This window comes from Scyliorhinus canicula, chromosome 10 (assembly GCF_902713615.1).
Source record: "Scyliorhinus canicula chromosome 10, sScyCan1.1, whole genome shotgun sequence".
Taxonomy (NCBI): domain Eukaryota; kingdom Metazoa; phylum Chordata; class Chondrichthyes; order Carcharhiniformes; family Scyliorhinidae; genus Scyliorhinus; species Scyliorhinus canicula.
This window is the reverse complement of record NC_052155.1, coordinates 82,865,899-83,442,614: the sequence shown is the minus strand read 5'-3', so window position 1 is coordinate 83,442,614 and position 576,716 is coordinate 82,865,899. Positions and strand designations below refer to the sequence as shown.

The window sequence follows — 576,716 nt, the reverse complement described above, 5'->3', positions numbered from 1 at the left end:
AAAGCTATCTAGACAGGTCCCTTGATAGTCTAATTAACGTTACAAACAGATATAAAGTCTTCAGTTGTCAGTGATGGAGGTTTTATTACTCAAGGCAAACTAAATAAGCCAATTATCCAAATAAATCTGCATGATATAAACAATCTAACAAGCAAAAGCAGTTTACATAATCTCCCCATTCTGAGAATCTATAGACAAATCCACACAAATGCCCTAACCTCTGGCACTTCTGCTTTGGGTGATGAGGGCGGGAGAGCAATATTAGTGGCCCCACTTTGTTTTCCTGTTTGCATTAATGCTGAATCTTTCTTTGTCTTCATTTTATCCTAATTTCTCATCAAAGGAACAGAATATTAGATGCAATATTATTGCAGAAAGTGAAATAAAATTAATTCTAAAAGTAGAGACTGCATTTGATTATCTCAGTGAGTGCTGAGGGGTCAGACGATATCCTGACCTCAGAGGTCCAGTTTACAATTGTTTTAATTTGGAATGTATGAAATTCTGATACTTCCTGTATCCAGTAGGCGCGGAGTAAAAGGCAATCAGGGATGCCAAGAGACAATACCAGACTAAGCTAGAGTCACAGACTAATGACACGGGCCCTCGTTGGTTGAAGCAAGACTCAAACAATATAATGGGCTACAAAGCAAAGCCGAGTAGAATTTCTGACAACAGACACACCTCCCCGATGAACTCAATGCATTCTATGCTTGTTTCGAGCAGGCAGCCAACAACCCGTTGCCCCAACAGACTCAGACACATCCATACCTATCGTCACCGCCTCAGAAGTCAGATCAGCATTCTTGGAAGTGAACCCTCGAAAGCAACAGGTCTTGATGGAGTCTCTGGTCATCAACTCAGATCCCACGTGGACCAACTGGCGGGCATGTTCGCAGACATCTTTAACCTCTCCCTATTCGGTTCCAAGGTTTTCACCTGCTTCAAGAAGACGACAATCATACCGGTGCCAAAGAAGAGCCAGGCAACATGCCTCAATGACTACCGACTGGTAGCCTTGACATCGATCGTAATGAAGTGCTTCGGGGAGTTGGCCATGAGATACATCAACTCCATGCTCCCAGCATGCCTTGATCCATTGCAATTTGCATACCGCCACAACAGTTCCATAGCAGACACTATCTCCCTGGCGCTACATTCATCCCAGGAGCATCTTGACAACAAGTATTTCTACATCACACTCCTAATCATTCAATACAGCTCTGGCTTCAACACCATAATCCCAGCCAAACTCATATCCAAACTCCAAAACCTTGGACTTGGCAAATTGGACTTTTTACAAATGCACCATAGAAAGCATCCTTTCTGGCTGCATCATATGGCAACTGCTCGGCTCAAAACCATAAGAAACTACAGAGAGTCGTGAACACAGCCCAGTCCATCACCCGAACCCGCCTCCCATCCATTGACTTTCTGTACACATCCCGCTGCCTTGCGAAAGCGAGCAGCATAATCAAAGACCCCCTCCCACCCGGCTTATTCTCCCTTCCAAACTCTTCCATCAAGCAGAAGATACAAAAGTCTGAGAACACACACTAACAGATTGAAAAACAGCTTCTTCCCTCCTGTTACCAGACTCCTAAATGACCCTCTTATGGACTGAACTGATCTCTCCACAAATTCTTTCTACTGTGTAGCACTGCAGTCCGTATGCTTCACCTGATGTATATGTATTTACATTGTGTATTTATCATTATGTCCTATGTTTTTCATGTATGGAACGATCTGTCTGGACTGTACACAGAACAATACTTTTCACTGTTCCTTGGTATACGTGACAATAAATTTAAATATAATCTAAATCTAACTGGTTTACTTTAAACTGAAAATAAAGTCTCTACTGCGGCACACAGAACCAAAGTCCCAGGCCAGGACTATTGAGAACTGCCGGTCCGCGTCCAGGAGCTGCATTTAAAGGTCCCGGTAACAAACCCCAGCTGGACTGGCCTTCGCCTGTTTACCACAGGTACTCATATTCTATGAAACCCATGGGGAGATCAAACAGCAACCCCCGTGGTCTTTATGAGGACTATTATATCCCACCCACCTCAAGTCTGAATTATCCCCTTGCTCCTACAGCGTTGAGGCCTTTTTCGTCGCTTGGCAGAAGGCCATGATTCGGCAGCAGGTGGAGGCAGATCGGGGGTATGAAGCAGGCCGGGAATTGTCGCTTCTTTGTTGAGTACTCAAAAGACAGAGGATTGTCTTTTATGCTGATCTCCGGCAGAGGATCATTCCCTTGGTCTCCATTTTGGACTCCGAAACTTCATCATCGAAGGAACGACTCTTGGGTCCCCCATAGGCTGAGTCACTTGCCAGAAGTTGTTGTAATGGGCATCAAGGATATTGTCCCTGCTGAAATTGTCTCCACTAGAGTGGATTCCCTGCTTCTCCGGTGGTCCAGCAGCTTTCTCACCGCCTTACCTTGGACTTTGTAAGAAACCAGACCAGTCTTTTCCAGCACGACTCCTGGGAGCCATCCCAACCTTCCGCACATAGACAGCATCACCTGTTCTCAAGGTCCTTTTGGATCTTCTGGTGTCATAGTTCCTTTTTTGGGTCTCCTGCTTTGACTCCACCTTCCCCCCAAGTTGGGAAACAGCAGGCTAAGCCTGGTGTTCATTTGTCACCCCATTAACGAAAGGGACAATGCTGGAAAATCTCAGCAAGTCTGGCAGCATCTGTAGGGAGAGAAAAGAGCTAACGTTTCGAGTCCGATGACTCTTTGTCAAAGCTAACAGACAGAGAGAGTGGGAAATATTTATACTGTGGAGTGAGAATGAAAGATGAGTCACAGCCACAGAAACCCAGGGAAACTTGGTGCTAATGGCCGCAGATACCAAGAGGAAAGAGTGTTAACGGCAGTCCCCAGAGAGGACAAAAGTTGTGAAAGGTCAAACAGCAGGGAAACTAACATCAGAGGATGAACTGTAGGTGTGGGGGGAGCGGAAGGGGGCAGCAAAGAGGAGAAAGGTGCAGGAAAGGTGCAGGAGAGAAAGAAATGGTAAAAGACAGTTAAAATGAAATGAAAACAAATGGGGCGAGGTGGGGCTGATCATCTGAAGTTGTTGAATTCGATGTTCAGGCCGAAAGGCTGTCACGTGCCTAACCGGAAGATGAGATGTTTGTCACCCTATTAACAATTCCGCTGGTGCGACTCCCCACGTGCCAGCGATGTGGTTCTATAATCAAAGAAGAATCAGGTGAATTTCATATCCAGGGAACCAGCAGGCTGTTTCTCCATTTCAGTAGTTAGTGTTTGAACTAGCCATTTGGCCAGGCATTAGACGATGGATGGTACAGTACCATTCAAATGTGTTTAATGCCTTTCGACTTCATGAATGCGTGAAATTCTCTACTGGTAAAGGGATACCATTATTGGATTCGAGGACCTCGAGTATGTCATGGATACAGAAACTTTGCCAGAGATTTTCTATTGTTGCATGAGAAGTCGTGGCGGAAAATATGATGTACTTAAAACCATTTTGAGTGGGCGTCGACCATAATAACAAATATTGATCCCAAGAGCGGGCGGCGAAGTTCATGTACTCCTGTACCCATAGCTTTGTTCTGTTGACAAATACATGGATAGGATGGGTGTAAAGGGATACGGCACAAGGAAGTACTGAGGGTTTTGGCCAAGGTTGGTATCATGACCGGTACAGGCTTGGAGGGCAGGAAGACCTATTCCTGTGCTGTACTGTTCTTTGTTCTTTGTTCTTTGTTCCCTTTGTTCTTGGTCATGCCCATGGATGCAAAAATGTCGCAGGTGGGAGGGAGCTTCTGGCTGTCCTGGCACAAAGCAAACTATTTCAACAAATTCTCAATGTCTGTATCGAACCCGAGCCACCAGACGTAGCTACTTACGAGCATTTTCATGTTGGACACTCCTGCTGGTAAGCTCTAATGTTGACTTTCAGATTGCTTTTATATCTAAGTTTGTGGTGTGGGTTCCTGTGCTCAGCTGGCTGCAGAGTATGCGTGAATCCGCCATGTAAACCACAGCGAAGCCGAGCTCTGATTAGCATGTTCACAATGCCAGGTATTCGACACTTCATAAAAATATTCTTATTGAGATTTTGTTCTGATGCCTGATGTTGCAAATAGATCTGAGGCAGCAAAGATGGAACACATCTACTTGTTTCACGTGATGCCAATAGGTTTTCCAAGTCTTGCACCCATAAAGAAATGTTGTGAGAACCACTGCCTGGTAGACTTTGATCTTTGTTTGAGACAAAATCCATGCTTGTTCCAAAGTCTGAGTCAGCCTGCCAAATGCTGAGCTTCCTTTTTGTCAGGCGCTGGTTGATTTTGCACCCAGTGTCATGTTATTGGAGCGGATACCGCCAAGATGGCAAAACTTCTGTACTGAGTGGGGGAGGGTGTTATTGATGGTAACATTGGTGTCTTAGAACACGTGGCCAGGGAGATTGATCCAAGCTTCCTGTATTATTCAGACTTATTGTAAGGCAAAGTGTTCTGAAGTGAGGGCAAAGCAATCACCAAGCAACTGAACGCCCTTTGGAGTATATGTTATGAGAGCACAGTCATCTGTGAACCAGAGTTTACTCAGCAGTTGTTCAATAACCTTTGTGTAAGCCTTGGCCTTTGCAAGTTGAAGAGTTTGTTGTCTGTCCTGAATTGAATGTGTACTCCTGTGTCAAGGCGCGCGATCTATCAAATTTCAAATCCTGTGTCGAATGCATTTAGCCGGGTGTTTCCGGGTGCTCGCAGTGCTGAGAAACACCACGCTATTTAACAGAACTTTGTGCAATCCGGTGCTCAGTGAATCCCCACCAAGGCAACACTTGGTCACGTTTCCTGCACTGAGGAACTCCGCTCGCCGGAACACCTCAGTGCAGGCGGAGATTGGGACGCCATTAATGTCTCAATCCTCCGACATGACCCCGGGAACCCCCCAAAGCCCCAACTCACCACCAAGAGGGACCTCGGGCCCCACACATGGGCAGCGCTCCCCACGCCCGAACCCCGGCGCAGGAAAAATGCCAGCCTGGTACCTTGGCAGTGTCCCTGACAGAGCCACCTGAGCACCTTGGCATTGCCAGGATGCCAGTGACAAAGTGGCACCGGAAGAGCCAGGGTGCTATGTTGCCCAGAGGGCAACCACCTCAAGGGCCTCCTATCCCTCCCCCCCAAGTGCTGTTCCACCAGCCTGTGGAGACCAGCACTGAACGGCGCTCGCCGAAGGTTCCCAAGGCCTTGGTAGATTAGGCGACTGGATATTAGAGTGAGATGAGCTGTCTCACTCTAATAGGCAGGTTTGACAAATACTGATCCCGCTCACAATGGGTGGGATTTAGGCGTGACATCGCGTGAGATCCCATTACATCTTGTGAGGTGTGGTGAGCTGGATAGATCCTGGAAGAGGGATGTCCCACCATCTACCAGCAGCGTTCCCGTTTGGACGCAGCGTGGCCGGTAGATGGCATCCAAGAACTTTCTTTGCGCACAGGATCATGGCTGAAAAATGTATGGTAAACAGAGCTGGAACCAATACACAGTCTTCCTTGATGCTGTTGGTGACAGGAAAGGGATCCAATGACATTCACTTTGCATCATGCTGCCCATCATTCCATTTGAAATGTGTGAATGACACTGATCATCTTTTCAGGGCAGCCATATTTGCACAGAACCTTCCACCGGCATTCCTGGTTTGCCATGTCAAAAGCTTTGATCAGGTCATCAAACACCTTATTGAGATCTTTATTCTGTTTGGTCCTTTTTCTGTATGCCTATTACAGCCAGGATTTTCCACTTTAATGGAACCCTGGTGCAGCAATGTTGTGGTGGGAATTTTTATTCTTTATCAGAGGTGAATTTGTGCAAATCCTGCTGCGTTCGACAACATAGCACGGTCACTTGTCTCATGCCTTTATATATTCTGAACTTGCTTTATAGAAAAAAACACCTGAGCAAAGGTTTAAATAATGTAAATACCCTCTTTGCGACTGGCAACACTGGACACCAGGAACACATCAACGTTCCTTCCTACTAGCACAGTAATTAGCGCTGTTGCTTCACAGCTCCAGGGTCCCAGGCTCGATTCCCAGCTTGGGTCACTATCTATGAGGAGTGTCTGCGTGGGTTTCCTTCAGTTTCCTCCCACAGTCCAAAGATGTGCAGTTTAGGTGGATTGGCCATGCTAAATTGCCCTTAGTGTCTAAAACGGTTAGGTAGCATTACCGGGATAGCGTGGAGGCATGAACATAAGTAGGGTGTTCTTTCCAAGGACCGGTGCAGACCCGATGGGCCAAATGGCCTCCTTCTGCATTGTAAGTTCTATGATTCTTTTCTATGATTCTATTCTATGATTCTAATGGCTGCAAACAACAAAAACTATGTTGGATTACATATTTAACTTTCATTGTGGTGCATTGTGGCACAGTTGGCAACATCCTGGCCTTTGATGTTGAAGCTTTGGGTTTTATTCTCATTCCAGGGCTTGATGAGCAAGGAAGGTGAATTTGTAACATGGTCAGACAGGTTGCAATGCAACCTTCAAATCCCTCCAATATGCGGCATCTGGTAAGAGAAGGAGAGATTCCTGGTCAGCTACGTAATGGAATGAAAACCGAAGGCTATGCTATCACTATTTATAGCTCTGGACAAAAACATGCATATAAAAATGCATGTTACTGCAGCAATTCAGACTCCTTGGTGGGGCAGAGGAGTTTGGGCTGGGTGGATGGTGAGGGTCAGGTTAGTACTAACAGCACAAGGTTTGATTCCCTGTTCTTGCTAGGGTGGATTGAGTACCTGCCTCTTTGCCCTACCTGTGGTGGAGGTTACCTCACTGTGAGTTGGACCTACCTTCAGGCAGAGAACTTTATAAGTGTCGCAATGTGCTTTGCTATATTGTGCACTCCTGCTATTCTGGAGAAAAAATGCCTTGGAAACAGCAGTTCCTGAACACGCATGTCCAGCCACACAAATTATGCTCGGGAGTCAATGCAACTCAAGTAGAAAATCTAAGCCTGCAACTCCAACACAAGGAGTGTAGAATACCTTCCTGTTTCAGTCTACCAACTTATGTAGGCATGGTTTAGAAATTTAAGATGAATTATCTGTCACCTTATGTTGCCAACATCTCCTGCCGTGATCATTGCCAATTCACACATCAAATCTTGTTCTTCTAAAATCCGAGAGAGGATTGAAAATCTCTCCTTAGAGGCCATTGGCTACATTGGGGTCAGAAGAGGGAAAAACAAAGATTTTTATCTAACTCTTCCTGACTCAAGGCAACCTTCTACTACTCAGACCAAGAGCAGGTTCGTTGAAGCACCCTTGTTGGTGTGATGCACCCAACCAAACAAATGACCCCCACTTTCACAATTTGGGACAGGGTCTAGGCCTCTGAGCACAGACACATGGGTTTCTGCTCTTCTGTGTTGGCACTGGAGCACCCAAGCTAATTTCTGACTTAGTCTTAGGCCTGGGATTTCAGTGCCAAGGATCTGTGAATGCAGTAAATAGAACATAGAACATAGAACATATAACATAGAACAGTACAGCACAGAACAGGCCATTCGGCCCTCGATGTTGTGCCGAACAACGATCACCCTACTCAAACCCACGTATCCACCCTATACCCGTAACCCAACAACCCCCCCTTAACCTTACTTTTTTTAGGACACTACGGGCAATTTATCATGGCCAATCCACCTAACCCACACATCTTTGGACTGTGGGAGGAAACCGGAGCACCCGGAGGAAACCCACGCACACACGGGGAGGACGTGCAGACTCCGCACAGACAGTGACCCAGCCGGGAATTGAACCTGGGACCCTGGAGCTGTGAAGCATTTATGCTAACCACCATGCTACCGTGCTGCCCAAATGGGTTAACAAAATGAAGCTGTGATAATCGAGGGACACTAGTGTGATTTTGAGGTCGTAAAGCTAAGGCGATCTGGATGAATTCTGTCCCATATCTGCTATTTAACTCTGGAAGCCATAAAAATAATTGCTGAGAGCCACCACAATGCACACACGCTACCGACAAAGCCAGTACACTCATTCAGATATAATAAATTCAGGTGTCCAGATACTTTTGATTGAATTAAACCATGCGTAATGCTATAAACTACATGCTGGTATTTAAACTGCTTGCTACATTATAGGCTGGAACAAGCTTATCCAATCTTTTCACTTGGAGGGCCACATTTCAATTTCTTTCTCACTCAGGGGGTGCAGTTTTTGGGAAGCGCAACAATAAAGTTTCCAGTATATATTCAGCACCTCCCCCGCCAGCATAGACAGATCGTAGCCTCTCTCGCCGTGCGACCTCTCTTGCACAGCACCCCCTACCCCACCTTCGCCAACCCTAACTACCTCCCGCAGTCACACAGCTGCTCTTGCAGCCTCTTGGTGTTGGCCATGGGTTCAGGCATCCTGGAAAAATGCTATCTGAGCTCCCGTGTTTCTGCAACCTCCAGCAGGCCACAAGGCTGCCACCCCCCTCCCCCCATCCACTGTGGCCCCATATTTCTCCAGCCTCCAGTGGGCCCCACTCCCACTTGACCCCCATTGCCCTCATTGCACCCCTGCAGGCTCATCGCCATGCTCCAGTACCCTGACTGTTACTTGCTGGGTGTTACCTTCCCTCGGCTTGCTGCTTATCCTTGCTGTTTTCTTTTGACATTTGCTTCTCACAGGCTCACTAGTGAGCATCTCTATAGTATTCAAATGCAAGTCTGTTAGTCTTCCGTGTATTCTGAACAATGCTTGGCAGGAGGTCACACAGGTGTGGTGGGCTGGATTACCGCCCACAGACCATCTGTTGGGCAAGTCTGGGCTAGAAGATTTTATTGGTGAAATAAGTTAAAACCACAGGTAAAATTGCACAGAAGAATGTCACAAAAAATTCCTTAAACATTTGTCAACTAATATGGATAGTAGCAATTGCTAGCCTAGTATCATTCATTCCAATGCATGCCGCTATTTTTATAGGAATTGACATTCAATAGGAAAACAGGGGTAGTGGCACAAAACATTAAGGCGAATGTTCCAGCTGTTCAAGCCGGCGGGGAATTCCGGTGCCATCGACGGCGCACGGGTTTCACTGACGAACCGTGCAGTCAACGGGAAATAGCATTGAGAACGGTGGGACCAGAAAATTCCGCTGGCGGGCCTCCAAAATCACGCAGCGGGTTGGTCTGTAAATCCCACCCTAGGAATCTCTCACCAACTTGGAGATAATATTGGGGTTCTTAGGTTGGAAGTCCATAAAGAACCTATAATACCTTAAGTAGAGTATACTTGATTCCCGATGGTTTATTTTCAATTGAATAGCTTAACTCTGCAATTGAAGATGTGTTCTGCACATGCAAAACAGCTATTGCTCTAAGTCACGGAAAACAACATGATGAAGTTGAAATTAATCTGGACCACTTTTCAGGTCTTAGGCTTCTTCATCATCTTGAGGGCACCTATATTGCTTCTCGAAGAGCTTGGACCCTCTTAAAATAAATTTCTGATAGGTTCTGAGAGGGGGCTTGAATCACACATTGTCAGTGAATAGGGGTGGTGAGGTGATCACAGGGATTGCGGAGTCAGGGAAACAACGCTCTTACTCCTACTGGCTCCAGAGAAAGGTTTTTATACATACCTTTAGTTGGTGGCTATAGTAGCTGTTGAAGAATTTTACCTTAAGAGGAATGCCTCATCCATAACGTACACATTTTGTCCAAGTTTTCTTGAACAGGCATTAGGCTCATCAGTAACATACTTGAACAGATTAACGTCATCTGGTGGCCTCGTGAAAATGATCCTCATGAATTTAACAATGGAACTAACAGCTGTGCAGATTGGACATTGGCTGCCCCATGACTGCATTGAGATGCTTTGTACCTATTTTACACCCAAAAAATGTGCATTGTGTCAATTTCTCCCCCAATATGTCTATATAGCAATGATATCCTCAAACTACAATCACCCTCTACTCTTTCCACAGATATGTTTAAATCCCATGATATAGCAGTGAGTCAAATGCTTAGGATTGCAAGCCTGAAAGCCACTCAAACTCAGAGAGAAGCACTTTGAACGCTTTCTCTAATTTAAGGGAGGAGCGGCAGAACCGGTGGCTGTATAAGGATTGACGGCTGCTGACTTTGGAAATCTTGACATGGCCATCGGATTAGCTCACAGATCTACTGTAAAACAGAGACAACTGTATAAGAATGAGCAGATGAATCAGTCCCCTATTTCCCTGCAAAGCACGAGGGAAGCTAGGCTTGGTGGTATTTGAAAATCTACCAACATTGTTTTGCAAATAGGATTGTTTCCCCTGCAGTATGCAACTGAACAGCTGCCATCATCAGTGGTACCTGCAGGCACATAGCTGGCCAGGATAGTGGCTGTATCTCTCCCAAATTATTTTAATGATGACACTGAGACTCACTTTCCATGAAGCAGTAATGCTCAGATTCAACATGTTTACTGACAAAATCTACAGAACTGGCATCAGCCATATGTTAAGCGATTAACTCGCCTGCTGACTCCCCAAAGCCTGTTCACCATCTATAAGTCAGGAGTGTGATGGAATACTCTCCACCTGCTTGGATGAGTGCAGTTCCAATAACACTCAAGAAGCTCAACACCATCCAGGACAAAGCAGCCCGCTTGATTGCCCCCCCTTCCACAAACATTCACTCCCTCCCACTGACACACTGTAGCAGCAGTGTGTACCATCTACAAGATGCACTGCAGGAACTCATCAAGGCTCCTTAGCCATCATCTTCCAGACCCACGATTGCTATAATCTAGAAGGCCAAAGGTAGCAGGTATCTGGAAACACCATCACCTATATCTTCTCTTCCAAGTCTCACCATCCTGATTTGGAAATATATCTCCATTCCTTCACTGTCACATGGTTAAAATCCTGGAACTTCTTAACGGTACTGTGTACCTAGCAATTCAGGAAGGCAGCTCACCACCACCTTCTGAAGGGCAATTACGGATGAGCAATAAATGCTGGCCTAGCCAGCAATGTCTACTTCCCATTAATCATCTTTTAAAAATAACCTAAAGGGTGAATTGTCTGGTCTCACCTGCCGTGGAAATCGTTTAAAAGCCCATTGACCTTGGGCGATTAATTTCTGGTCTTGGGATGGGGCGATCGGAAAATTCCGCCCTCAATCTCCACTTGCTTAACCTGCTGAAAACCTGAAAAATTTTGACAATTATTAATAAACTATAAAACTCTGGGCTTGATATTTTCTTCACAGTGGACTTACTGCAGACCAACTGATAGTTTAGAAATCAATACATCTCAGATGATTCTATCTTTCTTTTTTTACCCTCCAATACAGGTCTCTGGAATGCTTTGACTGATGGGAGAAAGGACCCACCATCTCCTGCCTTCTGCTCTGGTTCATTTATTTAAGGCCTGTGCGTTAAGCTCATCAATTCATCGTTGTTCACCCGATACTACTGATCCTTCTGTGCTAAGTGCTTGCTAATGTAGTGATAATACAATGGGACATTTTGGTGCAGCTGCCCTCACTGTTACTTTGGCAATACTATAATAGTGCTTTGTAGTGCTATTTATAATGCAGTTTGTGCTCGTTTCAGATGGGGAAACCCAGGTCAATACTGAGCACAACTTTCAGACAATTCATTTAAATTCTTGAAAATCATGCACAGCCCAAATTTCTGATGCATGCCCTTGGCAGGCAGCGGTTCCCTGTGGGAGTGCAAAATCGGAAAATTATTTGCCTAATCTCTTCAACATATGTTTCAACCCAACTTTGGCAATTTTAAAGTGTAGATTTTATGAGTTTGCACTTCTTGTAAGGAGTTTTAAATTGAAAAATCCCGCAGGGCGCTGATCTCCATGACTATATTTTTGAAGCACATCCCAGCTTATAAACCTCCACATCAAAGTGTAAATTTGTAAAACCTACCCTTAAAATGAATTAGTATGGGTGTAACAATAAAACCCACACCCATGTTGGAATTTAATGAGAGTCTGCAGAATGCATTATGCAGCATTTGCTTTGTACAGCTGCTACTAATTGTTGCATACTTCCAGCCAAGTAATTTTCCTCCATTACTGAAGTGACTACACTTCAAAAGTACTTAATTGGCTATAAAGCAGTTTGGGACATTCTAAGACTGTGAAAGGTGCTGTATCTTCATTCTTTCTCGCAGTTTTTGGAAAATGTGATGATTTTTGCTTCACGCATGTCCTGTGAAATGGATTCTACCATCCAACTGAGACGGAAGAGGCCATGAAGGCGTGGCAATAATTTGGACTTCCCTGGCTTGAGCAGTTTGGTTGGAATTCCAGCCTTGCTGATTGTCTTTCTGCTTGCTGAGGAATCAATTGTTTTTTCAAATGCAAGTGATGAGCGTTTTTCATCCACGTAACTCATCCACGACAGGAAGTGGTCGGAAAGTGTTCTAATGTATGGGAGATGCTTGACTCAAAGGAGTACAGCTCGCAATAAGGTAATCAGTAGGACATCTGTTCACTTCTGTAGGTGAGCACCTCACTATTTGCTGATTTCAGGTGACAGTAGGACCAAGTGACCTCCTGATCTTATTATGCCTATCAATACATTTCTGTTGCCACTGATGGTGTGGATTTCTTGACATAGGTTGATCCAGTGTTTAATTGCACAGTATCCTGTCTCAACTGCTCAAGTATGCAAACATTCAGCTGCTGTGCCAACCCCTAGTGGAAGGGAGGATCAATTCCACGGGACATATGTGTTGCAAAAATCAACATACTGGGCAAAATCAAAGGCAACAGAGGAGATCACAAGAACTACAGGGGCACCTGACTGGGATGGCCTCCTCAAGGTTCATGTTTATAAGACCCCATCAACTGTAGGCCAGGTATATCCAGAAGCACAGAACAGTTTCCATACTGGCAGATTTCCACTGGACTTAATCTCCTCCACACATTAGCAACAAGAGAACCACAAGGAACAGGATAAAGTTTGTGACCTTATTTCCATAGATCTCACTGAAGCATTCATCACTGTTAGCTGGCCAGGACTCTTAAAAGATTTGGGAGGAAATTGGCTTTCCACCAAAGCCCCTCAGTCTCATCCACTCCATGATGTGGAGATGCCGGCATTGGACTAGGGTGGGCACAGTAAGAAGTCTCACAGTACCAGGTTAAAGACCAACAGCTTTATATAAAATCACAAGCTTTCGGAGCGCTGCTCCTTCAGCAGCTGAAGTCATTCAATTCTTTCATAGCAACATGCACTGTACTGTACAGTTTGGCAGCAACCCTTCGGGGTGAAGACACGAGCGAAACAGGCCTGTATCCTAGCTCCCAATTTGTACCAGATCTTCTTTTTCTTGCTCGTACCTTTGTCTTCCCTGCAGATGTCGAAATTTACCTGAATACACGGTCAGTAAGATCTATAATCTGTGCAAATTGAAAACAAAAGGTAAAAATGTAGCAATTCTTGATCAGGGAATTCCTCTGCCACACTAGTCGCTCACATGGAAACTCAGCTTCATGGATTACCTCTCCAATGTCTGCAACCTGTTTGCTCTGACTATAAACATCAAGAAAACTATTGTTATGGGACAGTGTCACATCTCAACCATTGAACATTCTCAATACTCTGCCCCCCAGTGGAAGTTGTTTGAATATTCTGAAACCTTGCGTCCAGATAATCTGTCCCTTGATGCAGAACGTGACACACGCAAAGAGAAAGCAGCTACCACCTTTGGCACACTCACAGAACGTGCCTTGAATAATGTCAAGCTGACTGTTAGGACCAAGATGGGGATTAATGAAGCCTGTATTCTCAGCATCTTGTTGTATGGCTGTGAAGCAGAGACAATTTACAGTTCTCAGATTTTCTGTCTGGTGAGATTGCAGAGCTAGATGATCAGTAGGACACCCAAAGCTCCACTTCATAAATGCTTGTAAGCCAGACATGAGGGCCCTAAACATCGATTTTCACAACTGGGAGTCACTCACTGGTGACAGAGAAAAATGGCAACATCACCTTGGGCTGCCATGTGCAACCATGAAGGCCAGTGGCACAGTGTCATGACAACAAGCGTTAAGACCAAAAACAGCAACCCACACAGACGCCTGATAAACACTGAAGAGTCATACGGTCTCAAAACATTAACACTGTTTCTCTCTCCACAGATACTACCAGACCTGCTGAGGTTTTCCAGCATTTTCTGTTTTTAAACCACTTCACAGGCAGTACCTGTGGCAGAACCTGCTTCTCACGGTTGGTCCAGTCAGCCACCAGCAAATGTGCACCGTATAAAGCTACCTCGTTCCCAACAGATTCAATTTATTGAATTTCCATCTTATCCCAATGGAAGTGTGCCAATTAGATAAAGTTATGATCTTCTTTCTTTTCTTTCGCCATAGCTCTTTTAAAAGCAACAAATTCTGTTTTTGCTTTGATTGTGACCCTTCAAAGTAGTGCTTCCCACAGTTCTGAAGTCAAATGAATATTTATTGGGGTACAGATTTACAAATTGGTGCTTCCACTGAAGATCCTTGTGCAATAGGAATGCATATCATGGATTCACAATCCAAAGCTAATGGGCGGAATTCTCCGCTCCCCAAGTGGCGTGGGAGAATCGTGGGAGGGCCTCCCGACATTTTCTACACCCCCGCGATTCCCCCCCCCCCCCCCCCGTCAGAAAAATCGCCGCTCGCCGTTTTTCACGGCGAACAGCAATTCTCCGAGCCCAATGGGCCGAGCGGCCGGCCCTTCACGCCTGTTTCACCACGGCAGCAACCACACCTGGTCATTGCATTCGTGAAACGGGTGCCGGATGCCCATTTGGGGCATCCAGGGGCCCGATTGGGACGGGAGCACCGCGACTGTGCTCGGGAGGGGACAGGCCAGCGATCGGTGCCCACCGATCGTCGGGCCTGCGTCCAAAGCGGACGCACTCTTTCCCCTCCGCCACCCGGCAAGATCAAGCCGCCACGTCTTGCTGGGCGGCGGTGGAGAAAGACAGCACCACGGGTTTGCGTCGTCTGCGCGCTGATGTCATCCGCGCATGCGCGGATGACATCCGCGAAGCGCCGTTTGGGCGTCATTTCCAGCGGCCGAGGTCACAGCCGGGAACGACGGGGGCTCGCTCCTAGCCCCCCGGGTGGGGGTGAATTAGGTGCGGGGAGCAGGCCCCGAGGCCATCGTGAACCACGGCCGAGTTCACGACGGCCTCCACGATTTTGGCCAGCAGCGGAGAATACCGCCCAATGCATTTATGCTCCCAATACCAATATTCCCGTAACAGCCTCCCCGGACAGACGCCGGAATGTGGCGACTGGGGGCTTTTCACAGTAACTTCATTGAAGTCTACGCGTGACAATAAGCGATTTTCATTTCATTTCATTTCATGCAGAAAGAAAATATCTCCCGCCAATATTGACTGCTACTAACATTTCAGAAAAAGAAACGTTTCAATTTCTACAGTGCATTTCACAGCCACCAGATGTCTCAAAGTGCTTCACAGCAAATTAAATACTTTGTAAGTGTAATCACTGTTGCAATGTAGGCAAATGTGGCAGCCAATTTGCACACAGCAAATCCCTACACACAGCAATACGATAATAAACAGATAACCTGTTCTTTCAGTGATGTTGTTTGAGGGATCGATATGAGCCAGGACATTGAGGATAACTCCCCACTTCTCTTTAGTACAATGGGATCTTTTACATCCACCTGAGAGGGCAGACAGAGACTCGGATTTATGTTTCATCTGAAAGATGGCACCCCCAACAGTGTAACAGTCCCGCAGTCCCGCAGTACTGCACTGGACAGTCAACTTTCATATTTGTGCCCATAGATGGATTATAAGAATTATTGTCCCAGGTAATGGGAGTGCACATTGGAAATTTGGGCATTGAGTTAAGGACAACCTGCATGACTTATCATTTATTAAATTTTATGTTTATTTACATAAGTGGAAGAGATTTCAAGTGATTCCAGTTTCTACTGGGCCGATTCAACTAAATAGGAATAAAGTCCCACAGCGAGCGCCTTTAGCTGATTGTCTCCCGGCGCTCACAGCGCCGAGAAGCACGTGGTTATACAACGCCACTCACATTAAGTAAGAGGCCTCAGTGGAGAATGCGTGGTCGATGTCGCAAATAGTCCCGTTTTCTACACTGAGGAGATCTGCTTGCGGGAACCCCTCAGTGTACTGAGAGATCGGGATGCCTTTTCAAAGCCCTGAAGCAACCCCAGCCCCAACGCAATATCGGAGGGTTCCTGCACCCCTCCCAACATCTCCGCAGGGCACTCCCAGCCTGATCACACACACGCAAAAAATGCAGGCTTGCCACCTTGGCAGTGCCAATCTGGCACCCTGGCAATGCCCCTGCCAGCTGGCAATGCCACCTGAGCATCTTTTGAGGACGTGCCAAGTTATGAATGAATGACTGTTTATTTAAAGCTATTTGAACACATCCCATTATCACTATAGGGTGCATTAGTTCTATACAGAATGCATAGTAGGTTCATGGAAATAGAGGTGGCACGGAAAAGTTGGCTTGGAGTGTATGAAGGGCCGTTGGAGTGGATGGAGAAGCTTAGTTGTGTATGGACAGTGTGAGGGTACATGGAGATGGATAGGGCAGAGGGAGTGTGTGGGGTTAGGGGCAGTGAGGGCTATAGGGCTGTTCTTTATTTTCCTCTCATTATTCTGAAGTCCCAGAGCATCGAGACAAGCCTTTTAAACAGGGCCTGCCTTGACACCCGGTAGCCCCTGTGCCTGCCTCAGAGCTCTTTTCTGGGGCAGCGGTCCCGAAACCTGTTGGCATCAGACTCTCTGAACAGAAATCCCCCCTTACTGTTACTTTCTCCTTAGGTGGGCCTTCAAAATCCGCTCCTCCCTGTCTTGAAGATGAAAATCCAGCCTTATTCTTCACTATCACTACATGTGATTACAGGGAGACAGTAATGTGGTTGACTCTTCAATGCCCTCTGAAATGGCCAGCAAAGCATTCTGTTCAAGACCAATTAGGGATGGGCAACAAATGCTGGCCCACATCCCCTGACCAAATGAAAGAAACAGAGTCAAATCCTTGGTACCCACTCTAACAGCACTATGAATGTACCGACACAGTGAATTGCAGCAGTTCAAGAAGGGGTTCACCCACCAGCTTCTCAAAGGCAATTAAGGATTTGCAATAAATTCTGGCTTTGCCAATCACAATCACATCCTATGAATGAACGAAAGAAAATGGGCAGGATTCTCCGTCCAGAGACGCTGGAATCGCAATCATGCGGAGAATCGGGCGTTAGCCAAAAATCGAGGTCAGCGTCAGGCACCCAACGGAACACCATGCTCCAGCTCCTCGATAGCGGCGTGAATGCGGTACACACCGCCCACCAGGGTGGGCATGCTAATCGTACAGTAACGGCCATCAGCATACCATTAACGGGCATGAGCCGATAATGTCCGGCCTACTGCAATACTCCACCTCCGCCAGGTGGGAGTGATCATGGCGCGGTTCACTCGTGGAATTAAAAATAGGGAAACAGGTGCCATGCCCCATCCGTACTGCTCCAGACAAGTAGGCACAAAAGACCCACATCACAGCACAGCTATAGTCCCGACAGGTGCCCAACACCCTGGCCGAGCCACACCCAAGACCCTGCTTGAATGCATGCCACCAAACATGGCGCACTGTGCTGAACCCCCCCCACCCCCCACCCCGCCACAACCTGGCACCACCCTGCTGGTGGGGTATCACATGGCCCACCCGAGTAGGATCCCCACAGTAGACCACATGCAGGACAAGGGCCTCAGAGCATACTTCCAGCAAGGATGGGTGGCAGGGTGAGATGTCCCACGGTGCCAGACACCAACGGGACACAGGTGGGGTGTGGAGGGCGAAGCGTCAGGATAAACAGCTGGGGATGAGAATGTGGGGGTGGGGGGAGGTGCTGCAGTGCAGGCCAGGACCTACGTGTGGCCCGTTGGACCTGGTTGGGCATGGGAGCACTCACCATGCTAGACAATGGATTTCGGTATTGAACCGGGTGTGGTTAACCTTTGCCTATCCGCAGCCCTAGTGGACACAATGAGGCTGCACGAGCAGGAGCTGCTTAGGGAGGGCCCTGCCGAGCCGGAACATACCTCAGAGGAGCAGGAGTCAGCCGGTGAGGATGTGAGTACTTGCCAGACCGAGCGTGTCGCCGAAGGCTCCAGTTGAACAAGGAGACCCGTAGGGCTTATCTGCCGAATCATGGCGCATCTGGAGCCACAGAGATATGGGGGAGGACACCCACTCCCAATGGCCGTCAAGGCGACGGTCACCCTGAACATTTTTGCTACAAGGTCCTTCCCGGCTCCGTGTGGGGCCCTGTCTGGGATCTCCCAGACCAAGGTGCACAGGTGCATCTGTGCCATAACGGAGGCCTTGCATGCAGGTTTGCACCTGAATATGGACCAAGCCCACCAGGTTGCCCAGGCCGCAGGATTCGCCACCATCGCCGGAATGCCTCAGGTCCAGGGCATGATCAAAGGGACACATGACCTCCTACGAGCAACGGAACATGAAAGGGCGCCCCTCACAAACCAGAAGAAATGCCATTCCCTCAATGTGCATTTGGTGTGTGACCACTGGCTGTATATTTAGCACATCTGGACCCGATACCCAGGCAGCATGCACAGCACCCTCCTCCTGGCACACTCGACGATGCCCAACACTTTTGAGATGCTCCCCTGGGTAAGGGATTGGCTCCGAGGCAACAGGGTTTATCTGCTTCAGTCGTGGATGATAATACCTATCCGGAGGACCCAGACTGGATATAGAACCGCTATAACAATGTCCATAAAGAGACCAGGAGCGAGAGGTGCATTGGCGTGCTGAAGGTATGGTTCAGGTGCCTGGACTGCTCTGGAGGGCCCGTCCATCCAGCCTGAGGAGGGTCCCCCACAATGTTCTGGCCTACTTCTTCCACAACATCGCGTAGCAGTGGGGCAACCTGCTGGAAGAGGAGGATAAACGCCAGGACTTATCGAACAAAGAGGATGCAGAGGAGAGCCAGGATGGGCCGGGCATGGGGCCAGCCAGCCACGTATGGGAAAATGTAATTGCCTCCAGGTTCACCTACTAGGAAGCCTGGTCACAGGCAGCTCAAAATTCTGGTCTCACTTACAACCCCCTCCACCCGGCCAACCACACCCTCCCCGTCCCCCCTCGCTGCACTTCCCCCCCCCTCGCACCTGCACTCACCTCCGCGCTTCCTCCCTGCTCACTGCTGGGTGCTGGACCTGGGTTGGCAGTATCAGCGGATCCCGTCCATGGGATGGACGATGATGATGACCCATTGTGCAATGAGCTCTGGTAATCCACATTGTTTGATGAGGTCTGACTCCTGCCCTTGGTAGCACTTTCCCTGTATGGGTGCTGGTCATTCCATCTCACAGTCCCATTGAACCCCTGTGGTGGAAGGGATGGGGATGGGGAGTAGGTACAGCTGGGGGGGAGGTTATCGGGGTGGTGTGCGGTGATGGGTATCTCACCGGGTAGGTCCTACCATATGGCGGCCCCACATATCTGGCCCCATCCCATGCCACCTCCGAGGGCAACCTCTGGGGTGGCCTCTGACTGCCCTGGGGGTCCGTGTCCACCTCCAACATCCATGCCCCAGACCACCGACCACCAACCCCACCCCACCCATCAATCACACCCTCTGCTCCCAGCCCTTCCCATCCTTCACACCTTTCAGACAGAGCACCAAGACAGTTAGAACATCGGTGAACAGGTGTTTATTATGATATACAGAACTTAGCCCCGATCGCTAACCTATGTGCTTCACCAGTGCCAAGTGTTGAACTTTCTGTCCTTACGTGTCCTAACGCTCCTTCTAGGGGATCCCCCAGGCGGTACATCAGAAGTGGAGGTGGACTGCTGAGTATCTCACCCTGTGACCTGGGTTCCCATTGGCGGCTGACCTCTGGAGCGATCGGGCCCGAATGTGTCTGGCTGTCTTCCAGTGACATGGCCGCCATGTTCTGTGCCTTGGCCACCACCCACACAGAGTGGTCCAGGCCTTGGACATCTTGACCCATGGCCAATACCTTCGCAATGAAGGCATCCACTGTGGATGTCACCCGTGTGGTGTTGACCTGGGTTACACACATGATCGGCACCACATCCTGTCCTGCAGGCAGTTGGACTCCTCCAAGTGCACCTGCAGGAGCTGGATGATTGCTGACACCCAGTCATGTAGCCCCCAGCTCTGCACCTGCATCTCCAACATTGATAGGACCATCCTTTTCAGAAGCGCAAGACCCATCTGGGCAGCAGCTAGTCTCTGGAGTCAGGCTTCCCTCGGACCATTCAGCCCCCTAGGGTTCCTACCTCCACCTGTACCACTGCACATGTGTGGTGTGCACCTGATAGTGCCCCAGGAACCCTTTCACTACAGGTGAATGTCTCTGGGATGGTGGAGCATGCTGGTGACAGCAGTGATGAAAAGTAGTCCCCGGATATGTGCTCCAGGGTGTTGTAGGGTTGCTGCTGGGGGTGTGGGTCACATGCAGATCCCGCTTCATCACCAAGTGATCATGCAAGACAAAAGACAAAACACATGGCAAGATCGCCACTAGACGTGGGGCGAAATTCTCCCCTACCCGGCGGGGCGGGGGGTCCTGGCGTAGCGGAGTGGCGCCAACCACTCTGGCGTCGGGCCTCCCCAAAGGTGTGGAGTTCCACACCTTTAGGGGCTAGGCCCGCCCTGCGTCGGAGCTGGCCGAAAGGCCTTCGCCGGTCAGCGCATACGCCGGAGCGTCAGCGGCCGCTGGCGTCACCACCGGCACATGCGCGGTGGAGGGGGTCTCTTCCGCCTCCGCCATGGTGGAGGCCGTGGCGACGGTGGAAGAAAAAGTGTGCCCCCACGGCACTGGCCCGCCCGCTGATCAGTGGGCCCCGGTCGCGGACCAGGCCACTGTGGGGGCACCCCCCGGGGTCCGATTGCCCCGCGCCCCCCCTGGACCCTGGGGGCCCACTCACGCCGCCAATCCCACCGACACAGAGCTGGTTTAAACCACGTTGGCGGGATTGGCCTGTTAGCGGCGGGGCTTCGGCCCATCGGGGGCCGGAGAATCGCCGCGGGGGGCACTCCGATCAGTGCGGGGGGCACACCGATCGGCGGGGCATGATTCCAGCTCCCGCCGATTCCCAGGTGGCAGAGAATTCCGGCCACGACGGGGGTGGGATTTAAGCCGACCCCGGGCGATTCCCCGACCCTGCGGGGGTTCGGAGAATTCTGCCCGTGGTGTGGGGGCATTGGGGGTGCACTTGCATCTCCAATGCTGATCTCCTGCTGATCAGTTCCAACAGCCTCTGATCCGTGACGGTGAAGGGCCGCATATCTGGTGGGTCTTCTCACTCTTCCTGTGGTTGTGGGCCTCCTCCTCCAGGGGGGATGGAATACGCACGGTGTGAGATACCCAGGCGCAGGCAACACAGGGGATCCGCGGCCAGTAGCCTGTGTGTGCAGGGCACCCGGCCATGGTGGGAAATATGGGTATCGGTATGTGGGGCAGGGTGGGGTTCTGGTGGACTGCCGGTTGGTGGAGTTCGATCACATTCCAGGTGGAGGGAGTGTGTGAGATGGGGATTTGTGCCAGGGGCACGGTGATGTTGGTGACTCACCGTGACTGGCCTGGGGCTTCCCAACCTCAACCAGCGCTGTCTACCAGTCCAGCTGGTGGGGGCAGCATGGGGAGCTGGGGGTAGGGGAGGGGATGGGCTGCGATGGGTGTGGGTTTGTGGAACTGGGGTGGCACCAGGGGCACGGAGCTGGTGACTCACCCTTGCAGCCCCGAGGAGATTGTGCGGCTTTATCCTGCACTGCTGCCCGCTTCTGGCGGTGGGGCCCATGGCGCACATGGCCTCTGCCATCTGCGCCCAGGCCCGGTTAACATCGAAGGGTGGCAGCCTCCTTCCCACCCTGGGGACAATAATGTCCCACTTCTCCTCCAAGGCACCCAACAGTGTTTCCAGCTCTGCGTCGACGAACCTCGGTGCTGCTCTTCGGGGTGGCACCTTGGTGGCTGGAACGAGAGTGTGTGGGGAGCGGAGTGATTATATGCGGTTGCAGCTTGTCAGACTCCCGAGTGCCAATCTTGACCCAGACGAATCACATGCTGCCGTGCGTTGGAATCAACTAGTTCCATATGGCACTGGTACTGCCCAATAGCAGGTCCTGAATTGCTCTGGGACCTGTGCCACTGTCAGGACCGTAGTACACCAGCCATTCAACCCCGGTGTCAGCACCTACACTCTGAAACAGAGAATCCTGCCCAAGATATTTCTAGTTATTCTGAATAATCATTCCTCCACCGCAAGGTTTGAGGAATGGGCATCCTGATACCTCTCATGCCAGTTCCTATTTTCCAGTAATCTCTTGACGTTAGTATAATTGCAAAGCACTGTCATCATTTTTTCTGCATTAAAATTTTGTACAAGTGCACATAGTAGTTATTGTTAATGATTTTGGTACTGAAGACACAAGGTAAAGAGGGAAAGCTAATTCAGTGGATCAAGCCATCGTCCTTGTGGCCATATTCAATACCCAACTTACCCTTGATTTCCAACACGCCGGTAATTATTATTATGAAATTGTCTGTCAAAATCAAACTAATTATTTCAACAAATGTATAATTAATTGTCACATGCTGAACCTTGAATAAAAATAAGCAACAGACCCATCAGCATCTGAAAGATAGGTTAATGTTGGTTTGGTCGTTGATGATGAAGGACAATCATCTTTCCTTTGCTGCTGCTAATTGGCCTATTTTGAAATACCACCATTTTAACCAGCATTTGCCTTTTCTCATTCTGATTCACAGTTGCTGTATGAAGGCCAGTGCATCAAGCTTTGGAAATCCCTGGCAGTATCACAAGATCATTTCTCCAAGTGTATCTGTGCACCCAACAAGCACCAAGGTCAAATTAGCAAACTATTGTGTCAGTTGCCTCTGCACTCTATTATTTTGCCACCTAACAGAAAAACAATTTTTAGGCACCATTCTTTTGTTTCATTTTGACCTCTTATACTGCGCATCATTTTTTAAATAAAAAATCCACTCTTTGGCCCAGGCTTAATGATCTTCAGCTGATGAGGTGTGATGTTCAGCTTCACTGACCCATTTATTGCAAGCTTGATGTCCTTAGTTTATGTGCTTCAGCTTCGGAGAAATTACAGTTACTTTCAAGTCGACAGTTTTTAGCACTAAACCTGCCTCCATTGGTGAAGGTTAGGTGCAGAAGATCAGTCCTTACTTCAACGACTGAGAAATGCTGATTCCCACTGCAAGAGACGTGACCCATTCTAGTGCAGTCTTTAGGTGGAGATTAAGCAGCAGGTTTTCTGATCATCTGATCTGGTTTTATGGGCACAGATCAAGCATAGGATTGGAAACTTAACTGAGTAAGTCTTGGAAATTCTTATTGGAAACATTTATTTTTCAAAAGAAGCATCTGTGCCTAACGTTGATTTATTTTTGATAATATGTATTGGTATATCTATTAAATATCCTCCAATAAAACCTATTATGGGCCAGGGTTTAGAGAACTCCAAAGTATATCATGGAGTTCACCTGACCCACAACTTTCAATAGATTTTGATTATGGGGAGCACAAGGGCCCACTTTACAGGTGTGATGCAACAGAGAACTAAAGTATTTTTAAAACAAAAACAATGTTTATTCTATGAATCCAGTTAACATTTTATAAATGCACAGTAAACATCTATGAACTACCAACACTGATACTTCTCACAGATACAATACTTTATAGATAACCCTTAATAACTTTCCTAACAACATCTGACAGTAGGTTTGCATTCCTTACAGAAATAGGTATTACTTTGAAATCATCAAGTAATCTGGAGACATTCTTTAGTAGCCAGAGAGTGAGAGAGAAAACACCTCCTTGGTTTGAATGCAGCTCCCCAACTGAAAACTAAAACTCGGCTACAAAACAGCTTCCAACTCAAAGCAAAAGTAAAAAGCCGAGCAGAGCCCAGCTCCACTCACACAATGACATCACTGCAGCCACTTGAGAAGACAAACATTTCTTAACTTGACAGTCCCATGACAAGCCCATTATTGTTTAAGTCACTGGGAACATTTACAAGGCTTCAGGAGAACAGAAACAAATAAAAAGAGGACATATGAAAAGGAGTTGTTCCAAAACCAACTTTCATCTGTGTTTAAAGAGCAACAAGATAGCTAAGTGCAAGCAATAGACGTGATCACATAAGGGCTGAGTACCTTGATGGATCCCATGTATTTGTGTTTGTTTTTTGTTAGAAGTGCAGAAGGTTTGTGTTACTCAATGGTGCAAACGTCATTAACACATTCATTGGCTGTGGCTGGATGGAGGGAGGTCCTTGCAGCCTTGGAAATTCCACTATGCTGTGCCTTTGGTGAAGTGTTTTGGTGAGAGATAGAAAATAGAAGCAGGAGGAGGCCATTTGGCCCTTCGAGCCTGCTCCGCCATTCATTATCATCATGGCTGATCATCAAGTTCAATACTCTGATCCCGCCTTCCCCCCATAGGAGCATTCCAAATTAAATTGAAACAGAACAAAAGGGAACAAAACAAAACTAGCACAATGCAATGAAACCAAAAATGATCCAAAAAAAGTTTGAGTCTGATCAAAAGGTTAGGGTGGCCATTTCTAAACCACTTCCAGTAGCTCTGCATCTGAAGGAGCATGCATAGTTCCAGCTTTTAAAGTTCCATATTATTAAAAATCTTCAAACCTCTATCAGGTTTCCCCTCCGACACGCCAGAAAATAACTTCCACATCACTATGCTCTCTGAGTTCAAGAATTAGTTTTGACACCGCACCTGCAATCCTCCTCTTTGAACTCTCGGAATAATCTTTCCTGTAATACAAAATGGAAACGTTTCCAGATGTATTGGCAAGGGTAGATACATTTCAACATCACCCATGAACTTAAATTGCACCTCGAGCTATACCTCTCAACATTTTACTTGCTTTGTTTACAGTCTGCCAACAGTATCCTGGGTGTTCACCACCATCGCCATATTGTGGGACACTATTGACTAAAATGTAATTGCACCAGCTACGCGAACACACTAGCTGCAACAGCAAGGGAGCAGCTGACCCATTCTGCAACAAGTGGCTTCCCTCATGAGCATTCAGACTCCTCACAATTTACAAGACTCAAGACAGAAGAGTGATGGAATGACCACCAGTCCCCGACACAGGGCAGCCACAACAGTCAAGAAGCTCAATGAGGACAGAGCACATTGATTTGTTCTGTGCCCATGTACTCAATATCCACCCCTCCATCAAAATGGCTACAATATGTTCTGTCTACAAGATGCACTGCAAGAACTTGGCAGACTTATTACTTGGACAGCACTTCCCAGTCACATGCCCTCTACCACAAACAAGGACAAAAGCAGAAGCATTGATAGAATACCATCACTTGCACACTCTCCTCCAAATCACTCTCTGCCTGACTTGGGTAGGTATCACTGTCCCTTCATTGCCACTTGATCAAAATCATGGAATTCCCTACCTAATATCATGAGTATAATACAACATGAGTTTCCACAAGCACTCTGATGATATACAATTCTACCTTCCCACCATTTCCAACATTTAGTTGAAGAAAATTACTGCTCACCCAGGTGAGCAGTAATTTTCTTCAACTAAATGTTGGGAATACTGGCGCCATTGTCTTTGGTCCCCATCACAAATATGTTCCCTAGTCATCAACTTTATCTTTCACCCCAATCACCATCTGGGGCTGAACTAGACCATTCACAACCTTGACATCCTATTTGACCCGGACATGTGTTTTTGCCCACATATCCACTCCTTCAGCAAGACCACCTTCTTTAATTTCTATTGCATCTCCTGCCTGTACTCATCTACTAAACTCCCATCAATGCCTCTAGATTTGACTATTTCAACATTCTCTTGGCCAGTGTCTCATCTTCTCCACTACAGAAAATTGAACAAGTCCTGTGGACCTATCTTCTCTTTGCTCACTGTTCTACATTGTCTCTCGGTCCAGTAACGCTTCAATTTTAAACTTCTCATCCTTGCTTTCAAATCCTTCCATTGTCTTGCCTCTTCCTATCTCTGTAACCTCCTGCAGTCGAAACTCTGTAATCTCCGGGGTCTTCCTGTTCTGGTTTCTCAGGAATTCCATTTTTCATCCACTCCATCATTGGTAGAACTGTCTTCAGCTGTGTAAGCTCTAAGTTCTGGAATTTTCTCCCTAAAACTCCCTGCCTTTTACCTTCCTCCAAATCCTTAAAAGCTTGCCAAAGTTTCTGGTCACCAATCTGAATATCTCCTTTTGTGGCTCAGTGTTTGGTAACATCGCTGTGAAACCCCTTGGGATAAAGTACTGCACTAAAGCTGCTTTGGAAATGCAAATTATTGCTGTTTTTACCATCATGCAAACAACTATCGGCCAAGGCACATCTACCTCCCTGCCAATGAAAATAATTGCTTCCACAGGCAGGATGTCAGGGAGGTCATGTAATCATAGAATGGTTACTGCTCAAAAGGAGGCCATTTATCCCATTGTGTCTGCGTTGGCCAACCAAAGGAGAGTTTTCCCATTGACTGAAAGCTTACCAGCAACCAACCTGTGACATCGGCATGGCATTATCAGTGGTATTCAAGATCACACCAACACCTAATGCTTACGCTGGCTCATTCAAGGTTATTATTGTTGGGGCAGCAAAGTGGCGCAGTGGTTAGTGCTGTTGCCTCACGGCGCCGAGGTCCCAGGTTCGATCCCGGCTCTGGGTCACTGTCTGTGTGGAGTTTGCACATTCTCCCCGTGTTTGCGTGGGTTTTGTCCCCGCAACACAAAGATGTGCAGGATAGGTGAATTAGCCACGCTAAATTTAATTGGAAAAAATAAATTGGGTACTCTAAATTTATTTTTTAAAAAGGTTGTATCATAGAATTTACAGTGCCATTCGGCCCATCAGGTCTGCACCGCCCCTTGGAAAGAGCACTCCACCTAAGCCCACACTTCCACTCTATCCCTGCAACCCAGTAATCCCACCTAACGTTTTTGGACGCTAAGGGCAATTTATCATGGCCAAACCCGCATAAACTGCACATCTTTGGACTGTGGGAGGAAACCGGAGCACCCGGAGGAAACCCACGCAGACACGGGGAGAACGTGCAGACTCCACACAGACAGTGACCCAGCAGGGAATCGAACCTGGGACCCTGGCGCTGTGAAGCAACTGTGCTAACCACTGTGCTATCGTGCCACCCATGCTGTTTGTGTGAGTGGAAGACTGTGCCCAGTGATGTACTGTAGGGATTATTGCTCGGTCCTTTACTGTTTGTAGTAATGACCTGGATGTGAATATAGGAGGTATGATTGGTAACTTCGCAGATTGCAGGAAATTTGCTGGTGTGGTAAATAACCAGGAGGAAAGTCTGAGATTACAGGACAATATAGCCAAACTGGTCAGATTACTCGTCGTGCCACGGCGGAATCTGATTTCACCAATGGGAGCAGGCCGAGTATATCGCAAACTGATTGGCACCTGGCATGGTCCTGATTTTGGCCTCACCAGCAACCTAACGGCTGGGTCGCCCTGTCGTTCAAACGCGGCGCGGCAGATAAAACACGCCCCCTGTTTAAATGTTATTTGTAAACAAACCATTATAATTTGTTATACATACTAACTGCCAGTCACTAATCCTTCCTTTACTACACTGGTGATGAGGTAAATTGGGGCGAATTAGTTAGCAGCGAGGAATTTGACGAAAGAGTCATTGAAAAACTACAAAGTGAATCTGATTGTCCAAAGAAGCCTGACGGAGAGTTAACAACCATGCCTTTCATCGGGAAGCTCGAAGCCTTCGATGACTGAGAATTGGGTGCAGTATATCAAACGGTTGGTGTATTTTTTCAGGGCTAATGGAATAGAGGGGAGAACAAAACAAAAGTAATTTTATTTACCGTATGCAAGACCCAGATTATAATCGAATTCGTAGTTTAACATCTCCAGAGGTTCCAGTTACCAAGTCATTTGCAAAGTTAGTGGAACTAACACAGGAGCATTATCACCCTAAAATCTCGGTGACACTGCAAAGACATAAATTTAGATGGAGAAGGCCCCAGGGGAGACCATCACAGCATTCATAGCCAGACTAAAGCAGACTGCAGAGTACTACAATTTTGGATTATCATTAAATTATATGTTCAGAGATTGGGTTGTATGTGGTGTGAATAACGTGGACAGATAAAATAAACTGATGGCTAAGTCCGAATTAACTTGCAAGAAGGCGTTCAAAATGGCGACAGCAATCGAGAGCACCGAAAAGGGTGCCCAAGATTTAGACCGTGAACAAATGTTTGAAGTCCACAATTAAGGGAGGGAAATGGTGCGTAGTAATGGCACCAGAAGCGGGGGTGTGGGATCAGGCTCAGGCAATGAATTGAGTACAGAAGCAGGAGAATCACTAAATACCAATGATTTAAACAGTCTAGGAATAACACAGAATGCTTTCGATGTGTGGAAGCCACTCCCCAGAAGTGTGTAAATTTAAAGGAGCCAAGCCATGAGGTGTGTGAGAAAAGGCCAACTAAGGCACAAATACAGAAGCAAGCAGGGCTAGCCCAGCACAAACAGAACATGGAATTAAACATTGGTAAATAACATAGGGCAGGGGTGGGAAAACTACTAAGGTTAATGGGGGGGGCTGTTAGGTTACTGGTATAGGGTGGATACGTTGACTTGAGTAGGGTGATCATTGCTCGGCACAACATCGAGGGCCGAAGGGCCTGTTCTGTGCTGTACTGTTCTATGTTCTATATGAGGCGCCCAGAATCATAACCGGGTGAAGCGCCATTTTTGAAAAGTAGAGAAAAAGAGGGCTAAAGGCAGGATGCCGCCGGGGGAAGCGCTGAGGTATATGCCGCATGCTAATTGGTTACAAGCGGGACTATTAATTAATATACTATGCGGCCCTTAAAAATTGTGAATTTCTGAATGTGGCCCTTGCACGGAAAAGTTTGCCCACCCCTGACATCGGTGAATGTCCAGTGAGAAAGTAAAGTCATGTCCTTAAACAATGTGGACGAGAGCAAGGCAGCCCCATCACAATGTGCTAATAATAAATGGCCAGCCACTAAAAATGGAGGTGGACATGCGGTGTCAGCTACTGTTATAAACTATTGTATTTACCGTAATCTGAAAGAAGGAGTTCAACCCCTAAAGTTGCTGAACACTTACAGCAAAATTAGCCACGTATACCGGAGAGGCTATAAAGATAATAGAACAACTACAACCCCTGTGAGTTACGGACAGCAATCAGCACAGTTTCCATTGATAGTGGTATCAGAATAGGAACCGAGCTTGATGGGCCGGAGAATCGGTGCGCCAGCCCGGGCCGGAGAGTCGCTGCATACCCCAACCGGTGGCGCGCCCACCATGCCAGCGCCAATGGCGCCGATTCTCCGCACTATGGAGAATTGCGTCCCGGCGTCGGGGTGGCATGGCGCAATTCATGTGGCGCGGCGCTGATTCTCCGACCTGGAGAATTCCGTCCTATAAGTTAACGGTGAATCAAGCTGTAAAGTTGGACAGGTACCCCACATCCAAAATATAGGACCTGTATGCAAAGTTGGCTGGGGGCCTGACAAATTAAGTTGGACATGAATCTAGGAATGGTTAACTATTATGGATAGTTTCTCCTTCACCTACCAACTTTGTGAGCTCCATTACATGAATTGTTGAAGAAATGCCAAAAATGTTACTGAAAGAATCCACAAAAAGAAGCTTTCAATCAAGTGAAGCAAGTGTTTCAATCTTCAAGTTTATTTGTACAAAAAAATAGTGCTTTTGCGTGATGTGTCACCATATGGAGTTGGGACTGTATTATCCCATGTAATGGAAAATGGATCTGAGAGACCCATTGGATATTATTGCAGTCAAATTTAAGTCAAAAGCAGTTTATTTCCTACTCACAGTTAGGGAATACACCAACTAAGCAACACTCCAAGTGCTAGCCGTGACCATTCTGAGGAGCCAGCTCCCTTTTCGGCCAGCATTTATCTCGGGGGACCTCTGCCCCTCTGCAAGGGAGCTTGTACTCCATGAGTCCCATGGGGAGATTGATTGGGTTGTCCCCATGGTTCCATGGGGATTATAACAGATATGTATCAAGAACTTTATCTGATGTAGAATGGGGATATTCATAGATAGAAAAGGAAGGTTTGACCATTATTTACAGCATTTAGAAATTTCACAAATATATACACAGCCGCCACTCAAGACGCTTTAGGATTGACAAGACAGCACCCGCAATATCTTCAGCCCGAATTAAACAGTGGCCGCTGTTCCTAGCAGCCCATAAGTATACATTTGAGCATCAATCTGGGACTCATGTAGCCTTAATCCACCTTCCATTATCTGAAAGAACACCACCCCACTTAGTACCGCAAGACATTGTTATAGCCCTTAACTTTATCGATTCCTTGCCCATCACAGCACAGCAAGTCAAATACTGGACTAACAGTATTTGTTGCCAAAGATCAAGTACATGATATCATTGGCAAAACGTGAAAGCTTCTGAAGAGATTAAACCATATCAGCTCAAAAAGGATGAGCTTAGTTGCAAGGATGGAGTTGCGGTGACCAGAACAGGGTCACTATCGAATGAAGTACAAGTGCAACACAAATTAGTGAAGAAGCATGTGGACCATTCGAGAAGGTGGGAGCCATCCTGAGAACCAGTGCTGCTACCTAATCCAGTTGTGCCTGACAGTCGTGTGGTGATTTGTTCAAGAGATGAAGTGGCTGATCAGCCAGTGACAGACCAAAGTGCTGCTCCCATTGAAACTGAAGGAAGTGAGGCACAGATTCCAGAGGACAGTCCCAGTGAGATAATTGCAGCAGAATCTAACTTCACAGTCGAGTTGCAGCTAATTGAGCTACATCGCTCCCAGAGGAAAAGAAAGCCCCCTGACAGACTGAGGTTTTGATGGACTTTGTACAAGAAATGTTTCTCAGTACTTGTGTTTTGTCAATTGTATAACTATTTCTTGTATTGTATGATAAGGGACTTAAAGGGGGAGGGATGTAGGAGCTGGCTCCTTTAAGGGGTGTACATTTGAAAGATGATGTGACCCCCATCACCCAATTTGGAATCGAGTGCGGGGTTCTTGGTGCAGAGGGTGGGCTTCTGCAGCCAGAGTAGATCCTAGAGCTGGTAGTGAAAACATCGTGAAAGACTGTGTGTAAATATCGTTTGTAAATAAACTGTTATAATTCATTATACATCTGACTGGTGAGTACCAATCCTTCCTTTACTACAACAGCACATGACAAAGAGACGGCTTGAGCAGAGTAACACCTCGTGATTGGCATGTACACGGTTCGGTTTTATAAAATAATTCAACGGGCCTGATCTAACAGAAATGAAACAGAGTCCCGTGTCGAGCTTGTTTAGCCGGGTGTTTTCCGGTGCTCACAGCACCGAGGAAGACCCCGCTCCCAGTCTTAGCAGGGGACACCTCGCTGAGGCCGCACTCAGTCTCACATGCTGTACTAAGGAGTTCCGCTCGCCAGTGCAGGAAGAGATCACCAATCTCAAGACCCTACAATGCAACAGCCAGACCCCACCAGTGCTCCTTGGCACCTTGGCACTGCCAGCTCCATGGGAGACCCCCCTCCCCCTCCCCTCCCCTCCCCTCCCCTCCCCTCCCCCCCGCAAGTGCCGTTCCGCCTGGTCCCCATTTGTGGAGACCAGTGTTAAACCGTCCTTGACTGGGTCTCCAAGGCAAAGGGATTAGATCCCAACACCTTGGATAGATCAACGAGTGCATATTAAAGTGAGACTAGCTGCTCACTTTAACATGAAAATTTGCCAATTATGGGCGGGTTCTGGATCGCGGCTTCTCGCGAGATCCGGTGAGGTTTCACGATGCGTAGTCAGCCGGGTAAATCTCGTGAGAAGCTGCACGCAAGATTTACTGGCTGAGTCGAGCCCCGAGTCGGGCGTGGCACGACTGTCAGATCTCTCCCAATGTCTCAGTAATCAGTGCCATCCATTTTAGCAGATTATTATCATCAGCGTAGGACATTTGGGCAACTTCCAGGCTGTTTCCGGGCTGCTGTTCAGTCATTTACAAGCTTGCCTGAAAAGTGCACCTGGAAGACTTTTGGGTGTCCACCACCGTTTCATTTTTAATGGTCAGCCATTCAATTTTGAGGTGAGAAACAAATTGCCTCCTAGCATTTCAAATGAATATGTGAGTGTAGGAAGGTAAAGCCAAAAAACAAACAGAATTTGGGGATTTATAAATAGGAGTCCAAGAATAAAGAGGTCACAGTTATGCCACAGTTAATGTATTATTTGCAGTTCTGGAAGCCCCATTATTGGAAGAACCTTAAACTCTCAGCAAGTGTGTAGCAGACATTCATCAGCATGGCACCAGAGCTAAGAAACTATAATTATGAGAAAAGACATGATTACTGGGATTATTTTCACTGGAGCAGCAAAGGATAAGAGAAATTTAATAAAGATCATAACATTTTCTGTTAGGGTATGTAAGGAAAGGATTATTTTCTGGTATAGGGAGTCAAGATTAAGTTAAAATTATCACTAAAATAGTAAAGAGAGGGGTTAGGAAAAATGTCTTTACACAGAGAGTTGTTAAAGTTTGGAATGCTTTCCCAAAGGGAATGGTTGAAGCAGAGACGATTGTATTTTTTAAGGTAAAAGATTAGAAAATATTGAAGCAGAACAGGATGGGCTGCTGTAAAGCAGTGGAATTAATTTTTGATAGCACCCACACAGATACAATGGATCAATTGGTCCCCCACTTCACTGGAAACTTTCATTATTCTACTTATTCCCCGGTCCTGCAGGCAGTTGGCATAGCATTGAGTTAGGCTGCCAGCTCCTATCAGGTCTGATGCTTTGCCACCTTGTGAGCAAAAGAAGACATTCCTCCTGGCATCCATCTCATGCAGTCAAACTCTTCCTCCAACTAAGGTCTTTCCAAAGGCTAATAACTTTTGAAATAAATGTTGAGCTTCTATATAATTGTTGACCATACATAATTAATATGAAGAATATTTTGAGATTTAATCCCAGATTTTTTTCTGCTGCCCACCTCTTGGTGTGTGCATTGGACCAGAAATAGCCTTTCAATGGTTTTAGTATAAGTCAAGATAAAAATAGTCTAAGCTAAAATTCATGAATTCAGTTTCAGATGTGAAGTTTTGTGGGGAGCACACCGTAGAATTTCAGACACTGGGCTCAGTGGTTCAGAATGGGGTCGGAATTTTCTGGCTGTTCCTCCCAGCGCAATCTTCTGGTCCCGCCGATGGAAAGCACCACCACGGGTTTCCCAGCAGCAGGGGGTGCTTGTAACAGGAAAGCCCATTGATCGTGGTGGGAGCAGAAGATCCCGCTGCCAACCAATGGCTTGCCACCTCAGCCTTCACAAAATAATTTGCAGTGGTGTGCGGAAATACCCGCCCTGGGTTTTCCAACTATTAATCGAGAGAAAACATTTTAAGGCTCAATTATCTTCTTGTTCGCATTCCCAATATGCACTCCTAATGGACAAACCTTCTCACTGAGAGCACAAACTTGCGAAAATCGAAAGAAACAACTTGTCTTAATTAATTGCCTCCGGTAGGACCCAAATTGGTTAGTTGCTGATCATTTACTTTTGAAGTATAATTATTTTTGTTAGAAAGAGAAAAAGCAGCCAGACTACACACAGCAAGATCCCACAAGGAGTAAATGTGGTGTGAGTCAAGAGACACACACAAGTGCACCCAAATGAAACCTGCTACTGACAGGCAAGATTCTTACTGGTAGCTCGAAGTCTGTAAATTACTTGGATGCATATACATTTAATTGTAAAACACTCAAATAGGTTAATTATAAACACACAGAAATAACATATTGTATGTCGGGAGCATAAATGAATAATTCAATGAACAGAATAAATCAAACAGGAAGCGAAATGTCAACATAATCTCTTAATATGAAGAAACAGCAAAGAAAAACAAATAATCTCTATATTATATAACTCAGAAAGTGGATCATGAGGCATTCCCACATGGAAGTGCAGTGTACAGAATCTGGGCTATCATATTGTGGACAAATTTCTGACCAACACTTGTGTTGAGCAATGCTCTAAATTGACTGTGAAGCCTTGCAATCTTAGCCCTTAAATTGCGAGAGGTTAATCCAAGATTTTATATTGTATTGGTTAGTTCACCCTTGGATACTGAACAATTTTTATGATCGGACTTTGAAAATGGGGAAACATATTGGCCGGGATTCTCCGAGCCCGCGGCGGGTCAGGGAATTGCCTTTGACGCTGAAAATTCCCGCCATGCCGCTCCGACGCCAGGACACGATTCTCTGGCGACCGGAGAATTGGCGCTAGTCGTTCGTGCACAGTCGACACAGCGCCGGTCAGAGGCCATTGAAATAGGCCCCAGCGGCGATTCTCCGCAGTCAACCGGCCGAGTTCCGGCGGTGCGGTTCCCGTATGGTACCACCCAGCGGGAGCTCAGACCCGCAACCTCGGTGGCCGTCCTGGTGGAGGGTGGGGGGGGGGGTTGCGGGGGATCAGATTCCTGATCCTGCAGTTCAGTGCAGCGCCGTGTATCAGCGCTGGTGTTGCGTGGAGCACTCCAGCGCCGTGCTGGCCTCCTGTGGGCCACTGAATCGCTGGGCCAAAAGACCCGTTGACGCCGGCGTTAAACACTTCGGTGTTTACGCTGGCGTCAACACTTAGCCAGGATTTTGGACAATCCCGGCCACTTTGTTAAAGTGCCCAGGAAAGCAGCAAGGATAACCCTGAGCGTAAAGACGATGAGAGAGGAGTGAAAATCAACACAATCTAATGGGGTGTCTCATTTAGATATGTTAAGTATTGAATAGTAATATAACTGAAGGCAACCCAATATAATCAAGTTAAGTCATGGCAGCAGAACGAGAGGGAATAAATGTAAACTTAAAAGTTAAACATAAACTTAAAAGTAAATCTAAGATTAACATTAGAAAAGAACGGTTTTTACTCAAAAAATGATTAAGTACTCAGAATAAATCACAGGGACTGATTAAACTCAACACCACAGGAAGTAAGGTGGAATCTGAATGTAAATGCCACAATAGATCATTGCCACTAACCTCATCAAGAATGGCATAGGTCAAGGGAGTGCACTGATTAACATCAGAATGGTGGATACATCTTTGACTCAGTCAACCAAATATAAATTGCAACTGAAGCATGGAGCCCAGAAATGGATAGTGTTGCCTCTAGAAGGTCATACATAGGCCAAATCTTGTTGTGGCCAAGAGACATGGAACTTCTGATGTAGGGAGCCATGTCTCCACTCCCACTTATGCAAATGCCCTTGTTTGGGGCAGGCAGAGGGCATCTCAGAGAGTGCAGTGCAATGCTGGCACCCTGTGTAACTGCTAAAATGACAACAGGAGCATGTCACAGATTTTCAGGGGCATTGAGTGTTCAAATGCCGTATATCCTAAGTTGAGTACGTTGGTCAGAGTCAAACTTTGAGGACTGATCAAACATTTCACACCCTTAAATTCCTCTCATATTCTTAATCTAGTCTGAGAATATTACTGAATTTGATAAATTGATGTTTATAAGTAAGCCTTACCCATTCCTATTAGCCCATTTTGCATCATTATTCAAAAGTGAAAGTGTGGCAATTTGTTTTAAACACTGTACACCAAACCCCACCCAGAACAGAAAATTGATACTTTAAAAAATCTTGTTAATTTTTAACAGGTTACCAAAACATTCTTAATACTTGAACTCAGGTTTTGGAGTACAATCTTGTCTCAACACTAATTTGCAAGTGTCTGAGACAACTATCTAGTAAATACGCCATTAGTTGTATTTCATTATTGTTTTGTGTTTTATTAAGGTTTATAAGCAAGTGTCTATAAAGCAATTTGCCCTTGGTTGCCAAGTTTAATCTCAATTAGCTACAACACAATGGTGAATCATTAGAAGACCAATTTCAATGAAGAGCAAGTTTATCTTGAAAATAATTGACTATACTGTGTAAAATCATAATTTTACTTTGAGAGCTTATCCTGCAATTGTACTAACTGAAAGGATTATTATCAGTTCAAAATGTAGACGAAGTACCATAAATTTCAGCACATCCTGGAACTTACTGTACCTGAACTGATAACCTTATTTTAAACTGTTATATACTGTATATGCTCTGCAATATTTTTATACGCCCGTACTATATTATCCAGCAAAGTGAATGTAACATGTGTACTATTACTGTAGCTATTAACTAAAATGTACAATGCTTTTAGAGAAATGTTTTGCTAAACCTCTTTATGTTCAGCTGATGTAAACATTTTTTAGTCCTGTTTTCTTTGAAGGGCTTCAGTCTATAGGAAATGACATTATGCTTTAGTAAATTCTTGCAGAATATAACAGATCATTGGTTTTATAACACAGTTGGTGCTTTTGCATTCTGATGAGATTATTAGTATCAGCTGAAAGAGTGTTTTGTGGCTATGTTCTTACTGTAAAAGCAGGACTTCAGTTGTTTGACACTACTTTTTGATCACCTGTAGGAATCAAGGTACATCATCATATCTGCTGTTGTTTATCATGCATGTTTTATATAACTGTACATTATTTCATAACAAATAGTATTTTCAGAGTGAATATCATGCACTTAAACATTCATATTCATGAAAAGTCTCATGAGATCCCCATCTCAGAATGCAAAGATGTCTGAACAAAAAAGCATGAGATGGCTGACAGCTCTATTAATAAGTAAAATACATTTTTGATTAGTCGCATGACTCAAGTCTTCGATGATTTTTTTCTTCTTGAAGGGCAATTGTTTTTCTGTAGCAACTATAATATACCAGGGCAAATAATTCTGAAGATTGGTCTAATCTGCTGAATTCTTGATTCCAGGACAATTCTTTTCCCCCCAACTGTGAGACATTCACCTGAGGGTCTAACACTACTGAACGCCTGTATTTATTTGTTTACATGGTGAAATCCCTCCAGTTAATAAATCAGCTGGAAGTTCTAATACAAATATTGGATTCGCGACAGAACAAAATATGATTAGAACTTTAATTTTTACAAGCTTCAATTGACCTATATCTAATGTAAAGGTGTATACCATGCTTTGAATTTTTGCTATGATTTTCTAATTTTATTTTTATCGGGATCATATTCATCACTTTCCTCTTAGAAGTCATATTGAAGTAATCTATTTATAGGTGGCCCATTTCTAAGCAATATACACAGCTTGCTTGGCTGTAGACTCTTGAATCTATGAAACTGACCTGAAATAGAAACTCAGATCATTCTAAAAGGGCTACTAATAGCCTTTAGCCTTTAATTGATGCTTCATAATGATTCAAATATGAATGTTTGAAGGCATTTGGGTATTAAGAAATGGATTACTCATAAAATGCATACAAGCTTTCATGCCTAGTAATTACTGCTGTTTATTGATAATTAGCACTTCAAACTGCAATTTCCCCTTTTAAAAAGCCAACTTGTCAATTTCATAAATTCAGAATCAGCCAACCAGCATGCTCTGTGTACATGGCCTAATGATACCATCACTAAGTAGAATTGCTTTACTAAACATTAATACCTCTTCAGGCTAAGAGCAAGTTAGGCGGTCCATTGGTGCAGTATGCATTTATTGTACCTCAGAGTACTTCACAGGACATTGTACATATAGATGTATTCATCTGGATGCTATCAAACCAGGAGAGGTGCGTTTCTCTTCAAGAAAGGGAAATTGCCAGATAAGTCTACTTCTGTTCCTTTTAGCAACTGGATGAAGAGCGCCATTAGTAGAGGTACAAGAACAGGTTTGTTAACTGCTCTATCATTTATGGGTTGTTGTGTAACATGGAAAGCACCATCTTCTTAAATACCCCTCCGTTGTTTTTCCCACCCCCACCTCCAAAAAGTGAAAGGAGCTCATGGATATCCTTGTCAAGAAGACTGTGACCATACAAATTGCTGCCTCTGCTGTTTCTATCCATCTATGGAAATCACCTCCATCACCTTCAAAGCACGTTATGAGAGATGAGTTGAAGACTTTGCTAAAGCCCAGACCTTATCCAGACTAAGGTAATTAATTTTCTACCAGTTGCCCTTCATCTATCCATTAGTCTTGGGGCGATTAAAATTCCCAAAATTCCCGATCATATTCTGATTCATTCTTCCTTACTTGCGCTCATCTGTTCACTTGTGAACTTGTGTAAAGATGTCATGGAGGAGTAACACCTCTCACAGGTAGACCGATAGCACTCTTCGGAGTGACTCACCTGGCATTAGTCCTCACCTTCAACCGGTTTTCACCTGTGACTTCAAATAGATTTTAGCAACGATAAGTGACAGCCGGGGAAGCCATTTCAATAGGTGGGCCAAACCAGGTGAGGGTAATCGTCAGCTCCCCTACTCTCAACAACTTAGGGGTCTGTCTACCTTGGCATACAAAGACTGATTAGCTGGACTGGGCGAATTTGATTAATCGAAGAACACTATTGAAGGCAGATCAGCATCATCTCTTGGAACACATAGAGCTCAACAAGACAAGTAGATATCCTGATCACCCGCTGCATCTATCTCCACCTGTCTAGACTCATCTTGCCTATGGACCAAGTATATTAATACACAGGCCTCTGTTCTTTGCAGACAGAAGGAATGTTGACATACATTGCGCTTGTTCTAATTAAACAAGATAGGCAACAGGCATTCTCTTCTTCATTCCCCAGGGAAATGCTTTGACCAATCAGAGTCAACCTGCATGATTTGAATTTAAACAAAGCTTGGCAGTTTAAAAAAATAAATTAGAGTACCAAGTTTTTTTCCAAGTAAGGGGCAATTTAGCATGGCCAATTCACCTGCTCTGCACATTTTTGGGGTTATGGGGGTGAGTCCCATGCAACACAGGGAAAATGCGTGAACTCCACACAGACAGTGACCCAGGGCCGGGATCGTACCTGTGACCGAGGTGCCATGAGGCAGCAGTGCCAACCACTATGCCACCGTGATGCCTGCATAAAGCTTGGCAGTTAACTGACAGTCATCAGTTGGCTGGTGCATTCTTCCTGGCGATGCCTCTACCAGTCAGAGCCCACTTGTCAACCAATCACCACTTTCGCCTCAACACATAGAAATTGTTGTTCCCTTTACATTTGGTATTCTTAGAAAGCGGCCAGTTCACTTTCAAACAGGTACTTCACATGGCAATGCAGGCAGATGATTTTCCATTTTAACTCACTGATTTCTGCACATGTTTTAATGTGAGAAAGGCAGGCGTTTTCAAGCCTTCACTAGCTTTGAGGTTTTGTGGCGGGGGACTTCAGTAAATACTCTAAACTTGTTCAGATCTCCTCAGAACTCCCTCATCTTAGAATAGCAATAACTAAAATAGGCAAATTGGGCCTGGATTTAATGTCTCATATTCTGACAGTACAGTACTGAATTAATGACTATATCTGTGTTATATGTCCAAGTTCCAGACTTTAAACCCATAACCTTCTAACTCAGTGGTGCAAATGCTATCAACTGACCCCAGCTGGCACTTCAGAGTCCAATAGATGGAAATGATGCCACTGTTTACCTAGAAATGGACTGAAAGCTCCTTTGGTACCTTCAACCTCTTCAATATTTATACGTTGGAATCAACTTCTGTGCGAAATTTCAATATGCATGTTTCATTTACTCTTTTGTTAATAATTTACTGACATCTTATTTTAATCTTCGTAACTTTTAATGCTTGGATTTGAAATTGAGAGTCACGTATAGTTTTTGGAATTATTAAAATGTTATTATTGAACATGTTATCAAAATAATATTTGAAATAAAATGGTAAGTAAATAAGCAATTGGCATTCTGAATAAGTTCTCTTCCAGCGATGATTGCAAACCCTCACACTTTAATATGATAGCTTGGTTTAAATGTAAGTTGAATAATATCTGTTGCCGAGCGTTTGGATTTCTATTGCAGAAAAGAAGGTGTTTAATCTGCAAATAAATTTGGCAAAGCACATGAAGCAAGTGAGTGTTCCTTGCAGTCATCACATAATCTTTTAGTAAGGTCTTGCTGGACTCTATCTTCCAGTGCTTGTGTTTCTTTGTACTGGTGGATCTGTAAATTGAGTTAAAGATGGTAATGTTTCATCTGTACAAATAAAATGCAGTGAAGCACTGCATAATGGAAATAGAAAAGTTGAATTAAAATTTCAGAAAATTCTTCAATGTCAACAGTCAAAAATAAACCTTAACCATTTATCATTGCCTTTGTGCACCACAAGCAAATAGACAAAGGGAATTTTTTTTGACATGGTTAGTTTAGCAGCAATAAATAACTTATTACAAACTCTTTCATTAAGCAGCAACCCTCACAATAGACTGGCAGAAAACCAGTTTGTCACAGTTTCTTTACATTCATCACTCGAAGAGAAAAAAGTCATATTACCAGCACAAATCTGTAAACAAACCAGAACTGTAGCCAGTGCTCCTAAATATTCCACTCCAAAAAGCCTTCTAGTCCAATTCTGCAATCATGCATTTCCACACATTTCTGTGAGCGTGCATTGCTGAATAGGCCACTTGGCACACGTGCCCAATTTGTGGGGTATTCTATGATTTTGGGGGGTCTTGCACAGAACAAGCCATTTTATACTTCATCACTGTCCTACTGTTGTATATTGGTCCTGAATTAAAAAGCCTTTTACAGTTATTTCCTCTCCAGCCTTCAGAAAATTGATTTTTAAAGCTATGTGTGACAATGTAAGTGCAATATTCTCCATTTGCAGATAACCTGGGTTGGATTCTCCGTTGCCTGACGCCGAAATCATACGACGATTGGGCAAAGAATAGCTCCCCACGCCAAAATCATGCAGCCGCCGGTTTGACGGCGAATTGCAATGCTTCGCCCTTTCAAAAACGGCGTCATTGCGATGCATGCCGCTCGTAGTTACAACCACGTTCACATCTCATTAGCGGGCACACTCGCAATGCTCCACCTCCGATGGGCCGAGTTCCCGATGGTGCGGTCCATGTGTGCCCTCAATAGTGGTGAACCTGGTGTGGTGACTGCCGAGAGAAAGAGAGAGCCATACGGAAGTGTCCAGCACTGTCATACTTCGGCGATAGTCGGGCCGCTGGCTTGGGGGCTCCTGCTAGGGCTGTGGGAGTAGAGGGGAGTAGCCACGAGGTGGTCTGTGGGGTCGGGGTGGATGGGGACGCGGTGCTATCTCTTCGGCCGCGATCTGTGTGAATGGAGAGTGTGTATCGTGTATGCGCGGTTGCAGCTTGTCAGCCCTGCGCATGTCCATCACGGACCCGGCGAGTCCCTTTTTTCGTGTGTTCTGCAGGTATTCCATGCGGCGACGGTGCTAGCCCCTCACCGGTAGCGGAATTGATGCGGGTGTGGCGCCCATTTTTCTGACGTGGAACTCCCCGGATCCTCCGTTAGGGTCAGCACTTAGACTCAGGATCGGAGAATCCAGCCCTCTTTGTGACAGTTTCACTAACACAGTTTTCAACATTCTAATTAAATTCTATTGGACATCCCAAAGGCAGTGATAGTTTTGGGGGTGGTTGAAGGATTCAGTCAAAGTCAACAAAGATAAATGTAATTTAATCATGCAACCTAGTTGAGCCATAAGATTTAGTGATGTCTGCAATGGAATGCCACCATCAACAGTCCATACAGGAAGTTGTCACATATTTGGATAATCTACCGAAACCCTGGATCGGATTCTCTCAGCCCACGCCGGTGCGGAGAATCGCCAGGCTGGGCGCAAATCACGCGACGCCGCCCCGCCGCTGGTCCGCCGATTCTCCGGTGACTGGAGAATCAGCGCTGTTGGCGCCAGCGTAGGCCCGGTCGTGGGCAGCTTTATGCAGCCCCCCGGCGATTCTCCCCCGGAATGGGTCTAGTGGCCGCCCAAAAAAGCCCGAGTCCCGCACATCTAGTCTTACCCAGCGGGACCTCGCCGTCCATCCTGTCGGGGGCAGCCTAGTTGGGGGAGGGGGAGGGAAAGGTCCGAACCCCGGGGGGGGGGGGGGGGCCTTCATCGTGGCCTGGCCCACGATCGGGGCCTAACAATTGGCGGGCCAGCCTCTCATCGTGAGGGCCTCTTTTGCTCCGAGCCAGCCCCGTAGCCCTACTCCATGTTGTGTCGGGGCCGGCGCAGAGAAGGAGGCTACCGCGCATGCGCGCATTCACAGCGCACAGGCGCCCATTTGATGCCGGTATTGGCAGCTTGAGCGGCGTGGGTCGCTGCAGTGCCGTGCTGGCCTCCTGTAGGGCAGAGGATCCCTACACTTAGCGGTCTGATGACGCCGTCGTTAAACCCTCCAGTTTTTAAGACGGCGTCAACACTCTGCCTTCAGATGGGAGAATCCCACCTCCAATCTTAAAACATGGGCCAAAGTTTTACGCTGCCCCTGACCCTAAAATGCATGAAATCGTGTGAGAAGAGATCGGGTGCACATCCCAACATCGTGGCACACCCATGCAATGTTTCGGTCAGCAAGAGTTAGAACTGCGCCCGCCAACTTGCAAATAGGCAATTTAACCCATTAGAAGGCCAATTGAATGCAATTTTACATGACCTGTGTGCTTTTACAATTGGTGAGCAGGCCGATTAGCCAGGCAGCTTTTTAGCTGCAACCTTGATCCAGGGAGGGATGAAATGTCAGAGATGATATTAAATTTAAAAAGGTATCTGGGGTCTGAGGTCTAGGGGGCTGTCAGGGGCTGTTTAGCACACTGGGCTAAATCGCTGGCTTTGAAAGCAGACCAAGGCAGGCCAGCAGCACGTTTCGATTCCCGTAACAGCCTCCCCGAACAGGCACTGGAATGTGGCTTTTCACAGTAACTTCATTGAAGCCTACTCGTGACAATAAGCGATTTTTCATTTCATGTCTGAGTGTGCTGCCTGGACACTCTTTGCAAAGTTTTTCCATTGTAGTTTATTATTTTCCTGGTCTGTAGCTTCCTGAGACAGAACACAGCAACAGTCCCCTTGAGGGAGAACTTTAGAAGTGCTGACCCTCCTTCTCAGTGCTCGTCACACCCTCCCCAGCAGAGCTGAGCCTTTCCCAGCATGTGCAGCACACTTTTTTCATTTTCTTCACTGGTTGGCCGTTAATTGGCCAGCCAGTGTGAAAACACATTTCGGGGCTGACCGTACCTGGAAGTGCGTTTTGTACCCCCTTCCAGGCCCACTGGGTGTTCAATTCCGGCCAATGGAAAGTTCAAGCCACCATCTACCACAGGAATAACTGCCGATCATTAAAGTTTTACATGCCCACTGGAAGAGGTTCTACATGCCTAACAGCACAGTGGGTGTACCTACACCGCAAGGACTGCAGCTGTTCAACAACAAAACTCACCACCATCTTCTGAATGGCAACGAGGAATGGGCAATAAATGCTGGCCTAAACAGCAACGCAAATGAATAAAAAGATTCTCCAGAGCTGCCATCACTAGGCAGTCTTCAGTAAAACAAGTAACCAAAGCCTTTCGCAGAATTGGTTTTAAAGCATTTACAAAGGGAGGGAAAAGTTCAGGGTGGGGTGGGGTGGATGGAGCAGGTGGTGGTGGGGAAAAAGCAAAAGGGAAGTCTGTCATAGTGCCAAACACAGGAAAGATGAAATGACAGAAGCAATGAAGGTGCAAGGCAAAAATGAGATGGTAATGGGACAGTTAGAGAAACACAATCCAGGTCTGGGTGACATGTAAATGGGAACAACTGAATTATTACCAATAGCTACCATACAAAAGCAAAAATGAAAGCACAAAAAAATGGAACTGGAAGTTATGAGGCTATGACTTGAAATTGTTGAACTCAATGATGAGTCCAGAAAGTTATAGGCTGGGATTCTCCAATCCTGCGGCGGGTAGGAGAATTGCCGGGGGGGGGGACACGAGAATCGGGCCACGCCGCTCCAATGTCGGACGGGGTCGCCGCCGCACCGGTCGGAGGCCGCTGAAAGCGCCCCCCCCCAACAATACTCCACACTGGGTGCCCGCCGAATTCGGCCGAGTCCCACCGACGTGGGTTACGTATGGCCCTACCCAGCAGGACCTCGAAGTTCTGGCTACGGGGGCCATCCTGGTTGGGGGGGCGGGGGAATCCAACTCCAGGGGTGAGGCCCCCCACTGTGGCCTGGCCCGCGATCAGGGCCTACCGATCGGCGGGCGGGCTAATTGTGTGGGAGGCCTAGGTTCCTCCGCGCCCGGCCCCTGTAGGGCTCCGCCATATTGCCCAGGGGCCGGTGTGGACACGGGATCCCACATGCATGCGCGGACTCGCGCCGGCCATGGCACTCATGCGCAGACTCGCTCCTGCCATGGTGCGCATGCGTGGACTCGCGCCGGCCATGGCACTCATGCGCAGACTCGCTCCTGCCATGGTGCGCATGCGTGGACTCGCGCCGGCCATGGCACTCATGCGTGGACTCGCTCCTGCCGTGGCCCGCATGCGCAGACTCGCACCAGCCATGGCCCGCATGCGCAGACTCGCGCCGGCCATGGCACGCATGCGCGGACTCGCGCCGGCCGTGGCACGCATGCGCGGACTCACGCCGACCATGGCACGCATGCGTGGACTCGCTCCTGCCGTGGCCCGCATGTGCAGACTCGCGCCAGCCATGGCCCGCATGCGCAGACTCGCGCCGGCCATGGCACGCATGCGCGGACTCGCGCCGGCCATGGCACGCATGCGCGGACTCGCGCCGGCCATGGCACGCATGCGCGGACTCGCGCCGGCCATGGCACGCATGCGGGACTTGCGCCGGCCATGGCACGCATGCGCGGACTCGCGCCGGCCATGGCACGCATGCGCGGACTCGCGCCGGCCATGGCACGCATGCGGGACTCGCGTTCGAGTGCCAGCGCAGCGGACACCACTCCCGCACCATACTAGCCCCTAGGAAGGGATGCAGACCTGGGCCTGGTGGCCCATTGACGCCAGAGTGGCTCCCGCCACTTTTGGCGCCGGCGTCAGAACTTGGCCGTGGGACCGGAGAATCCCGGCCATAAAGTGAGAAATTGAGAAAGAAAGTGCTATTCCTCAAGTTTAGGCTGAGCTCCAACGGAGCAGGTTAGGAGGCCAAGGATATAGAGGTCAAAATGGGAATGGAGAGGGCAACGCGTTGGCGCAGTGGTTAGCCCTGCAGCCTCACGGCGCCAAGGTCCCAGGTTCGATCTCAGCTCTGGGTCACTGTCCGTGTGGAATTTGCACATTCTCCCCGTGTTTGCGGGGTTTCACCCCCACAACCCAAAAGATGTGCCAGGTAGGTGGATTAGCCACGCTAAATTGCCCCTCAATTGGAAAAATGAATTGGAAACTCTAAATTTATGAAAAAATATGGGAATGGAGTGTCGAATTCAAATGACACATCCTCTCAACACATTTATCGTTTCCTTACTTGCCCTGATACTATTTCCTTGTGACTTGCACCTTCATCCGTTTAGTCATTTCACGTTGTCTTCCGCCATATCGCAAAATTTCCCTTTTGCACTTCCCACACTCCCACCACCATCATCACCGCCATGTTTTTCTGTAACTGCTGAAAATCTTTATTGTAAAACTTTCGAGTCTTCAAGGTAATCAAGCTGAAAAGTTAGATGGAAGCTTATGGAGTGGACCTGATGGGGGTCTCAATAGCCAGCACGAGAGCCTATGAGACCTAGCTAAGCAGTTTCACTTTCGCTTTTTCACAGGAGAAAGCACTTAGCTCCTTTTGATGTCGTGAGGAGCTGCCAATCATAGCAAGACTGCTTATAAACATTGGGGTTAGCACAAGGCACAGTAGTTGAGATGCATTCAAGCATGAAGGGAAATATCAATAAGTAATTCATAAAACTGTCAATCACACATTAGTGAAAGCTTTTTCTCAGTGAAATTGAATAAGAGTTCTGCATTTCAAAGGTTGACAGGGAATTTGAAGTCCTTTCAAGTTTTATGGGCTTTTGAGGACACCTCTAACACTTGTAACAGCTGCTGCTTTCAAGACTTTCACTTGAGGCAGCAGGTGTTAGGAAAATGTAAGTGAAACACTACATGATTTTTCACTATACTGCCTGGACTGCTCTTCATCTTTCAAGCAGGGATAACTGATGGGCATTTGATGGGAGTCTCTGATGAGGGGTCTAATGGGGGTGACTGATGGGGGGCTGAGGAGGGTTGGTGGGGAGCGTCAGGTCACCCTCATGCGTGCGTGTTGTGGGGGATGACCCATTATTCACGTCGTGGGGAGAGGATGTCCCTCCTTGTCAGTGGGGCAGGGGCAGGATTAGGGTTGTGGTGGATATGGGGCCTGCCATCTAACCCTGTTCAACATGGCAGCCAATACCGGGATTCCAATGGACATATTTGCATGGTAAAGGAGTGAGACTCACACCTGGGCCCTGCTCCCAGCACCAAAGGAGACCAGTCCCAATTCTCCATTGGCGGGAGCACTTAGGCTGCTGAACAGAGAATTCTAGCCATTATTTTTGTAAGCAACATATACTTTAAACTACAAAACTGAACTTTTGATCCAGCTGGAAAAAAAAAACACGAGCATGTACGCATTACACTGGGCAAGACTCTCCGATTTCATAATCGGCAATTGGGCGGCAAATCCATTTTTACGACCGAATCGGGGGCAGCACCTGTTTTACGCAGGTTGCGCATGCTCTGTCCCCTCCAAAAGGCCTCAGTACATCACCTGAAGGCCCTACCCTGATGCTCTGCCTCCGATGGGCCGAGTTCACGATGGCGTGGGGGTTCATGTGGTCCCAGCCATGCGGGAACCGGTTGCTGCTGGCTGCGGGGGCTTCTGCGAGGGCCTGGGGGGACTGCTGTGGGGTTGCCAGGGGTTGGCAAAGGGATGGCCATAGGGTCACTCTCTGGAAGGTCTCGTCCGCGCACGGCTGGCGCCATGTTGAACGCCATGACCGCTGCAGTTCGTCACCGTGAGCATGCATGTCCACGGACCCGGCAATTCTCCAGCAGTTTATTTCGCGGAGGTCGGGCATTTTATGTGGCATGGCTGCTGGCCCCTCACCAGCTGGAGGATCAGTGCTGCTGTGGCACCGTGTTTTCCCACGTAAAACACCACGGATCCTCTGAACATAGCTTCAAAATCGGAGAATTTAGCCCACTGTCCTTTACGTAGACATTCAATTCTCCCACAGTATGAGCTTTCTTGGAGACCTCTTCCTCCAGCTAAAGGTAGGCAAATCTTCCAGTCTCATAAAATTTGGTCTTTCCATCTGAATGCATGTTCCCACCCATATTCCTGTGCAGTGAACCAAATGCGCCTTTCTGATTTTAGCTGCTTTCTCTCTCTGTGTTCATGGCAGTCTAACTGTCTATGAGATTTTAAAGATATCTTAGAAACATTTTACCTTTCAAAGCCCATTTCTGTGGCATATGAATTACATGGTCCTTGTATCCAGGTATAAATGCTGATCAGCTATCCTTGAGAGTCCAACACTCTTCGTCATAGACTCACAATCTATCCACTGTTAGCACACATTTTGCTGCCATTCTCTCCATGTGTAAACTCTGTGCACCTTCTTCACAGCAAAACTATTTGAATCCCCTTTACTCTCTAACAATCAAAATACCCAGGCCTTTTGTTGGACAGTCACCAGAACAGGTCATAACCCTTTTCTTTTCACCTTAAATTAAAGACACCTTACCAAATAATAACAATTTTACAAACCTTGTGATTGTAACAGTATGAACCTGTAAAGAATGCAAAGAAAGTACTTTGATTAATTTCTCGAGTGATAGAATACAAAATCTTGGAGTTAATGTTAATTTTATAAAGAACTTTGGTTGAGCCACACTTGGAGTATGGTGTGTAATTCTGGATCTAGTCATTTGTTCAACAGCTTCCTTGCACAAACAATGCACGGCAGACAAGGCCCAAGGCCCACCTGACTTCGGTCTCATTTACTAACAAGCTTCAGACAGTTGCTTGGCAGCCCCAGAAAGTTCGAAGTAATCCTGAATGCTGCAGGCCCAACACCTCCTGTGATAAACGCAAGCCAATTTCTGGTTTGGGTCCGAATACAGGTGTTAACCCCTTCTTAGCATACACAATGCAGATCGCACATTTATAGCACAGAAGGAGACCATTCAGCCCATTGTGTCTGTAACCGCAAAGTAAAAGGTGGGGACAAACCATCGAACTCTTTCATCCTTACTTGACCCTGTATTAGGCAGACAGGCAATATACCAATACAGATCCCAAATTGAAATGGTATTGGGAATATTTCTGGGGCTATTTGTGCACAATGGATTGGCCCCCTACATTAGGCCTCTTTGCTCATATTTTTCACCCAGAGCTGGGTGCAAAGAGGTCAAATTTCACCCCTGTGAAATTCTATATCAAGGGCAGAATAACTTACATCTTCAGTGCCCACGAGTTATGTGGCTGGTGCCACTGAGTGGTTTGTTTTTCCTTAAACTATTGGCCCATGACATGTATCTTCTGGCTAATTATTTATTTTCAGCAATCTGAAAGCAATGAGCAAAACAGTAAAGTAGCTGAAGCAATTATTGATTGTACAACTAGGGAAAACGAACAAAATAATCATACAGCACGGTAAAGAGAATAACATGACAGTGTCCAAATGTCATGATCTCAATGCTGTTAAAATATGGTGTAATGGAGCTATTGCTCCATCTTTTTCCATGTTACAAATCTTGATTACACTCGTAGAATGAAAATCTAACAATCACCTCGTTGATATATTATAAAATGCTCGACCAATAGAACCACATTCACAATGGAATATAACTCACCAATTAAACATATCCAAATAAAGCAATTACAATTAAAATTCTTCCCATACTAGGGCCAATGTCATGAATACCTGTTCCTGCCAGAGAGTCTAGGCTCTGATAGAGAGTCAAAAAGAAAGGGTGGCATATGGCGCAGTGGTTAGCACTGGGACTGCGGTGCTGAGGACCTGGGTTCGAATCCCGGCCCTGGGTCATTTTCTGTGTGGAGTTTGCACATTCTGCCGATGTCTGTGTGGGTTTCACCTCCCCCCAACCCAAAAAGGTTAGGTGGATAGGCCACATTAAATTACCCCTTACTTGGAAAAGAAAAATAATTGGCTGCTCTAAATTTATTTTTTAAAAAGAACATTGGGCACGATTCAATTGGAAGAAACCAGAGTGCAGTTTTGGGTGCATTAAGGGAGGATGTTTCTCACCGCCTGCAGTGCCGAGAAAGACCCAGGTATTGAACAGCACTCTGCCATATTTTGGCCTTGGTGAGGAACACTCCGTCGAGGCTGTACTTACATAATTTCCTGCGCTGACAAGCTCAGCGGACCGGGGTGCCATTTTTAAAGGCAGCCCCAATTTTTCAACCTCCCTTAGCAACTCCACTATGGCCTTCGGATGCTCCCCCACTGCACTCAATTTACCTCTTCTGGGATCCTTGGACCCCCCCTAATCCTACCTCTTATGGTAAAGGCGCCCCAGGCCCAAACCCTGACATGAGCAACCTGGCACCCAGGCACCCTGACCATGCCCCTCCCCAGCCTGGCAATGCCACATGGGCTCAATGGTAGTGCCAGGGTGGCACTGTCAGAGTGTCCAGGTGGCAGTGCCAAGGTACCAGGCTAGCAGTGCCAGACTGGAAGTACCAAGATGCCCGGGTGTCAGCAGCAGTGCCGGGACACCACTCTACTCAATGCCTGACCACCCGGGGGTCTCTAATAGCCTGGATGACCCCCTTCCCCAGGTGCCATTACGCCTGGTCCACGTTTGTGGAAGCCAGTGTGAAACGGCGCCCCGGCAGGGTCTCCTAGGTGCAGCTATTAGGTCCCGTGCACCAGGAGAATCCAATGCAGACTTACTTAAATGTGCCTAACACCATGCTATCTATCAGGACTTTGTTGCAATTCGGGGCCTCAGCAGGGAACACCCCACCAAGACCGCAGAGTACCGTTTCCTGCACTGAGGAACTCCACTCACCAGAACTCCTCAGTGCAGGAAGAGACCAGAATGCCATTTTTAAATGGCACCCAATCTGTTGAGACCCCCCACAATGCGACTTTCAAACCTCCTGTAAGGGGCTCCTCAGGCCTTCCGCACTCCACATGGACAGGGTTCACCCGGGTCCAATTCCCAGCGCAGGAAAATTGCCAGTGTGGCAACTTGGCACTGCCAGCCCAGCACCCTGACAGTGCCTCTTCCAACTGGCAGTGCCACTTAGGCAGTGCCAGGCTAGTTGTGGCAGGGTGCCAGTGCCAGGGCACCATCTTGCCCAGAAGACAACCACCTGGGGGCCTCTGATCCTCTGGGATGCCCCCACAGGTACCATTACATCTGGTTCCCGTTTGTGAGACCAGCACTGAACGGTGCTCGCCCGAGGTCACTGAGGCAAAGCGGTTAGATCCCAGGGCCTCGGTGGATCAGGTGAGCACATTTTAGAGTCAGAATAGCTGTCTCGTTTTAATATGCAAGTTTGCCAGATAGTAATACTCCCCACAATGGGCGGGATGCAGACCGTGACATCTTGTGAGATCATGATAGATCTCGCAAGGCATGGCAAGACAGGCAGTTCCTGTAAGAGGGATGTCGCGGCATCTACTGGCCATACCACGTCACTCTTTGGATGCAACGCGGCCGGTAGATCATGTCCTCAGACCGCAACGTCTTGCGATGTTTGGTTGACTCTTGCGAGACGTCTCGAGCATCGTGAATCTCACAAGTGGCCTCTCGCAAGATTCAGCCGCCTTATTGTGTCACCAAGTCAGACACGACATGGCCGGTAACTGCGCCCATTAACTCTGCTTTCCCTCCTTTCGGATGCTATCAGAACTGTTGAGTTTTCCAGCATCCTCTGCTCTTGTTTCAGGTTCCAGCATCCACAGTATTTTGCTTATTTTAGAGAGTCTAGCCTGTTGGGAATGCATGTTGAAAAATTCCGAGCAGCATTCCCTTTGAGCGTCTATTAATTTAAAATTAATAGATAGGCATGACATTGACCATGCATGTGATTCCCTAATGAGTGCTTCTAGGCGATAAACACATTTACAAATTTTGCTGCATAAAATTAAGACAGGTCTAAAATTCTTGGCCATCACAGGAGATCTGGGTTGCATGTTTGAACTGTGATGGGTGTTCTGTCAGGAGCAAGCAATAGCAGGTCTTCCCCCAGAATCCCACTGACTACTAATTACAGAATGTGCTTGGGATAGATGGAACGTCTGTCAATGATGGCATGTCGCTGGGCCAAAAGATACAAAAAGCTCGAGTGGAGAATGAACACCAGCATGGTCTGAATCCCTGTTCCTGTCCTGCTTAGCCAATGTAATCCTGTAATCCTATACCTTTCATCACTTATTCCCTTCTTCCTCAAAAGCCCCTGTCCACCATCCTCGTAAATACATCTATACTGCTCATTTCATCCACTCCCTGTGGGAACAAGTTCAACATTCTCACCAGTCTCTGGGTGAAGAGGCTTCTTCTGAATTCCTGATGGGATTTCTTGGTGACTATCTTGTATTGATGGCCTCTAGCTACTCTTTTCCCCACAAGAGGAAACATTCTCTCTTCCCAGGATAGAGGGGTCAATTACTAGGGGGCATAGGTTTAAGGTGCGAAGGGCAAGGTTTAGAGTAGATGTACGAGGCAAGTTTTTTACACAGAGGGTAGTGGGTGCCTGGAACTCGCTGCCGGAGGAGGTGGTGGAAGCAGGGACGATAGTGACGTTTAAGGTGCATCTTGACAAATACATGAATAGGATGGGAATAGAGGGATACGGATCCCGGAAGTGTAGAAGATTTTAGTTTAGGCGGGCAGCATGGTTGGCGCAGGCTTGGAGGGGTGAAGGGCCTGTTCCTGTGCTGGACTTTTCTTTGTTTTTTGTTCTTTGTATCCAGTCCATCAAAGCCTTTCCTAATTATAAAGACCTCTATTAGATGACTACTCAGCCTCCTTTTTCACGAGAAAAAAGTACCAGCCTGCCAATTCTTTCCTGATATGTACACGTAAGCATGTCTGGTATAATCATTGTGAATGTTTTCTGTACCCGCTAACGTGCCTCTGGGCGCCATTTGACGGGAAACAAAACAGTCCTGTTTTGGGCGCGTTTAACGGGTGTTTCTCAGCACCCGCGGCACCGAGAACGACCCCTAGAACATAGAACGATACAGCGCAGTACAGGCCCTTCGGCCCTCGATGTTGCACCGACATGGAAAAAAACTAAAGGCCATCTAACCTACACTATGCCCTTATCATCCATATGCTTATCCAATAAATTTTTAAATGCCCTCAATGTTGGCGAGCTCACTACTGTTGCAGGTAGGGCATTCCACGGCCTCACCACTCTTTGCGTAAAAAAACCCACCTCTGACCTCTGTCCTATATCTATTACCCCTCAATTTAAGGCTATGTCCCCTCGTGCTAGCCACCTGCATCCGCGGGAGAAGGCTCTCGCTGTCCACCCTATCTAACCCTCTGATCATTTTGTATGCCTCTATTAAGTCACCTCTTAACCTTCTTCTCTCTAACGAAAACAACCTCAAGTCCATCAGCCTTTCCTCATAAGATTTTCCCTCCATACCAGGCAACATCCAGGTAAATCTCCTCTGCATCCGTTCCAAAGCTTCCACGTCCTTCCTATAATGAGGCAACCAGAACTGTACGCAATACTCCAAATGCGGCCGTACCGGAGTTCTGTACAACTGCAACATGACCTCATGGCTCCGGAACGCAATCCCTCTACCAATAAAGGCCAACACACCATAGGCCTTCTTCACAACCCTATCAACCTGGGTGGCAACTTTCAGGGATCTATGTACATGGACACCGAGATCCCTCTGCTCATCCACACTGCCAAGAATTTTACCATTAGCCAAATATTCCACATTTCTGTTATTCTTTCCAAAGTGAATCACCTCACACTTCTCCACATTAAACTCCCTCTATCAAACAGAACTCTTTTTTGCTTATGGCCTCGCCGAGGAACGACTCGCCAAGGCCGCACTTACCTTCATTTCCAGCAGGAAGAGATGGGGGCACCATTGTAAAATGCTGCCCCAATCTCTGGAGCCCACCCACTGCCCCAAGGCCCCAATTTACCATTTGGGGGACCTCAAGCTTCCCCTCAGAAGGGCAGGGCACCCCCTGGGTCCGATCCCTGGCAGTGCCAAGATGCCCAGGTGCCAGAAGGAGTGCTAGGGTACCACCCTACCCAGAGGCCAATGATCTGGGGCCCTCCGATGGCCTGGTAGACCCCCCCCCCAATGCTGGTCCATGTTTGTGTGGACCAGTGCTAAATGGCACCATGACGAGGTCTCCTAAATGCAGGTGTTTGATCCTGGGCCTCAGGCCTCAGGAGAATCCGGAGCAGACACATTTAAGTGATGCTAACTTAAATATGCAATTCTGGATCCGCTCAATGAGGGAGAGATCTAGATCGTGACACCTTACGAGACCTCGTGACATCTCGTACAGCGTCCCAAGCATCGCAAATCTTGTGAGAGGCCTCTCACAAGATTTAGCGACCAGAGTGGCGCGATGAGGCCGTTCAATCGGGCCCTCTATGTCCATGGAAACCGGAACTCTATTCAATACTCCTGGGGTGGTCTAATCAAGGTTCAATACAGGATGAGGAAAACTTCCTTACTTTTCAATTCTGCACCTCTCAAAATAAAGTCTAGTACCTAGAGTTTTATTCTGGCCATTTCTAACCTGTGGCAGAACCTTTGGCGATGAATGTATTTGTACTCTGAGATCCCTTTGTTCCTCTACCCCACCTAGACTTGCACCTTCCAAGAAAGAAGTGACCGTACTATTCTTCCTAAGAGAATGTACTACCTCACATTTATCTGAGTTGAACTTAATTTGTCAATTATTTACCCATTCTCCAAGTTGATTAATGTTCTCGTGCTATTAGGTCAGTGTTTTTCAAACATTTTTTCCAGGGACCCATTTTTAACCAACCGGCCAACCTTCGGGACCCACGCCCGTTGACCTTCACGACCCACGCCAGTCGACCTTCGAGACCCACGGCGGCCGACCTTCGTGACCCACGCCGGCCGACATTCGCGACCCACTATTTTCTCTTACCTTTAATGTGAGAGGTGAGCCTGCTTGGTCCTCACGATTTCACTCCAATCAGGTGTTGCTCATTCTGGGTGAGTGTGCTTAACACTCAATTTGGCTCTGTTTCGTTACTTAGCTCTGGAGTCGCCAGGTATCGTTAAGATACCGCCACAAGTTTCAAGGTCAAGTTCAAAGCAATAAAACCATACACCAATTAGTAAGTTCAAACAACTGAGTTTATTATAATACAATTATAATACAACCCATGCACACATTAAGATGATTAAACTATTCCTACCACTAAATAAACCAATACTTATCTCGAAGGGATCTGCCGGATCAGGGGACAAGGCCTCTTGCTCTGCTCTGGTCTGCAGACTTCAGGTTGGTACGGGTTAAAAAGGGGTCAGGAGTGTCTATCTCTGGTAGCGATCATTGTGAGACACTTACTTGCTGGCAGCTACTGTCCCAAACCTCTCCTCTCTCTCGTTCAAGGTCTTCTTTGGCAAAAGCTGGTCGAGATGCTGGTCCAGAGAGGAGGGCTGGTTAAGAAGAACGAACTAAATGTGGGACCTGTCTTTTATAGGTCCTAGGGCTTAACACCCTTTTGGGCAGTCTCTCTACCTGCTGGGAATCGATTGGGTCTCTTCCCATTCGATTTGTTTGAAACCCCCAATACTGAGGCTGTCTCTCGGCTACTGGGCGGGCCTTCAGGTGCTTTGTTTCCGAACCCCGCTGGTGCCGGGGTGTCTGGTTTCCCATACACTGTTGCAATCACTTCTCTATTTGTGTCCATTGTCCCTGGGATCGTTCCATTGCGATGTTAACTATCCCGGAGATTGCCTCATTAGTATGCGGAATGTCCGTTTCGGTGTTGTCTGCTCTCTTAGCAGACAGAATATACATTGGCTTGGTGCAGCCTGCTTGTGCGGCAAACATTGTCCATTTTAACCTGCAAGCTTTACGTTCCTCCATTGTGTATTGAGGGAATGGCCAACTTCAGTGGCTACACAGGTCCACAGGAGGAGAGGGCTATGCACACATCGGGTGCAGGATTCAGCTGGTTCTGTTATGACATCTTCACCTTTGTGAGGATGGAAAATCCAACCTCGCGCATGTAGATCGTTGTGAAGGACAAAAGCAACAAAATACTTGTTTTACTCAGCTCCGGACACTCCTGGGAGATGCTACTTCAGAATGCTGACAGCTTCATTGACTTGTGCCGTGTTTTTAATGTTCTGTCAAAGCTGAGGTGCAGAAGTTCAATGAGCTTCATTTGAAGTCAGGCTTGCCAATCCATTTACAGTCTCCTTACTAATGCTGTTTTCTTTGATGTGTCGTAGCAGTGTGACAAACGTAGTAATTTTGGTTTTGCACTCGCAATTGCCAAACTATCACTTTTGGAAAGCTGTGATTTCTTCACAGTGCTGAAAACAACCATCATCCTTCCCTTGTAATTTGAGGTTCAGTTCATTTAGAATAGAAAGGATGTCTGCAAGGTAAGACATAGTCAGCAGCTGAATTTCATCAGGAAACAAATCAGCCAGAGAGGAAAATTTCCCAAGGAGGAAAGCGTGGATTTTGTACCTCAGTTCATAAACTCTGAGTAACTGCCCTGTTGACTGATCATAACTGTAACTCTTCAAGCAGATGAAGTCCACCGTCATTGGGATTGACTGGTCAGTGTTTCAATTCCATGCATTAATGTAGTCTAAGAGGTCAGCAAAAAACTTCTAGCCACCCTTCAGTACACAGAAGGAGACAATGTGATGATTTCCCATGGCTTTCATTATGTCCCTTGCCAAACACTTAGTTCTGTTCATGATAAGACCATGAGGGATATATACTCTCTCCAGATCATTTGACTAATGTTTAGGGATGCAAAACAGATCAAGGTCATAGCCTTGATCATCATCGGTAATCACCACGCAGTTAGCTGCCACCATGCTGTGATCGCACTTTGACCCCAGGTTCAGGTCCCAACACTCCCAGGCTGCATGCACACTGATGAGCGGGCACGCATGCGCAGTGCGCCCGCATTTTTTTAGCAGGTCACGACCGCCATTTTTAAAGCTGCCTCCAGCCAGCATTGTTAAAAGCTGGCTGCTGTGGCTGTTGCACAAGGGAAGGCCGCAATGGCTGGCTCCTGAGACCCGCACAAGAACACCCGTGAGTCGTGACCCCCACTTTGAAAATCCCTGTGATGTGTTATCGTTGTTGGTCTAACATCGACTGCAACTGGATGCAGTAAAACGAGAAACAGGCTTCCGACACAGGAGATGGTCCAACACTGTTTTATTGTACCTGTTGATTGCTGTACATAATCTGCTGTGGGTTGACACTCTATTAACCTAACTGATAACCTCCTACTGGCTTGACCAGACTGGCTCTCTACCACATGGCGATGATGTTCATTGGCCTGTACACTGTGACTATCTCCCTAGCCGTGTCCTGTGAGGGAGAGAGAGTCTTAATGCCCTGTGGGCTTTATAGTGGTGGTGTCCTGTCTGGTGATTGGTTGTTCTGTGTTATGTGTGTTCATTGGTTATCCTGTGTGTCAATTACTGCCTGTCTGCATCTCATGATATACATGAGTGGATATTATGACATCTCCCCCTTTTAAAATAAATTTTGGAATGTGGCTGTATATACATGCATAACTATGTACAAGTGGGGAATGAATGAATATAGTACATAGGAAGGTGTCTATCGTGTAGATACAGAGCAAACTGAACAAAATGTACAAGATTTAAGTCTATAGATTCAGTCTTTGTGATGGGCGACGAATTCTTGTCGATCGCCGCAGAGGTGGAGAGGGGGACGCCGGCACCTGGACAGGCGGGATGGCTGCCATCTCAGTGGCCTTGTGGACAGGTGGGATCGCTGCCAGATCAGTGGCCTCGTGGTGCAAGATGTCCGGAGGAGTCATGATGACACGCAGAAAAGTGCGGTCGGTGATGGGCAGGGATCTTTGCACAGCGCCCTCTTGTTGCGCCGTAAAATGGAGCCATCAGCCATTTGGACAACAAAAGACCTGGGAGCAGCCTGTCTGACGACCACAGATGGGGCCGACCAACCTCCCTCAGGCAGCTGAACATGAACAACATCGTCTGGAGCCAGCGTAGGCAGATCTGTGGCATGAGCATCATACTTGATCTTTTGCTGGTCCCTGGATCGCTGCACCTTCTGCAGCACCGTGACGTGGTCAAGGTTTGGAACATGGATGGCTGGAACAGTCATCCTCAGGTTGCGGTTCATGAGCAACGGCGCAGGAGACAAACCAATCGACAGAGGGATTTCCCTGTATGCCAACAGCGCCAGGTTGAAATCCGAGGCTGAATCTGCAGCCTTGCACAGCAACCGCTTGACAATCTGGACCCCTTTCTTGGCCTTCCCGTTTGATTGCAGGTAATGGGGACTGGATGTGATGTGACTAAAGTGGTAGGATCGTGCAAAGTCGGACCACTCTTGGCTGTAGAAACATGGACCGTTGTCACTCATTACCGTGAGTGGTATCCTATGCCTGGCAAACGTCTCTTTGCAGGCTTTGATGACGGACTTGGACGTGAGGTCCGACAGTTTCACCACTTCCGGGTAGCTGGAGAGGTAGTCGACCAGGAGCACGTAATCATGCCCATTGGCGTGAAAGAGGTCTATCCCCACCTTGGACCACGGAGAGGTCACAATCTTGTGCTGTTGCAGCGTTTCCTTGGGCTGAGCTGTTTGAAACTTCTGGCATGTTGTGCAGTTGAGGACTGTGTTAGCAATGTCCTGGTTGATGCCAGGCCAGTAAACTGCCTGCCGAGCTCTGCGTCGACATTTCTTGACCCCCAGGTGACCCTCATGGATCTGTCTGAGCACCATGTTTTGCGTGCTTTGGGGAATGACGATTCTATCTAGTTTAAGGAGGATCCCCTTAACAACTGTCAGCTCGTTCTTAACGTTGAAGAACTGGGGGCACTTCCCCTTTTGCCAGCCGTGGGAGAGGTGCTTAATCATGCGCTGCAGTAGGGGATCATTGGCAGTTTCTTTGCGTATTTGTATAACCCGTTCATCAGTGGCTGGGAGGTTGCTGGCACACAACTGCACCTGTGCTTCAATGTGGCGAATGAAGTCGCCCTGTTCACATGGCGTGGTGATGGATCGGGATAGGGCATCTGTGACGATCAGCTCCTTACCCGGTGTGTAGATGAGTTCAAATTCATATCGGCAGAGACGAAGAAGAATTCGCTGCAGCCGATGTGTCATGTTATTTAAATCCTTTTGGATTATGTGGACTAAAGGACTGTGGTCTGTTTCCACCGTGATCTTTGTCAGGCCGTATACGTAGTCATGAAACTTGACTATTCCTGTCAGGAGACCCAAGCACTCCTTTTCGATCTGGGCATACCGTTGTTCAGTCGGAGTCCTGGCCCTGGAGGCATATGCCACTGGAGCCCAGGACGAGGAGTCGTCTCACTGGAGGAGCACCGCCCCAATGCCATCCTGGCTTGCATCTGTGGATATCATCATATCCTTGGTTGGGTCAAAGAATGCCAGTACTGGGGCTGTGGTGAGTTTCGCCTTCAGCTCAAGCCACTCCGCTTGATGTGCGGTAAGGCACTGGAACTTGAACCGCAACATCATGCGCGAGCACTACTCGATCCTAAAGTGTGAAGAGTTAACCTGTGAGATGGCTCATGCCAAATTCTTTACCAAGCTGGACGCCTCCCGTGGGTTCTGGCAGACACAGCTGGATGAGTCCTGTCGGAAACTGTGCACGTTTAACACTCCGTTCGGCAGGTATTGCTACAACCGCATTGTGCAATGCTCCCTGTGGGCAGAGCTAGCTGGCAGGGGCTTACCGGAGGAACCTGTATTACAGGTACAGCCATACATCCCCCTGCATGTACCGGTTGATCGTCTGGCTGTAGTCCATGACCATCCTGTGCTTCTCCCCGGTCTTAACCACTACCACCTGGGCTCTCCAAGGGCTGTTGCTGGCCTCGATGATACCCTGCCGAAGCAGCCGCTGGACTTCAGGCCTGATGAAGGCCTTGTCCTGGGTGCTGTACCGTTTGCTCCTGGTGGCGACGGGCTTGCAGTCTGCGGTCAGATTGGCAAAGAGTGAGGAAGGCTCGACCTTGAGTGTCGCGAGGCCGCAAACGGTGAGGGGAGGTAGGGCTCCGCCGAATATGAGGGTGAGGCTCTGGAGATTGCACTGGAAATCCAGGCCTAGTAAGAGTGACGCGCAGAGGTTGGGGAGAATGTACAGACGGAAACGGTCGAATTCCATGCCCTGTACAGTAAGTTTAACTAGGCAGAAACCCCGGATCGGGACAGAGTGGGACCCGGAGGCAAGAGAGATCTGCCGGTTAGCGGGATGGACCACAAGGGAATAGCGCCTTACCATGTCCGGGTGGACGAAGCTCTCGGTGCTCCCGGAGGCGATGAGGCAGGAGGTCACATGGCCATTGACCAGCACCGATGTGGAAGCGGGTGCCAGGTTACGAGGACGCGACTGGTCGAGCGTAACAGAGGCGAGTAGCAGGCAATCGGCGGTCGAGTCAGATGAGTCCGGCGAGGAGCGGTAGCGCCCCGTGTCCCGTGGCCCCATCCCAGGGGAGGACAAAATGGCGGCGTCTGGAGTACCTGTGGGTAAAATGGCGGTGCCCATGGAGCGCACGTTGTGGGGTCGGGACAAAATCGCGGCACCCATGGAATGCACATGGCAGTGATGGATGACGATTGCGGCGGCCATGGAGCGCACGTGGCGGGGCGACGAAAGATGGCGGTGCCCACTGATCGCACGTGGGGTCGGGGGAAGCGGACGGCGGGGCCCATTGAGCGAGCGGCTGAGGCGAGGGGACCGGGGGCGCGATAGCGGCAACCGTCCGGGACTGACACCGCTGCAAAGTGGCCTTTCTTGCCACAAGCTTTGCAGGTCGCGGTGCTGGCCGGGCGGGGGTGCTTCTGCTGACCGTAGAAGTAACAGTGGGGATCCCCATGGAGCGCGATGCGGCAAGCAGCGCAGGCGTAGTGCGCGGAGGTGGCTTGTGGGGGGCCGTTTGCGGGGTCTACGAGGGGTAGGATGGGTGGGCCTGGGAGGCCGTTTGCGGGGTCCATGAGGGGTAGGATGGGTGGGCCGAGTGGCTAGCGGAGTAAGATCGCGTACTACGGGAGGTCGCCGTCATGGAAAGTGCCAGGGCCTTTGCGGGTTCGAGGTCGGGGGCGGCCCCTTCCAGCAGTCGTTGCCGGATGGGGTCCGATGCAATGCCTGTAACAAAGGCATCGCGCATGAGTAAATCAGAGTGTTCCGTGGCTGTGAGGGCCCGGCAGTCGCAGTCTTGTACCAGAGGTATAAGGGCCCTCCAGAAGTCCTCAATCGACTCACCCGGCTGCTGGACGCGAGTAGAGAGTTGATGCCTCGCAAACAGGGTGTTCGCCGACTGTGTATAGTTCTCCTTGAGCAGTTCCATAGCTGTGGTGTAGTCAGTCACATCTCAAATTAGCGGAAAGACACTGGAGCTAAGTCTGGAGTACAGGAGTTGCTTTTTCTGAGCCTCCGTCGGAGGAGGGCCCGCTGAAGAAATGTAGGCCTCAAAGTCTTTTCTGGCGTGAGGCGACTGCGGATCCAGCTGCAGACGGTCAGACTTGATTCTGATGTCCATGGTGAATGGAAAATCACACAGCAATAAATTGTAGCACTAACAATTATACTTAAAGACAAGAGAGTAGAACAATTGAGGCTTTATTGCTGTGCAATGCTATTCTTCCATCTGCAACTGTAGACTAGGGCCTGAGCGACTCACACGCATATTTATACACAAGCTCCCTGTGGGCGGAGCTAGCCGGCAGGGGCTTACCGGAGGAACCTGTGTTACAGGTACAGCCATACATCCCCCTACTGCAAGTACACATCACTACAGTGGTTATATCACCACAGGGGTTAATGTAAGCCTACTTGTGCCAATAAAGATTATTTATTTATTTAATTTTATTTCATTCTTTGCAGTCCTCCCAGGCATTGCATGGAAATGATTGACACTTTTGGCTGAAACTTGGCTAAACCCTCCCTATAGGCACTGCTCGCCTCTGGGATGGTGCTGAGTCGGAAAGTAACTATCCTCACTGGTACCTGATGCAGCACATCTTGGATTAAAGGTTTAATTCAGTGAGTATAACTACGTCAGGCTGTTGCTTGACTGTTGGACAGGTCTCCCAACTTTGGCACAAGCCCCCAGATGTTAGGCAGGAGGATGTTCCAGACTTGACTGAGCACAATTGTCTCTTTGTTGTTTGAAATGTCGAAGTCGATGCCAAGTTGTCCATCCAGTTTGATTCATTTTCACTTTTCTGTAGCAGACTGGTACAAATTTTTGGCTTGCTCAGCCATTTCAGAAGGCAGTCAACCACACAGAATCAGGGGGAAAACAGTCCGCTGGTTGGAGTCATACCCGGCACAAAGGAAGATGGTTATGGTGGTTAGAGGTCAATCATCGCAGCTCCAGGACCTCGCTGCAGGAGTTCCTCAGGGTAGTATCCTGGATCCAACCATCTTCAGCTGCTTCATTAATGACCTCCATACCATCATAAGGTTAGAAGCGGGGATGTTTGCGGATGAGTGCACAATGTTCAGCACCATTGGTGACTCCTCAGGTAATGAAGCAGTCCATGCCCAAATGCAGCAAGACTTGGACAATATACAGGTTTGGCCTGACAAGTGGCAAGGTACATTTGTGTCATACAAGTGCCAGGGAATGACCAACTCCTACAAGAGAGGATCTATCGATCCTTGACATTCAATGGCATTACAATCACTGAATCCCCCACAATCAACATCTTGGGGGCTACCACTGATTAAAATCTGAACTGGACTAGCAGTGATAATACTGTGGCTACCAGGGCAGGTCAAAGGCTAGGAATCCTACAGCGAGTAACTCACCTCCTGGCCCCCCCAAAGCCTGTCCACAAGGTACAAGTCAGGGGTATAATGGAACGCACTCCACTTGCCTGGATTAGTGCGGCTCCAACAACACTCAAGAAACTTTTAAAAAATATTTTTATTCAAATTTTCAACAAGTTTTAACCAACAAAAACAGAAGAAAAATAAAAATAATAACAGTAGCCCCCCCCCCCCCCCCCCCCCACCCAATACAGAAACAATAAATTAACAAAAATAATTAACATGAGAACAAATACACACACCCAATAAAGGAAAAAACAAACCCGTCAATCCCCTCCCCCCCCCGGTTGCTGCTGAAACTGACCATCCTCTAATGCTCCGCCAGGAAGTTTAGGAAGTGTAGAAACGGCTGACACCGCCAGAAGAACCCTTGCACCGACCCCCTTAAGGCAAACTTGACCCTCTCCAGTTTGATGAACCCAGCCATATCGTTGATCCAGGATTCCGCGCTCGGGGGCCTCGCATCCTTCCGCTGCAAAAGAATCTTGCGCTGGGCTACCAGGGACGCAAAGGCCAGAATTCCGGCCTCTTTTGCCTCCTGCACTCCCTGCTCCACTGCTACCCCAAATATTGCGAGCCCCCAGCCCGGCTCAACCCTGGAACCAACCACCCTTGACAGCGTCTCCGCGACGCCCCTCCAAAAGCCCTCCAGTGCAGGGCACGCCCAAAACATGTGGGTGTGGTTTGCTGGGCTTCCTGAACACCTGACACACCTGTCCTCTCTCCCAAAGAACCGGCTCTGCCTTGCCCCAGTCATGTGCGTCCTATGCAGCACCTTAAATTGAATTAAACTAAGCCTCGAGGAGGAATTCACCCTCCCCAGGGCGTCCGCCCACGTCCCCTCATCAGGTCTCCTCTCCCAGCTCCTCCTCCCACTTACCTTTCAGCTCCTCGATCGAGGCCTCCTCCCCCTCCTGCATCACTTCATAGATTGCCGAAATTCTCCCATCACCAACCCACGTCCCCGAGAGCACCCTGTCCTGAACCCCCCTCGACGGCAACAATGGAAACTCGGCTACCTGCCGCCTGACAAACGCTCTTACCTGCATGTATCTGAAGGTGTTCCCTGGGGGGAGGCCAAACCTCCCCTCCAACTCCCCTAGGGTCGCAAACTTCCCATCAGGAAAGAGGTCCCCCATCTGCTTGATACCAGCCCTGTGCCAGCTCAGAAACCCTCCGCCCATTCCCCCTGGAACAAACCGGTGGTTCCCCCGTATCGGGGACCAGACTGAAGCTTTCACCTCCCCCCTATGCCGCCTCCATTGCCTCCATATTCTGAGGGTAGCAACCACTACCGGACTCGTAGTATATCTTGTTGGGGGAAGCGGTAGCGGCGCAACACTGAAGAGACTTGATACCATCCAAGAAAAAGCAGCCTGCTTGGTTGCTCCCCCTTCCACAAACGTTCAAACCCTCCACCACGGACGAACAGTGGCAGCCATGTATACCACCTACAAGATGCACTGCAGTACCTTGTCAAGGTCCCTTAGGCAGCACCTTCCAAACTCACGGCCACTACCATCTAGAAGGGCAAGAGCAGCAGATACCTGGGAAACCCACCACCTGGAGGTTCCCCTCCAAGTGGCTGGTTTAGCACACCGGGCTAAATCGCTGGCTTTTAAAGCAGACCAAGGCAGGCCAGCAGCACGGTTCAATTCCCGTACCATCCTCCCTGAACAGGCGCCGGAAAGTGGCGACTAGGGGCTTTTCACAGTAACTTCATTGAAACCTACTCGTGACAATAAGCGATTTTCATTTCAAGTCACTCACCACCCTGACATGGAAATATATTGCCGGTCCTTCACTTTCGCTGGGTCAAAATCCTGCAACTCCCTCCCCAACAGCACGGTGGGTGTATCTACACCTCAGGGATAGCAGCTGTTCAAGAAGGCAATCCACCATCACTTTCTGAAGGGCAACTAGGGATGGGCAATAAATGCTGGCCTAACCAGCGACGCCCACATCCCATAAATGGATTTAAAAATACATAGTGTGGGGCTGGAGTTACATGTCGGTCAGACCAGAGAAGGATGGCAGTTTTCTTCCATGTAGCCTGTGTAATTTGCGAGTGCGTTGAAGTGTATTTTGATGCTCACAATCGGCCCAATTTATATTTCCCCATTATGACACTCCATTCCTTGCAATTGCAAGTTTATTATCCTGAGATTTGTTCAGGTCTACATCTGAACCAGTTTAATAACCCAACCTTGTAAAATTGGGATCAAATTACATTTGAATCTGTCAAAAACCAGCAAGAACCATTCTGCTGATTATAGTTAAGTTGTTTAATATAACTTATATCCTGGCTGTGGTGCTGAGTAAAGTTTTCAGATGATCAGGTGAACACACCGCTGGTGATAGTTGGTCCTAAATCTTTACTCGCATTCTCCATTCATCATATGCAGCAACCACCAGAAATTAGGGGCTGAATTTTATGCTCCGATAATGGATCTGCTTTAGTCTTGTGGAATATCCAGTGTGATGATGTCAAGTTGTGAATCCAATGCCATTATGCTGGGCAGCGATAAGAAGATGGGTGGGAAGTCTCTGAAATTGGCAACCCGCCCGCCATTTTGAATTTGCTAACTAATGGCCATTTTAGCTTGTTAACAGCCCAATTGTTGACAATAATATGTTTCCAAAACACAAATACTGTACCCGCATGTGAAATGCTCCAAGTGGGAAGAGTGATATTTTTCAGAGTCCCTTGTAATAGTGGAGTTAAATGGCTGGAGGTGGGTCTATGTCAGACTTTAGCAAGAGAGGCTGCTGAAATGCATTTCATTAGAAAATCTTTGATGTGTGTGAACCTCTGAATCTTGTCATGGTTGGTCCTCATTACAGCATCGACAAACTGATTGTTGCTGTAATTTTCCATCACTGCCCCATTGATGTTGAGTCCCCTCTGGGTATCGTGGATTCTCTGGGAGATGCTTGAGGAAAAGAGGGGGAGGAAGAGAAGGAGAAGGGGGCAAAGGAGAACAGCTGACAAGGGGCAAAAGCCACATAATAATAATAATCTTTATTAGTGTCACGAGTAGGCTTACATTAACATGCAATGAAGTTACTGTGAAAATCCCCTAGTTGCCACACTCCGGAGCCTGTTCGGATACACAGAGGGAGAATTCAGAATGTCCAAATTACCTAACAGCACGTCTTTCGGGACTTGTGGGAGGAAACTGGAGCACCCGGAGGAAACCCACATAGGCACAGATAGAACACGCAGACTCCACACAAACAGTGACCCAAGCCGGGAATCGAAAATATCTGCAAATGATAGAATATCAGGCACGATTCATAGGACAAAAGTTAAAGTCTGCTTTCGGGTGCGTTTGGCAGTGTTTTTCGACAGCTGCAGCGCCGAGATTCACTCTGCTATTCACTTTCACTTTGCCAGTTTTCTGGGCCTTGGGCGCCTCTCACCACCAAGGTCACACTTTAGTCAAATTCCAGCTCACTAGAATGAACGGCTCCTCACAGATCGGGGTATAATTGTGAATGGTAACCCCAATCTCTAGACCCCCACTTTCACCCCCCCCCACCTCCCCCAGTTTCTGTACCCCCTTCTCCCCTTAATCTTTTTAACGCCCCTGGGAAACCCCCTCACCACCCCTCACCCACCCTCCAATGGGCAAGGGCCCCAACCGGGCCTGAATCCTGGCAGTGCCAACCTGGCACACTGGCAGTTCCCAGCACCCTAGCAGTGCTACCAAGACACCTCAGCAGGGTTCCCAGTTGGCATGGTTCCCGGATGCTGGGGGAGTACCAGAGTACTACCCTGTCCTGTCCAGGATCACCAGGGGGGTTCCTAATGACATGCGAGACCCCCTGAGGTGCCATTATGCCTGGTGCACGTTTGTGAAAACCAGTACTAAATGGCGTCCTGGCAAGGTCTCGCAGGCGTGGCCGTTGACTTGTGGGCACCAGGTGAATCTGGTCTCTGAATATTTAAATGAGCCTAATAGCTTGTTTAAATATGCAGATCTGGATTCAGTCAGAGAGGGCGAGATCCAGATCACGGCGGGCCCAGCGAGTCGGGCGACTCACAATCGGCCCGGCGTGGAGCCCAATTCGAGGCTCTCACGCGATTCACCCATTGCACCCGGCCTGGGGCAAAGCAGTCGCTGAATTACGCTCTCGGTGTCTGTGCAGACTTCACTATTAGTGGCCACTGTGACATCTTTATGTGACATGCTACCACAGAGAAAGCATCTAACTGTGTGGGTGACCAACGGATGTCTGTGAACTCTTCACCTCCAGTTACTTCACTCAGGTGGAGATCTGAGTGGGATCACCCAGCCAGTAGCACATCACTGCATAAAGGTATTCATTCACACATGCCTTGTTCCGCCATGGTTGGCAATTTATGGTCTTCACTCAAGGCAAACGTCATCAATTGGAAAGAGCCAGAGGCTTTGCAGCCATGGATGGTTTCCCAAGTGTGCAAGAGGTCATTGATTGCCAGCCTTTATTGTCCATCCCGTCAGAAGGCGGTGGTGAGCTTCCTTCATGAACTGTTGCAATCCCTGAGGTGTAGATATACCCGCAGTGCTGTTAGGGAGGGAACTCCAGGATTTTCACAGCAACAGTGAAGGAACACAAGCGGGGCGGTTCTCCGGCCTTGTTCCATTCTCGCTCAAGCAAAACGAGGCCGGTGAATAGCAGGAGAGACCAAAACGAGAATCGTGCCAGGCGCCAAAAGGTTTGCGATGCAACCGGCCCGCTCCCGTAGGCGAAATCAGAAGGTGTGGGTTTAGGTAGGGTGCTCTTTCCAAAGGCCAGTGCAGACCTGTTGGGCCGAATGTCCTCCTTCTGCACTGTAAATTCTATGACTTTGAAAGCTGTGAAGATGGGTACGGGTGTGTCAGGGGCTGCTGGGGCAGTCGACGGGGGATTGATAGTTTCCTGCTCAAACCGAGCATAGAATGTGTTGACTTCATTAGGGAGGGGTGCACAGCTGCCGGAGATACTGCTCGCTTCGCTTTGGAGCCAGTTCTGTTGTTTAGGCCTTGCCACAACTGTCGTGAGTCTGTGAGGCTAGTCTGTGACTCTAGCTTGGTCTGATATTGTCTCTTGGCATCTCGAATGGCTTTGCGGAGGTCGTACTTGGATTTCTTGTATAGGTCAGGGTTGCCTGACTTGAACGCCTCAGACCTGTAATGATAATAATCACTTATTGTCACAAGTAGGCTTCAATGAAGTTACTGTGAAAAGCCCCCAGTCGCCACATTCTGGCGCCTGTTCGGGGAGGCACGGGAATTGAACCCGCGTTGCTGGCCTTGCTCTGCATTACAAGCTAGCGGTTTAGCCCACGGTGCTAAACCAGCCCCAATAGGGAGTCCTTCAATAGGGAGTCAGTCTCGCGATTGAGCCACGCTTTCCGGTTGGGGAACGTACGTACTGCTTTCTTTGGCACGCAGTCTTCTACACACTTGCGAATAAAGTCTGTGCCGGTCGTGGCATACTCATTTAAGTTGGTCACTGAGTTCCCAGCCATGATGAACAGCACCTCCGGGTGTTCTGTTTAACTGTTATTTATAACCATGTATAGTTCGTCTAGCGCCTTCTTCACTTCTGCCTGGGGTGGAGTTTTGACCGCTGTGATATTGGCTGAAGTGAACTCACGTTCAGTACATGCATTATCTTCATCTGGTGGTCACACATGGCTTGTATGTTGAGGGAGTGGAACCCCTTTCTGTTAACAGAGGGCACCCCCAGATGGTCAGTGCAGGGCAACATACGTGGCATCTATTACTCCCTGGACCTGGGACATCCTGGTGATGGTGGAGAAACCTGCTGCCCTGGCAGCCTGTTGGGCTTGGTTCATGTCCAAGTTTTCCGCCTGGGTATAGAGGGCATGCGTGATCTATTGGATGCACTAGAGGGCTGAGGCCTTTGCGATACCACATTGGTCCCTACTTGAGCCCTGGAAGGATCCTGAGGTGTAAAAGTTCAGGGCTGCGGCCACAGAGAGCGGGTGTCTTCCTCCTCCATATGGTTCCAAGTCCGCGAGGACATGGCACAGGTGCTGCACCGTCTCCTTGTTGAGGCGGAGCCTCCTGGGACACATCTGTCTATCATCTGCTCGAACGACCAATGATGCCTGTACACCCTGGGCAATCGCGGGACTCCCCCTCTGGGTCCTCCCTGACCTGGTGGGCAGGCGGGTCCTCTGGGTGTGGGACGGAGTCCGGCACATGAACCACCACCTCGAGCATCTGCAGATGCTGCTGTTGCCGCCGTCTTTGAACAATAGTATCCAGCGGTCAGACATTTAGAGGTTGCTGCTTCTGTTGAAATGGAATTAGACATTGACTACAAAGGTTTATTCTGCAATTATGTTGATGGAGTTGGCCACCAGATTTCATTTGCATAAGTTCCTATATGATTTCTATAAAGTGAACTCAAAGTCTGATAATAGTGAGTTATACAGTACCAAGCTTGATAAAAATACCAATGTATAGAAGTGCCTACAAACCTGGAGCATGTGCAGTGTTCAGTAAGTCAATTTTTAAAAGAAATGAAGAGGAAGTAATTTATCAAGTTTAGTGAAAATCCAATAAATGTTGAAGTTATTGAGGTGATAATTCAGATAGAGGACAGATAGTGCACAGAAACATGGTGCCTGAATCTTCCAATCACTCCCGTGTTCAAAAGGAACAGAAAAGTTGATGAAAGAAAATTATGGACAATTCGGTTGAAATTAATAAGGCTTTTAATTTATTAAGGAAATACTCCGTGTTACATAAGTGCAAATAATCAAATTGCAAGAATTATCCTCAATATTTCAGGCAAAGTTCTCCATTTCGGAAACTATGGGCTGGATTCTCCACAGACCATGGCCGTAATAGCAGTCGGCGCCAGGACGGAGAATCCATTTTAACGCTGTAATCGGGCCCGGTGCCGATCCGGCGATTCTCCGAGCACCGGAAATAGGCGTCACCGTGGAGTACACCGCGCCACCGGGGCTCATTGCCAGAGGCCAGCTCATCAATGCTCCACTCCTGACCGGCTGAGTTCCCGAAGGCATGGAACTAACCACCTATTGACGTTAGCGGACTCGGTCCGCGGCCAGCCTGGTCGTGCGCGGGCGGATCAGAGACTGGGGGAGCCTTATCGGCAGCTGGGGATTAAATGTGCGGGGTTTAAGGCTCGGGCGCATGGCCAATCGGGGAGGTCTCCATATTCGGTGTGGCTCCGCGGTCCGAGTCCGCCATGGAGCACGGCGCAGCCGCTGGAGGTCGCCACCGTGCGCATTGCGCAGTCTCTGACCAGGAAGTGCGGGTGCCCATATCGGCAGCAAAAGCTGCGAGGTTCACTCTGGGTCCCTGCTAGCCCCCTGCAGGGCTTAGAATTCATTTAATTTTTTTCAAGGAATTTCAGGAGTAAATTTCCACTGTTTTTACGCAGGAGTGGGGACATAGTCTCATTTTGGGAGAATCCAGACTTTTGTGTTTTACGCCAGGTAAACTGGGAAAAAATGGTCACCGATTCCCCGTTATGCTGGGGGCTATCAGGGAGGCAGCGTAGAGCTCACACCTCCAGCTGCCAATATGGCCCTGAGCACTTCCGGTTCCATGGCCGCGCATGTGCACAGCGGCGGCCTGCAGCGGCTTAGCCGTGCTCCATGGCGGACTCAGCCCGCAGACCTGGACTGCAAAATTAGAACCACCCTTCGTCCGCTTGCATGCCCTGGACCGCCCACCCACCGTGCCCCCAGCCCCAAATAAAGTCCCACGACCGCGGATCGGCCCTGCCCCAACCGTGGCAGTGCCGGACTGAGTCCGCAGCCGCCATGCTAAGTTCACAATGGGTGAGACCATGAGAATCCTATGTCATCGGGAACTTGGGCGGTCGGGGTCGAAGCATCGCGGGGCGGGCCTCAGGCAATGGCCTGAGGCTGTGGAAATGTGGCGCGGCGTACTCCTAGAGTATGCCGCTTTTCAGGGATGGAGAATCTGAAAACTGGCGGCGCCCCCGATATTGGCATCAAAACGGATTCTCCGTTCCGTCACAGAGCGCGATTTCAGCATCGGGAGCGGAGAATCCAGCCCTATGTGCTCTCCCGCCGTTGCTGAATTATGATTGCGCTCCCAATGAGGAAGCGATTCCCAATCCTTCGCCATGCAAAGTTATTATGGTGAGGATTGCAAAGGATTCCCTAGGAAATCCCGTTATTGGGCCGCCATTTTGAGTGGGCAGTCCAACAGCATGGTCCTGAGTTCAACCTCCACCCCCGTGCAATTCAGGCCCCCAACCCCGGATTTTCTGGGTTTCGCCCCCTATTCCCCAGTACAAGGGTGACCCGACCAGCCCTCCCATCAGAGACACCCTAAATGAAGGAACCCCCCCCAGAGACCCTCCAAATAAAGGGATTCGCCCCAGAGATCCTCGAACTGAAGGGCCCCCCTAAATAAAGAGACCCCTGGGACCTCCTGAATAAAGAGAACCCCACAGATCCTTTAGAAAAGAGACCCCTGTCAGGAAGCCTCCCAGAAGGCAGGCCCTTGGCTGGAAGCTAGAGAGCAGTCCAGACAGGGGCAGTGAAAACAATGATTGTTTTACCACTCACCACTGCAATACACCTGCTGGCTCAAACACAGGAAGCAGCACCTATCAATTCCTGGAAAGAGAAAACCAGTCAACTGAATTTTAACCCTCTCAGGACTTTAAGCTGGAAATCTTTCATTCATTTCCCTTTGATATTAATTTTTCTGTGCTGTGATTGACATATTCCACACAACCCCACCCCCAACTGTCAGCATTACTCCATTAATCTCCCTTCACAATTGAGTAACTCTGAATTGCTCCAACCGCAATGTCCAACATCAAGCTCTGATTGGCAGCTCCTGGACCACTTCAAACAGAATTAAATGCTTTCCAATCACCTCCCTGCACGTGAAAGTGATTTTGAAGTTGTCAGCTGGAATTTGACAGCACTTAAAACTGTTTGAAGTGGTCTGTGGAGGGTTTCTATATTGAAGACGTCTGTGAGGGGGCCTCTTTATTTAGGGGGTCGCTGTGGAGGGGGTGATGGGGAGGTGTTTGGTGGGGTGGACAGGTGTTGCATTGCGCGGAGGTGGGTGGCCTGCAGATGGGCTTTGGGGGAAACCTCCTTGAAGAGTTACTCATTTTGCCCACCGCAAGGTCCACTGCATCAGGACCATGTTTGTCAATAGCAGAAGCAGCCCAGAGGACCGGAGAACCATGAGGGCCCAGAGAATACGGTGCCTGGCCCTCTAAGTGGATGCAAATGAGTCTGAATGATCTATTGCATCCTCCTGCTGGCGTGGGATGCAAACCTTGATCCTGACACCAGTGGAAGGCCGGAGCATCCCAATCCCGTTTACTTCACGACTGCAGGATTTTCTGCCTCACTGAAACTCTGTGACAGGTGGTGTGGGGCAGAATTTTTGTATTTTTATTTTAGAGTACCCAAATATTTTTTTCCAATTAAGGGGCAACCTTTGCATTGTGTGGGTGAAACCCACGCAGACACAGGGAGAATGTGCAAACTCCACACGGACAGTGACCCAGGGCCGGGATAGAACCCGGATACTCAGCACCATGAGGCAGCAGTGCTAACCACTCCGCCACCATGCTGTCCATTGTTGAATTTATGAGTGTAAAATACTAAGATCCTGGAAATTTGAAATGAAAACAAGCATGCCAGAAATACTCCACAGTGTGGCCTGTGGCCATTTGTAGGTTGGCTGTTGGGGGATGGTGGAAGGAGACTTAAATAGTGAAATGAATCACTGGGCCTGCTCTTGCCTGCACCTGGCTGCAAACATGGGAAATGTGTGTTTATAGGTCCCTTAATGGTCTCAATTGGCTGCCAACCGGTCACCACTACTTGTGGGTGTGTAGCCACCTTACCCTTGATGTGACCAGCTTAATAGTGGCCCAGAGATGGTAACCATGCCAAGTGACAAGCCCACGAACAGTGGGAATTGCAGGCCTGTCCACCTCCATTTCTGCTTCTACCAGCTTTCCATTCTGCCCGTTAACTCTGTTTCTCTCTGAAGAGATGCTGCGTGACCTTCTGCACACTTCCAGTATTTTCTGGTTTAATTACTTGATTCTTCCAGTTCTTATTTTTCCTGAAAGTCCTGGAGTAGAAATTAGGATCGGACCTGTTTCCAGTGGTTGCCTGCACCCAAAGTAAGTGGGCCAATGATCGACCAAAATTGATCCTTGGGCCTCATTAGCATACTCAATGTGCATGGGAGAAATCAACTTAGCCCACCTGCCTCATGTAACCCTGGTGTAAAACCTACTAGGCTGAAGTGGGCGACACAGGGTGGTAGATCGTGACTCCTTTGATGTTGGGGGAAGTACCTTCACTCCATGGGATAGGTAGAATTTTTATCTTGCTGAAAGTAAAATATCTTTCTGCCCTCTGGAGTCTGTGCTCCTTAAAACACTATGCCTGCTGTATCTATGCAATAAATCCAGACAAGGGTTAGCTTTGTCTCTGATCCTAGAAACTGCAAACCATTTGCTGTGCTGTTGTTCTTTCTACTCCAATTGAAACTGAGAGTGGAAATGGCTGCAGTATGTTAGCATAAGCAAAGAACCGTACAGATGGAATTGGTGCTTTAACAAATAGGATTTAATTGACCTAAGCAAGTCTGCTGCAACAACAAAAAGAGAATCCCACTGCAGATTTCTGCTCTAATTTGGAGCCAGCAAAGAACCCCAGCTCCCTTATGTAGTGCCAGTTGCTACTGTTAAATCAATTTCACAGTTCTCCACTGGGTTTTAGTGCCAATGAAAGTGATCACCAGCCCGAATCTGGAACAAAGAACAGGGCTTCTGATGGTTGAATCTTCAGAATTCTGTACATGGCTACCAAGAACAAAAGGTAGTGCTACTTATCACAGTTGCCTATCATCATTTCTAAATATGTATTCTGTTTTTAGTGTTTGTATTGACAGAAATCGCCTTGAAGAAATATGTATTCCTTATTCAATTGTGTAGATTTGTGACTGGGGTGCTTACCTATGACATTCTGGTGTGATACATCCAAAGTGAAATTCACTCTACATCCGGAATAATAGGTGTGGTGATATGCCTGTATGTAATATCACAGGTGGATGGTGTGCGACCTCCAACCAGCAGGTGGCAGTGCAGACACATCATGTGGTCTCCAGACCATGGTCAGGTGACCAGGGACTCCCTTATGTAGAGACATATCTGGCCATCTTCAGATGGTTGCAGGAGATGGTATTAAGACATACAAGTGAATGATCAGTGCTAGGTGTAGCTCCAGAGGAGTACAAAGTGTCTCCATGATAACATGCTCTGTAACAGATTGCCATCTTACCACAAGAGACTCAATAAAGATCCTGGTTTGGACAAGTCAAGGTGGATTCCATTGCAAGGTACAGAAGACCAAACACAACAATCGGTATCTTGCATGGATAAACAAGACAGTAATTGATTCAAGAGATTTTGATGGGTGAAGAATTGGAAGAAAGAGTCAATTGTTTTTGTACATTATTAGAACCTCAAAATTCAACGGCAGTGAAAATTGAGTTTTGAATTTTTGTTAATTCTGGTGCGGATATTTGCACCTTTGTCGAATCCCAACTCCACTGTTTCTTACAATTCTGCTCGAGCTCCCTGCACGTTTCCCCTGTCTGGCCTGTTGTTCATGTTTCTCCCCCACTCAGACAGGAACTGCCAAAACTAGTCTCAAGTGCAAGAGATCTCTATTGTTTCAAAAAATACATTCCTAAATTTACATCTCTACCAATCGGTGCTTTCTTATGCATGATGCAGAGAACTTCAGCGTGTTCTTTAAAATATCCTAGGCTTAATTCTTCTACTCCCACTTTCCTGAATTGATCCATCAACGTGCGGCTGTGTCGATATTTCCAGTGAACATTGCAGTGGGATTCGATCTGCATAGTCAAACTTCAATTTCAATCGATAAAATAAATAAGTTACATTTCTGCTTGATACAGGTGGATCCTGCTGCTTGGGGGCGTTGGGAAATGAAAAAGATGGCAAGCCCAACGGTGGCATGTTCAGGGCAAAAATACCACACCACTGTTTGCACTGTCTAAAGCCTATTAACATCAGGCAAAGGCAGTGAAAATCCACCCTGCAGTGTTTACATTTAATATCACAGCTGCTTTATTTGCTGCTTTTTGAGATCAACGTGCATCACGCATTGAGATTCAAGTTAATAAATCACAGAGTTGGTCACTTACTGAAGATGGGAGGGGAATTGGGACTAAAGGTATTCAGCATCATCTGGCTCATCCTAAAGTAAAACGGATGGTAGAATGCAGGAATATATTGGGAACAGTGGGGGTAATTTTGGAGAATAGTGCAAAGCGGGTGGTAATAATTCAGCTGCTCTTAATGGAAATGAAAACCAGGAGAGATGGATAACTGAATCAATATTGTTTGTTTATCATCCAAAGTCAAAATTACCTTCAGCATGTCTGATATGGATAAATTACAAAAATAATTTGCAATTGCTTCATTTTTGTAATACTTCAGTTACATTTTTACAATGACATATTTGCTTATGGATGAACAGGCCACGAGAAAGTGAATAATCTCACCCTTTGGACCCCATTATTCAGGACTTCAGCAGAAAACATTTTGATGTTGTGACATGTAATAGGAGGCAATTGTAAATTACCAGCAAGTATCAGTCAACTAATCGGCAACAATTAAAGTAGTCTTCTCTGATTCTCCATAGCTGAGCATTCACGCACGTATGTGCAGAATGCCCAGATGTGTGCCTAATAACCCAGGAAAATTTGCATGAAAGCAGTGAGAAGCAGCACTGAACATATCCTTCAGCAGCCAGCCAATGCAAATGTTCCATCAACTTAAAATTGCCCTGTGCCTCTAAGTTATTTTCTTATAGGCCATATAATCAGTTTTTAAACAACATGTTGAACCAACAACTTCAGTAAATTACTATTTCTGACAGCCATAAGTTTGGCGAAATTGTAGTGAACAACTGTATAATGCATTTGCAGCTGGGTTAGTCAGGAAGCATAGTATTTATGGTTCTCACTTCACGCTGCTGTGGCTATGGAATCTTTAGAAGACTAACAATCCAGTACATTAACCATATGTGTAATGAGCTTTTTTAATCATGAAGAGTGTCTCATTTCAAGGGGAGAAAAAAACCAGAAAGTGTTCATTTTACTCTCCTGCTGGATGCTCAAAGCGGAGGGAAAAGATGGTACGTTTTTCACCTCCTTGTCTTCGTTTAATGGAAGGAGACGATTGCAAGTTACAGGCTGTGAGGAAAAAGCACTGACAATAGATTTCTAGAACAAAGAAATAGACTTACGTACCTTACCACGACCTCTTGGCATGAGTACGTCAGTAGAATGATATACTGCAAGCACATTGCTCTTAATCGTACAATCTTAGTAACGGGAATTCCTCACAAAGCCGTTTACAGCTTGATTATTTCAAGATACCCCTCATATATAAGCAGACATATGCACACACACTCATTCAAACCACTTTGTGATTTATTTGTTGTTCCCCAAGTGCCAGCACTAATTTTGGCACAAACTCAGTGATAGTCTGACGATAGTTCAAAGTTGCATGTCATTTGACACATGACATTTATGGTGACAGTTGATGTGGCAGTGCTGGTGGCAGTAAATGTCTCAGATATCAAAGTATTCACTAGTATACTGCAGCCATCTGAGATGGCCACGTCCCGATTACAAAATGGACACTTTGCAAAGAATGCAGGGAAAATGGACAATACTGAGAAAGCATGCAGGTGTAAGGTTTGTCTTATTGATTGGAGCCGTAGCTCCCAAACAAGACCGATACTGCAAAGCCATTAGCATACTAATGAGCCATCTCTGGGAACAAAAAAGTAACATTTAAGTAAACAATACCAAGGCAGACACCCGGCGCCAGAGGAGACTAGAACAAAGCAGGCCAACGGCAACCGAGGGCCCGCCCAGCAATCAGGGTACCCACACCTTTATTGGAGGAAATCGATAGGAATGATCAAGATGCGGTCCAATTAATTGGGGCCAAGTTCAAGGCCCGCCCAAAAGCGCGCAAAGCCCCTTTTGGGTATAAGAAGAAGCCCCCAAGAGAGAATCGTTCTTCTTGGCCTTGGCTCTCAGCGAGGAGAGGCCTGCCTAGCAGCTGCACCAGAACAAGTAAGTCCAAAGTCAACGCACACTACGAGACAGACGCTCTTATCTGCTATTCCGTACCAGCTCAACCCCAGCAGCCTCAGAACCGGACAATGGCCATTGTTCTTCTGACTGAGTGGGCGCCCGAAGCTAAGTATAGGCTTTAGTAGTAGTGATAGTTTAGTTGGTAGAGTTTGTGCATGAGTGTATTTGACTGTGTGTGTAAATAAATGAGCATTGATTTTGAACTTACTAACTGGTGTATCGAGTCTTTGATCAGTATTCGGTTTTGAACCTTGTGGCGGTATCGAAAGATACCTGGCGACTCTTGAGCAAACGTAATTAGAATTAAGGAAGGCGACCATATTAACCGCCATAAACAGAGCCAATTAAAGAGAGAACACAATTAGCAACAATACCCAAAGAGAAAATTGCACCCATTGGTGTTGGCGTCAAGAAACAAATTCAGTCAGCAGCTTTAGCATGTGGAAGAAGTGGCCGTGGTTGGGAGTGCCTTGTCCAGAACTCCTAGGATAGACCAGCAACACAAAAATGCATAATTTGTCCACTGCCCCATCCCTCACCCACATACACCCTCCATTACTTGTTGCTATGCCTGCTAAGCCTTTGAAGCTACACTTGACATGGCCTTACCTTCTTCCAACTCTTATCATCCTCTTCCCCTCTTTGAGTGTTGACAGCAGGTATGACGAGACTTAAGTGTCAGTCTGAGATATTTGACACTGTCGGCATTCTTGAAATTGGCTATGTAGTTAAAAACAGATCATAACCAATTTTTATACCAATGATTGTTGGCCTTAATTCTCGCCTCACAGGTCAGTTTGGGAAAACAGTGAAGAGTGATTTCCATAATCATTGGTGCACCATGCTTCAGAATTTCAAAGATCCTAAAACACTTTGTCTGACCAGCGAAGCTGAAAGCAGTACCCAGTGTTAATGGAAAGGACAGGTGTGGATTTCCCTGATATGCTGGCTGTCCTGTCAGGCTAACAGCACATGCCAGCAATCTAGGTAGTATTCTCAGATGCATTTACTAGTGGCCGCAAAGTGTCAGGACCTGAGAGGCAGTCTTCAATGGGTCCACTCCTGGCCCTAAGGGGAAGATCAATCCAAAGAGGCTCATAACAGATGAATGTAGCTGCCTCAAGACCCTAGATCTCAGGTGACAACTAGAAGAACTACTAAAGCAGTTCAGAGGGTGTGGTGAATGTAACTCCATAATTCACACTGTATTGTATATACATGAGACCATTTGTAAGCGCAGTTGCGTTGCCCGACCACTAGGGGGAGTAGCGCTGGGAATGCTTAGGCGTTTGTACAGGGCTCTACCCTTGGCTCCGCCCACGACTCCTACCCCTGGACTGCTGTATAAATACTAATGCTCAGAGCCAGTCGTTCAGTTCATCGAGAGTTCAACGTGGAACAGGCTGGCTCTGTTGTAAGTAGATTAAAACTACTGTTCATATCTTAAAGCACGTGTCTAGTGAATTGATGGTTCCATCAATTTAATCTACTTAAGAAACAGTCAGGATCAATCATGGAATCAGCCATCAAGCCTGAGCGACTGGAACTCGACCCACAGGATGCAGAGGCAAAATAATTTTTTCTCATTGGCTGCGGTGTTTTAAAGCCTACCTGGCGGAAGCAAGCACAGCCAAAACAACGGAGGAGCAGAAAATGAGCCTACTGCACGCGAGGGTGAGCCACAGAATCTCTACTCAACTAAACTGCGCCGGTTCGTATACTGAAGCCCTAGCGCTACTCGACAAAATGTATGTAAAGCCTGTAAGTGAGGTCTACGCGCGACACATGTTTACTACTCGCCGCCAGTGGCCTACGGAATCGCTCGCAGAATTCCTGAGAGATCTTAAAACTTTATCTAGTGACTGTAATTACCAGGCCGTTACCGCGACAGAACATAGAGAACTTGCTGTATGCGATGCCTTTGTTGCGGGCCTTAGGTCAAATTATGTGCACCAACGACTGCTGGAAAAGGGGGCCCTATATCTTGAAGCGACTGTTGAACTTGCTACCACTATGGAGGTCTCCTTCCGCAGCCTCACCTCGTTCCCCGTGGACCCCGCGACCCCGTCATGGGCCACCGACCAGCGACTCCCCCAGGCCTGCGCCGTGCGGCCGCCCAGCCACAATGCTGCCCCAGCCTGCCACTTTTGCGCCCAGAATCAGCACTCGCGGCAGAACTGCCCGGCCCGCAACGCGATCTGCAGCAGCTGCGGGCGAAAAGGACACTTTGCCAGAGTGCGTCTGGCGAAGAAAGCCCCAGCCTCTAACCCTCCCACGGCTCAAAGCACTCGTTCCCTGAATTCACAGGCCCGCAGGCCCCGAAATGCTGCAGCCTGTATGCCAACTCCGCCCCCACCCGACATGTGCGACTCATGGGGGCGGCCATCTTGGCAATCCTCCTCCATGCGGCCGGCCATGTGCGACCAATGGGGGCGGCCATCTTGGGATCCATCCCCTTCAAACTCTGAAACTCACCTCAACGACTACGAACTCAGAGGGCAGTCATCATGGGGCCACTCCAGCACAGCTGATTGAGCCGCCGACGACCCGCAACTCAGCGCAGTCACTCTGGTCCAATCGCGCCCGAAGCATCTGCGAAGCTCGATGGCGACGGTCCAAATTAACGGGTACAGCACACCGTGCCTTTTCGACTCCGGGAGCACTGAGAGCTTCAGACACCCAGATCTGATAAGACGCTGTTCGCTCCCCATTTTCCCCGCACGGCAAACTATCTCCCTCGCTTTGGGCTCCCACTCTGTCCAGATCCAAGGGCGCACCGCCGCGACGCTCACAATCCAAGGCGTCCTGCCCGAACTCTGCGCCCCACTCTTATTAGGCCTTGATTTCCAGTGTAATCTCAAGAGTCTCACCCTCAGTTTCGGCGGACCCCTACCCCCACTCACTATCTGCAGCCTAGCCACGTTACGAATCTCCCCCCCGTCCTCTCTTTGCCAACCTCACCCCAGACTGCAAACCAGTAGCCACTCGCAGCAGGCGGTACAGCCTACAGGACAGGGTGTTTATCCGATCGGAGGTCTGAAGGCTTCTCAGTGAGGGGATCATAGAGGACAGCAACAGCCTCTGGAGAGCTCAGGTGGTGGTCGTCAAGACCGGGGAAAAATTCTGTATGGTTGTCGACGATAGTCAGACCATAAATAGATTTACGCTCCATGACGCGTATCCCCTCCCCAGGATTGCAGACATGGTAAACCAGATCGCCCAGTATCGGCTCTTTTCCACGGTGGATCTGAAGTCTGCATACCACCAGCTCCCAATCCACCCGGAGGACCACCACTACACGGCATTCGAGGCCGATGGCCGCCTCTTCCATTTCCTCCGGGTCCCCTTCGGCGTCACTAACGGGGTTTCGGTGTTCCAACGAGCAATGGACCAAATGGTGGACCAGTACGGGCTGCGGGCCACGTTTCCGTACTTGGATAATGTCACCATCTGCGGCTATGACCAGCAGGACCACGACGCCAACCTCTACCGTTTTCTCCAGACGGCTCAGAAATTAAACCTCACTTATAACAAGGAGAAATGCGTTTTCCGCACAAACAGACTGGCCATCCTCGGCTATGTCGTGGAAAACAGAGTTCTGGGCCCAGACCTGGACCGTATGCGCCCCCTCTTAGAACTCCCCCTCCCTCATTGTCCCAAGGCCCTCAAACGGTGCTTGGGTTTCTTTTCCTACTACGCCCAATGGGTCCCTCAATATGCGGACAAAGCCCGCCCACTCTTTAAGGCCACACTATTTCCCGTCAGCTGAGGTGTGCCAGGCCTTCAACTGCATCAAAGCGGACATCGCCAAGGCGGTCATGCGGGCGGTGGATGAATCCACTCCATTTCAAGTTGAGAACGACGCCTCAGAGGTAGCTCTAGCAGCCACTTTAAATCAGGCAGGAAGGCCAGTTGCATTTTTCTCCCGTACCCTCTCCGCTTCGGAACTCCGACACTCGGCAGTCGAAAAAGAAGCACAAACGCAGATCGACCGCCTGAAAGTCATCCACAACGACCTCTGCCACCCGGGGGTCACCCGGCTCGCCCACTACATCAAAGCCCGAAATCTGCCTTTCTCCACTGAAGAGGTAAAAGCCGTCACCAGAGACTGACCGATCTGTGCGGAGTGCAAACCGCACTTCTATAGACCAGACAGGGCCCACCTGGTCAAGGCTTCTAGGTCCTTTGAACGCCTCGCGATTGATTTCAAAGGGCCACTCCCCTCAAGTAACAGGAACGTTTACTTCTCAAACGTCATAGATGAGTTCTCCCGCTTCCCATTTGCTATCCCGTGCCCCGATATGACCTCCCACACAGTCATTAGGGCCCTGCATAGTATCTTCACCCTGTTTGGTTACCCCAGCTATGTGCACAGCGACTGGGGTTCGTCCTTCATGAGCGACGAGCTGCGTCAGTACCTGCTCAGCAAGGGCATCGCCTCGAGCAGGACTACCAGCTACAACCCCAGAGGGAACGGGCAGGTGGAGAGGGAGAACGCGACGGTCTCGAAGACCGTCCTACTGACCCTCCGGTCCAGGAATCTCCAAGTCTCCCATTGGCAGGAAGTCCTCCCAGACGCGCTCCACGCTATCAGGTCCCTCTTATGCACAGCGACCAATCAGACCCCTCACGAGCGGCTCTTTAGTTTTTCCAGGGGCACTACCACGGGGGTCTCACTTCCGGCATGGCTGAAGACACCGGGCCCTGTACTCCTCAGGAAGCACGTCAGGGCGCACAAAACCGACCCCCTTGTAGAGAAGGTGCGCCTGCTTCATCCCAACCCGCAGTACGCCTTCGTCGAGTTCCCTGGCGGATGTCAGGACACCATATCCCTCCGGAACCTTGCACCCGCCGGATCCAGTATTCCCTCTATCACTACAGATGCACCCCTCACCCTACACCTCACTCAGCCGCCCCCTCGGGCTCCCGAGCCCACTAGCTCGCTGCATTGGTTCAGCGCAACCCAGCCGCCCCCTCACGCTCCCGAGCCCACTAGCTCGCTCCACCTGTTCCACGCGCCCGCACCGGCTAACCCCCAGTGCCCCCAGTCCCCAGTCGAACCAGACGGGTATGGAGCTCGGACGAGATCTTCCCTGGAGTCCGCCATCGTACCCCAACCCATAACACCCGTCCAGCCACCGCAAGAGGCTGCAACCCTGGTGCTCCGCAGATCGCAGCGAACAGTTCGACCACCGGACAGATTCAATTTATGAACCACCACCCCCGCCGGACTTGATTTTTTTGTAGGGGGTGAATGTGGTGAATGTAACTCCGTAATTCGCACTGTATTGTATATACATGAGACCATGCATTTGTAAGCGCAGTTGCGTTGCCCGACCACTAGGGGGATAGCACTGGGAATGCTTCGGAGTTTGTACAGGGCTCCACCCTTGGCTCCGCCCATGTCTCCTCCCCCTGGACTGCTGTATAAATACTAATGCTCAGAGCCAGTCGTTCAGTTCTTCGAGAGTTCAACGTGGAACAGGGTGGCTCTGTTGTACGTAGATTAAAACCACTGTTCATATCTTAAAGCACGTGTCTAGTGAGTTGATGGTTCCATCAGAGGGCAAGAAGCATAAACTGGAAGCCCAGTGTTAACATGGGCTATGATGTGCGTGAAACGTATAGCATCATTGACAGGGTGCTGGTTATGAATCAGGGCCGGAATTCTCCGAGCCTCCGCTCTCCAATCGTGCCCAGCGAGGGGGCGGAGAATGGGGCGTCGAACCCGCGACGCCTTCCCTCGATTCTCCGATGACCGGATGAATCGCCGGCAGTCGTTCACGCGTGGACGACGCGATGCCCATCAGGAGCGGTTGAAAGAGGCCCTCGCGGCGATTCTGTGCTGGCAACTGGCTGATTTCCCGCCAGTGTAGTTCTAACATGGTTCCACCCAGCGGGAGCTCTGAGTCGCGGCTGCGGTGGCCGTCCTAGTGGGGGGCGGGGGGGATCCGTCACCGGGGGGTGGGGGGCCACCGATAGGTGGGTGTGCGCAATCTGGGGGGGGGTGGCCTACTTCTTCGGCACCGGCCCTCTGTGTGGGTCCGCCATGTCGCGCATGCGTGGAACCGCGACCGGACGTGCAGGGCCCCGTATCGGCAGCCGGAGCCGCGTGGAGCACTCCGGGGCCCCGTATCGGCAGCCGGAGCCGCGTGGAGCACTCCGGGGCCCCGTATCGGCAGCCGGAGCCGCGTGGAGCACTCCGGGGCCCCGTATCGGCAGCCGGAGCCGCGTGGAGCACTCCGGGGCCCCGTATCGGCAGCCGGAGCCGCGTGGAGCACTCCGGGGCCCCGTATCGGCAGCCGGAGCCGCGTGGAGCACTCCGGGGCCCCGTATCGGCAGCCGGAGCTGCGTGGAGCACTCCGGGGCCCCGTATCGGCAGCCGGAGCTGCGTGGAGCACTCCGGGGCCCCGTATCGGCAGCCGGAGCTGCGTGGAGCACTCCGGGGCCCCGTATCGGCAGCCGGAGCTGCGTGGAGCACTCCGGGGCCCCGTATCGGCAGCCGGAGCTGCGTGGAGCACTCCGGGGCCCCGTATCGGCAGCCGGAGCTGCGTGGAGCACTCCGGGACCCCGTATCGGCAGCCGGAGCTGCGTGGAGCACTCCGGGGCCCCGTATCGGCAGCCGGAGCTGCGTGGAGCACTCCGGGGCCCCGTATCGGCAGCCGGAGCTGCGTGGAGCACTCCGGGGCCCCGTATCGGCAGCCGGAGCCGCGTGGAGCACTCCGGGGCCCTGTATCGGCAGCCGGAGCTGCGTGGAGCACTCCGGGGCCCCGTATCGGCAGCCGGAGCTGCGTGGAGCACTCCGGGGCCCTGTATCGGCAGCCGGAGCTGCGTGGAGCACTCCGGGGCCCCGTATCGGCAGCCGGAGCTGCGTGGAGCACTCCGGGGCCCCGTATCGGCAACCGGAGCTGCGTGGAGCACTCCGGGGCCCCGTATCGGCAGCCGGAGCTGCGTGGAGCACTCCGGGGCCCCGTATCGGCAGCCGGAGCCGCGTGGAGCACTCCGGGGCCCCGTATCGGCAGCCGGAGCTGCGTGGAGCACTCCGGGGCCCCGTATCGGCAGCCGGAGCTGCGTGGAGCACTCCGGGGCCCCGTATCGGCAGCCGGAGCTGCGTGGAGCACTCCGGGGCCCCGTATCGGCAGCCGGAGCCGCGTGGAGCACTCCGGGGCCCCGTATCGGCAGCCGGAGCTGCGTGGAGCACTCCGGGGCCCTGCAAGCCTCATAAAAAACGGAGAATCACCTGGATATTGTAGAAAAAAGTCCGGAGTGATTCACACCCGTTTTCTTGCGGGCGTGGGGACGTAGCCCCATTATTGGAGAATCCCGGCCCAGGTTCTTTTCTTGTGCATGTATCAGTAATTACCTTTTGGATTGTGTGTAAAATGATACAATTAGACTGAAAACATTTGCTGGAAACGTAGAGCACAGAGGTTGGGGGAAGGGAGTTGATGCAGTTACGGAGGACGCCTGAGTATCTTGAAGTACAACAGAAAGAAAGTCTCCAAGATGGGCTTGTTGTGGGCATTGATGGTCATCATTACCACTCTCATTCGGACCCTGAACCTCCAACTCACCTAGTGTCTCAGTTGGCACCTCTTCCTTCTCAAGAATCTTTTTGTGTAGTGCGCATTATGCAACCACTATTCGAGAAAGGGTGCTGGAGTAGCTGGCAGAGCTCTTTGCAACATCAGACTCCTGAACTAACTCTTTCAATTGCCTGTTCAACAAAACGCTGGTGCTGACATGTTATTATAACATTCCTCTTTGTTGTGACAGTTGTCAGCAAAGCTGTCATTAGCCAAGGTAGCAAAGCGGATCTATCCAGTGACTTGCCTTCATGAGTGGATAAGAGTTGCACTCTAGAATGATTGGGAATGATCGTGTTCTGACAACAGCCAGAAAATACACACTGGCATTCAGGATTTCTGCTGGTATTTTCAAATGAGTTAAGGAATGGAATTCCTTTCTTTCCATGTAATTACATGCTGGACTTTATAAGATGGTTTTGTTTTAAATTATCTCTTTTAATTCAGCACGGTAGCATTGTGGATAGCACAATTGCTTCACAGCTCCAGGGTCCCAGGTTCGATTCCGGCTTGGGTCACTGTCTGTGCGGAGTCTGCACATCCTCCCTGTGTGTGCGTGGGTTTCCTCCGGGTGCTCCGGTTTCCTCCCACAGTCCAAAGATGTGCAGGTTAGGTGGATTGGCCATGGTAAATTGCCCTTAGTGTCCAAAATTGCCCTTAGTGTTGGGTGGGGTTACTGGGTTATGGGGATAGGGTAGAGGTGTTGACCTTGGGTAGGGTGCTCTTTCCAGGAGCCGGTGCAGACTCGATGGGCTGAATGGCCTCCTTCTGCACTGTAAATTCTATGATGACTATGAATTCAAGGTAAAATGGAGTCGTTTGGAGAGAGTGATGTGACCTCCCAGGGAATCAGCTTTGGAGATAAGCCCATGTGATCTGATTGCCATGGGAACAGGGGTCCAGATCAAAACCTATTGAAATTAAGGCACAAGTTCTAACACCTGGACATAAAGCAGGAGGCATCTGATCCGGCTGTGCACAGAATCGCAGACTTTCAGTCAGATGGAGAGAGTGTGAGAGAGAGAGAGAGAGAGAGAGAGATAGATGCTGCCGGGTGAAGAAGAAACGAGAAGCAGTTGCGGTGAGAGCAGAATGTTGGTGCGAGTGGATTCTTCATTTAAACAGCTGGACCATATAAAGTTTTAAAAATCAAGAAGGTGCCCTGCTGCTGGAAGTCAATTTGATTATAATCAGGATAATTCAGTGAAGGGACTATTAAAAGGACATTAGAAGACTTTCTCTGATGCAACACAGAGAAGAGCGACAAGGGCTGGCTTAGCTCAGTGGGCTAGACAGCTGGTTTGTGATGCAGAACAAGGCCAGCAGCGCGGGTTGAATTCCCGCACCAGCTTACCTGAACAGGCGTCGGTATGTGGCAACTAGGGGCTTTTCATACTTGTGACAATAAAAGGTTTTTTTTTTAATAGCCAGGAGGAGCTTGGGATTTGAAATACAAGGCTACAAATTTGCTGAGAGTGCAGAATAATGTATACACGGGGTGTGCGTGTTTTCAGTTCTGTTAATTAATGAGGAAAGTAACTTTTCTGTAGTTTATTGATTAGTTGCCTACTGTGTAATGTTGAGTCAATGTCAATTTTAGTTTGTTTGTGAAAGTACAAGTCCTAAAACATAACATCTTGTCGTGTGATCTTTAGCATTGGTCCCTGGGAAATTTGAATCACTTTTTAAAGGTTATCTGTCTCTACAGGAATCACAACAGTCGGCCATCAAATCTTTGGGAAGTTACCCACTCTGTAAAAATATACAGCTTTGCTGCCCAGGATCCATATCAAAATGAAGAAACCAGCCTGTTCTGGGTAAACAGAGCATCGGGAACTTTAAAAATATATCAGTGTACTACAAACTGTCTTAGAATTCAGAAGGCTGCTGTGACACCCTGGCAAGTGCCCATTGCAAAGAAGTGAAGGGTGTTTGTTATTTTCTGGCCATTGTCAGTGGAAGAGTCTTGGGAGGTGGCTATCCCAGTACCAAATCCGAACCGCAACTAGACGTGTTGTACATTGAAGACCCCGACGATGAGTTCTTTGGATTGGGGAATCTTCAGCCCAGCATATATGATATCCCGACTGGTGAGTGCAGGATTATGCTGCGGCCTGACGCCAAGAGACAGAGAGCGGTACAAGCCCACAGAGAGCAGCCTGCTGCCACACAGAGAGTGGTCCACACACCGCGAAGGGCCCCAGCCTCCACACAGAGAGTGGTCCACACACCGCGAAGGATCCCAGCCTCCACACAGAGAGTGGTCCACACACCGCGAAGGATCCCAGCCTCCACACAGAGAGTGGTCCACACACCGCGAAGGATCCCAGCCTCCACACAGAGAGTGGTCCACGCACCGCGAAGGGTCCCAGCCTCCACACAGAGAGTGGTCCACGCACCGCGAAGGGTCCCAGCCTCCACACAGAGAGTGGTCCACACACCGCGAAGGGCCCCAGCCTCCACACAGAGAGTGGTCCACACACCGCGAAGGATCCCAGCCTCCACACAGAGAGTGGTCCACACACCGCGAAGGATCCCAGCCTCCACACAGAGAGTGGTCCACACACCGCGAAGGATCCCAGCCTCCACACAGAGAGTGGTCCACGCACCGCGAAGGGTCCCAGCCTCCACACAGAAAGTGATGACAGTCTTCACAGCGAGACCAATGCACGATTCCACACAGGGAGCGCTGCAAGACTCCATAGAGGGAGTGACACAAGCCGCCACAGCGAGCTCGTGGACAGACTCCATGACAGAAGCAGCGCAAGACTCCAGACCGCAGTCCTTGCATGAACAAGACCATGAGGGTTTCGCAACCTCCTCTGAGCAACCAGCAGCAGATGATGCAAGTCTGCTACGCTCAAGTGAACAACAGAAAGACTATGACAGTCTGCCATGCTCAAGTGAACAACAACAGAAAGACTATGACAGTCTGCCATGCTCAAGTGCACAGCATGAAGACTGTGACAGTCTGCCATGCTCAAGTGCACAGCAAGAAGACTGTGACAGTCTACCACGCTCCAGTGAACAAGAAGAAGACTCTGACAGTCTACCCAGCCCAAGTGAACGACAAGAAGACACTGAGGCTCTACCCACTGTGTGTGCGACAAGTGACGACGGCATTCCACTTCCCATACAAGACGTGCAAAGTGACAGACCTCAGCTAGTGTGTACAGAGGCACTCGACGATCACAGTGAGACTACTGGTGACTCCGGTGACACCACGTTAATTCAATCCTCATCCGCTCAAGCCTCTCCACAAGCAAATGAATTCCTGAACGTTTTGAGCGCGGGATTCTCTGACCCCCCGCCGAGTTGGAGAATCTCCGGAGGGGGCGGCGCGAATCCCGCCCCGTAGCTCCGTCGCTGGCTGTCATCGTCACTGGTCGGCGAAAAATCCAGACACGGGGCTGCTTCAAATCTCCAGCCCGAATGGGGCGCAGTCCCACCGACGTAAATTTTTTTTTTTTTTTTTTTTTTTTGTTTTCTTTATAAATTTAGATTAGCCAATTATTTTTTCCAATTAAGGGGCAATTTAGCGTGGCCAATCCACCTACTCTGCACATTTTTGGGTTGTGGGGGTGAAACCCACGCAGACACGGGGAGAACGTGCAAACTCCACACGGACAGTGACCCAGAGCCGGGATCGAACCTGGGACCTCAGCGCCGTGAGGCGGTTGTGCTAACCACTAGGCCACCGTGCTGCCCCCACCGACGTAAATTAAACAAGCTTTTTAACTCCGTCAATCAGTCGCACTGGCTGACGCCGGCGAACGCAAAGCTAGGTGTCGGCGTTAGGCGGCCATCGGAGAAGAAACGGCACGGCCGTAGCTGGGGGGGTGGGGTTAGGGTGGGGAGGGGATAGGGGGTGCAGTGGGGAGGGGATGCCAGGGATGGGAGTGCCGGGGATAGGAGTGCCGGGGATGGGAGTGCCGGGGAGGGGAGGGGTGTGCCGGGGATCGCAGTGCCGGAGGGGGGGTACCGGGGATGGGGAGTGTCGGGGAGGGGGTTGCCAAGGATGAGAGTACCAGGGAGGGGGGTGCCGGGGATGGGAGTGCCGTGGATGGAGTGCCGGGGATGGGAGTGCCGGAGAGGGGAAGGGGTGCCAGGGATGGGAGTGCCGGGGATGGGAGGTGCCAGGGATGGGGAGTGCCGGGGATGGGAGTGCCGGAGATGGGAGGTGCCAGGGATGGGGAGTGCCGGGGATGGGAGTGCCGGAGATGGGAGGTGCCAGGGATGTGGAGTGCCGGGGATGGGAGGTGCCAGGGATGGGGTGTGCCGGGGATGGGAGGTGCCGGGGATGGGGAGTGTCGGGGAGGGGGTATGCCGGGGATAGGAATGCCGGCAATGGGAGTGCCGGGGAGGGCAGGGGAGGGGTGTGCCGGGGATTGCAGTGCCGGGGATGGGAGTGCCGGGGAGTGCCGGAGATGGGAGTGCCGGGGATTGCAGTGCCGGGGATGGGAGTGCCGTGGATGGGAGTGCCGGGGATGGGGAGTGTCGGGTAGGGGGTTGCCAAGGATGGGAGTACCAGGGAGGGGGGTGCTGGGGATGGGAGTGCCGTGGATGGAGTGCCGGGGATGGGAGTGTCGGAGAGGGGGGATGCCGGGGATAGGAGTGCCGGGGATGGGACAGCCGGGGAGGGGACAGCCGGGGAGGGCAGGGGAGGGGTGTGCCGGGGATTGCAGTGCCGGGGATGGGAGTGCCGGGGATGGGAGTGCCGGGGATGGGAGGTGCTGGGGAAGGCGGGTGCCGGGGAGGGGAGGGGAGGAGAGGGGAGGGGGGTGCCGGGGATGGGGAGTGTTGGGGATGGGAGTGCCGGGGAAGGGGGGTGCCGGGGATGGGGAGTGTCGGGGATGGGAGTGCCGGGGAAGGGGGGTGCCGGGGATGGGGAGAGTCGGGGAGGGGGGGTGCCAAGGATGGGAGTACCAGGGAGAGGGGTGCCGGGGATGGGAGTGCCGTGGAGGGGAGGGGAGTTCCGGGGATGGGAGTGCCGGGGATGGGAGTGCCGGGGATGGGAGGTGCTGGGGAAGGCGGGTGCCGGGGAGGGGAGGGGAGGAGAGGGGAGGAGAGGGGAGGGGGGTGCCGGGGATGGGGAGTGTTGGGGATGGGAGTGCCGGGGAAGGGGGGTGCCGGGGATGGGGAGTGTCGGGGATGGGAGTGCCGGGGAAGGGGGGTGCCGGGGATGGGGAGAGTCGGGGAGGGGGGGTGCCAAGGATGGGAGTACCAGGGAGAGGGGTGCCGGGGATGGGAGTGCCGTGGAGGGGAGGGGAGTTCCGGGGATGGGAGTGCCGGGATGGGAGGTGCCGGGGTTGGGGAGTGTCGGGGAGGGGGGATGCCGAGGATGGGAGTGCCGGGGAGGGGAGGGGAGTGCCGGGGTTGGGGAGTGTCGGGGAGGGGGTATGCCGGGGATAGGAGTGCCGGGGATGGGGAGTGCCAGGGATGGGAGTGCCGGGGATGGGAGGTGCCGGGGTTGGGGAGTGTCGGGGAGGGGGGATGCCGGGGATAGGAGCGCCGGGGATGGGAGTGCCGGGGAGGGGAGGGGAGTGCCGGGGAGGAGAGAGGAGTGCCGGGGATGGGAGTGCCGGGGAGGGGAGGGGAGTGCCGGGGAGGAGAGAGGAGTGCCGGGGATGGGAGTGCAGCCTCCCTTTCATGTCCAGCCCATCTGTCCAGTACATTGCCCCCACCCTCCTCATCTGGGGAGGCCTGCCCTTTGTCGTGTTGCTCCCCCCCTTCCCCCTCCTCCGCCCTGCACATCACCCCTCTGCTGGGCTATGTTGTGCAGGACGCAGCAGACCACAACGGTGTGGCCGACCCTCTCTGACGGGTACTGGAGGGCCCCTTCCAGAGCGGTCCAGGCACCACCGTCACCGGCTGGGCCAGCGGGCACGGGATGGGTTGATAACCGCATGGTGCACAGACTAGGGGGAGTGGGGATCGCTGAGTATGGGCACGGATAGCACAGTACGGCACCAGCCTACCACCCCCACCCCACCCGCCACCAACTACCTTCACCCCACCCACCACCGCATCACCTGCATGCACACCACCCCCCCATTGCACATCTACCTGCGGCACATCGGGCCGGGCTCACACGGTCGCCGGTGGAAGCGGGTCTATTGCAGGCCATGGAGGATGATGCCAACCCGCTCTGCGATGAGCTCCGGGCTCTACATCATTAGACAATGTCTGACCCATGGTTACAGTAACACCCTCCCTCCGAACCGTCCCTGCGTGTGGCCTGGACACTGCAGCGCACGGTCTCGTCGACTGCCCGGGGGGGGATGGCGGGGGTGACCCGGGGAGGGGAGGACACACTCACCTGGGGCCGACGTCCTAGCACCCATCACACACACACTGCCGCTCATCTCACACCCCACCCCCATACGCATCGGACAGAGCACAGAGGCAGCTTCTGTAGGTGTGAAAGTGATTTTAATAACAAACAGTTCATACATGTGCCCTAACCCCTATAACTAGTCTGTGCCCTGTACCTGTGCCAACTTACTCAGTGTCTAATTTTCTGGCCGTACGGGCCCTATGACTATGTCAAGGTGGTTCCCCAGACGGTACAGCAGAACTGGAGCTGGACTGCTGTGATTCCTGCCCTGTGACTAGGGATCCCTTTGGCGGCTGTTTCCTGGGGTGGCCCGGCCAGGATGGGCCAGGCTGCAGCTCCGGTGAAATGGATGGCGAGCTGCCAGCCTGTACTACCCGTTGCCCACCAGATGCACCTGGAATGGAAATGGGGGAGTCCCAGGTGTCGCGGTGTTCCGAGACCTCCCCTGCAGGTGGACCCGGAACGGGCCCCAGCACCTCCTCCTCCCTCGGGGCCTCGGGGTGCCCGATGGCCCCCTGGCCTCTTCATGGGTCGGCGATGCAAACGGATCCAGCACCCGACGCACCCCCGGAACCTGCCGCTGCCAGTCCTTGAGGCGTGCCCTGGTACCAACAAGGGTCTGCAGGTTTACAGCCATGGAGCTCAGGGAGTTGGCCATCCTTGTCTGTGTCTGGGCGACGCCGGTCAGCACCTGAGCAATGGCGCCGATGCCGTCAACAATAGCCTGCTGGGACTGCGCCATGGCCTGCTGGGACTGTGCCATGGCCTGCTGGGACTGCGCCACGGCCTGCAGAGACTGGCCCATGGCCTGCTGGGACTTCGCCATGGCCTGCAGAGACTGGCCCATGGCCTGCTGGGACTGCGCCATGGCCTGCAGAGACTGGCCCATGGCCTGCTGGGACTGTGCCATGGCCTGTAGAGACTGGCCCATGGCCTGCTGGGACTGCGCCATGGCCTGCAGAGACTGGCCCATGGCCTGCTGGGACTGCGCCATGGCCTGCAGAGACTGGCCCATGGCCTGCTGGGACTTCGCCATGGCCTGCAGAGACTGGCCCATGGCCTGCTGGGACTGCGCCATGGCCTGCTGAGACTGGGCCACTGCATGCTGAGACTGGGCCATGGCTTGCTGAGACTGCCCCATGGCCTGCAGAGACTGGCCCATGGCCTGCTGGGACAGCGCCATGGCCTGCAGAGACTGGCCCATGGCCTGCTGGGACTGCGCCATGGCCTGCAGAGACTGGCCCATGGTCTGCTGGGACTGCGCCATGGCCTGCAGAGACTGGCCCATGGCCTGCTGGGACTTCGCCATGGCCTGCAGAGACTGGCCCATGGCCTGCTGGGACTTTGCCATGGCCTGCTGGGACTGCGCCATGGCCTGCTGAGACTGGGCCACTGCATGCTGAGACTGGGCCATGGCTTGCTGAGACTGCCCCATGGTCTGCTGGGACTGCGCCATGGCCTGCTGGGACTGCGCGATGGCCTGCAGAGACTGGCCCATGGCCTGCTGGGACTGCGCCATGGCCTGCAGAGACTGGCCCATGGCCTGCTGGGACTGCGCCATGGCCTGCAGAGACTGGCCCATGGCCTGCTGGGACTTCGCCATGGCCTGCAGAGACTGGCCCATGGCCTGCTGGGACTGCACCATGGCCTGCAGAGACTGGCCCATGGCCTGCTGGGACTTCGCCATGGCCTGCTGGGACTGCGCCATGGCCTGCTGAGACTGGGCCACTGCATGCTGAGACTGGGCCATGGCTTGCTGAGACTGCCCCATGGCCTGCTGGGACCACGCCATGGCCTGCTGAGACTGGGCCACTGCATGCTGAGACTGGGCCATGGCTTGCTGAGACTGCCCCATGGCCTGCTGGGACCACGCCATGGCACTGGGTGGGGGTGTCGTATGCCTGACGGCCCAGGTCGGTCCCTGTCCTGTGGGCGCCCCGGCATTGGGTGGGGGCGGTCTGCATCCGCAGGGACGGGTGGGTCGACATTTGGTCCTGCAATACACAATACAGCATACATGGTTAGACACGCAGACAGCAGGGGGGTGGGGGAAAGGGGGGATGGGAGAAAGGGGGGCAGAATGGGGGGAAGGGGGTTGGGGGGAAGGTGGGTGAAAGGGTGGATGGGGGGAAAAGGGGACGGGGGAAGGCAGTGGGGGGTCTGACTTGGTGCTGCTCCCCTGATCTCTGCATCCGTTAGCTCCCGGCACTCGGGTCCGCCTGCAAGGTCCAGGGCCCTCTCTTCATGAACGGTGATGGGGCACATTTCAGGTGGGAGCTCTGGAGGAAATGGGAGGCGGACATAATTGCATACCAGCGGTTGTGTGTATGTTGGCAGAGGTTCACAGCCCATCCTGCCACTGCAGCCTGCATGGATGGGTGCAGCCATGTCGTTTCAGCTAGTGTTCTGTCACCCATCCTGGGGTGGGGGGGGGGGGGGGGGGGGTGGGGTACTCAGCCTGGCTGCCCTGACTAGGTCATTGACCTTCTTGTAGCACTGGATGCCTGTCCTGGCTGTTATGGCCACGGCGCTGACAGCCTCTGCCAACTCCCTCCACAGGTGCCAGTTGAGGTTAGGTGCGACCTGATGTGTTGGGTAAGCTGGGTCTGCGAGGACTGGGTTTACAGCAGCAGTGAGAGAGACAGGCTTCCAACACTTGAAGAAATGCAACTCGATTTTATTGAACTCTTAACTATCATACATACTTTATAACTGTGTGTTGCTACTATGCTGAGTTGACTGGAGACCTGAAGCTAACTTGACCAGACTATCTTACTACCACATGGTGTATGTTCTAGTTGTTGCTCACGGGCTCTGACTGTCTCAGAAGCTGGATCCCAAGAGAGCGGGAAAACTGGTGCCCTCTGGCTTTATAGTGGTCGTGTCCTGTCTGGTGATTGGCTGCTGTGTTCTGTGTGTTCATTGGTCATCCTGTGTGTCAATCACTGCCTGTCTGTGCACCATCATATACTTGTGTGTATATTATGACACGACCCTGCGGCCATGTCCGGGGTACAGCACCTCCCTCCTTCGCTCCACTGCGCCCAGGAGCACCTTTATGTCCCATTCCTGGAACCTCGGCACTGCGCGTCAGGCGGCCATTTTGATGAGCCTCTGGCGGTGGCGTCTTTTGTGCTGTGATGCCGCGTAGCATCAATGACGGCACGCGGGTCAGTGAAGGGTGACGCCGTCGGGATTGGCGTCATGCCGCTGCTCGCCCCTTCCGGGCCGGAGTTTTCCGGAACTTCCGGTTGGCCCCATGCCGGAGTGTTTTGTGCCGTTCTTGGCGCCGGCGTTGGGCCATCCTGTCGATTGCGGGAGAAACCCACCCCCAATGTCTCCTTGACCCCTTGTCTCATCAGGATATCATCACTTATCACCCCAAACATGTATAGAAGCATTTTGACGTGATACTTTTCTGCCTTTTCTTGATAGCCCGAAGCTGATCGGTACTTTTCAAACTGTTTCCTCCAGAGCTCCCATTATTGCCTTTTCAGGAGTGGAAGGGCTGTGGAAGGCCTGTTCAATGGTTACTAACACTATGAATGCTTTATTGTCCCCTAACATGATACGTTTCAGTTTTCTTCTTCTTCATTGCGAAGTCAAGCAACTCCAAAGTCTTCACCTGTGGGTTACCATTGTGTGGTCTCAGTTTCTTAAACTGCAGCCTCCAGTACTGCCACCATAATTTGATAAGGTTTTGCTTAGTCCATGAGTGACTTGAGATAATCAGTGTATAATTCTCTTGTGAAACTATCTATTTACGCAATTTACAAAAACTTCATGGTAACCACATAGTTCTAAGGACACATAGAGGCTCTCCTGGAACCTCTTGGTCATCTGACTCTGATGTCATGTTTGCAGCATCAACGACATCATTGTCTCATTAACATAATCATTAAAACGTTACTCCATACCCAGGAGATCGGTTAATAATTTAACTATTTGAATGAGGCTGCATGCCTTCATTTTAACAATGATTCTATATTTAACCACCATCGATATGGGTGTTCCTGGCCTTGGGGAACCAGGCAGGTGAAAGGAGGTGTAACGACCTGAATCAGTGAGGAAGTGCCTTTTTGCAGCAACTATTGTGGGCTAGGAGGAACAGGAGCACTTCTTCCAAGCCCAGCAAGATTGGCAGCAAATCTCACCACTCCGATTGGACTCCTCGCATGATTGGATCACTCCTTGACAGGATGTTATTCAGGCTGGACAAGCCATCGACTTGTACAATCGATGACAGACATCCACCTCACAACAAGACTTTGCAAGACCCAAGAGTCCGAATGGAAGAAGATCAATGTTGCAGCAATAAAGCAGCCCCCCCAAAGAGGGGAATTCCAAGTGCAAGTCATGACCAATCTGAAAATTCTTCACACGTGCAACTCCATTTAAGAACAGTGGGAATAAACAAAGTCAGCTGTACTGGACACCTGTGTCCAGAGCATTGCGTTCAAACATTATTGTCAACAGGACTGATCCAACGAAAATGATGCTGAAGTATATGACCTCCTGGAACATAAATGAGTAGCCTTGATTGCCTGGCAGAACAACCAAAGGTTGCAAGTCAAGGCGGCAAAATTCTAACAGCTCATGGTTAACATCCAAAGACAAATCTGGAAGATAAACATGCTTGCTATCATCCTTTCCAACCTGCCAGCTGCAGATGTTTCTGCCCATGACAGTAATGGTAGGAGTGGCCACCGTACGGTCTTTGTGGAGACAAAGTTCTGTCTTCACATTGAGGATATCCTCCATCATGTAATGTGATAGACTTTGAAAAGATCTAGCAACTCAAGACTGGGCATCCAAGAAGCACTGTGGGCAATCAACAGTTGCTGAATTGTACTCAACAACAATCTGTAGCCTCTTGGCCCCATGACCATCAAGCCAGGGGATCAACCCTGGTTCATTGAAGAGTGCAGGAGGACATGTCAGCAGAAACACCATACATACCTAACAATGAGGTGTCAACCTGGTAAAGCTACAAAACAGGACTACTCGCATGCCACAGTGTATGAACAGCAAGTAGTAGACAGAGCTAAGCGATTCCACAAAAAGCACATCAGAACTGAGCTCTGTAGTCCTGCCGCATCCAGCCGTGAATGGTGGTGGGCAATTAGACAACTCACTGAAGGTGGTGGCTCCACAAATCTCCCTACCTCAATGATGAATGAGCCCAGAACATCAGTGCAAAAGATAAGGCTGAAACTTGACAGCAATCTTCTGCAAAATGTATCAAGTGGATGATCCATCTCTGTCTCCTCCGGAGGTCCCCCAGCATCACATATATCAGTCTTCAGTCAATTTGATTCACCCCAAGTGATATCAAGAAACAGCTGAAGGAATTGGATACTGCAAAGGCTATGGGCCCTGACAATATCCCGGCAATAGTACTGAAAATTTCTAGGTTCTAGGATTTGCTGTGCCCCTAGCCAAACTGTTCCAGTTCAGGTACAACACTGGTATGTCCTCTGCACAAAGAACAGGACAATCCAAACCGACCAATCACCACCCCATCAGTCTACTCTCAATCATCAGTAAAATGGTGCAAGGGGTCATCAATAGTGTTATCAAGCAACACTGAGTTAGCAATAACATGTTCACTGACACTCAGCTTGGATTCCGCCAGGGTCACTTAGCTCCTGACCTCTTTACAGCCTTGGTTCAAACATGGACAATTGAGCTGAATGCCAGAGGTGAGATGACAGTGACTGCCCTTGGCATCAAGAGAGCATTTGACCGAGTATGGCATCAAGAAGCCCTCACAAAACTGGAGTCAATGGGAATGAGAGGGAAAACTATTCGTTGGTTGGATTCATATCTGGCTCAAAGGAAGATGGTTGTAGTGGTTGGAGGTCCAGGACATCACTACAGGAGTTTGTCAGGGTAGTGTCATAGGCTCTACCAGCTTCAGCAGTTTTATCAATGACCTTCCTTTCATCATAAGGTCAGTTACTCACCAATAATCTGCTACTTATTTTGGTTTCTGCCAGAACCACTTGGCCCCCAAACGTCATATCAGTGGAATTCCAGAGGTTTGTAAGAATGCCTACCTTTCAAATCAAGGCAGAGTTTGGCCTAGTATGACATGACAGATCCCTAGAGAAACTACAGTCAGGAGGAATGCAGGGAAGAAATCTTCGCTTACTGGATCATACTCAGCCCAAAGGATCATGATTGTGGTGGTTGGAGGCCAATCATCTTTGTCCCAGGAAATCACTGCAGCAGTTCCTCAGGCCCAACTATCTTCAGCTATTTCATCAATGACTTTCCCACCATCACAAAAATAGAAGTGGGATGCCCACTGATGATTGCAGTGTTCAGTTCCAATTGCGGTTCCTCAGATGAAGAATCAGTCCAGGTCAAAATGCATGAAAAATATCGGGTGAAGTTTTACGTCTGTGTAATTTACGGCCCCACTGAAGTGAATGGACTTTTAAATGGCTCGACGCATTTTACAGCACCACCCCCACCATTACCGGGCCATAAGATTCCACCCATGGATGGCATTCAGGTTTGGGATAATTCGTTAACAGTGTTAAATAAATATGAGTTCATGTTTTTATGCGGCAAGTAAAATTTTAATCACATAATGACTATGTCCAACAAGAAAGAGTCTCGTCACTTCTCCTTATTCAGCAGCATTGCCATAATCAAAAACAACACCATCAACAACCTGGAGGTTAACATTGGCCCATATAAAATACTGTGGCTACAAAAGGAGGTCAGCAATGGGGTATTTGTCATTAAGTCACTCACCTTCTGACTTCACGAAACCTGTCCACAAGTCAGGATCGTGATCGAGTACTCTCCCCTTGCCTAGATGCATGCAGCTTTAGAACATAGCACATAGAACATAGAACATTACAGCGCAGTAAAGGCCCTTCGGCCCTCGATGTTGCGCCCACTGTGAAACCCCTCTAAAGTCCATCTGCACTATTCCCTTATCGTCCATATGCCTATCCAATGACCATTCGAATGCGTTTAGTGTTGGCGAGTCCACTACTGTTGCAGGCAGGGCATTCCACGCCCTTACTACTCTCTGAGTAAAGAATAGCATTCAAGGAGCTTGCTATCGTCCAGGACAAAGCAGCCTGCCTGATTGATACCCCATCCGCTAACTTAAATCTACACCCCCTCCACCACCAGCGCATTATGGCTGCAACATCTACAAGATGTACTACACAACTTGCCAAGGCTTCTTTGAAAGCACCTTACAAACCCACAATCTCTGCTACTTAGAAGAACAAGGGCAGCAGTCAAATACTATTCCCTGCAAGTTTCCCTCCAAGTTAACACCCTCTTGACTTGGAAGTATAACACCATTACTTTATTGTCTTAGGCTCAAAATCCTAGAAATCCCAATGTAGCAGCCCCCACCAGTGCCCCCAGGCCCCCCCCCCCCCCCCCCCCGCCCGTGGATCGGCTTTCCCCCGACTGTGGTGGCGTTGGACTCAGTCCGCAGCCACCACGCTGAGTTCCCAACAAAAATTAGCATGCAACACCCACACCGTCGGGAACTCAGCCTGTCAGGGGCAGTGCATCAGGGGGAGGGCCTCAGGTAACGTCCTGAGGCCGTCCATACGGCGTGCGCCGTACTCCTAGAGAATGCTCTTTTGGAGGGGGCGGAGCATCGCAAAAGAGGTGCTGCCCCAGATTTCGGCGCCAACGTGGATTCTCCAGCCGATCGCCAAAATCGATGTTGGAAACCGGAAAATCCCTCCCATGGTTCAGGTTCAGTCTCTTAGCCACTGGTGAGAGCTGACCACGCGTCCATAACATCAGCATGGAGCTGAGCAGTTTGTATGGTAAAGGCAGTCTTCAATTCTTAAAGGTTGTCCAATTCTCTAAAAGGAAAGGTGCCTTAAATTTAAAATTGTAATTTTAAGCAAAATGACATCCCAGAGTTGGGCTCCAGGATCAAGGATGCAGTTATAGAAGTTCTAGAATTGACAGGAAGTGAGGTGCAGTGAATCTATGGGGCCAGGAAGTAAATGGCCATCCTTGGAAGGGTATGGAAGCACATGGCCAAGAAGCCAACTCCCTGAGTCATGACCCAAGGACCAACCTGCAATGTCACAAGAGATTTAATGACCTCCTGTGTATGGTCAAGGTAAGTAAAAGACATCTTCAAGTGACATCTCCTCCCCATCATACCAGAAGTCTCTCAATACAGCTCACTCCCATCACTCATCCAACAACAATTCCTGGCTCTTAGGACTGATGTCTAACATCCAGATAATGCACCTTGAAATGACAAATCTTCCAATGTTACCAGCTTCACACCCATCTCTTGCTGCCTGCACGTAACTCCAGCTATTGAGTTATATAGGGACATCCCTGTAACACAGTGCTACAACCACGATATTCTTCCCTCTCTCTTGCAGGGCGAGGCCCCACACAATAGAAGGGAGCAGAGTAAGACAGGGGAGGACAAGGATGCCTGCATCTCCTGAGCCAATACAGAGCAGATGCCTCTTCTCATCGTAGAGCCAACTGTGAAGGATTTTGTAGCATCTGACATCACTGAGAACATTGAGGATGACAGTATGTTCATGTCTTATGCCTCTTAACTCTCAGCTCAACCTCAGGCTGATATCTGATATGGTGAGCCAGCAGCATTTGGTATGTTCCTGGACCTCTTGCTTGCCACCCCATCCCTCACCCCAACCTTCCCTTTCTGATTTTTCTGCTTTTAAGTACCTTAGAACTGGTGTCTGCCCAACCACAGCACCCAGGTGGCGAAAAGAGAGCAACATTTGATGTGACATGTGCGAGCAGCAGATCATGCATTGGTACTGTATGTATCAGGGAGGCTTGTATAGAGCTGGGATCAGCACTTGGTGGGTCATTGAACAGATGTATCCTGCAAACCGACCAGGATAAAAGGATAGCTTGTTTGCTAGCTGACCAAAGACTGAGGTTGGAGACAGGCCCTGTTACAGGAAACTCCGATAAGCACCTTGATTGGACAACATATAGGAGAACCCGAATGGAGATGCACACACTGCTGCTGCATTCATTGGAACACTAGCCAGACATACTCCTCTCACTATCAAGTTGCAAGGAGAAACCTGGCTCCAAGGTGGTGGAGAGCATTATGCAGAATTGCAGCATCTGCACCATCCCCTATGTCATGCTGCAAACTTGTGTTATTACAACTGCTAACCCCAGACCTCTGTGAAATTCTTTACCCTCTCTGTGAGAATGCAGCAACTTATCCTGTCAAAACCAACAACACAGCACAAATCTCCAAAGGCACCTTTCCGAGCCATTCTCACGGTGGCTGCAAGAGGAAACTCACACCCTGGACATTGATCAAACTGTGAAGGAATTGAGGGACGTAGTGAGAAGTAAAGATGAGTTTCATCAGCATTCATCTGGAGACTGCCTCATGTTTGTGCAAGATAAACCAAGAGGCAACGCACAGAAGAAGGTGAGGTGTAAGATAGAACTTTGGTAGACTTCAGAGAACATAAGAACATAAGAACTAGGAGCAGGAGTAGGCCACCTGGCCCTCGAGCCTGCTCCACCGTTCAATGAGATCATGGCTGATCTTTTGTGGACTCAGCTCCACTTTCCGCCCTGAACACCATGGGCGGAATTCTCCGCTCCCCACGTGGCGTGGGAAAATCGTTGGAGGGCCTCCCAACATATTTTACGCCCCCCTGGCGTAACTACCCCCACCCGGGCTCGGTAAAATCGCCGTTCGCCGTCCGAGCCCAATGGTCGCTGCATTCGTGAACCGGGCGCCAGATCCCTGTTTGGGGCATCTAGGGGCCCGATTTGGACGGGAGCATCGCGACTGTGCTCGGGAGGGGACAGGCCAGCGATCGGTGCCCACCGATCATCGGGCCAGCGTCCAAAACGGTCGCACTCTTTCCCCTCCGCCGCCCGGCAAGATCAAGCCGCCACGTCTTGCTGGGCGGCGGTGGAGAAAGACGGCACCGCGCATGCGCGGGTTCGTGCCGTCTGCGCGCTGATGTCATCCGCGCATGCACGGGTTGGAACTGGCAACCCGCGCTTGCACGGATGACATTAGAAAAACGCCTTTTCCGCGTCATTTCCGGCGCGACGAGGTCGCGGCCGGAAACAACGGGGGCCCGCTCCTAGCCCCCCGGGTGGGGGTGAATTAGGTGCGGGGAGCGGGCCCCGAGGCCGTCGTGAAGCTCGGCCGATTTCACAACGGCCATCCCGATTTTTATTGGGAGCGGAGAATACAGCCCCATAACCCTTAATCCCTTTATTCTTCAAAAAACTATCTATCTCTATCTTGACAACATTTAATGAAGGTGCCTTTACTGCTTCACTGGGCAAGGAATACCATAGATTCACAACCCTTTGGGTGAAGAAGTTCCTCCTAAACTCAGTCCTAAATCTACTTCCCCGTATTTTGAGGCTATGCCCCCAGTTCTGCTTTCACCCGCCAGTGGAAACAACCTGCCCGTATCTATCCTATCAATTCTCTTCATAATTTTATATGTTTCTATAAGATCCCCCCTCATCCTTCTAAATTCCAATGAGTACAGTCCCAGTCTACTCAACCTCTCCTCGTAATCCAACCCCTTCAGCTCTGGGATTAACCTCGTGAATCTCCTCTGCACACCCTCCAGCGCCAATACGTCCTTTCTCAAGTAAGGAGACCAAAACTGAACACAATACACCAGGTGTGGCCTCACTAACACCTTTTACAATTGCAGCATAATCTCCCTCGTCTTAAACTCCATCCCTCTAGCAATGAAGAACAAAATTCCATTTGCCTTCTTAATCACCTGTTGCACCTATAAACCAACTTTTTGCGTCCCATGCACTAGCACACCCAGGTCTCTCTGCACAACAGCATGTTTTAATATTTTATCGTTTAAATAATAATCCCGTTTGCTGTTATTCCTACCAAAATGGATAACCTCACATTTGTCAACATTGTATTCCATCTGCCAGACCCGAGCCCATTCACTTAACCTATCCAAATCCTTCTGCAGACTTCCAGTATCCTTTGCACTTTTCGCTTTACCACTCATCTTAGTGTCGTCTGCAAACTTGGACACATTGCCCTTGGTCCCCAACTCCAAATCATCTATGTAAATTGTGAACAATTGTGGGCCCAACACTGATCCCTGAGGGACACCACTAGCTACTGATTGCCAACCAGAGAAACACCTATTAATTCCCACTCTTTGCCTTCTATTAATTAACCAATCCTCTATCCATGCTACTACTTTACCCTTAATGCCATGTATCTTTATCTTATGCAGCAACCTTTTGTGTGGCACCTTGTCAAACACTTTTTGGAAATCCAGATATACCACATCCATTGATCCCCGTTATCTACCACATTGGTAATGTCCTCAAAAAGTTCCACTAAATTAGTTAGGCACGACCTGCCCTTTATGAACCCATGCTGCGTCTGCCCAATGGGACAATTTCTATCCCGATGCCTCGCTATTTCTTCCTTGATGATAGATTCCAGCATCTTCCCTACTACCGAAGTTAAGCTCACTGGGCTATAATTACCTGCTCTCTGCCTACCTCCTTTTTTAAACAGTGGTGTCACGTTTGCTAATTTCCATCCGCCTGGACCACCCCAGAGTCTAGTCAATTTTGGTAAATTATTACTAGTGCATTTGCAATTTCCCTAGGAACAGTAGTAGGAAGATAAGCCACTGCTGGAGATGTTGTGGGTGAATAAATTAGGGCAACAAGAGAGGAATGGCACCAGAGAAGCACACAGTGGTCCTTTAAACAGAAAATAAGTAGATCCACAGTTAATGATTCTTAATTTTACATATCCTGTGAATGTTGCATGTTGCTAAATTTCTATGCAGTTCATAAAGATTTAATTGTGCTGTCCCTAATATCATAGCCACCAACTCTCAGCATGGATACCACCATTACATGTGAAAACACCACCCACCAGGTACGCCGTACATACTCGTGCGACTTGGCCAAGTTGTCTACCTCAGACGCTGCAGGAAAAGATATCCTGAGGCGTGGTACATTGGCGAGACCATGCTGACGCTGTGACAATGGATAAACGGACATCCCGTGACAATCACCAGGCAGAAATGTCCCGTTCCAGTCGGGGAACAATTCAGCAGCACGGTAGCATTGTGGATAGCACATCGCTTCACAGATCCAGGGTCCCAGGTTCGATTCTGGCTTGGGTCACTGTCTGTGTGGAACCTGCACATCCTCCCCGTGTGTGCGTGGGTTTCCTCCGGGGGCTCCGGTTTCCTCCCACAGTTCAAAGATGTGCAGGTTAGGTGGATTGGCCATGCTAAATTGCCCTTAGTGTTCAGAATTGCCCTTAGTGTTGGGTGGGGTTACTGGGTTGTGGGGATGGGGTGGAGGTGTTGACCTTGGGTGGGGTGCTCTTTCCAAGAGCCAGTGCAGACTCGATGGGCCGAATAGCCTCCTTCTGCACTGTAAATTCTATGATTACAGTCGAGGGCATTCAGCCTGTGATCTCCGGGTAAGTGTTCTCCAAGGCGGCCTTCAGAACGCACGACAACGCAGAATCGTCGAGCAGAAACTGATGAGTGCGGCCTCAATGATCGTGGATTCATGTCGCATTACATTTAACCCCCCACTATCTGGCCTGGGCTTGCAAAGTTCTACCAACTGTCCTGGCTTGAGACAATTCACACCTCTTTAACCTGTGATTATCCCTCTCCCCAGTCACACCGTCTGGACCTGTAGACTTAATTACCTGCAAAAACTCGCATTCAAAGTATTGTATTGCATCATTGGCTTTGTCTATACCTGTGTTTGTGTAACCTAGCTCTTCACTCACCTGATGAAGGAGCTGTGCTCCGAAAGCTAGTGATTTAAAAAAAAACCTGTTGGCCTTATACCTCGTGTTGTCAGACTTCTTCTTGAAATTACATAACATTTTGGCCTCAACTACTTTCTGTCGCAGCAAATTCCACAGACTCACCACTCTCAGGGTGAAGAAATTTCTCCTCACCCGAGTCTGAAAAGGTTTACCCCTTATCCTCAACCAATGACCCCTAGTTCTGGACTCCCCCACCATCGGGAACATTCTTTCTGAATCTACCCTGTCTGATCATGTTAGAATGTTATAATTTTCTATGAGATCCCCTCTCACGCTTCTAAACTCCAATGCATATAATCGTAACTGATTTAGTCTCTACTCATATGACAGTCCCGCCATCCCAGGATTCAACCTGGTAAACCTTCACTGCATTCCCTCTATAGCAAGGTAAGAAGTCTTACAACACCAGGTTAAAGTCCAACAGGTTTGTTTCAAACACGAGCTTTCGGAGCACGGCTCCTTCTTCAGGAGCCGTGCTCCGAAAGCTCGTGTTTGAAACAAACCTGTTGGACTTTAACCTGGTGTTGTAAGACTTCTTACTGTGCTCACCCCAGTCCAACGCCGGCATCTCCACATCTATAGCAAGAACATTCTTCAGATAAGGACACCAAAACTGCACACAATACTCCAGTGTGGTCTCACCAATTCCCGATACAATTGCAGTAAAATATATTGCCAAAGTCCCAGAGGCTGGTCTGCCCCCTTTTTCTGAGAGAGCTGCTGGTTGGTGGCGATTTAACCTGAGGGTCACCACTCCTGAAGAAGGGGGCAGGTTGAAAAGGTGGGGGGGGGACCTTCACGAAAATCCCCAGCTGGTACGGGATTGAACCCATGCTGTTGGAGTTGCCCCACATCATGAACAAGCCATCCAGTTAACACATCTAACTGACCCCCACAAAGTATGTCACACAAAGCAGCAATGTTACTGAACAGGAACAGAAAATGCTGGAAATATTCTGCAGGCCAGGCAGCATCTGTCGAAAGGAAGAGATAATATTTCACATCAATAACATTTCATTCAAACTCAAAGCAATGGTCCAATGAAAGATCATCAACCTGAGATATTGGCCCAAATTTTCTGATATGGCGAGAAGCCTCTGACTCAATTTATGTCACTGATGTGAACTGAGAATCCGAGGAATTCCTGATGTGCGCAGAGCCCCAGTTCTTACATGAAAGTTCAATTTCAATTGTTAGTTTTAGCCTGCATGAAAATTCCCCAGCAATGTTTAACCCCCCCTCCCACCCCGCCAACCCCAGCAATATTCACCCCCCCCCCTTCCAACCCCGGCAATGTTCACAACCCCCCCCCCCTCCCCCCCCCACCCCTCCAACCCCGGCAATGTTCACCCATCCCCACACCTCCAACTCCGGCAATGTTCACCCCTCCCCCCTCCAGCCCCGGCAATGTTCACCCCTCCCCCCTCCAGCCCCGGCAATGTTCACCCCTCCCCCCTTCCAACCCCAGCAATGTTCACAACCACCCCCCCCCCCACCCCCCACCCCTCCAACCCCGGCAATGTTGACCCTTCCCCCTTCCAGCCCCGGCAATGTTCACCCCTCCCCCCTCCAGCCCCGGCAATGTTCACCCCTCCCCCCCTCCAGCCCCGGCAATGTTCATACACACCCCCCCCACCCCTCCAACCCCGCAATGTTCACCCCTCCCCCCTCCAACCCCGGCATGTTCACACCCCCCCACCCCTCCAACCCCGGCAATGTTCACCCCTCCCCCCTCTAACCCCAGCAATGTTCACCCCCCCACCCCTCCAACCCCGGCAATGTTCAACCCCCCCACCCCTCCAACCCCGGCAATGTTCACCCCCCACCCCTCCAACCCCGGCAATGTTCACCCCCCCACCCCTCCAACCCCGGCAATGTTCAACCCCCCCACCCCTCCAACCCCGGCAATGTTCACCCCCCACCCCTCCAACCCCGGCAATGTTCACCCCGCCCACCCCTGCAACCCTGGCAATGTTCACCCCCCATACCCCTCCAACCCCGGCAATGTTCACACCCCCCCAGCCCTCCAACCCCGGCAATGTTCACACCCCCACCCCCCTCCTACCCCGGCAATGTTCACCCCCCCACCCCTCCAACCCCGGCAATGTTCACCCCTCCCCCCTCCAACCCCAGCGATGTTCACCCCCCCCACCCCTCCAACCCCGGCAATGTTCAACCCCCCCACCCCTCCTACCCCGGCAATGTTCACCCCTCCCCCCTCCAACCCCGGCAATGTTCACCCCTCCCCCCTCCAACCCCGGCAATGTTCACCCCCCCCACCCCTCCAACCCCGGCAATGTTCACCCCCCACCCCTCCAACCTCGGGAATGTTCACCCCCCCCCACCCCTCCAACCTCGGGAATGTTCACCCCCCCCCCACCCCTCCAACTCCGGGAATGTTCACCCCCCCCCCCCCCCCCCCCCACCCCGGGAATGTTTACCGCCCCCATCCCTCCAACCCCGGGATTGTTCACACCCCCCACCCCTCCAACCCCGGGAATGTTCACCCCCCACAGCCCCTCCAACCCCGGCAACGTTCACCACCACCCCACCCCTCCAGCCCCGGCAATGTTTACCCCCCTGCCTTCCAACCCCGGCAATATTCACCCCCACCCCTCCAAACTCAGCAATGTTCACCCCCCCACCCCTTCAATCCCTGCAATGTTCACCGCCCACCCCTCCAAACTTGGCAATGTTCACCCCCACCCCTCCAATCCCTGCTATGTTCACCACCCACCCCTCCAAACTTGGCAATGTTCACCCCCCACCCCTCCAAACTCAGCAATGTTCACCCCCCACCCCTCCAAACTCAGCAATGTTCACACCCCTCCAAGCCCGGCAATGTTCACCAAAGCCCAACCCTCCAACACAGACAATGTTCACACCCACCCGCCCCTCCAACCCCTGAAATATTCACACACACCCACCCCTTTAAACACAACAACATTCACCCCCCCCCATCCACCTCCCAGCAATCTTCATCCCCTCCCCCAATCTCCCAATAATGTTCACCAACCCCCACGCACCGCAACCTGGGCTGGGAGGGAGTGAATACTGTCGGGGTGAGGGAGTGAGTGAATACTGTCAGGGTGAGGGAGGGAGTGAATACTGTCGGGGTGAGGGAGGGAGTGAATACTGTCAGGGTGAGGGAGGGAGTGAACACTGTCGGGGTGAGGGAGCGAGTGAATACTGTTGGGGGTGAGGGAGGGAGTGAATACTGTCAGGGTGAGGGAGGGAGTGAATACTGTCAGGGTGAGGGAGGGAGTGAATACTGTCGGGGGTGCGGGAGGGAGTGAATACGTCGGGGTGAGGGAGGGAGTGAATACTGTCGGGGTGAGGGAGGGAGTGAATACTGTCGGGGTGAGGGAGCGAGTGAATACTGTCAGGGTGAGGGAGGGAGTGAATACTGTCGGGGTGAGGGAGGGAGTGAATACTGTCAGGGTGAGGGAGGGAGTGAACACTGTCGGGGTGAGGGAGCGAGTGAATACTGTCATGGTGAGGGAGGGAGTGAATACTGTCAGGGTGAGGGAGGGACTGAATACTGTCAGGGTGAGGGAGGGAGTGAATACTGTCGGGGTGAGGGAGGGAGTGAATACTGTCGGGGGTGCGGGAGGGAGTGAATACGTCGGGGTGAGGGAGGGAGTGAATACTGTCGGGGTGAGGGAGGGGGTGAATACTGTCGGGGTGAGGGAGGGAGTGAATACTGTCGGGGGTGAGGGAGGGAGTGAATACTGTCGGGGTGAGGGAGGGAGTGAATACTGTCGGGGTGAGGGAGGGAGTGAATACTGTCGGGGTGAGGGAGCAAGTGAATACTGTCGGGGTGAGGGAGGGAGTGAACACTGTCGGGGTGAGGGAGGGAGTGAATACTGTCGGGGTGAGGGAGGGAGTGAATACTGTCGGGGTGAGGGAGCGAGTGAATACTGTCAGGGTGAGGGAGGGAGTGAATACTGTCGGGGTGAGGGAGGGAGTGAATACTGTCGGGGTGAGGGAGGGAGTGAATACTCTCGGGGGTGAGGGAGGGAGTGAATACTGTCGGGGTGAGGGAGGGAGTGAATACTCTCGGGGGTGAGGGAGGGGGTGATACTGTCAGGGGTGAGGGAGGGAGTGAATAATGTCGGGGATGAGGGAGGGAGTGAATACTGTCGAGGTGAGGGAGGGAGTGAATACTGTCGGGGGTGAGGGAGGGAGTGAACACTGTCGAGGTGAGGGAGGGAGTGAATACTGTCGGGGGTGAGGGAGGGAGTGAATACTGTCGAGGTGAGGGAGGGAGTGAATACTGTCGAGGTGAGGGAGGGAGTGAATACTGTCAAGGTGAGGGAGGGAGTGAATACTGTCGGGGGTGAGGGAGGGAGTGAATACTCTCAGGGGTGAGGGAGGGATCTGAGAATTTTCGGGGATTGAGGGAGAATAGTGCAATCAGTGAGGAGAAATTGGGCAGTGTTGGGATTTTCAGCTCCTGTTAAAACAATGGAAGTCAATGAACTTAAGTCAGACCTTAAATGGCGTGTCTTCAGTGAATAATGAGACAGGGAGTGGGCTGCACTGGAATTGCGCTGAACAATTTTTGCCTCCTGGCTCTACTCATCCCTGCTGGAGCTGGCATCAGAGCGGTAGCACAGTGAGTACCATAGTTGCTTCACAGCACCACGGAACCGGGTTCGATTCCCGGCTTGGGTCACTGTCTGTGCGGAGTCTGCATGTTATCCCTGTGTCTGTGTGGGTTTCCACCGGGTGCTCCAGTTTCCTCCCACACATCCTCCATGACGTGTGTGTTAGTTAATTTGGACATTCTAAATTCTCCCTCTGTGTACCCGATCAGGCGCCGGAGTGTGGCACTAGGGGCTTTTCACAGTAACTTCATTGCAGTGTTAATGTAAACCTACTTGGGATACTAATAAAGATTATTATTAGAAGGTGCAATGACGTCACTATAAAATGCTACATGGGCAGATTAAATCATAGTCAGTTTCTGATGCACCATCTCTGACCTGGGGCGAAATTCTCCGACCGCCAGCAGGGTCGGAGAATCGCTTGGGGCCGCCGAAAATCCCGCCCCCGCCGTGGCTGAGATTCTCCGCCACCCGGGAAGTGGTGGTGGCGGGAATCTCGCCACTCCGATCGGCGAGGCCTCTGCGGTGATTCTCCGGCCCGGATGGGCCAAAGTCCCGCCGCTGGGAGGCCTCTCCCACCGCCGAGGTTTGAACCACCTCTGGTGGCGGCGGGATCGGTGGCGCGAGCGGATCCCGGGGTCCTGGGGGGGGCGCGGGGCGATCGGACCCCGGGGGGTGCCCCCACGGAGGCCAGGCCCGCGATCGGGGCCTCCCGCTCAGACTCCGAGTCAGTGCCCTGGGGGTGCACTCTTTCTCTTCCGCAGCCGCCACGGCCTCCGCCATGGCGGAAGCGGAAGAGAAACCCACATCGCGCATGCGCCGGTGGTGACGTCAGCGGCAGCTGACCGCTGACATCACCAACGGCGCATGCGCCGACCGGCGAAAGCCTTTCGGCCAGCCCTGCTGCCGGGGGCGCCGGTTTTTTGCGCCAGTCTTCTGGTGCCAACCACTCCGGCACGGGGCTCGCCCCCAAAGGTGGGGAGAATTCCCCACCTTTGGGGAGGCCCGACCCCTGAGTGGTTGGCACCACTCCCCTACGCCGGGACCCCCCGTCACGCCGGGTAGGGGAGAATCCCGCCCCTGGACTGGAAAATCTGGACCAGTAACTCTGTCTCTCTCCACACATGCTGCCTGACCTGCTGAGTATTTCCTGAACTCTTTTCATTTATTTCTAAAAGGCTTCGTAAAATATATTGATGGGATTTAAATAGTAATTTTATGCAAGAAGTTAATTCCAATTTAAAAAGAATCAACAAATTGACGGAAACACTCTGGTGGTAATAAACCCAGATTTGAGTGTGGCTCATAAAGATGCTTCCATTTTTCTCCTTCGCTGGGCATCCTGCTTTGTGAAATAAAACCCTGTGCCCCACTCCCCCGATTCTGGGCTGCCTGGCGATAAGCAGTCTCTGCAGTGCTATTGAGCACTGCAAAGATCTAGAATGAAAACGTGAGAACTGACTGCCTGAATTTATTTCCCTAGCTCATTTAATTTGATGAAACATTTGCAGACCCACATTTTCTTGCATCTGGGATCATATTGGCTCCTAGACCCTTGTCCTTTCTACACTGTGGAGTGCAGCGAACGGAGCGATATGGCTGACTGCCTCCAATTATACTCCATGGTGTAAAAGCACCTATAATGTGGTATTAAATATCAGAAAATGCAGAAATTGCATAAATTAATGGGATTGCCTTCTAATAATTAGTTTAATGGCTGTTTTTAGCCCACTAGCCATGAGACTTTGCTCCTGAGGTGAACAGGATGTGTTATCAAAATTGACAAAATGATTATGTTGTTGCAAAAATTACTAATAATCTTAAAATAGATCCTGGAGTTTTTATTTTCTTCCTCAAGTTTGTTTGCATTTCTTGGTTGTCAAGATTTTCATAGTACCTTTTATGTGCTGACACTCACTTATATAAAGAGGTTCACGGCACATAATTAGATGAACGAACATTGTGTGGCATTTAATGTAGGCTACGGAAATCTCGCCAGAGGTTCCGCTGTGTTTAGTGTCAATAAAACACTTGAGTAGCAGTGGCCTTCCCCCAGATCAGGGACCCCGAGGAGGACGGTGGAGGGAGATGGGGGGGCGGGGGGGGGGGGGGGGGGGGGGAGGAAGAGGGTTTGGTGAGTGGGGGAACTTGCCATCCATCAAAACTACAGGATGATCCAAAGATTTTCATTGTTCATGAAGCAGCACCAAAGAGGCGGTGGCTGCCACCAATAATGGCAACATCTGAGGTTTAGGATTACCTTGAGTTTCAAGCCACAGTGGAGTGATGGAGGGAGGGGGTTTGCTAGCTTGGAATGTGACTCATAAGGCCCCCTCAATCTCCCCTATGATTGGTCCCTCGTTCAGGCACTGAGTCCAACAAGGGACCTTGCCCCTTCCCCACCAAACTTTGCAACCCCAATATGGTTTGCTTTTTGGATTTCCTACATGGTAAATCCTACACCTGCCACTGGGTGAATACCAGTGGCAGTGGAATGTGGTCCTAAACTGGATATTAATTGTCCATCGATTGGTGGTGGGATGGAAAGGACGTCCATGATCATTCCCGCCACAGACTCGATTGAGGCAGACGCTGAAGGCAGCCCAATCAACTAATTTCCCCTCGCCAACAAACCTGCCAACATCAAATTGTTTGATTTTGGTGAGTGACAGGAGTGTATTGCTCAGATGCCTCTGGTTTAATGATCACTTACCAATAAATCTAAAGAAAAATCTTTAGCTTTGTTCAAAATCATGGTAAACCTTCAGCTTTTCAAACTAGTAATCTCTCAAGACAAAGTACGGGGGATGCAAACAATCAAGTGGGAGTTGAGCCAGGTAAAGTTAAATGGAGGGAATATAAAGACATTTGTAAGCAAGTTGTCAAAGCTAAACAGGGAAAGTGAGAGGAGTATACTATGACCATAACTAGGAGGATACAGAGTTTTGACTTTAATGGCTCCACAATGTTTTAAAGATGGAACTGACTGCAGTAATAGAGAGATAGAAAAAGAAAACCATTATTTTGGATGGGTAGGTGATGAAGGTGATACATGAAAAAATCTGATTCCCAAACTGAAAACATTGCTTGGTTACAGGCGAATCCCAGGTCAAGGCACAATTAGGCAAACAGACCCCGAACAGGACTAAATTATAGTAAAGTAAAATAAGTAATTAATGGTATGGTGTTTAATAATGTTAACATGCCAAAAGAGGTCCGAAAGTATCTCATAAGTGAACATAATAGAATATTAAGTAATGGAAGAAACGCAAATATGATGAGTTTTCTTTCATAAATAACACGTCGACAACATAATCTGTTTACAAGAATCCTAAACAGGTATTTATGCGGATTGTATAGGAGATGCATTTTCTTTTGAGAAAAAACACTTACTAAGAGAACGAGAAGTAGGCTTTATAGGTGAACGTCGCTGAGATACAATGAAGAAAATAAAACAGATATAAAAGATCTCCTTTCGTATTTTGAAAAATTAGCATGAATTTATGAATGAGAAAATCTTTAGTGAACATACCAAATCATTAATAAATATAAATTTAAACTGTTTACAACCCTACCTATGTTAGAATGCATGAGTTTTTAAAAATTCATTCAAAGGGGGTGATTTTGAGCGTGTGTTAGACTTGTGTGGGATTGCCGCGTGGGTGCAAACTCTGGAGAGAATCGGAAAACAGGCATTTCTCTAGCGAGATTGCGATTTCCGATTTCCAATCCCCCTTGCCGATGGAGTAACATGAAAGTAGCCCCGAAAGCCCAGGAACCTCATTTTAATACATTAGCCTGTCATTTTTACGGGATGTGGGCATCACTGGCTCAGCCGGTATTTATTGCCCATCCCTAGTTGCCAATAAATGCTGGCCTAACCAGCGACACCTACAACCCGTAAATTAATTTTAAAAATGAGCATTCACTGCGGGTCACTGAGGGATTCAGAAAAGTTCAATTCGGAGGGGCAGGGTCAGTATCGCCATCAACAATGTTGATATCACCGCTGAGAGAGTGTCCTTTCAGAGTGGGAGATGGAAAATGTTCGGGAGGAGGTGATTACAGAGGGTCAATGGTGGGGGTGACTTTGAGGTTGTTGGGAGGGGTCCCATGAGAGGCCAGGCTACAAGAGAAAAGTGGGGGGGGGCTTCAGGAAAGGAGTGCTCCTCTGTTAAGTCATCTCAGCAATATGTGAGTGTGCCACTAATTGGCGACAAGATCTTAACCCTTTTTAGGCACTGGCCCCAAACATTGTACTCCAATGCTCATACTAACATCTACATTGGAGAAATTACACTTATGTGGACCCCAATGAAAGGCATTATGGTGAAGTCTCTCACTACCGACCCTGTTCACGGTCATATTGGGGAGAATCGTTGATGCCCCGTGTGAAGCTGGTCCAATGCATGTACTCAACTGCCCTATCACCTAAGACTTGGAAGGGGGGAGGCGGCAGCAGTAGTTAGGGGAGAGGTACCACTGAGACTCTTCAGGGTCGTTGCAGGTCATCCAGGTGGAGTTAAAAGGGAAAACTGTGGGGAAGTCGCTGTTGTGTTAAAGGGGGAGTGAAGCTTAGTGGCGAAGCGCTCATTGAGGGGGAAGCACACGGGTGGGTGTCACAGAAGTGTAGAAGACTGAAGGTCAGGGCATTGTCAGGGGTCCTCATCTCTGACTTTGATGTTCTCTTCCTTTCAATTTATAATTCCTGGAGAATCATGGAGCCATCGAGTTGGGCTATTTATTGATAGCAGTAGACTAGCAGTGGCAACATAGACGTGCTACTAGTAACAGTGCTCTGCAGAGTTGGGGTGATTGGGCCCATCACTCTTCTGGGAGCAGGGCCACACGTGGCCGAATTTCTGAGGAGGGTCTTCCAATGTCAAACATCCTATCTCCATATATCACAGTTGTAGTGCCACAGAAGACAGTGTCTGTCTAGGGGAAGGGACAATGCTGGAAAATCTCAGCAGGTCTGGCAGCATCTGTAGGGAGAGAAAAGAGCTAACGTTTCGAGTCCGATGACTCTTTGTCAAAGCAGATTCCAGCATTCCAGTGTAATTTGCTTTTATCCAGTGTCTGTCTAGGGGATCATCTCATCAGACAGAATGGGACTCCTCCAATCGGCCTTGCAGTCCAAGGAGGGATGCTGTCATCCCTTCCTGATGCTTGCGACTCTGCTGTTGCAGTTCCCGCAACTTTGGGATCACCAGACTCAGGGGCACGTCATCAACATGGGACTCAACAGAGTCCCGGGCTCCAGCATTCTTCCAAGTGCCGGTTCCTTGGGTTGTTCCTGCCTCCGCTTGGTGTGAATTCTCAGCTGTGAGGTGCTCACCCATGACTGATCCAGAAACCTGCCTACTAGTTGATCCCTCTGTGGTGCGAGGATCTGGGCTGGTGGGGGGTGCGGTCACAGCTGTGATGCCTGTGCTGGTTGATTGATTGCCCTGCAAGGGAAGGGAAGGGAGATGGCATCTGTGCATCACGGGGGATAACTGACGTGAGGCTTTAATTATGACTGCTCATAATCAAAAGGGTTCTAACTTTACTCTGCTACCCACATTTCACCCATTGCGCAGGTGTGGTCCTGCACCTCAACAGCCAACTCAAAGGCTCTTTCCTCAAAAGGCATAAGGTATCTCAGCTCGGTCATGACTTTGGCTGGCTGTGCCCCCTCACATCGGTTGTGCTCGGGTTTGCCATGCAATGAGACAGATGGGGAGAATGTAGGTGGGAGTCCTGCCAGTTCAGATAGTGATGAAGTCTGGCATGTGTGGGAGGTGAGTGGGAGTGGAGATGAGTGAAGCAGATTAGCTGCTGGGGGGAACATGGGGAGTGAGGGGGTGGGTGGGGTGGGGGGGGGGGGGGGTGGTTAGAGGGCTGCATGATAGGTGTTCGAAACCCATGAGGTGGCTGGGTGAGTGATCACCATAGATGTATGAAAGGTGTGTGAAGGGGTGTAGCAGGAGACTTGAGGAGGCAGGCTTACTCTGGCTGCGTGAAGTAGGTCATTCATCTTCTTGTTGGACTGTTGCCCCATCCTCTTCTGCAGTGAGCTAGCACTCACTAAGGCAGCCACTGCCACCCAGGGGTGAATTTGGTGGAGGGATGTCTGCGGGAATGCGGGTATCGGACATCCCGGCTTAAAGGTGAGACTGTTAACGGGCCTTTAAAGTGGCCAGGTCTGAGTCTAGAATTGTAACACCAATTTCATGCACCTTTAGTTCAAGAGTAAAGTCAAGAGTAATATGAACCAGGAGTGACCAACCAGAGGATTGTTAATGATCTTAGCGACAATTTAATTGCCGTTAGCTCTCATTAAAGGAGGCTGCATAGAATTTTGATTGGCAGTATTTCAATTAAAGACCTCTCCAAGCTCAGCTGCTGAGGATTTGAGAGCTACCTAAAGCTAAGGTCAGGTTACACTGCTAAATTGCTGGAGGTTTGGGGTGGACTGTTGAGACTCACCGGGAGACTATTTGTGACATTTTGTCAAGACGTCATTGACATCCTACCAACTGACTCTAGATGTTTCTATAGGTATGTAAAGAGAAAAAGATTGCTGAAAGTGAATGTAGGCTCCTCACAGTCAGGAATGAGGGAATTCATAACAGGGAATAAAGAAATGGCGGATAAACTAAATTCGTACTTTGCTTCTGGCTTCACAAAAGAAGACATGAATAATCTACCAGAGGTTCTAAGAAACAAAAGGTTCACTGAGGAGCTGAAGGAAATTAATATTGGTAGAGAAATGGTTTTAGGGACATTAATGGGATTGAAGACAGATAAATCTCCAGTGTCTGATAACCTTCATCCCAGAGTACTTAAAGAAGTAACCCTAGCAATATTAGGTACATTGGTGGTCATTTCCCAACATTTTTTGGACTCTGGAATGATTCCTACATATTGGAGGGTAGCTAATATAACCCACTATTCAAAAAGGTAGGTAGAAGGACAGCATGGTGGTGCAGTGGGTTAGCCCTGCTGTCTCACGGTGCAGAGGTCCCGGGTTCGATCCCAGCTCTGGGTCACTGTTCGTGTGGAGTTTGCACATTCTCCCCGTGTTTGTGTGGGTTTCGCCCCCACAGCCCAAAGATGTGCAGGGTAGGTGGATTGAACATGCTAAATTGCCCCTTAATTGGAAAAAATAAATTGGGTACTGGAGAGAAAACAGGGAATTATAGGCCAGTGAGCTTAACGTCAGTAGTTGGGAAGTTGCTAAGAGTCCATTATCAAGGATTTCATAGCATAACATTTGGAAAACAGCGGTATAATCAAACAAAGTCAGCATGGATTTATGAAAGGGAAATCATGCTTGACGAATCTATTGGAATTCTTTGAAGATGTAATTAGTAGAGTTGACCAGGGAGTCCCGGTGTATGTGGTTTATTTAGACTTTCAGAAGGTATTCGACACGGTTTTACATAGCAGATTACTATGTAAAGTGAAAGCACATGGGATTGCTGGTAGTATCTTGAGATGGATAGAAAGCTGATTAGCAGACAGGAAGCAAAAGGTTGGAATAAATGGGTATTGTTCCAACTGGCAGGCAGTGACTATTGGGGTACCGCAGTGATCTGTGGACTCCAACGGTTCACATTATATGTTCATGATTTTGACAAGCAATTACTCAAAATTTGCAGAAGATACAAAGTTAGGTGGGAGGGTGAACTGTGAGGAGGATGCAGAGATGCTTCAGTAGGATTTGGACAGGCTGAGTGAGTGGTCATATGCATGACAGATGCAGTATAACCTGGATAATTGTGAGGTTATCCACTTTGGTAGCAAAAATAGGAAGGCAGATTATTATTTGAATGGGTGTAAATTGAGAGAGGTGAATACTCAGGGAGACCTTAGTGTCCTCGTGCATCAGTCCCAGAAAGTAAGCACGCAGGCACACGAGGCAGTAAAAAGTAAATGGTATGTTGGCCTTCAGAGCGAGAGGATTTGAGTACAGGAATAGGGATGTTTTACTATAATTGCATTGGTCATTGGTGAGGCCACACCTGGAGTATTGTGAGCAGTTTTGGTGTCCTTATCTGAGGAAGGATGTTCTTGCTATGGAGGGAGTGTAGCAAGGGTTTACCAGGCTGATTCCTGGGATGGCGGGACTGTCACATGAGGAGAGACTAAGTCAATTAGGATTATATTAATTGGAGTTTAGAAGAGTGAGAGGGGATCTTATAGAAATTTACAGGATTCTGATTAGACAGGGTAGATTCAGAAAGAATGTTCCCGATTGCGGCATGTGGGGCAACATGGTAGCACAGTAGTTAGCACAGTTGCTTCACAGCTCCAAGTTCGATTCCCGGCTCTGTGTGGAGTCCGCACGTTCTCCCCATGGCTGCGTGGGTTTCCTCCGGGTGCTCCGGTTTCCTCCCACAATCCAAAGATGTGCAGGTTATGTGGATTGGCCACACTAAATTGCCCCTTAGTGTCCAAAAAGGTTAGGTGGGGTCACAGAGTTACGGGGATAGGGTGGAGGTGTGCGCTTTGGTAGGGTGCTCTTTCCAAAGGTCGGTGCAGACTCGATGGGCCGAATGGCCTCCTTCTGCACTGTAAATTCTATGTCTATGTTTATGCCTGTGATTGTGGGGGAGTCCAAGAAGAGGGGGCATAGTTTGAGGGTCAGGGGTGATCCTTTTCGGGTTGAGGTGAGGAGAGATTTCTTCACCCAGAGTGTGGTGAATCTGTGGAATTCATGACCACAAAAGGTAGTTGAGGTGAAAACATTGTGTAATTTTTTAAAATAAATTTAGAATACCCAATTAATTTTTTCCAATTAAGGGGCAATTTAGCGTATTCAATCCACTTACCTTGCACATCTTTGGGTTGTGGGGGCGAAACCCACGCAAACACAGGGAGAATGTGCAAACTCCACATGGACAGTGACCCAGAACTGGGATCGAACCTGGGACCACGGCGCCGTGAGGCAATAGGGCTAACCCACTGCGCCACTGTGCTGCCCAACATTGTGTAATTTTAAGAAGGAATTAGATATTGCTCTTGGGGCTAAAGGGATCAAGGGGTGTGGAGGGAAGGTGGGATCAGGGTATTGAACTCGATGATCAGCCATGATCATAATGAATGGCGGGAGCAGGTTAGAAGGGCTGAATAGCCTTCTCCTGCTTCTATTTTCGATGTATGGTGTGTTATCATCGCTTGTCATAGAAACGCATTTGGTGCATTAATGTCCTTTAGGGAAGAAAATCTGCCATCCTTACCTGATTCTGGCCTACATGTGATTTTAGACCCACAGCAATGTGATTGACACTTAACTGCCCTTGGAAATGGCCTAGCTTAAAATTGACTACCCCTCCATGCCAGCAGCGTTTGGAGTTTTATACCCTTCAAAGGTTCTCCCAAAGAGAAGCTTCAATTGTTGAATTGTCTGTCAGATTTAGGGGTTGGCAACAAATGCTGGTCTTGTCAGCAACATCCACATCCCTTGGAAGAACAGAAAAATTAGAACACATGCAGTCGTGAATGAACATTTTGAGTTGTAAAACAACATTGTATTGGTATGAGTAATTCAGCCAAATAGCAGGGAATTATTTGTCTTTATCCTTAGGAAAGAATAATGCTGCAATTTACTATTCCACACAAACTGAGATTGCCAACATAAAACTAAATGCTGAAAATGTAACAGCCAGCTACTCCCAATAAAAATTAGTTTAAATTTAAGGCTGTTCTACCTTCAATAAACCTGACAGACACTTCAACAACTCAAAGCTTCGCTTTTGGTCTTTGAGAGAACTTTTCAAAGGTATAAGACTCGGAAAGCTGCTAGGATGGAGGGGTAATCAATTTCAAGCTTGATAAGGCGTTAAATGAATGAAGTACAGACATCAATATCTGCACCAGCAAGCATAGATTTGATCCAAAATCTAATAAGATTTAGCCTGGCGAGGCAATCGAGACCCACAGCGTGTGGTTATCTCTGTCCTTTTTTAAACAAGCTCAAAACAACTAGACATACAAATGTGGCTCCGACACTGAAAGCTCCCAGAGGAACTTTTCAAACACAAATCACAAGCTGAGGATGTAAACGGAAGCTGTGGGTCACAAACCCTGTAATGGTCAAAGCCTGAAACAAATAAACTCAAAATAAAGTGGGTAACAGTGAAACAAGACAATGGGGTAAACATTCTGGGAAATAATTTTTCTGCTGTAACTTTCATAGTCAGTTAGTCACCCCAAAGAAACAGACTTTACAGCTGTCTGTGTTTCTTCTGTGAAAGCTATCTTACGGAATCAGGAGAACCCCAGGCAAAATTTTATCAGTCACATCTGGTATCTGGAAATCTGTGTGTGTGTCTCTCTTTCCTTTATGTTCAGGAAACAAAGAAATGGCAGAGGAACTGAATAGTTGCTTTGCATCAGTCTTCACTGTGGAAGACACCAGTGGGATTCCAGAGCTCCAGGAGAATCAGGGGCAGAGGTGAGTGCATTGGCCATCATTAAGGAAAAGGTTCTGGGGAAACTGAAAGGTCTCCATCCTAGCAGCTTTCGGACTCTTATACCTTTGAAAGGTTCTCCCAAAGACCAAAAGCGAAGCTTTGAGTTGTTGAAGTGTCTGTCAGGTTTATTGAAGGTAGAACAGCTTTATATTTAAACTAATTTTTATTGGGAGTAGCTGGCAGTTGCATTTTCAACTGAAAGGAAACTGAAGGTGGATAAATAACCTGGACCGGATGGACTATATCCCAGGGTTCTAAAGAAGATAGCTGAGGATATTGTGGAGGCATTGGTGGTGATCTTTCAGGAATCACTGGAGGCAGGGAGGGTCCCAGAGGACTGGGAAATGGCTAATGTAACACCCATTTTTAAGAAGGGGGAAAGGCAAGACGGGAAATTATCGGCCTGTTCGCCTGACTTTGATCATTGGTAAGATTGTTGAAGGTGAAATTGCGGCGTACTTGGAAGTGCATGATAACATAGGGCTGAGTCAGCACAGCTTTGCCAAGGGAAGGTCGTGTCTGACAAATCTGTGAGAATTCTTTGAGGAGGTAACCAGGAAGTTAGACAAAGGCAAACCATTGGACATGTTCTATTTAGATTTCCAGAAGGCCTTTGACAAGATGCCATCTCAGAGGCTGTGTAATAAATGAAGAGTCCATGGTGTTAGAGGTATGATTCTGGCATGGTTAGAGGATTGATTGACTGGCAGAAAGCAAAGAATGGGGATAAAGGGGTCTTTTTCAGCATGGCAGCCGGTGACTTGTGGTTTGCACTAGTTATGCACTTTGGTAAGAAGAATGGAGGCACAGCCTATTTTTTAAAATGGGAGATGAGGAAATGGCTGAGGAACTGAACAGGTTTTTAGGGTCGGTCTTCACAGTGGAAGACACAAATAACATACCAGCGACTGATAGAAATGAGGCTATGACAGGTGAGGACCTTGAGAGGATTGTTATCACTAAGGAGGTCGTGATGGGCACGCTAATGGGGCTAAAGGTAGACAAGTCTCCTGGCCCTGATGGAATGCATCCCAGAGTGCTAAAAGAGATGGCTAGGGAAATTGCAGATGCACTAATGATGATTTACCAAAATTCACTAGACTCTGGGGTGGTCCCGGTGGATTGGAAATTAGCAAACGTGACACCACTGTTTAAAAAAGGAGGTTGGCAGAAAGCGGGAAATTATAGGCCAGTGAGCTTAACTTCAGTAGTAGGGAAGATGCTGGAATCTATCATCAAGGAAGAAATAGCGAGGCATTTGGATAGAAATTGTCCCATTGGGCAGACGCAGCATGGGTTCATAAAGGGCAGGTCATGCCTAACTAATTTAGTGGAATTTTTTGAGGACATTACCAGTGCGGTAGATAACGGGGAGCCAATGGATGTGGTATATCTGGATTTCCAGAAAGCCTTTGACAAGGTGCCACACAAAAGGTTGCTGCATCAGATAAAGATGCATGACATTAAGGGTAAAGTAGTAGCATGGATAGAGGATTGGTTAATTAATAGAAAGCAAAGAGTGGGGATTAATGGGTGTTTCTCTGCTTGGCAATCAGTAGCTAGTGGTGTCCCTCAGGGATCCGTGTTGGGCCCACAATTGTTTACAATTTACATAGATGATTTGGAGTTGGGGACCAAGGGCAATGTGTCCACGTTTGCAGATGACACTAAGGTGAGTGGTAAAGCGAAAAGTGCAGAGGATTCTGGAAGTCTGCAGAGGGATTTGGATAGGTTAAGTGAATGGGCTAGGGTCTGGCAGATGGAATACAATGTTGTCAAATGTGAGGTTATCCATTTTGGTAGGAATAACAGCAAACGGGATTATTATTTAAACGATAAAATATTAAAGCATGCCGCTGTGCAGAGAGACCTGGGTGTGCTAGTGCATGAGTCACAGAAAGTTGGTTTACAGGTGCAACAGGTGAATAAGAAGGCAAATGGAATTTTGTCCTTCATTGCTAGAGGGATGGAGTTTAAGACTAGGGAGGTTATATTGCAATTGTATAAGGTGTTAGTGAGGCCACACCTGGAGTATTGTGTTCAGTTTTGGTCTCCTTACTTGAGAAAGGACGTACTGGGCACTGGAGGGTGTGCAGAGGAGATTCACTAGGTTAATCCCAGAGCTGAAGGGGTTGGATTATGAGGAGAGGTTGAGTAGACTGGGACTGTACTCATTGGAATTTAGAAGGATGAGGGGGGATCTTATAGAAATATTTAAAATTATGAAGGGAATAGATAGGATAGATGCGGGCAGGTTGTTTCCACTGGCGGGTGAAAGCAGAACTAGGGGACATAGCCTCAATATAAAGGGAAGTAGATTTAGGACTGAGTTTAGGAGGAACTTCTTCACCCAAAGGGTTGTGAATCTATGGAATTCCTTGCCCAGTGAAGCAGTTGAGGCTCCTTCATTAAATGTTTTTAAGGTAAAGATAGATAGTTTTTTGAAGAATAAAGGGATTAAGGGTTATGGTGTTCGGGCCAGAAAGTGGAGCTGAGTCCACAAAAGATCAGCCATGATCTCATTGAATGGCGGAGCAGGCTCGAGGGGCCAGATTCTTATGTTCTTATGACTACTTTCCTAATGGGAAAAGGCTTAGGAAATCAAAAGCACAAAGGGACTGCAGTCCTCTTTCAAGATTCTCATAGGTTAATGTGCAGGTTCAGTCAGCATCAGGAATGCACATGCAAAATTCACAAGAATGATCCCTGGAATGAAAAGCTTGTCATGTGAGCAATGGTTGAGGACTCTGGGTCTGTACTCGTTGACGTTTAGCAGGATGAGGGGGGATCTCATTGAAACTCATAGATTGGACGTTGAGAGGATGTTTCCACTTGTAGGAAAAACTAGAACCAGAGGGCACAGCCTCAGACTGAGGGGATGATCCTTTAAAACTGAGATGAGCAGGAATTTCTTCAGCCAGACGATGGTGAATCTGTGGAACTCTTTGCTGTGGAGGCCAAATCACTGAGTGTCTTTAAAATAGAGATAGATAGGTTCTTGATTAATAAGGGGATCAGGGGTTACAGGGAGAAGGCCGGAGAATGGGAATAAGAAAAATATTAACCATGATTGAATAGTGGAGTAGACTCGATGGGCTGAGTGGCCTAAACCTGCTCCTATGTCTTATGGTCCTATGGTCTTATGTTAGCTCAACTGAAAGAAGCAGATCTTCTAGGAACGGTGGTTGTCATTTCCGGTGACCTACCTTAATAATAATAACAATAATAATCTTTATTGTCACAAGTAGGCTTACATTAACACTGTAATGAAGTTACTGTGAAAATCCTTTAGTCGCCACATTCCGGCGCCTGTTTGGATACAGAGGGAGAATTCAGAATATCCAAATTACCGAACAGCACGTCTTTTGGGACTTGTGGGAGGAAACCGAAGCACCCGGAGGAAACCCACGCAGACACGGGGAGAACGTGCAGACTTGGGGTATAAGGAGTACTCTTACCAACATTTACAGATGCACCATAGAAAGCATCTCACCTGGCTGCACGACAGCCTGGTATGGCAACCGCTCAGCCCAAGGCCGTAAGAAACTTCAGAGAGTCGTGAACACAACCCAGTCCATCACATGAACCCGCCTCCCATCCATTGACTCTGTCTACACCTCCCGCTGCCTAGGGAAAGACCCGTCCCACCTGGTTAACTCACTCTTCCAACTGTTTCCATCGGGCAGGGGATCCAAAAGTCTGAGAACACACACAAACAGATTCAAGAACAGCTTCTTCCCCGCTGTTACCAGACACTTAAATGACCCTCTTATGGACTGATCTGATCTCTTCACACATCTTCTCTACTGAGTAGTACTACACTCTATATGCTTTACCTGATAATAATAATAATGATAATCCTTATTGTCTCAAGTAAGCTTACATTACCACTGTAATGAAGTTACTGTGAAAAGCCACTAGTTGCTACATTCCGGCACCTGTTCGGGTACACAGAGGGAGAATTCAGAATGTTTTGATTTGATTTGATTTATTATTGTCACATGTATTAGTATGCAGTGAAAAGTTTTTGTTCCTTACATGCTGTACAAACAATGCATACCGTACATAGGGAAGGAAGGAGAGACTGCAGAATATAATGTTACAGTTATAGCAAGGTGTAGAGAAAAGATCAACTTAATATGAGGTAGGTCCATTCAGCAGTTCGATGGCAGTAGAGAAGAAGCTGTTCTTGAGTCGGTTGGTACGTGACCTCAAACTTTGGTATCTTTTTCCTGACGGAAGAAGGTGGAAGAGAGTATATCCGGGGTGTGTGGGGTCCTTAATTTTGCTGGTTGCCTTTCTGAGGCAGCAGGAATTATAGACAGAGTCAATGGATGGGAGGCTGGTTTGCGTGGTGGACTGGGCTACATTCACGACCTATTATAGTTTCCTGCGGTCTTGGACAGAGCAGTTGCTGATGTGCATCAGCAACTGTGTAGTGCTCACCAGATTGTTCCCCAGAAGCCTGTCCACGGCTTTCATCCACCGAGGTGTGTGTCTCTGAACCTGTGGAAGGCGGGGATGACAGCTGTGACACCTCAATGGTGGAATCCTCGGAGCTCTCCTCCAAGGTGTTCTCTTGGAAGGCTGGGGTGGACCACACCGGGTGGGCTGGCGCCTTCAGATGGAGATCCTGTGGGAGAATGGACATATGGTCAGAGAGAGGGAAGCATCATTATGTCTGGAATGAACAACTCACTTGTGACAGATCATCTGGGAGGGGGCTGGTGGATCCTCACCTCTCTGGCACAAGCTAAGCTTGACATTGGTGACCAATCTGTCCTTGGCCACCCCACGAACTCCATGGCCCGTTCTTCGTGGTGGTTGTCAGAGACTGATGTCGGAGCCTGCCACCAGCCTGGGTTCTTTCCTGGCTATTATGGGCCAACATCTCCTGAGGGGGCATGTAAACTTTATGTTTCATTGCGGGGAAGCGGGGGGGGGGGGGGGGGGGGGGGGGGGGGGGGTGCAGTGGGTATGATCATAGAATCCCGACAGTACAGAAGGAGGCCATTCAGCCAATCGAGTCTGCACCGACGTTTCAAATGAGCCCTCTACCCAAGTCCACGCTGCCTTATCCCCATAACCCCGCAACCTAACCTGCACATCCCTGGACACTAAGGGGCAATTTATAATGGCCAATCCACCTAATCCACACAGCTTTGTGGGGAGCACGGTAGCATAGTGGTTAGCACAATTCCTCCACTGCTCCAGGGTGCCAGGATTGATTCCCGGCTGGGTCACTGTCTATGCGGAGTCTGCATGTTCTCCCTGTGTCTGCGTGCGTTTCCTCCGGGTGCTCCGGTTTCCTCCCACAGTCCAAAGATGTGCAGGTTAGGTGAATTGGCCATGCTAAATTGCCCTTAGTGTCCACAATTGCCCTTAGTGTTGGGTGGGGTTACTGGGTTATGGGGATAGGGTGGAGATATGGGCTTGGGTAGGGTGCTCTTTCCAAGAGCCGGTGCAGGCTCGATGGGCCGAATGGCCTCCTTCTGCACTGTAAATGCTATGATTCTATGATTCTTTGGACTGTGGGAGGAAATAGGAGCACCCAGAGGAACCACTGAGACACAGGGAGAATGTACAAACTCCACACAGACAGTCACCCAAGGCTGGAATCGAACCCAAGTTTCTTGCACTGTGAAGCAGCAGTGGTAACTACTGTGCCACTGTGCTGCCGTACCATGGGGGACAGGCATGGGCACTGTTGCTGGGCATGGGTGGGATGTCCAGGTGAGTGCCAGGGAACTGTCTTGTGCTGGGGAGGGGGGGGGGGGGTGTACTACTGACCACTGGGCTGTCTGGGAAGGGGACGGCTGGGAGTGGCAAGTGGGTCCAGTGCCAGGGGGACAATGACAATGCCAACTCAAGCATGAGGTACGGTGGAGGTTGTTGATCTTGCGGAACTGAGTGTCGATGCTCCTGGTTATATTCCCTGAGCTGACGGCCGCTCCCAGGCAGCACTGGCTGACATGTGGCTAATCCTCTGAACCCCTCAGGGGAACAGGGTGTCCTGACTGGACTCCATCACATCCAACAGTCTGGTCAAGTCAGCATTCCTGCAATTTGAGGCTGATCTGCGGGATGGCATCAGGCGTTAAGGGGAGAAGCAGGAGAATGGGGATGAGAAAATATCAGCTATGATTGAATGGCGGCGCAGAGTCGATAGGCCGAGGGGCCTAATTCTGCTCCTATATCTTATGGTCTTATAGCATAGTTACGTGCTGTCTGGGATCGGTTTAAGAGCAGTTCTCCCTCATTAGCAGGGAGGTGCTGGGCGCAATCTAGGCTAATCAGCCAGTGGGACAGTAATTTCTGACATGAAGCCTGGGGGGCATCATTATCGGCCCAAATAGGCATTAGATACAGGCGGAGGTCTTGCTACCTCACTTAGTGCTTCTCCCGTTGGATCACGCCCTCGATCGCAGACTGAAGAAGCTCATATTGAGACATACCACCTTCAGACATCACACACGCACTCCTCTAGACTAGAGCACCTGGGAGAAACATTAAACAAGAGTTAGGAGTCCACGCTTCTCATGGTAGAGTCCAGAAAGAAAATGAGGTGATGAAACCCACGAGTCACAGACACAACTACAGCCACAACATGGACTCATGATGAAATCAGGATGGCATTAAACTGGGAATTTTAACCCTCTGGCGGGTGACCAATGAACTGTGTGGGCCTGCTGTCTGGGAAGTGCTGCATGAAGCCGGTGTATTTTAAGGGCAGGCCTCATTTACATTGAAGCAGCAAGGGTTTTGTGATTGGAGGGGAGCCCAGGTGGCAGTGGCCCAAACATTCCTTGTTGCATCCCTGTTCCCTCCCCCGCCCCCCTCCTCCCACTGACAAAAATCACATTTACACATGTCTACATTCTGCTGCTGTCACACTGCCCACTCTGCAATAGGGTGAAAATGGTTTGGGGATCACTCTCTGATACACCTGTATAAATGAGGCTCCCAGCTGAGCCAGGCTGGCACTTCAACCATCTAAATAAATATCAGCTTCAAAATGGCCCCAAGGCTGAAGAAGAGGAGTAAAGTGTACTGCATGGATTTTAGCTCCAATTGTACCTGGCTACTGCTGGCAGAGGGAATTAAAGTTCCCCCTAACAGCTGTGCATGCAAAGTTTGGTTTTGAATTGTTATGTTAACTGCTTTCAGTTCCCATGAATGGAGCTGAGCACAACTCCATCTTCACTCACTCAAATCCAAGTGGGTGCAAACTTTGGTGTACCTTATACAATTGTGGGCCTTAGCCATCTATAACCAAATCTGGCACAACATAGAACATAGAACAGTACAGCACAGAACAGGCCCTTCGGCCCTCAATGTTGTGCCGAGCAATGATCACCCTACTCAAACCCATGTATCTACCCTACACCCGTAACCCAACAACCCCCCCCCCCCCAACCTTTTAGGACACTACGGGCAATTTAGCATGGCCAATCCGCCTAACCCGCACATCTTTGGACTGTGGGAGGAAACCGGAGCACCCGGAGGAAACCCACGCACACACGGGGAGGACGTGCAGACTCCGCACAGACAGTGACCCAGCCGGGAACCGAACCTGGGACCCTGGAGCTGTGAAGCATTAATGCTAACCACCATGCTACCGTGCTGCCCCTGCATCAACCATATCAAACTCTACTGGGCCTCACATTCCAGCTCTCCTCTGCCAAAACTGCTCTGTAGATGATGGCCTTCCTGTGGAGGGAACGGTGGGGTTGGGGGGGGGGGGGGGGGGGGGGGGGGGGGAATAAAGTAAGGACTTATAATAAAGTAACTAAATATGGAACCCCAGAGATCACTCTTACAGTAGCATAAATGCCTCTTGCAGCCAATACATCCTCTGTGATCTCTTCAGGTGGTTGTTGCTGGTCCCTTGGTAGGTTTCTGTTCCAACCCCCTTGGAGGTAACGAGGTGTGAACCATTCAGTTCTCTGTGGCCTCTACCGACTACAAACTTCCCCGGTAACGGGGTGGAGCTTAACCTTTAACGAGGGGAGACCATAGAGTATAAAAACCCCGACCTGAGTATAGGTTGGGGCAGGAGACCCTTCGGGGAGTGGAGCTGTTAAGTGTCCGTGTTAATAAACTGTTACTTTTGCATCCTACCCTTTGTTCCTTATGATCACTCTGTGCGGACTCTACACTGGCGACGAGGATCAAGTGGAGCTGCCGTCAGCGCAGAGGCTGCAAACTCGTCCACTTTTCATAGGACTCAGGAGGCCACTCTTCAGCCGGCAGAGATGCCTCACATCGGAAAATTGGAGCAATTTGATACAGGTACTGATGACTGGGGCAATATGTTGAGCGGATGCAATATTTCTTTAGAACAAATGCTATACTCGGTGGTGAACGGCCAAAGATAATCCTTCTCACGGTTTGCGGGATCGCCACATCCAGTATAATTAAAAATCTGCGCTACCTGGGTGCACCTGATATGCGGATTTTCACTGCCTTAGTAGCTTCAGTCAGGGAACATTTTAATCTCAAGCCATCAATAATTGTCCACCATTTCCGGTTTCACACAGCTGCCTAGAGTCAGGAAGAATCCATTTCCGCCTACGAAAACGTGCTGAATTCTGTGAGTTCAGGATGACGTGAAACAAAACCTTCATAAACGGTTTGGTTTGTGGGATCCACCACACAAAGGAAGCGCCGAGCAGAAATTCATTTGGATTTGCAGCGGGCAGTTGAGATTGCTACCTCCCACAAAAGCACAGAATAGGGAGTCCAGGAGCTCCAAGGAATGGCGGACCTAAATTTAGGATGCCCAAACGAGTGCAATGTCGCCTTCCCAAGACACGAAGAGTCCCTGGCCTTCGGGGTAATGGAGAATATCCTACAGGGGTTGCCACGTGTTGCGGTCTACTTGGATGACGTGCTGAATACGGATTCCTCCGACCCGGAGCATTTGCCGAGATTCTCTGATGTTTCAAGGCAAACACCGGGAGGAATGCGTGTTCCATGCTGCAGAGGTAACTTGTTCAGGATACCATGTGAATCGCCATGGCCTACACCCAGTTGAGGACAGGGTACGCACCATCCGACAGGCTCCCGTCCCAGAAGGGCCAACAGAGCATTGTTCATTCCTGGGGCTCACTAACTACTACGGGAAATTTATCCCCAAACTAGCAACCCTGGATAAAGGGTCCGGAGGCCAAGCGGGTGCACGCAGAGGAGGCCTCTTGCAAGGGGACCTCTCTCCAGGCCCTCACCAAGGTGGCACACCCATCCCTGCCCAAGAAACACTCCCGCAGCCCAGTGGTGATAGCCACCCTCCAGACGTGTAATGCACCGTCAATTACCACGAGACAAGAATGGTGGAACAATCGAGGATTTATTGAACGAGATGTTGTGCCTCCTGTAGCTGGAACAAGAATGGCTGCCGCACAGGTGAGCACACACATTTCTACGCCGTCTTCTGGGCGGAGCCAGCAGGCAGGGATTTACCAACGTATCTCTAATATACGGGCAGTGCCATAGTACATATAATAAACCACTAGTAGTGACTACCACATTCACCCCCTGTTAAAAAAAAAGAGTCCGGCGGGGGTGGTGGAAACATTACAAATTAAGTCTGCCGGGGGTCGTGACTCACCTCTGCGATCGCCTCAGTCCTGGTGGTGATGTGGGCGCCGATTGGTCACCTCCAGGACTCCGGGAGTGTGTTGTCCTCGTCTTCGTCATCACTGAGTGGATCCAGTGGGAGGACGGATCCTGCTGTGAGCTGTGGTGAGGTTCGCTGGAGGGAGGATGCGTGGTGCAGGGGTGAATGAGGCAACTGGGGGGGGGGGGGGGGGGGGGTGTCAGGTTGGGGGTCGTGGGTGGGGATCCAGCGGGTGCAAGGTCCTGGAGGGAAACTGTGTCCTGGCGCCCGTCAGGGTGTGCCATGTAGGTGTACTGCAGGTTAGCATGTAAGAGGTAGACATTTTCGACCAAGGGGTCCGACTTATTGGTCCGCACATGATTCCAGAGGAGGCTGTGTCCAGGAACTGTCAGCCATGTTGGAGCGAGACCCCGGAGATGGACATCCTGGGGAAGGCAAACACACGTTCGTGAGGGGTCTCATTAGTCGCGGTGCAGAAGAACGATTGGATGGAGTGGAGCGCTTCGGGGAGGACCTCCTGCCAGCGGGAGACTGGGAGATTTTTAGACTGCAGGGCCAGCAGGACGGCCTTCCAGACCGTCCCGTTCTCCCACTCCACCTGCCCGTTTCCCCGGGGGTTGTAGCTGGTCGTCCTGCTCGAGGCGATGCCCTTGCTGAGCAGGAACTGACGCAGCTCATCACTTATGAAAGAGGATCCTCGATCGCTATGGATGCAGGTGGGGAAGCCGAACAGTGTGAGGATGCTGTGCAGGGCTTTGATTATCATGGCAGAAGTTATATCGGGGCATCGGATCGCCAAAGGGAACCGGGAGTACTTGTAAATCACGTGCAAGAGGTACGTGCTGCAGTCGGTGGAGGGAGGGGCCCTTTGAAGTCCATGCTGAGGCGATCAAAGGGGCGGGAGGCCTTCACCAGGTGTGCTCTATCTGGCCGGTAGAAGTGCGGCTTGCACTCTGCGCAGACTTGGCAGTCTCTGGTTACGGTCCTGACCCCCTCAATGGAGGAGGGCAGGTTGCGGGCCTTGATAAAATGGAAAATCCGGGTGACCCCCGAGTGGCAGAGGTCATATGTGGAGAGCCCGGAGTCGGTCCACTTGTACTGCAAATGTACCTCGGGATGGGGCATCAGGGGGCTCATTGAGCTTCCTCGGGCGATATAAGATCTCATAATTATAGGTGGAGAGCTCGATCCTCCACCTCAAGATCGTGTCATTTTTGATCTTGCTCCGCTGTGTATTATTAAACATTTTTTTTTAAATTTAGATTACCCAATTATTTTTTCCAATTAAGGGGCAATTTAGCGTAGCCAATCCACCTACTCTACACATTTTTTTGGGTTGTGGGGGCGAAACCCACGCAGACACGGGGAGAATATGCAAACTCCACACGGACAGTGACCCAGAGCCGGGATTCGAACCTGGGACCTCAGCGCCGTGAGGCAGCTGTGCTAACCACTAGGCCACCGTGCTGCCCGTGTATTATTAAACATAAAGGCAACTGACCATTGATCAGTGAGGAGAGTGAATCTCCTGCCGGCTAGATAATGCCTCCACTATTGCACAGTTTCCACAATGGCTTGGGCCTCTATTTTGATAGAGGAGTGCCAAATTTCGGAGGCATGGAGGGTGTGGGAAAAGAAAGCGACGGGCCTGCCCGCCTGGTTGAGGGTGGCGGCTAGAGCTATGTCCGATGCATCGCTCTCCACCTGAAAGGGGAGAGACTTGTTGACCGCGTGCATCATGGCCTTGGCAATGTCTGCCTTGATGTGGTTGAAGGCCTGGTGGGCCTCAGCCGTCAGGGGAAAACTGTGGACTGAATGAGCGGGCAGGCCTTGTCCGCATAATTAGGGACCCACTGGGCATAACAGGAGAAAAACCCCAGGCATCATTTCAGGGCCTTGGGGCAGTAGGGGAGAGGGAGTTCCATGAGGGGGCGCATGCGGTTGGGGTCGGGCCCTAGGACCCCATTTTTCACAATGTAGCCAAGGATGGCGAAGCAGTTGGTGCGGAACACGCATTTCTCCTTGTTGTATGTGAGGTTAAGGAGTATGGCGGTGTGGAGGAATTTTTGGAGGTTAGCGCCGTGGTCCTGCTGATCATGGCCGCAGATGGTGACGTTATCTAGGTATGGGAAGGTGGCCCGCAGACCGTACTGGTCAACCATTCGGTCCATCTCTCGCTGGAAGACCGAGACCCCATTGGTGACGCCGAAGGGAACCCTAAGGAAGTGATAGAGGCGGCCATCTGCTTTGAAAGCAGTGTATTGGCGGTCCTCCAGGCGGATGGGGAGCTGGTGGTAGGCGGACTTCTAGTCTACTGTGGAAAAGACTCAATACTGTGCAATCTGATTGACCATGTCAGATATGCGTGGGAGGGGGTACGAATCGAGCTGCGTGTACCGATTGATGGTCTGACTGTAGTCAATGACCATCCTGTGCTTCTCCCCAGTCTTCACTACCACTACTTGAGCTCTCCAGGGGCTGTTGCTGGCCTCAATGACCCCCTCCCACAGAAGCCGTTGGACTCTGACCTGATGAAGGTCCTGTCCTGAGCACTGTACCGTCTGCTCTTAGTGGTGACGAGTTTGCAATCCGGGGTGAGGTTTGCAAACAGGGAAGGTGGATCGACCTGAAGGGTCGTGAGGCCGCAGACGGTGGGGGGGGGGGGGTCCGCCGAATTTTAAAGTCAGGCTTTGGAGATGGATCTGAAAATCCAGGCCGAGTAACAGGGCAGGGCAGGTGGGGGAGGACATAGAGCCGGAAGTTGCTGAACTCTATGCCCTGGACGGTGAGGGTCGCGATACAGTACCCCCCGGATTTCAATGGAATGGGATCCAGAGGCCAGGGAGATTTTCTGGGTGATGGGGAGTACCGGGAAGGTGCAGCGTCTTACCGTAGTGGGGTGGATGAAGCTCTCAGTGCTCCCGGAGTCAAAAAGGCAGGTCGTCTCATGCCCATTTATCTTCACCGTTGTCGTCGCGGTCACGAGGTTGCGGACTGGGACTGATCCAAGGTGATTGAGACGAGCTGCGGAAGATGTTGGGGGTCCCGGGCTGGTCAGCGGTAGTGGAGGCAGTGGTAGGCGATGAATGGCCAGACGAGCAGAGGTCCTGAGGCGCGGTCCAAAATGGCGCCGAAGATGGCTCTCCTGAATGGACTTTACATTTGACCGGTGAATCAAGTATACGCCAGGCACCTCCTGGCCATGAAACCATGGGAGCACCCACGGGGCGCACATGGTGGGCGGCATCAAAGATGGCGGCGCCCACGGGCCGCACGTGGCTTGTGGTGAGGAAGATGGCGGCACCCCTGGGTCGCACGTGGGTGGTGTAGAAATGCCGGGCCTGGAAACAGCAGCGGCCGACGGGCCTGGCAAACAGAAATGAAGTGTCCTTTCTTCCGCACCCGTTGCAGGTCGTGCTCTGCGCCGGGCAGCGCTGCCTGGGGTGTTTGTTTTGTCCGCAAAAGTAACATTTGGGCCCTCCAGAGTTGGTTGGTTGCTGCGCGGCACAGGCTTGCGGTGAGCTGGAGTCGGCAGCTGGTGGGGCCCACGATGCCCACGAGGATGTCGCGTGGTCGGGGGCGTAGGAATGAACGTTAAGGGAGGCCACTTCTAACGAATTAGCGAGCTGCCTTGTCCAGCCTTCCAGAAGCCGCTGGCGGACGTATGCAGACTTCATGCCCGTGACGTAAGTGTCTCTAATTAAAGGTTCGGTGTGCTGGACTGCCGAAACTGCCTGGCATCACAATTCCTACCAAGGATGTGCAGGGCACACCAGAAATCTTCCAGAGACTCACCGGGGAATTGCTGTTTCATGGCCAGGTGGTGCCTGGCGTATACTTGATTCACCGGTCAAATATAATGTCCATTCCGGTGTGCCATCGCTTCGGAGTAGGTGGGCACATCCCGGATGAGGGGAAAAATGTCAGGACTCAACCGTGACTCGAGGACTTAGAGCTTCTGCAAGTCCAAGGGTTCTTCAGCGGCTGTTCTGAGGTAGCTTTCGAAGCAGGCTAGCCAGTAGTCAAAGGTGGACGTATCATTGGCTGCTTGAGGGCTCAGCTGCAGGCGATCAGGCTTAATGCCTGATTGATTGATCAACCAATTAATTGATTGATGAACCGTCAATTACCACAAGACGAGATTGGTGCAACAATCGAGGCTTTATTGAACGAGATGTTGTGCCTCCTGTAGCTGGAACCAGAATAGCTGCAGTGCAGGCGAGCACACACATTTATACGCCGCCTGCTGGGCGGAGCCAGAAGGCAGGGATTTACCAGCGTACCTCTAATATATGGGCAGTGCCATAATACATATAATATACCACTAGTGGTGACTACCACAACGTGGAACCAACTACGACAGTAATTCGGACTGACCGAAATGTCTGTCAAAGCCCCCATCTGCAATAACCACAGGTTCACACCAGCACTCACCGCTGCCACCTTTAAAAGGTGGAGACAGGACAGGGGGACATTGACAGTCAGGGACCTATATACTGATGGGAGGGTCACAACACTGGAAGAACTAGCGCAGAGATTCCAACTAGCTAAAGGCAACAAACTCAGATACCGGCAGTTTAAAAACATCCCACAGAAGGAGAGAAGGATATACCCGCAACCACCACGACAGACACTATTAGAAGAGCTACTGGACACAGACATTCGAGGCAGAGGGGATTGGAGTGACATGTATGAACAACTGCTAGAGAGGGCCGTCACCGAACCAAACACGACAAGGAGGAAATGGGACTAAGCTGGCACCCCTGACGGTGGGAATGTTTGAAGAGGCGATAGGGAAGGGGGTGTTGCCACAAACTTTGGAGCAGGCATCGATTTCCCTGTTGCTAAAAAAAGATAAGGATCCGATGGAGGGTCCTGCACAGGGTCAACTCTATTTCCACATGGGCAAGGCTCAACCTAACGTGGCTAGAAGCGTTACATAGAGGCCTCTTGACCAGAACCCGATAGAGCAGGTCCTTCCTGGAGGTGGAGGAGAGATGTGAACGGTGCCAAGGAGGCCCGGCCAACCACGCCCACATGTTCTGGTCTTGTCCCAGACTTGCTGGGTTCCGTAGGATTGTATGCTGAGCCAGACGGCGATAGACTGTAAATAGAGAAATCTTTGTGACTGTACAATAAATGAAAATGAACGGCAATGTATATAATTTTGAAAATCCCAATAAAAAGATTTTTTAAAAACCTAGCAACCCTGCTGGCCCTCCTCCATTGATTTCCGGGATGGGAGACCCTTTGGGGAGTGGAGTAGATAAGTGCATGTATTAATTCAGGCACCTAAAGCATACCTGCAACAATTCAGTGAGCTACTGAATCATGGCTCTTGTGACTTCATTTCTTACATACATTCAATGGAGGTTTGTGTCACTGGTTCGGATAGAATTTACTGCTAACCCTTAACTGTCCCTGAGGAACTGGTGGTCAGCTGATTTCTTGAGCCACTGCAAAAGTTATTTTGAACAGACTCATTAGACAAGAAGTTTATTTTACCACTTCTGGGCTCACATACGAGATGCATAATCAGCCATGGCTGCAGGAAATAATTTAGATTTCCCAGGATCCACCTGAGCTTTTCCTTTCAAGGAATAATGGGCGGGATTCTCTGATCCTGAGGCAAAGTGTTGACACCGTCGTTAACGACATTATGTTTTACAACGACATCAATAGGCCCCCAGGATCAGCGATCCTGCGCCTCCCCCCGGTGATCCTCCGACCCGGCCCGATTGGTACACTGTTGGTACACTGGCAAGCCTTAGAATAGATCAATTGCAGCAGCCAGTACTGTGCCACACTTGGGGGAGGGGGGCAGTAAAAAGTAGAACTAAGGGCGCGATTCTCCGCACCCGTGGAAAATCGCGAAGTTGGCCGTGAAAACGGCCGAGTTTTGCGACGGCCCGACACGACCCATTTCCCGAGGTATTCACGTCTGGGAAATGGGCTAGGAACGGGGCCGCGTCAATCACGTGCGCGATGACGCCGGAATGCGGCAATGCTACGAGCACGCCCAAGTGACGCCGCCCGACGCGGTAAAAAGGCGCGGGCGAGCACAGAAACTGTAGGCCAAGATGTCGGAGCTGAGGAGAGCAGCCCTGCGATTTGTGGAGGCTGATGTGGAGATGCTGCTCGATTCCATCGAGCAGAGGAGGGGCATCATCTGCCCGCGTAGAGGGCATCGCCACCCTGCCAGCGCGGTGCGCCAGGCCTGGCGTGAGGTTGCTGCTGCCGTCAGTGCTGTAGGGCAGACCCCTCCTTCAGCTGACCAGTGTCGGAAGAAGATGCACGACCTCACCAGGGCTGCCAGGGTAAGTGCCAAGAGGGTGCCCCCAGGTCACAACCATCCCTCCCCCCCCTTTACTTAATCACCCACCTCCCCCCCTGGCACGGGGGGTGGAGGGGGATTGTGGCAGAGTGAGTTGAGGGTGGTTCACAAAGCTGTCACAGACCCAGCGCTCTGGCCCCCGTGGAGAGATGCAATTGTCTTATTACAACTTGACCCCCAAATTGTATCAGTATCTGAACGGACTGCTGATACCTGCCGTATTGTAATAATCTACCTATGCCCCCTCCCCCAACAGGACAAGACCACTCACAACACCCGTGAGCGGAAGAAGACGGGAGGGGGTTCGCCCATCCTGCGGCCCCTCACCATGTTTGAGCAGAGGGCCCTGGACCTTGTTGGCGGATCTGCTACTCGGGAGATCGCGCAATACGAGGTTGGCAGTGCTGCAACAAGTGAGACAACCCTGCATGACAAACACGCCCCGTCCCCCATCCTCTGTCCCTTCACACACCCTGCCCACTGGAACACCTCCCCCATCCTCTGTCCCATCACACACCCTGCCCACTGGGATACCTCCCTCATCCTCTGTCCCTTCACACTCTGCTCACTGGGACACCTCCCCCATCCTCTGTCCCTTCACACTCTGCTCACTGGGACACCTCTCCCATCCTCTGTCCCTTCACACTCTGCTCACTGGGATACCTCCCCTATCCTCTGTCCCTTCACACTCTGCTCACTGGGATACCTCCCCCATCCTCTGTCCCTTCACACCCTGCCCACTGAAACACCTCCCCCATCCTCTGTCCCTTCACACTCTGCCCACTGGGACCGTCCAGCGCCCGGCCGAGCGTCTCTAAATAACCCGTTTCATTCTCTTTCCTAGGACGTGATGCCGAACGACCAGGGCCGTCTGGCTCCAGACGGACACAGGCATCTGCCCCCACCTCACCCGGGGCCGCACGACAGAGGGTGCCTGATCAGCGGGGAGTCCCATCCTCCCCAACAGAATCTGTGGAGCAGGACACCCAGAGGCCGGCGACACCGCTAGATAAAGAAATGGCCTGCGAATGCCCTGCGGCCTCTCAGCGGGCCGATGACATCGAGGAGGCGTCCACCCAAGACGACCTCGAGATTGTGGCACAGCTATCTCCCACACCATCCACCATCCCAGAGACACTCACCCCGGCTGGCCTATTTAGTGATGAGGCTCCTGGGTCACAGTCTGGTTTGCACATCACAGCTGAGCAGGTACAGCAGGTGGAGGTCAGAGCAGCCGAGGGCCCGGACTGGCGGAGGGCAGGCCAGGCCCAGCATGCAGCTGGCTCCCAGACGTTTTCCGAGTTCCTGGACTTTCTCAACCCACCCGCACAGCCGATGCATCAAGAAACCCAGGGACACAATGACGGGATCAGGGCTGTCTTCCAGACACTGCAGACGCTGTTAGAGGAGTCGAACCGCGTCCACGAGCAGGGAGTGGAGCCGCTCATGGCAGAAACCCAAGCCGACACTGCACGGGTGGCATCCGCGGTGGAGGCAATGGGTGAAACGGTTTCGGCCATGGGTCAGGTTATGCAAGACGTTGGGCTTCACATTCAGGCATCATCCTCGGCCCTGGACAGGGTTGCCCTCTCACAGGCAGCAATGCGCCAGAGCCAAAACGACATTGCCGGCGCGCTGCGGGCCTTGGCCGAGTCTCAGCAGGTCATGGCCCAGTCGCAGCAGTCAGTCGCGGAGAGCATCAATCGCCTGACACATGTGCTGGATGGCGTCGTGCACTCACAGGTTGAGGTCGCACAGTGCCTGGCGGGAATGTCTAACTCCCTGGACTCCGTCTCTGCAAACCTTCGGATCCTGGTGGATACCGTTGCAGGCCTCTAGGACTGGCAGATGTCGGTGGCGCGACGGGGCACCTCCCCGCTCGCACCTCTGCCCCAAAGTGAGGCCCGGGGGCCACCGGGCTCCCCGAGGGAGGAGGAGGTTTCGGGGCCCGTCCCATTAACTCCATCACGGGACGTCCCGGAATTCTCGGCCTCCCCCCGTCCCATCCCTGGTGCACCGGGTGGGCAGCAGGCAGAGCAGGGTGGCACAATGTCACCCGAGACACCCGCATAGCAGCCTGGCCCATCAAGGCCGGGTCGCCCCAGGAAACTCTTGCCGAAGGAGAAACTAGTCGAAGGGGGCGATTCACAGCAGTCCTCCTCCACTCCTGCTGTATCATCTGGGGAGTCACGTAGACGTAGTGGTAGGGCCCATAAGGCAACAAAGTGAGACACTGAGTAAGTTGGCACGGGTGAAGGGCACAGTTTAGTTGTAGGGGCTAGGGCACCTGTAAATGTTTGTTCACATTAAACGCACTATTCCACCTTACTTGTAATACCGTGTGATTGTTCCACAGCCACAGGATTTGTGATGGTGACCGAGTGTCGCTGGGGTTGACGAGCGGTGAAACTTCGGTGCCGGGTGTGCAGTCCCTGCCCCTCCCCCCACCCCCTCCCACAGCTAGCCCACGTGGGCACGTGATAGAGTGTCCATGACGATCTCAGCGGCCACCAAGGTGGATGGTTCAGCTATTGCCATGGGTCAGACTCTCTCTAACGATTCTGAGCTCACAGCTCTTCGCCGAGCGGGCTGTCATCATTCCACATGGCACTGATCACACCCGCTGACACAGCCATCGATGTTGTACCATACCGTCTGGACCCAGTGGTAAGGGTGATGTCTAAGTGGAGCAGTGTACACTGAGAGGGAGTGGGGGGTGGGGGGGGGGGGGGCTGTAGTGGTGGCAGTTGTGTGTTGACCCTCTGCACGACTAGCGATGCAGGTGGTGGTTTGGTGTTCAGCGGGGACGTCACATACGACGCGTGAACCGTGCTGCCACCAAGGCGTCGCGTGCCCGCCATCCTCGCCGGGTCCGTCGTGCCGCCTCCTGGACATCACCAGCACCTGGGTCGTGTCTGCGTGCTGCGCCCGCCACTCCGCCAGCCTCCTCCTCCTCCTCCTCATCCCTCTCCTCCTCCGCCTCCTCCTCCTCCTCCTCATCCCTCTCCTCCTCCTCCTCCTCCTCCTCCTCTGTGCTGGCACCACTGCCACTGGCTTCTCCCTCAGCCTCCTGCAGCAGGTCATCTCCCCTCTGCATCGCGATGTTGACCACAACAATGCGAGCGACCCTGTCGGGCTGGTACTGCAGGGCCCCTCCGGAGCGATCCAGGCACGTAGGAGTCATCCATGTAGGAGTCATGCACACTCCCTGGGAACCTTGCACAGACGTTCATGATCCTCATGTGGGGGTCGCATACCACCTGGATATTCATGGAGTACGTCCCCCTTCTGTTTGTGAACACCTCCCTGTCCCCTGCAGGTGGGCGCATGGGGACGTGAACACAATCGATTGCCCCCTGCACCATCGGTATCCCGGCCACGCTGGCAAATCCACGAGCTCGTGAGTCTTGACTTGCTCGGTCCTCGGGAAAGGTGATGTAGCGGTCCGCGATGGCATAGAGGGCATCGGTCACATCCCGGATGCACCTGTGGACCGATGACTGGGAGATCCCGGAGAGGTCCCCGCTCGGAGACTGGAAGGAGCCGGACGCATAGAAGTTAAGAGCGACCGTCACCTTGATGGCAACCGGGATCGCGTGTCCTCCCCCCGTTCCACGTGGGGCAAGGTGCGCCACGAGGTGACAGATATGTATCACTGTCCGCCTACGCAGCTGGAGTCTCCTCCTGCAGGTGATGTCCGTCATTGTTAGGAAAGAGATCCGGGCACGGTACACCCTCGGCCTTGGTCGTCGCCTCTGGTGCCGTGGCTGCACCCTCACTCTCTCCTCCTCCCCCTCCTCCTCCTCCTCCCCATGCTGCTCGACGACTGGCAACTCCTCGGCCAATCCCTCTGCTGCTGCAGCTGGCCCTGCATCCACTGCGGGTTGTGGCTGTGGATGCTGCTGCATCGTCAAATGCAGTGCAGCGGCCCCAACCACTGCGCAGAACATAGCCGTTCTGTTTGCAGACATTGTGCTAACCTACAGAAGGATGGTGGGGGGCAGAGAAACGGGACATGTTAGACGGAGGTTAGTCGACACCTCGGCAACTGCCTGCCACAGGATACCTGTGTGTCCCGGTGGCCTGGTCGCGCTGCTGACACGCGGGCAGCCTAACCCCTGGTCACTTTCTGCATCCAACGGCCAGTTAACTACGTCCTCTTCACCGGTGCGTCAGTGGCCTGTGTCCCTAAGCCACAGGGCAACCAGCGGCCGTGTACTCATGACCGGCACGCCATGGCATGGTGCCAGACATTTTGTAACCGGGGTTGGACGGGTCACTCGCTCACTCTCTCCCTACCCCCCCCCCCCACTCCCACTCCCCCCCCTCCGTCTCCCCCACTCCCCCCTCAGTTTCCCCCACTTCCCCCCTCAGTCTCCCCCACTCCCCCCTCAGTCTCCTCCACTCCCCCCCCTCAGTCTCCCCCACTCCCCCCTCCATCTCCCCTACTCCCCCCCCCCCTCAGTCTTCCCCACTCCCCCCGCTCTGGACCCCCTCCCGTTCTCGGGGATGCCTTCCCCGTTGTGGCCAGACTCCAGCAGTGCGCTGAGCGGTGCGCTGAGCGGTGCGCTCACCTCGTTGAAGCTCTCGTCAGCCAGCACGACTGGTTGATGAACTTGAAAAGCAGGTGTGTTGGCCGGCGTGAAAACAGTGCGTGATGACGTCGGGACTTCGGCCCATCCGGGCCGGAGAATAGCGGGGGGCCAATAAGTAGCGATTCTGGTCGTGTCGGGGGCGCGTTCGAGGCCTTTGCCGGGAATCCTGACGTGTAGTTTGTGCGGGGTTCGGAGAATAGCGGGAGGGCGTCAGACCAGCGTCGCCGTGAAAATTTGCGCTGCCCGCTATTCTCCGAACCGGCGTGAGTGCGGAGAATCGCGCCCTAAGTTTATATTGTAAGCATTCAGGTTTTGTTAATAGTGCTTGCTTTGTTTGATTTCTCTTTCTGTATACTGCCTGCCACATCTTGGACCCCATTTCTGGACCCAGTTTCTAATATCTCCCTATCATGACAAGAGGTTGTTTTACTGGTTGGGGAATCTAAAACATGGGTTTAGTCATTTTGGACTGAGATGAGGAATAATTTCTTCACTCAAGGGGTTATGAATCTTTGAAATTCTCTAACCCAATGGTTTGGTGATACACCATCACTGGGTAGATTTCAGACTTAACCTCATTAGTGTGAATATACAGATGCCCCGGTTCAGGGAGGATGATCCACTTAGATCCAGTGTCATTCGGGACAACCTTGTTTGATAAGCCATTAGCCCATTGCAGGGTCAAATAACCTATTTGTCTGCCAATAGAAGGTTAGTTGCATATGAATAGCATAGCTCTGTTCTTTTGTAGAAATGGGAGTGGGAAGACAGAGAGCCAAGATAATGATAATGGATTCAAGTCTGCCTATCTCAGGGGAGAACCTTTGTTTGAGGCACTGGGCAGGGCTTAGAGAGAGAGAGGAAGAAATATTGTTCTAAAGAGTTACAAAAGTCGACCATAGATGTCATGAAAGCTGCTAACAAGGCAGGCTTTGGAAAAGGGTTCAGAAAGGTGTCCCTACGAGAAGAAAAATTGCTTCGCAAATGCAAGTATTGCCTTTGCGTAAGTGGAACAACAGCTGCATGTTCATGTACAGCATTGTTTAATGGGAACTGCTGTGTTGAGATTAAGAAACTGCATGTCATCTGTTAGTGTTAGAGCTGAAGTAAAAGTTTAAATATTATTTTCTTTTCTTTTGTTTCAGTAAAGTTTGTTTATAAAATAGCCAAGCCCTATTTCTTGCATTATCACTCCTGGAACAAATCGATCTTTACTCCACCACATTAAAACTTTAAAATGTTATGGTATCTAGTTCAGTCTCTTAGCCACTGTTGAGAGCTGGCCAGGCGTCCGTAACACTCTTGCTGCATATCCTGTCAAACACTTTCAAAATCTTCTATGTTTCAATGTGACCAGTTCTTATTCTTCTAAACTTCAGAGTGCAGAGATAGATATAGGACAGATGTCAGAGGTAGGTTCTTTACTCAGAGAGTACATAGAACATAGAACATAGAACAGTACAGCACAGAACAGGCCCTTCGGCCCTCGATGTTGTGCCGAGCAATGATCACCCTACTCAAACACACGTATCCACCCTATACCCATAACCCAACAAACCCCCCCCCCTTAACCTTACTTTTTAGGACACTACGGGCAATTTAGCATGGCCAATCCACCTAACCCGCACATCTTTGGACTGTGGGAGGAAACCGGAGCACCCGGAGGAAACCCACGCACACACGGGGAGGACATGCAGACTCCGCACAGACAGTGACCCAGCCAGGAACCGAACCTGGGACCCTGGAGCTGTGAAGCATTTATGCTAACCACCATGCTACCGTGCTGCCCTAGTAAGGGCGTGGAATGCCCTGCCTGCAACAGTAGTGGACTCGCCAACACTAAGGGCATTAAAATGGTCATTGCATAGACATATCGATGATAAGGGAATTGTGTAAATGGGCTTTAGAGTGGTTTCACAGGTCGGCGCAACATCGAGGGCTGAAGGGCTTGTACTGCGCTGTAATGTTCTATGTTCTATGTTCAGTCAAGGTGCCTGCACAGAGTACATAGCAAGGTGCCTGCACAGAGTACATAGCAAGGTGCCTGCACAGAGTACATAGCTAGGTGCCTGCACAGAGTACATAGCTAAGTGCCTGCACAGAGTACATAGCAAGGTGCCTGCACAGAGTACATAGCTAGGTGCCTGCACAGAGTACATAGCTAAGTGCCTGCACAGAGTACATAGCTAGGTGCCTGCACAGAGTACATAGCAAGGTGCCTGCACAGAGCACATAGCAAGGTGCCTGCACAGAGTACATAGCAAGGTGCCTGCACAGAGTACATAGCTAGGTGCCTGCACAGAGTACATAGGAAGAAACCAAAGTCATTTTTATGGAAACATTTTTATGCAGCGTCTGGTTAAGATCTAGAAAGCACTGCCTGAGATAGTGAAGGAGGCAGATTCAAACGTAGTATTTGTTTACCCCAGAGACAGTATAGCAAGCATTCACTAGATTGGTTCATAGGATGAGGGGACTATCCTATGAGAAATTATGGATAAATTAGGCCTCTGCACTCTGGTGGTGGTGGGGGGGGGGGGGGGGGGGGGGGGAGGGGGCAGTGGTACATGCCCGCAAATCATTGAAGGTGGCAGACAGCTTTAAAAAAACATTTAAATCACATGAGACATTGGCTTTTAGAAATAGAGGCATTCATTGTAATGGACAGTCCAGAAAAAGTTTATAAGAATAGCTCTCATGATGAGGGACTTCAGTTAGGAGGATCAATTGGAAACATTGGCATTGTTTTCCGTAGCAAGTTGAGAGGAGATATGATAACGCCATTGAAATAAAAAATGGCCCAATTCTCTAACTGTTGGGATTCTCTTTTCCAGCCAGCAGCGCACCCCTGCCTGCGGGTTTCCCAGGGGCGTAGGGCGGCTTCAACGGGAAATCCTATTGACAAGCAGCGGGATGACAGAATCCCGCCTCCAGCGAACTGTGCGCCACCGAAAAACATGCGAGTGGGGGACAGGAGAATCCCACTCTGTCACAGAGGGATGTCACACGTCATTATAGAAATTCAAAAATAGATGTGGTTATTGGAACAATTGATCTTTCAAGATTCTGATCAACAAATTTTTGTTAGGCAGGAGTACCAATGATAAGAAAGCCACATTCCGGCTCCTGTTCAGGTACACGGAGGGAGAATTCAGAATATCCAAATGACCTAACAGCACCTCTTTCGGGACTTGTGGGAGGAAACCCACACAGGCACAGGGAGAACGTGCAGACTCCACACAAACAGCGACCCAAGCTGGGAATTGAACCTGGGACCCTGGAGCTGTGAATCAACAGTGCTACCCACTGTGCTATTGTGACGCCCAATAAACATTTAAAAATGGCATCCCGAATCCTGGCAAGCGGAACTCCTCAGTGAGAAAACAGGGCTACGTGCAGCCTTGGTCGCATGTTCCCCGCTGAGGCCCCCTATCTAACCCGAATGTCTTTCGGTAGTGTTGTGTTGCTCGACGCTGCGAGCACCGGAAAAAAATGCAGCTAAATAGACTCGCTGTGGGACTTTGTTACTATTTAGTTAAATCATGTCCATAATTCCAGATTTTTATATTGAATTTAAATTTCACCATCTGCCATGTTGGGATTTGAACCCAGGTCCCCAGATCTTGCTCTGGGTCTTTGGATTCCTAGTCCAGTGTCAATACAACTGGGCCACTGCCTCACTGAACGAAATAGTTGCCTGGCTGTAGTGAGGAACTCACACATTGTTATCTCTGGAGAGCTACTAATGACCAAGGTGTCTGCTCATCTGTTAAGACAAAGGGCCCGATTACCTTTCAATTCCTAATGATTGAGGCATTTAGCAAGTTCAGGGGGACCCAGACAAGGGATGCACACCATTTATCAAAGACAGTGTGGAGAGGTGGAAGTTATGTGACATGGGCCTCTGGCTTGTGGAACCAGTAATATTGCCTTACTGCACTGAAAATTTCAGTCTGCTGATTACCTGGCAGCCTCAAAGAAAATGAGCTCTCCCCAGGTTGAACACCTGACTCCATTGATGCCGCTTCTGCTAGATATTCTGTACCATCGCCTACAAGACTGATTCTGTGTGCCTATCTCACCATGTGAAGTCAACATCACCATAAAAGTGAATTACGTAGGATCTGTTTTAAAACCATCAACCTCCGTGAAGGAATGACTTATTGGACTTTGATTCTGGACTCTAGAACCTACGTAAAACAATATTTATTTTTTCTGTTGTCCATGCATTGTAATTTCTTTTTTCTCTATGTCTTTCTTTACTGTCTGAGTGGGGAGGCAATGTTGTGACCCTCCTTCTGCATTTTGAATGTGAGTCAACTAATCCTTTGAGTTCATCCTATCACGTGGTTGCTGTGGGGTTACTAATAGAAATTGGATCACACCAAAGCTGAGATGTTGGGAAATACACCACCAGTTATATGGGGGGAAACAAATCAAAATGCCTTGCTGTTGATGAACTGGTGGTAAGAGGAGAAATAAGTACTGTTTAAATTAACCCCCTTCTGTCTGTAACATTATGTTCTTATTCAATTGGATAAACACATAAAGATAAAAACTTTGCAAAGATACAGGGGAAGGACAGAGATGGGACTTGCTCAATTGTTCTTGCAAGGAGATAGTGCAGACTCAATGGGCCAAATGGTCTCCTTCTGTTGCTGTAACCATTCTATGATTCTAGGGAGCAGAAGAAAACAGTGGAATAATGGAAGAGACATTTGTTTCCTCCATCAACATTTTTAACGGAAGGGCAAAGATAATGAACATAGTAAGCTTGATGACATTAGAAGAAACGTTTGGCCTAATTCACAAATTAATAACTTATCCAGATCAGACAGCTTCAACTCTTGAAGTTCCTGGGAGAAGTATGACTCGCTCAAGAGCTAATTAGTCTGATGGTAGTTCTTCGGATAGATATGCTTCTGAAGGGAAGCAGCTCGTACACCATTAGTAAATTATAAATATAGGTAAGTACATATTGATGGGCCTAATGGTCTTTTTTCACTTTTTGTTCTCCAGTTCATGCTACATGCATAAGGGCTGCCATGTTGCTAAAGCTGGTCATAAAAATGTACATAGAATTCTTGGTGCCAACCAAAACTCATTGTAATGTTAATTAATTAGGCTATTTCTCAGCGATGTTCTTCGGTAATTTGATGTTATGCTGATCACAAGAATAGGGTTCTTTTAAGCATGTGCCTGACAAATGATGGAATACTAGAACTTTATTTTGCAGACTCAGAGAAGGCTCAATGCTTGGACTCAGAAGTATCCAAAGCCAGGCCTGTTCCATGTCAGGACTTCAGTCCATGTATTTACATTGTGTATTTATCGTATGTCCCCTATTTTGAAATGAAATGAAAATCGCTTATTGTCACGAGTAGGCTTCAATGAAGTTACTGTGAAAAGCCCCTAGAGTCGCCACATTCCGGCGCCTGTCCGGGGAGGCTGGTACGGGAATCGAACCGTGCTGCTGGCCTGCTTGGTCTGCTTTAAAAGCCAGCGATTTAGCCTTGTGAGCTAAACCAGCCCCTTTTTTTATGTATGGAATGACCTCACTGGACTGTATGCAGAACAATACTTTTCACTGTACTGCGGTCCATGTGACAATAAATCTATATCTAAAATCTAGTCCTCTAAATGTTTCTGAGAAAAGTACAAATTGCGAGTGCTTTGGAAAATCTGCCGTTATTATGACGCCTCACAGAATGAACATACATATAGTATATTTTCAATAAATTAAATGTTTTGCATCAACTGAAACCTCTTGTCCACACTTACTTTCACAACACACAGAGGAAATCTCCTTGCTCTATTGTTATAATGGTGAGGGAATGGGGAAAGAGCAGCATTGTATTACTTCAAGATTCTTTTAACAAAAATGCCAATCAAACTTGTTAAAAGTGACTGAGGAAAGTATAGCACACAGTGTTGAGGTTTTGGTACAGTTAAGGCAAATAAATGAAACTGTCCTACTAACATTGTGCATAATATTGATATTGCTGCTCATGAGAACATTTATAACAATGGCTTTAAACAGGCAATGGACAAAGGTCATAGCCCACCTTGTTATGTTAACCTCACCCCGCCTCAAAAATGTCCTGAAGCATGAACAGTAGATTTGAAAATAGCTGAAAAAAATAGACAATAAATAAAGGAAGGTGATGATCCTGTTTAAAATAAGACGAGGACATTAATTAAATGGCAGGGCTCAGATGCTGCAGAGAAAATGCAAAGAGGATTACAGGGAGTAGTGTCACTTAAAACTGCACTGAAAGGGATGATTGGGAAGAATGTGAAATTAAATTGGACCATCTCCACAGAAGTAAGGGCACACTATCTGCTAATGTATCGAGTAAATGCAATTTAGGGTAAACATGACTGCAACTGAAGTACAAAGCTTGACATTAAGAGTGCACTTCAAATGACTCAAATAGCTGGTGTTTCCACTTCAGTAACAATTAGCAATGTTTTAAATTCAACTGCACCATTCAATATGTGGAGCGCCAATACATAAATTATTCAATTGTCAGTGCACAGAGGGAACCTCTTAATAGTGGAAACTGAGCAGAAAGTTTTGTTCTTCTACAGCTTTTGTTGGCCAGATTTGTCTTCAAGTATTCTTAATTCCAATGGAAAATATGAACAAAGTAGAAATGTAATTTGTTGGTGTGTGTTACACAGATTCTGGACAGTGCAGTGATGAACCTCGCTGACCCAGCAGGACTTGAAGTATAAGCTGCTGGTGGCCTCATGTAATTGACAATCACGGTTGACAAACAAGGCCTGTGATTTCGAATTGGTCAGGTTAAAGTCTTATTAGACCAGATCATTAGGAAAAACTGATTCACAGACATAAACTCTAAAATATTTATATAACATCATATGAATAAAATATTAAAATCTAAAGATTCAGCACACATCACAAGATTGTAAGTCGAGGTATCTGAGAGGCTTTGAACCTCAAAACATTTTGAGACCGGAGAAAGGTGGCAGTGTTTTGCAGTCAGTGCACTTCAAAAAATAACAGTTCCATAGCTCGGACACAACGCCAGCTCTGCTTGGAAAAGTAGATTGCACACATCATCTCTTTAGCACAACAAAACAATATTTAGCTGCAAAGGCCGAATAGTTATAAATTATTAAGCACAAAATCTGTTTAACATTACTATAACGGTTACCAAATAGTTAGCAAAAACATATTTTTCTTAAAAATATAAACTTGTACTTGTGATTTCACACAGTCAGGAATAGCTGTAGGTTTCCAACACAGGTCTGTTCATGTTGTTTAGCAAGATTAGTAAGAATAATTGATGGAATGTTGCAGTGCGAAAATGAACATTTTGTTTGAAATCAATAGGAGAGAATACTTAATGGCTCCTTTCAAGTAATTTTTAAAAAATATTTTTATTCTCCTACTTTTCCACATTTCCTCCCAAATTTACACCCACCACCAATAAACAACAATCAGTAACAAATATGTCAATTCCCATATCAATAAGAACAATCCCATTCTCCCACCAAACCCCAAATATTAGCCCGCATGTTCACACAAACAAATGACAAAAAGGAATTACGGATCACCCATAGTCGCCATTAATACACACAGCCCCCCTCCCCCCAACCCTCCCACCCATACATCCAAACTAATGTTCGATGTTATCCAGTTATTGAAAGTGCATAATGAATAATGCCCGTGAATTGTGGAACCCCTCCATCCTTCCCGTCAGTTCAAACTTAACGTTTCAACAGTCAAGAATTCCAACAGGTCCCCCCCGCCACGCCAGGGCACAGGGTGGAGAGGTTGCTCTCCAATCTATCAGAATTTGCCTTTGGGCGATCAATGAGGCGAAGGCTCCAACATCTGGTTCTGCACCCGTTTCCAACCCTGGCTGGTCCGACACCCCAAATATGGCCTCCCGGGGGCCCAGGTCCAGGTTCACGTGCAGCACTTTAGAAATTACCCTAAAAACCTCCTTCCAGCAATCCTCTAGCTTTGGACAGGACCAAAACTTATGAACATGATTAGCCCCCCCCCAACGTTCACACACCACACACATCTTCTACTCCTTCAAAGAATCGGCTCATCCTCGCGCTCGTGAGATGTGCTCTGTACACCACCTTCAGCTGTATCAGCCCCCAACCTCGCCCACTCTCCAGAGCACCTCACACCTGAACCCTTCCCCGATATCCTCTCCCAACTCTTCCTCCCACTTTGGTTTGATCCCTTCCAGTGGTGCCTTCTCCTCTTCCAGAATAGCTCCGTAGACCATTGATGCTAACCCCTTCTCCAGTCCCCCTGTCGTCAGCACCTCCTCCAGCAATGTGGAGGCCGGCTCCACTGGGAAGCTCTGTATCTCCTTCTTGGCAAAACCTCGAACCTGCATGTATCTAAACATCTCCCCCTGCTCCAGCCCATACTTCACTTCCATCTACTTCAATCCTGCAAACCGACCTCCAAGAAACAAATCTTTTAGTGTCTTATTCCCTTTCTCCTTCCATTTCCAAAAATTTCCTGGCTCAAATCTGTGGTTCCCCCAAATTGGCATTTTCCTTGACCCTGCCCCCAACCCGAAGTGTTGGCGAAACTGCCTCCAAATTCTCAATGAAGCTATAATTACCGGACTCCCCGAGTATTTCCGCTGGGGTATCGGGAGCAACGCTGTTGCTAGTGCTTTCAATCCCGACCCCCTGCACAAACTCTCCTCCATTGAGACCCACTGGGAATCAACCCCTCTGACCCAGCTCCGCACCTTCTCCACACTCGCCGCACAGTAGTAATACATCAGGTTCGGAAGATCCAAACCCCCTGCCTGCCTTCCCCTCTGTAGCAGCACCTTTCTAACTCTGGCCACCTTCCCTCCCCATATGAACGAGGTAATCCTTCCCTCAAACTCTTTGCAAAAGCCATTGGCAGGAAAATCGGCAGGCATTGAAAAATAAACAGAAATCGCAGCACCACGTTCATTTTAACCGCCTGTACCCGACCCGCCAGTGACAGAGGGAGACCATCCTATCTTGCCAGGTCGGCTTTCACGCTCCCCACCAAACTAGAGATCTTGGACCTGCGAAGCCTCCCCCATTCCTGGGCAACCTGCACCCCCAGATACCTGAAGTGAGTCCCTGTCCTATGGAATGGCTGCTCTGCCCCCACCCCCGGCTGAGACACCACAAAATACTCACTCTTGTCTGGATTTAGTTTGTACCCCGAGAAAGACCCAAACACTTGAAGCATCTCCAATAATCCCCCTCTCGACACACTTGGTTCCGACATGTATAACAGCAATTCATCGGCATATAAGGACACCCTATGCTCTATCCCCCCCTGCACTATTCCTTTCTCAACCCCCAAACTTCTTAATGCGATGGCCAATGACTCAATTCCCCCCCCCCCCCACTCGTTCCCTTTACAAACCCCAAACTTCTTAACGCGACGGCCAATGACTCAATCTGGAGTGCAAACAGCAGGGGGGAACATAGGACATCCCTGCCTAGTACCATGATGGACAGAAAAGTATCTCGAGCTGATGTTGTTTGTGCGGATACTCGCCCTCAGCTCCTTATATAGTAGCTTTACCCAGTTCACAAATCTTGGTCCAATCCCAAACCGCTCCAGAACTGCCATCAAGTACCCCCATTCTACCCAGTCAAATGCCTTCTCAGGGTCCAATGACACAACCACCTCTGTTTCCTTCTCCTCTGCCAGTGCCATAACGACGTTCAATACCCTTCTAATGTTTGGAAAGAGCTGCCTCCCTCTCACGAACCCCGTCTGATCCTCACCTATCACCTTCGGAAGGCACTCCTCCAGCCTGCCTGCCAGTACTTTTGCCAATACTTTTGCGTCCACATTCAGAAGTGATATGGTGTTATACGACCCACACTCCGTCGGATCCTTTTCTTTTTTTAGCAATAGGGAAATCAATGCCTGCCCCAAGGTTTGAGGCAGCACCCCCTTCCTTATTGCCTCTTCAAACATCCCCACCATCAGGGGTGCCAGCTTATCCTTGAATTTTATATAATATTCCACCTGAGACCCATCCGGCCCTGCCACCTTCCCCGACTGCATCCTCCCAATCGCACCCTTTATTACCTGCTCCACTATCGCTCCTTCTAATGTAGCTCTCCCCCCTCCCCTCACCTCGGGTACTCCAAACTATCTAGAAATTCCACGGTCTCCCCCAGGTGGCTCTGACCTGTACAACCTCTCATAAAATTCCTCCAAAACCTTGTTAATCATAGAACATAGAACATAGAACGATACAGCGCAGTACAGGCCCTTCGGCCCACGATGTTGCACCGACATGGGAAGTCAAAAACTAAAGGCCATCTAACCTACATTATGCCATTATCATCCATATGCTTATCCAATAAACTTTTAAATGCCCTCAATGTTGGCGAGTTCACTACTGTTGCAGGTAAGGCATTCCACGGCCTCACCACTCTTTGCATAAAAAACCTACCTCTGATGTCTGTCCTATATCTATTACCCCTCAATTTAAGGCTCGTGCTAGCCACCTCCATCCGTGGGAGAAGGCTCTCACTGTCCTGGTAAATCTCCTCTGCACCCGTTCCAAAGCTTCCACGTCCTTCCTATAATGAGGCGACCAGAACTGTACGCAATACTCCAAATGCGGCCGTATCAGAGTTTTGTACAGCTGCAACATGACCTCATGGCTCTGGAACTCAATCCCTCTACCAATAAAGGCCAACACACCATAGGCCTTCTTCACAACCCTATCAACCTGGGTGGCAACTTTCAGGGATCTATGTACATGGACACCGAGATCCCTCTACTCATCCATACTGCTAAGAATTTTACCATTAGCCAAATATTCCGCATTCCTGTTATTCTTTCCAAAGTGAATCACTTCACACTTCTCTACATTAAACTCCATTTTCCACCTCTCAGCCCAGCTCTGCAGCTTATCTATGTCCCTCTGTAACCTGCAACATCCTTCCACACTGTCTACAACTCCACCGACTTTAGTGTCGTCTGCAAATTTACTCACCCAACCTTCTGTGCCCTCCTCTAGGTCATTTATAAAAATGACAAACAGCAACGGCCCCAGAACAGATCCATGTGGTACGCCACTCGTAACTGAACTCCATTCTGAACATTTGCCATCAACCACCACCCTCTGTCTTCTTTCAACTAGCCAATTTCTGATCCACATCTCTAAATCACCCTCAATCCCCAGCCTCCGTTTATAGACGACCGTGGGGAACCTTATCAAACGCTTTACTGAAATCCATATACACCACATCAACTGCTCTACCCTCGTCTACCTGTTCAGTCACCTTCTCAAAGAACTCGATAAGGTTTGTGAGGCATGACCTACCCTTCACAAAACCATGCTGACTATCCCTAATCATATTATTCCTATCTAGATGATTATAAATCGTATCTCTTATAATCCTCTCCAAGACTTTACCCACAACAGACGTGAGGCTCACCGGCCTATAGTTACCGGGGTTATCTCTACTCCCCTTCTTGAACAAAGGGACCACATTTGCTATCCTCCAGTCCTCTGGCACTATTCCTGTAGCCAAGGATAACATAAAAATCAAAGCCAAAGGCTCAGCAATCTCTTCCCTGGCTTCCCAGAGAATCCTAGGATAAATCCCATCAGGCCCCGGGGACTTATCTATTTTCACCTTGTCCAGAATTGCCAACACTTCTTCCCTATGCTCCTCAATGCCATCTATTCGAATAGCCTGGGTCTCAGCATTCTCCTCCACAACATTATCTTTTTCCTGAGTGAATACTGATGAAAAGTATTCATTTAGTATCTCGCTTATCTCCTCAGCCTCCACACACAACTTCCCACCACTGTCCTTGACTGGCCCTACTCTTACCCTAGTCATTCTTTTATTCCTGACAATCAGATCCGGAGCCACCACCAACTTTCCTGTCCTATCCCTCACCTGAACAATTTCCCTTACGCTGCCTCCCTCAGAGGCTGACCTGCATTATCTCCATGTTCGTAAACTGCACCCCTTGCCCGTCTCAGTTGGCGCACCGCCTTTCTGGTGGATAGTCGGTCAAAGCTCGCTTGTGGTTCCTTCCTCGTTTCCAGCTTCGCTGGGTCCCCATCTCCTGCATAACTGCTATCTATCTCCAACATTTCTTTCAAGTAATTGATTTGTTTTCCCAACATTAGTTTGTCCAATTACTGCGGAAACTTTACATGTTTTATCTGAGATTGTGTTCTATCCCCTTGTCAAGTTAGTAAAGCAAAAAAAAGTTGTGGAACAAAATGTTGCTCTATAATGGCAACATTTCAGTTTGTGATGACAGTGAAATATGGATGGAATAGTTGATGCATTGGGTTACGACACTCTTTTTTTATTATTGGAACTTGTGTTTGACTGAAGTCTAAAGAGATAAAAGATGCCTTTAGAAGGTTTTCAGGTTCCTGTCTCAAATAAATTTGTGCAGGCCTAGCCCATTTCTTAATGAGTACTGTTACGCAGCACAAAATGGCTGTAATTTTCACAAATTGCACGAAAATAAATCCTTGTGGTATCCTTGAGTCTCAGTCTGCTGAGTTCCCATTGTGAGCTATATCGAGTGAGAAAATGCTGAGCAGAGGTTGCACAATCTCCCAGCAGGAAGGAGGGAGACACTCTCTGGCTTCTCTCTACTGTTTCATGGAAGTGTTGTACCTGTAAAACCTCAGATACTTTCGACCAGTTTACTCACTCAATCGTTTTACCCAGGTGCCCTTATTTGCGAGATGAACAAAGGACAAAACAGGTGCACGGTTCAACGCAATTTTATTCACAATTCTCTTACTCAACAATGTATGACTCAGGACTGGATTCTTCCGCTACGTCTGCCACAAGAATGCTACGAGCAAGAGGAAGACATTGGAGAACTCCATTGACCTCGGGCAGGATTCTGTGGTCACCGGACGAATGGGGCCGTTGGAAACTCAGGGCCCTTTCTTCTTGCGATGGTTGCACCTGGGGGACTCCCAGGTTATCGCTGAAGGTCTGTTCGATGTTCCTTTCATTATACTGGTATGCTAGGATTGAGTCATAGGTATATGCCCACAACTGGCCAATGTCCCATCCAGACCCCAACTCATTAATGGGAAAAACAGGATACTCCTGTTTATCCAAGGTGATGCAATCAAGACTCATTGTCCTCTTAAACACCCTTGTCTGACCAGCCATCAGCTCATTGAGGAGTCTGATGGCTTCTCTTGTCTGTACTTCGTCCTGCTGCAAAGTTGATCACCTGTGTCTGGATGTTTGTTACATATTCATAGCATGGTCTTCTTCTTTTGTGTGAACGGGAGTGGGTAATCACAAAGTCCACATAACGATAACAAGTTTATGCTTTGACATGTGTGCTCTTGCAGATGGCCATTATCGATTTCAGCCAGGGCTTCATGAGACAGTTTTTGTTCCTGGCTTATGTATATCTCCTCAGCCTGTTTTCAGTACCACAGAAGCCAATTTCAATGCAGAGACTGTCGCCTGGGGAGCAGACTATGAACTTATAGAGCTGGTTTCTTCGTCGGGAGGATCCTCTGTTTCGCCGGCAGTGCACTCACGGATTTCCCGACAGGCATGAGGGTGCCCACAATGGGAAACCCCATTGGCCTGCTGTTGGGATGGAGAATCCCACTGCCGGCAGGGCATGCCGCACTAGAAAACGCATGCAGCCGGGATGGAGAACCACGCCCACATTCTCAGCTGCAGGTACCAACCCAGCATTTCTTAAGTGACTTGCACAACTTAAGGACATCCTAGTGCATTACAGCCAATGAAGCTCTTTGGAAGTTTAGTCACCGTTATGATGTACAAAGTGTGTCAGCCAGTCTGCGAGGCCCCACAAACAACAATGGGGTGAGGATCAGATAATCTGTTTTTAGTGATGTTGGTTGATGGACAAATATTGACCAGAATACAGAGAAGAACCCCCGATATTTCTTCAAAATAGTGCCATGGGATTGTTTACATCCTCCTGCGTTAATGCCAGGCCTGAATAATAGTAAACTCTCCACTCACATCAGCTCATTAATTTGCCAATTCTTTTTAATAAAATATAAACTTGCTGTTAAGATTTATAAAATACTTGGAATTTTGCAGATAATTCTGGTCGCCACACTACCAGAAGGATGTGGAGGCTTTGGAGCGGGTGGATAGGAGGTTTATCAGGATATTGCCTGATCTGGAGGGCGTTAGCACGGCGGAGAGGCTGAATAGACTCAGACTGTTTACATTAGAAAGACGGAGGTTGAGGGGTGACCTGATAGAGCTCTACACGGTTATGAGGGGCATGGATGGAGTGGATGGGTAGGCACTCTTTCCCAGGGTGGAGGGGAATGTCACCAGGGGGCCTAGGTTTAAGGTCCATGGGGCAAAGTTTAGAGGAGATATGCAAGGCAGGATTTTTACACAGGGGGTGGTGAGTGTCTGGAATGCGTTGCCAGGGCAGGTTGTGGAAGCAGCTAGATTAACAGCGTTCAAAAGGCATCTTGACAAATACATGGGACTTACGAAAAATCGGAGAATAGCGGGCGGAGTAAATTTTTACGGACACGCTGGTCCGACGCCCTCCCGCTATTCTCCCCCCCCTCCCCCCCCAACGGCCGCCCCCCGACACGAATCGCTGCTCGCCGTTTTTTTACGGCGAGCAGCGATTCTCCCCTGGCCGATGGGCCGATTTCCAAGGCCTTTACGGCCGTTTTTATGAACGTAAAACACACTGGTCTGACCGTTCGTAAAAACGGCCGTAAAGTCCCGATCTGGGGAACCATGGCATCGATTGGCACGGCTGTACCACGGCCATGCCAAGGGTGCCATGGGCCCGCGATCGGTGGGCACCGATCACGGGCAGCGGGTACTTAACCCGCGCACTCTTTCTCCCTCAGCCGCCCCGCTGGATCCATTCGCGGGGCGGCTGAGGGGCATACCGGCCCGCGCATGCGCGGGTTTCACGCATATGCATGATGACGTCATCCGCGCAGACGCGGGTTGGAGTCGTCCAATCCGCGCATGCGCGGCTGACGTCATCTGACGCGTCAGCCGTCGCTAACTTTGGCTAGCGGGCTTAACAAAATTCGTTAAGCCCGCGATGCCGGAGTTCACGGCCGCGCGATGCTAGCCCCGACCAGGGAGCAGAATCGGTTCCCGGTCGGGGGGGGGGGGGGGGGGGGGTGGAGGCTGGCGTCAAACGCACCCGTTTTTGACGCCAGCTCCCCGATTTTTCGTAACTCGGGAGAATCGCGCCCATGGAGAGGGGATGGGTACAGAGGGATACGGTACAAGGAAGTGCTGAGGGCTTTTGCCAAGGGTGGCATCATGACTGGCACAGGCTAGGAGGGCCGAAGGGCCTGTTCCAGTGCTGTATTGTTCTTTGTTCTTTGAATTAAAAAATAATTATAGGAAAATTCTCATTTTGAAATTATCAAATGTCAGAGATTTTAGATATGTCATTTTGACATGGTTATTATTACTGTATTTTACTGCTGATAATTATATATATAAACTTACTTCATTGTCATGATGATGTGACATGAGGTTATGAAATATTAATCTTTAATTTCATCGGGTAGTCAAATATATATTGAAATTTTTAAAAAGGACTTTTAAAGCAAGCGTGGTATCCCCAGGACATTGATAGTGGGGGATTTAGTGATGTTGATGCCATTAAATGTCAAGGGGTGAAGGTTTGATTCTCTCTTGTTGGAGATGGTCATTGCCTAGCGCTGTGTGGCGCGAATGCCACTTGTGTTACGGATGCCTGGTTAGCTCTCAACAGTGGCTAAGAGACTGGACCAGAACCATAACTTTTTTACGTTTTTAAGGCGGTGCAGAAAAAGCAATTCGTTCCAGGAGTGATAGCATTGAAAATTTTTTTTAGACTATCCAGTCCATTTTTTCCAATTAAGAGGTAATTTAGTGTGGCCAATCCACCTGGCCTACACATCTTTGGGTTGTGGGGGTGAAACCCACACAAACATGGGGAGAATGTGCAAAATCCACACGGACAGTGACCCAGAGCCGGGATCGAACCTGGGACCTCGGTGCCGTGAGGCAGCAGTGCTAACCACTGCGCCACCATGCTCCAGGAGTGATATCAGAAGAAATAGTGCTTTTTTTTTAAACAAGCTTTATTGAAACAAAAGAAACACAATATTAAAACTTTTAAACCTCAACCCTAACAATAACAGATTACAGGTAGTTTCTTAACCTTAACACGAGTTCCCATTAAACATCACTTTAAATGAACATACAGCTCTCATTTCACTAATGTAGGAAGGCAAAGATGCTGCTTGTATTTACAAAGCAATTTTCTACTGTTAGCCAAGTTCCTTTAGAGCCCTTTTGGAAAAGCTGGACAGTTTTTCATGACCTCTCTCGGTGACTTTTCAAATCCTTCTCACCTGTTCAAAATTCTTTCTCTCTCTCTCTGAGCTCCACCCAGCCCCTCAAGCAGCCCCTCTCTCCTGGGCTGCTCAGACTTGAACCCATCAGCATTATCTTGGCTGTTTTATTTCCCACTCCTGTTTATACAAAAGAACAGAGCCATGCTATTGACATGCAACTAACCTTCCATTGATGGACACAAAGGCCACCAGACTCTTTAATGGGCTAATGGCTGGTCATATATGCGTGTGCCGAAGGACAATGGATCTCTAGTAACTCATCATAGCAGAACAGGGACAGCCTGTGCATTCCCACTAATGAATTTCAGTCTGAATGGGACAATAATGGGACAATAGGGGCTGTTTAGCTCAGAGGGGCTGGTTAGCCCAGGGCTAAATCGCTGGCTTTGAAAGCAGACCAAGCAGGCCAGCAGCACGGTTCAATTCCCATAACAGCCTCTCCGAACAGGTGCCGGAATGTGGCGACTAGGGGCTTTTCACAGTAACTTCATTGAAGCCTACTCGTGACAATAAGCAATTGAATTGAATAATTCAGGCCAGGTGTGGGCATATCACTCTGACTCTGTGCAAGCAGTTTTTTTCTCAGTCTGTGTAACCTCTAGATTGCCAGCTACATCTTTGTTCCCATTTTTGGACCTAATTTCCTAATATCCCCCTCATACACTTGCCACTTATCAGCCCAAGCCTTGATATTGCCCAGGTCTTGCTTCATTTTCACGTGGACTGCTTCTGTGTCTAAGAAGTCACGAATGGTGGGAGGGCGACTAATAACATTGAAATGTATTCAATTTTATTAAAATGAGGTTTACGCCCTTCGTGGGCATGAATCTTGTGATCCCCCATCAAGGGGCGGGGAAAATCGGGAAGCACGATCTCTCCAGAGAAAATCGCGTTTCCTGATTCTCGCAAGGTTTTCTCCTCATGCTGCCGGTCCCGCGGATCGTAAATACAGGCTCAAGATCACGCCCACAGGACCACTGTTAAAACAAATCTGCCTTAGTCAAGAACAACAGTGAAGGACCCATGATCAGTGAACTCTCTATTTTTGCCTTTTATCATTGAATCACTGAATCTAAGTTTGGTCAAAAAGTAATCTCCTCCACTGTAAACTCGTAATATTCCATGCTCATGGTATGTGTTGTGATGGTCAGGACGTGTTTACCTTTTCAAATACTTTTATTTCTTTACCTGGGTAGGTTTTTAGCTCAATAGAAACTAACCCCCTTATGTTGAAACTCAAGAAAGTCTGTCCAACCGAGTTCTTTGCAATCAGAACATAAAGAGTTAAATAGACACTGAATTGACACATTTATCCTGAGAAATCTCAAAAAGCCTGTTGCAATCACTTGAGGAGTAGAAAAGAAAGGGTGAGTCACCCAATCATAACAACATAATTGTATTTTACATTTAGCCGTTTTTTGACAGAATGTGGGCATCTCTGGCTAGGCCAGCATTTGCTGTCCATCCATAACTGCGTTTGAGAAGGTGGTGCTGAGTTCCCTTCTTGAACCGCTGCAATCCATGTGGTGTAGGTACACCCACAGTGCTGTTAGGGAGAAAGCTAGTGAAGGTTATCAAGATTAAAAGACATGTTTTGATAATTTTTACTGTTTCTTCTAGTTTTTACAACTAAAGGATTAAAATAGATGTGGCTCTCATAAATCAGGCCTGTGCACATTCCTCTGGTTTGGCGCTTGCTTTTATCAATTTGCTGATTTCTCCAAATTCTTTACTTCCATTATCTTCATTAAAATCAACAAAATCGGGCAGCACGGTGGCCCAGTGGTTAGTACTGCTGCCTCACAATGCCAAGGTCTCAGGTTCGATCTCGGCTATGGGTCACTGTCCACGTGGAGTTTGCGCAGTCCTCTCCGTGTTTGCATGGGTTTCGCCCCCACAACCCAAAGATGTGCAGGGTAGGTGGATTGGCCATGCCAAATTGCATATTTAATCTCACAGACCATTCAACATCAGAGCTTAATACATTCATGGCCAAGATGGCAAAAGCAGGTCACAGTTTATCCATAGAACCCCACAGTGCAGAAGGAGCCATTTGACCCATCGAGTCTGCACTGACCCTACGAAAGACCCAAAACTTCACCTGAGCTGCACATCTTTGGGCTCTAAGGGGCAATTTAGCATGGCCAATCCAATTACCTGCACATCTTTGGACGGTGGGAGGAAACCCACCAGACATGCGGAGAACATGCAAACTCCACCAAGCCAGAATTGATCCCTGGTCCCTGGTGCTGTGAGGCAGCAAGGCTAACCACTGTGCCATCATGCTGCCCTTTATGGATACTATCTCTGTAACAATTAATGAAAATAAAGAAATCTGCTGGTTGAGATAGTTTCATCTCGATACTCAGCAAACTATGTACATGACACAGCAAAGATATTGTAATAATAATCTTTATTAGTAGGCTTACATTACACTGCAATTAGGTTACTGTTAAGATCCCCTAGACTCCACACTCCGCGCATGTTCGGGTACGCTGAGGGAGAATTCAGAATGTCCAATTCATCTAACAAACACATCTTTTGGGACTTGTAGGAAGAAACTGGAGCACCAGGAGGAAACCCACGCAGACACGGGGAGAACGTGCAGACTCCGCACAGACAGTGAGTCAAGCCGGGAATTCAACCCGGGTCCCTGGCGCTGTGAAGCAACAGTGCTAACCATTGTGCTCCCGTAAAAGGATGAAAAGTAAACTTGCCAGCCTAGAAATTACAGTTAATTATATCCGCTGATAAACATTTAACATATTTGTATGACGTTCCACTTCCTTATTTTAATCCTTACTCAAACTCCATTCATTATATCTTTTATGGTATAACTTTGTTGCTGAAATAGCAGGCAAATGAATGTCACATGAATATGTTAAGCATTCACCCACTAATGCTACCAACAATAATTCCTAAGCCATAGACTTCAAAGTCTGAAAGGCTCTCACCCTTCCTTAATGGGTCAGTGACTTGTGCTGAAAACCAGTGTGACGTTTTATCCACTTCAAAAGACAATGCAGATGGCAGAATTTGAAACATCACCGCCTGTGATTTGTTACGCATGATCGGCAAAGGGGCCTAAAGCTTGCTGCTAAGCAATACTGCTTGCAGAATGACAAGTAGACCAACAGTGCACAGGTACCAGAACCAAACTCAGAAAACTCTCCCCTTCGTCTACTCTGAAATGGAATTCTGGCATCTACCCCAACGATATTGAATACCTCGTGGATGCTGCATCAGGTACACTCAGATTCCAGTCGTCTCATTATTTCCACAACATGGTTTATATACTCACTTCGGGAAATGATGCTGCCTATTAACCATTATTCTGTTTACATCACTGTCAATATGACCATGTAGAGCTTTATGTTTCTTCTGTCTTCACCAAACAAAAATACTATAAAGTGAAATGACACTGTTAGTAATATGGTTACTGTTTCAATATTGAATCCTAACAGCCACATATCACAGCTGGACTGAGTTCTGGATATAACAGGACCTCCCTTACTTTCAGTTCTGAGTATGAAAGGAATAACAAATGTTACATCTCAGGGGTTTCATCAATTGTCATGCGGAGAAGGTCATTTCTAATTCCATTTCTGATATTGGACATCAGGCTAAAATATTTCAGGTAGATTGTTTTTGTACATTTAGAGCTCATTAGAGGAGAGAAGGTTAAGGAGAAGTGTAATAGTGGTGTTCAAAATCAAGAAGAGATTTGATAGAGTAAATAAGAAGAAACCATTTTCAGTGGTGACTGCCTTGTAGAACACCTTTGTGGGGTCTGAAAGCATCATTTTGAGCTTTGGGTCACCTATCTTTTCAATGCTCCACATTGGTCTTACACTGACCTCTATGTCCTGAGCCTCCTGTATTGTTCTAATTAGCTTGAGGAAAGGAGCCTTCCCGACTCAACACTGAATTTGAACCGTGATATCTCTTCCTCCATTTTGTTGTCTTTATCTTTGGAGGATTCAATTTCCTTTCTGTTTTTCTCTTGTTTTTTAGACAGCAGCTGTCCATGGCTCTGCCATTCATCCCTCCTCTACACAGATCTTTTGCTTCTTCAATTGTCCCTATGGTTTATCACCACCAATTCTTTTGTACATTAATCTCATCTTCCAGCATCTCACAAATCTTCCATTTTGTTCTTTCTTGACCCCTTTTGCTTGTGTGACAGCTACTACACTTCTAACCATCCTCAGCCAGTGCATAACACCCTCCCATCCACTCTCAGAAACCCACTACCATATCATGTTAAATTGAGTTCCGATTGGCAGTGGGCGGGACTTCTGTTCACCCTTGGAGAGCTGCCAACCAATATGATTGGCCACCAGCTCTCCAGCCCACTTAGGCACAGTGCTGCCATGACCAGAAGAGGCACTGCAGTGCTCTGCCTGGAACTAAGCCCCGGGCCTGCTCTGAAGGTAAATTCCAGAGGTCCCGGAGGTGCGAGGGTAGGGATATGCCCTGGGAGTTCAGCAAGGGAGCGTTTGTGGCATCGGACAATAGTCCGAAGAGGAGGAGGGCCAGAGCTTGCAGATCCATGAGGGGAGGGCATTCCAAATCTGAAAGGGTCTTCAGGTTGAGGTACCACACCCCCCTTGCTGTGGCAGGATTGGGGTTTGCGCCTGCACACCAGCAGGAGGATACTAATGGGATGCAATTGGTCCTAATGACCCATTTGCATCCACAAGGCGGGTGCGGCACCAGAGTCTCCGGGTCCACTGATTCTCCAGTCCGCTGCACCGAGAATCATGTGGGCGAGGATCACTACTGGTATATTTAAACGTGACCCTGACGTGGTTGTCTTTCAGGAGTTGCCCGCAAATTCCATGCAAAGACCACCATCCACCCCCACAATGCAAGACCTGCCCACTGTTCCCCCAGCCGTCCCCCCATCCCCTCCAAGAGATCCTAAAATGGGAGACTCCCCCAAAGACCCCCTCGAGATCCCCCTGGATAGCAGGACCCCCCTCCCTCCATAGAGGCCCAACAAATAGAGGAACTTCCACAAGACCCCACTGGATAGGGGGACTCCCCCCCCCCCCCCCCCCCCCCCCCACAGGCATCCCCTAAATTGAGGGATCATCCCCACGTGACATACTGAAGAGGGGGACCCCATGAATAGGAGAACCCCCGTGACTCCTCAAAAGACCCCCTGGATAAGGGGACCCCCACAGGCACCCTCTGAATATGAGGATCCATCGAGACCCCCTGAATAGGGGTACCTTCCAAGACTATCTAGATAGGGGAACCCCTCATATGAACCAAACATCAACCACTTCAAAAGATAGTTAAGTGCAGTCAATTTCCAGCTCAATCACACAAGCGTGAAGTGGGGGGGGGGGGGGTGATTGGAATGCGCTTAACTCTCTTTGAAGTGGTTAATGTTTGTAAACATTGTGGTTACAGCACTTCAGAGTTACTCATTCATGATTGGAGATGAATGAAATAAGACTGTCAGCTGTGTTTGTGGAAGCTGTCAATCACAGCCCACGAAGAAAATGAAAGAATGGCTTGCAGCTAAAGGATTTGATGGATTTAAATCCATGCTTTTCTCTGTCCAAGAATGGACACGTGCTGCTTCCTTTCTCTGTGCCAGCAGATATATCACCTTGGTGAGTGTTACAACAGTAATTCTTATCACTGCCTCTGTCTGGACTGCTCTCTCGCCTTCTGGGGTTCTGTGGAGGGGGTGGGTGGGTGGGATCCTTTAGGTATGGGGTCTCTGAGGGATTTCCTTAGTTAAGAGTCTCTGGGGGGCTCCCTCTAGCTGGAGAGTTCCTGTGGGTGTCCCCCTATACACGGGCTGCTATGGGGTCCCCCTATTCAGGTAGTCTCTGAGGACGGGCAGGTCAGGTCACCTGCATATTTGTGGGAAGGGGAGAACCCTGAAAATCGTGGGGGGGGGGGGGGTGTATCGCGATTCGGGGGCTGCTTTGCAATGTGGGAAGGGGGTGTAGCCAGCTGTGGGACTTGCTATCAGGCCGCCCATTCAAAATGGTGCCCAATAGCGGGATTCTCTCACATGGTGAGGAGCTGGGAGCGCAAATCAATTCCAATCCACCTCCAGCGGGTGAAGATCCTAAATGGAGAATCTCGGCCATCCTCGATTAAGATTATAGCTTGCAGGTTGATATCCAAGCAGATTTTAAATGCGGTGAGAGTCTCTGCCTCATCACTGTTTCAGACAGAGGATTCCAGGTTCAAACCACCCTGGGTGAAAAACGTTTCCTCATTGTTCCGCTAATCCTTCCACCAACTACTTTAAATCTATGCCCCCTGGTCTTTGATACCTATGATAAGCCAAATAGGTTGTCAATTCTCCTCATAATTTTATACACGTCCATTAAGTCACCCGTCAGCCTCTTTTGTTCCAAGGAATTCAACTCCAGCCTATTTCATATTTTCTCAAAGGGGCGGAACTCTCCATCCCGCCAGCTCCGTTTTCCTACGCAGCGCGGCCCTCGCTGGCAGCGGGATTCTTCTTTCCTGCAGCCGGCCAACGGGGTTTCCCATTGTGGGCTACCCCATGTTGGGAAACAATAATAATCAAAATCTAATAACAATCTTTATTATTGTCACAAGTAGGTTGACAGTATGGCAGCACGGTAGCACACGTGGCTAGCACTGTGGCTTCACCAGAGCCAGGGTCCCAGGTTCCAGTCCCTGTTGGGTCTATGTCTGTGTGGAGTCTGCACGTTCTCCCCGTGTCTGCGTGGGCTTCCTCCGGGTGCTCAGGTTTCCTCCCACAGTCCAAAGGCATGCAGGTTAGGTGTATTGGCCATGCTAAATTGCCCTTTGTGTCCAAAAAGGTTAGGAGGGGTTATTGGGTTATTGGGTTGTGGGGATAGGGTGGAAGTGAGGGCTTAAGTGGGTCGGTGCAGTCTCGATGGGCCGAATGGCCTCCTTCTGCACTGTATGTTCTATGTTCTATATACATTAACACTACAATGAACTTACTGTTACTGTTACTGTTAACTTACTGTTAAAGCCCCTGGTCGCCACATTCCGGCGCCTGTTTGGGAACACAGAGGGTGAATTCAGAATGTCCAAATTACCTAACAGCATGTCTTTTGGGACCTGTGGGAGGAAACCGGAGCAGCCGGAGGAAACCCACGCAGGCACGGGGAGAACATGCAGCCTCCGCACAGACAGTGACCCAAGCAGGGAATCGAACCTGGGGCCCTGGAGCTGTGAAGCAACGGTGATAACCAGTGTGCTACCGTGCCGCCCTAAACACAGGGCATGGGTATGCTGCCAGCGGAGTGGAGGATCCCGCCGGCGGAGAACCCCACAGAGGATTTTCCAGTTCTGGCAATAATTTTTGTATCATTTGGAAACTTCTTAATCATGCCCCCTTACAAACTATAAAAAGAAAAAAATGTGCAGGTTGGGTGGATTGGCCATGATAAACTACCCCTTAGTGCCAAAAGGTTTGGTGGGGGTAGTGGGTTACGGGGATAGGGCGGCGGCTTGGGCTTAAGTAGGGTGCTCTTTCCAAGGGCCGGTGCAAACTCGATGGGCCGAATAGCCTCCTTCTGCACTGTAAATTCTATGATCCTATGAAAATGACCAAGTATGGAATCCCTCTGGTAACAGCCTTCTAGTTAGAAAAACATCTGCCAACCATTACCCTTTGGTTCCTGCCATTAAGTCAATTTTGGTACAATTTGCCATTCTCCCTCTGGTCCAGGGATTCATCCTCTACTTTGCAGAAGCTGGAGGCTGATTCCCTGAAACATCTTCCTATCTCCCGCAGACAATGAGTCCACTACCAAACACCAAACCATTATTTCTAAGAACGTCAATGACCTCAACTTCCTCTGGACATCTTTCCTTGATGGCCTCCAACTTCATTGAACCCAATATTGAACAGCTCGCTTTTACTTCCTTTCCAAGGTCCAGAAACAAGACTGCAAATGTTTCAGCCTTTCTATCCCCATTGAACTGATTTCATCCAATTTTAACTCGATTTTTACTTCACTTGTCCACTCTCTTCCCATCTAAATCCATTACACTTCCAATATTGCAAATTGAACAGTTTCCAATTTGTTGGTCCTAACTATCTCCTTTTCACCATGGATGCCCAAATCTTTTGTGGGATATAGAATCATGCAATCCCTACAGTGCAGAAGGAGGCCATTCGGCCCATCGAGTATGCATCGACCCATCAATAAGGCAGTTTACCTACATCCACTCCACCCTATCCCCGTCACCTAACCTGCATATCCCTGGACGCTAACGGGAAATTTATAACGGCCAATCCACCTAAACTACACATCTTTGGACTATGGGAGGAAACCTATACAAACACGGGAAGAACGTACAAACTCCACACAGGCAGTGACCATTGATCGGAATTGAATATGGGTCCCTGGCGCTGAGAGGCAGCACTGTGTCATCGTGCCACAGTGGAACATTCCTTGTCCTTGTCCTTTTCGCGTTCCCTCACGCACTCCTTTTTCTACGTCTTGATGATTGAACTAGTGCCTTTGATGTTCTCACTCTGAACAGGAAATGATCATCAACTTTGCTTCCAATTTCCACCCTTCTCTCACCTTCACATGGTAATCTCCAACTCATAGAATTTTGACAGCACAAAAAGAGGCCATTCAGCCCTTCGAGTTGCATCCATTCCGTTCCCCCAGTTTTTCCATATCGATCACGTATGGTCTTATCATACAACCTCCATACTGGCGGGTCAGATATGTCTTCCATTTTCCTCAACCAAGAATTCACCCTCACTATAGTTGGCAGAACTCTTGACCATGTTCATCCCATTTAATGCACTTTTGCTGCCACAACCTTCTTTCCCACCCAGAAGCATGATAGAGCTTTCTTTGTTCTCACCTTCCACCCCACCATAGAATAAGAGAATAGTTATAGCACAAAAAGAGGTCATTCAGCCTGTTGTGTCAATGCTAGCTCTTTGCAACTCATCTACTACCACTCCTCTGTCTTTTTCCCGTAGCTCTGAAATGATCGATGGGCCGAATGGCATAATTCTGCTCTGATATCTTATAGCTTATGAACAGACAGAGGCAGTGTTTTCCAGACCTTAGCCACTCACTTCATAAAAAACATTTTTCCTTTAGTTGCTGCCAGTTCTTTTGTCACTTACTTTAAACCGATGACTTCTGGTTCTCAAATCTTCCAACAATGGGAGCAATTTTTCCGATTTACTCAAACAAGAACCCTCTTGATTTTAAACACCTCAGGCAAATCACCTCTCAACCTTTGCTTCTTCAAGGACAACAGCCCCAACTTCTCTCATTTAATGAAGTTCCTCGTTCCTTTTTCTTTTCTTTATTTTTATAAATTTAGTGTACCCCCCAATTCATTTTTTCCAATTAAGGGGCAATTTAGCATACCTGCACATGTTTGGATTGTGGGGGCAAAACCCACGCAAACACGGGGAGAATGTCCAAACTCCACACGGACAGTGACCCAGAGCCGGGATCGAACCTGGGACCTCGGCGCCATGGGGTATCAGTGCTAACCACTGTGCCGCCCTACTGCCCAAAGTACCTCATTCCTGAATCCACCCTTGAAAATCTTTTCTGCACCCTCTCTCATGCCTTCACATTCTGCCTAAAGTCAACACACTGCTCTAGTTTGAAGTCCAACCACTGTTTTATAAAATGTAAACACAGAGAATACTGGAAAAACAAGTCATAACTGTCTCTCTCCTTACACCTACTGCAGGACCTGCTGAGTTTTTCCAATATTTTCCAGTATTCCCCTATTTGTAAAGCTCAGGAATTTTTATACTTTATTAACCCCTTTCTCAATCTATCTTGCCACCTTCAATGTGTTGCGCGCACGGTAGCAAGTGGTTAGCACTGTTGTTTCACAGCGCCCAGGTCCCAGGTTTGATTCCCGGCTTGGGTCACTGTCTGCGCGGAGTCTGCACGTTCTCCCTGTGTCTGCGCGCGTTTCCTCCGGGTGCTACGGTTTCCTCCCACAAGTCCCGAAAGACGTGCTTGTTAGGTAATTTTGAAATTCTGAATTCTCCCTCAGTGTACCCGAACAGGTGGCGGAATGTGGCGATGAGGGGATTTTCACAGTAACTTCATTGTAGTGTTAATTTAAGCCTACTTGTGACAATAAAGATTATTATTATAACCCCAGGTCACTCTGCTTCTGTACCCTCTTTAGAATTGTAGACTGTAGTTAATGTTGCCTCTCTGTTCTTCCAACCAAAATGAATCACTTAACACTTTTCTGCATTAGGGCAGCACGGTAGCACAGTGGTTAGCACTGCTGTCTCATGGTGCTGATGTTCCAGGCTCGATCCGGGCTCTGGGACACTGTCCGTGTCACTCAGCCAATTTTGTGTCCATGCTGCTGTTCCATGAGATCTGACTTTACTGAAGTTTGTTTTATGGCACTTTGTTAAATGCCTTTTCACAGTCCATGTATACTATTTCAATGGCATTACCCTCATCCACCCTCTCTGTTACCTCACCCAAAAACTCAAGCAGGTTAGTTGAACATAATTTACCAACCTCTGTATTCAATGATCAGCCTTCGCCATTTCCACCCCTCCAGTGCAACACACTCGCCAAGCACACCTTCTCCTTCCTTTCCTGTATTCCAAAGAGACTGTTCAGTCTGTCTCTTCCTCAATCAATCCCAATTAGCCCTCCCCTTTCCATGGCACCTTTACATACAAGTAGATGCCACAGCAACCTTTCATATCCTCTCTCCTCAATATCCAAGGCCCCAAAGTCTCCTTCCAGGTGAAACAGCAATTTACATGTATTTCTTTCAATTTAGTATCCTGTATTCACAGCTCAAAATGTGATCTTCCCTACACTGGAGTGGAGCGGATTGGTGGTGGTGGGGGGACGGTGCAGAGGAACCAAACACAGATTGGGTCACCTCCTTTCAGTCCACAAGGTTAATCTCTACTTTCCAGTCGCGCATTGTTTTAATTCTCTGCCTTGCTCTCATGCTAACCTCACAGTTCATGGCCTCCTGCAGTGTTCCAATGAAGCTCAACATAAGCTGGAGCAACAGCATCTCATCTTTTGATTAGGCAGGTACTCAACATTCAGTTTAACAATTTCATACCATAATTTTTAGTCCTGTTGTGTTACCTTTCTCTTTATAAATGTTGCTCTTCTTTTCATTCATCTCTTGTGTCTGTTTTTGGATGTCAGCTGTTCATTGTTCTGTCATTCACACCGCCTCTGGAGACATCTTTTGTTTCTTTACTAGTCCCATTACCACTCTCTCTGGCTTTGTGCCACCAAGCCTTCTGTCACTTAATCTTTCCTTCCCTTCATCCTATTACAGAACTACACGATTGTTCTTTTCCCAAACTTACCCCCACCTTTCACTTGATGGAACCGATTGCATTTCTAACTTTTCTCAGTTTGATGAAATGTCATCAATCTGAAAGTCAAAGCTGTTTTTCTCTCCACAGATGCTCCCTGACTTGTTGAGTATTTTTTTGGCAGTTTCTGATTTTATTATAGAAAAAGTCAACAACCAGTCGACACAAGTTTAAGGTGATTGATGTAAGAATTGAGATGGGAGCTAGAGGTAGAGCCTGAATGCTCTGAGTTCAAGTCCCACTCCATGATGTGTAGGCCACAGAACACAGGTTGCTGATGCAGGCAAGCCTGGGTGTATTGGTGTTAGTCCGCAGCCTGGATAAATGGGGAGAATGCATCACAGGAGGGGTATACGACCATCAAATTCCAAAAGTGATGGTTAATATGGACTAACAATGTGGCAATCCCATTTGTATGGGTGAAAGCTGAGTATATAAGAACTGAGACAAGGATTTTATTTTAGGCAGCGAGTCACTATAATCTGGAGTGCACTGCCTGAAAGGGTGGTGGAATTAGAGTCAATAGTAACTTTCAAAAGAAAATTGGAGAAATACTTGAAGCAGAATAATTTGCAGGGCTGTGGGAGAAATGCTGAGGAGCGGAACTAACTGGATAGCTTTTTCAAAGAGCCAGCAGAAGTGTGAAAGACTGAATGGTCGCCTTCTGTACTGTATCATTCTATGTTTCAATGATTTGGGATTTTTTCGTGGTGTACTGACACATGGAACACTTTTCTGTAATGGAACCACACTGCATCATTGCATATAAAAATTTCTGAAAGATATATTTTGCATTCTCACATTTGTCATTAAATGAAGTCAGTGAAAGTCAGTCTCAATTTGCTTAGCAATGAGTGTGATAAAATCAAAAGGCTTCTGTATTTTGTTTCATGCTATTTCAAATAGTTAGCATTAAAATGGAAGCTATATTTCCTTCCTACATTACAAATAAAACAGCTGATTGTTCCGGAAATTGACCAGGATACTGGGCCTTCTTTCTTTTAGGTTGGAATTGAATTGTATATGAAAAGGGCATTTGGTAGGTATGTGAAACCTGTATGATATGAGAACCAGTCATTTGCATGACATGCACCTTTAATCATGGCTAATCAAACAACATAAACTTCAGAGATTTTAGTTCTGGTGAGTGTTCTGAGCTGTTTAGATGAATTGTAAATTTAACTCATCCATGTACAGCTTCACGTCATGAAGGTTTATGAAATCCTATATCATTCAAATGTCCTATCACTTAGTACATTGGTAAGATATAAATTCTAAAAGGGGAATTTTTAACCTTTGTGACTGATTCTATTTAATTACTTTCAGTATTGTTCTCTCAATAACCTTTCTATGTTTACTACTTCTTTGTATTTTTTGACTTATAACTAAATCTGACTATTGGTTTTGGTTTGTTTGTGTTGGCCTGACAATGTGGTCTTCTCTGCCTTTTGAAAAGAATCATGAAATTGGCAGCATCCTATGTGATTTCCATTGGAGAGTTCTGCAATTAGGGGATAATTGTTAATTCTCCATCATAAGGGTGCTGACATATAATATAAACCCTCTGAAAGAGCACTCTACCTAGAGCCCACTCCCCCACCCTATCCCTGTGCACTGATTATGGCCAGTCCACCTAACCTTCACATCTTTGGGCACTAAGGGACAATTTAGTCTTTGGACTATGGGAGAAAACCTGAGCACCTGGAGGAAACCAACATAGACACGGGGAGAACATGCAAACTCCATACATCACCCAAAGCCAGAATTGAACCTGGGTCCTGGCATTGTGAGTCAGCAGTGCTGACCACTGTGCCACCCTGTCATGTCTGTGGAATTGTATCAAAAAACAGAAAGCTTAACTGAACTATAAAATAAAACAACCTGTACATAATTCCCACAGAACTTTTTTTTTTTTAAATTTTATAAACGTATTTTATTACAACCATGTAAAAGCAGGTTACAGCAAATAAACACCCTTGGGAAACATACTTCCCAACAATTAACTATACAGTCTGTACAGATTTTTCCCTTTTTCACCCCCCATCACTCTCCATCACCCACCCCCCTGCAGACCTTTATACACTCAACATGAAACAGAAACAATATTGAGATCAACCAGTTAAACTTTTATGTGCAAATCAAATAACATTGGATTGCCACCTTTTAAAAATGGGAAGCAATTTTTTTGTTGGAATGAACTCTTTTGTTGAAGAAACCTCAGAGATGGGTGGAGATGACAATGGAATCAGCGGCAGGCAAGTTATTGCAGACAACTCATGGCCCAGCAAAGAGCTCCTGCTTTCCCACAACTCAGCAGTTTAGTAATTAATAGAGTTGATTGAAAGTCCACGTGAAATCCAATCAGATTTCCAATGTTGAGAAATATCCTCAGAGTTCTTGGGAAAGATGCCACATACACAGCCACAGATGTATCCGGGCTTTAGGAAGAGTAAGATTATTAATAGCAGCACTCTCACCCATTAAGTCGAGGTGTCGCCTGGGCTTTGGGGCATGACTCTGATGCCACTCAGAGAACACCAAGACACCGAATCCAATTAGTCAGAGCAGGGCCTTCTCATAGTGAGAGCTCTTCAGTCAGTGGCTTTCAAGCAGGAAATATAGATATGCATCTGCCATAATGGGTTGCGAAAAACAAAATTATTAATTGGAACGATTCAAATCGAAGGGGAAGCATTTCACCAGTAAACTTGCAGCAAAACCTTTAGTATGTGGAGAGTTTGAAATTGCCTAAACTATTAAACTGGGCAGCCCTGTGTTTAAACCAGTGGCAAAATGATATTGCAGGCATAAGACCCCGCGATTTCCAGCTGGAACATTTGGAAGGATTCTTCACAAGCCACATATTGAAGATTCTGAGCACTGGTCTAGAACAAGCAGTCACATTTCCGTGACGATCTGACACCTTAGATTTAGAAAAATAATACTTTGCCTACAGCATACGTTTCCCAGTAGGTTAAAATTCTGCCTGGGAGATTTCTTGACTACAGCAATCAACCCCCCACCCCACCATGCAACTGTGTCATTAAATATTTCTGATGCTTGTTTAGAATAATCAAGAGGTACCAATACTTTTTTTGTTGTTGCAAATATCTAGATCTAATCGTCACTGGATTAAAATAATGTGGCTGAATAACTAATTCGGTCAAGATTTGGTGCCGACTTAATGTTGACTCGGTTGCCCTGGATATGTTTAATAAATTTAAATCGGCTGCAAGTGTTGTTCGCAGCCATCTATTGTAGAGCTTAACAGCCTATGGACCTCCTGCAGGAGTCACAACCTCCAGGAAGCCATTAATCCAAGAAACCAGAAAAGAACATATTTTATGTCTTTAGACATTTATAGGACAGAATAAGGACCGCTTATAAGTTAGGAACTCCCAGATCAATAAGAATCTGCTGCAGTCACAATTTGATGCAAGGGATCCTCGTGTTTATATGCGTGGCATGAAAAATAGAATGGAAATGTCTTTTGGTGCGAGACAATGCCACTGGAGAAACGACATATGTGAATAAAGTTGATCTATGCAGATAGGTCACATCTTATTGGAACTCTAGTTTGTAAAACTGCAACCTGATTCAAAACAGCTGCCTTTAAAAAAAAGTTTCACTTTATATCCCTAAGTGATCAGCATTAGGCATATTTCAGATTATTCATCAATGCTGATACACCAAAACTTAATGAATTTGGTTTGAGGCCACTGAAGGCACCAGAAGGAATATAACAGCAGACCCGAAAAAAGGGGTTTATTTATTCTAAGGATGCTAGCATTACAGCTGGTGCCTTTAGAACAGTGGGCCATCAATGTAATACAGGTTCTGTTTCAATGTTCCAAGAATATTCAATTCCAGAGCGAGGAGTCACACTCTTAGTCTATTTTTCGTCTGTACTCGGACACATTAAAAAGGTCATCCGATAAATATTTAAATGAGCAGGCTAGGAGTAGGATAATAACTTCTATGTGTTCATGTCGCAATGGTCTTAGTGTAATATATGCCATGCTAATTCATTATAGCAGCGTTGGTTGGAAAATGTATGTCATATTTTGCAATTGAAAGAAGGGGAAGTCTTAATAACAAAATGTCAGTGTTATCAAGGCATTAACAAGACAATCTGGTAATTTCCAACGATCGTAATATCAAGTGGATAATCATCTCTTTGTTTCAATGCATCAACAGTATTAATGGGATAGAATCCCGCGTAATTCATTACAACAGACAGTGGTACAGTGCCGGTTAGTCTGTGTGTCATCTCATTGCAACTGCACAGGTAATAAAATGGTAAGAAAGTTTGTGCCATCATCTGAAGATTGCATTGTTCATCCACCTCCATAAATCCATGCATGTAAAAGATGAGGAGAAAAATATTTTGTGGGACAGAGTCTTTTTTTTCTCTCTCTCTCTGTGAGATATTCATTCACCCAGAGAGAAAAGCGTGGTCACAGAATTAGCAGTTTCAGCTCAGCAGAAGTCGCTAGGCTGTGAAGGAAAGAGAAATTGACTAATTAGCAATGCGCACTAAAACTTGACGGTTCTTTATAAAGGGACTGCTTTTCTAAGATGTTTGACTGCGCAGCCATTTACGCACGACAATTTTACAATAGCCTTGAGCCATAATTTTAAAACTCTCTCCAGCATCCAGCCCCTCCATGGTCACTCTTCACTGGCGATGCAAGACCGTTTCTCTCCCCAACCGTGGATTTCCTATTACTCTTGTTACGACTCACTGCATCCCAGGCCCAAGGATAATGATGTGTTGTTTCTTGGTAGCATAATTTGTCACACGTACATTTTTTTTTGCGAAAGCTGCTCTCAGACTTCTTGCTGTTGCTAATTCTGGAGACAGTATATCAAATGATGAACGACAAAAAAACCTCGCAAGCGTAACTGCTGAAGTTGCAACGCGTGGAGCTTGATCGGATACGGATTTTACTGGGGGATCGAAGCAAAGAGAAAAAGGAGAGGGAATTAAAAAAAAAAAGAATAATCTAAAAGTGGGGGTCTGCTCGAAGTGGACGCTAGTTTGCAGCAGCCCAGTGTATACAGGTAAGTTTGTGGCCTGTGTGCGTTAGTGACGAGTGACAAACACTGGGGAGATGTGACTGTGACAGGTATCTTGGTGGATAAACAGCAGTGAGAGAATCCATGGGCAGGAGCTCCATCAGACAAGGGGGCTACTGCTAAATTTCAAAAAGCAGCAGAAGCGGGCATGTAGCAAACACGGAAGCTCGGTAGCTTTAGTTAGGAAGGCGCTGCTTCGAATTTATGAAGTTTATTTCTGTTAAGAATCTGACCCCTGACGTCTGCTATTCCAACCCCCCCTTATATCCAAACAACTGTACCGGGCTTTATGTATTAATCGGTCGCGGTTTTTTTTTATCATTAGGCAGCATGAAAGTTTAACTATTTCGTTTGTGGTCTGTTTTAGAGCGGAAATATACAAACGGCACCGCTATTTCTACCTGATATATCTGTGTAATGTTTATCAGAGCGAATACGCGGGGGTGACTTCCATTGGCACTAGATGTGTGCTGATTAAAATGTGCAGGCTGAACAAATAAAATATCAGAGGGGGGATTAAATAAAAGGTCAGGCCAGCGCAATAGGAGAGATTTCGCAGATAACACAAGTCTTTAGTAACGATAACGAAGCATTTTCCTCTCTGTCTTTAATGGAGTGTTGCTTTGAGAAATCTGGTTTTACCTACATGGGGATGTTTGTGTGTGTGTGTGGGAGGGGGTGTCTATGAATCTGACTGTGTGAAATGTGTGCCCTTTCAGGAGGTGTCCCAACTTAGATACCATGTCAAGATCCGGTGATAGGACGTCCACCTTCGACCCGACCCACAGCGATAACCTCCTCCATGGCCTCAACCTTCTGTGGAGGAAGCAGCTTTTTTGTGATGTGACTCTGACAGCCCAGAGCCAGCAGTTCCATTGCCACAAAGCGGTGCTGGCTTCCTGCTCCCAGTATTTCCGATCGCTTTTCTCCAACAACCAGTGTAAAGAGAGCTCGAGTGAGCCGGGGAGCCGGACCCCTTCCTCCCCGGCCGAGGACATCTCCAGGTCCATCAACAACATTGTGCTGCAGGGCTGCTCGGCCACGGGCGTGTGCCTGGTGCTGGAGTATATCTACACGGCCAACATGACCCTGTCTCTGGACACGGTGGAGGACGTGCTGTCGGTCAGCAAGATCCTACATATCCCCCCCGTCACCAAACTCTGCGCCCAGTTCCTCAACGACCAGATCTCCATGCAGAACTACAAGCAGATCTGCCAGATCGCCGCCATCCACGGGCTGGACGACACCAAGAAGCTGGCCAACAAGTACTTCGTGGAGGACATCCTGCTGCTGGATTTGGAGGAGGTGTGCGCCATGATGGACTCGATGCCGCCACCTGTAGAGTCGGAGCTGGCTCTCTTTCAGATGTCCGTCCTGTGGCTCGAACACGACCGGGACACTCGCATGCAGCACGCCCCGGACCTGATGAAGCGCCTCCGCTTCGCCCTCATCCCCGCCACCGAGCTGGTGGAAAGGGTGCAGTCGGTGGATTTCATGCGGACCGACCCAGTGTGCCAGAAGTTGCTGCTGGACGCCATGAACTACCACCTGATGCCTTTCAGGCAACACTGCCGCCAGAGCATGGCCAGCAGGTGAGAGCACTTCACTGTATAGACATAGAGATAGATATACACCCACTCACTGTGGGGCTGGGACCCACTGAGCTGAGGAGGGAGGGCCAGGCAACATCTGGGGGGATTTTCGTTACCCTAATCTCAGGCTTTCTGGAAAGCAAATCGTCGCAATACAAGCAAGCTAATGTTTTATTAACGAGATCTGGGAAACAGAAGGGTTTAGTTTGAGAACCAGGCAGTTCAACTCGGGTAACGTCACTCATCGCCCCCCAAAAGTTGACTTCGAGAAAAAGATCAACTGTCCAATTAACTTTCTCCTTTCCCCAGGACAGTGCTAATCTTCAACTGACCGGCTGAGGCCACGGGGAATACATTCAATATAGAATTCAGTCCATTCCTCTAAAACTCTCTCAACACTCAACAGCATACGCCCCAGTGGGGTTGTTACAGCTGAGATTCGGTGGATGTGGCGTTAGTCTAGTATTTTTGATCGGACTATCAAAAGGTGGGCCAATGAGCTGCAATAAGAGTTCGTCACCCCCTCTCCCCACCGCCCGCACGCACACACACATATCATAAAAATAGCTCCTTTTCCAACATCTCTAAGCTGGAGGTATTGCCCAATGTATTCTTTCTTAACATGATCCAGTTGAATGGTCCTATGTCCAAACACACCAGCATGTAATGGGTCCATGAATAAATAAGCTGTGTTTTCAATGATCAACTGTATGTACTTACATATCTATATCTAAATCGATTGAATTTCCATGATGTGGTTCGAGTCTAGCTGTGTTGAATGAACTCCATCTATCTCCAAGCAGCTGTTGAGACCCATATGTTGAATGGATATTGGTGCTTTAATCGTGGTGCAAATGATTTGAAATAATGGAGGCAGTAATGAAAGACAAATTGTGCTCTAGGTTTTAGCAAAAGACAGATGAAGTGCTAAAATACAGCCTAGTCCACAAAAATACGGGTAGACACATACCTGACATGAATTGTTAGTGTCAGATCAGGTTTACATCTCCTTTGTCGTGTTTATTTGTGTTCTGTGACACAGCATCAGGGTCTCAGATCTGAGGCAGAACAATGAAAGCTGCTGAGGTTCAATCATAATCCTCCTGTATTATATACAGCATGTGATGTATTTCCTAGTAATGCATTGCTGAAAGAAACCTGATGATAGCAGTCTGAAACACAAACTGAAAGCACAGAGTATCATGTGACACTGAATCGTCAAGTCCTGCATCACTACTATTGTTAGCCTTTCATCTATAACATTCTTCTGCACTTCACTGGTGACATACATAGTATATTAAAATAATTTAAAACACAAAAAATAAAATAAGTTGCCTCCGTAAGGAATCACAGAAGTCTGACAGAAAACACTATTTTCTGTATTGATCAATTGTTTGAGTTTTGTAGTAGTTTGTGAAATTACATTTGTGACTTATTGTAGACATCCAATATCCCATATTTATTCTAACTGACTATGTAATTGCAACCAGACAGCAATAGTTACAAAATTTAGCTATATTATTAATTAGATGATTCTGTGAAGGAAGGTGTCTGCAAAGTATGGCCATGGTGTTTACTTGGACTCCAGTCTTGAATATAACCTTCAGACTTCACACAGCTGTATTCTATTCATTGACAACTCATTTTAAAATTTATTTTGTCTTGCACCATGACTCTGAAAATAAGAAATCATTTTCACCGTTTTGACACCAGTGTGTGATTTGAATTATTAGATCATGGTAAAACCCAAGTCAGTGGTGTGATTGCCTAACAGATTGCTGTAATCTTGTAGGATCTTTCGTTCTCAGCTCCATTTAACTGTTGAACCTGGTTCGACAGTAATTTGTATGCATCCACTAAGCATCACAGAATTGGCTTTAATTTTTTAATTTTCTAAAAAGAACTTTAAGTGGCAATGGAACAAAGATATAAATTGGGGTTCGTCTATTTTATGCTTCCTTTCAAATGGAAAATTGAAAACACAGCAACACAGAAGTACAATGTGTGTAAGCAGCATATTGGGGCATAATAATGCTCCGGCATGTGGGATTGAACCTGTAATCTTCCACATGCTGATTCTCAAATCTGAGTTATACTGCTGTGAGAGGCACTGAATAGAGGGTCAAAAAAACAAGTGAGAAGAGAAAATCAGACAAAGCAACTTATGTCCAAAGCATAAAATTTCCCAGTGGCCTGTGTTCCATTCATAGAGACATGGGAACAGGTCTCAATGATAGACGGTACACCTCACACAGAGGTCAGGAGAATGGGCAAGGAGGAACATACCTTACAAATGCTTCAATCCTTAAAGCTAAAATGATTTAATAACAATAATCACTATGGTAACCCCGCTTGCCTCCCAAGTGTACACATGCCTGCTGGTTCATTATTATCTAATTGCATGGGTGATAGTCTTATTTTCAGTATTCTCAATACTGTGATAACTACCTGCAGCGATGCTAAAACATCATTTTCCCACAGGTAGTTATCCCATAACTGGCAGCATTGTGTGGCATATTGTAGAATAGATTATAACAGTCCTGCTGCATGTTTTACAAAACAAACAGAATATATTCTGTTTTATCGAAACACACAAAAAGGATGATATGTCAAGGTATCTGTGGAAATAAGGAAAGGCAGCCCAAACAGGAACTATTAAAATAGAAGTATTGAAAAGAATATCAACTTCTGGAATGCACATTCTTTGGTTTAATTCATTTTTTGTGCCAGAAAAGCATAACTCACTTTTCTTTGCATCATTAGTCAGGCATTTCCTTTTCATACTCATGGATTTATATCAGTAATGCCTTGCCAGGGTTGTGAAATCTACTATTTATTATTTGAGACATTGCAAAGGAGCATTTGATGAGGTCACCTTTTTCATTGGAATTAACTTTTCTGATGTAAAATTGTGCTGATCTTATCAGTGTTTAACTGTAAGATTAACAAAAAATAAATTCCACAACCATACTCTACTGAATTTTGAGACATTACAAGCTGTTTAAGTGGGAACAGTTTGAGTAACTTTTTTATTAATTCATAGGATCTGAGTGCCACTGACAGGTCAGCATTTATTGCTCAATCCTAGTTGTCTTTGAAAAGGTGATGGTGAGCTATCTGCTCGAACCACTACAGTCTGTGTGGTGAAGGTACACCGAGAGTGCTGATAGGGAGGAAGTTCCAGGATTTGGACCCAGCAACATTGAACGAACGGTGATAAAGTTCCAAGTCAAGGCATTGCGTGAGTTGGAGGGGAACCTGCATGTGGAGGAGTTCCCAGGCATTTACTGCCCTTGTCCTTCTAGGTGGTAGAGGTTGTGGGTCTGGAAGTTGCTGCCTAAGGAGCTTTGGTGAGTTCTTGTTGTGCCTCACGTAGATGGTACACACTGCTGCTACTGTTGACTGGTGGTGGATGGAGTTATTGTTGAAGGTGGTGAATGGGCTGTTTTTTACTGGATGGTGTTAAGCTTTTGAGTACTGTTGGAGTAGCACTTATCCAGGGAAGCGGAAAATATTCCATCATGCTCCTGGCTATTTCCTTTTGGATTGTGGACAGGTTTTGGGGAGTCAGGAGGTGGACTATTCACCACAGAATGTAGCCATAGGTATTTATACCAATGACCCAGTTAAGTTTCTGATCAATAGTAATCCCCGGAATGTTGAAGGGGTGTTTTAACAATGGTAAATGCCATTGAACACCAATGGGAGATCATGAGAATCTCTCATTTTGGAGGTGGTCTTTGTCTTCGGTGGCACAAATATTACATCTCATTCATCAGCCCAAGCCTGAATGTTGTCTCAATATTGCTGCAGATGGACAAGGACTGCTTCAGTATCGGAGAAGATGAAGGAAATTGTAAATGGTGCTGAACATTGTGCAATCATGCACGAACATTCCCACTTTCCACATTATTGTCCCTAAACCATTCCTTAGTGTTCAAAAGATGAGATGGTGTTTCTGGGTTACAGGGATAGGGTGGAGGCTTGAGTTTAAGTAGGGTGCTCTTCCCAAGGGCAGTGAAGACTCGATGGGCTGAATGGCCCCCTTCTGCACTGTAAATTCTATGATTCTATGATGGAGGGAAGGGTATTGGGGGCAGCACGGTAGCATTGTGGATAGCACAATCGCTTCACAGCTCTAGGGTGCCAGGTTCGATTCCGGCTTGGGTCACTGTCTGTGTGGAGTCTGCACATCATCCCCGTGTGTGCGTGGGTTTCCTCCGGGTGCTCCGGTTTCCTCCCACAGTCCAAAGATGTGCAGGTTAGGTGGATTGGCCATGATAAATTGCCCTTAGTGTCCAAAATTGCCCTTAGTGTTGGGTGGGGTTACTGGGTTATGGGGATAGGGTGGAGTTGTTGACCTTGGGTAGGGTGCTCTTTCCAAGAGCTGGTGCAGACTAGATGGGCTGAATGGCCTCCATCTGCACTGTAAATTCTATGAAAAATTATATGAAACAGCTGAAGTTGGTTGAGCCAAGGACACTCCCCTGCGGAACAGCCCTGGGATTAAGAATACGGGCCTCCAACAACCACAACCATCTGCTTCCTTTCTGCTTGGTATGACTCCAACCTGGAGAGAGATACCGCCCCCCCCCCTCCCCCCCACCCCCCCCCCCCCCCCCCCCCCCACCCCCCCCGCCTCCGCCTCCCCCACCCCCAATTCACACTGACCTCAGCTTTGCTAGGACTCATAAAAACAAAGAACATAAGAAATAGGAGCAGGAGTAGGCCATTTGGCCCCATGAACCTCGTCCACCATTTAAGACCATGGCTAATCTGATTGTGGCCTTAACTCCACTTTTCCTGTCAACTCTCCTTAATCTTTGACTCCTGTATTGATCATAAGTCTGTCCATCGCAACCTTGAAAATATTCAATGACCCGGCTCTACTGATCTCTGTGGACGAAAATTCCAAAGACTAATGACCTTCTAAAAGTAAAACAAAATCTCCTCATCTCTGACTTAAATGGGAGACCTGTCATTTTTAAACTTTGTCCCTTAGTTTTAGATTCACTTGGAAGGGGAAACATCCTCTCAGCATTTGCCTTGTCAAACCCTTTCAGAATCTTATATGTTTCAATAAGATCACCTCTCGCTCTTCTCCTCCTCGACTCAACCTGCTCAGTCTTTCTTTTGTGCCAAAATTGGTCAAATTCTGCCTTGATGTCAGGGACAGTCACTATCATCTCACCTCCAAAATTTAGTTCTTTTGTTCATTTTTGGACCAAGGCTGTAATGAAGTCTGGAACCAAATAACCTTAGCGAAATCCAAACTGTGCAAACTAACTGTCATTTAATAGCTCTCACAATGATATCTTTTATTGCTTGCTGATGACTGACAATAGATTCATAATGTGGTAATTAGCTGAATTGGATTCATCCTGCTTTTTGTGGACAGAGCATACCTGGACAAACCCAACCCAGCCAATTACTGCCCTATCAGTTTACTCTCCATCATCAGCAAAGTGATGGAAGGAGTCATCAACTGTGCTATCAAGTGGTACTTACTCGGCAATAACCTGCTCACGGACGCTCAGTTTGTGTTCCAACAGGATCACTCAGCTCCTGACCTCATTACAGCCTTGGTTCAAACATGGAAAAAAGAGCCAGAGGTGAGAGTGACTGCCCTTGACATCCAGCAGTATTTGACCGAGTATGGCATCAAGGAGCCCTAGCTAAACTGGAGTTAATGTAAATCAGGGGGAAAACTCTCCACTGGTTGGAGTCATACCTGGCACAAAGGAAAATGGTTATGGTGTTGGAGGTCAATCATCGCAGCTGTTTTTTTATTCGTTCATGGGATGTGGGCATCGCAATCTGGGCCAGCATTTATTGTCCATCCCTAATTGCCCTTAAGGCGGCAGTTAAGAGTCAACCACGTTGCTGTGGATCTGGAGTCACATGTAGGCCAGAGCTACTAAAGGTGGCGGATTTCCTTCCCTAAAGGACATTAACTCCAGGATATTGTTACAGGAGCTCCTCAGGGAAGGCACAACCATCTTCAGCTGCTTCATCAATAACATCTCTTCCATCATAAGGTCAGAAGTGGGAATGTTTGCACAATGTTCAGCACCATTCGTGACTCTTCAGATAATGAAGCAGTCCATGTCCATAAGCAGAAAGACCTGGACAATATCCAGGTGTGGGCTGACAAGTGGCAAGTTACATTCATGCCACACAAATACCAGGCAATGACCATCTCATACAAGAGAGAATCTATCCATTACCCCTTGACATTCAATGGCATTACCATCGCTGAATCTTCCTCAATCAACACCTGGAGGTTACCATTGATCAGAAACTGAACTGGGCTAGCCATATAAATACTGTGGCTACCACAGCAGGTCAAAGGCTAGGAATTCTATGGCCAGAATCTCACGTCCTGTCCCCCCCAAAGTTTGTCCACCATCTACAAGGAACAAGTCAGGAGCATGATGGGGTACTCTTTACTTGCCTGGATGAGTGCAGCTCCAACAACACTCAAGAAGCTTACACCATCATGATAAAGCAGCCTGTTTGATTTTCTATCCCTTCCACAAACATTCAAACCCTCTACCACCGAAGAACAGTGGCAGCCATGTGTACCATCTACATGATGCACTGCAGTAACTCACCAAGGATCCTTACACAGCACCTTCCACGCCCAAGACCACTACCACCTTGAAGGACAAGAGCAGCAGATACCTGGAAACCCCATCACCTGGAGGTTCCCCTCCAAGTCACACACCACCTTGACTTGGAAATATTTTGTCGTTTCTTCACTGTCGCTCGGTCAAAATCCTGGAACTTCCTCCCTAACAGCACTGTGGGTGTACCTACACCTCAGGGACTGCAGAGGGTCACCTTCTGAAGGGCAACTAGGGATGGGCAATATATGCTGGCCTAATCAGCAATGCCCACATCCCGTAAATTAATTTAAAAGAACATTCACATTGTCAGGTAAATGCTGGATGTGACAGAGTTATGACCTGATCTATAAGTTATGGGGTCACTTAGCTTTACAAACAGTATACTGCCTCCACTATGCCTGCAGTCCTGTTAAGAACATAAGAAATAGGAATAGAATTAGGCCGGTTGGTCCCTCAAGACCACACACCACCATTCAATAAGATAATGGCTGATTTGATTGTCACTTTCCTGTCTGCACCCCACCATAACCTTAAAAATCTATTCTGAATCGATCACATTCAGCATGATGGTACTGCCATACAAGTCCACGGAGAGGGAGGCGGCAGCAAGGGAAATTGTTCAGGTGCGAGACAGGGCAGGGAAGTTGGTGATGGCTCCGGATCAGATTAACAAGATCTTTGAGGAATTCTATGAAAGGTTGTACAGGTCAGAGATACCTGGGGGAGGCCTGGAGATACAGGAATTTCTAGATGGGCTGGAGTACCCAAGGTTAGGGGAGGGGAACAGGGCTACATTAGATGGAGCGATGGATTATAAAAATTCAAGGATAAGCTGGCACCCCTGATGGTGGGGATGTTTGAAGATAGGTGGCGATAGGGAAGGGGGTGTTACCACAAACTTTGGGGCAGGCGTCGATTTCCCTGTTGCTTAAAAAAGATAAGGATCCGACGGAGTGTGGGTCATATAGGCCCATATCACTTTTAAAGGTGAACGCAAAGGTATTGGCGAAGGTACTGGCGGGTAGGGCTGGGGGAAGGCCTTCCGAAGGTGATAGGTGAAGATCAGATGGGGTTTGTTAGAGGGAGGCAGCTCTTTTCGAACATTAGGAGGGTATTGAACGTGGTTATGGCACAGGCGGAAGGGGAGGAAACAGGTGGTTGTGGCATTGGACGGCGAGAAAGCGTTTTTACCGGGTAGAATGGGGGTACTTGATGGCAGTTCTGGAGCGGTTTGGGATTGGGACTGGGTAAAGCTACTGTATAAGGAGCCGAGGGCGAGTGTCCGCACAAATAACATCGCTCAAGATACTTTTCTCTCCACCGTGGGACTAGGCAGGGATGTCCTATGTCCCCTATGCTGTTTGCACTCCAGATTGAGCCATTGGCCGTCGTGTTAAGAAGTTCGGGGTTTGTAAAGGGATAGTGTGGGGGGGGGGGGGGGGGGGGGAAGGAATAGGGTGTCCTTATATACCGATGACTTGTTACAGGGGTCGGAACCAAGTGTGTCATTAGGGAGAATATTGGAGTTGCTTTGGGTGCTTGGGTCTTTCTTGGGGTACAAATTAAATCTGGACAAGAATGAATATTTTGCGGTGTCTCGGCCAGGGGTGGGGGCAGGGGTGGGGGGGCTGCCATTCTAAGGCAGGGACTTACTTTATACTCCTGGGGGTGCAGGTTGCTTGGGATTGGGGGGGTGGGGGGGGGCGTAGATACAACGGCCGCGATTCTCCCATATGGGGAGAAATCGTAAGGCTGGCGTCAAATCCGGGCGGGTTTGACGCCAGCCCCCCCCCCCCCCCCCCCTTCCCGACCGGGAACCGATTCTGGTCCCCGGTCGGGGCTAGCATCCCGACGCCGTAAACTCCGGCATCGCGGGCTTAACGAATTTCGTTAAGCCCGCTTGCCAGAGTTAGCGCCGGCTGACGCGTCATATGACGTCAGCCGCGCATGCGCGGATTGGAAGACTCCAACCCGCGCATGCGCGGATGACGTCATCGCGCATTTGCGCGAAACCCGCGCATGCGCGGGCCGGGATGCCCCTCAGCCGACCCGCGAATGGATACTGCGGGGCGGCGGAAGGACAAAGAGTGCGCGGGCATCGGGCCCGCTGCCCGCGATCGGTGCCCACCGATCGCGGGCCCATGGCACCCTTGGCACGGCCGTGGTACTGCCGTGCCAATGGTGCCATGGTTTTAAAAATCGACAGTTTACGGCCGTTTTTACGAACGGCCAGACCAGGTGTGTTTGCCGTTCGTAAAAACAGCCGTAAAGGGCTGGCAACTCGGCCCATCCATCAGCTGAGAATCGCTGCCGGCCGTAAAAAAACGGCGGCAGCGATTCGTATCGGGAGTCGGGCGTGGCGGGGGGGGGAGGATAGCGGGAGGGCGTCGGAACAGCGTGGCCGTAAAATTTTACGAGCCACGCTATTCCCCGCACCGTCGGGAGTGCGGAGAATCGCGCCCAACATTTCTAGTTTGGTGGGGAGAGTGAAAGCTGATCTGGAAAGGTGGGATGGTCTCCCTCTGTCACTGGCGGTTTGGGTGCAGGTGGTTAAAATGAATGTGTTGCCGCGATTTCTGTTTCTTTTCCAATACGTGCCGATTTTCCTGCCAACGGCATTTTTAGAGAGATTGAAGGAATGATTACCTTGTTCATATGGGGAGGGAAGGTGGCCAGAGTTAGAAAGCTGCTGCTACAGAGGGGCAGACAGGCAGGGGGTTTGGGTCTTCCAAACCTGATGTATTATTATCGGGCGGCGAATTTGGAGAAGGTGCGGAGCTGGGTCAGGGGGTTGATTCCCAGTGGGTCAGATTGGAGGAGAGTTTGTGTCGGGGGTCGGGATTGAAGGTGCTAGCAACAGCGCCACTCCTGATGGCCCCGGGGAAATACTCGGGGAGTCCGGTAATAATAGCTTCATTGAGAATTTGGAGGCAGTTTCGCCAACACTTCAGGTTGGGAGCAGGGTCTAGTGAAATGCCGATTCAGGGGAACCACAGATTTGAGCCAGCGAGGTGGGGTGGAAATTTTCGGAGATGGGAGGAGAAGGGGATAAAAGATTTGTTTCTTGGGAGTCGGTTTGCAGAATTGAAGGAGCTACGGGCGAAGTATGGGCTGGAGCAGGGGGAAATGTTTAGAAACATGCAGGTTCGAGATTTTTCCAGGAAAGAGATACAGAGCTTCCCGGTGGAGCTAGCCTTCACATTGCTGGAGGAGGTGCTGACGACAAGGGGACTGGAGAAAGGGGTAGTGTCGGCGGTTTATCAGGCTATTTTGGAAGAGGAAAAGGCACCGCTGGAAGGGATCAAAGCAAAGTGGGAGGAAGATTTGGGAGAGGGTATGGAGAAGGGGTTTAGGGCCAATCAAGGATAGTAGTGGAAAGTTGTGTGTGGAATCAGAGGAGATAGGGGAAGCGTTAAATGGATATTTTTCGTCAGTGTTTACACTGGAGAAAGACAATGTTGTTGAGGAGAACACTCAGGTTCAGTCGACCAGGCTAGATGGAATTGAGATTCAAAAGGAGGAGGTGTTAGCAATTTTAGAAAATGTCAAAATAGATAAGTCCCCTGGGCCAGATGGGATTTATCCTAGGATTCTCTGGGAAGCCAGGGAGGAGATTGCAGAGCCTTTGTCCTTGATCTTTATGTTGTCTTTGTCGACAGGAATAGTGCCGGAAGACTGGAGGATAGCAAATGTTGTCCCCTTGTTCAAGAAGGGGAGTAGAGACAACCCTGGTAATTATAGACCTGTGAGCCTTACTTCGGTTGTGGGTAAAATGTTGGAAAAGGTTATAAGAGATAGGGTTTATAATCATCTTGAAAAGAACAAGTTGATTAGCGATACTCAACACGGTTTTGTGAAGCGTAGGTCATGTCTCACAAACCTTATTGAGTTTTTTGAGAAGGTGACCAAACAGGTGGATCAGGGTAAAGCTGTTGATGTGGTGTATATGGATTTCAGTAAGGCGTTTGATAAGGTTCCCCACGGTAGGCTATTGCAGAAAATAAGGAAGTATGGAATTGAAGGTGATTTAGCAGTTTGGATCAGTAATTGGCTAGCTGAAAGAAGACAGAGGGTGGTGGTTGATGGCAAATGTTCATCCTGGAGTTCAGTTACTAGTGGTGTACCGCAAGGATCTGTTTTGGGGCCACTGCTGTTTGTCATTTTTATAAATTACCTGGAAGAGGGTGTAGAAGGATGGGTTAGTAAATTTGCAGATGACACGAAGGTCGGTGGCGTTGTGGATAGTGCTGAAGGATGTTATAGGATACAGAGGGACATAGATAAGCTGCAGAGCTGGGCTGAGAGGTGGCAGATGGAGTTTAATGCGGAAAAGTGTGAGGTGGTTCACTTTGGAAGGAGTAACAGGAATGCAGAGTACTGGGCTAATGGCAAGATTCTTGATAGTGTAGATGAACAGAGAGATCTCGGCATCCAGGTACATAAATCCCTGAAAGTTGCCACCCAGGTTAATAGGGCTGTTAAGAAGGCATATGGTGTGCTAGCCTTTATAAGCAGGGGGATTGGGTTTCGGAACCACAAGGTCATGCTGCAGCTGTACATAACTCTGGTGCGGCCGCACCTGGAGTACTGCGTGCAGTTCTGGTCACCACATTATAGGAAGGATGTGGAAGCTTTGGAAAGGGTTCAGAGGAGATTTACTAGGATGTTGCCTGGTATGGAGGGAAGGTCTTACGAGGAAAGGCTCAGGGAATTGAGGTTGTTTTCGTTAGAGAGGAGAAGGCTGAGAGGTGACTTAATAGAGACATATAAGATAGTCAGAGGGTTAGATAGGGTGGACAGTGAGAGTCTCTTTCCTCGGATGGTGATGACCAACACGAGGGGACATAGCTTTAAATTGAGGGGTGATAGATATAGGACAGATGTCAGAGGCAGTTTCTTTACTCAGAGAGTAGTAGGGGTGTGGAACGCCCTGCCTGCAACAGTAGTAGACTCGCCAACTTTAAGGGCATTTAAGTGGTCACTGGATAGACATATGGATGAAAATGGAATAGTGTAGGTCAGATAGGCTTCAGATTGTTTCACAGGTCGGCGCAACATCGAGGGCCGAAGGGCCCGTACTGCGGTGTAGTGTTCTATGTTCTATGTTCTGGTGTGAAGTGCTCCGGATAGTGAACGCCTCCACCTCGTGCGAGAGGTTGGGGCTGATACAGTTGAAGGTGGTATACAGAGCGCACCTCACGAGGGCGAGGATGTGCCGATTCTTTGTGGGGTAGAAGATGTGTGTGAATGTTGTGGGTTGGGGGGGGGGGGGGGGGGGGGGGGCACGAATCATGTTCATATGTTTTGGAGGATTACTGGAAGGAAGTTTTTCGGGTAATCTCTAAAGTGGTGCATATGAAACTGGACCCGGGCCCTCGGGAGGCCATATTCAGGGTGTTGGACCAACCGGGGTTGGAAACAGGCGCAGAGTCAGATGTTGTAGCCTTCGTTGATCGCCCAAAGGTGGAAAATGTTGGGATGGAGATCAACCTCTCCACCCTGTGCCCTGGCGTGGCGGGGGGACCTGTTGGAATTCTTGACGCTTGAGAAGGTAAAGTTTGAACTGAGGGGAGGGATGGAGGGGTTCTACAATTCATGAGCGTTATTCATTATGCACTTTCAAAAATTGGATAATATTGAATATTGGGGGAGGTTGGGAGGGTTAGGGGAGGGGGACTGTATGTGTTAATGGTGACTATGGGTGATCCCATAATCCTTTTTGTTATTTGTTTATGTTAACATGCGGGCAGTTGTTTGGCGGTTGGTAGGAGGATGGGATTGTTGTTGTTGATATGGGGACTGACATTATATTTGTTACTGCCTATTGTTTATTGTTGGTGGGTGTAAATTTGGGAGAAAATGTGAAAAAGGAGGAGAATAAAAATATTTTTTAAAAAGAATTTGGTCAGCCTGGTAGGTAGAGGTGCTTCTCAGCCACTCGTGGGGATAGATGTTGAAGTCTCCGACCCACACTGCATTCTGTGGTACACTTAGTGCTTCTTCCAAGCGGCATTCAACATGGAGCAGTACTGATTCATCAACTGAATTTCATAGAATTTCATAGAATTTACAGTTCTGAAGGAGGCCATTCGGGCCATCGAGTCAGCATTGACCCTTGGAAAGAGCACCCTACCCAAGCCCACGCCTCCACCCTATCCCCATAAAACAGCCATCCTACTTAACCTTTTTTCGACACTAAGGGCAATTTAGCATTGCCAATCCACCTAACCCGCACATCTTTGGACTGTGGGAAGAAACCGGAGCACCTGGAGGAAACCCACGCACACAGGGAGAGAACATGCAGACTCCGCACAGACAGTGAACCAAGCCGGGAATCGAACCTGGGACCCTGGAGCTGTGAAACAACTATGCTAACCACTGTGCTACCATGCTGCCCACGGAGATGGGTGGGTGGGAATTAGCTGGAGGTTTCATCATCCATTCTTGTCCTGATACCAGAGTCAATGTCGAGGCTTCCCAGAGCCATTTCTACCCGACTATGTACCACTGTACTACTGCTGCTGTTGGTTGGTCTTACCAGTAGGACAGGACATACCCAGGGTTGGTCTGAGACATTGGTTCAAGGTATAATACAGTGAGTATAACAATGTCAGGCTGTTGTTTAACTAATCTGTGGGACAGCTAATCAATTGTGGCAAAAGTACCCAGATGTCAGTGAGGAGGTCTATGCCGGGTCAGCTGGGCAGGATGTGCCTTCGATGTTTTTGGTGTCTGCGTGGATGCCAGGTCACCTGTTAGGTCTTCTTCTTATTCACCTTTTCTGCAGTGGTTTGTCACTACTCAGTGGTCCCCAGTTGGTATGATCTTGGTAGAGATCAGTAACATTTTTCTGGAAACCTGAAAATCTAAGTAATTACTGAAAGAACAAAGCCACAAGGTTCACTGTTCAGAACAAAATTATTTTACTGCACATAAACAAAAGAACATTGGCGCGATTCTCCGCAACCACGATGGGTGGGAGAATAGCGGGAGGTCCGCTCCCGCACCTCCCGCTATTCTCCCACCCCCCCAAAATGGCGTGTCCGGTTTTGCGACATGCCGCTCCGAGCAACGCAGGCCGCCGTTTTTCACGGCGGCCCAGATGGGCCGAGCGGCCTGCTGTTCCCGACCTGTTCACGACGGCGGCAACCACACCTGGTCGCTGCCGTCGTGGACATGGCGCGCCAGGTAAGTGTGGGGCCTCGGGGGGCGGATCGGGGATCGAGCACCACGACCGTGCTCGGGAGGGGACGGGCCAGCGATCGGTGCCCACCGATCGTCGGGCCGGCATCTCAAGGGGACGCACTCTTTCCCCTTCGCCGCCCCGCAAGATCAAGCCGCCACGTCTTGGAGGGCAGCTGAGGGGAAAGACGGCAACCGCGCATGCGTGGGTTTGAGTTGCCCAACCCGCGCATGCGCGGCTGACGTCATTAGGCGCCACGGCGGCATCATTCATGGCGCGCCGGGCCTTGAAGCCAGGGACAAGGCCCGGCGGCTGAGTTTCCCGGTACGGCCCTCCTATCCCCCTGGGGAAGGGAGAATAGGGGGCCTGGAGAGGCTTCCGACGCCGTTGTGAACCTCTCCGGGTTTCACGACGGCATCGGGCCTTGTGGAGAATTCCGCCCATGGTTCACATTTGCATTCTGAGTAGGGTTTTCTGGCTCCGCCCGCTGCTGGGATCATCCTGTCCCGAGCAAAGTCAATGGACTTTTGGCTAGATCACCCCATCTCACGCACTGGGTCCTGTCACAGTGGGGCTGAAAAATCCCAACCTCTGTCTTACCAAGTCAGTTACACTAAAGGTATGGAAAGTACAATGAACACTTTTCTCTGAACCAAACTTCTTAACTGAAATTTCCTTCCACGCCCCTTTGACTTACACAAGTCAGAAACTTATCAGAAATTAGAAAATTAAGCACTTGTCTGAGTGCTCTTTCAAAGATTTGTATAAGGATTGAAATGTCTTTGGCCCTCTTCTTACTTCTGGCAAGGTTTCCATCAAACCTCCTCCAACCGTCCCACAGTTGTATACTCTCTATTCAACACAAGCATCACTAGTATATTATACATTGCCACCTTGGGTCAGAAATCCCCTGGTTCTAATGTTCTTTAACTCTGGAATTTGGCATGCAGTAATTCTCTCTTCTAAGCCTGGCTATACTATAAGTCGAACACGTTGCTAGCAGAGTCCTTCATCTATGAAGGGTTTTACCCTTTTTAGCCAGCACACAGAATTTCAACTGAATTTGGCTTGAAAGAAACATTCCCTGCAACCAGTTTTTTTTAAACTAAATTAAACTGCTTGAAAACAGAACCACATCCAGGAATTTATTCCTCCTTGTACTTAACTTCTTGGTTGCCTTTTCTAAACTAATTTTTTCTTGCATCCAGCTTAGTTGCATGATCAGTTACTGGAAGCATGTTACACTTTACAAGAAATAATTTTCCGAGAAACATGGTTCTCAAAGGGACCATCACCCCAACATAAACTATAGGTTTCCCCCTAAAGCGCAGAGGCCATCACATATCTCCCTTCAAAAGAAAGAAGTCCGACTAAGTTGGGATTTTTTTTACAACACTTTAAAATACTACACATCTTAACATTTTAAATACTTTACCAACTGTCCAATATATAATACACACAATAATACCTGCCCTATGGTTTAATCAAAATTCAAATGTCCAACATCTTATGATCTCAGGTTGTTGATCCAATGATGATAGCATTTAAACAGGAGAGGGAAATTCTGTCCAAAACATTTGGCATATAAATAAGTTTATAAGTCTGCTTTAAGCAGTTATTAAAACAAATAGTTAAATACTGGATAAAGTATCTGCAATTATGTTGTTCCTTCCTGTAACATGAGCAATTTTAAAGATAAATAATCGCAGCATCAGACTCCAGTGAAGTAAATGGAGATTCTTGGTCTTGGGTTTCTCTAAGAACACTAGTGGATTATGAGCACTGTCTCTCCGGCAATTTAGAAATGTATATTTCAAACCAAAACAGGATTTAATGCTTCCTTTTCAACCGTGGAGTGCTCTTGTTGGCAAGTATTAGGTTTTCTCGAGAAATAGGTGACTGGTCACTCTATGTTAGCATCATTATCTTGTAGGAAGACAACTCCCACACCATTTCATGAGTATCAATGGTTTGTTGAAATTTCGAGCAGCAAATAGACCATCATGGACCTCATTTTAGCTATGTCAGGTGCTGCTCATGCGCTCCTTGTTGAATCAGGGTGATCCTTTGGCTGGGAGCTAATGGTAGAGTGAGAGATATGCTGTGCCATGAAGTTACAGATTGTGGCTAACTATATTCTGCTCATGATGATGGCCCACAGTGCCTCATCGATGTGCAGTTTTGAGCTGTTAAATCTGTTCTGAATATATCCCATTTAACACGGTGATAGTGCCACTCAAAGAATGGACAGTGCCTAATTATGAAGACAGGAGTTTGTCTCCACGAGGACTGTGTGATGATCACTCGTACCATTACGAACATGGACAGATGCATCTGTGACAAGTAGATTGGCGAGTGTGAGGTTAAAGATGGTCTAATAGAGTTTAAATTTATAAAAGGTTTTGATAAAGTGGACACAGAGGCCTGGATTTTCATGCAGAGTTACGCAAACCCAGCCTGGGGGAAAAGTGGCCAAAATGTATTTTTATTCTGGGTTGGTAAGGTTTCCTTGGAGTCGGGCAAAGCAATCCCAGGATGAGTGTGGTGGATGCTAGGCGCAGTGGTGGGCTGGGTGGAAGTCCTGTCTCAGTGCACCAGCATTGTATTATGTTTTGAAAAAAACAAAGAAACAAAACAGCCCTCCAGCCCTCACCCCCATATACTCTTCATCCATGCCAACCCATGCCCATCAACCCCCATGATCCCTCATACCTTCCATGCCAACATATACCCTTCTGGCGAGCTCTTACTCCATTGGCCCCTGATCCCTTCCATTCCATTCTATGTCGCCTACCAACCCCAATGACCCATTATAGTCCTATGCAAACTTAATGTCAACTCATTACCCCTCCCACCACCCTTTGCCCTTTCATCCAAGATGCCTACTCATCCAGTAGCCACCAAGGTCAGACATCATAAATCATTCTGAGAGTGCCAATATTGCAGACTTTATTTTTTTAAATCACTCTCAGTCATAAAAAAAATTAACATTCCTTCTACCACATTATCCCTTATAACAACAAACAATTAATTCAATTGCATAATCCCTTATAAAACAAGCATTGGAATTCATAGTCCAACTTCAAAGTGTTCATAACCACTTGGAGCTGTCAAACTGTGAAATATGAGGCACCCTATTGTGATAATGAACTGGTGTGAAATTAGTCATGCAGCACTAATCCAGTAGTGGGAGCCCTAAGGTTAATGTCATCAGACAGTGTGAAATAACAAGCAATAATTTATTTGACACTCCAGACAGATTTTACAAAGAATTAGGAGGCAGGAGTTTTCAATTATTGACACTTGACAGTTTTTCTTAACATTTTTCACAGTTACTTTTAACAGTTCCAATGAACTTCATAGTTCTAATAATTTTGTATATATTTTTTCCACACATTCAGGCCGACTTTTAGTAACCAAAGGGCTCTTTTCCTCTTCCAAATGACATTTGACTTCTCCCAAAGGCCACCTTACCTCTCCAAAAGTGTCCCAGTACACTGACTATCCAAACAAATCCACTAAATTCTAATCTTCCCCTACCAGGTCTAATCTGTGCAGATTGGGTTTCAGACACTTCTCACACCAAAATCACAGGAGTGGAGACAACTGCTGATTTCTATGGACTGCTGCCACCACAGAGCGCACATAGATAAATCCCAACCCCGGCCAATTCCTGAAAGAATGGAAGAAGCGGAGCTTGGGGGTAGGACTTCTGAATTCCACCATTTGTACCACAAAGGAGTGGCTTTCTATTGTTGCCAAAATCCAGGCCATAATGTTTCCTGTTGTGTGGTAGCACAACATAGATAGTGATAGCACGACTAGAGGCCATCACCTAGAAACCTAATAGGTAATTCCAAAGTTACTTCTTCACCTAAAGAGTGGTGAGAATATGGAACTCACCAGCACTGGGAGTGGTTGAAGCAAAGAGAATAGATGCAAGTAAGGCAAGACAAGCTTATGAGGGAGAAGGAAATAGATGATTATAGTGGTAGATTTAGATGGGAAAAGATGAGAGGAGAATCAAGTGGAGCATAATCATTGGCATAGACTGGTTTGATCGAATGTTATGTTTCAGCGTTATTTATCCCATCAAAGTAGGTTTTCCCCCTGGTGTTTCTTACCTCACTTTCTGCTGCAGAACCAGACTGGCAGATGAGTCCTTCAAGATTCAACCAAATCAGTTAGTAATATTGCTACTGAGCCACTCCTGGTGGTGGACATTGACGTCTTCCACCCAGAGTGCATTCTGTGCCCTTGCTACCCTCAGTACCCCTTCGAAGTGGCATTCAATATGGAGGAGTACTGATTGGTCAGCTGATTGAGGATGGTAGACAGAAGGTAACTGGCAGAAGGTTTCCTTGCCCATGTTTAACCTGATGCCATGTGAATTCATGGAACACGGAATGAACGTTGAGGATTCCCAGAGAAATTCCCTCCCCACTGTACTTTACTGTACTGCCATCTCTGGTGGGTCTGTCCTGCTGGTGGAACAGAATATACCCAGAGATGGTGGTGGACATGCCAGGGCCACTCATTCGCTGCAAATCTATATCAGGCTATTTCTTGACTAGTCTCTGGGACTGCACTACCTCCAGAGAATTAGTGCAGGCACCTGGATTACTCGCTGAGCAACATTACAGCTATGCCATTATTCCCCCAATATTCTCAAATCAAGACAAAATAACCTGAAGAACATTTTCTGAGCTTTCATTACTAAAGAGAGTAGATGTATTCTTAGTCATTCATCAGCCACATCTTCAGAAGGCTGAATTTTCTCCCAGTTAGTTATGACCACAGCACAAAACTTCCAGTAGCCGTCCTTACCTTCAGGCTGTGCAGTTACATAATATGAGTCATACATGAAAATGCATTACAGTGACAACGAATGGAGAACTAGTTCCTGTTAACTGTAGACTGAACACATACAAGTAGTTTGCACAATATTTAGTTCCTTCTTACAAATTATTTATTTCCTAATTGTTAAAACCAGAGCAAGATCCAAAAGTGTTTGACTAGAATTGATACACATCTGATCTAGTTGTGCTCAGAATGTTGCAGTGCTTTTGGGAACAACACAAAGCTCACAAACTGACTTTTGAGAGTTAATAAACCTTTTTGTTCACGCAAACATTGATGCCTTGTTCATTTGGCCTGAACGACTTTTTACTGGGCTGAAATTTGTTTTGTAATACAGTCAGCTCTTTTAGCTCACATTATCTAGAAAATTTACACTTCATTATTCCCTAAACTGGCCTTAAGAAAGTTAGTTTGGAAACCTCATGTAATCTTCAAACTAGGTAACCTTTTCGGAAGCGATGAGTATAAAGTATCTTTGTTGACTTAGGCAAGGGCCACTGGAACCATAGTCAACCATCAGCAAACCAGGTCATGTCTAAAGCTCTGTCAAACTATAATGTTTCACACTATTAACGCTAACCATGACCATTAGCTGTCACTGCAGATTGGGAATGGACAAAGACTTTATTAACCACTTTGTCAGGTATGCAACTGAAAATCGAAGCAGTTCGAGAATTGAAGATTCAGATAAGCGATTGTATGCTTGGTTCCATTATCAGTTTCTGCTTGTAATATGGCAATCTTTCAATTTTAAATGACAATCATGTTGCACTCTATTTAAAGTACAGTTTTAAATAAGTCAGCATATTGATTAGTACCAGGCTGGAGTCCAATAAATGTTTTGTGTAATTCGAGGACAGAATTACTCAATAATTTGTGTCAAAGATCACAGTTACAAGCAGTGTTTTGCTTGAATGGCTCTATCATACGTTGCACCCCATTGTGATGGGATATGAGCTCTTCCCAGCAATTCTCTTTTAGTCAGGTCCTGGGTTTAACCATGTGCAAGGTTGGTGAGCGAAAGTGAGGTAATTCCCAACAGGGTGGAGAGGGATGAATGAAGGTTGTCTTCTAATAACCACCAGCGACAGACAGGCAATGGCAAAAGCCTGGGACAATTCTTTCAGATGGACAGAAGGAGAGTACAAAAAGAAAATCAGATTACTGGTGGATGAAAGGAAGAAACTGCTGTTTCTGCATCTCCGCTTCATTGTTTGTGTTTCTTCTCCCTCTTTAATTACACCCACTTCCTCTTTTGCTGTTCTCCTACCTTCTTTATTTATCTCTTTATTCCTGTTATATTTTTCTCTTTTTGCCTGATCAAGACTTGTCCAGGTGAGGATGTTGCTGGTACCAGGGTGGAAGACACAAACCCCACAACCTGAGGACCCGGCCATCCATCCGGCCAGGGAGGGACTCAGAGGAGGAGGCTGGTGATGGCCAAGATGTACAGGCATCGCTGGTCTTTCAAACAAACGATGGACGTGTGTCGCAGAATGCTGTCTTAACAAGGTGTGGCACCTGTCCATGTCCTTGTGGACTTGGCACCACATGGAGGAGGAGGAGGATACCTGCTCCGGTGGCCATCACGGTCACTGCAGCCCTCTACGCCTCATGATCATTCCAGGACTCAAGCGGGGACTTGTGCAGCATCTCACAAACTACACCTCACAAATACATCCCTAAAATCACAGATGCCCTGTTTGTCCGAGCAACTAACGATATAAGCTTTGACATGGACCAGGCCCAACAGGCTGCCCAGGCAGCAGGATTCTCCACCATCGCCGGGATGCCCCAGGTCCAGGGGTTAAAGATGGCATACATGTCGCCTTGCACTCATTGCGCCGTCAGGGAATGCACCACATCAACATGAAGGGGTTCCACCCTCTGAACATCCAGCTCATGTGCGACCACCACATGAAGATGATGCAAATGTGTGCAAGCTTCCCAGGGACTGTGCTCGACAGCAGCATCCTGGGGCAGTCAGACATCCCCGACCTCTTCGAAGACCATCCGAGAATGGCCGGTTGGCTCTTAGGGGACAAGGGATATCCACTGAGGACCTGGCTCAAGTCCCAAAAGACGTGCTTGTTACGTGAACTGGACATTCTGAATTCTCCCTCTGTGTACCCGAACAGGCGCCACAGTGTGGCGACTAGGGGCTTTTCACAGTAACTTCATTGCAGGGTTAATGTAAGCCTACTTGTGACAATAACTATTATTATTAATGACGGCAGTGTGAAGGCCGGTGACCGACACAGATACTCGATACAATCAGGCCCATGCGGCCAACCGGACTGTCATTGAGCAGTGCATTGGACTCCTCAAAATGCGGTTCTGCTCTAATGGTGCACTCTCAGAGGATCGCCCACTTCGTGATGGTTTGCTGTGCCCTCCACAAACTGGCACAGCAGTAGGGCGATGTGCTGGAGGTGGACAGGGAGGCACATGTGGCCACCTCCGAGGAGGAGGTCGTGAAGGAGCTGGACCAGGAGGGGCTGGAGGATGAGCCCAGGGAGGACCTGCAGGACTAGCCAAAGGATAGAGGACAGGTAGCTGCAGCGAGGGTCCGGCAAGCTGGGGGGGGGGGGGGGGCAGGGAGGAACTTGTCCTCGCCTGATTCACATTGGTCGGCGCCCAAAGGACCCCTGGGGTTCACCTCAGGATGGAGGGGCAGCTGGATTGAGCCCCGGCTGCCACTCCATCATTTTGCAGCATGGTGTCAATGCCCTCAACAATGCTTCTCAGTGACTGGGGCATGCTCTGGAGCTCACCGGCAATGCCCACCTGCGACTGGGACATCTCCCCCCATGACTCGGACTTGCTCTGGAGGACCTTGGTAATGCCCACCTGAGAGTGGGACATGCTCCGCAACGCCTCATCAAGGTTCACATGGTAATGGAGCACAACAAGAGCAGGACGAGCAGCGTAATAATCTCAGGATTGCTACCGGTGCCACGTGCAAGTGAGGCAAGGAACAGAGAGCGAGTGCAGCTGAACACATGGCTACAGGGCTGGTGCAGGAGGGAAGGTTTCAGATATGTAGGCCATTGGGATACCTTCAGAGGGATAGGAACAGACAGTATGGGAAGATATTTAATTGGGAGAGAGGAAATTATACTGCTATTAGACAGGAGCTGAGGAGCATAAATTGGGAACAGATGTTCACAGGTAAATGCACAACAGTAATGTGGGGTTGTTTAAGGAGCACTTGCTGTGAGTGCTGGATAGTTTTATCCCACTGAGATGAGGAAGGAATGGTAAGGTGAAGGAGTCTTGGATGACAAGAGAAGTGGAGCATCTTGTGAAGAGGAAGAAGGAAGCTTACATAAGGTTGAGGAAACAAGGATCTGGCACGGCTCTAGAGGGTTACAAGGTAGCCAGGAAGGAACTCAAAAATGGACTTAGGAGAACTAGAAGGGGCATGATAAAGCTCTGGCGGGGAGGATGAGGGAAAACTCCAAGGTGTTCTACACTTATGTGAGAAATAAGAGGATGATCAGAGTGAGAGTAGGGCCGATTAGGGATAGTGAAGGGAACTTGTGCCTAGAGTCTGAGGACAGAGGAGAGGCCTGAAATGAATATTTTGCTTCAGCATTCACTAGAGAGAGGGACCTTGTTGCTTCTGAGAACAGTGTGAACCAGGTTAATAGGCTCAAACAGGTTGATATTAAGAAGGAGGATATGCTGTAAATTTTGAAAAGCATCAGGATAGAGAAGTCCCTTGGGCCAGATGGGATATATCCAAGGTTACTATGGGAAGTGAGGGAGGAGATTGCTGCACCATTGGTGATGATCTTTGCATCCTCACTCTTCACTAGAGTAGTACAAAATGATTGGAGGCAGGCGAATGTTGTTCCCCTGTTCAAGAAAGCGAAAAGGGAAATCCCTGGAAATTACATACCCATCAATCTTATGTCTGTGGTGAGCAAAATCCTGGAAAAGATTCTGAGAGATAGGATTTATGATTATTTAGAAAAACATAGTTTGAATAAAGATAGTCAGCATGGCTTTGTGAGGGGCCGGTCATGCCTCACAAGCCTCATTGAATTCTTTGAGGATGTGACGAGACACATTGATGAAGGTCGGGCAGTGGATGTGGTGTTTAGTAAGGTTTTTGATAAGGATCCCCATGGTAGGATCATTCAGAAAGTCATGGGATACAGGGAAATTTGGCTGCCTGGATACAGGATTGGCTGGCCGAAAGAAGACAGCGAGTGGTAGTGGATGGAAAGTATTCCGCCTGCAGGTTGGTGACCAGTGGTGCCCACAGGGATCTGTTCTGGGACCTCCACTCTTTGTGTTTTTTATAAATGACTTGGATGAGGAAGTGGAAGGGTGGGTTAGTGAGTTTGCCAATGACACAAAGGTTGGTGGAGTTGTAGATGTGGTTGAGGGCTGTTGCAGATTACAACATGACATTGACAGGATGCAGAGCTGGGCTGAGAAGTGGCAGATGGAGTTCAACCTAGATAAATGTGAAGTTTTGGAAGGTCGAATTTGAATGCTCAATACAGGGTAAAAGGCAGGATTCTTGGAAGTGTGGAGGAACAAAGGGATCTTGGGGTCCACGTACATAGATCCCTCAAAGTTGCCACCCAGGTTGATAGGGTTGTTAAGAAGGCATATGGTGTGTTGGCTTTCATTAACAGGGGGATTGAGTTTTAGAGCGGTGAGGTTTTGCTCCAACTTTATAAAACCCTGGTTGGACCACACTTGGAATATTGTGTCCAGTTTTGGTTGCCTCATTATAGGAAGGATGTAGATGCTTTGGAGGGCGTGCAGAGGAGATTTACCAGGATACTGCCTGGACTGGAGGGCATGTCTTATGAAGAAAGATTGAGGGAGCTAGGGCTTTTCTCACTGGAGCGAAGAAGGAAGTGAGATTACTTGATAGAGGTGTGCGATATGATGAGAGACATGAATTGAGTGGATAGCCAGAGACTTTTCCCCAGGGTGGAAATGGCTGTCCCGTGGGCACATAATTTCAAGGTGATTGGAGGAAGGTTTAGGGTAGATGTCAGAGGTAGGTTCTTTACACAGAGTGGTGGGTGCGTGGAATGCACTGCCTGCGGAGGTGGTGTAGTCAGTCATTCGGGACATTTAAGCGACTCTTGGACAGGCACATGGACAGCAGTAAATTAAAGGGGTGTAATTAGGTTGGTCTTAGATTAGGTTAAGTGGTCAGCACAACATCATGGGCCGAAGGGCCTGTACTGTGCTGCACTGCTCTATGTTTTATGTTCTATCCCCCAGCGACTGGGATACGCTGGCGAGGTGCCCAGCCATGGCCGTCACAGGCTGAGCCACGTCTTGGACATCTCCACTCATACTGCTGATGTCATGTACCAGGCTCTCCACTGCAGTCACCACCCTTGCATTGTTGGCCTCGGTGTCATGCACTGCCAGTGCTTTCTCCTGTGCCCATAGCCTCTGGGACTCCTCCAATTGGCTATGGACCTGCTGGAGCGTCGCTGACATCTCACTCTGAATATCATGGTCGCACCCTATTGACTGCATCAGTTCCGGGTAAACCTGGGAGAACCCTGATAAACCCTGTGAACCCCAAACTGGACCACTCACCTCACTCCAAGGATCCCATTATGATTTCTCGTGAAAGTCTCACCCAATTACCGGCAGCAGTCACCACGTCAGTGGTGCTGCTGGCCTTAGAGATGCCAGTCTGACTGGGACCCGGCTGGGTCCTGGGATCCAGCAGGCTTTCGACTGCTGCCTTGCCTGGTTGTTCTCGCCTCCACCCGTTGTGCATCAGCAACTGTGTGGTGCTCATCAGAATGTGCCCCACAAGCCTGTCCACTACTGTCGTCCTCCGAGGTGTGTGTCTCTGCGCTGGTGGAGGATGGGGATGACAGCTGTGCCGTGAATATAGTGGTCTCCTCAGAGCGCCCCTCCGAGGTATTCTCATGGGAGGTAGGGGTGCCAACCCGGATGGGGCGGCAATGTCAGGTGGAGATCCTGCAGGAGAATAGACATCTGGTCAGTGGCAGGGATGGGTCAGTCTGTATGGCATTAACAACTCATCTGTGACAGGTATTCTGGGTGGGGCCGGTGGATCCTCACCTCTGTGTTGGAAACCAACCTCTATGTTGGTGACCGATCTGTCCTCGCCCTGTTCTTCATAGGGGGTGAGGTCTCTGATGTCCAGTGTGTCCTTCCGCCTGTCCGGGCCCTCTCCCGTCTGTTGTGGGCCAACATCTCCTGCAGGGACACAGAGGGGGCATCGCAGGGGAGGGGAGGAGGGGCAGTATGGGGGCGATGGGGAGTATGGGGGGAATGGGGTGATGGGTGGCACAGCTGGACATGGGTGGATAGGGCATGGTATGGTGCTGGACAGGGGGCAGTGCCAGGCACATGCTCATGAGGAGTGGGGCTGGGGTGGTGGGCAAGGGCTGTGTCAGGGGGTTGGTGCCAACCCACCCGTTTGGCTTGGTGTAGGGCATGGACCTTCTTCCGGCACTCAGTGCCGGTCCTCCTGGTGACGCTCCCTGAGCTGACGGTCGCTGCCATTTCCTCCCAGGTGGCACCGGCTGCCCTGTGGCTGACCCTCCGAGCCCCTCAGCGGAACAGGGCATCCCGTCTGTCTCAACCGCGTCCAACAATCTGGCCAGGTCGGCCTTCCCGAATTGTGGTGATCGTCTCCTCGGAGGCATGGCTGAGAGCTGAGTGGGGTGTTTCTGCAGGATAGGTTTAAGTGCTGCTCCCCCTTGTTGACGGTTAGCTGGTGGGCGCGGTCCTGGCAAATTAGTCAGCCGGACCATCATTTGCGACGCAAAGCCCATGAGGCCTCACTAAGTGGACCAATTAACGTTTGATACCGGTGATGGCTTTGCCAGGTCGAGTGTCGGGAAGCTCATGGCACTTCCCATTCATTACCACACTCAGCAACTTTTCCATTAAATCACATCGAAAATGTGGACATAGTGCAAAAAATATAAGGAGCAGCAGCTGGCCATAAGAAAACTTATTTCCTCCAGGTACAGAGCTGCCATTTCTAGATCATCCCCAGTTGTGAAACATTAAAAAATTGCTCAATGGACAGTGACCTCCAAAGACAGTCAGGATCTGACTTGTGTGATCAACTTTGTGTCACTTACCAATCATTGCAGCCTCAGACAGAGAAAGTTAATGGATGGATCAGAGAGGTTGGATTATGCAGCTAAAGACACTGCCTTAATTGCAATCTTGATAGTTTGTCTCCAAGCAAGGACCAAATACTTTAATCCAACACTAATAATCTTGTCTTGAGAACATTTATTTTTTAAATTGAGAAAAATGTTGTTTCTTCTAGTAAATTACTAGAATATTACAGGATTGTTGTGGCCAGAACATTAATAAGTCAAAACCACTGTAGAGTGTTGAGATGTAGTGCTGGATTTAATATTCCCAACGCAGGTCCTGCTGGCTGCAGAACTGGTGGGAAATCCTCATTGCTTCAGAGGAGGAGACTGAACCAAATTAAGTGCCTCTCAGACATTTAACTGGCTAGCATGTTGCCTCCCCTGGGATATAGGAACCTGGTGACAGATATCCCACCGGCCAGACAATCGGAGAATGGCATCTCTATGGCCAGCAGAACCACTGGACGGGGTGACTGCTGCTGGTAATACGGTGAGACCTTCACTAGACATCGTAATGGGATCCTTGGAGTGAGATGAGTGGTCCAGTTTGGGGTTCACAGGGTTGGCCAGCAATGGGTGGGGAGGGGCTGGATACAAGGGCAAGGGGTGGCTCTCAGCGGGTAACCCTCTTCCCCATGCTTGGACTCAAGTTCAAACACTAAATGCCTTTGAAAGAGGGTCTTCCTAGGATGCAGCTATCAAACCCAATAGGTTTGCTGGGCAGCCTACAGGAAGCACTGGAAGCTCAAACGGGTTTGGGAGAACCCTGATCCATCACTGAATTCCATAGGCTCAGGGATAATGACCTGTAATTGCCTCATTAATGAGCCTTATTAGCCAGGTGAGGGTTCCCCAAGTCAGTCCATTCCCATTGCTGTTTAAATAAGAGTCCATTTTCCTGCTCCTGGGAATGGGATATGTGGTCTTCCCCTCAAATATGCTGACCACCCACAACCTAGCCTGCTCCAGTGTACAGCACCGAATCCAGCCCCTAAAGTACTGCGGAATATCAACTGCTCCATGATTCCCAACCTTGGCCATGCCCTTAAATTACACATGGAAAGGTGTCCAGGTGCTTCCGTACAAGGGGGAGGAGGAATCAGAAACATTGGTTTGCTCAGCCCAATTATTGATCCACTTTATAAAGGCTAACGGATGTTTTTCATGAAGTGTTAATTTCAGAGTGGTACTGTGGCATGGTGCTGTAGAATCATATTTGCACAAAGCGTATAAAACAAGGAGAGCAGTAACAACAACCTGACTGCAGATTGCTATTATGATAATTGAAGCTGAATTTGACAGAAGCCTCCTCTGATATGTTGACAACAGGAATGCAAAGTGTTCAGTGCTCACCTGATGGTAATTTGTTGAATTCAGTTTTTTCTGATAAGAACAATTATGATGTTGCCCAGATTTGTACCACTGGCACTTGTACTGATAAACCTGCCACCAAATACCAAAACAGAAAAGCTGGGGGTGATTTTCCGGAAAGATTTTGAAGCATGGGAGCAAATGGGAACTGCCGTGAGCTTCCTGGCACTCAGGCCCGGCGAGGCTGGGAACACTTTTCAACATTAATTGGTCCACTTAATGAGGCCCCACAGGCTTCATGCCGCAAATGAAGGCTTGCCAGCCTATTCCCCCTTCTTCCGAGACATTTCCGCCACCCCCCTCCCCCCACCCTCCCATGCAGCCCCCAACCCTCAACTGCCCTCCCCTCATGTAAGTGGCAATCGATGTCCTCTCTGTGTCTCTGCATGAAAAGCTCTCCTACAATTGCCAGGAGAAGGCCCAGACTGGTGGAGGGGAGCGTGACATAAGAATCCCCATGACCTTCAAGGAATGGGCCCTGAGGGCAGCTCGGTGGCACAGTGGTTAGCACTGCTGCCCCACGGCACCGAGGTCCCAGGTTTGATCCCGGCCCTGGGTCACTGTCTGTGTGGAGTTGGCACATTCTCCCCATGTTTGCTTGAGTTTTGCCCCAACAATCCAAAGGTGTGCAGGGTAAGTGGATTGCCTCTTAATTGGAAAAATGAATTGGGTACTCTAAATTGATATAAACAAAAGGAATGGAGCCTGGACATGACTGGGGTGGCCGAGGACAGAGTGGTCACCAATCCGGAGGTTGGCACTCGCCTCAGAGGTGAGGATCCGCCAGGCCCCACCCGGAGGACGTGTCACACGTGAGTTGTCATTGCCATACGGACTGACCCATCCCTCACAATGACCATATGTTCATTCTCCTGTAGGATCCCCAGCCAATGGCGCCAGCCTATCCGGGGAGGCCACCTCCCCTGCCTCCCGAAGACTACATCGGAGGAGAGCTCCGAGGATGTCATGATTGACATGCCGCAGCAGTCCTCCCCACCCTCCACCAGCGCAGATACAAGCACCTCGGTGGGCAACGTTAGTGGTCAGGCTTCTGGGGCACAATCTGGTGAGCACCACACTGCCACTGATGCACATCAGATGGAGGCAGGAATCCCCAGGTGATACAGCAGTCAGAGGTCTGCTGGATCCCAAGTCCCAGCTGGGTCCCAGCCAGATGCTGAACCTATGGAACTTGCTATCCCAGAGCTGATGGAGATGATATGAAGTGGCCGAGACATTCAGAAGGCGATGTCCATAGTTGCTTGGTGGAGTCTCGGAGGCTACGGGTGCAGGAGATGTCATCGGCAATGCATGGCACTGACATCAACACCATTAGTGAAGGTGTCCAAGGAGTTGTGTAGTCAGTGGCGGCCATGGCTGAGGGTTTCAGCAGAATGCCCGATTCACTGGGGGATGTGACCCAGTAACTCACTGACCTTGATGACATGCTGCGGGACATGTCCTGCTCTCTGATGGGAATGGCCGAGGCGCTACAGAGCTTGTCCCACTCACTGAGGAGCATCGCCGAGGACATCAACACGATGGTGCAGACATCGGGGAGCCGCCAGGGCTGGCAAAGCAAGGTGACGCAGGGGCAGCTGGGGCTCGAACCAGCTGCCCTTCTGTCACAAGGTGAACCCAAGGGTCCCATGGGCACCGACCAGGAGGAGGGAGCACTGGATGCCAACCCAGACCCGTCCTGTGGAGTGGGGATGGTGGCCACCAGCTCCCCCGAGTTCCAGGCCTCTGATGAGGGCGTGTCTCACGGTCAGCACACGGGACAGGGTGACACGGCTGTGCATTGCTGCCGACAATGCGCCGGGGCCCTCTGGCCCCAGAGCCCCCAGAGGACACCTGCCAGGGGCATTGAAGGCCACGGGACGTGGCGAGTAACTGGCTGCCTCCAACTCTGATATGCATCCTGGGGACACACCTAGACGTAATGGTGAATCAAGGAAGGCTAAGCCTGTTGAGGATCATTGAAAGTGCTGGGGGATGGGTGGGAAAGTGCGGGGATAGGTAGGGGTGTGGGGGTGGTGGGTAGAGTGGGGTGGCACGATTGGGAGAGTGGGGCAATGTTGGACCTTGTGAAACATTAAAACCCTTCACCACAACCGGTATGACCCATTTGTCACTTTCTTCCACAATTCGGGCCGACCTCCGAACCCGTGACCCATCTCTCCAGACATGCACCCCACCCCCGGGCACACCGCGTGCAGGTGATGTGTGTGAGTTAGAGCAGACAGGCAGATGTCAGACTATGAGGTAGATTGAGGAGCACTGGCGCTCAGCTCTCTGTGTGTTATCATCACCCCGCTGCCCTTGACAGTAACCCATTGACGGTGCCCACACAATCCCAGCATCCAGAAGTGATATGACACATACCCAGGAACGGTGGGAAAGGGGGTGGGGCATGGGAAGAGTAGTGATGATGGACCAGGCCATGCCCTATGTGAAGCAGGTGACTATGGGGGCCTCTCTAATTCTCTGGGCTTGCGGGACCCTCGCCACTGTTGCCTATCCTGCAGTCTCTGTCTGGTCTGAGGAGGAGGTGGGTCCATGTTCCTCATCCCCAAACTCCAGCACATCACCTCACTGCCAGTTTGTGTATGACACAACAGGCCACACAAAGCGGGTGGCCCTACGGGGAGTGTACTGCAGGGCACCACCAGAGCAGTCAAGGCATCGGAACCGCATCTTGAGCTGTCTTATGCGTCACTCAATGACAGCCCAGGTGGTCACATGGGCCTCGTTATAACGGGTCTCCATTTCAGTCTCTGGCCTCCGTACTGGCGTCATTTGCCAGGTCCTCCAGAGGTAACCCTTATCACATTGGGGTGGTCCTTGAAGAGGCCGGAATGCCTGACTGCCCCAGGATGCAGCTGTCGTGCACACTTGCCGGGAAGCACGCACAATGTGCATGATCTTTATGTGGTGGTCACACACGAGCTGGATTTTCAGGGATGTCCAGATAGCCCAGTGAGTGCAAGGCCACATGCAGTCTATCAGCCGCTAGACTGGGGCATCTAAGCGATGTCAGAGAATCCTGCTTTCCTGGCATCTTGTTCGGCTTGGTCCCTGTCAAAATTATATAGTTTTCCGCCCAGGACCTGTCGGATCCATATGTGGGCTGTGGCCCGCTCGAGCCCTGGAATGACCCTTAGGCGTAAAGGTTCAGGGCTGCAGTGACCTTGATGGCCACAGAGAGCGGCTGTCCACCTCCTCCAGGTGGGGCCAAATCCACAAGACCTTGGCACAGATGTCGCACCGTATTCTTGTTGAGATGGAGCCTCCTGCGGCACACGCTGTCCGTCATCTGTTCACAGGACCAGCGACGCCTGTATACCCTGGGCTGTCACAGGCCTCTCCCTTTGGGTCTCAGCCTGGCCCAATGGGTGGCCGAGACCTCAGGGTGTGAGCCAGGTCCCTGCACATGGGCTGTTGCCTCAAGTCTCTGCAAACGCTGCTGCTGCTGCCACGAGTCTGCCTGCTGCCTGCGTCTGGGTCCACGAGAGTCTGTTCTGCAGGGTCCAAAATACCATCCATAGCGTTCAATATCTGTAAGGAATTGGGACAGGGCGTTAGACTGACAAAGAGCGGAGGCTCCCACCCCAGAACCCTCCATTCCCCCATTGATCCCACTCCCCCACACCCAGAGCACCATGCCTACGCACTCCCACGCTGCAGCGGATCCTCCTCAACGGACCTCAGACCCTGTACTCAAGACACCCACACATATCTGGACTGGGCGCTTGTCCCCTCCTCCTAGTGCTCACCCACCCTCTGGCTGTGAACATGACCCCGGAGCTGTGTCCCATCCCCTGGGTGTTCGGATGTTGGCTGCTGTGTGTGTGGTGTTGCAGTGTTCGGGCACAGTGTTCAGGCGTCACAATCTGATTGGGATGCTAGGCAATGCCTCCCACATGCTACATGGCCCGCCCACCCATGGGAATCACTTGGGTTGTGTGAAGTGCTCATTTATCCACAAATTCCAATTCAGCAATAATCTTCAGCTGTACGGTCAGAAGCCTCAGCAGTCGGTGGGGGTTATGGGTGGTCGATGGGCAGGGTTAAGAGCTGCCCCTGGAACAGTTCCACGATCCAGGGATTGGCATGGTGGAACTGTGCGCAGCCCCCCTCCCCCCTCCCATGGCGGCCCACGCCAACAGAGGGTTCCCCCCCCGCCCCCCAGCCAAAGGCGCCCAACCCCCCCACTAAGCACTGGGGCCAAGCCCAGCGCGCCTGGGCTCATTAGCTTTGAGCAAAGATGGCTGCTCACCTCCTTGGTTCCCCGCAGAAGCCCTTCCATCAGGTTCACGCTTTTAAAAAGGAGCGCTAATCGCCAGCATGACCACTTGATGGGGAGGCCGCTGAATCATGCGAGGCCATTGGATATGGGGTGGCTCTCTTTAATTGTATCAATTAATACAATGGAAATAGGGCTTAAGTGGTGATAATTGGCTTCTTGCCACACTACGGCAGGATCCTGATGTCACCTACGAGGGGCGGGCTGGTGGGGCTGATTGTATCGTAAACTGTTTGGTGCCTGCGCGGATCTCGTTTTCGGTCTCTTCCGCACTTCACCGGCCTCGTTTCGCTCGACCGACTGCGCAACGAGGCCGGAGGATCGCGCCTGCTGTCTCTTCAAAAACAGGAAAGGTTTGACAGGCTGGGCTTGCTTCCAGTAGAGTTTTGGAGAGTGAGGGGGCGACTTGATTGAAGTATATAAGATCCAGAATGATCTTGACAATGTGGATGTGCAAAGGATGTTTCCTCTCGTGGGTGAGCCCAGAATTAAGGGGCACTCTTTTAAAATTAGGAGCCACCCTTTTAAGGCAGAGATGAGGAGATTTTCTTTTCTCTTAGCGGGTTTGAGACTTTGGAATTTCCTGCCTCAGGAGTCATCGACAATCGGCTATTTGATTCATGGTCATCGCATGACTTTTTATTCCCAGGTGTTTTTATTGAGTTTAACGTCCACCATCTGCCATGGTGGGTTTTGAACCCAGATCCCCAGAGAATTACCCAGGGTCTCTGGAGTACTAATGTCCAACACTTGACTATTTAAAAAACATTTCATTTACATGATGTGGGCGTCGCTGGTTCAGCCAGCATTTATTGCCCATCCCTAGTTGCCCTTCAGAAGGTTGAGTTGCCTTCTTGAACCAAGGACTGCAGCGGTTCACATCCCGTAAATGAATATTAAAAAAAAGTCAAGTGTTAGATATTTTTAAGGCGGAGGTAGATAGATCCTTGTTAGGCAAGGGACTCAAAGGCAAGGGAATGTGGAATTCAAAACATAGGCAGATCAGCCAAGAATTGGAGCAGGCTTAAGGGGCCGAATGGCCTACTTCTGCTCCTAATTCTGGACATTTATTTATTTGTGGAAGCAAACTACTGGGGACACTGGAAATCATAACAGAAAATGCAGGAAATACTCAGCTGTCACTGGTATTAACCCGATGGAGATGGGGATCTCCTGGGGAGATTCCTCATTCAAAGACACACAGTGCCTGATCGAGGGACTTGGAAGAACCTGCTGTGGTGATATGCATCACTGTAAATACACAAGGGGTTAATGTAAATACACGTACACTAGCTAGACATTAGAGGGAGCACCAGAGACATGATGCACAGACATTCAACCAATAGGTCAGTAAGATAGGACACGACCAATGGGCATTCACGATTTACACAGAGGTGACACGACCACAGGAGGGCATTACACCAACCCATATATAAGGACACAGCAGACATGATCTTCCTCTTTCCAGTGGAGACACTCAGTGAGTACACAGGGTTGATTTGAAACACATCACACCTACCACATGGATTGAAGCAGACTGGTTTGAATCCAAGTAGGAGAATTGTGAACAGTTTAAATTAATGTGTTAAAGCTATCTCCATGTCTGAACCTCCCTTTGTCAGAGTGCACATCAAGGAAGCAGCTTATGCTAAGTCAAGAGCATAACAAAACATGGTACCCAGGAGTGACCTGTTTAAATTCATATAGTTACAACTCAGCAAACAGTGACAACCAGCAACAGCAGCCAGGCAAGATGATGTTCAAGATTCTGGTTCCACAGCAGCTCAGGTACCAGGGCAATCTCAGTGAAAACTGGCGTTGGTTCAGGCAGAGATTTGAGATCTACCTGGTAGCGTCTGACCTAGATGGCATGGCGGATGCAGAGAAAATAAAGCTCCTACTTACCACCGCGGGTCCAGAAACAGCTGAAACCTTCCAGACCTTCAAATACTCAAAGGGCCAAAATAAGAGTGACTTCCAGGCAGTCCTGGACAAATTCCAAGAATTCTGCGAGGAACATACAAGAAGAAAAGGTAAAAGAGGCGCCAAAACTCACCACGAGGCGAAGGTAGGCTTTCCATTGAAGAAAGCTGCAGTTTTGATTGGCGGCCATCTTGGAAAAGCCGCGCATGCGCAATTGCGAAAAAGGCCCCAAGTAAAGGAACAGCAATATGTGCAATCGCTTCCTACGACCTACGTCACACACTTCGTGACGTCAGAAGCCCCGGACCACGCCCACTTAAAGGGGAAATGTCCCAAAACACACACACAAAAAAAATTTTAAGCCGTAAAACCCGATTTCTTTCACCTGGAACAACAGCACAATGCCTGAAATTCGACCAGTAGCTGAAAGTAACTTCCACAGAACCCTGCAACAAGCAGTTAGCACCGCCTAAACAGATGATACAGTCCTTGAAGACTATGACTCAGACCTTGAATTCCTCTTTGGACATCGCGAGCCCAATGCCAGCTCCAACACAAACAGTGATGACATGGTCTTGGAAGACAACGACTCAGACGAAGATTTCACCTTGGGAGGTGGCTACCCCAGGACCAAATCCGAACCGCAACTAGACGTGTTGTACATTGAAAACCCCGACGCCGAGTTCTTTGGATTGGGGAATCTTCAGCCCAGCATACATGACATCCTGACTCGTGAGTGCAGGATTATGCTGCGGCCTGACACCAAGAGACAGAGAGCGGTACAAGCCCACAGAGAGCGGCCTGCTGCCACACAGAGAGTGGTCCACGCACCGCGAAGAGTCCCCGACTCCACACAGAGAGTGGTCCACGCATCACGAAGGGTCCCAGCCTCCACACAGAAAGTGATGAAAGGCTCCACAGCGAGACAACTGCACGTCTCCACACAGAAAGTGACTCCAGTGTCACAAGCCTCCACAGCGAGCTCGTGGACAGCCTCCACGATAGAAGCAACACAAGACTCCAAAGCGCAGTCCTTGCATGAACAAGACCATGAGGGTCTAGCAACCTCCTCTGAACAACCAGCAGCAGACGATGCAGGTCTGCCACTATCAAGTGCACCGCAAGAAGACTATGACAGTCTACCACGCTCCAGTGAACAGCAAGAAGACTCTGACAGTCTACCCAGCTCAAGTGAACGACAAGAAGACACTGAGGCTCTACCCACTGTATGTGCGACAAGTGACGACGGCATCCCACTTCCCATACACAATGTGCAACGTGACAGACCTCAGCTAGTGTGCACAGAAGCACTCAACGATCACAGTGAGAATACTGGTGACTCCGGTGACACCACGTCAAACCTCATTCGCTCAAGCCTCTCCACCAGCAAATGCATTCCTGAACGTTTTGACTCCAGACACGGAGCATCAAGAAACCTCAGCTGACTGAAGTGAACCTGCAATGACTCCAGACGGGGAGCGGCAAGAAGCCAAAACTGACTCAGGTGAAACAGACCAGACTCCAGACAGGGAGCATCGACAAACCAAAGCTGATTCAAGTAAGCTGAACATGACTCCAGACGGGGAGCGCCGCGAACTCAGTGACGGCACGCTCAAGGAAACAGCAGATGCCACAAAGCACGCTGACACGAGTATCTGTGCGAAGGACTCGTATAATCCACAGAGTGTGGCCCTTGAGCGCAGCAAACACGGCAACAAAACCTACCAACACAACAACATCAAAGACAACGACACGAAGCGTACCAGAGGCAACAAGCACGACAAAAACAACAACAATGGAACAACGACTGGTACGACAAGGTACAACGCTGCAAATGCGGGACACTTAACTGCTCAGCTCAGTACAATGACATACCATGGCAGGACAACACAGATTGCATACGTCGCTACCATAAGCATCGGAAGAAAAAAAAGACTCCAAATCAGACAACAAAGTGATGTGACCACTTCTTGGTTCCTTACGCACAGGGACACTGACAGTGTTTACAAAGCAATGCCACCATCAACATTACCACCTCACCAGCCAAACAGGAAAGACACTCGACCATAATAATTAATGGATTTTGGACTCACACATATGATTTGGACTTATAGTTTAATATCACTGTTATCATGATTTGTGCAGAGCATCACTTATCTGCCTGTTTTTGTTCAATTTTCTTTCACACTGAACAGAAAATATGTAACACTAAAAAAGAGGGGATGTGGTGATATGCATCACTGTAGATACACAAGGGTTTAATGTAAATACAGATAGACTAGCTAGACACTAGAGGGAGCACCAGAGACATGACACACAGACATTCAACCAATAGGTCAGTAAGATAGGACACGATCAATGGGCATTCACGATACACACAGAGGTGACACTACCACAGGGGGGCATTACACCAACCCATATAAAAGGACACAGCACATGTGATCTTCCTCTTTCCAGTGGAGACACTCAGTGAGTATACAGGGTTGATTTGAAACACATCACACCCACCACGTTGATTGTAGCAGACTGGTTCATCAGTCTGAGTAGCTATAGAAGGATTAACAGGAGAGTCGAATCCAAGTAGGAGAATTGTTAACAGTTTAAATAAATGTATTAAAGCTATCTCCAAGTCTGAACCTTCCTTTGTCAGAGTGCACATCAAGGAAGCAGCTTATGCTAAGTCAAGAGCATAACAAAACATCTGCAACCCCTGCTCCTGTGGCCATCCATCCTTCCCCTCTGTGCCACGACCCCTACGCTTCATCTCCCCACCCGTGTCCCTCCTTGTGCAAGGTCTTGGGTGGCTGTTGTACTGCCAGCGGTTGCAATCTCCCTGGTGATGTTGCTGAGTACAGAAAAGCTGCTGGCCTCTGATTGGGCAGCAGCTCTTTGCAGGTTCGACCTCCACCCCTGGGGTCCTTGATCCGAGGGAAAGGCCTGCTGGTGGCCTGTCAATTGCCTGAGTGGCACAAGAGGCCATAGGCCTTCTTGACTAGAGGCAACGCAGGGGCCTGACTGGCTCTTCGGCCAGCAGCTGAAGCCCGGTTGCCTCCACAAGATTTCACCTTTCCAGTGAAACTGCCAGGTCTGCTGCATGTTGCCAACATTTTTTGTTTTTATTTAAGATGTCACTACATCTCATCTGATATCAAAAATAATTTATGAAAAAGTAAACTGACAAATCTCTGCAGGGAGTTTGTCCTCATGTAACTAACCAAAATTAATTGTCAAAATATTTGTTTGAAGAATACAGTGTTGTTACAGTGCAGTGAAGCAACACACTGGTGTTCTGAATTACTAAATGGCAAGTGGGGCGAATTCCGATACTTACCTGAGGTTTAGATTGGAATCACAGTTCAGAAACAAGTTATTGGTGGTCTACAGGACTTCTGCGCACGCTCTGGCCGGGAAAGGGCCACACATGTATCGTTCATTCTTGCATCTTCAGGCCGGGAATCGGCCTTGCACCCATGAGCAGAAGGGAAAAGGAGGCAAAGATGTGGAACAGTGCGAAAAGCAGGTCAGGTAACCTGAACAGGAATGCCATTTGAGAGATGGTGTGCCAGGGGGCATGACACGGGGCAGGAGACAGGGAGAAAGTCCCAAAACAAGAAGCAGGTCCCAAACCTGGGAGTAGGACACAAAGAGGGCCCAGAAGACAGACCCAGGTAAGAGACAAGGACAGAGGTCAGAAACAGATCAGGTTAAGTAAAGTTGAGATAACAGAGCATAGAAAAAGGCTCCAAGTTAACTATAGGACTGCAAAGAGCACACTTGAAGCAAAGTTGGTTCAAGGGGTGCCCTGCTGACCTCAAAGGGCAGCCAAAGATTGGTGACTTTGTGCTGCGAGCCGCAAGTATGGCCGGCATGGTAGCACAGTGGTTAGCACTGTTGCTTCACAGCGCCAGGGACCCGGGTTTGATTCCCGGCTTGGGTCACTGTCTGTGCGGAGTCTGAATATTCTCCCCGTGTCTGCGTGGGCGTTCTACGGGTGGTCCGGTTTCCTCCCACAAGTCCCGAAAGACATGCTGTTAGATGAATTGGACATTCTGAATTCTCCCTCAGTATACCCGAACAGGTGTGGTGACTAGTTCTTTTATACAGAGGGTAGTGGGTGCCTGGAACTTGTTACCAGAGGAGGTGGTGGAAGTAGGGGCAATAGTGACGTTTAAGGGACATCTTGACAAATACATGAAAAGGATGGGAATAGAGGGATACAGACCCAGGAAGTATAGAAGATTGTAGTTTAGATGGGAAGCATGGTTGGCACGGGCTTGGAGGGTCGAAGGGCCTGTTCCTGTGCTGTACTTTTCTTTGTTCTCTTTGTTCTTTGTTCTCGGGGACTTTCACAGAAAGTTCATTGCAGTGTTAATGTAAGCCTACTTGTGACACAATGATTAAAAATGGCGCAAAGGTATCCTTTTGGAGCATGATGTTCTACTTGGCATGGCCAAAGATCTATAGGTGCACCGGGAAGGTGAAGTGTGAATGTACTTCGAGATCCAGGAGTAAGGAATCTTGGAAGGCAAGGTTGAAATCCTGGAGGTCGATTCTTGTTGAAATCGTCCAAATGGGAGTGGCTTTGGAAAGATTTCCAAGGAGAGTTCTTCAAATGTGAATATTGGAAACCCTCATGAGGACTCTATAGAATGTACTTTGGTTGTATTAGTTATTTACTTTGGACTGCGGTGTGTCTGACCATGGTCCATCAGTTGGTTCACATGTACCTCATACTTACCCTGAATATTAGAATATAAAATAGATATGGTAAATTGTTTCAAAGAACAAAGAACAAAGACAAGTACAGCACAGGAACAGGCCCTTCGGCTCTCCAAGCCTGTGCCGACCATGCTGTCCATCTAAACTAAAATCTTCTACACTTCCTGGGTCCGTATCCCTTTATTCCCATCCTATTCATGTATTTGTCAAGATGCCCCTTAAATGTCACTATCGTCCCTGCTCCCACCACCTCCTCCGGCAGTGAGTTCCAGGCACCCTCTACCCTCTGTAAAAAACTAGCCTCGTACATCTCCTCTAAACCTTGCCCCTCGTACCTTAAACCTATGCCCCTCGTAATTGACCCCTGGGGAAAAGCCTCTGATTATCCACTCTGTCTATGCCCCTCATAATTTTGAGGACCTCTATCAGGTCGCCCCTCAACCTCCGTCGTTCCAGTGAGAACAAACCGAGTTCATTCAACCGCTCCTGATAGCTAATGCCCTCCGTACAGGCAACATCCTGGTAAATCTCTTCTGCACCCTCTCTAAAGCCTCCACGTCCTTCTGATAGTGTGGCGACCAGAATTGAACACTATACTCTAAGTGTGGCCGAACTAAGGTTCTATACATCTGCAACATGACTTGCCAATTTCATGTTTCCAAATTTGTTTGTGACTGCAAAGATATAGCTCAGGTAAAGGAATAGTGAATATGTGAATCATTTTCTTTTGTTTGTATTAAGATCTTTCAAACCTTTTTATTTGGTGTCATAAAGTAAAATTTTTTCATTTATGAAATATTTTACTCTTTGTGTTAAAAGTTCATTAACAAACTCCTGTGAATTTGTTCAATAACTTACCTCCATTGTTTCTATGGAAAACTAGAAGTTAGGATCTATCAAGGCAGGTCCAGTAGTCACATCAGCTGGGATCATAACAAAGGATTTAGAGGAGCATCCACAATACCCAATGACATACCATTAGATGCTAAACAAAAGAAGGGAAGATTTGGCGAGTCTCCCATGTTGACTGCAGTGTATTTCCTAATGTTTGGATCAAAAGTGGCATGGGAAAAGCTGTCGGAGACATATTTCCTGTCATCCTCTGAGGTATATGGGGCTGGATTCTCCGCAGCCCAACACCGAAATCGCGGCCGGCGCCGGGACGGAGAATCCATTTCCCCGCATGGAATCGGGACTGGCGCCGGTTCCTCGAATCTGTGGGCCCTGAAAGCACTGATCTGGCACCTACCTGCGGCCATTTCTGGAGGCCTGCCCTGCCATTCTCCGCGCCCGACAGGCCGGGTCCCGACAGCATTGATCTAATGTGGTCCTGCCAGTTTGGAAGCTAGCGTGGTGGCTGCGGCCTCAGTCCGCGCCCGCCCTGGTCGATAATGGGCTGATCGGAGCGGAGGGGAGGCCCTATACGTAGTCGGGCAATGTTTGGGCGGGCTGTCAGGGTTGGGCGCGCGGCCAATCAGGGAGTCTATTTTCAGTGTCCAACTCCGCGGTCCAAGTCCACCATGGAGCACGGCACGGCCGCTGGAAGCCGCCGCAATGTGCATGCGCGGCCTCCGACCCCGAAGTGCGGGGACCCGTAACTGCAGCAAACCTGCTAGATCTACGCTGGGTCCTGCTAGCCCCCTGCAGGGATAGGAATATTCCAGTTTTTCTGGCTTGAACATCCACAGTTTTGACGCCGACATGGGGGACACAGTCCCAATAACACAGAATCTAGCCCATGAGACTTTTAAATGAAAAACCTAGAACCTAAGGTAACGGGAGAATCAGCCAGCTACTGAGCCAGCTAGAGCTCCGCATTGCCTACTTTGGGGAAGGCCTTTTGCACAAAGTGCCACTCAGACATTTAAATGGCCAGTGACCAGTCGTCCCCAAAATTAAGGACCTCAGGACAGGAAATCCTGCCCACTAAGAGCTGCCAGCCATTCAGAGGCCACAGCTCTTCATTGTAGGCAGCACCAGCGGGGGTGCAGTGGTTGCTGCCGTCAGTGCACTGACTAGAGGCCTACGATCAGCGAGGGACTCAAGCCACAGGTCAGTGACGACAAGTTAAAGGTTGGGGAAAGGGGAGCTGCGTTGTTGGAGGCTGGGGCAGGAAGGTGGCCCCCCTTCCACAATGCCAACTTCCTCAGTTAGGCTGTCAGTCATTGATAACGAGGACCTCTTGCAGGAGCCTACAAGCAGATATGCCGAGGATTGCTTTTCGGGCTCCCCATGTGGCAATTGCCTCATCCACCACTGGTTGAATACCAAGTGGGCATTAATTGGCCACTTGAGATCCTCAATTGGCAGTGTGAGAAGGCCACCCACGAGCCTTCTCGCCCTGGACTTAATCGGGGCAGAGGCAGGAAAGAGTCAGGGTCAATACCCGACAACCTTCCACCTGATTAATTTCCTCCAATCTTGCCTCTTGGGAGAGCATTAAATTCAGCCCAGCAAGAGGCAACCTATTCTGCATGGCTCCCAATCTATTAACTTCCACGGAAATAAAAATTAGGAGAGATGTAAAGAGGATTGCTACTTACCCACATTAGACAATACCAAGATTCACAGTGTGGTCATTTAAAGACAATGGAATTGGTGAATTTAAAGGAAAGTTAAACAATGCCATGTGTACAATTCAGTACAATTGCAACTAAGATAAGAGAACTGGTAACATAGCATTGATTAAAGCCAGACTATTTCAAGAGCCTGAATGTTTCTCTGTCATATCACTGATGAATCCTAAGGGAAAGGAGCTGAAGATGTATGGAGCTCGGCTCCTGTATCCAAGTCTTACAATACAGCTTTCACTGCACATGCATCTTTTGGATGCCAAACTTGGCTTCCAGCATTTGTTCAAGGCCAGAGGAAATGATAGAATTGTGGCTTGAGTAGTTGAAAAATGATTTATTTTATTATTATTATTGTAAGAATTGGATTTGGCAATCCATAATGGCTCAAAAGGTGTTGACACAGGGCTGCTGAGCCAAACAGATGGGCCCAGATCAATTGCTAGTCTGTGCTGAGATACGTTAGACGATGGGTATGATTATCGTTGGGGAAATACGCGGGAAACATCAGCCTAGGTTTCCTGCTTCTGACTCTCCAGCCACTTCTACTAGAAATGTGTACCTGCAGGCATTGCAGAACAAGTTGGCTTCAGCTATGGTGCCCCACTTTTGACTGGCCTGTAAAACCTATTGCCAAGGTCTATAAGTGAATAATGACTACTTGGAGTGCTTGATGATGGTTGAGGAGGTGGGAAGGAAGGGAATTCACAGTGAAATAAGATATTGGTCTCATGTTTATAGTTTTAAAATTTCTGAACATGTAGACCATTCAAAACCATGTTGTTTATTTTGAAACTGGGTGGGTGATAATGATAGACCAGACTGAGACTTCAGTAAGGGAGTAATTATTCAACAAAATGCACTGGCATGCTTTACATGAAACATAGTCATTTTGTACAATAAAATATTTTCAATTTCTTTTGAATCCCTTTTCCAGGATTCGGTCCAGTAAGAAACTCTTATTACTGGTTGGTGGATTGCCTCCAGGTCCAGATCGACTTCCAAGCAACTTAGTTCAGTACTATGATGAAGAAAAGAAGACATGGAAAATCCTTACAAGTAGGTGTGACCCAGAAACCATCTCCATTAATGTCTGAGTATCACTGACAGGAATGGTTGTTGAGTAGAGGCTCCGATGTTGAAGTAAGGGATGGTTGTGCTGACAAAGAAATTGCATCTTTGTCTTTTCTCACTCATCCTGCCATCGAGTGGCTTATCATACCATTGTATTTGTTGTGCTGAGTAACAAAATACTATCAGACCCCGTTTTGCAGCACGTTGATGTTTTTCCAAATAAAACAATGTCGCTGTGAACCATTTGTTCTTTTCAGATTCAGAGTTGTGCTTGTTAAACAATTGTTGCTCGTGACTGATTGATCTTGTCTGAAATATAAAACACAGCAGGGGTCCTTAAAGGCGAAGTCAACCCTGCTTAAATGATGGTAAACTTCAGTCATTTATTTTGAGACACCGTCTACTGCCAAGTGTTCTGAACAATGTGCTGCTACGCTAGAGAAAAGCAGCAAATAACAGTGTACCTGGCAGAGAGGGGGGAGGGGGGCCGCCTTCTCCATTCTCTGCGTCCCTGTTAAAATTCCAGAATGGCACTCTAATTTCCTGAGGTCAATAATTTTATTTATTTTATAAATATAAAGAAAGTATTAATGTATGTTTTAAAAATAAACAAAATGAGAACTCAACTTGAAGGCATAATGTCTGTCAAAATGGGAAATGTATATACAAAGCTTTTACAGGTCAAAAGCAACATGTCTTGCTCTTTTTCAGATTCTTTATATGCTCCAGTCACCTCTCCCTGGAGATTTGGCTCTGCCCTTTCAATTTCTCTGGATTTGCTTTTGATAGAAAACAGCTATTTTGAGAAGATATTATGCTACTGTTATCTTACAAAGGGAAGTTTGGCGAAAGAGTAGTTTGGTAGATCTCATCAGGTACCATTCAGTAGTACTCACGCAATCGAGGATAAATTATTTCCTGTAACAATAGGTGAACCTGTTCAGAGTAAAACAAGTGAACTGGAGAGCAGGGTCAATTTAAGTGAGGTCAAAAATGCCCAAAGCATAAACAGTACATGTAAAGGGGGAGGAAAACTAACTTTTCTTCCAATTTACTAGCAATCTTCTTCAAAGGTATTGACTCTTTAGCATACCACAGGTGCCTGTAGACCTCCAACTTCTCACCTAACTGATGATTATTCCTATGATTGCTCAGAGGGTGGTTGTCAGTAGAATTTACTCAGGGTAGTTCACAACTAAGCTTAACCTGTGTTCAACCAATATCCATACACAAATGTTCTCACGCATGTAAAAAAGTAAGTGTTTAGAATTTCAATTAGTATTGCATTCATTTATGTGAGTATATTTTGCTTTCTAAAAAAAATTAAATATTGTTTAGTGAAATTACAGCCTTGCCTTACAATCATGTTGTGATTAGTATGGACTATGGTACATGTTGCAGTGGATAAAAGTGGACCTGGAAGGGGGGAGGGTAGCCTGATAGGAATCCCTTCTTGTATAAATGCTCAGATTTTTCCTCTTATTTAATTTTGTCTTGTTTAATTTTCCTGTCTTTTAGACTTTTGATTTTCTGTTTAGACTTGTTTACCTATTTTAGTTAGTACATTTTCCCTTGTGTTTTCTGTAAATTCATTTCTAGCTGAGAGAATAAAATGAAGAAGTTAAAGGTGAGGTAAAATTGGGGAATGGGTCCATCAGAAACCCTGGGGCATCAGAGGCACCGGGGATAGGGTGATCCAGGAGAGGTATTGAGGGAGTGGGGGATTTTTGTAGAGGCATGAAAGGGGAAATTCAGCTGAGGTATAGAGGGATTGGGAAGGGAAGGGCTTTTCAATTGATAAACAACAGAATATTGGTAATAGCATGTTCTGCAACTCAATTCGGCCATAGTTGATCAATGAGCTCAATGGATCTTTGCGCCACATCCCACCTTGGTTCACAAAAATCTATCATTCTCAGATTTAACCTTAACAGTTGATCTAGAATCAATTTTAATTTACAGATGAGTGTTCCAAACTTCTGCAACCCTTTGTGTGTAGAGACTTTTCTGAATTTCATTCCTGAACTCTAATTTTTAGACTATGTCCACTAGGCCTAGATTTTCCAATCAACGGAAATGGTTTCCCTTTATCCACCCTTTCTGTTCCCTTTAGTATCTTGAAAACTTCAATCAAATCACCCCTCAACCTTCTAAATTCTAGGAAGTACAATTGCACGTTGTTTGTGTAATGGCTTCATTTAGTTTAACCCTTGGAGTCCAGGTACCATTCTGGTAAATCAACTTTGCACTTCCTTCAAGGTCAATATATCTTTTCCCAGATGCAGTGCCAAGAATGACTCACCTGAGTTCAGAGTCGCAGTTCAGGAAGGATGGTGCTATCTAAGCAGGGCTTTGAATAGCTGCAACATAATTTCTACTCCCTTGCACACTGCAGCTCTAAATGTAGAGTGAACAAAAAAGGAAGCTTAGAATATCAGAATCATACTGGACAGAGGACATTTTAAACTGTGTATGGTAGCACAGTAGTTATGTTACTGGACCAGTAATCCAAACGCCTGATAAATAATCCAGAGATATGCCAGTTATGGATTTTGAACTGAGTTAAAGAAACTGGGGCTGAATTTTAGGTGCCCCCTCCCCACTCACTCCCCCCCCCCCCCCCCCCCCACCCCCCCCCCCCCCCCCCCCCCCCCCCACTCATTCCCCCCTCCCATGTACGGAAGAAATATCAATCATAAACCAGCTGACATTAAACAAGGCAGTGCTGCAAACATAACATGCTCTGGGTGGTCTTAAGGAGTTGCGGAAGGGACTATATAAACCATATCCCATGAATTAATGAAAATATAGGATAAAATATTGGGTGGAAGGAATATAAATGAATAAAATAAATTAAGCAGAAAAGCAGCGGCAATAACAGAAAAATAGAACAACAAAAGCAAAATGGTAAAAAGTACTGAACAAATACTGCATGCAAAACTACAAAGCCAATACATTATTTTGTTCCAAGCCACTGATTCAGACATTCCATTCAATTGTAATAAAATTGCATGTTCTGAGGTAACTCCTGCTAAAAGCCAGAGGATATGGATAGAATTTGGCATGAGTTTTCAAAACCTCAATTGAAATACCAGTTTCAGTCCATTGTAGGAAATAAATTAAGATGTGACAAGTAGGAAGCATCAAATGGCATATGAAACCTTCCACTTTCATAGTGGCTGGCTTTACAGGGGCTGGTTTAGCTCACTGGGCTAAATCGCTGGCTTTTAAAGCAGACCAAGCAGGCCAGCAGCACGGTTCGATTCCCGTACCAGCCTCCCCGGACAGGCGCTGGAATGTGGCGACTAGGGGCTTTTCACAGTAACTTCATTGAAGCCTACTTGTCACAATAAGCGATTTTCATTTTCATTTCGTCCATTTTAACTAGTTTTGATTTTGAGGTGTATTTAAAAAAACATTCTTACTGTCCCAAAAGAGTACTAATTTTTCACACAAATCTAGAAAGACATACCTTGAGAAAAGAAGACAGCTCTTGTTTTGAATAAACATGTTTGCTAAACGTTTTGGGAATTTCAGTCAATAAAAAGGTTAAAATGCACTTGCAAGCAAAATACACCATTTTAAGATCAAAGTAAGCCTTTCACTTCGGGAGCTAATGCGTTAAATTGTATAGGAGCTAAACCGGTTGCAATCAGCAGGAACTGAAACAGGTAGTAACACTTACCCTCACAAGGCTCAACAAATCAAAAAGGAGAACCAAGTTAGGTAAGTGGATATATGGAGGCTATATTGAAATGCTGAATTTGTTTTCCGAGAGATTACAGTTTCTGCATGATTGTTTCTGCATGATTGTATCATTTTTAAGTGCAATTCCCCGGATATCAGCATGACCAATGTGAAGGTTTGCGGAATCTTAAGTGCAAATTACATTCAGTTCAGTTTGAGTTTCCGCAATCTCATGCAGTGATTTTAAAAATATCGAGGTACAAGCTGACTCCACACACAAATTGGGAAATGATCCAAAGGTGATTGGAAGTTCCGCCACTTGTGCTCATTTGCAGGATTTCAATGAGGTTCCAAAACCCCAGCTGGAATTTTCCATTTTTTTAACAAAGTGCTGGCTCAGGTGAGAAAAGCAATGTGCAACCCGCTGTCTGTGCTGCTGGCTTTTCTTGCCACATTTTCCAGCATTTTGAGGAAAACAATGCCGTCACGTTGACATCGGGATGCCCTTCCTAACAACACTAAAGATAAAAGGAAAGATCTCCCCATGGACGTCTCTCCATCTCCCCATGGGGACACCATCCCCCCACCACCCCCCCACATAGGCTCGGGAAAACAACCCCCTGCTCCCTCCGGACATGTGGAATCCCATCCCCCACGGACACAGGGAGTCCCCTCGTCCCCCCCCCCACATGAGCCTCCCGAAAGGAAGCCCCGACTGGCACTGCCCCCTAACACTGCCACTATAATGCCGGGCTGTACTGGGGGCTCTATTTAACCGTGCATCCCTGGCATGGTCACTTCACCTGGCTCACATTGGTCCAGACCTATTGTAAACATTGCGGACGTAACATTACATCAGCAAGAAGGGAAATCTCAATGTGGGGACGATAAAGCAGAGAAATCCACTGATGATAGATGTATTTAAATTATGTTCCCGACCTTGTTGGGCATGAACCATGTTACATTAATGCTGGGGCAGTGGGGAAAATCGCGCTGCAAAATCTCTCCGGTGAGAATCTTGATTTTGGTCTCACGCGAGATTTGGCACCCAGTTTGCGATTTGAACCTGCAGCAGAAATGGGCGCAAAACGTCAGCCTTAAACTGGAACCTTTGAGTAATACGACATCATTTGGAATGTTTTGAAAGGCTTTTAAAAATATTTACTAAGGATCTACGTATTCTATTCCAATCTAAATAGAAAATAGTTTTGTAAGTATTTTAATGGAAAGGTTTCGAAGTGTGGTAGCGAGCAGGAACGGGCACAAGCTTCACAAAGCTCGGTCCGATGAGGTTGTCACCGGTATCAAACGTTATTGGTCCACTTAACGAGGCCCCGCAGGCTTCACACCACAAATGATGGTCCCACTGGTTGATTCGCCAGGAATATGCCCACCAGCTAACCACGAACAGCACTTTAACCGATTCTGCACAGCCAACCGCACTCAACTCGCTGCCTTGCCACCGAGGAGACGAGCCTCACGATTCAGGGATGCCGACCTGACCAGATTGTTGGACGCGGTCGAGACCATTGGGATGCCCTGTTCCCTCGAGTGACTTGGAGGGTCAGCCACTGGGCAGCCAGTGCTCCCGGGAGGAAGTGGGAGCGTCACCAGGAGGACCGGCACCCAGTGCCAGATGAAGATCAACAACCTCTAATGAGCTGCATGGGTGGGTGCAGAGGTACAGTCGGTTGGCACCATCAGTGGTTCGGGGCAGTTAGGGACACATAGGTGTAGTATTAAAGCATTTTGCACCCAATAAATGTTTTTACATTTTCTTCTGCATTGCGGGATGACCTCCAATTCTCTGCCTCAGCCTCCCGGGCATGGAGATTCTGAACACCCTCCTCCCGCCCTATCCAGGCATGCCATCTGCAGGTGATGAGTGTGAGCGAGCACTCAGCAGATAGGCAGCGTCAAACGATGATATAAATTGAGGAGCACCATTGTTCAGCTCTCAGTAGGTTATCATCACCCCCCCCCCCCCACCCCCGCCCGCCCTCGACAGTGACCCGCTGATAGTGCCGATACCATCCCATCACCCTGGAGTGATGTGACACAGACCCTGTGAGGGTGGGATTGAGTGTGGGGGGGGGGGGGGGGGGAGAGAATGGGGAAATGGGTGTGGGGAAGGGGGGAGGGAGAGAGGGTGGAGGAAGGGGAGGTGAAATGGGTGGGAAGAAGGGGAGAGGGGAGAAAAGGGAAGGGAGGGAAGAGGGGGCGGGTTGTGATGCCGGAAGAGGATGTGAAGCGGGAGAGGATGAAGGCTTCCCTGGCCCACCAGGCTTGCCGGACACTTCTCGCTACTGCCTGTCTTCCATCCTCTGCCTGGTCCTGCGGATCCCCACCAGGCTCGTCTTCCAGCCCCTCCTGGTCCGGCGCCTTCTCATCCTCTTCCTCAGATGTGACCACATGTTTCTCACCCTCCACCTCCAGCACGTCGTCTTGCTGCTGTGCCAGGTTGTGGAGGGCACAGCAGACTACCACAAAGCGAGTGCCCCCTGGTAGGTGTACTGTAGTGCACCACCAAGGTGGTCAAGACATCGGGTTGGCACCTTGAGGAGTCCGATACACTGCGCCCAATGACAGACCGGGTGGCTGCATGAGCCTTGTTGTATCGGATCTCCCCATCAGTCACCGGCCTCCGCACTGGCATCATTACTTAGGTTCTCAGACGGTATCCCTTATCCCTCAAGAGCCAGCCAGCCATCCTGGGGTGGTCCTCGATGAGGCCGGGGATGTCTGACTGCCCCAAGACGTAGCTGTCGTGCACACTCCCTGGGAAGCATGTGCACATGTGCATGGTCTTCAGGCGGTGGCCGTATATGAGATGGATGTTCAGGGAGTGGACTCCTTCCTGTTGATATAGGGCTGTCCACGTCAGCACAATGCAATATACGTGCCAACTATTACCCCCTGGACCTGGGGCCCCCAGCGATGGCGGAGAATCCTGCAGGGCTGGATCTGGTTCATGTCAAAGTTTATATAGTTAGCTGCCCAGACAAACAGGGATGCACTGGTGGGCTGTAGCTTGCGAGATGCTGAACAAGTACCCGCTCAAGCCCTGAATCCTGAGGCGTGGATGTTCAGGGCTGTGGTGACCTTGATGGCCACCGGGAGCGGGTATCCTCCTCCTTCATGTGGTGCCATGTCCGCGAGGACATTTTTATGGGTCAGGGTTTAGAGAACCCCAAAGTGTGTCATGGAGTTTGCCTGATCCACAATTTTTAATAGATTGTGGTATGGGGAGCGCACGGCCCACTCTACAGGTGTGGTACAGCAGAAATGGAAAAGTATTTTTTAAAGCAAAACAATGTTTATTCTATGAACTCAAGTTAACCTTTTTAAAATATACAGTGAACATCTTAGCAACCATTAATTCAAATACAACCCCCAAAGAATACAACACTAAGCCATCCTTAATAACTTCCCATACAACATCCAGAAGGCAAAAGAAACACCTTTTAACAGAAGCACATCAGATTTACATTCACTACTGAAAACATTTATAATTCTGAATTCACCAAATGATCAAGAGATAGTCTTTTCATGGCAGAGATCAACAGCACACCGAAGTTTTTCTCAAAGTGAAACTAAACAGCAGAGCCAGAGCTCAGCTCCACCCACACTCTGACATCACTGCAGTAACATGAGCAGCCAAACATTTGTTAAAGCAACATTCTCATGACACCTCCCCCCAAGAAAAAAAAACCCATCAACTTCAAGATGGTTTCATTTTTCACCTTTTCACTATCCTTTAAGAAATGCACACAGTAAATATACTTTTTCGTTTAAAAAAAAACACACGCAAACAGGTACAATAATATAGTCCATTTTGTTTTCCTTCTTCCTCCAACTGGAATCCTTCTCGATTGACAGTCTCTTTGAACAAGAAGGTCTCTGCACGATCCATCCATTTCTCTACGCCTCGGCATGTCTCTTTAAAGTCAAATACTTTAGTTCGATCTGATCACAGGGTCACTTGTAATTCTCCAACACAGGAGCATTGGTTATCACAATGACTTTCAGGTAGTCAAATGCCTGTTGAAACTCCGCTGTCCACTTAAATTTTTAACGTTTCTAAAGCACGTCCATCAGTGGAGCAATCACACTACAAAACGTTTGCACAAATGTTCGATCAAATCCACTCATGCCAAGAAATCGTATTATTTCCCATCGTCTTGAGGAAACTCCTCAACAACTGTTAGTTTCACATCCCGCGTGACCATTCGATCCTGTCCAATTATATGGCCAAGGAAAGTGACTTGGGTTTTTCCACATTCACTTTTGGCTAGGTTTATCACCAAACCCGCCTCCTGAAGTCGATCGAATAACTCCATCAGATGTTTTAAATGTTCTTACCATGTCTGGCTGAAAATTACCAGATCGTCGATGTGTACCGCAAAATTGGGTAATCCTGAAATGACTTTGATAGCTAACCGTTGAATTGTGGGTGGGGCGTTTTTCATGCCAAATGGCATAACTTTGAATTGGTATATATCATCCGGAGTCATAAAAGCTGAAATCTCCTTCACCCTTTCAGATAAAGGTACCTGCCAGTAACCTTTAAGTAAATTGAGTTTGGAAATAAAAGCTGATTGTCCCACTTTCTCAAGGCAATCCTCCAAACATGGGATAGGATAAGAGTTCGTTCTTGTAACTGCATTAAACTTTCCATAGTCCACACACAACCATTGGGTACCGTCCGGTTTTGGTACCATCACCATGGGTGAGCTCCATTGGCTGCAATCCACTTCAATTATTCCATTTTTAAGCATACTCTCAATCTCTTTGTTAACCTGTGCCAGTTTTCAAGGGTTAAGTCTATATGGATGTTGTTTGATTGGAACAGCATTTCCCACATCTGCATCATGTATAGCCATTTTAGTACTTCCCAATTTATCTCTACAAACTTGCCCATGTGATATCAATAACTCTTTCAGGTCAGTCCGTTTTTCCTCTGGAAGGTAACTCAACAATTTTCCCAATTTTTAAGAACATCCTAATTTTCCATCTGGATTTGATTCGTCACTTTGAGTTCGAATCAACTTTGAATTTCTTGTCTGCTACCCATTTCACCACATTTTGTGCAACTTTTAAATGTTGTCTAGCCAATTCACCTGCTCTATTTAATTGTTCCCTAAAATTTGACACGTAATCCAATAATGTAATTTCTGATTTCTCACTCATTCTCATTTTTCCTTAATCAATTTAAATGGTCCTCTCACCGCATGATCAAAAATTAGTTCAAAAGGACTGAATTTGGTTGACTCATTTGGTACATCCAAATGCTGGAATGGTTATGAAGGGCGCTGGTTTGATCACAGCTTGAGGTTTCCCTATCACTTGACATATGTGAGATGATTGACAAAATTTAACTACATCTTTATGTAGTCCAGGCCAATAAAAATGTTTTTGTATTTTAGCTTGAGTTTTCCTTATTCCCAAATGACCTCCCATTGGTACCTCATGTGCAATTCGCAACACCTCCTTTCTATACCCTAGCGGCAATACTACTTGATCAACTTCTGCCCACGTTTCATCCGCCTGCATATGTAAATGTCTCAATTTTCTCATCAAGACATCACTTTCATGGTAATAACACTCTGGTATCCACGCAGATTCCTCTTCCGTATATGCTTTCTGATACATCCGTTTTATTTCTACATCTTTCTGTTGTAACTCCGCCAATTTTCCTGAACTAAAAAATCCGCCTCCACCTGTTCTTGTTCATTTTCAACCATCTGATCAAAAATCATTTCTGATAATTGCACTTCCACTTCATCTTCACTCTTTGATTTCTCCTCTCGTCTTAACCTGTGACTTTGTGACCTTGTTTCTACACAATCTGGAAAAATCTCAGGATATTCATGCTTCAACACTTCAGTTGTCTGATTTTCCACTGGCTTATCAACCACAGTAGGCATCACTCCCACCTGTGATCCAGCTATATCATTACCCAAGATAAATTGTATTCCTGGACAAGATAATTTCTCTATTACTCCTACTACCACTTCACCACTCTTCACTGGACTTTCCAACCTTACCTTATATAATGGAACACTACTCCTCTCACCCTAAATTCCACATATTACCACCTTTTCTGGCAACATTCTTCCTAAACTACATAACTCCTCATCTCTTACCACTAAAGATTGACTAGCTCCCGTATCTCTTAAAATGGTGACTTCTTTACATGCTCCTCCTGATACACATGAATAAACTTTACCCACACAAGTAAATTCTTTAAAGAGATCTGGCACCTTCTTATCAATCACCCCTTGATCACGCTGTACAATCTTTTGCCCCTCCTTCACTTCACTTGGGCTTTTCTTTACTATTTTAACAAAACACACTGTCTTATCTTGTTTTACCACATCAGCCTTTCCAATGCTTTTCTTCAAACACCAACACTGTGACTACATGGCCTAGTTTATTACAGTGAAAACATTTGATATTTTTCATTTCTTTTCCACCGTCCTGGATTTTTTTTTTTAGTCTGAGGTACACTCTCCTTATTATCTCCCATCAGATCACCTTTACCTTTACCACTCGAGTATTTCTCATGTCCCTAGTTTCTATCCCTCACAGGCTGAAACCGATGTCGGAAACCAAGCTTTGATTTATGAACCAATTCATAATCATCTGCCATTTCTGCTGCTAACCTCGCAGTTTTAACCCTCTGCTCTTCCACATGAGTTCTCACTACATCAGGAATTGAATTTTTAAACTGCTCCAAAAGTATAATTTCTCTGCGAGCTTCAGTCGTTTGGTCAATTTTAAAAGCCCTTATCCACCTATCAAAATTACTCTGTTTAAACTCCATGTATGTTTGACCAAATTCTTTCCTTAAATTTCTAAACCTTTGTCTGTAGGCTTCAGGCAATAGTTCATATGTACCGTAGATGGATTTTTTTCACCTCCTCATACATCCCAGATACCTCCTCCGGTAGTGATGTGAACACTTCACTAGCCCTACCTATCAGCTTTGTTTGAATCAGTAATACCCACATGCCCTGTGGCCATTTAATTTGTTTAGCCACCTTCTCAAATGCAATGAAAAAGGCTTCAATCTCCTTCTCCTCAAACTTTGGCAATGCTTGGACATATTAAATAGATCCCCACCAAGCCTTCGACTATGACGCTGTTTCTCACTATCCTCATCACCATCCTCAAACTGTACATTTCCCTTTACGTCTGCCAATTTTAACTGACTGTCATGTTTCATGGCCATTTTTTGAAGTTCAAACTCTCTCTCTCTTTATATTTTTACCTGATCTATATCTCCCTTTCTCTTTCTTTATGTTCTGCTGGGGCTATTCTTTCTTTTCTTCTTTCTTCTCTCTCTCTTTCTTTTTCTTCTCTATCTCTTTCACATTCAAGCTGCTTTAATTCTTTCTCATGTTCCATTTGTTTAAGTTGTAACTGAATTTTTGCCAATTCCAATGAGTCAAACTGTATCTCAGGCAACTTTAAATGCTTAGCCACCGCCATAATTACCTCATCTTTTCGCATTTTGTCAGGTAATGTTAACTGCAATGGTTTTGCCAACTCTAACAGTCTGCTTTTAGTCTCTGTCCGTAAGGTACTGCGTGTGACCGTCTCCACCCCCAAAAACTTCAGAGCCTCTGAAAGAGCCATTGTCCACAACACACTCTCCACTTAAACTGGAATACCACACATGCAAAGCGACCACAATATGCTCACCCCTCACTGTCTTTAAGTTCACTAAGCCAATCCAATAGATAGACTTTTATCCCCCGCGAGCTCCCAATTTGTTATGGGCCAGGATTTAGAGAACCCCAAAGTGTATCATGTAGTTCACCTGACCCACAATTTTTAGTAGATTGTGGTATGGGCAGCACACGGCCCACTCTACAGGCGTGGTACGGCAGAAATGGAAAGGTTTTTTTTAAGGCAAAACAATGTTTATCCTATGAACTCAAGTTAACCTTTTTAAAACATACAGTGAACATCTTAGCAACCATTAATTCAAATACAACCCCCAAAGAATACAACACTAAGTAATCCTTAATAACTTCCCAAACAACATCCAGGAGACAAAACAAACACCTTTTAACAGAAGCACATCAGATTTACATTCACTACTGAAAACATTTATAATTTTGAATTCACCAAATGATCAAGAGATAGTCTTTTCAACAGTACACCTGCTTTGTCTGGCTTCAGCTCCAACACTGAAACAAAACCAAAAAAACACAGACACACCCAAGCTTTTATCAAAGTGAAACTAAAAAGCAGAGCCAGAGCTCAGCTCCACCCACACTCTGACATCACTGCAGTAACATGAGCAGCCAAACATTTCTTAAAGTGACATTCTCATGACAACATGGCACAGGTGATGCACCATCTTCTTGTTGAGGCAGATGCTCCTGCAGCAAACGCTGTCCGTCATTTATTTGAAAGATCAGCGAGGCTGTACACCTTGAGCAGTCACCGGCCTCCTCCTCTGGGTCCCTCCCTGGCCTGATAGGCAGCCAGGTCCTCAGGGTGTGGAGTCGAGCCCTGCACATGGGCCACCGCCTCAAGCCTCTATCGATGCTGCTGCCGCCGCCTTCTCTGGCGTCTGGCTGGCTGGCCTGCCAGCACCACTGTGAGGGAAGCTTCCGCGGGGTCCAACACATCATCCATCCTGTAAAGCATCTGTAAGGAATTGGAGAGTGTGACAGACTGGCAACCAGCATCATCTTCGACTTCGGGACTCTCTATTCACCCACTGCCCCCCTCTCTCGCCCCATCCCCCAACATCCCCTGACATCCAACACGCCCAGCCCACACATGCCGCACCTCAGCGGGGGTTCCCTGTCGCCCAGACACCTGCATATAATGTTACTTGGATCGGCGCTCTCCCCTGTACAGTGCACACACCCACCCTCTGGTCGCGGAGATGTGCCCGGTGTTGGGGCTTTTCCCCTGGGTGTTTGGAATTTGGCTGCTGTGTCTGTGGTTTTGCTTCCATCAGTGTCCAGACATCACGGTCTGATTGCGATGTAGGTAATAACTCCCACATGCTACAGTGCACGTCTACCGACGGGGATCCACTTGGGATGGGTGAAGTGCTCACTTAACTACGATTGCCAATTTCCTATTAGCAATAGCCTTCAGCCCACGACCAAAGGCCTCCATGGTCAGTGGCAGTTATGGGTGGTCGGATGGACAGACAGGCAGGGTCTGGGGTTGTCCCTGTAATGGCTACACACAACTCAGGGGGTGGCATGACAGAACCACGGCGCGGAGACATCAACTCACCCCCAGTTCAGGGGTGATCTCCACCCACCCCGACCGAAACTGGCTCCCAAAGGGGCTGCCCCACCCCCTGTACACAGGGGTATCAACCCCAGTGCGCCCGGGCTCATTGCCCTGGAGCGAAGATGGCTCCTCACTGCCTCAGGTCCCCGCAGCAGTCCCGTCAGCTTCACATTTTTAAAAAGGAGTACTAATCGACGCCTGTGTGACCACTTGCTGGGAGGCCGTTGGATCACGGGAGGCCGTTAGATAGGGGGTCACTCCCGTTAATTGTGTGGAGATTGCTTTAGGCAGTGATTATTGGTTTCTTGCCACGCCATGGTGGGATCCTGATTTTGCCAATCTGCGCAGGCCGATGAGGTCGCAAATCGATTGGCGCCCTGCCCAGTTCTCGATTTTGGCCTCTCCCGCGATTTAACAGCCTCGTTGCACTCTCCCTCAAGCACACTTGATTTATGGCAGAATTTGTTTTCAGTAATGTACATCTGAGTTGAAGTGAAAACTTGCAAATCACATTTTCAAAATGGACATAATTTGTACTGTATTTGTTGATTAAACCTAAAACGGGAATTCTACCTTTTTGTTTCTTTGCAAGAGTCTTTGTCTTCAAAATATCTAGGAAATCCAAGAATTTGTAATATATTCTGTGATCTGGTCATATATTTAAAATTGTGGGAATATGTGACTAAGGTAATTAAGGCCGGGACAGAGTGACTGTGCGAATGGAATTAGTGCATTTGATATGCTAATGAGCTGAGCAGCACTGCAGACAGATGTTTACCTGAGGCAATTCAGCAACAATGGGTGCAGAACATGAATAGATTGGATAGGTCATTAAGGATTCAAAGCAAGAGATGCAAGGTGCGAAGGAAAGGTGTCATATGTAAAGTGGATGAAGGAAGTTTACTTTTCTTTCAAACTCGAAAAGCTAAATTAGACTGATGCCTCTGATCAAGTCTTGCAGAGTGCACTTTTAAAGAAATTAGGTCAGGTAAGGGAGAGGTCAAAGGAAAAACATATTTAAGGAGGTAAGTGTACACGAACAGGCGCCGGAGTGTGGCAACCAGGGAATTTTCAAAGTCACTTCATTGCAGTGTTAATGTAAGCTGACATGTGACACTAATAAAGATTAGAAATCTATGGAAAGGAAGCTGGTTTTAGATCTCAGACTACAGCAGGGATAGCTGTTGACCTCAGACGCAACCGTAAGAGACATAAAAGCACTGTGTGGTAAAAGGTACTGGATTTTTCGAGATCTTAAATTCTATGAGATGTTGAGGAACAGATTGAGGAGGGTTAGTTCTGAACGTATTATGTTAAGATTGTTTGGAACTGTTTAAAGTCGTGATACTGTATCAAGCCTTTGGCTGAAATTCATTGTCAGTTCAGGCCGGCGGGATTCTGCGGTCCCACTGCAGCGGTGGTGGGAGAATCCCAGCCTAGACTTGGTTGAGTGTCCTTCTAGGTTATTTTATTGTTTTTTTCTTCCATTCCTTAATAAACATTTACTTTATTAAAACAATCACAAAGAGTCGGGGTTACTTTGGGCAAGATTCTCCTGTCTCCAACGCTGAAATCGCATTCGACGATCGGCCGGGGAATCCCCGATTGCGCCGAAATCGGGGGCGAGCCACTTTTGTGATGCTCTGCCCCCTCTACTCACAGAGTATGCTGCACGTCGTCGGGGGGCGGCCTCAGAAGGTCAGCTGGGGGCGTCCCCTGATGCTCCGCCCCAGATGGGCCGAGTTCCCGACGGCGTGGGTCACTCATGCTATTTATTTTCGTGAACCCAGCGTGGCGACTGCAGTCTGGGTCCACCGCCGCCACAGTCGTGTGGGAGCCGTTCTGTGGGCAGGGGGCCTTTGGCAGGGGCTGGGGGCACTGGTGGGGGTGGTCTGGGAGTGGCAAACCTGGCCAAAGGGGGGCAGTTTCTGACAGGCCGGTTCCGCGCACGGCCACGCCATGTTGCAGGGCGGGCCGCTGCAGACCGCAGCTGTGCGCTTACGTGGCCACGGACCCGGCAATTCTCCAGCCGTATCCACAGCTAAAGCTTTACGCTGTGTGCCTGCTAGCCCCCACCAGACGTAGGATGGGTGCAGCTTTTGCGCCTTTTTTTGGGCGTAAAACGCCACCGTTCCCAGGGTGGCGTCAGCTCTAAGCCTCCAAATCGGTGAATCCAGCCCCATTTTCTGGATTTCAAACCATTCCACATAGTATACGAGTTGCCAGCACAGTTGAGGTACGTTGTTTCAAGTTTCCCTTCTGGGATTTGAACAACTTGGCATTTGCCATCAGCTGTGCCCTGAACAGTATTTAACAACCACATTTGGTTCTTTATAGAAGCTGTGGATAAGGATCATTGCAAAAACTGGATTCTAAATAATCGATTAGTTAGAATCTCCTTTTGTCTTGCCAGAAAGTTGAATTGACTCCCAGGCAAAATAAACACCTCATGCACTGAATTCATCATTTACTCTCTATGATAAAGTGCTGAGAAAATTAATTACAATGAAGGGTGAGAATGGTTACAGTGTACATAAAGTTTCCAAACAAATCGGAGGTAGCATCCAGACGGTGATGCCATATTCATTTAGTATTTTACTTCCAAGGTGACGATTTCATTCAGGCAGAAGCAGGATGATTTGGTGGTCAGAGAGGTCGAATCGACTGAAACATCAATATAGAATAACCCAAAAACCACAATTTGTTTTCAATGTAATTAAGGAAGCTTGATTATAGTTGAGGGCTGAAAGTCAGCAGCATGTTTTAATTATTTTAGTAATTAATATACGGCACTGAAAATTTACTTTATTTCCAAGACAGAAGGCTAAAAGGTCAGCTTAAGTTTTGGGGTCCTGCAGAACATGCAGATTTCAGAAAAAGCAAATGGGGGAATGGAAAAAAATAAACAGCCAAGTAGACTTCCTAATTTGACCAGCTTTCTTGAGAGTGAGTGCCACAATTATGCTGATTTACGGATAAATGATTTTGAGATAATTGAGTATCTATTTCATCCATTTTTTCCAGCAAAATAATTTTCTTTAAAGAAACTGAAAGTCATAGCTATGTCCTTCAATGTTGCATGAAGATAATCTTTCCCCAAACTTTACCTACAGTCATTCTTTTTGAATAATCTGACCTAACATTGCTATTTTAGAATCTCATTTCAAATTTTTTAATTTGTTTGGTCATTTATTTAGTCTAACAAATAAAAAAAATATATTTTTAGGTTTATGAAGATGCAGCTTAAATTCCGCTGATGTGGAATTTTCCAGTTAGGTATTCTGAGTGTACATTTAAGAAGTCTGAGTTGGATCAAATCTAATACATGGAGATCTTCAGTGGTCTGGAGTTATTTATTTGAATATGTTATGGTTGCTCTGTGACTGATTGTTCTTGATATAAATAAACCATAATCATGTTTAAAATTACAAACCTGGTGACTGTAATTATTGGGCAGCCAAGGGCCAAAGACTTTGAGTATTTTTGACATGTGTTGTGTTGTGACTCTGGGATGAGTGGGGCTGGAATTGATCACGCACTTGCCCAGTGTGTCCCGATCCGCTCCCATCCGTCCAAATAATTTATTATATTGAAAAATCCATACAAATCTGTTCCATTTCACTTCACATTTTTGCCTTCAAGGAGTAACCCGGATAGACATCATGGTGGCACTCAGTCTGAATGCCATCTCAGGCAGGCTGTCAGAGACAGAGGCTGAGCAAATGATGACTATCTCCTCTCTTGGTTAGTAAGACTATTACTCCAAAGCACTGTCAAACAAAGATTAAAAATAAACTCAACATGGATCAAAAAAGAAAGGAGCAGCTATTATTATCAGTCAATATGATTTGATGTGAATAAACACCACTCAAAGGTACCCAATTAATCTGTTCATGATCAAAAACAGCCTGTGAAATGCTGGCTGGATTTAGTGGTGCCAGCAGGAATTTGTTGCTCTGCCAGGTTGCTGTCCCTATATAGGATGGCTCTATACCCCTAAGAGCTGCTGGCCAGTCAGACGGCCAGCACTCAACATCCTCAGCAGAGTGACTGGGAATAGTCTGAGGCATGTTTGTTGAAAATATTCTCAAATAGACCTTAACGTGAACAAAAGAAGCAATTTATTGTTGCAGAGCTCTGGAAGAAAGGTCCTAGACCCCGCAGTCTTGCCAGCACACCTTCTCTCTGATCTGTGGCTTATACTGGCTAAAGAGACACTTTCAATGCAAGTCTTTGCAGGTAATTAAGTGTACAGGTCAAGACGGAGCAACTGGAGAGAGGGATAATCGTCCATCCGTCTGGACCTGTAGACTTAATTACCTGCAAAGACTTGCATTCAAGGTATCGTATTGCATCTTTGACTTTGTCTATATGTTTCTGGAACCCATCTCTTCATTTACCTGAGGAAGGAGTAGTGCTCCGAAAGCTAGTGATTCGAAACAATTGCACTTTAACCTGGTGTTGTAAGACTTCTTACAGATAGGCTAAGAACAGCAATAATAATTTTCAGGCTGTCCTGCAGTAATCTGGGTGACTGCTAATGTGGCACAAGGTGTACAGCAAGGTCCATATTGAGATTACCACAGTAACAATAGGCGGATTGTTCCATCAGGGCTGATAAGATTTTAAACTAATCTGTGTGTCGCAGTGATACCTTTGTAGACACAAGTATTTATCAATGATGTGTCTGATTTAGGGAATTACTACCTCCATAAAATATCTAAACATAGTACCTGAGCACATATATGATAATTTTAGAAGACTAATGCTGAAACGGAGTCTTGCCCATCGGCAACGCACATCAGAAATTTGGGAATCAGCTTGGAATATTATGAGTAATGTGCCTGAAATTCCGATATCTGCTACCGTAGGAAAGATTCGCTGTTGGCAGCATGGATCATTTAAATAATGTCTATAATTGCTTAAACATAAACAGGAAAGGGCAGTGAGATACGAGGTAATACAGGGTGAGAGAGAACATGCTTTGAATTTCCACCCAGGGCAAATTCATGAAAAAAAAATCAAGATCCGGTGACTTTCATGAAACTTCGGGCGCGATTTAACGGGAGTCTAGTTTTGAGCGCATTTAGCGAAGTGTTCCTCAGCGCCTGCAGGGCTGGGAATGACTCCATTATCAGACGGGACTCTGGGCACGATCTGACTAAAATAAAACAGAGTTGGCTCTGGGCGGGATTCGCTGGGAACGACCCTGCTATCTAACGGTACTCTGTCTTGTTTTCGTGCCCTGCCCCCCCCCCCCCCCCCCCCCCCCCAGGTACCGTTCCACCTGTTCCCCATTTGTGGGGATCAGTACTGAACAGCACCTTGCTGGGGTCTCCACAGCAAGGCCAGTAGATCATAGATCATAGAATTCACAGTACAGAAGGAGGCCATTCGGCCCATCGAGTCTGCACCGGCCCTTGGAAAGAGCACCCTACCCAAGCCCACACCTCCACCCTATCCCCATAACCCAGTAACCCCACCCCATCCTTTTGGACACTAAGGGCAATTTAGCATGGCCAATCCACCTAACCTGCACATCTTTGGACTGTGGGAGGAAACCGGAGCACTCGAAGGAAACCCACGCAGACACGGGGAGAACGTGCAGACTCCGCACGGACAGTGACCCAAGCCGGAATCGAATCTGGGACCCTGGAGCTGTGATGCTGGGTGGCCGTTCAATCCAGTGTCAGCCCGGCTAAGTGGGTTCTTAAACTCACTTAGCCATGCAAGGCTGGAACCCAGAACGCCCTTCAGGAGTCTCGGGGGAGGCCTCTCCTGGGACATACCGGCCGTATCCCACCCTGATTTTGCCGATTCTTGCTAAGTCTTGAGGCATTTCGAGCGTCGCAAATCTTACGAGAGGCTTTTCGAGAGATTCAATGATCTTGTCGGGTTACCAAGTCGGGCGCGATGAGGCCCTTAAATCATGCCCATGGTGTGTGTTTATGTCAGTCACAAGCATAGCAATGATATTGCCATGAGGCATAGATAATAGTAACTAAAGCTAAAGCTTCATCAGCTAAATTCTGGGGTTAACTATAGCTCTTAATAGATTACTGCCAGATGGTATACATTGTAACTAGAAACACACTTTACAAATATGCTGAGTCTCAGTGATATGATAATATGACAATGGCTGGAATTCCTTCGTCATCGGGATTCACATATATCCCATTGGCAGCGCGCCCCCGCCAGCAGGTTCTGGCGGATGGTTTCAATTGGAAAACCCATTGACAAATGGCGGGAAGATAGAATCCCGCCGCCAGTGATTGGCACGTGGCCGAGCAACGCGTGACTGGGGGATGAGAGAATCCCACCCAACATATTCATAAATCAGATGGAAACTGCTTTATAATATAGCAACCATTAAAATAGATAAGCAGAAATATTTCTAGCATACCTTGATGTATTTAAAATATATTTTGTAACGTGCAGAATTCAGGAAACAAGCAATGGAGATGGATGAACACTAGTTTAACTAAAACTTGCAGAGGTTTAAGAGCCACAGAACCATAGAAAGGTTACAGTGCAGAAAGAGACCATTCAGCCCATTGTATCTGGGTCGACCAAAAAAACAGGAAAAATAAACCGGCTGCTCATTTTAATTCCATTTTCCAGCATCTGGTTCATAGGTTTGCAGGTTACAGCACGTCAGATGCAGATCCAGGATTTTAAAAAACAAATCTAGAGTACCCAATTATTTTTTTTCCAATTAAGGGGCAATTTAGCATGGCCAATCCACCTAACCCGCATATCTTTGGGTTGTGGGAGTTAAACCCACGCAGTCAATGTGCAAACACCACACGGGCAGTGTCCCAGGGCTGGGATTCGACCCATATGGAAAAGTTTCCATAGTTTTTCTCCACCACCCCATTCACCTGTCTTTAAGATTAAGTAAAAACAGGGGGGGCAGGATTCTCCGACCCCCTGCCGGGCCAGGAGAATCACCCGGGAGGTGGTGTGAATGCCGCCACGAAACCGACTGCCGAAGTCTCCAGCGCCGTCTTTTTGGCGGGGGCGGGAATCGTGTCACGCCGGTCGGATCCGTTGGCAATGGGCCCCCCGGGAATTCTCCACTCCGCGATGGGCCTAACAGACGCCCGTTTTCGGCCAGTCCCGCCAGCGTAAATCAAACAAGGTTCTTCCCTACGGGACCTGGCTCTGGGGGTGGCCTGCGGAGCCCTCGGGGTGGGGATCTGGCCCTGGGGGGGGCCTCGGTGGCCTGGCCTGCAAACGGGGCCCACCGATCTGCAGGCGAGCCTGTGACGTGGGGGCACTCTTTCCCTCTGAGCCAGCCGCTGTAACGATCTGCCATGGCCGGCGGGTTAAAGAACCCGCCTGTGCATGTGCTGGGATCACGGCAGAACATGCTGGCACTGCCGCGCATGCGCCAACTTGCACCAGCTGGCGGAGGCCCTTCGGCGCCGGTTGTCACGGCACCAACCCCGCCGGCGCCGGCCTAGATCCTCCTCCGCACCTTCCGGGCGGCCTGACGCCGGAGTGGTTCACGCCACTCCTCGGCTGTGGTACGGCCCGCCCCGCCGGATACCGGAGAATCCCGGCCAGGAATGCTGGAAATACTCAACATGTCAGGCCGAAAGCTTCCTGTTTGTGAGTTAGTTGATAAAACCCCACTCAATACAAACTTGAAGTTGGTTTTGTTGATATTTGACATGGACGGAAACATATCACCGTACTTAAGAGTTTGAAACTTCCGTACTACTGAGAAATCTGCATGGAAAGAGTTTCTGTTCATATGCACAGGCACACTTCACTTTCCTGGGTTCAGAGAGTTTGGGTATATATTGGCAAGAGTCATGGTGAAGGGATGCCCACTGGTACTCAGGAGTCCTGCTGGAGTTTAACTTGAGAAAACAGCTAATTTTACCAGAACAGAACACTGATAAGCCTCCCACCACTCATTATGGTTTTGGCTTCCACATTATCTGGAGTCAATGAGTTATCCAGTCATCTGTGACAGGTTTGATGCCTCCAGGAAGCATTAATGTACCAAGGTTACATAAAGTTACATTACATAGAATTTTACAGCACAGAAACAGGCCATTCAGTCCAACAGATCTGTACTGGTGTTAATACTCCACACAAGCCCCAAAGGCCTTGGTTGGGATTCTCCGAGCCCGCGCTGGCTCGGAGAATCAGAGTTGACGCCGAGACGGCCCGTGACCCCGGTCCGACGCCGAGGCACGATTCTCCGGTGACTGGCGAATCGCCGCCAGCCTCGCGCGTGATCGACATGGCATCAGTCAGGGACTGTTGAAAGAGGCCCCCGCGGCCATTCTCCGCGGTCGACTAACTGACTTACCACCGACGTGGTTCTAACATGGTTCCAGCCGGCGGGAGCTCGGACCCGTGGCTGCCGTGGCCATCCTGGTGGGGTGGGGCGGCGGATCAGACTCCGGGGGGGGCCTCCACGACGGCTAGTCCCATGATCAGGGGCCACCGATCGGTGGGCGCGCACGATCTGGGGGGGGGGCTACCTTCTTCCGCGCCAGCCCGCTGTGTGGCTTTGCCATGTTGTACGGGCCTGGCGCGGAGGTTCCCGCCACGTGCCTGCACGGACCGGCAGCCGGCCGCCGCGCGCATGCATGGACCCGCTGCCGGCATTGCAGGGCCACATATCGGCGCCGGTGCTGTGTGGTGCACCCTGGCGCTGTGCTGGCCCCATGTGGGCCACGGAATTGCTGGGTCAGGAGGCTCGTTGACGCCGGCGTGAAACACTCCGGTGTTTTTGCTGGCGTCAACACTTAGCCGCCGTATTCTAGAATCCCAGCCCTTATTTCATCTCACTATACCAACAACTTAGACTTGTACGGCTCCTTTGATGTAATGAAAGATCCCAAGACACTTCACAGGAGCATTATAAAACAAAGTATAGCACTAAAACACATAAGAACATATTAGGTCAGTTGTCTAAAATCTTGGTCAAAGTGGTACGATTCAAGAAGTATCACAAAGGAAGAAAATGAGGTGGAGAGCTAGAAAAGTGCAGTGGGGTTCGAGTTTGTGTGTGATAGGGGGAGGGAGCAGGCTGGGGGTGTGTAGGGAGTTACAGAACTTGAGGGCCTAAGTAACTAAAAGCACGGCCACCAATGGTGAAACATTATACCAGCACACAATTCTATTCCTCCTGTACTTAACCCATTTTCGCATGAATACATCCTTGCTATTCACCAAGCTGGTGAATCATTAATGTGTTAACCACGCCTCAATTATAACATTCTCACCTTTGAATTTTAAGATTGTGAGTTCAAGCCCCACTTCATGAAATTGAATGCAAAATGTGGCTGACGCTTCAGTGCAGTTTCGCAAGAGTACTAAATGGCCTGAGATGACAGCTTGCTTTCTCAGGATGGTGGAAAAGAACCCATGACAGTCCTTTGAAGAAGAGCATGGGAGTTCTCGCTGATATCCTGGCAAATATTTATTCATCAACTAAAATCACTAAAACAGATTATCTGATCATTATCACATTGCTTTTTGTGGGGCCTTGCAGTGCACAAATTGGCTGCTGAATTTCTTATATTATAGCAGTGTATACTCTTGAAAGTAAGAAAATGGTGCAAAGAGTAGGAATGCCCTAAGATTATAAAATGTCAGTCTTCTATTTTCGTTGGTTTAGAGCAGGCGTGTGTCCCTGGTACGAGATTATGGTGTTTGCCAAAGAGGCTTTACTCTGTCTCAACTTTCCATCAGCAAATCTTTTGTCTTGGAGTCTGCGCCACTCCAACTGTACCCCTCCCATTGACTCCATCTCCAAGGATGATATTTACGAATTAGAATATGTCACAATTGTCTCGCCAGTGACAAGAATGAATTGGATTTGAGCCAATTTTTACCTGGAAAGTAGATATCTGAATTTCTTCGCAAGTGACTTGGCTAGTATGCCTCTTCTGGGTGGATAGATAGGTGGATACCATGCTGCCCACTGCTACCGTGGGCAGCACAGTAGCACAGTGGGTATCACTGTTGCTTCACAGCTCCAGGGTCCCAGGTACGATTCCCGGCTTGGGTCACTGTACAGAGTCTGCACGTTCTCCCCGTGTCTGCTGGGTTTCCTCCGGGTACTCTGGTTTCCTCCCACAAGTCCCGAAAGATGTGCTGTTAGGTGAATTAGACGTTCTGAATTCTCCCTCAGTGTACCCGAACATGCGCCGGAATGTGGCGACTAGGGGCTTTTCACAGTAACTTAATTGCAGTGTTAATGTAAGCCTACTTGTGACAATAAATAGTATTATTATTATCTGTATGTGCATTGTCATCATCTCTTACCTCCAGAATCGACAACGGTTGCATCACTGAGAAATGGTGGTTTTACTTGTTGGAGGTTCAGAGAAGCAGCATCCACCAAATTCTGGACAGATGAATGAAACTTCTAGAACTATAGATTATGCATTCTGAAAGTCATCTCAAAGTCTCACGGTTCCTTTCTCAGCTTCTTATATTTGAATTCTCTGCATGGGTTGTCTACTACATCATGGGTAGCTCAAGGAGATACAATTCTACCCCAGCTGGAACGCTTGACTGGGGAAGTTTTGATAGCATGGGCTTCTGTCAGGCAAGAAAGGGGAGGTCCTGCTTTGGGGGCGGGGTGGGGGGTGGGAAGTGGGGATGGTGGATAATTTATCCACCCAAATTCCAATATCAGGAATTTTTGCAAAGATATAGGGCCAGATCCTCTGGCAACCCCGTGCCACATTTCTCAGTGGCGGGAGGAGGTCCACCATTGGCCAGGGGTGGGGTCTTTTGGTCGTGCCGCTATCAACGGGATTTCCCATTGAATCCACCCCACACCACCAGGAAACCCGTGGCAGGGATGCGCTGTCAGCGGGATCAGAAGATTAGATTGGGAAAGCTGAGTTGGAGATTGAGGGGGATTTGACAAGTTTAGATAAAGTAGACAAATAAAAACTGTTCTTATTAGCTGATAGCACAAGGATTAGGGGACACAGAGTTCAGGTATTGGGCAAGAGATAAGGGGAGATGCGAAGGAGAACCTTTTTATGCAATGTATTGCAATGACCTGAAATGGGTTGCCTCTGGAGTGATGGAAGCGGAGATGATCAATAATTTTAATAGGAAATTGGATGTGTGTTTGAGGGAAATAAACTTGAGGGGTCAGAGTGAGGAATGGGACTGACTGGATTGCTCTACAGAGAGCCGACATGGATTCAATGGGCTGAATAGCCTCCATTTGTCTCATAATGACTCGATGCCATATCCCATGGGCAATCCTATTCTTCAAGATGGTAAATGGAGTGCATTAAGATTATCAACGCAGCATCATCATTGAGAACGATCACCATACTGAAATATTTGGAATGAGACTCTCCAAAACCAAGCTTTACTTTGCCCCCCTGCATTACTGATGAAAATGTTAAAAATGATGGTAGCAATGGGCAAGCGTGCACCACTCCTCTTGTGAGATATGGATTCCATATTGAAATTGAAGTTAGTATCACAGATAGAATTCATTGCACTCCGACAGCTTCCAGTTTCCTTTCGATGACTGAACAGAGGACTAAGTCGAAGGGCTTATGAAAATTAATGTAAGCAACAAAAGTGAGCATGTTCAGCATCTTGGAACATCTTCCACATTAATGGAACCAGTCAAAGTTGTGTGTTAGTGTGTGAGTTGTGTGATCAACTGTGCTGAAACAACCACAAAATATCAGAATGAAGAAAGTGCATCAGTCAGATTAAAACAAAAACTATCTGAATCACCAGTTCCCCATATGGGATGCCACATTACCATTCTCAGTAGAGATCTGTGAGATCCCTATTGTAAGCATGGAAATGCCTCGTGGATTCAAAACTCTTGAAAACATTGTTGGCAATGTGAGAGTTCTGATACTCACGTGTAATACTGGAAGACCTGCAATGCTGTCAGTCATAAGCCCCAGACTGAAGAACACACAGATAAAGGTGGAAATGGTCCCCGCAGGGCCATTCAACTTGAGACAAGTAACACATGTAAAATAAAACATAAGGATAAAATGATGTACTGTTATCAAAACGAGAATTCAGATCATTGCATTACCTAAACTAATGCAAGGGCAGCACGGTAGCCTGGTGGATAGCACAATTGCTTCACAGCTCCAGGGTCCCAGGTTCGATTCCGGCTTGGGTCACTGTGTGTGTGGAGTCTGCACATCCTCCCAGTGTGTGCGTGGGTTTCCTCCGGGTGCTCTGGTTTCCTCCCATAGTCCAAAGATGTGCAGGTTAGGTGGATTGGCCATAATAAATTGCCCTTAGTGTCCAAAATTGTCCTTAGTGTTGGGTGGGGTTACTGGGTTATGGGGATAGGGTGGAGGTGTTGACCTTGGGTAGGGTGCTCTTTCCAAGAGCCGGTGCAGACTCGATGGGCCGAATGACCTCCTTCTGCACTGTAAATTCTATGATAATCTATGATAAACTAATGATTCATTCAGGATTTCAACCATTTGCAGAAAAGTGTTTTCAGTGCCAAATTTAAATGTACTGTACAATCTGATTAACGTTCTTTGGCACTGACAAGTGAATTGTGACTGTTTGCAAAACAGAGTCACCTCAACTGCGTACAAAGCCAATGGCATTTAGCATTTGACATGTTGCTTCCAGTATGGCAGCCCATCACAGAAATTCGCTCTGTGCCGCTGCAATTCGAATATGAAGTTCAGCGTAACCATATCGACAGTGAAGTGAAGAAGAACATAATTTTTATTGCGCTCAGGTTTCTAAATGAAAATATGTTACCTGATGTGGAAATAACATGGTAAAATCTGAACATATCTGAGAAAGAAAATTGTCTCGTATGGTGTTCATTATATTTGGGGTTGTTGCCAAAACTATTTTAAAGGAAAACACTTAAACTCATGTCCCCAGGTTATCCCTAAACACTTCATAGAAGTTCTTCAAAGAAATGATTTTGATGTACAGTCAACACAATAATGAGGGGAAACATGGCATCCATTTTGTGCACAGCAAGGTTCCACAAACAAGAAGGCGATGCATGGCCAAATAATGGCTGGGACTTTCCAGTCGCGTTGTGGCAGGACCCGTGCAGGAGATTCGGCAGCTCAGCCAAAAAAGTTCATTGACCTTTGATGGGACAGGACAACCCCGCCCAACACTTTTTGTGATGTTGGTTAAGTGTTAGATATTGGCTAAGATATTAAGAGAAGCACTGTGAGAGAAGGAATAATTTTATTTGTGCAGGACTTTGACAACACCAGCTCATCCCTACGCACTTGATGAAGTATTTTTGAAATGTAGGCTGAGGTTGAATGGCTTTGAAATGGGCAGCAATAAAGACAGGGTAGTGGAGTGGGGCATAAAATTGAATGGGGTGGTGTGATGTCAGGCCAGCCAGAGCCACATTTTACTAGTGATGAGTGGGAACCCGCGTGAATAAGCCTTGACTATTTTTGAAATAGGCAATTTAGAGATAAATAACATTATTTAAGGATCCAACGGACTGCAACTTTATGAGTCCCTCTGAATTTGATGAGAAATGCAATGGAAGCATGGAGCTTTGGAGCCTTGGAGCTTTTATAGGGCTGCAATGGAACAGCAACTGAGAACATAGCTGCAGTCAGCAGCCATGGAGGTCAAGCATTTTCCATAAGACCATAAGACAGAGCAGGAGTAGACCACTCAGCCCATCGAGTCTGCTCCGCCATTGACTGATCTGATATGATAATCCTCAGCTCCACTTTCCCACCTTATCCCCATGACCCTTGATTCCCTTACTGATTAAAAATGTGTCTTTCTCAGCCTTGAACATACTTAGCAACCCAGCCTCTACAGCCCTCTGCAGTAAATAATTCCATGGGTTCACTACCTTCTGAAAGAAGAAATTCTTCCTAACCACTGTCTTATGTGGAAAACGCCTTACTATTTGACTATGCCCTCTGGTCCTAGACTCCTCTACAAGAGAATACATCTTCTCAGCATCTACCCTGTCAAGCCTCATAAGAATCCCAGGGGCATGATCTATTGGCCTCGTTGCACCTGAATGGAATGCAACGAGGCAGGTGAATCTCACAAGAGGCCTCTCGCGGGATTTACCAACCTCATCACGGCTCGCAAGATCTAACGGGATTTCAGGAGGTATCGCGATCTGGATCCCGCCCGAATTTGCATATTCGGATTTTGATTGTGTTTATTGTCACGTATACTGAGGTACAGTGAAAAGTATTTTTCTGCAAGCAGCTCAACAGATCATTAAGTACATGAAAATAAAATAAAAGAAAATACATAATAGGGCAACGCAAGGTACACAATGTAATTACATAATACCGGCATCGGTTGAAGCAGACAGGGTGTAGTGTTAATAATGTCAGTCCATAAGAGGGTCATTTAGGAGTCTGGTAACAGCGGGGAAGAAACTGTTTTTGAGACTGTTTGTGCGTGTTCTCAGACTTTTGTATTGCCTGCCCGACGGAAGAAGTTGGAAGAGTGAGTAAGCCGGGTGGGAGGGGTCTCTGATTATGCTGCCCACTTTCCACAAGCAGCGGGAGGTGTAGATAGAGCCAATGGACGGGAGGCAAGTTTGTGTGATGGACTGGGCGGTCTTCACGACACTCTGAAGTTTCTCGCGGTCTTGCACCGAGCAGTTGCCATACCAGGCTGTGATGCAGCCAGATAGGATGCATTCTATGGTGAATCTGTAAAAGTTGGTAAGAGTTAATGTGGACATGCTAAATTTCCTTAGTTTCCTGAGGAAGTATCGGCGCTGTTGTGCTTTCTTGGTGGTAGCATCGATGTGGTTGGACCAGGACAGATTTTTGGAGATGTGTACCCCTAGGAATTTGAAACTGCTAACCATCTCCACCTCGGCCCCGTTGATGCTGACAGGGGTGTGTACAGGACTTTGCTTTCTGAATTCAATGACCAGCTCTTTAGTTTTGCTGGCATTGAGAGATAGATTGTTGTCGCTGCGCCACTCCACAATCTCCCTCCTGTATTCTGATTCGTTATTCAAGATCCGGCCCACTGTGGTCGTGTCGTCAGTTTTGCTGGCATTGAGGGATAGATTGTTCTCATTGCACCACTCCACTAGGTTCATTATCTCCCTCCTGTATTCTGACTCGTCATTATTCGAGATATGGCCCACAATGATCGTGTCGCCGACAAACTTGTAGATGGAGTTGTAACCAAATTTTGCCACGCAGTAGTGTGTGTACAGGGAGTATAGTAGGGGACTAAGCACATATCCTTGCGGAGCCCCAGTATTGAGGACTATTGTGGAGGAGGTGTTGTTGTTTATTCTTACTGATTGTGGTCTGTGGGTTAGAAAGTCGAGGATCCAGTTGCAGAGTGAGGAACCAAGTCCTAGGTTTTGGAGCTTTGATAGAAGCTTGGCTGGGATTATGGTGTTGAAGGCGGAGTTGTATCCTTGTGGGGCCCCAATATTGAGGAGTATTGTGGTAGAGGTGTTGTTGTTTATTATTACTGATTTTCCCTTCATGAAGCCATGCTGATTACATTGCTTGATTATATTATGAATTTCGAAATATTCTGCTATTACATACTCTCTAATGGACACTAATATTTCCCCAATAACAGAAGTTAAGCTAACTGACCTATAGTTATTTGTTTTGTGTCTCCCTTCTTTTTTGAATACATCCATTGGCAGCTTTCCAATCCTCTGAAACATTTCAGAATTTCATGATTCTTGGAAGATTGCTCCCAGTGTATCCACTATCTTTTAGCTATTTTCTTTAATATCCTGGGATGCAACCCATCAGCTCCAGAGGACGTATCGGCTTTTAGTCCTATTAGTTTCCCTAGTACCTCTTCCCTCGTGATTGCTGTTTTATTAATTCCCTCTCCCTTCTGCCAGTTGATTATTTATTTTTGGAATGTTATTAATGTCTTTCACTGTGAAGATTGACGCAAAGTAACTTTTTAACTCCTCTGCCATTTCCTGGCTCCCCGTTATTATTCCCCCAGTTTCATTCTCTAAGGGGCCAATGTTCACTTTGGCCTCTTTCTTCCATTTTATCTTGGTATTTTAGCCTCATTGTTTATCTTCATTTTTTTGGTCATCTTTTGTTGGTTTTTTGAACGTTCCCAATCCTCTGGCTTGCCACTAACCCTTACCACATATATTTGTTTTCTTTCAGTTTAATATGATCCTTCACTTTCTTTGTTAACCATGGTTGATTTATTCCCTTCCTAGAATTCTTCTTCCTCACTGGGATATATTTTGTTGTGAGTCATTAACTGTTTACTGAAACATCAGCCTTTCCTGATCAACTATCATTCCTGCTAAACTCCTTTCCCAGTCCACTCCAGCCAACTGTGCCCTCACTCCTTTATAATTACCCTAATTTCAGTGTAGCTCAGCTGTTTCTGACCCACGTTTCTCACTCTCAAATTGAATGCTAAATTCAATGTTATGGTCACTGCATCCGAGGGGATCTTTTACTCTGAGATTTGTTATTAAACCTGCCTCATTACACATTACCGAATCCAAAATACTCTGATCCCTGGTTGAATTCACAACATATTGTTCGAGGAAATTTAGTGGGTAGGAAGGTGCAGTGTGCGGTTTCCGTGCTTGTTATGCAGGAGTGAAATTTGGGAAGTAATTGATCTGGGGTCAAGCCCCCCCCTCCCCCTCCCATGCCTGCACCCACCCCCCACCCCCACCCCCACTCCTTGCTGCCAGTGAGGTACTGACGGGGATAAATTGAGAGGGGTATGACGGGGGTAGAAAGGGTCAGTTGGTAGGATGGGTTCTTCAGACCCGCAGTGCCAAAATGTAGAGAACATCATCCCTTCAGGAGGGTTTCCCAGCAAGGAGGAGAACCTGAGAGAGAGCGGGGTGCAATCACATGGATCCGGACAGCAGCACTACCTGCATAGGGGCCCGGATACGTAGAAATGACAGTAGACCATAAGAGGGACCACAATCAGATGCCAGTACGACGATGAAGGTACACTGTGGCCAGGGTCTAGGCACAGGATATGCTACCTGCTGGTGTCAGAATAGCAGTGTTGCGGAAACCCAAGTCCCACTCAAGTGTCCATGATTGATCTTTGTGCATGCTGGCAGAAGAGGTGCGCTCTCATTACATTAGTGGTCACCCGATGCTCGTGACTCTCAAGGTCATCGTGGTACATTCCAGGCTCCCAGTGGAAACATGTACAGTGTTTTCCAATCGTCCATACATTAATGCATCAACGTGGTGACTGGTGTACCCTCAGGAGCTCCAACCAACACATACATTACCGGATTGCCACTGCTCCCTTGAGCTCACTGAACTCCCATCCAGCATCTCCTACCCTCTCAATAATTCCAAAGGTGTGTCATCTGCATGGGGTTCAGCATAGGCCTCGCTTCCCACACTCCTCTGAACGGCCTGGGCAGTCACAGCCTCCGACAGCTGTTCAGGTGCTTATGCTGCTCATTCCTGAAACAGGAGGGCCATTGCCACCTGCTTCTAGTTCCACAATCCCCTTGCTCAAATTCGGCCAGGACATCAGGAGATCACTTTGCTCTTTGAATAATGTCATGTAATCGTACATATCCAGCTGACAGGGATACCTCCATCAATAAAATGCTCCTGACATTGGCAATCCACCAAATCAAGCCCCGCTCCTCCACCTCTCCTGTTGACCCTCCTGACATGTGAGAGTACCTTTAAGAAATGGGTGTTTGTCAAATAGCTGCAGTGATCTCAGAGTGTGGGTGGAGCTGGGCTGTCTGTCTGCTTTTACTTTCACTTTGAACAAAAGCTGGTGTGTGTCTGTGAGTTTTACTTTAGTTTTCAGAGGGAAAAGCTGCAGTGAAAGCCATTAGGTGTGCCTGGATGTCTGTACAAGTTCAAGAGTGTTCATTTGTGAGATTTCAAAGTGATAACTGCTCTCAGTAGATAATTTAAACCTGATCTCTGTGTTAAAGTGGGTATTTGTCTTATGGATGTTGCAAGGAAAGATTACGGGTTACTGATAGAGTACTGTATTCTTTGGGGGGAGTATTTTAGTTGATGGTTGCTAAGATGTTTACTGTGCGTGTTTAAAAATGTTAATGGGATTCTTAGAATAAACATTGTTTTTGTTTAAATATACTCTTAGTTCTCTGTTGCACCACACCTGTAGTGTGGGCCGTGTGCTTCCCATAACCACAATCTATTCAAATGTATGGGTCAGGTGAACTCCATGATACACTTTGAGGTTTCTAAACCCTGGCCCATAACAAACTGGGGGCTCGAGGGGGATAAAAGTCTATCTATTGAGTTGGCTTTGTAAACTTAAAGAGAGTGAGGGGTGAGCATATTGTGGTTGCTTTTCAGGTATGGTATACCAGTTTAAGTAGGGAGTGTGTTGTGGGCAATGGCTCTTTCAGAGGCTCTGAAGTTTTTGGGGGTGGAGACGGTCACACGCAGTATCTTACGAACAGTGATTAAAAACAGGCTTTTAGATTTGGCAAAAACATTGCAGTTAACATTACCTGACAGAATATGAAAAGAAGAGGTATTTAAGGTGATAGCTCAGCATTTAAAATTGCCTGAGATACAGTCTTACTCATTAGAAACAGCACAAATCCAGTTACAAATCAAGCAACTTGAACATGAAACAGAATTAAAGCAGCTTGAATACGCAATGAGCGATAAAGAAAGTGAAAGGAAGATACAAGTCAGGGAAAAAGAAAAGGAGAGAGAAGAAAGAAACAAAGAAAGAATAGCCCTGGCAGAATAAAAAGAAAAAGAGAGAGAGGAAAGAGAAAACGAGAGAGAAAGGGAGTTACAGATCAGGGAAAAAGAAAAGGAGAGAGAAGGAAGAAACAAAGAAAGAAAAAAGGAGGAAAGGGAAAAAGAGAGAGTTTGAACTTCAGAAAATGGCCATGAAAAATGACAGTCAGTTAAAATTGGCGGCTGTAAACGGAAATGCACAGTTGGAGGATAGTGATGAGGATAAAGAGAAAGAGCGTCATAGTCGAAGGCTTGGTGGGGCTCTATTTAAATATGTCCAAGCTTTGCCAATGTTTGATGAGAAGGAGGTAGGAACCTTTTTCATTTCATTTCAGAAGGTGGCTAAACAAATTAAATGGCCACCGGACATGTGGTTATTACTGATTCGATCAAAGCTGGTAGGCAGGGCTAGTGAAGTGTTTGCATCACTATCAGAGGAGGTATCTGTGATGGATGAGGAGATGGAAAAATCCATCTTAGGTGCATATGAACTAATGCCTGAAGCCTACAGACAAAGGTTTAAAAATTTAAGGAAAGAACCTGGTCAAACATACATGGAGTTTGAAAGGATCAAACAGAGTAATTTTGACAGGTGGATCAGGGCTTTGAAAATAGACCAAAAGTATGAAGCTCTCAGATATTATACTTGAGGAGGAGTTTAAAAATTCAATTCCTGATGTAGTGAGAACTCATGTGGAGGAGCAGAGGGTTAAAACTGCGAGGTTAGCAACAGAAATGGCAGATGATTATGAATTAGTTCACAAATGAACGTTTGGTTTCCGATATCAGTTTCAGCCTGTGAGGGATAAAAACTGGGAAAAAGAGAAATATTCAAGTGGTAAAGGTAAAGGTGATCTGATGGGAGATAATAAGGAGAGTGTACCACAGATTATTTTAAAAAATCCAGAACAGTGGAAGAGACATGAAAAGTTTCAAATGTTTTCACTGTAATAAACTAGGCCATGTAAAGTCACAGTGTTGGTGGTTGAAGAAGAGCATTGGGAAAGCTGATGTGGTAAAACAGGATAAGACAGTGGGGGTTGTTAAAGTGGGAAAGGAAAGCCCAAGTGAAGTGAAGGAGGGGCAAAAGATTGCACAGCCTGATCAATGAGTGATTGATACGTAGGTGGCTGATCTCTTTAAAGAATTTACTTGTGTGGGTAAAGTTTACTAATGTGTATCAGAAGGAGTAGGTAAAGAAGTCACAATTTTAAGAGATACGGCGCCAGCCAATCTTTAATGGTAAGAGATGAGGAGTTATGCAGTTTGGGAAGAATATTGCCAAAAACGTTGGCAATATGTGTAATTCAGGGTGAGAAGAGTAGTGTTCCATTATGTAAGGTAAGGTTGGAAAGTCCGGTGAAGAGTGGTGAAGTGGTAGTAGGAGTAATGGAGTAACTATCTTGTCCAGGAATACAGTTTATCTTGGGTAATGATATAGCTGGACCACATGTGGGAGTGATGCCTACTGTGGTTGATAACCAGCGCAAAATCAGAGAAGTGTTGAAGGACGAATATCCTGGGATTTTTCCAGATTATGTAGTAACAAGGTCGCAAAGTCACAGGTTAAGACGAAGAGAAATCAAAGAGTAAAGATAAAGTTGAAGTTCAATTATCAGAAACGATTTTTGATCAGATGGTTGAAAAAGAACAAGAACAGGTGGAGGATGAGGCAGATATTTTTAGTTTAGGAAAACTGGCGGAGTTACAACAGAAAGATGTAGAAATAAACCGGATGTATCAAAAAGAATACACGGAAGAGGAATCTGAGTGTATACCAGAGTGTATTACCGTAAAAGTGATGTCTTGATGAAAAAATGGAGACCTTTACATATGCAGGCGGATGAAAAGTGGGCAGAAGTTCATCAAGTGGTATTGCCAGTCGGGTATAGAAAGGAGGTGTTGCAAGTAGCACATGAGGTACCAGTGGGAGCTCATTTGGGAGTAAGCAAAACTCGAGCTAAAATCCAAAAACATTTTATTGGCCTGGACTGCATAAAGATGTAATTAAATTTTGTCGATCATGTCATGCATGTCAAGTGATAGGGAAACCTCAAGCAGTGATAAAACCAGCGCCCTTAATACCTAATCCAGTATTTGAGGAACCTTTTACAAGGGTCTTAATTGATTGCGTAGGACCGCTTCCTAAAACAAAAAGTGGGAATCTATATCTTTTGACTATAATGGATGCATCCACTTGGTTTCTAGAGGCCACTCCAGTGCGCAATATTACAGCTAAAAAGATTGTGGAGGAGTTACTTAAATTCTTTACTAGATATGGACTGCCCACAGAAATACAATCAGATCAAGGATCAAATTTTACCTCAAGGTTATTCAAAGAAGTTATGGATAGCTTAGGAATAAAACAATTTAAATCAACTGCGTACCATCCAGAATTGCAGGGAGCATTAGAAAGGTGGCATTAGACATTAAAGACAATGTTGAGTGCTTATTGTCACGATTATCGAGAGGATTGGGAGAAAGGAATTCAATTCATACTGTTTGCAATTAGAGATGCACCTAATGAGTCAGCCAAATTCAGCCCTTTTGAACTGATTTTTGGCCACGAGGTAAGAGGACCACTTAAATTGATTAAGGAAAGATTGGTGAGTGAGAAATTGGAACTTACATTATTGGATTACGTGTCAAATTTTAGGGAACGATTAAATAGAGCAGGTGAATTGGCTAGACAGCATTTAAAAATTGCACAACATGTGACGAAATGGGTGGCTGACAAGAAATCTAAATCTCGTAGTTTTGCCAGTGGAGATAAAGTTTTACTATTGTTACCAGTGGTAGGTTAACCTTTAAAAGCAAGGTTTTGGGGACCTTATCAGATTGAAAGGAAATTAAGTGAGGTGAATTATGTGGTAAGAATGGCAGATAGAAGGAAATCTCACTGAGTGTGTCATGTGAATATGCTTAAAAGGGCAGCACAGTAGCACAAGTGGATCGCACTGTTGCTTCACAGCACCAGGGTCTCAGGTTTGATTTCCTGCTGGGTCACTGTGCGGAGTCTGCACTGTCTCCCCATGTCTGCGTGGGTTTCCTCCGGCTGCTCCGGTTTCCTCCCACAGTCCAAAGACGTGCAGGTTAGGTGGATTGGCCATGCTAAATTGCCCTTAGTGTCCAAAAGGGTTAGGAGGAGTTATTGGGTTACGGGGATAGGGTGGAGGTGGTGAGGGCTTAAGGGGTTGGTGCAGACTTGAGGGGCCTAATGGCCTCCTTCTGCACTGTATGTTCTATGTTAAAAGGTACTTTGAAAGGGAAGGAGAGCAAAAGGAGGAGGCTTTAATGATTCTAACTCAAAGTGACGAATCAAACCCAGATGACTTTGAATATGACATACCTCAAATTAAATTGGAAAACGAGGGTGTTCTTAAAAATTGGGTTAAATTGTTGAGTTACCTTCAAGAGGAAAAACGGACTGACCTGAAAGAGTTATTGATATCACATGGGCAAGTTTGTGGAGATAAATTGAGAAGTACTAAAATGGCTATACATGATGTAGATGTGGGAAATGCTGTTCCAATTAAACAACATCCATATAGACTTAACCCTTTAAAATTGGCACAGGTTGACAAAGAAAATGAGAGTATGCTTAAAAATGGCATAATTGAACTGGGTTGCAGCCAATGGAGCTCACCCATGGTGATGGTACCAAAACCGGATGGTACTCAATGGTTGGGTGTGGACTATGGAAAGGTTAATGCAATTACAAGAACGGACTGTTATCCTATCCCACATTTGGAGGATTGCATTGAGAAGGTGGGACAATCAACTTTTATTTCCAAACTGAATTTACTGGCAGGCACCTTTATCCGAAAGGGCAAAGGCGATTTCAGCTTTTGTGACTCCAGATGGTAGATACCAATTGAAAGCTATGTCATTTGGCATGAAAAACACCCCAGCCACATTTCAACGGTTAACCAACAAAGTTGTTTCAGGATTACCCAATTGTGCGGTATACATCGACGATCTGGTAATTTTCAGGCAGACATGGAAAGAACATTTAAAACATCTGATGGAGTTATTCGATCGACTTCAGGAGGTGGGTTTGAAGGTAAACCTAGCCAAAAGTGAATTTGGAAAAGCCCAAGTCACTTTCCTTGGCCATACAATCGGACAGGGGTCGAATGGTCCCACGAGATGTGAAAACAAAAGTTATTGAGGAGTTTCCAATACCCTCGACACAAAGGGAAATAATGTAATTTCTTGGCATGAGTGGATTCTGCCGGTAGTTTGTGCCAAACTTTAGCAGTGTGGTTGCTCCACTGATGGACTTGCTAAAGAAGCGTAGCAAATTTAAGTGGACAGCGGAGTGTCAACAGGCATTTGACTGACTGAAGGCTGTGTTAACCAAAGCTCCTGTGTTGGAGAATTACAAGCGGGTCTGTAATCAGATTGAACTAAAGTATCTGACTTTAAAGAGAAATGCCAAGGCGTAGGGAAATGGATGGATCATGCAGAGACCTTCTTGTCCAAAGAGACTGTCAATCAAGAAGGATTCCAGTTGGAGGAAGAAGAACTAAAATGGACTATGTTATTATAAATGTTTGCGATTTTGGTTTTGTTAAATAAAAACCATATATTCACTATCTATATTTCTTAAAGGAAAGTGTAAAGGTGAAAAATGAAACCATCTTGAAGTTGATGGTTTTTTTCTTGGGGGAGGTGTCATGTGAGAGTACCTTTAAGAAATGGGTGTTTATCAAATAGCAGTAGTGGGTGTACCTTTAAGAAATGGATGTTTGTCAAATAGTTGCAGTGATGTCAGAGTGTGGGTGGAGCTGGGCTGTCTGTCTGCTTTTACTTTCGCTTTGAACAAAAGCTGGTGTGTGTCTGTGAGATTTAGTTTCGGTTTCACAGGGAAGAGCTGCAGTGAAAGTCAGCAGGTGTGCATGGCTATCTGTACAAGTTGAAGAGTGTTAATTTGGGTGATTTCAAAGTGATAACTGCTCTCAGTAGATAATTTAAACCTGATCTCTGTGTTAAAGTGGGTATTTGTCTTATGGATGTTGTAAGGAAAGATTAAGGGTTACTGATAGAGTACTGTATTCTTTGGGGGGGGGGAGTATTTAGTTGATGGTTGCTAAAATGTTTACTGTGTGTGTTTAAAAATGTTAATGTGATTCATAGAATAAACATTGTTTTTGTTTAAATATACTCTTAGTTCTCTGTTGTGATGCCCATACCCAAAATCTGTTCAAAGTTATCGGTCAGGTGAACTCCATGATACACTTTGGGGTTCTCGAAACCCTGGCCCTTAACACTCCTCTTCTATCCCTGATCACTCTCGCTCCTCCCTTGTCAGAAGCAACGTGATGCCCCGGAGAGACTGGTGATTGAGCCTAATGTCTATGACAGTTGCAGTAGATGAATCACATATTTCAGAAATAATGGAAACTCTGGAAAAATAATCCATCACAATCCATCTCCATCAACGTTAAAGAGTTCAATTGTCCCCTGTCAGTTGCGAGTCTGGTTATTTCATGAGGCAATAGTGGTTCTTTTTGGTTGCTATGCATGAAGGTTTGGCATGCCTAACATTACCCCACAGCCTTTTGATGTCTGGGTGGATTCCTGGACAATACACTGGCCAGGATTCTCTGTTTGGGAGACTATTTCTCCCACTGGAGCTGAATTGCACCTGAGTTACACTCCCTCTGGGGGCACAAATCAGTAAGCGATTCCCACCCCTTAGCTGTGCAAATTCATGCATGGAAGGATTGCGAGTGATTCGAAGGGGCAGCACGGTAGCATGGTGGTTAGCATAAATGCTTCACAGCTCCAGGGTCCCAAGTTCGATTCCCGGCTGGGTCACTGTCTGTGCGGAGTCTGCACGTCCACCACGTGTGTGCGTGGGTTTCCTCCGGGTGCTCCGGTTTCCTCCCACAGTCCAAAGATGTGCGGGTTAGGTGGATTGGCCATGCTAAATTGCCCGTAGTGTCCTAAAAAGTAAGGTTAAAGGGGGGGTTGTTGGGTTACGGGTATAGGGTGGATACGTGGGTTTGAGTAGGGTGATCATTGCTCGGCACAACATCGAGGGCCGAAGGGCCTGTTCTGTGCTGTACTGTTCTATGTTCTATTCCTGAGAGAATCCTGCTATCGGGCTGCCATTTTGATCAGGTGGCCCGATAGCGAGATCACGCTGCTGGGCCCCCCTCCCCCACACTTCCTAGGATATTCTGCTTCCTTTTTACCACAGTACAAGGGTACCCCACAGAGACCCCTTAAATAAAGAGACTCCTGCAGAGACCGCCTAAATAAAGAGACCACCAGAGAGACCCCCTAAAGAAACGGAGCTCCTAGAAGAGGAACCCCTGTCAGTAAGTCTCCAGAAGAGACACCACTTTCTGGAAGCTAGAGAGCAGTCCAGACACAGGCAGTGAAAAAAACACCACTTTAAATCCCATCTGGGCAATGCACCTGCTGACCCAGGCAAAGGAAGCAGCACCTGTCAATTCCTGGAATGAGAAAGCCAGTCAGCTTGGTTTAATCCCCCACAAATCTTTGATCTGCAAACCATTCATTCATTTCTCTTTGATATTGATTTTACTAGACTGTGATTGACAGCTTCCAAACATATCCAGCTATCAACATTTTCCCGTTCATGTCCCTTCACCGTTCAGTAACCTTGAAGAGATCAGCTGTGAAACTAACTAACGTTTAGAAACATCAAGCTTTGATTTTCTGCTCCTGGACCACTTGAAACAGAGTTAAGTGCATTCCATTCATCTCCCTTCAATTGGGCAGCACGGTGGCACAGTGGTTAACAAAGCTGTCTCACAGCTCCAGCGTTCAATTCCGACATCGGGTGACTGTCAGTGTGGAGTTTGCACTTTCTTCCTGTGTCTACGTGGGTTTCCTCTGGGTGCTCAGGTTCCTCCCACAGTCCAAAGATGATAATAATAATCTTTATTGTCACAAGTAGGCTTACATTAACACTGCAATGAAGTTACTGTGAAAAGCCTCTAGTCGCCACATTCCGGCGCCTGTTCGGGTTCACAGAGGGAGAATTCAGAATGTCCAAATTACCTAACAGCACGTCTTTTGGGAGGAAAACCACACAGACATGGGGAGAGTGTGCAGACTCCACACAGACAGTGATCCAAGTGTGGCATGAGGAACTTGATCCCGACACTTAGAAAGCATTAGAAATGGCTGACAATCTGATTTTTCCCCCAACATGTATTCGCCACTGCATCGGAACTCGGCTAACGGTGACAAACGGCAGACAATTTAGCCCACTGTCTCTCTAGCCAATCTTCTGCTTTGATCAATTCTCATGTGTGCCTGGTACAACTATTAGAGGATATCAGGTCACATGGACCCTGAAATGATGACCTGTTTTCCCTTAAAGGTGACTCCTTGAGATATCCTGAGCTCACATCTATAGGGCCAGAATGGTCTTCTCGGCTCCGAAATGTTCTGAAGGGATTCAGCCATCTGCCTATCCCTGGCCTCCATAGACATAATACCATAGGAGCAGAATTAGGCCTCTCGGCCCATCGAGTCTGCTCCACTATTCAAACATGGCTGATATTTTTCTCATCCACATACTCCTGCCTTCCCCCCATAACCCCTGAGCCCCTTATTAATCAAGAACCTATCTATCTCTGACTTAAAGACACTCAGTGAATTGGCCTCCACAGCCTTCTGCGGCACAGGTTCCACAGATTCACCACCCTCTGGCTGAAGAAATTCCTCCTCATCTCTGTTTTAAACGATCGTCTCTTTAGTCTGAGATGGTGTCCTCTGGTTCTAGCTTTTCCTACAAGTGGAAACATCCTCTCCATGTCCACTCTACTCAGGCCTCGCAGTATCTTGTACGCTTCAACAAGACCCCCTCTCATCCTTCTAAACTCCAACGAGTACAGACCCAGAGTCCTGAACCATTCCTCATACGAAAAGCTCTTCATTCCAGGGGTCATTCTTGTGAACCTCCTCTGGACCCTTTCCAAGGCAAGTACATCCTTCCTTAGATATGGGGCCCAAAACTGCTCACAATACTCCAAATGGGTCTGACCAGAGCCCTATACAGCCTCAGAAGTACATCCCTGGTCTTGTATTCCAGTCCTCCCGATATGAATGCGAACATTGTATTTGCCTTCCTGACTGCCGACTGAACCTGCACGTTAACCTTAAGATAATCGTGAACAAGGACTCCTAAGTCCATTTGTGCTTCTTATTTCTTAAGCATTTCCCCATTTAGAAAATAGTCTGTGTCTCCATTCCTCCTTCCAAAGTGCATAACCTCACACTTTTCCACATTGTATTCCATCTGCCACTTCCTTGCCCACTCTCCAAGCCTGTCTAAATCCTTCGGCAGCATCCCTGCTTCCTCAATACTACCTGTTCCTCAACAGATCTTTGTATCATCTGCAAACTTAGCAACAGTGCCTTCAGTTCCTTCTTCCAGATCATTAATGTATATTGTGAAAAGTTGTGGTCCCAGCACAGAACCCTGAGGCCCACCACACGTCAACGGCTGCCATCCTGTAAAAGACCCCTTTACCCCCACTCTCTGCCATCTGCCAGTCAGCCAATCCTATATCCATGCCAGGATCCTACCCTTAACACCATGGGCTCTTAACTTATTTAACAGTCTCTTATACGGCACCTTGTCAAAGGCCTACTGGAAATCTAAATAAATCACATTTACTGGTTCTCCTTTGTCTAACTTCCTTGTTAACTCTTCAAAGAACTCTAACAGATTTGTCAGAGATGACCTCCCTTTGACAAAGCCGTGCTATCTCAGTCCTATTTTGTCATGCACTTCCAAGTATTCCGCGATCTCATCTTTAATAATGGACTCTAAAATCTTACCAATGACCGAAGTCAGGCTAACCGGCCTATAATTTCCCATCTTCTGCCTCCCTCCCTTCTTAAACAGCGGTGTTACATGAGCCACATTCCAGCCCTCTGGGACCCTTCCTGCCTCCATTGATTTCTGAAGGATCACCACCAATGCCTCCACAATCTCCTCAGCTATCTCTTTTAGAATCCTAGAGTGTAGTCCATCTGGTCCAGGTAATTTAACCACCTTCAGACCTTTCTTTGTTTCCCATTATTACTTACTTCTACAGTCACATTTTCCAGTGGTCCAATATCTATTCTTGTCTCTCTCTTACCTTTTATTAATTGAAAAAAACTCTTCCCATCTTCTTTTGTATTACTAGCGAGCTTGCACATATTTCATCTTCTCCCCCCTTATTTTTTTAGTTGTCCTCTGCTCGCTTTTAAAGGCTTTCCAATCCTCTGGCTTCTCACTAATCCTAGCTACTTTGTATGCTTTTTTTTTTGCTTTTATGCTGTCCTTGACTTCCCTCGTCAGCCATGGATGCTTTGTCCTCCCCTTAGCATGTTTCCTCCTCCTTGGGATGAATTTCTGTTGTGCCTCCCGAATAACCCCCAAAAACTCCTGCCACTGCTGTTCCACTGTCTTCCCTGCTAGGCTCCTTTTCCAATCAACTCTGGCCACCTCCTCCCTCATGTCTTTGTAGTTACCCTTGTTTAATTGTAATACCATTACATCTGATTCCAGCTTCTCCCTCTCAAATTGCAGGGTAACTTATATCATATTGTGACCACTGCTCCCTAGGATTCTTTCACCTTAAGGTTCCTAATAAGGCCTGCCTCCTTACACATCACCAAATCCAGAATTGCCTGATCCCTAGTAGGCTCTGTCACAAGCTGTTCCAAAAAAAACCTTGTTGTAGAACAGGATGATTGGATGTTTCCTGCTGCAGAACTTGCCACTTAGGTTTCCCAAAATGCAGAAGATCAATGTGGTGAATGTCTTCAATTTCAATGTCAATGAGATCTACTTGCAGATCTAGGGAGATGTCCGCAGTTGTTGACAAGCTAGGTAGACGAGGTGGAATATTGGCTGTGACCGTGGAATTATCCGACTTGTAGCTTACATCATGACTGTAACCTTGTACCTTGACCAGTAGGTGTTTTAATCTTAGTGATGGACATGTTGGGGGTTTGTGCCAGGTCACTTTAAGCTGCTTATGCTTGGTTTTGACTTCTTTCCAAATAAGTAGATGTAGAACCGCTGGATGCCAAATGCCAATGCCAAGGTTTATCATTCTGTATTAGAATAATCAGCCTGGGCAGTGGGCAAAGACTTTGAGGAAAAACAATAGGTTTTGTTTAGTGGAGAAGGCATGCTCCAAGTTCTTTTTGGGATACATCAACATCAAGGGTAGTCTTCCCAGTCAGGTTATAAAACTGAAGAGTTGACGGTTCTTCAGTTGTTGACTTTTCAAGGTCATTAAAATGTATTAGTGATCCTCCTTCCAACAAAGGATATTACTTTCTTCAGAAATTCAGAAAGAGATGGGGATTTCAGGGATAAGTTAGGTATATAGGTTTAAAGGAAATTAAACAAACCAAGGCATCACTGCAGATTATTTTTATCTTGTGGAGTGGGCATTATGTTGACGTCTCCTCGCTTGCTAGGGTCAGTACAAATGCCTGTGTCAGAACAGATGGATCCAAAATAGTTGATCAGTGTTGAGATGATGTTGCATTTTTGATGATTAAATATAAAACTTTCTCTGCATGCAGCTTTCATCAGAAGGTTTTACCGACCATGCCATGTTTTAAAAAAAATCAATTTTGAGTACCCAATTCATTTTTTCCAATTCAGGGGCAATTTAGAGTGGCCAATTCATCTACCCTGCACATCTTTGGGTTGTTGGGGCGAAACCCACGCAAACATGGGGAGAATGTGCAAACTCCACACGGACAATGACCCAGAGCTGGGATCGAACCTGGGACCTCGGCGCCATGAGTCAACAGGGCTAACCCACTGCGCCACCATGCTGCCCTTCAACCATGTCATGTTGTCTGTTACAGAGATGCATCCTGGGAACTCACACATGGTCCTGTCCATATCTTGTCCCAGGGTCTCTTGGGTCTCGGACGGAGGGCTGGTGTCCGAACCGCTCCCATCGCTGCTCGGCTCACGGCGTGGGGGTGGGGGGGAGGCTTCATCTGTGCCATTGGCTTGGGGGGGAGGACTACAGATGGAACCACCCCATCACCAGCAGGTCCAGTAAGACAAAAGACAAGGTGCTTGATTAGAGTGGGGAGTGGGGGGTAAGCTTGTGGGTAGGGAGTGGCACAGTGGGGGTGGTGTGGGGGTGAGAGTGGTGTGGGGTGAGGCTGGCACGGGGGTGTGGGGTGGTGTGGGGTGAGGGTGGTGTGGAGGTGGTGTGAGGATGAGGGTGGTCTGGGGTGAGGGTGGTGTGGGGGTGAGGGTGGTGGGGGAGTGAGGGTGCTGGGGGATTAGGGTGGGGTGATGGTGGTGTGGGGGTAGTGTGGAGTGAAGGTGGTGTGGCGGTGAGGGTGGTGTGGGGGTGAGGGTGATGCGGGAGTGAGGGTGGTGGGGGGTTAGGGTGGGGGTGATGGTGGTGTGGGGGTAGTGTGGAGTGAAGGTGGTGTGGAGGTGGTGTGGGGTTGAGGGTAGTGTGGAGATGGTGTTAGGGGAGTTGGCACGTGTCACGGGGAACCACAACTCAGCGGGGTCTCAGTTCCTCGCCTGTGGACAAACCCAACCTCGGCGACCTCCCTTTCCCCCGGAGTGCCGACCAATTCCAAGGCCCTCTGCTCTGCCACAGTGAGGAGCCGCAGGTCCAGTGGTCCTCCTCCTGCCTTCTCACACTCCCGACAGCTGTGCGCAACCTTCTCCTGGTGGGTGGGGGGGGGAACAGAAAACAACAGTGTTAGACAGTCTGCGCATGCAGCCTGGGGGGTGGGTATCTGATGGCTCCAGTGGTCAGGGCACCCAGCCATGGCGGCCGGTATGGGTGCTGGCATGTGGTGGAGGGTGGGGGTTCGTCCGCCCTCAAGGGGAGGGTTAGTGTTATGGGTGAGTGGGATGGGGGTTGGTGCCAGGGGCACAGTGCTGCCTACTCACCCTGGCCGGCCTGAGGATATTGTGCAGTTTTTTTCAGCATTGCTGGCCGGTCCGGATGGTGTTGCATACTGCGCTGACCACCTCTGCCATCTAGGTCCAGGCACGGTGAACGGCGGCAGCTGGTGGCCTCCTTCCCGTGCCGAGGTACAGGGTCTTCCTCCTCTCCTCCATGGCATCCAGGAGGGTCTCCAGTTCAGCATCAGTAAATCTCGGGGCTGCTTTCCTCACTGCCATCTTGTTGGCTGGGATGGTATGTGTGGGGAGTGAAGTGTGTATATGCGGCTGCAGCTTGTAAGCCTCCTGAGTGTGAATCGCGAAACCAACGAATCCGGCATTGTTTCTCATTGGAATCGAAAGTAGCAGAATCGGTTCAGGTACGGCGTCAGTTTTGCTGTCGTGAAAGTCCACGAATTCTGCGTTGGCATCACACTTAGTCTGAGAAACGGAGAATCCAGCCCATAGTCTTTTATTTAATGGCAGGACAGGCTCAAAGGGCCAAATGGACCTATACCTGCTCCTATTTCTTATATTCTTATGTTCTGATGGCATATAGACAATTCCACTGTTTCATTATTTTGATGTTTTACCATTTTACCAAAAGTATTCATCAATAATAAATGGTACACAAACTTGTTCAACCCAATTATACTGATGCCTTTTTAATGAAAAACTTCAAATATTGAAAAACATTAAATTTGATGAAACTGAAAGATTGTCAAAAATAAAACTGAAGTGCATTAAAAAGCTAAGTACTAAAGCCAAAGGGCACAATAGCTAACATTTAAATGAAAACAGACAATTCAGGACCGCTAGTACTAGTACTTCCCGTACCAGCCTCCCCGAACAGGTGCCGGAATGTGGTGACTAGGGGCTTTTCACAGTAACTTCATTTGAAGCCTACTTGTGACAATAAGCGATTTTCATTTTCATAGTGTCATTTGATTCACAATGTTAAAAACATACCCGAGCTATCACCAGAATACCAGTACTGTATCTTCATGGGATCTTGAGAGTAACAGAGCTATCCTTCTATATCTAAACATGATTTCGCATCTGTCCTTAAGCAAAAAGAAAGCGACTTGAGAAGGGAAAAAAGAAATAGTTTTTTAAAAAGTGCAAAAAGGATTCAGTCAGCCATTACAATAGCATGATGGCTGAAGTGAGAAGTATTGTGCTGCTTGGCTTAGTGTCAGGCACCGTGTGATGCATATTTCTTGAAAATAGGTTCTAATTCATGGCATTTTAAGACATTTTATTGAAAGGTAATGTTTTCTCACAAAGGTAGGAAATGTGACATTTTACTTATACATTTTGCTGGATATTTTTATGTCTCTGTAATAGCAATTATAAATGTTTCAAACACTTTGTTCACATGGGTGGGCCCAATTGTGCAGCCATCAACAGTTCGAACAGACAGACTATTGTGTGCTTGGGAACCGGAGTGCCATTGATTTCTTTTCAGATAGTTTGTCTAGGAATGTTTTAACTTCAGGCAGTACTGTATGCTTGGAATCCACAACCATCTGAATTTACCTGCAACCATGCCTTTTGGCACTCTGAAAAGGTACACTGATTTCTTCTCTCATTAGTAATTCAGTTAAAATGTATTGTTACTTCAGGACAAAAGGCTAATGAAAGTTAGCTGAAGAAAAGTTTTCAAGGTAACAGGAAGGTATTGAAAGCAAAAGTTGTCAATTATCGTGAGAGAGAAAATGCTACATGAAAATGTGGCACAAAAAACACAATTTGAAAGCATTATTCTAGTTAAATTATACACATAAGTAGGTGAATGAATACTTAATTTTGAAAAAAAATTAGAAAAACTCAATAATATTTAATCTTAAAATATTATGGCAAGATTTAATATTTTTCTCACTTTTTACGATTCTAAGAAAATTTATCTTGGATTGAGTTTGTTGGCCTTTCAAAACTGGTGAAGTTGGGGTTATCAAGGGCCTAGTGGTGTTATGATTCAGCAGATATTAATTGCTGCACAAACCAAATCCCAAAGGGAAAATTGGCTCATGTACCACAACTCTTTTTTGTATTTTGACAACAAGAAGATAGGGTTACTCAGTTCAGAAGCCAGAAATTTCAGTACCACTTTTCGGATTATAAGCATAAAATTAAAATATTTATTGACAGAAGAAAAGAAAACTTAAAGATTACAGATACACAGTTAAAATTAGTCTCACAAAATAATCCCCCGCAAAAGGATTTCCTACTTAGTCAGACTCACAGGTAAACATTCATTGGGCAACAATCCATTATAGGCATTTAACTGAAACAATTCCAGTAATATTGCCACAAGGCAAAGCCACTGTTGCTGTCAGAAAGGTATGTTACAGGATTTCTCACCCTCTCTCACTCAATGGAAATTCAAGAGACTGCAAAACACCAGACTACCTTTTGCAGCCTCAAGACTTTTCTGGCTTCATTTTCAGGCCAGAACTGTTGCGAGCAAATCTTTCTCACACAGCCAACCCCACGATGTTTCACTTAGTCACCCCAAACACAGCTCTCAACATCTTGCCGTAAGTACCTTTTTTCTCTTTCATCTTTGATTCAATTGTCCTTCGCTCCTCTTTGAAGCTTAATATTCCAAGAATACAAAAATCTTTCATGTTCTCCCTATTGTCCCCCTTTTGGGTCAAATAAAATGTAATAAACCTGCCTTGCTTATTTAAGCAACCGTTGCAAGATGTAAATCCTTTTTATTTCTCTTGAAATTTAATGGCTGAAAATAGCAAAGCCTTGCTTATCTCTAAATGTAAATTTCAACCAACTTCTTATTTACGTACAGAAAATTAATTTGTCATCCTACTGCAAATGCAAGGCTTTACCATCTCCACCCCTTTGATGTCCTAAACCTTACCAGACAATCAGTCTCCAGCTTAATTAAATTATGTTCGCACACAGTCACACACACACAGACACACATAATAATACAGTAGATCTCAAAAATATTAAATGTAATACCAACTCTCATCACATTGGTTGAACAGATTGTGTCAACATTGTTATTATTATGTTATAAGTCCACTTATTATGCTTACCAGCAGTAAAGCAGTTAGTTTATCTAGCTAACAAAAATCTCCTTCAGGATTGGAATGTGAGAAAAGTGCATCTGAAACCATGGCTGAAATACTCCAACTGTTCAGGCCGGCAGGATCCTCTGGTCCCGTCGGTGGGTTTCCCAGTGGTATAGGGTGGGATTAATGGGAAATCCCATTGACAACAGCGGGATCAGCCCCCTTATAGAACATAGAACATATAGTGCAGAAGGAGGCCATTCGGCCCATCGAGTCTGCACCGACCCACTTAAGCCCTCGCTTCCACCCTATCTCCGTAACCCAATAACCCCTCATACCCTTTTTGGACACTAAGGGCAATTTAGTTGTTTTAAAAACTTTTACACCCTCTTGCCCCCTTATATCCCATCACTCCCCTAAAATACCCCATATCCCCTCCATGGTCCCTCCATGCTTCCAATCCCACCTCTACGCCCACCTATGGTATTTCCATACCTTTCACGTTCCCTCCATGCCACTTCCAGACTCCATGATCCTTCTACCTACTCACCCAGTATGCACTATATACAGAACTTTAAGCGGTATAATAACAATGACAAATCCTGAAATGCTGTGGAAAAGAACTCCCATTCAGAAATATTCTCTGAAACAAACGCTACTCTTACAACCAATAAATCTGTCAATCAGGCAAATCCATTTATGCTATTAATAACGGAAGTCTCTGCACACTTTGCACCTCTTAATCTTGACCAAATAAATGTACGGCGATTGGCAAAACTGAACAAAGAAGGAATAACTTTGTACAACATCATAAAGGTATAAATCAATTAAAACAAACACCCCACTTCCACCAGTCAAAACAAAATCCCTGCTGAGCTAATCCATTTGTGAGTTTTGGTAAGACAAGTTTTTGTAATGCCGTCCTCTGGGAACTGGATCAGCAGAGACAGATGGCCGATCATTTGCAAGTGTGAGCGCAGGACCCACTTTTCTCCCTGACATCAGGGGTCCTTGTTCAGCTGATAAAATTCAGCCCATTGTAGGTTGAAAAGGATCCTAATTCTGCTCACTGTCTAACTTCTCCCTGATGCATCTAGCTGGAAACTTTTGCATAAGTACAGACCGATGCATTTTCCTAATAATTATGGATGTTGGTCCAACCTGTCATTTCTACCAAGCTTTGCAGTTTCTCGCATTTTTAGCCCACTAGCTATCCACTAATAATAATTCTTAATAAAATAGGTTATCATCTCCTTTATTGGAACCATTGCACATATGGTGGCCAACCCAAGTATGGCTCGCATATCTAAAACATCAGAATTTGTAATACAGTATCTTCTAAGTTCTTTTCATATGTATTTTTCTCAAGGTTCCCTTAATTACAGTTTACTGTCTGCCACCTGTGTGTGATTACGTTTCAGGCATATCTGTCAAGCAACATAAATATTATTAAAATGGTCTCGCTCTTAGATATATTTCTTTGGTAGGTAATATCAACGGATAATTCTCTTCAGAAATAGAAAAGAAATGCAAACCACCTTGGCTCTACTAATCTATCTTCTACAGTTGTTAACCTAGAACCGGTATTGGCTAACACCTCTGACTATCTAAAATTAATAGTTGATACATCCCCCAATTTTTTGGTTCTTCATTTGTTCAGAGGATATGGGCATTGCTGGCAAGGCCAACATGTGTGTTACCCATCGCTAATTGCCTTTGAACTGAATGGTTTGATTGGACATTGCAGAGGGCAGTGAAGAGTCAACCACATTGCTGCAGGCAGCATAGTGGTTAGCACTGCTGCCTCACAACACCAGGAACCTGGGTTCAATTCCAGCCTTGGGTGACTGTCTGTGTGGAGTTTGTACTTTCTCCACATGTCTGCATGGGTTTCATTCAGGTGTTCCAGTTTCATCCCACAGTCCAAAGATTTGTAGGTTAGGTGGATTGGCCACGATATAAAATATTGGCACTTATTGTCCAGTAATGTGAAGGTTAGGTGGGGTTACGGGGACTTGGCAAGGGAGTGGGCCTAGATGGGGAGCTCTTTTAGAGGGTCAGTGCAGACTCTTTGGTCACATGGTTGCCTTCTGCACTATAAGGATTCTATGATTCTTCTGTAGACCAAACCAGATAAAAATGGTAAATTCCCTTCCTGAAAGGACATTAGTGAACACTCAAGGTTTCTAATAACAATTGGTGATAGTTTTATGATCCCCATTACTGAGACTAACTTTCCATCACAGATTTACTAACCGAATTCAAATTCCACCAGCTGCCATGGTAGGGCTTGAACCCATGTTCCCAGAGCATGACTCGATGGGCTGAATGGCCTCCTTCTGCACTGTAAATTCTATAATGCTATGATTCTATGAGTCTGAGTTTCTGGATTGCTAGTCCAGTCACAATACCATTGCCACCATACCCTCTTTGCATGAATCAAATTGTCCTTTCTTTGGTATATTGAAAGGATTGATAAGCAAAAGGCTTGACCATGTGATAAGGTCAACTGGAAGTTGTTATTCTTGCCTGACATCCTACCAACCAATCAAAAGATCAAGATATCTGGGTTTAATCCAGAAGTATCCAATATCCAGCATTACCGACTAACGAATGTTATTGGCTCACAACCATTATTTAATGAAAGGTGTTCTTCAGCACAGACTAAAAGAAGAAATGCCTTAACAAATTGAAAAGATCAGGTGACTAAAAGATCGAGGAACTCTATCTTCATACCAAATTTCAGTATAAAATGAAATGAAAATCGCTTATTGTCACAAATAGGCTTCAAATGAAGTTACTGTGAAAATCCCCTAGTCGCCACATTCCGCCGCCTGTTCGGGGAGGCTGGTACGGGAATTGAACTGTGCTGCTGGCCTGCCTTGGTCTGCTTTCAAAGCCAGCTATTTAGCCCTGTGCTAAACCAGCCCCTGCTGGTATAAAAGATTGCTCATCAGAAGAACAAGCTCAAGATCAACTCATTAGTGGAAATAATGGAAGACAGACAATTCTATTTCCAATATTTGAGCCAATAATTTCCTGGTCCAGTTCCATTGATAAACGAGCATTGCTGGACTTTATATCTGTCAAAAAAAAATCATCTGAGGTTTATGGCATATGCTTGACTTTGCTACACTTCGATTAAAATTTCTTACTGTGCTTCCGGCAACAATAAGAAAGATACCAATTTTTAACATTTATTGCTTGAAATGTGGGTATTGCTTACAAAGCTGCCATTCATTTTCCATCTCGAATTGCCTTTCGAATGTAGTGATAGTTTTCTCGCCTAGTTCATACACCGACAGTGCTCCTGCAATGTTAGCGAGTTCCAGGATTTTTCCCCAATGTCGTCAAAGGTAGGCCATTAGGTCACCAAACAAGGCAATCAAAAATAAATCATGTCGATATGGGTCTGGAGTCACTTGTATGCCAGACCAGGTAAGCACAGCAAGATTCCTTATCTGAAGGAATTGATGAATCGGTTAGGTTTTATTGCAACCCAACAGTTTTGTTGTCACTATTACTGACTGCAGCTTTTTTAGTTTCCAGATTTTATTTCAACTGAACTGAAATTCTCCAACAATCATGGTGGGATTTGAACTCACCTTTGCTGGATTATTAACCTTGGCCAGTAAAATAACCGCTGCATTTAATTTTCAGGAGTTAAAAATTAGTTGGAGTTTCATTCCCTTGCCAACGGCACCGTTTTGTGTTTTTACACTGATTCAAGAGAAAAGAAGAACCAGTCCTACTAAATCTGCAAAGTAGGTGTGCTGAAGTCGTACAAATGCTAGCCCAAGAGGCTGGTACACAACTGCACCAGGATTAAATTACTATAGTGTCTATCCATTAGACAATTTGAGGGTCAGTAGTGAGCCCGCTCTACTGCCTTATATTAATATTTAAATCTAAGCAGGGGAGTTTATTTTTCAACTTGGCCACTTATAGACAGATGTGACTTCTTTGGGTGATGAATTTTTTGTCATTCGTCATTACCTCCTGCTGCAGTTTGCTCCATTGAATAGTCGTTCTCACTGGGTCGTCCTCCATTGTTGGTTGTTTTTCCCTTGCCAGTGCTTTACTTTGTTATTCTCGGCTGCAGCTGCCACTGAACTTGCACCGTACAAACAGGTAAGCCTGGGATTTCTTTGGGAATCCAAACATTTTGTAACAATGAGATGGGGAAGAGGATATTGCAGGAGAACAACAAGTGCAATTGTAACAAGCACTGAAGCATTTTATTTACAATCATCACCACCCGTGGCTGGGATTAATGGTTCCCTCTGTCGTGTTAGGTACACTGGTCTAACACTGGCTGCAACTGGATGCAGTTTGATGTGTTGGGTAGGCTGGGTCTATGTGGACTGCGTTTGATGCAGTGCAGCGAGAGACAGACTTCCAACACTTGATGAGGTGCAACACGATTTTATTTAACATGAACTATTTTACAGGGGTTGGTTTAGCTCACTGGGCTAAATCACTGGCTTTTAAAGCAGACCAAGCAGGCCAGCAGCACGGTTCGATTCCTGTACCAGCCTCCCCGGACAGGCGCCGGAATGTGGCGACTAGGGGCTTTTCACAGTAACTTCATTGAAGCCTATTCGTGACAATAAGCAATTTTCATTTTCATTTCATTTCATGTTGAAATGTGGGTTGACACTATGCTGACTTGACTGGAGACCTGAGACTAGCCTGACCAGACTAAATGACTGCCAATGTTGTTTGTAATGGCTATGCTCACGGGCTCTGACTGTCCCAGAGGCTGGATCCCGAAAGAGCGGGAAAACTGGTGCCCCCTGGCTTTATAGTGGTCGTGTCCTGTCTGGTGATTGGCTGCTGTGTTCTGTGTGCTTACTGGTCATCCTGTGTGTCAATCACTGCCTGTCTGCACTCCATTATATACATGGATGTATATTATGACATCTCCCCCCTTTTTTTTTAAGTGTATGCTCAGATAATAAATAGTAAGGTGTATGTGCAGGAAGATGTGTATATGTACATGACTATATACAGAATATGCTAAAATTGACTTATATACATAGGAAGGTGTCACTAGTGCAGATACAGGGCAGATGAAATGGTCAGAAAACAATATTTACAGATGTCAAAACGATGAGGTAACAAAATTGTGCAAACATTCAGTCTATAAGTTTAGTCTTTGTGGCGGGCGACAAATTCTGGTTGACTGCCTCAAGGATGAAGCAGGGGCTGCTTGCACTTGGATAGGTGGGACTGCCACCAATGTGGTGGTCACAGAGGTCGGCAGGATTGCTGGTAGATTGGTGGCCTCGTGGCAGAGTGAGTCCGGAGGAAGCAGTGTACGAGGTGGGACATCATGGTCGGGTGGCGGGCGTGGAAGTCTGTGCAGTGCCCGCCTGTTGCGTCGTAGGAAAGAGCCATCAGCCATGCGAATGAGGAACGATCTCGGGGCCACTTGCTTGACCACCACAGCTGTGGTGGACCAGCCGCCGTCAGGTAGCTGTACACAAACTCGATCAGTTGGGACCAGCTCGGGGAGATCCGTGGCATGAGCGTCGTATGCTGATTTCTGTGGGGCCCAAGACTGCTGCATCTTCTCTATGACCGGGAAGTTGTCAAGGTCTGGAACATGGATGGCTGCAACCGTTGTTCGCAGAGTGCGGTTCATGAGCATCTGCGCTGGAAACAACCCAGTGGACAGCGGGGTCGCTCTATGCCAACAGCGCCACGTTGAAGTTGGAGCTTGAATCTGCAGTCTTACATAGTAACTTTTGATGATGTGGACCCCTTTTTCAGCCTTCCCGTTTTACAGAGGGTAGTGGGGGCTGGATGAGACATGAAGAAAGTTGTATAGCTGGGCGAAATCAGACCACTCCTGGCTGTAAAAACAGGAACCGTTGTCACTCATCACCGTGAGTGGTATCCCATGTCTGGCAAATGTTTGTTTGCATGCTTTAATCGCCGCCTTTGACGTGAGGTCGGACAGTCTCACCACTTCGGGGTAATTGGAAAAGTAGTCGACCAGGAGGACATAGTCACGCCGCTTGGCGTGGAAAAGGTCGACACCGACTTTGGACCATGGGGAGGTCACTATCTCATGTTGTTGCAGAGTTTCTTTAGGTTGAGCTGGCTGAAATTTTTGACAGGTAGGGCAGTTGAGGACCGTATTGGCAACATCCTGGCTGATGCCCGGCCAGTAGACTGCCTCCTGAGCTCTGCGTCGACATTTCTCGACCCCCAGGTGACCCTCGTGGAGTTGGCCGAGCACCATAGCTCGCATGCTCTGCGGGATCACGATTCTGTCAAGCTTCATGAGGATGCCGTCTACCACCGTTAGATCATCCTTGACGTTGTCCCTTCTGTCCCTTCTGCCAGCCATTCGTGAGGTGCTGCATCACACGCTGGAGCAGAGGATCCCTGGCCGTTTCATCACGAATTTAAATGACCCTCTCATCAGAGGCCGGAAAGTTGGAGGCACAGAATTGCACCTGTGCATCGATTTGACATACAATGTCAGTCTGCTCACACGTTGTGGTGATAGACCTGGAAAGGGCATCTGAAACGATGAGTTCTTTGCCTGGGGTGTAGACCAGTTCAAAATCGTAGCGGCGTAGCTTGAGAAGGCTGCGTTGTAACCGTGGCGTCATGTCATTGAGGTCTTTTTGGATGATGTGGACCAATGGCCTGTGGTCCGTCTCAACCGTGAATTTAGGGAGGCCATATACATAGTCGTGGAACTTGTGGATTCCCGTTAGGAGGCCCAGGCATTCCTTCTCAATCTGTGTGTACCACTGTTCAGTGGGCGTCATGGCTCTGGAGGCATACGCAGTTGGGGCCCAGGAGGAGGAGTCACCCCGTTGGAGGAGCACCCCCCCAATGCCGTCCTGGCTCGCGTCAGTGGATATTTTTGTGTCCTTGGCGGGGTCGAAAAACACCAGCACCGGGGCTTTGGTGAGTGTAGACTTGACGGGCTGAATGGCCTCCTTCTGCAGTGTTGGGATTCTATGATTCTATCCTCCCAACATCACTGTATGCCTTCCCACTGTAACATTTGTACCTCCCCCTATTACCCTCAGCCCAGTCATCATGCTATCTCTGCTCCAGAGCATTACCCATGCCAAGGTTTTCCTTCTGATCCTAGACCATCCTTGCATCATCCTTAGATTTTCTGTTGGATCCTGTGACCTATCCTACAAAACCTTCTCTAATATTCCTACATTAAACTGAACCTGCCCCCTTCCCCAATGACTGTGAACATTCCCTGGGCAGGTTTCTCCGACCCTCCACGCCGGAGTCGTGCCTAGTGCGGGGGTGGAGAATAGCCATTCACGCCGGAAATCCGGCGCGACGGCGCTTCCTTGATTCTCCGCGGAACTGCCAGTCCCACGTGCGCAGTCGACGCAGAACCGGTCAGCGGCTGTTGGAACAGGCCCCTGCGGCGATTCTCCACGGTCGACCGGCCGAACTCTGGCGGGCGTGGTTTACATGTGATACCACCCAGCGGGTGCTGGGACCCGCAGCCACGGTCCTGGTGGGAGGTATCTGACTCCGGGGGGGCCTCAGTGGTGGCCAGGCCCACGATTGGGGGCCACTGATCGGTGATCTGGGAGGGACCTTTCTCCCTCCACGCGGGCCTGCTTTGTGGCTCTGCCATGTCGGCGGCGCCTGCGCCAACGTGGGCCGCCATGCATATGTGCGGCTGCACGGTCTGGCTAGTAGGGCCCCGCCAGCAGCCAGAGCTGCAGGACGCATGCCGTGGCTCTGCTAGCCCCTGGAAAACGGAGATTCACCCCGGACCTTCGAGGAAAAAGTCCGGAGTGATTCTCGCCCGCTTTCCGGCGGACGTGGAGATTTAGTCCCCAGAAGGGAGAATCCCTCCCCCTTTGTCAGCCAGCACCCTGGGTTTGAGTCACAGGGCTCAAACTATTGACTCCACCCTTTAGGCATCTCATTTTGTTTATCTTCACTGATTGCCCCCACTCCTCAATCACACCTAAAGTGCTAGGCCCTTCTAATTGCACAATTCAATCCCACAACCTCACCTTTTGTCCTCTCTCGAAGCTCTATTGATTTCCTCCATATCCCCACTCATACTCCCCCAACCTTATCCCCTCCACCCCAACTGGCCCTCACTGGTCCCTCCATCAAAGCTGCCACCATTCTCATGCTGTTCTCCCTTTTGCCAAACCATTAAACAAGAACTAGCACTCGCCTCAGACACGCCAACTAGTGCACAGCACCTTTGAACAAAAGTGAACTAGATGCCATGAGGTAATCTTGAAGATAGGACATAATTTCAAAACATTTTAAGATCATGCGTATTATTACCATGAAAATGTATTACAAATAGGAACTCACCACAGGACAACATGAGGTCCGATCCACCATTGCCACACTGTAAACATAATTTGTCATTCTGAACTTGCTGTTGCAATTCCAACAGTTTGGCTCCCATGTAATTAACTCAGCCTATCCACCATGTATCCCACTGGCAGAGTACTTATTAAATTCTGCCCACTATGTAAGAAGCTTTTAGCAGTGCAAGGCTATCCATTGAATCTGTGGCTGCAGACGTCACGAGAAACCGCAGATTAACAGAGGAGCTACTCAGTGTCAGTTTGTTGTTCTTTGGCTGCCCTGCCATTCTTAAAAGAACATGGACCATCTAGCGCAGCACAATGAATGGGCATACACAAAAAGGCAATGGTTGTATTTTTTGTTCATGTTATGTCCAGCATGGTGGGATAGCTTCCAAAATTGTTTTTTTGTTAATATTTCATGGGATGTGAGTGTTGCTGGCAAGGCTGGCATCTGCTGTTCATCCGTAATTGCCCTTGAGAAGTTGATGGTGAGCCGCCTTCTTGCATTACATCTGGAATAGGTGCACCCGCAGTACTCTGAGGAAGGGAGTTCCAGGATTTTGACGCAGCAACACTGAAGGAACGGTGCTATAGCTCCAAGTCAGAATGGTGTGTGGCTTGGTGCTGTTCCCATGCATCTGCTGCTCTTGGCCTTCTAGGTGGTGGAGGTTTGAAGGTGTTGCCTAAGGAGTCCTGGTGAGTTGCTGCAGTGCATCTTGTAGATGGCACACACCGCCGCCATTGTGCATCGGTGGTGGAGGGAGTGGATGTTGGAATTGGTGAATGGGGTGCCAATCAAGCAGGCCGATTTTTCCCTGATGGGTTCAAACTTCTTCAATGTTATTGGAGCTACAGTCATACAGGCAATTGGAGTATTCCATAACGCCTCCTGACTTGTGCATTGTAGATAGCGGACAGGCTTTGAGTTGTCAGGAAGTGCTGATTTTTTAAAATTTCCTTCTTTCGTGGGATGTGGGCATCACAGGCAAGGCCATCATTTGTTGCCCATCTCTAATTGCCCTGGAGAACATGGATAGATAGAGATAGATAGAGAAATACAGCACAGAACAGGCCCTTCGGCCCACGATGTTGCGCCGAACTTTTGTCCTAGGTTAATCATAGAATTTTGGACAATTTGTCATGGCCAATCCACCCAACCTGCACATCTTTGGACTTGAGGAACTTTCTTGAACCATTTCAATCCATCTGTTTTGACATTTCTGCAACACTTTCGTACAACAGAAAGACTTGCTCGGCCATTTTGGAAGGCAGTTAAGAGCCAACCACATTTCTGTGGGCCTGGAGTCACATATAGGCCAGACTGGCTAAGGGCAGATGTCCATTCCTAAAGCACATAAGTGAACCAGATTAATTTTTATGATAATTGATGTTTTCAATTGCTTGTCTCTGAGCTGCTCTTGTAGCGTCAGTATTTATATGGCTAGTCCAGTGAATTTTCTAGTCAATGGCAGCCCAGGATATTGATAGTGGGGGATTAAGTGATGGTTATGCCATTGAATGTCAAGGAGAGATGGTTGGAGTATCTCCTGCTGGAGATGGTCATTGCTTGGCACTTGTGTGGTGTGTATATAACAACTCTCGACATATCAGCCGAGCCTGAAGGTGTCCAAGTCTTGCTGAATATGGACATGGACTGCTTCAGTATCTGAGGAGTCACAAATGGTGTTGCAAATTGTGCACTCATCAATGAACATCCCCATTTCTGACTTTCTGATTGAGGAAAGTTCATTAACAAAGTAGTTGAAGATAGTTGGTCCTGGGACACTACCCTGAGGAACTCCTGCAGTGATGTCCTGGAACTGAGATGGTTGACTTCCAACCACCCCAACTATCTTCTCTTGTGCCAGATATGACTCCAACCAATCGAGAGTTTTCCAACTGATCATCATTCACTTCAATTTTGCTCGGGCTCTTTGATGCCATTCTCAGCCAAATTCCGACCTGATGTCCAAGGCAGCCACTCTCACCTTACCTCTTGAGGTTTGCTCTTTTGTCCATGTTTGGGGTCAGGTGCCCAGGCAAAATCTAACCTGAGCATCAATGAGCAAGTTATAGCTGGATACCATTGTCGACACCACCACCCACCACTTTGCTGATTGGATGTGTCCTGTCTTTTGACATACCTGGGCAATTTTCCACATTGTCAAGTAAAAGCTATTGTTGCAGCTTGGCTAGGAGCATGGCTAGTTCTGGAGCACAATTCTTCAGAACTACTGCTGAGATGCTGTCAGCGCCCATAGCTTTTGCTGTATCCAGTGCCTTCAGCCATTTCCTGCTCTCTTGTGCAGTGAATCAAATTGGCTGAAGACTGCCAGAGACAGCCGGAGGAGGGTGAGATGGATCATCCACTTGATACTTCTGGTTGCAGATGGTTACAAATGCTTCAGGCTTGACTTTTCCACTAATGTACCATTGGGCTCCCCTATCACTGAGGATGAGGATATTTGTGGAGCTTTCTGCTCTGGTTAGTTGTTTAATTGCCCACCACATTTCATAACTGGATGTGGCAGGACTACTTTGATCTGATCCATTGGTTGTGGGATCTCTCAGCACTGTCTATTGCATGCTGCTTCCTCTGTTTGGCAAGTAGTCCTGTAATGTAGCTTCACCAGGTTGGCACCTTATTTTTTGATATTCCATGTGCTGCTCCTGGTATGCTCTTCTGCATTCATCATTGAACCAAGGTTGATCCCCTGGCTTGATGGTTCTGCTGCAATGAGGGATATATTAGGTCATGAAGTTACAGATTGCAGTTGAAAACAATTCTTGCTGCTGATGATGGCCTGTGCGGTATTTCATGAATGTGTAGTTTTGAGCTGCTGGGTAAGTTCTGAATCCATCTCAGTTTCACGGTAACCAAAGAGAAAATGCTGGAAAATCTCAGCAGGTCTGGCAGCATCTGTAGGGAGAGAAAAGAATTAACGGTTCAAGTCCAGATGGCCCTTTGTCAAAGCTATAAGACAGAGAGAGTGGGAAATATTCATACTGTGGAGTGAGAATGAAAGATGAGTCATAGCCACAGACACACAGAGAAACGGGTGCTGATAGCCACAGAAACCATGGGGAAAGAGTGTTAATGGCAGTCCCCAGAGAGAACAAAAGATGTGAAAGGCCAAACAGCAGAGAAACTAACATCAGAGGGTAAACTGTGACAGATGTAGATGTGGGGGGAGTGGAAGGGGGAAGCAAAGGGGAGACAGGGTAAGGAAAGGTGGATAAGATGCAGGGGGGTAAATATATATAACGAAAGACAAGAGAGAAAGAAATGGTAAAAGACAATTAAAATAAACGGGGATGAAAACAAATGGGTCGAGGTGGGGTAGAGATAATCATTTGAAATTGTTGAATTCGATGTTGAGACCGGAAGGCTGTAGTGTGCCTCACCGGAAAATGAGATGTTGTTCCTCCAGTTAGTGTTGAGCTTCACTGGAACATTGCAGCAGGCCAAGGACAGACATGTGGGCATGGGATCAGAGTCTTGTGTTAAAATGGCAAGCAACAGGAAGGTCAGGGTCCTAAATGTGCAGACCGAAGGTGTTCAGCAAAGCTGGGGAGGGGGACGGGCGCCCTTGCCTTTGCTTCCCTGATCGCCCGCCATGGAATCCTGTTCGGCTGGCAATCAGCAGCACCACCCAAAGCTGCAGACTGGCTGTCCAACCTCTCAGAATCCTTCCAAATAGAGAAAATCAAATTCGCCATCCGAGGGTCAGACGACGGCTTCCACAGAATGTGGGAGCCATTCACCCAATTGTTCTGGGACCTGTTTGTGGCCAACGAACAGCAGAAGAATAGTCAGGTAGCCAAGAATCAGGGAAAAATAGTCAAGGCATGAGAGAGAGAGATAGACCGGGGGAGGGGGGGGGGGGGGGGTGGGTGCAACAGCTATACCTAAGAGGAAAGAAAGGCGAACCACAGGAGGGGGGAGGGGGGAAGGGGGCAGAAGGGAGAGGCGGTGAGGGGGTTGGGGGGGGGGGGGAGAGTGAAGAGACAGGGAGCAATAGAGGAGAATCAGAGAGGTGGGGGGGAGGCAGGGGAATGATAGCCGGAAGAAGGGCACGAGAAACGATAACAAACTTGGCATCTACAGGAATAGAGAGCAAGGAGAATACAGGCGAAAGACGGGACGAACGGCTGAATCGGAGGGGAACGCGAGACAACAATGGCAGCAAAATCCATCTGGGAGAAGCAAGTGACAACACCAACACCAGACCCATTTGCATATTGCCCTCTGTAATTATTTTGCACCCAAATGTTTCTCTACCTCCCCAGATCCCTTCCCTCCACAAACGGATGCCTACGTATGTGTTAAAAATAATATTGCCAATTGTACAGAATTGCTGCTGTTGAGCTGTTGCATAATACCTTACCAGTTATTTTATTTTATTTTTAATTTATTTTTTATTATTATTTTTTTGGTATGTTTGTGTGTGCCCTTCACATCTATATATATATATATATATAGATATATATATTATTCTGTGAACATAACGGTAAATATACTTTGTTCAAAAACCCAATAAAAAACATTTATTAAAAAAAGCAAAGCGATCACCCAGTCTGCGTTTAGTCTCTCCGATATGAAGGAGACCACATCTCACAGTCGCAGTTCGACACAGCACAATGGATGGTGCCCTCACAATAATCTCTGCAAAAGGACAGTGCAATGGTTCATCCTACCAATACTGATAGATTTGTGGGGTTTGACACCATTCCCCCCCCCCCCCCCCCGGACATTAACCTGGGCTCTGGATGACTAATCCACTAACATTACCATTATCCCACTGTCTACCATGTCTGGCTGGCTAATCAAGAAATGTGAACAAAAGCTTATCGTTGTCATGCTTTTACAAACATTCTCCTTATTTACAGCCAGGTATGTTATCTGTTTTACTTAAAGGTATCCTATTGTCCTCATTATGTCCGTCCTCGATTGGTATATCTCCTGCAGCATAACCTGCTACTCCTCAACCTCAAAGGGAGCCCACATGTCTCCACTGTTACACTGCCTACAGTTAGTCCACTTTTCAGCTACCTCCTACTATTTCCCTTTTAATAGTGAGAAGCTATCCTGAAGGAGCTGGTCACTTGTCATATGGTGCACTTCCCAGCTACAGACAAAGCTTTAATGGAAGTCTTCCAAAATTTTGGTCGCCATGCCACCTGCCTCGGTCACTTGTGGCCTACACCATCACAATGTTCTTTTACCCAAAATTAGGACTTATTGCAGCATCTTCATGAAGTGACAGTAATGGTTACCTTTTAAATTATTGCAAGAGTAGGTTTTTGAAATGGTAATTGTGACTGGCGTAATGTCACATTAAAATGCACTAAGACAATTTTTAGCTAAATTTACTCAGGGTAAAACATTTTATGATCTTATATTTTCCGAAGTGGCTAAGGGCATCAGTAAAAGGCTGATGATAGGCTATCCAATTAGTTCTCATATATGGGCTGTGAAGATCTGAAGAGATGAGAGTGAATATAAAATTGTTTAGCTTTGGAAAAGCAGTACATTTGAGATTTTTGATTTTTTTTGTTTACAATACATCTGTTAAAAGTATATTGTGTTCAGTGTCTGGGAAGAAAATTGATCACTGAGATGCCGCTTCTCAACTCCCAGCTCACCATCATCCTGCATATATAAAACTCCTTCTCAATTCTTGAATAAAAGTCTGTAATTTTAGAATGCAAAAAACTGCAAGTGCTGGAAATCTTAAAGATCTCTGCTGGACATGATGGGGGTCGTGGGACAACTGAACAGGCGCAGTTTTGCATTGTTTAGCAAATTAATTATGCATCCATGTGGAGCACAGCGAATCTCATGGTGGGGGTAGGCCAGAAATTGCCTTCTGCACTTTTACCTCATAGGCTCGAAGGTCCAGCATTCTCTCCTTCACCCGTTAGCCTACTCCCAGGTCCAACCTCTGCTCCACCCTCCTGCTCTCAATCTGCCAGCTTCTGCTGCTGGCACTCGATTTGATTGAAGTTATGAGTTGGCCCCAAGAAGCCAAAAGCAATATCTATTGACCTCAAAGTCCTGGGAGAAGTCAAGCTCACCAGGTGCACACACCATTCATATCCAGTTATAAAAGTGAACGTTCCAATTTCTCACTGGCGTAGACCTTAATTTGGTGGGAGAATTTAATTCCAGTGCGGTGCTCTTTTAATGAGCATGCATCACATGCTAACACATGCAAAGGGCTCCCTGACATTGTTTGTTGGGGAGCTCTACCCATCTTTAAACTCCCAAGAACTGAATTCCAACAATTTATCCTCCACCCACCACACTTCTGGCTGTGGAAGGAGCGGAGGATTCCACCCATTAACTCTGTTTCTCCACAAATGATGCCTGACTTGTGTATTCCCAACATTTTCTGCTTTTATTTCTGTAATTTTAGTGTTTGGGCAATTTTCTTGTCCTTAAAAAGAAGCAACGGGGACAATCTCGACAACACTGAAACACTAAAGCATCAACGTGTCTAACAACTATTACTTTTCAAAGACGTCCTTATTACATTAGAAGATAATCTGTTGTAATCGTCTTCTGCAAATTATTTTTATTTTTATTATTTAAGTGTCATGTGTTTAGGTTAATGATCAGAACATATCTTTCATAAGGCACTTATTTTTTTCTTATTACTTGCCTGTCTAATGGGGCAAAGAATAAATGGGGCAAGAAGGGCCTTCAGTGTAAACGTTTTCACATTTTTCATTAACTCCAAACCCCGAGTATCATGTCTGTGAAATGGAGGGGGATCATTATGCTAATAGAGATAACTTATTAGTTATTATGGTAATCAGATCTAATATGCATATGCCCAATAGGTTCATTAGGAAATTTCTTTATGAACTCAAAACCATAAGATCTATCTTTAGGAAACTTGGAGAACAATATTGATTAGAAAGAGGCAATTAATAAGTGCACTAATTTAATATTGGTATATGAAAATAAGATCAATTCAAACCTGGTTATGAAATAACATTTGAAGTCACAAGCATAGATCCTTCAGGTTACATTTAAGAATTTAATTGTGATGCTATTAGTGACAGTGTATTAATAAATTATGCAAATACTGTTAAGATTAAGGCAAAAATAAAGTTTTTCCCGATTGCTTATAAACCATAAGATCTACCATTATGCAGCAAGGTGAATATGACTTTGACGGTTTTAATCACTCAGGAGGTAGTGATGGGCAAGCTAATGGGGCTAAAGGTAGACAGGTCTCCTGGCCCTGATGGAATGCATCCCAGAGTGCTAAAAGGGATAGCTCGGGAAATTTTAAATGCACTAGTGATAATTTACCAAAATTCACTAGTCTGTGGGGTGGTCCCGGTGGATTGGAAATTAGTAAACGTGATACCACTGTTTAAAAAAGGAGGTAGGCAGAAAGCAGGTAATTATAGGCCAGTTAGCTTAACTTCGGTAGTAGGGAAGATGCTGGAGTCTATCATCAAGGAAGAAATAGTGAGGGATCTGTGTGGAAATTGTCCCATTGGGCAGACACAGCATGGGTTCATAAAGGGCACATCGTGACTAACTAATTTAGTGGAATTTTTTGAGGACATTACCAGTGCGGTAGATAATGGGGAGCCAATGGATGTGGTATATCTGGATTTCCAGAAAGCCTTTGACAAGGTGCCACACAAAAGGTTGCTGCATAAGATAAAGATGCATGGCATTAAGGGTAAAGTACTAGCATGGATAGAGGATTGGTTAATTAATAGAAAGCAAAGAGTGGGGATTAATGGGTGTTTCTCTGGTTGCCAATCAGTAGCTCGTGGTGTCCCTCAGGTTCACAATTTACATAGATGATTTGGAGTTGGGGACCAAAGGCAATGTGTCCAAATTTGCAGATGACACTAAGATGAGTGGTAAAGCAAAAAGTGCAGAGGATACTGGAAGAGGGATTTGGATAGGTTAAGTGAATGGGCTAGAGTCTGGCAGATGGAATACAATGTTGAAAAATGTGAGGTTATCCATTTTGGTAGGAAAAACGGCAAAAGGGACTATTATTTAAATGATAAAATATTAAAACATGCTGCTGTGCATAGAGACCTGGGTGTGCTAGTGCACGAGTCACAAAAAGTTGGTTTACAGGTGCAACAGGTGATTAAGAAGGCAAATGGAATTTTGTCCTTCATTTCTAGAGGGATGGAGTTTAAGACTAGGGAGGTTATGCTGCAATTGTATAAGGTGTTAGTGAGGCCACACCTGGAGTATTGTGTTCAGTTCTGGTCTCCTTACCTGAAAAAGGATGTACTGGCGCTGGAGGGTGTGCAGAGGAGATTCACTAAATTAATCCCAGAATTGAAGGGGATGGATTATGAGGAGAGGTTGAGTAGACTGGGACTGTACTTGTTGGAATTTAGAAGGATGAGGGGGGATCTTATAGAAACATATAAAATTATGAAGAGAATTGATAGGATAGATGCGGGCAGGTTGTTTCCACTGGCGGGTGAAAGCAGAACTGGGGAGCATAGCCTCAAAATAAGGGGAAGTAGATTTACGACTGAGTTTAGGAGGAACTTCTTCACTCAAAGGGTTGTGAATCTATGGAATTCCTTGCCCAGTGAAGCAGTTGAGGCTCCCTCATTAAATGTTTTTAAGATAAAGATGGATAGTTTTTTGAAGAATAAAGGGATTAAGGGTTATGGTGTTTGGGCCGGAAAGTGGAGCTGAGTCCACAAAAGATCAGCCATGATCTCATTGAATGGCGGAGCAGGCTCGAAGGGCCAGATGGCCTACTCCTGCTCCTAGTTCTTATGTTCTTATGAATGAATCATAATAGATCTGATTCAAGAGTTAAAATGAAATTGCAAAAATGTGTTTCTCCTCTTTAAAAGTTGCAGACCACTGTTGACCTGAAAAGGCATTTCAATCCTTTGCCCATTTAAACAAAATTCTTCTTGTTTGGCAGCAATGAAGTGTAAAACATTTTTTATTAAATTAAGTATACCACTTACAATGTACTTGTCAAACAAGAATCCAGCTTAATTTCCTGTTGCTATGGCATCACCACCTTCTAAGCTACTAGTCATCACCATGGTAGAGTTCTTGTTTATACTCTTGAAATTTCTTGAACGCTCCATGTAAGCAGCAATGACATAGAAAGATAAAGAAAAAAAGAAAGATTTGCATTCATATCATGCCTTTTGTGATCTCAAGATGTCCCAAAGTATTGCACAGGGAAGTAAGTGCTTTTGAAGTACTGTCATTGCTGGAGTGTGTGACTTGCAAACAGTCAGATTCCACAAACAGCAATCTGTTAATGACCATATAATCCAGGGTTTCCCAAACATCTTGAGCCACGGAACCCCTAGTAACCTCCCAAGAGCATCGAGGAACCCCAAGCATTCTCATAATGTCGATGTTCTTTTTTTAACCGTGAAATAGGTGCGAACAGAAATCAAATGTAAACAAGTCGTTTCCAGCTCTATCTATGCATATATTAGGAACCAGGACGAGGTACACAGTTGCAAATATATTTGGCAGCTACGTGACCCCCTCACTTTAATCCCTGGTCAAGCTACCCTCCCATGGCCCCTTAATAAGTAGTATCTACTTTAAGAGTGGATAATCTGGTAAAGTGAAAACGTTCTCTTAATTAAAAAAAATTAAGTCTTACCCTTCGTCATTTTTAAAGGGAGGCATAACTCTGGAAAGCTGATTCTCATATCGGACACACACACCTCTCCCTCACACACATACACGCACACACTCACCTCTCTCCCTCACACACACATTCACATCTCTCCCTCACATTCACACACACATCTACCTCTGTCACTCACTCCCATCCTTACACATACTCAACCCACTTTCTCATGCATTCACCTCCTCTCTCGCACATACTCATCTTCCTCACACACAGACACTCAGCCCATCTATCATACACACGCACTCATCCCCCTCACACACATGCACATTCACCCCCTCTCTCACACATACATTCATCCCCCTCAGACAAACACACTCACCTCCCTCTCTCACACACGCATTCACCCCTCATCTCACAAACACACATTCACACCCCTCCCTCACACATACACACTCACCCCTCTGTCTCACACACACATCCACCCTCCTCTCTCACACGCACATTCACCCTCCTCTCTCACACACACACTCACCCCTCTCTTTCTCACATGAGGCTGGGTCTTTCCTTCAACTTTCAGTCTGGTATAACTACAGAGGAACACTTGAGCTCACTTCTGAAGAAGCACAAATTCTGTTCAAGTAAAGCTGTCAAGTAATCTTTGTCTCAGGAAAGAGAGATGGCCACATTAACAATGATGTTATGCAAATACTTACCTCACTTCTGTAACGTTCCTCTCGCCACTGTTTTAACAAAACACTAGCACATTATAAATATTGAGTTAATGTTTTGTTTTCAAATAGTGGAGAGAGAAATTTGATGAGAATATGTGAAGTGTTTGTACAATCAAATCAACAGTAATTCCTTTGCTTAAATGGGTTGGATAGTGTCCATGTATTACATTTAAGAGTGTCACACAACCATTTGCTCTCTTACTATATAACAGGAGACCTAACGGTGATAACGGTGCTGGGTGATAAACCTGACTGATTAAGCTCCATGGGTCAGAGTTTATCCTGCAACAATGACAGGAGGATATTAAATCTTTTTGCAGTAAATGTGCACTGCTGACAGGCATTCCTCATATAGTTTGGCTTCCTCAACTTGACCTTATAGCCTGTAGATTACATGTTTAATAATGTAGATTTCCTTACATACATGTCTATTCTTCAGTGATCACTCACTAGCGAGGATGATTGTCCACCTTCAGAAACTCCTTGTCACTGGTCAAGGGTTCTGTGGGTCCTTGCGTGGCTGATGAGCCTGATCCTAGAGCCGCATCTTTGTCAGCATATTTGGCAGATATATCGATGAGGTGGGTTTAATCCTTGTGCTTGAGACCACTGGTATTCCTTTCTCAGGCTCCACTTCCAGACCACCTCTTGCATCGAGTGTTTTCGAAGAATTATGGCCCTTCAATAAGAATGTTCCTCCAGGTAGTTATTTTCTGAGCATCTATGTTGCATTTCTTGAGGTAAACTTTCAGGGTGTCTTTGAAGCGATTCCTATGTCCTCCTCAATTTTGTGTGTCTTCATTGTGCTGTGATGTGGAGCTGCTGGCGCTGTACTGGGGTGGGCACAGTAAGACGTCTCACAACACCAGGTTAAAGTCCAACGGGTTTATTTGAAATCACAAGCCTTCGGAGCACTGCTCCTTCATGAGGTGAAGTCACTTTGTCACTTCACTGCTCTAGGATGTTGAGGTGGCATCCGTACATAGTCCAGGTTTCTGAGCCGTATAGAAGAGTTGTAAGCACGACTGCCTTGTAGGTACACAAGAAATTTAATATCAGCATGGATGTCACAGTCATCAAAGACTCTCATCCTTACGTGTCCGAAGGAGGTGCATGTGGATTGGATACAATGTTGGATCTCCATATCAATGTCAGCCTTAAATGAAAGGTTGTTCCCCAGGTACGGAAAATGTTCCACATGTGGGAGGATTCCTCCATTGATTTTGATGAAGAGAAAGACCTACAGTGGGATTCTCTGTCAGCGGGATCCTTCGCCCCGCCAGCAATGCACCCACACCCACGCATTTCCCAACGGCGTGTGGTGGCTTACAGTGGCGAACCACATTGGTGAGTTGTGGGGACGGAGAATCCCGCTGCCGGTGGTGCCTGCCCCGCCTGAAAATGGAGCTGGCAGGACAGAGGATTCCACCCCGGATCTTTCCCTGGGAGGGTTGGTAAAGGACTTGATTTTTCTTGAGGTTGAGGCTGAGACAGATTCTTCGGTATGTTTCCGCGATGGTGTCAAGCATATCTTGGGTACGGCTTTGGTGGCGGTGCAGATCAACCAAATGTGTTTGAGGTACTTTGGGTTACACCACGGGACGAGACAGGGGTGCCAGCTCCCCCCGTTGGTTTTTGCTTTCACGATAGAGCTACTGGCAATGAAACTTAGATGTGGAGATGCCGGCGTTGGACTGAGGTGAGCACAGTAAGAAGTCTTACAACACCAGGTTAAAGTCCAACAGGTTTATTTCAAATCACTAGCTTTCGGAGCACTGCTCCTTCCTCAGGTGAATCCAGTCCATTCACCTGAGGAAGGAGCAGTGCTCCGAAAGCTAGTGATTTGAAACAAACCTGTTGGACTTTAACCTGGTGTTGTAAGACTTCTTACAATGAAGCTCAGGGCATCAAGGGATTGGAGAGAGATTGAGCGAGTGGGGTCGAGCATAGGGGTGCACTGTACACAGATTATCTTTTATTCTATACTTTGGACCCATTGGGCTCCATTGGGGGATTGGGGGGATTCTGGGGGAATTTAGTCAGTTTTCGGGGGTATAAATTGAATATTGGAAAGAGTAAGGTGTTCTCGATCAATGCTGGGGGACATGAAAGGAGATTGGGGAAGCTGCTGTTTAGGGTGGTGGGGAACGAACTTTAGATACCTTGGTATCCATGTGGTGCAGAGCTGGGCCCAGCTGCGCAGGTTGAACTTGGCCCGATTGGTGAAGGGGATGAAGGAGGATTTTAGAAGGTTGGATGTTTTGCCATTGTTGCTGGCAGGGCGAGTGTGGCCAGTAAAAATCATGGTGCTGGAGAGGCATGAGTGCAGTGGTTAGCACTGGGACTGAGGCGCTGAGGACCCGGGTTCGAATCCCGGCCCCGGGTCACTGTCCGCGTGGAGTTTGCACATTCTCCTCATGTCTGCGTGGGTTTCACCCCCACAACCCAAAGATGTGCAAGTTAGTTGGATTGGCCACGCTAAATTGCCCCTTAATTGGAAAAAATTAATTGGGTACTCTAAATTTATATTAAAAAAGTGACGGTGCTGCCTAGATTTCTGTTTGTGTTTCAGAACCTCCCTATCTTAGTCTCTAAATTGTTTTCCAGAAAAGTCCGTCCCCACCACCCTAAGCGGCAGCTCCCCTAACCTCTTTTCCTCCCCAGCATTGATCTTACTCTGTCATATATTCAATTATACCCCGAAAACTGGCCAAATTCCCATCGATCTCCCCAATGGAGCCCAACGGGTCCAAAGTATACAATAAAAGATAATTTGCATACAACAAAACTCTATGCTCGACCCCCCTCGCTCAATCCCTCTCCAATCCCTCGGGGTTTGTGTAGGCGTGAAAGGCCCTGCGGGTGTGATGTGTTTTTCTGAAGTGGGTGGGGGGTGAGGGTTGCTGCAGTTGCTGAATTTGATAAATTATTATTGGGCTGCAAACATTGCAATGGTGAGGAAATGGGTCGTGGGGGAAAGGTCGGTTTGGGGACAGGTGGAGGCGGCATCATGTAGGGGAATGAGCTTGAGAGCTTTGTTGTTGGCGCCTCTTCCATTCTCGCCGGCCAGGTGTTCCATTAGTCCAGTGGTGGCGTTAGCTCTAAGATATGGAGGCCTTTGCCTCCCTGATAGCCGGAAACGAATTTTGGAGGGACTCGGAGCTGCCGAATGCAGGATGGGGTCGATGACATAACCATGCTTGACTCCTGTCTTGGCCTCAAAGGTTTCTGTTATATTTACGTTAGTGAGGACTGTTGCCGACATCTTGTTGTCGAGGATGTTGACGAATTTTTCTGGACAGCCATCCTTTGACAGGGTCTTCCATAGCACTTCCTGATTGACCGGGTTGAAATCCTTGGACAGATCAGTGAACCAGTTGTCTGTCCAACAGTCATCTGCACTGATCATCGCTTGGTGATGTGGGCATTCTTTTGGGCTCAGGATCGGACGATGATGAAGTCGGACATGTGCCAGTGCTTTACTTGTGGATGTCTGCAGGATATCTTGAACTTGTCTTTTTGGTGGAACAATGGGGGTGATTCTTCGAGCCCCGCACCGGGCTGGAGAATCGCCGCAACCGCACCACGATGCCTCGACGCCGGCGCACGGTTCTCCGAGGTGCGGAGAATCGGCATCATTTATGCCAACGCGTTTGACGCGCCGCGGGCCGCTGGAATCGACGGGACCGCCGATTCTCCGGCCCGGATGAGCCGAGCAGCCACACAGATAAGACAGAGTCCTGCTGGCGTCGTTCACCGCTGGTCGCTGCCAGCGGGGACTCTGCGTGAGGGGTCGGGTGCGCGGCCTGTGGGGGGGGGGATGGGGCTACGTCCCCGGGTGGTGGGCTCCGATGGGGTCTGGCCCGCCAATCGGCAGGCCAGCCTCTTCCCCCTAGGCCTACATTCCTAAGCGGCCGGCCCCTGAACACCAACGCCATGTTGAGTCGGGGCCAGCGCGCTGAAGAAGTCCCCCACGCATGTGCAGATTGGCGCATGCGAGGGTTGGCGCCGTGTGAAGGGAGGCTGGAGCGGCGTGAACCGCTCCAGCGCCATTCTGGCCCCCTGTGGGGAACAGAATCAGTCATCCCCATGCCCGTTTCGCGCTGTCATGAAACGCGACGGCGTTCATGACGGCGCGAACACTTGAGCTCCATTTGGGAGAATCGCCCCCAATGTGTCAGTGATGACAAGTGGTGTTCCTCACATTTGTTGAGCAAGAGAACACCATTGGAGTTGCAATTCCTAACTCCTTCCTTTCCAATGATTCCTTTCTATGGTTGGGATTCCTTTCCAAACTTGGCATTGAAGACCCCAAGGAAGATGATCTTATCTTTCTTAGGAGTGTTGGAAAGGATGGTGTCCAGGGTGGAGTAGAAGCCTTCTTTGGACTCATCATTGGCGTCAAGTGTTGGGGTGTAGGCATTTTTGACCATTGCCGGCTTGTTCTTTGCAAGTTGTAAATGGAGTCATGTGGCATTTGTTGATGCTGACAGCGATGTCTGAAAGTCTGTTGACGAGTTTTTTCTTGATGGCAAAACCAATGCCATGCGTCCTGGGGTGATCGTCGGGTTTCCCTTTCCAGAAGAAGATGTAACCACCACTATCTTCCCTCAGCTGCCCTTGTCGGCTCTTTGGGTCTCTTGCAGGGCAGAGATGTCAATGTTGAAGTGCCTGAGCTCATGGGCAGCAAGGGTAGTTCTCTGATCCGGTCGATTGTTTTGCTCATTATCCAGAGGGTTGGTACATCCCAGGTTCTGAAATTGTGTTTAACTTTGATTTTCTGATGACTGGTAGATGAACCTGCTGGATGCAGTTTTCCAGCCAGGTTGGAGATGGAATAGGTCATTCTTAGGGCACTTTTTCCCCATGTGAGGTGAACAGAGTGGATCCTGAAGAGTGCTGTTCAGTCGTGAGGAAAGCTGCCAAAACACTCTTCGTTCCTATCCCAAGATCAAAATGACTGAATCAAACTCCACCACTTGTGTGCCGGTCTGACGTTAGAGATTTCCAGATCTCATGGTCCTATCCCCATCACCTCTCACCTATCGTCGCAGGAATTATTTGTGTTGGGGGAGTGTTTGTTTCCCTCTAGATAGATGCCTCGTGCTGGACCTCTTTCAACTTGGGTATGCTGTTGCACATCAGCAGATACATGGGGCTGGATTCTCCGTTTCTGAAGCTAAGTGCTGGCGCCAACGGAGGATCTGTGATGATCTCGGCCGAGTGTGGAGGCACTAGACACTTTCCTCAGCCGGCACGCCAGGCTCACGACCGCTGGGACCACACATGGCTCGCGCCGTCGGCAACTCAGCCCGTCGAAGGCGGAGCATCACAGATGGGCCGACTGATGATGTGTCAAAGGCGCACATCCCAATTATGATGATTTGGAGGGGGCGGAGCATCTCAAACCAGCGTATAACCGTCGCCTACTCCGATTCCTGCGTCGGAAGCCATTCTCCTCGAGATCGCCGTTCCCCACGTTCGGCATCGGGCTACGGAGAATCCTGCCCATGGTCCTTGACAAAGGGGAGGTCCAGTTCCAGTGACAAGGGAACCTCGACAACTGGGGATCTTCCAATTGCTGCAGCTTTCATCTGCCATCGCAGCCATTGATACCACATAAGTATCTCCTGTCTGATCTGCCGTTAAGGGCTTGTTTTGGATTGCGCTTTGTCTGGTCCCTCGCCTTCAACCTTACCATCACGCGTGACCCTGCCAGGAGTTAAAATTCCCGATAACATCATTCTCAGGATCAACAGAACGCTCAAGCCTCTCCACCAAGGCAAGGTGGCAATCCAAGGAATTTGCATTGTGTATAGGTTATGTGTTTTACTGGATAACCATTGACGGTAGACATTCACATCAGGATGTATTCTTATGAAGCTGACTGGTATCACAACCTCCGGTTGGGGCGGAGAAACTACGACATCTTCTTCGCAGCCTCCAACACATCATCAGCGAGGATGGACATCTTGCCAAGGTCATCCCCACACCCCCACTACTGGCCTTCAAACAACCGCGCAACCTCAAACAAACCATTGTTTGCAGCAAATTACCCAGCCTTCAGAACAGCAACCACAACACCACAAAACCCTGCCAGGGTAATCTCTGCAAGACATGCCAGATCATCGACATGGACACCACCATTACACGTGGAAACACCACCCACCAGGTACGCGGCGCATACTCGTGCGACTCGACCAATGTAGTCTACCTCATACGCTGCAGGAAAGGATGTCCCGAAGCGTGGTACATTGGCGAGACCATGCAGACACTGCGACAACGAATAAACGGGCATCGTGCGACTATCAACAGGCAGGACTGTTCCCTTCCAGTTGGGGAACACTTCAGCAGTCAAGGACATTCAGCCTCTGATCTCCGGGTCAGCATTCTACAAGGAGGCCTTCAGGAGACGCGACAACGCAAAATTGCTGAGCAAAAACTTATAGCTAAGTTCCGCACGCATGAATGCGGACTCAACCGGGATCTGGGATTCATGTCGCATTACATTCGGCCCCCACCAACAAGCCTGGACTTGCAGAGGCCTACCGACTGAACTGGCTTGGGACAATTCACACCTCTTTAACCTGGAGTTACCTCTCTCTCTGCATCTTTGATGATTTGATTGTCTGCAGGTGCTCGCATTCCGGGGCATCTCTGACTGTGTCTATATAAACATTTCTGGAACAAGCCTTTCCATTCACCTGAAGAAGGAGCCGTGCTCCGAAAGCTCGTGTTTGAAACAAACCTGTTGGACTTTAACCTGGTGTTGTAAGACTTCTTACTCCGGTTGGAAAGCCAGAGAAACCATCACAGTCTCTTTTTGAGAGGGCCTGCTGCATCTTTGTTCAAAGACACTCTGCCGAGTCAGCAGACTTATCATTGGTAAGGGGCCCCTGCTGTGAACTCTATCCTTGCCCTGTTGCCAATTGCCAATCCCTGTTCCCTGTAACCCTCTTCTTGTTTTGTGCCTCAGTGTGGCACAAGATGTGGCGGACTTTCCTGAAAAGAGGCAAAGAAGATTTTTGCCTGTAGTCCATCTGGTGGCTAAGGCCCCAGCACCTCCACTAGATTCTACCCAATATTTCCAAACAGACCCGTTGAAATCGTGTCACATGGTGCCCAGAACAATTGACAGTATAAACACAGGAAAGTGACAGCTCGTCAAGAAATGTGAACGTGCAGCACATGTGAATGAAGCCTCTATAATTCCAGGTTGACCTACCATAGCATTGTTTAGGACTCACAAGCATAATACAGTAATAATTTGCTGAATCATTTGAGCAGCTGTTTCCTTTGATTATTTCCATGAATGGCACATATTGGGTCGGATTGTACCTCAAATACCAGGATGAAATGTGGTTTCCCTGATTCTTCTCTTGCTGGCAGTGGATAGGCTCAGCAATTTTCACAAATGTGGCCTCCTAATTGAAGTAGATGTTGCCAGCCCAATCAGAGGGCTCAGTGTTCTAGAGCCTCAACCGCCCCACTGGGAGTGATGCAGGGTAGGGAGTGAGATGGTGCCTCAATATGGAGGCCCTCTTGGAAAGGTAGGTTTTGCTACAGATCATAGGGTCGAACAGGCACGCCTCTCAGTATGGGCCTTTGCCTTCCCTCCCAATCTGTCACCCTGGAGTTGGGAAACTCTTGCCTGTGAACTGGAGTTTGATGGATCACTGAGTCCTCTCCTTCTGCCACCTTCAGCATTGTTCAATGGGATAAAGATGGCACTGGCACACCAGTGCCTCTTCCTTTGTCACTTAATTCACCAGGGTATTGATGGTAATTCTCTATGTACCAGGACAACTATTTAGCACTCCAGTCGTTTCGTCCTTCACCATTTTCACTACTTGTTCTCATATTTTTAAAGTATTTTTGCTGCACTTCTTTAGCAGACAATGGTCCCAATAAATGGGGGGACAATAATATTTTTAAGCACTCGTGCAGGAGTCACATTTTCCTCTGTGCATTCTTTCTGTGATGTAGGCATGGAATTGAGGCAGAAAAATCCATTAACAATATTACATTTAAAAATGATTAGTTGATATTATCAAATTGCTTGCCCCAAATAGGTTTGGTGTTCTTACAATCAAGCTTTTGACTCAAAAATGTAAGTTTATCACTATCCAAAGGAATAGATTGTTAGTTTCCCAACATGCTGCATCAGTATAAGCACTGCTGTGCGATATTGGATACTGGCTGTGAGATGAATTCCCAATCACATCGACTGTGAGCCACTGAGCGGAACTGTTACAAACAAGCAGGAAATCAGAAGCAAGCTCGGCTCCCTGCCTTACATAACTCGAGATACAAGCCAACCTCATTGACCATGTACAGAGGCAGTTATGTCCTATTTCAACAAGAAATTTGAATGTAGGTTAGAGACCCTCGAAGATCTCTTAAATTTGCTCCAATTGATTTATATCAGACATATCAATTCCAACCAAAACTCAGATTCTCAGCTTCAACTGTGAAGCCTTCCTGTCATATGGGTGTGTTTGGGCAATTGAATTATTAACAAAGGAATTCTATACCATATTGAAATTGATCAGGTTTTATATGTATGTGGTGCAAGCCCCCTGCCATTTGATGATGTAATGAAGTAATAAGGCTATTTATCCCAAATATTTATTTGGTAGTGAGGTAAGATATAAAAATTAAATTGTATCCCTGCCAGGTCCTGAAACAGAATTTGTTTGGCAGGGCAGACTCGAGGAGCAGGAAATTCGTTCGTGGGTTGTGGGCATCACTGACAAGGCCAGCATTTATTTCCCATCCCTTATTTATTCTGAGGAGGGCAATAATATTGGTTATTTAGAAGTAGCAGCATTGAAATGCACAAACCTCCACCCACCCCTCTTCATTTAACCCTATCTAATCTCTACCTTTCTCACTCATGTGGTGATGCAGCTTCTCCTTTAATGCTATTCACCTCCTTGTGATTGCGAGTTCCACATTCTAAGTAGTCTCTGGGAAAATAAGTTTCTCATATTGATGCTTCTTCTATTTCTATGGCCTCTAGTTTCATTCTCCTCGACAAGTGGAAACATCTGCTCAGTGTCTACTCCACTAAACCCTTTCATAACCTTCAGGGCTTCTCTCAGGTCACCCCTCAACCTTCTCTTTTCTGAAGAAAATAGCCCCAATCTGATAGTTACAACTTCTCAGAAATGTCTACTCTCAATTGTGCATTTATTCTTATGTCAAGCTGAAAAATCAAGGGCACGATTTAACGAAGAAGAGAGTCCCATTTTGGGTATGTTTAGTGGGGTTGTTACCAGCGCTTGTAGATCGTTAATTTCCCAACATGCTGCATCAGTATAAGCACTGCTGTGTGATATCGGATGCTGGTGTGGTGATATGCATTACTGTAGATACACAAGGGGTTAATGTAAATACATGTAGACTAGCTAGACACTAGAGGGATCACCAGAGTCATGACACACAAATGTTCAATGTCTTGTTATGCTCTTGGCGTAGCATAAGCTGCTTCCTTGATGTGCACTCTGACAAAGGAAGGTTCAGATGTGGAGATAGCTTCAACACGTTTATTGAACTATTAACAATTCTCCTACTTGGATTCGACTCTACTGTTAATCCTTCTGTAGCTACTCAGAATGACGAACCAGTCTGCTGCAATCCACGTGGTGGGTGTGATGTGTTGAATCAACCCTGTGTACACACTGAGTGTCTCCACTGGAAAGAGGACGATCATGTGTGCTATGTCCTTTATATATGGGTTGGTGTAATGCCCCCCTGTGGTAGTGTCACCTCTGTGTGTATCGTGAATGCCCATTGGTCGTGTCCTATCTTACTGACCTATTGGTTGAATGTCTGTGTGTCATGTCTCTGGTGATCCCTCTAGTGTCTAGCTAGTCTACATGTATTTACATTAACCCCTCGTGTATCTACAGTGATGCATATCACCACTGCTGGCTGTGAGATTAATTCCCAATCACATCTACTGTGAGCCACTGAGTGGAACTGTTACAAACAAGCAGGAAATCAGAAGCAAGATAGCTCGTATCCCCGCCTTACAGAACTCTATGTCCCACCAAGGCCGCACTCGGTCCCATTTCCTGCAGTAAAATGGCCCCCCTGGACCACCCAACTCACCTGTTGCCACACACCACCTCATATGGACAAGGCACCCCCAGTTTCGATCCCCAGCATGGGCAAAATGCCACCTGGGCACCTTGGCACTGCCAACCTGGAATCCTGGAGGTGCCCCTGGCAGTGCCACTTGGGCACCCTAACAGTGCCAGACTGGTACTGAGGTGGCACTGCCAGGGTCCCCAGGTGGCATCAGCAGTGCCAAGGTGCCACCCTGTCCAGAGGCCAACCATCCGTGGGCCTCCAAACGCCTGGGCGACCCCCCCCCTCCCCCGCAAGCGCCGTTCCACCTGGTCCCCGTTAGTGGAGACGAGTACTAAACGGCACCCACCCCGTGTCTCCTCAGCGAGGCCGATAGATCCCGAAAACTGGTTAGTTCTGGCATAGACAGAGTTAAGTGAGCTGAACTGCACACTTAACTATCCAGATCACGATGTCCCACGAGATCTCATTAGAGGGCGTAAATAACATCGGGAACCCCAGAAGAGGCGTCTCGTGGGATTTACTGGTCGCATCCCGACCCAATTATGGCAGGACGCAACCAGTAAATCGCACCCCAAATGTTAAGAAGTTTATAACATTACCATGAATCCTTTGGTTCAACCAATACCTTGTAACTGCCAGCCATTTTCATTCTCTATAATATATGTAACCTCATTTTTCTTCTTGACTAAATGTAGTTTGATTTGTTGTTTCTGGTTTAGTTTTGAGTTATGAGGTTTTTTGAGGGGCTGAGGAGAAAATAACATTTCAGTGTGACTTCAGTTGCAAGGCTACTAAAGAAGAATGATTAAAAACCTGAAGGTGTTTGGCATCACATTACTGGTATGATAGTGCTTCTATTTTTCTTGAGGTACCAAAATGCAGGGGATGAGAATTCTGTGGACTAAAAGTTAGCTTACCCTGGTTTTCAGGTGCATGGATCATAATTCATGATGTGCCTATGCCGGTTCCATTGAAGGTGAGCAGCAGATAAATTTGTTGTTCTCACCTCAGGCCCATGATTGTAGAGTATGACTGAGTATAAGCCCCGCTGCTTGTTGGCTCCTTGTGCTACTGATTGCCTCTGAGCTCTGTACAGTGCTGGGCAGCATTATGCTCCTAGCATTTAGTGCAGCCAGCCTGCTCTTCTTAAAGGCAGCCAGATCATTTGAAAGAAAATCTGCACAAAATAATATTCCTGCAATTTAAAGCTTGGAAAATGGAACACTGGGACAAAGAGAGGATGGATATGGTGCTGGAGGCATTAGTGGAAGTGAGCAGGTGGGCATGGTTCCACAGATAACAGCAGTGAATGCATCTTACATGACTTCTACCCAGTATACAACTAACCTCTCCTGCTGCTCACAATCCTATCACTCACCGAGTAGCATGCTTTGACACTCAGGATCAGTGTGTGACATCAGGAACCCCCACCTCACCCTCACACACCTAACAATCCTTCATATCCAGCACTCAGTGACTCCACATAGCTTCAGCTATTCAGCAATGACAGGCGCATCACCTCAGCACAGCACAACAAAATGACTGACATTCTTCCCTCTCTTTCACTGGACAAGGTGGCACAGAGAAGCAGGGAGCAGAGGAGAAACACTACACCCCCTGAGCCCTGTAGAGGAGAAGGCTCTCAGCATGCTGAGATTGACTGTGATGGAGCCCATAGATTCTGACATTGCTGAGAACATAGAGGATGACAGTATGTCAGCCTTACGCACCTTCCCAACTCCCAATACGCCCTCATCCTGCTCTCCATCATGATGAACAAGCTGCTGATAATGCGACCATGAGCCCCTTTACTTCCTTCACATCATCAACTTTCCCCTTCTGATTTCCTGCTTTCAGATACCCACCCAGCCGTAGCGACGCTAATGGCAAACGGGAAAACAACGGCACCCTACTGGTGATGAACCCCTGACATTTGATCTCTCACTTACACCTGCCAACTCAGATACTGACACGACTCATACACAGGAGCACAGGAACAGGCCATTCAGCCCTTCAATGAGATCCTGGCTGATCTGTGGCCGAACTCCATATCCCTTAATATATTTGCTTAACATAAATCGATCTCAGATTTAAAATTAATAACTGTTCTAGCTTCAGCTGCTGTTTGTGGGGGAGAGTTCCACATCTCTACCACCCTTTGAGTGAAGAAGTTCTTCCTAACATCTCTCCTGAACGGTCCAACCCTAATTTTTAGACTATGCCCTCTAGTTTTAGAATCTCCAACCAGTGGAAATAGTTTATTTTTACCTACCCTGTTTTTCCCTGTTAATATCTTGAATACTTCGATCAGATCTCACCCCTTAACCTTCTAAATTCTAGCAAAAACAGGCCTAATTTATGTAATCTCTCAACATAACCCAACCCCTGTTATCCGGGTAACATTTTTGTAAACCTACGCTACACTCCCTCCAAAACCAAAATATCCTTCCTAAGGTGTGGTGCCCAGAACTGCTCTCAGTACTCCAAGAGGGGTCTAACCAGGGTTTTATATAGCTTGGATACTAGTATAGAGTGTATGGCACATGATCCTTTCAGTCTGGTGTAGGTGGCCTGCGGCAAGACCAAAGGGTAGTTTGTTATCTAGCTCAACAGAGGGCAAGGTTGAAGGCTTGTTCTGCTGCAATGGATTCAAAAGAAGGCTTCAATGGGACATTATACAGGGGAGGGCTGAATCGGCATGCACAGGAAGATTCTGAGTGCATTGACTGACCTGTCAGACAATCTCTCACAACTTGTACCCCTGGCAGCACGGCCAGGTGCCAAGGCCAGAAGCCCCCATGGTGCAGGGCACTGACAAGGCTAGGGGCGCGGGGATGGCGGAGGGTGGGACATACAGGGGCAGAGTCCACAGTGCCAACCGGGGCTACTGTGTAGCCTGGCGGACCTGGTTGGGCACGAGGGGGGGAATGCACCATGCTAACATGTCGGCCTTTCACCCCTGCAGACAATAGATATTAGAATACAACCAGCAACGCTGTCCTTCCTCAGAGTCGCCGCAGCCCTGGGGGATACACTGCGGCTGTACAATCTGGAGCTGCTCAAGGTGGAGGAAGCTGCAGCAGCGGATAATGCTCCAGAGGAACAGGAGGCAGCTGCTGAGGATGGAGAGCCAGTCACCCAAAAGACCAACGAGGAGAAGGTGCCAAGGATGCACCGCATGAGGTCTCATCTGTTCCGGAAGAGCCTGCCATTTGAGGACCTGGCGGACCGGACATGCCGTTGAAGACACTAGCTGAACAGGGAGACAGTGCGACATTTCTGCCAGATCATGGGGCACCTGGTACCATGGGGGATGGGGAAGACACCCACTCCCAGAGACCTCCCAGGTGCCAAGTCGAAACCTGTCCTGGATCTCACAGAGCTCGGTGCACAGGAGCATCCGTGCCGTCACGGAGGCCCTATATGCCTGAGCACCACAATACATCCATTTCAATGTGGACCGAGTTCACCAAGATTCCTGGGCAGCGGCGTTCGCCGCCATCGCCGGGATGCCACGGGGCCAGGGGGTGATCGACGGGATACATGTCACCCTACGCGCACCTGCAGATGACAGGCTGGTCTTCACAAACCGAAAGGGGTTCCGATATGATGAACGCGCAGCTGGTGTGTGATCATCAGATGCGATTCATGCACCTCTGCGTCCAATACTAGGGCAGTGTACTCATTGAGGCGCAACCACGGCTGGGGGGTTAGCTCCTGGATGACAGGGGTTATCCGCTGCGGTCTTGGCTGATGACACCTATCCAGAGACCACAGACCGACGCAGAGATCTGCGACAACGATGCCCATGCAACAACCAGGTGCGTGATCGAGCGGTGCTTCAGCATCCTGAAGATGCATTCAGGTGCCTGGACCGCACTGGAGGGGCCCTCCTGTATGGCATTGGGAGGACTGTCCACATCGTGGTGGCCTGTTGCACCCTCCATAACATCGCAGCAGAGGGGCGAAGCGCTGGAGGAAGAGGATGAATGCCAGCCTGTGGTATGCTATATTAGGGGTATCGTGGTACCTAGGTGGAATGTACCTTGTACTGTAGTATGAGTGGTAGAACCTGCCTGCTGGTTCCGCCCAGCAGGCAGAGCATGAGAGTCTGTGTTTCACCCACAGCAGTCATTCTGTACCGGAGCTGCTGGGGTAACTACTTGTTCATTAAAGCCTTCAATTGGACTACAATCTCGCTTCAGTAGTGATCGATCGTGCATCAATTTAATGCACAAAATTGAGGAATGGCTGCTCTCCGCATCAAGCCAGAGGGCGGGATTCTCCGCAAAGCCCATGCTGGCGTCAAGGCCCAGCGCGCCGAGTATGACGCGGCCGGCGCGCCTAATGACGTCAGTCGCGCATGCGCAGGTTGGCCGGCTCCAACCCGCGCATGCGCGGCTGACGTCACGACGGCTGACGGCTCAAAACCGCGCATGCGCGGTTGCCGTCTTCCCCTCCGCTGCCCCGCAAGATGTGGTGGCTTGATCTTGCGGGGCAGCGGAGGGGAAAGACGGTGTCCCTTTGAGACGCCGGCCCGACGATCGGTGGGCACCGATCGCGGGCCAGTCGCCTCTCGAGCACGGTCGTGGTGCTCACTCCCATCTCCGCCCTCACAAGCCACAAAACAGGTATTGGCGCCATGTTCACGCTGGCAGCGACCAGGTGTGGTTGCCGCCGGCGTGAACCGGTCAGGAACAGCAGGCCGCTCGGCCCATCCGGGTCGGAGAATCGCGGGCCGCCGTGAAAAACGGCGGCCCGCGATTCTCCGAGCGGCGGGTCCCAAAGCGCGACACGTCATTTTGGGGGGAGGAGGGATAATCGCGGGGGGGTGCCAGAGCGGCCCTCCCGCGATTCTCCCACCTAGGGTGGGAGCGGAGAATCGCGCCCAGAGTGTCTACAAATCAACCCACAAGCGGTAAATGCAGCAGCAACTTTTAAACATTGGCCAGCATGTTTCAACGGGTACATCAGGACGGCCCCGACTACCCCCACGGAGAAACAGAAAATGCAAGTCCTCCACTCAGGGGTGAGCCCAGAAATCTACACGTTTATCGAAGACGCGGACGGTTTCGAGGACGCAATGACTTTGTTAAAAGAGCACTATGTTCGCACTGTGAATCAGGTATACACTCGGCATCTTTTAGCTGCCAGTGATTGATCGTGCATCACGGCCCACGTCCAATGAGCAGGATGTGGGGAGGATGGCCAGAACATGGGGCCCAGGCAGGCACGGAGGCCGCAAGCACGTGGGACGCTCTGATCACTGACTCACCAACTGGGAGGGAGACTGGCCAGGGGCACGGACACCACACAACGTTCTCCCTCCACCTGCAACCCCCTCTGTGATACATAACTGCCGCACTACGGGGTGAGGGCCCTGGATTGGCAGTAACAACAGGTCTGGTCCATGGGATGGAGGATGATGAAGACCGGATCTGCGATGAGCTCTGGTGCCCTGCATTGTTTGTCAACGTCTGACTCCTGCCCACGTAACACTTTCCACATCCACCTGGGTGATCCCTGCATGCGACCTGGCCATTCCATCACATGGTCCCATCAGTTCCCTGGGGTGGCGGAGGTGGGTGACCGGGGGAGGGAGGTGGGGGGGGGGGGGGGGGGGGGGGGACGGGGGGGGAGGTGGTGGTTCGATGGGGGTGGGACACCAGAGCAGTGAGCACTGGCTGAACCATGGTTCCCAAGCCAAGCCCACCCCCAACGCTCGCCCATTCCAACCCCTCCCCCGCACCTCCTCTGTGGCCAGCCCGGAGCAGCCCACTCCTCATACCCATCTGACAGCACCGAAGCAGGTTGTAACATTGTGCAGAGGTATTTAATGTGAAAACATATATACAGAGACATGCCCTAGCCCCTATCACTAAGCTGTACCCTGCATCCATGCCAACTTAACTGGTGTTTACTTTTCTGGCCTTACAGGCCTTACTGCTTCATCTCGGTGGATCCCCAGATGGTACAGCAGGAGTGGGGGCGACCTGCTCCGTGCTCCCGCCCTGTGACCTGAGTCTTCTTTGGCGGCTGTCTTCTGAGGCGACCGGGCCTGAATGGGCCCGGCTGCTGTTTGGGCATCTCAGGTGGTGAGGTGCCACCCTCTCCTGCCCACTGCCCACCAGATGCGCCAGGGACAGGTGGGGAGGAGAGTCCATGGTGCAGTAGTGTTCCGGCATCTCTCCTGTGGGAGTCATCAGCACGGACATCATCACTTCATCCTCCCTCGGGGTGCCCGATGGCCCCTGGCCTACTCCATGGTACGGGGGTGCAAGCGTAGCTAATCCCTGAGACTCCCCCACCACTTGGCACTGCCAGACCTGGAGGCCAGCTGCTGTCTCGGCCAAGGTATGCATGCTTGCAGCCATGGAGCACAGGGAGTGGACCACCTCCGTCTGGCTCTGCACCACATCAGGCAGTGACTGTACCATCTCCCTCTGGGACTGGGCCACCTCCCTCTATGACTGCGCCACGTTCGCCAGTGCCTGGGCAATGCTTTCGATGCTCTCAGCTGTGGCCTGCTGTGACTGGGCCACGCTCAGCAATGCCGCTACAGTGTCCAGGTGGCTCTGGCACATGTCTGCCTGTGACAGCCCTGTCCTGGACCTCGGCCACCGCTTGCACAGATTGCCCCAGGCCTTGGACATGCTGATCCATAGCCAAAAACCTCATCCCCAAGGCCTCCATCATGGATACCACCCGTGTGGTGTTGGCCTGGGTGGTACGCGTGGCTGGCACCACCTCCTGCTCCTGCAGGTAGTTGGACTCCTCGTCCTGAAACTGCAGGTGCTGGATGCTCGCCGACAGCCCCTCATGTAGCCCCTGGCTCTGCGACTGCATCTCCACAATCGATGGGACTGTCTGTTCCAGAAGCCCAAAATCTTTCTGGGTGGCAGCTAATCCCTGGGATCAGCCTTTTCTCCGACCGAGGGTGAGGATGGTGTGAGGGTGTTGGGGGGGGGGGGGGGGGGGGGGAGGGTGGGTGAGGATGTTATGTGGCTGGTGTTGAGGGGGTTGACACATGTGTCACAAGGAACTGAAACACAGCGGGGTTTCACTTCCTCACCCGATGGTGATCTCCACCCTGACAACTGCCCTTTCTTCTGGCTCGCCAACCAGGTCCAGAGCCTGCTGAAGGGCCGCGGGTCCGGCGGGTATGGGTGGCCCCTTCCGAGGGCGGTGGCGGGGTGGAAACAGAAAACGCAGAGTCTTGGACAGACTGACACATGCAGCCCAGGGGGGGATACCTGGTGGCTTCAGTGGCCAGGGCACCCGGCCAAGGCGGTCGGTATGGTTGCTGGCATATGATACACAGTGGGAGTTCAGTGGGGAGGGGAGGGGGGGATAACGTGTGTGTGGGACAGAGGTAGGTGCAGGGGCCTGGTGCTGCCTACTCACCCTGGCTGACCTGAGGAGGTCATGCAGTTTCTTACGGCACTGCTGGCCGGTCCAGAGAGTGTTGCTGACAGCGTTTACAGCCTCTGCCACCTGCACCCAGGCCCGGTGAATGGCGGCGGCTGGCAGCCGAGCCAAGGTACAGGATTGCCTGCCTCTCCTCCACAGCATCTAGCAGGGTCTTAAGCTCGGCATCCGTAAAACGGGGTTCCGCTGTCCTCGCTGCCATCTTGTTGGCTGGGATGGTGTGTGGGGGGAGTGAAGTGTGTATATACGGCTGCAGCTTGTCAGCCTCCTGAGTGGCAATCGCAAATCCGGCCCCGTTTCTCATTGGAAACGATTGTGTTCCATGTGGCGCCGGTGCTGGCCCTTTAAAGATTGCTGTATTTGCCCAGTTTTGCTGTCGTAGAGCTCCACGAATCCTGCCCCAGCGTCGACACTTAGTCTCAGGAACGGGGAATTCCGCCATTGGTTTCTGGATGTGTTCATTTGGAAATCCAGCGCTCCCTCTGTTCTCTTTGGAGAGCCTGCTGGACAACATCTTTCCGAAAGCTTATCCATGAAGCTCTGGGGCTTCCTGCTGGAAAGTGTACACTTGCAGTCCAAGGGCTGTTGTAGTCTGATTTTATTCCCTCCCTCTGTGTCTGCATGGGCACCTTTCGCAGCAGCGTTGCTGATGACCATTCATGTCCTATAACGGTGACAGTTCCCATTGACCCTCTGTCACACTGCCGAAGCAAGTGAGTAAAGTTTGTGTGAAGAGGGGTGTTGACATGCTGCAGCTTATTATTACTTATTATAAAAATGTTTGTGCTGCTGTTTGTTTCAACGTTTATTGTGGTATTAAATACATGATAAAACACAAAATACACTCTTTAATCATGCATTGAAATTCCGCTGCTTCTCAGTTCCTTCTGATGGCTCCTCGTATCCTGAGTTCACTTTTGTGCTGATACGACCTTTTTTTGAATCTGGTGAAGTGTTTTTAGATGACAGTTATGATGAACGCGGTCATGTTCACTCAATAAAATAAAGCCCAGCACGTTTCAGGATAAATCAGTGAAATGTACAGCCCCACCTGTCTTTCTCCATCATTCATTTCCACTGTCAAATTCGCAGTGCCTGATGGATCACAGTTGCTGTAAAATTAGACAGCCTTTAATCTCATTTCATCCTGATTAGCCTCTCTCTACCCTTTACCTCTAACTCACTGACTGACACGCCGAGGACTCACAGTGTGCTTTATATGAACAAGGATTGCCGCAAGGTTTAGAACTCTATCATTAAATAAGCAATAAGAGAAGACTCAGTGACACATCAGAACCCAGAATATTCTAATACCTTGGAGGAACTTTTGTACTTTTCGTGACTCTTTCTTGAAATTGCTCGCTGATTTCATTCATTTCCAGAGACTGATGTTTTAAAGGGATTGCAAAATAAAGTGTTATTTTGTTTCTTCTTTTCCCGTTGTCTGCAATTCGATTCAATTAGTAATGACGGCCTAAACAAAACTTTTAAAAATAATTTTCTGCTGTGGCTGCTGTTTTTTACTTGAAGCAAAGACAGATAAGGAACATTAGAGCCACCTTAAGCAGCATTAGCTATATGCAGAAATTTTGGATTATGATTGGTTAAAGGGGCATTGTTATTTATTTCCTGTAAATAACAGTAGTGTAACAATACAATTTCTGTTACGATGATAATATCACATTGCCGATCATGTCTGCAGTTAAAAATGCAGGGGGAAAAAATTGGTCAAATATTTTTGCGGTGGTTCACACAGTCCCAGTTGAGTGGCACAACGGTTAGCACTGTTGCTTCACAGCGTCCGGGTTCGATTCCCGGCTTAGGTCATTGTCTGTGCGGAGTCTGCGCGTTCTCCCTGGGTCTGCAGGGAATTTCGTCCGGGTGATCCGGTTTCCTCCCACAAGTCCCGAAAGATGTGCTGCTAGGTAATTTGGACATTCTGAATTCTCCCTCTGTGTACCCGAACAGGCGCTGGAGTGTGGCGTCTCGGGGATTTTCACAGTAACTTCACTGCAGTGTTAATGTAAGCCGACTTGTGACAATAATAAAGATTATTATAATAATGGTACCTGCTGTAACATATGCTTTTCTATAGCCAATATTGGGCTGGATTTTCCGCCCTGCCATGCCACATTTCTGCCTCGACCCGCCGGCGGGATTCTCCGTTACGCCAGTCGATCAATGGGGTTTCCCATTGTTGGGCAGCCCCACACTGTTGGTAAACCCCCGAGCGCCGGCAAAAAGGAGCATCCCGCCAGCGGAGAATCCCGCCCATGGTGGCTGCAGGAACACTTGTTTTTTGGAACAGGCTGCTCCAGGCTTGTTGGAAAACATTCTGACAAGGAATGGTGCCCATTTAAGTGTCAAATAAAATTAAAAGAACCCTTAAATGTCTTATACATTGGATTTGAAATGAACAAAAATTATCAAGTTCTTTGTTGGGGTTTGACACTTCCACTTTATTTGAATAGACAAGCATACTTGCATGTTGTGTTTTATAAAGTCTCAATCATGTATTATTTATTCACTAAACATAAACTATCACTTGAGGGGGGGTCACAGAAGACTATTGTTCCCCCTCGCATCTCTCCCCTCCCCACACTGTTTAATTTATGTCTTTAGCTTGGGACACATTTCAAGCCCTGGCTGCAAAGGTGTGCAGGTGAGTGGCATCTCCTGTTGCTTTCAAGTAACCAACGTCCAGCAGACCCTGAAGAGCAGCTCCTGATGGCTTACCTGCCAATTTTCTAGTGCTGCTGTAAATTTCCTTGCCTCCACTCAGCAGCTCTGTTTAACAGCCTGGAAGAATTCAGAAACTCACTGTATTGGATTCCCAGACACAATCCACCGCCGCCTGCTGCTGTTCTGTTGCTCGGATTTCTGATTAGAAACAGGATCAGTGCTTCTTCGGACAGCCCGGGCTGAGATGATCAAGTACTCTGCTGAATACAATAGTTTGTGTGCTGCTGGGGAATTTCTCTCTAACGGCAAGACAAAATTGGACAGTAGAGATGCATGAATGGAGACATTTTCTGCAGTTCTAACAAAGAACAAAACAGCACAGGAACAAGCCCATTAGCCCTCCAAGCCTGTACCAGTCATGATACCAACCTTTGCCAAAACCCTCAGCACTTCCTTGTGCCGTATCCCTCTATACCCATCCTATCCATGTGTTTGTCAAGATGCCTTTTGAATGCCGTTAATGTATCTGCTTCCACAACCTCCCCTGGCAACGCGTTCCAGGCACTCTGCGTAGAAAATCTGCCTTGCACATCTCCTCTAAACTTTGCCCCACGGACCTTAAACCTATGCCCCCTGGTGACTGATCCCTCCACCCTGGGAAAGAGTGCAAGCCCATCCACTCTATCCATGCACCTCATAATCTTGTAGACCTCTATCAGGTCACCCCTCAATCTCCATCTTTCTAATGAGAATAGTCTGCGTCTATTCAGCCTCTCCGCATAGCTAACAACCTCCAGGCCAGGCAACGTCGCGGTAAACCTCCTCTGCACCCTCTTCAAAGCCTCCACATCCTTCTGGTAGTGTGGTGACCAGAATAGCGCGCAATATTCCAAGTTTGCCCTTTCTTTCTTGATTATGTAGCTCCTCTAGGCCCTGGTAAAGAAAGAAAAGCACTTAATTTTTTTGGCCTCTTCTTTCTATCTCGGGTTGACCTGGTTGACCTGGTGGGGAAGCAGCAGCAACTTCCCCCCTCAGCCCCACGTTAATCAGGACCTGATTATGGAAACAGTCTTACTTCTCATCCACATGCTGCTCCTCTGACAACGTCATTTTCCCCATGTCCTAACACACCATTATCTCTCTCGACCCTTCCAAATCCCTCTGAACATGCAGTAGTGGATAAGCATAGATATCCTGCAACTATATATTAAGAAGGCCAACTCATCGTTTTCAGTCACTGCCATGAACTCTGTTCCCCAGTCACACATTCGTTCACCCTGGCAACTGAGGTTGAAGCAGACTGTTCACAGCCGTGATCTCATATTGGACCCTGAGGTGAGATTCTGACCACATTCTTGCTTCGTCACTCAGACCACCTAGTTCCACTTCTGTGATATTGATGACTCTGACCCTTCTTCAAGTTATCCGCTATTGAAACTCACCTTCAAGCTTTTGTTACCTGTAGATTTGAATATTTAAACCCAGGCCTGCCACTCTTTACCCTCAATAAATGTGAGGTCATCCAAAGCTCTGCTGTCCATTTCCAAACCACCTTCCACCTATGCTCCATACCTTTTGTTAAACTTGCCTGATATAAGCTGAGAATTTCAGTCTTGAAAATATCAGTTGACCTGTGCAGGGTCCACAGCCTTTTGGAGAAGTGAGTTCCAGATTGCCAGTCTCATTTGTGTAAAGGAGATATGGAGCGAAGGTGGATAAATGGAGTTGAGATCCAAATCAGCTATAATCCAACTGAATGACAGAGCAGGCTTGAGGGCTGGGTAGCTTACTCATGTTATTCTCTTCTTACAAAAATGATTGGCAGTGAGATTACTTAAAAAAACATTTGTTTAATATGGCAGCGCATTGGCTGAATCTCCATCATGCCTATGGGCATGACCTTATGGATATGGATCCATGCCTGTGATTCACCACATGTTAAATTTTCACAATTTTCATTTATCCCATTTATTCATAATTTCATAATTTTCATTTATCCTCATTTCACTCTTAACTGGCCTAGTCCCAATTATAAGATTGAGTCCTTTTGTTCTGGATTGTCCCACTGAAGGAAGTAACTTTTCCGGATCTACTTTGTCAAATCCTTTTTTTAATTTCAGCCATCTCAATTAGATTACCTCTGAACCTCGAATCTCAGTGCAATACAACCCAAGTTTATGCCACCTGACTTCATTGATGCTTCAAGCTCTAATTTTGGTGAATCTCCGCTGTCCCCACTATAAGGCTAATTTATCTGTTTTCAGATGAGGTGCTATCCTTTTGTATTCCAGCCTTAGAGATAAAGGCCAACATCCTAGGAGCCTTTTTCTGTATGCGGGCATCAACAATTAGTGATTTGTATGTCGAACCACCCACATTATTTTGCTCCTTCACAAGTGTGAATTTTATGACCCCCACTGGTGTGTTTGAAGACGGAATGGCACGTAAACTAAAGCGGGTGGTTAACCACCACCTTCCATTCCAGCCCAGTACCGTCACACATGTTATGGAGGGCAACTAAGGCGTCAGGCAGCCTACCCTACCAACCTTCGGTCTATTGGAGCCTGTCATAACCCCCATGAGGCCCATGTGGAAGCCATTATCGATCTTCCCATGGGTCTCATGGAGTATGAGCTTCCAAGGTAGTGGGTGGAGGCCACCTAGCTGGGGTTCTTTAGAACTGAATATAAAAACCAGCCCAAGTAGAGCCCAGGCAGTTGGTCATCTCAACAGGATTTGTGATTGTGGATACTTACTGTCCTGGGAAGAGTATTGTAAATAGTTAAAATAAAGCTTTGCTTCCTGTCGCTGGCTTCCTCGGTCATTAAAGAGCCCTCAAGTTGCCAATTACTGACCACTTAAAGACCTGGGGCTGGATTCTGCTGTCACTGACACCAAAATCGTGTTCGCCGATCGGCCAGAGAATTACAATTCCCGACCAAATCGGGGGCGCTGCTGCTTTCACGATGCTCCGCCCCCTCCAACGTATTGACGGCCTTAGGACATTGCCTGAGGCCCATGCCCCGATGCTTCGCCTCCGACCGGCTGAGTTCCCGACGGCGTCGGTCGCGCGTGGTCTCATCCGTTGGGAACTCGGCACGGCAGCCGCGGACTCAGTCCAGCACCGCCTCTGTCAGGGGAGCGCAGGGGCTTTATTAGGGGCTGGGGGGCACTGTGGGGGTTGATCCCGGGCATGCGAGCCGGCCAAAGGGGGGGGGGGCATTATTTTGCGGGCTGGGTCTGCATGCGCGGCCACGGACCCAGCAATTCTCCAGGCCGTATTAGCAGCTAGAGCCGGGTGCTCTACGCCTCCGGTATGCTAGCCCCCAGCAAAACGGGGATTTGGTGGCCGTTTTACACCATTTTGTCTGGCGTAAAACACCACCCTTCCCACGCCGCCGTGGGGACATAACTCCAGAATCGGAGAATCCAGCCCCTTATTCCAGCTCCGCAATGATAATACCATGCGGCTGGAGAAGGAGAAAGGAAGGTGGTCCACGCGCAGCTTTAACAGCTTGGGATAAAAGGCAGGAAGGAATGGGAGGGTGTGCCTTCTTTGCGGGGTACACCATGCCCAATGGGTGCATCCTCCCCCACGATCATACCCCCCCTCACCACCAATGGCCACAGTCTCAAAAATCCGATACCCTCCAATACCAAAATTCTTGGACTTACCTCGAGAGACATCTCCCTTCTTCTCAGGACTGCCTGTAGTTCCAGCAGTGGCCATTATTTGCTCTTGGACACTGCTGGGAATACTTAGTTGTCCACCAATCAGATTGGCCAGCAGATCTTGAGGATAGGACTTCCCATGTCTAAGGGGCAGAAGTCCGAGGTTGAGAATTTTCCATCCCCCACCTTGACGGGACCCACAGTAGCAGGCCAGAAGTCCATTGACATTTGGTGGGACTGGAGGATCCTGATAACATGTGGGGCTGGAAAATCACACCCCAATCTTAACTCATTAAGGGCATTCCCACTGTATAATCTCTGCAGCCACCAGATGTAAAGTCAGCGTGGTGTTAACCGGCTTTTCAACTGGCATGTATTCCTGGCTACCCTCTCTTAAAATTCACCTCACAGTTTCTGGTCTCTCATGAATCTGTTACTTAACCGCAAGAACCAAATTGTCGCTCAAAGAGTTTGGACACGAAGACACTATTGTATCAGCATTGTCGTTGTTAGAAAAGAGTACTGTAACAAAACAAGGGCAGCTTCAGTACAAGGCATGATATTTCAGCATTTGTTAAGATGTCAGCCCTGAGGTCTCATACTTCCTTTTGAATGATAGTTAAAGATTCAAAAGAAAGAACATCAAAAGGTGTAATCTCAGCCATGGGCATCTTTCTTTATTCTTTCATGGGACTCGTGGGCATCACCGACAAGGCCAGCATTGTTGCCCATCCCTAATTGCCCTTGGACCAAGTGACTTGATAGGCTATTTCAGAGGGCAGTGAAGAGCCAATCACACTGTTGTTGCTCTGGAGTTGCGCGTCAGCCAGACTGTGTAAGAATGGCAGATTTCCTTCTTTGAAGAACATTAGTGAACAATGCGGGTCTTTTATATAATCCATGTTCGTTTCATAGCTGCCATGAGACTAGTTTTATATTCTATACTTAATAATTTCTTTTAAATTCTACCAGCTACCATGCTGGGATTTGATTCCATATCGCCATAACATTGACTTGGGCCTCTAGATTACTCGCCCAGTGACATTACCATTGTGGCACTATCTGCCCAAATTATGTCCCAACCTGTGCAGTATGTGGTATCAGTTTCTGCCATGCAGTTAAATTCATTGAGGAGAAAAATATGCTTCATTAGAATTCCTAGCAGTCGGATTTTACCCTGCATTCCAGCTAGAGGCTTTATGCATGGACTCAGTCTTAAAGGGTGAGGAGAGGCAGTGGTGTGATGAATATGATGAACACGCAGGGGAGCTAGGAGGCCATTGGAGCCTTGGGTGGTCGGGGACATGACACTGACCCCGGTTGGCACTGCCAGGTTGGCACTGCCAGGGTGCCAGGGAGAATGGGGTTGATCAGGTGAGGATGGTTGGGGGAAAACCCTGATGCCACCAATGTTGGCAGGTGGGAGGCCTTTACTGTCACTTTGAGAATGGGCTTCCCTTTAAAAAGGGGGACCCGATCTCTGTGAGGCTGTGCTCCCCAGTGGGTTTAGGCCCCACCCCTCTCAGTGCCTCTGCAAAAACATTTTGAAGTGTGAGTGGATTGTGGTCTGGACAGCGTCAACCCATCCAATGGGAATAGCACCTAATTTCCAGCCAGTGACCACACTTAAGGGATTTTGGGAGAATTCCACTCATAGAGTTTTAAAGCACAAAAAGAGGCCCTTAACACTATTTGTGCAGGAATCCTGCCGTTACGGTGAAAGGTTGGAAGAATCCTGCAGAAATTCAGGTCCTGTCTCTTTAAAGGCAGTGATCTTTAAAACATGGCACAAGGTATTGATGCTTGGATTAATACTTCAAGCATAGCGTTTGAGAGCTGGCAGACACAAAACAGTGCACCATCTATGTACACCATTAATAAAAAAAAATCATTTGTACAGTGTCTTATCACAATGAATTGTCTGAAATAAGCTAACACAGTGAATTGTAGATACAGTTTTATGTGGACATATTCCCATAGCGTATAAGTGTCGGACAGTGGATCCTCTGACAATGAGTTATGAGGCTCTAATTCAATTGAGCAGCTCTGATGACGTCATCAACTGCAAGAGCGAAGCTTTCGTGGATGATGATCAGTAGTACTCTGTGACTGAGTTATTGTTCTCAACTCAATGTCAGACATTTGCTAGTCCAAAATCTGTCTACTTCATAGGCTTTTTATTTTAAATTAATGTCCTTGCCTAGTATTTTTAAGCATTTTGCTGCAACAATAATGTTAGGAGGATGTAGTAAAAGGCAAACAAGGTTGATAGTGGCATAAGAACTGGAGAAAAACTGCTTTCCAAGACTGATGTCACAGTTAATTCCTGCTTTTTTTCTTTTTGGGATGTGGAAAATCTATGATAGATTAAATATGAAAAGATTATTAGCACATTGCAATCCTCTTGTTATGTATGTATGTGTTATTATTGAGTGATTAATGGGATACAGTATGGGAGGAGAGAATGCAGTGTTACCTAGGATCACTGGGGTACACTGGAGCTTGAAGAGAACCTTGTTTATAAGCAAAGCAGTTGGCACTTAGCAGAACCATATTGCTGTAAAAATAGATGGAAAAACCCTTTCACACATCAAATTAGCTGCAGAATAAGACTTATCCTGTAATGGTTAATATGAAGCGAGATTATCAAGATTGTTATTCCAAGATCCATTTTAAAATAAACTTCTTCCTGATCTTGTAAGGTGCACAACTCTTGCCTGCTTATCGTATTCAGGTGATATTATTTTTTTTAAAATCAATATTTTAGGAAATTTACAGTTGTTTTGTGCTGACTAACTGTGGAGAGCAAACCTTCTGGTGTCCAACCAATCAGAAGAAGGAGAGAATTGTACTTCAGTGCTAATGTCGCCAGAGGTTTTATTCTATGGATGTTACAGGGATTAAACAATGACAGTGCATTATTTTGATACTTAGATCTTTCACCCTCTTCAGTGTATTCTATAACAAACTGATAACCATAGGCCCTGAAATTCCCAGGGCTAATGGCCACAGAAACCTGCTTTCCTCGCAGTGATCGGTCAATGGGGTGGAACCCGGTTTCATCAGGATTCTGCTGTTTATCCACCTCTATAAATTTGGAAAGGGAGCTCTGTGTAGATCTTCTGGCCATCCCACCCTCCCCCAATTCAAGGGGCATGTCAGAAGGAGTTTCTGGGCTGCCTCAGGAGTTTAAAGGGTCTCAGCAGAACAAGTGAAATATGTCTGATAACACCCTCAATTTACAATATTCCACCTGCTCAATGGCAAAGGCATCACGGTCAGCTTAGTCGTGCAGTACAAAATGAGTTCCACTAGCAAAAACCGACAAAATCTGTCATTAAACATGGCAGCAGCATTACCACTCAATAAAACAAATCCTAGTTTGGAGAATTGTGTATAGCTGGAGTGATTACAAATTATTAATATAATTGAAAGGTTCAGAGGGCATCATAGACTAGAAGAGCAAAGCTTATGTGGTTTAAAACTATCGACTGAATCTCATGATTGAGTTACTGCCTTGGTATTCTATGTTTTATAATATCTAGATATAGACAGATATGTCTATAGATGGATCTCATTTATATATAAATATATATACACATATATATATAGATATAAATATACCAGTACTGATTTTTCTTTGCAGTGTAATCATTCAGTTTTGCATCTTATTTTGTGCTGATGCAGGCTCCTGATGCAGTGATTGTCCGTGCACACCAGGTTGATGCATACTGAAGGATGCACTCAAAAAAGTGTGTTGTCCTGTAATATTCCCATATAAGCTTATTAAAGAAATCCCAGCTGTCCATTTTCGTGATGGGGAGGAGGGACCAAAAGAACAAGGGAGAAAGACTTGCCCCTGCTGCTTATGGCAACCATTGCAGAGATGCAGGGTTCACTAGCTGGATTCAGAGTGAAAAGGCAATGACCCTCAACGAGTATTTCAAAATAGAATATGAGGCGAATTGCATAACATGTAAAATAAACACTGAGGTGGCAACTGCAAAGAGAAACGACACACACGTATTTGCTTTTAATCTAAAAAGGAACAATTCATTGACAAAGAAAAGGTGAAAGCTCAATGGTAAAATGTAGAATGTGATATCAGATACAATGCAATAACTGTGGTCCAATGCACATCACTGAGAACCAGGATTTATTTGTTCCCAGTTTATGTTCTGAATAGCAAGGCTTGGTACCCAAGGGGTTAGCATTAGAAAATGGTGACGTTTCTGTTGGAGCAGTGGTCCGTGTCACATTACCATGCTTTGTTACTAATGAACTGGTGCGAGTTCCCTGCTGTTTTCCGAACAGGCTGTAATTTTTGAAAAGTGACTGTGAAATATTCAAAGCTGGACAAGGTGCTACCATTTACCTCATTTGGTGTGATAAATGAAGCCTATGCTTCAGTGATAGCTGCAGGTGTGACCCAGTTACAGGGAAATCAGAGGGTCCTCTGAAAAGACCAAAATAGACGAAGCATAGAGTAAAGCAATATCTTTTTTTAAATTAATGAGCAAATCTGAAAATGATCATGGCTAACTTTCATGTGTACAATAAATACATTGGGAGTGCAGTCATTTAATTATATGAGTAATCATTCACTTGCTACTTTAATGTTTTGCAATTGAATAATTTATTAACTGCCATTTTCAGCTATTAAAATACAGTAAAGTTTTACTAATTTTCTGTGTATACATTATAATACACAAAATAGGCTGGCATTTAATTACAGAGGCTGAATGGTTTTTTAAAAAGCAAGAACTAAAAATGTGTCTGGTGAAAGGAATGATTTGTTCCAAGTATGCTTTATAGCAGAGAGACAGATTAATGTTCAAGTGTTCAGTGCCCCATACCCTGAGTTCTCAACACCACCCATTGTGTTGACATTTCTGAGCAAGATCCAGGCACTTCCTCACAGGACTGAAAGTTACCACAGGCCAGTCTCCTGCACCTCCTAGTGGCTGGAACAAGAAAAACACTGGCAAAGGTCTACTGGCACATCAGCTCAGGCAAGGTTTTGTTTGAATTGTGTGAATAGGGGGCAGAGGGCCAAGGTGAAAAAACGCGCAATCACGAAAACATTTAAATTTTAAAAGATTAAAACAGACTTTTTGATCCCAGCATTGAAGTGGCGATACTGGAGTTCTGACAATTAATTAGGGAGAACTTTAATGGTAAATGTTGGTGCATATGGAGACAGAAATTTATATCACCGTTATGAAGGATAATGGATTCTTCAACATTTTTCAAAAGGTTGATTTAAATTGGTAAAAAATAAAAACAGCCTTTATAATGATTGAATGGTGTAATTCATTGCTGCAACCTGTAGGATATGTAGTTTCTCTTTGGTTGTAGGATATGTTATATGTGGAGGTGGAAAATTAATTCCGTAGGTGATAACAGGATATGAAATAGGAGCAGTATAACGCCTTTGGTCCCTCAAGCCTGCTTTGCCATTCATAGTTGATCTGAACATGGGGCAGCATTTTAGCACAGTGGTTAGCACAGTTACTTCACCGCTCCAGGGTCCCAGGTTCGATTCCTGGCTTGGGTCACTGTCTGTGCGGAGTTTGCACGTTTTCCCCGTGTCTGCCTCCCACAGTCCAAGGTTAGGTGGATTGGCCATGTTAAATTGCCCTTAAGTGGGGTTAAGTGGGGTTACTGGGTTACGGGGATAGGATGGAGGTGTGGGCTTGGGTAGGTTGCTCTTTCCAAGGGCCAGTGCAGATGGGCCGAATGGCCACCTTCAGCACTGTAAATTCTATGATTGTAGCATGAGCCCCTCGTTCCTACCAACCCAGTAAATTGCAGCATCCAAATCCACTGTTTAATCGTTAAAAGTGAGTAAGCTACCATAAGAAATAGGGGGCGTGATCGAACAGCCTTATCATGCCGGGCTCAGTGATGGGACGAGGCTGTTAAATCTTACAAGGGGCCTCACGTGAGATGTGCGACGCTTGGAACACTTCGCTAGATCAAACGCGATCTCGCAAGATGTTGCGATCTGGATTTCGCCCTCGCTGTTTGGTAGTGGGGTCCTTCTCGGCCCTGTAGGTACCAAGAAACACCCTGCTATACACCCCCAAAATGAGACTCCGTGTTTTGGGTGTTAAATTATGCCCAAGATTTTTTTTATTAATTCAGGGGAAGTATTAGGCTGTTTCAGAGTCAATCACATTACTGTGGGTCTGGAGTCGCATGTAGGCCCAACCAGATCAGGACAGCAGCTAAAGGACATTAATGAACCAAATAGGTTTTTATAAGAATGATTTCATGGTCATCATTAGACTTTTAGTTCCCGATTCTTTATTGAATTCAAATTCCACCATCTGTTGTGGTGGGATTTGTTCCGAGAGCATTACCCTGGCACTATGATATGACCTCCCCGGGTGTAATGAACTCCAATTGGCTTTATTGGTTGGCCAATTGGAGTATGAGCTCCCTCAATGATAGCTCATTGAGGGAGCCCATATAAGCACCTGTGTAGGCTTTGTAAGCCAGTCTTAAGTTGACTGGACTGCTAGCAGCACTGTTTGGAGCTGCTCCTGTAATATTGTTATTGTAAATAAATATTGGTGTGGTGACGGAACTCCTGCCTCCCGTGGATTACCACAGTGGCGACGAGGTAAACTAAGAATTTTGCGGAGATCAGCTGCCGCACTCAGAGGGTAAGCCTTGCCATTTTAAAAATGCCGTTTTTTGGGAGGTTAGAGGCATTCGACCCGGCTATTGAGGACTGGTCCCAGTATGTGGAGAGAATGTGTTACTTCTTCCGGGCCAATGATATAACTACGGATGAAAGGAGACGGCTTATCCTGCTGTCGGCGTGCGGACCCTCCGCTTTCGCCATTATACGTAGTCTGACTTATCCCGATGCGCCGGACACGGAAACTTTACAAGAAGTAACGGAATTGGTGAAAGAGCACTACGACCCAAAACCACCCCTCATTTTGCGTAGGTACAGATTCTACACAGCGAAGCGGGAAGACAGGGAGTCAGTCACAAATTTCTTGACCCGCCTGAGAAGGCTGGCGGAAAAATGTGAGTTCGGCCCGACGCTAAATGAAATGCTTCGGGACCGGTTAGTGTGTGGTATAAACGACCTCACAATACAGAAACGCCTGTTGGCGGAAACGGAGCTAGACTGCAGGCAGGCATTACAGCTCGCACTGTCCCTAGAAAAGGCAGCAAGTGAGGCGCAGGAACTACAGGGCACGCCAATGGAGGTAGATACCTGTGAGAGGGACTACCACAACGGGTCCTGCTACCAGATAGCCGCTCTCAGGAAAAGCCTGAGGAATAGTGGGAAAAAGGAAAACCCCAGAACTGCCCACAAGTCTGCCAGGACTAACTGGAGACAGAGGGAAGTACCGGCTGAGGCTCCCCCAACAGAGAAGGACCGTTTCTGGCACAAGACAGAGTGGGATAACAGTGACAGAAACCCTAGAAGGAGGTGGCAAAAGAGGAATAGCAGGTGGGGACGCAGGGAAGTACACAACCTAGACGCCCCATCCTCCTCTGAAGGGGAACAATTATATAATATTGCAACGAAGAAAGCAGAACCCATTAAGATTACCCCACGGGTGAACGGGCGGCCGACAATAATGGAACTAGACACGGGTGCGGCCGTATCAGTAATGGGAGTGGCAGCATTTAGAAAAATCAAAGATGGACTCCAGCCACTAACCCTAACAAAAACATTGACGAAACTTACAACCTACAGGGGGGAACCCCTGGAAGTTCTAGGCACGACTCATATACCCGTGGAATATAAGAAACAATTGCTCAGATTACCGTTGACGATAGTAGAGGGCTCCGGACCGAGCTTAATTGGACGAAACTGGCTGAAAGACCTAAAATTAGATTGGATGAAAATTTTCCAGAGTGGAAGCGGGCAGTTGAGTGGAGTACTCCAAAAATACCCGGAGGTCTTCCAGGAAGGTTTGGGGGAAATCATAGGCACCAAAGCAACTTTGCACGTGGACCCAGAAGCCCTTCCAAAATTTTGTAAGGCCAGGCCGGTACCTTTTGCATTAAGGAAGAAAGTAGATGACGAAATAGAAAGGTTACGGCGCGACGGCATTATCAGACCAGTACAGTTCTCGGAATGGGCAGCGCCGGTGGTACCAATTTTGAAGCCAGACGGCTCGATACGTCTCTGTGGAGATTTCAAACAGACGGTAAACAAATACGCACTGCTGGACAAATACCCAATCCCGAAAATAGACGACCTATATGCCAAATTGGCAGGTGGGCTTTTGTTCACGAAACTAGACATGAGCCACGCCTACCTGCAGTTAAAACTGGACAAGGACTCCCAGAAGTTCGCTATGATCAATACCCTGAAGGGCCTTTTTCGTTATACTAGGCTACCTTTCGAAGTGTAATCAGCCTGCGCTATATTCTAGCGTACGATGGAAAATATTCTGCAGGGACTACCGCAGGTGGCGATTGATTTGGACGATGTCTTAATCACGGGTAGGACAAACAGGGAACACTTAAGGAACCTAGAGGAAGTGCTCAGGCTTTTCGTAAAGGCAGGCGTACGGCTAAAAAGGGAAAAATGTGTTTTTCTGGCCCAACAAATTACGTACCTGGGATATAAAGTAGACGAGTTAGGCTTACACCCATTAGAAGTAAGGGCAATAAAAGAAGCCCCAGCTCCCACCACGGTCCAGGAGTTACGATCATTTCTAGGGTTGGTAACCTATTATGGAAAATTTATTGAAAATAGGGCATCCATCCTAGAATCCCTCCACCAGCTACTAAAAAAGGGGCAAGAATGGAAATGATCCGCCCGCCAAAACCGAGCATTTAGGGACATTAAGGAACAGCTGTCATCCGAAAATGTCATACAGCATTATGACCCAAGGAAGGAGTTGGTGGTCACTTGTGATGCATCCCCCTACGGGGTAGGAGCCGTCTTAGCCCATAGAGGAAGGAATGGGGAAGAACGGCCAATAGCCTATGCTTCGAGGACCTTGCCGATGGCTGAGAGGAAGTACACCCAAATCGAGAAGGAAGGACTGGCGGTGATGTTCACAGTAAAAAAATTTCACCAGTATCTGTACGGGCGGAAATTCACCATAGTGACGGACCATAAGCCGTTATTAGGGTTATTAAAAGAAGACAAGTCAATACCCCCGATTGCATCAGCTAGAATCCAACGCTGGGCGTTGCTACTGGCGGCGTATAGATACGTTCTGGAGCACAGACCGGGAACGCGAGTAGCAAATGCAGATGCTTTGGGCAGACTTCCCCTCCCGGACACTCCGCCGCAAATACCAAAAGTAGAGGAGACAGTAATGACTCTAAATTTTTTGGACACCCTACCAGTAGACGCACAACATATTCGGTTGTGGACGCAAAAAGACCCAGTTTTAGCCAAGATGAAGCATTTACTGCTCACAGGGGAGCTGGTAAGACCAGTGGAGCCCCAGATGCACCCATACTGGAGCAGAAGGGACCAAATAACCGTAGAAGACGGTATCCTATTATGGGGAGCCCGGGTAATAGTCCCAGCTCAGGGCCGTCAGGCAATCTTAACCGAGTTACATCACGGACACCCAGGGGTGTCTAAAATGAAGATGCTAGCTCAAAGCTACATTTGGTGGCCAGGTTTGAAAACAGACATAACAGCCTTGGTACGTCGGTGCCAGGAGTGACAACAGGGGCAAAGAGTGCCACCAGCGGCGCCATTGCACCCGTGGGAATGGCCAGGCAGACCATGGATCTGCCTGCATATTGACCACGCCGGCCCTTTCATGGGCTCAATGTTTTTGGTGATAGTGGACGCCCACTCCAAATGGTTGGGCATCCAGCGGGTAAACGCGGCAAGCACAGCATCGACAATTGAAAAGCTCAGGGCCTCATTTGCAACACATGGACTTCTGGAGGTATTGGTGTCGGACAACGGAACGGCATTCACAAGTGGGGAATTTGGAAAATTCCTGAAGGAAAACGGAGTTCGTCACATCAAAACGGCCCCTTACCATCCAGCGACCAACGGCCTGGCAGAGAGAGCGGTCCAGACACTTAAAGCGGGACTCAAGAAGCAGCCGGCAGCGTCAATGGACACAAAGCTCTCCCGCTGGCTGTTTGATTACAGGACCGCACCGCATTCCACAACGGGCATACCGCCAGCTGAACTCTTAATGGGAGGGCGGCTGCGAACGAGGCTGAGTCTCCTTTTCCCAAATTTAACTGGGAAAGTTGAGAAACAACAGGAGGCCCAATGCAGGGGGCATGATAATAGTCGGCAGCAGAGACATTTCCAGGTGGGGGCACCGGTTTGGGTCAAGAATTATGGGAATGGACCAACGTGGGTCAAAGGCACGGTGACGTCCCAAACAGGGCCCATATCCTATGAGGTTTCAATAGGAAGTGAGGTGCTGAAGAAACACCTAGACCAAATAAGGGCAGCGGAACCACACCTGGAGGCAGTCGAAGCAGGACCGCCTCAAGCTGGGATAGCCCAGACGGAAAGGATACCCACACCCCAGCCCCGAGCAATTTCTCCAGATCCCGTCATTCAGTCATCAGAGGCGGAGATGGACACGTTCGACGAGGCCGCCGCGACACCTCTCCCCAAGGAGGAGGAAGAACAACTTCCAAGGAGGTCGTCAAGGAAAAGACGGGCACCTATAAGGTACACCCCGCCCATGTCGGAGAACGACCCGGCAGACAACACAGAGGTGACAGACCCAGACATGAAGAGCAGGAAGAAGCTCAAGAGGAATACCAGCTGGCAGGAATTCCTTGGACCCTGGGGGGGAAGGGTGTAATGAACTCCAATTAACTTTATTGGTTGGCCAATTGGAGTATGAGCTCCCTCAATGATAGCTCATTGAGGGGCCCATATAAGCACCTGTGTAGGCTTTGTGAGCCAGTCTGAAGTTGACTGGACTGCTAGCAGCACTGTTTGGAGCTGCTCCTGTAATATCGTTATTGTAAATAAATATTGGCGTGGTGACGGAACTCCTGCCTCCCGAGGATTACTACACCGGGTGTGGGGCGTGTTAATCTATTTGGTACTCCAGGGTACTGTCTCGAGAGCAAAGTACTGAACATTGGATTGGATTTGTTTATTGTCGCATGTACCGAGGTACAGTGAAAAGTATTTTTCTGCAAGCAGCTCAAACAGATCATTAGTACATGAAAATAAAAGAAAAGAAAAAGAAAATACATAATAGGGCAACACAAGGAACACAATGTATATACATAGACACCGACATCGGGTGAAGCATACAGGGGTGTAGTATTAATCAGGTCAATCCATAAGAGAGTCATTTAGGAGTCTGATGACAGTGGGGAAGAAGCTGTTTTTAGTCTGTTCGTGCGTGTTCTCAGACTTTTGTATCGCCTGCCCAATGGAAGAAGTTGGAAGAGTGAGTAAGCCGGGTGGGAGGGGTCTTTGATTATGCTGCCCGCTTTCCCCAGACAGCGGGAGGTCGAGATGGAATCATTGGATGGGAGGCAGGTTCGTGTGATGGACTGGGCGGTATTCACGACTCTCTGAAGTTTCTTGAGGTCTTGGGCCAAGCAGTTGCCATACCAGGCTGTGATGCAGCCAGATAAGATGCTTTCAATGCTGCATCTGTAAAAGTTGGTAAGGGTTAATGTGTACATGCTGAATTTCCTTAGTTTCCTGAGGAAGTGTAGGCAGTGGTGTGCTTTCTTGGTGGTAGATTTTTGGTGATGTGCACCCCTAGGAATTTGAAGCCGTCAACCATCTCCACCTCGGCCCTGTTGATGCTGACAGGGGTGTGTACAGTACTTTGCTTCCTGAAGTCAATGACCAGCTCTTCAGTTTTGCTGGCAATGAGGGATAGATTGTTGTCATTGCACCACTCCTCTGGATTCTCTATGTCCCTCCTGTATTCTGATTCCATGTCTTGTAGATGGAGTTGGAACCAAATTTTGGCACATAGTCGTGTGTGTACAGGGAGTATATTAGTGGTCTATGTACGCAGCCTTGCGGGGTCCCGGTAATGAGGACTATTGTGGAGGGGGTGTTGTTCATTCTTACTGATTGTGGTCTGTGGGTCAGAAAGTCGAGAATCCAGTTGCAGAGTGAGGAGCCAAGTCCTAGGTTTTGGAGCTTTGATATGAGCTTGGCTGGGATTATGGTGTTGAAGGTGGAGCTGTAGTCAATAAATAGAAGTCTGATGTCAGAGTCCTTGTTGTCGAGATGCTCTAGGGATGAGTGTAGGGCCAGGGAAATGGCGTCTGCCGTGGACCAGTTGTGGCGGTATGCGAATTGCAGTGGATCAAGGCTGCGTTTCTGGGAGTATGGAGGTGATGTGCTTCATATCAACCTCTCGAAGCACGTCATTACAACTGAAGTCAGGGCCACCGGACGGAGGTCATTGAGGCACGTTGCCTGGTTCTTCTTTGGCACTGTTATGATGGTTGTCTTCTTGAAGCGGGTGGAGTCCTCGGAGCGGAGTAGGGACAGGTTAAAGATATCCGCGAACACTTCTGCCAGCTGGTCCTCAACAGCAGATCATTGGTTTCCTGCTCGAACCGAGCATAGAATGCATTGAGTTCATGGGAAAGGGGTGCGTTGCTGCTGGAGATACTGCTCGGCTTCGCTTTGTAGGCCGTTATGTTGTTTAGGCCTTGCCACAACCGCCGAGGGTCTGTAACTCTAGTCCATGACTCTAGCTTGGTCTGATATTCTCTCGGCATCTTGGATGGCTTTTTGGAGGTTGTACCTGGATTTCTTGTATAGGTCAGGGTCTTCTGACTTGAATGCCTCAGACTTGTCTTGAGTGCAACGTAGATTGAGTGAGGAGTTGGGAATTTAGTTCAGGTGGGAATTCAGGGCAGAGGGGAAAATAGGTGCTCCTTTTACTACTTTTTTCATTCTGCAGTGGTTGGTGAATATCATTACTTTATGCAAAGTGAGGTGAGAGTGGCTGCCCTTATATCAATGCCGCATTTGACTGAGTGTGGCATCAATGAGCCCGTGCAAAGATGGAGTCATTGGGAATCAGGAAGGAAATTCTCCATTGATTGGAGTCATACTCGGCAGGAAGATGGTTATAGCTGTTGGAGGTCAATCATCTCAGTTCCAGGTCATCATTGCAGGAATCCCTCGGGGAGTGTCCTAAGCCCAAACATGTTCAGCTGCTTCATCAATTACTTTATTTCCATCAAAGGTCAGAAGTAGGGAAATCACTGATGACTGCACAATGTTCAGTATTATTCGCAGCTCCTCGGATAATGAATCAGTCCATGACCAAATGCAACAAGACCTGGGCAATATCCAGGCTTGCGCTGACAGGTAGCAAGTTACATTTGCACCACACAAGTGCCAGGCAATGACCATCTCCTACATAGATAATCTAACCATCGCCCCATGGCATTCAATGAAATTACCATTATTGAAATCCCCAATATCAGCATCCTGGTTATCATTGACCAGAAAATCAACTGGTTAAGCTAATATAAATACCATGGCTACAAGAATATGTCAGAGGCTTGGAATCCTGCAGTGAGTGACTCATCTCCTGACTCCTCAAACCCTGTCCACCATTTACAAGGCATAAGTCTGGAGTGCAATGGAATATTCTCCACTTGCCTGATGAGTGCAGCTCCAGCAACACTCAAGAATCTTGACAGCATCCAGGACAAAGCAGCCCACTTGATTGCTATCCCTCCCACAAAGATGCACTGCCGGAACTCACCAAGGCTCCGAAGATAGCACCTTCCAAACCCATGATCATTGTTATCTAGAAGGACAAGGGCAGCAGACACATGGGAATACCATAACCTGGATGATCCTTTGAAAGTCACTCGCCATCCTGACTGTCAAAATCCAGGAACTCCTTCCCTAACAGCACAATGGGTGTACCTACACCTCATGGACTGCAGAAGTTCAGGAAGGCAGCTCGCCACCACCTGCTCAAGGACAATTAGGGATGTGCAATAAATGCTGCTCTAGTCGGCGAAGCCTACATCGCGTACATGATTTTAATAAATCTTTGAAATTGTTAATTAATTGACTAATTATATAAATAAGATTGAACAGAAATGACAGGGCTGGTGCTGTGCCGTGACCGCAGCATGTGGGAATCTGTCGAATGCACTGTAATTCCGGACAGTCTTATCGACAGAAAGTGTCTGCAATTTAAACAACTTTGGCTCTGAAGTGCTGAGCTGGAGTCTTGAGTTGCAGATATTGTGGGGCATCAGGGATGGGGAAGAGTTACCTGGACACTTTGTTTCAGGAGGCAGTCACTTCCATTAGCAGAACATTAGAGTTAGTTAATGGTTGGGGACAGGAGGATGTGTCTTCCAGTCAGACAGGTACGGCAAACCAGCAAGAAGTATTGGAGGAGGTTCAGCCCTGACTTTGTCCAACAGGCATGAGGAGCTTGCTATCTCTGCAGGTGAGGAGAAGGACTGCATGGTGGATGAGTGGCCTGATTTGCCGTACCTGTCTGACTAGAAGCCCCACCTGTAATGGGCTTTGTTTGCTTAATTAGTTGTAAAAAGGGTTTCCTTTTATTTTAAGAATTGTTTAATTGTTAATTATAAAGCCATTTTCTGTGATGTTAATATGTATAATCCTGTGTTAAGAATAGCATTTGTTTTAATATAAAAGATACCCATTGGTCCGTGGAATCACTCCTGGAGTGAAGTATCCTTTCCTCATAGTTAAAACTTTAAAACATTTGTTTGGGGTTCTTGTCCTCCATCCTAACAAATGTTGGTGTCTGGTCCAGGAGCATAACACCACGTTGTTCTTGCCCTTCAGTTGTTTCTTTTGCTGCTTTTTCCAGCCACTGGGATCTTTACTTGGGGCTTTTTCCATCGTGTTCTCTACTGTCACCATCTGTTGTCATCGTTCTGGGTCTTACATGAGGTTCTCCAGAATCAGGATTGATTGAGTCTGTGGGGGCAAAGCTGTACGTAAACTTTATCTTTTATTGAACATTCTACTTTATACAGTACAAGGCTTTAGCACAGGGCTTCACATTTAGATTTAGAATTTAGATTTAGATTTATTGTCATGTGTACCGAGGTACAGTGAAACGTATTGTTCTGCGTAAAGGCCAGGCAGATTAGTCCATACATGAAAAACATAGGACATACGATAAATACACAATGTAAATGCATAGACATAGACATCGGGTGAAGTATATGGAATATAGTTCCACAGCTGTAGAGAAGATGGGTAGAGAGATCAGTTCAGTCTAAAAGAGGGTAATTCAGGAGTGTGGTAACAGTGGGGAAGAAGCTGTTTTTGAAACTGTTTGTGTGTGTTCTCAGACTTTTGTATTTTCTGCCCGACGGAAAGGATTGGAAGAGAGAATAGCTTGGGTGGGAGGGGTCTTTGATTATGCTGCCCATTTTCCCAAGGCAGTGGGAGGTGTAGACAGAGTCAGTGGATGGGAGGAGGGTTTGTGTGATGAACTAGGCAGTGTTCATGACTCTCTGTAGTTCCTTACAGTCTTGGGCCAAGCAGTTGCCATACTAGGCTGTGATGCAACCATATCGGATGCTTTCTATGATGCATCTGTAAAAATTTGTAAGAGTCAATATGGATATGCTGAATTTCCTTAATTTCCTCAGGAAATATAGACGCTGTTGTGCTTTCTTGGCTGTAGCATCGACGTGGGTGACTCAGGACAGATTGTTGGTGATGTTTACACTTAGGATTTGAAGCAGTCAACCATCTCCACCTCGGCACCATTGATGCAGACAGGGGCATCTACGACACTTTGCTTCCTGAAGTCGCCGACCATCTCCTCAGTTTTGCTGACATTAAGGGAGAGATTATTGTCATTGCACCATGCCACTGGGTTCTCTATCTCCCTCCTGAACTCTGACTCATCGTTGTTTGAGATCTGACCCACGATGGTTGTGTCATCAGCAAACTTGCAGATGGAGTTGGAGCCGAATGTTTTTTTTAAAAATAATTTTTATTCAAATTTTCACAAAATATCAATAACAAAAAAATCAAGAAAAGAAAGAACAACCCCCCCCCATGTATACAAAAAAGAAAAATAAATTAACTCCCGTCATTAGCAATGAACAAATATACACGTCCCTTCAGCCCAAAACAAAGAACCCCCCCCCTCCCCCCCCCCCCCCCCCACCCCCCCACCCCGGGTTGCTGCTGCTGCTGGCCTTTTTCTACCATTCTGCCAGGAAATCTAGGAATGGTTGCCACCTCTTGAAGAACCCCTGCACTGACCCCCTTAGGGCAAATTTCACCCTCTCCAATTTAATAAACTCCGCCATATCGTTGACCCAGGCCTCCATGCTTGGGGGTCTCGCATCCTTCCACTGAAGGAGAATCCGCCGCCAGGCTACTAGGGACGCAAAGGCCAGAATGCCGGCCTCTTTCGCCTCCTGCACTCCCGGCTCCTCTGCAACTCCAAATATTGTGAGCCCCCAGCCCGGTTTGACCCTGGATCCTACCACCCTCGACACCGTCCTTGCTACGCCCTTCCAAAATTCCCCCAGCGCTGGGCATGCCCAGAACATATGGGCATGGTTTGCTGGGCTCCCTGAGCACCTAATACGCCTGTCCTCGCTCCCAAAAAACCGGCTCATCCTTGTCCCGGTCATGTGTGCCCCATGCAGCACCTTAAACTGTATGAGGCTAAGCCTCGCACAAGAAGAGGAGGAGTTCACCCTTCCTAGGGCGTCCACCCACGTCCCCTCCTCAATCTCCTCACCCAGCTCCTCCTCCCATTTACCCTTCAGCTCCTCCACCGAGGCCTCATCTACCTCCTGCATCACTTGGTACGTTGTCCCCCCCATCCCTGCCCCGCTCCAGGAACACCCTTCTCACCCTCGGGGTCCCGTGCGCCCACACAGACCCCGTAATGCTCCTGTTAACCCGCCTGAAAAAGGCCTTCGGGATAAGGATGGGGAGGCACTGGAACAGGAACAGAAATCTCGGGAGCACCGTCACCTTGACTGATTGCACCCTACCCACCAGAGGCAGCATGTCCCACCTCTTAAACTCCTCCTCCATTTGCTCCACCAGCCCCGTGAGGTTAAGCTTATGAAAGGCCCCCCAGCTCCTGGCCACCTGGACCCCCCAAGTACCTGAAGCTTCTCTCAGCCCTTTTTAGTGGGAGCCTACCAATCCCCCCCTCCTGGTCCCCCGGGTGTACAACGAACAGCTCGCTCTTCCCCAAGTTGAGCTTGTACCTTGAGAAATCCCCAAATTCCCTGAGAATCCTCATCACCTCCGGCATTCACCCCACTGGGTCCGCCACATACAACAATAGGTCATCCGCATAGAGCGACACTCGGTGTTCCTCCCCACCCCGCACCAGCCCCCTCCAGTTCCTCGACTCCCTCAACGCCATGGCCAGGGGTTCAATTGCCAGCGCAAAAAGCAGGGGGGACAAGGGACACCCCTCCTCGTCCCTCGGTATAACCGAAAATACTCCGATCTCCTCCTATTCGTGGCCACGCTTGCCATCGGGGCCTCATATAACAGCCTCACCCACCTGACAAGTCCCTCCCCAAACCGAACCTCTCTAACACCCCCACTCAACCCTATCAAAGGCCTTCTCCGCGTCCAACGCCACCACTATCTCCGCCTCCCCTTCTACCGCCGGCATCATTATGACATTCAAGAGCCTCCGTATGTTAGTGTTCAGCTGCCTCCCCTTCACGAACCCCGTTTGATCCTCGTGGATAACCTGCGGCACACAGTCCTCTATCCCCATGGCTAAGATCTTCGCCAACAGCTTGGCGTCTACATTTAAGAGTGAGATCGGCCTGAATGACCCACACTGCAGGGGATCCTTTTCCCACTTAAGGATCAAGGAAATCAGCGCCCGAGACATCGTCAGAGGCAGAGCCCCCCCTACCCTTGCCTCGTTGAAGGTCCTAACCAACAGGGGGCCCAACAGGTCTGCAAACATTTTATAGAATTCTACCGGGAACCCATCCAGCCCGGACGCCTTCCCCGACTGCATGCTCCCTATCCCTTTGACCAGCTCCTCCAGCTCAACTGGCATCCCCAGTCCCTACACCTGTCCCTCCTCCACCCTCGGGAATCTCAACCGGTCCAAGAAGTGCCCCATCCCCCCTCCTCCGCTGGGGGTTCGGACTGATACAGTTCCTCATAAAAGTCCCTGAAGACCCCATTAATGTCTACCCCCCTTCGCACCACATTCCCTCCCCTATCCTTAACTCCACCAATCTCCCTGGCCGCATCCTGCTTACGGAGCTGGTGCGCCAGCATCCTGCTCGCCTTCTCCACATATTCATACACCGCTCCCTGTGCCTTCCTCCACTGAGCTTCCGCCATTCTGGTGGTCAACAAGTCAAACTCAGCCTGGAGACTGCGCCGCTCCCTCAGCAATCCCTCCTCTGGAGCCTCCGCGTATCTCCTGTCCACCCTCACCATCTCTCCCACCAGCCTCTCCCTCTCTCTCTGCTCTCTCCTCTCATTGTGTGCTCAAATGGAGATCAACTCCACCCTAACCACCGCCTTCAGCGCCTCCCAGACCTCCCCATTGTCATTGGCCTCCAGGTACCTCTCGATACATCCTCGAACCCGTCCGCCCACCTTCTCGTCTGCCAGCAGCCCCACCTCCAAGCGCCAAAGGGGTCGCTGGTCCCTCTCCTCCCCCAGCTCAAGGTCCACCCTGTGCGGGGCATGGTCAGAGATGGCGATCGCTGAATACTCAGCATCCTCCACCCTCGCAATCAGCGCCCTACTCATAGCGAAAAAATCAATCCGGGAATAGGCCTTATGCACATGGGAGAAGTATGAAAATTCCCTGGCCCTCGGCCTCGCAAACCTCCATGGATCCACCCCTCCCATCTGGTCCATAAACCCCCTCAACACCTTAGACGCCGCTGGCCTCCTCCCCATCCTGGATCTGGATCGATCCAGTGCCGGGTCCAGCACCGTGTTAAAATCCCCCCCCCCCTCCTCCCATTATCAGGCCCCCCGCCTCCAAATCTGGAATCCGGCCCAACATGCGCCGCATGAAACCTGCATCGTCTCAATTCGGGGTGTATACATTGACCAGCACCACCCGCTCCCCCTGCAGCTTACCGCTTACCATCACATACCTCCCGCCGCTGTCTGCCACCACATTCAACGCCTCAAACGACACCCTCTTCCCCACCAGGATCGCCATCCCCCGATTTTTTGCATCCAGCCCCGAATGAAACACCTGGCCTACCCATCCCTTCCTCAATCTAACTTGATCCGCCACCTTCAGGTGCTTCTCCTGAAGCATGGCCACATCCGCCTTCAGCCCCTTCAGGTGCGCAAACACGCGGGCCCTTTTGACCGGCCCATTCAGTCCCCTCACATTCCAGGTTATCAGCCAGATCAGGGGGCTACCTGCCCCCCTCTCCCGCCGACTAGCCATGACCCTTCCTCAGCCCACCACGTGCCCGCGCCCCCCGCTCAGCCCGTTCCCCACGGCGGCAGACTCCCATCCCGACTCCCTCCACATACTCCAGCTCCTTCTTGGCCATTCCAGCAGCAACCCGGTTACCCCCTCCCCCCCCAGCTAGGACCTCCCCCTAGCTGCGTTGCTCCCTCCGTTGTACTCCCGCAAGTCAGCTGACTCCTGCTGACCCCGGCTACTGTTGCCCTTTCTCCGACCCCTCCCAGCGTGGGGCTTCCCCTCCTCCCCAGTGTCCACCAGCAGGCTTTCCTCCTCCTCCCCCTCCCGCTCTCAAGCAGCTTCCCAGCTCCGGTCCGCCCCTTCAACCCTTAGCGCGGGAAAAAGCCCGCGCTTTCCACCTGCCCGACCCCACCTCCTCTGCAGCAGCTCCCTTTACCGGCCCAGTCCCCTCGCGGGGCCCCAACTCCCCTCCACACCATCAGCCCCCCACACTGCAGGTCTGCCCTCCTCCTCGAGCCCATCCAACAAACCCAAGCAGAAAACAGCGCCCCACCCACCCTGAAAACAACAAAGAACCAACATTAAACTGAGAACCCCTCCTCAAAATATAACACAGTTACATGCAGGCCCCCGCACCCAGCCCTCAGTTTGAGTCCAACTTCTCGGCCTGCACAAAGGCCCACGCCTCCTCCGGGGACTCAAAGTAAAAGTGCCGGTACTTGTAGGTGATCCACAAACGCGCCGGCTGCAGCATGCCGAACTTCACTCCCTTCCTGTGCAGCACCGCCTTCATCCAATTGTACCCGGCCCTCTTCTTTGCCACCTCCGCACTCCAGTCCTGGTAGGTCCGTAACACCGCGTTCTCCCACCTGCTGCTCCGCTCCTTCTTGGCCCACCTGAGCACACACTCCCGGTCAGCAAACCGCACCAGCACCGCCCGTGGCGGCTCATTCGGCTTGTGTCTTCTTGCCAATATTCGATGGGCCCCTTCCAGCTCCAGGGGCTCCTGAAAGGACCCAGCTCCCATCAGAGAATTTAACATGATGGCCACATAGGCCCCCATGTCTGACCCCTCCAGCCCTTCCGGAAGGCCCAGGATCCGCAGATTTTTCCGCCTCGACCGGTTCTCCATCTCCTTGAACCTCTCCTGCCATTTTTTATGGAGCGCCACGTGCATCTCCACCTTCACCGCGAGGCCTAAGGTCTCGTCCTCTCTTTCGGAGGCCTTTTGCCGGATCTCTCGGATCGCCACCCCCTGGGCCGTCTGGGTCTCCAGCAGCTTGTCAATTGAAGCCTTCAACGGCTCCAGCAGCTCCGCTTTAAGCTCCCTGAAGCAGCGCTGGAGAGTCTCCTGCTGCTCCTGCGCCCACTGCCTCCATGCCTCTTGGTCTCCGCCCCCCGCCATCTTGTGCTTCTTCCCTCGCTTCTGCTTTGGCGCTGCAACCACTTTCTTACTCGCCCCACTCCTGGTCCAGGCCATATACTGCCGGGGAAATGTTGCTGGCTCCTTCCCACGTCGGGAAACGTCGTAAAAGTACCACTGGGGGCCCTAAAAAGAGCCCAAAAGTCCGTTCCTGGCGGGAGCTGCCGAACGTGCGACTTAGCTCCGCATAGCCGCAACCGGAAGTCGAGTTGGAGCCGAATGTTGCCACACAAACGTGTGTATAGGGAATATAATAGGGGGCTAAGTACGCAGCCTTGTAGGGACCCGGTATTGAGGACAATCGTGAAGGAAGTGTTGTTGTTTATCCTTACTGATTGTAGTCTGTGGGTCAGGAAGTCGAGGATCCAGTTGCAGAGGGAGGAGCCAAGTCCTAAATTTTGGAGTTTGGATATGAGTTTGACTGGGATTGTGGTGTTGACGGTGGAGCTGTAGTCAATGAATAGAAGTCTGACGTAGGAGTCCCTGTTGTCGAGATGCTCCAAGGATGAGTGTAGGGCCAAGGAGATAGTGTCTGTTGTGGACCGGTTGTGGCAGTAGGTGAATTGCAGTGGATCAAGGCAATCTGGAAGTTTGGAGCTGATGTGTCTCTGTGTCTCTTGACCAATCTCTCGAAGCACTTCATTATGATAGATGTCAAGGCCACTGGTTGGTGGTTGTTGAGGCACATTTGGCACCGGTGTGATGATGGTACATGGAACTATCTCTCAACACATATTAGCACAGTGGTTAGTACTATTGCTTCACAGCGCCAGGCACCTGGGCTCGATTCTCGGGTTGAGTCACTGTCTGTGCGGACTCTGCATGTTCTTGTCTGTATGGGTTTCCTCCGGGTTCTCCAGTTTCAACCCACAAGTCCCAAAAGACGTGCTTGTTAGGTGAATTGGACATTCTGAATTGTCCCTCAGTGTACATGAACAGGCACCGTAGAGTGGCGACTGTTGTGTTATGCAGCTTCGGATAACACAGGCTGCTACTTGATGCAGTCTTAACTAAAGGATGCTCCAGACTCTGAAATGAGTTCAACGTGTTTATTGACCTATTAGCACAGTTCTTAAATGAGTTTGGCTCTCTGCTAATCTAACTGTAGTAACTCAGTCTAACTGTACCAGCTTGCTCTAAGCCACGTGCTGGAGTGTGATGCTGCTGATCAACCTTGTCTATCTCTCTAGATGTCTGTCTGTGGAAAGAGGCAGGGTGTGAGTGCCTCATTTCTTTTATAGTGTTTATGTCATGACCCCTTGTGGTGATGCCACCTCTGAGTGTCCTGACTGCCCATTGGTTGTGCCCTATTCTGAGTGTTCATTGGTTGCATATTTGCATATCATGACAGCGACTACGGGATTTTCACAGTAACTTTATGTAAGGCTACATATGACAATAATAAATATTATTATTATTATTACATACACTTGTCATGTGATGTTCATCACTGATACTAGAGACTGCCTCGTTATATACGTAACATTAACTCATCGTATTGCATCCAGTTCTGGTCACCACACTTCAGGAAGGATATGAACGTCCTAAGAGGGTGCTGAGGAGATTTACCAGATGGTTCCAGGGAAAAGGGATTTTAGCTACAGGGTTAGATTGGAGAAGGTGGGGTTGTTCTCCTTGTAACGAAAGGGGTTAATGGGAGATTTGATAAAAAATCATCGGGTTTAGATAAGGTAGGCACTGAAAATCTATTCCCATTAGCTGATTTCATGTAGATTAGGGGTCACAGATTTATGATTTTGGGCAAGAAATGTGGCGAGATGTGAGGAAGAATCTTTTTATGCAGAGGTAATGACCTGGAACTCTCTGCCTGCGAGGGTGGTGCAAGCAGAGATGATCATTGATTTCACAGGAAATTGGATTTGCAGGCCTATTTAGAGAGAGCAGGGGAATGGAACTATCCATATTGCTTTACAGGGTGCCAGCATGGAGTCAATGGGTGGAATGGCCTCATTTTGTGCTATAATGACTCTATGATATATTTGTGGAGTCAGGAGATGCTTGTGTGCTGTGGGAATTCTGCTGCGCAATCGCAATCTAGCACCCCTCACAGTTACCTTTTTTCTGGCTGACCTGCTCCAAGGTTGGCAGGTGTGAATTCAGTGAGTTGCACAGGATATCCCTATAGCACCGTCGCCAGTCCAATGTTAATGAGGCAATGGCTTAAAATTCACTGCCACTTCCCCACTTTGAGTGCAGGCAACCAATTGGCTACTTCTACAGGAGTTGTGCCTAAACTTCTAAAAGACTTTTAAAAACATTCCACATGAAAGGCTGGTAATTAAACCCAGAATTGGAGGCTAAAGGCAAACGGCAAGACTGGATAAGAAACTGTTTAGAGGGTGATAATTGTATTCTTTTTAAAAGAGTTATGTCAGTAGGGAAAATACTGAGTGGGATGCCTGAGAGTTTGACGTGGGTGCAGTATTCTTTCTAATTTTCAAAAATGACCTGGATTAAATCACAATGTAAAATGGCCAGCTTTGCAAATGGTAACAATCTAGAAATGAAAGTGAAATAGGCAATGTGTGCATTAGTGTAATTTTTTCTCTTTGCGAAAGCAGCCGACCTGAAGACATCTCTGAGTAACTCTCTCAGCACATGTGCCAACTGGATATGAGACTCATTTTCATTTCAAACTTTTCGAGGTATCAGAGAGAGAAGTTGCTCATTCTGTGAATTCAGGCTGAATTCAAACCCAAGTTCCAGATGTGAAAAGATTGTGTTGCCTGCTCAGACCTGAGAAAATTGAGCTCATGCTAAGAGCTGGCCCTCAATTTACAAGCAAGGTGTCAGAATAGGTTTGCACTGGAAATTCAAGAAAAGCATGTTTGATTAATGTGGCATTATTTATTTGTCCTTTTCCTGGTGTTGATAGTTCTGGGGAATGTCATATTACCCACTCCTGTATATAATAACATGCAGACAGGCAGTGTTTGACACACTGGATGACCAGTAAGCACACAACACAGTGCAGCCAATCACCAGACAGGACACTACCACTATAAAGCCAGAGGGCACTAGGTTTCCCACGCTCTCTGGACCCAGCCACTGAGACAGTCAGAGTCCATGAGCTAGCCAGTGCAAACACCATGCGGTAGCTAGTAAGTCTGGTCAGGCTAGTACCAGGTCTCCAGTCAGGTCAGTATAGTGTCGACCCACAGCTGAGCATGTATATTAGTTCTATCATTGAATAAAATCGTGTTGGATCTTCTCCAGTGTTAGAGGTCTGTCTCTCGCCTCACTGAATCAAGTGAAGTTCAGGTCAAACCAACCTGCTTAACACATCAGTGAATGCATAGATAATTGTCACTGGGAAGTTCCTCAGTGCTTCTTCCACTCCACTGCTGGAAACAGAAATTCTATCATTTGTTCAGCCCAATTAAGGAGTTTTCTTATTTTCCAAGATTTCAGTGAAAGGTCTACACCAAAGATGTTATATCTCTTTCCTGGATCTTTACAAATTTGCATATTTCCCCCATTTTCTATTAGTAAAGAGGCTTTGTAATTCCACAAAATATTCCGTTCTGGTGTAACTTTAGAGACAGCACATTTACAGTGTCCAGAATTGTATGCTGCCCATAATAAGACTGTACATTGAAGATGTCTTTGTTCTTTGTTTTAGTAATGCCTTATAACAGTGCCCATCACTGCGTTGTGGAAGTAGAAAACTTCTTATTTGTACTAGGAGGAGAAGACCAATGGAACCCAAACGGTAATAACCTACTGCACAGTACTTCACACTTCACTTCAAAGGGCTGTGTCTACATTTTCTGGTAACAGACATAATTAAAACTACATTCTAACATACTTTAATGTAAATGAAAGCTGTAAGTGTGGCACCTCTGTGACAAGCGATGTAGTCAAACTAAAGTTGCCAAAAATCGCAGACCGTTGTGGTGTCACTTGCTGTCCGAGTTAGTTTTTCGCCTTACAGTAACTTTAGTTTTAAGGAGCAACATATTTAAAGTGTTTGTATTGTGCCTTTCAACTTGACTTAGAGTGAAGTAAGATTCAAGGCATTTAGAGTAACAGCTGCTTGTGCAGTCTATGTCTTAAACTCACCAATACTACCGAAAGGACAACTTGATTTAAAGTGTTGATCAGTGCCAAATGCAGGATCAGCTTTTACAGTAACAAGCTGGGTATGACCTTGCTTCCTGAGCATAGCACAGGCATTTTAAAACAGGTACTTAAATTGAGGAGAACTTTCAGGGAACAGTATGCTGAAAATTCCAGCGTGTGTTTCACCATCAGTATTCCCTCTAATCTGGGCTGCTGCAGAATCTGAAGGTTCCCACGGAAGCCATGCAGGAAAGTTGGTCCCATTCATGTGCGACCACACAAAGGTATTTAGAAGGACTGTGCACTGAAACAAATCACCCTTGCACTATGTATAAAAGTTTGAGAGAACATTGCTCACCACAATAAATCACTTGTCGTTGGGGATAAAACTCAGGTCTGGCTGGCTTAAAAACCAGAAGGTTGGAAACTTTCAATCCTTGGGAACAGAATTGCAAAGCAAAAGGAAAGATGATTGGATGTCAGTCACAAATAGACACAAAGGTGAAATATGTTGTCCTGCCTTTGTGTTCATTGGGTATAAAATACAACTTTGCAAAATTGTGACTTAGACTGAAAAAGTACAGCTTTCTATTGTCTTGTATCTTAGCGAGTAAAAAGCCACTATCTATGCATTAATTCTAAAAGTACAAAGGAGAGTGCATAGCTTTTTTCCTCGCTGCTTAGATATTCCTTCGGCATTAAGAACAATGTCAATGTTCCAAGTAACACTAAATTGCTATCAAATTCCAGAAATAGTTCTATCAAGTTTAGTGTATTTAGTCTAAGAGTTGCCCTTTTTACTAAGTTCCAGGAAATGAATGGGATATTGAAGATGCAACAGAAATGTTTTGTTTAAAATTCTGAGTACTTTAGCATTTACCTCTGAAACACGTTGAACTAACTGATTTTTTTTAAACAGGGAAACACAGCACTAATTTTGTTAGCCGGTATGATCCTAGATTTAACAGCTGGATACAACTCCCACCTATGCAAGAAAGGTAATACTTTATGTTATTTCAGAAATGTTTAATACTTCAATATCACACATAGCTGAGACGTTCATCTTAAAGTACATCATTGGGCCTTTGTAGATATCTGCGTAGGTACATTTGCCATGGGCTGGTTGGTGATAAATTAACAGAACTCATTTGGAAATCATGCTTCATTAATGGATTACTGTTCAATAAAAAGGCTACATTTTTGGTTTGCTGTCCAATCCAACTCAGTCTCCTTAAATAGCCGTCTACCTTTCTAGATTATTGTGCATGCTAAATTTATACTCTGAGAGGCTCCATTCCAGGATTGTGTTCTGTGGCTGCTATCCTCATCAAGTCAGTTGTCCACTCTAAATCTGCATCAAAGGTTATTTTCCAATCTGCTTTTTGTTTTGCATTGCAATGCAGTGCAATCTTTTGACCTCCTTGAACTGTTCAGTTCAGCCACTGGATATGGATTAGCACACAATCTGATGTCTGCATTCTTAGTCTCTAACACAATCTAAAATTTACATTTGCAGAATGGAGGCCAACCCAATCTAAATTCTAATCTGTTGTGCAAAGAATGCTGGCATTCTTGGGATACTGACCAGTTAAATTTTCACATTCATTAATTATTGCCTAGTCCAAGATCTTTTTCTGTGGCCTGCTGGAGCTTTGGTGCTAACAGTGTGTGTTTACTTTTGGATGTGCATTAAGAAAATTGTACTTCAGGCTAATGAAAATAAAACATCGTAATTTGGAATTCCAGGAATAGAATAAGGGAGACATGCTCATTCCAGAAAATAAAATGTTTAAATAAACCGGGAGAATGGATATAGGAATCATCGTAGTAAAGTAGCAAAGCTGATTTGTATAATCAGTCAACACGTCTTCTTCTGTGATATTTGTTTAGATGTGGGGAGATGGTCATGTTCAAATTATAGATTAATATACTTAAAATGTCCTAATGAAAATGTGTTGGATGCTTGATTAAAACTGAGACATAAACTCACACAAACCAAATTACTGTGACATGAAATTGAGATATTTGATCATTTTGGTGTACACTAGGTATGAGTGTGTTGCTGAAATGGCCATTATATTTGCTACATCACCCACTTTACTTAATTTGTATGATTAAAAATGAAATGGCAAAGTGAATGACAAAACTAAATAAATTGCATTTATTAGGCACCTTGTCCAGAAATTTTCCAAAATACTTTACACCAAATAGGCGGAATATTACGGCCCAGCCGCGGTGGGGGCGGGCCCATAAAATGTGGCGATACATTTAAAATTCTACTGACTTTGGTTGGATCGTAAAATCCGGCCAGTGTAAAATTCCTCCTAATGTGTAACTGCAGAAAGGTTGAACCTGGAAGCATCAATTGGCCGCACATATAGGCCAGAATTGATTTTTCTTTGACTGAATTTTTTGAAGTGCAATTGTTCTTGTTAGTATTATAGACAGGGAAGAGGTGGTAGAATGGGTCCCCCCTTTTCCACCTTATGGCGAACCACATTAGAAGTGTTTTAACACCTTGGGTACTGTGACTATTAAGAATAAACACAAGACAAGCTTTCTTGTAAATTGTCTAAAAAAACTAAGAATAAATGTTTATTTCTTGACACCCAAAATGTAACCTCATAGCACCCACTCACTCACACATGGCTTACACAAACACAAGATGGTGGTTGCAAAAGATGTAGCATGCACTTAGAGTTTTCAAAGAGTCCAAATGTCACTATTGCTCAGTGGGCCGTAACGCCTTCGGAGAGGCAATCAGTGTCAGATTACCACTCCATACCTGTGCGTTACTTCTGAAGTGCCTGTCTTGCCGAACCCACCTGATGCTTGAAGCATTTTCACGACTCCAGCAGCGAAGTACAGAAGAAGCGGAGTGAAGGAGGATGAGCTGCCGAAAAGCAGGTGAGTTTAAAGATGCCATTGAAAATAACAGGCCAGGGCGAAGGTAAGTTTGTCTAAGGTCAGTGAATGGGATGTTGGTGTTGTGATTTGGGCATTAGTGGCGAATCCAGACATCTGTGGGGGGAGTGATGCCAGTCATCAGAGGGAGTCAAACAGCAGGAGAGGCGGAGGGGGGGGGGTCGGCCATTGGGGAAGTGATTTCTCCCGACACGGGGAGAAAGCAGGATTAGGCTGTTGAATTGGATGATCAGCCATGATCGTGATAAATGGCAGAGCAGGCTCAAAGGGCCAAAAGGCCTCCTCCTGCTCCTATCTTCTATGTACCTGTATGAAAGGAGTTGATTGAGGTTAGAGGGAGAATGTTTTAGGGAGATGTGCAGGCTAACTTGATTCAGCTTTTTGAAGAGGTGACAAAGAAAATTGATGAGGGATGGGCTGTGCACGTAGTTGATATGAACTTTAGTAAGGCGTTTGACAAGGTCCCACATGACAGACTGGTACAAAAACTAAAATCACATGGGATTCGGGGTGGGCTGGCTCGAGGGATACAGAACTGGCTTGGTTATAGAAGATAGAGAGTAGCAGTGGAAGGGTGTTTTTCAGAATGGAGATCTGTAGCTAGTGATGTTCCAAAGGGGTCAGTGCTTGCACCTCTGTTGTTTGTAATATATATAAATGATCTGGAGGAAAATGTGGGTGGTCTCATTAGTAAATTTGTGGATGACACAAAGACTGGTGGAGTTGCTGATAGTGCCGAGGATTGTCAGAGGATACAACAGGATGTAGGTAGATTGGAGACTTGGGCACAGAAATGGCAGATGGAGTTTAATCTGGACAAATACGAAGTGATGCATTTTGAAGAATCAAATCTAGGTGTGAATTATACTGTAAATGGCAGAACCCTTAGGAATATTAACATACAAAGGGATCTGGGTGTGCAGGTCCACAGTTCTTAAAAGTGGCAACACAGGTGGCCAAGATGATTAAGAAGGCAAATGGTATGCTTGCCTTCATCAGTTGGCGCATTGAGTACAGGAGTTGGGAAAGCATATTGCAGCTATATAAAACCTTGGTTAGGCCGCATGTGGAGTATTGCGTGCAGTTCTGGTCACCACCTTATCAGAAAGATGGGGAAGCTTTGGAAAGAGTGCAAAGAAGGTTTACCAGGATGTTGCTTGGTCTCGAGGGTGTTGGCTAGTTTCTGGCAATAGGAGGTTTCTGGTTTGGTTCAGCAAATCAATAAGTAAAAAGAATAACACACTTTCTCTGCTTTCTTGCAAATAGTAAGTGGGGGCATTTGTATTGCTGAGTGGGATCTCTTCTCTCTGTGGTCTCTGTATCCCAGACTGATTGACTGACTTCTGCTGCTGCTCAAAATGTGAGTTCATTAGGTATTTCTTACCGTAAACTGGTTTCTGTCATGTGACCATAGTATAGATGCTCTCATTGTCCACTGATGATGCCAGCATTGTCTCACAGTGGAGATTTGAATCTCGACCATTTGCACCTTCTTGTGATAAAGTGGATTTCCGTACACCCATTTTGTTGATTTTCAGCAATTGAAACAATAATGGATGTTAAGCTCAAAGGGGAGATTTTTTGCATTTTAATATCTTCACAATGAAATGTCTAAAAGTTTCATTACATTTTAATGTTCTGACCAAATAAGTAAGTGGCTTCCAACTTGGACAGTCTCATGTATATTTTTAGATAAGGAGAGGTCACCTGACCTGCCTAACTCCATTTTTGTCAAGATAAATTTTCCACTTTCTACTTTTTAAAAGTAGTGTCCATCTTCTTCAGAAATTTTCAGACATAACTATGTGGACTTGCTATTCGGCAGAAGAACTTAAATATTTTTACTTTAAAAGTTCTGATCTAATTAACCATTTTCCATGACTGTTACTAAAATGTATATGTCTTCGGCAGGAATAACTCTAATTTCTGCAATTAGTTGACTGATTATATTGTTAGTTCATCAACATAGCTGCTCTCAAATGTATAAACACACAGCAACACACAGTGGACATTCAAAGAACTACACATAATGATTAGTTCATCAACAATATGCTGGCTGCCTGTGCCAATGTGCCCAGGTGGCATCAGCATCCTGAAAAGGAGCCAAAACTCCTGACTATCTTCATTATTTCATCCATAATGGGGACTGTGTCTGTAACTTAAAACAGCGGATGGTCAGCACATAAGGACACCCTGTGCTCCATCACCCCATCCATCCCATCCCGAGAACAAATAAAGAACAAATACCCCCAAACCCCTTCTCATCAACAAACATAAAGGACTGCACAGAGCCCCATTAACTAGATCCAAGTCCATGACCTTTAACAAAAGCATCAGCTTCCTCTGAAGTATCAAAATAATAGTCCTTTGACTCGTAGGTAACCCTCAGCCTAGCTGGATACACCACTCCGTACCACACTCCGTTCTTGTACAATATGGCCGTAGCCTTATCAAAAGCTGCCCACCACATCGCAAACTCTTCTCCGACACCTTGATAAATTCTCATGAGGCTTCCTCCCCACCTCGAATCACGGTACTCCTTGGCCCACTTTAGGACCCGATCCTTCTCCTCGAAGCTACGGAACCTTATCATGGCCTTGTCCAGCCTCCCCCATCATCGTCCTGGAAATCTGCGAGAAATATGCAGTAGGATTCAGGCCCTCCACACCCTCCCGCAACCCCACAACTGAGATCTTGGCTCCTCGACGGATTCTCAAAGTCGTCCACCTTCACCCTCAGACTCTTATTTTTCTCTGCCACCAATGAGATCTCGTCCTCCAGCAAGGCAATTTGCTTGTTGTGCCTTGACTGAGCCGTTTCCACACCATTCAGCACCTTGCCATGCTCCTTCACCATCTCCGTTTATTCCAGCTTTTCTTGGTCGGGACCAGCCCCTCCTCAATCGACTTTCGAAGGGTTTCAGACATCACTCTCCATTGCCTCTCAAAATGCTTATCGAACTCAGTTGCCAGTGCTCCAATCAACATGTCTGCCATGATCGGAGCGGCCGCAACCACCAGAGCCGCCATTGCCATCTTCTCTATTGAGGAGCCACGCAAAGCTCGGAGCCCGTCAACGAATTTCTGTCTGCAAGTTTCTCACCTCCAGCCTTTTTGGAAATTTTTCAGAAATAGGCTCAACTTCAGATGAAAGAGCTTATCCACAAAAGCACCCCGGGAACCGGACAAAAAGAGCCAAAAAAAAAAAACAAGTGGCCTGGCAGGAGCTACCTAGAACATGATCTCTCTGTGCATACTGTCCAAGTGCCTCAGATTATGACAGGTTTAAAAAAAGTAGATTTTTAAAAATTGTTCCCATTAGTTGATGGAACAAGTACACAGGTTGAAGACTTTGGGAAAGAGGTGAAGGAGGAAGAACTACGATAGGGTGAGGCAGAGAGAGGGACTACTGAGTGGCTCACTCTGCATGGACATGATGGACCAATGGCCCCTTTTTGTGCCATAAAGACTTTATGGGCATGACTTTCTGGTCCCATTCTCCCCGGGATCAAAGGTTCCCACCAAAGGTCAATGCCGTAAAAGTAAACCCTGTCAGGATTGCCGGTGGGCATCTCTCGTTCATAGGCACTCTGCCTGATCAAGGGGCCGAGCGTCAGGAAGGAAGGGCCCACTGAGAGCCACACCCCTGCCCTGCTGTCAACCCTCCTCAACATCCCCATCTTGCCCGTGCACCCCCCCCCCCCCCCCCCCCACCTCACCCCCACCCCCCGCCCACCCCAGTTCTGTCATCATTCACCTATGCTTGAGTCCATCAGCGATCCTGGGCCATAGGGGCATGTAGCTCCAGTAGCAGCCACCATCTCTGTGGTGGCACTGTACATGATATATTCCAGGGGAGGTCTGACCAAGGCTCAGTACAAGTTGAGCAGAACTTAGCTACTCTTTAATTCTATCCTTTGAGCAATGAACCCTGTTGCTTGGCCTACTTTTTTAAACATACTTGTTAACCTGTACTGTTACTTTTAGTGATGTAGTGATGTGTGTATTTGTGTTCTAAGATCCCTTTGCTCCTCAACCCCGTTATTATCTTAAAGATCTCTATTTGGTCACCTTCAGCCTTCTCCTTTCTAGAGAAAGAAGCCCCAGCCTTTCCTATAAATCATAGAATCATACAATTTACGGTGCAGAAGGAGGCCAAGGTCTGCACCGGACCTTGGAAAGAACTCCCTGTAACCCAGTAACCCCACTCAACCTTTTGGACAATAAAGGCAATTTAGCATGGCCAATCCACCTAACCTGCACACCTTTGGTCTGTGGGAGGAAACCGGAGCACCCGGAGGAAATCCACGCAGACACAGGGAGAACGTGCAGATTCCGCACAGACAGTGACCAAAGTTGGGAATCGAATCTGGGAACCTGGAGCTGTGAAGTACTGTGCTAACCACTGTGCTACCGTGCTGCCAAATGGAGCGTGTCACTTTGGTATCATCCTTGCGAATCTTGTTTGCACCTTATCCGTTCATTCTATTTGTGTGCCGACCAGAACACAGTACAAGTATGGTCAAACCAAATTTCAATGCAAGTTTAACCTCCCTGTTTAAAAAATCTTAGAAAATAACGACTGAAAGGGCAAAATGCATGTAAAATTACACCCCCTCCCGAAACGGCCCTGGTGGCCCTGACTTCAGTCGTAATGAAATGCTTTGAGAGGTTGGTCATGAAGCGCATCACCTCCATACGCCCAGATGCCTTGATCCACTGCAATTCACATACTGCCGCAACCGGTTCACAGCAGGCGCCATCTCCCTGGCCCTACACTCATCCCTAGAGCATCTCGACAACAAGGACTCGTACATCAGACTCCTATTTATTGACTACAGCTCCGCCTTCAACACCATAATCCTAGCCAAGCTCACATCAAAGCTCCAAAACCTACGACTTGGCTCCTCACTCTGCAACTGGATCCTCGACTTTTTAACCCACAGGCCACAATCAGTAAGACTAAACAACAACACCTCCTCCACAATAGTCCTCAATACCGGGGCCCCGCAAGGCTGCATACGACTGCGTGGCAAAATTTGGTTCCAACTCTATCTACAAGTTTGCTGATGTCACAACCATGGTGGGCTGAATCTCGAATAACGACGAGTCAGAATACAGGAGGGAGATTGTGGAGTGGTGCAGCGACAACAATCTATCCCTCAATGCCAGCAAAACTAAAGGGCTGGTCATTGACTTCAGAAAGCAAAGTCCTGTACACACCCCGTCAGCATCAACGGGGCCAAGGTGGAGGTGGTTAGCAGTTTCAAAATCTTAGGGGTACACATCTCCAAAAATCTGTCCTGGTTCACCCACGTCGACGCTATCGCCAAGAAAGCACAACAGCACCTATACTTTCTCAGGAAACTAAGAAAATTCGGCATGTCCACATTAACTCTTACCAACCTTTACAGATGCACCATAGAAAGCATCCTATCTGGCTGCATCACAGCCTGGTATGGCAACTGCTCGGACTAGAAACTTCAGAGAGTCGTGAACACAGCCCAGTCCATCACACGAACCTGCCTCCCATCCATTGACTCCATCTACACCTCCCGCTGCCTGGGGAAAGCGGGCAGCATAATCAAAGACCCCTCCCACCCGGCTTACTCACTCTTCCAACTTCTTCCATACAAAAGTCTGAGAACACGCAAAAACTGACTCAAAAACAGCTTCTTCCCCGCTGTTACCAGACCTCTCAATGACCCTCTTATGGACTGACCTCATTGACACTACACCCCTGTTTGCTTCACCCAATGCCGGAGTTATGTAGGTACATTGTGTATCTTGTGTTGCCCTATTATGTATTTTCTTTTATTTCCTTTTCTTTTCATGTACTTGATGATCTGTTGGGCGGCTCGTAGAAAAATGCTTTTCACTGTACCTCGGTACACGTGACAATAAGCGAAATCAAATCAAATTAAATCAAATGGGAGGGGGAGATGGATGAGGAAAAGAACAACTGGAGAGTATTTTCTTCTGAGACAAGTCAGCATTAATGGTCCAGATCTTCAGATTGTCAGGTACTGAATGTACCCCCAAAGGTGTGTTTTGGGCCCCCAAGGAAGTCCCAATGCACTGACTGTGGGAATTTCCTGGGAAGTTTGAACTTCGATGGGCAATTCCCCTGCTCCCTGTGACCCTCCAAGAAAGTCTTCAACTCTGGAGTTAGAGTTGGAGACTTCATAAAGTTCCGATTTACTCATCTGAACAGTTACCCAGGAAATTTTACACAGAAAAATCCTAATCTTATTCCTGGGCAGCTATACAACTGATGCACATCCCAACTCCCACACAATCCCTCATCCCCACTCTACTCACCCCACCAAACCCCAACACCCCCACCCAACCTGATTAGCCCCCACCACTCGACTCAACAATCCACCCTGACTAGCCCCCATTACCGTACTCCCCACCCGACATCCCGCCCAACTCTGACCACACCCCCAACTCCAACCCAACTCAACTGGCTCCCACCAGTCAACCCCTTCCATGACGCCCCCCAAACCTGACCTAACCAACCCAGACCTCCTGACTGCCACCGCTATGTCTCGACCTCCTGAATTACCTAACCTCCCCTCCCTACCTTACCTCCACCCTATCCAGCTGCCACCACATCCCTTTGCCTACTCACCTCACCTCCCCTACCCACTTGCACACCTACACATTCACCACCCGCTCATTCACTAACACACTGGGACATTTAAACTCTTTACTTACCAGAATATGGCAGTGAGTACTGTAAAATGGGGGCATGGCATATGCAGAGGTTCTCTACACAACTCCCTCTGACGATTCCCGCACGGAATGAGTTTTGCAGGATCCTCCATCGGAAGATTGGCCGAAAAATCAGACCAAGGCAAGTGGGTAATTGTTTTGCCGGATCAGGGTCAGAAACAGCCCTGGTTCCCACTCTGATTGGAGGATTTGAGCCAATGTAATGTTCGTCATCTCAAAATGGGGCCACGTTAAAGCCACCGCTGTGACTGTCACTATTTTTAAAGGGTGGCCGAAGAATCTGTCTGCACCAGACAATAGCCTTTTTTTAATATATCAAAACCTCAGAAATTTAGGGAACCCCTTCCAGACCTTTCGTGCAAAGTCCCTAACCTGTAGATACTCACTACCCGTCGGCAGCTCCTCCTTAGCTCCTCCAGACTGCCGAACCCTTCCTCCAAATACAAATCCCTCACCTTGCCCAGCCCCACCTCCCTCCACCTCCTGTATACACTATCCATCCCCCCTGGCTCAAACCCATGATTCTCGCACAGCGGCGTTAGCACCGACATCCCTTCCACCTTAAAATGCCTCCTCAGCTGATTCCATATCTTCACCGTGGACTGCACCACTGGGCTCCCTGAATACCTACTCAGAGCCATTGGCAATGCTGCCGTCACCATAGCCCTCAAACTAGACCCCTTACAATATTCCTCCTCCATCCTAACCCACTCTACCCCTTCTCCTTCCCACCACCACCGCACCTTGTCCACATTCGCCGCCCAATAATTATGAAGCAAGTTTGGCAACGCCAACCCCCTCTTCTGCCTCTGTAGAAGGGTCCTCCCCACACTCGGCACCTTCCCCGCCCATACAAACCCTCTAAACCTCCCCAACAGGCCCATAATCCTTCCCATACTCTCCAACGGATCCGAAACATACAGCAAGAGGTCATCGTCATAGAGCGACACCCGATGCTCCCTCTGTCCCCTCATTATCCCCTGCCACTCTGCCGACCCCCTGAGAGCCATCGCCAATGGCTCTATGGCCAGCGCAAACAGCAGCGGCGACAGCGAGCACCCCTGCCTCGTACTCCTGTGTAAGTCAAAGCTTTGTGAGCTCATATCATCCGTCCTCACCCTCGCTCTTGAGATCAATTGGGGAGTATGGAGTGAGGCACTGCAAAGGGTAAATGGGACCTCCTCTTGTGCAAGGATGAGCCTGATACAGTTCAAGGTGGTGCACAGGGTGCATATGACTCGGGCGAGAATGAGTGGGTTCTTTCAGGGGGTAGGAGATGAGTGTGAGAGGTGTGGGCGGGGGCCAGCGAATCACGCGCACATGTTTTGGGTTGTGAAAAATTGGGAAGATTCTGGGCGGGAGTGTTTGTGGTCTTAGCCAGGATAGTGGAGGAGGGAGTGGACCCGGACCCTTTGGTGACGATATTTGGGGTTTCAGAGAAGCCGGAGCTCATGGAGAGGAGGCAGGCTGATGTCCTGGCCGTTGCCTCTCTGATTGCACGTGACAGATTTTGCTGGAGTGGCGGTCGGCATCGCCACCGGGGGTAGCAGAATGGTTGGGTGACCTGTACGGCTTCCTGTGGTTAGAGAAGATAAAATATGAGGAAAGGGGCTCAGAAGGGGAGTTTGAGAAAAGGTGGGGGATGTTTGTGTCCGTGTTTGAGGAGCTGTTCGTCGCGCGGGGGAGAGGGGGAGATGATGGGGAGGGGGGAGGGGGAAATGGAGGAAAATCTGTACAAACTGTTTAGTGTTGGGAAGAATGTTTCCCAGGGTATTTATTTGCTGTAACTACTTTGATACAAGTTTGAATAAAATGTGTTTTTTAAAAAACCATTAGAAATAGGGACAGGAGTCGGCCCCTTGAGCCTGCTGTGTCTTTTAATGAAAGATAATAAGATCATGGTTGATCCTCAATCTCAATTCCACATTGCAGCCCGGATGAGACCATCAATTCACAAGACACGTGATTGGAAGTGAACAATGGTTTTAATAGTCTTACAACTGAACCTGCCTGCGACGAGATGAACTGACAGCAGGCTCACAACTGCAGATCTTTATACTTTCGGTTAGTGGGAGGAGCCATGGGCAGAGCCATGGGCAGAGTCAAGGGTGGAGCCCAGTACAAACTCCTCATCTCCCCCTATGGGCAGAGCCACGCAACGGCTCACAGACAGAGCCCACAAGGACACAATACACATAATACAACACAGTGTGAATTACTAGGTTTATAATTCACCACATTCACCCCCTGTAAAAAAATCACATCCGGCGGGGGTGGTGGGTCTACAAATTGAGCCGGTCCGGCGGCCGGGTCGTCCTTTGGGATCGGCGGAGCACCGGGGTTGCAGCCTCTTCGAGTGGCTGGGTGGTGGCGGTCGGTGAGGGGACGATAGTGGACTCCAGGGGTGATTCGGTCCGAGCTTCGTACCCGACTGGTTCGACTGCCGACGGGGAGCGCCGGAAACCCATAGGCGCAGGGGCGCGGAGCACGGGCAGTGAACCTGTAGGTGCGGGGGCACAGGGCGCGGAGGGTTGTGTGGGGTGTAGTGTGAGGAGTACCTCGGTGGTAGTAGTGGTGGGATTGGATCCTACAGGTGCCAGGTCCCGGAGGGAAACAGTGTCCTGACAGCCGTCAGGGTATTCGATGAAAGTGTATCGGGGGTTCGAGTGGAGTAGGAGCACTCTCTCTACGAGTGGGTCAGTTTTGTGTGCCTGGACGTGTTTCCGGAGGAGAACGGGGCCTGGTGACTTCAACCATGCTGGGAACGAAGCCCCCGTGGTAGTGCCCCTCGAAAAAACAAATAGCCGTTTGTGAGGGGTCTGGTTGGTGGCTGTACATTGGAGGGACCTAATAGCATGGAGCGCGTCGGGGAGGACCTCCTGCCAATGGGAGGTCGGGAGCTTCCTGAACCGGAGGGTCAGTAGGACGGTTTTCCAGACCGTCGCGTTCTCCCTCTCCATCTGCCTGTTCCCCTGGGGTTGTAGCTGGTAGTCCTGCTCGAGGCGATGCCCTTGTCGAGCAGGTACTGACACAGCTCGTCGCTCATAAAGGACAAACCCCTGTCACAGTATACGTAGCTGGGGAACCCGAACAGGGTGAAGATACTGTGCAGAGCTCTGATGACTGTGTGGGAGGTCATATCGGGGCACGGGATAGCAAACGGGAAGCGGGAGAACTCGTCGATGACGTTCAGGAAGTACACATTCCGATTGGTTGAGGGGAGTGGCCCTTTGAAATCGATGCTCAGGCGTTCAAAGGGCCGGGAGGCCTTTACCAGGTGGGCCCTGTCTGGTCTATAGAAGTGCGGTTTGCATTCCGCGCAGATCGGTCAATCCCTGGTGATGGCTTTTACCTCCTCGGTGGAGAAAGGCAGATTTTGGGCTTCAACGTAGTGGGCGAGCCGGGTGACCCCCGGATGGCAGAGGTCATTGTGGATAGCTTTCAGGCGGTCGTCTTGTGCGCTGGCGCACGTGCCGCGGGACAGGGCATCTGGAAGCTCGTTGAGCTTCCCCGGTTGGTACATGATATCGTACTTGTAGGTGGAGAGTTCGATCCTCCACCGCAGGATCTTGTCATTTTTAATTTTGCCCCTTTGTGAGTTGTCAAACATGAAGGCAACCGATCTTTGGTCGGTGATAAGGGTGAACCTCCTACCTGCGAGGTAGTGCCTTCTGTGTCGTATAGCTTCCACGATGGCTTGTGCTTCCTTTTCGACTGAGGAGTGTCGAAGTTCCGAAGCGGAGAGGGTTCGGGAGAAAAAGGCGACTGGTCTCCCTGCCTGATTTAGTGTGGCTGCGAGAGCGACCTCTGAGGCGTTGCTCTCCACCTGAAAGGGGACGGATTCATCCACCGTCCGCATGGCCGCTTTGGCGATGTCCTCCTTGATGCAGGTGAAGGCCTGGCGAGCCTCAGCTGACAGAGGAATGAGTGTGGCCTTAAATAGTGGACGGGCTTTGTCCACATACTGAGGGACCCACAGGGCATAATAAGAGAAAAATCCCAGGCACCTTTTGAGGACCCTGGGACAATGAGGGAGAAAGAGTTGTAAGAGGGGGCGCATACGGTCCGGGTCGGGGCCCAAGACTCCGTTGTCCACGACATAGCCGAGGATGGCTAGCCTGGTTGTGCGGAAAATGCATTTCTCCGTGTCATACGTGAGGTTGAGTTTCTGGGCAGTCTGGAGAAATCGGTGGAGGTTGGCGTCGTGGTCCTGCTGATCATGGCCGCAGATGGTGGCGTTGTCCAAGTACGGAAACGTGGCCCGCAGCCCGTACTGGTTCACCATTCGGTCCATTGCTCGTTGGAACACCGAGACCCCATTCATGACGCCAAAGGGAACCCGGAAGAAATGGAAGAGGCGGCCATCTGCCTCGAACGCCGTGTAGTGGCGGTCCTCCGGGCGGATTGGGAGCTGGTGGTATGCAGACTTCAGATCCACCGTGGAGAAAATGTGATAATGGGCTATCTGATTCACCTTGTCTGCAATCCTGGGGAGGGGGTACGCATCAAGGAGCGTGAACCGATTAATGGTTTGGCTATAGTCCACTACCATTCGGAATTTTTCTCCGGTCTTGACGATCACCACCTGAGCTCTCCAGGGGCTGTTACTGGCCTCTATGATCCCCTCACGTAGGAGCCTATGGACCTCGGTTCTGATAAACACCCTATCCTGCAGGCTGTACCGCCTGCTGCGAGTGGCTACGTGTTTGCAGTCCGGAGTGAGATTAGCAAAGAGTGGAGGGGGGTCAATTTTTAGCGTCGCTAGACTGCAGATAGTGAGTGGAGGTAGGGGCCCGCCGAAGCTGAGTGTGAGGCTTTTCGAGGTTGCACTGCAAGTAAAGTCCCAGTAAGAGTGGGGCGCAGAGTTCGGGGAGTATGTATAGCTGGAAGGTCGAGTAGCTGACGACCTGAATCGTTAGGGTCGTGACGGTGCGCCCTTGGAGGTGAACAGAGTGTGAGCCCGAAGCGAGGGAGATCTTTTGCCGTGCAGGGGAAATAGGGAGTGAACAGCGTCTTACCAGATCTGGGTGTACGAAGCTCTCGGTGTACTGTACCCGTTGCTTTTAACGGTCATCATCGAGTTGCGGAGGTGTTTCGGACGCGACTGGTCCAATGTGACCGCGCTGAGTTGCGGGTAGTCGGCGGCTCGATCAGCTGTGCTGGAGTGGCCCCGTGAAGACAGCCGCTGAGATCGTAATCTTCGAGGTGAGTTTCAGAGTTTGAAGAGGATGGATCCCAAGATAGCCGCCCCCGTGGATCGCACGTGGCGGGCGGCGAGGACGATGGCGCCCAAAATGGCGGTCCCCATGAGTCGCACGTGGCCAGCCGCATGGAGGAGGGTTGCCAAGTTGGCGGCCCCCATGAGTCGCACGTGTCGGTGGGGGCGGAGTCGGCATACAGGCTGCAGCACTTTGGGGTCTGCGGGCCTGCGCGTTTGGGAAGCGAGTGCTCTGGGCTGTGGGAGAGTTTGGAGTGGGGGATTTCTTCGCCAGGCAGACCCGGGCATAGTGTCCTTTGGGACCGCAGCTGCTGCAGGTCGCATTGTGGGCCGGGCAGCGCTGCCGTGGATGTTGGAGCTGCCCACAAAAATGGCACACTGCGTAGTGGGTGGGTGGCCACGCGGCGCAGGCCTGGGGCTGTCGCTGGTCAGGGACCCAGGATGGGGTCGCTTGGTCCGCGGGGAATGGGGTGAGGCTGCGGAACAAGACGTCCGTGGTTGTAGCTAACTCTACAGTGTCCTCCAAGTTCTGGGCCCCTTTTTCAAGCAACCGCTGGCGCACATAGTTTGACCTGAGCCCTGCCACGTATACATCACGGACAGCGCGCTCCATATGTTGGGCGGCTGATACAGTTTGATAATTGCAGTCCCGAGCTAGGGTTTTTAAATCACGCAGCAATTCGTCCAGCGACTCCGCGGGGCGCTGGCGGCGGGTCGTAAAAATGTGGTGCGCGTAGACCTCGTTGATGGGCCTCATGTACATTCGATCGAGCATAGCCAGGGCCTCCGTATACGAGGAAGTACTGTTAAGTTGAGTAGAGATACGGTGGCTCACCCTTGCGTGCAGTAGGCTGAGTTTTTGCTCCTCCGTAGTTTCTGAAGTGCTTGATTCAGCCAGGTAGGCCTTGATACATCTGAGCCAGTGTAGAAAGATTTATTTCGCCTCTGCAGCCTGCGGGTCGAGTTCTAGTCGGTCAGGTTTGAGGGCTGATTCCATAGTCGTTTTCTCCAAGTTTCCTAAGACTATTAAATTGATGAGACCATCAATTCACAAGACACGTGATTGGAAGTGAACAGTGGTTTTAATAGTCTTACAACTGAGCCTGCCTGCGACGAGATGAACTGGCAGCAGGCTCACGACTGCAGATTTTATACTTCTGGTTAGTGGGGGGAGCCATGGGCAGAGCCAAGGGTGGAGCCCAGTACAAGCCCAGTACAAACTCCTCATCTCCCCCTATGGGCAGAGCCACGCAACGGCTCGTATACAGAGCCCACAAGGACACAATATATATGATACAACACAGTGTGAATTACTAGGTTTATAATTCACCACAAGCCCAAGCCTCATAACCGTTGATAAAAGCATAGGAAATGTGCAATGTATGCAAATTTGTCATGTGAAGGGTCCTCACTGCATCACCAACCAGAGTCACTGGCCATACAATAGAAGAGGTCTGAAGTAAATGGCAACGGGGAGTCCAAAGAGTTCATAAGAAAGACATTTATTCGGCATTACAGCAGAATTTACACAGGACCCAGTTACAGATTTTCTTTGGAGCGGAGGAGGATGAGAGGTGACTTAATAGAGGTTTATAAGATGATGAGGGGGATAGCTAGAGTGGACGTTCAGAGACTATTTCCTTGGGTGGATGTAGCTGTTACAAGGGGGCATAACTATAAGATTCTGGGTGGGAGATATAGGAGGGATATCCGAGGTAGGTTCTTTACTCAGAGGGTGTGGAATGGACTGCCTGCTGTGATAGTGGAGTCGGACACTTTAGGAACTTTCAAGCGGTTATTGGATAGGGACATGGAGCACACCAAAATGACAGGGGGTGGGATAGCTTGATCTTGGTTTCGGACAATGCTCGGCACAACATCGAGGGCCGAAGGGCCTGTTCTGTGCTGTACTGTTCTATGTTCTATCTCAGGGTCCTCACTCCTTTCTGTCAGCCGCTACACTGACCTGTTACACTAATGCTGGTTAACTCACAGCCCAGCAACACCAGGGAACAATCATTCCCAGCTGCATGGGTCATCTGCAGGGTTATAACAAAGTCCCAAAAGGTAAGTTTCGAATAATGTTTGCGTGGTGATTAGGAATGTTCCTCTGAGCCTAGAAGAATAAGATAAGCTATTGTTGTGCTGTGTTCCCACCACCTGATGCCTGAATCCATTTTGATCAGGATGCTCATCACTTAAGTGAAACTGAGGTCTTCAAATGCTACAGTTCTTTTCACTGCCAGAACTAGCAGCTAATTATCACATCTGCCAGCTGTCTAAATTCACCTTGCCAATGGGGAACTTTTCCAGCCAGCAGCACATGGAGTCATGACTATTTACATTCATAATCAGAAAATAATGCCTTTCTGATAGGTGACCTATAATCTGCCTTTTAATTTTATTGCAGGCGAGCAAGTTTCTATGCCTGCTTTCTGGATAAACATCTGTACGCGATTGGTGGGAGGAATGAAACTGGTTATTTATCAAGTGTTGAATGTTACAATCTGGAAGCCAATGAATGGTGCTACTTGTCCTCTCTGCCTCAGCCCTTGGCAGCTCACGCTGGTGCAGTGCACAATGGAAAGATTTACATCTCAGGTATGCCTTTTCAAGTATGCAAGTTAGCAAATTAATTGTTTTCCTACTGATAGAAGTTTGAATCAAGTATTGGTGTTAAGATTCTCATTTTCCTACTTTCTTGTTCCTGTTCTAGTCTCTCAGTAAATTTCCTGTAATCTAAATAAACTATTTGTTGGATTCAACTGAAGTTTTACCACTGTAACTGCGCTGTGAATCCCCGACATTACATTTTTAAGTTCTTTTCACTTTTAGCCTTACACTCGGGATGGCAGTGCCAATTATAATCTGCAGTTAGCTGTTCGAAGGGATAAGAAAGCAAATAAGGGGAGTCTTTCACTCGCACTTTGTGAGAGTGAACCTAACCTTGGCATGGACCTGTCTCTGATATCATGGTGGAAATTGGAACTGAACGCATGGAATAGCACAATTAAGTATTCATTCCTTCAACTAGGGATGGTTCTCCATATACTCTGGGCTGAATAATAGCGGTGAAACTGGGCCTGTACCATGCTTGTGGCAGTGCCAGAACACAATAATATGCTGGGCGAGAAGGGCTTGAAACTGGGAGCCCACCCACCTTATGCAGATAGATTGAAATTGGATTGTTAATCCTGTAAAGGTGCAATTAACTGGAATAATATATGCCGTGAGCAATTAAACATTTAGAATGTGAAGCACAGCAGGTGGAAAACTCTATTCTCTGTACTGAATGACTGTAAGGGTGGGTTAAAAGTCAGCAGCTGGGCCCTTTGTTTGACCTCAGCAGTTATGGCTGCTGTGTGTGCTGTTATCATTCGCTATTACAAACTGTGGTTCAAGCGTGCATATTTGCTGTTTTAAGGTGTGAATGAGCCTGCAGAAATGTGCAGTTAGTGCCACATCTGCACCTCAGCCTGTTTGGTTGCAATAACATGGGGTTGGTGGCCTCTGTGGGAGATACATCTTCCAGTGATAAGGATAGGAGGAGATTGACAGGGGGAGGGAGAAGGCCAGATGGTCAGGGGCATTATGCATTGGTGTGCATTAGGTTTGCCAACCTGCACTGGAGCAAGTACTGATGAAGATATGTGTTGCAACAACGGAAGCGCAGAGCAAGGACCTATGTGGTATATAAGCAGAGAATGAGTAACCTTTAAATGTTTGAGCCTCAATGCCAGAGTTGGCTCAGGCTTTCTTGAACCACAGTGACCTCTCTCTGTGAGAGACTGGCAGGGGAACCAACTGCATTTTTGGTCACCCATGCCAGTGGCTGTAATAAATTACAGCGCTGTAGTGCTATTTTAGACTACGGGCAGGATCTTTTGGCCGCACCTACCCGGTGATTGGAAATTCCTGCCGAGATCAACGGACCTTTATATGGTTCCCTTCCCATCTGTGGCGATCATGCAGCGAAAAATTCAGCTTGTTAAATTTGTTTGCCACTGGATCTTTTCAGGCAGCCTATGGAGACCTCAGTTGCATTATACAGCCTGCTGCATATCACCACATTAAGGTCTTTACAGATACAATATTCCAATGGGCAGGTCAGTACATTGCATTTTCTGTGGATATAATCAACTTGAATGAACCAGAGGCTTTGTGACAATGGCAAGTCTCCCCAGGGGTCAGGGAGCAATAGACTGCACTCATGTCACCATAAAGGCTGCAGAAAGCAGCCCTGTACATTCATTAACAGGAAAGGTTATCAATCCCTAAATGTCTTTTACCACAATTGGTACCCAGGCAGTAGCCACATTCTCAAGAACCCCCAGGTGGCAAACATGTTTAATGGACATGATGTCTTGGATGGTTGTCTTCTGGGTGACAAGGTTTGAAGATATGGCTCATGACTGCAGTGACAACCCCAAAACAAATGTGGAGATCACCTACAACAACAGCCACGGCACCACCATTGTGGAGTAGACAGTTGGGCTGCTCAAGATTAGGTTCTGATAACTGGATAGATCAGGAGAAGCATTGCAGTACATTTCATCCAGAGATTCACTGATGGTCATTAAGTGCTGTGCCCTGCACACCCTCACCATTCAGAGAGCGGATGCCCTGAAAGAGGAGATGTGAGATAGCGGGTGTTCCTTTGATGATGAGGTCAATAAGAAGCTGAGGGAACACTCTGATGGAGAAGTTCAAGGGCCTGCACAAGAGCGCATGGTTTGTTGGGACACATGGGAAGCCAGTAGATCAAGTATCTTTGGCCTCTCAGGTGTGTGTACTGCCATTTTCTCAACATAATTTTATCGACACTGCGATCTCACTAAGAAAGTCCTGTCAGCACTCTCATCTCAGTACCGAAGGCATTGTTGAATCCTGGCCAATATTCACTCCTGAAAACGTAGGATGATTTTCTCCAGACATTTTATAAATCAATTAGAGATAATCTCAACCTCTGCGTGAGGGATAATAAATAGAAGGTTTATTTACATATGGACAAAGGACCATCACATGAAAATGTGTTCAGAACGCACCCATGTGACCGAGTTTGAGACCACTGTGGAGTTTCCTTAATTATTTTCTGTGTGCAATGTTTCCCCTTTGCTGCTGTGCTGGAGAGAAGCTGCTGATTTGACTGTCCCCTTGCCCTGGGCGACTTTAGCTGGTGTCCTCTGTGCAGCTGAGGCTTTGAAGGCCCTGTTACATTGAAAGACTTCTGCCGTGTCGCAGGAAGATCTTTTGCTGCCACAACAATCTAGGAGGACAGTGGCAATGGCAGAGGGACGGGAGAGGGGCAGCCCCCATGAGAAGTGTCCTGAGGTGTGTTCCTCGATGGTGGCAGCTGCTGCTTATCCTCCGTCAGGGACCATCAGGGCTTCCCTGCCTTCCTGTTAGGCCCCAGGAGCTGACTCAGTGTCCAGGTTCCCATTCACCCTGCCACTCTGGCTCTAGGTCTGTTACCCCACTCTTCACCTGAAGTGCTAATCCCTGCCAAGGTACCATGTGGCATGTACACCGATGCCTGGTACACTCCACCCTCTGAAGCTTCCTCTTCCTCCTGGGAGGCTAGTATGGGTCCCTTGTGCCTAATTGGGTCAGCAGATGATGGTTTACCTGCACAGCACACATGGAAGAAAGGGCACTAATTGACCTTTCAAAGCTTTCATGGGGTGTGTAAGGTCACATGATTCAACATCATCAGCACGAGAGGGGTTATGAGAAATGACCAACTTGCAACCATTCAGCCACTTATAACATCCTTACAAGGTTTCTACCAGGGAGCATTTGAGCTTTTGAATGCATTACCCACAAACTTACAATTCGTGTAACCATGTCAGGCATCATTCACTCTTACAGATCTCAAAAGGTCATTTTGATTGGATTTTATATATTGTCACGTGTACTGAGGTACAGTGAAAAGTATTTTTCTGCGAGCAGCTCAACAGATCATTAAGTACATGAAAAGAAAAGGAAATAAAAGAAAATACATAATAGGGCAACACAAGGTACACAACGTAACTACATGACACCGGCATCGGGTGAAGCATACAGGGATGTAGTGTTAATGAGGTCTGTCCATAAGAGGGTCATTTAGGAGTCTGGTAACAGTGGGGAAGAAGCTGTTTTTGAGCCTGTTTGTGCGTGTTCTCAGACTTCTGTATCTCCTGCCTGATGGAAGAAGTCTTCCAGCATTGCCTCTAGCTTTGAGGCACCACACCAACACTGCTGAAACTTTGCCGCCACCAACGTCGAGACAGCTCGGGTCATTGAGGGAATTCTTCTCTTCCTGTCCACTAGCATTAGAACCTCACAACTGATGGTCATAACCTGGAGGAGGACTCGGAGGGAATCATCATCAAAATGCGAAGCAGATCCGGACCTACTATCCTCCCAACGTTTTCTCCGGCATCGATAAGGGAATACATTCAGCTGCTCATTCAGATCTTAACATTATGTAAATGATCCGAATACATGCCATGTGTGTTCCCTGCCCAAAGCACTTAATTGTGAAGAATTTCAAACATTTTTAAATGTAACAATACTTACTTCATCCAATGCTTGTCAATCTTGCGGAATTCACAAACTTCCTTCTTTATTTCAACTGCAGTGAATCACAGAGGAACCTTACACTGTCAGGTGCCCCTTTAAATTAGTGGTCAGGGCCTGCAAATTCAGTCACCAGACATCCTGCCCTCTATCTCAGATTGGCGATGGAATGACAACCCAGCCATGTCACCGGCTACAAACCAGTCTTGTGGCCATTAATAATAATAACAGCTTATTGTCACAAGTAGGCGTCAATGAAGTTGCTGTGAAAAGCCCCTAGTCACCACATTCCGGCACCTTTTTGGGGAGGCGGTACGGGAATTGAACCCGCGCTGCTGGCCTTGTTCTGCATTACAAGACAGCTGCTTTAGCCCACTGTGCTAAACCAGCCCCAGTAATTGGAAGTTTGCTGTATTATGCAGCGAAAGATGACATCGGGAGGAAGGAGCCACCCATTTCTGGGGACGAGTCCCACCTCGCGAAACACATTGTAATATTCAGCCCTGTGTCAAGAATCTTTAGATTAATGAATGGAAAGCCACAATGTCCTGACCAGTGAGTCACATGAACATTACTCCTGACCAGGAGCAGCTGAGTGGGATGTCAGCCCTTTGTTATCCAGTAAAAATTAACTGCTCTGACCCCTCATTAGCTTTGTGGATGAGGTATGTTAGGCTGAGCAGAAGCACTGAATGTAAATATAAAAGCTAAGGAGGCCCAAGAAGGTAAGTTGAATAACATTTATTAAGTTAATGTAAAGGAGAGGCAGTAACACAACTTACAACTCAAAGATCCCTGTTGGGACTACCAGAAGTGCTGGTCCCCATACGGGCTGGTTTTTAAAGGCCGGGTTTAAGCACCCCAGCTGTGCAGGTCTCCGCCCAGTAGCAAGGAAGCTTGTATTTTACAAATCCCACAGGGAGATCAATCAATGTGTCCTCATGGGTTTCGTGAGGGTTACTATATCCTTTCCTCTCCCCAAGTCCGAAGGTTCCCCTGCAATTGTTAAGGGGGCCTCTTTTGCCAGTTTGCACGTTGCTGTGTTTTTACCAACTCTGGTACCATGTTGGGGGGAACATATCTTGTTGGAGATCATCTTTTTCATGTAGAACAGTGAAGGGGCAACATTTGGGACCCGTGTCCGATGGCACCATCCTCCGAGAGTACTGAGGGTTCCGTGTCCATATCCAAGGGCGAGTCATCTACATCGTGCTGGTCCGGGCATAGGTCTCTGGTGAGAAGTGCTTCTTGACTAAAGGATAGTAAGAAGTCTTACAACACCAGGTTAAAGTCCAACAGGTTTGTTTCGAATCACTAGCTTTCGGAGCGCAGCTCCATCCACAGGTGAATGCAGCTGATAGGGTACATAGTGGGAGAATTCAGAATGTCCAAGTCACCTAAGAAGCAAGTCTTTCGGGACTGTGGGAGAAAACCGGAGCACCCGGAGGAAACCCACACAGACATGGGGAGAACGTGGAGACTCTGCACAGACAGTGACCCAAGCCAGGAATCAAACCCAGGTCCCTGAAGCTGTGAAGCAACTGTGCCACTGTGCTACCGTGCTGCTATGTCTGCCATAATCAACAGAACCCTGGAGCTCTTTGACCCCCTCTTCTGCATTCTCACAGGAGAATGACAGCTCCGTGGCCCTTTTCAGGTTTGGAGCTGGCTCTCTCTGGCTCGCCTCATTGTTGATTCCACACAGCAAACGATCTCTTAACATTCAGGAAGGGATGGACCGAAGTCACAATGTTTTGCTAACTTATGAAGACGTATTGGGAATTCTGTCACTCCAGGGGTTCGTCCGGCTATACTGAACCAGTACCTCTGCATTACTAAAGACAACTGAGGGTCATAGTGATTCGCAACAATGTTCACGAGCTGAAGGATTTTAAATCCAGGGCTGGCGGGTGGGTGAGGCTCTTGATTGTGCTGAATGTCAGGTGGTCAGTATTATCTTCTGTCACTCTTCTCCACTGATACCATTTGCTGGAAGAAATACTGCATCCGCTCGGTATACTGGGTCCAGGAGTGCGGTGCAGTGTGCAGGGTAGAGTGCCAGGGGAAACGGCCAGGATGGGTATGGGGATGGGACAGGAGAGGAGTGGGGAATGAGCGGGGGCAGGAACTGTAGTTCAAACCAGGGCCACCGTGTAGCCCGTTGGACCTGGATGGGCACAGGGGTGCGCACCATGCTAACATGTGTCTTGCACCTCCTGCAGACAATGGAGCTCGGAATCCAACCAGGAATGGTGGCTTTCATCTTACCCACTGCAGCCCTGGGGGATGCACTGTGCCTGTATGCGCAGGAGCTGCATGGGCAGGAACCTGCAGCAGCGGAGTCTGCCCCAGAGGAACATGAGGCAGCTGATGAGGATGGAGAGCCGGCCACCAAACAGGCTGAATAGGAGGTGGGAAGCTGGCGCCACATCATGCCTTGTGTGTACCAGCTATGACTGTCATTGGAGGACCTGCCGGACCAAGCATGTCGTCAAAGACTCCGGCTGAGCAGGAGGACCGTGCAACATATCTACAGGATTATGGAGCACCTGGCATCGTGTGGGTATGGAGGAGACACCCGATTCCCATGACCATCAAGTTATGGCCACCCAGAACCTTTACACCACGGGTTCCTTCCAAGCGCCGAGTGGAAACCTGTCCGGAACCTCACAGACCTCAGTGCATATGTGCATCCACCCCATCACGTCGGCCCAATATGCCCGGTCAGCATAATATATCAAATACAATATGGACCGAGCCCACCAGGATGCCCAGGCAGCAGGGTTCACTGCCATCACACGTCTGCGCCCGATACCCGGGCAGTGTGCACAAAGCCTTCACCATGGCAATTCGATGATTCCCGACACCTTCAAGGTGCACCTCTGGGTGAGGGTTTGGCTCCTGGGTGACAGGGGGTATATCGTGGCTGATGATGCCAATCTGGACGCCACAGACCGATGCAGAGACCCGCTACAACGATGCCCATTCTGCGACCAGGAGTCTGATTGGGCGGTGCATCGATATCCTGCACATGCGGTTCAGGTGCCTGGACTGCTCTGGAAGGGCCCTCCCGTATAGCGCTAGGAGAGTCTCCCACATCGTGGTGGCCTGCTGCATCCTCCACAACATCGCGCAGCAAAGGGGGATGAATGGAAGGCCTCGTCCGACAAGGAGGGTGCGGAAAAGGGCCTGGATGGGTGGGGGATTAGGCCAGGGCAGGCACAATATGTATGCCAGGGCCAGCACACATGGGATGCTCTAATTCCCCCGACCCCCCACCATTTCTACCTGCCTCACTATGGGGTGCGGGCCCTGGATTGACAGTACCACCGGGTCTGGTCCATGGGATGGATGGTGATGATAACCCACTCTGTGATGACCTCTGGTCCTCCGTAGCGTTTGACAACGTCTGACTCCTGCCCACAGTCGCACTATCCACCGTCCACCTGGGTGATCCCTGCATGAGAGCTGGTACACCATCACACAGTCCCTCCGAATCCTTGGGGTGCTGAGGTGGGGATGGGTTGCGGGAGGTGAGGGGGGGGGGGGGGGGGGGGGGGTGCATGTTAGGGTTGAGAGGGAGGGGGTGGGGAGACTACCCCTGCTGACCTCCAATGTTCACACATCTCTCCCCCAACGCCCACCCGGCAGCCCAGCCCAGCCAATCCCAGTCCATCCCTCACACCCTTTTGAAAGTGCACCGAGGAAGTTCGGAACTTTTGTGCTCAGGTGTTTATTTTGAACATCTCTATAACGGTTTGTGCCATAGCCCCCTAACACTATCCTGTGTCCTGCACCTGTGCCAATTTAACTTAACCTTACTGGCCTTGTGAGCCTAACGCTACATCTTGGTGGATTCCCAGGCGGTACATCAGGAGTGGAGGTGGCCTGGTGCAATTCCCATCCTGTGACATGGGTCCCCTTTGGCAGCGGATGGATTGACCGAGCCTGGATGGGCACGGCAGTCGCTCAGGTATCCCAGGTGGCATTGCCACCCCATTCCACCATCTCAGGAGTTAATTTAGTGAATCTTTGTTGCGATTCCTCTATGGCAGAATATCTTTCCTTTGGTAAGGACACCAAACGTGCACACAGCATTCCCAGTGTGGTCTCACCAAGGCTCTATGTAAATGCAGTAAGGCATTATTACTCCTGTACTGAAATCCTTTAATAATAAAGACCAACGTACATATTAATTGTGTGCTGTGCCTGTATGTTAGCTTTCAGTGACTCATGAACAAGGACACCCAAGTTCCTTTAAAGTTCAACACTCCCAGCCTTTTGCCATTTAGGAAAGACTCCGTATTTCTGGTTTTCCTACCAAAGTGGATAGACCGGTTAAATTGCGGCCATAGATTGTGAACCTAAGCGGCACAGCATAACAGTGGTTAGCACTGTTGCTTCACAGCACCAGGGTCCCAGGTTTGATTCCTGGCTTGGGTCACTGTCTGTGCGGAGTCTGCACGTTCTCCCTGTGTCTGCGTGGGTTTCCACCGGGTGCTCCGGTTTCCTCCCACAAGTCCCGAAAGACGTGCTCTTAGGTAATTTGGACATTCTGAATTCTCCCTCTGTGTACCTGAACAGGTGCCGGAATGTGGCGACTAGTACCTTCATTGCAGTGTTAATGTAAGCCTACTTGTGACAATAAAGATTTTTTTTTAAATAAGCACAAATCCTTGAAACCTGCCAACCTTAAAATGAAATAATTATTCCTACTCTCTATTTTCTATCCATAAACCATACTCAATCCATGCCACTATATTACCCCTAATCCCATATGTATGTTCTAATTTTGTTTAATAACCTCTTGTGTTGGATCTTATCAAAAGCTTTCTGTAACCCTAAATATACCACAACATCCACTGGTCCCCATGATCTATTCCACATATTACAAACTCAAAAAGCACCAACAGGTTTTTTAAACATGATTTTACTTTTTTTGAGAATCTCTACGGTATAGAAGGAGGCCATTTGGCCCATCCAGTCTGTACCAACCCACCGAAAGAGCACCCTACCGAGGTACACATCCTCCATCATTGGAGAACCCACAGAGGGGTTTCAATCAGCAGCTCCGGAAGATCCCATCAGTGGCAGCGGGTCCGAACCCCGCGCACTCTTTGTTCCTCCGCCGCCCCGCTGGATCAGTCCGCGGGGCGGCTGAGGGGCATGACGGCCCGCGCATGCGCGGGTTTCGCGCATATGCGTGATGACGTCATCCGCGCATGCGCGGGTTGGAGCCATATAATCCGCGCATGCGTGGCTGACGTCATTGTGCGCGTCAGCCGCCGTTACCCTTGGCGTGCGGGCTTAGCTAAGTTCGCTAAGCCTGCGATGCCGTGGTTCACGGGGCCCCGCTGCTAGCCCCGACCGGGGAGCAGAATCGGGTCCCGGGAGGGGGTGCGGAGGCTGCCGTGAAACACGGCCAGTTTCACGGCAGCCTTCACAACTCTCCACATTTGCGGAGAATCGCGCCCCTAATGTTTTGAGTCCAGATGACAAAGGGTCTTTCTCTCCCTACTGTTATGGGCCAGGGTTTAGAGAACCCCAAACTGTATCATGGAGTTCACCTGACCCATAACTTTTAATAGATTGTGGTATGGGGAGCAAACGGCCCACTCTACAGGTGCAGTACAGCAGAAATCGAAAAGTATTTTTTAAAGCAAAACAATGCTTATTCTGTGAACTCAAGTTAACCTTTTTAAAACATACAGTGAACATCTTAGCAACCATTAATTCAAATACAACCCCCAAAGAATACAACACTACGTAATCCTTTTAGCTTTCCTTTTAACATCCACAAGACTTAAAACACCTTTTACCAGAAGCACTTCAGGTTAAAGTCACTAGTTTTAAATCATCAGGATCGATTTACAGTCTTTAGATTACAGAGAGAGACTCTAATACAGCTTCTGGCTGTGACTGCAGCTATCCAGCTCTGAAAACGAAACTAAAACACACCCTGCAGCAAACAGCCTAAAATGAAAGTAAAAAGCTGACAGACAGCCCAGCTCCACCCACTCTCTGAAGTAGTAATACTTCAGAGTAATAAACACCCATTTCTAAAAAGATACTCTCACTGCAGATATTTATATACACACCCATTTATAAACATTTATTTCTTAAAGGTACTCCCACATGACAATATAGATGTTGCCAGACCTGCTGAGATTTTCCAGCATTTTCTTTTTGGTTTCAGATTCCAGCATCCGCAGTAATTTTCTTTTATCCGTTGATTTATTTTGTTAGCCATGGTTGCAACACTTCCCTTGCTGGAGCTTTGTGCAATAACAGAATATATTTTTGTTGTAAACAGTGTATAGGTGCTTTAAACATTAACTTGTCTGCTGATACACCTTTTAACATAGTTTCTCAGTTTACTGTAGTCAATTTGACCCTTATACCTTCATAGAATCATAGAATTTACAGTGCAGAAGGAGGCCATTCAACCCATCGAGTCTGCCCCGGCCCTTGGAAAAAGCACCCTACCTAAATCTCACACCTCCACCCTGTCCCCGTAACCCGACCTAACCTTTTGGGCACTAAGGGGCAATTTAACATGGCCAACCCACCTAACGTGCACATCTTTGGACTGTGGGAGGAAACCGGAGCACCCGGAAGAAACCCACGCAGAAAAGGGGAGAAAGTGCACACTCCACAAAGACATTGAACCCGGGTCCCTGTGAGGCAGCAGTGCTAACCACTGTGCCACCGTGCCGCCACAGTTTCCTTTCTTTAGATTTAGGACCTTTGTCTCTGTGCGAACTACATCACTTTCAAACTTAATGTAAAATTCTACTATATTATGGTCACATCATAATCGGGGAATCAGCCTGATAATTTTATTATGAAGTCTCGGTGAGCCTGGGTGGTGCATCAAAACAATTTGGCTATAAATGTTGACATTAGGGGGAAACAGATTTGTTCTGCAGTTCTCCACTTGATCAATACTCTTCTGTAAGAGAGAGGTATTGAAAAGAGCCCTCACCATGCGCAGAGATAAATATTTAAATTCCTTCTACATAGCTTAAAGTGGCCACAGACATGTGGTTAGTAATTTCAAGATTTTACACCCCTAATCCCCACCAGATGGGCAAAGTTTAATAGTCACTGCTGTGAGCCCATCAAGTAGCAACTCTGCTGATGTCATTTCTGGGAGCCCTGACACGATGCTGGTTGCTGTCAGGTATCCTGACATCTGTAGTAGGTAAAATATCCCATGGGGATCTCTCCTGCCTGGCTAACGTCCCACCTCGGAGAGCTATTGGCCAATCAGAGGCCATCAGCTCTCCAAAACTGGCAGTGCCACTGAGAGCAGTGGTCACTGCCAGTATTGCAATTGGCCACAGAACAAGGATTGTCACTAGAGCCCTGGAACAAAAGTAAGTGGGGCTTGTTTACCTGGACCAGTAAGGTAGGCCTCAGTGACAGAGGGCAGCGGGTCAATGTAAATGGTGGGGATGGAGAGGCGCCTTCCTATGGGTGTGTAGTCTTTGCCACTGGCAGGTCCCTCCAGTGGACTCAAGAGGCTTGTGCAGGAGGGATCCTGCTTCTACACAGCAGACATGCCCACCAGGGTTTACCTGGAGGCTTGCCCATTTGGCATGGTCCTCACCAGCCACTAGTAGAATACCAGCAGCAACAAGATGAGACCCTTACGTGCCCCTTAATTTCTGCCAGATGACTCTGGAACTTGAATGCAGACACCAATCCTGCAAACATCAAAATGAGTACCATCTGCTATTGCCTGGACAGAATAACAATAAGCAGCGAAGAAGAGATGGTGTTTACATACACAATAAACAGAAAGTAGGTTAAATTGCATAGGATGGAATTTTCCCACATTTTATCAAAGTGTCAGGCTCATATTGAAAACCGGAGTGTAGCTCCTCAGCCCAGTTTTCACTCCTAATCCTGAGCCTCAAAACCAGTGGCCATGGTTTATGCCGTCACTCTGGTGGAGAGGGGCCTGATAGAGCCAGCAAAGCTAACTCCACAGAGATTAGGGCGCCATCTTTGAAGGGAGCCCAGATCAGCATATAAACAGAATGGCCCCTAGCCCACCCCTCATGTAAACATTACACGGAATGGGGGACTACCCCCTCCACTACAGCAGTGGTGATGAGCCCCCCCCCTACCATCTGCTATCGTGCCAACATTGGGGCATCCCCCTTTTACAGGCATCTGGTAACCCCCTCTCACCACCACCTCCCTTGTAGGCATCAGGGCAACCAAACCACCATCCAAGCACCTCCACAACCACAGTCTCAGGGCACTGTTTCCCCCTCATAGGCATCAGTCCTCCCCAACACACATAAGGGGAACACTACCCCTGGGCCTACCCAGAAGGCCCATCTCTGGCACTGCCCCTGGGCACAGGTTGGCACTGCCACATTGGTGCTGCCAGGTTGGCACTGACAGGTTGTTAACCTGTGCTGGGCAGTGACAGGGGGAGTGCTAGGGCACTGCCTGGTTATGCCCCTCTCCCTCAGGGCCTATGCTTACGTTTGCAATCCTGGGAGGGTCCTCGCGACTGAGTCTCGTTTTTTAAAACCTGCTGTAATAATCAGTGAGGGGGGATCATGGGGCAAGGTGGCTGTATATTGAAATGTATGCAAAACTTTTAAAGTGAGGTTCTCACCTTTTGTTCACTTGAACGTCATGACATCACTGGCAAGGTGCGTGGAAAATCAGGAAACGTGATGGGAATCATAATGTGCAATTAACCTGCCCTATTGACTGCCAAATGGCAATGTTATGCTGCTTGCTCTTTAAAATGATTGCATCCTCCAGACAGTACGAACCACGTTATGGATTGGCTGGATCCCTGAACAGGAGGGTTATATTGTGTGGGGCTTTTACCAAATAGAGCTCACCTCTACTACTGAAAGCTTGTCTGCATCTCTTAAAGAGACGGTGCACAGTAGCTGGAGAAGATGCCAGCAGGCATGCAGGAAGTGAGGAGACTGTGGTGTAGAGATTAAATGTTACTGGACACGTAGCCGCAAAATGTTTTCTACTATCTGCTTCCCACCACTTGGTGGCCTTATAGCATATAGCCAGCAGTGCAACATATCCTCGAAGGTTCCTTCAAACTGACCAAATGACTTTGAATAGCAAAGTACATCATCCCTTTCCAGTGCTTTAGTAGTACCTTTGTTCAATATTACCATCCTACCCATTTCCTCCCTTGCCTATCCTTCCTGCCTACATTGCAGATGGGAATATTAAGTACCCAATCCTCCCTTGGTTTGAGTCAAGTCTCTGTATTTGTTCTTATAACATAATCCCATATTTCTTTTGAAGTCATTATTGTGGTAGAAGGTATACAAGTTCTTTTTATTGTCGCGGATGCTTTAAAAGACACAAAGTCGTCCGTGAACAATGTATCGGTATGTGTGTGCATAATTTAAACTTGGAATGAGGAATTTCATTCAAAATAATCCAGCAGCAAAGCCTTGTTACCTAAAAAGAGGAAAAAGGTTAGTTTAATTCACATTATTAGTCTGGAAGGTACTTAAGAAAAATAAAGTTTGGAAAGCATACACATGTAAAAATTAGTCAGAGATGAAAGTAAAAATGAGACTTGTAAGGATGAATTAAATTCAGTCTGTATTATTTGATACAGGCCTGATTGTTTATGAAGTCAAAACTTTTGGTGGGAACTTCCATTCCCCCCCCCCCCCATCTCCCCTCCCCACCCCTGCAGATTAGACCAGAAGATGCCACCAGCAACAAGGGCCAGGAAACTTCAGTCAGTGAAGCTGACATACAAATTAGGAGCAAGAGTAGCTCCCTCGAGCCTGCTTCACCTTCAATAAGATCATGGTTGATCTAATCAATCTCAACTTCACATTTCTGCATCCACCTAATAACCTTTCTTATCAAGAATCTATCGACATCTGCCTTAAAGATATTCAGAGGTTCTGCCTCAACCACATTCTGAGGGAGAGGATTTGAAAATCTCAAAACCCTTTGAGAGAAAATGTTCTCCTCATCTCGGTCTTAAATGGGTCACCGCTTATTTTTAAATAGTGGCCCGAGTTCTAGATTCTCCCACAAGAGGAAATGTCCTTTCCACATCCACCCTGTCAGTTCCCCTTGAAACTGTGTATGTTTTAATCAAGTTGCCTCTTGTTCTTCTAAACTCTAGCTGATATAAGCCTCGCCTGTCTGGCTTTTCGTTATCGGACAACTCGCCAATTCCAAGTGTTAATCTAGTAAACCCTCTCCGAACTGCTTCCAATACATTCCCATCTTTCCTTAAATAAGGAAACCAATACTGTACACAATGCACCCAATGTGATTTCACCAATGCTCTGTTTAACTGAAGCATAATTTCCCAACTCTTGTACTCAATTCCCCTTTGCAATAAATGATAACATTCTATTAGCTTTGCCAATTACTTGCTGCATCACCTTTTGCGATTCATGCATTAAACCACCCAGATGCCTCCACAGACAGGATGGGCCAAATGGCGTCCTTCAGCGCCATAACAATTTTGTGATCCTGTGATCCCAGAGCTCTGCAATCACTCACATTTTTAGGTAATGTGCTTCTATTTCATTCATACTGCCAAAAACAACCTCATATTTTCCCACATTACACGCCATTTACCAAATCTTTGCCCACTTACCTAGCCTCCTTAGAACCAGAAAGACAAATTATAAGGGAGGACTCAGAATCCATGGCTAATTAAAAAAGTTAACGATTCAGTGGACTCGAGTTAAGACCCGCTGAACGGTGTGTTTAATGTGGTGTTTCTTGGTGCCTGCAGCGCTGAGAACGTTCTTGCTATTCAACGGCACTTTGCCTTTTCTTGGCCTGTTTCTCTCCACCGAAGCCGAGCTTAGAGGGATTTCCTGCTGGCGTGCAGGCTCCTCGCAGATCGGGGTGCCATTTTGATTGGCTGCCCCGATCATTGCCCCCCCCCCCCCCAAACCTTGCGGAGGCCCCGAGAACTCCCCCTCTACCTGGCAAGGCGCCTCCGGGCCTGGCCCCTGGCAATGCCAACCTGGCACCTGGACACCCTGGGACTACCAGCCTGACACACTGGCAGTGCCCCTGCCACCCTTCGGTGCCACCTGGGCATCCTGGTAGTGCCAAGGTGCCCAGGTGCCAGGGGGAGTGCCAGGCCTGCCCCCAACCACCCAGGGATCTCCAATGCAGCCAGGTTAATCCGCCTCCACATGTCTCCTGCTGCACCCCTTAACACACCCCTCACAATTGTAAGGTGATCTCCATCCCAGCCACATCATGGGGTCCAAACACTTGTCATGGTGTCCGCTCCCTTCCTCACTCTCCACTTCCTATGTTCTCCCCAGTAGCCAATCTGTACCTCACATTCCCTCCCCAACTCACCTCCCATGCCATGACATGACAGACTTCATCACTATCTGACCTGCCAGAACGCCCCCCTACACTCTCCCCATCTGTCTCATTGAAGAACAAATTCGAGCAGAACTGACATGAGTGGGCGCAGCCTGCCAGAGTCATGCCTGAGTTGGAATGCCTAACACCCTTTGAGGAGAGACCCCTCGAGCTGGCAAGTGAGGAGCAGGACTGCACCTGTGCAGACGGCGAGGTGGGGGGGAGGGGGGGAGGCATGGCACAAAAGTGAAAACCCTCAATACATGCAGCCACGGTGCAAGCCTTACGTGAGTTAACTTTCTCCCATCAGGCTGCCCCTGTCCTGCACTACTGTCATCTCACTTCCCTTGCAGGTCAATTGGTCGGCCAGCCCAGACCATCCTCGTGCCCTCTGCAAACCACAGACCTGAGCTACGCCGAGGGAGATATCCTGGAGACCAGCATCGAAGAGTTGTAACCTGCACTCTCCACCAGTGCAGATACTCACACGTCAGTGGAATTAACCAATAGACAGGCTTCTGGGTCATTCACTGGTGCGGAACACCTAACAGCTGGTGATCCACATCAGGCCGAGGCAGAGACATCCCAGTGATCCGGCACTGTGAGGGATGCCAGAACAGAGGAATCTACTGAGCCCCAGGCCAATGACGTTCCAGGTCTGCGGGAGCTACAACAAGCAGAATCGCGAGCTTCAGGAAGGGATGTCAGCATCCCTCCTCGGACTGCAAGGCTGTTTGGAGGAGTCCCATCACCTTATGTCTGAGGGGATAGTGCTGTCAATCCAATGCAATGAGGCCAACGCTGAAAGATTGGTGTCCATAGTGGAGACTTTGGTGCAGGATGTGCACTCCATGGCAGGGGATGTCTGCTCCATGGGTCAGCCCATGACCACCTGATGGTATGAGCTCCATGACGCAGGGCTTTAATTGCATGGTGCAAGCACCAGTGATCATCCACGGATGTCAGCACGAGAGGACGGCGGGGTTTCTGGATCTCACTCCAACTGCCCATTCATCCTATGGAGGAGCTCAGGAGCCCCTGGCACCCACAGGGAAAAGGTTCAGCAGGAGCACAGCCCGGGGCCTTCTACGCAGGAAACACTGGTGGCGTCCAGACCATCTGACATGCCCCTCCTTTTGAATGATATACCTCCAGTTCCATACTCCAAGGAGGGCAGCCCTGCAGCACCCATGCAGCCTGAAAGCAGGCCAGGGCCCTCAAAGTCCCTTTGGGGGCCGCCGACAAGTTCAACTCAGGCAACAGGGCGTGTAAGTCAGCAGGCCACCTCAACCTACACCATACCAGCCTCCCCAAACAGGTGCCAGAATGTGGCGACTAGGGGATTTTCTCAGTAACTTCATTTGAAGCCTACTTGTGACAATAAGCGATTTTCATTTCATTTCATTTTTGTCACATAGAGGAAAGATGAGGAAGAGTAAGAAACTAAAGGCACCTAGTGGGCCTGGGTGAATTTAAGCACTAGTAGAAATGAGCCACCATTGTAATAACGCATTTGTATTATAAACCACTTTATTCACCCATAAAAAACCTCCACGCTGTCTTGTCATGGCGCCATGCTCCACAAACCCCCGCGCAAACTCGGTGCTTCCTCCCTGTGCAGTGTGAGGAAGGCAGAGCCATGTCTCTCCCACGTGCCACACTGACAATGCAGTAAAGTCATGCCACTCCTCGCGTGACTCCACAGTCCCCCCACGAACAACCCCCATCTATGGAAGGTTCTCCATCCCCTCACATCAATGCTCAGGCTTCTCATGTCCACCAGCATTATCTAGTTATGAGGTCGCCAAGGGCGGAAAACGTGTGGAGAGTCTGTCTATGTCTCAATGGGTGGAGAAAAACACCAGGACCCCTGACCTTGGAGGAGGCAGTAGCAGCAGAGATGCATCATTTTGCCTTTCTGGGCCCCGAGATCACCTTGTTTGATGGCAGGTCACATTCAGCTCTCTGTCAGGCAGGAGTCAGACATTTCACAGAAGGTAAGAGGAACATTGTCTGTCCTTACCGCAAGTCATCATCATTCACTTGCAGTGACTGGCCAATTGCTTTAGCGCCTGCATATGAATGTTCCAGTCATCAGGGTGGCCTCCCACAGGCACCACAGTGGTGAGAGGATGTCAGAACCATGATGGGAGAGGTCTTCACACCCTAGTCCCCCTCGGCCCCATACCAGGAGGCGATGAGGGCAACTCTAGCCTCGTGCTCCACATGGGCCTGGTCATCGGCCAAGGGTCTTCCTCCGCAGGTTGTCCCTCATCACCATCCTCAACACGCTCCTCATCCAAGGAGATGTGGTGCTTTTCCATCTGCTTCTTGTCCAGCTGCTCATCCCGTTGCAGTGCCAGGTTGCGCAGTGCAGCAGGCCACCATGATGTGGGACACCCTCTGGGGACTGTATTGAAGGACTCTCGCCAACTGGTCCAGGCACTGGAACTACATCTTGAGCAGTCCAGTTGCCTGCTCAACCTGTGCACACGTTGATGCATGAGCCTCATTATAGAATTTACAGTGCAGAAGGAGGCCATCTGGCCCACCCAGTCTGCACCGGCCTTAGAAAGAGCACCCTACTTTAGCCCACTCCTTCATCCTATGCCTGTAACCCAGTAACCCCAGCTAAGCTTTTTTGGACACCAAGGACAATTTATTATGGCCAACCCACCTAACCTGCACATCTTTGGATTGTGGGAGGAAACCGGAGCACCCGGAGGAAACCCATGCAGACAAAGGGAGAACGTGCAGACTCCGCACAGTGAACCAAGCCGGGAATCGAACCTGGGACTTTGGGCCCTCCACACTGGCATCATCAGCCACCTCTTGATGGAGTACCCTTTGTTCCCAGGGAGCCATCCCCAGCCGCTGCTCACCCTCAAAAATGTCTGGGCTCTGCAAGCATCCCAAGATGTAACCATCATTGACGCTCTCCAGGAAACAGGCAGACCATATGATGCACATTGCATGGTCACAAATGATCTGGACATTGAGGGAGTGGTATCGCTTGCAGTTCAAAAATGGCAACTCATGCTGCCATGGGGATTGCAGAGCCACGTGGGTGCAGTCAATGAAACCTTGCACCTGGGTCATGCCTGCTATGTGTATGTAGCCCATGGCCCCGCATTCTGCCTCGCCTGGTCACGGTCCAAATTGATGTCCATGAGGGCCCAAGTGAATACTGCACCTGTGACCTCCCCAATGCACATGTGCGTAGCTGACTGGGATGTGTCGCACAGGTCACCCCTGCAGGCCTGGAATAAGCCTCTGGCATAAAGACTCAGAGCAACAGTGGCTATCGGGGCCACAGGCAATAGGTGACCTTCCAGTTCTTATGGTTCCAACTGTTGCATCACGTGGCGCCCCCTGGGACAGTCGCAGTATTTTCCTGGACTTCTGACACCTCGAGGTAGGCAATTCTACGGTGGTATATCTGTGGCCAGTAGTGTCGCCTCTCAGGCTTCACCTTCTTTGACCCTGCTCCTGGAAGGTCAGTGGGCCCTGCCTCCCCTCTTCTGCAGGGCGCAGGTCCTAGCCACAGACAGCAGCACATCAATGTCACTACTACTCGATGGCAATCAAAAGAATTACCAGCTTGACTGGCTCCATGATTCTCCCAAATCAACTGAGAGGAAGAGAAGAGAATGAGAGTCCTGACAATGTCCTGATCCACAGCCCTGTCAGGATCTGGGACAATCACCCATGCGCCTCCCCCTACGTGATGTTAGATGTTTAGCTGCTGTTGTATGAAGAGTCAAAGGTACTGCTCCTTTTCTCAAACACCTTTAATTTACTTCAACAGACTCTGCACAAAACTCAAACATCACACCACCTGACACAAAGGCCACCTGAAGCCCCTTTACATATCAGTGTCAATTATTGGATACTTACATAAATGAGACAATTAATTGGAATGTCTCTTAACCCATTACTTAACAGTCTCCTCTTCCTTGTTTGAAAAAATAATTAGGTGAAAACAAAATTCCAAGAAACTCAAAAACACACACGCAATTTCCCCCCTTCTCCTTTTTTTCATTTGTTTTTAGAATGAAAAAAACAGTCCCAGAAACAGGCGCCCTTCATTAACAATATCCAAAAGTTTCTGTGAGCTAGCCCCTCTTTTTATAAAACAGTCTGACAATTTATAGTTACCATCAACCCATAAAATTTTTGCTATTTCCCCTCTGTCCAACATCTGGTTCAAACTTGCGATGTCTATCCTTATCCTTTTTTCATTGACACTTTTTGTAGAGTGCACATTTTCCCACAGGGATTTATTGTCAATGTGACATTCAATAGGTATATTACCCAAATCTCCCAATCCCAAAATTTCTGTCAATATCTGAGATATATAAAAGGCCACATCCACCGCCTCTAAAAGGCTTAACGTCTCAGCAGCCAAAGTGCTTTGGATCACTCTCCTTATTTTCTTTGTTTCCCACACAAGAGGGCAACATTTACCATTCTTTCCCAAAAGGAAAATTATAAAACCTCCTGAGCTTGAAACCCCATCACTTAAATTTCCATAGGATGCATCACTATAAACTATGAGTTTCAATTGCCTAAGGTCACCTAAAACCGGGAACCTCAAAATACACTCCTGCATTTTTAGTTTGACCAATGCTTTATTTGCTTTTATTATGTCTTCCACTTTGGGATCATTCATTTTTGTACTCAACTCTAAGACATCAAAACTCATGTCCGGTCTAGTCTGTCTTCCTAACCAATTCAGTTGCCCAATTAAACTTCGCAGTGGTCTTTTTCCATCTTTGAAACCATTGCGTCTTTTTGTGAAACCCGGCCACGACTATTTGCTATTGGGCTGATGCTTTCCAAATAAGATTGCTGACGTAAAGTTGCCCCGAACTTAGTCTGTCTGATTTCCAGTCCAATATATTTAAATGCACCGGAAGCCTGACTTCCAACCCTGAATTCTTTCCTCAAACCAGAGATTACAATAGCTTCAAAATCACTAGTCCCACCTCACAAAGAATCATCGACATGCATCATAAAGATGCCAGAAAGATTTCCTTTATAGTGCCAGTAAAATATTGCCGGATCTGCTTTCAACTGGCAACAGCCTAACTTTAACAAAACTGACCTTACCGAAAAATACCAGACTCTAGATGAATCATTTAGTCCATATACACGCTTGTTCAACTTCCAGAGTACCCCTTCTGTGTTAGCGGCCTCTTCAGGAGGACGGAGAAAAATGTCTCTCTGGAGCTGATGCCCCTGCAAGAAGGCAGATTTTATATCTATAGATTTGCATTCCCATGCCTTTGTGGCTAATAGAGCCAAGAAGATCTTTAAAATAACATTTCCTGCCATAGGTGAATCTACCCTTAAATCCTGATCTTCTAAGTTTTCTTCAAAGTCCCTCACCACAAGCCTGGCCTATGCCTTATAAGTTCCATCTGGAAGAAACTTTTCTGTGCAAATCCATCTGTGGCATAGAACCCTTTGTCCCCTATCTGGTACTTCCGTGTATACCCCAAATTCAGTCCAACCATGCAGTTCTTGTTGTTTGGCATCTTTGATAACTTTTTCATCTAACTTATTGGAAGCCACCAGAATCTCACGTGCATGTGGGCTTCTACTCCTATTAGTATTTGTAGTCTTACTCATGTTCCAAGACCTTGATAAACTACATCCCCTCTCCCGCCTGGTATCTTGTTCTGTACTGCTACTGCTTGATCTTTCCCTCTGCTGTGGGATGTCCTTTCAATAGTTCTTGACCTTTTCCTGCGGACCTGTTCACTATCCGATGTACTATCTGAACTGGCACTCCATTTCTGTGCCCTCCATTTTTGAACTTCATGTTCCCAACCCATTGTCTTGACTCCCTTTTCCGAATGCTGTACCAATGTGTATACTTTCCAGTGCCCTTCCCTGCTCTACTAAAAGCAGTTGCATCCTGTCATTGACTTCAGGCAAGTATGTCACTTTTGTACCAACTTTTGGCAGTTGTCCTTTCGGAAAAACGGCTTGTTCTAATTCATCAGAATGGTTGTGTTCCGCTGCAGAAACCCTGTCTATATCAGTTAACTGGTCCTAATAGTTCTGTAACACGTGCGTACCCGATGACCCTGCTTCCTCACCATGTCTGTCTGCTCTGTCCAAATTTGAAAATTTATAGTCTATATCCATTATCCTTGATGAATGTCCTCTAACAGTTTGATTGCCATGTTGCAAAATAATTGTTTTGCCCTCTGTGCCTATGATCTTCCCTGGGCCTTTCCATTCACTAAAAGTGTCTCTCTTGTATTATGCTATGTCTCCTTGCTGAAAAACGGTATTTGATGGCCATTCATGATGCCTTAAAGCTCTGCAAATTCTTTCAGAGACTTCTGCTTCCAAAAAAGCTTTTCTACTGCTTTGTAATGCATTTAAATGCTCAGCAAAGGCAGAACTAATTGTAGTCCCTTCCTAAGCTGGAGGTTGATCATCCAAAATGGACGGAACTTTAGGATTTCTACCAAACACTAATTGATAGGGACTATAGCCCCCAACCACCTGCAATCAATTATTTGCATGTACCGCACATGCTAAAGCTTAATTTAGCTTGCAATTCGGTCTCTCTACCAAAATGTTTCCGGAGCATGTCATTGATTACAGCATGGTTCATTCACAGACACCATTACTAAATGGGCTTTCGGCAGCCGTATTCATAACTGTGATATTCACGTTTTCACACATATTCCTAAACTCATCATTAGCAAATTTTCCCCCATTGTCCATAAGGAATTTTGACAGTGGGCCCATTCCTGTCCCTATCCATTTTTCCACGATTTGATCCAGAATTACTCTCTTTTCTTTACTTTGTTTCTTTACTTTGTGCAATCGTTGATTGACTAAATATGGTTGCTAAATCTACAAAATAAATATATTATTGGCTTTATCACAGATCTTAAGGTCCATGGTCAAGTCGCTAAAATCCCTGGCCAAAGGTAAGATTATTATCGGTCATGCTGGTGTCCTTCGAGACGTCCTACAAACTTCACAGCGATCACTAACCTGTTCTATCAGTTTAGTATAGTCTTCATCCTTTACCCCTGCATCCTTTAATACATTTTTCAGCCTCCGAGGAGACGGATGCGCAAATTGCCAATGAGTTTTAATACAACAAGCTTTTTATCAGCTAAAGTCCCATTTTCAACTGCCATTAACACATCCTTAACAGCTCTATTTGAAATATTATTTGTCAGTAATGGAATATAATAGTGTCCCGACTGTGTAAATTATAAGTCCACCGTCTTTCCAAAAACTGTTGCCTTATCCTGTTCCATATCCAGTTTCGTGTGCGCTTTCTTCATTGATGGTCTGCTCAGAAGCAAAGGTATCTCACTTGATACAACATCCGTGCTAATGAAATGATTCACTCCAGCAATATTGCAAGGGATCACCACTCTTTTCAGCGACTTCAGAATATTTTCATCCCCAAACCTGAAACTTGTGGAACTTTCAAATTCCTTAACCTTGTTACGATTTTCAGCATTCAAAGAGTCCATTTTAACCATTTAACATTTTAACCAGTCAATTCCACACATAGTAGGTGTGCAGCCACTGTCCAATACAGCACAATTGAAAGATTCTGCAACCAACACCCTCATTACCAGTGCAAAACTGCTTGTTAATAGACAATGCCTTCTTTCTGGTAACTATCTTTTTCCTCTTCTGACTCTTCCGTGTCATGTATCGCTTCAAATACTCTATTATAACGTGTTGGACAATTGAAAGCATAATGATATTGAGAGCCACATCGAAAACATTGATTTATCATGCCCTGTGTATTTCTGGGGTTCATCTTCCTATTGGAGGTTCGAACTGGGTTTCTGTCTTCATAATTCCCTGGTCCCGATTTCCTTCTACAGTCTTGGAACCTGTTCACAGCCGTACGATTTTGCCATCCTGTTAGTAGTGTATCTTCCATATTCTGCTTTATTGCAGGCTGACCTATTTGGGTCATCAGAGCCATCGGAATCGAATGTTTCCCTAGAAATTTGGTTAAAGCTTCTGTCATCTGATCGAATAAGGTATCCTTATCTGCAAACTGAACTCCTGTCAAAACCAGGAGCCTATCCATGTTGCTCACTATAGCACAGTCAATTTAGCTTAAAGGCCAACACAGACTTTAACCAATTCCAGGTTGTGTTTCTGCAGCCTTTTATATAGTCACTTTATATGCAAAATTCCATGATATAGTCGTCAATGGAGAAATCCTCTATTTTCTGGAACCTATCAAAATCCGACCATACTTTATACACAATTAACAAGTCATCTTTTTAATAAATCTTATCCATATAAAGTAGTAGAGTCTGCAGACCTTCTTCTGAGTCTAACTCTTCCAATTCCAGCTCACAATACACTTTGCTTCGGATTTTACTGTCATAAGGTAGAGAAAGAGCCAATGCCATACCTTGTTTTCTCTTTCCCAAGGCAGTTACTTTAGTCCACATAACTACTGCACTTCTCCATTGATCGTACGATCCCCTTTCAGAAAATAAGTGGGGGTAGTCATATCCGGCCATCTTTATCCTAGGTTCAGCCATATATCTTCTTTTTTTTTCTTCTCACTCACTCCTTGGTTTGGTCTGGAAAAGTTGTATCTTTCAACCCTTCACATTTGCACAGCAACTATCCTCTGCTACCATTTGTTAGACGTTTAGTTGCTATTGCATAATGAGTCACAGGTACTGCTCCTTTTCTCAAACACCTTTAATTTACTTCAACAGACTCTGCACAAAACTCTAACATCACATCACCTGACACAAGGCCACCTGAAGCCCTTTTATATAATCAGTGTCAATTATTGGATACTTAACATAAATAGTACAACTAATTGGAATGTCTCTTAACCCATTATTTAACATGTGAGAACCTTTCCACTGAGCCTCACTCCCTCCCCTGTCACACAATAGCCTTTTCCCAGCAATTCCCCTCTCATCTCAACCTGAATGAAGTGTGTTCCCTTGAGAGCCTGAGCAGGCCACCACCCAAGGGTGAGGAGTGAGGGCAGTTGAGTGCATTCAATGGACCTACATTCTAACCTCAAGGGGGAACTAGACACTACCACTCGTCATCTCCTGAACGGGATGACAGACATCCGCCTTCACCATAATGCCTTGCATTGTGGGCCACATCTGTGTTACATCTCTGTATAAGCATTGGAGTTCAGTGCTTGCGGGCTACGTTTTCAAAGGGTTAAATATTGGTCGCCAAACAGTGGCACGCTCATGCATTGCAATGCTGACTAAATTGGCACAATTGACTCATCAAAGAAGGATCAGGGAGCAAATTAGGCAACTGGCTTCCCCTTGTGACAGGTGAGTCATACCTGATGCAAGTAAAGACTGAAATTTAGAGTCAACTTCATCCTCATTCCCCCAGCTCTCATGGGCTGTGGATTAAATGAGTATTCCAACTTTAACAGGCAGCCACCTATATAACTGACAAACATGCCCCCATAACTAGTGGCCGTGTACTTGCAGACAACCCATGCCCTCAGGCTCCAAAGTTCAGACTGTGTGGGACCTCATTCTGACTGCACTCATCCTCCCCTTTGTGTGAGGATCTTCAGCCCTCATGAGGCTAGGAACCATCTCTTGTCAGAGTCCCTCAATCTGCCCATGCAGCCTGGTATCTCATGGGACCCCACCCAGAGACATCACGTGGTCCCTTGTGGATTCACCTGCTCCCACCCACGTCCGAGCTGCCACTAGAAGGGCAATCCCTTAACATTGATATCGCCACAAGCCTAGCAAGAGCAACTCGGGAAGCAGGGCCCGAAAACTAGCCACCAGACCCCTTTAAACCTCGAGGCTCTCAACCCTGAAGGGCTGCTAAGGCCTGTGAGGAACCCCATCCCCTCAGATGCCAAGATTGAAAACCCCACCCAGCCCCATGTTTCACTTATCTGGTTCTCCCACATATTCCCCGGTGCCCCCTCTGAAATTGGCATCCTGGAGGGTGATGGTGACCTGAACACTCACCTCCGATATCCTCCTTGGAGGTGAGCTCACCACATTTTCGTTTTTTATACAGCTGTTGTAAATTGTGCCGACACGATGAATATTCAGTGAGAGTGAAACCCTGGCGAGAGGGCTCGGTAATGAATGAGGTTCCCAACCTTCCATGGCGGGACTCTCGTTGGATCACCGGCAAGGGGCCTGGAAAATTGGGGCATACGACCTTGCCAGCGAGAATTACGTTCACCAATTTTCATTATATTTTCAACCCGCATCGCCATATTTACAGACTCTAACACGAGCTGAAAATCGCCCCCTTGGTTCTTAGCTTCTGTCCTGGTCAAGGCACAATTTACATTCTTACAATGAGGCATCAACAAAATTTAATCATCTCCCGTGTGAGCCATAATTAAATCAAGGATTGCCTTTTGTTCTCTCGAAAGAGGAGACCCAGTCTGAAATCCAGAATTCTTTCTGGTAGCTTTGAAACAGTCTTTATACTCAGTCCAACATTGTTTTTTTTATGTAACCTTTAAAAAGGTTTTCTAAAAATTTCTAATATCATAACTGCATACCGTAACAATATGTAAAATTGGAAAGTGCATCTCTGTCAGCAATAGAAAGGTTACAGAAGTTAAGATTGGATTGTTATGCCAGCCAGATAGAACCATATATGTGTGTTTCATCGGATCTACAAATCTTTCTGAGATCAGGAGAGGTTAAATTTAAGCCAGTTATGCAGCCTGCACCATGCAAAGTGAATTCACCTGGAAGTAAAGAATCAAGGGGGAGTGGATAACACTTTTACAGACAGAGATTCACAATTTTAGCATTTCAGAAGACTAAAAGAATCATCCCAGAGAAAGGTGAGTCTACATATTCAAAAATACTAGCTTCTAAAGATGAATCTGCATCTGTTCTGAAAACATTACTAACTACAACCATATAGATTTGAACCAATCAATGGACTGGTTATCTAAGGCTGTTAACTTCACATTTAACCAAGGACTTTAATCTTAAATTAATCTTGCCAATTCATATCAATCTCAGAAGCTGATCTCAATTTCAAATTTATAATTAGCAAACAATTAATGTTAAATTACCATGACATAACCAAACTGCTTTTTACCGCCATTATTTATTTTGTCAATCAATACTCTGTTAATAATTTGCATAGCCAACTTTTACATTTATTTAAAATGTTTCTGACTATGATTCCAAGAATAATAAATATTTTTTAATTGATGAGTTTGATCTCTGACTTCTTGGACACTCAGCAAAAAGACAGTTATTTATTCAAATTACTTAGAGGTTGGTCACGCAAATGCTATTTTCATCGAAATTAGCTCATGCAGGACAGTTCACTTAGCCAAATATAAGCATCATATGGTAAATCTCAGACATTTCCTTGGCAAAAAGTTAAGTTGAAGTAGTTAAAGATTTAGATGGTACCCTTACTGAATATGCTGTTTTAAAAAAAATCTTTATTGTCACAAGTAGGCTTACAGTGATACTGCAATGAAGTTACTGTGAAAAGCCCCTAGTCGCCACATTCTGGCGCCTGTTCGTGTACACTGAGGGAGAATTCAGAATGTCCAATTTACCCAACAGCACGTCTCTCGGGACTTGTGGGAGGAAACCAGAGCGCCCAGAGGAAACCCGCGCAGACACGGGGAGAACGTGCAGACTCCACCAGACAGTGACCCAAGCCAGGAACCTTGGACCCTGGCTTTGTGAAGCCACTAGTACTAACCACTGTGCTACCATGTTTAGAATATCAATCCCACTGTTTTAACATAATATGCTCATATTATACTGTCACATGATTTTAACAAAGGAATTGCTTTTCTTTAATGACAAAACACTTCTGTTAAATTAGCGGAGAGAGAAATCTGATGTGTGTGTTCGTTGTTCCTGTGATACTAGTAATTATTGTAAATTCCAGGGAATTTACACCTAAGTTTCATATTCCTGATGTTCAATGGCTTTAGTGTAACAGTCATTATATGAAGTCATATATTATCCAAAATAATAGTTTCAATGTTTATCACTTGCAGGAGGTGTTCATAATGGTGAATATGTGTCATGGCTCTACTGCTATGATCCAATAATGGATGTATGGGCCAGAAAACAGGACATGAACACCAAACGGGCTATTCACGTTCTGGCTGTGGTGAATGATCGGCTGTACGCTATTGGGGGAAACCATTTAAAAGGTGTGCTACTAGTGATGAAGGTACAGGAATTGGAACAGATTTTATGTATGAGATCCACCACCACATTGGAAACCCAGTTATAGATCAGGCTGTTTAGTGCTGAAATGGGGAGCTGTAAAGCCTGTTATGATCCCCATGGGGGAACCAGTAACCAAATTTGCCAAATTACCCCAAATTAATTACCAACAAAATTTAACGTTTTGTACTTTTTACTTAAACATGAATCAGAATGTAGATCAAACCTTCCCTTGATCTGCTTTCAAAGCCAGCTCTTTAGCCCTGTGCTAAACCAGCCCCAGTTGATACTTCTTCCAGATCAAGGGTTGTCAGGTTACTTGGACCAGTATTTCTTATTATCCAGGAGATATAGAACTGATTTCTTTACAATTGATGCAAACTCTTAAAAGTCATTCTCCAACAGTTTTAAAAGCAATTGCAGGTTCCCTTTTCCTTATTGTGCTTCAGTTCAAAGATCATCAGAAGCCTTATTGTGCTTCAGTTCAAAGATCATCAGAAGCCTGAAACAGCTTGTATGTATATTTATACTACTGTCAGATCACTTGTACCATGCACATAGCCAAAGGATGTGATGAAGTTGTGCCTATGGGGTTTAGGTCAGCCTTGAACCTATATCTAGCTACATATTGAAAACCGTGAGACTACAAACACATCCCATCTTTACTGTTGGGTAAATGGAAACTCCCTATGTTTACATTTATAACGGAAAAAGCTATTGGTGCATTAATATAAAATGAAAACCTGATTATCAGCCATGATTGGTGGTGCTGCAACATCAATTGGTCAGCTTCACCCAATATTATCCTTCTGGTCTTTAATCAACAAGATTTCCATTTATTTGTCCATCAACTTTGGAGCTTCCCTGCAGGTTAAAAACAATGGCCAGGATTTTCCACTCCCCCACCGCCCCCCTCCCGCACCCCCCACCCAACCCCATCAAACCCCAGCTCCATGAATTGAGATTTCAAACCCTTGACAATTTTGATGGAGTCAGGCCAGATATTCACATTGTGACATCACGGGCAGCACGGTAGCACAGTGGTTAGCACAGTTGCTTCACAGCTCCAGGGTCCCAGGTTTGATTCCTGGCTTGGGTCACTGTCTGTGCAGCGTCTGCACGTTCTCCCTGTGTCTGCGTGGGTTTCCTCCAGGTGCTCCGGTTTCCTCCCACAGTCCAAAAATGTGCAGATTAGGTGGATTGGCCCGCGCTAAATTTCCCTTAGTGGCAAAAAGGTTCGGTGGGGTTATTGGATTACGGGATAGAGTGGAGCTGTGGGCATAGGTATGGTGCTCTTTCCAAGGGACAGTGCAGACTCGATGGGCTGAATGGCCTCCTGCACTGTAAATTCTATGATCTGTTGAACATTGAATTTTTTGAGGCCTAAATCGTCAGGGGGCCAGTTAAGAAGGGATCCCTCCTTGTCCTCCAAAAGCCCATGCAGGGAAACCTCACAAGCTGCCCATTTGGCATGGGCTTCTCTTGCTGCTGGTTAAATCATGGTGGTGAAGGAATGAGGCCCTTAAGTAGGAAATAATTAATTAATTAAGGGTCTCAATTGACTCACAGGACTGCAGACTGCCCAATACCATCCCTGCTGGTGTATACTTGCAGAGATAACAGAGGGCAGGTCAACCACTGGATTTAACACACCTCCCACCTTCAAACCTGCCTTCCTTGTGTGTGTGTTGCGGGGAAATGGGGTGGAGGGAATATAAAATCCCTCTCTCTGAAGCACTTTTCCAGCATCCACTAGGTACACAACCAATGAGTCATATCATAGCACTGGCAAGTCTTTGAAGTTCTCTTGAAATTTTTAAAAATCAGGCATTCATCATTCCTTTTGAAAAACTTTACTTGTCTTACATTCTCCGAAATTGTCAATCAAACACAGCCAGTGAAAGTACCACTGAAAAATATTTAAGCCACTCACAACTCTTAAACTTGTCCAAATAAATGCCTTGATAATCAATTTCAAAGAAAGATAAAGCAATTACAATCTGTTTAAGCAAAACTAGCAGTACTTTTTGCAGCTGTGTAAACAACTCCTGACCAGGCTGAGTCCATTCGTCATTCATAATGAGGCCATCTGGCAATTGTAACAAAAGATGCAGACTGAACAGATGTCAGGCATCTGTTTCAGTAAATAGCAGCTCCGTTAGTAACAAACAGCCAGTGAAGTTTTCAGTGATCAATAAATTCTGCTACAACCTCGTGCCATTAAACAGTCCTATTTTCATTTAGTTCGTGACATTGTGGGGAAAACCTTTGCAATTAATCATATTGAATTTGCATAATACCTCACACCATTTGACACCTTATCAGAAATTAGAATATTTTTTATTTTTATGTTGATAGTACATGGTCAGTGAGTGTGACTCTGTTGCATAATCCTGCTGCTGCTAACATCCAGCCAGAATTAAAAAATAGAACTTTCCACTGCTGAAAGGCCATCCACTGAATTTTCTTGTGTCCCAGAATTGATCCAAAATATAAGCCTCTTTATTTTTGATCCATCTGTTTGTCTAGTAGCAACAACTGGCATCATGGTAAAGAAAAAATGGAGCAATAGAATAGGCTATAGGCTATTTACAAGAATGTCACTTTCTTCGAGCCCTGACCTACAATATTGGCAAAATACTGAATTGTAGGATAGAGTCATTGAAAGGTTAGAGCACAAAAGGGGGGCCAATCAGCCTTCCTATTCTGTACCGACACTCTGCAAGGGCAACTCAGCAACTCATCTGCCCTTTCTGCATAACCCTGCATTTTCTTCAGTTTGGTGAATTATCAATTCCCTTTGGAAAGACAGAATTGAATCTGCCCCCATTGCATTGGCAATGTATTCCAGATCCTTAACCTGCTAGTAAAAATGTTTTTCCTCAAGTCACCTTTGCTTCTTTTGACAATAGAATCATATAATCAAATAGTTTTATGGAAATTAGTAACAGAGTTCAGTACTGTATTCCACAAAAGTGGCTGCCTGCTGTCGAGGTGACTCAGGCCATATTGCTGCAGTGGTATCTTGTAGCTTGATATTTACTAAATCTAACTGGAAAGATAAAAACAATTTCAATTATTTTCCTTTTATTTTTGATATAGTTTTCATTGATTCCCTCCTTAGTTTCACTCCCCTTTCCTGTGCAAACAACCTGCTGTCAGACCTTTGTCAATACAATGCACCAAACACTTATTTGTAAAAGCTGCCTTGAAAGAGTCTTATATGCGTATAGGAGATGTGCAAGAAGGTTCCCAGGGTAATTTCTCCCCACGTTTTTTATAATTAATTCCTGTCAAAGAATGGAAATTCACCACATGCTCAAGACTAAGTGTGCTAACAGAACAACACTCTCCTGGGTTATTCTACTCATGGGGCTGATGCAGGAAGCCAGCAAGTGAATAAAACGCTAAATAAAACATATATATGTTTTGTAGAATTTTTACCTTATTGCAGTTATTACTGATAGGCTCACTGCCAAATTAGCACCTGAAATAGGTACTGCTTTCTGGATAAGACCATACCTGCATGAGTTGTCTCTTATCTATTAACTTGAATAATTCAATCCATTTCAATATTTTTGACTCAATTTTGCAGGTCCATAAATATATTCCAGTTGTGCTCTCTGTCAGAAAATGCACACTATAAATTTGATTCTTGATAGGACATTTATGTACACATTAACAGTAATTATTACTGCTTTCAAAATAGGAATGTGTGCAGATAAATGAAGGTTAAGCAGTTATGAGCAATTAATTATTCAGATATACACACCAGGAAATAATGAAGCAAAAGTATTAAGGATCTTCAAAACAATGAACATTTAAGAAGGTAGCAGGAACGTACATTATTTAAGGCAATATATGCTTAATGTGCAAATGGAATTTCCCAGGTTTACAATGGGAGAAAAGGCACATTGCTAACCATTGAATCCTGTTAGCAAATCTCTGCACCAAATATAATGTATTAATATTTGTACGAACATGGTAAACAACCTTGAACCTTTGTGGACTTTTCTGATCTCCTTTGATGGAAGGATAGCAGAAACTCTCAAGAAACTGCAGAAATGTCCGATTATGGTCATTTACAATTTTTCATGGATTCAACCACTCTCATTGGTGAATTTTCACAGAAATAATCATAGAATGATGCAGCACAGAAGAGGATTCATCCCATTGTGTCTGTGCTGGTGCAAATTAATCCCACTCCACTACTCATTCCCTGTAGACCTGAACATTTTCCCCCTTCAAGTATTTATCCAGTTTCCTTTTGAAAGTTAGAACTGAACTAACTTTCACCACCCTTTCAAGCATTACATCCCAAGTTATTCATGAAGGCTCCACCCTCTCAACCGTGCCCCTTGCCTGAGGTGTGGTGATCCTCAGGTTAAATCACCACCAGTCAGTTCTGCCCTTCAAAGGGGAAAGCAGCCTATAGTCATCTGAAACAATGGCGACCTTACCTTTTACCTCATCCCATATAATAATTCACTGAATTCTTTTCCCACATCTCTGATTCTTTTTCCAATTACCTTAAATCTGTGTCCATTAGTTACTACTTGTCTGCTACTGTCAAAAGGTTTCTCTTTATTTAATCTAGCAGGACCAATTGTGATTTTGAACACCACTATAACATCTCTTAATCTCTGCTCTAAGGAGAACACTCCCTTTCTCTGCTCTCGCAATGTAACATAAGTCTTTCATTCATGGTACCATTCTAGTAAATATCCTCTGTGCCGTATCTAAATCACTAGCATCCTTCTGAAAGGGTAGTGCCCAGAATTGGCCACATTATCCCAGCTGGAGTCAAACTGATAAATTATAAATAATTAACATACCATCTTTTCTTTTGTACTCCAGGCCTTTATTAATAAAGCTCAGGATCTGGTTTGTCTTTTTAACAACCTTCTCAACTTATTCTGCCACATTCAAATAATGTTGTACATAGTCGCCTCAGTTTCTCTGTTCCTGTAGCACCTGTTAAACTGGAGCATTGTCTCTCTTCATTCTGCCTGTCAAAATGCATCACCTCACACTTCTCTGTTAATTTTCATCTGGCATGTTCGCTAATCTACACCCTCTTGGATTCTGTTACTCTCCTCACTGTTTTGTGTTATCTATAAACTTTGAAATTCTACATTATATACTGAGTCCAAATCTTTAATCTATATCAACAAGAGCACAGGTTCCAACACTGACCACTGCATACTTTAGCTCACTGGGCTAAATCACTAGTTTTTAAAGCAGACCAAACAGGCCAGCAGCACGGTTCGATTCCCATACCAGCCTCCCCGGACAGGCGCCGGAATGTGGCGACTAGGGGCTTTTCACAGTAACTTCATTGAAGCCTACTCATGACAATAAGCGATTTTCAATTTTCAATTTCAATACTTCCCTCCTGTCCACTTAAAGGAGAGACTGGAGAGAATCACGAAGGACCAAATACTCCATAATCACTTCAGTCACTGAGGGTGGAATTTTGTGGTCCTAAATAAACTTTAAGTTTATTTTTTCAAATTGAAAGTAATTGTCCGACCATCCCTTCTGTTCTAAATGGAAGAATATGACAAATTGGGCCAATGACTCATCAAAAGGACAGTCCAGGGTCTTATATACACCTTTATTCTTTAAGAGCAGTGTTGAAGTAAGCAGCTATGTCAACTGTATCAAGCAAAACTGTTTCCAGCTCATTATTTTAATTCAAAATGCTTCTTTTGGTCCAGGTTTCTCACATCTTGATGTTATGCTCGTTGAATGTTATGATCCTAAAGGTGACCAGTGGAACATTCTCCAGACTCCTATCTTGGAGGGTCGCAGTGGTCCAGGCTGTGCAGTGTTAGACGACAATATTTACCTTGTTGGTGGCTACAGCTGGAGTATGGTGAGGCAGATTTGATACAATATTTTAAAAGTATTTCAATGATAATTGTGTATTGTAACACAAACCACAAATATAAGGCAGCAACCCTGAACAATAACTAGTATTTTTTCATTGCCTCTTATTTGCTATGAATATCTGCCACTTCACACTTGCAAGTCAAATTAATGCTTCGTTGTCAGATTAGAACATTGTTATTTCTTTCCAGTTACCAGATGCAGTAACATCTACTCAAATTCAAATATATGAGTGTATTGCATTGTTCAATTTAAATTTGTTAATTAGTTATTTAAGTTTATGAAATTTAGTTTTGGTATGCGTTTCTGGAAGTGTTGTCGATAACTTCTTCCACTCTTGGCTCCTTCAATTATTTTGAGTGCTAATGACACATCACTTTATATAGGATCTGTCTATACATTACTACTCTGATGGATGTGGCCAGGGTAACTCCCAAGTTGAGAAGAGTACAGAATCATCAGTTTCTATACTAGACACATCTGCAACAAGGGCAATGTGGCTGGAGAGGCTGCTAGAAGTCTTTGCAAAAGTGATTTTGAATTTTTTTAAAAAATTATTAATGGGATGTGGCCATCACTGGGACAGCATTTATTTGCCCACAATTGCCCTTGGACTGAATGGCTTGCTAGGCCAGTTCAGAGGGCATTTCAAGAGACAACAATATTGCTGTGGGTCTGGAGATACATGTAGGCCAGACAAGGGTGACAGATTTCCTTCCCGAAAGGGCATTATTGAACCAGATGAGTTACTTTAACAATCGACAATGGTTTCATGGTCATCGTTAGACTTTTAGGGCGCGGTTCTCCGCACTCACGACGGGTCGGAGAATAGCGGGCGGCGCAATTTTCACGGCGACGCTGGTCCGACGCCCTCCCGCTATTCTCCGAACCCCGCACAAACTCCAAGTCTCCATTCCCGTCAAACGCCTCGAACGCGCCCACGACACGACCAGAATCGCTAGTTTTTGGCCCCCCGCTATTCTCCGGCCCGGATGGGCCGAAGTCCCGACGTCATCACGCACTGTTTACACGGCGTCCAACACACCTGCTTTTCAAGTTCGTCAACCAGTCGTGCTGGCTGACGACAGCTTCGAGGAGGTGAGCGCACCGCTCAGCGCACTGCTAGAGTCTGGCCACAACGAGGAAGGCATCCCTGAGAACGGGAGGGGGGTCCAGAGCGGGGGGGAGTGGGGGAGACGGAGGGGGGGAGTGGGGAGATGGAGGGGGGGAGGTGGGGGAGACGGAGGGGGGGAGTGGGGGAGACGGAGGGGGGGAGTGGGGGAGACGGAGGGGGGAGTGGGGGAGGTGGAGGGGGGAGTGGGGGGAGACGGAGGGAGGAGATGGAGGAGTGGGAGTGGGGGGGGGGTGTTAGGGAGAGAGTGAGCGAGTGACCCGTCCAACCCCATAACAAAATGTCTGCCACCATGCCATGGCGTGCCGGTCACAAGGACAAGGCCGCTGTTTGCCCTGTGGCTTACGGCCGCAGATGATGCCCCTCCTCTGATCGATGGCATCGAGCAGCGTCTCGACATCGGCCTCAACAAACCGAGGGGCAGCTCTCCTGAGCTCCGACATCATGGCCGACAGATTCTGTGCTTGCCCGCGCCTTTTTACGGCGTCGGGCGGCGTCACGTGGGCGTGGTCGTATCGTCGTCGCGTTCCGTCGTCATCGCGCACGTGATTGACGCGGCCTTGTTCCTAGCCCATTTCCCGGACGTGAATACGTCGGGAAATGGACCCTTCCCGACCGTCGTAAAACGCGCCCGTTTTAACGGCCAACTTCGCGATTTTTCGCGGGTGCGGAGAATCGCGCCCTTAATTCCAGACTTTTTTTCAATTAAAATGCCACCACCTGCCATTTTGGTTTTCAAGCACATGTCCTAGAGCGTTACCCTGGGCCTCTGAATTACTTGTCCAGTGACAATACCACTACACGACTGCCTACCCTTTCTGTAATGGTTCAACATGGCAGAGAGTAGGTTCACAAGATTTTCTGTAGCTGCACCAGGGGCCTTGGTCAGGAGATGGAAGATGAAAGGTGTCATCTATCCACAGGACGCCAGGAGGCCTTCGAGACAAACTTTACAAAGGCACTGGCACCAGAAAGCCTGATAGTCAATGCCAGGATTCTATCCTCAAGAACTTGCATTCAGTGATGCAAGACGTTGAATAGCTTCACACGAATGGTCACGGGCAGTGAATTCACATTCAAATACCATATCCCAACAACTGCCTTACCAACCTCACACATTGTTCAATGCACCACAGCCCCAACATTCACCTACCAACAATCTCTGTCAATGACAACTCAATGCCCATATTTGTATCTTCACCTCACCTTCACACACTCAGCACTGTTATAACCCTCACACCACATCGCACAGCTTGAATGCACTACCAGCTCTTCATTTAGGGCAGCCACATCAGCCAAACACATTGGGCGCGATTCTCCCAAAGAGGGAGAAATCGTAAGGCTGGGGTCAACTCCGGGCGGGTTTGAAGCCAGCCTCCCCCTCCCCGACCGGGAACCGATTCTGGTCCCCGGTCGGGGCTAGCATGCCGCCGCCGTAAACTCCGGCATCGCGGGCTTAACGAATTTCGTTAAGCCCGCTTGCCAGAGTTTGCGCCGGCTGACGCGTCACGTGACGTCAGCCGCGCATGCGCGGATTGGAAGACTCCAACCCGCGCATGCGCGGATGACGTCATCGCGCATTTGCGCGAAACCCGCGCATGGCGGGCCGGGATGCCCCTCAGCCGCCCCGCGAAGTGATACAGCGGGGCGGCGGAAGGACAAAGAGTGCGCGGGTATCGGACCCGCTGCCCGCGATCGGTGACCACCGATCGCGGGCCCATGGCACCCTTGGCACGGCCGTGGTACTGCCGTGCCAATCGGTGCCATGGTTTTAAAAATCGGCACTTTACGGCCGTTTTTACGAACGGCCAGACCAGGTGTGTTTGCCGTGCGTAAAAACAGCCGTAAAGGGCTTGGAACTCGGCCCATCGGCCAGCTGAGAATCGCTGCTGGCCGTAAAAAAACGGCGGCAGCGATTCGTATCGGGAGTCGGGCGTGGGGGGGAGGAGAATAGTGGGAGGGCGTCAGACTAGCGTGGCCGTAAAATTTTACGAACCCCGCTATTCTCCGCACCGTCGTGAGTGCGGAGAATTGCGCCCATTGTATCACCTTCACTGACCTCTTCCCTCTCTCGTGCAGTTCAAAGTGGTACATAACCAGAGGCAGCAGCAGCAAACTGACATAACTCCATATCCTTCCCCCGACTGAGGAGACAGTGATTTCTGATATTGTAATGACCACGACTGAGGCATGAGGCATATTGGGGCTCAAGCTACTAATTGTGCTGTCACGTCCATCTTCCTCTCATCTCACAATCTGACTTACAAGCTGGAGAGGGTGTGAGGAGGCACGTCTAGTTTCCACCCACTGCCCTCTTTGTCTGACCACAAACATACCTCTGTGCCTTTCTCCTTTTGGATGCCCAAGAGTGGTCCCTGGACATATCAGAGATAGCTTAGAGATAAGAACTGCATGAAATGAGACACGTGCAGCCACTTGGGGGACAAGGATTAAGTAGGAGAGGTAGTGGCCTAGTGGTATTATGATTGGTGATCCAGTGAGCCAGGGTAATCCTCTGGGCACCTGGGTTCGAATCCCATGGCAGATAGTGGAAATTAAATCCAACAAATATCTGGAATTAAAGTCTAATGATGACCATGAAACCATTGCTGATTGTCATTAAAAAAAATAGCTGGTTCCTTTAGTGAAGAAAATCTGCCATCCTTACCTGGTCTGGCCAACATGCGACTCCAGATCCACAGCAATGTGAACAAAGAAAAAAGAAAATTACAGAACAGGAACAGGCCCTTCGGCCCTCCCAGCCTGCGCCGATCCCGATCTTTTATCTAAACCTGTCGTCTATTTTCCAAGGATCTACTTCCCTCTGTTCCCCGCCCGTTCATATATCTGTCTAGATGCATCTTAAATGATGCTATCGTGCCCGCCTCTACCACCTCCGCTGGCAAAGCGTTCCAGGCACCCACCACCCTCTGCGTAAAAATCTTTCCACGCACATCTCCCTTAAACTTTCCCCCTCTCACCTTGAAATCGTGACCCCCTTGTAACTGACGCCCCCACTCTTGGAAAAAGCTTGTTGCTATGCACCTGTCCATACCTCTCATAATTTTGTAGACCTCAATCAGGTCCCCCCTCAACCTCCTTTCCAACAAAAACAATCCTAATCTACTCAACCTCTCTTCACCCTCCATACCAGGCAACATCCTGGTGAACCTCCTCTGCACCCTCTCTAAAGCATCCACATCTTTCTGGTAATGTGGCGACCAGAACTGCACGCAGTATTCCAAATGTGGCCTAACCAAAGTCCTATACAACTGTAACATGACCTGCCGACTCTTGTACTCAATATCCCGTCCAATGAAGGCAAGCATGCTGTTTGCCTTCTTGACCACTCTATCCGCCTGCGTTGCCCCCTTCAGGGTACAATGGACCTGAACTCCCAGATCTCTCTGTACATCAATTTTCCCCAGGGCTCTTCCATTGACCATATAGTCCGCTCTTAAATGCTCTCTGAAATGGCCGAACAAGTCACTAAGTTGTAATTCTTACAAATAAAAAGTAAAGAAACTGGACATCGACCGAGGCACTGGAAATGACAAAGGCAAACCCAGCCCTCTCGACCTGCAAAGTCCTCCTACTAACATCGGGGGGAGGGAGAATTTTCTGACAAACTAGTTAAGCAACAGGCTGACATGGTCATACCCATGGTGTCATGCCTTACAGATAACGACCCAGACACCATCTGTCACCATCCCTGGGTATATCCTGTCCCACCAGCAGGACACACCCAGCAGAGGGTGGCGGCACAGTGGCATATGGGTGGGAGTTGCCCTGGGAGTCCTCAACATCGACTCTGGATCGCATGAAGTCTAATGGCCTCAGGTCAAATATAGCAAGGAAACCTGCTGATTATCACGTACCGTCCACTATCAGCTGATGAATCAGTACTCCTCCATGTTGAACACCACCTGGAGGAAGCATTGAGGGTGGCAAGGGCGCAGAATGCACTCTGGGTGGAGGACTTCAATGTCCATCACCAAGAGTGACTCAGTAGCACCACTACTGACGTAGCTGGCAGTGCCCTAAAGGACATAGACTGGGCCTGTGACACGTGGTGAGGGAACCAACAAGAGGGAAAAACATATTAGACCTCATCCTCACCAACCTGCTGGCTTCAGGTGCATCTGTCCATGACAGTATTGGTGGGAGTGATCACCGCAAAGTCCTTGTGGAGACAATGTCCCATTTTCACATTGAGGATACCCTCCATCGTGTTGTGTGGCACTACCATCGTGCTAAATGGGATAGATTCAGAACAGATCTAGCAATTCAGGACTGGACATCTATGAGGTGCTGTGGGCCCACAACAGCAGCAAAATTGCACTCAGCCTCATGGCCCGGCATAACCCCCACTCTACCATATCACCAAGCCAGGGGATCAACCCTGGTTCAATGAAGAGTGTAGAATGTAATGCCAGGCATCAGGCATACCAAGCTGTCAATCTTGTGAAGCTACAACACAGGACTACTACATGCCAAACAACATAAGCAGCAAGTGATGGACAGAGCTAAGCCATATCATAACCAACGAATCAGATCTAAGCTTTGCAGTCTTGCCATATCCAGTCATGAATAGTGGTGGACAATTAAACAACTTACTGGAGGAGCGCGCTCCACAAATATCCCCATCCTCAATGATGGAGGAACCCAGCATATTACATAGATCACATAGAACATACAGTGCAGAAGGAGGCCATTCGGCCCATCGAGTCTGCACCGACCCACTTAAGCCCTCACTTCCACCCCATCTCCATAACCCAATAACCCCTCCTAAACGTTTTGGATACTAAGGGCAATTTATCATGGCCAATCCACCTAACCTGCATGTCTTTGGACTGTGGGAGGAAACCGGAGCACCCGGAGGAAACCCACACAAACACGGGGAGAACGTGAAGACTCCACACAGACAGTGACCCAGTGGGGAATCGAACCTGGGACCCTGGCACTGTGAAGCCACAATGCTATCCACTGTGCTACCGTGCTACCGTGCTGCCCCGTCACAGATACACATATCTGTGTAAAAGACAATGCTGAAGCATTCTCAATGATCTTCAGCCAGAAGTGCTAAGTGGATGCTCCATCTTGGTCTCCGCCTGATGTCTCCAACATCACAGATGTCAGTCTTCAGCCCACTTGATATCAGGAAAAGGCTGAAGGCACTGGATACTGCAAAGCTATGGGCGCTGATAATATTCCGGCAATAATACTGAAGACCTGTGCTTCAGAACTTGGCTCGCCCCCTAGCTAAGCTGTTCCAATACAGCAACAATACTGGCATCTACTTGACAATGTGGAAAATTGCCTCGGTGTGTCTGATACACAAAAAGCAGAACAAATCCAACCCGGATTGGAGAAATCCAATTGGCTAATTCTGCCCCAGTTTACTCTCAATCATCAGGAAGGTGATGGAAGGGGTAATCAACAGTGCTATAAAGCAGCACTTACTTCAACAGTAACCTGCTCACTGATGCTCCTTTTGGGTTCCGTCAGGCTCATCAACTTCTGACCTCATTACAGCCTTGCACAAACATGGACAAAAGAGCTGAACTCCAGAGGTGAGGTGAGAGTGAGTGCCCTTGGCATCTAGGCAGCATTTGATCAAGTATGGCACTAGAAATAGTTGAGTCAATGGGAATCGGGGGAAAACTCTCACTGGTTGGAGTCACACCTAGCACAAAGGAAAATGGTTGTGATGGTTGGAGGTCAGTCATCTGAGTCCCAGGACATCACTGCAGGAGTTCCTCAGGGTAGTGCCCTAGGCCCAATCATCTTCAGCTGCTTCATCAATGACCTTCCTTCCAACATAAGGTCAGTGATGGAACCATCAATTCACTAGACACGTGCTTTAAGATATGAACAGTGGTTTTAATCTACTTACTACAGAGCCAGCCTGTTACCCGTTGAACTCTCGATGAACTGCAGGCTGGCTCTGGACAAGGGTATTTATACAGCAAGTCCAGGGGGAGGAGTCGTGGGCGGAGCCCTGTACAAACTCCTGAGCATTCCCAGAGCTACTCCCCTAGTGGTCGAATAACGCTACTGCGCTTACAATGGTATTGGTAAATACAGTGTGAATTACTAAGTTACACTCACCACAGTTAGAAGTGTTGATGTTCACTGATGATTGCACAATGTTCAGCACCATTCGCGACTCCTCAGACACTGAAGCAGTCCATGTGCAAATGCAGTAAGACCTGGACAATATCCAGTCTTGGGCTGACACGTGGCAAGTAATATTTGTGCCACACAAGTGACAGGCAATGACCATCTCCAAAAAGAGAAAATCAAAACATTGTCCCTTGACATTCAATGGCATTACCATAGCTGAATCCCCCACAATCAACATCCTGGGGGCAACCATTGATCAGAAACTGAACTGGACTCGCCACATTAATACAGGTACTGTGCCTACCAGGCAGGTCAAAGGCTAACATTCCTACAGTGAGTAATCATCTCCTGACCCCCCAAAGCCTGTCCACCAAAGCATAAGTCAGAAGTGTAATGGAATACTTCCCACTTGGCTGGATGAGTGCAGCTCCAACAACTCTCAAGAAGTTGAGGACATTCAGAACACTTGATTGCCACCCCTTCCACAAACATTCACTCCATCCATCACCGATGTGCAGTAGCAGCCATGTGTACCATTTACAAATTGCACTGCAGTAACTCACCAAGGCTCCTTTGGCAGCACCTTACAAACCCATGACCACTACTATCTAGAAGGACAAGGACAGCAGATACATGGGAACACCACCACTTGGAAGTTCCCCTCCAAGTCAGTCCTGACGTGGAAATATACTGCCATTCCTCCACTGTCAAAACCCTGGAACTCCCTCACTTATAGCACAGTCGGAGTACCTACAACACATGGACATATTACAATAATCATGGGGGACTTCAATATGCAGGTCAGGGAAAATCAGGTTGGTAGTGGATCCCAAGAAAAGGAATTAGTGGAATGTCTAAGAGATGTTTTTTTGGAACGGCTTGTGACAGAGCCTACTAGGGAGCAGACAATTCTGGATTTGTGTAATGAGGCAGACTTGACTCGGGAACTTAAGGTGAAGGAACCCTGAGGGAGCAGTGACCACAATATGATAGAATTTACCCTGCAGTTTGAGAGGGAGAAGCTGCAATCAGGTGTAATGGTATTACAATTAAATAAAGGTAACTACAAAGACATGTGGGAGGAGCTGGCCAGAGTTGATTGGAAAATGAGCCGAGCAGGGAAGACAGTGGAACAGCAATGGCAGGAGTTTTTTGGGGTTATGTGGGAGGCACAACAGAAATTCATTCCAAGGAGGAAGAAACATGCAAAGGAGAGGACAAGGCATCCTTGGCCGGTGAAAGAAGTCAAGGACAGCATAAAAGCTAAAGAAAAAGCATACAAAATGGCGAGGATTAGTGGGAAGCTTGAGGATTGGGAAGCCTTTAAAAGTGAGCAGAGGACAACTAAAAAAGCAATAAGGGATGAGAAGATGAAGTATGAGTGTAAGCTAGCTAGTAATATAAAGGATGATAGAAAGAGTTTTGTTCACTATATAAAAGGTAAGGGAGAGGCAAAAAAAGACATTGGACCACTGGAAAATGTGACTGGAGAAGTCATAATAGGAAACAAAGAAATAGCAGATGAACGAAATAGTTAATTTGCATCAGTCTTCACGGTGGAAGACACCATTGGGATGCCAGAACTCCAGGAGAACCAGGGGGCAGAGGTGAGTGCAGTGACCAATACTAAGGAGAAGGTTCTGGAGAAACTGAAAGGTCTGAAAGTGGATAAATCGCCTGGACCGGATGGACTATACCCCAGGGTTCTAAAAGAGATAGCTCAGGAGATTGTGGAGGCATTGGTGATGATCTTTCAGGAATCACTGGAGGCAGGAAGGGTCCCAGAGGACTGGAAAGTGGTTAATGTAACACCCCTGTTTAAGAAGGGAGGGAGGCAGAAGATGGGAAATTATGGGCCGGTTAGTTTGACTTTGGCCATTGGTAAGATTTTAGAGTCCATTATTAAAGATAATGGACTCTAAAGAACCAGCAGAGGGCAGCAGAGCAGAGCTACTGATCAGCTGTTCTGGGGAAATTTGCATACGTGCAGTGCGGTCAGCCTAAGTTGAAGGTGAACCTGCGAAGAAGACCCAAGGAGTTTGAGTAAAGGCAAGCAACCAGCAGAGGGCAGCAGAGCAGAGCTACTGATTAGCTGTTCTGGGGAAATTTGCATACGTGCAGTGCGGTCAGCCTAAGTTGAAGGTGAACCTGCGAAGAAGACCCAAGGAGTTTGAGTAAAGGCAAGCAACCAGCAGAGGGCAGCAGAGCAGAGCTACTGATCAGCTGTTCTGGGGAAATTTGCATACGTGCAGTGCGGTCAGCCTAAGTTGAAGGTGAACCTGCGAAGAAGACCCAAGGAGTTTGAGTAAAGGCAAGCAACCAGCAGAGGGCAGCAGAGCAGAGCTACTGAGTAGCTGTTCTGGGGAAATTTGCATACGTGCAGTGCGGTCAGCCTAAGTTGAAGGTGAACCTGCGAAGAAGACCCAAGGAGTTTGAGTAAAGGCAAGCAACCAGCAGAGGGCAGCAGAGCAGAGCTACTGATCAGCTGTTCTGGGGAAATTTGCATACGTGCAGTGCGGTCAGCCTAAGTTGAAGGTGAACCTGCGAAGAAGACCCAAGGAGTTTGAGTAAAGGCAAGCAACCAGCAGAGGGCAGCAGAGCAGAGCTACTGATTAGCTGTTCTGGGGAAATTTGCATACGTGCAGTGCGGTCAGCCTAAGTTGAAGGTGAACCTGCGAAGAAGACCCAAGGAGTTTGAGTAAAGGCAAGCAACCAGCAGAGGGCAGCAGAGCAGAGCTACTGATCAGCTGTTCTGGGGAAATTTGCATACGTGCAGTGCGGTCAGCCTAAGTTGAAGGTGAACCTGCGAAGAAGACCCAAGGAGTTTGAGTAAAGGCAAGCAACCAGCAGAGGGCAGCAGAGCAGAGCTACTGATTAGCTGTTCTGGGGAAATTTGCATACGTGCAGTGCGGTCAGCCTAAGTTGAAGGTGAACCTGCGAAGAAGACCCAAGGAGTTTGAGTAAAGGCAAGCAACCAGCAGAGGGCAGCAGAGCAGAGCTACTGATCAGCTGTTCTGGGGAAATTTGCATACGTGCAGTGCGGTCAGCCTAAGTTGAAGGTGAACCTGCGAAGAAGACCCAAGGAGTTTGAGTAAAGGCAAGCAACCAGCAGAGGGCAGCAGAGCAGAGCTACTGATCAGCTGTTCTGGGGAAATTTGCATACGTGCAGTGCGGTCAGCCTAAGTTGAAGGTGAACCTGCGAAGAAGACCCAAGGAGTTTGAGTAAAGGCAAGCAACCAGCAGAGGGCAGCAGAGCAGAGCTACTGATCAGCTGTTCTGGGGAAATTTGCATACGTGCAGTGCGGTCAGCCTAAGTTGAAGGTGAACCTGCGAAGAAGACCCAAGGAGTTTGAGTAAAGGCAAGCAACCAGCAGAGGGCAGCAGAGCAGAGCTACTGATCAGCTGTTCTGGGGAAATTTGCATACGTGCAGTGCGGTCAGCCTAAGTTGAAGGTGAACCTGCGAAGAAGACCCAAGGAGTTTGAGTAAAGGCAAGCAACCAGCAGAAGGCAGCAGAGCAGAGCTACTGATCAGCTGTTCTGGGGAAATTTGCATACGTGCAGTGCGGTCAGCCTAAGTTGAAGGTGAACCTGCGAAGAAGACCCAAGGAGTTTGAGTAAAGGCAAGCAACCAGCAGAGGGCAGCAGAGCAGAGCTACTGATCAGCTGTTCTGGGGAAATTTGCATACGTGCAGTGCGGTCAGCCTAAGTTGAAGGTGGTTTGTGGAGGGGCTGTTGGCAAGTGACAGTTAAACCCGAAACACTTTGTGAGTGTTTCCCACCCTACCTCCTCCTCTAACCAACCCCCCCACCCCACGGTGGTTGGGAAGCGGGAGCAGGGGCCTGTCGTGAAGGTGAGTGAGTGCCTTTAAATTTGCTTACCTTTCAGCGGGATCAGGGTTTGAGGTAATATCAGGTAAGCTCTTCCTTTCTTTTTCTTTTTCTTGTTTTTTTTTAATCTAGAGGGGATGTCAGGGAAGGCAGTACAATGCTCCTCCTGCAGAATGTTTGAGGTGAGGGACGCCGTCAGTGTCCCTGCTGATTTCATCTGTGGGAAGTGCACCCAACTCCAGCTCCTCAAAAACCGTGTTAGGGACCTGGAGCTTGAGCTGGATGAACTTCGGATCATTCGGGAGGCAGAGGGGGTCATAGATAGGAGCTTCAGGGAAGTAGTTACACCAAAGACTGGAGATAGATGGGTAACTGTAAGAGGGACTGGGAAGAAGCAGTCAGTGCAGGGACCCCCTGCGGTCGTTCCCCTGAGTAACAAGTATACCGTTTTGGATACTTGTGGGGGGGACGACTTACCAGGGGTAAGCCATGGGGTACGGGCCTCTGGCACGGAGTCTGTCCCTGTTGCTCAGAAGGGAAGGGGGGAAAGGAGTAGAACATTAGTAATTGGGGACTCAATAGTCAGGGGCACAGATAGGAGATTTTGTGGGAGCGAGAGAGACTCACGTTTGGTATGTTGCCTCCCAGGTGCAAGGGTACGTGATGTCTCGGATCGTGTTTTCCGGGTCCTTAAGGGGGAGGGGGAGCAGCCCCAAGTCGTAGTCCACATTGGCACTAACGACATAGGTAGGAAAGGGGACAAGGATGTCAGGCAGGCCTTTAGGGAGCTAGGATGGAAGCTCAGAGCGAGAACAAACAGAGTTGTTATCTCTGGGTTGTTGCCCGTGCCACGTGATAGTGAGATGAGGAATAGGGAGAGAGAGCAATTAAACACGTGGCTACAGGGATGGTGCAGGCGGGAGGGATTCAGATTTCTGGATAACTGGGGCTCTTTCTGGGGAAGGTGGGACCTCTATAGACAGGATGGTCTACATCTGAACCTGAGGGGCACCAATATCCTGGGGGGGAGATTTGTTAGTACTCTTTGGGGGGGTTTAAACTAATTCAGCAGGGGCATGGGAACCTGGATTGTAGTTTTGGGGTGCGAGAGATTGAGAGTAGAGAGGTCAGGAGCACAGTTTTGACTTCGCAGGAGGGCGGCAGTGTTCAGGTCTGTGGTTTGAAGTGTGTCTATTTCAATGCCAGGAGTATACGAAATAAGGTAGGGGAACTGGCAGCATGGGTTGGTACCTGGGACTTCGATGTTGTGGCCATTTCAGAGACATGGATAGAGCAGGGACAGGAATGGTTGTTGCAGGTTCCGGGGTTTAGGTGCTTTAGTAAGGTCAGAGAAGGGGGTAAAAGAGGGGGAGGTGTGGCACTGCTAGTCAAGGACAGTATTACGGTGGTAGAAAGGATGCAAGATGGGGACTCTTCTTCCGAGGTAGTATGGGCTGAGGTTAGAAACAGGAAAGGAGAGGTCACCCTGTTGGGAGTTTTCTATAGGCCACCTAATAGTTCTAGAGATGTAGAGGAAAGAATGGCGAAGATGATTCTGGAAAAGAGCGAAAGTAACAGGGTAGTTGTTATGGGAGACTTTAACTTTCCTAATATTGACTGGAAAAGATATAGTTCGAGTACATTGGATGGGTCGTTCTTTGTACAATGTGTGCAGGAGGGTTTTCTGACACAATATGTTGACAGGCCAACAAGAGGTGAGGCCACTTTGGATTTGGTTTTGGGTAATGAACCAGGCCAGGTGTTAGATCTGGAGGTAGGTGAACACTTTGGAGACAGTGACCACAATTCGGTGACCTTTACGTTAGTGATGGAAAGGGATAAGTATACCCCGCAGAGCAAGAGTTATAGCTGGGGGAAGGGCAATTATGATGCCATTAGACATGACTTAGGATGTGTTGGTTGGAGAAGTAGGCTGCAAGGGTTGGGCACACTGGATATGTGGAGCTTGTTCAAGGAACAGCTATTGCATGTTCTTGATAAGTACGTACCAGTCAGGCAGGGAGGAAGGGGTCGAGCGAGGGAACCGTGGTTTACCAAAGAAGTGGAATCTCTTGTTAAGAGGAAGAAGGAGGCCTATGTGAAGATGAGGCGTGAAGTTTCAGTTGGGGCGCTTGATAGTTACAAGGAAGCGAGGAAGGATCTAAAGAGAGAGCTGAGACGAGCAAGGAGGGGACATGAGAAGTCTTTGGCAGGTAGGATCAAGGAAAACCCAAAAGCTTTCTATAGGTATGTCAGGAATAAAAGAATGACTAGGGTAAGAGTAGGGCCAGTCAAGGACAGTGGTGGGAAGTTGTGTGTGGAGGCTGAGGAGATAAGCGAGATACTAAATGAATACTTTTCGTCAGTATTCACTCAAGAAAAAGATAATATTGTGGAGGAGAATGCTGAGACCCAGGCTATTAGAATAGATGGCATTGAGGTGCGTAGGGAAGAAGTGTTGGCAATTCTGGACAAGGTGAAAATAGATAAGTCCCCGGGGCCGGATGGGATTTATCCTAGGATTCTCTGGGAAGCCAGGGAAGAGATTGCTGAGCCTTTGGCTTTGATTTTTAGGTCATCATTGGCTACAGGAATAGTGCCAGAGGACTGGAGGATAGCAAATGTGGTCCCTTTGTTCAAGAAGGGGAGTAGAGATAACCCCGGTAACTATAGGCCGGTGAGCCTAACGTCTGTGGTGGGTAAAGTCTTGGAGAGGATTATAAAAGATACGATTTATAATCATCTAGATAGGAATAATATGATTAGGGATAGTCAGCATGGTTTTGTGAAGGGTAGGTCATGCCTCACAAACCTTATCGAGTTCTTTGAGAAGGTGACTGAACAGGTAGATGAGGGTAGAGCAGTTGATGTGGTGTATATGGATTTCAGTAAAGCGTTTGATAAGGTTCCCCACGGTCGGCTATTGCAGAAAATACGGAGGCTGGGGATTGAGAGTGATTTAGAGATGTGGATCAGAAATTGGCTAGTTGAAAGAAGACAGAGAGTGGTAGTTGATGGGAAATGTTCAGAATGGAGTTCAGTTACGAGTGGCGTACCACAAGGATCTGTTCTGGGGCCGTTGCTGTTTGTCATTTTTATAAATGACCTAGAGGAGGGCGCAGAAGGATGGGTGAGTAAATTTGCAGACGACACTAAAGTCGGTGGAGTTGTAGACAGTGCGGAAGGATGTTGCAGGTTACAGAGGGACATAGATAAGCTGCAGAGCTGGGCTGAGAGGTGGCAAATGGAGTTTAATGTGGAGAAGTGTGAGGTGATTCACTTTGGAAAGAATAACAGGAATGCGGAATATTTGGCTAATGGTAAAATTCTTGGTAGTGTGGATGAGCAGAGGGATCTCGGTGTCCATGTACATAGATCCCTGAAAGTTGCCACCCAGGTTGATAGGGTTGTGAAGAAGGCCTATGGTGTGTTGGCCTTTATTGGTAGAGGGATTGAGTTCCGGAGCCATGAGGTCATGATGCAGCTGTACCAAACTCTAGTACGGCCGCATTTGGAGTATTGCGTACAGTTCTGGTCGCCTCATTATAGGAAGGACGTGGAAGCTTTGGAACGGGTGCAGAGGAGATTTACCAGGATGTTGCCTGGTATGGAGGGAAAATCTTATGAGGAAAGGCTGATGGACTTGAGGTTGTTTTCGTTAGAGAGAAGAAGGTTAAGAGGTGACTTAATAGAGGCATACAAAATGATCAGAGGGTTAGATAGGGTGGACAGCGAGAGCCTTCTCCCGCGGATGGAGGTGGCTAGCACGAGGGGACATAGCCTTAAATTGAGGGGTAATAGATATAGGACAGAGGTCAGAGGTGGGTTTTTTACGCAAAGAGTGGTGAGGCCGTGGAATGCCCTACCTGCAACAGTAGTGAACTCGCCAACATTGAGGGCATTTAAAAATTTATTGGATAAGCATATGGATGATAAGGGCATAGTGTAGGTTAGATGGCCTTTAGTTTTTTTTTTCCATGTCGGTGCAACATCGAGGGCCGAAGGGCCTGTACTGCACTGTATCGTTCTATGTTCTATGTTCTATGAGATCGCGGAATACTTGGAAGTGCATGATAAAATAGGACTGAGTCAGCACGGCTTTGTCAAGGGGAGTCCATGTCTGACAAATCTGTTAGAGCTCTTTGAAGAGGTAACAAGGAAGTTAGACAAATGAGAACCAATAGACGTGATTTATTTAGATTTCCAGAAGGTGCCGCATAGGAGATTGTGAAATAAGTTAATAGCCCATGGTGTTAAGGGTAAAATCCTGGCATGGATAGAGGATTGGCTGACTAGCAGAAGGTAGAGAGTGGGGATAAAGAGGTCTTTTGGGCAGCACGGTGGCCTAGTGGTTAGCACAGCTGCCTCACAACGCTGAGATCCCAGGTTCAATCCCGGCTCTGGGTTACTCTCCCCGTTGCACATTCTCCCCGTGTCTGCGTGGGTTTCGCCCCCACAACCCAAAAATGTGCAGAGTAGGTGGATTGGCCATGCTAAATTGCCCCTTTATTTGAAAAAATAATTGGGTAATCTAAATTTAAAAGAAAAGAAAAAAAAAGATAAAGGGGTCTTTTTCATGATGGCAGCCTGTGACCGGTGGTGGGCCTCAGGGGTCGGTGCTGGGACCACAACTTTTCTCAATATACATTAATGATCTGGAAGAAGGAACTGAAGGCACCGTTGCTAAGTTTGCAGATGATACAAAGATTTGCAAAGGGGCAGGTAGTATTGAGGAAGCAGGGGGTGCTGCAGAAGGATTTAGACAGGCTTGCAGAGTGGGCAAGGAAGTGGCAGATGGAATGCAATGTGGAAAAGTGTGAGGTTATGCACTTTGGAAGGAGAAATGGAGGCATAGACTATTTTCTGAATGGGAAGATGCTTCGGAAATCAGAAGCACAAAGGGACTTGGGAGTCCTTGTTCATGATTCTCTTAAGATTAACAAGGAGGTTCAGTCGGCAGTTAGGAAGGCAAATGCAATGTTCCCATTCATGTCAACAGGGCTAGAATACAAGACCAGGGATGTACTTCTGAGGCTGTAAAAGGTTCTGGTCAGACCCCATTTGGAATATTGTGAGCAGTTTTGGGCCCCGTATCTAAGGAAGGATGTGCTAGCCTTGGAAAAGGTCCAGAGGAGGTTCACAAGAATGATCCCTGGAATGAAGAGCTTGTCGTATGAGGAATGGTTGAGGACCCTGGGTCTGTACTTGTTGGAGTTTAGAAGGCAAAAGGGGGTATCTTATTGAAACTTACAGGATACTGCAAGACCTGGATAGAGTGAACGTGAGAGGATGTTTCCACTTGTAGGAAAAACTAGAAACAGAGGACATAATCTCAGACTAAAGGGACGATCCTTTAAAACAGAGATGAGGAGGAATTTCTTCAGCCAGAAGGTGGTGAATCTGGAACTCTTTGCTGCAGACGGCTGTGAAGGCCAAATCACTAAGTGTCTTTAAGACAGAGATAGATAGGTTTTTGATCAATAAGGGGATCAGGGGTTATGGGAAGAAGGCAGGAGAATGGGGATGAGAAAAATATCAGCCATGATTGAATGGCGGAGCAGACTCGATGGGCCAAGTGGCCTAATTCTGCTCCTATGTCTTATGGTGTTATGGTCTTACATTAAGAAAGCAGTTCACCACCACCTTCTCAAGGACAATGGGGGATGGGCAACAAATGCTGCCTAGCCAGCGATGCCTGCATCTCCTTGAAATAAAGGAATGTTTTAGAATGTGCCAGCTCTCGTAGGACAAGTTGGTACACAGACTCCACTGCAGGGGACTCATATGAGGAATTCTGTAGAAGAAAGTTGATGGGAATGACCAGTAAAATTTATGGTATATTGACAGGCCTGCCAGATGGTCTGCGGTCAATGTTGAGGAGCATGGAGGAGTCCAGCACCAACTTGGCACAGGACTTTGCACAGACCTTGAAGCCCATGCTCCACATTGTAGAAGTAGCAGCCAACTCCATTAGCACACTTGTTGGCTCAATTTTGAAGCAGGATCTGATTGCTAATGCCTCAGTTTCCATTGCAGCACAGACAGAAGCTAGTCAATTCACCCATTAGAGGTCTAGGATCAACAAGGGTCTCCAACTCAAGGGTGAGTCAGGACAGGATAGGGGTTACTGGGGTGCAGATTATGGGAGGAGTAGGGCGAAGACACAGAGGTAAGGGCCAGGGAATTTAAGGTTCTCCCCCCCCCCCCCCCCCCCACCCACCCACCTCTTCCTCCCCACCTGCCCAATGTCAGGATCCCCACTCAAACACTGAGTGGCTTAGAACGAGGGAACCTGCAAGCAAAATCAAGTGTTTGCTTTTTGGGCTTCCTGCAGATGGAGACAGAAAGGCGGTGGAGTCACCACCCATTACTCTCCTGCTCAATGAATTGCCTTCACCTCCAAACTCATTGCTGGTTGGGGTGGGACATGGGTTAAATTCCACCTCCTGTTTCTCACTGATCTTCAGGTCGGAGAATTTCTCCCTCAACATCCCAGGTGGATAGCTTCCTGTGCAGAATCCTTCTCCTCCTTCTGTGAGCAGCTTATCCTGATCTGTGTTGCCTCTGCTCATTCTGTCATACTATTGCCAAAGAGGAAAGTATACTATCCCAGATATGTCTGGAAGCAAGTGATTTGACATTTTTGAAGACAAGAAACGTCCTTCAGCATGTGCCACACCACAAAGTGACAGCATGTAAAATAAAATTATTGCTGTATATTTAGATGATGATGTGGAGACAGTTTAGATCAGTCTGTTATATTGTAGAGAACAAGGAACCGGTAATTCTTTTTGGCACATATTAAAGGAAAGCTAGTCTTGCGCCTCACCAGATTTGGTTATCTGGGACTGGATTCTCCGTTCCTGCGTCTAAATGCTGACGCCAACGGAGGATCCATGGAGTTCCACGACGGAAAAATCGACGCCACACCCGCACTGATTCTGCCAGCGGTAAGGGGCTAGCACCGGGGCCGCGTGAAACACCCGAAAAACGGTGGGGGATCACCAGGTCCATGATGGACATGCGCAGAGCTGATAAGCTGCAGCCACATGTACACTATACACTCCCCACACTCGCACCAATCGCGCCCGAAAAGACCGCATCACTGTCCATCCCAACCCCCAGCCCACCTCCGCTCACCCCCCACTACTCCCCCCAGCCCTGAACAGCTGCATGATTGTCGGCGAAGTATGACAATGCTGGACACTGTCCATACGCTCTCTCTCTCTCCGCAGCCATCAGGCCAGGTTCATAACTGTTGAAACCACACATGGACCGCACCATCGGGAACTCAGCCCATCGGAGGCGGAGCATCGTGGGTGGGCCCGATAATGAGATGCGAACGCGGTTGCAGCTGCGTGCAGTGCGAGGCGCAATGGTGCTGATTTGGAGGGGGCAGAGCATCACGACCACACACCAAACCGCGCCTGCCCCGATTTCGGCGGCAGGAGTTATTCTCCACCAGATCACCATTCCCGATTTCGGCGTGAAGCAACGGAGAATCCCGTGCCCAGTCTTTGACTCGGAGAAATTCAATTTTGTTTTCTTTATTCACTCATGGGATGTGGGCTTCGCTGGTTGGGACGGTATTGCCCATCCCTTAGGTCATTTCAGAATCAACCACATTGCTGTGGCTCTGGAGTCATACGTAGGCCAGCAGATTTCCTTCCCTGAAGAACATTAGTGAACCAGATGTGTTTTTACAACAGTCAACAATGGTTTCATGATCACCTTTTAATTCTACATTTTTATTAAATTCAAATTTCACCATCTGCCATGGTGGGATTCGAACCCAGAGCATGACTGGGGGTCTCTGGATTATTAGTGCAGCAACAATACCACTATGCCACTGCCTCCCCAACAGATGAGAAAATGGTTGATAGTAGATCAGCCACCCAGTATACATGGCACCTAATTTACTTTCTATTCATCTCAGTAGTAACAGGAATCATAAAGGGTTATAACAGGCAACTAATTCACAATGGCCTGTCTTATACCCCCACCACACTGGATTTTTATCTCAATTAAATTTCAGGCCATTATTGTCCATGGCAAAATCTGGATGAGGAACAATCCAGTCTAGCCTCTTCGATGGCTCCAATATGTGGCCTTATTTCTGTAAAATAATGAAAACAAGAAATCCCTTTTGCATTGTGCATTGTGCTTAATCTGTAGACTTTGCGCCACCTAGTGTTATTTGACAGGTCGAACTTGGAAAACAATGGTTTCACCAAAAAACAGAAAACACCGGACTGCTTTGAGAAAGAGTCTACCAGGCTTGAAAAGTTAGCTCCCTTTTCTCTCCACAGATGCTATCAGACCTGCTGAGATTGTCCAGTATTTTCTGGTTTTGTTTCAGATTCCAGCATCTGCAGTAATTTGCTTTTATTCTGGATTCACCGAACATTGATTGTGTGCAGAAATGCCATTGGCGTTGAGACCTTTTAAACGTAGATAAGCTGCAGCGAATTTGAATTCTGGGAGTAAAAGTATAAAAATATGTGAACATAAAACAGAAGCAGATTTCATATTGCAAGCTGCAAGTACAGTTGTCGTTCAAAAAGGTTTGCCAAATTTTTAAACAGTTATTTGATGACGCTCTATGACCCGTAATGATGCCTCAGTGTATTATTGAAAATGGGACGAGGGAGCGATTCTCCGCAATGCGGCGAGTCGTAAAGGCTGCCGTAAAACTGGTCGTGTTTCACGGCAGCCTCCGCGCCCCCTCCCGGGACCCGATTCTCCCCCCCCGGGCGGGGCTAGCAGTGGGGCCCCGTGAAGCACGGCATCGCGGGCTTAGCGACCGCCGCTAAGTCCGCGCGCCAAGCGTCACGGTGGCTGACGCGCACGATGACGTCAGCCGCGCATGCGTGGGTTGGACGGCTCCAACCCGCGCATGCGCGGATGACGTCATCACGCAGATGCGTCAAACCTGCGCATGCTCAGGCCGTCATGCCCCTCAGCCGCGGGGCTGATCCTGCGGGGCGGCGGAGGAACAAATAGTGCGCGGGTAACGCACCCGCTGCCCGCGATCGGTGCCCACCGATTGCAGGCCCATGCCACCCTTGGCACGGCCATGGTGCGGCCGTGCCAATCGGTGCCATGGTTGTCCGGGACGGCACTTTGCGGCCGTTTTCACGAACGGTGGGAGCAGGTGTGATTGCGTTCATGAAAACGGCCGTAAAGGCCTGGGAACTCGGCCCATCGGCCTGGGGAGAATCGTTGTTCGCCGTAAAAAACGGCGAGCAGCGATTCGTGTCGTGGGCGGCCGTGGGGGGGGGGGGAGAATAGCGGGAGCGTGGGAAAAATGTCGGGAAGGCCCTCCCGCTATTCTCTGACCCGTCATGGGCAGCGGAGAATCGCGCCCATCTGTGTCAGCTTCTTTAAGCCTGTCATGGAAATCATAATAAAGACAAATTCCTCGAGTTTCGATTTAAGGAAATTTATTTACACAAAAATATATTTGCAGAGAGAGAGTGTTCTGGCTGCAAAATCTAGTGCACTGCACTCTGAGATTCGATTGAAGATAGCGGGCGGGATTCTCCCAAAGGGTGACTAAGTGCCGACGCCAAAGTGAAAACCGGAGTTTTCGGCCGCTCCTCACCCCTTATTCTCCCACCCCTGAGGGGCTAGGAGCGGCGCCGCATCATTTACGCGCGCCAGGCCTTGGCGCCGCATGAAAGCGGCGCCGCGTAAATTACGCGGCCAACGCCGCGTAAATGACATCATCCGCGCATGCGCGGTTGAACATGGAGGAGTGATCTTGCGGGGCAGCAGAGTAAAAGAGTGCGTTCTTCTGAGACGCCGACCCACCGATCGGTAGGCACCGATCGCAGGCCAGAGCCCTTCTGAGCGCCCCCCCCGGTGCTCGATCCTCCTCCCCCCCCCCCCCCCCCCCCCCCCCCCCACAGGCCCCCCACGCAGAATTCATGCGCGGTTCACGCCGGCAGCGACCAGGTGTGGTTGGTGCCGGCGTGAACCCGTCGTATTGCTCAGGCCGCACGGCCCATACGGGCCAGAGAATCGCCGCTCACCCATTACAAACGGCGAGTGGCGATTCTCCGAGTGGCCAGCCGTAAATCTCGGCGCGCCGTTTTGGGGGGGTTAGAAGAATCGCGTGCGGGTGCCGGGGCGGCGTGGCGGGACTCGCCCAGCCCCCCCGCGATTCTCCCACCCGGCCTGGGGGGGGGAATCGTGCCTAAACAGTGTTTGAAACAAACCTGTTGGACTTTAACCTGGTGTTGTAAGACTTCTTACTATGTTTATATTAAATAGACCTTGGAAAGTACGTAAGCTGAAATACGTAGTACACATGTTCTCGTTCTTGGCTAAAAACAATTCCACTACACATTTTGTTATCTTTCGGAGGACAATGTGTTTTCATAATAAGGCTGAAACCAGAATATTTCAGCAGCATTTCATTTATGTTAATTTCCCATTCCACAAAGCCATAGGGTGTATCCATCTTACTGAGCATATATATCTTATTAAGGATGAATTCTAGTGTCAGTCTTCCCCATTTTCTGGTGAAAACTAATGCACTTAGACGAATCTGATATGTTTTATGAACAGGAATGGATTAATTTAAATTGCCTTTATTTCTCCCCTCACTACCTGTCAGGAGATAGAAAGGGTGTTTTGGATTTTTGATTTCCCCCGTTTATACATGGTAGAACAAAGAACAAGAAAATTACAGCACAGGAACAGGCCCTTCGGCCCTCCCAGCCTGCGCCGATCCAGATCCTTTATCTAAACCTGTTGCCTGGTGTATTTTCCCCAGTCCTTCCGATCATCTATTAATATAGCATCTCAAACTGAAAATAGAATGGTTGGTTTATTTTACACGTGCACAAAATGAGGGAAGGGGTTTTGCAATGTCCACTTTTGTTTCACTTACACAATAAAAGAGGGATAAGGGAAAGAAAGGGGTTCAGGGCAAGACCATGAAAAAATAAGTCTTTCTGACCATGACTCTTTGTCAATCTCCACATTAATACATTCTGATCTCTTAATGTGCCACTATCAGCACCCTTCTTAGCCTTGATCACCACCATTTACATTCCCTTTGTCCTCTGTCCACAATATCTTTGTCAATCTCCAGCTATTGCTGGTTCTCTATCCAGCCCCACTGCCCCTCCCACCCCTCACTCCCGCCACAACAGTATAAATCTGATCCTATTTCCAGTTCTCTCCAGCTTTGGCAAAGGATGCAATTTAGCCACCGTGTTGCACCTGGCATAGACCAGGGCATGCCGGTAAAATAGCGGGAAATGGCAAAATCGAGATTTGCACCAGGCACAAATTACTTTGCCGTCAAAACGGCCCGTTCCCAAAAGGCGAGTTCCAGATCATGCCCAAATATGGCGAGCAAATCATTGGCCCCAATTAGCACCACTTTCCATCTCATTAGTAAGATTGAAGTCGAGTGTAGCGGCCTCCTGGAAATTAACCAGCCCCCCCCCCAGCGAGAAATCACATGGGTATCATTTAGTACTCCTTTTTAAAAACGTGAAGCTGGCGGAATGGCTGCTGAGGGGAACTGAGGAGGAGGTGAGTAGCCATTTCCATTCTTGGGCATGCAGTACAAGAGCATTAGACCTGCTACCCCAATGCTTGGGGGTGGGGGGAGGGACCCCTTTGGGGTCTAGGCTGGTAGGGGAGGCTGAAAATTTCCAGGTCGAGTTCTCATCTGGGCCGGGGGAGTGGGTTGGGTCGAGGGGCTCCTCGTATGTGAGGCCTTCAAGCCATCTTTAAATGGTGTAGATACCCATAACAGGGGCAACTATTGCTGCTGCCTGTCTGTACTGCCAAACAGTCCCAGGTCAGAGCCCTGTTCTTGGTTATATGCTGAAGGTCACTTTAACTCCCCTTGATTGTGGCCAGCTTCATGCTTCACAGGTGAAGGCTATGGCTAATAAGGAATTGGCTTTGTTAGTTGTGAGACCACTTCACTTCTACAACAAAGTTCTGGACATGATGGGTGGGATTCTGCGAAAATGGGGCTATGTCCCCACACTGGCGGGAAAACCAGCGCCAACCACTCCGGAGTCAACAGCCCCTGAAAGTGAGGAATTCGTCAATTTTTCAGGGGCTAGTTTGACGGCGGAGTGGTTGGCGCCACTCCAGCCGCCGCCAAAGGGCCGGTGCAAGTTTGCGCATGCGCAGAACGGCCGGCGTGATCTCGTGCATGCGCGGACCGGCCGGCGTATTTCCGCGCATGCGCTGACCAGCCAGCGCATTTCTGCGCATGCGCGGGGGTTCTCTTCTCTGCACCGATCTCCGGGCAATATGCCGGAGCCGTACAGGGGCCCGGCGCAAAGGAAAGAAGACCCCCACGGAACCAGCCCGAAAGTAAATCGTTTGGCCCCCTTGGAGGCTCCCCGGGGTCGGATCGCCCCGCGCCCTCCCAGGATCGCCCCACACACTTACCTGCCAGATTCTGCCATGCATGAGATGAGTAATTCACGCCGGCGGGACTGGCCGAAAGTGGACGGCCACTCGGCCCATCGGGGGGGGGGGAGAATCACAGGGGGGGGGGGGCGCTGTCAACAGCCCCCGACCGGCGTGGCGGGAATCCCTCGAGCCCGAGAAACAACCCCTGGAGAATAGGGCAGCCGGCGTTGTGGCATCAGGCATTCACGCCTTCCCCGGGGATTCTCCGACCCGGCACAGGGTTGGAGAATGCCGGCCGATAACACATTCTTAGGCGTATTTTCCATTTCTGTTGAGGAGCTTGCGAGGGGTGATACCGTGGCCGGAATTCTCCGACCTCTCACCGGGTCGGAGAATCGCCGTGGCTCTGCACGAATCGCGCCACATCGCCTCGATGCTGGAGGGACCTCGGCCTTAGAGGATCCGGGGGGGGCGGCCTGTGGGGGGGGGGGGGGGTCCGACCAGCAGGACCTCTGTAGTGGCCTGGGCGTGATCGGGGCCCACCGACTGGCGGGCCGGCTTCTCTGTCTGGGTGTCTCCTTTCCTCCGCGCCGGCTCCTGTAGCCCTGCGCCATTTGGCGACGGGGCCAGCGTGTGGAAGCATGCGCTAGTTGGCACCGGCTCAACTGCGCATGCACAGACCCCGCAACGCCGGATTCAAGCCAGGATTGGCAGCCATGCTATCCCACTGTGCCCGGAGAATCGGGCCTTGGAACGGGTGCCGACGCCAGAGGAGAACACTCCTGTTTTTACGCCAGTGTCGGCACTTAGCCGCCCGATGGGAGAATCGCGCCCATGTGTTTTTTTTGTGTGAAAGTGAGTGGATATAGCTTTGTATTGGTACCAATATGGAATGGGACTGTTTCTTTGTTGTTTAATGGTCAGTGTGATATGTGGAATGTTACGTAGTTGATTTTCAAATCTTTATTGGGGCGGCACGCTAGCACAGTGGTTAGCACTGTTACTTCACAGCACCATGGTCCCAAGTTCGATTCCCGGCTTGGGTCACTGTGCGGAGTCTGCACGTTCTCCCCGTGTCTGTGTGGGTTTCCTCCGGGTGCTGCGGTTTCCTCCCACAGTCCATAGATGTGCGGGTTTGGTGGATTGGCCACTCTAAATTGCCCCATAGTGTCCAAGTTAGTTGGGGTTTTGGGGACAGAGTGTGGGTTTAAGTAGGGTGCTCTTTTGAGAGCCGGTGTAGACTCGATGGGCCGAATAGCCTCCTTCTGCATTGTAAATTCGATGATCTATGTTATTGTTGACCATTTAATATTAATAAACAAAATATTCTCAAGTGCATTCTTGTGGGTACATGTGCCATGTCGCAGATGATGATTATTGCATCGCATTTCAACCAAACTTTGAGGTGTGAACAGTTTGCCTGATCTCGGGAAGTGTTAGCACCATCAAGGCAGCAGCCAACAATCAAACACTGAAGAGCTGGGCTTCAGCACTGGGGATATCCACACGACCAAAGGGTGAGTGTATGGATCGGGGAAGATACCTGAGCATGGTCTCCCTGAAGTTCCAGGCAGGGGTCTGGGATCGAAGGGCTCCTGCTCTAGTGTGCAGTGGAAGGTTTTCTAGCTCAACTGACTCGGTGGATGGCACTCTGAGAGAAGGCGCGTCACGTTAGGGTGGGGGAGGCTTGGGGGATTTGACGGATCCGGGGTGGAAGCGCTAACTGATTGTCAGTCTCTATCCTTCTCCAATTTCATGCAGATACCAAAATGGATGGTCCCGGGGAGGATGCTGTCATGGTGCTGGTGGAGAAGGCAGCAGCGCCGACGCATGCTGGAGGCGGTACCCTATGTACAATGTGCTGCCTCACTCCCTGAAGACCTAACCACGGAGGAACCCAGAGGAGGCCAGCGACGGCCCAAAGTTTACAGGCATTGTTGGTCTTTCGAGGAGATGATAGACAACATGTGCTACAGGAGACTTCATCTCAACAAAGAAACAGTGCGGCACTTGTGCCACATCCTTGCGGACTTGGCACCCCATTGGAGGAGCAAGACGCCTGCTCCCTGAGGCTGTGATGGTCACTGCAGCCCTGAACCTTTATGCAACAGGTTCATTCCAGGGCTCGAGCGGGGACTTGTGTGACATTTCCCAAGCTACAGCCCACAAGTGCCTCATGAGGTCACAGTTGCCCTGTATGCCCGACTATATGCAGCTGACTAGATCAACTTTGAGCTAGACCAAGCTCACCAAGATACCCGGGCTGCAGGAGTCTCCGCCGTTACCCGGGATGCCCAGGTCCAGGAGATAATTAATGACACGCATGTCGCCTTGCGCACACTGGAGCATCAGGGAGTGCCCTTCATTAACAGGAAGGGGTTTGAGTGCCTCAATGATCAACTAATGTGCGATCAACCACCTCCTGATCATGCACGTGTTTGCACACTTCCCCGGGAATGTGCATGGCAGCTACATCCTGGGACACTCGGAGAGCCCCAATGTCTTCAAGGACTACCCCAGGATGATGATGCGTGGGCTTTGGGGAATAAGTCGTACCCGCTGAGGTCCTGACTAATGGCACCAGCGAGGATGGCCGGAGACCAAGGCGGGGACCTGATATACAAGGCCCATGTTGCCACGTGAGCTGTCATTGAATGGTGGATCAAACTTCTAAAAATGCGGTTCCAATGCCTGAACCGCTCTGGTGGTGCAGTTCACCTCGCAGAGGGTCTCCCGCTTTGTGGTGGTCTGCTGTGCCCTCCACAACCTGGCACAGCAGAACATTTGTTATTTCTATTCACCCGAGGTGCAGTGCCATCACCCCATTCTCCCAGGGCCCACTCAGCGATCTTCGATCTTCTTGGTCTTTCATGGTCTAGTGCTGCATCTCGGTGTGTCCCCAGGATGCACATCGGAGGTGGAGTCAACCTGCTCCTTTTTGTGCCCTGTGCCTTAGATACCCTTGGCGGACGTTCCCGTGAGGGCCTGGAGCTGAAGGGACCCAGTCAACTTCCCAGTGTCACTGGCACCGCCGTGTCACCCAGTTCTGCCCACTGACCATGGAATGCGCCATTTTCAGGTGGGGGATTTGGAAGAACTGGAGACCGACAATGTCTCCTTGGTGGCAGGCCCCGGGTGGCCTCCAGCATTTCCTCCTCCCTGACAGTGCCCATAGGCTCCTGGGGATCTCCTGCCTCCACCTGATGTGCATCAGCAACTGTGTGGTGTCACCAGATTATGTCGCAGAAGCATACCCATTAATGCCCACCAAGGTGTCTCTCCATTGGTAGAGAATGCGTGTGATAGCTGTGACAAATCGCGGTGTCATCCTCGGAGCTCTCCTCCATATTGAATGGCGGAGACGGGGAACGACTTCGGATGGCACGGCCTCATCAGATGGAGATCAAGCGAGACAATGAACATGTGCTCAGTCAGAGGGAAGGATCATTTTATCAGACATGAACAACTCACTTGAGACCCATCATCTGGATGAAGGAGCAGTGGATTCTCATCCCTGCAGTGCAGCCAACCTTGCTGTTAATGACTGCTCTCTCACTGGTCAACCCTGCAATCTCTAGGGCCCATTCCTCATTGGGGGTGAAGACTCAGATATCAGGTACTCATCCACACAGTCCCCCCATCTTGGCCCTTTCATGCCTATTATGGGCTATCTTATTCTGCAGGGACAATGAGAGGGCTTGATGAGTCAGGGGGCTATGGCAAGAGACATGTGTGGGCACCGCACATGGACATGAAGGGGTTGTGCTGATGGATGTCAATGGGGTTCTGAGGAACAAGCACAAAGATCGGATGTGGAGAGGGTGCAAGGTATCAGCAGGTGATTTGTGGAGGGCTAGGGCATTCGAGGGGTGGCAGGCGAAATGATGCCAGGAGAGAGGTGGTAACTTACGCTGGCAGTTCGGTGCAGGTCGCTGATATTCTTCCTACATTGTACGGCGGTCCTCCAGGTCATGCTGCCATTCCTGACAGCCGCTACCACTGCCTCCCAGGCGGCATTGAAGCCCTGCTTCAAGGCCTCTGACTCCCTCAGGACAACAGGATGCCCTCTCTCACCTCCACAGCGTCCAGAGGTCTGGCCAGGTCGGCATCGCCAAATCAAGGAACTGGTCTGCGCGTTGCCATGCTTGTGTGTTGACTGGTAGTGAGTAGCGAGGGAACGTTTAAAAGCAGCTCCCACTTGTTAACGGCGAGTTGCTTAGGCATGGGTCTGGCAAATCAGACGTCGAGACAGCCAGTAATGGCGAGAAGCTCATGGGGGCTCATTCTCGGCACTATGTGCCATTGAATATGGACCACGATCTCACCAACGTCGTGAAACACCAGCCAATCACACCCAAAATGACACTTGGAAATTTTTATGTTAAGTTGCGCCCAAAGAGTCATGTAGACTTGAAACATTCGATTCCTTCTCTCGCCACAGCTGTCAGACCAGTTGAGATTGTCCAGTATTTTCTGGTTTTAATCAAAATAAGAGTTATGGTTTCATGTGAGTCCAAAGACCATAATCTAATGAGGGAGGTGTGTGTGTGTATGTGAGGGAGGTGTGTGTGTATGTGAGGGAGGTGTGTGTGTGTGAGGGAGGTGTGTCTGTGTGAGGGAGGTGTGTGTGTATGTGAGGGAGGAGTGTGTGTGTGTATATGAGGGAGGTGTGTGTGTATGTAAAGGAGGTGTGTGTGTATGTGAGGGAGGTGTGTGTGTGTGAGGGAATGCGAGGGAGGTGCGTGTGTGTGTGTGTGAGGGAGGTGTGTGTATGTGAGGGAGGTGCGTGTGTGTATGTGAGGGAGGTGCGTGTGTGTATGTGAGGGAGGTGCGTGTGTGTGTATGTGAGGGAGATGCGTGTGTGTATGAGGGAGATGCGTGTGTGTATGTGAGGGAGATGTGTCTGTGTGAGGGAGGTGCGTGTGTGTATGTGAGGGAGGTGTGTGTGTGTGTATGTGAGGGAGGTGCGTGTGTGTGTATGTGAGGGAGGTGCGTGTGTGTATGTGAGGGAGGTGCGCGTGTGTGTATGTGAGGGAGGTGCGCGTGTGTGTATGTGAGGGAGGTGCGTGTGTGTATGTGAGGGAGGTGCATGTGTATGTATGTGAAGGGAGATGCGTGTGTGTATGAGGGAGATGCGTGTGTGTATGTGAGGGAGATGTGCGTGTGTGTATGTGAGGGAGGTGCGTGTGTGTATATGTGAGGGAGGTGCGTGTGTGTGTATGTGAGGGAGGTGCATGTGTGTGTATGTGAGGGAGGTATGTGAAGAAGAGAACAACGAACAAAGAACAAAGAACAGTGCAGCACAGGAACAGGCCCTCCGGTGAGTGTGGTGTGCGGGGAGAGGGGGTGGGCGGGAGAGAGGGTGGGCGGGAGAGAAGTGGGCGGGGGAGAGAGGGTGGGCGGGAGAGAGGGTGGGCGGGAGAGAGGGTGGGCGGGGAGAGAGGAGGGTGGGCGGGAGAGAGGGTGGGCGGGGAGGAGAGAGGGTGGGCGGGAGATAAGGTGGGCGGGAGATAAGGTGGGGTGGGAGAGAGGTGGGGTGGGAGAGAGGGTGGGGTGGGAGAGAGGGTGGGCGGGAGAGAGGGGTGGGCGGGAGAGAGGGTGGGCGGGAGAGAGGGTGGGTGGGAGAGAGGGTGGGCGGGAGAGAGGGTGGGCGGGAGAGAGGGTGGGCGGGAGAGAGGGTGGGCGGGAGAGAGGGTGGGCGGGAGAGAGGGTGGACGGGAGAGAGGGTGGACGGGAGAGAGGGTGGACGGGAGAGAGGGTGGCGGGAGAGAGGGTGGGCGGGAGAGAGGGTGGGCGGGAGAGAGGGTGGGCGGGAGGAGAGAGGTGGGGCGGGAGAGAGGGTGGGCGGGAGAGAGGGTGGGCGGGGAGAGAGGGTGGGCGGAGAGAGGGTGGGCGGGAGAGAGGTGGGCGGGAGAGAGGGTGGGCGGGACGAGAGGGTGGGCGGGAGAGAGGGTAGTGGGCGTGTGTGTGTGTGTGAGAGGGGTGTGTGTGTGAGAGAGGGTGGGGTTAGAGAGAGGCGAGTGTGTGTGTGAGACAAAGGGTAGATATGTGTGAAAGAGGTGTGTGTGTATGTGCTGCATAAAGGGATAGCAATGCGTGTTGCCAAAAACGTGGTCAAAGAATGTTTGTTGGAATGTTTTAAAAAGCAAAGTGAGGTAAAGAGTTGTAGATATGTAGGGAGGGTGCACTGGTTGTGATGTTGCCAGAGGGGCAGCCATTGCCACCAGGGGGGCCCTCCGTGGCCCATGAAAACACCATCAAGTAGAGCCACCCCGTTCCCCCCCACAACCCATTGGAAAAATCCCACGGTTAACCTGGTAAGCCACCAATGTGGCAAATCAGCTATGGAAAATGGAAGAGAACTTAAATTGGTCAGTTACATGGTTCATGGCCACCTGATAGGCAACCACACCTCTAAGACAAAATGTCATGGTGGCATGACATGGTCAGGCCGCCCTCTTGACACCTTTATCCACCATATGCCAATCCACCTACCCCCCGCCTTTCACCAATTGGCCGGCAAAATCCAATCCAAGATGTTGCTTAACTGGGAGTTAATGGTCAGTAAGCACAGGAGTGTTGAGTACATGGGATATGGTGCGAGTTAGGATACCAGCAATAGAATTTATTAATATAATATAATCTTTATTACAAGTAGGCTTACATTACACTGCAATGAAGTTACTAGTCATCACACACTGGTGCCTGTTGGTATACACTGAGGGAGAATTCAGAGTGTCCAATTCACCTAACAAGCACGTCTTTCAGGACTTGTGGGAGGAAACCGGAGCACTCAGAGGGAACCCACGCAGACACGGTGAGAATGTGCAGACTCCGCACAAGCAGTGACCCAAGCGGAAATCGAACCCAGGACCTTGGTGCTGTGAAGCAACAGTACTAACCACTGTGCTACCGTGCAGAGGGTAGAATGTAGGAAATCGGACCTACTTGCATCAGTACAGTCAAGTCTAGAGGTAGCAAAGGAATGGATGAGAAGTTCAGCATCAGATGAGCTGAGGCAGGGATGAAGTTAGGCAACGTTATGGAGGTAGTATTTAATGGTCTTAGTGATGGTGCCAATACATGATTTGAAGCTCATCACTGGGTCAAATATGACACCTAAGTTGCAAGTAGACTGCTTCAGCTTCACACAATTGCCAGGGAGAGAGATGGTGTTGGCGATTCCAGAGCAGAGTTTGTGGCAGCAACTCAAAGCAATGGCTTCAGTCTTCTCAATATTTAATTCATGACAATATGTGACCTAGAAGAGAGGTGGATTATTCGAAAGCTTACAGTATATAGGTTAGTTTAAAATGCTGTGTTTGATATTACAGGGGGCCTACAAATCATCTACAATCTGCTACAGCCCTGAGAAAGCCACTTGGACAGAGTTGGAAGGGGAAGTTGCTGAACCACTAGCTGGCCCAGCATGTGCAACTGTTACATTGCCAACCTGTGTGCCATATAATAAATAAAACATTTTGTCAGCTCACAGCATTAATATAAACACTGAGACAATTTATTTAAATGATATCGTGCAAAGTACTGAATTCTGATTCCCAAACATATTTAATGTTTGAAATGTGCTTTTTTACTATGGTAATTTATGACTATGGAAAAATGTTATGTAAATCTTTGTATCTTTCAGAAGAAAGGCATGACCAAGTAAAATAACTGATGTAGTAGAATATAACAATATGTAAATTTTGTACAGGATAAAAAGTGTAAATGAAGCTTGTCTGTTGAAAACATACTTAAATAAAAACTTTAAAAATACTGCGTGATTTAATTTTATTGCACAGTTGGAAATAGGTCTTGTTTGCATTTAACTTTCATTCCGTTATTTACATCTATATATTTTGTGACGCCACTGTTTTTATTTGGCATTATTGACACCTTGTACAAAAACCTGGGAGGGGGTGGGGAACAAAAATTCAAAAGGATGAAATCATTTGCGGAACAGTTTTCTGTCTTGAGGGATCCAGCCTAAATGGAAATTTGTATCACACCAATGCAGTAGATCAGTTGATTACCATATATGTTTAACCCAGAGGTATATTGTGGGAAAGCTGGGGTGTAGCTTTACGTGCAGTTAACAATGAAAGTTAATAATAATCTTTATTATTGTCAGAAGAAGGTTTACATTAACACTGCAATTAAGTTACTGTGAAAATTCCCCTAGTTAACCCAGTGATATATTGTGGGAAGGCTGGGATGTAGCTTTGTGAGCAGTTAGCAATGGAAGTTGCACTAACCTCAGAACTATAAGTGAGATGGGATTTGTTGTCCATTGAGTAAGCCCAGTAAGTATGGGGTTGTGTCTGCAGGAAATAAGAAGATCAAAATTATTCAAGACCTATGGGACTTGCAGGACTGACACACAGATTGTTGGGTGTGAAGACACGACAAGAACATATGGAACAATGTGCCTTTCTTGCCACAGTTCCAATCGATAATTAGTACAAATATCAGACGCTGGTCCAATTTTGATACTACAATGAGTGGCCCACACATATCACTAGCTCCATCTAGTGGAACTCGAAACATTCACTCTTCCAAGAGAATGTTAAAATTCTATCTGGCCCGACAAAACTTTCTGTCTGTTGCCAGGTCTTCCCTCCTATGATCAGATTGCTTTTTATGTTCATGGAAAAATGCTGGATTAGCTCAGTGAAGAAGCTATATTTCCCAAGCTTGCTCCAGAAAGAAAGGCATGTCACGGGTACTATTTTAATGAATCCTGTCCACAAAATGGTTCAGGCCTCCTGCAAAGTTAATTGGACAGCTGATAGCATTGATCTGATAAACAAAGTTTTTCAAAAATTGATTCAAATTGATTATTTTTGATTGCTCAGCAGCATTTGTGCAGCAGCCAGATCTAGGTCAGCTAGGAATTACTGGGAGTAGTTATCATTGTATACTCATCACAATAATCATCCTGGCTGTTCCATTTCTTAATCCTAATACTCCTCCTGTTCTATGGCTGCAACTTTACACCCTCATTAGTAATAAAGAGGTAATTACTAATAATACAATAGTAAGGGAACATTGATTTTAGGATTTGGATAGGATAACAACACAGCTACTAATAATCTACATTTGGGAAGGCTAACTTTAATGAGAGACGGACCGACAATAGCAAAGTGGTCAATACTGTTGCCAGGTAAAACAGTAAATGGACAGCGGGAGATGTTCAAAAAACAACTAAGCTTAATACAGAACCATTATATACCCCTAAACTAAAACAAGAACGCCACTTACCAAATAAAACAAAGGGTGAAGGGAAGATGATTTAGCAACTTAACAGGGATGAGGGATTTCAGTTTGGAGAGAGTCTGGAAAGCATAGGATTGTTCTCCTTAGAGCAGAGGAAGTGAAGAGAAGATCTTAAAGTGATTTCAAAATCATGGATATTTGATAGAGTAAATCAGGCAGGATTCTCCATTTGGGAGACTACGTTGCTACTGACCATGAAGCAATTCAGTATCCCTCGCCAGGTAAATTTATGCATGGCAAGGAATACGAGGGATTCCCAAGAATGCCGCCAGCAGGCTGCCATTTTGAGCGGTTTCCCAACAGCGAAGTCTCACAGCTGCCCACCCCCCTCCCACCACAAATAAGCACCCCCCCCCTTGTACCACAAAGCAGCCCCCACCCCTGATTTTCTGGGTGCTTCCCCCAGTACGGGGGTGACCTGACCTGTCCCACTAGGGACTCTCTAAATAGGGAGGCCTTCCACAGGAGCTGCTTGAATAGGGAGAACCCCCTGAGGAACCCTCTAAATAGGGAGAGCCTTCAGGGACCCCCCTAACTAAAGAAGCCCCCCCCGCCCTAGAAAAGATGGCTGGAAGCTTTCCAATATGCCCCTTCACGCTTGAGTGACTTTGAAGTGTTGAGCTAAAAATTGACAGCCAGCATTTAAATCTCTTTGATGTGGTTGATGTTTGTAAATATTGTGGCTGCAGCACTTAGAGTAAAGAAGATGAATGAAGCAGGGCTCACAACTGTTTGTGGAAGCTGTCAATCACAGCCCACTATGAGAAATTAATTAGTGGCTGCAGCTACAGGATCTGAGTGTTTTAACACTGGACAGAACTGTTCTCTCTCAGAAATGGACACATGGTACTTCCAGGTGAGTGTTACAATTGTCACACCTCTAGCTTGCAGGACAGGGATCTCATCTGAGGGGGTCTGTGGGAGGCACCCTTTAGTTCAGGGGTCCTTGTGGGGGAGTCCCTTTAGTTAGGGGGCCCTTGTGGGGATCTCTATGGGGGGATCCTGTAGTTAGGGGTTCCCTGGGGTGGAGGGGGAGGAGTCTCCCATTTTAGGGTGTCTAATGGGGGGTGCGGGGGCTCGCAGGGAAGGGGTGGGCAGGTAGTACATTGGGGGGGAGGGTAGCCCTCAGATGGACTTGTGGCACACTTGGCCCATGGTAAGATTCACCACGTGAAGTTAACGTTGGTGATACCAGAGGACCGCAGAATCGCCAGGGCCCGGAAATCTGATGCCGGGCCCGTGAAGTGGATGCAAATGGATTATTAGGACCCATTGGTATTCATTTGCATCCTCCCGCTGGCTTGCGGGCGAGAACTCCGATCCAACTGCCAACGAGGGGGTCGGAGCATAGTGGTGCTTCGGGCTGCGAACCTCGATTTCGGCCCCGATCGCGATCCATGTTGCTGGTGAGCAGGGCAGAGATTCCAGGCCATTGTTTCCAGTGGTGGAGGGGTCAGTAACTAAAGGAGATAGATTTATTTTTCATTTCTATTTTTTGTCTTTTTAAATAATTTAGAGTACCCAATTCATTTTTTTTCCAATTAAAAATTCGGGGCAGGGATCGAACCTGAGTCCTCGGCACCATGATGGCAGCAGTGGAGGAGATAGATTTAAGGTGATTCCACAAAGAACCAGAGGAAGCATAAGGGGACATTTTCTCACACTGCAGATTTTGTGACCTGGAATGCGCTATTTGAGAGAGGTGGGGAAGCAACTTCAATGGTACCATTCAAAAAGGAATTGGATAAATACTTGATGATTTAAAAAATAGGATAATGGAGAAATGCAGGAGAGTGGGATAACTGAACAGCTCTTCCAAGGAACTGGCACATGTATGATAGGCTGAATAATCTCCTCTGTGCCATATCATTGTATGATTCTGTGATTCTAACTTCTTCTGCATGACAGACTATAATGCATATGCTCTATAAATTATAGAAATAACTAATAGTAATTTTAACCCTGTGTGCTGTAAAATAATTAATTACACTTCAGTTTCTCTCATTCACCCTCGGACTAAGACAAGGGAAATGAAGGATTAAAAGTTGATCCTAACTCTACCAATAATTTGTTTATATTGGATGGTAACAACCAAAGGAGCCATACTGGTAACACCTAAGTTTGAACAAAGTGAGTATTGGTTGTGTTTTCTGTGTGTGTGTTTAGATGCATGAAAATAACCATTAGGGACTCACTGCCGTGCTGCATCTGTACTACAGGTGAAGCGTAGTGTAGTTAGGTAAAGAATAATAGTGACAATAAAGTCTATTTTTGAAACTATCATTTGTGAATCTAAAAGAACAAAGAAAACTACAGCATAGGAACAGGCCCTTCGGCCCTCCAAGCCTGTGCCGACCATGCTGCCCGTCTAAACTAAATCTTCACCACTTCCTGGGTCCGTATCCCTCTATTCCCATCATATTCATGTATTTGGCAAGATGCCCCTTAAATGTCACTATCGCCCCTGCTTCCACCACCTCCTCCGGCAGCGAGTTCCAGGCACCCACTACACACTGTTGTAAAAAAACTTGCCTCGTACATCACCTCTAAACCTTGCCCCTCGCACTTTAAACCTATCCCCTAATAATTGACCCCTCTACCTTGGGGAAAAGCCTCTGACTATCCACTCTGTCTATACCCCTCATAATTTTGTAGACCTCTATCAGGTCGCCCTCAACCTCCGTCGTTCCAGTGAGAACAAACCGAGTTGATTCAATAGCTCCTCATAGCTAATGCCCTCCATACCAGGCAACATCCTGGTAAATCTCTTCTGCCCCCTCTCTAAATCCTCCACATCCTTCTGGTAGTGTGGCAACCAGAATTGAACACTATAATCCAAGTTTGGCCTAACTAAGGTTCTATACAGCTGCAACATGACTTGCCAATTCTTATACTCAATGCCCCGGCCAATGAAGGCAAGCATGCCGTATGCCTTCTTGTATACCTTCTCCACCTGTGTTGCCCCTTTCAGTGACCTGTGGACCTGTACACCTAGATCTCTCTGACTTTCAATACTCTTGAGGGTTCTACCATTCACTGTATATTCCCTACCTGCATTAGACCTTCCAAAATGCATTACCTCACATTTGTCCGGATTAAACTCCATCCGCCATCTCTCCGCCCAAGTCTCCAAATGATCTAAATCCTGCTGTATTCTCTGACAGTCCTCATCGTTATCCGCAATTCTACCAACCTTTGTGTCGTATGTGAACTTACTAATCAGACCAGTTACATTTTCTTCCAACTCATTTATATACACTACGAACATCAAAGATCCCAGCACTGATCCCTGCGGAACACCACTAGTCACAGCCCTCCAATTAGAAAAGCACCCTTCCATTGCTACTCTCTGCCTTCTATGACCTAGCCAGTTCTGGATCCACCTTGCCAGCTCACCGCTGATCCCGTGTGACTTCACCTTTTGTACCAGTCTACCATGAGGGACCTTGTCAAAGGCCTTACTGAAGTCCATATAGATAACATCCACTGCCCGACCTGCATCAATCATCTTTGTGACCTCTTCGACAGACTCTATCAAGTTAGTGAGACATGACGTCTTCTTCACAAAACCATGCTGCCTACCACTAATACGACAATTTGCTTCCAAATGGGGGTAGATTCTGTCACGAAAAATTCTCTCCAGTAATTTCCCTACCACTGACGTAAGGCTCACCGGCCTGTAGTTCCCTGGATTATCCTTGCTACCCTTCTTAAACAAAGGAACAACATTGGCTATTCTCCAGCCCTCCGGGACACTGAAAACAGTGAGGATCCAAAGATTTCTGTCAAGGCCTCAGCAATTTCTTCTCTAGCCTCCTTCAGTATTATGGGGTAGATCCCATCAGGCCCTGGGGACTTATCTACCTTAATATTTTTCAAGACGTCCAACACCTCGTCTTTTTGGATCTCAATGTGACCCAGACTATCTACACACCCTTCTCCAGACTCAACATCCACCAATTCCTTCTCTTTGGTTAACACTGATGCAAAGTATTCATTTAGTACCTCGCCCTTTTCCTCTGGCTCCACACATCGATTCCTTGCCTATCCTTCAGTGGGCCAAACCTTTCCCTGGCTACCCTCTTGCTTTTTATGTATGTGTAAAAAGCCTTGGGATTCTCCTTAACCTTATTTGCCAATGACTTTTCGTGACCCCTTCTAGCCCTCCTGACTCCCTGGTTAAGTCCCTTCCTACTTTCCTTATTTTCCACACAGACTTCGTCTGTTTCCAGCCTTCTAGCCCTGACCAAATGCCTCCTTTTTCTTTTTGATGAGGCCTACAATATCTCTCGTTATCCAATGTTCCCAAAATTTGGCGTATTTATCCTTCTTCCGCACAGGAACATGCCGGTCCTGAGTTCCTTTCAACTCACATTTGAAAGCCTCCCACATGTCAGATGTTGATTTACCCTCAAACATCCTCCCACAATCTAGGTTCTTCAGTTCCCGCCTAATATTGTTATAATTAGCCTTCCCCCAATTACGCACATTCACCCTAGGACCACTCTTATCCTTGTCCACCAGCACTTTAAAACTTACTGAATTGTGGTCACTGTTCCCGAAATGCTCCCCTACTGAAACTTCTACCACCTGGCTGGGCTCATTCCCCACACCAGGTCCAGTACAGCCCCTTCCCTAGTTGGACTGTCTACATATTGTTTTAAGAAGCCCTCCTGGTTGCTCCTTACAAACTCTGCCCCGTCCAGGCCCCTAGCACTAAGTGAGTCCCAGTCAATATTGGGGAAGTTGAAGTCTCCCATCACAACAACCCTGTTGTTTTTACTCGTTTCCAAAATCTGTCTACCTATCTGCTCCCCCATCTCCCGCTGGCTGTTGGGAGGCCTGTAGTAAACACCCAACATTGTGACTGCACCCTTCTTATTCCTGATCTCTACCCATATAGCCTCGCTGCCCTCTGAGGTGTCCTCCCATAGTACAGCTGTGATAGTCTCCCTAACCAGTAGCGCAACTCCGCCACCCCTTTTACATCCCCCTCTATCCCGCCTGAAACATCTAAATCCTGAAATGTTTAGCTGCCAATCCTGTCCTTCCCTCAACTAGGTCTCTGTAATGGCAACAAGATCATAGTTCCAAGTACTAATCCAAGCTCTAAGTTCATCTGCCTTACCCGTAATACTTCTTGCATTAAAACATATGCACGTCGGGCCACAGACCCGCTGTTTTCAGCAACATCTCCTGTCTGCTCTTCCTCAGAGCCATACTGGGCCTATTCCCTAGATCTCCACAATGCTTTCACCTTCTGACCTATTGCTCTGTACCCACCTCCCGCCATACTAGTTTAAACCCTCCCGTGTGACACTAGCAAACCTCGCGGCCAGGATATTTATGCCTCTCCAGTTTAGATGCAACCTGTCCTTCTTAGACAGGTCACACCTGCCCCGAAGAGCTCCCAGTGGTCCAGATAACTGAAAACCCTCCCTCCTATACCAGGTGTTTAGCCAGATGTTTAGCTGCTCTATCTTCCCATTTCTAGCCTCACTGGCTCGTGCCACAGGGAGTAATCCCGAGATTACAACCTGAGAGGTCCTGTCTTTTAACTTTCTGCCTAGCTCCTTGAACTCCTGTTGCAGGACCTCATGCCCCTTCCTGCCTTTGCTGTTAGTACCAATATGTACAAAACCTCTGCCTGTTTGCCCTCCCCCTTCAGGATGCCCGCTACCCGTTCAGAGACATCCTGGACCTCTGGCACCAGGAGGCAACATACCATCCTGGAGTCTCTTTCACATCTACAGAAGCGCCTATCTGTGCCCCTGACTATAAAGTCCCCTATCACTATTGCAATACTTAGCTATGTGCAATATCTATGTGTAATTATTTCAAGATCTAACTATGCAATGCCTGGTAATTTGCATGCCAATTGCAGTAACCTATCACACTCCAAGGGCGTGATTTGGTGGCCCCTATAGCCCATTCGCGCAAATCCCAAAATTGCCGCTCTAAGTTTAAGATCTTCCCTGCCAGCATAGTCATGCTGGGAAGCGCATTAATGTGAATTTCATACTTTTCTTTTATAAATTTTAGAGTACCAATTCATTTTTTCCAATTAAGGGGCAATTAGCATTGAACCTGCGCTGCTGGCCTTATTCTGCATTACAAGCCAGCTGTTTAGCCCACTGTGCTAACCAGCCACCAACATCTGCCCATGACGTTTCTTCTCCATCCAGCAGTGTGATGTCATGCTGGTGTGAATCAGTACTAGTTTTCAAACCAAAAAACAGTCTGTTGACCACACTGAGGAATGAAGGTGCCTGTAGCCCCCATGGTTGACGGACATGCCTGGGCATTCCTCCTGGCATCCTGAAGTGCTCCAGGGTATAGGCAGGGGGCAATGACAGGGGCACTGACACAAGGCAATGCTGGGAGCTCTGGCAGAGGGCAATGTCGGGGGGTTACTCTCCTCCATTGAGGGGGGGTCCCCTTCTGCATGTGGGTGGGGGTTCATCTTATCCATGGAGGGGGACGTGTGGAGTTCCATTTCTGCGTATGGGGTTTGGGCGTATTCCCCTATCCAACAGGGGGACCTGATGTTCTGCGGCGAGGTCCTGATGTCTGTTGGAGGGGTTCCAATGTCCATTGGGGCTGTCCATGTCCATTATGGGGGGTGGGGCCTTATATTTAACTTTGAGATCAGGGCGCCCTTTTGCTGGTGATCCACTCCAGTTGGCTGTGTGATCCTCGCCTGCACTCTGAAATTGAACAGAGTGCTGTTAAATCAGGCGCGCAAAGGTGGCTGTGAAACCAGCGAGTTTCATATAGCTTTTCCTGCCTGATCCAGAACTGTGCAATTTGAGAAGATTTCACTCCTGATGTTCCTATTCTTTCTATTCATGAGATGCAAAAACCGAGGATGTTTTGGTGAAATGTTTTCTTACACCATCTGGAAACTGTAGGAGCAGGAACTGCAAGGTCTATAATTGGTCAACAACTCCACTATTATTGCATCCTGCAACTGCCAGCAATGTCAAAGCCACTCTTTATGGACCAAGGCCTTTCATTATCGAGCAATTCCTATCTTCCTGAAGCTTCTCTTGAGGATTTTGTTGTTCTCACTATGTCTGAATTAAGCTCTTTCCAGAATGAATGCAATGCACCTGGAATTTACTGATGGACTCAACTCCACAAGTTAAATTGCAACTCCTCTGAAACTTTCTACTGAATTTATGAATGGTGTTGAAGTTTCCATGTTGTTATTTTTTTCTGCAATAGCAACAGCATTTGAATAATGAAGTTATCAGCAAGTGGTGATTACACTACTGCTCCCATTGTTGTGGAGTGAGGGAAAACAGCTCCATCACTCCAGTACATACTTGAACTGTATTTGGCTGATTCAGTTCAGTCTTGTTTGACTGACAAGAGTGTGGTTTCTTGGAGTTGTTCGTTCTTCTAATGGCCCATCCTTGATACAATGTGTGAGGCTGCAATGCATGATATGTGGTAAAAGTCGGAGATAAGTCTGTCAGGACTCTGTCTATTACCCCAACTCTATTTTCCTGGGTCAGATCATTTCAGACATAAAGGATATGCTCTCAATAGGATCCCTGATACACTAAAGAAGCATACTCTGCCCAGGTAGGCAAACTCAGTGACACCAGGAGCAGCCATGATTAAAGGGGTCAGAATTGCTCTGCAGAGGTTGTAAAGCACCAAAGCCATAATTTCTATAAATATGGCGACAAAAGAGGGATTATCAGGCTCTCCCCCTTCATCAGCTCATGGAGAAGTCTACTTCCTCGTACAACCTCTTCAAGTACAACAATCCCCAAACATGCCTTATCTGGGCCAGTGATATTGTAGCAGGAAGGTGGTTAAGGGGCTGGTTGCTATAATTTCAATGTGGTGTAATGAGCAAGAGGTAAGCACTCAAAATTCCTGCTGGGAAAGAGGACATGTGAAACGGAATCTTCAGATTGAAGAATCCTGCAGTACTCCTCCCTGCTTCATTTTTCTTGCTCCTCCACCAATATTCTGCCTGATGTAGGCATCATAGTGAGTACCATTCAGTAGTAGCACCATTTCAATGCATGCAGCCTTCTCTAATTATTAAATATTGTCATTTAGGCAGATGTAAGTCATCTTTCACACACTATCAACTTCTTGTAAAAATTATATTTTGGATAATAAATTGTTTTAATTTGTTTCAGTTCCAGTGTGAGTGATTAAATAAATGATTGTACAAATATGACTAGTTAGGCATTTTTAAATAAACAGTATGTAAAAATCTGTTCAACGCATAATCCTGAACCAAGTATATAATTTCTTGGCAAATGATTTTGAATCATTTCAAAAATGGATAGCCATTATTGTTTCTTTTCTATTTGAGGTCCAGGCACATGTGAGTCTTGTTATATATGGAGGGCATTTATGTAAAACACATAATGGGGAGCCGATTATATTATTAGGCAGTCTACTCCAGCATTTGTAGCTTAAATATAGCGACTTTAACTCATGTACCTTCAATAAACGGAGGCAATGTTTATCAGTTTTAAAGGCAGATAAATGAGCTATGTTCAGGCCTCAATAGATGGTGTTCTGTAACCAAACATATGAAATGAAATGAAAATTGCTTATTGTCACGAGTAGGCTTCAAATGAAGTTACTGTGAAAGCCCCTAGTCGCCACATTCCGGCGCCTGTTCGGGGAGGCTGTTACGGGAATCGAACCGTGCTGCTGGCCTGCTTGGTCTGCTTCAAAGCCAGTGATTTAAGCCCTGTGCTAAACAGCCCCTGGTTAACATATCACTTGTGTTTTGTATTCTTTGTAATTGGGCATTGGGGTGGCAGGACTTCTACCTTCATCAGAAAATCCATTATTTCACCGAAAATTCTGGCCCTAAAGTTGTACCAGAGGCAGGGCTCCATCTTTCTCCAAGTAGTTGATTCAAACTGAGGGTCAGGCATTTTGCAATTGGGCTCAGGAATCGATGAAACAACAAGAGGAAGATGGCAGTCAATCTGCTGGCTGGAAAATATTATTGAAAATGTAATGGTATTGCTGAAAGCTGGGTAGGGTTCCATCCCAAAGGACAGACTAAAGCTCTTGACACCTGCTCTTCCAGCATCCCCTAAGATGGCTATCTGTGATTGAACATAGTCATGGAGGTTTTATTACATGAACTCCCAACAATCCCCACTCCAAATCAAGCATTCTTTATTCCTTTTATTACTAATAACTAAAGTGCGAACAGAGAATGGGTAGGATTTTCCGGTCCTGTCTGCCACCGGGAACGTCCGGTCCCACCGAAAGTCAGAGAGTGTTTGGCTGGACCACGAGAGTCTCGCAGTGGATTCTGCCATGACGAGGCTGGAAAATTCGGCCAGTGCGGAAAGTTTTTTATTGCCCTTATTCTTTCTCTCCTGGACTGCTGTTGCAATTTTCAAGAAATTAATTGTTAATTCCTGGAGACAGCAGGACAATCCTGGGAGAATTGAACTTCTAACTTTGATGGACCCAAAAGCCGAAGACCAGGTTGGAGTTGGCAATTGGTGTACTTCGCAGGAAGTATAGCAGAAGCTGTTTTTCTTTAATTTAATTTGAATACTTCTAAACATAAATCGGCAAGATACATCTTTGGCTGCAGGATATGCCACGGGAAAGTAAAGGACGTAAGGTCCCAGCGGAGTGCATCTTCATTTTTCTTCATAATTCCTCTGCATATCTGCTAAAAGATATTTCATAGAATTTTAACAGGTGAAGAGAATGGACACCAAGCCGGAGGTCAGATGGAGTCAGGAGACAGATGGAAAAGAACAACTGAAAAAAATTATTTGGAAGGCTGTTGGAAGGATGAAGGCAGAAAGTAAGGTCAGATGATTTTGAAAGAAAGCGTCAAAGGGCAGGAGCATGATGGTTGAAAGTACAACAATATTGTAAGTTTAGGAGAATGCAGTTATGATACTGAAACAAATGTGGGTAAAGGAACACAGTAGAGAATCCAGCAAAACAGTAAGGTTTTGCAACACCAATTTTACCTGAAAGCAGCAGCAGAGTTTAGGATAACGTTGAAACAAATGGCTCATGTATCTGTAGTTGATGCGATTTGTCAAGTATGTTACCATATTGGGTGGTCAGTAGTGTTTTGTCTGCTCATCACCTCTTGCTTTCAGTTCTCACCACTTGCTAGTTGCAAAACTATTTCAAAAAGTGAGCCAAGTGTGTAAAACTCTCCCACCAGGACATAGCCTCTTCATCAGCAAGCCCTATGTCGTGCCTCCCCATAACAACATGCATAAACCATGTACCCTGCAGCCCCAGGCTAAATTACACAGGATTTCGAGGAGGCTTGGCCCCCAAACATATGGCATACAAACCCACCAGCATGTGGTTACTCCCTGGTGCCCACAAACTAGACTGCCAGCCCCACTGCCTTTCTCTTGGGAGGGAAGAAGGCAAAGGGAGTAAAGGGTGGTGCAGGGGTATTGTCACTAGACTAGTGAACCAGAAATCCAGGGTAATGCTCTGGGAACCCGAGTTTGTAGCCTACCACTGCAGGTGGTGAAATTTGAATTTAATAAAAATCTGGAATTAAAAGTCTAATGATGACCATGAAACCATGTCCATTGTTGTAAAAACCCATCTGGTTCACTAATGTCCTTTAGGGAAGGAAATCTGCCATCCTTAAGTGGTCTGGCCTACATGTGACACCAGACCCACAGCAAAATGGTTCACTCTAAACAGCCCTCTCAAGGGCAATTAGGGGTGGGCAATAAGTGCTGGCACAGCCGGTGATACCTACATCCCATGAATGATTAAAACAAATCCAGATTGTAGTGCTGCAGGTGGTAATCTGTCACTACTTTCTGGCAACTCCTGCAGCAGAGCTGGTACCAAACAGTACTGGCTTCATCTTTTGGACACATTAGCAGCCAAGAAGAAGGTCCTGAGCTTGGGAAACACAGGCAGTCCACACACTTTTCCTAGGCCTGTGCCCTGGAAGAGGCACTTCAGCTTTGTCCCTACATTGGCACAACACAGGAAGAAACAATTATTGGTTATATGCTCCCACTTGATTGGCGTAGAGCATGAGTGCCAGGGCTAACATTTGATGGTGGGAGAGTTCATCACATCTCATTGGAAAGCTGCACCTGCCAAAAGCTGGGCAGCCCACAGTCAGTTTGTTGTCCTGCCACTTGCTTCAATGGGTGTTTGGAGCTTAGAGAGTAATCTCTTGATGGGTAGGTTGCTAATCTATGCAGCAGATAAGACCAACTCAATGAAGAAGAAACTGGTGCTTTGCGTCAGAAGCTGAAAAGTAAAGACCAAACATCCTGGCCGTACCGTCAATCTCCGACAAACTGATGAAGCACACAAGACAGCTGTAATCAACAAAGAATTTACAAGACACAATGTGGACATTGCTGTGCTTCAAGGAACTAGGCTCATTGAGAGTGAATCCCTTAAAGAGAAACGCCACATGTTCTGCTGGCAAGGGAAAAGTCCAGAGACAATATTTTGGACTGAGATGAAGAGAAACCTCGTCACTCAAAGGGTGGTGAACCTGTGAATTCTCTATCACAGAGGCTGTTACTGAATATATTTAAGAAGGAAGTAGTTAGATTTCTGGAATCTAAAAGCAGTCAAGGGGTATGGGGAGAGTGCAGGAGTATGGCGTTGAGATAAAGGTTCAACCATGATCATATTGAATAGGCTCAAAGGGCTGAATGACCTACCCTTGCTTCTATTCTGTCTGGTTCTATGCAACACATGAGCACGGAATGAGTTTCACAGTCGAAAATATTCTACTTAAGTCATGATAAGGAGCTATTAGGAACTTGGATCCAGAAATGGGGTCCAAGATGTACCAGGCAATTTAGGGCTGAAGGAAAAGACTACTAGCAGGAGAGCAAGAGGGATGTGCCCACAGCCTGAGTTCCCTTGTCCCATTCAGATTAACATTGTTAGTGGGACTACATAGAATGCCCTGGTTCAGCCAGGATGATCCACACAAGATCCATTGTCATTCAGGACAACCTTGTTGAACTAGCCACAACCCATCACAGATTCTGATGGTAAATGTATCCAGGAATGGAAGATCAGGTGCATATAAATGGCATAGCTCTGTTCTTTTGAATATACAGGAGTGGACAATCAGCCAAGATAATGATAATAGATTCAAGTCTGGTTACCTCAAGAGCTTATTAAGAGAGGGACAGGCAGGAAATGTTTTGAACAATTAAAGAGATGGCTGTGGCAATCAATCAGTGAGGTCATTAAAGTTTCCACTGAGGCTGACTTTGAAAAGATAAAGATTCTGAACAAATGTTCCTCACTGAAGGTAAGTGATTTGCAAATGCAAGTATTGCCTTTGTCTGTCAAAGTGGAACAAAACTTGCATGTTCATGTTTCAGTGTTGTTTAATGGGAACTCGTGTTAAAGTTAAGAAACTGCATGTAATCTGTTAGTGTTAGAGCTGAAATAAAATTTTTAATATTTTTTCCTTTTCTTTAGTTTTGATAAAGTTTGTTTACAAAATAACCAAGTGCTATTTCTTATATTATCACTCCTGGAATGAATCAATCTTTCCACACCGCATTAAACTTAAACATGTTACTCAACTGGTTCAGTATCTTAGCCATTGTTGAGGGCTGAGCACATGTCTATAACACTTACGATGATTGAACTCCCACAAAAGGTTGACAGAGACTTCTTACACTTTAATAAGCCTGGGCCCAGTTAACCTCATTTCCATCAATGTCCCAACACACACCTCCACCCAGATGTCAAGGACCATTTCAAGGGCAGCACGGTGGCCTAGTGGTTAGCACAGCTGTCTCACGGCGCCGAGGTCCCAGGTTCGATCCCGGCTCTGAGTCACTGTCCGTGTGGAGTTTGCACATTCTCCCCGTGTCTACGTGGGTTTCGCCCCCACAACCCAAAAATGTGCAGAGTAGGTGGATTGGCCACACTAAATTGCACCCTTAATTGGAAAAAATAATTGGGTAATCTAAATTTTTTTTAAAAGGACCATTTCAATGAGGCACTTGATGCTGCCATCAGCAGAATTCTCAGCACTAAAGGATTGTCCCTTCTCGGGGACTTCAACGCAAGGGTGGGTACCACCCACACAGTTTGGCCACGTGCAAAAGGCACGGGGAATTGGTAAGATGAACAAAAATGAATAAAGGTTGCTGGAGCTATTCTGTTACCATGGACCATTGAACAGCCAATTCCAAACCAAACCATGCAACAAGGTGCCCTAGAGATACCTTAGATCACATCACTGGCCAACTAGGTCTCATCATTATCAAATGTACCACCATCAACCGGGTCCTCATCACTCATAGCTATCACAGTGCTGACTGACATTATCACAGTGTGTTGAAAGGTCAGGCTTTAGCCAAGAAAGCTACATCATTCCAAGAAGAAAGCCCATCCTTGGATCAACATTTGCTGTATCCTGCCGCCAATTACCTTCTACATATTTTTCTTCATGCTGCTAGTGTACACTTTCAACTACTTGAATGATGTCTGCCTGCATGCCGTAGCCCACAGGAAACTGTTCAACTTGGCAAAACTGCACGCCAAGACCCAAAAGTACATAATGTCCCAGTTTGTGAGTTGCTGTTTGCTCATGATGCCATGCTGGCATCCCATACTGGAGTTCACTTACACCTTGTAGATCATTTCTTCTGAGCTTGAAAGGGGTTTGGGCTGACAATCAGTGCCAAGAAGGCCAAAGTTATGAGCCAGGATGTCGAGACTCTGTGGGTGATATCATGGTTGTGTTTTAATTCACCGGCTGACCACTAGGAGGCTCAATAGTTTTTAAGTGAATGTTAAAGTCAGGTGACCCCTTGACCCCTCTGGCTGGAGGAAGCTGGAGAGAGGTTGCTTGTGCATACTTATTTGTTATTTATCTGTTGTTCTGTATATAGTTTACCCACAGTTAATGTTAATAAATCATTTATAGCTTTAGCTACAAGTATTTTTGTAATATAAATCAGGTCATCCGACATTTACATAACAGACTCCTCACTCTGCAGGTCATCAACAGTTTCATATACCTTGGATCAACAATTATCAGCAAGCTGCTCTTAATGCTAAAATCAACATCAGGATTGCCAAGGCCACAGCTGTCACATCAAAACTGACTGAACATACAAAGATTCTTGAGTGTACCAGGCCAGTGTCCTCAGCACCCTCCTTTACAATAGTGTGTCCTCAGCACCCTCTATCCATTCTACACCCCAATGTTAGAGATTAATACTTGCTTCCTGAAACAGATTGGACTTCTGTTAGAACTCGTGCAAACTCTGTTTGGATGTCTTCAAAAAGCTGTTACAACTGGCTTGTTTCAGCTTCTCTCTTGTCCTCAGACAAGTCTCATGGCTTTAAATGCTATTAATGCTGCCCTACCATGAAATAAAACTGCCTTACTTGTTGCCTCAGTGTTAACCAGATCAGAACTCCACGCAAAAAACTTTCTCAAAAGATCTGAATATCTTAGTTCCACCCAAAAATGACATAATCTCCTCAAGCTGAAAGCTGAATGTGGTAGGAATGTCCATCCATTTTGGACAGATTTATACAAGGTAGTGAGTAATCGTGTGATAACTTTCTGACTCAAATCTTTCGAGAAGTACCAATCACTGTCAGATTGCCGCTCCGCTCCTATGTTTCTACGGCATGTTGAAGCACTGTATTTCAGGCCATAGCTTCTGATCCCAGCTTCTTCAGAACTGTAAATGTATTTTCAATGGAACTGCTCCCTCACAGTGCTGGACCATTGGAGGAAGACAAGCCACACACCCTTTCTATGGTACTAGCTGCCGTATTCTGGCAAGCATTGACTAACCTACTGAAAAGCTTGGATATTTAAACAGTTTTTCAGTTTTTTAGTGCCTGAGTGAATGGATGAATGTGTAGGTAGGCAAGGAGTAGGGTGGGTGAGGTAGGTGGGTAAGTGGGTAAGGTGGCATGTGGGTGAGATGATAGATGGGTGGGATAGCAGATGGGTAGGGTGGTCCCTGTCATGTTATTGTAATTAAATAATACCTTGGACTTATTTCCTGTACAAGACACAAGGAACTAATCACTTGTAAGGGATTTGGTAAACATGTGGTTTCATTTATTAAGACGAGGCACATGAGAACTGTTATATATAGGTAGAAATCTTGAAGACATTAGAGCTGAGTTTATGCTCTGCTCAAAGCAAAAGTGAAACTGAGATTGTATTACAGAACACATTTCCATTCTGGTGATGTCATGCTGTTATCCCTTAAAGGCATATTGCAACAGCACATTTGTAGGGTGTCAGTTGGGTTGGGTCACTGGGCGGTAGGTGGCAGAGTGGTAAGGGGATAGGGTGGCAGCTAATTATGGTGGTAGGTTGACAGCAGGGTAGGGTGGCAGGTGATAGGTTGAAAGGTGAGGTTGGGTCAGGTAGGGACAGGGGAGCTGAGGAGTTGACAGGGGGAGTCAGACGGTTGTGGTGGTCAATGGGAGAGTCAGTGGGGAATCAATGGGCTCAGCTGTATATAGTTACACAGGAATTAGATTATGTTTTTTCCTGTCTATTATGTCCTGAGTAACTATTCTGGTAAATAAGTTGGAAGCTCCCAAACGAGAGTTGGAGACTTTATCGGAGGATTCCGGACACAGGGCAATTGACCACTGGAAGTTGAAACTTTCTGAGCAATTTCCCCAGAGTCCTTGCATTGGGATTTCCGTCCCCCAGGGCATCTTCAAGGGTACCTCTGGGTATGACCATCCAAAGACCAGAGGATCAGGGCCATTTGTTTTTCAAGCAGAATCAGTCATACACACAGAAAACAGAAAACAGAATCAAAGGGAACGACTCGATGGGAAAAAACCTGGGCGGGATTCTCCGTTTTGCCGGCGCCCAAGGGTTTTCCGACATTGTGGGGTTGCCAACAATGGGAAACCCCATTGACCAGCCAGCGTAACGGAGAATCCTGACGGCCGGTCGAAGCTGAAAGGTGGCGTGGCTAGGTGGAGAATCCAGCCCCCTATGTCAGGTTTTGGGCTTGTTTAGCTGGGTGTATCTCCACGGCTGTAGCACCGAGAGAATTCCCGCTATTCAAATGCACTTTGCCTTTTGTTTTGGCCTCAGGGAGTTTCTCCCACCAAGACCACACTTGAATAATTTCCTGCAGGAAAGACTTCACGCAGATCGGGCGCCATTTTGTCTGGATGCCACAAACCTCCCCCCCCCACCCTTTCAGATTTTGTTTTTGACACTCCCAACCTCAGTGAAGCCCCAGAGAACATCCCATCACCCCCCCCAAACCTGAAAAGGCTCTCGGACCTGACCCCTAGCAGTGCCAACCTGGCACCTGGGCACCCTCACACTACCAGCTGGCAGTGCTTCTATAAGCCTGTTAGTCCAAATTTGGCACCCTAGTAGTGCCAGGGTAGCACTGCCAGGTGCCAGGCTGGCAGGGCAAAGGTGCCCAGGTGCCAGAGGGAGTGCCAGGGTGCCACTATGCCTTGTCCCCGACCACTCTAATGTACCGGGAGCCCCCCCCCCTCCCCCAGATGCCATTACGATTGTTCACGTTTGTAGAAACCAATACAAACGGCACCCTGGCGAGGCCTCCCAGGCGCAGCCGTTAGGTCTCAGGCACTGGGTGAATCCTGCTAATGGTCCTATTGGCTCATTTAAATATACAGATCTGGATCACACCCAGTGAAAACGAGATCCAGATCGCAACATCTCGTGAGATTTAATAAAATCTCGTGAGGTGCTTCGAGCGTTGCAAATCTCGCAAAAGGCCTCTCGCAAGATTCAGTGGGACACCAAGTCGGGCACGACAAGATAATTAAATCACGCCCTGGTCTGAGGGCAGCAGTGCAATGTGATAGGTTTTGTTCTAATTTGCTGAGTTGTTCTGTTTGTATGCATTAATTTCTCCTCCTTTCTTAACGGTTCTGTTGTGCATACATGCTCTTCCATCAGCGAAAACTCATCACACACAGCTTGAATAGCTCCACAAAAGCAAAATATTGCAGTTGCTTAAAATCTAAATTAAAAACTGAAACAGCTGAGCCTGGAAATAATCAGCAGGTTTGCCAGCATCCAGATCAGGATCAGGAGAGAGAAACATTTCACATTGGTGACCTTTCATCAAAACTCAGCATTATTTGTGAGTCAAACAAGATTAAGCTGAGCCATCTACGGCCAACTAAGTGTTAACGGATTTTAGTCCATTTTACAATTATTAAAGTTATTTGTAATATCACAATAATATTGAAAGGCTTTATCAAAAACGTATTTTTTGAATTATTTTAGTATTTTTTTTAAAAATGGCTCCTGCTTTTGTACCTTTTGCTGGCAGGGATAGCAAACCAGTACTAAGGATGCTATTATACCCACTTGCCAGAATTTCCACTCCAGTATACACAGACCAAGGTGCAACTTGCTCTAGTTATCTCAGGTGTCATGCTTGTGGAAGCTGTGCTTCATGAAGGGAGCAATCAATTAGTTTTGTCACATTCTGCAACCTGTCTTACATCATCCTTCAACCAGCAACTTTAATGGTCACAAATGACTTGAGATTAATTCTATCTGGTTATTCTAGCCTGTCACTGAGAACATACTCACATTAACTAATCAGCTGTGCACAGATGCATTACTTGGCACAGCAAGCCATTTTACCCATTCCTCATGGACAACTATCAGCATTGTAAAAGGATACTGCAATATTACTGGAATTTTTCAAAGGTCTAACGAGTCACAGATTGCAACTACATAGGCAGACGTGTTCCATGATCAATGTGAACAGGAGTGGAATTCACCATCTAAATGTGAGACCCATTTAGGAGAAGTAGCATTTCATCATGAAAGAAAATGTTTCTTTCCCAGGCAGATGTCATGTCATGTTTATTTTCAGCAAATCAAGGTTCAGAATAGCTCCTAAAGGTTAAAGTTATAGGGTTGTATTTTATGTGGCCCACATGTTTTTGGCGGGGGCATGTAAAATAGATTGAGTGGCTAGCCCACCATCTGTCTAGGCAGCCCGTCTGCCATATTTAAATGAGAATTAAAGGTCGATTAAGATTGTTAGCAAACCTATTGTCTGAATAATACGGTGCCCATACCAGAACATAGTTGACATGGACAGTCAGGTGGGACTGGGCAGGCCATTTTTAGGACCTACATGAAAAAAGGTGGGAAGGAGGGGCACCTCATTTGGGGGAGATGTCCTGCATGCATTGGGGTAGCCCCCCTGCTAAAATATCACCTCCCCCCCCCCATTCCTTTTGTGCTTTTGTGCCCGCCAAAACCCAGCTCCCCATCCACCTCTTCCCCCTCCCTGGGCTCTTGGATCCCTCCCCACTCTAAGAATCCAGCTACTACCTATCCTGGGCGGCCAGAATCCACTTCAGATTTCTTTATGCAGTCTCAGCAACTGAGCTTTGGTGCTGCCGGGACTGATGGAGCTACGGTGAATCTAATTTGCCAGCAGTTCCCGAGGATGGAACGTCCTCCCACTGAGGAATGGAAGTTCCACTATGAGACAATTTATCCCTCCAACAGCATTTTTTGACTGCGGGTCAGGCTTCCTCAACATTAGTCAACATTAAACCGACTCTTCTTCCAGTGGGGCAAGCACTCTGTTTCCCTGCTCAGCCCAATCTCCCTCCGTCTTGTCCCGTAAACCACAGTCTGTGGTCTCTTGACGCATGCTAAGCATTTGTTAAACCAGTGTCATAATAGAGCACACCATTGGGATGTTGAATGCATGCTTCAGATGCCTGGATCATCAGGGGGTTGTCCTTCGATAATGAACAGTTATGATCTCCTATTATTTTAGAACAATTGTCTGGTATGTAGGTGATACTGACAAGGCCACAATTATTACCCTTGCCTAACTGCCTTTAGAAAATACTGGTGGACTGCCTCATGGAATTTGCGGCAGCACCTTATTTTCCACCTCAAACCAGATGAGCTCCCGTTTCTATAAAATCTGTAGCATGCCCTCATTATGCAAATTAGGCTTACCCCAGAAACTGCAACTGGGTCAGCACTCATGACATTGAACGTGTCCCGCTTCAGCATATGTCTGGTGAGGATCACATTCCCAGGGATAATCAAGACTATGTGCTGACTCTATTGAGCCAGCAGTGCAATGACGGTTGATTGAGAAGAAGTTAAAATAATCGACAGTGTCAAAGACAGTATAGCATCGAGTAGGCAGGACAGCTAGGAAATTGCTAAGAATGTAATTTGTGGCTTTCACCAGCATGCTTTCCGTGTTGAACTGTACATGATGATAAAATTATCTTAAAATAGGGAGTAGTTGGAAAGACCTTCCAAAGAAACAACAAATTCCTTGAGGAACTTTGGGAATGAAGGAAAGATTTGAAGATCTGTGATAGGTAGTAATTGCTGGCAGTGGATAGATTTGAGACCCTTTCTTGAGGGAGCTGGTGATGACTGGTTTGAGGGATACCAGGACATTTCCAAAGGACACAAACAAGGGGATGGCGGGGGTTGGGGGGGGGGGGGGGGGGGGGGGGGAGGCCGTGCAGTTCACAATTATAAGGGACGGAATTGAGGGAATAGGTAGTGGGTTCATGAACAAGGTAAGTTCAGGGAGAGCGTAAACTCCTAGTTGATCCCTATATCTTCTGACAGCTATATTTGGCATCTTGCCACGTTTTGTTCTCTTCCATTTTGTGATGCATTGGCATCATATCATTGATGTGATTTTTTTGTTTGTTTTGAATTTGATGGGTTCACCGATGTTTTAGAATAACTTAAATAAAAGCAAAATACTGCGGATGCTGGAAATCTGAAATTGAAATCTGAATTAAGAATAACTTAACTGGGAAGCTTTAGTTCACTAGTGTGTCTCTGGGATTTACTATTCCTCACTCTTATAGAGACAGCTTCACATTCTGAAATAATGGTTTTATTACCAACATTTCACCCTGCAAATTGCTGCCTGCACAATAACTGTTATTTTTAATGATCTAGAACACTGGTACAGTAGCATAATCAATTAACTTTGTTACAGCATCAATTATTTGCATGTATACTTACTATTGATTTCCTTCCACTAGTAGTATCTAGTGCCTGCCAAGGGTTTAAGTATATATGTGTAATGGTAGAAGTCATGGTTAAGGAGATTTATTTTATGCAGTAAATTTTAAACTTGAAGGAAACATATCCTATATGTATAACTTTTAATATGTTTGTCAATTTTCCTCACCCCATGATGTAGACAGCTTGCAGTGCTCGCTCCATTCCAGCTCACTAAATATAAATGAGATTTAAATGTTTCTTTAAAATGGCATGTTTCATTTCCTTCCCATAACTCCCATGGCCTGCTTCTTCAAACTTCTCTTCAAATCAAGTGCTTCCTGCTTACATGATTGCCTCACATACTTGCTGGACCCTCTCTGCTCAGTATTCAATAACCCTTCTGGCATAAAGAGGTTAGTCCTTTAAAATGTCAACAGAAAATCTGAAAGGCCTCATAAGTAAGCAGGGCCTGCTATGCCTTACTGTTTCCATAAGTGATCAAATTTATACTTTTCACCCTAGGATTGTTACATTATACATTCTTACAGCATTTCCATGACTTCTAAGCAGTTGACTGGTGTTAGTTCTATGTTAGTCGCAATTGACAGTATTTAATCGAGACAACTTAAGGTTCTTCTGCTGGCTGAAGAGCCAACGAGAGTCCCGCTTTGTCTGCTTTGGAGAAGGCCTCCCTCATTAAATGCCAATCAGGCAGTAAACTAGGCAGTTGTTGGCCTTCCATAGATATGGAATGGCCCAAGGTGAAGGTCTGACCTGCCAAATGCTGCCAGCTCTTCAATGATCAGCGGCGCCATCAGTACTACACCCAACCAAGGCCGAGGATTTCCATGCAAGGACAGAGTGATGGCTCTCAGAAAGCGTCCCTTCCCAATGTTAGATTCTTCAATCACATACCTTTGAATGAGGACCCCTGTTGTAAGCCAAAATCAAATATATACCAGAGCTTGTTTTTGGGGCTTCCCAATGACAGCAGGATGAGGCCCATAAATGGACATTACTTATCCATTTAAGGGCCTCAAATGCCAGTGGGTGGGAAGGCCATGCACAGGCATTGCTGCCATGGACTTATTTGGGCTAGTGGTAGGAAGGTGGTGAGAGCCTCACCTTCCCACCTGATGCCCTCCCTGCCACCAAATTCACTGTAGTGTATGGCATTAAATTCCATCCAATATGTCTGAACCACAAGAAACAGCTATGAGTAAATATTTGTAAGTCTGATAACAAAAAATATAAGTAGAGATCAACTCATTTAACACAGGGTCAGTAAATAATTAACAAATTAAACTGCATTTGATTATTTTGGGGATCAAGCTGCAACTTTAAATAGATTTTCCATGTGGAAAAATGAAGAAAGAACGTACATTAAGATAGAAGCTTTGATGCCGGAGGGTATCCAAAGAATATCACATTGGTTATATAATTTTTTTAAATCGTGGGTTTTGCTGGCAAGGCCAGCATTTAATGCTGATCTCTGATTTTCCTTGAGAAAATAAGCCTTCTTCTAGAACCCCTGTGGTCCATGTAGTGCATGTACTCTCGCAGCATTGTTACATGGGGAGTTCCAGGATTCTTATCCAGCAACAACGAAGGAACGGCGATACATGTTCAAATCAGGGTGCTGTTTCTTTTGGAGAGGAAGTTGGAAATGGTAATTTTCTGTGCACCTGCTGCAGTTACCCTGGGTACCGGAGGTTGATGTTTGGATGGCGCTATCGAGGAGACATTGGCAACTGCATCCTGTATGAAGATGTGCACAATAGCTAGAGCATGTATATTTAAGGGAATTAGCAAAAGTGCCAGAATCAACTGCACTGCCTGATTCAATTAGACAGATTCAATAACTTTTAAAAAAAAGTGGATAAATAGTTAGAGGGAGTAAAATTGTAGGGTTTTGGGGGAAAAATGGGTAATGAGAATAACTGGATAACTCTTTGAAAGAACCAGTACAACCAAAATGAGCTGAATGGCCTCGTTCTCTACTATATGGTTCTATGTTTTTATTACCAACCTGAAATACGCATAAATGAATGAGAATATGTAATTAACTTTACCATCAGGATTTCCCACTTCTAAGCTGGCCCACAATTTCCATCCATCAGTGTGACTGAAACAAAAAACAGGCTGGAAGACAGAAGCTGCTAATCCTTGGCCTGAATTTGAGGCTTCAAGGCATAAGCTTGGACAACCTTGTTCTAAAAAGGAGAGGGTGTGTGGCAGAAGGTAAAGGAAGGGTCACAAGACTGAGGGGAGAGGAAAGGGAAGGGAAGGGAAGTTTGTGAAAGCCATATATCTTCATAATTGGAACTTGGGAAATAACTGTAGCTGAGAATTTTCAGCAGGTTTCGTATCATTCCCTTCCCCTGTAGGAATATTAATAAACAGTCAATGATTTGCAACATGCTCACCGTCCAACTGTCCAAACATCCTGAGTGACAATCCTATTACCGATTCCATTGTTTCTTTCCAACCACAACCGTAATCTTTTTTTCCCCTAAAAGTATATTATTCATAAATTTTCTGAAAATTTATGAATCCTTACATGATTGTTTAATGTTGATTTTACATGAAGTGCAGAACAAATCAGTTTCTTCCAATACAGTATGTTATCCACTGCATTGACAATTACAGTCAATGTTTACAATGTTCATTATCTGTCAAACACATAGCTCATGTTTTCAGCCCCTCGGAGTTCTGTGGTCTTTCTCCTTTACGGCAGCTGCCCCAAGCTTCAATGTGGTCCCTTTGAACCTAGTCCTCCACCTTGGAATGGGCCCGTCTGCAACACTTGGTCGTGCACAACACTTTGCACTGGAAATCCAAAAAGATTCCAACAGAACAAATGACATCTCTTGCCAAGTTGACGGTCCTCCATCTGCATTTGACGTTTATCTCAGTGTGCACAGTTAGCAGTGCTCATGGAGCTGCTCAGGGTGAACCTCAATGAAAACCACTCTCACCAATCATAACTGCCTTTGAGAGGCGGCTCCAGCTCCCATTGGAGAGAACAGGAAACTGAATCACCTCAAAGAGCATTTAGGTAACCGTGACAATTTGAGAAGTGCCAACTTAAAGTTTTTTTTACCATATCAGACATGAGGACTTGTGATGGCAAATATTTGTCTTAGGCAGCATGCAAAATGGGCAATCAAATACCCAATTCAAGAGAAATCAACAGAACTGACTGCCAGGTGGGGCAAATAGCAGGAGACGGCAATGATATTAACTTCTATCCTCACAATCTTTAATCAAGGAGCAGTGATCAGGGGCGGGATTCTCCCCTACCCGGCGGGGCGGAGGGTCCCGGCAGGATGGAGTGGCTTGAATCACTCCGGCATCGGGCCGCCCCAAAGGTGCTGAGGTCTCCGCACTTTTAGGGGCCAAGCCCTAACCTTGAGAGGCTAGGCCCGCGCCGGAGTGGTTGGCATCCCGCCGGCCAGCGGGAATGGTCTTTAGCGCCACGCCAGCCGGGGCCGAAGGGACTTTGCTGGCCAGCGGAAGACCGCGCATGCGCCGGAGCATCAGCGACTGCTGACATCATCCCCGCGCATGCGCAGGGGAGAGGGTCACTTCCGCCTCCGCCACCGTGAAGACTATGGCGAAGGTGGAAGGAAAAGAGTCCCCCACGGCACGGGCCCGCACGCCGATCTGTGGGCCCCGATCGCGGGCCAGGCCACCGTGGGGGCAACCCCGGGGCCAGATCGGCCCGCGCCCCCCCCACCCAGGACCCCGGAGCCCGCCTGTGCCACCTGGTCCCGCCGGTAAGGTAGGTGGTTTGATTCACGCTGGCGGGACCTGCATGACAGCGGCGGGACTTCGGCCCATCGTGGGCCAGAGAATCGCCGGGGGTGGGGGGGGGGTGGGGGGGCGCCGACTGGCGCGGCACGATTCCCGCCCCCGCCAAATCTCTAGTGCCGGAGACTTCGGGAGACGGCGGGGGCGGGATTCACGCCGGCCCTCGGCGATTCTCCGACCCGGCGTGGGGTCGGAGAATCCCGTCCCAGGTATATGGGCCGTGATTCTCCACTACCCGGTGGGGCAGGAAGTCCCGGCGGGATGGAGTGGTGTGATTCACTCCGGCGTCAGGCCGCCCCAAAGGTGCGGAAGTCTCCTTTGGGAGCGGCGGGACCAGCATGACAGCAGTGGGACATCGCTGTCATAATATACACATCAGTATATCATGGAAGTCTTCGCACCTTTAGGGGCCAAGCCCTAACCTTGAGGGGCTAGGCCCGTGCCGGAGTGGGAGCACAGCTTGTAGCACAGATCTTTACCATGTGCTGAGAGTATAGACTGGTCAGGATAGGCATAGGTCTTCAGTTTAATCTAACATAGAGTCGACCCACAGTGAAAGCTTAATAAAATACTGTTATACACTTTCAAGTGTTGGTAGCCTGTATGTGTTACTGCTGAGGTAAACGCAGCCTCCACGGATCCCGAGTACCCAGCACATCACTCGTGGCTGGAGAATCGCAGTGGGGGGGCGCCGCCGACAGGCGCGGCGCGATTCCCCCCCCCCCGCCGAATCTCTGGGGCGGGATTCTCTGACCCCCTGCCGAGTCGGAGAATCGGCGGGGGCCGGCGTGAATCCCGCCCCCGCCAGTCCCGTCGCTGTCATGCCGGTCCCGCAGGCGTGAATCAAATCACCTACCTTACCGGCGGGATCAGGCGGCACGGGCGGGCTCCGGGGTCCTGGGGGGGGGCACGGGGCGATCTGGTCCTGGGAGGTACCCCCATGGTGGCCTGGCCCGCGATCGGGACCCATCGATTGGCGGGCGGGCCTGTACCGGGGGGGCACTCTTTTCCTTCCGCCTTCGCCATAGTCTCACGATGGCGGAGGTGGAAGTGACCCGCTCCACTGCGCATGACGTCAGCAGCCGCTGACGCTCCGGCGCATGCGCGGACTTCCGCCGGCCGGCGATGTCCCTTCGGCCCCGTCTGGTGTGGTGCCAAAGGCGTTCCCGCCGGCCGTTGGGGGGGGCAACCACTGCGGCGTGGGCCTAGCACCTCAAGGTTAGGGCTTGGCCCCTAAAGGTGCGGAGACATCCGCATCTTTGGGGCGGCCCGACGTCGGAGTGGTTCACGCCACTCCATCCCGCCGGGACCCCCCCACCCCGCTGGGTAGGGGAGAATCCCGCCCAAGGTGCTGGAGACTTCAGGAAACGGCGGGGGCGGGATTCACGCCGGCCCCCGGCGATTCTCCGACCCGGCGGGGGGGGGGGGGTCAAAGAATCTCGCCCATGGAATCAGTGGAAAACAACGTAGAAAGTTCCGGACTTTTCATTGGAGCCTGTTATGCCTCTTTAAATCTGGGTTTAAGTGGGACGAAGCCTGAGTGAGAAACATTCAGATCGCCCTTTACTGCAGAAATGTATTTCTTAATTTATACATGCACAGATATTTGAGAATTAATTGAGGGAGTCAGCAGCACAAGCCGCCACCTGTACAGCTTGCACCATTTTCCTTAATGATATATTCGGCGCAATTTAAGTGCAAAAAACAGAGCGAGCGATTCTCCAGAAAAATGTCTAGTGTGGCAGCGAGTGGGAGCTGCTGCGTGCTTCCCGCTGTTCGGCTAGCAAGGCTGGCATCGCAATACGACATTAACTGGTCCACTTTAACGGGCCTCACGGGCTTCATGCCACAAATGAAGGCACGCCAGCTGATTCGCTGGGACTGCGCTCGCCAGCCCCCCGCTAACAAGGTCGAATTAATTGAGGGAGTCAGCAGCACAAGCCGCCACCTGTACAGTTTGCACCATTTTCCTTAATGATATATTCGGCGCAATTTAAGTGCAAAAAACAGAGCAAGCGATACTCCAGAAAAATGTCTAGTGCGGCAGCGAGTGGGAGCTGCTGCGTGCTTCCCGCTATTCGACCAGCAAGGCTGGCATCGCAATACGACATTAACTGGTCCACTTTAACGGGCCTCACGGGCTTCATGCCACAAATGAAGGCACGCCAGCTGATTCGCTGGGACTGCGCTCGCCAGCCCCCCGCTAACAAGGTCGAGCAGCACTTAAACAGCACTTGCACAGCCAACCCCACTCAGCTCGCAGCCATGGCGCTGAGACGACCACTCCCAAGGTTTGGAGACATGGGCTTGGAGAGGGTCCTAGATGTGGTTGAGGCCAGGAGGGATGTACTGTTCCCTCGAGGATCCCGGAGAGTGAGCTACAGGGCAGCCAGTGCTGCCTCAGATGAAGTGGCGGCGACCATCAAGTTGGGCAGCTTGACTAGGAGGACTTGCCTCCAGTGCGGCAAGAACTTCAACGACCTATACCGGGCCGCACATGTGAGTTGACACCCCCCCAAAACGTTTCCACCCCAGACAACCAGCCCCCACCACCTAGAATCACCACAGCAGCCCTTCCACCAGGTTTACATTTTTCAAAAGGAGAACTAATCAGAGCCAGTGTGGCCACTTGCTGGGAAGGCGGCTGGATAACAGGAGGTCTTTGGATATGGGGTGGCCCCCGTTAATTGTATGGAAATAGGTCTTAAGTGGTGATTATTGGTTTCTTGCCACGCTATAGCGGGATCCCAGTTTCGCCTGCAGGAGTGGGCCGGTTGCATCGCAAATGTCTTGGCGTCGGCAGGGTTTTCAGTTTTGGCCTCTCCCACTAGTCACCAGCTTTGTTGCACTCTTGCTCGAGCAAAGCGAGGCCACTGAATCGCGCACAGAGTCTGTTTTTGGTGGGTATAGCGGGATCTTTCTCAGTGCCTGCATCGCCAAGAATGACTCTGCTATCAAACTGGACTCTGTTCTTTTTTCTAGCCGTGGTCAGGAATGCCACGCTGAGGCTGGACTTAGCTCATTTTTAAATGCCGCCCTGATCTCTCAACCTCCCTCGGACACCACACCGCAGCCTCCATACCCCCACACTACCCCAACTTTCCTCTTAGGTGGTCTTTGAGCCTCCCTTCACCCTCCCACTTAAGGGCAAGGCACCCCTGGGCCCAATCCCTGGCACAAACCACCTGGCACCTGAGCACCTTAGCACTGCCAGCCTGGCACTCTGACAGTGTCCCTCCCAGCCTGGCATTGCCAGGGTGGCACTGCCAAAGTGCCTGTGTGGCACTGCCAGGATGTCCAGGTAGCAGTGCCAAGATGCCAGGCTTACATGACCAAGGTGCTTGTGTCGCATTGGATGTTCCAGAGAACCTGCCCACGTTTGTGTGAACCAGTACTAAACGGCGTGATGGTGAGGATTGGGCATTCGTCCCGGGGTTTCGGGGGAATCGGACACCGACATATTTAAATTAACCTAATGGACCACTTAAATATGTTAATCCTCCAAATCACTATATCTCGCGAGACCACGTTTTATCTCGTGAGGCATTCTGAGCATCACAAATCTCGCAAGAGGTCTCTCGCGAGATTTAACTGCCTCGTCGCCTCACCAAGTCAGGTGCGACGAGGCCATTCAATTGTACCCACTGTGTGAGATAGATTTCTCCCACACAAGGTTTCAAATTTATTGGTATACTATGTACTAAAGCCAAACAAACTATTTTGCTGTCATCCAGTGGTTTCATAGAGGAACTGCAAGCTGAATAACATTGCAAAAATGTTGGGTTAAAATAAATTATTGTCACAAGTAGGCTTACATTATCACTGCAATGAAGTTACTGTGTAAAGCTCCGAGTCGCCACACTCCAGCGCCTGTTTGGGTACACAGAGGAAGAATTCAGAATGTCCAAATTACCTAATAGCACGTCATTTGGGACTTGTGGGAGGAAACCACAGCACCCGGAGGAAACCCACGCAGAGAACGTGCAGACTCCACAAAGACAGTGACCCAAGCCGGGAATTGAACCTGGGACCCTGGCGCTGAGAAACCATAGTGCTAACCACTATGCTACCGTCCTGCCGAGTTACACCTTCCTGGAAAAATATTAATCAGTAAATCAACCAGCAAGTTAAGGGGATGAACACTGGGAGTTGTGAAGATTTAACTCACTGAACTGGCAATGGAGTAGAACCATTGGGTTGATTGGAATTTCAGTAACAATTATGACATTGTTAAATGGATACTCACAGGCTTAATTGCTCGACTTAACTTTCAGTCACATGTTTAATGGACAGTTCATGTGCAAATTCAGCAGGTTTTAAAAAATAATGCGAAGGCTAAGGATGAACTGTCAATCGTGTGAAACAAAATAAGTCCCAACATCTCGACATTTGTCACTCAATCCCCTGAAATTGCTGGTCGCTTTGTGTTTCGTTAATTTTTTTAAAAATTAATTTTGAGTACCCAATTCGTTTTTTCCAATTAAGGGGCAATTTAGCGTGGCCAATCCACCTCCTGCACATCTTTGGGTTGTGGGGGCGAAACCCACTTTTCCAGCAAGATAATAATAATAATAATCGCTTATTGTCACAAGTAGGCTTCAATGAAGTTACTGTGAAAAGCCGCTGGTCGACGCATTCCGGTGACTGTTCGGGGAGGCCGGTACGGGAATTGAACCTGCACTGCTGGCCTTGTTCTGTATTACAAGCCAGCTGTTTGGCTCACTGAGCTAAACCAGCCCTTAGATCTACGTTGGTTGGTATTACGGGACTTGCACTGGCCCCAATCTTCCCGGCGAAATAACCGCTGATTCATGATTTATTAAGGCCCAAATTGTCCACTGTGTTTGGGGATGAAGAGATACACCGTACATTGCGATTCACCACAACCTGCCATTCTGTCAATGACTTTGCACAAAGAGTTGGTCACCCTCAAACTCACTGTTATTTTAAAAAAACCCTCAAACCCTGCTTGACCTGAAAAATTCCAATTAGTCTTGACTACCTATGTGGAACACCACAGGAAATCAACCAGTATTTATAAACTGGATCAATATCTGGATAAATATTCTTGAAGGCAGTCAAATGTACCGAAAATATTAACAGATGGTTCAGTAAAATAAAACATGATAATTTGACTATATCAACAGATATTAGCTTCTACAGAAAATAATCAGATTGAGGAACAAGTTTGAAATTAATTTTCAAATCATCAAGCACTGCTGCTCCGCTATCTGACATTATTCTTAACCAGATGAGAAATGCCAGGAATGTGCTCTCACCCAGGAAGCATTCTGTTTCCACAGTAATGGTCTGTCAGTTCTAATGCGTGAAAAACTTGTAAAAACAAAAATTGCAAAAAGAATTAAATAGGTCACGTTGAACCATTGGATATAGTGAATGATTCAGCATATTCAATTGTGGAAAATGGCATCACTCATTGATTTAATACTCTGCTCTCATTTCATCCTTTAGCCTGTTGCCTTGTGGGCAATACAGTTGAATTATATTTTTTTTAAATCAACAGATTCAAAATTCTAGCTGTGGTGCAGATTTGTAATCAAATAAAAGAGATCTCTTTGTGTTACTCAGTTTCCCAAGTCCATGTCTCCATTGTTCCTTTATGCTCAATTATACAAATAAATGATCAACACACTTTCTAATATCATGGTTCTCTGGTATAAAGAACAAGGCATCACTGCAGCACATAAATAATAGGTAGGTTTCATCAGCTATGGACAAATAGCAAAACAAAATGCTGGTTTATGCCTGACACATTTGCTTGATTTTCAGCTCGTACTGGGGCTGGGATTGGAGCTGAGTGCATTGAGTACGACTTCAAGGGAGTGTGAGAGTTTGGTGAGCTGAGGAAGTTTTGTGAGGAGGGTCACTGTCTGTGCGGAGTCTGCATGTTCTCTCCGTGTCTGTGTGGGTTTCTTCTGGGTGCTCCGGCTTCCTCCCACAGTCCAAAGATGTGCAGGTTAGGTGGATTGGCCATGCTAAATTGGCCTTAGTGTCCAAAAAGGTTGGGTGGAGTTACTTGGTTACGGGGATAGGGTGGAGGTGTGGGCTTAAGTAGGGTGCTCTTTCCCAGGGCTGGTGCGGACTTGATGGGCCGAATGGCCTCCTTCTGCAATGTAGATTTTATGATTCTATGATTCTATGAGGGGAGGGAGGTACTTTTTGATTTTTTTCTAACTTTCTTACCCTGTAGGAATTAGTTCCTGCTCCAGTACAAACAAAGAAGCAAGTTGTTTGGTGAGCATTTGATAAATGGTTACAATCTACTCTATTTCTAAGGTTCTAAATATTACAGGAATGTGTAGTAAGATTAATAAAATATGTAAAAGTAAATAAATAACCGCATAAAATAATTAAGTTATTGATTCAAACACATAAAGTTGACAGGGCAGATGATGTGTCATGGCTACAGAATGTGGGAGCTCCTGAATATCAGAATGTTCCAGGGAATGCATGTCTGTAGTAAATGTCTGCAGCTCGTGGAGTTTTGGTTCAGCTGAGGCAGGTAGGGGGACCCAGAGGGAAGGATGCAAGAGTGTCAGCCTCTGCAACTGACTCCAACAGGTTTGAGGTTTTTCAGCTTATTTGGATGAGAGCAGGGTGGATGAGCTGACTGACCATGACACTGTGGTATAGCAAGCTATTCAAGTGAGGGGAAACACATAAGAATGTAGTGGTAGTGGGGGACAGTATAGTGAGGGGGATTGACACTGTTCTCTGCAGTATGAGGTGAGAGGCCAGACAGCTGTGTTGCCAGCCGATTTCAGGGTTTAGGACATCTGCTCAGGGCTAGAGAGGAATTTGCAATGGGAGGGGGAGGATCCAGTGGTCGTGGTCTATGTAGGTCCAACGGCATAGGAAGGATGAGGAAGGAGTACTGCACAGACAGTATGAGGGGTGAGGCACCAAATTACGAAGCAAATGGAATCATTTCTAGATTATTACCTGAACCACATGCAAATTGGCAAAGGGCAAATAAGATTAGAGCAATTAATGTGTGGCTCAAAAACCATAAGACGTGGGGTTCCTTTCCTGATTAAGTGTTTGTCTCTCTTCGCCGTGAATATACTTAATTACCCAGTCTCTGCAGCTCTCTGCGGTAAAGAATTCAGATTCGCTACCGTCTGAAAGATTAAGGTCCTCCTCATCTATGTCTTAAATAGGTAACCGCTCACTTTGAGAGTATGACCTATGATCCTAGACTCTCCCACAAGGGGAAACAACCTCTCAGCATCTACCCTTTCAAGACCCCCTGAGAATCTTATATGTCTCAAAAAGGTTGCCTCTCATTCCTCTAAATTCCAACGAGTACAGGCCCAACAAACTCAATCTCTCCTGATAAGAAAATCCTTCCATACCCAGGAAAAATCTAAGGAATCTTCTCTGGACTGCCTTCAATGCAAGTATATCCTTCGTTAATAATAATAATCTTTATTATTGTTACATGTAGGCTTACATTAACACTGCAATTAAGTTATAGTGAAAATCTCCTAGTCGCCACACTCCAGCGCCTGTTCGGGTACAGTGAGGGAGAATTCAGAATGGCCTGTTCAGGTACACTGAGGGAGAATTCAGAATTTCTAATTCACCGAACAGTACATCTTTCGAGACTTGTGGGAGGAAACCGGAGCACCCGGAGGAAACCCACGCAGACACGGGGAGAACATGGAGACTTCGCTCAGACAGTGACCCAAGCTGCGAATTGAACCCGGGACACTGGTGCTGTGAAGCAACAGTGCTAACCATTAGATAAGGGTCTCTTGATATGCAAACATGCAGCTAATGAACACATAGAATAGGACACGACCAATGAGCAGTCAGGACACTCAAAGGTGGTATCTCCCTATAAAAGGGATAAGGCACTCACACCCCGCCTCTTTCCACAGACCAACAGCCGGTGCAGACTCGATGGGCCGAATGGCCTCCTTCTGCACTGTAAATTCTATGAAAACATCTACAGAGTGAGACAGGGTGTATCCTCGGCATCACACCCCAGCACGTGGCGTAGAGCAAGGCTGGTTCAGTTAGACTGAGTTACTACATTTAGATTAGCAGAGAGTCAAACTCATTAAGAACTGTGCTAATAGTTCAATAAAACACATTGAACTCACTTCAAAGTCTGGAGCATCTTTTACTCAAAACTGCATCAAGTGGCAGCTTGTGTTATTCCAAATTATACAACACAACATGACACCAGGAGTCTGTTCAATCTAGTTAGTTTAACTCAGCAAGATCCGTGATGACCAGCGAATGTATACTGACACAATGGAAAAGATTCAGGCTCCTCACCAGCTCAGGACCTCCGGCAATCGCAGTGCCAACTGGTGGACATTCAAGCAGAAATTACAGCTTTACGTCAAAGCAGCAGACCTCAATGGTGCTTCTGATGCATGGAAGATAGCTCTTCTCCTTACCACATTGGGTGATCACGCCTTGCAAATATTCAACTCCTTTCACTTCGCCAAAGACGAGGACAAGACTAAGTTTCAGACCATCCTGGACAGGTTTGACAACCACTGTGAGGTGGACACCAATTAAATCTTCGAGCGCTACACATTCAAGCAGCGATTGCAAGATAAAGACGAATCCTTCAACTCACATTTAACTAACCTTACACTGCTAGCGCAATCCTGCAACTTCGGTGATATCACTGACTCCATGATCAGAGACCAAATTATTTTTGCAGTTCACTCTGATCCTCTGATAGAGCAGTTGCTGAAGATCAAGCGTATGACCCTGCCGGTCGCGATTGAAACAGTGCATGAGCATGCTAAAAACCGCTATTCCCAGTACAAAACAGCAGAAAATGATAGACTATCCTTCCACGAGGCGGAGAGTGTGCAGGCCACCTCCCGGATGCAGCGCCTCAACATCATTGAAAGCGGCCATTTCGCACTCTCTTCCCGGTGCCCGACGCATGCGTGATGCGAACGGGATAACAAAGCGGCCGAAACCCGCACTGCACAGGTGCAGACGTCTGAGAACCGCACTGCGTATGTGCAACGACGCACGGAGCGTCAGGACGCCGATGTCATGACGTGTTCAAACTGTGGCACCGCCCATTTAAAGAAACACTGCTCTGCAAGAGGCAGACTCAGTTTAAACTGTGAGAAGCCAGGCCACTATGCAGCCCTGTGCAGATCTGCACCACCAGTCAGGGACCAGTGCTCCCAATTCCGACGATGGCGCATCCGGAGTGTGCAACAACGCCTACAGGATTCTGATCCTGGCAGTGCAACGGATCAAGATGATGAATACCTAGACAATGCATACCGTGTTGCATTATTACAACGTGTGAATATGCCACACCAGACTCATCGCAAGTCCAGTCCATCCTAGCAGTGGATTCCGAGGATGAATGGCGAGCAGTGATGAAGGTCAACCACTGTCCCATCCAGTTCAAGCTGGGCCCTGGTGCCTCTGCCAACCTCCTCTCACAGGCAGACTTCAAACGCATTAAGAAACCCCCCACGGTCCTTCCAGCTGCCTGCAGGCTCCTGGATTAAAACGGGAATGCCATCAAGACACTGGGATCCTGCCGTCTGCATGTATCCAACCGACATACACAAGCACGGTTACGCTTTGAAATTGTTAAGCCAGACAGGGCATCCCTACTAGGTGCGCACACCTGCAAGCAGCTGAACCTCATTCAAAGGGTTAATACCATGACATCCTCCCTTGTGGTTCTTCAAGCCGGCATCAACAACATCCTCGCCCAGTATCCAGATGTGTTCAATGGGATGGGCCCTCTGCCGTATTGATGCAAGATTCTGCTGCGACCTGATGCCAAGCCAGTGGTCCACGCACCACGAGTCCCTGCTCCACTGAGAGAGCGCCTGAAGGCACAGCTCAAGGATCTTCAGCAAAAAGGCATCATATCCAAGGTCACAATCGACTGACTGGGTCAGCTCGATGGTGTGCATAAAGAAGTCTTCGGGGGACCTGCACATCTGCATTGATCCCAAGGATCTCAATAAGAACACTACCCCATGCAGAAGCGGGAGGAACTCACGAGTGAGATGGCACATGCTCACTTCTTCACCAAATTGGATGCATCACAGAGATTTTGGCAAATCCAGCTGGAAGAGTCCAGCAGAAGGCTCTGCACCTTTAATACGCCGTTTGGCAGATACTGCTACAATCGCATGCCATTTGGTATCATCTCAGCATCGGAGATATTCCATCGCATCATGGAGCAGATGATTGAAGACATTGAAGGGGTTCTTGTGTAAGTGGACGACATCATCATGTGGTTCACGACCCCTGAAGAACATATGTCCCGTCTCCAGAAGGTATTCCGCCGTGTAGATGCCAATGACCTAAAGTTAAACAGGTCCAAATGTTGTTTTGGTACATCGACGCTCTAGTTCCTATGCAACTAGATCTCACAGCATGGTGTGCAGCCAGACACAGACAAAATCAAGGCCATTGAAGCGATGAAAGTCCCGAGGACAAAAAGGCGGTGCTGCGCTTCTTGGGTATGGTCAATTTTCTGGGCAAGTTCATTCCAAACATGGCCACATACACCATGTCCCTACGCAACCTGGTGAACAAGTCAACTGTCTTTGAGTGGAAGGCGGCACACCAGACAGAGTGGCTGGAGCTGAAAGCCAAGCTCACCACTGCACCAGTCCTGGCATTCTTCGACCCGGACCGGGAGACAAAGATATCCACAGATGCGAGTCAGGATGGCATCGGTGCGATGTTGCTTCAATGAGATGACACATCATCCTGGGCACCAGTAGCCTATGCATCAAGGGCGATGACGCCCACTGAAACCAGATATGCACAGATTGAGAAGGAGTGCTTGGGTCTTCTCAACGGCATCCTCAAATTTGATGATTATGTCTACGACCTGCCGATATTCACTGTCGAAACGGATCATAGGCCTCTGGTCCACATCATCCACAAGGACCTGAATGACATGACGCCTCGGTTGCAGGGAATCCTGCTTAAACTTAGGAGGTATGATTTCAACTTGGTGTACACACCTGGCAAGGAGCTCATCATCGCTGATACATTGTCCCACTCCGTCACCTCGCCCAGTGAGCCGCTGGAGATCATCCAGCACATCGAATCGCAAGTGCAGCTGTGTGCTAGCACTCTCCCGGAGACAGATGAGAAGGTAGTTCTCATCAGTGATGAGACAGCCAAAGTCCTCCTCCTGCAGCGCGTCATCCACAACCTCACCGATGGCTGGCAGAAAGTGCAGTGCCCACAATTTTTCAATGTGAAGGATGACCTGACGGTGATTGATAGTATCCTCCTCAAGCTGGACAGGACTGTCATTCCGCTCAGTCTCCAGAGCTTGGCGCTGTGCCAGATTCATGAGGGACACCTGGGTGTCGGGAAGTGCAGATGCAGAGCCCGGCAAGCTGTCTACTGGCCCGGCATCAGCCAGGACATCACGAACATGGTCCTGAACTGTGCTACTGTCAGCGATTCCAGCCAGCGCAGAGCAAGGAGACGCTCCAACAGCATGACATAGTGACCTCTCCATGGTCCAAGGTTGGCATCGACCTCTTTCATACGAATGGTTGTGACTACGTATTGATCATCGACTATTTCTCGAATTACCCTGAAATGCTGAAGCTCCCGGACCTCACCTCTCAGACCGGCATCAAAGCCTGTAAGGAGACGTTCTCAAGGCATGGCATCCCAATCACCGTCATGAGCGAAATGGCCCTTGCTTTAACAGTCGAGAATGGTCCACGTATGCCAGGTCGTACAATTTCCAGCATGCCACCTCCAGTCTGCACTATCCACAGTCCAATGGAAAAGTCGAGAAAGGGGTGTACATTGTGAAACAGCTCATCTGCAAGGCCGCGGACTCTGCTTCCAACATACACCTTGCACTGCTCACGTACAGGGCGACACCATTATCCACTGGCATGTCGCCGGCTCAACTCCTGATGAACAGGGACCTACAGACGATGCTTCCAGCCATACGCCTGCCCAATCTGGATCACCTCCCAGTGCTGCAGAAGATGCAAGAGCTCAGAGAGCGTCAAAAGCAGTACTATGATACCCATGCCACCAATCTGGCCGTGTTATCCATGGCAGACACTGTCAGGATCAAGATACCGGATGGTGGGTGGTCTGCCCCGGCTGCCGTTGTTCGACAGGCCGCACCCCACTCTATGTTGTACGTATGGCTGATGGCTCCATCGTGCAAAGGAATCGATGGGCACTGCGCAAAGTTGCCTGCCCGCAACCACTTTCTCCTCCCCGCAACCACTTTCTCCTCCATTTCCATGTGTTGAATTGCCACATCCTGATACCTCGCACCACAAAGCCACCAGTCAGGCTCCCATCCCACCTGTCAAGGTGCCGTCGTCTCCTCCGCCACCTCTCCGGCGGTCGACCAGGATCAGACACAAGCCTTAGAGACTGGACTTGTGAACATTTGTTTTGTTTGCTCTGTTCTGTTGTCCTCCGTCAGTCACATTAGACAGACTCATTCACATGTAAATACATTCACATACACCAACAAAATATTTTAAAAAAGGGGAGATGTCATGATATGCAAACCTGCAGCTAATGAACGCAGAGAATAGGACACAACCAATGAGAATTCAGGACACTCAGGGGTGGTATCTCACTATAAAAGGGATGAGGCACTCACACCCCACCTCTTTCCACAGACCAACATCTACAGAGTGAGACAGGGTGTATCCTCAGCATCACACCCCAGCACGTGGTTTAGAGCAAGGCTGGTTCAATTAGACTGAATTATTACATTTAGATTAGCAGAGAGTTGAACTCATTGAGAATTGTGCTAATAGTTCAATAAAACACATTGAACTCACTTCAAAGTCTGGAGCATCTTTTACTCAAAACTGCATCAAGTGGCAGCTTGTGTTATTCCAAGTTACATAACAGAACAAAGGGGACCAGTATTCCAGGTGTGATCTAACTGGTGTTTTGTGCCTGTCTCTCCTGCTCGTTAATACCTCAAAGAATTCTAATAAATTTGTCAGGCATGATTTCCCCTCCATGAAGCCATGCTGACTCTACTTGATTACAGTGTGCGCGGTTCAACCACCACGCTGCGCCCAGTGTGGATTTGGGCGTGCTGGGTGATTAGTGGGAGAGGGCAAAATCAAAACTCCTGCCAGGAGTGAACCATTTTGCGATTCCCTCGGCCCGGCCACGATGACGATTTCCGGATCACGCCCAAAAATCATTAACCATAATTTGCATTCATTTCAATCTCATTAACGAGACTGAGGTTGGATGCAGCCGCCTGTCAGGAATTACCCGACCCTCCATTGTTTGGCACTCCCTTTCAAAAACGTGAAGTTGCCGCAATGGATTCTCAGGGGCACTGAGGAAGTGAGTAGCCATTTCCATTTTCCAGCATGCAGCTCAAGGGCACCGGAGAATTGGAGAAGGGGAGAGACCGACAATCAGTTAGGGATTCCACCCCAGGGCTCTCAAATACCCCACTCTTCGACCAGGAGAGTGAGGGGCTTTGCGTCTGTGAGGCCTTCAGGCCATCTTTCAATATTGTGAAGACATAACAGGGGCAACATCAGCTACAGCCTGTCTGTCCTACGAAACACTTTCAGGACAGATCCTTGCTCCAGCTTCTCTCCTGAAGTCAATTTCACTCCCTTTTACTGTGACCAGCCTCTCGCTTCACAGCTGAAGGCTATTTCAAATGAGGAATTAACCTTGTTAGCCGTGAGAGCACTTCACTCTCCTGAACTCTCAAGTGCCTACTCGAAGGCACTAGTGCCTTGTCTCAGAGGATGATCAGCGCATTGCATGTACAGCAGCATTTGATGCCTGAACAGTGTGCCTGAACTCTAGGAGCATCAGCACAATAGAGGCAGCTGCCAACAATCAAACACTAATGAGCAGGGCCATCGGGTAAGTGTGAGGATGAGTGGATGGCAGCTGAGCACGGCCTCCCTAATGTTCCCAGCAGACATCTAGGGTCCAGGGGTTCCTGATGCAGCCAAGGGTAAGTGTGCAGAGCAAGGTTATCCAACATAATTGGCTCACTGGGTGGCACTCTGAGAGAAGGCAGGACAGTCATGGTAAAGGTGGGGGAGGCATGGGATGTTTGAAAGCCCCGGAGTGAAATCCCTAACTGATTGTTGATCTCTCTCTTTCTCCAATTCCTTCCAGATACAAATATGTTTGCTGGTGTGGATCATGCAGAGGCTTCCCTCGCTATGCTTTTGGCAGCAGAGGCAGGCCGACACCGTAGAAGGCAGCAACGCCAGCACAGGGTGGAGGTGGCATTCCATGTGCAGGGGCCACTCCACACTCTGAAGACCCGGCGGCCCATCAGACTGAGGGGGGGGACCCAGAAGGGGAGGCCAGCAATGGCCATCGTTGGTCACTCCATGAGCTAACAGACAGCATATGCCGCAGAAGACACCGGCTCCGCAGCGAGACAGTGCTGCGCCTGTGCCACGTGCTAGCAGACATGGCACCATGTGGAGAAGGACACCCACTCCTGGGGGCCGCCGAGGTCACTGCAGCCCTGACATATTACGCCACTGGGTCATTCCAGGACTCGAGGAGGGACTTGTATGGTATTTGCCGATCTTCTGCTGACACGTGCTCCGAATGCCTGGGCATCAGACTATATCACCTTCAACCTGAACTAGGCCCACCAAGATGCCCACGCTGCAGAATGCACCACCATTGCCAGGCATAGTAAGAAGTCTTACAACAGCAGGTTAAAGTCCAACAGGTTTGTTTCGAATCACTAGCTTTCAGAGCTCAAATTCACCTGAGGAAGGAGCTGCGCTCCGAAAGCTAGTGATTTGAAACAAACCTGTTGGACTTTAACCTGGTGTTGTAAGACTTCTTACTGTGCTCACGCCAGTCCAACGGCAGCAACTCCACGTCATGATTGGCAGGCATGGTAGCACAGTCGTTAGCAACGTTGCTTCACAGCGCCAGGGTTCCAGGTTCAATTCTGGTTTGGGTCACTGTCTGTGCGAAGTTTGCACGTTCTCCCCGTGTCTGTGTGGGTTTCCAGCGGGTGCTCTGGTTTCCTCCCCCAAGTCCTGAAAGATGTGCTGTTGGGTCATTTGGACATTCTGAATTCGCCCTCTCGGTACCCGAACAGGCGCTGGAGTGTGGCGACTCGGGGATTTTCACAGGAACTTCATTGCAGTGTTAATGTAAGCCTACTTGTGACAATAATAAAGATTATTGTTATTAAACTTTTCTAAGTGCAAGAACTCCATAAGTTAACTTAACCACGACGAAGCACTGGGTGGAACCAGAGTCCTCCATCAAAGCAGAACTCGCCTTCGGGGTATCAGCGAGGCGAAGGCCAGAGCATCCGACTTTGCCCCCATCTGCAGCTCCAGCAAGCCTGAAATCCCAAAGCTAGCTACCAAATTCCAACTGCAGTTTTTTTCTGCTTGCCAATAACTCCAGCGTCGGAGCAAGCGAGTATCGGCTATCCACCTCCAGGTTAGCATCTATCAACCTCTGCCTCTCCACCCTTTTACTCTTCACTTTGTGTGCCCTGTAAAAGAGATTATCTCTGGCCTAATGACTGCCTTCAAAACCTCCCACAATGTGGAAGGCGAAATCGCCTCATTCCTATTAGATTCAATGTATCCCCAATGGCGGAGGAAACCCTCTCACAGAATTCCTTATCCACCAACAACATTGTCTCCAACGTCCATGGGGGGGGGGGGGGGGGGGGGGGGGGCCGCGCTGTGCAGGACCCGACCCCATCACCAAATCCACAAAATGCAGAGAATGATCCAAAACTACTATTGCCGCATACCCCACCCCCACCAGAGGGGAGAAGCAGAGACCGACCCACCACAAAGAAGTCAATCCAAGAGTTGACCTGATGTAACTGAGAAAATAATAAAAATCCTTCTCATTTGAATGTAAAAATCTCATGGGTCTGCCCCCTCACCTGCTCCATAAAGGCCAAAAGTGATTTTGTCAATCTGGAAGGACTCAAACACTTAGACTTCCGTCTATCCAGCTGAGGGTCCAGTGCACAGTTAAAAACCCTTCCCAGGATTAGCTGGTGCGAGTCCAGATCTCGAACAGAAGCCAGCAACTAATTGAGAAAAGCTGTACCAGCCCAATTTGGTGTATATACACTGACTAAGACCACTGGGGTACCTGCCAATGACCACTGACCATTACATACCTCCCATTCATATCTATCAGAATCCTAGTCGCCAAAAAAAGATACTTTTGTATGAATCAAAATTGCAACTCCCAGCTATCGAATCCCGAATGAAATAGATACTTTTTAAATGGCCTGGTTTTTTTACCAGGGGGTTTCACCCCTCGCATTCCAGGTGACCAGCCGAATAGGAGGTTGTCTACACACCCCCCTCCCCACCCCAGACCAAGAGGTATCCATTCCCAGTAACCATCAGAGAATTACCCCTCCCCCCTTCCTACCTCCCATCAATCCACACCCAAATAACCCAGCAAACAAGGCAAATGAAGACTCCACCCTCTCTGTGGCGAGATGCATCACTGTAAATACACAAGGGGTTAATGTAAATGCACGTAGACTAGATAGATACTAGAGGGAGCACCAGAGACATGACACACAGACAGTCAACCAATAGGCCAGTAAGATAGGACACGACCAATGGGCATTCACAACACACACAGAGATGACACCACCACATGAGGACCCATATAAAAGGACACAACACACATGATCTTCCTCTTTCCAGTGGAGACACTTAGTGAGTACACAGGGTTGATTGAAACACATCACACCCACCACGTGGATTGTAGCAGACTGGTTAGGTAGTCTGAGTAGCTATAGCAGGATTAACAGGAGAGTCGAATCTAAGTAGGAGAATCGTTAACAGTTTAATAAATGTGTTAAAGCTATCTCCAAGTCTGAACCTTCCTTTGTCAGAGTGCACATCAAGGAAACAGCCTATGCTACGCCAAGAGCATAACAAAACATGGTACCAAGGAGTGAACTGTTTAAATCCATATAGTTACAACTCAGCAAACAGTGACAACCAGTAACGGCAGCCAGGCAAGATGATGTTCAAGATTCTGGTTCCACAGCAGCTCAGGTACCAGGGCAATCTCAGTGAAAACTGGCGTTGGTTCAGGCAGAGATTCGAGATCTACCTGGTAGCGTCCGACCGAGATGGCGTGGCGGATGCAGAGAAAATAAAGCTTCTACCTACCATCGCGGGTCCAGAAGCAGCTGAAATCTTCCAGACCTTCAAATACTCAAAGGGGTAATGCAAGAGCGACTTCCAGGCAGTCCTGGACAAAGTCCAAGAATTTTGCGAGGAACACACAAGAAAAAACAGTAAAAGAGGCACCAAAAACTCACCGCGAGGCGAAGGTAGGCTTTCCATTGAAGAAATCTGCAGTTTTGATGGCGGCCATCTTGGAAAAGGTGCCGCACATGCGCAGTTGCGCGAAGAGCGCACAGAGCGGGAAGGTCCGTGTGCGCATGCGTGAGAAGCCGCGCATGCACAATTGCAAAAAAGGCCCCCAGTAAAGTAACAGCGATATGCGCATGCGCAATCGCTTCCTACGACCTACGTCACACGCTTCGTGACGTCAGAAGCCCCGGACCATGCCCACTTAAAGGGGAAATGTCCCAAAACACGAAAAAAAGTTTTAAAACCGTAAAATCCGATTTTTTCACCTGGAACAAGAGCACAATGCCTGAAATTCGGCCAGTAGCTGAAAGTAACCTCCGCAGAACCCTGCAACAAGCAGTTAGCACCGCCCAAAGAAATGATACAGTCCTTGAAGACTATGACTCAAACCTTGAATTCTTTGGACATCGCGAGCCCAATGCCAGCTCCGACACAAAACGTGATGATATGGTCTTGGAAGACAACGACTCAGACGAAGATTTCACCTTGGGAGGTGGCTACCCCAGTACCAAATCCGAACCGCAACTAGACGTGTTGTACATTGAAGACCCCGACGACGAGTTCTTCGGATTGGGGAATCTTCAGCCCAGCATATATGACATCCCGACTCATGAATGCAGGATTATGCTGCGGCCTGACGCCAAGTGACAGAGAGCGGTACAAGCCCACAGAGAGCGGCCTACTGCCACACAGAGAGTGGTCCACGCACCGCGAAGGGCCCCAGCCTCCACACAGAAAGCGATGAAAGACTCCACAGCGAGCTCGTGGACAGACTCCACAATAGAAGCAATGCAAAACTCCAGAGCGCAGTCCTTGCATGAACAAGAAGTGACTCGAGTGACATAAGCCTCCACAGCGAGCTCGTGGACAGCTCCACAGTAGAAGTAACGCAAGACTCCAAAGCGCAGTCCTTGCATGAACAAGACCATGAGGGTTTCGCAACCTCCTCTGAGCAACCAGCAGCAAACAATGCAAGTCTGCCACGCTCAAGTGAACAACAGAAAGATTATGACAGTCTGCCATGCTCAACTGCACAGCAAGAAGACTGTGACGGTCTACCACACTCCAGTGAACAAGAAGATGACTCTGACAGTCTACCCAGCTCAAGTGAACGACAAGAAGATAGAGGCTCTACCCACTGTATGTGAGACAAGTGACGACGTCATCCCACGTCCCATACCAGATGTGCAACGTGACCAACCTCAGATAGTGTGTACAGAGGCACTCGACAATCACAGCGAGACTATTGGTGACTCCGGTGACGCCACGTTAATTCAAACCTCATCCGCTCGAGCCTATCCACAAGCAAATACATTCTTGAATGTTTTGACTCCAGACATGGAGCATCAAGAAACCTCAGAAGATGCAAGTGAACCTGCAATGACTCTGGATGAGGAGTGGCAAGAAACCAAAGCTGATTCAGGTGAACCAGAAAGGGTTCCAGACGGGGAGCATCGACAAAGCAAAACTGATTCAGGTGAAACAGACCAGACTCCAGATAGGGTGAATCGACAAGCCAAAGCTGATTCAAATAAGCCGGGCATGTCTCCAGACGGGGAGCGCCACAAACTCATTGAAGCCACGCGCAAGGAAACAGCAGATGCCACAAAGCATGCTAACATGAGTAACTGTCTGAAGGACTCATATTATCCACAGAGTGCGGTCCTTGAGCGCAGCAAACATGACAACAAAACCAACCAACACAACAGCAACATCAAAAACAATAACAAGAAGCGTACCAGAGGCAACAACGTCGACAACAAGCACGACAAAGACAACAACAATGGAACTACGACTGATATGACATGGTACAACTCTGCCCATGAGGGACACTGTTACTGCTCAGCTCAGTACAATGACATACCATGGCAGGACGCGACAGATTGCATACATCGCTACCGCAGGCATTGGGAGAAAAAAATACTCCAAATCAGACAACAGATTTGGCTACTTCTTGGTTCCTTACGCACAGGGACACTGACGGCGTTTACAAAGCAATGCCACCATCACCACCTCATCAACCAAATAAGAAAGACACTCGACCATAATAATTAATGAATTTTTGGACTCATGCATATGATTTGGACTTATTGTTATCATGACTTGTACATAGCATCACTTATCTACCTGTTTTTGTTCAATTTTCTTTAATACTGTACAGAAAATATGTAACATTTAAAAAGGGGGGATGTGGTGAGATGCATCACTGTAAATACACAAGGGGTTAATGTAAATACACGTAGACTAGATAGATACTAGAGGGAGCACCAGAGACATGTCACACAGACAGTCAACCAATAGGCCAGTAAGATAGGACACGACCAATGGGCATTCACAATACACACAGAGGTGACACCACCACAGGGGGGCATTACACCAACCCATATAAAAGGACACAGCACACATGATCTTCCTCTTTCCAGTGGAGACTCTTCGTGAGTGCATACAGGGTTGATTGAAACACATCACACCCACCACCTGGATTGTAGCAGACTGGTTCATCAATCTGAGTAGCTATAGCAGGATTAACAGGAGAGTCGAATCCAAGTCGGAGAATTATTAACAGTTTAATAAATGTGTTAAAGTTATCTCCAAGTCTGAACCTTCCTTTGTCAGAGTGCACATCAAGGAAGCAGCTTATGCTACATCAAGAGCATAACAAAACACTCCCCCCTCTCCCTCCCGAACCTCAACCAAAATGAAAACAAAACACCTAAGCTCATGCTAAACCGCCCAGCAGTATGAGTTGCAGATACCCCCATCCCTCCGCTATTTAGCTATTTAGCTGGCAGCATGGACCCACCCTAAGAAAAAAAACATAACAACAAAAACCCATAACGCCACCAAACCCCGCCCAAATCCAACTTTAATCGTTCCAAGAGAAAAGGTACAGGAACAACAACAAAACCTACAGTAAAAATCCAAGTACAAAGCTCCAAAACGGCCAGTAAACCCCCATGAAAACCCAAAATTTACACTCCCACCCTCAGACATACATCTCCAACCCAATATAATTCACAGTTATCGCGATACCAGTCCATGTTTCCGCGCAAAATCTTCAGCCTCCTCTGGCGTTTCAAAGTAATAATCTTTAGATTCATAAGTCACTCGGAGGTGTACAGGATAAACCACGCCAAATTAAACATTGCTCTAATATAATGCAGTCTTGGCCTTGTTGAATGCCGCATGCCTCTTGGCCAGCTCCATTCAGTATCTTGATAGATCCTCACAGCGTGGCCTTCCCATCTGGAGTCCCGATGATCTTTTGACCACCTCAGAACTCTTTCTTTAACTTGAAATTTGTGAAAGTGCACAATGATCGCACTCGGTGGCTCACAAGCATGGGGTGTCTGCCTCTACAACCTGTGGACCTGATCCAACTCAGGAGAGGGCCGTCATATCCCCCTCCTCAACCTTCTTTCAAAGCAACTGTAACTTAATCTTATTTGGACTCACGCCCTCCAAGCCCTCCAGCAACCCAACCACCCTCAAATTCTGTCTTCTGGAGCTATATTCCAAATCATCCACCTTGGCTCTTAATGCCCGTTGTCACCGGCCACCCACAGCAGCTCCACTTCCAGAGAGGTGATCTGGTCTCTTTACCTTGAAAGAGCCACCTGTACCTCTTTTAGTTCTGCACCCTCTACCTTTACCACTTCATCCACTTTTGACAAGGTCGCTTGAATCGAGGACATTGCCCCCTCAATCGCTCTTTCATGATACTCAGAGACATCCCGCCATAGTTTCTGAAGTTACCCCAGTAGGATGCCTGTAAGCCGCTCAGTGGTTAGTGGAGCGGCCATTGGCTGCAGGAGCCTCCGCCATTTTCCTCACAGACAGAACACTCAAGGATTCCAAGTTCGGTGACGTTTCCTTATTTTTCTGCTGCCTAGTCTTGTATTTATTGGACATCCCTTTGTCATGGGAGTCTTAACCCATCGATTTACCCAAACTCCAGTCCAAATCTCCTCCAAAGAATGGACTAAAGGGGCTTAAATAAATGTTCTTGCAGTTGTTTTGGGAGAAGGTTGAGGAGGGGGAAATGATGGCCCCCTCCTGAGTTGGATCAGGTCCACAGGTTGTAGAGGCAGAAACCCGTGCTGGTGACCCACTGGGTGTGCGACTGCTCTTCTACCGGCCCCGAGATAATCCTGAAACAGTTCAAGAACAGCCATCTCCCAGTAAAAAACACAATCCTTTATAGACTTGCTTTCAATTGAACCAATTGAGTAGGAGACAGGTCAATACAATCTTACACTGCCACCCTAAAAATATTGGCAAAATGTGTGTTCAGAACTCTCACTGAAGACCTAATCAGGTGGTTTGTAGAATATGTAGTTATTTAGTCTGGAAGTAGCTGCTGCGAGAAAAAGTATCAACTTTACAAGCAGCCATCAATGTCTGCATGATAACAAACAATCAGAAAAATGAAACACAGATTTTAGGTGGGACACCAAGGTATTCGCGGTATAGGGGATGCCGTGCTCCAACTGCAGTGCAAGCACCCACTGAACAGAACAGCTTGCTTTGCAAATGGTAAAAGACGCAACAAACGCGGAAAATTGAACCACTTTGCCAAGTGCTGCAGATACAAACCACAGCAGCCCTTCTCCTCTCACCAGCAACATAACAGCTGTTTGATCCTCTTGGCAGGAGCGTCAGTAAAGGGAATGAATTGGAGTTCTCCCAAAGCAGTGAACCTACAGAGCCTCCAACAACACTCTATTGTGACACTGTTGACAACATCACGGGAAAGGATGAGATCTTTACCACCCTCAATATAATTAGCAGTAATGCCAGACTTAAAGTCAAGATTGACATTGGAGCGAAGGATAACATACTCTCCAGCCAAATGTTATGGGAAATAGACCCATATGCAGAAGCAGATCCCAGCACCCAACTGTACCCTGTGACTTAGGGCAGACAGACAATTCACACCGAAGGTATAGCAACCCTCCACTGCACACAGGACAGTATTGTATTGGGGCTCATTTGGTTAGCACTGTTGCTTCACAGCGGCAGGGTCCCAGGTTCGATTTCCAGCTTGGGTCACTGCCTGTGCGGAGTCTGCATGTTCTCCCCGTGTCTGCGTGGGTGCATGGGTTTCCTCCAGGTGCTCCAGGCTCCTCCCATAAGTCCCAAAAGACATGTTATTAGGTAATTTGGACATTCTGAATATTCCCTCAGTGTACCCGAACAGGTGCCAGAGTGTGGCAAAGAGGGTATTTTCACAGCAACTTCATTGCAGTGTTAATGTAAGCCTACTTGTGACAATAATAAAGATTATTATTAACTTGGTCCAGTAGTGCATGCACTATAACTCCAAGCCCCAGAGGTGACAGCACAGAGACCTCTTCATCATTGGTCGGCTTCCAATTAGGATAAGACCATGACTGGTACAGGCTTGGAGGGCTGAAGAGCCTGTTCTTGTGCTGTATTGTCCTTTGTTCTTTGAATTATAAACCACATAAAACCACATAAAACCAAGAATGTGGCACGAACAACAGTCTGTGCTCCGAGAAGAGCACCAGTATCCATGAAGCATAAGGTTGTAATGAGCTCAATCATATGACAGCACTAGGTGTCATAACTGCTATTGATGAGGCCATGGATTACCACTGCCAACTGGTCATGGCCAGATGTGGTATGAATCCTGACCATTTAACCTGGTGTTCGAGGGCCGGGTCTATGGGCATTTTGATCATAGTGGGTTTTGTTTCTCAATCTGTGATGCAGGAGAGTATCATTCACGTTGCTTTCAAGTTTAGAATGTAGCAGGGCCTGAGCAGTAGGAATTGTGGTCCTGGTGCACCTTGAAAAACGTCTTTGTGCTGACTAGGGCCGGCCCTGTAGTAGCAGATTTTGCAAGCTAAGGAGCACGGCATAGTAGCCGGTGGTACACAATAATGCCCCGTAATTGAGCAGTTACATGGTAGCCTCAGATGGTGCCCACTATGTATGCAATCGCCGTCACATAGAATCATAGGAACTAGGAGCAGGAGTAGGCCATTTGGTCCTTCGAGCCTGCTCAGCCATTCAATAGGATCATGGCTGATCCTCTATCTCAATGTCATATTCCCACTTTCTCCCATACCTCTTTATGCCATTAAAATCTACAAGATTATCTATTTCTTTCTTGAATACATTCAGTGGCTTGTCCTCCACAACCTTCTGTGGTAGAGAATTCCACAGGTTCACTCCCCTCTGAGTAAAGAAATCTTTCCTCATCGCGGTCCGAAATGGTCTAGCCATTTCCTCAGACTGTGTCCCCTAGTTCCAGATTCCCCAACAAGGGAAAACATCCTCCCTGCATCTAGTCTGTCCAGCCTATTAGAATTTTATACATTTCAATCTGAACTCCTCTCATCCTTCTAAATTCCAGTGAAAACAGGCACAGTCGAACCAATCTCTCCTCAGTCCTGCCAACCCCGAGTTCAGCCAAGTCAACCTCTGCTTCACTCCGTCTATGGTAAGTATATCCTTTTTTAGGTAGGGAGACTAAAACTACACACAATACTGACTATCTGGGTGGAGTTTGCACTTTCTCCCTGTGTCTGTGTGGGTGCTCCAGTTTCCTCCTGTGGTAAACCACTGTAGTATATAATATGTGCATTGTGGTAAACGGCTACTGTATTACATGTAATGTGGTAAACCACTGCCCGATGGCTCCGAATAAAGGTGGTTAGTCTCCACCTCTAACCCAGTTCGGGATCAGAGGCCAGGAGGCTCTCTGTTTAATTTATTAAAGCCTCAGTTATGTTCACTACTCGTCTTGTGTTCATTGATGGCACATCAATTTAATAAACTAAACTTCTAAGATGAATTTATCGCTCAAGCCTGATCGCCTGGAGCTGGACCCACAGGCAGCCGACACCACTGCAACATTCGAGCACTGGCAAAGCTGCTTTGAAGCGTACCTCGGATCCTCCACCGACCTCCAAAAGCAGCAGATCCTCAACGCACGGGTGAGCCCGCAAGTTTTCCTTCTTATCAGGGCCGCCCCCTCTTATACGGAGGTGATAATGCTGCTGAAGGGACAATATGTAAAGTCTGTAAACAAGGTGTATGCTAGGCACCTTCTTGCCACGAGGTGATAACGCCCTGGGGAATCACTAGCCGAATTCCTATGTGCCTTGCGGGTACTCGGCCAGAACTGTGCTTGCCAGGCGGTATCGGCTACCCAACACACAGAGCTGTTGATCATGGACGCCTATGTCGCAGGCATGAATTCGAACTACATCCACCAGCGATTGTTAGAAACGGCCTCCCAGAGATAGTGCAGCACTCAAACTCGCTGCAGGTGGCCTTCCAGAACATGGAGGGCTACACCTCTGACCACGCGGCACCCTCGTGGACCTCGTGGGCGCCGCCACAATCCGACTCGAGTGCGGCGCAAGCCTGTGCCGGAGAGCAGCCCACCAACGCCGGAAGCCCGCATGCTACTTTTGCGTCCAGGGTAAGCATCCCAGACAACGCTGCCCTGCATGGAACGCGACTTGCAACTGGTATGGGAGGAAAGCCTGCCAGGCTCGATTTTTCCCTAAAACTCCGATGCCCAGCAGTGCTGCCTGCTGCCTATTGGGGCTACTCCCAGCTGCCGCGACACCCGCCATGTGCGACCTGTGGGTGCCGCGATCTTCGCCACCATCTTCAATTTCGCCCGCCACGCGTGACCCATGGGGGCCGCCATCTTGGGACCACGCCACAGGCTCACAGGAGCCCTGCTCTCCCGGTCGTACGCTGGCCGCTGCTACCTCCGACTGGCCTACCCATCACCTTCTGAAGCTCGCCTCCATCACGCTCAACCAGTCCCAGCCTCATCATCTCACAAAATCTACGATGGCCATCAGGATCAACGGGCACAAGACAGTCTGCCTCTTCGACTCCAGGAGCACAGACAGCTTTATCCACCCAGATACGGTAAGCTGCTGCTCCCTCCCAATTTTACCCTCGACCCAGAAAATCTCCCTGGCTTCCGGATCATATTCGGTAGAAATCCGGGGGTACTGTGTCGTGACCCTTACTGTACAAGGCGTAGAATACGCTAACTTTAAGCTCTACGTCCTTCCCCATCTCTGCACTGCTCTATTACTGGGGCTTGACTTCCAGTGCCACCTCCAAAGCCTTACTTTAAAGTTCAGTGGGACCCCCCCCCCCCTCCCCCCTCCCCCCAACCCCCCAACCCCACCGTCTGTAGCCTCGCAACCCTGAAGGTCACCTCACCTTCGCTCTTCGCTAACCTCACCCCGGACTGGAAGCCCGTCGCTACTAGGAGCAGACGATACAGTGCCCGGGACAGGGCCTTTATCAGGTCGGAGGTCCAGCGACTCCTACGAGAGGGGATCATTGAGGCTAGTACCAGCCCCTGGAGAGCCCAAGTGCTGGTCGTCAAGACCGGGAAGAAGCACCGGATGGTCATCGACTACAGTCAGACCATCAATCGGTACATGCAGCTCGATGCATACCCCCTCCCCCGCATATCTGACATGGTCAACCAAATTACGCAGTGTCGAGTCTTCTCCACAGTTGACTTGAACTCCAGGTACCACCAGCTCCCTATCTGCCCGGAGGAGCGCCAATAAGAGGCAGATGGCCACCTCTACTACTTCCTCAGCGTTCCCTTCAGCATCACCAATGGTGTCTCGGTCTTCCAATGAGAAATGGACCGAATGGTTGACCAGTAAGGGCTGCGGGCCACATTCCCGTACTTAGATAATGTCACCATCTGCGGCCATGACCAGCAGGACCATGAAGAAAACCTCCGACACTTCCTTCACACCGCTAAACTCCTGAACCTCACCTACAATAAGTAAAAATGTGTTTTCCGCACAACCCACCTACCATCCTTGGCTACGTTGTGTAAAACAGAGTCCTGGGGCCCGACCCCGACTGCATGCACCCCTCCTGGAACTCCCACTCCCCCACTGCCCCAAAGCCCTGAAGAGATGCCTGGGGTTCTTCTCTTACTATGCTCAGTGATCCCCAATTATGCGGACAAGGCCCGTCCACTTATTAAATCCACCATTTTTCCCCTGACGGCTGAGGCTCGCCTGGCCTTCAACCGCATCAAGGCAGATATTGCCAAAGCCGTGATGCATGCTGTGGGCGAATCCATTCCGTTCCAGGTGGAGAGCGATGCGTTGGACTTTGCTCTGGCCGCTACCCTCAACCAGGCGGGTAGGCCCGTGGCTTTCTTCTCCCGTACCCTCCATGGCTCCGAAATTTGACACTCATTTGTCAAAAAGGAAGCCCAAACCATTGTAGAAGCTGTGAGACATTGGCCGGCAGGCGATTCGCTCTCCTCACTGACCAACGGTCAATTGCCTTCATGTTTAACAATACACAGCGGGGCAAAATCAAGAAAGACAAGATTCTGAGGTGGAGGATCAAGCTCTCCACCTACAACTACGATATCTTGTATCGACCTGGGAAGCTCAATGAGCCTCCAGATGCCCTATCCCGCGGTACATGTGCCAGCGTACAAGTAGACCGACTTTGTGCCCTCCACAATGACCTCTGTCACCCGGGAGTCATCCTTTTTCTCACTTTATCAAGGCTCGCAACCTGCCTTACTCCATTGAGGTCAGGACCGTGACCTGGGTCTGCCAGGTCTGCGCGGAGTGCAAACCGCACTTCTACCGGCCGGACAGAGCGCATCTGGTGAAGGCCTCTCACCGCTTTGAGCGCCTCAGCATCGACTTCAAAGGGCCCCTCCCCTCCACTGACCGTAATGCGTACTTCCTCAACATTGTTGATGAATACTCAAGATTCCCCTTTGCCATCCCATGCCCTGACATGACCTCTGCCACCGTCATCAAAGCCCTGCACAGTCTCTTCACCTTGTTTGGGTTCCCTGCCTAGATTCATAGCGATCGGAGTTCCTACTTCATGAGCAACGAGTTGCGTTAGTTCCTGCTTAGCAAGGGCATCGCCTCCAGCAGGACGACAGCAACAACCTCCGGGGCAACAGACAGGTGAAGAGGGAGAACATGACGGTCTGGAAGGCCGTTCTCCTGGCCCTATGGTCTAGAAGTCTCCCAGTCTCCCGCTGGCAGGAGGTCCTCCCCGAAGCGCTCCACTCCATCCGGTCGCTCCTGTGCACTGCCATCAATGAGACCCTTCACGAACATATGTTTGCCTTCCCCAGGAAATCCACCTCAGGGGTCTCGCTCCCGTCCTGGCTGACAGTCCCAGGGCCCGTCCTCCCCGGAAGCATGCGAGAAGTCATAAATCAGATCCCCTCATCAAGAATGTCCTGTTCCTCCATGCCAATCCACAATATGCCTACGTGGCACATCATGACGGGCGACAGGACACAGTCTCCCTCTGGGATTTGGCACCTGCAGGTTTCCCAGGAGGACCTCCTGCCAGCATCACCACCACCCCCCGACCCTAGGCATATTGTCCCTTAGTTTCCAAAAAGGTTAGGTGGGTTGCTGGATTAGGGGATAGGGTGAAAGCATGGGGTGATCTTTCCACGAGCTGGTGCAGACTCGATGGGCAGAATGGCCTCCTTCTTCACTGTAAATTCTCTGATTATATTCGGTTTATTGCTGTTGCCCTTCACGGTGACCTACAAGTGTGAGGTTGGATTTTTCGTTTTCATAAAGATGAAGACAGCACAACAAACTGGCTCAGGTCCGGACATGATAGTCGCAATGCCCTCTACTCCTTTGAACGTGATTGAAGTGAGATCGTGAGGACCAAGCAGGCTCCCCCTTTGCATTTAAGGTAAGCGAACGTGGCCTGTGTCGCCAAGATCGGCCGGTGTGTGTTGCAAAGGTCGGCTGGTTGGCAAAAGTGGGTCCGGCAAAAAAAAAGTTTGAAAAATGCTGATTCAGGGAACCGACAAATTTCTACAGTAAATAGAAAAGTTTGTAGTATAGTTTGGTTGGAGAAGGGGTTCTGTGATCACTAATTCATCTGAAAAATGTGGAAATGCCGGAGTTGGACTGGGGTGAGCACAGTAAGAAGAAGTCTTGCACCACCAGGTTAAAGTCCAACAGGTTTGTTTCAAATCACTAGTTTTGGGAGCACTGATTTGAAACAAACCTGGTGGACATTAACCTGGTGTTGCAAGACTTCTTACTGTCATCTGAAAAAGTGATGCTAGGATAAACAAAGTTTGACAGGTTTTGTTACTTGCCCCCGCTGTTGTTGTATCTGATCTTCCGGCGCCCACCAGGTCTGTCCCGTGCCCAGCTCCCGGGCCTCCGAGCGGCTTCTATGAGGCGCCGGGCTGCTTGTCGCCGATCGGCGGGTTGTCGGTGGGTGGAGCTCACGCGCGCGCGTTCTCCAGGTGTCGGTTGATGGGAGGGAGGGAGGGAGCACGCGGTCGAGCACGAGCGCGCGTTGAGCCCAGTTGGAGTTGGTGACCGGTCTGAGGCCGGTGCATCGTTTAACCGACGTTTTTAAAAGTGGAGAGCTTGGCGATTTACATCAGGATTAGGGAGTAAGAGAGGAATTCACGTCCCGCGTGGAATGGGGGGCGGTGGGCTGTTCAGTGCGAAGTGTGTTGTCCTTTGAGACTGTCCGGCGAAGAAATGAGACCTGGCGCTGTGTTGGCCGTGGCTCATGTCGAGTGGAATTGGCCCCATTGAAATCTCCAGTCCAGTCTGAGAACGTTTCTTTGAGGCTCGTTCTGTCCTATGGCTTTTGATTAGGTCTCATCCTTTCCTGTCTGAAGAGGAATTCAAGACTTAACTTTTTGAAGCTTGACCTATGCTACGAGGAAGTGAGGAAAGGCTTATGAAGAACTAACTGCTGAGACTTTCTCTGTGCATTAAAATATTCATTGCTCATGGGCAAGTCATATTCATTGGGAACTGACGGCTGTTCAGTGAAGCTTGTCCTGCTCACTGATCAGCTGAGGGCTGTGCATTGAGGTAACCCTGTTTATGCAAGAGAACTCTGAACATATCCATTTGGTCCTCATCCCATCTATTTCCACCCCCATTGTCTGATGAGAAAACCCAGTTTGCTGAGGAGATTAAGGTTTTTGGAAGCCTATGCACATTGAGGCTGTTCCATTCAAATAGAAATTGAGGACTGTCTATTCAAGTTAGGCTCATCTGACAAGAAGTTAATCAAAAGGAATTACCGCTTCAAGCTGAAATTCTGAATGAATATATGAATTTCATTAGGAGGATGTTTACTCTGTGACTGATGGCTTTAAAAATGGAAGATGTGAACCTGTCTGGAGAAACTCTTTCAAAAGTCATTATGGTGGGAGACTCCAATGTAGGTAAAACTGCCATCTTAAAGAGATTAACCGAGGACCGTTTCCATGCTTCATTCTTACCCACAATAGGCAAGTATTGTCTGAAAGAGCTGATTTCCTTAAGTTCCTCCAAAGCTCCAACTCCAGAAGTCACCCAAGCCAGTGAAGTTAAATTAATTGTAGAAAAGAGGACAATGTCATTTTTTAAATAAACATTGTAGCATTGCCAGGTTAAGGCCAAGATTACTGACGACTGGCCTCACTATATTTTGCAAGGTTTGTCCATTAATTTTAAGGGACTCTGTGCATATGCAAAAAGAGCAGTGCTGCTGCACATTCAGTAAATGGGGTAGATTTATTTGGTGTGCCAGATATATAATTTGTATTAAAATATTTGGTCCTTGTACACTTCAGATTTTTGAACAAACCAATGTCAAACAATACCTTTTGATACTTTATTGGAGGTTCTGCTTTAAGAGTTGTGGTAAAGAAGGCTGTCTGTCATGTTCTGTCGACTGGCCGATGTGAATGATGAGCTATGGAACATCTAGTGTAAATAATTTATTATGAAACAACTGTGTGATAAAGATAACTAGAATAAATAAAATAATAAACTACTAACACTGACTAAATATTATAGAGCTACTTCAAAATGCGTCTATCCTCCAACACAACTTACTCCCAACTCCTCAGACATAGGGTCACGTGGTGGGTTTACACTGCCACCTGGTGGTCAGAGGCTGTGTATAACATTATGTACAGAATTGTTTAATGCATATCATCACATCCTCTTTCCTTTGGAAAATGAAATTATTGACCTGCATTAGATTATTTTTACAATTCAGCATGATATGCATAACTATTTACATCTTTAAAGTATTTACAGTCGGTCGCAAGTTCAGTCTTTTGGGTTTGCGCCTTAGCCTTGTTGATCTTGTAAGTGGCTGCTGAACTTCAAAAGTTACTTCATCTTCTTTAGTTTTTGTTGATGCGGTTTCTCATGTATCGAGGTGTCTGTGTCGTGTTGTAGTTGTTCCGTATGCTGCGTCTGCTGCACTGTATGTTCTTCAGCTATTTTCAGACTGTTGAATGCTTCTTCTAGTGGTTGCATTACAAATGGTTGACTGACTTTGAGCAGAACTCTTCTATTCCTTCTCCAGATAACACCTTCATCTGTAATGATGAGTTGCGAGTTTGTACCTGCTTGAAACAGTGCGTTTGCCTGCTTAGACCATCCATTTCCTTTGGAATCTGTGATGTTCTTTGTTGAGTTTCCCAGGATGGATTAAAGTTGTAGTGCAGACAAAGAACATAAAGCTAAGTTATCAAACAAAGCTAGTTGATTTGCACAACACAAATTATGATTTGAACATGTTACAGGGTATTAACTAATAATTTAATAGAACTTACAGTCCAGAAGGAGGCCATTGGGCCCATCGAGTCTGCACCGACTCTTGGAAAGAGCACCCTACCCAAGCCCACACCACCACCCTATCCTCATAACCCAGTAACCCCACCCAACACTAAGGGCAGTTTTGGTCACTAAGGGCAATTTAGCATGGCCATTCCACCGAACCTGCACATCTTTGGACTGTAGGATGAAACCGGAGCACTCGGAGGAAACCCACGCACACACAGGGAGAACGTGCAGACTCCGCACAGACAGTGTCCCAAGCCGGGAATCGAACCTGGGACCCTGGAGCTGTGAAGCAATTGTGCTAAACACTATGCTACCGAACTGCCCGGAACACATTACACATAATGATAGCCCCCATTTCTTTGAAAATAGTTGGAAACAGTTTTCTTTGTTCAAACATGCATACATCAATAATGCAACATTTACTTTCTGGCGTTAACGCCATCATACGTGAACTTGGTATGGTCTACACACACATCTGTCTGTGCTGTCACGAATGGTAGATGTTCTTTACACAATGTCCTGCAGTCCCTTGCTCGGTTGCTATCTGGATTGCTTTCCATACCGCACGGTTTGTCAAGTATGACTACAAGTCCCAACACTTCGTTGTCATTGAATTGCAATGCATTGGTTAGCTGTTATTTGGTTTCAAAGTCGCAGCTTTCTGTAAGTTCTGTTGTTCTGTCGTTACTCTTTGTGTTCTCAAGATCAGTTCCTTTGGCTTATCTGATTCATTTTTGAACTTTTTACTATCAGTTCCCTTTGGATTATCTGATGGACCTTTGAGTGCTTTAATATCAGTTCCCTTTGGATTATCTGATGAATCTTTGAGCTCTTTGTGCTTCTCATCTGGGGTCAACTTCTCCAAGATGTCTTCAGTTTCTTGTTGACTGTTAACAATTGATATACTTTCAACTGATTTGTTCACTGTTGCACTCTCATTGTCAGCCTCTGCACACTCCAGTTGAGAACTGTCAGTCTTGTTGTTGTTCTGTGCAGCTTGTACGCCATTTGTGGTCACTTTGTCATTAGTTGCAAATGAAGTGATACTGAGATGCCGGTTTTGGACTGGGGTGAGCACAGTAACAAGTCTTACAACATCAGGTTAAAGTCCAAAAGGAGCAACTGGAGAGAGCGAAAATCACAGGTTAAAGAGGTGTGAATTGTCTCAAGCCAGGACAGTTGGTAGGATTTCGCAAGCCCAGGCCAGATGGTGGGGGATGAATGTAATGCGCAATGAATCCAAGGTCTCGGGTGAGGCCGTACTCATGTGTGCGGAACTTGGCTATAAGTTTCTGCTTGGCGATTCTGCGTTGTTGAGCATCCTGAAGGCCGCCTTGGAGAACGCTTACCTGAAGATCAGAGGCTGAATACCCTTGACTTCTGAAATGTTCCCCGACTGGAAGGGAACATTCCTGCCTGGCGATTGTCAAGCGATGTCTGTTCATCCGTTCTTCCAGCGTCTGCATGGTCTCGCCAATGTACCACGCTTCGGGACATCCTTTTCCTGCAGCGTGTGAGGTAGACAACGTTGGCCGGGCCGCACGACTGTGTACCACATACCTGGTGGGTGGTGTTCTCAGGTGTAATGGTGGTACCCATGTCGATGATCTGGCACGTCTTGCAGAGATTGCCATGGCAGGGTTGTGTGGTGTCGTGGTCGCTGTTCTGAAGGCTGGAAACAATGGTTTGTTTGAGGTTGTGCGGTTGTTTGAAGGCAAGTAGTGAGGGTGTTGGGGATGGCCTTGGCAAGATGTTCATCTTCATCGATGAAGTGTTGAAGGCTGCGAAGAAGATGTTGTTGTTTCTCCGCTCCGGGGAAGTACTGGACAACAAAGGGTACTCTGTCGGTTGTGTCCCGTGTTTGTCTTCTGAAGAGGTTGGTGCGGTTTTTTGCTGTGGCGCGTTGGAACTGTCGATCGATGAGTCGAGCGCCATATCCCGTTCGTACGAGGGCATCTTTCAGCGTCTGTAAATGTCTGTTCCACTCCTCCTCGACTGAGAAGACCCTGTGTATACGGAGGGCTTGTCCAAAGGGGATGGCTTCTTTAATGTGTTTTGGGTGGAAGCTGGAGAAGTGGAGCATCGTGAGATTATCCATGGGTTTGCGGTAAAGCAAAGTGCTGAGGTGACCGTCCTTGATGGAGATGAGTGTGTCCAAGAATGCAACCGATTCTGGAGAGTAGTCCATGGTGAGTCCGATGGTGGGATGGAACTTATTGATGTCATCATGTAGTCGTTTCAGTGATTCTTCACCGTGGGTCCAAAGGAAAAAAAATGAATCGATGTATCTGGTGTATAATGTCGGTTGACGTTCCTGTGCGGTGAGGAGGTCTTGTTCAAACTTATGCATGAAGATGTTGGCGTATTGAGGTGCGAATTTGGTACCCATGGCTGTTCCGTGTGACTGGGTGAAGAACTTGTTGTTGAAGGCGAAGACGTGATCCAGAATGAAGCGGATGAGTTGCAGAATTGCATCTCGAGATTGGCAATTTCGGTGTTGAGTACTGAGGCAGTTGCAGTAATGCCATCATCATGGGGGATGCTGGTGTAGAGTGCCGAGATGTCCATTGTGACGAGGAATGTTCCTGTTTCAACTGGTTCATGGGTGCTGAGTTTCTTTAAGAAGTCCGTTGTATTGTGACAGAAGCTGGGCTTTCCTTGTTCTCATACAGGGTCCCATTGCCTGATACAATAGGATGGCCTGGTGTGTTGGCCTTGTGTATTTTCGGGAGGCAGTAGAGATCTCCTACGTGGGATGAGAGCACGTAGGGTGCTCTGAAGGTTTGGATCCAAGAATTTGATCAGTCTGTTGAGTTGGCGGGTGTGTTCTTTGGTCGGATCTGCGGGTATCTGTCTGTAGTGTTCCTGGTTGTTGAGTTGTCGGTACACTTCTTTGCAGCAGTCTGTTCAGTCCAGTATGACAGTGGTCCCTCCTTTGTTTGCTAGTTTGATGACGATGTTGCGGTTGTCTTGAGAGCACGGATGGCGTTATGTTGTGCGTGGGTGACGTTCAGGGCTGTCTTGTGAATGCGACTGATGAATCTGGCATTAACGCGACTCCTGACGACTTGAGCATACATGTCGAGTCTAGGGCAGCGGCCTTCCGGAGGGGTCCAATTCAACTCTTTCCTCTTCGGTTGCTGTACCGCAGATCTCTCGGTTTGTTGTTCCGGTTCATTGGTTGTCTCACTGGGTTCGCTGTCGGCCTCTTGGGGTCTGTGGAAGAACTCCTGGAGCCTCATTTGCCTGATGAATTCCTCCATGTCTGCCGCGAGACTGATGGGGTCCATTTTGGTGGTGGTGCAGAAATTGAGCCCTCGGCTGACAACTTTGATTTCGTCTGGTTGAAGGGTGTAGTCCGACAAGTTGACAATAGATTTCCCTTTATTGTTTTCTACTGTGGTACCGGGGGTTCCTTGGTTGATGCTGGTGGTGATGGCGAGTTTCTCAAGCTTCCTGTTCTTGGTGTGCTTATAAGTGGCGTAGTATTGTTGTCTCATCTGTTTGGCGGTATTCTGCAGCTGATCTGCTGCGTCCTGAGTGCAAGTTCAGAATATGGACCATATCTTGGTTTCCACGTTTCGGAGTCTGCTGCAAAGCTGGTGTATGAGGTGCTTGAGGAGTGTTCGAGAGGTGCAATGGCAGAGTCTTTCAGCGTAGTCTGTGTTGTAGGTCGACTTGAGTGGGTTTGTGATTTGTAGCCCTTTCGGGATCTTGTCTGAACTCTTGCATCTTTATAGAAACTTAATGTCATTGTCTATATGCACGGTCTTCTTGGAGATTCTCTCCACTTTGAGCCAGCAGTTTGCAGTGTCGATGGTAGCCATGATGTGGAGATGCCGGCATCGGACTGGGGTGAACACAGTAAAAAGTCTAACAATACCAGGTTAAAAGTCCAACAGGTTTGTTTCGAATCACTAGCTTTTGGTGCACTGCTCCTTCCTCGGGTGAATGAAAAGGTTCCAGAAACATATATATAGACAGAGTGAAAGATGCAATACGATACTTTGAATGCAAGTCTTTGCAGGTAATTACATCTACAGCACCAAACAACCCTGCCATGGCAATCTCTGCAAGACGTCCCAGATCATCGACATGGGTACCACCATTACATGTGAGAACACCACCCACCAGGTATGTGGTCCATAATCGTGCAACTCGGTCAACATTGTCTACCTCATACACTTTGGACAGGAGATACGCAGGGGTGCAGAACCAGCACTTTTAGACAGAAGGAGGGAGCTACAGGCTAGTTTTAATCGATTATCCATTGGGAAAGGCGGTGCGCCAATTAAGGCAGGCAAGGGGCGTGGTTTATGAGCATGGGGAGAAGGCAGGGCGTATGTTGGCAGGCCAATTCCGAGGGAGACGATGAAGAGGGAAATTGTCCAGGTGCGGATTAGGTCAGGGAAATTGGTGGTTGCTCCAAACCAGATTAACAGGGTGTTTGAGGAGCTCTATGAAAATTTGTATAGGTCGGAGCCCCAGAGGTGGATCAGGGGATGCGGGAGTTCCTATACGTCTGGAGTACCCGAGGTTGGGGGAGGAAGATAGCGCCACATTGGAGAGGTTGGCACGGGAACAGGAGCTAATTGGGAAGATGAAGTCGGGGAAGGTGGCAGGACCAAATGGGATCCGAGTGGAATATAAATTTAAGGACAAGTTGGCTTCGCTGATGATGGGGATGTTTGAGGAAGCGATAGGGAAGGGGGTGCTACCACAAACACTGGGGCAGACCTCAATCTCCTTGTTGCTGAAGAAAGATAAGGACTCAACGGTGTGTGGGTTTTAACCTGGTATTGTTAGACTTTTTACTGTGTTCACCCCAGTCCGATGCCGGCATCTCCACATCATGGCTACCATCGACACTGCAAACTGCTGGCTCAAAGTGGAGAGAATCTCCAAGAAGACCGTGCATATAGACAATGACATTAAGTTTCTATAAAGATGCAAGAGTTCAGACAAGATCCCGAAAGGGCTACAAATCACAAACCCACTCAAGTCGACCTACAACACAGACTACGCTGAAAGACTCTGCCATTGCACCTCTCGAACACTCCTCAAGCCTATATCATTACTGAATGTGGGTGCCAAGATATTAGCGAAGGTACTGGCGGCTAGGTTGGAGGGGTGCCTCCCAAAGGTAATATGGGTGGACCAGACAGGGTTCATGAAAGGGAGGCATGCAAAGCGGCGATGTAGTCCCCCTTAGCTGGCCACTGGAATGGAATTCTCATACGGGGCGGAGGGGGGAGCGGTTGGTGTAATAACTCTCACCAGGCCCACAGAGGTACCCTAATCGATCTGCTCGCTGGAGTCATGGAATACGAGCTTCACTGTTCGTGGGCGGAGGCCCACCCAGTTGAGGCTCGTAATTAGACTGCATAAATGCTGGTATGGGCAGGGACTGTCATCCACATAGCCCCGATTGGGACTTACGGTGGGTGTGTATGCCATGCTAGCGGCTGTCCTTTGACCTTGTATAAATCACCATTTACTTAACTACCTGGCATTCAAGGTCTTCATAAATACATTGAAAACAACATTGTTGGCGAAGGTGGGCTGTGGGGGTAGGTTGGGGGTTGGGGGGGGGGGGGGTGGGATTGGATCGGGAAATTGCCAGCGCAAGCTGTGTTTTGGAATCCCCGTAGGATTTCCCACACCTGTTGCTGATCCTGTCCCTGAAAACAAGAAAATCCACCCAGTGTTTTTTTACCATTTGATACAGTAAAAGGTTTTTCTTTTCAAAACATTTTTGATTTTACGAGGGTCCATAAGACCATAAGACATTCGGCCCATTGGGTCTCATTCAATGAGATCATTATGATCTAATATGATAATCCTCAACTCCACTTTACCCCCTTATCCCCATAGCCCTTCATTCCCTTACTGATTAAAAATCTGTGTATCTCAGCCCCCTGAGAATCTTGTATGTCTTAATAAGACCGTCTCTCATTGTTCGAAACTCCAGTGAGTACAGGCCCATCCTACTCAACCTCTTCTCATTAGAAAATCCGTCCATACTCGGGATCTTCCTAGTGAACCTTCTCTGGACTGCCTCCAATGCCATTATATCTTTCCGTAGATAAGGGGGCCAAACCAGTTCACAGTATTCCAGGTGTGATATAACCAGTGCCTTATATAGTTTTAGCAAGACTTCCCCATTTTTATACTCCATTCCCTTCGAAAGAAAGGCCAAAATTCCATTTGTCTACCCTGTAACTTGCTGAACTTGAATGCTAGCTTTTTGCAATTTATGCACAAATCCCTCTCTGATGCAGCTATCTGCAGTTTTTCTCTATTTAAATAATATTCAGCTCCTTCATTCTTCCACCATAACTTCACAATTTCCTACATTATATTCCATCTGCCAAAGTTTTGCCCATTTACTTAACCTGTCTTTATCCCTTTGTTGACTCTTTGTTTCATCCTCACCACTTGTCTCCCCACCTATTTATGTGCCGTCTGCAAAATTGGCAACAGTGCATTAACTTCCCTCATCCAAGTCATTAATGTATATTGTAAATAATTGTGGCCCCACAATTTTGTGGGCCCTCTGGCTCTCCACTAGTTACAGGTTGCATCCTGAAAATTATCCTCTTATCCCAACTCTCTCTTTTATTAGTTAGCTAATCCTTTATGGGCTCTTATTAAGTAGGCTTTGAATGGTACCTTATTAACTGGGCAGCAGGGTAGCATGGTGGTTAGCATAAATGCTTCACAGCTCCAGGGTCCCAGGTTTGATTCCCAGCTGGGTCACTGTGTGGAGTCTGCACGTCCTCCCCCTGTGTGCGTGGGTTTCCTCCGGGTGCTCCGGTTTTCTCCCACAGTCCAAAGATGTGCGGGTTAGGTGGATTGGCCATGCTAAATTGCCCGTAGTGTCCTAATAAAAGTAAGGTTAAGGGGGGGGTTGTTGGGTTACGGGTATAGGGTGGATATGTGGGTTTGAGTAGGGTGATCATGGCTCGGCACAACATTGAGGGCCGAAGGGCCTGTTCTGTGCTGTACTGTTCTATTCTATTAACTGCTTTTTGGAAATCCAAGTATATTACATTTACTGGTTCCCCTTCATCTATCCTATTTGTTGCCACCTCAAAGAGTGCTAATAAATTTGTCAACCATGATTTCCCCTTCATGAAGTCATGCTAACTCTGTTTGAATATCATGCATTTCTAAATGGTCTGTTTTACATCCTTTTTAATGGACTGTAATGTTTTCCTAATGACCAATGTGAAGTAAACTGGACTATAGTTAGTTACCTGTTTTCTCCCCCTACATTTTGAATAAGGGTGTTACATTAAGAGTTTTCCAATTTTCTGGGACTTTTCCAGAATTCAAGCATTATTGGAAGATTACTACCAGTGTATCCACTATCTATGTAAGTACTTCCTTTAATATCTTAAGATGGGCGGCACGGTAGCACAATGGTTAGCACAGTTGCTTCACAGCTCCAGGGTCCCAGGTTCTTCGGTCACTATCTGTGCGGAGTCTGCATGTACTTCCCGTGTCTGCATGGGTTTCCTCTGGGTGCTCCGATTTCCTGCCACAGTCCAAAGATGTGCAGGGTAGGTGGATTGGCCATGATAAAATTGCTCTTCGTGTCCAAAAAAAGTCAGGTAGTGTTCTGGGTTACGGGAATGCAGTGGAGGCGTGGGCTTGAGTGGAGTGCTCTTTCCAAGGGCCGATGCAGATTCGATGGGCGAGTGGCCTCCTTCTGCACTGTAAATTCTATGCTTTCTATGGAGTGGCCTCCTTCTGCACTGTAAATTCTATGCTTTCTATGATACAACCCATCAGGTCCAGGCAACTAATTGGCCTTTCGCCCCATTCGTTTCCCTAGTACTTTTTCTTCAGTGATACTGTCTTTATTTCCAACCCCCCTTTTGCTTCTTGATTATTTTGTATTTTTGGAATGTCTTCCACCATGAAGACTGATGCAAAGTATTTATTTAACTCCTGTCATTTCCTGCTTCCCCATTATTATTCCCCAGTCTCATTCTCTAAGGGTTCTATGTTCACTTTGGCCTCTTTCTTCCGTTTTCTATATTTAAAGAAGTTCTTACTATTTGTTATATTACTTGCTAATTTACCCTCATAGTTTATCGTCTCCCTTTTTATTTTTGTTGGTCATGTTTGTTGGGTTTTAAAACTTTACTAATCCTCTGGCCTACCACTAGTCTTTGCCACATTGTATGATTTTTCTTTTTGTTTAATGCTGTCCTCAACTTCCATGGTTGATTTATCCCTTTCCCAGCATCCTTCTTCCTCATTGGGATATATCTTTGTTGTGAGACATGAACTATTTTCGTTAACTTCTGCCATTGTCGATTAACCATACTTTCTGCTGAACGTCTTTGCCACTCCACTCCAGCCAACTCTGCCCTCATTCTTTTGTAATTACTCTTCTTTAAGTTTAGCGAAATTGTTTCTAACCCAAGTTTCTCGCTCTCAAAATGTATGCTAAATTCTATCATGTTATGGTCACTGTTTCCAAGGGGATCTTTTATGCTGAGATTGTTTATTAAACTTGCTTCACTACACATTACCAGATCTAAAATAGCCGATCCATGGTTGAATCTGCAAAATAATGTTTAAGGAAACTGTTCCAAATATACTCTATGAATTCTTCCTCATGACTCCCTCTGCCAATTTGATTTTCCTAATCATAGAAACATGGAAAATAGGAGCAGGAATAGGCCATTCGGCCCTTCAAGCCTCCCCGCCATTCATTGTGATCATGGGTGATCATCCAATTCAGTGGCCTGTTCCTGCCTTCCCATCCCCCCCACCCCGCCGTATCCTTGGATCCCTTTCGCCACAAGAGCTATATCCAACTCTTTATTGAGAATATACAATGCATTGGCCTCAACTACTTTCTGTGGTAGCGAATTCCACAAGAGCACCTCTCTGGGTGCAGAAATTTATCCTCATTTCAATCCTAAATGCTCCAGCCCGTATCCTCAGACTGTGACTCCTGGTTCTGGATTCCCCCAGCATTGGGAACATCCTGCATCTATCCTGTCGAATCCTGTTTGAATTTTATAGGATTCTGTAAGATCCCCCCTCATTCTTCTGAACTCCAGTGAATACAATCCTAACTGACTTAATCTCTCCTTATACATCATTCTTGCCATCCCGGGAATCAGTTTGGTAAATTTTCTCTGCACTCGCTCTATAGCAAGAACATCATTCCTCAGATAAGTAGAGCAAATCTGCACAAAATATTTCAGGTATGGTCTCACCATAAGTCCTGTATAATTGCAGCAAGACGTCCCTGTTCCTGCACTTGGATCCTCTCGCTATGAAGGCCAACATATCATATGCCTTCTTTTACTCCTGCTGCAAGTGCATGCTTACCTTCAGCGACTGGTGTATGAGGATACCCAGGTCTCATTGTATGTTTTCCTTTCTCTTATCCGCCTTCCTGTTTTTGCTACCAAAGTGGATAACTTGTCATTTATCAATATTATTCTGCATCTGCTGTGCATTTGCCCACTCACTCAAATCACACTGAAGCATCTCGGCACCCTCCTCACAGCTCACTCTCACCCCCAGCTTTGTGTCATCTGCAAATTTGGAGATATTACATTTGGACATAAAGATTAAATTCACCCATGATTAATGTACTGCCTTTTATACATGCCCTCATTATCTCCTGATCTATTCTCTGTCCTACAGTACAGTTACTGTTAGGGGGCCGACAGACTACTCCCACCAGTGTCTTCTTCCCCTTATTAATTTTTCCTCTACCCATATGGATTCTAAATTGTTAAGAACCCTGCTGATGTTACCTGCGAGAGTGTCTCAAAAACCCCAAGGATAACTTGAAACACTGGTTCTTAATGGTGTATTTTTGTTTGGCATAATGTGAGAAAACAGTGTACAACCCAGTGGGGAGCCAGTCCAGTTGTTGTGAAAACATTAATAAAGAATATTAAAGTAAAAGAAAAGCAAAAAGACACAACAAAAGGCTAACATACACTATGACATTTAACTGCATGAATAACTAAATACACCTTGCTATCTGAAGTTACCTCTTGTTTCCAAAATATACCCACGTTCCCTGAACTCACTGAGAAACCCCTTTTCCCAAGCAATATCCAATTTTAGTAAATCTGCAGGTAAAATCCAGTTAATAGTGACCATACAATACCACTTAGACCAAGCTTGGGAAACCATCTCTTCCTGGTTCTGCGAAGGCACAAAACTGTGTCTTTTAGAGAATATGTGTAATCTGCTCTGGCTCTAAATGTTCCATGGACCAGGCCTCCGTGGCTTGGATCACAGATGAAACTGGCCTGTCTGACTGTTAGATGGAGAACTAGCCAGCATCCCCAATGAGGGTGCTAACAGTTATATTTATCAGTCTCTTTGATATTCCCCTCTGTGGGTTCTGCTGTCTACCTCTCCCAAATCCCTTGCCTTTAGAAGTTAACATTTGTTTAGCCCCACTGATCTCTGGTAACAATGTTTCTGATATGGTAATTTGCACCTCAATGTTTCTAGACTCCTGCTAATCTTGTTACTGGACACATCACATATCATTATTCCTCAAGATGTCTGCTAGCCTTGTTACTTGTCTGTTATTTTATTTTCATCTCAAGTTGACTGTTAATCTCGTTAACTTCCCACATTCCTAACAACATCTTCTGATCCAAGGTCATGTCTTGCTATCATACTTATTCCATCTCATACCGACAAACTATCCCACCACCCTTTTCTTACTGCCTGTCCTTACGAAAAGTCACATACTTAGTTCCTAGTGTTGATCTCCTTGTAACCACGTCTCTGTCAAGGCTAGAAGATCATTCCCATTAACATCAATTTGTGCTGTTAATTCGTTCATTTTGTTCCAAATACTATGTGCATTTAAGGAAAGAGCCATTAATTTTACCTTGTTAGCATTTGTTCTCCCTTTGACCCTATTTTCTGCCGTATTTTATGTTTGTTCACTCGGTTCCTTCCTGTCACACTCTGCGTATCATTATGCAAATAGCTGCCTTGCAATACTGCCATATCCTTTTGCTTTGTAAGCCTATGCACCCCCTGTCAAGAACCCCACCCCCATTCCATTTAGTTTAAAGCCCTCTCTACTTCCCTCGTGTGGTGAATGTGTTGCTACTGCTATTCACACTGTATTGTACTGTACTATGTTGATGCCCCTGTGGGCCCTGCCTGTGGCACCGCCCCCTCGGGGGTGGTATATAAACCTGCAGCCTGTAGGCGACACTCAGTACAGAGCAGTCGCAGGAAGGCACAGATCTAGCTTATTAAAACCACTGTTCAATTCTACTAATCGTCTCGCGTGAATTGATGAAACAGTGTGATGAACTGTGTGAAACAGGGGCTGGTTTAGCTCACAGGGCTAAATCGCTGGCTTTTAAAGCAGGCCAGCAGCACGGTTCAATTCCCGTACCAGCCTCCCCGGACAGGCGCCGGAATGTGGCGACTAGGGGCTTTTCACAGTAACTTCAGTGAAGCCTACTCGTGACAATAAGCGATTTTCATTTCATGGGCGCATCACCTAGTACTTCAGTTTGCAAGAACGCTGGCCCCAGCACGGTTCAGATGTAAACCTTCCAGCCAGTGCCTCACAAACTGAACCCCAGTTATCCAACATCAGTCTGTAAGCTACATATTCATTCCTCTAATTTTCACACAGTTCAGGTAATAATCCAAAGATTATAACCTTAGATGTTCTGTTGTTTAATTTAGTGCCTAGTTCCTCTAACCTTCTGCAGAACCTGTTTCCTCATTCAACCTATGTCATTGCTACCTACATGAACTACGACAACAGGATCTTCCTCCTCCCATTGCAAGTTCCTCTTCAATCTGGAGCAAAGGCCCCGAACACTGGCACTTGATAGGCAAGACAGCCGTCTGGACTCTCGCTCCTGATTGGACAGAGAGTGTCTGTATTTATATGTTCTAAATAAAGGGGCTAGCTGAGCCCAGGTGCAGCAGAGACCAGTTCAAAGTAGTTTCCTTAATTAGCTTTCCAGCTGCTGCTAGTAGATAGTTTCTACCTCCCTACTTTGGCACCTGGATGAGACAAGATGTTAAACAGTACTTGCAGTTAAATGTTAAACACAAATACAAATAATATTCGATTTTTAGTAAGATATTTAAAATTTCCTAATTCTCACCAAACTTCCACACTCTGTCCGAAGTTGAACTCAGTCAGAACACACTATTCGTGCCCCAGAGGAAATCCCATCTTGACCAGTTTGCTGTAAGTTTTTTGAAGCAGTTATGAAACAAGTGACTTTCCAGAACAAAGTTCAATTCCAAATTCTAAAAATACAAATGTGCAAGGGGGCTTTTTGGGCAGCATCTATGTTTCTTAGTGAGAACAGTGTCTATGATGAGGTAGCCTTCTGCTACCTAATCTATGGTTTCCTTTAGGAGCTACCTTAGTACGAGGAGGAAGAGAGCTGACTTTTGTTGCATGTTCATACAGGCTTCCTGGGACACGATTGGCTTGCTATCTCCTTGAGCAAGGAAGTAACATCATTTTGCAACTACCGATGCTATAGGTGATGTTGAGGTGACTTCCAGGGACTGCTTGCTTTGTGGTACCACATAGATAATTTGAGTGGAGTGGCTCGGTTGTGAGGATGAGTTCTGACCGAATACATATTATCCTATTTATGTCATAACGCTGCTGCTAGGAATTCTCTCAACATGTCTTGCCATCTGTATTAGTGCCATATTAGTGAGCTTGCTGAAACCTTTGTCAGATTCATGTCCAGATGACTTATTAAGTATAGTGAATGTGAACAGAATCAACTCAAGAACATTTCAGCCGAAATCTCATCGCATCAGTTACATTATTCATAGTTATGAGGACCTCTAGCTGAAGTGGAGGTGTTGCTGTGGCTGCCCTGGAGCTGTCCATAACTCTTGGTTAGACTATAGTTTTATGAAACGGTGAAATATCATTGCACAGATATGCATGATGGATACACACACACAAACCTCCATCCCTGAATATTCTGTTAAGTTTTGCATGGTTCTTTGTATGCTCAGAAGATTCCATAAATTAAAGACGCTGAGAAAATTGTTTTGAAGGCCATTTCTGGGGTGAAAGATCTGTTCTTATAGCACCATTTCAATTGGTGCTTTGCAAACTACATCAATTCCCTGGGCACAGACAGTGCCATGGGCTGCTACCTATGACCTGTGTTTGGTTTGACCATAGATATAATTGAAGAAACCTGTGAAGGAAACAGCTCGTGGCACAGACAACTCTCAGGAAAATGGACATAGTATGCCTACAGTATCTTGTCTACCTATATATTTTTTGGTCTTGAAGAATTCCCAGTTATTTATGAAAGCAGCTTCACTGTGCAAGGACTACGCTTCCAGGTAGAAAAGTACTTTGCAACCCTTTTGAACCAATCTTCATTTATGTCACTACTAGGGCCACTATGTTACTTGCTTTTGTCATTTGCTCCTAAGTTCTGTGTCTGGTTGTGAAAACCCTATGACATATTTTGAGTATTTCCAAGATTTTCTGTTTTTATTTCAAATTTCCAACATCCATAATACTTTGTTCTTGTCTTGCGATGCAATGGGTGGGATTTGGCAGGAGTTTCTGCAACGGAGGGTGCGATCAACGGGATATACTGTTGACAGCAGTGGGACTGAAAGATCCCGCTGATGGCCAGCTGCCTCCGCTGCCGCTAAACACTCCATGGGGGGCTGAAAATCGCGCCCAGTGTGTTTGGGTGATTTGCCTATTTTATCTGAATAGTTGTAAGTATGTGAAAGCTACAATATGTTTTGAGACTTGTAACATTGGTAGATGTGTAAGGGTGAGATGAAGCATGAGTCTTGATTGCCAAAGATAGTTGATGAGTGAGTTTATGGGGAGGTGATGCAATGAGGTTGGTGGTGCTGTTGATAAGCTATGATATTTTAAGATACATTCACTGTTCTTGACCACTTTTGTGAAGTCATTGAACCTTTTTGGTACTGTATCCAGTTCCTCAGGGCCATGTCCTGGCATTGTCTCCTGTGGCTATCTGCTCCCATTGTCTTCACAGTGTATGTCTGGAGACCCCTTGTGGTAAGATGCCTTTTCTTCCTCTCCAGCTCCTGAGCAAAGGCCTCCAATGATGAGAATCTTAGAACATGGGAACCCTCTCTCTAGCCTGCTGCTTCTTTGCTCTGGTTTCTTGTTCCTGAGAAAGTCTTCATCCACTTCAACCACCTGCTGCAGACAGAATGTAGCAACGCTATAAGAGCTGTAGGTTGATTTTAAGAAGTGCATGCTAACTTTACCTGGTGCTAGCTTTGCACAAACCTGGACACCCTAATGAGCATGCAACCACTCAGTGGCATATTTAATATTGGGCTGTAGGCCACAGTCATGGAGATGAGCGGTCATGGAATAATTGCATATTGCTATCTCTGTGCCCACTGACTGGCTTTATTCAATTTTTAGCCTTGAGACCCCAGGAGTTCCTGCAGCGGAGGCGGGGCAGAGATTGATTTGGGGGTGGTGATGGGTGATAAAGTGAATTGAAATGTAAACATGTGACACCTGGCTTCTGAAAAGGCTGAAGCTAGGACTCTTTTTTTCAATAAAAAGAGAAAACTGAAGGATGACGTGATAGCAGTCCGTAAGATTTTGAACAGGTTCATGAAGGTGCACTTGGAGAGGATATTTCCATTTGTGGAGGAGTTCCAAAATGAGATGGCACTGAAAATCCCACTGGAATTCAAGAGAATTCAGGGTGAGGATGTATATCTGGCAACCACTTGGAATAGTTGAGCCTAGCATAAATGCATTTTAACAGATAACATGGTAGATAACTTTAACAAGCTAACAAGGTATGCACGTAAAGGAAACTAGATGGAGTATATGAGGGAGAAAAGAATAGAAGGATTTGTTGTTTTGTTGAGGTGAAGTAAGTTGGAGAGGGGCTTGTTTGGAGCATAGAAATGTTAGACTAAAATTCTGGTGTAAATTCTATCTAACAATGGAGATGGTGGTGTTGGGGGGTTGGGGTAGTGCCAGGGTGTTGTTGAGGGTACTGTAGGCTGCCAGTCAGGGAGAGATAGAAGGACAGATATGTAGGCCAATCACAGAGAAATTTAAAAATAATAGGTTAGTAATCAGACAATTTCAACTTCCCCAATATTAACTAGGATAGTCAAAGTGTGAAAGGTTTAGAGGGGGTGGAATTGTTAAAATGCATCAAGGAGAGCCTTTTATGCGAGTATGTAGAAAGTCCTACAAAAGAGGATGTGACATGTGAAATATTCAAAATTCAAAGGGTTAATGTCATATAATTCACCACGAGATGGAGCTAGATGCATAACTACGTAAAGCACTGACTCACAGGCTTCTGGGATAAGGCTAGAGAGTGCTAGAAAGAGTGCAGAGGAGAGGTCTAGAGAGTGTAAAGTACAGTTATAGATAGTGTATAAAGAATGGTGTTAGTAGAGTGTAGATTACTAGATTCTTTGTTAATTAACTTAGCTTCTGTGGTCTTTATGAACACTTCGACATCCATCCTGATAACAGAATCACAAATAACACCACATGGTACCAGATGTGTGTTCCTAAAAGTAAGCAGTGAGTTTAGAAAGTGAGTTTTATTTAAATCTTTTTTTCAATTGTCAGAAGTAGGCTTACATTAACACTGCAATGAAGTTACTGTGAAAAGCCCCTAGTCTTCACATTCCGGCGCCTGTTCGGGAACACAGAGGGAGAATTTAGAATGTCCAATTCACCTAATAGCATGTCTTTCGGGACTTGTGGGAGGAAACCGGAGCACCCGGAGGAAACCTACGCAGACACTGGGAGAACATTTAGACTCCATACAGACAGTGACCCAAACCGGAAATCGGACCTAGAACACTTGGACTGTGAAGCAACAGTGCTACGCACTGTGGTAGTTTAGCTTCTGAGAAGAAATGAATAACAATCACACCGCTGCACAGATCATGGAGACAGCACCAAGCTACTGATTGTAAAATGCAAAGTCTGAAAAAGCCAGAACACTTCAGGACAACCGGGTAAACTAAGTCTAAACTGGAGACATTTCAAACAGCAATTTGAAGATTTTTGATCTGCCTCCGCATTAGAACAGCTTCTGATCATCGAAAAATCACACTTCTCCTCAATTTGGCTGGACTGCAGGCATTTGAATTATTTAATTCCTTTGAATTCGCAGACAGTGAGGATAAGTAAAAAATGGATCATGGACAAATTTAATGTTCATTGCAAAGCGCAAGTGAATAAAACGTACGAGCGCTACATATTTAGAAATGTTTGCATCTAAAAGGAGAATCGAAAGATTCATTTAAAACTGATTTAAACCTGAGAGCGCAGTCCTCTAATTTTTCCTCCGTTGTGGATTCGATGTTGCGGAATCAAATAGCGTTTGGATATATGATGAATGATTGCAAGAAAGATTACTAAGAAGACTGATTTCGCTGTTAGAAGGAGCCATAAATCTTTGCAAGGCCAGTGAGCAAGTCACAAACGAATATGCAGAATTGAAGGCTAAAGCAAAAGGCGCAAACTCAGGAAACATGGCCGATGCCATTAACTCTGTGGCGCAGTTCAGAAGGCAATGTGATGACGTGCACACGCTGTAGCCGCGCCATTTATAGAAAACATTGTTCTGTGAAAGGAAAAAATGCTCGCGATGCAGCAGGTTCAATCGTTTTGCCTCAGTGCCGTGATACCAGCAAATAACTCTACAAAAACCACTCTATAGATATGAAAAGATACAGAGTATAAAAAATGAAGGACATGAAGAAAAACTTAACTTCAAATAATGAGTCATCTAAGTTTACTCTGCAAGATAACTCCATGGTAGAAGCGATAACTAGAGTTAATGAAATGGACACTGATGATAGAACAATATTTCAACTCTCCAATTTAATTAAGGATTGGACTATAGCACTTAACATTAATGGGTCTGATGTTCCATTCAAGCTGGATACAGGTGCATATGCAAATTTAATCACAGATGCAGATCTAAAACAAGTGAACAAGATTCCAAGAATTAAAAAATCAAACGGTAGGTTGACAGATTACAATGGGAACGCAATAGTGACCAAAGGTCACCAAATGCTGCCTCATGGTACAGAATAATGACATCTGTATGCCATTGTAATTTGAAATTGTGGATGCTACAAAGTCATCACTAATTGGGGTAGGTGCTTGCATAAAATTGAATTTGGTGCAAAGAATACACACAGCCAGAAACTTAAATGGCCGATTCAATTATAAAATTGAGGAAATATTGAGCAACTTCAAGCATGTCTTTCGTGGAATGGGCACCTGACCATTCACTTACAGCATTAAACTCAAAAATGATGCTAAGCCAGTGATACATGTGCCCAGAAGAGTGCCAACACAATAAGAGACCGTCTCAAGGATGAGTTAGATAGAATGCAACAATGCAATATCATATCAAAGGTGACTGAGCTGACAGACTGAGTAAGCTCTATGGTGTGTGTTCATAAACCAAATGGGTACTTAAGAGTATGTACCGATCCAAAAGATTAAAATAATAACACAAGAGAATACTCGCACACCTAAAACAAAGAAGAGATAACAGCAGAAATGGCGCATGCCAAGTATTTCACGAAATTGGACGCTTCCAAGAGATTCTGGTAACTACGTCTGGGTAGTGGAAGCAGAAAATTGTGTACCTTTAACACTCCCTTTGGCCGATATTGTTTTAACGATTAACTTTCGGAATAATATCAGCTTCAGAGATCTTCCACCGTGTGATAGAGACTATAATTGAAGGAATACCAGGTGTTCATGTGTACGTAGATGATGTGATCATATGATCCAACACTCCAGAAGAACACTGTGAAAGGCTTATGAAAGTTCGAACAAGAGTTAATTCCTATGGTTTAAAGCTGAACAGGGAAAAGTGCTAATTTGGCCTCCAGAAACTAAAATTTCTTTGATGTCACATCAAAAGGTGTACAACCAGATCAAGCTAAGATTCATGTCATTGGTCAGATGCCAATACCGACGGATAAGAAGGCAATTCTATGGATACAATTTTTCTGGGCAAGTTTATTCCCAATCTATCCAGCAGAACAACAGCTTTAAGAAATCTGATTAAAAAGAAGGTCGAATTTCTGTGGACCCCTCAGCATGCAGCTGAGTGACAAGACATGAAATCTTCACTGACTATAGCTCTGGTCTTGGCATTTTTTGATCCCACGAAGGAAACAAAAGTATTAACGGATGCCAATCAGAATGGTATTGGTGCAGTTTTGTTACAGAAAGCAGGAAGTAATCTATGGAAACCAGTTGCGTATGCATCTCGTGCTATGACTCTGACGGAGCAGAGATATGCACAGATAAAGAAAGAATGCCTAGGTCTGCAAACGGGCATAAGCAAGTTTCATTATTATGTGTATGGTTTACCGCACCTCATTGTGGAAACAGATCATTGTCCTCTGGTCAACATAACAAAAAAAGATCTGGGCGGGCAGCGGAACAAAGGAGGACTACTGTCCCGACCAGAAGCCTCTCTCTCTCTTGACCCTCCTGACCAGGTGTGTGGGTGAGAGAGAAAAAAAACGAACTTACCCTTTTTTAAAAAAAAGGGTTAAAGGGGAGAAGGGAAGGGGAAAAAAATTGGGGAAATGGCAGAAGGGAGCCAAAGCAGAGGGAGAAAGGGTACCAGAAGCAGAAGGGGCCAGGGGCGAGCCCGCTCAGACGAGCCAACCGGCGCACGAAGCGGCGGAACGGAAGGTTCGCCGTGTGGTAGTCACCACTGATATATATATTGTTCACAGAGGATGTTGTTATAGGTGCTTTACGGTAAGGTCCCTGTACTACAGGTACGGGGGTAGATCCCTGCCTGCTGGCTCCGCCCAGTAGACGGAGTATAAATATATGTGCTGACCGTACAGCAGCAATTTCGTCAGCTGCTGTAGGAAGCCACACATCTCGGTGTAATAAAGCCTCGATTACATCCTACTCTCGTCTTTGTGTAATTGATAGTGCATCACGCCGCAACAAAAAGTACTAGACAGACAGGAGCAATTTCCCCCTGTGCCAGGGGGGACCTGGAACTGGAAGGCATCTTTTGCCGAGGCGCTGAGGGAAAACAAGGCAGAGGTTAGAGCAGACATGGAGGCCGCGATGAAGGCAGCAGTGGCCAAGGCCCTGTCGGAGATGCAGCTCGCCCTGGACAGAGCAGAGAAGAAACTGGAAGCCCAAGAGGCGATCATTAAGGAGCTAGATAAGGCCGCGACTGACAAAAGCAACTGGATTACGGCACTGGAGAAGGAGGTGGCGAAACTGGTCACAACGCGATTATTGGAAGGGGGTACGCTCGATCATGCAGGGACTAGGCAGCTTGCTAATTCATTAGAAGTGGTCTCCCGTAACATGCAGTCTGACACCCCCGCCCGCGCGGCACCCTCATGGGCATCGTGGGCCCCACAGCTATCGACTCCAGCTCACTGCAAGCTTGCACCACGCGGCAGCCAGCCAACTCTCGGGGGCCCAAGTGTTATTTTGGTGGACAAAGCAAGCACCTTAGGCAGCGCTACCCGGCATGGAGCGCGACCTGCAACGGGTGTGGGAAGAAAGGACACTTTGTTTCTGTCTGCCAGGCCCGGTCGGTCGCCGCTGTTTTCAGGCCATGCATTTCTACACCCGCCACGTGCGACCCAGGGCCGCCGCCATCTTCCCCTCCGCAAGCCACGTGCGGCCCATGGGCGCCACCATCTTCCCCACCGCAAGCCACATGTGGCCCGTGGGCACCGCCATCTTTGATGCTGCCCGCCATGTGTGCCATCTTTGGCGCCATTTTGAACCGCGCCTCAGGACTGCTGCTCGTCTGGCCATTCACCGCCTACTGCCACTTCCGCCATCGCTGATCAGCCCGGGACCTCCCAGCATCTTCCGCAGCTCGCCTCCATCACCCTGGATCAGTCTCGGCCCCGCAACTTTGCAACCGCTACGACAACGGTGAAGATCAATGGGCACAAGACGACCTGCCTCTTTGACTCCGGGAGCACAGAGAGTTTCATCCATCCCACAACGGTAAGGCGTTGCTCCCTCCCGGTACACCCGTCACGCAGAAAATCTCCCTGGCCTCCGGATCCCATTCCGTTGAAATCGAGGGTACTGTATCACGACCCTCACAGTCCAGGGCGTAGAGTTCAGCAACATCCGGCTCTACGCCCTCCCCCACCCCTGCGCTACCCTGTTGCCATCTCCAAAGCTTCACTTTAAAATTCGGGGGACCCCTGCCCTACCTCACCGTCTGCGGCCTCACAACCCTTAAGGTCGATCCACCTTCCCTGTTTGCGAACCTCACCGCGGACTGCAAACCCGTCACCTCTAGGAGCAGACGGTACATAGCCCAGGACAGGACCTTCATCAGGTCGGAGGTCCAATGGCTTCAGCGGGAGGTGATCATTAAGGCCAGCAACAACCCCTGGAGAGCCCAAGTAGTGGTAGTGAAGACTAGGGAGAAGCACAAGATGGTCATTGACAACAGTCAGACCATCAATCGGTACACGCAGCTCGATGCGTATCCCCTCCCACACATATCAGACATGGTCAATCAGATTGCGCAGTATCGAGTCTTTTCCACAGTAGACTTGAAGTTCCCCTACCACCAGCTCCCCATCCGCCTGGAGGACCGCCAATACACTGTGTTCGAAGCAGATGGCCGCCTCTATCACTTCCTGAGGGTTCCCTTCAGCGTCACCAATGGGGTCTTGGTCTTCCAGCGAGAGATGGACCACATGCTTGACCAGTACGGGCTGTGGGACACCTACCCGTTCCTAGATAACATCGCCATCTGTGGCCACGATCAGCAGGACCACGACGCAAACCTCCAAAAATTCCTCCATACCGCCAAACTCCTTAACCTCACCTACAATAAGGAGAAATGCGTGTTCCGCACCAACTGCTTAGCCATCCTTGGCTATGTAGTGGAAAATTGAGTCCTAGGGCCTGACCCCGACAGCATGCGCCCTCTCCTGGAACTCCCACTGCCCCAAGGCCCTGAAACGATGCTTGGTGTTTTTCTCATATTATGCCCAGTGGGTCCCTAATTATGCGGACAAGGCCCGCCCACTCATCACGTCCACAGTTTTACCCCTGTCGACTGAAGTCTTCAACCACATCAAGGCGGACATCGCCAAGCCCACGATGCACGCAGTCGATGAGTCCCTCCCCTTCCAACTAGAGAGCGATGCATCGGACGTGGCTCTGGCCGCCACCCTCAACCAGGTGGGCAGGCCTGTGGCCTTCTTTTCCCGCACTCTCCATGCCTCCGAAATTCAGCACTCCTCTGTTGAGATGGAGGCCCAAGCCATTTTGGAAGCTGTGCGGCGTTGGAGGCATTACCTGGCCGGCAGGAGATTCCTAACTGACCAACGGTCGGTTGCCTTAATGTTTAATAATACACAGCGGGGCAAGATCAAAAATAACAAGATCTGAGGTGGAGGATCGAGCTCTCCACCTATAACTATGAGATCTTGTATCGCCCGGGGAAGCTCAATGAGCCCCCTGATGCCTATCCCGCGGTACATGTGCCAGCGCACAGGATTCGACTCCGGGCTCTCCACTATGACCTCTGCCACCCAGGGTTCACCCGGTTCTTCCATTTTGTCAAGGCCCGCAACCTGGCCTACTCGATTGAGGAGGTCAGGACTGTCACCAGAGACTACCAAGTCTGCGCAGAGTGCAAGGCCGTACTTCTACCGGCCAGATAGAGCACACCTGGTGAAGGCCTCCCGCCCCTTTAAACGCCTCAGCATGGACTTCAAAGGGCCCCTCCCTCCACCGACCACAACATGTACTTCCTCAACATTATTGATGAGTACTCCCGGTTCCTCTTCGCCACCCCATGCCCCGACATGACTTCTGCCATGGTAATTAAACCCCTTCACTTTGTTCGGTTTCCCCACCTACATCCACAGCGATCGGGGATCCTCTTTCATGAGCGATGAGCTGCGTCACTTCCTGCTCAGCAAGGGCATCGCCTCAAGCAGGATGACCAGCTACAACCCCCGGGGAAACGGGCAGGTGGAGAGGGAGAATGGGACGGTCTGGAAGGCCGTCCTGCTGGCCCTGCGGTCCAAAAATCTCCCGGTCTCCCGCTAGCAGGAAGTCCTCCCCGACGCGCTCCACTCATCCAGTCGCTCCTCTGCACTGCCACTAAAGGGCAGCACGGTAACATTGTGGATAGCATAATTGCTTCACAGCTCCAGGGTCCCAGGTTCGATTCCGGCTTGGGTCACTGTCTGTGTGGAGTCTGCACATCCTCTCCGTGTCTGCGTGGGTTTCCTCTGGGTGCTCCGGTTTCCTCCCACAGTCCAAAGATGTGCAGGTTAGGTGGATTGGCCATGATAAATTGCCCTTAGTGTCCAAAATTGCCCTTAGTGTTGGGTGGGGTTACTGGGTTATGGGGATAGGGTGGAGGTGTTGACCTCGGGTAGGGTGCTCTTTCCAAAAGCCTGTGCAGACTCGATGGGCCGAGTGGCCTCCTCCTGCACTGTAAATTCTATGATAATGAGACCCCTCATGAACTTGTGTTTGTCTTCCCCAGGAAGTCCACCTCTGGGTTCTCGCTCCCAACAGGGATGACAGTTCCTGGACCTGTCCTCCTCCGGAAGCATGTATGGAGCCATAAATCGGACCCTCTGGTCGAGAAAGTCCACCTCCCACATGCAAACCTGCAGTACACCTACATGGCACACCCCAATGGGTGCCAAGACACAGTCTCCCTCCGGTACCTGGCACCCGCTGGGTCCCCACCCATGACCCCCGACCTGACACTGCTCCTTACCCCCCCGGTTGCCGCATTCACTCACCCCTGCGCCACTCTCCCTCCCTCCAGCGAACCTGACCGCAGCCCCCACCCCAGCAGGATCCGTCCTCCCACTGGATCCACTCAGGGGTGACGAAGACGAGGACAACACACTCCCGGAGTAGCAGGTGACCAGGTCGGCGCCCACATCACCACCAGGACTGAGATGATTGCAGCAGAGGGTCAAAGCCCCGACGGACTTAATTTGGAATGTTTCCGTCGCCCCCGCCGGACTCTTTTTTTAACAGGGGGTGAATGTGGTAAACACCACTTGTAGTATAGTGTATGTATTACGGCACTGGCCGTATATTACAGATACGACGGTAAATCCCTGCCTGCTGGCTCCGCCCAGCAGGCGACGTATAAAAGTGTGTACTGTCCTGCACTGCAGCCATTCTGGTTCCAGCTACAGGAGGCACAACATCTTGTTCAATAAAGCCTTGATTGTTGCACCATTCTCGTCTCATGGTAATTGACGGTACATCAGGGACAATCCACATGGTGGACGCACAGTGAGCGGCCATGTTGGGTACCTCCTGTACAAAGGATGGGCCCAGAGTTCAGGGGCAGACCCACATGGCGGATGCAAAATTGGCAGCCATGTTGGATGTCCCCAGGATGAAGGGAAACCCCGGAGCGCAGGGACCCGACTGCATGGAGGGACAAGTGACATAGAACATTATAGCGCAGTACAGGCCCTTCGGCCCTCGATGTTGCGCCAACCTGTGAAACCACTCTAAAGGCCATCTACACTATTCCCTTATCATCCATATGTTTATCCAATGACCATTTAAATGCCCTTAATGTTGGCAAGTCCACTACTGTTGCAGGCAGGGCATTCCACGCCCTTACTACTCTCTGAGTGAAGAACCTACCTCTGACATCTGTCCTATATCTATCTCCCCTCAATTTAAAGCTCTGTCCCCTCGTTCTAGCCATCACCATCCGAGGAAAAAGGCTCTCACTGTCCACCCTATCTAATCCTCTGATCATCTTGTATGCCTCAATTAAGTCACCTCTTAACTTTCTCTCTAACGAAAACAGCCTTAAGTCCCCTCAGCCTTTCCTCATAAGATCTTCCCTCCATATCAGGCAACATCCTGGTAAATCTCCTCTGCACCCTTTCCAATGCTTCCACATCCTTCCTATAATGCGGCGACCAAAACTGCACGCAATACTCCAAATGCGGCAGCACCAGAGTTTTGTACAGCTGCAACATGACCTCATGGCTCCGAAACTCAATCCCTCTACCAATAAAGGCCAACATACCGTACGCCTTCTTAACCACCCCATCAACTTGGGTGGCAGCTTTCTGGGATCTATGTACATGGACACTGAGATCTCTCTGCTCATCCACACTACCAAGAATCTTGCCATAATCCCAGTACTCTGCCTTCCTGTTACTCCTTCCAAAATGAATCACCTCACACTTTTCTGCATTAAACTCCATTTGCCACCTCTCAGCCCAGCTCTGCAGCTTATCTATGTCCCTCTGTAACCTGCAACATCCTTCCGCACTGTCCACAACTCCACCGACTTTGGTGTCATCTGCAAATTTACTCGCCCATCCTTCTACGCCCTCCTTCAGGTCATTTATAAAAATGACAAACAGCAGTGGCCCCCAAAACAGATCCTTGTGGTACACCACTAGTAACTGAACTCCAGGCTGAACATTTCCCATCAACCACCACCCTCTGTCTTCTTACAGCTAGCCAATTTCTGATCCAAACTGCTAAATCACCCTGAATCCCATGCCTCCGTATTTCCTGCAATAGCCTACCGTGGGGAACCTTATCAAACGCTTTACTGAAATCCATATACACCACATCAACTGCTTTACCCTCATCCACCTGTTTGGTCACCTTCTCAAAGAACTCAATAAGGTTTGTGAGGCACGACCTACCCTTCACAAAACCTCGAGGCTTCTTCCCCACTGTCACCAGACTCCTAAATGACCCTCTTATGGACTGACCTCATTAACACTACACCCACGTATGCTTCATCCGATGCCAATGCTTATGTAGTTACATTGTATATATTTCATAGAATTTACAGTGCAGAAGGAGGCCATTCGGCCCATCGAGTCTGCACCGGCTCCTGGAAAGAGCACCCTACCCAAGGTTAACACCTCCACCCTATCCCCATAACCCAGTAACCCCACCCAACACTAAGGGCAATTTTGGACACTAAGGGCAATTTATCATGGCCAATCCACCTAACCTGCACATCTTTGGACTGTGGGAGGAAACCGGAGCACCCGGAGGAAACCCACGCACGCACGGGGAGGATGTGCAAACTCCGCACAGACAGTGACCCAAGCCGGAATCGAACCTGGGACCCTGGAGCTGTGAAGCGATTGTGCTGTCCACAATGCTACCGTGCTGCTCCAATATTGTATTGCCCTATTATGTATTCTCATGTATTTTCTTGTATTTTCTTGAATTCTGTTTAATTCCCTTTTCTTCCCATGTACTGAATGATCTGTTGAGCTGCTTGCAGAAAAATACTTTTCACTGTACCTCGGTATACGTGACAATAAACAAATCCAATCCAATCCAATCCAAAAGGCAGCACCTTGGCCAGGTTTTGTAGGTGCTCCTGGTCGGACGAGCCCATGATCAGAACATCGTTGAGATAGACCTTCACATGGGGCAGGCGGATCATAGACCGTCACATCACAGGATGTTCTCCACTATTCGCTGGAATATCACAAACGTGGAAGAAACCCCAAAGGGCAGGCGGGTGTATTCATTTTGCCCCCTGTGCATGTTCATTGTTACAAAACGTCTGGACTTGGGGACCAGTACCGACTGGAGGTAAGTGTGATTCATGTTGAGTTTTGTAAGTGTGCGCCCACCGTTGAGCTTCGCGTAAAGGTCCTTATTCCGGGGAACCGGGTAACGGTCTAGTCGAGACACATATTGACCGTCATTTTATAGACGCCACACAAACATACTGTTCCATCCGGTTTCATGACCAGGGTGACCAGAACCCTCCAGTTGAAGAACAGTACCGGGTGGATGATGCCCAAGTTCTCAATCCGTCCAACTCAACGTCCACCTTCGGTTGTAAGGCATACGGGACAGGCCTGGTGCTGAAGTAGCATGGTCAAGCCATGGGGTTCACACTTATTCGGACCACAACTCCTTTTATGGTGCCCAAATCATTCTGAAAACCATGGCAGAACTCCCTCAAGGCCATGTGGGTGCATGCAGCACATCCACTGCCAATCTAACCTCGCCACCCCCCACCAGTACCCCCAGCCCTCGCCGAAGCCCCCCACCCGGCCAGCAGCATGCCCCCCCCCCTCCCCTTGACTGTGGCGGCACTGGACACAGTCCGCAGGCGCCACGCTGAGTTCCCGAAAACTGAGAGCGCACGTGTCCCGCACCATCGTGAACTCGGCCCATTGGGGGCGGAGCATCGGGGGAGGCCTTCAGGGAACGTCCTGAGATCGTCCCAACGGTGTGCGGCATACTCCTCGGTGATGCCAATTTAGAGGGGGCAGAGCATCTGAAAACTTGCGGCTCGCCCCCCGATTCGATCGTAACAGGGATTCTCCGCCCGATCACCGATTACAATATTGGCGTTGGGGAAACAGACAATCCCGTCGGGTCGGATAATCACCGGGGGGGGGCAGTGTGAATCCCGCCCCCGCCGGCTGCCGAATTCTCCAGCGCTGGGGTTTTGACGGGGGCGGGAATTGCGCCGCGCTGGTCTGGAGCCTTTGGCAGCGGCCCCTCCAGCGATTCTCCAGTCCGCGATGGGCTTAGTGGCCGCCCGTTTTCGACCGGTCCTACTGGCGTAAATCACAACAGGTCCTTACCAGCGGGCCATGGCTCCACGGGCGGCCTGCAGAGTCCTCGGGGAGGTGGGGGGGGGGGGGGGGCGGGGGTCTGGCCCCGGGGAGTGCCCCCATGGTGGCCTGGCCTACGATAGGGGCCCACTGATCCGTGGGCGGGCCTGTGTTGTGGGAGCACTCTTCCCTCCACACCAGCCACTGTCAACCTCCGCCATGGCCGGTGCGGAAAAGAAGCCCCCTACGCATGTGCTGGGATGATGCCAGCACACGCTGGTGCTCCCGCGCATACGCCAACTCGCGCCGGCCGGCAGAGGCCCTTCGGTGCCGGTTGGCATGGCGCCAAGCCCTTCCGCGCTGGCTGGCACAGCGCCAAACAGTCCGGCACCGGCCTAGCCCCTGAAGGTGCAGAGGATTCCGCACCTTCGGGGAGGCCCGACGCCGGAGTTGTTCACGCCACTCCTTGGCGCCGGAGTGGCCCACCCCGCCGGTTCGCAGAGAATCCTGCCCATGATCTTAACTGAATGTTTCTGAACATTGTGATATGGCGAGTCCAAATGTTGCCACCAGATGGCATTGCATTGTAACTAGCTGGTATTATTTTGTGCAAATATCTGAAGGCTTCCTGCTTTTATTATCCAAAAACTGCCCTGGTATATAACATGATACTACTATTTATAAGTTTCTTTATAAAAATTATTTCTCACTGCATGTTATTCTTTTTTAAATGAACACTTATGAGTTAAAATTAACAGCAAGGGCAACATTTCACAGAATAAAATCTCATAGCACAGAAGGGAGTTATTTTGACCATTGTGCCTGTGCAAACTATTTGAAAGAGTATCCAGTTAGTCCCAAACCCCTGTTCTTTCCCCCAGCTCTATAATTATTTCCTTGATTGCCCTTCTCTAGTTGTCCTTGAGAAGGACATGAATGTGCGTTCTTCTTGTGCCACTGCTGTCTATGCAGTGAATGTACTCCCGTATTGCTGTTCGATAGGGAACTTCAATAAATAACATATCTCTGTGGCACCTTTAATGCAATAAAATGTCCTGAGGCACTTCACAGGAGCATAATAAAAAAAATTAGACACTGATGCACCATCAATTACGACGAGACGAGAGTAGAGAGTAATCAAGGCTTTATTACGCAGAGATGTGGAGCCTCCCGCAGCTGCTGCCGAAATGGCTGCAGCTCGGAGAGCCCACACATTTATACTCCACCTACTGGGCGGAGACAGCAGGCAGGGATCTACACCCGTACCTGTAGTACAGGGGCCTTACCGTAATACCCTCGTATGCAGTATCCACAATACAACAGTGGTGACTAACACATTTACCCTCTGTTTAAAAAGAGTCTAGCGGGGGTGGTGGAAACTGTTTACATACAGGTTGTTGAAAATTTAAGAAAGAGGTTACAATTTAGGCGGTCGGGTGCCTTGATCCGTCGCTGTGAGCGCCGCAGTTGTAGTGGCGATTCAAGCGTCGGTTCGGTCGTCGGTGACTCCAGGAGCGTGTCGACCTCATCTTCATCCACAGGTGGGACCAAGGGGAGGGCGGATCGTCCTGGAGCGGGGGCTGTGGTGGGGTGCGCCGGGGGGAGGGAGGGTGGCGCCGGGTCAGGGGGGGTGTGTGGGGACCCAGCTGGTGCCAGGTCCCGAAGGGAGACTGTGTCTTGCCAGCCATCGGGGTTCGCTACATAGGCATACTGCGGGTTCGCGTGGAGTAGCTGTACCCTCTCAACCAACGGGTCCGCCTTGTAGAGCCACACGTGCCTGTGGAGAAGAACGGGTCCTGGAGCTGCCAGCCATGTTGCGAGCGAAACCCCGGAGGTGGACTTCCTAGGGAAGGCAAAGAGACATTCATGGGGAGTTTCGTTAGTCGCAGTGCATAGGAGCGACCGGATGGAGTGAAGGGCGTCGCGGAGGACCACCTGCCAGCGGGAGGCCCAGAGATTTCTGGACCGTAGGGCCAGCTGGACGGCCTTCCAGACCTTTCCATTCTCCCGCTAGACCTGCCCGTTTCCCCGGTGATTGCAGCTGGTCGTCCTGTTCGAGGCAATGCCCCTGTTGAGCAGGTACTGGTGCAGCTCATCGCTCATAAATGAGGATCCCCAGTCGCTCTGTACGTAGGCGGGGAAACCGAACAGAGCGAAGGTGGTGTTCAGGGCTTTGATGACAGTGGCAGACGTCATGTCGGGGCATGGGATGGCGAAGGAGAATCTTGAGTACTCATCGACCACATTGAGAAAGTACATGTTGCGGTTGGTGGAGGGGAGGGGCCCTTTGAAATCCACATTCAGGCGTTCAAAGGGGCGGGAGGCCTTCACCAGGCGCGCACGATCTGGCCGGTAGAAGTGCGGTTTGCACTCCGCGCAGACCTGGCAGTCTCTGGTGATAGCCCTGACTTCCTCGATGGAGTAGGGCAGATTACGGGCCTTTATGAAGTGATAAAAGCGGGTGACCCCTCGGTGACAGAGATTGTCGTACAGAGTGCGGAGTCGGTCTACTTGTGCGCTGGTACATGTACCTTGGGATAGGACATCGGGGGGCTCGTTGAGCTTACTGGGGCGATACAAAATCTCGTAATTGTAGGTGGAGAGCTCGATCCTCCACCTCAAGATTTTATCATTTTTGATCTTAGCCCGCTGAGTGTTAAACATGTAGGCAACCGACCATTGGTCAGTGAGGAGAGTGAATCTCCTGCCGGCCAGGGAATGCCTCCAATGCCGCACAGCTTCAACGATAGCTTGGGCCTCCTTTTCAACTGAGGAGTGCCGAATTTTGGAGGCATGGAGGGTGCAGGAAAAGAATGCCACGGGCCTACTTGCCTGGGTGAGGGTGGCGGCCAGAGCGACGTCTGATGCATCGCTCTTGACTTAGAAGGGTAGCGTCTTGTCGACCGTGTGCATCGCGGCCTTTGCGATGTCGGCCTTGATACGGTTGAAGGCCTGGTGAGCCTCGGCCGTTAGTGGGAAACGGTGGAGTGAATGAGTGGGCGGGCCTTGTCCGCATAGAACATAGAACGATACAGCGCAGTACAGGCCCTTCGGCCCACAATGTTGCACCGACATGGGAAGTCAAAAACTAAAGGCCATCTAACCTACACTATGCCATTATCATCCATAGAGGAAGAAGGAGGCCTATGTGAAGATGAGGCGTGAAGTTTCAGTTGGGGCGCTTGATAGTTACAAGGAAGCGAGGAAGGATATAAAGAGAGAGCTAAGACGAGCAAGGAGGGGACATGAGAAATCTTTGGCAGGTAGGATCAAGGATAACCCGAAAGCTTTCTATCGGTATGTCAGGAATAAAAGAATGACTAGGGTAAGAGTAGGGCCAGTCAAGGACAGTGGTGGGAAGTTGTGTGTGGAAGCATAGTTAGGGACCCATTGGGCGTAGTACGAGAAGAACCCCAGGCATCGTTTGAGGGCCTTGGGGCAGTGGGGGAGGGGGAGTTCCATGAGGGGGCGCATGCGATTGCGGTCAGGCCCTCGAGTTCTGTTCTGAACCACATAGCCAAGGATGGCTAATCGGTCCGTGCTGAACTCGCACTTCTTGTTGTAGGTTAGGTTGAGGAGTTTGGCGGTGTGGAGGAATTTGGAAATGTTAGCGTCGTGGTCCTGCTGGTCGTGGCCGCAGATGGTGACATTATCCAGGTACGGGAAAGTGGCCCGCAGTCTGTACCGGTCAACAAAGAACAAAGAAAAATACAGCACAGGAACAGGCACTTTGGCCCTCCAAGCCTATGCCGACCATGCTGCCTGTCTAAACTAAAATCTTCTACACTTCCTGGGTCCGTATCCCTCTATTCCCATCCTATTCATCTATTTGTCAAGATGCCACTTAAATGTCACTATCGTCCCTGCTTCCACCACCTCCTCCAGCAGCGAGTTCCAGGCACCCACTACCCTCTGTGTAAAAAAACTTGCCTCGTACATCTCCTCTAAACCTTGCCCCTCGCACCTTAAACCCATGCCCCCTAGTAATTGACCCCTCTCCCCTGGGGAAAAGCCTCTGACTATCCACTCTGTCTATGCCCCTCATCATTTTGGAGACCTCTATCAGGTCGCCCCTCAGCCTCCGTCGTTCCAGTGAGAACAAACCAAGTTCATTCAACCGCTCCTCATAGCTAATGCCCTCCATACCAGGCAACATCCTGGTAAATCTCTTCTGCACCCTCTCTAAATCCTCCACATCCTTCTGGTAGCGTGGCGACCAGAATTGAACACTATACTCCAAGTGTGGCCTAACTAAGGTTCTATACAGCTGCAACATGACTTGCCAATTCTTATACTCAATGCCACAGCCAATGAAGGCAAGCATGCCGTATGCCTTCTTGACTACCTTCTCCACCTATGTTGCCCCTTTCAGTGACCTGTGGACCTTTACACCTAGATCTCTCTGACTTTCAATATGCTTGAGGGGTCTACCATTCACTGTATATTCCCTACCTGCATTAGACCTTCCAAAATGCATTACATCACATTTGTCCGTATTAAACTCCATCTGCCATCTCTCCGCCCAAGTCTCCAAACGATCTAAATCCTGTTGTATCCTCTGACAGTCCTCATGGCTATCCGCAATTCCACCAATCTTTGTGTCGTCTGCAAACTTACTAATCAGACCAGTTACATTTTCCTCCAAATCATTTATATATACTACGAACAGCAAAGGTCCCAGCACTGATCCCTGCGGAACACCACTAGTTACAGCCCTCCAATTAGAAAAGCACCCTTCCATTGCTACTCTCTGCCTTCTATGACCTAGCCAGTTCTGTATCCACCTTGCCAGCTCACCCATGATTCCCGTGTGACTTCACCTTTTGTACCAGTCGACCATGAGGGACCTTGTCAAAGACCTTACTGAAATCCATATGGACAACATCCACTGCCCTACCTGCATCAATCATCTTTGTGACCTCTTCGAAAAACTCTATCAAGTTAGTGAGACACGACCTCCCTTTCACAAAACCATGCTGCCTCCCACTAATACGTCCATTTGCTTCCAAATGGGAGTAGATCCTATCTCAAAGAATTCACTCCAGTAATGTCCCTACCACTGACATAAGGCTCACCGGCCTGTAGTTCCCTGGAACTATCTCCCTTTGGAAAATCGAGACCCCGTTAGTGACGCCGAAGGGAACCCTAAGGAAATGGTAAAGGCGGCCGTCTGCCTCAAATGCGGTGTACTGGCGGTCCGCCTTGCGAATGGGGAGCTGGTAGGAGGCAGATTTCAGGTCCACTGTCGAGAAGACCCGGTACTGTGCAATCTGATTGACCATATCAGATATGCGAGGGAGTGGGTACGCGCCGAGCAGCTTGTACCGATTGATGGTCTGACTGTAGTCAACGACCATCCTGTTTTTCATCCCAGTTTTCATCACTACCACTACCTCGATAATACCTTCCGCAGCAGCCCCTGGACCTCAGACCTGATGAAGGTCCTGTCCTGGGCACTATACCGTCTGCTCCTGGTGGCAACAGGTTTGCAATCCGTGGTGAGGGCTGGTTTAGCACACTGGGCTAAATCGTTGGCTTTTAAAGCAGACCAAGCAGGCCAGCAACACGGTTCAATTCCCATACCAGCCTGCCCGGACAGGCGCCGGAATGTGGCGACTAGTGGCTTTTCACAGTAACTTAATTGAAGCCTACTCGTGACAATAAGCGATTTTCATTTTTCATTTCAAACAGGGAAGGTGGGTCGTCCTTAAGGGTCGTGAGGCCGCATACAGTAAGGGGTGGTAGGGGCCCGCCAAATTTCAGGGTTAGCCTCTGGAGGTTGCACTGGAAGTCCAGGCCGAGTAGCAAGGCAACGCAGAGGTTTGGGAGGACGTAGAGCCGGAAGCCACTGAACTCCATGCCTTGGATGGTGAGAGTGGCAGTGCAGTACCCCCGGATCACCACGGAGTGGGATCCGGAGGCCAGGGAGATTCTCTGGTTGGTGGGGTGGACCATGAGGAAGCAGCACCTTACCGTATCAGGGTGGATGAAGCTCTCAGTGCTCCTGGAGTTCAGAAGGCAGGATATCTTGTGACCGTCGACCTTCACTGTGGTCAACGCGGTCGCGAGGTTGTGCGGTCGGAACTGGTCGATCGTGACGGAGGCCAGGTGTGGTTGGTCGGCGGCGGTTGCAGGTGATGAGCGGCCCGATGAGGTGCCCAACGAGCAGGGGTCCTGAGGCGGGGAAAATGGCGACGCCCACGGGCCGCAATTGTCCTGAGGCAGGCAAGATGGCGGCGCCCACGGGCCGCACGTGTGAGGCGAGCAAGATGGCGGCGCCCATAGGCCGTACGTGTTGTGAGGGGAGCAAGATAGCGGTGCCCACGGGCCGCATGTGGTCTGAGGTGAGGAAGATGGCGGCGCCCGCGGGTCGCACATGAGGGGTGCCGGGCAACAGCGGTGACCAAGTGGGCCTGGCACACAGCAGCAAAATGTCCTGTCTCACCGCAGGCCTTGCAGAGCGCGCTCCGTGCCGGGCAGCGTTTAGCACTTGGGTCCCCTGGGGTTGTTTGGCACGGCGCAGGCCTGGGCTTGGCTGGGGCAGGTCGCTGGTGGGGTGCACGGTAGGGTGTTCGCTGGCAGGGTCCACGATCCTCAGGAAGGGTGGGCCGTGAGGTCGGGGGCATACGCCTGTATATCGCGTGAGGCGACTATGAGTGAGAGCGCTATTTTCTTGGTTGCCGCGAAGTCGAAGGTAGCCCCTTCTAAGAGTCGCTGGCGGATGTAGGCCGTCCCTATGCTTGTAACGAACACATCTCTAAGTAGCAGGTCAGAATGTTCAGCGGCCGAAACCGCCTGGCAATCGCAGTCTCTCACTAGGTGTTGCAGGGCATGCCAGAAATCTTCCACAGACTCACCGGGGAGTTGATGCTGCATGGAGAGGAGGTGCCTTGCGTAGATTTTGTTGGTCTGCTGAGTGTAGTTCTCCTTCAGTAGCGCCATGGCCTCAGTGTATGTCGGCACCTCCCGAATGAAAGGGCAAGTTTTCTGAGCTCAGCCGCGTGTAAAGGATCTGGAGCTTCTGTGCCACTGAGTAGCGGGGTGTTACTCAGCGTTGCAGCCGCTGAGAGACTCCCTGCTAAATGTGCCCAAACCCAGACGTTGAATTTTGTTCCGTTGATTCGTGCCAATATGTGTAAAGGTAATGTGAAATATTATTCAACATTAATTGGTGCACGTAGCGAGGTCCCAAGGGCTTCACACCGCAAATGAAGGCACACCAGCCGATTCGGCGGGACCGCCCTCGCCAGCCTCCTGCTAGCAAGGCCAAGCAGCACTTAAACAGCATTTGCACAGCCAACCCCACTCAGCTTGCTGCCATGGCACCGAAAAGACCAGCCCCAAGATTTGGAGATGCGGACCTGGGGAGCCTTGCGGATGTGGTGGAGGCCAGGAGGGATGTTTTGTTTTTCCGAGAGTCCCGGAGGGTGAGCCACAAGGCAGCCAGTGCCGTCTGGTGTGAAGTGGCAGCGGCTGTCAGCTCGGGAAGCGTGACCAGGAGGACTAGCCTCCAGTGTCTACACCAGGCAGCACGAGTGAGTTGACACTAACACCCCCCCCCCCACCCACTCCCCCCGAGACCTTTCCATCCACACACAAGCATCCACCCCCCCAATTCTTCATGTGGCCCCCTGAACCTCCCGTCACCACCCCTTCAACCCTCTTTCCCCCCCCCCCCAAACCTTCCTCACCACTCACCACACCAGTCTGAACCACGCTAGCGGCAATCAATGCCCTCTCTGTGTCTCCACAGGCGAAGCTCTCCTACAATCAGCAGGAAAGGGCCCAGACTGGCGGAGGGGTGTTGGACATAAGAATCCTCACAACCATCGAGGAACAGGTCCTGGAGGTGACAGGGGTGGAGGGGGCAGAGCGTACAAAACCTGTGTCAAACAGGCGCTGCCCATGATTTCGGAAGGGGTTCTCCCCCGATCACCGATTACAAAATCGGCGTCGGGAATGGTGAATCCCGCCCCATGTCTCAGGCACGGAGAATCCAGCCCGATGGGAATGCAGCCTCAGAACTTCGGTGAGGTCAGATGAGATCATCTGCTGTCCTTTTGTTGGCTGGACAAGCAATTTTTGAAAGATATAGGACTGGATTCTGCACCGGCAGGATCCTCTATTTCTCCCTGTTTTACCCCATTCTTGATGACAGAATGTCAGAGTTGGAGTCATGGAACTGTATGGTGCCCTGCATGTTATCATGGAAGGACTGAGTAAGACTGCCAAGCTTGTGTGAACAGCTGATTTTCTTTAATATTTTATAGAGGCCCATCCTGCTCACAGTGAGATCCACAAAGGTAAGGTTGGGTGGTGTTTGCTGCTCCCTGCACTTCTTTTGAAGCTGGCATAGGGAGAAGTTCATACCTATTCTGAAGCCACATTGTGCCTGTTGGCTAATCAATTGAGTTTCTGGCATTGGCATATAAGGCTGGTGCATAAATGCAGACAGTGGTGACAAAATCTCCATCTGTTGGTAGCTGAAAAGGTATGCAGCTTTCCGAAGTTGTGATAGGCTAAATTGACAGCAAAGCCCAATCTATGTTCACAGTAGTCATTTGTTCGATTGACATGTTAGTACATGATATAATTGGCCTTATTGTGTTGATCCAGTATTGGTTAAGCTCGCTGATGTACCATCGATTGCACGCGAGGCGAGTGATTTACCAATGTCAGGCTTTAATTAACTAGAACACAGCCTGGCGATCGTCTACAGTGGAAAGGGACGATCGTCAGGCTTCTGAGCATTTATACCTCGTTGATAGAGGCGTGGTTAACTCAGCCTCTCGGCCAATCGGTCGAGAGGCACATGACCGACCAGGGCCAATGGTAAGCCGACGTTCTGGCCCAATGGCAGACGAGTATGCAGATCATATCATCACATTCACCCCTTACGGAGAAGGAAGGGGGGGGGGGGGTGTGAACGAGACCCGGGGTGGGGGGGGGGGGGGGGGGGGGGGAAGAACTGATGATATGAGTAGCCGTCGGGAGAATAATTTTCTCTCCGTATCCTTGTCGAATTTGGGGGCTTGCCACTGGCCCAGACATAACAATATTTACAAAAGGAAGTCCATGGGACCGTAGAACTCTAGAAGGATTCGATCAGTCGTTTGGTGGTCCTTGACGTCCTGGCCGAGCGCCGTAGTGGAGGAGGTGTCGTCGGATCGGCTGATGGTCCTGCTGATGTCCTGGAGTCCGGGAGCGATAGACCTTCGAGTAGTCTCCGTCACCTGAGCTGGCCGCGGAGACGCCATGGATGAGGGATGGGGAAGCTGAGTGGGGTGCTGGGGTGAAAAAGGGGAGGGGGGGTCTGTGGTGGGGGGGGCTGCACGCCGGCGGGTGCCAGGTCCCGGAGGGAGACCGTGTCCTGCCGACCGTCGGGGTACTCCACATACGCGTACTGCGGGTTAGCGTGGAGTAACTGGACATGCTCCACCAACGGGTCGGACTTGTGCACCCGCACATGCTTCCGGAGCAAGATGGGCCCGGGGGTGACCAGCCACGTCGGGAGAGGGGATCCTGAGGACAACTTCCTGGGGAAAACAAGAAGACGTTCATGAGGTGTCTGATTTGTTGCGGTACAGAGCAGTGAGCGGATAGAGTGCAGCGCATCGGGGAGCACCTCTTGCCATCGGGAAATAGGGAGATTTCTAGACCTGAGGGCCAGTAGTATGGTCTTCCAGATGGTACCATTCTCCCGCTCGACCTGTCCGTTACCCCGAGGGTTATAGCTGGTCGTCCTGCTAGAGGCGATGCCCCTGTCGAGCAGGAATTGACGCAGCTCGTCGCTCATAAATGAGGTCCCCCGGTCGCTGTGAATGTACTCGGGGTAGCCAAACAGCGAGAAGATGGAGAGTAGGGCCTTAATGACGGTTGATGTGGTCATGTCGTGACAGGGAATGGCAAAGGGGAAGCGGGAGTGTTCGTCGACAACCGCCAGGAAGTAAATGTTGCGGTTGTTAGAGGGAAGGGGCCCCTTGAAGTCAATGCTGAGACGTTCAAAGGGGCGGGATGCTTTGATCAGGTGTGCGCGCTCGGGGCGGTAGAAGTGCGGTTTGCACTCGGCGCAGATGTGGCAGTCACGGGTTACTGTCCTGACTTCCTCGATAGAGTAGGGCAGGTTGCGGCTTTAATGAAGTGGTATAGGCGGGTCACCCCTGGATGGCAGAGGTCCGCGTGGAGGGAGCGGAGGCGGTCTATCTGCGCGCTGGCGCAGGTACCGCGGGACAGGGCATCAGGAGGCTCATTGAGCTTCCCAGGACGATACAAGATATCATAGTTGTAAGTGGACAACTCGATCCGCCACCGTAAAATCTTGTCATTTTTGATCTTGCCCCTTTGTGCATTATCAAACATGAAGGCTACTGACCGTTGGTCTGTGAGGAGGGTAAACCTCCTGCCGGCCAAATAGTGCCTCCAATGTCGCACGGCTTCGACTATGGCCTGGGCTTCCTTTTCCACAGCGGGGTGGCGGAGTTCGGAAGCCTGGAGGGTTCTGGAGAAGAAGGCCACGGGTCTGCCCGCTTGGTTCAGGGTGGCCGCCAGAGCTACTTCAGATGCGTCGCTCTCGACCTGAAAGGGGAGGGCCTCGTCGATGGCGCGCATCGTGGCCTTTGCGATGTCCGCTTTGATGCGGCTAAAGGCCTGACAGGCCTCCGTCGACGGTGGGAAGGTCGTGGTTTGCATGAGGGGACGGGCCTTGTCCGCGTAGTTGGGAACCCATTGGGCGTAGTATGCGAAAAACCCCAGGCAGCGTTTGAGAGATTTGGGGGTATTGGGGAGAGGGAGTTCCATCAGGGGGCGCATGCGTTCGGGATCGGGGCCTATCACTCCGTTACGCACTACGTAGCCGAGGATGGCTAGGCGGTCGGTGCTGAACACGCATTTATCCTTATTGTACGTGAGGTTAAGGAGTTTTGCGGTTTGGAGGAATTTCTGGAGGTTGGCGTCATGGTCCTGCTGGTCGTGGCCGCAGATGGTGACATTATCAAGGTACGGGAAGGTAGTCTGTAATCCGTACTTGTCGACCATTCGGTCCATCTCCCTTTGGAAGACCGAGACCCCATTCGTGACGCCAAACGGAACCCTAAGGAAGTGGTAGAGGCGCCCGTCAGCCTCGAACGCGGTGTACAGTCGGTCACTCGCACGGATGGGGAACTGGTGGTAAGCGGACTTAAGGTCCACAGTTGAGAAGACCTTGTATCTCGCGATCTCGTTTACCATGGTAGAGATACGGGGGAGAGGATACGCGTCCAGTTGCGTAAACCGATTGATGGTTTGGCTATAATCGATGACCATCTGGTTTTTCTCCCCCGTCCGGACCACCAGCACTTGGGCTCGCCAGGGACTGTTGCTGGCCTCGATGACCCCTTCCGTCAGCAACCTCTGGACCTCGGGCCTGATGAAGGATCAGTCCTGGGCGCTGTACCGTCTGCTCCGTGTGGCGACGGGTTTGCAATCGGGGGTGAGGTTAGCAAACAGGGAGGGAGGGTCTACTTTGAGGGACGCGAGGCTGCAGACAGTGAGGGGGGGTATAGGGCCGCCGAATTGAAAAGTCAAGCTCTGCAGGTTGCACTGGAAGTCCAGTCCTAGGAGTGCCGGTGCGCAAAGGTCAGGGAGGACAAGGAATTTATAATTTTTAAAAACCTTCCCTTGGACCTTGAGGTCCGCGATGCAGCACCCGGTGATGTGGACGGAGTGCGAACCTGAGGCTAAACTGATTTTGCGTGTTACGGGATGGACAGGGAGCGCGCAGCGTCTTACCGTGTCAGGGTGAACGAAGCTTTCCGTGCTCCCGGAGTCCAGCAGGCAGTCCGTCTTGTGGCCGTTGAGGTGGATCAGCATAGTCGTTTTGGCGAGCGTGCGTGGATGAGACTGGTCGAGTTGAACGGCCGCGAGCCGTGGAGAAAATCCGTCGTCGCTGTCCGATTCCATGCTGGAGGGACCTTGCGTGGCAGATGTGGAAGCCGGTGGCCAGGATCCACAGGTGAGGTCTGTTCCTCAAGATGGCGGCGCCCAGGACCCGCACGTGGGGTCGGGGCCCCAAGATGGCGGCGCCCAGGACCCGCACGTGGGGTCGGCACCCCAAGATGGCGGCGCCCAGGAAGCCCTCGTGGCCGCTGTAGGCGGAGCTAGCGTTGCCGGTGCTGTGAGCGGAGAGGCGCGCAGGCCGGCTCCAGGAGGTGAGTAACAAGCATCAGCTGTGGGGATGCACAAGCCGGCTCCAGGACGCCGGCTAGGTGCATCAGCTGTGGGGATGCACAAGCCGGCTCCAGGACGCCGGCTAGGTGCATCAGCTGTGGGGATGCGGAAGCCGGCTCCAGGACGCCGGCTAGGTGCATCAGCTGTGGGGATGCGGAAGCCGGCTCCAGGACGCCGGCTAGGTGCATCAGCTGTGGGGATGCGGAAGCCGGCTCCAGGACGCCGGCTCGGTGCATCAGCTGTGGGAGGAGGTAAGGCGCACGGGCCGGGTGCGGGGGGCCGGGGGCGGGGGGAGCCGAGTCGCGCTGCGGGCAGGCAGGGACCGGGGGGGCCCGGAGAGGCGAGCCGGTCGGGCGCCGGGGCCCGGGGGTGGGGGGAGCCGGGGTCCGGGAGCGGGGGAAGCAGGGCCGCTGCGGGCAGGCAGGGACCAGGGGGGCCCGGAGAGGCGAGCCGGTCGGGCGCCGGGGCCCGGGGGCGGGGGGGTGAAACGTGCGCGGCGGGCAGGCAGAGGCCTGGAGGGGCCGGGGAGGTGCGCATGTCGGCCGGCGGGGCGCGAGTCGGGAGCGGCTGGAGGGGCCCTGGGGGAGAGAGAGAGGCACACAGGCCGTTCGCAAAGGCCTGGGGGAGGGGGGGAGAGTGCTGTGCAGCTTCCAGAAGCGCTGCAGCCAGCGATTTGGCCTGGCAGACCGTGGAGTAGTGGCCCTTCTTCCCGCAGCTCTTACAGAGGGCGGAGCGGGCTGGGCAGCGCGAGCGAGGGTGCTTAGCGTACCCACAAAAGTAGCAGCGGGGCCCCGCGGATTTATCGGGGCGCCCCGCGGCACAAGCCTGAGGGAGGCCGGGAGCGGTGGGTAGCTGGTGGGAAGCGTGCCAGGAGGCGGCCTGGCCAGGGTCATAGGTGCGAGCGCTTAGATCTGCGACCTCCAGGGAGGCGGAGAGAGTCAGTGTCTCCGTTAAACTGAGTTCGTCTCTTTCCAGCATCCGCTGGCGGATCACGGGAGACAGCGTCCCAGCCACGTAAGCGTCTCTGACGAGTAGCTCCATGTGCTCTGTAGCGGACACCGCTTCACAGGCGCAACCTCTCCCCAGGGCACAGAGGGCCCGGGCGTATTGGTCTAGAGACTCACCGGGGACCTGCTTTCTGGTGGCCAGCAGATGTCGAGCGAATACCCTGTTGATCGGTTTGATGAATTGTCCTTTTAGCTTCCGTATAGCGTCATCATAATCTGTTTCGTCTTCGATTATTGAGTAAGCGTCAATACCCACGCTGGAGTGGAGAACGTGCAGCTTCTGTGCCCGGTGGGGGGGGGGGGTGGTTGTAGATGCCAGGAACCCTTCGAGGCAAGTCAGCCAGAGTTTGAAAAGTTCTGTAGAGTTCGGAGTTTGCGGGCTGATGCGGAGGCATTCGGGCTTGATGCGGAACTCCATCTTCAAAGTTGTAGTTAATTAAATTGATGTACCATCGATTGCACGCGAGGCGAGTGATTTACCAATGTCAGGCTTTAATTAACTAGAACACAGCCTGGCGATCGTCTACAGTGGAAAGGGACGATCGTCAGGCTTCTGAGCATTTATACCTCGTTGATAGAGGCGTGGTTAACTCAGCCTCTCGGCCAATCGGTCGAAAGGCACATGACCGACCAGTGCCAATGGTAAGCCGACGTTCTGGCCCAATGGCAGACGAGTATGCAGATCATATCATCACACTCGCCTTTTGGAGAGCAAGAATGACAATGTTGAACTTGTGTAGCTCACAGTTGGTCAATCCCATCTTCTGTATATTTTCTGTTGACTGGAAACCCTCATGCCAGACATTCTGACATTCAAGCTGAAGTCTCCATCTTTTGTTTGTTGGGTAACCATTTACCTTCTATTTGTCAGGATAGGATCCCTAATCCTCACACAGCCATGCAGGAATGCAGATATTGGAGGGTCAGTTCATTATTGGCTGGGGACTGGCCAACCTGAGGAGGGTAATGAAAGACCAATAGAATCTGATCATTCTTCTCACCTTTGAGGGCAGCCCTTCCCTCCTGCCAGTCGAGCTGGCTTATAACCAGTAAACTGTCACCTCTGATGTTGGTCGCCTCACTTAAGAGTAATGAAGGATGCTCTCCGTTTGTTATTTGGCTGGACAGCCTGGGCAAGATTTGAAGACACAGACTTGCCTAGCATCTGCATCTCCGTCTTGACCTTAGAGATTGAACCCCGATGAAGAGCAAGCACCCTTACGTCTGGAGCCACTCAGTTGTAGGAGTTACTGAAATAGATCACCAGCCATCCAACACACTCCACTTCAGTGCCTCTTCCAAGCCAGACCCACAAGGGTGCTTTTTGACCTATATCAGGGACCTCGTTGATGGATGCCAGTGCATGTCCATACATCAGTGGGCCTGTATGTCACATCTCTGGCAGCCAAAGCTGCTTGAGTTCAGCCTAGAGTTGTAGTATGCCTAGTTGCCATGTGTCACCATGAAGAGCACTACAGAAAGTCTTGATGATACAGAAATGTATGTACTGATAGTAGAGACTTGCGCACTGAAATGAAATGAAAATCGCTTATTGTCACGAGTAGGCTTCAATGAAGTTACTGTGAAAAGCCCCTAGTCGCCACATTCTGGCGCGTGCCCAGGGAGGCTGGTAGAGGAATCGAACCGTGCTGCTGGCCTGCCTTGGTCTGCTTTAAAACCCAGCGATTTAGCTCAGTGAGCTAAACCAGCCCCCTCAGGCGAGGATACTAACCACTATACTAACGAGGAAGTAACTGTGCTTCCTCTTTGCAGTAACAAGCCAGCAATAGTGGATAATGCCACATAACATCACCCTGCAGCAAAACCACTGACACACATGACAGGACAGAAAGGAAAAAATAACAATACTCTTCACTTATATGGAATTCTGCAGAGTCTGCATTGAAATTCAATCTCAAGATTCAGATGGAAAAGACATTTAAACCTATTAATTCCATTACCTTTCAGAATACCTAGCCAATTGTTTCCCCATTGTAGTATTTAGTTGCTGAGTCCAGTGACTTGGCCTCAGCCATACTTTCTGGGCAACCATTCCAGCTGTTAATCGTGCTCTTGTCCATGAAGCATCTTGGCAACTGAACATAAGTGGCAACTCTAGCCACTGCTTCTGAGGGGGTGGGTAGGGTGTTCCTGGGTCGGGAACTTTGGATGGGCTGGTATAAGGAACCAAGCCCCACCAAAAACACATTTATAGGAGTTGATACGGTGTTGGACCAGACCCTAATTTATGTTAGGAAACCGGGTGAAACCTCAACTATTTTTCAATTTGTAAAACTGTGAGGAAAGGAAACTTCGCTCCAGGAGTGAGTGATTTCACTGACAAATAGCAAAACAAACTTCATTATTAACACAGGAGTAACCACATTAACATCACAAAAAAAAGCTGTTCAATTAATAATAAATAAAATTAAACACTTTAACGACTAACTTGTACCTTCTCCAATTCCAATTAAGCAAATTCCATTGCAGGTCAAAAGCCACTGGTAAAGAAAGTTAGAAAACACAGGGATACTTGCTGTACTATTGTGTACAGACTTCCTTTCAGAATAGTAGAGAGAGACCCATCAGGGCACAACATGTAAATCCTCCTGCCCTTGTCAGACTAAAAAATTCTACAGCCAAAACTGCATCCTAGAGACCTGGCTCCTCCTATTAATAGCACCATCTCTATCCCACGCAGATCCCATGACCTGCTTACCTAAGTCTAAACATAATGGACATGATTCTCCGTCCTGCTGCACCCGTTTTCTGCTCCCGTGCGCCCCCACCAGCAGAGGGATTCTCCATCCCGGCAGCCAGCCAATGGGGTTTCCCATTATCTCCTCACTATCGGAAAATCCGCGGGTGTGAGTGCGTTGCCAGCAAAACAGAGGATACCACTGATGGAGAATTCAACCCAATATCTCAAATTTCTACTCTCCAGGGAATATCCAGAAATCATAACAAAGTTCCATTAGGCATCTCTTTGTAAACATAGGGCGTGATTCTCCGGAAAAACTGGGTCCAGTAACTTGGCTTCAGCCACACTTCCTAGGCAACCATTCCAGCTGTTAATCGTGCTCTTGGCAGCTGTGTGGTAGTGAGCGGGAATTGCTAGTCAACATTAATTGGTCCACTTAACAAGGTGTCAAGGGCTTCTCGTCGCAAATGAGGGCTCACCAGTTGATTAGCCAGGACTGTGCTCGCCAACCCCCTGCTAACAAGGTAGAGCAGCACTTTAGCTGCACTTACTCAACCAACCCTATCGAGCTCGCAACAATGGTTCCTGAAGAGACCAGCCCCAAGATTGGGGACGCTGACCTGGAGAGGCTCCTAGACACAGTGGAAGCTAGGTAGGATGTCCTGTTCCCCTAAGGGTCCCGGAGGGTGAGCCATAGGGCAGTCAGTGCTGCCTGGGATAAGGTGGTGGCAGCTGTGAGCTTGGGGAGTGTGACCAGGAGGACTGGCATCCAGTGCCACAAAAGGTCAATGTCCTACACCGGGCAGCGCGAGCATCCTCCCCCCAACTCCCCATGTGACCCCCAACCCTCCCTCCAGACCCCCCCCCCTTCAAACCCCTCTCAACCTGCCCATCACACTCCCTTCCCACCCTTGTTAACCATGCGTGTGGCTCACAATGTCTCCTCAGGAATAGCTCTCCCATAATCGTTGAGAGACGGCCCAGACTGGCAGAGCGGTGACGGACTTAAGAATCCTCACCTCCTTCAAGGAGCAGCCCTGGAGGTGACTGGGGTGGCCGAGGACAGATCACCCACGTGGAGGCTAGCGGATGCCACAGAGGTGAGGAACCACCAGGCTTCACCCAGGGGACTTGTCAAACCTGAGTGTTATTGTCTTACTGACTGACTGACCCATCCTTCCCACTGACCACATGTCCATTCTCCCGCAGGTCCTCCAGCCAATGGCGCCAGCCCATCCCAGGTGACCCCCTCTCCAGCCTCCCAGGGGACCACCTTGGAGGAGAGATCCAAGGATGCAACCGTTATGGTGGAAAACACAGCTGTCATTCCCACCCTCCACCAGCGCAGGTATACACTCCTCGGTGGGACATGTCAGTGAACATGCTTTGGGTGCGCAATCTGGTGAGCATGACACAGCTGCTGATGCACACCAGGTAGAGGCATGAATCCCCAGGCAAAAGAAGTCAGAGGTCTGCTGGATCCCAGGACCCAGCTGGGTCCCAGCCTGATACTGAGCCTGTGGAACAGATTTATCCGGAGCTGTTCGAGTTGATAAGGGACAGCCGGGACATTCGGGGTTATGTCAGCGTCACTCCAGCAGATCCATAGCCGATTGCAGGAGTCCCAGAGTCTATGGGTGCAGGAGATGTCGCCGGCAATGCGTGGCACCAAGGCCAAAACTGCTAAGTGTTGACCACAGTGGAAAGCCTGGTGCACAACGTCAGCACCATTCGTGAAGGTGTCCAAGGCGTTGTGCAGTCGATAACAGCTGTGGCTGAGGGTCTCGACAGAATGTCTGCCTCGCTGGGGGATGTCACCCAGTACCAGGCTGACCTTGATGAGTTTCTACTGGACATGTCCCGCTCTCAGATGGGAATAGCCAAAGCGCTGCGGGACTTGGCCCAGTCACTGAGGAGCATCGCCAAGGACGTTGACTCCATGGTGCAGACCATTAAGGAACCGCCAGGGCTGGCAGAGCCAGATGATGCAGAGGCAGCAGGGACTCAAACCTGCTGCCCCTCTGTCCCATAGTGAACCACAGGGCCCTCTGGGCACCTGGCGTGAGGAGGAATCGCTGAGTGCCAACCCCAACCCGTCCCACAGAGTTGAGATGGTGGCCACCAGCTCCCCCGATTTCCACCCCTCTGATGAGGCCGTGTCTCGACATCAGCACACGGGACAGGGCAACACAGCTATGCATATGTCGTTGTCAAATGAGTCTGACCCCTCCGGCCTCAGAGCCCCCAGAGGACGGCCACAGTATCGAAGGCCACAGGACGAAGTAAGCAGCCTCCTGCCTCCACCTCAGGTGTGCATCCTGTGGAGACACTTAGACGTAGCGTGCCAAGCATGTTGAGGATCACTGAGGGCACCGGGGCGAGGAGGGGGTGGGGAAAGATAGGTAGGGGGTGGGGAGGGGGGTGGCAGTTGGGGGGGGGCGGCACCATCGGGAAAGTGGGGACTTGTATTACACATTAAACACCCCTGTGCACAACCAGTATGATGCCTGTCACTTTCATCCTCAATGTGGGCCGACCTCTGAACCCTTAGCCCATCTCTCTCGGCATCTTCCCCTCCTCGTGACCCTCACCCACCCTCTGGCTGTGGACATGTCCCCAGAGCTGTGTCCCATCCCCTGGATTTTCGGATGTTGGCTGCTGCGTGTGTGGTATCGCCACCCATAATGATCAGGCACAGTGTCCAGGCATCTAGGTGTTCTTGGGATGCTAGACAATGACTCCACACATGCTACATGGACCTCCTACCCATGGGAATCCACTTGGGATGTGTGAAATGCTCACATAACCACGATTACCAATTCCTTATTAGCGATAGCCTTCAGACGCACAGTCAGAGCCTTGGCTGTCTCTGGGGGTTATGGGTGGTCGGTGGGGCAGACAGGCAGGGATGAGTGTTGCCCTCGGAATGGGTAAACACGATCCAGGGGTTGGCATGGTGGTGCCATGAGCTCTTTCCCCGTGGATGTTCCCCAGCACCTCCCCCCACCCTCCAATAGCGGCCCAACCCTGCGCAGGTCCCGAACCCCCAGCCGAGGGTCCCCCACCCATCCCCCGCTGAGCACATGGGCAGAAATCCCATGGCTATTCAACTCCTCGGCTCCCCACAGAAGCCCTTTTGCTAGGTTCGTGTTTTTCAAGAGGAGTACTGATTGGCGCCAGCGTGACCACTTGCTGGAGAGGCCGCTGAATGACAGGAGGCCGTTGGATATGGTGTGGCTCCTGTTAATTAATGTAAATGGGGCTTAAGTGGTGATAATTGGTTTCTTGCAACATTGTGGCGAGATCCCGATTTCGCCGACAGGAGCGGGCCGGTTGCATTGCAAACTGTTTGGTGATTGGTGCGGATCTCATTTTCAGCCTCTCCCGCTATTCACCAACTTCATTTCGCATGAGCATAACGAGGCTGGAGAATCACGCCCATGATCTCACTTTTCTAACATCATAATTGCAGCCTGGGCAGACACACAGACTGGCAACCTTAACCTAGGTTCTTTAATAATATTACTGCAACAAATATAAAATACAATATATATACCAGTATCTTACATTAATCACCGGGTGTCCTCCAGGGACCCCTTCAGCGGCCACTGTTAAAGTCAGTCAAAGTCTTGCATAAAAGGTTGAGTATGTGTGATGCACACTCTGTCGATTTGTCATTCACCTGAGGAAGGAGCTGCGCTCCGAAAGCTAGTGATTCCAAACAAACCTGTTGGACTTTAACCTGGTGGTGTAAGACTTCTTACTGTGCCCACCCCAGTCCAACGCCGGCACCTCCACATCGTTTGTAATTCAATACTGTAATTAGGGTCCCGCGTATGTCAATGGATCCCGATTTTTATATCAAAAGGAGCCTCTCTTCTAAAACAATGGGCATTTTGACCACCTATTTCACAGCCCAATGCAGAAAGCTGGTGACAAGAATAGCTTTTTGACCAGGATAGTGAGAATCCCATTTCCATTTTCAGGCTCTTGCCTTCAAATTTATGTTGGATGGGTTGTGTTGAAGATTTGCTGAAATGTTTGTGGAACTTGGTGAATAATATATTGGATGTCATATTGAATGAATTTATCTTACTTTGATTTTTTTTCCTTTTAGGGATCGATTTCAGAGTAAAAACTATCAAGATAAGAGAGAACTGCACAATTACGCTCCAAATATGGTACTGTTTGAATATAAATTCAGTGGTTGGATTTAACAGGCCACCTTAATACAGGAAAGTAGGCGGGTTGACCTGTAAAATAGGATGCCATGCAAATAGTATACCAGCTGCCAAGTCCCCTGCCCCACCACAATTTTACAGTCAGTGAGACAAGCATCAGGTGGGCTGCCCATTCACTGTTCCTTTGCAACTTCCTGTAATTAATGCCTACTTAAGGCTTTCAACCTGCTGTCTTCAGATTTAATGGGTGTCGCGAGAGACTTGTGTCCAGCAGCTTCAACCCTGTTGGTCAAAGATGGGCGTTCCTTTTTTTAGGCCCCTGGTGCCATTGGAGGTCATCACCCACAGTTTCCCCCTCCTGTTCTCCCCTCCTCTTGCCAACCCGCAACCCTGTCCAAATTGCCCCCCAGATACTGAACTTACCTGGAGGTCCTAGAGTCGAGGGAAATCTTGCCTCATAGCTGAAGACCCATCAGCCAGAAACTCAATGCGGGTCAAGCAGAGGGTGGCTCACCCCAACATTATGCTGGGGTGCAGGGAGCCTACCATCAACGAATAATTAAACACAATTATTTAGTTTACACTTCAGCTTTCTTGCGTTACCCCATGCCTCCTAAAATCAACAATGATGTAAGACAGATTTCACTGGTTACCTCAGCACTTCATGACCATTCCTCATGTCTATGTTTACTTTAAGGGAAAGAAATTGATTCATTTTATATTGAAAAAGTGGCTAGAAAGTGTTAATTAATGTTTTAAAAATAATTTCTGATCTGATTGTCCACTCCAGTCATATCAATAGTAGGAACGCATTGCTATATTACAATTATCACAAACACATAGCTGGCAGGCTTGTCTGAAATTGTGGGTTGGATTCTCCGCTTTGTGATGCGGGAAATGAGAATCGCGATCAGGCGGAGAATCGCGCGAAATGGAAAAAATCCGCTTTGCACCTGGCGCTCATTCCGACATGATGCTCTGGTACTTCGCTAATGGTGACATCAAGGTTTGCGTCCCACGCCGTCGGATGCATGCAAAATTGTAATTTACGTGTATTTTAATATCATTAACAGCTTGGACACTTCATTCTCTATTTCCCTGCAATGCTCCACTCCTCGTAGGTGGAATTCCCTCAGGGGCGCAACTTAGTGCAAGTATTTACAAGAGGGTCCTGGGCATCAAGGCTGCGGACGGGAGCGGGAGGCTAAAAAAACTGAAAAAGCCTCAAACATTGTTGGGTTTGCTGGGGGGGGGTGGGGGTGGGGGGGTGGGGGGGTGGGGGTGGCTTCCCAGGTGGGGGGCAGTAACGGGGAACAACTTGGTGCCAAGTCCGTGGACTCAGGGTGTCCCCCTTGGGATCGGGGTGGCCTGGCTCAGGCCACCATTGCCGCAGAATGTGTTTTAAATACATCCCTATATTGTTACTTACAGGCTCCTGGCTGCTCACACTGCTAAGTGCCGAGTGTGTCCTTTGAATGCTCAGAGAGCCTCTGGTCATCTGGCAGCCCACCCAGGCACCCCTCTAGACAGCCTCATACCCCTGCTGTTTCATCGAAGCAATGGGTGTGACTAAGCTCAATCAGGGACCCACTAGGTGTAGAGACTCCTCAGAAGAGCTGCTCCACTCCACTGCAGAGGAAGCAGGGGATCAGCAGAAATCACCCCAACCAAAGGACACCTTCACCTTGGCCTTTGGATTTCTCCCTGGTTCTCTGGCCTCTCAAGGCAGACGCCTCACCAGTGACCCTACACCTCGGGATCCCATCCCTCAAGTCAGGCACGACAAAGCCATTAAATCACGCCCTTAGTCTCCCACACCAAGACTTCCAGCCTGTATCTACATTGTACTCAAAAGAATTCCACCACATTCTGATGCCAGTATATCCACTCTGAAGGTTGTACCTGAAACTGAGTCGGTACACCAGAAGACAGGAGTCTAATTGTGGCGGTTAAAGGTATGGTGGAACTATTAAATAAATATTTTCAGGTGGTGTTTTTACAACGATGATTCAAGTGAGAATGTAGGTATATTGTTGTAGGTATATATCTCAATGCTTAGCGATAACTGGAAGAAGGAATTGGTTCTGAAAAAGATTAGCAGAATTAGCAAAGTACATGATTGCCTGCACTCTTGAAAGGAGTCAGAATAGAGATTGCAAAGAGTCAGGCCACAATTCTCCATTCCACCATAAAGTAAAACTTCTGAAAAATTGTACTACACACATCCTGTCCTAAGTATTCCACAATCATCACTTCTAACCTTGCTGATCTATATTGCCTCCCCATCTATCAACAAGTTAAATTAACACATTAAATTTAATATTCACACCTTTAAATCCCTCTGCAACATTTCCATTATCTATCTTTGAAATTTTCTGCAGCCCTATATCAGCCCAGCAAACACTCCGGGCAGGATACACCGTTGTCCGACACCGGAATCGGGAAACGGACTGTGTGGAGAATCGGTTCCAATGCTGAAATCGTGGTGGGTGCCGATTTAACGCCAATTCTCCGTCGCCTTTACAGCGGCATCAATGCGTTCCAGAATGCACATACAGTAAACGCCGTTGGCATATCATTACCGGGCATGACTTGGTATTCTCTGGGCCTCCGCCTGTACCAGGGATATTCCCGACGGCAAGGTTCACTTGCGCTTTTAAAAATCGTGAAACCGTGTCGTGGCTGATAAGGGAGAGAGAGGAGGTAGGACACGGAGAGGCGTGACCATGGCTGCCAGCCCTGACACTGGCCAGTCTGGCTGGGGTGGGGGGGTGGCCCTGTTAGGGCTGGGGGGAGTGTGGGTGGTGTGGGAGTGAGGATGATGTGGGGGTGAGGATGGGAGTGAGGGGGGTGGGGTGACGGTGGTGTTCGGAGGGGCTGGACACACGTGTTACGCGGAACCGCAACTAAGCGGGATCTCACTTCGTCACATATGGCCGACCTCCATCCCAACGACTTCCCTTTCCTTAGGGCCACCGTCTACCTTCAGGGCCCATAGCTCTGCCACAGTGAGGAACTAAAGGTTCAGCATTCTCCCTCCAGATTTCCCCCGCTCCCGGCAGTAATGGGCAGCCTTCTCCTGGTTGGGCGGGGGATGCGGTGGGGGGATGGGGAGACAAGAAAACAACAGTGTTGGACAGTCCAGGGGGTGGGTAGCTGGTGGGCTCAGTGGTCAGGGCACCCGGCCATGGTGGCTGGTATGGGTGCCTGCATGTGGTGCAGGGTGGAGGTTTGAATCATAGAATCGGCACCAGCCCTTGGAAAGAGCACCCTACCTAAGCCCACACCACCTATCCCCGTAACCCAATAACCCCACCGAACATTTTTCTGGACACTTAAGGGCAATTTAGCATGGCCAATCCACCTAACCTGCACATCTTTAGACTGTGGGAGGAAACCAGAGCACCCGGAGAAAACCCACGCAGACACAGGGAGAACATGCAGACTTCGCACAGACAGTGACTCAAGCCAGGATTCGAATCTGGGATCTGGGCGCTGTGAAGCAACTGTGCTAACCACTGTGCTAGCTTGCTCCCTCTGGGTTGGTGTATGGTTACGCATGTTTGGTATAGGGGTTTGTGCCAGGGTCGCAGTGTTGCCTCTCCTCCACGGTGTCCAGGAGGGTCTCCAGCTTGGCATCTGTGAAGCGTGGTGCCGCTCTTCTCGCTGCCATCTCTTTGGCTGGGATGGTGTGTGTAGGGTGTGCAGTGTGTATATGCGGCTGCAGCTTGTCACCCTGGACGCCCTGAGGAGATTGTACAGCTTTTTCCTGCGCTGCAGGTAGGTCCCGATGGTGTTCCCTTGGCGCTGACCGCCTCTGCCATCTGCGCCCAGGCAGGGCGAACCATGGCAGCTGGCAGCCTCCTTCCCGGGCTGGGGGACAGGGTGGCCCGCCTCTCCTCCACGCTGTCCAGGAGGGTCTCCAGCTTGGCATCTGTGAAGCGTGGTGCCGCTCTCCTCGCTGCCATCTCTTTGGCTGGGATGGTGTGTGTAGGGTGTGCAGTGTGTATATGCGGCTGCAGCTTGTCAGCCTCCTGAGTGTCAATCACGAATCCGGCGAATCTGGCACCGTTTCTCATTGGAATCAATTGTGTTCCACGTGGCGCCTGTGCTAGCCCTTTAACAGTCGCTGAATCGGCCCAGCGCGGCGCCAGTTTTGCTGTCATGGAAATCCAAGAATCTTGCCCCGGCGTCAACACATGGGCGGGATTCTCCACTGGCTGCCGCTGAAATCGCAAAACACGATTGGGCGGAGAATAGGTTCCAAAGCTAAAATCATGGCGGGCGCCGATTTGACGCCAAATCGCTATTCTCCATCACCTCAATAGCGATGTCAGTGCAATCCGCAATGCACATACAGTAAACACCATTTGCATATAATTAGTGGGCTGACCCGGTATTCTCCGGGTCTGCCTCTGATGGGCCGAGTTCCTGATGGCGCGGTTCACTCATGTTTAAAAATTGTGAAACCGGCAGCGTGACTACTGACGGAGAGAGAGGGGGGTACAGAAAGTGTCCAACATCACCATAGTTTGCTGACAGTCATGCTGCTGACCGGGGGATTTCTGCCAGGGCCGAGGGGGAGTAGCGAGGGGTGGTCAGGAATAGGCTGTGGGGTCGGGGTGGATGGCATGGAACACCATTGCTGCAGCAGGCAAGGCAGCCATGCAGCTGCTCTCGATGCTAACAGCCCACTGTGAACTTAGGGCCACGGGTCGTATAGGTGTTCCCCCTTAGGCCACCCCCCTAGGTGCCCTCTGGCTCCAGCCAATCCATCAGCTGTCTGGGCTTGCTCCAGCATAACCAATGCCATCTTGTTGGTTGGGATGGTGTGTGTGGGGAGTGAAGTGTGTATATGCGGCTGCAGCTTGCCAGCCTCCTGAGTGTCAATCACAAACCCAGCAAATCCTGCACCGTTTTTCATTGGAATCGATTGTGTTCCATGTGGCGCAGTGCTAGCCCCTCCGCAGTTGCTGATTGATCCAGGTTCGGTCCCAGTTTTGCTGTCGTGAAAGTCCACGAATTCTGCATTGGTATCAGTCTCAAAAACAGAGAATTCTGCCCTTAGTCTCAGGAATGGAGGATCCAGTCATCCATTCTTCTGACTCTGGTGGCCATGTATCTCTGCTCTTCCTTGTCTCCAGAAACATTTCAGAAAAATAATTCACCTTGCTGAACCTCTTTTGGCCTTCAGTCCAGCTCCCAGAGGCATGAGAATAGGATGGCAAAGTGCTCTTATTGAATAGCAGAGCAAGCTTGAGGGCAAGGAAGCCATCACTATTGCCCCCACTCAGATCTCAGGTCATAATAACAGATTTTGTCTTGAATGATGTGATCAAAGCCCATCTCCATATTTAAAGAAGACACACCAGCTTGACTAGATGTCCTGTTGCCTGAAATTGTAGTCAGCCAGACTTGGGAAGGGAAGGATTCCCCGCTCCATTTAAGTGAAACCCACCATCCCGCATCCCCACCCCCCACCAACCACCTGTGACTATCAGGTGGGGAGAGTTAAAATCAGGGTCAAATATCTTCTGTTTCTCTTCTGCATTTGTATGAGCAGTGCATAATGCAACTTATGGTTTCTCTATTGACAGGGATACAGCTGGCCAGGAACGATTCCATTCTCTGACAACTCATTATTTTCGAGGATCAGATGGTCTTATGCTTGTCTATGATATTACAAATTTAAAGACCTTCATTAATATCACATATTGGATTAAAGACACTGATGAGGTGAGCTTTTTCTTAGTATGTTACTGTTCCCTTTTTCTGTTACTTTTAAATTTACTTCTGTTATGCCTATCTTTTCTGTCACGATAGCACAGTGCTTAGCACTGTTGCTTCACAGCGGTAGGGACCCAGGTTCAATTCACAGCTTGGGTCACTGTTTGTACGGAGTCTGCATGTTCTTCCTGTGTCTGTGGGTTTCCTCTGAGTGCCCGGTTTCCTCCCATAAGTTCTGAAAGACGGGCTATTAGGTGAATTGGACATTCTGAATTCTCCCTCTGTGTACCTGAACAGGCACTGAAGTGTGGCGACTAGGAGCTTATTAATAATAATAATAATCGCTTATTGTCACAAGTAGGCGTCAATGAAGTTACTGTGAAAAGCCCCTAGTCGCCGCCTGTTCGGGGAGGCCGGTATGGGAATTGAACCCGCGCTGCTGGCCTTGTTCTGCATTACACGCCAGCTGTTTAGCCCACTGTGCTAAACCAGCCAAGCTTTTCACAGTAACTTCATTGCAGTGTGAATGTAAGCCTACTTGTGACACTAATATAGATCATTGTTATTATTAAAAGCAAATTGCTGCGGATGCTGGAATCTGAAACCAAAGAGAAAATGCTGAAAAATCTCAGCAGGTCTGGCAGCCTCTGTAGGGTGGGAAAAGAACTGACGTTTTCATAGATCATAGAATTTACAGTGCAGAAGGAGGCCATTCGGCCCATCGAGTCTGCACCGGCTCCTGGAAAGAGCACCCTGCACAAGGTCAACACCTCCACCCTATCCCCAGTAACCCCACCCAACACTAAGGGCAATTTTGGACGCCAAGGGCAATTTATCATGGCCAATCCACCTAACCTGCACATCTTTGGACTGTGGGAGGAAACCGGAGCACCCGGAGTCCAGATTACCTTTGTCGAAGCTAAAAGACAGGGATCGGGATTCACCAATATCGCAGCCAAATGTTGACGCCAGTGTCCAAACCGGCGCGAGCAGCGCCGACGTAAACGGGCCTCCAGGCCCAGTCATCCTCCTCTTCCTCGGGGGCTAAAACGGCGCCGGAATGCTGTGCGCTGCCCCGGCGCCGAAAGCCGGCCCTACAAAGCCGGTCCGGGTCCCTGCATGCCAGCCATGGCCGTCTCCGCGCTGGCACATGCGCGTGGATGCCGTCTCCGTGACGGCCCCCTGGCAACATGGCGGAGCCCTACAGGAACCCGGCGTGGAGGATCATAGGCCCCCCCCAAAATGAGACCACTGAACTGAAGGACCCCCACAGACCCCCTGATTAAATGGACCCCCAACTAAATGGATCCCCCCATAGAGACACCTCCCCAACTAAAGGAACCCACCCTCCCCAAGACTCCATAACTAAAGGAGCCCCCCTCCTAGACACCCTAACAAACAGAACCCCCAGAAATGAGACCCAGTCAAGACCCTAGAGAGCAGTCCAGACAGGGTAGCTTAAAAAAATCACTGTTTTAGCATTCACCTGGGCATACACCTGCAGATTCTGGCAGAGGAAGCACCACATGTCCAAAGGGAAAAGCATTGACCTCTGTATGAAACCCCTCAGATCCTTTTGCTGCAAACTATTCATTCACCTCTCATAGTGGGCTGTGATTGACAGCTTCCACAAACACAGGTGTCAACCTTGATTCATTCATCTTCTTTCATGGATGAATAACTCTAAGTGCTGTAACCGCCATGTTTACAAATATCAACCACTTCAAAGAAAGTTAAGTGCTGTCAATTTCCAGCTCAGCACTTCAAAATCACTCAAGCAAGAATGGGGGTGATTGGAATGCACTTAAGGACTTGTCTTTCTTGGAAACACTTCAGAACAAAGACTCCAGGCTGGATTATCCGATTCTGAGACTAAATGCTGACGCCGGCATGGGAATGGTGGCATTTTATGACTGAATAAACTGCGCAAAACGGCCACCGATCCTCCGTCTAGTGGGGGGGGGGGGGCTAGCAGGCACGCAACGTAGTGCTCCCGGCTCTAGCTGCGGATACGGCTGGACAATTGCTGGGTCCATGGCCGCGCATGCGCATGGCGGCAGCCTGCATCAGCCGCGCCGTGCAACATTGCGCCAGCCGGGCACGTACCCGGCCTGCCAAATAGTCATCCCCTTTGGCCAGACGCGCCACCCCCGGACCACCCCTTACCAGCGCCCCCAGCCCCCGCCAAAGTCAGTGGATCAGCTCCCCCCCCCCCCCCCCCCCCCCGACTTTGACGGTGCTGGACCTAGTCCACTGCCACCACGCCGAGTTCCCGAAAAGAAATACCACACGCGATCAACGCCGCTGGAACTTGGCCCAGCGGGGCGGAGCATCACAAAAGCGGCACCGCACCCAATTTCGGCGCCAACGTGGATTCTCCAACCGATCACAGAACTCGATTTCAGCGTCTGAGACGTTGAACCCGTGGGGGCCTCGTTAAGTGGACCAATTGACCTTGATTAGCGTTCCCCGCCTTACCATGCTGGATATATAAATCTATATAATTCAACATGGGAAGAAAACAGTATTTGGCCATACAATTAAATTTACAGTTACACTGTTAAGGCAATTACGGTGAAGAAAAGGCTATGTTTTTGAAATAAAGATGCATGCTGTTCAGATGTACAGTAAATTCGAATGTTTATTGAATTTATAAAATGGATATAATTTTAATTTCAGAATGCAGGGAATGATATTGGCCGAATATTGATTGGTAATAAATGTGACATGCTAGCACGGCAAGTTTCATGGGATAATGGGAAAAGGGTAAGTTTAATTTTCAATTATAATTTAGTTATTATTTACATATAATTTAGAGATTCTAAAATGCGGTGTAAACTGTTTGAGAATAACCTTTTGTAGTGTTCTCTATTTTGCTTTACTTGGATGGATTGGATGCATAATGTTGAATAAAGACAAACAAAACTCTAAATTTATTACACTATTAACTAAGATTCGTTCACATTCCTAAAGTAGAAGGTTTCTAAATTAAACTATGCTATCTCTAACAGAACTTCTCAAGTACAACTGCTCCCATGTCTGGCACTCCTCCAGCTGCCTTCTAACTCCCAACTCCCAGAATCCCCGAAGTCACATTTTTTATATATATATATATATATATATAACTGTTCTGTGGTTCCCTCTAGTGGTAAGAAGCATTATCATTAACTTGTTAACTCTACATCCCAGTCAATATACATACCATTCCACCTTTGACTACTGAACAGTTTAATAACTGGATAATTTAGATGTATACGATCTATTATTGACCAAGTAAAGTATGGATATGTTCTAAAATATGGTGATTTGTATTTTAAGCTTGCCCAGGAACATGGAATGCAATTCTTTGAGACCAGTGCAAAAGAGGGTATGAACATCGACAAAGCATTTGCAGCCCTAGGAGAAGAAATAATAAAAAAGGTGTGATTTATATAGTAATATTACAATATCCAAGTGGTCATTTTTTTTCGTTCTCTTCCAAAAAATTTCTTTCCTCTCGTAAACGTGTTCAGTCCAATTAGCATACACAAAGAGTGGAATTTTTCCCAAAGTGCGCAGAGGGCTGTTTAATCAGGTGAGAAAAGCTGTGTGAAATTCGCTGGCTTCACAGACACTTTTTCTCATGTGATTAAATAGCCATGCCCCACAGCCAAATGACTATGTGGTTGTCTCGGATGATGCTCATTATGTAAGAAACCGGCATCATACTGCAGGTATCTGAACAATTAACCACAACAGAAAACAATGCAACGGGTCCGCAATCTAGGCTCCCTACACCAATGTAGCAAGCTCACTGGGTAGACTGCAAGGACACCTAATGCCATTCTCACTGAAGACTCTAGCCCATGATTTAGCTCAGTTGGCTGGACAGCTGGTTTCTGAAGCAGAGCGAGGCCAACGGCAGGGTTCATTTCCTGTACCGGCTGAGGTTATTCATAAAGGTCCCTCCTTCTCAACCTGACCCATGCGATGATCCTCAGGTTAAATCACCACCAGTCAGCTCTTCCCCTCAAAGGGAAAAGCATCCTGTGGCTATCTGAGACTATGGCTACTTTACTATCCCGAGAGCATCCCAAGCACAGCAACTGGCACAATCACATGCTCAGGGTGCCTGAGTAAACCAAGTACAAGGCACAAGGACTATGTCATGGCCTAGGGCATGATATAAAGGCCTTGTTGCGCCTGATGAGGTGCCGGAGTAGGCCGTTGAATCTCGTGAGAGGTCTCTCGCGAGATTTGCAATACTCAAAATGCCTCACAAGATTTAACAAAATCTTGCGAAAAGTCACAATCTGGATCCTGCCCTCACTGGACGTAATCCAGATCGGCATATTTAAATGAGCCATTAGGTTCGGGATCTAATGACCAGACCAGGGAGACCTCGCCAGGCTGCCGTTTAGTACTGGCTATCACAAACATGGACCAGTTGTAATGGCACCTGTAGGTTCTCCCAAGCCATTAGAGACCTCCTGTTGGGTACAGGGGAGGGTGGCACCCTGACACTCCTCCTGACATCTAGGCACCTTGGCACTGCCAGCCTGGCACCCTGGCAGTGCCACCTGAACACCCCAGCATTGCCACCCTGGCCAGGGTGCAATTGTGGCTGTGCCAGAGTGCTCGGGTGCCAGCACCTTACTAGATGGAGCGGGTGAGGGAGTATTCCCAGGGGGGTTCCCTGCGTTTGGAGAGGAGGGAAGTCGAAAATGGGGAGGGGACAGGGAGCTGAAATGGTGAGGAGGGGTAACAGGGCAGTCAGACAACATTGCACCCCGATCTGCAAGGAGCCTTTCCAGCTGGGTTTGCCAGCAGGAAATGATTCAAGTGCAGCTTTGGCGGAGAGAAACTCCCCCAAAAAAACGGCAAAGTCACATTGAATAGCGAGATGCTCAGCGCTGCAGCCACCGAGAAACACCCTGCTAAACCCACCCAAAACCAGACATCGGGCGGGACTTACCGACCACTCCGCCGGGGGTTTCTCGGCAGGGGAGGCGGATCACCAGTGGGATCTATCAGTCTCATTGGGACTTCCCGCTGACAGCACTTCTCGCCACCGGGAAACTCGTGCGCCAGTGTGGAACCGGAATTTGCGGCCAGTGTGAACTGCCAGTAAAACCCGATGATTTGTCCGTAGAATCACTCCCCTAGTCTACAAATGCACTTTGTTTTTTTTAAAGGTGGGAAAGAGATGCAATGGGCTACGCGTCAGCTTTAGCAGCAAGAGCAGTGCATTGCACAACGTAAATGGTTAAGTTTTGTTAACCCTGTTTGACTTTGTATGCTGTAAATAGTTTACACCCTTTAACTGTTGTCTTACAATGCTACATCTCTGAACTACTGGTTGCCCCAACTTAAATGGGGAAGATGTAGATTGGGTGGTCATGTGGACACTGGGATAACACATAAGGATGTCATGTGTCTATAGCGCGGAAGTTCTCCCCTGTTAAGAGTGTTCATTCCTGTTAATAATCCCTGATTGTTATTAGTACCTTGTCAGTTATTGCAATCTGGTAACTTCTACATGGACAATGATGGGAATATTTCAGTAATGTCAGTGAGTGCGAAGGCTCTGGATGATTTGCCGTTGTGGCTGCTCTGGTCATGATCAATGGATAGGGTGGGATGTTCTTGTCATAATCAGGGAGAAAGTGAGGCAAGAGAGATTCAAAGGCTTCCTTGTGAGGCCAGGGGACCACTTCTAATTATCCTGACCCACAAGGAACACTGAATTTATTTTTTACAATGGGCGACATGATAGCACAGTGGGTAGCACTGTTCCTTCACAGCTCCAAGGTCCCAAATTCGATTCCCGGCTTGGGTCACTGTCTGTGTGGAGTCTGCACGTTCTCCCGGTGTCTGTGTGGGTTTCCACCGGGTGCTCCAGTTTCCTCCACAAATCCCAAAAGACGTGCTGTTAGGTAATTTGACATTCTGAACTCTCCCTCTGTGTACCCGAACAGGCGCCGGAATGTGGCGACTGGGGGCTTTTCACAGTAACTTCATTGCAGTGTTAATGTAAGCCTACTTGTGACAATAAAGTTTATTATTATTATTAAGTTGCTACGTCTTGGGTGGCATGGTGGTGCAGTGGTTAGCACTGCGGCCTCACGGTGCAGAGGACCCGGGTTCGATCTCGGCCCCTGGTCACTGTCCATGTGACGTTTGCACATTTTCCCCATGTCTGCGTGGGTCTCACCCCTACAACCCAAAGATATGCAGGGTAGGGTGATCGGCGCCGCTAAATTGCCTCTTAATTGGAAAAAAATGAATTGGGTACTTAAAATTTAAAAAAAACTTGCTACACCTTTTTTTGGCCCACACTACATATCTTGGCAAGTAAGGCATGACAGTGAAGCTGGCAAAGCTCCCATAAGACATAGGAGCGGAATTAGGCTATGCGGCCCATCAAGTCTGCTCCGCAATTCAATCATGGCTGATATGTTTCTCATCTCCATTCTCCTGCCTTCTCCCCATAACCCCTGATCCCTTTATTAAGCAAGGACCAATCTATCACTGTCTTAAAGACATCCAGTGACTTGGCCTCCGGCAGATTCAACAGATTCACCACCCTCTGGTTGAAGAAATTCCTCCTCATCTGTTTTAAAGAATCGTTCCTTCAGTCTGAGGCTGTGCCCTCGGGTTCTAGTTTCTCTTACTAGTGGAAACATCTTCCCCACGTTCACTCTAGATAGGCCTTTTGTGCCCCGATATCAGACTGAAATTTTAGATTGAGTCCCATTGTTGTAATTGGAGCCAGCCACTATAATTGAGAGAGGGCCATACTGTTTTTCCATTAATGTTCTTTTTTTCTAAAATTTAGAGTACCCAATTCTTTTTTTCCAATTAAAGGGCAATTTAGCATGGCCAGTTCACCTACCCTGCACATCTTTGGGTTGTCGGGGTGAGACCCATGCAGACACGGGAAAAATGTGCAAACTCCACATGGACAGTGACCAGGCGTCAAGATCGAACCCGGGTCCTCTGCACCGTGAGGCAGCAGTGCTAACATACTGCGCTACCGTGCTGCCCATTTTCCATTGTGTTCTGATCTTACCCTGTTCTGTTAATCAGGAAAGCAGGATATCAAAGGGTGTTAGCGACTGGCCTCATTTTAATTGCCTGCCCTCTCAACCTCCACCCAATTTCTGCCAGGTAGGAGCAGTTCAAATCAGCGCCTGTGACTTCCACCTGGAATTTCTTTCTCCTGGAGCCTATTATCACAGTCCCATGCTAGCTTTGGAAAGTGGCAGTAATTTTGAATAAAGAAGGAGAACCTGCAGAGACGTATGTAACACCCATCCACCTGCTTTGTTTTGTATGCAGCAGGCAGAGAAGGAGAAATCTAAACAATTCCAGTACTGTGAGGAACATAGGGTGGGTGAGGGTTAGTGCCGAATCCTGATCATTTGATCATCAGCCCATTTTCCACTATGATTTTGGGTGCAATTGCAAAGAAAAATAGCCCTCCTTCCCTCATTTGATTTTTCTTTGAATTGTCTTTCTCATGTTGTAATCTTTCCTTTTTTTCCAGAGTACCAAACCTTTGCCAAATGCTGATTCAAATCATATTAAGGAATCTTCAGTTCAGAGCTGTTGCTCCGGAAGAATCATCAAAGATATGTGACTCTAAATCGTATTGTATTTTGACTAATGGCCAGGTGAAGTTGGCAATATCTATAAAATTCATGCTTCAAGCTTTAGCTTCTCCGTGAAGACAACTGAATAAGTTTCTGTTTTTTCGTTGATGCTGCAACACAAATTTCCAGCACATCTCCTGTTAAGATTGTATACATGTGAGATTGTTTGCACACAACAAACCACCTTAATTTGCACTGTTAATTTTTTGCCCTACAAATCCACAATCTGGAGCATGTTACATTTTCCATAGAATGTTCAATAAAGCAGTCGGTTATTTAATTGCTTTGTAAATTTAATGCTTTACTCCCAAAGAGGTAGTCTGGACCCTATTCTCAGCTTCAAAACTAGCTCTGCAATATAAAACCAATCCAATATTTTTTTTGTTTTTCTTAATAGGTAGAGCTGTGTTTAAGGTGATCAAATACTTCACATATTATTTCAGCATCAAGCACTCCCAGTTTCAGGTATAATGCAAACTAACTGCAACACTCCTATGTAAAAAGAGAACCTTCCTCTGCTTGCAATAGTATACACTTTAGTATTTCATAGGCCATCTTACTGAATGTGAATGCTAATTTATTGTTGTATGAAGCAATTTAATGCTCGTCCTTGAATGCAGTGCGGGCACATTATCATTTTCTGTGTAAACATTCCAAAAGTGATGTTTACACACAGTTTCATTAAAATCTAACTTCTTATTAAATTAAACATTTGTTGTATAGTTAATTCAGTAACATTGAAGAAATGTTAACATTCCCCAATAGATGGAAACCTGGTTGGAGGGGCAATTAATATGGAGTAAGAGACTTAACCACTGGCCTTCCGCCCCGATTCTGGCAAGTGCAATTTTAAATTACGGATGGCATGGTGACACAGTGGTTAGCACTGCTGCCTCACAGCGCCATGGATCCGCGTTTAATTCAGATCTTGGGTGACTGTGTGGAGTTTATTCACTCTCCCCGTGTCTGTGTGGGTTTCCTCCTAGTGCTCTGGTTTCCTCCCACAGTCCAAAGATGTGTGGGTCAGGTGGATTGGCCTTGCTAAAAATTGCCCCTTGGTGTCCAGGGATGTGCAAGTTAGGTTAGAGGGACACGGTCGGGTGGATGGGGAAGCAGGCAAGGGTCGAGTGCTCTTTTGGAGTGTTTGTGCAGACTCGATGAGCCGAGTAACGTCGTTCTGCACTGTAGGGATTCTACGGTTCTAATGTGTCAAGGACAGTCACCGGAGCCAGTTGTGGTTAGCTGCATGGTCCTAGTTTAAAAATACAGATCATGCCTCAGTGACATTTTGGACCCAACTGCATTATTAACCCCAGGGCTGCACAGATAAATATCCATTGTTCCACTAAACTGAACTTGCAAGTAAATGGAGCTGCCAGAAGAGAAGTAGGTTTTAAAATTTGATTTAGTTTCCTTGTAGGACACAGTGTTCCCCTGACCTGCGCTCCTTTTCCCTAACTGCAATTGCCTCTGGGTCCCCATCCAGTCTAATGCTCTGAACACTTACCTTATACTGGAATCCTTCCCTGGGGTCTTTGGTGGTGGCCTCCTACGACCCAAAATAGCACCCTGGGCTTTCTCTTCAGTCCCACTGGATTTAGGCGGGAGGCCATCATGCAAGATACAGCCTGGTTGTCAAAATTAGATCAGTTACTCTGCTGCAATATTCCAAAAGACCAGCAAGTCAGTAGTTCCTGACTAGGAGCTAACTATTTGTGGACATTGTTGCGATGCCATCTGATGTTATTCCTGAACAGTCAGGTCTCAGAGCGGAAGCCCGGCTATAGCTTTTATTTTTTGATTAGTTGCAGGACTGCCGATTACCTTTCGACAAAAGAATAAGACATTTATTCAACAAGAAAAGTTTAAGTATAAATCAGGGGCTGGTTTAGCACAGTGGGCTAAACAACTGGCTTGTAATGCAGAACAAGACCAGCAGCGCGGGTTCAATTCCCATACCAGCCTCCCCGAACAGGCGCCAGAATGTGGCAACTAGGGGCTATTCACAGTAACTTCATTGAAGCCTACTTGTGACAATAAGCGACTATTATTACTACTTCTTCACTCCCACTACACCTTCATAGATACAGTCACACAGATATGTAAGGATTATACAAGTTACAAAATATATCTTATACTCTGATGTTCTCAGTAAGTACACAGTTCATGTAAACTGATAGATAAAATGTGGTCAAGCACAACACACTCTAAAATCAAGTGACAGGTACCACCCAATACAACTTCCGTGGATTTCTCAGTAAATTCCCCCAGATGCTCATCACACTCTGAGCCAACTGGCCTCACTGGAACTCTGGCTTCTTCACAAGTGTTTCCAAACTCCACTCTCAAAGAACACACTAAAATATTCTCCCACACAAGGCTTTCTCTCATGACTTCACCAAGGATGCATATCCAGGATTTCAACCTCTCCTTTCAGTATTCCTCTGCCCCAGAATACCATGTGCATTCAATCTTCCACGCATTCTCTCAGGTATCCAGCCACGCTAACTGAACACTGCTGCTTCACAGGCTGTACTGAGGTGTCACCAATCTTAGGATTTCTTCAGATGTTTGGTTTCTCTTTGCACCTTGCAGCTCTGTCTTTCACTGGGAGCCTCTCTCTGCTCATTTAATTTCAGTGAACAGTACTTTGTTCAGATTAATGTTCTTTATTCCTAGGGCAGCACGGTGGCACAGTGGTTAGCACTGCTGCCTCACAGTGCCGAGGACCCACGTTCGATCCCGGGTCACTGTCCGTGTGGAGTTTGTACATTCTCCCTGTGTCTGCGTGGATCTCACCCCCACAACCCAAAAAGATGTGCAGGGTAGGTGGATTGGCCAAACTAAATTGTCCCTTAATTGGAAGAAAAAGAATTGGGTACTCTAAATTTATATTTTTAAAAATGTTCTTTATTCCTTTAATTTCTGAGAACTCTCATTCACTGATTTACGGCTGTTTGATTGCTTCTGGGACTTATTTTCTGCATTTCTGTATTGTCCTGCCTGATCTGGCAGCATCTATTCTTTTGGGAAGTCTGCTTCCTATTGTTTCCTTCCTTGCGTCCAGCTTTTCTGGTTTCAGCTTACAACTTGGTCAAAAGTTCTTGCTGTCCCAGGGTGAGCCTCTGGTTTTGAACCAATGGCTTTGTTTTCTTTAAAAGCCTGTAATTGCTTTCACATCGTAAAACTTCAATTACAATGCAGGCACAGTTTAAAGTGAAACCTGAACTGACAGACATGCAGGCAGCTTTGTTTAACATGAAGCCAACTAAAGTTCGAACCTTTCTTAGCACACAAGTACAGAAACACAAATTAAGCTTAAACATATACCTTGAGTGCAATATCCCACCCCCCCCCCCCTCCCCCCCCCCCCCCTCGACATGCTTTGTGACGGTGGAGGTGGCCCACCAATGGTTGGCGGCAGGAAGTTATAGTCTCGTCACTGTCAACTTCCCATGGTTCGCACCCTGCACGAGCTCCCCAGTGGTGGGGCATCGCCATCGTTGGGAGTGGAAGATCCTGCCGGAAGGAACGGCTATAAAATCCCACCCATTATTTCCAATGTCAACAAATAAAAATATCAATTGGGGTGGCACAGTGGTTAGCACTGCTGCCTCACAGCACCAGGGACCTGGGTTAAATTCCAGCCTTGGGTGACTGGAGTACATTCTCTCCGTGTATGCATGAGTTTTCCTCGGATGCTCTGGCTTCCTCCCACAGTCCAAAGATGTGCAGGTAAGGTAGATTGCCACGCTAAAAATTACCCCTTAGTGTCCAATGATGTACAGGTTAGGTGGGGTTACAGGGGATAGTGTGGGAAAGTGGGCCGAAGTGGAGTGTTCTTTCAGATGGTCGGTGCAGATTTGATGGGCCAAATGGCCTCCTTCTGCACCAGGAATTCTATGGTAATTATTTAAACCTGCTCTATTTCCTAACAATGCACTCTTACCCGTTGGTTTTGAAACCTACAGAATTCAAGAATCAAGCTTTTGCATGCCTAGCTCTGTATCATGAACCAGCTGTCTAGCCAACTGAGCTAAACTGGCCCCCTACATGATAGCAGCTAATACACAAGTAATTTGTAGTTGTACGTCAAAGCAATTACTTGTGCATTAACTGCTTCCCAATACTTCTGAGACGGTATTGTACTGTGTGAATGTAAGTCTTGCTTCGAAATATTCTTACTTTAGAAATATTTTTTTTTAAATGTTTTTATTGGGATTTTTGGTATACATAACAAATATAAATACGAACAGAACAATGAGAATTTTGCAAGGGAACACCTAGGCAGTACCCTTAAAGTTATTTACATTGAGACCTTAGAAATCTTCTTACCTTTTGCGACCTTTATGTAGTAATTACAACAAAGAAACAGATCAGTCACCCGAACAGGCCCATTCTCCAAATGGGTCTTCTCTCATCCTTCTCATGTAACCCCATTAATAGAGCATTTTCTAGTTTCCCTGAGAATGCATCTGCCCCCATTGTGTCATTTGAAATGAAAATCGCTTATTGTCACGAGTAGACTTCAATGAAGTTACTGTGAAAAGCCCCTAGTCGCCACATTCCGGCGCCTGTCCGGGGAGGCTGGTACGGGAATCGAACCGTGCTGCTGGCCTGCTTGGTCTGCTTTAAAAGCCAGCGATTTAGCCGGGTGAGTTAAACCAGCCCCTTACTCATTTACTCATGACAGTAGCCCCATTTACTCATGACAGTAGCTTCCACATTCGAACCACTCTCATTGTAAAGCAGGTTCCCCTGAATTATCTCTTATTTATAAGTGACTATCTTATATTTATGGCCCCTAGTCCAGGGGTTCCGCACAAGTGGAAGCATCTTCTTTGATTCCATCCTATCAAACCCTTTGATAATCTTAAAGATCTATATCAGGTCACCCATTTTCTCTCAAGAACCCCAGCCTCGTTGGATTGGATTTGTTTATTGTCACGTGTACCGAGGTACAGTGAAAAGTATTTTTCTGCGAACACATCAAACAGATCACTTCATCCATGAAAACAAAAGAAAATAAAAAGAAAATACATTATAGAGAAACACAACGTACACAATGTAAATACATAGACACCGGCATCGGGTGAAGCATACAGGAGTATAGTATTATTCCGGTCAGTCTACAAGAGGGTCATTTAGGAGTCTGGTAACAGCGGGGAAGAAGCTGTTTTAGAATTTGTTTGTGCGTGTTCTCAGACTTCTGTATCTCCTGCCTGATGGAAGAAGTTGGAAGAGTGAGTAAGCTGTAAGTGGGAGGGGTCTTTGATTATGCTGCCCGCTTTCCCAAGGCAGCAGGAGGTATAGATAGAGTCAATGGATGAGAGGCAGGTTTGTGTGATGGACTGGGCTGTGTTCACATCTCTCTGATGTTTCTTGTGATCTTGGGCCAAGCAGTTGCCATACCAGGCTGTGATGCAGCCAGATAGGATGCTTTTTCGGTCTTTCCTAAACCTCTCCTTTCTGATATCATCCTTGTAAATCTTTTTTTCACTCTCTCCAGTGCCTCAATAACCTTTTTACAATACAGAGACTGGAGCTGTACACAGTCTTCCACAGTATGTTTAACGTTTAGACATGTTTAACATAAAATCACTGCATTTAATTTCTTTCCATCTGTAAATGAAACCCATTGCTTTGCTTGCTTTTTATGATGTTGCATTGCTACTTCTAGTGATTTGTGTATCAACATCGTAGAATCCTCTGCTTGACCTCATTTCAACACTTATTTTCCAATGAGGATGTAGCCACTTTATTTTTCCTACCAAGACATATTGGGTGGGATTCTCCGACCTCCTGCCGGGTCAGAGAATCCCCGGGGGGGGGGGCAACGTGAATCCCGCCCCACCACTCCGATGACAGCCGTTGTATTCTCCGGCCGGCACAATATCACGCCACGGAAATCGCGACGCGCGCCTCGCAGGATTGTAAGAATCAGCGCGACACAATGGGCCCTGGGGCTGCTCCAGATGGGAGCATCGATGGGATGCACGTCGCCATGCGGCCACCATCGACTAACAGGGCTGAGTTCACGAACAGGAAGGGGACCTACTCCATGAACGTGGAGGTGTTCTGTGACCACCTGATGAGGATCATGCACGTCTGTGCCCGGTACCCGGGCAATGTGCATCACTCCTTCATATTGGCAAAATCGTTCATTCCTGCCATGATCGAGGAACCCTCCCCGCCCCCCTGGCTGAGGGCTGGTTGCTGCGCGACAAGAGTTACCCATTGCGGTCGTGGCTGATGACGCCTATTCGGAGGCCAAAGACTGACGTGGGGAGATCCGCTACAACGATGCCCATGCAGCGACAAGGGGTGTGGTCGAGAGTTGCTTTGGGCTGCTGAAGATGCGCTTCAGGTGCTTGGACCATTCTGGAGGGGCCCTCCAGTACCCCTCGGAGAAGGTCGGCCACATTGTTGTGGTCTGCTGTGTCCTGCACAACATAGCCCAGCAGAGGGGCAATGTGCTGGAGGCAGAGGGGCAGGGGGAGCAACATGACAAAGGGCAGGCCTCCCCAGATGAGGAGGATGGGGGCAATGTACAGGACAGACGGGCTGGACCTGGATGGGAGGCTGCCCACCGTTACTGGCTGGGTCTGTGGGCACGGGACGGGTTGATAGCCGCATGGTTCGCAGACCAGGGGGTGTGGGAATCACCGAGTATGGGCACAGACATCACAGTACGGCCCCACCCTTACCCCGCCCACCACCAACCACACTCACCCCGTCCACCATCAACCACCCTCACCCCACCCACCAACCAGCCCCACCCCACCCGCATGCACACCACCCCTCCATTGCATATCCATCTGCGGCACAATGGGCAGGGCTCACATGGTCGCCAGTAGAAGCGGGTCTATTGCATGCCATGGAGGATGATAACACCCTCCACCCGGACCGTCCCTGCATATGGCCTTGACACTGCAGCGCTTGGTCCTGTCGACTGCCCGGGGGGGATGGTGAGGGTGACCCGGGGAGGGGGGGGGGGCATACTCGCCTGAGCTCGACGTCCTATCAACCCTCACACACACACACTGCCGCTCATCTCACACCCCCATCCCGCACGCACCCCCATCCCGCACGCAGAGCCCAGAGGCAGCTTCTGTAGGTGTGAAAGTGATTTTAATAACAACAGTTCTTACACGTGCCCTAGCCCCTATAACTAGTCTGTGCCCTGCACCCCTTACTCAGTGTCTAATTTTCTGGCCTTACGAGCCCTATGACTGCGCCGAGGTGGTTTCACAGACGGTGCAGCTGAACTGGAGGCGAACTCCTAATATTCCTGCCCTGTGACTAGGGACCCCTTGGGCGGCCGTTTCCTGGGTCGGCCGGCCTGGCTGCAGCTCGGGCTACTGGGATGGCGAGCTGCCAGCCTGTCCTGCCCACTGCCCACCAGATGCACCTGAGACGGAAGGGGGAGGGGGAGACTGATGTGTCGCAGTGTTCTGGGACCGCCCCTGCAGGGGGACCCGGGATGGGCCCCAGCGCCCCCTCCTCCCTCGGGGCCTCGGGGTGCCCAATGGCCCCTGGGTCTCTCCATGGGTCGGGGGTGCGAACGGATCCAGCATCCGAGGCGTATGGCTCTGCCAGTCCTGGAGGCCCGCCCTGGAATCAACAAGGGCCTGCATGTTTGCAGCCATGGAGCTCAGGGAGTTGGCCATCCCTGTCTGTGTCTGGGTGATGCCTGCCAGCGCCTGGGCAATGGCGCCGATGCCCTCAGCGATGGCCTGCTGGGACTGCGCCATCGCCTTTTGAGACTGGGCCACGGCGTTGAGCGCCTCTGCGATCTGCAGCTAGCTTTGGCTCATGGCTGCCTGTGATAGGGCAGCCATGTCCTGGGCCACGGACGCCGCCTGCACAGAAAGCCCCAGGCCTTGCATACTGCTCCCCATGTCTGATCCGTCACACCCATTGCCTCAAGCACAGACGCTACCCGTGCGGTTTCGGCCTGGGTGGCATGTATGACCGGCATCACTCCCTGCTCCTGCACGCGGGTGGTCTCCTCCACCTGTGTCTGCAGCTGCCGCAAGCCGGCCGTCACCCACTTCAATCATCCTGGGTCTGTGACTGCATCGTGTCTATGGGTGGATCTGGTAACTCCAGCGACCCGGGACCCATCCGGGCGGTCGATGGTTGCTGGGGCCGTGCTGCCCTCCGACCGTCCGGCCCCTTGGCTGCTCCTGCCTCTACCTGCTGTACCGGAGCGGCTGTGTTGTGCGCACCAGTTAGTGTGCCAGAAGCCTCATCGCTAAAGTGCCCAATCAAGGTGAGTGTCTCTGCGATGGTGGAGGGTGTAGGAGACAGCAGTGGCGTAATGCCGAGGTCCTCATCAGGGGAGGTGTTTCCTGTCCTTCCGTCCCCTATGTGTGGGTATCCTGGGTGGTTGTGTCCTGTGTGTGGGTATCCTGGGTGGTTGTGTCCTGTGTGTGGGTATCCTGGGTGGTTGTGTCCTGTGTGTCAGTGTCCTGGGTGGATATGTCCTGTGTGTCAGTGTCCTGTGTGTGGGTATCCTGTGTTTGGGTGTCCTGTGTGGTTGTGTCCTGTGTGTCAGTGTCCTGGGTGGTTGTGTCCTGTGTGTCAGTGTCCTGGGTGGTTGTGTCCTGTGTGTCAGTGTCCTGGGTGGATATGTCCTGTGTGTCAGTGTCCTGGGTGGATGTGTCCTGTGTGTGGGTGTCCTGGGTGGGTGTGTTCTGTGTGTCAGTGTCCTGGGTCGACTGGGACGGGGGCTTGTTGGTGTGGCTGCCCTGCCTGGGTGTGGCCCTCCGGCGTCGCTCTACTGGCAATAGATGGAGGCGGCGTATGCCTAATGGTCCGTATCTATCCCCGGCTCGTGGGTGCCCTGGCACTGGGTGGGGGCATCGTATGCCTGGCGGCCCAGGTCATTCCTTGTCTTGTGAGCGCCATGGCACTGGATGGGGGTGTTGTATGCCTGACGGCCCGGTTCATTCCATGTCCTGTGGGCGCCCTGGCACGTCCTGGAGGTGGTCGGCATCCACAGGGACGGGTGGGTCGACGTTTGGTCCTGAAGTACACAATACAGCATACATGGTTAGACATGCAGACGGAGATGGGGGAATGGGGATGGGAGGGGAAGGGGGACAGGCAGTGGGACGTCTGACTTGGTGCTGCGTCCCCGATCTCTGCATCCGCAACTTCCCGGTCCTCGGGTCCATCTGCAAGGTCCAGGCCCTCTCTTCATGAACGGTGATGGGGCACAATTCAGATGGACCCCCTCCAGTCCTCTCACGCTCACGGTTGTTATGAGCGCGCTTCTGTGGGGGGGCGGTGACAGAGATAAAGGGCAACAGTGTTAGGCGGACATATGCTTGCAGACTGGCGGTTGTGTGTATTTTGGCATAGATTCATACCCCATCCTGCCAATGCAGCCTGCATGGGTGGGTGCAGCCATGTCGGTTTTAGCTAGGGCTGAGCCACCCATCCTTGGGGGTGAGGGGGAATGGGGGGGGGGGGGGGGGGTATTCACCCTAGCTGCCCTGACTAGGTCATTGACCTCCTTGTGGCACTGGATGCCTGTCCTGGCTGTTATGGCCACGGTGCTGATGGCCTCTGCCATCTCCCTCCACAGGCGTCGGCTAAGGTTAGGTGAGACCCTACGGCCGTGTCCGGGGTACAGCGCCTCCCTCCTCCGCTCCACTGCATCCAGGAGCGCCTCGATGTCCCCCTCCTTGGCGCTGCACTGTAGGCAGCCATGCTGCTGAGTCTCCAACGGTGGCGTCTTTTGTGCTGCGATGCCACATGATGTCAATGATGGTGCGTGCATCTGTGACAGGTGACGTCATCACGATTGGCGTCATGCCGCTGCTAGCCTCTTCCAGGTCGGAGGTTTCCTGAAGTTCCGGTTGGCCCGACACCGGAGTCATTTGCGCCGTTCTTGGCGTCGGCGTCAGGCCATCCCACCGATTGCGGGAGAATCCCAGCCATTATCTCACACTTATCTATATTGAAGTTACTTTGCCAATTGAGCAGCCATTCTGCGAGTTTATTAATTTATTTCCGTATTTTCACAGTCTTCCTCTGTAGAAACTGCAATGCCCAACTTAGTGTCTTCTGTAAATTTTGAAATTGTACTTCTGATTCCAGAGTCTAAATCATTTATGTAACTGGTAAACAACAGTGGTTTCAGACTGGCAAAAAGTGGGAAGTGGTACCAATTCCCACTTTTTGCCAGTCTGAGTTGGAGGATGGTTTGATCCAGCCACGGTGATCAGACAGGCGGCACCATGGTCCTCCATTGTCAAGTCGGCAGCGGAAATACTCTTTCGATGCAATCGCCAGGATCTATTAAAGATTTGACCCCAAACACCAGTATTTCCTGAACGAGTCCATTCTTCAACAGAATGTCCCTCACCTTTCAACGCCAGACAACACTCTTGACGACATCAAACCATCACCACTCCAACTGTTAAGACGCTTCAACAGAAGCCGCAAGGCACCCAACCGACTAGATTTATAAAGAAAATGCAAAATAAAAACAAGACAACAAAGGTGGACTCATAAAAACAGCTATTTGGCTCTGGACAACCATTATTATTTCACAAAGTGTACAAATATGCACATTCCCATTTAACCACCTATTATGTACAGCTTTCTTGAGACCAGCACAGAAAACATGTAAAATAAAAAGGGGGGTATGAAGTGATCTGTACATCTGCACATACACCAGGGACTACAGCACAGATGTAAAAACTACAGCATCACTAGAGGGCAGCACTAGAGGTGGGTATAAAGGGTCCCGACCGAAGGGAGGATCTGCCTCTTTTAGAAGCACAGGGCTAGTGAGCAGCAGCACACAGAGACAGCTCAGCATAGGCAGCTTATCTTAGCTTCTCTTGTTTTGCCTCTTGACTGTATAATGTCTGGTTGAGCTCTGGGACAGAACAAACCAACTGAATAAAGTATTTGTGTTAACTGGAAGTCTACAATCTTTATTCAGACTTAGAGAATAACATATGGTACTCAGGAGTGATTTCAGAAAAGCTAGCTAGACACCAGCAAGAGAAGAAAAACTTGCAATGGACATTCAACTAAGGAAGGCTTCACAGCATTCGGACCCTTCAGAGACCAATCGGCAAGGTGGACTCAATTCAAGCTCAACGCCTGCTCAAAACCACCGGTAATATTCATTCCAATTGGAAACTTTTCATACAACAGTTTAATATCTATCTGGAAGATAAGGATCTGATCACTGCATCTGATGCTAGAAAAATAGCCTTGTTTTTATCCCTGGCGTTAGAAATATATAATTCCTTCACTTACTCGGAAAGGGAGGAAAAGGGCAAGCTGGAAATAACAGTAAAAAAATTGAAGACCACTGCCAATCTGAAGTAAATGAAATCTTTGAAAGATTCAAGTTTACCAGACGTCTGCAAAAACCTGGAGAATCAATAGTTTTGTAACAGATTTAAAGTTGCTGGTTCAGACCTGCAACTATGAAAACTTGCGCGATTCCCTCATCAGAGACAAAATAGTAAATAGCATATCTGATGAAGGACTCAGAAAATCGTTAAAACACAAAGACTTTACCTTAGACATGAGAATGCAAAAATGCTCAATACATGAGGAAAGTAAAGAAGAATATGAAGAATTTGCTTACCGGGAACAAGGCCTTCACCATGAGGTTGAATCAGTCAAGGTGGTGGCCCAGGCATCCAGGAAGCACTCGTACCTCGGTAATCCTGCGCACGCACCCCAGGATGCTGTAGCCTCCTGGGTGGCCACTTCCCGACTTTAAAATGGAGATTCGCTAAGAACGCAGGGAAAAATGGACAGGTACAGGGAAGCAGGCAGAATGCAAAGCTTCCTGTATATTAAGACTCGCAGAAAGCAGACAGCACTGAAACTGACGACCATCTGCATATTGATGAGCGATTGGAACAATAGCAACAGTTAAGATAATCGAGGCAAAGCCAGACTCCTTGGCGCCAGCAGGAGCCAAAACAAAAGAAGCCAACGGACACTTAGGAACCGCCCAGCGATCAGGGAACAGCCCCAGTATTGGGGAAATCAAACCAATCGATTGGAACATGGTACAATCAATTGGAACCAGGTACGGGGCCCGCCCAAAAGGGCGCGAAGCCCCTGGGGACTATAAAGTAGAGTCCCCAAGTTCAATTCGGTCTCTTGGCAAGTCTTCTTAGCAGCCCTCAAAGAACTCGACCGTGACTCTCAACTCGGAGAGACTTGCCTAGCAGCTACACCAACAAGTGTCCAGTCAACGCACACTACGAGATAGGCGCTCCTAACCCTTAGTCCATACCAGCTGGAAGCCTGCAGGCTCAGGATCGAACAAGAGGCCATTGTTCCCTGACCCAATGGGTTCCTTTTCCTAAGATAAGTATTGGCCTTTAGTGGTAGAAATAATCTAGTTCTGTAGTATTTTATGCATGAGTAGCGATTGACTATATGTAATAAATGTGTTTTGATTTGAACCTTACTAACTGGTGTATTGAGTTATTGATCAGCACTTGAACTTGAACCTCATGGTGGTATCATACCTGGCGACTCTAGGGCAAGGTTATAAAACAGAGCAATGAAGTGTAAAGCACACTTAGCAAAACGAGCAACAATGCGGGGCACGCGCATGCGCAGTTCGTCCGAAAATTTGAAACAGACGAAAAGCCTTCTACGCATGCGCGAGCGAGGAGTGACAGTTTCATGATGTGTCACCGCTGCAGCCACACCCACTTAAAAGGGCAATGTCCAGCTTTAGGAAAACAGTGTTTAAAATGTGGAAAACACAACCACTTTGCCTCACAATGCAGAGCTGCACTGCAAATGAGAACCATAAGACAAAAACACATGAACTTCAACATAAGAAATGTAGAATCAATCCGGAGCACAAAAAAAAACAGTGATTATTCATCAGACGAAGACAACTTCGCCTGCGACAACATGCTTGTCGTGAACACAATTGAAAAATTGAGGAACCTTGCGCAACGATCAACACGCCTCAACCGGTCAACAGCATTGACTCCAGCAGTGAGTAGACTGCAGCTGTGCAAGTCAACTACTTTCTGTTGGTGTTCAAGCTTGACACTGGGGCCTCAGCCAACCTCCCCACTAGCAAAGATCTCCACTCGATTCCAGGAGACCATGAAATGATACCCGCTGCATGTAGGCTGAAGGACTACAATGACAATCAGATCACCTCAAAAGGATCATGCCATCTCCAAGTGGACAACGAGATGATACGCAAGCAGCTACGATTCAAGATAATTTATCAACGATAAATCCTCATTGCTAGGCGCTCAGGCCTGCAAAGATTTGCAGCTAGTACAACGCATCTACATGCACACTCAGGATCCATCAAGCCTGTAAGATGAAGTCCACCGCATGCTGCAAGAATACCCCGACGTATTTAAAAGCATGGGCACCCTACCCTGCCAATACAAGATTCTGCTGAAAACAGATGGCAAACCTGTCATTCAGCTGACCAGGAGGGTTCCAGTTCCCCTACGAGAGAAGTTGAAATCAGAACTCGAAAGACTGCAGTCACAAGGCATCATATCACGAGTCACGCAACCAACGGACTGGGTGAGTTCTATCGTCTGTGTTAAGAAACCTTCTGGAGATCTTCGCATATGCATAGAACCAAAGGACCTAAACCAGAACATTCGCAGGGAGCACCATCCCCAAACGTGAAGAGATCACGTCCGAGATGGCGAATGCTCGCATCTTCACCAAACTCGACCCCTCGCAGGGATTTTGGCAGATATAGCTCGATGACTCGAGCAGATTGCTGTGAACGTTCAACACGCTATAATGGAGCAAATGGCAGAGGACATCGACGGTGTCAGAGTCTATGTGGATGACATAATCATATGGTCCACCACAGAAGAAGACCACATCTATTGTTTCAAAGGATTCATCAATACGGTCTGAAATTGAACCGAGCAAAGTGCTCATTTGCACAGAGGTCTGTAACATTTTTGGGCAACACCATATCATCTCAGGGTGTCAGCCCAGATGAGGCGGAGATCGCTGCGATACAGAACATGAAGATGCCACACGACAAAAAGGCAGTGCTACGATTTCTGGGTTTGTTAATTTCCTGGGCAAGTTCATCCCAAATGTGTCCACAAGGACAGTAGCCTTACGCAACCTCATACGAAAGACCACTGATTTTGAGTGGACGCAACGTCACCAGAATGAATGGGTGGATCTCAAACAGCAACTGACGAAGGCACCGACCCTCACCTTCTTCGACACAACCAGGCCCACCAACACCTCCACTGACGCCAGCCAGGATGGAATTGGCTCCATTCTTCTCCAACAGAACAACCAATCTGACTGGGTCCCGGTGGCATATGTATTCAGGGCCATGACTGCAACAGAATGCAGATACACACAAATCGAGAAATAATGTCTCGGACTCCTCACGGGGTTTTCAAGTTCCACAACTACAGAAACGGCCTTCCCACATTCACAGTGGAAACAGATCACAGACCGTTTGTCCACATCATAGACAAGGATCTGAACAACATGACACCTCGTCTGCAATGCATCATGATGAAGCTACAAAGGTATGACTTCACCCTAATATACACCCCGGGAATAGACCTCACCATTACCGACACTCTGTCCAGATCAATCGACGCGGACAGCTCACTACCAGCATTCATCAAAGAAATCAAGGCCCAAACACAGCTCTGCACGGAAAATCTTTCCGCTTCTCATGAGAAGCTCTGACAAATTCGACAGGAGATGCAGAAAGACGCAATCTTACAGAGAGTGCCACACCTACTCCAGCATGGGTGGACAAGGGGACAATGTCCACAATATCAAAATGCCAAGTCAGAGCTGACTGAGGTTCATGGCTGATGTGACCATCAATTCACAAGACACGTGATTGGAAGTGAACAGGGGTTTTAATAATCTGACAACAGAGCCTGCCTGCGACGAGATGAACTGGCAGCAGGCTCACGACTGCAGAGCTTTATACTTCCGGTTAGTGGGAGGAGCCATGGGAGGAGCCAAGGGTGGAGCCCAGTACAAACTCCTCATCTCCCCCTATGGGCAGAGCCGCGCAACAGCTCGTATACAGAGCCCACAAGGACACAATACATATAATGGAACGCAGTGTGAATTACTAGGTTTATAATTCACCACATTCACCCCCTATAAAAAAATCAAGTCCGGCGGGGGTGGTGTGTCTACAAATTGAGCCGGTCCGGCGGCCGAGTCGTCCTTTGGGATCGGCGAAGCACCGGGGTTGCAGCCTTTTCTGGTGGCTGGGTGGTGGCGGTCGGTGAGGGTACGATGGTGGGCTCTGGGGGTGATTCGGTCCGAGCTTCGTACCCGACTGGTTCGACTGGCGACGGGGAGCGCCGGAAACCCATAGGCGCGGGGTCGCGGAGCACAGGCAGTGAACCTGTAGGAGCGGGGGCGCAGGGTGCGGAGGGTTGTGTGGGGTGTAGTGTGAGGGGTACCTCAGCAGTAGTAGTGGTGGGATTGGATCCTGCAGGCGCCAGGTCCCGGAGGGAAACAGTGTCCTGACAGCCGATAGGGTATTCGATGAACGTATTGGGGGTTCGAGTGGAGTAGGAGCACTCTTTCTATGAGCAGGTCAGTTTTGTGAGCCCGGACGTGCTTCCGGAGGAGAACGGGGCCTGGTGTCTTCAATCATGCTGGGAGCGAAACCCCCGTGGTAGTGCCCCTAGAAAAAACAAATAGCCGTTCATGAGGGGTCTGGTTGGTCGCTGGACATAGGAGAGACCTAACAGCATGGAGCGCGTCGGGGAGGACCTGCTGCCAATGGAAGGTTGGGAGATTCCTGGACCGGAGGGTCAGTAGGACGGTCTTCCAGACCGTCGCATTCTCCCTCTCCACCTGCCCGTTCCCCCTGGTGTTGTAGCTGGTAGTCCTGCTCGAGGCAATGCCCTTGCCGAGCAGGTACTGACGCAGCTCATCGTTCATAAAGGACGAACCCCTGTCGCTGTGTATGTAGCTGGGGAACCCGAACAGGGTGAAGATACTGTGCAGAGCTCTGATGACTGTGTACGAGGTGATATCGGGGCATGGGGTAGCAAAGGGGAAGCGGGAGAACTCGTCGATGATGTTCAGGAAGTACACATTCTGATTGGCCGAGGGGAGTGGCCCTTTGAAATCGATGCTCAGGCTGTCTGGTCTATAGAAGTGCGGTTTGCACTCCGCACAGACCGGGCAATCCCTGGTGATGGCTTTTACCTCCACAGTGGAGAAAGGCAGATTTCGGGCTTTGATGTAGTGGGCGAGCCGGGTGACACCCGGATGGCAGAGGTCATTGTGGATAGCTTTCAGGCGGTCGCCTGCGCGCTGGCGCATGTGCCGCGGGACAGGGTATCTGGGGGCTCGTTGAGCTTCCCCGGTCGATACATAATATCGTACTTGTAGGTGGAGAGTTCGATCCTCCACCGTAGTGTAGCCACCTGGGTTGGCCACTTCCCGACTCCAAAATGGAAGCCCGCTAAAAATGCAGGGAAATTCAGCCAAGGACAGGAAACAAGCAGGTGCAAAGTTTCCTGTATATTAGAACTTACAGAACCCAGACAGAACCAAAACCAAAAACCATCTGCATTGTAATGAGCGATCCCCGGGAACAATTGGTAGCATTAAGAGTAATCAAGACCAAACCAGACTCCTCGGCGCCAGCAGGAGCCAAGACAAAGGAAGGCCAACGGACACTTAGGAACCGCCCAGCGATCAGGGAACAGCTCCAGTATTGGAGAAATCGATAGAAACGATTGGAACTTAATCCAATCAATTGGAACCAGATACGGGGTCCGCCCAAAAGGGCACAAAGCCCCTGGGGACTATAAAATAGAGTCCCCAAGTTCAGTTTGGTCTTCTTGGCAGCTCTCAAAGAACTCTTGATCATGATCATAGAATTTACAGTGCAGAAGGAGGCCATTCAGCCCATCGAGTCTCCACCAGCTCTGGAAAGAGCACCCTACCCAAGTTCAACACATTCATCCTATCCCAATAACCCAGTAACCCCACCCAACACTAAGGGCAATTTTGGACACTAAGGGCAATTTATCATGGCCAATCCACCTAACCTGCACGTCTTTGGACTGTGGGAGGAAACCAGAGCACCCGGAGGAAACCCACGCACACACAGGGAGGATGTGGAGACTCCGCACAGACAGTGACCCAAGGCGGAATCGAACCTGGGACCCTGGAGCTGTGAAGCCATTGTGCTATCCACAATTCTACCATGCTGCCTCTTGACCGTGACTCTCAACTCGGAGAGACTTGCCTAGCAGCTGCACCAATGAAGTAAGTGTCCAGTCAACGCACACTACGAGATAGGTGCTCCTAAACATTAGTCCATACCAGCTGGAAGCCTGCAGGCTCAGAATCGAACGAAAGGCCATTTGTTCCCCTGACCTGGTGGGCCAGTTTCCAAAGCTAAGTATTGGCCTTTTAGTGTTAGAGATAGTCTAGTGGGTAGTATTTTATGCATGAGTAGCGATTGACTGTATATATAATAAATGTGTTTTGATTTGAAACTTACTAACTGGTGTATTGAGTTATTGATCAGTACTTGAACTTGTACCTCGTGGTGGTATCATAAAGATACCTGGCGACTCTAGAGCAAGGTGATTAAACAGAGCAATTAAGTGTAAAGCACACTTTGCAAATTAGCAACAGTAGGATCTTATCATTTTTAATTTTGCCCCTTTGTGAGTTGTCAAACATGAAGGCAACTGATCTTTGGTCGGTGATGAGGGTGAACCTCCTACCTGCGAGGTAGTGCCTCCAGTGTCATATAGCTTCCACGATGGCTTGTACTTCCTTTCCGACTGAGGAGTGTCAAAGTTCCGAAGCGGAGAGGGTTCGGGAGAAAAAGGCGACTGGTCTCCCTGCCTAATTTAGTGTGGCTGCGAGAGCGACCTCTGAGGCGTCGCTCTCCACCTGGAAGGGGACGGATTCATCCACCGCCCGCATGGCTGCTTTGGCAATGTCCTCCTTGATGCAGGTGAAGGCCTGGTGAGCCTCATCTGACAGAGGAAAGAGTGTGGCCTTAAATAGTGGGCGGGCTTTGTCCGCATACTGAGGGACCCACAGGGTATAATACCAGAAAAATCCCAGGCACCTTTTGAGGGCCCTGGGACAATGAGGGAGAGGGAGTTGTAAGAGGGGGCGCATAAGGTCCGGGTCAGGGCCCAGGACTCCGTTTTCCACGACAGAGCCGAGGATGGCTAGCCTGGTCGTGCAGAAAATGTATTTCTCCGTGTTATACATGAGGTTGAGTTCCTGGGCAGTCTCGAGAAATCAATGGAGGTTAGCATCGTGGTCCTGCTGATCATGGCCGCAGATGGTGACGTTGTCCAAGTAAGGAAACGTGGCCACCAGCCCGTACTGGTCCACCATTCGGTCCATTGCTCATTGGAACACCGAGACCCCATTCGTGACGCCAAAGGGAACCCGGAGGAAATGGAAGAGGCGGCCATCTGCCTCGAACGCCGTGTAGTGGCGGTCCTCCAGGCGGATTGGGAGCTGGCGGTATGCAGACTTCAGATCCATCGTCGAGAAAATACGATACTGGGCGATCTGATTCACCATGTCTGCAATCCTGGGGAGGGGGTACTCATCAAGGAGCGTGAACCGATTAATGGTCTGGCTATAGTCCATTACCATTCGGAATTTTCCCCCGATCGACGTCCACCACCTGAGCTCTCCAGGGGCTGTTACTGGCCTCTACGATCCCCTCACATAGGAGCCTATGGACTTCGGTTCTGATAAACACCCTGTCCTGCAGGCTGTACAGCCTGCTGCGAGTTGGCTATGGGTTTGCAGTCCGGCGTGAGATTGTGGAGGGGGGTCGATTTTTAGCGTTGCTAGACTGCAGTTAGTGAATGGAGGTAGGGGCCCGCCGAAGCTGTATGTGAGGCTTTTGAAGTTGCACTGGAAGTCGAGTCCCAGTAAGAGTGGGGCGCAGAGTTCGGGGAGTACATACAGCTGGAAGTTCGAGTAGCTGGCGCCCTGAATCGTTAGAGTCGTGACGGTGCACCCTTGGAGGTGAACAGAGTGTGAGCCCGAAGCGAGGGAGATAGATTGCCATGCATGGAAGATAGTGAGCGAACAGCGTCTTACCAGATCTGGGTGTACAAAGCTCTCGGTGCTCCCGGAGTCAAAGAGGCACTGTGTACTGTACCCGTTGATTTTAACGGTCATCATCGCGTTGCGGAGGTGTTTCGGACGCGACTGGTCCAACGTGACCGCGCTGAGTTGCGGGTAGTCGGCGACTCGATCAGCTGTGCTGGAGTGGCCCCGAGATGACTATCCGCTGAGGTCGTAGTCTTCGAGGTGAGTTTCAGTGTTTGAAGAGGATGGATCTCAAGATGGCCACCCCCATGGATCGCACGTGGCGGGCGGCGAGGAAGATGGCGGCCCCCATGAGTCGCATGTAGCCGGCCGCGTGGAGGAGGGTTGCCAAGATGGTGGCCTCCATGAGTCGCACGTGTCAGGTGGGGGGGCGGAGTCAGCATACATGCTGCAGCATTTCGGGGCCTGCGGGCGTGCAGGTTTTGGAAGCGAGTGCTCTGGGCTGCAGGAGAGTTTGGAGAGGGGGATTTCTTTGCCAGGCAGACCCGGGCATAGTGTCCTTTGCAACCGCAGCTGCTGCAGGTTGTGTTGCGGGCCGGGCAGTGCTGCCGTAGGTGTTGGGGCTGCCCACAAAAATGGCACACTGGGGCTGCGTAGTGGGTGGGTGGCCACGCGGCGCAGGCCTGGGCCAGTCGCTGGTCGGGGGCCCAGGATGGGGTCGCTTGGTCCGCGGGGAACGAGGTGAGGCTGTGGAACGAGACCTCCATGGTTGTAGCTAACTCTACAGTGTCCTCCAAGTTCTGGGCCCCTTTTTCAAGCAACCGCTGGCGCACATAGTTTGACCTGAGCCCTGCCACGTACACATCTCGGACAGCGAGCTCCATATGTTGGGCGGCTGATACAGTTTGATAATTGCAGTCCCAAGCTAGGGCTTTTAAATCGCGCAGGAATTCATCCAGCGACTCCGTGGGGCGCTGGCGGCGGGTCGTAAAAATGTGGTGCGCGTAGACCTCGTTGATGGGCCTCACGTACATTCGATCGAGCATGGCCAGGGCCTTCGTATACGAGGAAGTACTATTAAGTTGAGTAGAGATACGGTGGCTCACCCTTGCGTGCAGTAGGCTGAGTTTCTTCTCCTCCGTAGTTTCTGAAGTGCTTGATTCAGCCAGGTAGGCCTTGAAACATCTGAGCCAATGTAGAAAGATTTATTTCGACTCTGCAGCCTGCAGGTCAAGTTCTAGTCGGTCAGGTTTGAGGGCTGATTCCATAGTAGTTTTCTTCAAGTTTCCTAAGATTATTAAATTGATGTTTAGCTCACTCGGCTAAATCACTGGCTTTTAAAGCAGACCAAGCAGGCCAGCAGCACGGTTTGATTCCCGTGCCAGCCTCCCCAGACAGGCACCGGAATGTGGCGACTAGGGGCTTTTCACAGTAACTTCATTGAAGCCTACTTTTGACAATAAGCCATTTTCATTTAATTTCATTTCATGTGACCATCAATTCACAAGACACGTGATTGGAAGTGAACAGTGGTTTTAATAATCTAACAACAGAGCCTGCCTGCGACGAAATGAACTGGCAGCAGGCTCACGACTGCAGAGCTTTATACTTCCGGTTAGTGGGAGGAGCAATGGGCGGAGCCAAAGGTGGAGCCCAGTATAAACTCCCCATCTCCCCCTATGGGCAGAGCCACGCAACGGCTCGTATACAGAGCCCACAAGGACACAATACATATAATGGAACACTGTGAATTACTAGGTTTATAATTCACCACAATGGCCTCCTGCTACGCAATGCGCAGATTGTCATTCCGCCACTCTATGTGCCGAGATGCTATGCAAGATTCATGAAGGCCATCTCGGAATCGAAAAATGCAAAAGGCGAGCACGACAGGCTGCATACTGGCCCGGCATGAACCAAGACATCACTGACATGGTCATGACATGTGGCACCTTTCAACGGCATCAATCTGCGCAGTGCAAAGAACCACTGCAGCAACACGAACTCGCAACGTCGCCATGGAGAAAAGTGGGCATCAATCTATTTCATGCCACAAGTCGTGATTACGTCTTGATCATAGATTATTACTCAAACTATCCAGGAGTAATAAACTCCCTGATCTCACGCGATCCCACTCAAACCACTGACAATAGGTGACACCATCAGACTCAGGGACCCAGAAGGAGGATGGTCTGATCCATCCACGGTGATCAGACAGGCGGCACCATGGTCCTCCATTGTCAAGTCGGCAGCGGAAATACTCTTTCGACGCAACCGCCGGTATCTATTAAAAATCTGACCCCAAACACCAGAATTTCCTACACTGGATCTGAACGAGTCCATTCGTCAACCGGACGTCCCTCACCACACAACGCCAGACAACACTCTCGACGACATCAAACCATCATCACCACTCCAACCGTTAAGACGCTCCAACAGAAGCCGCAAGGCACCCAACCGACTAGATTTATAAAGAAAATGCAAAACAAAAGCAAGACAACAAAGGTGGACTCATAAAAACAGCTATTTGGCTCTGTACAACCATTATTATTTCACAAAGTGTACAAATATGCACATTCCCATTTAACCACCTGTTATGTACAGTTTTCTTGAGACCAGCACAGAAAACATGTAAAATAAAAAAGGGGGGGATGTAGTGATCTGTACATCTGCACATACACCAGGGACTACAGCACAGATGTAACAACTACAGCATCACTAGAGGGCAGCACTAGAGGTGGGTATAAAGGGTCCCGACCCAAGGGAGGATCTGCCTCTTTTAGAAGCACAGGGCTAGTGAGCAGCAGCACACATACAGCTCAGCATAGGCAGCTTACCTTAGCTTCTCTTGTTTTGCCTCTTGACTGTAGACCGTCTGGTTGAGCTCTGGGACAGAACAAACCGACTGAATAAAGTATTTGTGTTAACTGGAAGTCTACAATCTTTACTCAGACTTAGAGAATAACATATGAGTAGGTTCCTTTGATCCCTATCCTCTGTTTTGTAGCCAGTTTGCTATCCATTCTGCTACTTATCCCCTGACTTCACATGTTCAACTCTGAGTCTATCAAAGGCCTTTTGAAATTCAATCAGAAGAGTCAGAGAATATTTGGAGCAAAGGAGAGTGAGACAGCATCAAAATATGATGCAACGAGTATGTAGAAAGGCCTTGCAGGGTTGCATATTATAAAGGTCCGAATGAGGAGCTGTGCCTCCAGAGACTTTATTTCACCAAGGAAACCCTGACATCGATGATCCACTTTTGCACATGATTTACTGTCTCTTTTTTTCCCAATGTATTTTATTCCAAACATATTCAAAAGTACAAAAGCATAAATAAATCAAAGAACATTCTCCACATCTCACGGTTCACAGTTTGTACAAGTTTTTCCCCTTTTAACCCCCACCCCACCCCGCCCCTTGCGATGAACAATTCCTTGAACATGGTTATAAACAGTCCCCACTATGTCTCAAAGCCCTCCGCTGAACCCCTCAGATCAAACTTCATCTTCTCCAGCTGGAAAAAGACAGACAGGTCCCCCAGCCAGGCCGCCACCCCCAGCGGCGTTGTCGACCGCCCTTCCAGCAGAATCGTTCAGCATGCAACTAGAGAAGCGAAGGCCACAACCTTGGCCCTCTTTCCTTCCATCGGCTCCGTCATTTCCGACACCCCAAAAATCACCACCATAGGGTCTGACCTGGCCTCTACTCCCACAATCTTTGTTGGCGTCCCAAACACCCCTTCCAGTATCTCTCCAACTTCTCACAGCCCCAGAATATATGTATGTGGTTTGCTGGTCCTCGCCCACACTTCTCACACTGCCATCCCCTGGAAGAACCCACTCATCCCTCCCCTTCCAACTCTGTCCCCTTTAATTTCACCCTAAACGGGCACATCCAAGATGGTCCCCTTCCCCCTGTCCTACTCCAATACTGCCACATGGCGTCCCCCCACACTTCCCAACCCCTCCCCCCTCCAACATCCCCACTTGGCCAACCTCCAAGGCCACCTCCCCCACCTGACTTCCGCTCACCAGCGTTACTTGTCAGCGTGGCAGCTCCTGCCCGAAGGCTCCTCCTATCTACATCCCAATCCCTCCCCCCACCTTCTCCTCCCTGGTCAGTGCGAACAGCTCCTTGTGGTTCCCACCCTTCCCCACACAAGCAAAGACACATCCAAAACCACAGGTCCCCTCCTCCAAAAAAAACACCACAAGCGATGGGAGGAGGGGGCGTCTGCCCCATTCCTGGCTTCTGCCTTGGGACCTGTGCACCCCATGCACCTCTGGGGCCTTGTCCAGCCCCATGAGCATCCTTGAGACATATCTCGTGGCACTCGTGCCTTCCACACCTTCAGGCAGAGCAACGGTATGCAGAATTTGCCTTCTGGATCTATGCTTCTCCTCTACCTTTGCCCTTAGTGACTTGCAAAGGTCTCCCAGGAGCCCACCTCCACCTCCAGTGCCCCACCCGTACACTGTGATCAGACATCACCTTCTCCATCTCCTGGATCTGCGAACCCTGTGCCTCCAAGCGCTTCTCGACTCTCTCCATCAAGCCTTTTAAGGGTGCTACCGCTCCCTCGATGGCCTTTGACCGATCTTCCTGCATCTTCTTTTGCTGCTGGCAGAACTCCTCCCTGATGAATACCATCAACTGCTCCAGCTGTGGTTTTCCAGCTTGACAACCCTTCCCCCTCTGCCAACTTTCCGATTTTTGCTGCGCCACAGGTCTCCTCCAGCCTTTAACCTTCGTCTTTCAGGTCTGATAACCAGCAGACACACCACTCCGGGGGGTGAACTTCTCCTCCACACCTTCAGCTACACTTTCCTGTCAAAATTCCCCCGCTTCCAGATAAATATGGCTCAAAAAAACGCCATTGAGTCAGAGCTGCCCTGTGTGCGACCACTCCCTCCATGGCCACCACCTGAAGTCCATGATTTAAATTCTCAATCAAACAATACAACAATTCTCTCTGTTCCAATCAAAGTTAATATCTACTTAGCTTTTATGCCACAGATATATTAGCTGCCTCGATCTTAGACAACAACAAGCAAGTGTGTCATGCGATCCTGCATAAGCAAGGTTACTGATACCATCACAACAAGAACTGGAAATGTATCTATCAAGGGATAATTCCTAGATGACAGATTGCCCAGAGAACAGGAAGCAATTTAAAACACCTACAGTTCATTGCAGGCTCCTAATATACTGACAGAATATTACTACTTCCACCAGAGTGGTCATTTAGCGGACTATTGGACTTTGAAGGTTTCTCTGCCTTGACATAAGAACGTCTGAGCTCTATGGTCATAAATAAGACTCTGGTATCCTGGCTCCTGCTATTTCATTTATAAACTTCCTTTCCTCTCCAAAATTCCTGAATGTGCTGTCACCATCTAAATCCATTTCCATCTTTCCCAGAACTTCAGGTTTGAATCCTTCCAAACAGGTTTCTGCCGCTGCCACAGTACCAAAACTGTACTTTTCAAAGTCACAAAAGATTATAAAAGGGACCCAATACATTTTTACTGGCATGTAAATACTGTTATGGGCCAGGGTTTAGAGAACACCAAAGTATATCATGGAGTTCACCTGACCCACGACTTTTAATAAATTTTGGTTATGGAGAGCACAAGGGTCCACTCTCCAGGTGTTATACAACAGAGACCTTAAGTATTTTTGAAACAAAACAATGTTTATTCTATGAATTCAGTTAACACTATATTAACACACAGTAAACAGTTTATCAACTACCAACACTGATAATCCCCACAGATACAACACTCTATAGGTAACCCTTAATAACTTTTCTATAAATTAGAAATTAGAAAATCGCTTATTGTCATGAGTAGGCGTCAATGAAGTTACTGTGAAAAGTCCCTAGTCGCCACATTCCGGCGCCTGTCTGGGGAGGCTGGTACGGAAATCGAACCGTGCTGCTGGCCTGCTTTAAAAGCCAGCAATTTAGCCCAGTGAGCTAAACCAGCTCCTAACAACATCCATAAGTCAAAAAGACCCTTTTTAACAAAGACAGCAGGTTTGAAATCTCTACAGAAAGCAGGTATCACTTTTAAATTATCAAGTGATCTGAACACCCTTTTAACATAGAGACTCCACCATCCTTGTAGTCTGAATACAGCTTTCAACTGAAAACAAAACTAAGACACACAGCAGCTGCCAGCTCAAAACAAAAGTAAAAGACAGAATCACATTCCAGCTCCAGCCACACAATGACATCACTGCAGCCATTTGATAAAACGCACTTTTCTGAAATGGACTCTCACATGACAATAGTAAGCAGTTGTTAAGAGGTGGGTTGAGACTCATTAGTGGAAAAAAGGTGTTGATTGCTTAGAAGCACAGAATACTTAATGTGTGCTTTGATTTGGTGTTTACTAAAGAAGAGGACGCTGACAAAATATAGATATGTTGACAAAATATTGGTAGAAAGAGAGATGGTAGAAATGGATGGGTAGAAAATTGGTAGGAAGAATGTACAGGAAAGGCTGGATGTGCTTAAGAATAGGTAACTCACTTGATCCAGATGGCTTGCATCCAGTTTACATTAAGAAGTAGCAGTGTGGAGCGGTTCGGACTTGGAACAGGGTTCACCGCGTGGGTAAAGCTCCTATACAACGCCCCCATGGCGCGTGTACGGACCAACAATACCAACTCCCAATACTTCCAGCTGCACAGGGGCACCAGACAAGGATGCCCACTGTCCCCGCTGCTGTTCGCACTAGCAATCGAACCGCTAGCAATTGCGCTCAGGGCAGCAAAAAATTGGAGGGGGATCCGAAGGGGAGGCAGAGAGCACAGAGTCTCACTCTATGCAGACGATCTGCTCCTCTACATCTCGGACCCACAAAGCAGCATGGACGGAATCATTGCGCTCCTGAAAGAGTTTGGAGCCTTCTCGGGCTACAAACTCAACATGAGCAAAAGCGAGATCTTCCCAGTACACCAGCAAGGGGGGGGGGCAGCACTAAAGGGGCTGCCGTTCAAACAAGCCCGACATAAATTCCGCTACCTGGGGATCCAAATAGCCCATGACTGGAAAGGGATCCACAAATGGAACCTCACCAGCCTGGCGGAGGAAGTAAAAAAGGACCTGCAAAGATGGAACACACTCCCACTCTCCCTCGCAGGAAGAGTCCAGACAATCAAAATGAACGTATTGTCCAGGTTCCTCTTCCTGTTTAGATCCATTCCGATCTACATCCCCAAGGCCTTCTTCAAAGCGCTGGACAAACTTATCATGGCGTTCGTATGGGGGGGTAAAAATGCTAGGATCCCAAAGAAGGTCCTACATAAAACAAAATCCAGGGGGGGGCTAGCCCTCCCGAATCTACAATTCTACCACTGGGCGGCAACAGCCGAGCGAGTAGGGGGATGGATCCAGGAGCCAGAAGCCGAGTGGGTGCGTGCGGAGGAGGCCTCCTGCATGGGGACCTCCCTCCGGGCCCTCGCCACGGCAGCACTCCCATCCCCACCCAAAAAACACTCCAGCAGCCCAGTGGTGACAGCCACCCTCCAATCCTGGAACCAACTGCGGCAGCAATTTGGCCTGAACAAAATGTCGGACAAGGCTCCCATCTGCAACAACCATAGGTTCAAACCAGCACTGACTGACGCCACCTTCAAAAGGTGGAGGCAGGACGGGGGGGACACTGACAGTCAGGGACCTATACACGGACGACAGGATCGCAACACTGGACGAACTAACAGAGAAATTTCGGCTAGCTGGGGGGAACGAGCTACGGTACCTGCAGCTCAAAACCTTCCTACGAAAGGAGACAAGGACGTACCCACAACCGCCACAACAGACACTACTGGAAGACCTACTGGACGCAAGTATCCTAAAGAAAGGGAACTGTAGCGACATGTATGACCGACTGGTAGAAAGGGACGACACCGTACTGGACGCAACAAGAAGGAAATGGGAGGACGACTTGGGGATGGAGATAGGGTGGGGACTCTGGAGTGAAGCACTGCATAGGGTCAACTCCACCTCCACGTGCGCAAGGCTCAGCCTGACGTAACTAAAAGTGGTACATAGAGCCCACTTAACGAGAAACCGTATGAGTAGGTTCTTCCCGGAGGTGGAGGACAGATGTGAACGGTGCCAAAGAGGCCGGCCAACCACGCCCACATGTTCTGGTCTTGCCCCAGACTTGTGGAGTACTGGACAGCCTTCTTCGAGGCTATGTCCAAAGTGGTGGGGGTGAGGGTGGAGCCATGTCCGATAGTGGCGGTCTTCGGGGTTTCAGAACAGCCAGATCTATTCCTGGGGAGGAGGGCAGACGCCCTTGCCTTTGCTTCCCTGATCGCCCGCCGTAGAATCCTGTTTGGCTGGCGGTCAGCAGCACCGCCCAGAGCTGCAGACTGGCTGTCCGACCTCTCGGATTCTCTCCAAATGGAGAAAATCAAATTCGCCATCCGAGGGTCGGACGACGGCTTCCACAGAACGTGGCAGCCATTCATGCAACTGTTCCGGGACCTGTTTGGGCCAACGTACAAGAGGAAGAATAGTCGGGGGAAGGTAGCCGGGGGGGGGGGGGGGGGGGGGGGGCTACGGGTTCGTTACGGGGGTTTGATGGCTAGCTAAGGCCCAAAACCAAACTAAATAAATGCCAATAAACATGTTGGGGAATGTAAAATATGTATGCCGGCTAAAGGGGGGAGGCCACAGTTATTACTACGAAGATGCTCACCTGTAAATATATATGTTAATTTTTGCGTGTTCTTTTCTTTTTTTTTTCTCTCTCTCTAACAATTTGTAATTTGTTCAATATAAAACATGAAAACTGAATAAAAAACATTTATAAAAAAAAAAAGAAGTAGCAGTGGAGATAGCAGAAGGGTTTGACGTAATCTTCCAACCTTTTCTAGATACAAGGGAGATATTATGATATTGGAAAGTGCCATATGCATCATCTTTAGTCAAGAAAAGGTATTAGGGAATTCCTAATAACTGCAGGCCACAGTTTAACATCAGTGCTGGACGAGGTTTTAGAAACAATAATTAAAAAATTAACAAACACTTTAGAGATTTCAGTTAATTAAGGAGAGCCAGTCGGGATTTATAAAAGTTAGATCATGAGCGATTAATCTAATTATATTTTTGATTAAGTCACAGTATTGTCCATACGGACTTTAAGGAAGTGTTTGCCAAATTATCACATCAAAGTTTGGCTGCAAAATTGTGACTCATAGAATAGGAGGGCCAATGTCTTCTTGGATAAAATTGACTTATTGACAAAAAGTGAGCTACAATTTTTTTCAGACTGGAGGATGGTAGATAAGTGGTGTTATCCAAGGCCCAGTACGAGGACCACTGCTTTTTTGGTTACATAAATATTTAAATATAAAGTAAAATCTCAAAATGGGCTGTGATAACAAACGTAGAACCATGGCATGCTGTGGGACTTTATTAATCATTTGCAACATGACATAGATAGGCTAACAAAACAGGCAGACAAGTGGTAAAACAAACAGCAAAAGCTCCTGTCATGATACGCAGACATGCACATAATGAGATACAAACAGGCAGCTAATGAATACAGAGAACAGGATATAACCAATCAGCAGGCAGAACATTTGAGGGTGGTCTCCCACTTTAAAAGGCACGAGGCACTCACACTCCGCTTCTTTCCACTGGTGACAACTACAGTGTGAGTCAGGGTGTACATATCATATAACTCCTACAGCACGTGGCTAAGAGCTAGTCTGGTTCAGTCAGACAGATTAATCACACTAGGTTAGCAGAGAGTCGAACTCACAGAAGATTGAGCTAACTGTGTGACAGGTTCAATAAATCATATTGAACTAACTTTAAGGTGTGGAGTATCTCTCAGGTAAAGCTGCATCCAATTGCAGCCCGTGTTATCTTACTGTGCTTAACGCAACAGCTCCCACCTATGGCACTGCTACTGTGGAGAAGAACGGTCAAGACAAGTGGTAGATGGAATTCCATACAGGCAAGTGTGAGATGATGCATTTTAGCAGAAGGAATAGGGAGAGGCAATATAGACTTAATGGCATTTAAAGAGTATGCAGGGACAGAGGGTTTGGGGTTCATGTGCATAGATCTTTGAAGGGTTTAAATATATATATTTAATCATGGAATGTGAGCGTCACTGGCTGGTACAGCATTTGTTGCCCATCTCTAACTGAACGGCTTTCTAGGCCATTTCAAAAGACATTTAAGAGTCAGCCACATTGCTGTGAGTCACATATAGGCCAAATCAGGTAAGCAAGGCAAATTTCCTTCCCTAAAGCACATTAGTGAACCAGACAGGTTTTTTACAACAGTTGACAATGGTTTCATGGTCATTATTAGACTTTTGAATTCCAAATTCAAACTTCACCACCTGCCGTGATTGAATTCGAAACTATGTTCCCAGAGCATTGTCCTGGATATCTGGATTATTAGTCCAGTGAAAAAACCACAATGTCACCACCTGCCCTCAGAGTATTTAGCAAAATAGCGAGTGAGCTTCATAAATGGAGATTTTGATATTCCAACATCCCTTATTGTGACTATTATTATTATTAATGTCCTTAATAATAGATCCCCTACTATAGAGGTCAGGTTCCCTGCTTTCTCTCCCTCATTTCTTGAACAGCAGGTTTAAATTTGCATTCTTTCTATACAAGGGATCAATTTAGAATCTGAGGATTTCTGGAAGATCAAAACCAGTGCAGCCCCATCTCTGCAGCCATTCTTTCAAATGGCTAGTGTGTGGACCATCATGTCCAGAGAATTTGTCATTTATAGTTTAATTTAAATTTATTTTTAACTTTAATAACTTTAAGTTTCTCACTCTTATTAGATCCTTGGTTCCCCACGTTTCCCGTGTGTCTTTTGTGTCTTCTAGCATGAAGACAGATGTTTAACATTTCTGCTATTTCCTTATTGCCCATTTTAATTTCTCTTGCCTCAGCCTCTAAGGGGCATTTCCCATCAAGTGTCACAACATGTGGATATTGGAAAGCACACAAAGGGTTTATGTAATGTCACTATTCTCGTCCCTAGATAGTCACTAGATAGAGCAACAATATAAATATCACATGCCTCCTTGATTTCTGGGAGATAGAGAGAGATAGATGGAGATACATGGAGAGAGTGGAAGAGAGCAAGACAGAGTAGTTATGAGATAGTTGAACTAATAGTATAGTTAATAGTGTAGATGTGTAGTGTAATCTTTACTTAACTAATTCCTTAGTAAAATGTTCGAATCTAATTCAGTATAGTGTAATAAATTAGCTTTGTTTATTAAACACAGCTTGCTATTCTCTGTTAGCACTACAACCTTCACCATCCTGAAAGAGCGAAAACAAAGAACACAACACCGAGGTGTGCGTATCTGTGCTGGTGACGACTATAACAGTTGCATCCTGGAGCTCTCCTCCAGAATGTTCTCCCCGGAGTCAGGGAATAACAAAACAAAAGACAACCCTCCATCCCTGACCACCACACCCACGCATGCATTCCCCAAGCTTCATCCATGTGAACCAATGACATTTAATACCACCTATACCCATTCCATGAATGCCAACTTATGTCCCTCTACCAACACCATTGCCCCTCACACCAAGTGTCCTTTCTCTTCCATCTTAAACCCCTTTCCTTTAAATATCCCATACATTAATTGCCTCACTGCAAACCTCCCTCTTCCCCTCCCACACCAGGCCATCTATCTTTTGTTGTTACATTTGCTACTTTTTCTGCAATCTCTCACAGCTGAACACATTCTCCCTCTCCTCAGTTCTTTTTTTAAAAAGTTTTTATTGGGATTTTGGTATACAAAACAAATCTAAGTATGAACAAATAGTGTAACGCAATAGAGAATATGAGGAATAATAGTCGAATTATTTCCATCAAGATCAGTTTTAATTATTTACATAGATACATCACAGTTGTCCCTTCCTTTTCTTTCATCCCTTCCTTTCAGTGTTTGCCGTAGTAATTGTGGTCCCCTGCGTTTCACTCCCCACTGGTTTCCCCTTAGCTTTTCTTCCCTTTGGTTCCAGTTATTGTTACCCCTGCCCTCCCCCCACCCTTCCCCCAACTTATTTTGTTTCTCCTGGTCCCTCGATTGGGCTTGGTTGAGTCCCTTGTTTCCCTGACCACCACCTCCCCCCCACTCCTCCCCCACCCTTCCTTCATTCTGTGTTTCGGCTACCCTCTCCTGATCTTCGGCTTCCTAGTTGTTGGCTGCAACAAGTCTTGGAACAACCGAGTGAATGGATCCTACGTTTTGTGGAAACCTTCTTCCGACCCTCGGATGACAAATTTGATTTTCTCCATTTGGAGAAATTCCAACAGGTTGGACAGCCAGTCTGCAGCTTTGGGTGATGCTGCTGACCGCCAGCCGAGCAGGATTCTCAGACAGGCGATCAGAGAGGCAAAGACAAGGGCGTCAACCCTCCTACCCATGAAGAGATCTGGCTGCTCTGATACCCCGAAGGCTGCCACTCTCGGCCTGGCTCCACCCTCATTCCCACACTTTGGACATTGCCTCACAGACAGCTGCCCAGGTCCCAGCAGGTCTGGGGCAAGGCCCAAACATGTGGGTGTGGCTGGCCAGGCGTCCTTGGCACCATTCGCATCTGTCCTCCACCTCCGGGAAGAACCTGCTCATTTGGGTTCTGGGCCCTATGTACCACATTTAGCTGCCTTGCACACATGGGGGTGGAGTTAACCCTGTACAGTGCTTCACTCCAGAGCCCCCACCCTTATTCAAACCCCAAGTCCTCCTCCCATTTCTGCCTTGTCTCATCCAGTTGAGTACTGGCCTCACTGAGCAGCCGTCCATACATGTCCCCGCAGTTTCCTTTCCCTATGATGTCCACGTTCAGCAGGCCCTCTAGCAGTGACTGTCTTGGTGGTCGTGGGTATGTCCTTGTTTCTTTTCGTAGGAAGTTTTTGAGTTGTAGGTGCTTGAGTTTGTTACCCCCTGTCAGTTGAAATCTTTCTGTCAGCAATTCGAGTGTTGTTAACCTGTTGTTGGTGCATAGGTCCCGAACTGTCAGCATACCCCTGGCCAGTCTCCATCGTTTGAAGGAGGCGTCTATGAGCGCTGGTATGAACATGTGGTTGTTGCAGATGGGGGCTTTGTCGGACATCTCGGTTAACCAGAAATGCTGTCGCAGTTGATTCCATGATTGGAGTATTACCACCACCACTGGGCTCTTGGAGTATTTCTTGGGTGGGGATGGGAGTGCTGCCGTGGCTAGGGCCCAGAGGCAGGTCCCCTTGTCAAAGAACAACAACAAAGAACAATACGGCACAGGAACAGGACCTTTGGCCCTCCAAGCCTGCGCCGACCATGATATTTGCATAAACTAAAACCAAATGCACTTGCAGAGTCCGTATCCTTCCATTCCCACCCTAATCATATTTGTCTAGATGCCCCATACATGCCGCTATCGTTTCTGTTCCCACCACCTCCCCAGACAGCGCGTTCCATATCTCTTCATGGGGAAGTGGGCTGATGCCCTTGCCTTTGCCTCCCTGAGTCCTCCTCCATAAGTGCCCACACGGCTTCTGGCTCCTTTATCCACCCCTTTACTATCTTTGCAGTCGTTGTCCATTGGTCGTATTGTAAGTTTATAATAATCTTTATTATTGTCACAAATAGGATCACATTAACATTGCAATGAAGTTACTGTGAAAATCCCCTAGTCGCCACACTCCAACGCCTGTTTGGGGACAGAGGGAGAATTCAGAATGTCCAATTCACCTAACAGCATGTTTTTTAGGACTTGTGGGAGAAAGCCGGATGTAGTGATCTTTGGATATGTAAATACATGCATGGTTAATGTGCAGTCAGTACAGTCAGATGATCACTAGAGGGCAACACTAATAGGGAGTATATAAGCAAGCTCAAGCTGTTTTCCCGCTCTCTTCAAGTGTGTTGTAGCTAGAGAACAGAAGTGCAGTAAGCTCAGAGTGTAGAGTATTATACTCATTGTTAATCTAAATCAATCTTGTTTAATTTGACTACTAGTAAAACTATTGAAGAAAATAACTCATAAGTAAATTAATTAGTTACTCAATAAATAATTTGTCATCACTGGAAGACTTTAAGTATTCATCATCAAAGTTAAGTTTAACTCGGCATAAACAAATGAGGAACATATACTCCCAAGTAATATAACATGGTACCAGGATAAAAAGCTTTAAGAAAGATTACTGAAAAAATTAGGCAAGAAAAGAGAAAGTTCCAGTACCGACTATTCGATTGTGGAAGACTTCGCAGCAAACGGATCCTCGACAACAAATTGATTAGATGGACTACGTTCAAGCCAGCAGCTGAAAATTACTGGGAATTTAAATTTAAACTGGAAACTCTTTAAACAACAGTTCCAACTTTATTTGGAAGCTCATGATCTAAATACTGCTTCTCAATGCATTGCTTCTCAATGCAAGTCAACAGCGATATATCAGAATGCAACACAGAAACAATAACATATCAATGTTCGCAGCATTAATAAAATGGAAAATCACAATTCCAAAAATAATTTTTCCGCGAAGAGAATTATTATTCCCTGGAGAATACATTCTTTGTCGGAATCATAGATATAGTGGAGGAACTTCAATCAACAACAAAGGCTCCTCAGCTAATGAATTACATTGACTCTAACAGTGAATGGACCACGACAGTACAAGTGAATAATTGCCCAATATTATTCAAACTTGACACTGTTGCTTCAGCAAACTTAATGACCAGCAAGGATGGTCACGAAAGTACTTTGTTTTGAAATCATGGATGACCACAAATCTTCGCTGTTAGGTGCTCAAGCCTGCAAGGACTTGCGGCTTATCCAAAGAATCTTCATTATTACAAAAGACACATCACGATTGGACGAAGACATCCAGCAACTGCTAAGGAATGGGTACATTACCATACCAATACACAACTTTGTTCAAGAAGGATGCAAAACCTGTCATATATCCGCCAAGAGGAGTACTAGCTCCTCTGTGTGAAAGACTGAAAGCAGAATGACAGAGATTACAGTCTCACGGAATCATCTCCAGAGTCACATAACCGACTGACTGGCTCAGCTCATTGGTTTGCGTCAAGAAACCTTTAGGAGATCTCAGAATCTGTATGGATCCCAAAGATCTAAACTAGAACATCCGTAGGTAACACTACCCTATCCCCAAGCGAAAGGAGATAACTTCTGAGATGGCAAACGCTTGCATTTTTACAAAACTAGGTTTCTGGTAGATGCAGCTCGATGATTCCAGCAAACTACTCTGTACATTCAACATACCATTTTGATGTTACTGTTTGAATCAAATGTTTCTAGGGATCATCTCAGCCTCAGAGATTTTTCACCGTATTAATGGAGCAGATGACGGAGAATATTGAAGGTGTCAGAGTATATGCAGATGACATTATCATTTGGTCAACTACAGAGAAGAACATATTGCCAGACTACGAAAGGTTTTTCACAGAATATACCAATATGGACTGAAACTCAATCAGTCCAAGTGCACGTTTGCACATTCATCTTTGAATTTCTTGGATGATACAATTTCAGCTCAAGCTGTCAGGCCAGATTGTGAAAAAAATATCTGCAATACAGAGTATGCAGCAGCCGAAAGATAAAAAAGTTGTGCTTCGATTTCTTGGATTCATTAATTTCCTAGGGAAATTCATTTCAAACTTATCAACAAGAACTTCAACTCTATGAAACTTGATCAGAAAGAATACTGAGTTTGCGTGAACTCCACACCACCAGAAAGAATGGGTGGACCTCAAGCAGCAATTGATGACAGCTCCAAGTTAAACATTTTTTGATCCGACCAAACCCACAAAGATCTCGACCGATGCCAGTCAAGATGGAATTGGAGCAAGACAACCAAACAAACTGGGTTCCTGTAGCAAACGCGCCCAGAGCGATGACCGCCACAGAGTGCAGGTATGCACAAATTGAAAAAGAGTGTCTTGGACTAATCACAGGCATCACAAAGTTTGATGCCTATGTGTATGGTTTACCTACGTTCATCGTTGAGACAGATCATGGACCACTAGTCAATATCATAGATAAAAACCAAAATGATACGACACCTCGCTTGCAAAGAATGATGATGAAGTAGAGGAGGTATGATTTTACATTAATCTACACTCCTAGAAAGGATCTTGTCACAGCAGACACACTATGTAGATCCATCAATACTGAAAACTTACCTCCTGAGTCCATTACCGATATAGAAGCTCAACTACAGTTGTACAAAGAAAATCTACCTGCATCTGATGAAACGTTGAAGCAAATAAGTGATGAGACACAAAAAGATGCAACCTTGCTTAGAGTAATATATCATCTCCAGCATGGTTGGCCAAAAGGACACTCTTCAGTTCCAAAACATACAGGCAGAACTAACTGTAGTGGATGGATTGCTACTAAGAAATGACCAGACCGTCATTCCGCTAACTCTCAGGTCAGAAATACGCTGCAAGATTCACGAGGGTCATCTCGGAATCAAGAAGTGCAAAAGAAGAGCACAACAAGCTGTATAATGGCCTGGAATAAATAAAGAGATAACTGTCATGATAATGATGTGTTCCATGTGTCAACGACATCAACCGGCACCATGTAAGTAAATACTCCAGCAGCATGACATAGCTATGTCACCATGGACGAAAGTAGGCATAGACTTGTTCCATGCTGAAGGGAGAGACTATGTTCTCATCATAGACTGCTACTGCAATTTTCCTGAAGTGATGAGACTTCCAGATCTCACTTCCACATCAGTGATCAAAGCTTGTTGGGAAATGTTTTGCGAGACATGGCATTCCGCAAACTGTTATGTCAGATAATGGTCCCTGTTTGCAAGCTGGAAGTGGACATAATTCTCAAAAAGATATGATTTCAACCACATAATCTCGAGTCCGCACTTTCCTCTGTCAAACGACAAAGTAGAGAAAGGTGTGCACATTGTAAAGCAATTAATAAGTAAGGCAAGTGATTCGCAATCAGATATTCACTTGGCTTTACTTTCATACAGAGCCTCACCCTTAAGCTCAGGGCTATCTCCGGCTCAAATGCTTTCCAACCATGAAATAAGAATAACGCTACCAAAGATACAGATCAACAATCCAGATCAACTGTGTGTACTGAGTAAGATTGAACAACAACGTACCAAGCAACAAGGTTATTAGGATATGCATGCAACATCACTGAAATCACTAACAACAGATTATATTGTTAAAATTCGACATCGAGAAGGTGGATGATCTCAAACTGGAACAGTAATCAAATAAGCAGCACCATGCTCATATATAATCAAAACTGCAGAGGATGTATCAATTCAACGTTTTAAAAGTACAAATTCATCAACTTGTATTTCCTACGTTGAACTTACATCAATCTCTGAATCACCAGCCTGTGAATATCAGAAAACCAGCTGACGTTGAACAGAAGGACATTAAAGTATCAACCTATCCAAGTCAACTGAGAAGATCAAGCAGACGACGACAGAAACCAAATCATTTAAACTTAGGAACATTGGACTGATTGACTCATGACCTATGTATAATGCATGACAAACTGCATTTTTTTCTTTATGTACAATTTTCTTTGCAGCATATAGCAAATATGTAACACAAAAAGGGGGATGCAGTGATCTCTGTATGTACAAACACATGAATGGTTAATGTGCAGTCAGTACAGTCAGATGATCACTAGAGGGCAACACTAACAGGGAATATATAAGCAAGCTCAAGCTGTTTTCCTGCTCTCTTCTTGTGTGTTGCAGCTAGAGAACAGAAGTGTAGTAAGCTCAGAGTGTAGAGTATTATATTCATTGTTAATCTAAATCAATCTTATTTAATTTGACTACAAGTAAAAGTATTGAAGAAAATAACTCATAACATAAGTAAATTAATTAGTTCTCAATAGATAATTTGCCATCACTGGAATTCTTCGAGTATTCATCATCAAAGTTAAGTTTAACTCGGCATAAACAAATAAGTAACATATATTACACCCAAGTAATATAGCAGAAGAAACCCATACAGACATAGGGAATGTGCAGACTGCGCACAGACAGCGACCCAAGTTTGGAATCGAACCTGGGTCCCTGAATTGGGAGGGCGAGGTCCCTCATGGATCCCAGTTTCTTTGGGATCCTTCCATTTGCTCCCCCCACACGAATGCCATAAACAGTTTGTTCAGTGAGTTGAAAAAGGCCTTGGGGATGTAGATCAGGATGGAATCAAGAAGAGGGACCTGGGTAGTACATTCATTTTGATCATCTGCACCCTCCCCACTAGGGAGAGTGGAAGGGTGTTCTATCTCTGCAGGCCCTTTTTAACTTCCTCCGTCAGGCTGGTCAAGTTCCATTTTTGGACCCCTGTCCAGTCATGGACGATTTGGATCCCCAGGTAGCGGAATTTGTGCCGGGCCTGTATAAACGGTAGCCCCTCCAGCTCTGGTCCTTCCCCTTGCGGGCTCACCGGGAAGATCTCACTTTTGCTCGGGTTAAGTTTGTAGCCCGAGATGGCTCCAAACTCTTTCAAGAGCGCCATGATTCCTTCCATACTGCTCCATGGGTCCGAGGTGTAGAGAAGCCGGCCATCTGCATAGAATGAGACTATGTGCTCTCTTCCTCCTCTCCGGATCCCTTTCCAATTCTTTGCCGCCCTGAGTGCAATCGCTAATGCTCGATCACTAAGGCGAATAGCAGTGGGGATACCGGCCATCCCTGCCTTGTGCCTCTGTGCAACTGTAAGTACTTTGAGCTGGTGGTGTTTTTCCATACATTTGCCATGGGGGTGTTATATAGGAGTTTCACCCAGGCGGTGAACCCTCTTCCAAACCCAAACCATTCCAGTATCTCTATGAGCAAGATCCACAGCAGAAACCAGGAGCATGCAGAAGACCTGCAGCCACCCGGGGCTTGGGGAACGCGAACTCCCCTGATAAGGTCGCGGGGCAATCCTTAACCTTTTCTGTTGTATAAATAGAGCCGGCCAGTTAGGAACCGGCGAGAGAGAAGGCCAATAGCAAACTACTGGTGCTGTCTAAATATTGCAAATAAAGTTACATTTTGTTTGACTCACAAACCCGTGCTGGGCTCTTAAAGGCCCTTTGCTGCAACATAAATGCATCAGAGCAATTACAAGAAAGACAGCCACAAACCTAAATGACGTACTGGTGGTGATCACACGCCAATTTCATATTTATCGGTAGGGTGGTCTGAAAGAGCCCAAAGGGCAATGATACAAACAATGAGGCTCAGGAATTTGATGAAGCCTGAAATCTGCAAACCCCAAATATCTGCTGCTTTTAGACAGCCAGTGGAATGAATGAAATGAAATTGTTTGGAATCTGTCACTTGCTTAATGAGAAAAAGAAAATGACATTATTCATCTGTTCAATATAAGTGTAAACTGAAAACTGGCAGATGTTTCTGACATCGCTTGCAGTAACCTGAAAAGAGATGGAGGCAAAAAAATGTAAACTTCAGTGACCTTGACTTGAGATAGTAATGAGCTAGCTGGAGCAGCTGATCGTAGGTCCTGACCTACAAATGTCTTTGTTAGCAATCATGGTTATCAGCATTCAATTGAACTGAACAAAATGCTATTTAAAATCCTGAGGTTAGTATGACATGCTGCAGTCCATGGTTTGTAACTTGATCCTTGCTCTTTTCTGTATTTGCAGCTTGACTAACTGCTAACTGTCCTTGAGTCTCATTTGAAAGATAGTTAAAGCTAATGAATGTTGACGCGAAAACACATCACATGTCAGATGCAACACCGACTTTGTATTTGTGATGTCACATTAGTTCTTACGCTGAGATTCAGGTATTTTTTGCTCAATCTTTCAGAGTATCGCACAGAAAAAGAGGTTGATCTGAATTAATTAAACACTACAACCAGCATTTTAATCTGGACTGAGTATGCTCACTCATTCTCTAGGTAACAAGAGGCACAATATGAACATACACTGTAGGATCATTTGGCCCCTCAAGTCTGCTCTGTCATTAAATAAGATCGTGGCCTCAACTCCACTTTCCTTCCTCCCCTTGTTGTGTTATGTAATTTGGAATAACACAAGCTGCCACTTGATGCAGTTTTGAGTAAAAGATGCTCCAGACTTTGAAGTGACTTCAATGTGTTTTATTGAACTATTAGCACAGCTCTCAATGAGTTCGACTCTCTGCTAATCTAAATGTAGTAACTCAGTCTAACTGAACCAGCCTTGCTCTAAGCCACGTGTTGGGGTGTGATGCTGAGGATACACCCTGTCTCACTCTGTAGATGTTGGCCTCTGGAAAGAGGCGGGGTGCGAGTGCCTCTACCCTTAATATAGTGAGATACCACCCCTGAGTGTCCTGACTGCTCATTGGTGTGTCCTATTCTATGTGTTCATTAGCTGCATGTTTGCATATCATGACATCGCCCCTTTTTTTATGTTTTGTTGGCATATGTGAATGTATTTACATGTGAATGAGTCTGTCTAATGTGACTGACGGAGGACGGGGGCAGCACGGTAGCATTGTGGATAGCACAATCGCTTCACAGCTCCAGGGTCCTAGGTTCGATTCCGGCTTGAGTCACTGTCTGTGTGGAGTCTGCACATCCTCCCAGTGTGTGCGTGGGTTTCCTCCGGGTGCTTCGGTTTCCTCCCACAGTCCAAAGATGTGCAAGTTAGGTGGATTGGACATGATAAATTGCCCTTAGTGTCCAAAATTGCCCTTTGTGTTGGGTGGGGTTACTGGGTAATGGGGATAGGGTGGAGGTGTTAACCTTGGGTAGGGTGCTCTTTCCAGGAGCCGGTGCAGACTCGATGGGCCGAATGGCCTCCTTCTGCACTGTAAATTCTATGAAAAACAGAGCAAACAAAACAAACGTTCAGAAATCCAGTCTCTGAGGCTTGCGTCTGATCCTGGTCGACCGCCGGAGAGGTGGTGTGGGGGACGATGGCGCCTTGACAGGCGGAATGGAAGCCTGACTGGTGGCCTTGTGGTGCGAGGTATCAGGAGGTGGCAATTCAACATATGGAAATGGAGGAGAAAGTGGTTGCGGGCAGGCAACTTTGCGCAGTGCCCATCGATTCCTTTGCACGATGGAGCCATCAGCTATACGTACAACATAGAGTGGGGTGCGGCCTGTCGAACAACGGCAGCCGGGGCAGACCACCCACCATCTGGTATCTTGATCCTGACAGTGTCTGCTGGGGATAGCACGGCCAGATCAGTGGCATGGGTATCATAGTACTGCTTTTGACGGTCTCTGAGCTGCTGCATCTTCTGCAGCACCGGGAGGTGATCCAGATTGGGCAGGCGTATGGCTGAAAGCGCTGTCTGCAGGTCTCTGTTCATCAGGAGTTGAGCCGGCGACATGCCAGTGGACAATGGAGTCACCCTGCACGCAAGCAGTGCAAGGTGTATGTCGGAAGCAGAGTCCGCGGCCTTGCAGATGAGCTGTTACACAATGTGCTCCCCTTTCTCGACTTTTCCATTGGACTGCGGATAGTGCAGACTGGAGGTGGCATGCTGGAAACTGTGTGACCTGGCAAACGTGGACCATTCTTGACTGTTAAAGCAAGGGCCATTTCGCTCATGACGGTGATTGGGATGCCATGCCTTGAGAACGTCTCCTTACAGGCTTTGATGACGGTCTGAGAGGTGAGGTCCAGGAGCTTCAGCATTTCAGGGTAATTTGAGAAATAGTCGATGATCAATATGTAGTCACAACCATTCGTATGAAAGAGGTCGATGCCAAACTTGACATGGAGAGGTCACTATGTCATGCTGTTGGAGCGTCTCCTTGCTCTGCGCTGGCTGGAACCGCTGACAGGTTGCTCAGTTCAGCTCCATGTTCGTGATGTCCTGGCTGATGCCGGGGGAGTAAACAGCCCGCCGGGCTCTGCATCTGCACTTCCCGACACCCAGGTGTCCCTCATGAATCTGGCACAGCGCCAAGCTCTGGAGACTGAGCGGACTCACAATCCTGTCCAGCTTGAGGAGGATACCATCAATCACCGTCAGGTCATCCTTCATATTGTAAAATTGTGGGCACTGCCCTTTCTGCCAGCCATTGGTGAGGTTGTGGATGACGCGCTGCAGGAGGAGGTCTTTGGCTGTCTCATCACGGATGAGAACTACCTTCTCATCTGTCTCCGGGAGAGTGCTAGCACACAGCAGCACCTGCGATTCGATGTGCTGGATGATCTCCAGCGGCTCACTGGGTTAGGTGACAGAGTGGGACAATGTATCAGCGATGATGAGCTCCTTGCCAGGTGTGTACACCAAGTTGAAATCATACCTCCTAAGTTTAAGCAGGATTCTCTGCAACCAAGGCGTCATGTCATTCAGGTCCTTGTGGATGATGTGGACCAGAGGCCTATGATCCGTTTCGACAGTGAATATCGGCAGGTCGTAGACATAATCATCAAATTTGAGGTGAGAAGACCCAAGCACTCCTTCTTAATCTGTGCATATCTGGTTTCAGTGGGCGTCACCGCCCTTGATTCATAGGCTACTGGTGCCCAGGATGATGTGTCATCTCGTTGAAGCAACATCGCACTGATGCCATCCTGACTCGCATCTGTGGATATCTTTGTCTCCCGGTCCGGGTCAAAGAATGCCAGGACTGGTGCAGTGGTGAGCTTGGCTTTCAGCTCCAGCCACTCTGTCTGGTGTGCCGCCTTCCACTCAAAGACAGTTGACTTGTTCACCAGGTTGCGTAGGGACATGGTGTGTGTGGCCATGTTTGGAATGAACTTGCCCAGAAAATTGACCATACCGAAGATGCGCAGCACCGCCTTTTTGTTCTCGGGGACCTTCTTCGCCTCAAAGGCCTTGATTTTGTCTGTGTCCGGGTGCATACCATGCTGTGAGATCTGGTCGCCTAGGAACTTGAGCATCAATGTGCCAAAACAACATTTGGACCTATTTAACTTATAGGCCGTTGGCATGTACACGGCGGAATACCTTCTGGAGACAGGACATATGTTCTTCAGGGGTCGTGGACTATCTGATTATGTCATCCACGTACACACAAACCCCTTCAATGCCTTCCATCATCTGCTCTATGATGCAATGGAATATCTCCGATGCCGAGATGATGCCAAATGGCATGCGATTGTAGCAGAATCTGCCAAAAGGCGTGTTGAAGGTGCAGAGCCTGCTGCTGGACTCTTCCAGCTGGATTTGCCAAAATCCCTGTGATGCATCCAATTTGGTGAAGAAGCACGCGTGTGCCATCTCACTCGTGAGTTCCTCCCGCTTTGGGATGGGGTAGTGTTCCCGCGTGATATTCTTATTGAGATCCGTGGGATCAATGCAGATGCGCAGGTCCCCCAAAGGCTTCTTTACGCACACCATCGAGCTGACCCAGTCAGCCGGTTTGGTGACCTACGAAGCCTTTTTGCTGAAGATCCTTGAGCTATGCCTTCAGGCGCTCTCTCAGTGGAGCAGGGACTCGTGGTACGTGGACCACTGGCTTGGCATCAGGTCGTAGCAGAATCTTGTATCGATACGGCAGCATGCCCATCCTGTTAAACACATCTGGATACTGGGCGAGGATGTCGTCGATGCCGGCCTAAATATCCACATGGGAGGATGTTGTGGTTTAATCCCTTTGAATGAGGTTCAGCTGCTTGCAGGCGTGCGCACCTAGTAGGGATGCCCTGTCCGGCTTAACAATTTCAAAGTGTAACCGTGCTTGTGTATGTCAGTTGGATACATGCAGACGGCAGGATTCCAGTGTCTTGATGGCATTCCCGTTTTAATCCAGGAGCCTGCAGGCAGCTGGAAGGACCGTGGGGGGTTTCTTAATGCGTCTGAAGTCTGTATGTGAGAGGAGGTTGGCAGAGGCACCAGGGCCCAGCTTGAACTGGATGGGGCAGTGGTTGACCTTCATCACTGCTCGCCATTCATCCTCGGAATCCACAGCTAGGATGGACTGGACTTGCGATGAGTCTGGTGTGGCATATTCACACGTTGTAATAATGCAACACGGTATGCATTGTCCAGGCATTCATCATCTGGATCCGTTGCACTGCCAGGATCAGAATCCTGTAGGCGTTGTTGCACACTCCGGATTCGCCATCGTCGGAATTGGAAGCGCTGGCTCCTGACTGGTGGTGCAGATCTGCACAGGGCTGCATAGTGGCCTGGCTTCTCACAGTTTAAACTGCGTCTGCCTCTTGCAGAGCAGTGTTTCTTTAAATGGGCGGTGCCACAGTTCGAACACGTCATGACATCGGTGTCCTGATGCTCCATGCGTCATTGCACATGCGCAGTGCAGTTCTCAGATGTCTGCACCTGCACAGTGCAGGTTTCGGCCGCTTCGTTATCCTGTTCACATCGCGTATGCGTTGGGCCCTGGGAAGAGCGTGCGAAATGGCGCTTTCACTGATGTTGAGGCGCTGCACCAGGAGATGGTCTGAACACTCTCCGCCTCGTGGGAGGCTAGTTTATCATTTTCTGCCGCGCTGATGCCCTGGGCAGGGTAAATTCCTCCTCATCGTGTGCCAGACTCAGCTTCATTCAGTTTAAGGTGGTACATCGGGCACACATGACGACAGCGAGAATGAGTACGTTTTTCGGGGTGAAGGACAGGTGCGCGAGATGTGCAGGGAGTCCGACGGACCATGTCCATATGTTTTGGGCATGCCCGGCGCTTAAAGAATTCTGGCAGTGCTTTGCGAGGGCTATGTCCAGAATTCTGGGCACGTGGGTGAAGCCGAGTCCAACAATAGCGATCTTTGGGGTGTCAGAGGATCCGGGAGTGCAGGATGCAAAAGAGGCAGGAGTGTTGGCCTTTGCCTCCCTGGTAGCCCGGAGACGGATCTTGTTAATGTGGAGGGACTCGAAACCCCCGAGCGTGGAGACCTGGGTGAGCGATATGGCTGGGTTCCTCAGCCTGGAGCGAATAAAGTTCGCCTTGAGAGGGTCCTTGCTGGGGTTCTCCAGGTGCTGGCAACCTTTCCTTGACTTTCTAGGAGAGCATTAACATGTCAGCAGCAGCAGAAATCCGGGGGTAGGGGGGGGGGGGTGCTTATGTGGGGTACTGTTTATTTAACGTATATTCTCTGTTTGTATAATGATAACAGCCACCTAGTTTTGTTAATTATTTCCCTTTTATTTTTCTGTTATTGGTTATGTAAAAATTCTGTTTGAAGAAAGCTTTAATAAAAACAAATTTAAAAAAAAACACCCAATTGACTGATTTTACATTGCCCACTCCATTTTTTGTTCGGCACACGGGATAAATGTTGGGAGTGAGTCACGTCAGGTATGAGGAGGTGGTACAAGAATGAATAAAGCAGGTCCATGGCTGCATTTAGCAGCAGAGTTTGCTGATGAAGGTGGAAGCATTTATATTTTATTTCAACTTCTCTACCATTGTTAGGCTGCCACAACAAAGGAGTGAGAGGGAGTGAGAGGGAACGGAGCCTACAGACAGGGATATACTGAAGGTATATTGAATGTTGAGGGCTCCATCAAAGGAACCAGAGCTCACTGTCAGCCCTGACGATTGTGCATTCTGGAGGATGCTTCTCCAGTGAAGAGGAGAAGGCAACAGAAGAGGGCAGCTGTCCAGGGATAGGTGTGCATAACGATCCTGGCAGGGGTGTGACCTCCTGCTGTGCATACACCTGCAGAAGGGACAACAGCTAGTAGATCAAGGTAGGAGAATACACTAGTCTGCACACAGAGAGTGGGAAGGAAAAAGAGATCCATTTTCAGCTGTCAAAGCACCAGTGCCTCTGCAAACGGTGTCTCTCATGGGAGACAGTGACATCCCCCTGTGAAATGCTAGTTGGGGAGATTAGTTCAAATTGCATTGGTAGTCATCCTATGCTTGTCACTGTCGAGACAACAGTGGCCTTGAATTTTTATGCACTGGGGTTATTCCAGGGATCACCTGGAGACCTTTGCAGCACCTCGCAAGCCACACCATTGCTTAAAAGTAGTGACAGATGCAAAGTTCAGGTGAGCAAATGATTTAATTTGATTCAACACAGATAACATCACTCAGGCTGCAAGAGCCAGAGGCTTCCCAAGTAAAGCTGAATTCTCCAGAGTGCAAGGTATAATCCGTTGCATACATGTGGCCATTGAAATTCCATTGGGACAACCAGGGGCCTCTGTGAATCTAAAAGGTTCAGTTTGTGTGTGACAATTGCCAGGGTATTATGCAGATTTGTGCCTGCAATCCTGGGAGTAGTCATGTTTCTTATGTCCTTAGGCACTCGCAGGTGTCAATGATGTACTGCCCACCAGAACCTTTCAAAGGTTGACACTTTGGAGATAAGGGATACCCACTTAAGAGATGACCCATGACCTTGGTGAGAAATCCACATACAGAGGCTTAGATGCAATAGAGAGAGCCATGCATCTGCCAGGGCCATCACTGACCAGAGCAGTGGTCTGCTTAACATGATATTTCAATGCTTGGACCATGCCAGTGACTCTGCAATATTCTACTGCCCATGTCTCATGAATCATTATGGACTACTGGACCTTATACAACCTGACTCTCCTGAGATGGAAAACCCTAGCAGAGGATGATCTAATGGACTGAGCCGCACCTTGTGTCAAGGAGTCTTAGGATAAATCTGAGGATGTGGAGGAGGAGCCATACCAGCCAGCAGTGGAACCTGGTGCACATAAGGCTTTGGATGGCAGAGAGAAGCGGGAGTTTCTTATAATGCAATGATTTAACTAGGAATGTGGAATTCTAAAAATTAATTTACAGGATGTGAGTATCACTGGCGAGTCCAGCATTTATTATCCAATCTAATTGTCTTGAAAAGATGGTGGTGAGTTGGCTTCTTGAACCACTGCTGTACTTGTGGTGTAGCTTCACTCACAGTGCCTTTAGGGAGGGAGTTCCTTGATCTTGACCTAGCGACAGTGAAGGAATGCGATATATTTCCAAGTCAGGATGGCGCGTGGCTTAGAGGGCAATTTCTAAGTGGCGGTGTTCCAATGGGTCTGCTGCCCTTGTCTTTCTAGATGGTAGCAGTTGTGTATTTCAAAGATGCTACTTAAGGAGCTTTGGTGAGTTCCTGCAGTGCATCTTGTAGATAGTAAACACAATTACATATGTGATGCTGGAGACGTCTGGACGAAGCCAAACTGAATTATCCACTCGGCACATCTGGCTGAAGATTATTGCTAATACCTGAACCTTATATTTTGCATTGATGTGCTGGACTCCTCCATCATTGAGGATGGGGATATTTGTGGAGCCTCCTCCTCCAGTGAACAATTATGCACTACCATTCAGAACACAATGTGACAATAACATTTTTATTTTATCCATTTTATTTTATTTTATTGGTATTTCTCACACCTTAATTCCATCAGCCTGGTGCTCCCCCCTCACCTCCAGCTGTTCTAGAGAAAGTATGCTCACCTTTATGCCCATGTTCTTTTGCTTGGGATGACTTTGGTGGGTGTCCTCTGGTTACCTCACCCCTTGGCATGGTGGGGGTCTCGTGCACAACGGCAGAAGTCATACCTGTCGCTGTGGTACTCTGAGACATCAGAGTCAATGGCAGAAAGGCATAAGAGAGGCTGTCTCCATCAGAGTGCACTGAGTAGTGCCCCCTATTTGGGACAACCACTGCTCGTCCACTGTCCTAAGGTCCATTTAACACCCCCCCCCCCCCCCCCCCCCCCCCCCCCCCCCCCCCCCCCCCCCCCCCCCCCCCCCCCCCCCCCCCCCCCCCCCCCCCCCCATGCTTTCCTGAGAGGAACCAGTGCCTGACTGCAATCCCAGGTGTCTCATTCCCTTCTTAACTTGGCTGTGGGCACCTGAGCAATGGAATGCTGGTCAGAATGAATACCCCGTATCCCACCAGTGAGTTTCTGTGTTGGGCCCTCACACACACTCTCATCATTGTAAATTGCTATCCAGGGTTTAATCCTCAATTCCTTCAGATTGATTTCTTCCCAAACGCTGAAATTTTCCAAAGTCAAACACATCAATGCTCCCTCTCTGCCCCTTCTCCAATCTCTCTAAACCCCCTGCAGTGCAATCTTTCCAGGAGAGAGGCTCTCAATCTTTCCAGGAGTGATCTATGGGCTCTCATTCATTGGCTGCCGTCTCCAAAACATCCTCCTTTGGAGAGTCAAAAGGCCAGGTTTGGCACTCCCCATGTCCATGACCTTTCAAGGGCATTATGTGTCTTCTTTTGCAAAACAAGAGGGACATTAACATGAATCTTCTGTGGAAAGATCATGCTGTTATTTGTACATCAACATACACGCTGTACACACAAATGGTGTACATGCACTACTTAGCAATGATCCTGTAAACCAGCAGGTCTTTCCTTTCATTACCTCCACCCCCTCAGAATCCACCAGTGCCATGCAATGTGACATATCTGTTTCATTAGGTCTTCTGCATGAGACCAGGCATTAGGCAATCCCACATTTGACACAGACCACACCCGTCCACATTTTGTTCTGACTACAAAATGGTTGTACACTCACCTTTGCCAAATGCAAGAGGTCATTCAGCTTCATCCTGCACTGCAGCCAGATCCTTTGGACTATTCAATGGCTGCTAAGCTCCTCTGTGACCTCCATCAATGCTTCTTTGGTCTGGTGAGATCTCGTCTTGCCATCTCTTGGTATGAGGATCTTCCGCCGATCACTCACAGCCTGGAGGAGGACTCACAGGGAGTCGTCATCAAACCTTGGGCTGTCCTTGGTCTGGGCCCCTCCATTAATCTGCCTCCAATTGAATTGTCAGATGAAAGATAAGAAGATTCAACTGTGATACTGATGGAAATGGGTAGGTTGAATTTCCTCCAATGCAAAGAGGGGAACAGAGTTAAAAAAAATAGAATATGACTCTTTTTCTGAACACTTCTTATTGAGAAGGGAAATGAGTCAGGTGTGCTCAGATATTTTTCCTCCTTGGTAAGGGTCCTGATTAGTCAATGCTGGCAAAATAGACACTGTGGTGAATGTATTACGGCACCATTCACCACTGTATTACATTACATTACATTGTACTATGTTGATGTCCTTGTGGGCTCCACCTATGGACCACTGTATTACATTACATTGCATTGTATCATGTTGGCGCCCTTGTGGGCTCCGCCCCCTCGGGGGAGGTATATAGATCTGCTGCCCTGCAGGCGGCTCTCAGTACAGAGCTGTCGCAGGCAGGAACAGTTCCAGCTGATTAAAACCACTGTTCACTTCAACTCTCCATCTTGTGTGAATTAATGGTCGCATCAGACACAAAAATGGAAAAGTATGTTCTACTCCAATGCTATAGCGTTGCCCATGGATTCTGTTCTGCTTTCGGTCTTCTATTTTTTTTCCTTTATTCTTTCATGGTATGTGGGCGTCACTGTCAAGGCTAATATTTGTTGCCCACCCCTAATTTCCCTTGAAATGAGTGGCTTGTTATGTCATTTCAAAGGGCAATTAAGAGTCAAACATGTTGCTTTGGATTTGCGGTCATATGCAGGCCAGACTAGGTAAGGATGGCAGATTTTCTTCTCTAAAGGACATTAATGAAACAGATGGGTTTTTACAACAATCAATGATAGTTTCAAGGTCATACAAATTGAAACTGGCTTTTCAATTCCAGATACAGGAGTGGTTCAGAATCTGTACCCCAAGAGCATTAGCCTGAACCTTTGGATTAATAATCCAGCGATGTTACCCACTAGGCTTCCATCTCCCTCTTTTTAAGTTTAAGACACTAGTTTCTGAACAAAGTTCTCCTTTTCCAGCTGAACATGAAATTCTATCATCATATGATCATTTTTCCATTGAGGGTTTTTTACTCTCAGATCATTAATTAATTCTGTCTCATTACACATTACCACATCTAAAATTGCATGTTCTCTGGCCGGTTTACCAGATATTGTTTTAAGAAACTATTCTAAATGCACTCTATAAACTCATTCGCTAGGTTACCCTTGCCAATTTGATTCATCCGCTCTGTATACATGCAAACTATGAGCAGGAGGGGGCCATTCGCCCCAGGTTGAAACTGTGCGCAATTATTACAGTACCTTTCTCGCAGGCTTCTATTATTTCTTGATTTATTCTCTTGCCTACAGGGTAGTCACTGTTAGGAGACCTACAAACTATTCCCAAAAGTGATTTCTTACTGTTGCTATTTCTTATCTCTACCC

General features: G+C 48.0%; 2 protein-coding genes across 3 annotated transcripts; both read left to right on the top strand.

The window, feature by feature from the left end:
* The first annotated feature begins 170,855 nt into the window (after nucleotides 1–170,855).
* klhl14 (kelch-like family member 14) lies at nucleotides 170,856–411,026 on the top strand. Of its 2 annotated transcripts, XM_038809258.1 has the most exons (9): nucleotides 170,856–171,484; nucleotides 172,219–173,091; nucleotides 214,729–214,850; nucleotides 328,479–328,568; nucleotides 329,838–329,916; nucleotides 346,209–346,399; nucleotides 373,755–373,913; nucleotides 379,650–379,807; nucleotides 410,636–411,026. In XM_038809258.1, the coding sequence occupies exons 2-9, from the start codon at nucleotides 172,241–172,243 to the stop codon at nucleotides 410,774–410,776; spliced, it is 1,791 nt and encodes a 596-aa protein (XP_038665186.1). In that variant the 5' UTR covers nucleotides 170,856–171,484; nucleotides 172,219–172,240; the 3' UTR covers nucleotides 410,777–411,026. The 2 variants fall into 2 exon arrangements, with proteins under 2 accessions (XP_038665186.1, XP_038665187.1); XM_038809259.1 differs by lacking the exon at nucleotides 170,856–171,484 and having other exon boundaries at nucleotides 172,056–173,091.
* A 54,092-nt stretch (nucleotides 411,027–465,118) lies between these two features.
* Nucleotides 465,119–528,216, top strand: LOC119972488 (ras-related protein Rab-10-like). The gene is made up of 6 exons (XM_038809260.1): nucleotides 465,119–466,098; nucleotides 514,083–514,146; nucleotides 519,744–519,882; nucleotides 522,553–522,639; nucleotides 523,192–523,293; nucleotides 527,402–528,216. Exons 1-6 carry the CDS (start codon nucleotides 465,954–465,956, stop codon nucleotides 527,492–527,494), a joined length of 630 nt encoding a protein of 209 aa, XP_038665188.1. The 5' UTR covers nucleotides 465,119–465,953; the 3' UTR covers nucleotides 527,495–528,216.
* The last annotated feature ends 48,500 nt before the right edge of the window (nucleotides 528,217–576,716 follow it).

What these genes read in the sequence shown, in the direction of transcription:
- klhl14 (XM_038809258.1), top strand. Translation starts at nt 172,241, where the DNA reads ATGTCAAGATCCGGTGATAGGACGTCCACCTTCGACCCGACCCACAGC. An exon ending in CGCCAGAGCATGGCCAGCAG is followed by an intron (nt 173,092 to 214,728) that starts GTGAGAGCACTT and finishes TCCCTTTTCCAG; the next exon opens with GATTCGGTCCAGTAAGAAAC. An exon ending in TGGAAAGATTTACATCTCAG is followed by an intron (nt 346,400 to 373,754) that starts GTATGCCTTTTC and finishes TATCACTTGCAG; the next exon opens with GAGGTGTTCATAATGGTGAA.
- LOC119972488 (XM_038809260.1), top strand. Translation starts at nt 465,954, where the DNA reads ATGGCTTTAAAAATGGAAGATGTGAACCTGTCTGGAGAAACTCTTTCA. An exon ending in GGATTAAAGACACTGATGAG is followed by an intron (nt 519,883 to 522,552) that starts GTGAGCTTTTTC and finishes TTTTAATTTCAG; the next exon opens with AATGCAGGGAATGATATTGG. An exon ending in GAGAAGAAATAATAAAAAAG is followed by an intron (nt 523,294 to 527,401) that starts GTGTGATTTATA and finishes CTTTTTTTCCAG; the next exon opens with AGTACCAAACCTTTGCCAAA.